Source organism: Nicrophorus vespilloides, unplaced genomic scaffold, assembly GCF_001412225.1.
Source record: "Nicrophorus vespilloides isolate i.1.1-1 unplaced genomic scaffold, Nicve_v1.0, whole genome shotgun sequence".
Lineage (NCBI taxonomy): Eukaryota > Metazoa > Arthropoda > Insecta > Coleoptera > Silphidae > Nicrophorus > Nicrophorus vespilloides.
In genome coordinates, this window is record NW_017100099.1 from 1 (window position 1) to 576,716 (window position 576,716).

General features: G+C 31.2%; 17 protein-coding genes and 1 non-coding gene across 111 annotated transcripts; 7 read left to right on the top strand and 11 right to left on the bottom strand.

Annotated features, from left to right (window-relative positions):
• Positions 1 to 4,559: 4,559 nt before the first annotated feature.
• LOC108567943 (orexin receptor type 2-like) lies at positions 4,560 to 47,457 on the bottom strand. The gene is made up of 6 exons (XM_017928760.1): positions 47,202 to 47,457; positions 32,549 to 33,114; positions 14,628 to 14,775; positions 11,416 to 11,640; positions 7,258 to 7,414; positions 4,560 to 4,854 (listed from the first exon to the last, which is right to left on the bottom strand). Exons 2-6 carry the CDS (start codon positions 33,053 to 33,055, stop codon positions 4,731 to 4,733), a joined length of 1,161 nt encoding a protein of 386 aa, XP_017784249.1. The 5' UTR covers positions 33,056 to 33,114; positions 47,202 to 47,457; the 3' UTR covers positions 4,560 to 4,730.
• On the top strand, positions 21,320 to 27,760 carry LOC108567942. 2 transcript variants are annotated; one of them, XM_017928758.1, is made up of 2 exons: positions 21,320 to 21,651; positions 26,442 to 27,760. In XM_017928758.1, exon 2 carries the CDS (start codon positions 26,442 to 26,444, stop codon positions 27,714 to 27,716), a length of 1,275 nt encoding a protein of 424 aa, XP_017784247.1. In that variant the 5' UTR covers positions 21,320 to 21,651; the 3' UTR covers positions 27,717 to 27,760. The 2 variants fall into 2 exon arrangements, with proteins under 2 accessions (XP_017784247.1, XP_017784248.1); XM_017928759.1 differs by lacking the exon at positions 21,320 to 21,651 and adding an exon at positions 21,666 to 21,721.
• A 16,063-nt stretch (positions 47,458 to 63,520) lies between the features above and the next one.
• LOC108567899 lies at positions 63,521 to 106,914 on the bottom strand. 20 transcript variants are annotated; one of them, XM_017928617.1, is made up of 26 exons: positions 106,572 to 106,912; positions 100,661 to 100,779; positions 82,068 to 100,548; positions 79,714 to 81,652; positions 74,191 to 79,646; positions 73,981 to 74,135; positions 72,088 to 73,928; positions 71,541 to 72,027; positions 71,234 to 71,275; positions 70,812 to 70,886; positions 70,209 to 70,374; positions 70,034 to 70,151; positions 69,744 to 69,973; positions 69,570 to 69,687; positions 69,029 to 69,094; positions 67,938 to 68,086; positions 66,375 to 66,621; positions 66,146 to 66,308; positions 66,029 to 66,088; positions 65,845 to 65,928; positions 65,149 to 65,235; positions 64,739 to 64,828; positions 64,413 to 64,499; positions 64,256 to 64,300; positions 64,030 to 64,089; positions 63,521 to 63,866 (listed from the first exon to the last, which is right to left on the bottom strand). In XM_017928617.1, the coding sequence occupies exons 1-26, from the start codon at positions 106,650 to 106,652 to the stop codon at positions 63,755 to 63,757; spliced, it is 30,558 nt and encodes a 10,185-aa protein (XP_017784106.1). In that variant the 5' UTR covers positions 106,653 to 106,912; the 3' UTR covers positions 63,521 to 63,754. The 20 variants fall into 20 exon arrangements, with proteins under 20 accessions (XP_017784106.1, XP_017784107.1, XP_017784111.1 ...); XM_017928618.1 differs by lacking the exon at positions 71,234 to 71,275; XM_017928622.1 differs by lacking the exon at positions 70,812 to 70,886.
• Positions 106,915 to 121,403: 14,489 nt separating this feature from the next.
• LOC108567900 (dystonin) lies at positions 121,404 to 236,897 on the bottom strand. Of its 38 annotated transcripts, none has more exons than XM_017928667.1 (36): positions 236,276 to 236,897; positions 218,336 to 218,453; positions 183,641 to 183,702; positions 172,466 to 172,525; positions 171,721 to 171,810; positions 170,560 to 170,730; positions 157,871 to 158,150; positions 156,308 to 157,590; positions 155,652 to 156,122; positions 154,345 to 155,586; positions 154,068 to 154,151; positions 152,969 to 153,196; positions 152,802 to 152,917; positions 152,157 to 152,703; positions 141,041 to 143,069; positions 135,512 to 140,973; positions 135,296 to 135,450; positions 135,170 to 135,181; positions 132,818 to 134,670; positions 132,722 to 132,736; positions 132,093 to 132,600; positions 131,805 to 131,870; positions 131,622 to 131,660; positions 130,946 to 131,020; positions 130,213 to 130,378; positions 130,034 to 130,151; positions 129,739 to 129,968; positions 129,560 to 129,677; positions 126,974 to 127,122; positions 124,530 to 124,791; positions 124,327 to 124,474; positions 123,848 to 123,907; positions 123,023 to 123,115; positions 122,752 to 122,796; positions 122,158 to 122,229; positions 121,404 to 121,674 (listed from the first exon to the last, which is right to left on the bottom strand). In XM_017928667.1, the coding sequence occupies exons 2-36, from the start codon at positions 218,436 to 218,438 to the stop codon at positions 121,563 to 121,565; spliced, it is 16,524 nt and encodes a 5,507-aa protein (XP_017784156.1). In that variant the 5' UTR covers positions 218,439 to 218,453; positions 236,276 to 236,897; the 3' UTR covers positions 121,404 to 121,562. The 38 variants fall into 38 exon arrangements, with proteins under 38 accessions (XP_017784156.1, XP_017784151.1, XP_017784160.1 ...); XM_017928662.1 differs by lacking the exons at positions 218,336 to 218,453; positions 236,276 to 236,897 and adding exons at positions 186,643 to 187,031; positions 199,609 to 199,896; XM_017928671.1 differs by lacking the exon at positions 172,466 to 172,525.
• LOC108567886 (venom serine protease-like) lies at positions 192,887 to 248,014 on the top strand. Its single transcript, XM_017928604.1, has 7 exons — positions 192,887 to 192,926; positions 246,324 to 246,564; positions 246,627 to 246,753; positions 246,879 to 247,009; positions 247,061 to 247,259; positions 247,314 to 247,514; positions 247,596 to 248,014. Exons 2-7 carry the CDS (start codon positions 246,346 to 246,348, stop codon positions 248,012 to 248,014), a joined length of 1,296 nt encoding a protein of 431 aa, XP_017784093.1. The 5' UTR covers positions 192,887 to 192,926; positions 246,324 to 246,345.
• LOC108567885 (protein Cep89 homolog) lies at positions 243,672 to 245,760 on the bottom strand. Its single transcript, XM_017928601.1, has 5 exons — positions 244,734 to 245,760; positions 244,513 to 244,681; positions 244,291 to 244,458; positions 244,010 to 244,241; positions 243,672 to 243,890 (listed from the first exon to the last, which is right to left on the bottom strand). Exons 1-5 carry the CDS (start codon positions 245,758 to 245,760, stop codon positions 243,672 to 243,674), a joined length of 1,815 nt encoding a protein of 604 aa, XP_017784090.1.
• A 10,024-nt stretch (positions 248,015 to 258,038) lies between the features above and the next one.
• Positions 258,039 to 267,487, bottom strand: LOC108567910. Of its 7 annotated transcripts, none has more exons than XM_017928689.1 (2): positions 267,355 to 267,487; positions 258,039 to 258,500 (listed from the first exon to the last, which is right to left on the bottom strand). In XM_017928689.1, the coding sequence occupies exons 1-2, from the start codon at positions 267,382 to 267,384 to the stop codon at positions 258,156 to 258,158; spliced, it is 375 nt and encodes a 124-aa protein (XP_017784178.1). In that variant the 5' UTR covers positions 267,385 to 267,487; the 3' UTR covers positions 258,039 to 258,155. The 7 variants fall into 7 exon arrangements, with proteins under 7 accessions (XP_017784178.1, XP_017784179.1, XP_017784181.1 ...); XM_017928690.1 differs by lacking the exon at positions 267,355 to 267,487 and adding an exon at positions 267,169 to 267,335; XM_017928692.1 differs by lacking the exon at positions 267,355 to 267,487 and adding an exon at positions 264,152 to 264,314.
• A 34-nt stretch (positions 267,488 to 267,521) lies between these two features.
• On the bottom strand, positions 267,522 to 268,504 carry LOC108567909 (acylphosphatase-2-like). The gene is made up of 4 exons (XM_017928687.1): positions 268,345 to 268,504; positions 268,269 to 268,285; positions 268,078 to 268,187; positions 267,522 to 267,809 (listed from the first exon to the last, which is right to left on the bottom strand). Exons 1-4 carry the CDS (start codon positions 268,487 to 268,489, stop codon positions 267,695 to 267,697), a joined length of 387 nt encoding a protein of 128 aa, XP_017784176.1. The 5' UTR covers positions 268,490 to 268,504; the 3' UTR covers positions 267,522 to 267,694.
• Positions 268,505 to 269,752: 1,248 nt separating this feature from the next.
• On the top strand, positions 269,753 to 293,995 carry LOC108567906 (cell growth regulator with RING finger domain protein 1-like). 2 transcript variants are annotated; one of them, XM_017928682.1, is made up of 7 exons: positions 269,753 to 270,010; positions 278,141 to 278,295; positions 292,268 to 292,439; positions 292,839 to 292,980; positions 293,047 to 293,154; positions 293,214 to 293,425; positions 293,481 to 293,995. In XM_017928682.1, exons 1-7 carry the CDS (start codon positions 269,886 to 269,888, stop codon positions 293,692 to 293,694), a joined length of 1,128 nt encoding a protein of 375 aa, XP_017784171.1. In that variant the 5' UTR covers positions 269,753 to 269,885; the 3' UTR covers positions 293,695 to 293,995. The 2 variants fall into 2 exon arrangements, with proteins under 2 accessions (XP_017784171.1, XP_017784172.1); XM_017928683.1 differs by having other exon boundaries at positions 269,886 to 269,989; positions 293,481 to 293,694.
• A 2,994-nt stretch (positions 293,996 to 296,989) lies between these two features.
• On the bottom strand, positions 296,990 to 299,107 carry LOC108567905 (serine/threonine-protein kinase VRK1). Its single transcript, XM_017928680.1, has 6 exons — positions 298,700 to 299,107; positions 298,575 to 298,644; positions 298,319 to 298,515; positions 298,051 to 298,264; positions 297,809 to 297,991; positions 296,990 to 297,751 (listed from the first exon to the last, which is right to left on the bottom strand). Exons 1-6 carry the CDS (start codon positions 298,883 to 298,885, stop codon positions 297,036 to 297,038), a joined length of 1,566 nt encoding a protein of 521 aa, XP_017784169.1. The 5' UTR covers positions 298,886 to 299,107; the 3' UTR covers positions 296,990 to 297,035.
• A 1,358-nt stretch (positions 299,108 to 300,465) lies between these two features.
• Positions 300,466 to 364,002, top strand: LOC108567920 (sodium/potassium-transporting ATPase subunit alpha). Of its 13 annotated transcripts, XM_017928710.1 has the most exons (11): positions 300,466 to 300,573; positions 300,932 to 301,101; positions 352,514 to 352,594; positions 354,112 to 354,243; positions 354,309 to 354,555; positions 354,616 to 356,331; positions 356,397 to 356,698; positions 357,961 to 358,055; positions 361,168 to 361,342; positions 361,405 to 361,637; positions 361,749 to 361,869. In XM_017928710.1, the coding sequence occupies exons 2-11, from the start codon at positions 301,078 to 301,080 to the stop codon at positions 361,867 to 361,869; spliced, it is 3,126 nt and encodes a 1,041-aa protein (XP_017784199.1). In that variant the 5' UTR covers positions 300,466 to 300,573; positions 300,932 to 301,077. The 13 variants fall into 13 exon arrangements, with proteins under 13 accessions (XP_017784199.1, XP_017784203.1, XP_017784201.1 ...); XM_017928714.1 differs by lacking the exon at positions 352,514 to 352,594; XM_017928712.1 differs by lacking the exons at positions 300,466 to 300,573; positions 300,932 to 301,101 and adding an exon at positions 311,133 to 311,305.
• Trnal-caa lies at positions 312,229 to 312,347 on the top strand. Its single transcript has 2 exons — positions 312,229 to 312,266; positions 312,303 to 312,347. It is a non-coding gene; the product is annotated as a tRNA-Leu (tRNA).
• A 1,770-nt stretch (positions 364,003 to 365,772) lies between the features above and the next one.
• Positions 365,773 to 369,922, bottom strand: LOC108567946 (Bloom syndrome protein homolog). Its single transcript, XM_017928764.1, has 10 exons — positions 369,445 to 369,922; positions 369,256 to 369,392; positions 369,057 to 369,197; positions 368,604 to 368,996; positions 368,282 to 368,547; positions 367,995 to 368,224; positions 367,599 to 367,936; positions 367,282 to 367,536; positions 366,119 to 367,229; positions 365,773 to 366,055 (listed from the first exon to the last, which is right to left on the bottom strand). The coding sequence occupies exons 1-10, from the start codon at positions 369,789 to 369,791 to the stop codon at positions 366,025 to 366,027; spliced, it is 3,249 nt and encodes a 1,082-aa protein (XP_017784253.1). The 5' UTR covers positions 369,792 to 369,922; the 3' UTR covers positions 365,773 to 366,024.
• Positions 369,923 to 373,484: 3,562 nt separating this feature from the next.
• LOC108567921 lies at positions 373,485 to 462,318 on the bottom strand. 14 transcript variants are annotated; one of them, XR_001891267.1, is made up of 6 exons: positions 462,250 to 462,318; positions 434,257 to 434,299; positions 411,217 to 411,252; positions 408,508 to 409,250; positions 387,018 to 387,228; positions 373,487 to 374,067 (listed from the first exon to the last, which is right to left on the bottom strand). XR_001891267.1 is itself a non-coding variant. In XM_017928722.1 (3 exons), exons 1-3 carry the CDS (start codon positions 449,227 to 449,229, stop codon positions 420,798 to 420,800), a joined length of 330 nt encoding a protein of 109 aa, XP_017784211.1. In that variant the 5' UTR covers positions 449,230 to 449,299; the 3' UTR covers positions 420,785 to 420,797. The 14 variants fall into 14 exon arrangements, 5 of the variants coding, with proteins under 5 accessions (XP_017784211.1, XP_017784213.1, XP_017784212.1 ...); XR_001891268.1 differs by lacking the exon at positions 462,250 to 462,318 and adding an exon at positions 448,999 to 449,267; XR_001891272.1 differs by lacking the exon at positions 373,487 to 374,067 and adding an exon at positions 377,944 to 378,886.
• Positions 462,319 to 469,314: 6,996 nt separating this feature from the next.
• On the top strand, positions 469,315 to 472,178 carry LOC108567923 (protein UBASH3A homolog). Of its 2 annotated transcripts, XM_017928726.1 has the most exons (7): positions 469,317 to 469,600; positions 469,702 to 469,942; positions 469,998 to 470,193; positions 470,360 to 470,455; positions 470,543 to 470,721; positions 470,783 to 471,154; positions 471,212 to 472,177. In XM_017928726.1, the coding sequence occupies exons 1-7, from the start codon at positions 469,494 to 469,496 to the stop codon at positions 472,007 to 472,009; spliced, it is 1,989 nt and encodes a 662-aa protein (XP_017784215.1). In that variant the 5' UTR covers positions 469,317 to 469,493; the 3' UTR covers positions 472,010 to 472,177. The 2 variants fall into 2 exon arrangements, with proteins under 2 accessions (XP_017784216.1, XP_017784215.1); XM_017928727.1 differs by lacking the exon at positions 470,360 to 470,455 and having other exon boundaries at positions 469,315 to 469,600; positions 471,212 to 472,178.
• A 590-nt stretch (positions 472,179 to 472,768) lies between these two features.
• On the top strand, positions 472,769 to 475,113 carry LOC108567904 (electron transfer flavoprotein subunit beta). The gene is made up of 5 exons (XM_017928679.1): positions 472,769 to 472,937; positions 473,446 to 473,763; positions 473,829 to 473,909; positions 474,575 to 474,715; positions 474,777 to 475,113. The coding sequence occupies exons 1-5, from the start codon at positions 472,887 to 472,889 to the stop codon at positions 474,945 to 474,947; spliced, it is 762 nt and encodes a 253-aa protein (XP_017784168.1). The 5' UTR covers positions 472,769 to 472,886; the 3' UTR covers positions 474,948 to 475,113.
• A 173-nt stretch (positions 475,114 to 475,286) lies between these two features.
• On the bottom strand, positions 475,287 to 535,817 carry LOC108567924 (papilin). 4 transcript variants are annotated; one of them, XM_017928728.1, is made up of 33 exons: positions 535,661 to 535,817; positions 489,228 to 489,285; positions 487,397 to 487,630; positions 486,150 to 486,229; positions 485,944 to 486,094; positions 485,757 to 485,880; positions 485,616 to 485,696; positions 485,385 to 485,557; positions 485,193 to 485,328; positions 484,797 to 485,134; positions 484,558 to 484,737; positions 484,138 to 484,491; positions 483,929 to 484,070; positions 481,846 to 483,868; positions 481,564 to 481,787; positions 481,335 to 481,508; positions 481,052 to 481,276; positions 480,461 to 480,994; positions 480,225 to 480,404; positions 479,867 to 480,037; positions 479,466 to 479,759; positions 478,928 to 479,305; positions 478,674 to 478,874; positions 478,405 to 478,617; positions 478,101 to 478,283; positions 477,724 to 477,972; positions 477,454 to 477,660; positions 477,261 to 477,394; positions 477,052 to 477,202; positions 476,412 to 476,945; positions 475,984 to 476,139; positions 475,811 to 475,924; positions 475,287 to 475,752 (listed from the first exon to the last, which is right to left on the bottom strand). In XM_017928728.1, exons 1-33 carry the CDS (start codon positions 535,687 to 535,689, stop codon positions 475,619 to 475,621), a joined length of 8,559 nt encoding a protein of 2,852 aa, XP_017784217.1. In that variant the 5' UTR covers positions 535,690 to 535,817; the 3' UTR covers positions 475,287 to 475,618. The 4 variants fall into 4 exon arrangements, with proteins under 4 accessions (XP_017784217.1, XP_017784218.1, XP_017784219.1 ...); XM_017928729.1 differs by lacking the exon at positions 479,867 to 480,037; XM_017928730.1 differs by lacking the exon at positions 478,101 to 478,283.
• A 21,579-nt stretch (positions 535,818 to 557,396) lies between these two features.
• On the bottom strand, positions 557,397 to 558,489 carry LOC108567916 (insulinoma-associated protein 1a-like). Its single transcript, XM_017928704.1, has one exon. The coding sequence runs from the start codon at positions 558,487 to 558,489 to the stop codon at positions 557,647 to 557,649; it is 843 nt and encodes a 280-aa protein (XP_017784193.1). The 3' UTR covers positions 557,397 to 557,646.
• Between the last annotated feature and the right edge of the window lie 18,227 nt (positions 558,490 to 576,716).

Here is a 576,716-nt window from a genome sequence, read left to right on the forward strand (position 1 = left end):
TGTGCAAGTGCATAAAAAATTATACGTATATGTGAAGTGGGGTTGCTGGATCTTCACTTCATTAATTATTTATAGTGTCCTTTTTTAACTTACTTTTACCACATTCTAAGGCTAGATATCAATGTCAGATGATAGATTGCTTTAAAAATAATAATAAACAAAAAAAAATGTAACATAATTAATTCTTATAAGAGAAATGGATTCGCATTTCGAACGATTTAGTTTTCTTATCTATCAGGAACGAAATATGGTAGACATGCAAGTTTTCATTGTATTTTTTTAAGTTATTATTTTATAAGATAATATTAAATATATCTAAATTATGAACTAAGACTTTTACGTATTTGTAAAAAAAAAACAACTGAAATCATGGGACAAGTATTGTAGAACTTTAAATTGTTGATATAAATTTAAAAAGTACAGTTAGCCGCAATTTCGTTCCTGTAAAAGACGACGCAATACGAATTAGCGTAAAGTTGAACCCACAGTGAGGTAGGTGTAGATCTAGTTGTGGTATATTCTCAGTCAGTGTAGGAAAATTGGGGAATCACATTTTTCTTCAATTTTTGATGGAGCTGAAGAACGACATACGAAAACATTACTCTTTACAAAATTGGAAAATTGAAGACAAATTGATATACATTTTCTTCTCTCATCAATTATAATATAAATATAAATGGATATTTATTTGAAATAAATTATTATCAAAGTAAAACTGAATTAGTTTATGGTTAATAATGATACAAAGTATATACAATTTCTAAAAACTCGGCAGTTGGTGCAAATTTAATGTTGAAAAATAAATTAACTGTTTAGTAACACTATTTCCAAAGCAATTCAAAACACTTTATTTTAGATTTTTAATTTCATGAACGAGAAAATGCACGGAACATCTGCCGTAAATGATATTAGGAAGTCGTCTTTTCATCCAAGGAGAATTCAAAAAGCGCATTACTCCCCGTGAATAATTCATTTCCATGGTTTTTTTTATTCACCCGCAAGTATGAAATACATTTGAGAGCTCCGACTCACGCGATAATTTTCCAATCAATAATTCATAAAAAATATTAACCTACACTTTAAAATTTCTTTATTTATTTGCTAATTTTATTGGTGCATCAAATTGGTACTAAAATATTTTTTTGTTTCAATTTTTAGAATACTTTGATTATTTCCAATTTTCAATATAGATTTTCGGACCAAATTTAAATTTCTTTATTTATTTGTCAAATGAAAGAGGTTCATACGGACCTTCAGCCAAAGCGATGGACAATGACAGTGTTAAGGATAGCAGCAGATACACAGACAAAGGGAATAGTGGAATCGCAGAGCATCAATATACTACCAAAAAAGAAATGTCTAATGCCACTCTTTAGGAATAATATTGTAAATTAAACATACTATGACATAACAAAAAAAAATGCTAATTTTATTGGCTCATCAAATTAGGACCGAAGTATTTCTTTGTTGTAAATTTTAGTGTAATTTGATTATTTCCAATTTTCAATACAGATTTTAAATCAAACCACACGATATGTATATATAGACGAAATCAGGTGTCGTATGAATATCAAAAAGTTAGTTTGTGTATGCACATACATATTGCTACTTACAGATGCAACTTTTAATGCGATTCTGAATCAGTTGCAAGCATTTTCGAGCGAGAAAAATGCATAGGTTTTTTTTATTAACATATTGTTAGTATAAATTAAGTTAATAGATGGCGTATTTTGCAGTGCTTACAGATAGACCAATAAATCAATTATAGTAACTACGTGTGTGCATTTGTAAAGTTCAAAGCTTTTGTGCTCAAATATACTTTTGGTAAAGTGATTCGATTTTAAAGTTAGCAAATTGACCATGTGAAACGGATGGCAATTCCCTGTCGCATTCTTCTTCCGTCGTGCCCGGATATCCGTTTTCGTCGAAATGGAGAGGATGGTCCCGCGGCGTGCGTCCTTTTTTTTTATACCGATGGAGACATAAATCAGATTCCCCACATCAAAATTTTTCAGAGATATAGGAAACACGGAAATACTCGTAACATATCTGTTTTTATAGCACATATTTTCACACAAAAACTTCTAAGATATTAAAACATTATATATAATGAATAAATTCAAGCGAATAAATTTAAATTTATCATCTATGAACAGACAAAAAAAAATTGCATAGAAAAATATAGGAAAAAATGAGAATTATTTTTAAATAAAATCGAGTTTAAATACCTCCCATAGTGCGGGCAATCGGTTCCGCTAATATCCCGGACTAATCGAGGAACAAAAAACGCACACAAATAGTCTTGACTATATTAAATACTTATTTTTTAGAATTTGTTTTGTTTAATTAAAATTTATTTTCTTTTGAAATTTTGTAACCCGACTATAGTGAATCCGAACAGATCGAATCCGCACTATTCGAGGTATTGCTGTATCAAATAACATCATTATTTATATATAACAAGTTTTTTTTAAATTTAAATGAAATGGAGCATTCATTTAAATTTAATACCATCATTATCAATATTTGGTGTGTAACTTTTAGGAAGATAAACACAATTAGCGTTTGAATTAACGATCTAATCAGTGGAACTTCCGTGAAGTTCATAACTGAAGGCTAAATTGTATTAGTTCAGGAAAGACAGTTCAAACATTAAATGTGAAGCGCATACTAATGATTTTCCAATTATTAAAAAAAAAAAATATGTGAAAGTACGAAACTGTAATTTCTTTTTTTGGTTAGTCGAAATTGTATTAGTTTTTATGTTTGTCCCACTAAGGTTGCACTCGTTTCGCAATATTCTACGAACGCGAAACTTTTCTGAGCTAAATTTTTCAATTGGGAACTTCCCGAATGTCATGAACTTGGGCGTCTCCTTAAAGTATATTACTTTCTTATTAAGCGGAGCATCCATTCTTAGTTTCCCTGTTGACACTAAATCTTTTGGAATGAAGCCGTTTCTCCTGGTTTATATTTTGTATCTCCTGTATTATCCTTAACAAGGAAACGAATGTATTATACAATAGTTTTAATATTAAAAATTACAAAGGAGGAAAATTTGTATTATTTTATTGTTAAATATATTCTTGATATGATGGCAATAATAATACAAAAACAGGTCAGAGCGACATTTTATGAATATTTTTTTCACTATGAACACAATTATAGTATTTATTTATACTTTTTTTTTGTATAATTATTGATTAAAATTTGATTAATGCATTAGTAATAAAATATCTTAAGTATTTTTAAAACATTTGTATTTGTTATAGTTTCACAAAGACTGTTCAAAAAGGAAAATTATATACTTTTTGTTAAGGTTTCAAAACTGAAATTAAATATTTTATTATATTATGTTACTGTAATATCTCATACATAATTATTAGTTGGAGAAATGAAATTATGTTCGAAAACCGAGTTTTGTTTTAATTTTATGTTTGAGTTTATCCTTTTTTTTGAAAAATAACTATGTTAATCATTAAAGCTAAAGTTTTATTAATGTATTAGTAATATAATATCAGTCTTTTTTAAGACTGCGAAAAGCGAAAGAAAATATATTTTTTGTTATTGTTCGAAAACAGAAATTAATTAGGTTTTGTTATTGTATCACTGTAATATCTCGTATATGGTTATTAGTTATTAGAGAACTGACATTATGTTCGAAAACCGAGTTTTGTTTCGATTTATGTTCGGGAATCGAATTGTTCAGGAAGAACATTAAAGACCCGTATTCCTTCCCATTCCTTAAAAAATAATTTACATAACCAATTTCAATGATAAGTTACCTAATCTCTAAAAAAAAATCACTCATTATGTATGGCATTATCAGAAACCGGACTAATCGACTTTTAGATGATGAAAAGACTGATCAAATCCGCACTATACCATGTATTTCAGTATCTTAAAATTCAAGTTATTTACAAAATTTAATTTAAGTTATAAAGCTAATTAAAATGGGTTCAAGAAATTAATTTTACAAGAAGTAGTTTACTTGTTCGTTAAGATATTATAATTAATATGGACAGATCATATTATATTTAGAGCAGGGAACGAAAGTTTGGCATGAAGTTTGCCTTGAATTTGCTTTGACGGAAGTTTTCTGCACACATAAACACAGACAATATCCGATTTCTGATTGGATTAAAGGCAACTTTTACTTTGATAAGCAAATTAATAATTAAAATTTGATCTGCTATTAGGAAAAAAGTACGTTCATTATTTAACTAAAATATCGATTAAAACGCAATATTAATAAATAAATATTTAATTATTAAGAATATTTCTTTATTATTAAGGAAAATAAACAAAAAAATTCTTTATTGATTGAAATTAGAATTATTTATTTAATTTTTTTGACTATTCTTAATATGCAGTATATTTTATGAGAGAATACTTAATTTTAATCCAATAAAATTGCAAAAAAATAATTTAACAATAATTTTAACAAAAAAATGCGGAACTAGATTAAGTCGTATTTAAATTATTTTTTGAAATACATAAAATAAAGCTTATAGATGATATTAGTAAATGTTTTTTTTTATTTGTATTGCTGTATATATGAATGTGTACAATGTACACCTACTTGAATTATTTAAAAAAAATGCCAAGTTCACCGTTTCTTTTGCCGAGTACGCTTGTTAGGTAACTTCCAAGCAGGATATTCAAATTGTATATAAGCAGGAACGGTAAAGTTTCCGTTTGCATTGAACTTTTATAGCGCCGATAAAATTTTAGCACTTACTGCTCATGAAGTTGTAGATAATTGGATTTACGGCGCTGTTGGCATAACACAACCAGTGCGACAGCATCGAAAGTACACGGTTCAGGTCAGAATTCTGCAAACCATTCGTCAACCTGAAAATATCAATAGAAGAAAAGTTGTGAAAGTTTACATAAAAAAAATTAGTCAGAATTAAATTTATTTAAAGCACCTTTTCACTTCGATAAATGGAAAAATGTATAGAAGCTATGAAATAAATATGTTTCTTATTAATGAAAATTATTTCTTATTTCATGAAACCTCGATTACTCACATAATTCGTTTTTATTTCGATTTATAAACTGAAATATTCGAAAATCAAAATTAAGATAAATATGAAATATATATAATCCGTCTTTAGATTTGTTATACCAATAAATTTAGTAAATTTAAATTAAATAATGTCAACACTTAAAATCTTAAATTATATAATAACAATATATATTTTATAATCCACGAAAGTGGATAAAATAAACATAATAAATATATAAAATATCAAGAAAAAAAACTTCACTTTATGTATATGGGAGAAATAAAACATAATATGAACTAACAATTTGAATGTTAATGTTAATATAAATTAAGATTTTGTATAAATTAAGTAATAAAAAGAAATGTAGATTATTGAAAAATCACCTATATGGTTATAAAAACTCTTTATTCGCCTGTTGCAACAAAACCATTACAAAGTCTAACCCTCTGCGAACGGAGAGTTTTTAGTCACGTTTTCAATTGTTTTTTGCGCCTCCATGAAAATAACGTTTTATCAAAAACAATGACGTTTGACAGCTCTGTCTCACTAAGAATTAACGTTAATTATGTAAGCTGAATCCCTTGTGTAACGGTTAAAGCGGATATATCCGCCGCTCGTCCGTAAACTATTATACCAATTCATGTATAAAAAATGTGTTTTATTTCAAATTTATTGAATCATACAGAAACATAAAACATGATATATTATTTGAGAAATAATATTCTAGAACCGAAATTTTCTTTGTATGTGAATATTTGATTTGTGTAAGTTTGAATTGGAAATTTATTAAAATGACGATAGCTTCGGTGTAAAATCGGGAATCGCCCATTGTTATTCATAGATAATCGAATGAACGAAATTCTAATGAATATGCAATATAAAAATCCTCAACAAGAAACAATCCGATTACGTAAAATTCTTTTAAAACACCTAACGTAAGTGGTATTTTTTAAACCAAAAAAGTGTGGAGAATAATTATATGGAGAATTAGTTAAAAAAATATAACTTAATCTCTTAAAGCCGGATATAATTAAAATTTAATTTGTGCTATACAAAACTTATATATATATTAACTATCAACTATGTACTGTTAACTTAAGTTTGCAGCAAGTATATATTTTAAGATATAAATGACTTAAGACACAATTGCTATGTCGCAAATTTGCAGCGTTCGGCGTCTCGCATAATGCGGTCACGTACAGTTTAAAACTGGACTAATCGAGGACTTAAAACCAAATAAAAAGAAACAACACAAAAAGAGACTTGAATTCCCTCAAAATTCATTTATGTATAAAAATTGTAACTTAGTTTGTTTTATAATTTTCTATCCGGTCTATAAAGAATCCGCACTGATCGATCACACTAAGCAAAATATTAAGGTATATGTAATTTCTGTACATATTAAAATAATAATTTACTATAATTTTGATGAATATTCAATAATAAAAAAACATTGATAAGAAACAATACGATTACATATACGTATACTGAAGACTCTAATATAAATTATTTGAAATTAAAAAAGTAAGTCTCTTCTGTAAACGTCAGTGCTAATAAATCCGCCACTCGTCCGAAAAGATATTATGGTATATTTCATTTCTTTAAATATTAAAATATAACTTTACTATACTTTTCATGAATATTTAATAATAAAAAATCATTGATAAAAAACAATACCATATAAATGATTTTAAATTAAAAAAGTGTATGAAATAATTACATAATTTTAAGTATACTTAAATGTATGAATTAATATTTTTGTTTTTCAAAATAAGAAATAAATAACCCGGCGCATCCACTTTTCGAGTATAATAAACTCACGTTTGGGCAGAAAGACCTATGATCAATAGCCTTTTGTATCAGTTAACTTTTTTGAAATTATATATATTTATTTTGTTCTTTTTATTTCTGTATATGTTTTTTTGTACGACTGATGCAATAAACATTATTATTATTATTAAACTCACGTGGAAATATTGAGATACATTAATTTAAATTAAATTCTATCCGCAATGAGTTTATTTTCATGACTGAATTGCCTCCTAAATATTTATATACAGAACATCAAACGTGCGCTCAGATTTGAGGTCGTTCTATATAAATGTATATATAAAATAATTAAATCCGTTATTTGTAATTATACATCTTCCACGTTCCACGAGTGCACTTCATCTTATCTGTAGTGTATACAGTTTTTCCATTTTGCGAGGACGAAGAGCTAAGATAGTTTTATTGATGTACTTACCTGAGGATGGTGAGTAAGTGCACAGGGAAATAACAGATAGCGAACATTCCTACAACGGAGACGAGCATTTTGGCTGCACTCTTGCGAGACCTCAGTTGTGCTCTGGTGCTGCTATTTGATGCCATCGAAAAATTGCAGCGGCTGTTATCCACAGATTCTGGAATCAAAAGTCCAAGCTATGTACAATGTCCCAACAGAACGATTCCTACTCTCATTATCGAATTGATCTTTCCAATCTCCGAAAGCATATTCTCTCAGAGACAGGAAAAAAATGCACTCTATTTTATTAGATCGTAAATAACTCATTTAAAGTAATCAGTTATTTAAATATTCAACAAACATAGAATAATTACTAAAATCTATTGCAGGCATATAAAAACAAATTCCATTTAATGATTTATGTCTATTTTATTTTCGTGTTTCTTTTCTTTCCTTCAGTGTAATTTGAAAGTTCCTTCGAAATATTATGTAAATTCTATATTAATACATATTTTTCGGATGGAAAAACCTGTGGTTATTATTTATTGTTGTAGTATGATTTGATTGTTGATATTTACTAATGTATTACTGTTATAATAAATATTATTACTATATATTATATTTATTATCTTATCTTTAGTGATATTAATCTGTTTCTTATTTGTTACTTTATATAATTGTAATGTGTTTATTAATTTTATTTTAATAGAAATAAAAAGCTATATATTCAGTTTTACTACGGCAAGTTTTGGACACCTTTGCAATTCATTTAGATGGCAACAATGTACAACTTGAAGTTGGCGAGAAAGATTAGCTCGGAAGAGTTAAGCATCGGTGAAAAACATTAGTTAAACAGTAATAAATAATAATAATCTTTATTGTAACAGTTAAAAACAAAATTAAACATTTTCATTCACAACAATAATAAAAGTAAAACAAAAGATTAACTGTTACAAAGGGATATTGGCCATAGGTATTTCTGCCCGTTAAACAGTATTAAGATAGCATTAGTTGAGTATAGTTCTAGTATATAAAGTGTAAGCGATATAAGAAGTTGAAAATAAATAATTGAATCCCCAAAATGATTTATTTCGTTCAACCGCGCAATTTCACCCTCGTCAAACAAAGATTATGTGAAGTTGTTATAATATTGAATTAAGTTGTAATCAAATGACTATTGTCTTTTTTTTATGAAATTGATAATTGATTTAATAAAATTTATTTACTTAACATAAACATATATAGTTTCCATATGAAGGATCGAAACAAGAGAAATCAATTACTTAGAAAAGTGATTAGATAGAAATTAAATCGGCTGTTTTGGAACGATACTGAGCAGTGCAAGGTACAATATATAAAATACTCAGAAAGTCGAACATAAATATCTTGATTCTTGCCAAATATTATTTTTTTAACAATGTAACTTCGTGTAGGATTGCTTTTTGACGATATCGCAGAAAATGATTGATCTGACTCAGAACTCTGCTTGCAAGCATACAAAACTTTTTTTATTACGTACAAAACATTTAGATTGAAAAAAACATCTTTGTTCACAATGTTTACAGTATTTTCGTAACAATTCTCCACGTATATTAAACATTTTGAAATTTACGAATATATTTTAGTTTTCATTAATAGCAAATGGTAACTACTTTTTACGCATGACGAGTATACTCGTCACAATACAAAATATTGAAATTTCACCATGACGAGCATACTCGTCAATCACAGCTAATTAAAAAATGACAAATTTATATTTTATAATAAACCTTAACTTCATATATGTTCTAACTCAATTATTTAAAAAAGATAAATATCTTATATTGAGAAAATTAAAGTAGACAAAAGTTAAATAAATCTACTATGTAAGTTTAAACATAATTGATTAAAATAAAATTAAAAAAATAATAGTACAAATGAATAAAATGTAACGTATTTAAAATAAATACTGAATAAAGTACTAACGGTTAGCAGTTTTATAAAGTTAAAAGAGCGCAAATTGTTTAGAAATAAAATTGCGTTTTGGTAAAACGCATTCAATTTGCTAAAGTATAAACTATTAATACCACTGCCAAACGATCTCATTGTTAAATAGCATATAAGGAGGAAACCTCTTTACTTTTTATAAAATTCTATTTTCTTATACTCTAATATCATTGAATGGATACTATTTATTTGAATCTATTTTTTATTAATATATTTAAAGTTGCTATTACTATAATATTAGCAAATGAATATTATGTAAATATATTTAATTTTTAAATTTGAATAGTTTATAAATAAATTAGTTTAGAAGATAAATTGAATTTGATCTGTCTTATGCAAAATTGATGTCAAACAAAACAAAAAAACAGCCTTTTAAATTTAACGATTTTAATGCAACTAGTCATTAAACAAATATTAAAAAAAAAAAAACTGCAACTTTTTTTAACATCAGCGCGATCCACCACAAAAGCTAATTAAAGCGGATCCGTAACCTTTCATATTAATTAACTGCAAACGGTATTCCGGATGCGCCAGGTCGTAAAGGGAAATAGCTTTTTTTCTTTTCATTCTCCCCCTTTTCTACTACGTAAATATTAAGCAATCTTATATTTGGAAGAATTAATTAAACGAAATGATTTAAATGAAAAACAATGATCAATTTCTGGTTTTCCCTGCAGATTGAGATGTCATAAACTCTTCGAAGGATGTGTTTGACTGTCTCTAAATTAGTTTCTTTGCGGTACGGCATTATTTTCTTTAGTTTCAGTTGGTGCTTTTATCTAGAAAATCACTCGCTTGGGGGGAGGGGAAACTGCATGTAATTTTCTCTTTTGAAGCACCAAAAGGTAACGAACTGTAGCTGAATACGTTTTCCCCCCGAGATTTATTTAAATCGCGTAATTTATTTCAATTAACCTGCGTAGGTTCGGTATTAAACTCCATTATATTCTATTGTCGGAATTTCGGTTTCCCTTGATCCGATTCATTTTCTTCGCCTTTGTTCTCGTTCTGTTTCCGACGTGAACAATTATAGATAAAACTTAGTTTTGTTAAGTATTTTAAACGGTTAATAATTTAATATGAACAAGAATTCTTACATAATTTATAAGAAATTGTATACAAATTGAAAGAAAAAAGGTAATTTAATATATTTTTTTTAAACTTTAACCTGCACATTTATATAGTGTAAATACATAAATATTATATTTTAGTAAAATATCTTCTTTATTATTGAAAATATATAAAATAATTAAGTTACAATGTTCTCTTTCTTTATATAATTATCATATGTTTATATTAATGTTAGTTCTTAAGACAATTTAGTTGAAATCTTTACTTTTTGATAATAACATCAAACGAAAACAATCATGATTCCAACATGATGAACCAGCACAAATCGTCGACGTGATTTGTGCTGAATTTCATAGAAAATATCAGGCTTTCAATTTAGTGTTATTACGAAGGTATTTTGTGTATTTTAGTTGCATCCAAAGAACCAAACGATCAATACAGATGTTTACTGTCAACAACTAATGAAACTGGAGGAATCAATCAAAGAAAAATGACCAGAATTAGCAAATCGTGTTTCTCCAAAACAATGCAAATCCGTACATCTTTGGTAACTCGTCTAGTATGATTGGAGACTTTGTAATATCAGATTACCATTTTTTTTTCTACGTTTGAAAAACTGATCTAATGGTAAAACTTTCATTAATTATGATAATGTGAAATCGCACTTGGTTCAGTTTTTTGCTGATAAGGACCAGCAGTTTGATGAGCACGTAATCATGAAGTTGTATGAACATAATGGAAAATATATAAAGTTCATTCATTGTATACAAAAAAAAAGAGTTTTAGTTTACACTAATAAGCGTAAAGTACTTTCTTGTCGACCCAATATTTTATTTTATACTTTCTAAGTGTACTTATAGATTTAATTAAAAAAAATACGAACATTTTGAGTAGTTGAATGTCATTGATACTTTTCACGTTCCTTTTGAAGTTTGAAATTTTAATATAAATACTACATGTCGATATAATACTAAGAATAAGATAAATATGAAAAACTTTCCATCATTCAATAATAGATAAAAGCATCAAATAACGAACATTTTATCTTCTAATTTGCAAGTTTTTGAATCGATTAATTAAATTTCAAAGATTAGACATGATTTATTTATATTAATGACTTACTAATTTTCTGATGAGAGTGGCCAGACTGCCATAAAGCCATGATGATTTTGGTGTAAGTGAAGGTCATAAAGCATAATGGGATGGCATAGAGCAGGAAGAACTTGAGACCGGCCCATTTAGTCTCCGTCGCTTTCGACCACGAAGGCGCACAATCTGTGAAATAGATTGTCTCGATTTCGACATTGGCATTCGGGCGAGAGGAATACACGACCAACTCGGGAATATCTGGAAATAAACGTTAGAATGTCATTAATCATTGAATATTAAGAATTTATTTTATTTATTACAATTTATTAAAGAAATTACTTACAATTATTCAATTAATTACAGTTGAGTTACAGCATATAAAATTTTGTCATATGTTTCATAATTATATAAATGCAACATATCAAATAAATGTATCTAATTCTGATAATATTAGTGATATCTAAATAAAAAAACTACATTAATACAATGAAGGCTTCATTATTTCTAGTATCAACCAAAGTGATATATGCCTTGGAACTGCAAATTTAACGTTCTTAACCCAATTAAAGTGGCGATTTATTTAAAGACGAGGATATATCTGAAAGATACATAAATCAGTATCAAATTAAATGTTTAACTTTTCCTTGCGGAGGACGTGAAAAAGTTTTATTTATAGATCGGATTATATCGTGGGAAGCGGTTTATTTTAGGCAGTGTGCGAGGATTTCCGTTGCATTCGTCGGAAACTCGGGGAAATGAAATTAATAGGACCACTGAATGGTTTAGCGGCGTGTTTAATACCAAAATAATACCGGAAAACCTTTTCAATTACCATTTACATTTACGTAAATATTCAGTGTGTCTCTGAAATCGTGTGCGTGTGTCGCTCAGTGGAACAGCTCAAACTGTCTGGCCACATCAAAGCCCTTTGACCTTCCACACTTACGAATAGTGGCCGCATTTGAAATATAACCAAATTATGCAAACAAAATATTTAGATGTAGCAAAAGCTAACAAACAACTAAACTGGAATGCGCTCATATTGCGAGGGAGGATTCGGTAAGCTGTTTGCATTTACAATACTATAGAATTCTGGGCTTATTTGACAAATGGAATGATGAAAACACTTCGCAATCCTTTATCCCTTTCTTTCGCAATATGTTTATAGAACAAATAGAAAAATGCAATTAAACGTCAATTTGACCGTAAAAGGATAGAAAAGTATCGCATTGTTGCATAATTTTTCATAAACCTGTTTATTTGTACCTGATATGTTTATGTAGATTCGCCAATAAAAGATATAATTTTAAAGAAAAAAAATAAACATCTTATTTTATATATATTTTTCTGTATTCTAAACCATACCATACCGGGGAAAGTTTTAGATATTCGTTTTTATTCATAATTACTTGTTAGAATTTGTAGTAGTTTAGTAGTAGTTACTGGTTAATACCACATAACAATAATCTTATGTTTGATTTGAGATCACAAAAACTTGATTGTACAGGTGAGAAATTGTGACTCCCAACTCTCCCACTCAACATAAGCTAACGGTAGGTATTTTCTATAGAATAAACAGACAATATCTTAAAAATATCTCTTAATTCCAAAAAGGTTCTCTCTGGAGTAGAATGAAAATAAAAAATTTATATTTAAATAAATAATGTTGTGTACTATTATTTTAGAATTTTTTTTTAGTTTATCAATTAATGTTTACTTTCTTTTGAAATTTTTAGAACGTACTATATTGAATTCGCACTGATCAAAGTCGCACTGTGTGACGTATTGCTGTACTTATCTTAAAATATAAATTAATTACTAATTTGATTTTAACATGTTAAATAATGAGTACAAACATTAATTTCTCTGAAATTAAATATGCTTTTACTTTTGTAAATTTTTATTATCTATCAAAATCATTCAACTATTGAAACTGTCAACACTTGCAATTATCAATGTTTAACAAATATCGATATTGTATTCAAGATAAAGGTGATTTTTCATTGATAGTGAAATGGAAACAAACAGCAATGGGAATAAATTTGACCGCGGACGCAAACTTCGAAGCGAGTTAGGTAATTCAATTTGTATCACCTTAATAGCTTTTAGAATTGAGTTATGTTTAGTTCGAGCATGGTGAAATGTGTTCTAACTCTTAATTTATACTTTTTTTTATTATTGTTGCATGGATATACTCATAAAGAAAAGTGGAATACGGTGAAATTTTGTTTCTAAAAAAAATCCCATTAAATTGTCTCGGTTTTCAAACATAATTTCACTTCCCCGACAGAAAAACTAGCAAATAGTTACATTTGATGTACAATAAACTGAAATTACATTATCATGAAATTATATTATATTTGTTCTAAGCTTACATTGTTTCAAGGTGAAGTCATTATTTGAGATCAAACCAAACCACTCTCTTTTTGTAGAGTTTATTTTTGAATGTATTGATTTCCTCGCATAGTCCGGGTTTAAATAGCATTGCGCCGTTTAATAAAACTATACTTAGTAAATATTTTACATAATTAACACATTAAGTATTAACTTAAAATGTAGTAATTTTGACAAAATTGTAGATATTAGACTAGGTTTATTTGGTATTAATATAAGAGTTAGTTGAATTCTAATATATACAAAAATCAAATGAATTTTAATTAAAATTACTGTGTAACTTTATTACTTCGCATTTAAATAATACTGTAACTTTCCATACATTTTATTAATTATTTATATTAAATTTAATATAATTCAATAGCTCATTTGCATGTATATGAAATATAATTGGAATGTTCATGTTGTGCAATAATAACCACAAGCTTTTATGTAACCCTAATAAAGAAACTTTAATTGTTTGAAACAATTAGGAAACTAAACCGAAACCACATGAATAATCTTTGATTGGAATTCGGTGACTTTCTAACAAATGTTAGTTAGATGTAATTTCAGCCTTCGCTTGAGGGAAAACACATAGAAACAAGGGGTCGACGCACAGAAAAAGTTTAAATTAACAGTTTTCGCTGTCGGGGATTTCAGTAAAAGCAATAAAGCAGACTCCGTAGATTGAGTGTTCAGTTTGTGTCCTTCCGGTTTAGGGTTGTGGAAAAGTAGAAAAAGCCTTATGTCTGTTATTTTACTCAATAAAACACACACCGGATATCTTTGCTATGAAAAACTTTGATTCTTTCTTAATGGTTAGATTTATGACGATGGACGTAAAGTAACATTTCGTTGCAATAAATTACCAAATATTAGAGATGAAATCCAGATGACAAGGATTGCAGTCCTGGCTCGTCGTGTAGTCGATTTAAATTCCAGCGGAGAGCAAATTGCATACCATCTGTCCACGGAGATGAAAGTCAGTGTTAATACTGATATAGTTACAGAAACAGTCTGAAAAAAAAATGTAATTAGATTACCAAATTATAATACCATGTGTTGTCTGAACTAGCGTATACATATATCCATACGAACGTACAATGATGTTAATTTGTCCAATCAGCGTTTTTACACGCAACAAAATTTGTGTATTTAAAATCAGTTCAGTTTAAGTCGAAATCTGTTTTTCTACAAATCTCTTTTTCTTTGAATAAATATAAATAGCATATCCAGTGATGAAATAAAATTCAAATATTTTTTTGACAAAGTATACGTTCGTATGATCATCGAGTACGTTCGGGCGAACAAAGATACACGTGCATACTTTTATAGATTTATGTTTCAACATATATTAAATATTAACTTAAATATAATTTACATGTGGTTGATGATATTTATATAATTACTGAATTATAATATAAAATGTTCTTCAATCAATTACTACAATTAAAAAAATACAGTAAATTGTATGTTAAATGTATAATATTGGTGTTTAAGTAATTACATAATTTACAAAAGTCATCTATTATTCTATAAAATTCATTTTTAGGGAAGAAATAGTATCACGTCTTATAGAAATAAAATTGAAATACAGTAGAACCAGGCTTAATCCATTCCAAAATTTCCGGATTTTTACTATTATAGTGAAATACTCGCATAGTGAAACACGTTTTCTCATATAAACCAATGTAAATTCCGTTAATCTGTTCCATATCGGAGAAAAAAAAGTATAAGCTGATCTCGATTTTTCATGATTTTGATTTTCATATCTATGGTTATTTTTATTCGGAGACATGCCAGTGTTATTAAATTTTGCACAAAAAAAATCACAAATTACATGTCTGAACACAAGTTTGAAAATTTTGTGATCACAAACAACACTAAGATACAACTAGAATGACTACTAACACCAGAAACTGTTTTCCCACTCACACACATATTTGAGCGTTAAGCGAGGTTCCACTGTATTTTGTACATCACAGTGTACGTTCGTACGAACGTCCAGTACGTCCATGTAAAACAAAATACAAATCTATACGAAAAAAATCATAAATATACGAAATTAACGCACATTCACAAAACGTATGTCAATTTGTATACCCATTATGAACATTAATACCATTGATTATTTATCTATTTAATAATAATAATAGCAATATTTAAAATATATTATTTCTTATTACTATAATAGAAAGATATACAATTTATTTAGTTTTGTTCATTTCATTGTTTCAAATAATGTATTGATTGGGAATGTTCCATTGAACTTACTGAAACTTGTCCCTGCATGTTAACATTTACATGATTCTCAGACAAAAAGAACAATATAATTGCATGTTCATGGCAGCTAGTCACATAAATATAAACCGAACTGCAATTATCGCATGTCACAATGTAATTTGTATTCTTAAAACAATATTTAGTTTAGATGAAAGAGAAATACATAATAAGTATAATATTTTACTTGTTCTTTTTAATTCACTGTGTTATTTTTTTTATTATTACTGTGAACTATATTATTGGTTACAGAATTTCCTTATTAAAAATATTTTATTTTTCATTGTAGAAAATAATATTAACAATAACTACATAAATTATATAACAATTAATAATTACATAATTATTTTGAAAAAAATACTGCAGTTAATTATCCTTCATATATTGATTGTGCAAATAAAATTCTCGTTTACCAGATTACTTAAATTACACGGTTTCTTTAAAATATACTTTTACAAAATTCTTTCTAGCATTACTTTGTGCAATTAGCAAAATCTTTTAGAATTAAGAACATCTATTAAAATCAAAATCTGGAAATGAATGTTCATTTTTATATGAATATCGACTAAAATAATAACATCAATTGAGTCAATACTTGAATAACAGGGTTATTATTGAAGTGTTGACACTATTTTAATTTAAAAATAATAAACATTACAGATTTAAAAAATATTATACTTTTTGTACTTTTTATAATAAAACATATTATATGCTTATGAAATATTATTATATAAATTTAATTTATCTATTGATAAAACAAATTCGAAAAATATTATATTAAATTTTGTTTCATATTAAATGTTGTTTATAAAATTTATAATTTGATCAAATTATGTAAGTAAAAAAAATATTGCAGAAACAATGTATGTTAAATATATGATTTATTAGTGTTTATGTAATAACATAATTGATCTGTTGACAAAATAGAAAAAAAATGTAATTATGTAATAATTATCTAATTTATTTACTATTAATTGATGTGTTGATGAAATTCTAAATAATGAATGTTGCTGCAAATAACGTATGTTAAATGTATATTCAAACGAACGTGAAATGATTATTCTGACAAAGGTGAGATTGGATGCAAATTAAATCAAAGTTGCTGTAACGGTTTGTTTGTAAAATTCACGTAGAACTAACTACTGGCATTTCTCATATCCGTCTATGTACGTGAGTTTGTGTACGAACTTTGTTTCTGGTTTTGTTACGTAATTTCAGGGCAGGATTTTCGAAGTTCACGTGAGCATACTGCACCGTTTCCAAATGTATAACCCAGATTGACAGTTGATGTGCAAAACATCAGAACAATCGTAAAAGTTGTATATATTCTATTAAAGTTACTGTTACTATATTTCAATTTTCTATTTCATTCTTCGTTAATCATGTACCCATTCAATTATCTATATTTTGCTATATAAATTATAATGTGTGAAATTAATTACTTCATTTAATTAAAGCCCTCCGTTTCAGAAGCTAGGCAATTTATTGATCGCAGCTTATATTTCTGATTAAATAACACATATCATGTTACAATAATGTAATTGAAAATTTCTCTTGTAGGTTCATCTCAACAATAAATAAAACAGTGGTAAAACACGTACAATACGCTCAATTTTATGTCTCGCATTGTGCAGCTTTGATTCTTTATAGACCGGTTAGAAAATGTCAAAGCAGAGCACGCGCGGGATACAAATACAAATGATACCAAGATTGTTAAAGTGTCTTTCGTTGCGTTCTTGCAAACCTCTTTAGACCAGTCTGCATGTAAACTTATTTTATAGCTCATAGTATGTTTGTTACCATAGTAGTGACTTCACATTGGATTCATGTGTATCATAACCAAGTAATGAATGTGGAATAGAGATGTATCCCACGCTACCTACGTTGTAACAAGTTAAAGCGCGAGTTCTATATTATTAAAGTTCTCGATTAGTCCGGTTTCAATCAATGATATTAACGGAATCGATTACTTGCACTATGCGAGGTATTGCTATATTTATAATCCTTATAATAAACGAAAAGTGGAATATAATTTAAACTTTACTTGTTTCAGCGTTCACATTGTTAATACTATACGTAACCAGATTAAGAGCCGACAGAGTTAGCAAGTTACATTTTGCTTTAACGAGGATTTATATACGTTTATAAATAATTTAGTTGAAGTAAAATTCTTAACAGATTTATCTCCATGTACAATGCGTAAACTTTTTAAAACAGTTATCTTCGTATATATTCCTGGAAGTTTACATAACGATATTCTTGGATATTTATTGTTGAGTTTGAACATTTCAATTCCGTAGAAATGATTAACGATTTGCTTGCGAACCGTTCGAGTTCAGTTCTATACAAGGTCTAAAATACAATCCTGTGCATTCGGAATTAGCTAATGGCCGAGTTTCGTATAATAAGAAACTTATTGCTTTCGGGGCAATATTACTATATCTTGACAATGCCTCACGGTGGTATAAATGGGCATTCGGTCGAGACGTAGCAACCCAAAACATCGTCAGTTTCACGCTGTGTAAACTACAACTGCGAAGGAACTAAACAATTAAAGGGTTGTTTTCAATTCTAAAATTATAAATGTAAAGTATTTGAGCAGTCAGTATTGCAACACTGAAAATTAAGCAATAACTTCATCATAAATAATGTAGTTGTATTCTACACTTACAGACAATAATAAAACACCAGTTGCAATGATTTATACGTTTTAAATTGAAATGATTATAAATAAATAATTTAAAAAAATATAATGGAATCATGTACCAATAAACAACATTAGTATGTATATTATATACATATACATCGCATAGTGCGGTTGCGTATTAACTATAGCATTGTTTATATACAGTGAAGTCTCTTTTTGTGCAGTTTTTGAGCGGTTTCAAACAGTCTGGGCGGATATTAGCGGAAAAAATTACATCAGTAGGAAAAAAGTAGAAATAAATAAGTCCTGTATATTCTATAAGGTAATTGTTATAATATTTTTTATATATATATGTATTTGTTTAATATTAGTATTAGTATTTTATTATTTCACGCATAAAAGTCATCTATTATAATGCAGACACTCTCGGAAAGTTTACTACTACATTGCTTCCACTGTTTTATATTTGAAAAGTTCGTCCAGTTCTATAAGTGCACATATGTGTGTATATTTAGCTTACATATGTATAATACTACATATGTAAAATACTATAATGCGTTCCATGCAGAAAAAAATGCTCAAACATTTTTATGTAGAACATTTATTATAGAGCGTGAATCATTGGTCATTTTTTTCTTCTGTCGCGAAATGAACCATCCATTGTATTATGGATGATTTCTTGCAGCTTTTTCTTGGGGGACAATTTTTGCATGGGTTGTTAAATTTGGCACACACAAAAAAAAATCACAAATATATATCTGAGCACAAGAAAACGATTTATCAGGCACACAATCCGGGAATTCACTTTTCCTCGTCACTCGTCATTCCTCGTCACGTTATGCAAAATGTCGCTTGTTTAGCGAGTCATCTTTTTTATAATTTGTTTTGCTTGTTATGCGAATTACTCGTTATAAGAGGTGCTCGAGGTTCTACTGTATTTATATTATCACATTTTATTGTCAATATATTACAATTTTTTTTTATTAAAAACGTTTTTTTAATACTTTTCTCTTTATTGCTACATTAACATGGATTAAAATGCATTTAATAAAATGAATTAATCAAAACTTTCTTTTCAGAGATTTTTACTATAACCAGAACGGAGTTTTCCATTTATTTTATGAATGAACGTACTTCGTATAGAAAATGAAAAGGTTTTTTCGAACAAAGAAAAGTTTTATTAAATATACAGTCTAATTACATACAAAGTTAAATCACATTTAAAGTTCATAATTTGTCCTATTTCTTTTTAATTTAACAATTTGCCCATACATAGTTATTGCATTTAACACTAATCACTTTGCAAAAATACTTATTCTTAAATCTGGATTATTTTCACTAAAAAATTGTTTTCAATTGTTTAGCTTGTTGCAGCTTCTTTAATTTCATCTTAATTTTCTTTGTCTTCGTTGAAAAACCTTTATTTTCTGCATTCATCGTCTTTATTGTTATTTTAAAAACCTATTGATTAGATATTACTTTTGGCTTCTAGTACAAATAAGAATATTGTTTCATGTTAAATATGACTTAAAATTACGGTTTTCGTTATCAGGTAACATTAATCGAGGTATGATTGTATAATAAATAATAATTACAGTAAGCGTAATTTAAGTTTAAATGGAATTAATTAATTACCCTTAAATAAGAGCAATTATCTATACTTTATTTTGTCAGATATACTTCAGTCGATAGCCTTTTGGTCGAAAGTTATTTAGTTAATATTATTTTATTTTATAATTTTTTGTCAATATTTAATTTTTGTTTATACAAATTTAATATTTCCATAATTTGTGAACATTTTACAAATGTATTATGAGGTCACTGTTGTTTACGTTACTGTAATTTATGAAGTGCTAAACAGTTATTAATAGATTACAATTTGCTGTTATTAATGTTGTTTACATAATTTTATACGTTATCATTAGTGTTAATAGCTATAACTATGTTTAGATCATTCAAAATTTAGTAGTTTAACAAAAAAAAATTGAATGATTCTACATTTTCCGAATTATCAAATTGATAAAATACACTTAACAAGTTGTATGTATATTATAACTTCTAGGCTAATGAAAATTAAGCCCTATTTTTTTTATTTACTAACTTTTTGTTAATATAATGTTTGTCCTTTTTTGAAGACATTATTTGTTCAAATTGATTTTTTGAGTTTTCCTATAAAATGAAACAAATTAAAGTGTAATGAAATTATTGAAATATTAATAAACCAATCTATAATAACTAATTTTTATTTTTTTATTAGGTTCTTTTTATACCCCTTTTTGGGTTTTTCGGCCCCTACAAATGTTTGTTGTTTTTTTGAGAATCGAAGCAACGACCTTTCGTATCCGATTTTCGTGATACAGGCGACTATGTAAATAATTTATGACTTGCAAGGTATTGTTAGGCAACTTATATATCTTCTTGTATATAAAGTAAGGATATATACACAATACACAAAAAAACTTGAGCATAACCTTGACATATATGGATACGCTAGAACCATAATTCATAATCTTCATTGATAATTAGTAAAAACAAAAAAAAGTACTTAATGTACTTTATCTTATCCAAATAATTAGAAAACATGTACTTGTTTAGTTCGTGCAGATTAACAAGTAACGTAGCTATTTTTAAAAGGCCCTGGCACAACGCGATTTTCGTTTTAAGAATCGAACGAAATAAGCACGCATCGGTATTTTTCATTATTTACTTTAGTCAGAAAGAGGGGAATTACCGTGTGAGTCATTGAAAATATATAAACTGTAAGTCCCCTTCGTAGCGAAATCGCTTTCAATTTTATCGCGACGCGAATGTGAGGACACACGCAACGGCGGACGCACGGCAAGCAGCCAGACATCAGTTGGTTCCATTGTCGAATAGCTTGACGACGACGTCGTTGCAAATAATACACTATTAATAAGTTGTTGTTCAGTTTACTCATTTATTTGGATTACAATACTCCTCGCACCGTAAGTATCCAGTAGTTAATCTCAATATTCAGTTGTCTAACTAAAAAAATGTGGTAGTATGTAATCTAAGGTATACGTACTAAGCTCTAGTAACTATTTACCTTTCAAGAAAATCTCGTGTTGTGCTAAACCGCGTTATTTAGAAATAAGAATTAAAACATAATTAAAAAAGATTATTAGAAAAATAACATTACGTAACAAAACTGTATGCAGTCAGACCTAGTTTAGCGATTAGAATGCGTTCATAAAAGATAGCGTATGTAGACGATAAGAGAGGGAGCTAAAAATTCCTAAATTTATGGACGCAACAAATTTTTAGACAACTGAATCAGATAACTTCGTCAACTGAATCAACATCAGGTGGTATGGCCTATCAAAATTAATCCCTTAACTTACCAACCAAATTAAATGGTAATTCCTCTTTCCTATATATTTCCTAAAAAATTGCAATAATGCCCAATTAAGCATGTTTAAAAGGTCACATTAACATATATCAATAAATAAATTTAATAATTGAACGAGGTCTGACTATAATCTAATTTAAATACTAATGAAAACATATATAAAATTGTCATAATTTTGCAGCTTACTCTTTTGTTGGTAAACATTCTATGTCAAAATTGAGTTTTTTTTTTAATTTTAATATTTGTGATAATATTTTATGATATTCTTTATACAAATTTAAATTATTTTTCACAAATATTAAATTTTAATATTATTTAAATTATTATATTTCTTTTTCACGTTTAGTAGTTTATAAACTTCAAATTGCGGTAGGTCCATTTGGGAGTTAAAAGATCTAGTGACTTCTCCAAAGTTTGTGTCTTTACAATACAATATTCAGACATGTATGAGAGGTTTGAATGTAATATTTTAATCATGTTACAAATGAAACGGTTTATAAAAGTACCGTGTTTATTTCAAAATTAATATTTACTATGTAGTTTATGTATTTAACCTGTTGCTATACTAAAGTGTTTGGTCAAGCCACATAAAGAATATCAATTAATCAAGTTTCAAACAGTATTGACGGAACTGATTGCCCGCACTATGCGAGGTATTACTGTAAAAAAATTGTAATATTGTAAAGAAAGTACGACAAGCTTAGAAAATTCATCAAAATGTAATTGATGAAAAGTCTTTGGTAAACAACAAAAAGGAGCATATTTTATTTTTTGTAAATGGGATTGTCTTTATGACAATAATATAACTAGTTTTGAGATTGTTTTAATAATAATGCTTTTAATACGGATATTACTGAAATTTGTATAAATGTTTAATATTTTTATTATATGATGTATAAATTGATATTATTCAGAAGCAGGTTAGCAATAATAATTGTTCTAAATTTATGGATAAATACTCGAGATTTTCAATGGAAATATTTGAGATAAGACCAAAAATATTATCAATTTATCCGTTCGTGTCATTTCACACGTTTGCACTAAAATAATAGTAAATATTTATTTATACACAAACAACTAAAATGTTTCAACTAAACTAAACTTGTTTTGAAAGATCAGTGCTTTAAACGAGACTTTCAAGAGTCCATTTGAATCTATATTCGAATTCGTTATTAAAGGGTAAAATTGTTTTCTCGTATTCTTTTGATTTGCTGAAAGTCGTCTTGAACTTGAAGCAAATTGAAACTAAACGGAAGCATTCCGCGCGAGGATCGAATATATCGAAAGTAATTTAAAACTTAATAAGTAGGTCGACAATTGCGAAACTCCCGTTGTTCACTTTCCTTTATTATATGAAGAGGAAACTGGATATTCGCGAGCATTTTTATCATCGAGAATTTCTGAATATCTAATATTCTTATAATGGTTTTCTATGTCAATATATTAAACACGAAAAAACTTGCTCTCTATCAAACCTTGACCTTCGACAACACATTTCCTGCTTACATAGATAAGACATGAACATTTTTGAATTAGTTTATTCTAATCTTAATTCAAAATTACTTAAAATATTGACATATGTTATAGTTTTTTTATGTACAGCAATGCTAGAGGCATCAATTTCACACTGTTCGAAACCGCACTAATCGAGGACTTGAGAATAGCAAAAAATGCACAGAGAGAAACTTGACTGTGTAGAGAAATAAAATCTATGTCCAATTTTTATAAATGATTGTTTTCAAATTTTCAAATATCCGTACTAATCGAAACCTTACTATACTAAGTATGTTTGTATTTTTGTTTTAATATTATACAATATTAAATATCTTAATTATCAAATAAATAATAGGTTAAATAAATAATTAATTCCAAGAAACAATGACTTGTAATTAATTTTTGTAACTAAATCTAATCTATCGCACTTTATCTGGAACATATGTACTGTAACAAATATTTCAAATAATTGAATTATTATCAACGTCTCATAAATTAAATTCGAAAGATCTGATAATATACAAGGCGTATTGATAAATAAAATTGTATAATAACTAAATAATATTATAAATATATTTACAAAATTTGTAAATTTCTAATCCTTTTCTATTGTCTAAATTTATTATTGAATAATATAGCATTATTTTGACGCAAGGACTATGTTTGTATAGTCCTTGCGACCTTGTCCTTGATGATGCTATCTAAATCCCTCGATTATACAAACCTCGTTTTAAGGAAATATGAACACATAACAATACATTGTACAAAATGAGAGAATTGCTGAGAATTTAATTTCATTATTATAATTAAAACATTTTATATATGCCAATTAACTAAATGCAATTTATGTTTCTATATAAATTATATATTTTAATGAAATATTAATAACTTAAATTTGTTTTTATCGTGTAAAAATATATGCGGTAAATATGAAAAATCAGAAGATTGTTGACATTGAAACGAAGTATAATTAATACGATAAGCATGTAAATCATTAGTTTTATTTTTATATTATATACAGTGGAACCTCGTTTAGCGAGCACCTCACACAACAAACATTTCGCTTAACAAGCAAAATAAATTGTAAAAAACATGGCTCAAAATGAGACGCATTGTCGTATTACATTACTTTATATGGAGAAAATTGTTTCACTATACGAGTAAACATCCGAAAATCTCGGAACGGATTATATTCGTTAAGTGAGGTTCCACTGTATATAAATTCAAATATATGAGTATAATATAAAATATGTTAACTGAAACATTGTTTGTTCACTGTCAATTTCTGACTACACCTTTATTTCCTTGAGTAAGACTAGATGCTGAAATGTCCCTTGTTGCAGGATAATTTAAATCTTGAATTTTAGTTTCTAGACAGTTTACTAGGATATATTGTTTGTGTATATGTTTTATAAAATTAAAAATTTCATGACACCTCTGTAAAACTCGAAACGCTCTCGTCGATTATATATTTTAATCTCTAAATTAAATCGAGATGTAGTTTTCAGTATCGGAAATAAGTTAATCAACTTATAGACAATAGTTATTTATGAGATTGTGAATGCAGTGATTATTATTGTTATTAGTTATTCACGAGGAATTGCATTCCAATGATTTGGCTCCACTTTGATTTTGTGGATTTACGTTATAGATTGCTTTTTAATAGGATTACAGAAAAGCCATCTGCAGAATATCCTAAGGGCTATTACCACCAAAATGACTTGTAAGATATTAATGCTCATAGGGTGATATCGTTCCAATATACATTGTTTCCAAATACTACAGTTAAAGTATTTAATTATTCTTTATTATTGAAAGCCAGATGACACTATTTTTTTCATTAATCTTTATAATATGATTAATATAAACAGTTGTGCAATGGTTTCATACAGTGAGTATACATTTAACGTACGATAATATGAATATCATTATTTACAGCACGCTAATCGTTCTAACATACAAATATCCGTGTGTACGTACAATGATGTCACTTAAACTGGTTTAGGTTGTGCACAGAGTAATAATATTGAGCATTTAATATATGTTCAATTTATATTGAGACCTTGACTAATTTTATCTCAAATTGATGAAAAAAATAATTTATTCGAAAGTCAAGTAAAATTCTAATATTTATTCAGTTAACGTACGGAATTTTCTATGCGTTAACTGAATCCTGTAATCATTTTATGAATATATTCATTTTATGTTCAAGTGTAGAGTCTGGTTTTAGAGTAAAAAAAATAATAACACAATCTGACTGATATATGTCTGGTACTTCCCTGTTCATGATGATAAAGTGAACTTACATATGAAGGTCGAGTACGTTCATGCCCACAAATTTATATAAATTTTATTTCTTATCTGATTAACGTACATTCGGTTAGCGTACATAAATGTATGTACATATTAACTGTGTGCTGACTAAATAAATTTGATAGCTAACCTATTTTATGTAAATATTTATCTTTTGTGTTTATAAATGTTAATTATTTAAATAAGAACAAAAATTGAAATAAATCAATAATTGTTTTCGACTAAATAACTTGTACTATAATAACTATAATAATATTGTGTCTATTAATAGAAATGAGGAAAATTCTAATCTAATTTAAATGAAATTAAACCAATGTTTGTATGATTATTATTTAAGAAAAATTTAATCTTAATCTTAACTGCTTTTCGGTTTCATAACGTATGTAACTTGTCTATTAATAGGACTATGATCTAGTTCGTTGGCCCAGATAATTGGCCTAAACATTGATCCATTATTAGCTTTGAAAATGCTGCTTCTCACGTAATCGAAAGTAAATTGAATTTTAAATATATAAAATAATATTTTGTTATTTATTTTAGTATTAAATTAATAATATTTTATCGAATTTGCACTTTCAGATGGAAACGCCGGATAAAGCGTTCGTCGAGTCGCAGATAAATGACTTTATCTACTACTTCCTGAGGAAAATCGAAGAGAGATTTATGTTTTACTTGAATATACTGGAGGGCAATCCCACCGGAAGTAAACCCGTGAGCTTAACGGGAAATGTTTTGGCAGGCGCCGCTGCGATCATACCGTCTGTTGGGAAAGCCGTGAGCGAAGGGATTAAACAGAGCGATGTCTTCATGGCGAAGAAAACAGACAAGGACGATGCATTCGTCCTGGCCGACATCATTTACTATCACCGGAACAACAGTGAAGAGGTGAGGAACATCTTGATCGAAGCTTCTTACGAGATCTTCTGCTGCTACGAGATGCAGTTTCTGCGGTTGACCTGCAACGGAGGTCCAACTAGAGCCATGCAGAAGTTGGGAGATGATGCAGCTCAACGCTACATCAATTATCTTAAGAAAAACAAATGCGAGTCTATCAACAATGAACTTGTTATCAAGAGTATCGTTTTCGATAATTCAACCTTCCTGAATAACTTAGGTATTATTAAAATGGGACACACGGTTAAAGATGAGCGAAACAATTCGTGGAAAAGCGCTAAGATTTACACGAAAGTTGGTTTGTACGATAAAGCCACGAATACCTTCTACAAAAACAAGAAGTCGAACACCTCAGCTTATGGGCACAGATTAAGGTTTTCCTATGAATCTAATGAAGACATCATCTACGATTGGGAAAAAGACGACGTTGTCTACAATTACAATTATATAACCAATATTAGCAATTTAGAAACTGATTTCGATGAGATTCTCAAATATATACTTTTGAAAGATCCAGAAGAAGCTGCGAAAGTGGATAGAGAAAATAAGCACGAGGAAACTTTGAATGCTTTGAACGATAATCACGAGGAAGCTAAAGATGACCGAGTGGTAAAACATGTTGAAGCCAAAGAACATCGTGAGGAGATTCTTACAGATCTGAAAACGGAGACGCAGAAAAATCACGTCGAAGTTACAACTTTACTTACTACGATCGCCGAGAAACAGAACGAAATCGTGCAAAACGAGGAAGCATTAAAGAACGAACTAAGCAATAAGACAAGTCTAGTAGTCGTTGAGGATATTGTACAGCAGAAAATCAAAGAGAGAGAGGCTGATGATCCAAAGATTGTTATTAAATTAGATAGAGAAGGTATTGAGAGGGAATTGAAAAAACTGGATTTTACCAATAGCAGTGATTTTAAGAAGATTAAGGATAAAATAAGAAAATTTAGATTTTAATTGATTGTCATATAATTATTATTATGACCGCTTGTGATAAAGTAAATTTTCTTGAATTTTTAAATGTTTTGTACTATTTATGTAAATCTGTATTGTGTTCCTTATGTATTCAATTTTTATGAATAAAAATAAATTAATGACTTTCTATTCAATTTTAATAGAATCACTTAGATTTGATTTTGTTACAAAATTGAGACGATATTTAGATTATGCAATCTATTCTGTTTGGAATATATTTCAATCATGTACGACGATGCGTGCAACGTTGATAATTCCATATATCAAAGTAGAGCTCTTCAGTACAACAATTACTCAAGACATCAATACATTAACTTGAAGTACACTTTTATAATTAGAAAAAATATATGAATTTGCATAGTTTTTACTTAATATTTTTTCAACTACTTTTAATTAAAATATTAAATAATTATATTTTTGTATAACCGTACTATGCGAGGTATTGCTGTATTTTGTTTATTTCAATTTATTGATCATGTTATAAAGTTTATAAATGATTCATTTGGTTAAGTAATACCCAACTATTGTGACTAATATAAACAGATTTGTAAATGTGGTATTCTTCATAATACAAACGGATTTAGAAATGCACTTTGTATAAAGTATGGATCAGTTCAATATGCATTACATGCTTTTATGACATCCTTTTCAAATACATGTGATTATATTAGTATTACAGTCGGAAAGCTCTTCATTTATCCGATCGGCATTGAGAACAAATATACACACATTCGATTTGATGTAATAAAATAAGGAAAAAGGCAGCAAGAAAATACGTCGAGAACAAAAATGTTTGCTTTTCCAGGGTATTTTCATTTTTCTTTTCTTTCTTAGCACCATTATTTTGTCCTTTACTTTTTTTCTTTCTCTTTCGAAGGCTTTTATCCTTATCGTTCTCTATACACCCGTATGTACATGAGTCCAGACAAGCAGTGAGTGTAATTCGGGGACCCTTTTACGCGTTCGTAATTCCAGCACGTAAATTCAATTCATCCGTAAATATCATATTCGCTATAAAACTTGGGAACATCCAGTATGAACTTATAAAATGTTCTGCCCTTCCACATCGATAAAATATTTCTCTTATTTAACAATAAGAAGATACATTCCAATCACCAAAGTAGCGTCTTCAAAATAACTTTATTGTTTCATACATAATGAAAACTAAAGAAGACAAAGAACACTTTACAAATAAACACAAGAAAACTTACGAATATTTTATTTCGCTTTCGTGGAAATAATAATAGTCCATTATAATGTTATATACAATTTTTTTGGTAAATGGGAAACTCAACATCAATGAGAATTAAGTATGGTATTAGGTAATAAATAAATGTAATTACATAACTATTTAAAAATCATTGGTTTTAGCTAATAAAACGAATAAACTGAAATATCTTGGTTTTAAATGAATATTTTATGAAAAGTTCAATTTTATAGTTATGTAAATCGGTTAAAAAGGACCACTTGCTGATTTTTATATGAATATAAACGATATATTTAATTTCTTTATTTGTTTCGTTTTTACATCTTACATTTTTTGTCATTAATAAATGGTGTTATTTTTTGTATATTTTTATAATTTATCAAATAATTGTAAGTGTTAGTGTTAGTTATTCTAATGATATTGTAAATATAATTTCCTTGTAAATATTTTTTGAAAATCAATAAGTTAGAAGAGGAAACTCGTAAAATTCGAGAGGCAATTAATTGAACACATTAAATTGATTCATCAATTATTTTTGGCAATGAAGCTGTTATAAAAAACCCAAATCGAGAACGTTTTAATCGGTAGTGGTTGTGACTTAAATTGAATAATCCAACCATCAGTAGAACTGTGTTAAAATTCTTCTTTTGATCTTCGTACATTGTAATAGCTGTTGCAAGATTCTTTGATTTGGCATCTCTTCTTTATAAATTGTGTTAAAATTTTCCATTTTGAAATTACAGCGGTGACTTATATTTTTCCTAAAAAAAAATAATTTTTGGTCTTCAAATTGCAACTTAACTAAAAAGCAATAACTGTCAAATATGTTATGTTATTTAGTTATTAATATAAATAAGACCCATATAATGAATATTGACAGTTACTTTCGAAACTCTAGATTATCTAAGATTTTCTTTCAAATGTATACCATACTTTCGGAGAGAGGGTATATTATATATGTTGACTACTTTATACATTCAAATTAATTATTGTCACAGTTCAATTTAAAACTTCGTCTGTGCGATTTTGTCACTGCTCGCTTTAGACTCTGCCCTTTTATTTGCTCGCTTTTATCCTGCGTGCTTTCGTTACGGCGCCAAAAATTGAACATAAATAATACAAAAGTTGTCTTTATATTATATATAATTTTTTTAAATGAGTGAATCTTCGAATAAAATTGTAAGAAGAAAGATATAGCTTATTTCCAATTGCATCTGGGGTATTTCAATGAAGTGTGCTCGAACATTGAATATTGCCTCAAAGAAGACTAGAAGTTGGCGAATATTTTTTCGCTACTTATTAAAAATTCGCTACAAAATAAAAAAAATCAAATCATCATAATGGTAACTATCCACCGGGAAATGTTATCCATTTAATGTCAACCGCGATCTTAAATTTACTCAACGAACACGACATACGACATAAAAGAAGTTTTATATATTTAATTTAATTTAAGACTTGTTTCCGTCATTTCAGACTTATTTGGAATGAGATTAAAAAAAAATATTTAAAATAAACAAGGACGTGCATGAGCACATTATAAAAAACGCTAAAAAAGGAAATGAATACTTGCAACGGTGGAATAAATTCATTAAACGAGAAATGGAAAATGCGACAAAAGTTTTATGTTTCTACTGCAATAAAATACGATATTATCAGTACAAAAATAAAAGTAAAAACTAACACGAAATTCAAGAGGTAATAGCTTCATATACAAGTGTTTTCTACTATTTATGCGCAACAAATATGATTATTAAATCCAATAACTGCTGCAGTTACGTGACTCACATATTCTGTAATGAAATAATTCAATAATGCCTCGATTACATTATTATATCATTAGTGCAACTGAATTTTCAGTGCATAATAGAATTGTAACAAAATGTATCATATATTCATCGATTCTGATGGTTTTGCATGGAATTGACACATTAATTAATATTCATTTATGGACATATAACTTTGACATGGATCATCTTAAATACAGCAATACCTCGCATACTACGGGTAATCGGTTTCGCTGTTTAAAACCATACAAAATACAGCACTACCTCGCATCCAACGGTTTCGACATCCAACATCCTGGACTATTTGAAGTCGCACTAACGCGATCATTTATTTATAATAAAAATAATATGTTCTGTGTTATTTTTTAGAATTTCGTTTTCAAACCGGATTATAGTGAATCCGGACTAATCGTAACCGCAATATGTGAGTTTTTGTTGTAGATTCCACGTACATCCAAGCTATATTTTCACAGTAAACAATGGGATACATCTCTAAAAGAACTATCTCTTGCTTGAAGGAGTTCCTAACTCCGTGTATCCGACTTCTCTTTCAATCCTCGACGAGGTCTGACATACATATATAGTGCGCTTTCAACCCTCCATTCTGTTAAAATATAAAACCGAGCACTTGAACTCTTTCGCAGTGTTTACTCCTTCTCCATTCCGCAACTTTGATTATTTTCATAAGTTTCAAACACTAACAGCTCTCTCGTGGTCATATCCAGAGAATCATATTATATATATTAAATGAATGCAGTATTTATTTTTGTTAAGTGATGTACTTAGTATAAATCAGAAAAATGGATCACTTATAATATTATATTGATTTTATATTATTTCAAAATTTATCCTGTTCATACCATTTATATTCAGGAATCGTAAGTAATAAATAATAAAAAAAATTAATGCTATTATATCTTATAGCCACATGAAATATCAAATATCATGTTCGGTTTTGAGATTTAATAGGTGATTTGATTGCAAATAGCATTGAAAATTGTATGTCATAAAGTAGTTGGAAATAACTTCAGTTCTCGAATGGCATTCCAATTGAATGATTTTAGCATCTGAAATAAAAACTATACCAATTTCTATTGCATTTGTAGTAAACTGATTCTGATATTAAATTAATGTAATTTAAATATTATTCAAATTTCAAGTTTAATATAATATAAGAAATACAGGTATTTGGTTATATAAATATCCCGCACTGCTTGAAATCGCACTAACCTAGGACATTAAAACCGTTTGAAAATAAACAGTACACAAATATCATCTTCTACTCTGGTTTGAAAATTTTAAATCAAATTTTAATTAATCAAAATAAAACTATTTTTTTTACATTATACAGTCAAGCCTCTTTTTGTGCAATTTATAAACATAAAGAGGTTTAAAAGTTGTTTTAAACAGTATTGAATATTGATGGAACAGAGTATCTGCAGTATGCGAATTTTTAAGTAATGTACCATGATATTAATCACTGAATATGTGTTTATATAGAATTGACTGGTTTGTTTCACAAAAAACGTTTTTTCACATTATACAGTCAATCCTCTTTTTGTGGGATTTATTATAAAACGTTTAAATTCCTTGATTAGTCCTGTTTTAAACAGTTTCGAATATTGGTGGAACAGATTATCCGCACTATGGGAGGTATTGCTGTAAAGTACCATGATATTAATCACCGAATATGTGTTTATATAATATTTACTTGTTTGTTGCACTATTCATACATTATTGTAATAATAATTGTTGATAATATGGCAAGTATAATATATTTTTTTGTAAGATTATGTGAAATGTAATTTAAAAAAGCTTACCTGTAGATATAAGACAACTTTGCACACTATAGTGCCAAAGAACCATGTAAGAGTGACGTCCCAAATGACACTAGGTGGTAGACATAGAATGAGCACCAAGAAATCGGCCACAGCCAAATTAACGATCAGGTAATTAGTAAAAGTCCTCATTCTGCGGTTGCGTCTTATAGCAGCCACAACCAACGTGTTTCCAATTAATCCAGCAACGAAGACCAGTCCATGGCATCCTATGAGCACCCACGTCCAGACTTTCGGGTATATAAAAGCCTCAATTTGCTTTAGGTACTCCTCCTCGTCAATGATCCGAATGTTCGTTTCATTAATCGAATAAGTAGCATTCAAATCCCTCTTAACAACATGTTTATTCAATTGCGAATTCTCTCTCACCTCGCACAAAAGTCTATCCAAGTAGTTGGAGAATTGATTACATTCGGATCTATCATCTTCAATTTTAGCCGCTTTGTAACTAACGATGAGCATAAATAAAACCACCAATTCGTAAGACATCTTCACAGGAAATCTCTGTTGCCTTCGACTCAATTAAGGCACGTCATCGTAAATCATCTCTGCAACAAAACAGAAAATATAGATTCAATAAACAACTAATATTTATTTTATTCGAAACTATTTCCAGCTTTGTCACGTCTTCCGTATGCAAACATTTATAAATATCTCAATTTATTAACCATGCGAAAATCAACCGGAGATTTATTGGCAAAGTGTCGTAAGCCAAATATATATATGATAACAAACACCGAAGATTGCGTTTCCAATAAATTGTTATTAATAAATCATTTTCCAAAACATGTAATAAAACTCTCCGGCAACTTTATTTTTGCTGCATGTAACACATACGCAGATCCATAAATATTTCAGATTTATAACTTACATAATTAATGGTACGTGCATTTTCAATTCCGCGTTTCCGATTTCACTAAATTCCATTTTTTTTTTGTTTGTTTAGGAAATTGATTCATCAATCAGAACGTTGTTTTCTTTTCAATCACGGCCTGTTTTGAGCAAACAATGTACTTGTTGTTTTACGACTAATTTATCAATGTTTTGAAAAAATATTATGTTTTATAAATTCCATATTGTAATATAAAAATATAACCATAAAGATTTTACATATTTCAAACTGATCACTCACTGTTAAGTATTATATTAAGTAATAAATACAAGTAATTTACTTTGTACGAAATCTATTTTGAACTATATTTTCGCGTTCTTTTTTAAGGCTTCAAGTTTAATAAATTATCAAAAATTTGAATATATATTTTTCTGTACATATGTTTTTCGAAGAAGAAAGAAAAAAACTAAATTTTCAGAAAATTATACAATTATAGCAGAAAGTTCTACTTGTTATATTGTTATAAACATAAATTATATATATTTATATAAATCTCGTCGGTTTGTTTAAAATTAGATATTTTCGCAAATGTGAAAATCTTGAAAAATAATGCATTTTAAATCTTTTTTATCTTTATAAACATTTTAATTTTAAATTATAAGATATGTTAATTGAAAAAGTATAAGAAAAAAAAAACATTTGTTGTGTCCAACCATTATTATTGTAATTGTTATTATTAGCATAATGTATTAACGAACTAGAGACATCCAAGGCGTCTCTTAGTCGCATTATTATATAAAAATAAACATAAGTATAAAGGAATCTTTACCGTGATTCCAGTTCGATACACTTTAATATAAACAAAGGGGACCAAGCGTAAACATTCCCATCGATACTCCTATACCTTTATACCGAATTCAAGTCCTTATTATAAACACATAAAGATCGTTACATGTACAATTGTAATCGATCATCTTATTCATAAAAACAAATGCATAGGAATTTGTCCCGGTCTTATAATAAACAAAACCACCGATGCCGATTCCCGTGGGAACGCTTAGTCATCAATATAAACAAACCCTACTCCCGATCACAACTCCCACCCCGTATTAATAAGAATTAACTTTGGAAGTAGAATAACTATTTAGAATTAGTCTCAGTAAAACGTTTATATGATGAGCATAGTCTCAGTAAAACCCTCAAGACTGATATAGTCTCATAAAAACCTAAGACGAGCATAGTCTTAGATGAATCTCAAATCGACCAAGTAACGAATAAAGTTATGTAAAACCAATTGAATTATTTAATTCCCAACTACTGAGACTCCACAACGACAACACCAGAATTCCATCCGTCCACCGTCATATTCTTATTAAATTTGAATTAGAACTTTTGTTTTACTATTTAAAATATACAGGGTGGCCCAATTGAACTGAAACTTTCAGACCGCTGTATTTTTTTTTTATTTGAAATTGTATTTTATTGAACTACAAGCAAAAAATATTGCAAAACATTTAAATTTTTCGATATGACCGCTTTTAGCGTGTCCTATGGCTCTGAGTTAGTCGACAAGCGAGTGGCACGCTGCACGAAAGAAGGGTTTTCTTGAGCACATCAATACTCTGTTATTTTTAGTTCTGACATTGGCCTGTAAAATGCCCAAAATCAAGAAGTCGAGCGCATTTTTCCTTCCAAACCTTTTTCGTAGTAGACATTCGCATTAATATTGACGCCACGGTCCAAAAACATCAGCGACTATCGACCGTCACAGTCTCCCAAACTACCACAAATGATGGTGCTTGACATCTTGTGACCATTCGAATGTCTAAATTTTTGTTTGACATTTCTTCTAAGTAAATTTGATCATTTTGTTTGTTTAAGAATTTCTCAATTGGGAAATTTTTCTCATCAGACCAGACTATATTTGGCAATTGGCCACGTTCGTGCAAGCGCAACAGCTCAGCTCCTTCGCTCTATTGAGCCTAGTTTCTTTTTTAATTAGTGAGATCATGTCCTTTTTGGAACCTGTAAGGTTTCACTTTGAGTTCGTTTTTTAGTATTCGTTGCATGGATATTTTCAATATGTTCCGCTGATAAGCCATTTGTCTTCCACTGCCTTAAGCTTAACTTTCCGAATAACTTATGCCTTCTGCCAGATGTGGTTTTTTTCCTACCACCAAAATAGGATTTTGACACAAAAGATTTATTCACATTGAGGTGTTCAAGGGCTCTAACAATAGCCACTTTCAAACTATTGCGTATGAATTCCACCACGGATATTTTTTCCCAAAAAAATTGAGATGCAAATGCTTTTGCAGGCTTATAAACAATAAAATCATCTATCATTATGCAAAATATGGACATAGCATTGCCTGCAGTTCCAAAGTTATAGCAGTTTTAAGTTGGTTGCAGTTAAATTGGGCCACCCTGTATGAGAATCTTTTTTTTTAATTTCATTTAAATTTTTAGATTTTTAAAAACTAATAAATTATTAATTGACATTTTGAGTTTCTACTCTAATCACGATATATTTAAAATAATTAATCAGTTGTGTTTTTGTTATTGAAACGAAAAAGTCTGTTAGTGTATGTATTCCAAAATTTAGTTCACTAAATACATTTCTACATTACTGTAGTTCATTATATTAGTTCAAATATACTAACACCTCACTCAATACAATAAAATATAGATGACGCCTCTATCGACAAATACCAACCTTCAGACAACGCCTGTCAAAATTTCATGACAATCTGACGTTTAGTTCAGAAGTTACAGATACAGAAATATCAACTCTTTTGTAATTTTCGAAACAGTGGAAAGTTTTATAATCAATAAATCAATACTGACGCCTCTGTAATAAGAAAAACAATGTACATTTAAACAACAAAGAATGAACATGATCAGTAAGGAAAAATGTGCAAGCGTAATTATAATCTTATAATATTGTAACAAATAATATAATAAATGATCTTCGTAAAAAGTAACATTGAAGTAAAGACGGAAGAAATATATTTATATGAACATTATTTTAGAAACTAATAATGTACAGTGGGTGCTCGGTTAACGAACATAATCCGTTTAAAGGCGATGTGTGTTACCAGAATTGTACGTAAATCGATCATTGATTTAAGGAGCAGCTTAAATTTCATAATGGTAAGGTATTCGTTATACGAACATATGTTTTTTGTCCGAACATACATATTTATAGTGAATGTGTACGTTGTCCGATTTATTTATTTCAAACTCTTAAACGATCACCTACTGCATTTATACATACACTAAAACCTATTTTGACATGGATTTTTTTTCATGAAAAATAAGTGTAAAAGAAATCGTGCAAAAAAAATATACAGTACATATGAAAAACCAAACATCTTGACACCAAAAAAATACTATAATTAATATTAAAACAATGTCAATTTACATATAAACTGCATACCTTTTTCAGCTGATGGAACATGGTTTTCCACACGGCAGGTTCAAATCGTTTTCACTTGTAAAAGACGCACTTTTCGTCGAATTTGCTTAAATTATGTTCATACGCATATCCAATTTCAGTTTTAATTATTTGATATTTTACAAATAATTCGTTTAAAAATAGGTGTACATTTAAATAAATAAATTGCAAAATGTATTTGTCATTTTGACCAAAGGGAAATTAATTTAAAGTACAGTTTTATAAATGTATTTCCCTACGGTCGGTTAGAATTACACCACAAAATGTATATATTATTGATACCTATTTACGTGAGCAATTTACTAAATTCATCCCTCGTGTACGTTCATGTTTTACTAAACTATTTCTTCAAATTGAAAGTACGAAGAGTAGTGATATTCAATATTTACACATGTAGAACGATCTGTAAATGTACATTCATTAATAAATTATAAAATTTTATTTATTACTTCCATGTTTTGTATTTAATAATTATAAGAAACAAAAATGAATAAAGTATTTTCATATATTTTAAATTAGCGATTTCAATTAAATTTTGTTTTGAAACTTATGCACTTATGTAAAATAAATGGATTTCTATTGGCACATCCTGTTTATGTAACTTGAATAATATGCAAAGTGGAGGACTCTAAAAGAAACTCTACAAATCCTAATCTAAATTTGAATACGCCATACATATGTCATTGCTTTCTATAAAATGTTTAGAAATCACAGTTGATATTTTCACATAAACCCATTAATTTTTCAATTTCAAATTACATTTCCAAGTTCATTTTATACCAAAACCAACAAAAATCACAATATAAGAATGTGCGGTGAATCGCTGACAACGACAAACTTCTATGAAAGTGTTGAAACTAAAAAAAAATATACAAAGCATGCGAATAAATCTTAAGTGTAACGTTTCGAGATAAGGTGGCATTTCTTATCAATTTACAAAGAACAATGCTGCTTTTTCTCTCTTAATCTGAAGGTCACATGTATAACATATTGTGTGATATAGAAACATGGAAATATGTAACATGAATCAACCCTTCTGATGCTGCCTTGTTAAGATGCTTGGAAATTATTGTTATTTTCCCATTATGTAAATAGCAGACATAAATAATGTTTACGTGGTTATAAATAAAAACGATTTTGATTTAAAAAATAAAACAAATATTTCGTTTTAATAATAGAATTTTCAAATGATTTATTAGACTTAATAACGCATTGATACAATTGTTAAAATACCTTACTTATCAGTAATGATATTAAGAAAATGAGAGAAAGATTTAATTAAAATTATCAAGGAATGCGATATTTTATATGAAAAACAATAGTTGGTATTCAAATGAAATGCAATGATGTAATTTAAGCTAATATTTTAAGATGTGATAAACTAAGAACATTTAGCTTCAAAACGTCGAGATTTAAGGACCTATTTTAGAGTTTTAAAATATAGAAAGTCATTTGTTGGATTATATGTGGGATTACTAAGCTTAAGACAGTGTAATAGACCGGAAAGCTAATCTCTCCGCCACAGCTGGATTATTTAAACCCGACTTGCGACAAACTTAGCTGAAATAACGTACGGAATTATATTTCATTAACTTTTTTGTAGTATAATTCAACAAATATAACAGTGTGTTCATTTTGGTAATTATTTATTTGTATATTTATTTGATTAAGTTAAATTTGTACAGACCGAAAAGATTGAATTAATTCGAATTGATGGCAAAGAACAAATTGAAATTCAAATTTTGTAATTCATGTTTTTGTTATTGTATATTTGGTGGACTATATTTTATGTTTTCTGCAACAATTGTCGAAATTGGGCGACCAGAGCGTTCAGCGTCATCGATTGAGTTATAAGACGATTCCATGTATTTGATAACGTACCTAATTTTTTTACCTCAAACTTTTCGAAAAAGGGCACATCTTATAATTGAGAAAATAAGGTAACCATTTGTTTTGGACGAAAGACCAAGTTATTAACTACTTACAACAATATTACACTATAATTAAACCCAACTCAAACCACTGTTGCGCTCAAACACCATTCTTTAATTATAACATTACACTAATTTAAAATGAAAAATAGAATAATTAAAGTTTTTCGGTACATTGAATATTATAAAATTCCAATTAATTGAAAAAAAAAAACTAAGATGATTGTATTTATGTACTTGTTTTTATATTTGTGTCTTTCCGCAAGTGGAAGAAATAAAAATTGTTGGCGAAAGTGCGATTTTATGTTCCAAAATATATTGCCGACTATACATGTGTATGCTATTTATTTCGCTCTAATATTATTACTTCATTCTAGAAAACTTAAAGATGTGAATAGATATATAGCGATATTTATTAGTACAAACGTTTTTATTTGAAATAATTCTATATACAATATGAATTATATGTTAGAACTATATTTACAAAAGGTATATTTATTTAAAAAGAAACATTACAAATTGCTATTGATCCTTTTGCCCAATTAATAAATAAAATTAATCGAAATTTTAAACAGAACCGGAACGTCAATTTTTCAATTGAAAAACTGAAACCGGAACAAAATTATAATAACGGTTAATTTCGGTTCATTTTTTTCATTAATTTCATTCATTAATCGTTTTCTTTCGTATGCAAAAATAATTATAAAAATACATACATACATTTTCGTTTTTAACAATAAAACAATCAATTTTTTATTTTAATTTAGTTTTAAATCAAAACCTGATGGATATATCAATACTACAAATCTATTTCCGATGTTCGTATGAACGTCCAATATGTTTTTTTTCACATGAATTACGTTCATTTAAAAAAGTATACATGTACCAAAATGTATGTATTAACATTCCAATTAACGTACATTCTTTTATTGTATAACAATGTGTGTACGCAAATGTATGTTAACTGTATATTTCATAGATTATAATTATAAACTAATTGAAACGGTTTATGGGTCACGTGGCAAAAAAGTTGAGAATCTCTTCTATATTATTTTTTAAATTGTTTTCTTTAGACAACATTTTTTTCACTTAAAACAATTTAACAAAATACGACAAAACGTATCTTATATATAATTTCAGATAGACAAATATTGTATTTTCTATACTGTAAAGTAAATTGACGTACTTTAAGTTATGTGTCTAAATTAAAAGTTTAAAATATTCAATTCATAATATTGTCTTATAAACATATAATTATTATGTATCAATGTTAATACTGGATCATAAATATGTTATTCATTTGCTATATAAATTAGTTAGGATAGTAGAGAAATTATATAAAGGTAAAACATTATTTTTGAAAAAAGTTTTCCGGAAAAAAATAATAATTTGAATAACAAACCTTAGAGCAATAAACATACAAAGAGTAGGCACACGTAATAATCACAAAAATTTATTGGGTCTATCCTAGTTACATTAAATAATTTCGCCGAATCTTAAATATCATAAAAGCATATTCACCTGTAATCATATATGTTAGGTATTTAGATATTATAAAGTAGTTCTGTTATTTTATTGGAGCAATAAAATTATGTGCAAAAAAAAGCAGGTAGAATTATATGAAAAGGGAAAGTGGATGAAATTATGTAAATATATATAATAAGTCTGCATCAATCACTGCAGATGGAATCTTGTACATCATTATTCAAAGACAGTTGAATAAGTGCTATATGTTAACATAGAAAACACAAACGCTAACAAAAAAAAAACCAAAATAATGATGGAAGCTATAGCTGAACATAATATACGATTAAAAACAAACAAATAACGATTCTCAGAAATGTGTTGAATATGTACACAACACCTATAAACCAGGTGAATCAACCATCATAGACATAATTACAAGAGAAAGAGGAAACACTGCCTCAGAATATGTACACAACACCTATGAACTAGGTGAATAAACTATTATAGACAGAATTACAAGAGAAAGAGGAAATACTTCATCAGAATATGTACACAACACCTATGAACCAGGTGAATCAACCATTATAGACAGAATTACAAGAGAAAGAGGAAACGCTCCCTCAGAATATGTACACAATACCTATGAACCAGGTAAATCAACCATTATAGACAGAATTACAAAAGAAAGAGGAAACACTCCTTCAGAATATGTACACAACACCTATGAACCAGGTGAATTAACCATTATAGAGAGATTTACAAGAGAAAGAGGAAACACTTCCTCAGAATATGTACACAATACCTATGAACCAGGTAAATCAACCATTATAGACAGAATTACAAGAGAAACAGGAAATACTCCCTCAGAATATGTACACAACACCTATGAACCAGGTGAATCAACCATTATAGACAGAATTACAAGAGAACGAGGAAACACTCCCACAGAAAAGACTACACAAAATTATTTTGTATACATAAATGATCATTTTATTTTTATTTATACAGTCAAGTCTATTTTTCTTCAGTTATTTTTAAACAGTCCTGGATTTTGACGTAACCGTTATCCGGTCTATGCGAGGTATTGCTGCATTTACATTTTTTCTGTGTATCTAAATAACATTTTTTATTCCAATTGTTTGTTCAAACTGCACTAATAAAATAAGAATTTTTATATGTTGTTGATAAAACTAATAATGAGCATTATACGTAATTTAAATAAATAACTAATGGTAATAAAAATGCTCATTAGTTCATGAATAATAAATAGTTAAATTATAATGCATATAATTAAAAATTTTAAGTTTATATATAAACTACATTGTATTGAAACGTTAAACAGTTGCCTCATGTGGTAAACGCAAATGATATAAATATATGTATACCTTTATAGGCTGCAATTCCATAATGTTTGATTGATTGGCGTTTCCATAGGTGATTCGCAATCGCCCACTAGATTAAATGCGCATAAGCAAATCATTACAAAAAGAAAATAATAAGCATACTCATACACACATATAAGTTTATGATAGCGTATGTTAACTGTCGGAATATGCAAATGGTCGTAACTCATTGTTCGCATTTCCTGCACCGATTAAAACACCAATTTGTGCCGGAGCAAATCCATACATTATGAACCCAGAATAGAACACGCATCGACGAAGTTGCGTAATGCAACGAACAACCGTCCTCTATTCATATAAATTTGCATTGTGCATCAATTCACAAGAAATTTTCTTCGTCGAAATGATGATCATCATTCATTCAACATTCGCATCAATTTGCCCGACGCGTTGCTCCACTTTCATTATTCCACTCCATATTCTTTGGAAGGATAAGAAGATGATAAGATCATCCTGTTGTTACAGGCTCCAAACATTTTGATTCAATTAATTGTAAAAAAAAATCAAATTTAAACTGTGTAGATTATAAAATCTATTTTGTTTATTTTGTCGATGCGTACGGAAAACTCGAATGCGGTTTGTAAACTGCAGAATTAGAGCGTTGTGTTTTGTCGGGGTCGAAAGTCAGCCTATGTGAAAATTCATTACCAAACAGCAATTCATTTGTCACGTACTAACGAACTTTTTTTAAATTACTTGTTATTTTATAGATTTTCCAATAGATAATTTAAATTTAAACCAGTTGATTGTAATTGTTAATTACATCACACTCTGTATAATATAAATCAGAAGACATTTCTAATACAGTCATACCTCGGTTAACGTTACTTCTAACAGCGAAGTTTAGATATAACGACGTTCGCAATTTTAAGCATATAAAATATTCCAATTTAAGGGTAATTAAATTAAAAATGAGGTTATCCAGATTTAGAAAACCGAAAACGAAATTAAAGAATTTCTTGCCAAAAACTGTTGACATTAAATTTTTTTAGTGAAATAATTTCGCAGACGACTTGACATGCTCACTGATTTCAGCGTTTATAATGTCTAGGTCCATCCATGTGAGGACACAGGACAGCGACGCGTTGTGGCCGTGTTTTTGGCAACGACCACAGTCCTGGGGTTGTCTGACTTCGGTATGATGCCTCTCTTGGTTTCAAGAATAACATCCATTCTGTACCGGCCCCTCTCGACCACAATTTCGATAGTTTCAAAAGTGTTCAAAGATTTTTTGTTTGCAAAATACTTCTTATCAGTTGATATAGTAGGTGTTTGTGGCGTTTTGAAGACCTCGGCACTGTCATCTTTGGTTTTCTCTGTAATATTTTTTTTTGCGGATTCTTTCTTCGGTTTTCCGCCCTTCCGCTTTCCCTGCTCCCATCTGGAACCCGTGACCACCAAAGGGCAAGATAATGAATCTCTGCTTCCCGCTCCATGGTTATAAGTATGAACTGCGATCACACAGCACACACTCGATACCAAACGAAGCCAAAAAACAGAAATGTTTCTTGTCACAATGCTGCTTTCAAACATGTATATTAATTTATAACTTAGTCAAATAAATTTCAAATACAATCTCTTTTGTACATTTTGTTAATATTGCCGTAATATTTAATCTTGAATTCTCCGGGCTATAAGACTTTTTAGAAACAAAAAAAACTATTCTACTTAGATCATTTTGTTTACTAGATCTATAGCTAATTATTACAAATATTTACATATTTTAAATTACTCCCACAACTTGATCTTTTTATCATTTCACTATAAAATAGGAAATAAAGGTCAACAAGACCTACAGTCAGTAGACCTTTGCAGCAGTTGAATTTTATTTTTATAATTGTGTTGATTTTTTTTTTAAGTTTGTAATTCATTGTTGCAATAAATATAATTATCAAGGAAATAGAGTTTTCTTTTCATTTTAATTATTGCCAGGAAGAATAGAAAATAATATCATTTAATTCTTTGTCTTTCCACCAACCTTCTCATTAACTTGTACCGCGCACAATTTCGCCAGTTTCTGTCGTATCATTTAATTAAATTAAGGTAACCACTGCAACTTGTGAACTAAACGTCAGATTTCCGTGAAATTTTGACACGTGTCATCTGAAAATTGGTACTTCCTAAAATTCATATGGATTTGTTGATAGAGACGCCATCTATATGTCATCCTACGAACATGTTGAGTGAGGTGTTAAAAAAAGTAACAGCATAATGTAATGAAACAAGTAATTTAATTAATTATATGCAGAAATTAATAATTACTTGTTATTTTTTTTTAATTAAAGTTGTTAATTACTATTTTGAAAAGTGAATTTAGTAAAATCCAATTAAACTGAACAAAAAATGCTGTCTTAAGTAATTGTTATAAAAATTAGTTAATATCAATTATTTTCATAACAAGTGTATCTCTATACTTTCAATTAAACTAGTATTTAACAGTAGTATTTAATTTGTAATTATAATAAAAATATAATATAATTGTTTTGTAGAATATTGTATAGCTATGTTTTTTAAAACAATTGTTTGGAAACATTTTATATTGCTATTATTTCATTATAAAAATAGTAACGAAGAAAGTGTTATCTCATTGAATCACTCAATCGTACCTAGATCTTTAAATTTTAATGAAATTTTAAAATATTATCCACTTTTTATTTATTTAGAAAGTATTTCAAAATAATTGTAGAAAATTCTATAGCTATAGTATAAATAATAATTGAAATAAAGTGCTTTGTGATTATTTGTTAAAAAAAGTGCATTACTGTAGCAATTTAATAACAAAAAACGTAATAGAGGAAGTATGCATTTTCTTGGTCGAAGTTTTTTAGAATTTCATTTAAACCTTAAAACAAATGTTATACTGTGTTAAGTAATTATGAAAAAATAGTTAATAGCAATTGTATAAATAAAAAAGTACATGTAATTGTTATGAAAGTGTTTAAAAATAATTGTTTTAGAGAAAAGTCTAAGCTCTAGTTTAAATGATACCAAAGAATTTGTAATTGAAATAATTTGTTTACAAAAACAATGCATATGAAAAAAGTGCATTGCTATAGTTTTCATAGGAAAAAAGTAACAAAGGAAGTGTGAACTCACTGCATGTGCTTTTTTCTCAGGCATAGTTTTTACAATTTCAATTAAATAGAAAAAAAATGTTATGCTCTGTTATGTAATTATAATAAAAGTAGTACATCTCAATAATTGTAAGAAAAATTACTCGCTTAACGAGCGACGTTTCGCATAACGAGTGACGATGAGAACAGAAGTCCCGGATTACGCGCCTGCTACATCATTTTTAAAACTTGTGTACACATACTATATGTATATTTTAATATATTGCAGTATACAAGTAAAAATCCGGAAATTTTGGAAAGGATTAAACTCGTTAAGCGAGGTTCCACTATAATCTTTTTTAAAACAATTGTTTGATAAAAAAAAGGTGCTATAGTTTTAATAGAAAAAAAAAGTAACAAAGGAAGTGTCAACTGACTGGATATGCACTTTTCTCGGTCGTCTTTTTTATTGTGCGCGATCGGCAAAAACGAGATCAGAATTTGCGTATTACAAAATACATGAGGTGTGTTGCTATTTCAATGAGTGCGGCGTGAAATTGGTTTTCTCGATGTCAGATTTTTTTTCTCGATTCAAGGAAACTGTAAACCATATGAAACTGAGTAAAACGCTTCCTGTTGCCACACGCGCAAATCAATAAAGCGAAACAATAACTCTTCAGATTCCTATCACGTGCATTACATATGATAACAGCTCACTAGTTTATTTTTACAATCTCAATTTAGCTGCACACACGCGTTATAATATTTTTTTCACACATGAAACAATATGATTATCCTGGATTTGATGTTATATTAACATCCATATTTTATATTATAGTTAATAAAATATGTATGTTGCTGATTATCATGTCGATATTACATGTAGTTCATGAAAAGAACCAATTTAAATAAATTATAATTGCACTTTTTGAAACTGCCTCGATTTTTTCGGTAATAAAAGTAGTTAAAACACACAAAAAATAAAAGCACAAAAAGAGTATTCACAGTATAAATAGAAAGAAACGATACTTTGTACTTTTTTTTAAATTCAAACCCTATTATAGTGAATCGCTGTATTTGTATGATATATATTGAGGAACATAGAGTAATAATTGGACAAAAAATGGGTCTATATCAAAATTCCGACAATATCTTTTATTATTTGAAATAAAATTTAAAATATTCTAAATTTAAATTAATTTATTATTAAGGTTAATTATGAATAATAATAATAAAAGATTATGTCGACATTTTGATACTGTCGGGATTTCAAATGTCGGAATTTTGGATTAATAATATTATCTTATAAGTAAAAATCTAATTATTTCTTAATTTATAAATATTTGTTACCATATTTTGTTAACCTCTATCACATATTTTACGTATGTAAAACGTTTTAAAATTTGAGTGTATCATACTTCCTCAAAGTATTGTCTCATAAATTTTTGGTAAATCTTATAGACAAAGTAAAAACTTATTTTTTTTTCTGTAATTAACCGATACAAATTAATAGACTTTCAACGCTCTCATTATTATGATTTTGCACGTTCATTTTAAACAAAAAAAAAAGTAATTAAAAACAGTAAGTAAAAAAATAAGAAGTAATTAGATGTTGAACTTTTTTTCAATGAAAAAAAAAATATAAGTAATAATTGCAAATTGTAATATATCCAATTAATATTACTTAACGGACAATTAACTTGTGAAAACAAACTAAAAAAACCTTTGCACCTACATTAATTAATATAACTTTTAAACGAACAAAATATTCATAACACTAAATATTATTTATTTATATTTGTATTAACGTACAAACTCGACCGTAGCTTTAACGATGAGGATGAATCCGAACTAACCTTAAACTTAATTTTGAAAATAGACCGCGTGTTCCTGTAACCTTTCGGATCAAGAGCTATGGTTAATCAAAATTTATTGCTTCCATTTGCACGTCATGCATGGAAATTTTACATGCGAGAAGAAAAACGAAAACAAATAAATTGAAACTAAAAAAATCTTCAAGTTAAAACACGTGCGCGATATTTATATAATATACAAGTACGTAGAGTATAAGTAATTAAAACGAGAGTTGTTTTAATAAGGGTGAATTTAAAGAACTAATTATTCTAAAATGTTTGTATTTCTGCAACGTAGTTGACGGTCGAAGGAAAATGTCGTTAAAACGAGAGCATGAAAATAATATTTGTGGTACAATTATTGTTTGTCTGTGTGTTTTTTTTTTAATTAAAGTAGAGAATTGTGCAGGTTTTACGAACTGTGTAATATTTTTCTTTATATTTAATTTCTGGTAAAAGCAAAAAAGAAGTTTTGCTCTCAAAAACTTATTTAATTAAGTTTCATTCTTGTTCTAATTGGAGATTAATTGAAGTTTAAAATTAGGAAAAATTAGAGTTTTAAATTAGTGTTTTGATTATCATATCATAAGATTGAGAAAATAAAAAATATGTTAAATATCTTAACGTTGTACGACTTACGTTTGTTTGAATGAAATATCTGTGAAGTGCTAACGTTGTCCATTAAACCTTCTTAAATGGGTGCGCAAATTTGCATGTCACCATGGAGAGATTTGTGCACTACGAGATTCGGATTGTCGTATTGTATTTTCGTATATGCGTAGGTGGTAATAAGGAGGTATGCGTTTTATGTCCGATAGGATTCAAGTCGGGAACAAAAATGCACTTTTGCACGGGCAGACAATTTTGCGCGCAAACTCGATCCCCAATGGTCACATTGCAACTAAACGACGAATTAACGCTATCCACACTTCGGCGCTTACATGAATTATGTATTGTTATTATTATCATCATCAGTATTTGCCATTGGATCGGCCAACACCAATAGCGGCATTTGCCATTAACATTTCTGATATTTATGTTGTACAATTTTACAAAACGCTGACTCTTTACTCTCATTGTTTATAATTTATTATTATTACTAGTTTAACCATTCATTTGTACCAATTTAAATTCTTTCTATTTTATTACAATCAATTCAAATCTATTATTAGAATTGTTGATATTTTTAATTAAATACGTATCAACATACTTTTTATTATCATGACCATAAGACGCTCCTATTTTCTATATTTTTCTACTATCAATGCAAACTCTTGCCACTTATTATTGATACTTTTTTTTAATAGTTGTAGTTTTATTATAAGAGATTGAATTGTTATTATTTATTTTTTAAAGTAAATAATAACAATATAAAATGTTCAGAAATTCACTTAGATTTGTGTTACAGCGGTGGAAATCGAAATCCCGACAATCAAAATCCTGACGTTCGAAATCCCGACTGTATCAAAAGCCCGACAACCATAATCCCGATTGTATCAAAATCCCGATTGTATCAAAATCCCGATTGTATCAAAATCCCGACTATATCAAAATCTTGACTGTATCGAAATTCCGACTATATCAAAATCCCGACTATATCGAAATCCCGACTATTAAGCGAATCTTCGCTTGTAATCTTTTTTGAACAAAGAAAAAGTTTAATTGAATAAACGGTCAACTTACATCAAAGAAAAGTATCATCTTCTTAAAGTATCATGTTTTATGCTATTTAGGTGATTTAAAAAAAAATAATTGCCTTAAATTTGAGTCTTTTTTTTATTAAATTCGTTCGAAGCTTTGTTATCAGAGGTATTACTGGATATCCATATACTGAAATTAAAGAATAATAAAATATATTAACATTACTAATTATAGCTGTATAATTAGCAATATCATTTTAATTAAGTTGAATTAATTATTCAACGATTGGTTAATTATGTGGCGCTTACTCCAGCCCGGATATGACGTCTTGCTAAGTGACGTTATATCCGGTACGGTACGCCCCACTCTAACCCGTAGCTGGTCATCATCTTCAAAATTATATTAAAATGATTTACTACTTCGTTTTATTTTAAATTTGTAAACTTATTATATTTATGTATATTCAATTAATATAATTAAGTAAAATTCCAATTATTTAATGATTTTTTGAAAAAAATATTGTTCAATTACTACATCATATTTATTAAATAATTAATTTAAATTGAGAAATAAAATTTGCACATAAATTTCACACTAGCGTAAACTTGTATACATAAATTAATTGATTATAACTTGGAAGTTTTTATTTAGTGTTATTGCTTTTTAATTGATTGAATTGTATAACTAATTAAATAAATAGCACTATAGACTAGCATAAAACTACTTTTTTATAATATATTATTTGTTTGGTGAGAAAATACATAGCCATATATCGTTATTAAATACAATATATGACAAAATATTAATTATTCATATTTTTACGTATATGAATCCACTTGGAACTGTTGCTTTCCATACAATCATACCTTGATTAATGAAAACGACATTAAACGAATCTTTAAACGATTTTAGTGGAGAAATACTATGGCCATAATGTGCCATTTCTTTGTTTTCTTCTTTAGAAACCTGTCTGATATAGATAATAATCTGAATTAGTGTAAAGGAAATGAAAAGATTGTTTTCCAACAAAGAAAAAGTTTTATTAAATAAACAGTTATCAATGTGAAATTGCATTTTAAACTATGAGTTTTAACATTAGTTTCATTTACTAATTGTAAATACGGAGTTATTTTATTTGACACTAATCGCTTAAAAATAACAATTCTTCCTAAATCATGATCATTTTCACTACAAAAATATAAAACGTTCACAATGTTATTTTTACATAATTGCTTTTATATTTTTTTCGGTAGCAAATTTAGATATTCAATAAATTTCTAACATTCTTTTCATCATGATTTCGAATAATCAATTGATTCATCTATTTCGATAACTTCAATTCTAATTTCGTGTATGTTATTTTCTTCTTGAAATACCATGTATTATTCCATTTAAGTAAATTATAGGAATTTCTTTCAATAGTGTCTGTAATAGTGTTTTTTTTTCAAAAACTTTTAAATGCCTTAAATTTTAATCTTTTTTATATAAACTTTTTGAGAATCTATAAATTCCTAAATTTCTAAACCCAACAAATTTCTAGACAACTGAATCAGACAACAATGTCAACTGAATTAACATCGGATAATATGGACTATCAAAATGCATCTCTGAACACACTAACCAGTTAATTTTTCTTGGATATGTCCTAGAAAATTATAATAATGCCCCACTAGGCATATTGTAAAGGTATAACAATGCGTGTACCATCGCCCCTCAAAGAGTTAAATGTGACTTGAAATTGAGTACTTCATTATATCGAAGCTTTTTATCTAGTATTCGGATATCGATATTCTGAAATTAAAGAATAAAAAATATATCATATAATTATAAATACATAAACATGTAATGAGTAATTATAAGTGTTTAATTAGCAATATTTTTTAAATAAGTTAAATTCATTATTCAACGATTGCTTAATTATTTAATATTCGACAATAAAATTACCCACTTTTTAAATGTCAATGTAATTTTAAAATTAATTGTAACACCAAATTAATTAAATTCCAATTATTTAATTAATTTTTAAATAAAATTTTGTTCAATTACTAAAACCTATTTATTAAATAATGCATTTAAATTGCACATAAATTCCACACAAGCATAAATTTGTATACATAATTTAATTGAATACAATTTTTTTTTTGGAATTATTGAAAGTGAACTTATTATTTGAAATAATAATTTAAAATTTTCATTTTTTTTGCTGGTGCGAGCTTTTGCTTATTCATCCTTGATTATCAATTATTCTGTTTGGATCAGTTGATGTACACATGTTATTTGAAATAGATAGATTAAAAAAAAACAAGCATTTCAGTATTTTACTGTACTACAACATGCAAATGAATAGGGATTATTGTGTTGAAATTGTATAAAAATGGTATTACATATATTCAATAGAATACACCAATAACGATTTTACTAAACATGTAAACATATTGAAATAAACTTTCAAATATTCTAACTTACATTTCTTCTATTTTATGGAGTAGTTTTATTTTTTAGCAACGATATCCATCTAACGTTTTAATTATAAAATTAAATAGTCTGTATGTCAAATTATAACTAATTGTTCGGACGTACGTGCACAATATTCATACGTATACTTTATTGTACGTATGACACTTTATTCCATGTCTTATTTCCATCTTTTCTTTGATTAATATATTTTTTGTAACTCCTAAAACTAAACTAATTTTTAGCAACGTTTTCCATAAAATATGTTAATTATGAAATTAGACAGACTATATGACTAACATCTCATATTTAATTAATGTATTTTTCTTTGTAGCTCTTAAAACTAAAAGTTTAACGACGTTATCCATTAAATGTTTTCATTATAAAATTGTATAATCTATATGTTATATGAATACTGATATACTTATAAAAAAAATTGCATATAAGTTTGCTTGTACGTACACAACATTCATACAAATGTATGCTTTAGCATACACAATTCATAACAATAAAATTTAAATTTTATTTCAGACAAATCATTTTTATAATTCAAGTGTGCGTGTAAATAAGTTACGTAATAAACGTTAATATCCACATGGAATTTTCTTTCTGACTTGTAATTATTAAAAAACATCTTGTTTTTTAAGTTTTGTCATGTTATTCATGCATTTGCTATATATTTGTTCATCTTAACGTACACAAGATTCATACGTATATCGAATCTTAAACAAATGTACGTTAAATGAACATTGAGCTGTAAAATGGTAATGTATAAAATTAAAACATCATAATATACAAAAAAATAAAGTAATATGAATTAAATCCATTATTATAATAGCAGATAAAGAAAATTATAAATACACACTAAATAAGTTTGATAAGTTATACGAGTCTCTCTGACTTAAATCAATAAAATAATTTCTACAAAAAGATCATGAATCCTCCATTTTCTCATATTTTTCTAAGCATTTGTGAGGTGATTTGTTTTGTCACATATAAATTCATGCATTTACGATCTATTAATTCAATTCAACATGTACACAAACGTATAGTCAGACCGTATTGCAAACGTATCTTAAAAAGTTGTACTTTATCTGAATGTTGAGCTGTATATTGTTGAATTATACATTTAAATAAAATAATATACTTTAGAAATTATTAAAGAAACTTTCAAAAAATATGAATTCTAACCGTTGATTATGAAAATTATAAATCTACAATAAATAAATTATACAATAAAGATGATAGTTGTTTGTTGTTTCTGCTTAATATATCTAAGGATATAATAGATGAATAACTGTTTTCAATATACATTCATACGTTTATGAATTCTATATTCACTCGAACGTACTCAACATTCATACGAACGTACACTTTGCTATCACATCTGACGTCATATACATATCAATATTTATATTTAATTTCATTTATGATGCTCACTCCAGCCCACTTATTTGACGTCACCTGCAAGCCCGGTACGGTGCAACCCACTCCAGCCCGTAGCTGGTATTCCGGGAAGGTCTGATAAGGGTACTACCTGGTTAGGGTATATAAGCGGCAACATATCTGTACCCGCTCCATCCGCCCCGTCCTCATCTATCCTTCCATTATCCTCTCAATTGCTTCCCAATCAAGCCTTCAGCGAATCCATAGCTTTGAGATAAATGTCATCCGTAAAATCCTCAAACTCCACTACCGCCACCCCAGCGAGCACCTCCACGACCTAGCCTCACTCCCCAAAATCCCCGAATTCATCCAAAAACTCCAAGCCTCGGACTCATTATACTGTAAAAAAAACCTTTATATACTATGTATCACAATGTAGTGTAACTAGCCATGATTCACCGTAATAAACATATATACGAGCATCTCCAAACAGTCACAAATATTTTTTTAAATGCAAAAAAAACTAATATTTGTGTATCATATATAATATTAAATAACTATTTAACAAATTTACGTTAAGTAAGTTCTAATCTGTGTAAGGATATATTTTCTATTTTAACTAATTTAATTTACGTTAAATATTATTAAAGAAATATCTATGTAATATGTATTACACTCAAAATTATAATTACATAATAAATCTACACAAAACATAAATTAAATGTCCACGTGGGTGTACTCTTTGACTAACCGATTGTTCTCTAATCTAGTAGGCACAATCAACTCCCTGCAGAGATACTCGATTACCGGTTTCATGTTACAATGAAAATTGTTTTCCCAATAATAGTATCTGCAAAGTCTGACAATGTAAAGTTAGTTATTAGCGTAGTCATCGTAATTACGTGGTGCCCTTTATGCGAACCCTTTATGACTACAGCCTGCAGTGTGCGTATGAAATACACAATTTTCCATTTGCACGTTGTGTTTTTGTTTTCGGCAAACGTCAGCCATGAGTGATGTTTGTCACTACATAAGAAATACGTCGTGATTGTAACGATATCAAACAGTGATGATTGATAGTGTCTGGATCGACCGAGGCGCAACGATTATTATTAATTAACAGAATTCTAAGGAAAACAAGTTCATTTATTAAAATCTCACATTTAATAAGCTCCTCGGCAATTATCCAATTTTTTGTAATCAATAAACTGTACGAAAATAATTGCATAATTAATAATATTAAGTTCTTAAGCACTTGCATGATAAATGTGTTTTTTTATATAAAATCTGACAAATACGCAGTGAAATTTAATTTAAATGATTTTCTGTTTATTAACTATAAAATCTCTAAAGGTAATGAGTGATAGATATAATGTCATGGTTATATATATTTTTATGTCGTAATAATTTTGTTTACAATCTGTTCATCAATGTGAACTTGAAGTAAATTTAAGATCGCGGTTGACATTAAATGGATAAGCTTTCCCGATGGATAGCTACCATTATGCTGATTTTGTACATTAATAGTTACTTAAATCTACATACAAAAATTAGTGGTTTGCAATGCTTCAGCCTGTTTGTTGTTTCACTGTTGTCGAGTAAGCCAATAGCCAGAACATTAGTTTGTGACTTCAGTCTATCTTGGTATCTACTACTAAATGTTAGTATTGTATCCTTTACCACATTTATATGAAGATTTTCATGTATTAGTTTATTCTTGACGAACCATGGAGCCCTAAAAATTAGGCATTTTGAATGGAACCTTTGTATAATTTGTATCCACAATTGGATACCATACGTCCATACTGGTTTTAGTATAGCTTTGTATATAAGTAATATATTTTCCACTGATAATTCCGACCTTTTAACTAGAAGCCAGTAGAGCTTTTTAAACTTTATTTGTAATTGCATGATTACCTCTTAGCCTGAATGTGATCTTTCCAAGTGAGTCTTCTGTCGAGATGAGTTTTGTTGCTTTGGGCAGTTTTTGTCCATTAAGTCTTACAGTTGAGCAGGTGACTTTCTTTAGCGTGAATATGAGTTATGGTTACATAGATCAATTTTAATTAATTATTATTTGAAAGTAGATCAAAATATTAAAGTGTAACACCTCACTAAATAAGTTCGAAGGATGACTAATAAAACAACAACTTTTGGGCTATATTCGACTTTATTCATCAACAGTGATACATTCAATCCAACGCTTCTCTAACATTTCGATACCTTTCTTGTAGAACGATCTATCTTTGGCCTCAAAATACGCTTCAGTTTTGGCAATCATTTCTTCATTATTTTACTAACAAGATTTTTATATTTTTTATTATTTAGTTATAATTTTACTAGATAACTTAAAAAGTAAACATTTTATATACATTTTATTATTACATCTAAAGTGGTCTTTTATTATACTACGATATAATTTCTGTTACGCAATTTTTAATAATTTTCGTCTTCGCGTTTTATTTAATTACTGAATTACCGGAAATCCTCATTAGATTATCTAACAAGCAGACTTCTTACATTTTCTGTTTTACTGTAATATTAATGTATACTTAATAAAATTATACGGAAAAAGACTAAAAAGTTATTTGTTTTATACCATTTTATACAATTATATAACTTATGTTATACATTCATATTTAAATGATATTGAAATTGTTTTTTAGTGAATAAGATCCTGATTTTGGAAGAAGTGTTATTTGATTGTTAAACTATATGTATTAAATAAAAGAGAAAAATCACAAACAATCAATTTATTATATTTTAAAATGTGATTATGTAAGTTGACTAATATTTTTTTTTCGAAAAAGGCTTTTTATTTTCTTTACGTAAGTCATAGTATTATATCACTTACCTCTGGAATCGAAGTTACGTTTAACGATCTAATTTTGTGAAACGCATCCAGGTAAAACTGTTTACATAAACAAAGAAAATTGATCTTTATTAACAATCAGATAAACTTCTTATAATTATAGAAACACGTTTAAGTGCACAGTATGTGTATGTAACATACAATATTTAATACGCTCTTCACGAATTTTGTTAATTTTCACAAAATTTGTGCAATCATTCAATATAGAGTTCAAGTCTGCATTTCGAAAATAATTCAAGCATATACTAATTCTCCTTTACATCATCACTAATTAAACGTTGTACGGGTTTCAATTAAACTTCGACAAGGGAGAGGTGTTCCATTTCAGATGAGAATTGACTCTGTGCGTCGTTTTAAATGCATCACCCAAATGCATTCAACATCGCATAAAATAGAGCAATTCATTTGAAAACAAGTCACAAATTTTACGTGGAAAAAGTAAGTTGAAAGGGGCGGAAAGACTTAAAGTCAATAGCCCTTTGTAACAGATAATTAGTTTTGAATTTTATGATTATATAATTATACTAATAACTCGACTAGCTATAGTATGGTTTGAAAATTAAAATGTTCGTTTCAAATATTGGCCTTACTGATTACCCGTTTTATGCGAGGTATTGTTTTACATTTTAATTATGTCTCTTTATGTACGTTTACCTGTTTATATAAGTATTATTTTTATTATTTAATTTACAGGTGAAGCAAACGGATCCATTATTGAATTCCCTTTAGAATTAATACCTTTTGCATGTTTTTTTTTAATCGTAAAGGAAAAGAAGGAAAGCTTTAACTCTTGGCGGTAAATGGACCTTAGAGAGTCTAAAAGTGCATCGATATTGTTTTTCCCTTTGCTGCTGTTCCATTTAAACTTCTCTGGATAATCTCGAATAACGACCGGGCGAAAACTATTTGCGAGGGCTTTACAAGATGTTTTCGATTTTCATTATTTCTGGACACCAAGTGGAAAACAATTATGGAGAAAATTACATTTTTCCGCTTGCCGCTTCAGTTCAAATGTTCCAAGCAGAGAGCACAATAGCGAAAAATAAAAGAAAAAGGAATTAAGTTTTAATCCAAAGCTATCCAATTTTCTATTAAGAAATTCGCTTTATATTTGATATACGATAATAATACAAGTTATTGTAATAGTCATATTAGTAAGTAAATACATATATTCTATATACGGTAATACCTCGTATTGTGCGGCTTCGATCAGTCCGGTTTATTTCAAAACAAACTTCATTTTTGTTCAGAAAAATCAAAATAAATTCTAAAAAATGGTATATAGTACTTGATAATCTTATTTTATATATGTATTTAGTACCTCGATTGCTCCGGTTTTAAATAAACCAGGATATTGGCAAAACCGATATTTTTAATAATACACAAAAGTTACTGTAGATTTACAAATTATATTATTTTTAATTGATTACACGAAAATTTAAAATGATTAACTGCAAGTATTGTGTTAATTTTGAGAAATAATGGGATATCTAAAATAGTCATATATCGTTTAATCGCTTAATTGGTCTATCCCAAATGGAAGATTAAGTTGCTTTCATGCATGCAGGAACTTGCATTGACGCTTAAAGCGTTCAATACAATGCACAACATAGATTTTGATCTAATCCTATTATCAATAGATCCATTATTAATCGAATATTCTATTTACACTGAATAATGTGTGTGGAATATATTGATCCGGCTTGTGTGACATCTAATGGCCATAATGGGTATTAGCATGACTGAAAACAAGAATCTAATTAAACAGATTTACATAATAAATCAGTTCAAGTTTCGTGATTTTTGATAACAAATTCATGTAGTTTTAATATACTGACATATACACTGGATTGTCGAACATAATTCAATTCAAAAGGCAATTCGAATACTGAAACCATATTTACTTTCGTATACGAAACAATGAAAATACATAAAATATTAAATAATTTTATAATATCAACATAATGCATGAAAATAACCCAATACATATAAAAAATATATAAACGAAAATTGAAGATTACTTTATCTGTATGGAAAATAGAGGTGAAGCTGTAAATAGATGTTGAGGAGGAAGATGTTTATCTTTTGTACACTTCTTTTATTTTATTTATTACACATTTTACGTAACTGTTAACACATTGAAAAACTGAAATTGTGTTCGGAAATCGATGCGTTTCTATACAAAACAACGAAAATATTTACAGTTTTATAGTATTAGCAATTACTATAACAACTATAAATTAAAACATGTACATTTTACGAAACTAGTTGCCCGGTTAGACATAGGGAAGGACTACTATTTCAAAGCATATTTTGAGATTTACATTAAGTTTAGTAAATAACAGAAAATTTATAATATTTAGTAAAATTTTTATAGTATAAATAAAGCACTTTTACTATGTATAAGAATAATTCCATTAATAACAAATACTGACTACTGGATATAATTAACGTAATGGTTATATAAAAATAAATATAATTCATCAATTGTATTGTTTATTAATTGAAAGTATATCAAACCATTGGATTGAAGTTTAGTCCAAAAACAAATAAAAAAATAAATATAATATATGTATTAATATTTTATACCAGTGTTCTTCAACCATTTTTCATCTACGGAGCGACAAAAGTATAAGAAATATTCCTTGGACCGGTTAGCGTTTATGCTAGAAATAAAAACAAAGTAATTAGTAAATTGAGTCATTAATGTACAATAATAAAATAGATCAAGATCACGTAGCCTTAGAATAGATCTGCAGACCGGCGCTTATTAAAAACATAAAGAAAAATAATTATACAGCAATATCTCGCTTAGTGTGGTTTCGATCAGTCAGGATTCACTATAGTATGATTTTAAATTTTCAGAACAAATAAAATTTTATTTCAACAAAATAATAAATACATTAAATTTTTTTTGACCCTTTTTTTTCCCTTAGAGTTCTTTTTGTGCTGTTCTGCGAAATAAATTACATTCAAAATTATACTAATTATAACTTACGCTACTGGGAAGGCACATATCGCAGCAAAAACAGTCATTATCTTTACGAAATAGAGTAAATCCACTATGACAATTAGTCTCGTCAAGACAGTGCAAATGTTTGCATATATCACCGCAGTTTTTCAACTTTGCATGCACCGAATTATTAATGGATATTGTCAGAAGAAGCAGAGTGCAGAATATTATCGCTTTGTGCATTTTGATTGCTGGATTGAAACAAAGCAAATATATGATGCCGTCTCTTATGTTTGTTCCTTATAAATAACTGATAATCAAGGTTACAATAAAGTACATTGATCTTCAACGATCAATGCAATTTATTGATTTTGTGACCTATTTTCTTTCATTTTCCTTTAAAACATAGTTAATAATTTACTTGTTATAATTACATGTTATAATGTTATAATTATAATAATTTTAATGTATATATATATAATTTATATTGGCCCATTTTTCTGCCAACTAAATGGAGTTCAAATACATCTCACATAATGCTGCTTCGATCAGTCCGGATATGAAAATTTTAAAACAAAACCGATTATTTTTTCACTTCTTACAGGCAAGTGTCTTGTGCATTTACTCAATAGGTACAGTTTCATACATTTAGTGTACGATTACCCGTACTATTTGAGGTATTACTTTAACGTATGTAACATTGCAAAATAAATCATCTTATTAAACTTACTTAATTCGGAATACACGTATCGCAGCAATAGCAGTCACCATCTCTTGAAATCAAAATTTGTCCAGTAGACTTGTCCTACTGGTTTACGCAAAATACAATTTGACACAAATTTTGCTTTTTATGCGATATAGAATCATTAATGTATAATGCAAAAATAAGCAGAGTACAAAATATGATTTTCTTCCACATCTTCCTTACTGAATTTGGTTACTGCAATGCGTTGTGATCTGATACTGATTATTTATAAACAGATCGTCAAGGTCATACTGATAAGTTTTTAAAAAACCTGCCTGATTTTGATTACAATTGTTTCTTGCAATTGCCGACACTTATTAATATTAATTAGTTAATGCTTGTGGAATTTACTGAATTATTTTTTTACGTCCAAATTTTGAGAATATTTTTTTGAAAAATATACATCATACATTACATTTTCAATCATGTATTTTTATTATATGCATTTATCAATCATATTTAACTTAATAATATCATATATCATAGCTATTATTAAATTATTTATTGCATAAATTAAAAATTGTTTCTGCATTTCAATAACATCATCATGGAAATTAAACAATCTGTTAACTTGTTTATCAAATGTAATTTCATTACACTTATTCTCTTCTTCAACCATCTCACATTTCAGCAATTATATGCTTATCCAACTATTTGGAGTACATTTTATTCTCCTTGGCGATGCTCTCTCTCTCCCCTATGCACTCTTCCAATTTCGTGGAGCAAGCAATATATGTGAGCACCTGCTTCCTATATTTTTTGACATACATCTCTTTAATCTCATTCATAACGCTATCTTTATCCACAATCTGCATCTCAGCCATATTCAATTTTGCCTACAAATCCGTATTAACCTTAACTTTCTTCTGCAGCTCTTTCCTAGTCTTGTTGATGAATTTGAAATCTTTCACACACGTTTAACATGTTGCAAGTGGGATAGTTGTACTTGTTTCAAACACAAATCCATCTTTATTTCATTTCATAACGCTATCTTTATCCACAATCTGCATCTCAGCCATATTCAATTGTGCCTACAAATCCGTATTAACCTTAACTTTCTTCTGCAGCTCTTTCCTAGTCTTGTTGATGAATTTGAAATCTTTCACACACGTTTAACATGTTGCAAGTGGGATAGTTGTACTTGTTTCAAACACAAATCCATCTTTATTTCATTTCATTCCTCTTTTAATTTACACAAGGCTGCACTTCATTCTGATTTGTTTCATTTGCATCATATATTTCAATACTCTCCTTTATCTTAACAATGCTATCCGTTTTTGTGTCTATAGCTTCTTTAGAAACTTTAATATTATTTCAATGCATTGCCTTCTTACCCTTCGGTTTTGCCAAATGTAAAAGTTTGAATTATGTTAATGATATTAACTCATTTACATCAATACTCATTTGATAAAGAAGCTACAAACAATAGGTCAGAATCTGATGCCAAACATACTTTCAATCATTTTGTACGCACTTTTATTATAATGTATCGGAGGAAGTCCAATAATACTGCAAGCCCTAGATGATCCGCGTCCCAAGGACCGCTTCACAGGTAGCACACGGACGGTGTGCCACGGCACACTGGTGTGGCGTGTGCCGATGCAGGTGTGCCACGGTCAAATAAGACAATATTCTAACTAAATGATTTTTCAAGTCCAAAAAAAACCGATAATAAAATTTACACACTGTTGCATAGATCCAAAAGCATTGATGGTCAAGAATTTTCCAGTGTAACTTTTGAACACGATGAATGAATGCATTCAAAACATAAACATAATTAAATAGAGAGCCCTAAATTCGCGAATATTTGGTATACTCTTTGCAAAAATGGGAGCCGAATATGAATTCCTATTATTTTGTACTGGAGTTCGTTGGCTGTCCCGATGCAATGTTTTGTCTAGGTTATTTAAGCTTTGCTACGAGGTGCGTGAGTTTCTTTTAGATCAAAATATGTCCAAACTGTACCAACATCTCGATGATGATTACTGGATAGCTTGCATATATGGCTGATATATTTGAGCATCAAAATGAACTTAAGAAAGAATATCCTCGCATTTCCTTACATTTTTCATCCTTACATTTTCGACCACATATTCATGTGAGCAAAGTTTTTCAAATCTTGTTTTAATTAAGCCATCATGTTTAAAAGGTCTTGACCAAGAACTTCGGGTTGCGCTGTCAAATATTGAACCAAATATAAAACTTTTATGTTCATCGAAACATGCGCATTAAATAGGCATTATTTTATGTTTTTTATGTATGTTGTTTTATGTTTTTTATGTATGTATACTTATAAAATAAAAAATAAAAATTTATTTTGAAATTTGTGTATTAATTTAATATCTATCATATATTTTAACTTGAGGTGTGCCGCGGAATTCTAGGAACAACTTTGGTGTGCCGTTGATGAGATTAGGTTGTGGAGCACTGGTGTATAGATCCTCATACGACAAGTATGGGAGCAGCTCTCCGTAAGGTCTAAGAAGTCATAGCCTTGAATAGAAACAAGAAGAGAAGAGATACATTTTATATAATGAAATAAAACAATCAAACAAAATTTGATTTACTTTTTTATTAACTGCAAATTTCTTTATCTTGTATATCTGAAAAAAATAATACAATATAACATGTTAATTTTGAATTAATAATATATTAAAAATATTTTTATATTCAAACATTAATTAAATACACAAATATTTACTACAATGAACGAAAAAATATAATACATGGACACGATTATTACGACTCTTTTAATTAAAGTGATACGTATGAAATAAATTCGCTTTACAATTCGGAAAACCTTCGAAAGGAAATCTACATAAATTATATAATTTTCCATCTCTGCTTATGATCAATGTTTATATGTTTGTAAATGTTCTAAAATAAATTTAATAAATTTAATTAAATTTAACTTACTTAATTTGGAACGCATGTATCGCAGCAATAGCAGTCACCATCTCTGGGAATAAGAATGTGTCCAGGTAGACAATTGCTCTGGTTGACACAGAATACATGTTGACAAATATCACCGCAATTTGTCTTTTTCGTCTGTGCAGAATCATTGGTGGATATCAACAGAAGAAGCAGAGTGCAGAATATATTTGCCTTATACATTTTGATGGTACTACAGCGCAGACTGTTGTGTAACCTCCGTTGCTGATCCTTTATAAAGAGTAGATCGCCAAGGTTACCATAATGATCTCGTCATTCTGTCTGCATAAAAAACATATTTGTTGCAAGTTTTATTCTATTTATTGGATATACAATGCAATATCACCTATTGACTCGACAACTGTTATACTGTATGTACGTTTTACATATTTTATTTTGTTCCAATTATTGGATACAAAATATAATATCACCTATTGACTCAACAATAGTGAAATGTTGTAAACGTTCCAACAAAAAATCGTAAAATTATATACCCTTCAATTTTGTACGAAATGGATAGTATTTCTCTGCATAAAGGAAAATACTTATGAGTATTCGAATTTCTATTAAACTGTATAATAATCAATAAATAATTAATAAAATTTCTTAAAGATATTCAGTTTGTATGTAAATGTATGTATTTAAATTAGAAAACTGGATATTTTGTGGATTCAATTTGTGGATTTGGAAATCATTGAAAATTATTATTGGGAAAGACATGGAAAAAATAAAATATCATGTCGAAATGATGATATACTCAATACATTATTAAAATACACATAATATAAATTAACAAAATTTAAAGGTATATACCGCATATAAGTATAAAAGTCTCTACTAGAATTAGGCAACCCAACAAACTCTCCTACGATACCAGATATAGTAAATGTAAAATTGAAGCATATTAAAGCACTTAAGCGGATACTGATGAAACTTTGCAGTGCACAAACCAAGTAAGGAGAGTGGAGACGCGAAAGGATAAGAAGAAGAAAGCTATTAGCTATTAACAAAAAGATCTAAAGTTAGAATGTCATCTGGAACTAAAATTCATGAAAGTAAGATAAAAATGAAACTGATAACTTACTTTCTAACACTACAAAATACATATAAAAAAATACTTACTGTCATTACTATCCATTGAAAATATTTTGTAGTTGTAACTATAATTTTCCTTATTTGCCTTAAGTTGAGTTAATTTTTTTAATGTTTTGTTAATTGTAATTATTTAATAATAATTTCATTATTTTAACCATAAATTTAGTAAAAGGTTTTAGTCATCCTTTTATGTAGTATCCATATAGTATTACATGTTACTTAACGATGAATTGTTATAAACTAAACAAAATAGTGATGGAATATACAGTTGAACCTCGCTTAACGAGTTTAATCCGTTCCAAAATTTCCGGAAACGTACTCAAAAATACACATATGTGTAAAAAAGTTTTAAAAATGATGTAACAGGCGCACAATCCCGGACTTCTCTTCTCATCGTCACTCGTTATGCGAAACGTCGCTCGTTAAGCGAGTCATTTTTCTTAGAATTCATTTTGCTCGTTATGCAAGGTGCTCGTTAAGCGAGGTTCCACTTAATATATAAATTGAGGTAAAAATAATGGGTAAATAAATTGTATTATATAACAATGGTATTTATTGAACAATAAAGCGATATAATAATTATAAAATATTATGAAATGAAGATGTCGCTCCGGTATATAAATGGACCTGGCGAATATCCATACACACAGAAACGACACCCAATAACCATTATTTCAACAGAAAAATAATATATATATATATAAACAAAAATAAAATGTTAAATAAATTTAAATATAATTTTTAAAAAAATAATTAAAAACTAAAAGCGTATTAGTTGTAATAGAAATAAAGAAAATGGTCCCACGTAAAGCCATTCATACAAAAATAATAATAATATTTCAAAAATCCATTGCTCCTCCTGTAAAACAACAATAAAAAAATATTGCCTCATCGGCGTTAACACAATCATGACTAATTTCTGACGTATAAAAGGAAATCGGCATTAAATCTAATTCAATACTTTTTTTGTAGCTTAGTATGATCAAAGCATCATTATATTATGCAGTCGAAGGTAATGCGGTGGGTAAGTATTGTTTTGATGTAGTGGACGAGGATAAGAACATAACTGGCGATTTATATCCCATTCCTCGTGGATTTCTTGTTACGACGTTGTCTTATAGTCGGAAAGGTTGCTTAGTCGTGTCTTTCTTCGTTTTTTCGTGTCTTTCGGCGGCGGTTTGGGTACCTGGAGGAACCGGAGTAGTGGATCCTGAAGGCGTTCGCGTTCTAAAAATACAATTTACAATTAGTCATCAGAAGCGAAAATAAAGGCAAGTAATCTTCTGCTGAAGCGATGCAATTTCACTAAAAAAAACATTATTCTAATTTCCTTTTAATATTATATATTTTTTATTATTATAGAAGCTACTTTCAGCTGCTTGTTAGTTACCTCGTGGATGTTCTCAAATTTGGAGCGCTAGGGACGGTCGTTCTCGTTTTGGTGCTAAGCCTATAGCAAAATCAAGCACATGCTCATTATTATTTAGTTATTACACTAAACCTGCAAATCTTAATACACTAATACTCAATAGAAAGCTTTATCTTCTCTTTACATTATGTTTGCAAACACTACTCTACTACGCTAATTTTCAAAAAATTGCTGTTAATTGATTTACCCCACTGGAATAGGTATTCTCGATAAGTTCACTGAAGATTTCGCGCTGCGTCAGGGAAGAAAAGAACAAGGTTACACTGTTAGTATTAAATCAATAAGATAAAGACATGCAACTAAGATCAAATTTCAAACATAACGCATGCATTTGGTTGATTTACCCGGGTGTTAACGATATCGAACTAGCACTAGCTGTAGAAGACATCAATTGTAAGTCGCATTCTCCCTTATATACTGGTATTTTAGACCTAACAAAGTTAATAACTATATTAAAATTTGATTGTAAATTATAAATTATTTAAAAATCTGGTGTTTCCATACTCAGATATTGAAAACTAGGATTAATAAAAACAAGGCTAAATCAATCTACTTTGTTAGAGTTTTACAAAAAAAAATAAAAGGTAATAATAGTCTACAAAAATAATCTTGTACTATAAACACACACACACACAAAATAAAACTATTTCCATGCACTTTATTCATTTACCCCGTGGTTAAAGGTATCGAGCAAAGACTAGTAGTTATGGAAGTTGGCGACTCCAAGTCACAATCTCCCTTGTAAACTGGTATACGAGACCTAACAACATCAAAATTAGTATTTTCTATTCTTTAACTTATTATTTTTGTCTATATTTGTGAAGCTAACTAATTTAAATTGTGAAATAATAGTAAACAAAAAGTATATTAAAGTTTCTTCAACATTCATTACATCAATCAAAATTGTTATCAAAGTTTAAATAATTCATCAACTGCATTATAGTTGATGAAATAATTTTAGAAAACATTCAAAAAAAAAACAAAAATCTGCGTCTACAAAGCTGTATTAAATTTAAACTATTTGCATGAATAAAATAAAAAAAGCTTTGGAAGATAAACCCATTCAATTAATTAATTTACCCGGAATTTAAAGAGATTGAGCAAGTACTAGCAGTGGAAGTCGGTAATCCTGAGTCACAATCTCTCTTATATACTGGAATTAGTGACCTGACAACATCGAAGTTAATTAAAGTTTGGAATAGTAGCATTCTCCATGTATTATTTGCACAAAGCTTTGAGTCGATATAAAAAACCGCATTCAACTGAACAATCGTTAATTAAGCATTATAGTAAACTATAAGTAATAAGAAATATGTACAATAAGTTTTCAATTAACGTATTCAAAGACTACACGAATTACCGACCTATAATCGATGAATTTACATAAGAATGCATGTATTTACACGACGTTCAGACGAACGGACATCTACCGCTAATATTAATTTCCATCATATATTAATTATTTTATACAAAAATGAGTTGAAATAAAGATAATTAGTATGTACGTTAAATGAATACGTATTCTTCCTAAAGTTCTGTGTTTTATAATTATTCAACGAAAGTTACAATTCAAATCTTATTTCAATGCCAAATTTAACAATAAACTAGTTTTTAACCCGAATATGTTTCAATAAAAGAAAATATATCGAAATAACGAAAATAACATATTATTAGCAAAGTATATTAGTATTGTAATGAAAATTAAATTGTTTTATATATAAAATTGTGAACTTCAGTAAACCCAAATATCAAACTTCATGCACTTTGAACATTTACCCGGATATTAAATTGGAGCAAGAAGTGGAAGAGGTAATGGGCGATTCTATGTCGCAATCTCCTTTATAAACTGGTATTCGAGTCCTAACGTAATACAATATAATTGAAAATAGGAAGTAGAGTTTTTTTTTCTAATTTTGATTCGATTAGAACTAAATTGAAATGTTCAAATATATTTATTTACCTAGACGTTGTTCCAGATGTTAGCGATGAAATACTCGAAGCTCTTGGAATGGTCGATGATCTGGTGATTTATCCGAATGTAAATTGCTAGTAAAGAATTGATATTGTTTGATCTTACCGTCCGCTTGGTGGAAGAGGTGAGGTGATACCAGAAGGCGTTCTCGGTCTACTAAGCGAAGATATATTTGAGGAAACATTCAACCTGCGGCTGGTTGTTGACGCAGTGGTTGCTGTGCGTCCGGAAATTGGAGTTCTTTTGGGAATACGCGATGGAGTATCGTCTAAATGAAAATTTAAATTTATCATTATAATGTTGCAGTTTGATAAGTTTTTGGTGTAGTTTTTACCTGTACTGTTGATAGATAAGGTCGAGCCATGTCTGGATGATGAAATGCTCCCAGGTCTGCTGCAGGTTCTGGAGGCAGGCCTGGAGTTCGAAGTGGAACCTGGCGTGAGGGAAGTTCTGTAGGTCCTCTTCGGAGTGCGATCTGCATCGGACACGGAATCCGAAGTGGCTACGGATAACGAAGATCTGGATGACCTGAGCGTACTTCCTGACATCGGCATCGACTTGATGGTACGTTCTCTTGTTGTCTAATGAAATAACAAGACATGATAAAGGGATGCTCTCATTTTATTCATAAGCAGTTTCTACACGTTACAACAACAATTACAAATCAAAGTCAAACTTAATGAATATTAGAATACCTTACCAAGAGTTCGATGATCTGCGACTGGATTACTACTAAAACTTAATGCTAAGATAGTGTTGACCTAGTGTTAGGTAAATACTTAATTGAATGTGATGAGACACAAAATGTGCATAATTTCGCTGATGGAGATAACAGAACTATAATTCGCTGTTGATTGCAATACATACCGGTGGTGTAGGAATGAAACAGTTCTAACTTGAGATTCGACATGCGAAAGACATCAAATTTAAACACTTATACGATTTCGGAAAGAGTTTCAGAAAATTGTTGTAAAACCAAACAAAACAAAATAAAAAGAACGACACATAATCAACTAAGGAAAACATGTTTATCTTCAGTTCAGGACATTACCCAATTAGGTTGTGAGATGACACCCATGCGTAGGTTGGAGTGCCTCGGACCCATGTGCATGGGATAGGCGTTTCCCACTTCGCCGCGTGCCCTCAGCCTCTCGAAAATGGGCATCAGCTCCGCCAAATGTTCTTCCGCTGCATACATACACACACATCCCCAAAAATTGTAATTAAAGATTACGCAACACGAGTCACATTCTATCGTTTTCAACGCGACAATTTGGACAACAAATGTTTGCTTCTTTTCATTACCGTTCTGATACTACCCTAATACATGCATAAATACACATATATTCGCGACAATCAGCCAATAATATTCGTGGCAAATCATTTAAAAACCAATCGGATTTTGAACACCCTCAAGTAATTTGGACACCCTAATGTTCAATAAAACAACGCTGTTTTAGTGTTATTGAGGAAATTAAAGGACTACTCTTGATCAAATAGAGTTAAAGCTATTTATCGCGTCCGTATTAGTAGTACTTACCAATAAATTGGTACCATAAACATATCATTTTGCTAACTAGTATTTACATTTTAACAGGCCTTGCCAATCCTTTTAAAAAGAAACAATACTCAGCAAACGCAATATACAAGCCAAAGGTAACTGAAAAAAAGACCGCATGCAAAAAACAATAGTTTTACTTACTACAAACAAACCCAATAATCGAAGCTTCCAATAAAAAAAAGAATCGCTAAGAGGCTGAGGCTTATTACACAAAATCAAAGTGAATTACGACTAACTAAAATTGATTTCATAGCTCAAGTGAACATGTACAATTCGAAACTATCGAGCGCACGTTTACTTGATATATGAACTTGAGCATTAAAACTGAAGAAATACCTTAACGGTGGTCCCTGCGGTCGGTGTGCGTAAAGAGCTGGTTGTCGCGCTGGTTGCATAGATCTTAGGTCTGAACGCGGTCATAGATTGGGAAACACCGTCAGCCAGGACGAATTGTTCACGAAGCTCATAGTTGGTGCGGCCCTTAGCTGTATCATGTGTGCGTAAAGGGATGTAATTTAGGATCGAGGAGAAACGACAACAAAAAAAAAATGAGGAAAAAAACAAAAATATCATTAGAAAAGGATTATCATAAAAAAAAGAGATGTTTCTGGATTGAATTTAAAGATTTTCTTTCAGGAAAAATAATATATATCAATAAGCATGTCCAACCACCATTTGGTTTGGTATAAAAAAAAATATGTAAAAAATATTTATAATCAAACAATAAGCTATAAAATACAACGTTTCAAATATACAACTTAAGAAAACATGGATTTTTTTCGGTATCCTTAACCAGCGTTTCTCAACCTATGGGTCGCGTTATTTCTTCTACTGTTTCGTTATATAACGGCTGTCACCTTACGTCAAAGTATAAAAAATGTATATTGAAAATAATTGATTCGCAGTACTGCTACAAATAAATGTGTTGGATATCGCCGCAATAAGGTTGACAAACGCTGGTCTAGGCTCCATCGATGGAAGTAATGTGCAAAAGTAACGAAAATATATCGTACCTTGTATATTTGAAACATGATACTACTTGAATATGATTATAAAATTAAATAAGTTGCAATGGATATACGTATTTTGTATTGGATAGAAACAAAACGACTAAGCGTAAAATATTTACGTAATAACAACAAAACACATAATAACTAAAATTACCCAATTTACTGGATCTGTTGCGAACAACGTGATTTCACCAACACAAAAAGTAAAATACATGCACTAATAGAATACAAAATTAAACAGCATCGTGTTTTTCGGACTATAAGACGTATCATGAGATTTTTTTAGAAATAAAATATTTTATTCTATAATTCTAATTGCATTTTACGTAAACAGATGCGTTGTAGGGTCTGAAAAATACGATAATAACAGCAACAACGGAACCAAAAAAAATGTTTCTATACACCATGCAAGCTTACCATGTGGGCACCAAGGCTCGTGCTGTTCGGGTTTGTCTGGGTGAGGTAGGGGCATTACTAATATAACTTGAGGGTTTTAATAATGAGAGAAAAAAGGGGTAGAAAACAAACAGAGGGCCCAAAAATAAGTGAGATGGATGTATTAGTGAATGAATGGGCGAATTAAATTTCCAAAAAAGAGGAAGAAACAAAAGAAATATATTAGTACAAATGCGTTGATTACTTTGGATTCGGGAACTTGCGTTATTATATAAAAGCTCGATTATGTTTTTTTTATTGCAATGTGCATATTTGGTTGATTCAGGTCAGATTAGTACGAATTTTATTAGGTTCTTTTTGTTGTTGTTTTTCTTTTTTAATCTGTTGATCCGACACCTTATGCCACGTTGATGTAAGCTATTCGATTCGCGTATTATTTTTTTGTTTAATATTCTGATTGGGTTGTGCAAAATCAATAATATTTTTCGTTCAGAAAAAAAAAGTTGAAGTCCAATTTGTTTAAGAATATAACTGTAAAGTTAAAATGTGATTAAAAACGTACCTCGGCAAGGATCATTTTTCAGTAGGAATTCATCTAAGGCAATCCAACCACCTCCAACTCTCACCATAACTGTGCTCCTAAGGATGCGGACAAGCCGCAGCTTTTGACTTTCACCAAACTGCAAATCGAAAATAATTTAAATCACATCTACAGCATTGAATAACATTGTCGTACTCTGTATTTTCCATCGCCGACTTGCAAGACTCTGAACTTCTGCCTACAGGTGCAAAGCATCACGAGTCTCTTCACCTCATCATGTATCTTGTCGGCATCGGTGGCAGGTTTCTTGTCCTCCCAATCCGGCCTCAAAGCGGCAATAAACTTCTTCCAATCGATTATACCGTAACTGTTTTTATCAAACATATCTGCAACTTCCTTCATTTCCAGTCGACTTGTACTAAATTCTGAAACATTTTCAACATCGAATCCCAAGATCTTACTAAGTAAAACTAATTTTAACGTACTCGTATTCGTGATTCCGTCTATGAAGTCCTGTCGCGCTATGAGACGTTCATTGTTCTTATCAATCTTCCTAAACAAGTCCGTGAGTCTGGACTTCTTGTGGTTCATGAACTTCAGGAACTGAAAATATATAAGTGTTACATTTCTGCAGCAAACGATAATATAGTATGAGCTTACCCTCTTCCTCCAGTCGTCCCACGAGAAATTATCGGCACGTTCTTTCTCCTTGAGATAAGCTAAATGTGTATTCAATTCCCGTTGCCTTTCCCATGAGAGCATCCATACGTGTCTCCATTTATCCCAAAGTAATTTAACTCGAGGATTCTTGAATTCCAACTCAGCACTAAATACAAAGCAAAGTTCATTAATATAATATTTAACCATTATTCTTAGTGATAATATTTATTAATTCTTAGGATAAATCTAACATTTTATAAATATTGGAGAATAAATTTAATTAAATAATGTGCATTTTATTATATTTTAATATTTAATTAAGTACTGAAGTCATTACTGTTTAATTCGTATTAAAAATGCAAGTGAAAATGAATTATTTGCAATTAAAAGTTATGAATATTAAAATAAATAGTGTATTCGTAATCTGTAAATAAAATAAAATGTGTCTCCAAAACCTACACAAATAAAGCTGAATTTTGCGCAAAAGCAAAAAGTAAGAACAACATTTACAAATAACTTGCACTACGAATACATAAACATGAAAAAAATCTTTAAAAAAAATAAATAAAAAAAACATTTTTTTTTGGGAATGTTCTATCTAACCTGTCTGCATCAAATCGTGGCCCGTAATGAGGCAATTGCGAATCTTGACCGAGTTCTCTGCCTGGACTGGTACGGCTGTAGAAAATAGCAAAACACATGCAGCAAACAAAAATCGTAAAACACAAAACCTGACAACCGTTCAAAGCATTACAATGCAAACAATAATAATGAATTTCTAACGGATTGTAATATTTTGATTGTTATCAAATAATCTATCATATAAACTATATCAAGAAAAAAGAAATATTGTTCTTTGTATTAGGTTTAGTGGCAAAATGAATTAAACAATATTAATTATCATTAGGTTTTTAAATTGTTTTAAAAACAATATTAATTGGAAAGTAAATTGTTTTAGTAGAAAAGTTAGAATTTAAAGAATAGTAAATTATTAGTAGAATGTTAGAAGTTGTATTCTGGCTAACCTTTTCCGCGCTGGATAGTATTTCAGCAAATAAGATTTGGAGCTAAAAGTCACAACAACAAGATAAGCAAAGTACATTAAAACAACGCCAAACTTAAATATAATGTCAATACTACAAACAATGATGGAAATGAGGCAGTAATACGATGACGTACCTGGGTTGTTTGCGAGTAAGAATGATAGAATCAGATGAAGATGTATGAATGTCGTGCTGAGATCCACGACTATAAAATGAAATTTGCAAGCAAAGAGATGAGTTAAGAGACATTAACATGTAACATGAAGAATAATTTGATATGTTCACTTACGATGGAGTTTTGCTTTTAACGAAGTCCTTGGAATCTTTGGTTCTGGCTTTGCAGACCCTGTTCACTTCGGTACTTCTCTTATCGATTTTCTCCATAAACTCCTTGTGTTCCGAAATCAGTTTCTCGATGATTGGAATATCCTCTGGCAGTTGTACTTGTTTTAACTCCAACAAGGTAGTTTCGAACACCAACAACCAATTGATCAACTCCTCGACAGAAGCATCCATGTCCTTAAGCGCCTGAAGTTGCAAGTACAATTTGTCTTGACGCTCTTTCGTCCACTGAGTAACTTCTTCCCAACGGGATTGGATGATGGTTATCCACTGGTTAATGACCATAATAGCGTCTGGATGGGCCTTGTTTAAAACATGTTGAGCATGTTCTATGATCGAGTCTTTCTCGATTCCCTTCTCGGTCAATTCAAATCGGAATTTCTCTAGAAGCTGAAGCTGCCCTTCGACGGCGACCTCATCGTCAGCAGCCGTTACTAAATAGTAATAGTAATACGATTAAAAAAAAATCAAAATTAAATTAGTATTCTACTTACCGACAAACCTCAGTCTCATTTCCACATTTGATAACCATTCAAGCAGCATATGAACTTCTTTGTTCAATTCTTCCGCCTCCTTTAGAGCATCCTGCAAGTTCATCGACTTATCATTGCTTAATTTAGATACGTTGTCCCATAAAGTTTTGAGCTCGAGTAGTTGGTATTTAATATCATCGGTCTTGGTTTTCTGTTCCAACTCTTCTCCGGTTTTCATGACCGAATTCATTTGTAGATTGCGAGCTTTCAGATCTTGTTCAAAACGACGATGTCTATCGATTAAATGGGTTACAGTATCCAAATCACCGTAAACGGGTTTATCTTCGGCGAAATCTTTTTCTACCAAACGAAGCCACTGCATCAAAGCAACGATTGCGTCTTTAAACTGTCCGCTATAAAGTAAAGCCTCTTCCAGTTTTCGCTGTCTTTCGATACTTCTATTGCAGACCTCGGTCCATTTATTCTTCAAGTTCGTTGACATCTGTTTCAAAGTGGCCTCATCGGTCTTCGGCGCTTTGTCTTTGAGGGCTTTGCCAAGTTTCATCGTGGTATCGTAAGTACTTTGTTTGGAAGATAAAGTGCGCTGAAACTCTTGATGTTTCACTAAATACGATTTAATAGTCTCGGGATTATTTCCAATGGAATCTTCGAGTCCTACGAGATCGGTATGCGTTTTGTCCAGCCAATTCATCAAGCCAGACCAAGCATCGTTGAATTCCTTGGCCTCCTTGAAGCCCAGGTCCAAAGATCGTGTACGCTCAGCAGCTTTGGACGTTACGCGTTCCCATCTATGTTGAACGCTGATTAACAAATTCTTGATTAGAATCACGTCCTGCTTTTGGCTGAAATATTTCAAATGGGTTCCCTTCTTATCAAGATTCAATATGATTTCTCTATGAGCCGTAACGTCCTTTTGGAACTGCTTTTGTTCTTCGATTTGTTCATGAATAGTATCAAGCACACGCGAAGCAGGTTGTAGGTTGGAAATATGCTTTTCAGCAGCAGTCAGCCAATCGATGAATGCCTGAAGAGCGTCATGGAATTCCCTAGCTTCTTTCAGCGAAATTTCCAATTTGATCTTCTTGTCGCTCGCACGAGATATTACAGAATCCCAGCGTTGTTTCAATGTGCGCAAATAGTTCTGCAGGTAATATGCCGTATTAGAACGCTTAAGATAATCTTGACCTTGTGCTAAAACAGCTTCCACTTTGGGTTTGTTTAATTCGATCTCGTTGTACACTTCCATGAATCTTTCCAGTTGATCGGATGCAGTCTCCGGTAAACCACCTACTGGTTTACTTGCGGCGATGCTTCCATCGATATCAATCAACCATCCAATCAAATCTTGTACCTCTGAATTGAATCTTTGCGCTTCGGACAAGGAATCTTCAAGTTCTCTCTGCCTGTTTGATGTCTTTTGCAGTAAATCGTACCATACGGAATTCAAAGTATTCAATTTGTCCTGAGTTACAGAAGCCTCGTCTTCACCACTCTCAATAATCCTTCTACCGGCATCGTTCAAAGTGTCTACGCTAGATTGATGCGCTTGTATATCGTTGATTAACACTTTGAGTTTGGCCAATTCCACTTCCAAAATTTGGGATTCACCAGCAACCGGTTTTAGGTTATCTAGTGTAGCGTCGGTCTTGCTAATCCATATTAATATTTCATTAAGAGCATGCTGGAACTGTCCTAAAGTTAACAAAGCGTTTTCCAGTTGTCGTTGACGATCCAATAGTTTTCCAAGCAGATCATCCCATCTTCTTATTACAGCCATCAGAGGTTCCGTAATTCCTGTTGCTTGTTCCGCAGAAGTATTCTCTGTCAATTCTATTGCTTGCCTAAAATTTTTTGTGCTTGATAATACAAAAATAATAATATTTAATTACGTACCTATTAATAGCTTCCACCTTGACCATGTGAGGATCAATATCAGACTTGAATAGCTTAAGTTGCTCTATTTGCTTCTTCACGGACTCAATGTCCATTCCCAGAGGACCCATGCTGCTGAACTTGATTTCGGCATTTTCCAGAACTTCCAGAAGATTCTAAAAATATCACAATTAATATCATTCAAAACGCTCAGAGTAAAATAATGCTAACGTGTAAGGTGTCATGGAATATCATGGACTTTTCCATAGCATCTATTAGATTTTCTTCCCTCTTAGCGAACAAGGCAGTAATGTTGTCCCAAACGTGGTCCAGATCATCAATGTGCTTCTTAACTTCGGGTTTGTCTTGTTCTCCACAAAGTTGAATTAACTTGTGTCCCGAATCTCTGACTTGATTCACTTGAGGTTTGGTTTGATTGATTTCTTGTCTGATCACTTGCAACGTTTCCTGTTGCTTTTGCAGAAGATCGGGTTCAACTGCTGGTGGTTCTTGCAAGGTTAATGTATTTTTCAGAGTTTTCAATTTATCCATAACGGAATGCAATTCGCTCCAGAATTCTTCAGCCGTCGACAAAGCATTGAGTAAATACTCTTGACGATTATCGGTGTTCTTTCTGATGTTATCCCATAGATTGTTGAGATTGTCGAGCTTATGTTTAATATCCTTGATGGCAGGATCTGCTCTGTTGGATGCTTTATTGATAACATCGTCGGCGGCCCGTTTAACGGCTGCATACGCTTCTTTGCGTTTTTCCAAATCGTTAACAATTATATCATTGTCTTCAATTTGATCATAGATTTTAGCTGGATGAGCAGAGATTGGCTCCTGATTGATGCACTGTTCAGCAGTATTCGTCAAACCTCTTAGAATACCCTCTAGTTTATCAGTAAACTGAGCATTCTCGTGCAAAACTTCCTCCAAAGCCAATTGCCTTTGACGAACATCCAATTTCAAGGCAGCGTATCTTTCATTATGTCTATTCATCAACTCGGTGATTTTGTTACCGTCTTCATCATTGCATAAACGCACCAATGATTCTCCAGTCTTATTTAATTTATCCACCAACGGTTTATGATCGTTAATAGATTGTAGGAATTTGCTATTTTTATCTTGGAGCTGAGCAATAAGATCTGGCCGTAGAGCGGCTGAAGAAAGCATCGTCATCTGTTCTTCTATATCGATTAACCAAGTCGATAGAACTTCGTAAGTTTCATGGAAATGTTCTGCTAGTGGGAAGGACTGCTCCAATATACTTAATCTATCGCTGCTTAAAGAAGATACTAGATCCATTATATCCTTAAGATCTTCCATCTTCTCTCTGATATTGTTCATGTCTTCGCTAGGTGGCGATTCGCGAAGTACCTTCTTAACGCTGGAAATAACGTCACGCACACGACTTTTCTGACTTAATATATCGTCATTAAGAGCTTTGTGCTCTCTGAGTTGAATTCGAATGGTGTCAGTATCAGCAGATGGTTTTTCAGCTTCGTTAATTTGAGTTTCGACTTCGTGGAACCATTCCAAAAGCTCATCAATGTCAGAGGTTACTTCTAAAGCACGCTGCTTGGCAAGATAAATCCTCTCAGCGCGGCGTTGGATTTGTTCGGAAATGGCATCGAATCTTCTATTGTCCCTCGTCACTAACGATTCTATAGTAGCCGGACTTTCTGCTGGACTTGCTTGACACAACTGCGGGCCGACAAGATTGATAGATTCAAGAACAGTTCGGAATTCTAGCAACTCTATTTCTAATCTGGCAATGTCCACTTCGCGTGGATTTCCAGATTGCAGGACATTTTCGGCGCCTTGCATCCAACTGACCATCTTGTTATGATCATTATGGAATTGTTCTACCAATGGTAACATTTCCTGTGCGTGTTTAAGTACATCCGTTCCACGGCTCGTTAGCTCGTTGCTTCTTCTTTGCAACGAGTCCAATTTGTCTTTTAGTAGAAGCGCTTCTTCAGATGAAATATGCTTCATAACAATTAAGCCGGCATCAATTGTTCCATCAACATCACTTTGACGACTTGCTATATTTTCGGTCAAGACGATCAATCCATTGATTTGCTCCAAAAGTTTATCATTATAAACGGACAATACTTTGTATTTGGCAAATTGATTTTCAATTGAATCCATCCATGTCGTTAGATCGTTGTATGTATGCACCAAATGTTGAAGAGCTTTTTGAGAATCAGTTAATAATTTACCAATTTCATTGCTGTCTTCAATCAAATTACTGTATTTTTGGTTTACAAAATCCAATTTGTCTTTTACGATATTTGCATCCTCTTCTCCAACCAACAATAACAAATTAGAAACTGTATCATTCAATTTATCAAAATCAGGTTTTTTATCCAAAATTTCAGTATGCAAGGTGATGTGCGTTTTAATTATGTTATATATTTTCTCTTCATCGGACGGTACAACCTCCATTTGTTTCAATTGTTTTTCTTTAGATTCCAACCAATCATGAATTAAACCATATTTCTCAGCAAAGTCTTTGGAAATGATTTTAGCCTTTTCTAAATCAGCAGCACGTTTATCGGCACGTGTTCTAAGAGCGTCGAATCTTTCTAACAAAAGTTTGAATTGTTCCTCAACAGTTTTACGTTTCGAGGCATCGGCCTCTTTAGCAATTTCGTTGTGCATGCTATATAAAGAAGACATAGAATTTTGTCTGTCCAGAAGCATTTTCTTGAGGAACTTTTGCTCTTGCAATTGAGCATTGACGACTTTGTAATCGGCGGATGGTCGTTTCTGGTTATTTACCATTTCTTCAGTGTCTCTTAACCATTTATCAAGTCCTTCTAAGGCTTCTTGGAATTTACCAGTTTGTAATAACACCAAATCTAGGTTACGTTCACGTTCATTAACTATTTCTTTTAGATTGTTCCAAGAATCGTTCATCTTCTCGATATCATCTTCCAGAACATGAGTACTGGTACCAGGAGCAGTAGATTGTATTAAGTGTTTAGCAAGCATGTTGCATTCCTCGACGTTTTTACCAAGTGGATCAACAATCTTTTCTCTAAAACCAAGCATGTCCAATTGTTGAACACGTACAATCTCGACGTCAACGCCGATCGGTTGCAGCTTGTAAATTTCCTCGGTTGCATCTTTGGTTTCATTTCTTATTGCCAAAAGAATAACATAGAAGTTTTCCAATTTGGTTAGTGTAAGTCCAAGTTCTTTCTCCTTTTCGGATAGACGATCTTCCAGCAAAGAAGACTGGTTTTTAAGATTATCCAATTGTTTGATGTGAACGCTATTTGGAGAAATTCCACTTTCTTCCATTTTCTTGATGCTTTCGCATACCGGGATTAATCTGTCTTGGAAGTCTTTCAATTGTTTCGATATTTTGGAAGTATCTTCAAGTTGATTACGCACAGTATCCACGTCCCTTCCAGCAGGTTTAATCGAATCCACTTCGGTTTCAATTGGAGAAATTCCACTCGATATTTCTTTGATGAGCTCATTGAATTGAGTGGCTACATTAACTGCCGATTCTAAATCGTTGTAACGTTTGTCCAGTTTAACTTGCAGCTGCTCAATGCGATCACCCATATTCTTAACTTCTACAATGAACTGATTATCTTCAATTCCGACTTCTTTTGCTTCACTGTATAACGTTTCTGCTTGCACTTTGCAGTGTTTAAATGGCTTATATAAATTCTTCACTTCACTGCCTAAATCTTTAATAATATTCAGCAATTTAAGATTCTTGGAATCCACATTCAGCGCGTCATGTGAAGCCAGCTTATCCTCGCACCTTTCCAAGTTGTGCAACAAATTTCTCATATTCTCATTGTAGCTAACCAACTTCTTATCTAAATCTTCAAGAGTTTGAGTTTGTTGCAGTAAGTCGTTATTAATTTGTTCCCAGCTGTATTTTAATTTGATCATTTCTTCGTTGACGATTTCATGATCGACATCACAGGATGCGATGAACGACTCTCCCAAAGATTTCACGTTTTCGAATTCTCCGGATTTCTTCCAAACGTCATTACGGAAAGATTGCAAATCTTTCAGTTGCTTCTCGATGTGTTGCTTCTTCAATGAGGATGGTATTAAGCTTTTTAATTTTTGCTCGGCTTGCTGGACGAATGGAGAAAAGTTGTCTTGCGCTCGATAGTATTTTTTGCATTGTTCCATGCAAGTCTGCAATCTATTGTGTCTATCTGTGGTTTCTTTGCGCACCTTATCCCAATTCATTTGTATTTTATCGAGATTCTCTTGAAGTTTAGCGGAATCCGATTTATTATTACGTGCGAATAAATCACGCCTCCTGTTTAAGAGCATAATTACCTCGTGCTCACGCGATACCACATCTTTGTAAATCGGTTCGTGCCGTGCTAATTGCTGTTCCAATACCACACGATTACCAGAAACCCGTAATTGGTCTGATATTAAATTCAATTCACCGTGCAACCAACCGATGGTTTTAGTGCAGGCCATATCGAATTCTCTGCCATCTCGTAATGTATTTTCGATGTCGGCTTTCTGGTGGTCCAACTTCTTTTGCAAGGCACTGTACTGTCTTCCGATTGCAGCTAACTTAGTTTGTATGTCAGCTCTGGATGCTGAATCGCTGAGAACCTTACTTAACTCAGTGCCAGATAATTCTAGATCTGTCAGGAGTGATCGTTGCCCTTGCAACTGCCTATCCAAATTCTCAATTTTACTCAGTTGGTCTTCGGTCTCCTTCTCCAACGGAATTTCATCTAAATAATCGGAGTTAGCCTGAAGAGCATCACGGAGACGAATAAGTTGTGCATCAAATTCACGTCCTGTATCTGCAGCGGCGCCCAATGATTTAGCACGTTCTTCTAAATTACCTAGAAGATCATCCCACGAGCTTTGGATCTTTTTCAATTTATCATCGATCTCCTTTCCATTCGATGGATCTTTTTTGGCAGCAGTTGTGGATACCAATTTACCAATATCAATTAAATGTTGCAACTGCGGTTCTTGGGTGCGGAATTCATCCCTGAGGACTTGAACTTGTTGGAATTGGGATTGCACCATACGTGGATCATTGGAGATTGGGCCCAGCACTGTTAACATCTTATCCTTAGAGTTCAACCATGTTGCCAACAGAATGTAGGTTTCTTCGAACTTTTTCAGGCTGTTGATGAATTTGTTTCGGTCACTGCAAGAATCGTTTAGTTTTTTCCAGTTCGAAACAACTTCCTCCAGTTCATCATTCAGATTATCAGCACCATTAACATTCGGTTTACGAACGACAAGATCCTTCACCTGAGAAGACGTGGAATCCAGCAGTGATTGTTTCTCGTAAAACTCGTCGAGAACTTGTTTCAATTCATTTGAAGCCTTATCGGACGCTTCCTTGTTTGCAGGAATTATGTCTTTCGGTATTCTATTTTCAATGTTCTTCAAGAAATTGTTTAAGTTTTGCAAGTTTTTGGTCTGTTTCGTTATTTCAATGATGGATGAATCGATTTCATTGCGTCGCTCATTAATTTTTATACCAATAAGTGTATAATAATCGGTTATTTGTATAAGTTTCAGTTGCATAGGACTGGTCTCTTCCGAACCATCTTGACTTGAGCGGCGTGAAGAGAAACCACTTGATTCACCGGTGGAAAGCGGACTAATACCCTTAGCGGGAGATGGTAGTCTAGCTGTTTGAGAAGGTCGCCTCGCTAAAAAAAAAGAAGAATTTAATTTAATTTTTTATAACCCAAATAAATAAATGATGTTGATTCTTACCAGGACTTGCTGAAGATTTCGGTTTCTTGCTGGATGCATCCGGACGCGATACATTGTCATATAGACTTCCGGTTTCGTTAAGCTTCTGCACTTTGACTAAGAAATCTTTATGTTCTTTAACAATCGGTTGTAGTTCCTCACGTTGCTTTTTGAGCGTAGGTAGATCAAGAGCGACATCATCCAAATTCTTGACTTCAGCCTCCAATTGATTTAACTTATTACTGATTTCTTCAACCAACGTTTCGTAGGTGTTCAAATACACTGTGCGTTGCTGGAACAAATTCTGCTTCTCGTCCAATATACTATTTAATTCGTTCCATTTCATTTCAATTGATTTCATTTCTTCTTTAACTGGGGCCATATCTGCAATATCCCGAGTATTCAACAAATCTTTTCCAGCTTGCATGACTTCATCAAACAATGGCCGTCTGCTTTCACGATTTTCTTTAATCTTTTCTACGTCCATCTTAGAGTCCTGCTCTTCGCACGTATTATCATACCATTTGTTGAATTCATCAGCTAGCAAGTTAAATGCTGCGAGCCGTTTATAGATATCTTTAAGGACTTCGCCACGTTGTTCACTGCGATCTAATAATTTCTCGAATTTGTTCCTGGCGTTGTCCAGTTTATCTTGGATTTTCTTAGCTGCTCTAGCATTATTGGCACATGAAATTAACTCACTTGCAGACATATATATCGAATCCATTGAAGCTACATGCGTATCAACATCGGCTTGGTACACTTCGTGATCGCGAATCTGATCTTCTAGACGTTGCTTGATTAATGAAGCTTGCCCATTGATACCCTTGAACTCGACTTCTGCTGTATTAATCCATGCTGTGATATTGTCCAAAGCTTCTTCGACTCCTTGCGATTGAACCAATGCAGAATCAAGATCTTGACAGCGTTCTCCAAGAGCAACCTTGAGTTCCTGGAACTTTTTATCTAATTCGATGATGGGTTCCTCGATAGTTGTAATATCGACAGGGCTCATTTTATCCTCCAATGAATGCAACAGCGTACTGTAATTCTGTTTCGCATTATCGATAAGTCTTCCGTTACCAACAAATTCATTGTTCAGGATCTTAGCAGCTTGAAGTTGTTCTTCGACCATCCTCGAATCACCACCGATCGGTTCACTGAGTATTTTTTCGACAGAACCTCCTATATGGTTCAACCAGTCTCTGGCTTTATCTAAAGAATCATTATATGATTTATGCTTGCTGCCTATTATTGTTAAACTATCTGAAAGCATGTTGACCCGATGTAGAGTCTCCTTATATTGATCGGCAATCACAGTAACTTGATTGTGTATTTCAGGTTTTGCAATCGATGAGCTAGATATAAAATCTTTAAGTAGGGTTAGATAATTCCTACATTCCTCTGAGAATTTTTGGTCAGACAAAATAATAAATCTGAGATCTGCCTGATGAGAAATCACATCAGATACAAATTCTCTCGTACTCTCAACACTTGAATCCAAAGTCTGTAGTTGACTCAACGCTTTATCTTTACTTTCGAGAATGATTTGTGCGTTATCTAACCATGTCGAAAAGTCGGCAACATCCAATTTGAGTTTTTGTAATTCCTCCTTGATTGCCAGCAAATATTTAATTAGCTTCTCAGTGCAATCGCAAACCTTCGCGTAGCGAGTTTTCAAGTCCTTGGAATTCTTTTCGATATTAGTGATTTCTGTCTTGGAGAGCACATCGCTCATTGTAAGTACATGACGCACCATTTCTAAACATTCCATGATCGGATCAGAATGTTTCTTAATATCCTCTATGAGTTGTTGAGTATGTTCAATCTGGTTTATAATTTGTTCATCCGTGTCGAAAACGGTAGACCCTTTGCCAATGTTTTCTTCTACTTGCTGTATCCATTGCAGCAACTTTGACAGAGTTTCGTCGCACAACTTGTATTTTCCTTCGACGGCTTGCTAGAATTGAACCATTAAGATTAACACTTAATATTATATAATATTATTGTAATTTTAATGTATGATTAAAATAATGATTATTTAACCAAAACTACCAATTAATTTCATATGTTAGTATTTTTATCGAATGTGAAGAGAAAAAGGAATGAATGCAAACTAAATATTGGTGATAAAGATGTATTAGCTTCTGCTAATTTTATGTTAATTATGAGCCTTTTCCAAGTGACTAAAAGATGTGATTCTTGTATGGTCGGAACATGCAGAAATGTTGAAGCAAACCACCACGTAAATATGTTAAACTCACATAGCTGCAAAAAAAAAAATGAAACAAATAGTGTAAGCAATTTTAGCATAAGCGAAATAATTAATATGACTATGTAATATTATCTATAGAATAGTTAAAAAGAACACTTACCCTTTCGTCTGCAGCCTTAATCAATCCTTTGTCCAAAGCTATACTAAAATCAATAGTTTTATCATTCTTATAAGAAATGCGACCTTCGTTTCCATCCACAACATATTTCTGAACTGCTTCCGTGAGTTGCATCATGTTCCCACTTTCTAGGTCCTTAATGACAGTGCTGCTCGGATCGATTAATTGATGTTCAATCGCGTCGTGTAAGGTCAATTCGTTCTTTTTCTTTGTATCCTCGAATGGACTGACAAAACTACCAGTCTTTGGATTGTACACACCGTATTCGATGGCATCAATCAAAGCAAACTTCTTCTTAGGCGTTAATAGCAGACCTTTATCAATAGCTTTTGGTAATTGATAAAGCTTAGAAGTGGCGCTATCTAATATATTTCCTTTCTCTGCATCAACGAGACCTTTGCGGAAACATTCTGGTAACTTCAAGAGTTTCTTCGTTTTTGTATCCTTGACCAATGCCGTATCGGAATCAATATATCCTAAGGTTATTGATTCTTTCAACGTCAATACATCGTTAGTCTGTGGATCGGTAAATTTACCGGTAGTTATATCTAAATACTCGTTATCTAAAGCAGCATCAAAGCTCATAGGTTTTCTGATATAGATAACAACAACTTGATCATAAAGTGCAATCAAGGATTTTACTTTTCCACTTGGTTCGAAGGAAATTGTCTTATCCATATTCATAGTATCGTCTGCGATAAATGAAGCTAAGGTGTTGAATTCTCCAGTATTGCTATTTTTAACAACAGCATTGTTTACATCGAGGAGATCATATTTGATTGCTTCTTCTAAAGTGCATTGTCTGATATTTAGTTTAGGTTTCGTTATGGCTACATTTTGTACAGTCAATGGTTCATCCAGGGTAACCAAAATGCCTTCACGGATCGCCGTATCAATGGTATATGTATTTCTAGTGGTCGGATCTCGAACACGGCTTGTCTCAACATCGATATCTCCATCAGTTATTGCTAGACATAATGGTTTTATAGAACCATCGACTTCTTTTAATCCGGTTGTGCTTGAGTCTATCAGATTGTTTTCTAATGCGTACTTTAACTTGAACAATTCATTCTGTGTTGGATCAACGAATGTTCCAGACTCAGGTTGGTATAAACCATTATTAACAGCCTCTTCTATAGTCAACAATTTGTGTGGTGTAACGATTAGACAGCTATTTTTAGCTTCTAATAAATTCAATTTCTTGCCGTTCGGTAAATTATATTGATTTGTTTCGCCGTTAATCAAATTATCTTTAATAGCATCTGCGAGCAAAACAAATTTCTTACTTTGGATGTGTTTAATAATCGTAGTATTCGGATTTATTAAGTCATTACTTAATGCCTCGTTTAATGTACATTTAATATTTGTAGCTGGATGTATTAGCATATTATTTTCAATAAGACTCATCTCTAATAGATCGTACAAACTAAAATCGCATGTTTCTATGTCAACGATTAATCCTTGTTTCATTGCTTCACTTAATGGCATTTTCTTGGAGCTATTTGGTTTCTTCAATGTTCCAGTATATTTATCAACTACGCCCAATACGCACGATTCTTTAAGACTAAACAATTTCTTAGTTTTTTTGTCGAAATAGCATGGTAACAAAGGATTAATCAAATGTTTTCGTATGGAATCGTGAAGTGTAATCATACGATTTGTAGATTCATCCAATAATTTTCCAGAATCTTCGTTGTATAAGCCATTATGAATGGATCTTTGCAAAGATATAGATGCATGATCATCGATAATCAAGCCTTCGCTAAATGCTTCTTTCAGAGAAACCACCGTTAATTTGCCAGATGAATAATCATTAATATTTCCAGTAGTACCATCAACAAGACCAGACTTAATTGCATCTAATAATTTGACTCTAACACCTGAATTAATGATGTAAACTGATTTAACTTCGATTAATTGCATTTCAATAGCTTGAATTAATGTGAGATGCAGACCAGATCTAGGACAAAGGAAAGTTAATGTCTCTTGATTAAAGATGTATACCAAGGCATCAGTTAAAGATAAAGGAGACACAGCTTCAAACAATATGCCCATCTCAAAGGCTTCTTTGAAATCAATGACAGGTTCTCCTTCAAATACCACAAGACCTTCTTCGGTATTAATTTTTCGCTCCTTAACAGCTTGCTCGAAGTTTATATAATGTTCGTGATCATTGACTAATGTATTGGAAGTATCAAGTAATCCCACATTAATAGCCATTTCAGTAGTTAATGTATTGTTATTCTCGGGGTTAACAATGAATCCATTTTGCGGATTATAATATCCTTCGTAAACAGCATCGGGTAGGGTGATTTGATTCTTATGGGTTTTAGGTTTATCTGAAACTTCAGATATTAATTCTTCTATGATGATTGGCTTCTCTGAGATTGTTTTATCCATAACATCTGTGGGTAATTTCTGATCTTTCAATTTAGTTTTCTTTTCCTTCTCAGGTTTCTCTGAACTTTTAGGTTTGTCTGCTACGATGACAGACTTTTCAGAATGTGGCTCTTGTTCTTTTATTTGACTTTGATTTTGTGGTTTAAGTTTCTCCTCTCGCTTAACAATATTTGTAGATTCTTCAACTAATGCTTCAGTATCAGTAACTGAAATTTCAGTAACCTCCTTATCTTTCTGATCCTTAGATTTAGGTTTATTTTCCTTCTTTGGTTTCTCAGAAGTTTTTGGTTTCTCTGCAACTGTTGGTTTTTCAGTAGGTTTATCTACAGATTTAAGAACATCCGCCAGTCTAGGCTGTTTATCTTCCTCGACAGTAAACGTATCCTTTTCTATTTCCATCTTTTCCATTTGAATAAAGTCCATGTTAACTTCTGTCTTTTCAGTCGGTAATTTCTGATCCTTAACTTTAAGTTTATCTGGCTTCTCAGGAGTTTTAGGTTTGTTTGCTATGATGACAGACTTTACAGATTCTGGTTCTTGTTCTTTTACTTGACTTATGTCTTTAGGTTTCTCTTCTTTAACAATAATTGTAGATTCTTCAACTAATGTTAGATTATCAGTGAATGGTATTTCCATAACATCCTTGGATAATTTTGTATCCTTAGATTTAGGTTTCTTTTCCTTCTCAAGTTTATCAGAAGTTTTAGGTTTTTCTATAACGGTCGGTTCTTTTGAGATTTCAGTTAGTAGTTCTTCTGCGATGACAGGTTTTTTCGATTTTGGTTCACTATCTGTTAATTGACTTGCATCTTGTGGTTTAGGTTTGTCTTCTTGTTTGAAACTAATTGTAGATTCTTCGACCAATGTTACACTACCAGTAACCAGTTTCTCCGCAATATCCTTAGGTAATTTCTTAGTATCAGTTGGTTCCTTTGACATTTCAGTTAGTACTTCTTCAATGACAGGCTTTTTCGATTTTGGTTCATTTTCTGACAATTTACTTGAATCTTGTGTTTTAGGTTCCTCATCTCGTTTGACAATAATAGTAGATTCTGCAAATAATGTTACACTACCGGTAACTGGTTTTTCTGTTACATCCTTTGGTAACTTCTGTCCTTTAGGTTTCTTCTCCTTGGGTTTCCCAGATGTTCTAGGTTCTTCTGTAACTGTCGGTTTTTCTGGTATTTTTGTTGATTTATCATCCTCCAGTTTTGGCATTTTATTTTCCTCAACACTAAACACATTCTTTTCTATTTCCGTCTTTTCCATTTGTATAAAGTCCATATTAATGTGTGCTTTATTAGGAATATCTGCAGGTAATTTGTGATCATCATATATGGGTTTCTTCTCTTTTTTGGGTGTATCAGAATCGCTAGGTTTTTCTGTAATTATTGGTTCTTCTGAGACTTTAGTTGAAACATCTTCTATAATAACTGACTTTTCTATTGTTGGTTCATGCTGGTTTATTGCCTTCGAATCTTGCAGTTTCGGTTTCTCCTCTTGTTTGACAATAGTTTTAAATTCTTCAATTAACGTTACCTTCGTAGTAACTGTTTTGTCAGTAACATCTTCAGGTAATTCCTGATCTTTAGCTTTTGGTATATTTTCCTTCTCAGGTTTATCAGATGTTTTAGGTCTTCCTGTAACAGTTGATTCCTTTGGTATTTCAGTAGATACTTCTTCTACCATGACTGGCTTTTTTGATATATGTTCACTTTCAGACAATTTACTGGAATCTTCTGATTTAGGTTTTTCCTCTTTTTTGACAATAATTGTAGATTCTTCAACTAATGTTACACTACCGGTAACTGGTTTTTCAGTTACAACCTTGGGTAATTTTTGTTCTTTAGGTTTCTTATCTTTCTTCGGCTTCTCTGATGTTTTAGGTTCTTCTGTAACTGTCATTTTCTCTGGTATTTCTGTTGGTTTATCATCCTCCAGTTTTGTCATTTTCTTTTCCTCAACACTAAACTTATTCTTTTCTATTTCCGCTTTTTCCATTTGAATAAAGTCAATGTTAATTTGTGTCTGGTTAGGAACATCAGTAGGTAATTTCTGATCATCATATTTGGGTTTTTTCTTTTTCTTTGATTTGTTAGAATCGCTAGGTTCTTCTGTAATTATTGGTTCTTCTGAGACTTTAGTTGAAACTTCTTCTATAATAACAGGCTTTTCTATTGTTGGTTCATGTTGGTTTATTTCCTTCGAATCGTGAAGTTTTGGTTTCTCCTCTTGTTTGGCAATAGTTTTAAATTCTTCAATCAATGTTACCTTCATAGTGACTGTTTTGTCCGTAACATCTTCAGGTAATTCCTGATCTTTAGCCTTTGGTATCTTTTCCTTCTCAGGTTTATCAGATGTTTTAGGTCTTCTTGTAATAGTTGGTTCCTTTGGTATTTCAATAGATACTTCTTCTACCATGACAGGCTTTTTCGATATATGTTCACTTTCAGGCAATTTACTTGAATCTTCTGATTTAGGTTTTTCCTCTTGTTTGACAATAATTGTAGATTCTTCAACTAATTTTACACTACCGGTAACTGGTTTTTCAATTACATCCCTAGGTAACTTCTGTCCTTTAGGTTTCTTCTCTTTCTTGGGCTTCTTAGATGTTTTAAGATCTTCTGTAACTGTCAGTTTCTCTGGTATTTCTGTTGGTTTATCATCCTCCAGTTTTGTCATTTTCTTTTCCTCAACACTAAACTTATTGTTTTCTATTTCCACTTTTTCCATTTGAATAAAGTCTATGTTAATTTGTGTCTGGTTAGGAACATCAGTAGGTAATTTGTGATCATCATATTTGGGTTTCTTCTCTTTCTTGGATTTGTCAGAATCGCTAGGTTTTTCTTTAATTACTGGTTCTTCTGAGACTTCAGTTGATACATCTTCTATAATAACAGGCTTTTCTATTGTTGGTTCATGTTCTTTTATTTCCTTCGACTCGTGTGGTTTGGGTTTCTCCTCTTTTTTGGCAATAGTTGTAGATTGTTCACTTAATATTACATTCGTACTAACTGTTTTATCTGTAACATCTTCAGGTAATTTTTGATCTTTAGATTTCGGTATCGTTTCCTTTTCAGGTATATCAGAAGTTTTAAGACTTCCTGTAACAATTGATTCCTTTGATATTTCAGTAGATATATCTTCTACCAAAACAGGCTCTTTAGATTTTGGTTTACTTCCTGATAATTTACTTGAATCTTGTGGTTTAGGTTTTTCCTCTTGTTTGATAATATTTGTAGATTCTTCGACTAGTGTTACACTACCGGTAACTAGTTTTTCTGTAACATCCTTGGGTAGCTTCTGTCCTTTATGTTTCTTCTCTTTCTTAGGCTTCTCAGATGTTTTGGGTTCATCTGTAACTGTCGGTTTCTCTGTTATTTCCGTTGGTTTATCTTCAAGTATGAGAACATCCTCCAGTTTTTGCATTTTATTTTCCTCGACACTAAACTTATTCTTTTCTGTTTCCATCTTTTCCATTTGGATAAAGTCCATGTTAATTTGTGTCTTGTTATGAATATAAGTAGGTAATTTCTGATCATCACATTTGGGTTTCTTCTCTTTCTTGGGTTTGTCACTAGGTTTTTCAGTAATTATTGGTTCTTCTGAGACTTTAGTCGAAACATCTTCTTTCTCCTCTAGCTTAATAATAAATGTAGATTCTTCAAGTAATACATTACTAGCGACGGGTTTTTCCGCAACATCCTTGCGTAACTTCTCAGAAATTGGTTTTTCTCCAATAATCGGGACCTCTGATATTTTAGTTGGTACATCTTCCTTCTCTTCTTTGACTATAATTGTAGATTTTTCAACTAATGTTACATTATCTATTGCTATTTTTTCCGTAACATCCTTTGGTAATTTCTGATTTTTAGATTTTGGTTTCTTATCTTTCTTGTACTTTTTGTCAATTTCTGACACTTTCGTTGATACATCTTCTACAGTAACATACTCATCAGTTTTTGGCATATTTTCTTTTAATTGATTTGGATCATGTGATTTAGGTTTTTCCTCTTGGCTGATAATAATAGTAGATTCTTCAACAAATGTTACATTCCCAGTAACTGTAACATCCTTAGTTTCCCGATCATTAGATTTTTTCTCTCTTTTAGGTTTCTCAATAATTGTTGGTTTCTCTGTTCGTTTCTTGGTTTCTTCAGTTGAAACATCTTCTACGAGCACAGGCTGTTCGGATATTGGTTCTTTCTCTTTCACTGGACTTGAATCTTGTTTAGGTTTCTTGTTGTCGATAACTGTAGATTCCTTAACTAATGATACATTCTCACTAACTGGCTTTTCCGTAATATCCTTTGGTAATTTCTGGTCTTTAGATTTTAATGGCTCCTCTTTCTTGGGTTTTTCGGAAGATTCGAGATCATCTGGTTTTTCAGTAGGTTTTCCTTTAGTTGTGAGAACATCCTCCAGTTTAGGCATTTTATTTTCTTCGATACTAAACTTATTCTTTTCTATTTCCTTCCTTTCCATTTGGATAAAATCCATGTTAACTTCTGTCTTGACAGGAATATCAGTGGAGAATTTTTGATCTTTAGATTTGGGTTTTTTCTCTTTCTTTGACTTTTCAGAAGTTTTAGGTTCTTCGGTAACTATTGATACCTCTGATATTTTAGTTGGAACAACTACTACAATTTCTTTCTGATGTTGCGGTTTGGGTTTCTCCTCTTGTTTGACAATAACTGTAGATTCTTCAACGAATGTTACGTTACCAGTGAGTGGTTTTTCTGTAATATCCTTGGTTAAATTCTGATCTTTAGATTTCGGTTTCTTATCTTTCTTGGGCTTCTCAGAAGTTTTAGGTTCTTCACTAACTGTTGGTATATCTGTGATTTTGGTTAATACATCATCTACGATGACAGACTTTTCTGTTCTTGGTTGATGTTCTTTCATTTCTTTTGGAATGTGTGGTTTGGGTTTCTCCTCTTGTTTGACAATAACTGTAGATTCTTCTACGAATGTCACGTTACCAGTGACTGGTTTTTCTGTAACATCCTTGGGTAAATTCTGATCTTTAGATTTGGGTTTCTTCTCTGTCTTGGTCTTCTCAGAAGGTTTAGGTTCTTCAGTAACTGTTGGTACATCTGAGATTTTGGTTGATACGTCATCTACGAGGACAGTATTTTCTGTTCTCTGTTGATGTTCTTTCATTTCTCTTGGAATGTGCGGTTCGGATTTCTCCTCTTGTTTGACAATAACTGTAGATTCTTCAACAAATGTTACATTATCGGTAACTGTTTTTTCCTTAATATCCTCTGGTAATTTCTGATCTTTAGATTTCGGTTTCTTCTCTTTCTTGGGTTTCTCAGAAGATTTAGGTTTTTCTGCAATTGCCAGTTCATCTGGTTTTTCAGCAGGTTTATTTTCAGTTATAAGAATATTCTCTAGTTTTGGCATTTTATTTTCGCCGGCACTGAACTTATCCTTTTCTATTTCCATCTTTTCCATTTGGATAAAGTCATTCGTATATTTAGTTGTATGATCTTCAATGGTTTTTTTATCATGAAGTTTATAATCTAAACTAGGTGAGATTTTTACTGGAATTTCTTTATCAACTATATTTTCAATATCCTTGGAAGGATCATGTTTATATTCTGGCTTCTTACAAACAAATTCTTCAACAGTTGATTGATTTTCTTCGATATCAGGTTTAGGTTTCTCCTCTTGGTTGATAATAGTCGATTCTTTAACTATTGTTACATTTTCCTTGATTGGCTTTTCTGTGACTTGCTTCGAAGACATACCAGGGATTTTCTGCATAAACTTCTGGAAGAAAGATTTTTCTTCTGGTTTGGACTGTTTCTCAGGTTCTGAAACTACATCTTCAACTTGTGTAATTTCCTTATCTTTAGATTTAGTTTTCTTCTCTTTCTTGGGTTCGCCAGAAGTTTTAGGTTTATCTGTAACTGTCGTTTTCTCTGATGAATCTTCAACTATGTTAAGATTTGTTGGTGTTTGTTTTTCTAATTGACTTGCTTCGTGGGTTTTAGGTTTCTCTTCCTCGTTAACAATAATTGAAGATTCTTCAACTAATATTACTTTCTCAATTTCTGCCTTATTAGGAATATCAGTCGGTAGTTTCTGATCTTTAGGTTCCTTCTCTTTCTTGGGTTTCTCAGAAATATCAGGTTTTTCTACAACAGTCGGGACCTCTGATATTTTAATTGGCATTTTTCTTGGATGCGGTTTGGGTTTCTCCTCTTGTTTGATAATAATTGTAGATTGTTCAACTAAAGTTACATTATCAGTAACTGATTTTTCCGTAACATCCTTAGGTAATTTCTGATCTTTTGAGTTAGGTTTCTTTTCTTTCTTATGTTTCTCTGTAATTTTGGTTTGTTCTAAAACCTTTGGTTCCTCTAAAACTTCAGTTGATGGAACTTCTATAATGTTGAGCTTTTCAGATTTTGGTTCTTTTTCTTTCTCTTGACTTGGATCCTGTAATTTAGATTTCTCCTCATGGCTGACAATAATTGTAGAATCCTCAATCAATGTTACCTTCTCAGTGACTGCTTCTTCCACTATATCCTTTGATAATTTCTTGTCTTTAGACTTCGTTTTCTTCTCTTTCTTGGATTTCTCAGATGATTTAGGTTTCTCTGTAACAGTTGGTTCATCTACTTTTTCACTAGGCTTATCATCAGTGTTGACGTCATCCACTACTTTTGGCATTTTATTTTCGCTGGCTCTTAAAAGATCCTTTTCTATTTCCATCTTTTCGTTTTGTATAAAGTCGTAAGTAACTTTAGTTTTTTTAACTTCTGTAACTTCCTTATCAACTATATTCTTCTTTTCGACTGTTGGTTCCTGTGATGACTCAGTTGGTATGTCTTCAACTACTTTTGGCTGAATTTTCTTCGATGGTTTCTGATCATGAGATTTAGTTTTCTCTTGTTGTTTCAAAATAACTGTTGATTCTTCAAGTAAAGTGATATTCTCTATTTCTGGCATATTCACAGATTCCTTGAGATGTTTTTGATCTTGTGGCATAGATTTTGTTTCTTTCTTAGATTTATTGGATGGTTTTTTATCGTGTGGTTTAATTTCAAGTGTTTCCTCAGGTTTTTTAATTTCAGGTTTTTCAATTTTAAATGATTTGTCTGGAATATCGGGAACACTAATCGAAGGTTCTTCAATAACAGTTACCCTTACAGTTTTTTGCTTTTCTTCAGTTTCTTTAACCGATATCTGATCCTCTGGTTTTTGTTTCTTCTCTTTTTTGGTTTTTTGCTTTTTGTCAGTATGAGCATCATCACTTGGATGTTTCAATAGGTCCACTGATGATTCATCTTTATCTACTGTTTTCGTTGAAATTTCCTGTACTGTTTTATCTATAGGTTTTTCTTCAAAGGGATCTAACTTTTCTTTTTTCAGTATATCAGAAATTTGCTGCTTTTTAATATCTACAGGTTTTTTGCCCATTGTACTTACTATTGTTTCATCAATAATTGTTACCTTTACCGATTTAGTTTCTTCTTCGGAAACATTATAATCTTGAGATTTATCTTCTTTTGGAAGTGATTTAGAAGTTTCAGGTTTGAATTCATCTTTTGTTGGTATTTGAGAAATTGTGTTAAGTTTCTCAGGTGTCTTCTCAGAATCTGATGGTTTTTCATGCAATACAGTTCCATCGGCAATAGTAACTTTAAGTGTTTTTTGTTCTTCCACAACAATCTTTGATGTTTTTTGATCGTTCAATTTAATTTTGTCCTCAGAAATTTCAGATTTTGTTACATGTTTTACCTTTTCAGCATACGAAACTTCGCTTCCCTTAGGTTTTTTAACTGAATTTAATTCAGCGGGAACAGTTTTATCCTCAGTCTTCAAATATTTCGGACGAGCCAGTTTTTCTTTCTCGTAATCAATAATTACAAAGCCGTCATTTTCCGGTTTATGTTCAACAGTTGAAGTTTTCGTTTCAGAAGTTTCGTCCACGTTTTTAGATTTTTTCTTCTTATTTCTTTTAGATTTTTTAGTGGTTTTAATATTTTCTTCATTGGGGGATGCTTCATCTGTGCTAGGTGATACTTCTTCGATGGGTTTAGGCTCCTTTTTCTCGTGTTTTACAATTATTTCTTTCGTCTCTTCAACTAAAAATTTACTAGTAGTTTCAATAGCTGAAGTTTGATCGCTTGTTTCGCTTTTAGTTTTCGGTTTTTTCTTCTTTCCTTTGGAAGATATTCCAGGAATTTTTTGCATAAACTTCTGGAAGAAAGATTTTTCTTCTTGGCTTGATGGTTCGTCGGGTTCTGAAAATACATCTTCATCTTTTGGAATCTCCTTAGTGTTGGCCTTTTCATCCTTAACGATTTTCGATGGTTTGCTTGGTGTGCCAGTTTTCTTAATATCATCTGTAGGTTGCTTACTAACAATAATTTCATCACTTGGTTCAGTATTACTTTCTATCACCTTAGATTCTTCACTTGGCAATGATACGACCGTTTTCGTTACAGTAGTCTTCGTTACAGTTTCGTAAGATTTACTGTCTTCGGGTATTTTAGTATCTACTATAATTAACTTATCTTTTTCCATTTCCATCTTTTCAATTTGGATAAAATCATCAAAATGTTTAGTTTTATGTTCTGGAGATTTACTAACTTCACTTGGCATTTTATCATGAGGTTTAATATCTGCTGTTGTCTTTTTCTTTGAGACTTTTTCCGGAGTTTTCTTATCAAGTACTTTCTTAATATCCTCAGTAGGTTTCTTTTTTTCTTCTGGCTTCTCACCAAGTGGGACTATTTTTTCAATTTCCCCCATTACAAGTTTGGAAATACTATATTTATCATCTTGGCGTGGCTTTTCATCAAGCTTTTTATCTCCAATTGGTGTTTTCTTTTCTTCCGGATGGCTAGGCTTCTTTTCATCCAATGGCTTCTTAGAATCAGAGACTGCAATTTCTTTAAGTGTATCTTTATCAACTGACTTCGCACTAATAGGCCTATTAGTAGGTTCAGTAGGTCTGAGCACAACTTCTTCTGGACGTTTTTGTTCAATTGGCTGTTTCTTATCTTCGTAAATTTGAATCATTTCTTCAACATTCACTTTCATAGTTTCTTCGGCAATTGATGTATGTGAATCCTCATCATATGGTTTGATAGTTACGTTTTTATCCAGACTACCGACAGGTTCCTTTTTATATTCGGTTGGCTTTTCTTTAATGATTTTTACGTTATCTAATTGTACATCACTAACGAAAGTTGTTTCTTCTACAATATTTGAATCAACAATTTGTACATCTTTCCTTTGAGTTATTTCAGATTCTGTAAATTGATTCTTGTTATCTGATTTTGAAATCTTACTAATATCTTGATCATTATGCTTTGTAGATATAGTAAATTCAGTTTCTGTCACATATTTGTTAATTGTGTCTTTAGTCACTAAGTTGGAATTGTCGATTTTAGTTTCTGAGCTAGTTTTATAGTCAACTCTTGTTGTTGGGATCTTATATTCACTAACTTTGTCTTTAACCACTGCAACAGGTTTATTGATAGCATCCTCTTTAGTTGGTAAATCGCTTTTAGGTTTCACTACTTTTTGTGCAGTATCTACCTTCTCTGCATTGATGAAATCATCGGATTGCATCTTAATATCTCCACGATCTACGGGCGTCTTGTTAGCAAACTTACTTTTCACTGCTTTCGCAACAGCTGCTCCTGCAACAACTGGTGCTACAATAGGAGCAGCTATTCCACCAATAACAGCAATCAAGCCCATTTTTGCAGCTTTCTTAAAATCAACACTTTTTCCGGTTTTCTCTTCTTTAATTTTTCCAGATTTCGAATCAATCAAACCCTCATTCATAGCTTCTTTTATGGTTATTGGTTTCTGAGCGGTAACATCGTAGATCATCGATAGTGGATCTATGATGTCTTTATCTAAAGCTTCCTTAAATGTTAACAATTTACTAGGATTAGCAGGGTCATGGAATTTGTTACTCTCTTCATCATATATTTGATCGAATGCTTGTGCAATGTTTAATTCTGTTGTTTTAACAGTATCGTCAATAACTTCTTCGGTTGGAGCCGCTTCCAGGATTCCTTCCTTAATAGCAACACCGATTTCCATAGTCTCACCAGAATGTGGATCGGTGTATGTTCCAGCATTCATATCGACCAATCCCTTATTGAGAGCATCTGAGAATGACATTTGAACTTTCTTAAGAGTGGTGAAATTTTTATTTTCCTTGTCGCTCAGAATAATACCTCTGACTTTAGCTACAGCGTAGCTCATTATTTCACCAGTACGTAAATCTTGAATTTCCGTGGTGTTAAGTAGGGCATATCCCTTTAATAATTCCAAATACCTTGTCGTGACAATATGCTTGGATGTAGATGTTTTAGTTATTGTGGTATGCGGATTCTTAACATTATCGCTCATTTTAATAATAAGGTAACCTTTTTCTACAGCTTGTTTCACAGGTAAAATTTCACCATTATTTGGATTAGTGAAAGTTCCACTATCTCCGTTTATCAGATTCATATCCAAAGCCTTCTCCAAAGCAACACCTTCGTCGCTCTGTCCAAATGGTAAAACCATAATGCATTTATCCTCAATTGCTTTGTCTATACTCAATTGCTTTCCGGTGGTTGGATGAATGAATTTCTTATTCTTGAGGTCAATATGTCCACGTTTAAGTGCTATAGGGAACGTCATTGCTGCTGGTGGAATACTCTCATTACCTTTGACGTTATCAAACATGTGCTTCTGTACTGCCGTTTGCAGATCCAAATTTCCGTTCTTGGTTATGACAAGCGCTCTGGCATCATCGACCGTACCGTTCTTTAGTGCCTCGAATAAAGTAATTTTCTTACCGCTAAAATTAACATTACTATACGGATCAACAATATCGCATTCAATGGCTTGCGATAATGTTAAATTAGCTCCGGTCTCTGGATGCACAACTTTGTTCGTTTCAGGATCTATCAAACCTTGATCGAAGAGTTCAGGCACCGTTAAACTTTTATTCAAAGGAACCAATACTTCATTTCCGCCGTCCGGATCCAAAATGCCTCTGTACATAGCTTCGTTTATTGTTAAAACATCGCCTCTCTGTGGATCAACTATCTTCCCTTTATTTCCATCCAAGTGATTGTATTCCAGAGCCTCTTGTAAACTCAGAACTTCGCCATCCGGCGATACAAAAATATCTTCCTTGTTCAAAATATCTGCAGTTTGCACATCAATTAGACCTTTCTTCAAGGCATCCTTCGGTCGAACAATTTTCTTCCTCAATTTCTGTAACACGACCTTCTTCACCTCCCTTTCCGGACTTAAAGAAGAAGCTCTACCAATGGAGACTTCGTATTTTGGTTCGATAGTAATTCTTGATCTAGTCTTTTCAGCTAAGGATACATCATCAAATGAAGTCGTCTTCAAAATTTTGTGCTCGTGCATTTTCAGATCATGCAGCACTTCGTCTGTTATTAATTCCTTTCCAGCGGCTTCTGAAAGTGATAAATCTTTGCCGGTGGTAGGATCAATTACCGTGATATTAGTTATCTGTTGTTTCGGTAAGTTCTTCTTCATCAATTCCTCGTAATCTCCAATTGTTAATAAACCAATCCTGAGTGCTTCTTCGACAGTCATCGAAATACCTGATTTAGGATCAGTTATTTTTAATGAAGATTTACCAATAATTCGCTGATATTCTTCATAACTAATAATACCAAGAGATAGAGCTTCCTCTACCTGATAAGATGTTCCGGTTTTTGGATCGGTTATCATTATGCCAGTCCAATTAATTAACTTTTCAACAGGTTTAGGTTGTTCTGATTTCATTTTCTCTAATTGTTCTTCAGAAATTAATCCCATTTTTACAGCTTCCTCCACGAGTATTTTTTCACCCGTTTTAGGGTTGATGATGTAAATATCTAATCTAGTCACTTTATTACCAATAATTTTCTGATATTTTTCTTCATCGATAATACCAAGAGATAAAGCTTCCTCTGCCGGATACGATTTTCCAGTTTTTGGATGGGTTATCATTATTTCAGTCCTTTCAATTATATTATCTGAAAGTTGAGATTGTTCCGTTTTCATTTTCTCTAATTGTTCTAGTGATATTAATCCCATTTTTAGAGCTTCCTCCGCGAGTATTTTCTCACCTGTTTTAGGATTGATTATGTAAATATCTAACCTAGTCACTTTATTACCAACAATTTTTTGATATTCATCTTCGTTTATGATACCGAGAGCTAAAGCTTCCTCTGCCGGATATGATTTTCCGGTTTTTGGATCGGTTAATATAATTTCCGTCCTCTTAATTACATTTCCTGTGAGATTAGATTGTTCGGATTTCATTTTCTCTAATTGTTCTTCTGAAATTAGTCCAATTTTCACAGCTTCCTCCGCGAGTATTTTTTTGCCTGATTTAGGATTGATGATATAAATATCTAACTTAGTCACTTTATTACCAACAATTTTTGTATATTCTTCTTCATTGATAATACCGAGAGCTAAAGCTTCCTCTGCCGGATACGATTTTCCGGTTTTTGGATCGGCTAACATAATTTCCGTCCTCTTAATTACATTTTCTGTGATGTTCGATTGTTCAGATTTCATTTTCTCCAATTGTTCTTGAGAAATTAATCCTATTTTCACAGCTTCTTCTGCGAGCATTCTTTCGCCCGTTTTAGGATTTGAAATGTAAATATCTATCCTCGATACTTTAGTCCTAATCTCGTCTTGAGTAGCCTTCTTAGTCTCGAATTTCATTGTTTCTTGCGTAGTAAAGCCACTTTTAATGACGTTCTTAGTTCCTAAGCTACCTTGCATAGACAGCAACTCTTCTTTAGTCAAAAAGCCAAGAAGGACAGCTTCATCTGCCGAAATTTGTTCGCCCGTCGTCGGATTAATAACCATAACAGTAGATTTCTGCCTTGCCTCAGTGGGATTTTCTTTCAACTTTTCAAATTCCTCGTGTGTTAATAAGCCCCTATCCAAAGCAGTTTGTACATCGATATCTTCACCAGTCTTTGGATCTCTTAAGAGAAATTTAAGGGTCTGGTAAGATGCATAATGCGTTGTTATTTTATCTGTACGAATTTGCTGAGTATTGATTACACCAATGTTAAACATAATTTTATCCCCTGTTTGCGGATCGGTTACAGTGTATGTTTGATTCGCTGATTTTGGAATTTCTTTTCTTATAATCTCGACGTCCTCTTTATTAATGAATCCTTGCTCTGCAGCTTCTTCTGGTAAATAAATTTTTCCCGATCTGGGATCGGTCAGAATAATTTTATTCATGTAAACGACATCCTTGTTATCGGACTTTTGCTCATTTGCAATGAAGGCCTGCGACATTGTTTTGGGATTCAGTATGTTATCGATCTCTACTTTCTCGACCGGTTTGCCGTTAACTGTAATTATACCAAACTTGGCAGCGTCTGTGAAGCTGATTCTCCTGCCAGATTTATCTTTGTAATAACCACTACTTTCCTCAATTATATTTTTACGCATTGCTTCGCTCATTGTTAATTCAATCCCGGTAGTTGGATGTTTAACTTTAACCGTTTTAGGATCGACGGTCTTATCCTTAACAGCTTCGAACAACGTTTTGGTTTTCCTCACTTCTGGTATAATTATAACTACGTCGGAAGGATCATAGATCACGCCGTTTTCTAACTGAATCGGCTTTAGATTCATGTGGGATATTTTAATTTCCGTATACGTGGGCGGATTTTTGTCGATAATATTGGAGACCTCAACACAATCAGGTTTTCCCGATTGTCGGGTCACTTTCAAGAGACGTTGGCTAGTTTTATGCAGAACAGCGTATTCCTTTAATATGATTAAGCTCCTAGCGATGGCCTCTTCCATCGTAATACGCTCGTTGTTAATAATATATCTACCCACACCATCCAATATCTTAGTTTCAACAGCTTTAGTAACGCTAATATGTTTTTTAGTTGATGGGTCGACTACTAACGCAGTAGATGGATTAATTATTTGCAAGCTTATGCATTCTTCAAAGCTTACTAAACGATCCGTTCCGGGTATTGTGAATAAGCCGGTAACTGGATCAAACATTTTCAAAGAGATCGCCTCGGACAACGACCAACCCTCTGACGGCAATTCGAAAACCTGCTTTTCCTTCGGTATGGTCGTATCAAACGTAGTTTCCTTCGAATTGTTGTCAATGTCTTGCTTGAGTTGTATCACCTTGATCGTCGTTTTCGAAGGTGTTGTGCCTTTCGGATAAGCGCCACTGCTCTTGGTAATCTGGATGCTAGTATTCTCCGCATCGGGAGTCAACTTTCCCTCACTTAGGGCCTTTACTATTGGAATTACTTTTTTGGAAACAGGATCGTAGAAGGTTTGGTTATCGTTATCAATAAGACCTTGTAGGATTGCTTCGGTATAGGAGATGGCATGGTGGACGCGAGTTTTGTTAAGAGTTTCGACTGCAACGTATCTCTTGATCTGTTTACTGGTTGTACGATTCGTCACGTTAACGCTGAGCATTGAATTCAGTAGTGCTGCTCCTTCCCCAGTGATCAATTTCTGCGCAATCGCGTCATTTAAAGGCACGACTTTTTTACTTTTACGAATATCAACTAAATAGCCGGTTTTAGGATCTATGTATCCTTTGAAAACGGCCTCCAAAATCGTGAGTTCCCTACCCTGTTCGAATATACCGATGGTTCGCGTCAGCATCTCATGCACGTTCGATTTTACTTCGCCAGTCGTAATACCGTCCGAGAAAGAGATTAATTTACCAGTTTTCGCGTTCGTAATCAGGCTACCGTTGTTCTTCGCGTTTATAAAGCCTCTAGCTAAGGCCGTGTTGAAACTCAGATACTCGGATGCATCCGGAGACCGAAAACATTCGATGTTGAAGATCGATTTTTGCGTCACGGAAATGATGTAGTCTTGTTTGACTGCATCCACGATATCCATCGTTTCGCCGTTCGTATTGTTAACGTAGACACCGTGAGGTAAGATAATGCCGATGGCCATGGCATCCTGCAGAGTCAAGTACTCGTCCTTGGCCACATTTAAAATTGATAGCATAGAATTAGAATCCAAAACGCCGCGACCGATGGCCTCGAGAATGCTCAACTTGATTTTATGCAACGGGGACCAAATTTTGCAATCGTTTTCCAAAATATTCAGATCATATGCATCTTTAAGAGTTAAAGGTTTTTGAATTAATTGCCTACGTTTGGCTTCTGCAAAGGTTAAGTGTTCGCGTTGGTACATGAATTTGCCAGATTTTACATTTATCACGCCTTTATCAATAGCTTCTAAAACCGTTATTTTATTATCGGTTTTGGAGTCCACGATTTCTTGTACATTCCCGTTCAAGAGATTCTTGCTTATCGCCACGTCCAATTTGCATTTTTCGCCAGAGTTACGATCGACAAATAAGCCAGTGATCTCTTCAATCAAACCGCGATTGATCGATTCAAAGAGACTGGTTGCCGAGGTTAGAATTCTGACAGAACTCTTCATCAAGAAACCGCGTTCGTAAGCTTGCTGCATAGTAATGACTTCACCAGAATCAAGCGTGAAATGTCCCGATTTCAAGTCCACTTTTCCGTCGCCAAGGATTTTTTGGAGGTGTTGGGGATCAGTTACCTTCACGCGCTTCTCTTGCGAAGCCTCAGATTCGTATATTCTTGCTACGAAAGATTTCCATTCAATTTGGTTGTTAAACAAGATTTGAAGTTTCTTAGATATACTAGGATCTATTAAACGACGTCGCTCCGCTTCCTCAATATTAACTCGTGTTCCATTTGGATCAGCTAACACCATTCCAGAGGTAGCATCCAGGAATCCGCGCAGCATAGCATCTCTGACCGTCATCCATTCGCCAGAATGTGGATTGACGATGCCGAGAGCATCAGGAAGGCCGTCATCATGCACTCGCTTCAAAGACGTCACCTCCATAAATTGCGTACTCTGCGAATCAGTCCCGGTGCTATCCTGTGTATAATGAGTGTGGGTGGTGTACGAGGTTTCTGGGGGGCATTCTTCGACACCCTCCCGAGTAATTTTGACGGTCGTGCCGTTCCCCCAATTCACCGACTCAGTTTGGACGTATCTGTTAAAAATGAAACGGGGATCACGCACATTCGAATATTTAGGTCACACGCAACAGAATTAATGATTAAACTGCTTAGAACAAAAGAATAGAACGAAAAGTGGTGACTTACTGCTTGCTGTATTGGGTTGTCGTTGTAAATGTAGAACTTTGCACAGCCGTATTTCTACTAGTATGGAACTCTGATCGGAATGTCTGATTCGGTTCTGGTTTCATTTCCTCCACCAGACGCTAAAATTACAAAAGTAGAACAATTAATTTAAAAGGACGTGAATGGAAAAAATATTTCTAATAGAAAATATACACAAAATTATTAGTTTTCGATAATTACAATTCAAAATAGTATTTGTTAATCTGACTTAATTTAGTATTTATTTATATCTTGCTGTAATATTTCAATTTCATTCTCGTTAATTTGTTTGATGTATATGAGCAACTTCTTATATTTAAGGTTTTCCGTTTAAACTACAAAACTAGATAATATTTAAGAAAAATTTAAAATATTTTTACTATATCATCAACTAATAAATAAAATAATTATATTGTAGAATGTTAATTAATTAAAAAATTAACATTAATGAATGAAAGTAGAGCAGCTTTTAGTTTCATCAAAATGGAATCGATTTCGTCTGTGACTTAACCTAGAGCAACGCCTTTTTGTTATCGATTTGCCTGAGAGGCAGAGGGCGGAGAGACAGGGAAAGCCCGTCCGTGAATAGGAAAAAAAAAACAAACAGATACATTCAGATAGAATGATACACCCGTCCAGATCAATGAGTCTATTCACATAGATTTGGGAAGCCAAATATATGTGCGACTCTTGAGACACGCAAAGGCCGAAGCAATTAATTAATCGTTACGCAATCCAAACTCTGTAACAGATATTAACGTAAACGAACGAATGTTCTATTTAATTTATTTCTTTCTTTCTTTATTTCAAAGTCGACTAATCGATGCAATTATATAAATTATATTAATTAAATATTAATGCTATACGCAGACGATAATCGATTATATAAATGGACATTACTTAAAATAAATTTATCAAAAAAAAAAAACAATAAAAAAATTGTTGTGACATTTTGTATTTTGTTCACGAATATTGTGATAAGATTGCGACTATTATAATATTGATTACGGTTGTAAATATTTTCGATTAATGTGACATAATGCAATTCATTTACGGTTATGAAAAGTAATAAGAGAAGAAAGAGCGTTGAATGTGAATTTAAAAAAAATGTAGGTTCGTGCGACCACCTGAAAAGACTATTCATCTCAGCAGGATTCTTTGATGATTTGAATGAAAATGAAACACGGCGCGGATGTTGTGTGTAGAGTCGCATTGTAATTGTATCTGCAGAACAAATCCTCTTATTCTGTGGCTGCAGCTGAAACCGGCAACCGGATTTTCGTGTCTCTGGTCGGATGAATTCGCAAAGAGACAATTGGTCCAAGAAGTGCTTGGATACAGTACACTTTTTTATAAAAACCTACTTTTTGTTCATCGTTTTTTCTATAGAATGCATGTGAATTGTTTCATACAATAAAGTTTATAAAATGAAGTAAAAGATATTTCTAGTTAGGCTATCAACCGCAAAATCATTCAGTTTTATATATTGTATAGGAAACGTTCCACAAAATTACTTCGTTGGGCAAAACTTTGTACACTTTGTTTCGTCAAGAAACATGTACAATAAAACATTAGCAAATCGCATCTGTATAAAATAAGTGGAGTTGGCAATGTTTTCTGATCACCCATCCATGTACATTGCTTAACTTTATGAATTGTCATGTTGCATTTTATTCATAATACAGTAAACCCTCGAACTTAGAAAATAATCTACGATTCGAAAGTCAAATTTTTCTATAGGAAATGTAAATTGAAAATCCTATAAGTAAATAATCTCAAATTTTAGTGTTTTGTTTGACTTTTGAGTTTTTATTTGAGTTTGAATATCAGTTTTTCCTTTTAGTTTTTAAACTTATTACTAATTTGACTGTATTTTTAAACGAATTTGCATAAAGTAAATCGTGTTTTCAAGGTGTGTTTTAATTAGAACTCCAGATTCCCTATAACATTAACTCTAGAAATTAGATAATTGAGCAATAATGTTGTTAATTACAGCTCTCGAAGGTTTCCCTAGCACTCGGCGGATTCGCAATGCGTAACAAGACAACAACAAAAAAAAAACAATTAATTTGTGGTAAACCAATTACGCTTAATGACCACGAAGAAAAAGAGAAAAAATACAGTAAAGAAGATAAATAATGGGCAAATGCTAAAATTACGAATGACTTCATTTTATCGATTCACAGCTAAAGTTCACGTAACCAATGACAAATTTATCAAGCCACTTGAGTCAACCTCCGCATACTAAAAACATCCTTTTATTTTGATTTCATGCACACATCGGTATTTCGCTTTTATTATTTTCAAAAAAAAAACAAACAGTCGCAATGCTTATCCCAATAAATCGATAGTGAAAATAGGTTGGCTTAACAATTTGAAGCAAATCAACATAGTGCAATTAATTATGAAATGCTCGTTGCATTCATAATTAAACATGAGCACGAAACACTTGCTTTCTGTAGGATTTATTGAGCGTGACCATATGGTTCGGTTGAAGCAGTTTTAAAAATCTATTTTTACGGTGCGCTTTAAAAATAGTGAAGCCAAAGTGCGAACGTAGAGCGTGGATGAAGATGGAAAAAAATGTCTACTTGTGTATGTATAAATTCATATAAATATATTTTGAAGTATCGATCGGCACGAAAATGAAACGCCCGAGAAAATAGCCTAGACTAGAAGTTCCACTACTATTTATAGAAACATTGCGACAAATAATAAGCGAAACCTCTTTGTTATTGTATTTACTGAATGCAAAGTCTGGTAGTAACGCTCGTAGCAAGGTTAATCGTGCCATTAGCAACTGTAAAGTGTCTATGCAAATTTCGGCGTTTATTGCTGTATTATGTAAATTATTGGAATAAACAATATTTTCGCGCCGGCATTGACATAATTTCTTAAAATATTAATTTGTTTATTACTATTGCATTTCATGGCGCAATAGCAATGCGCCATGAAATCCATGAGTTTAAATTTAATCTTAAATGATAATATTTGCATTGTTCTAATCTTGATACAATTATATTTTTATCATACAACAAATAAATAAAAAGTTACGCAATGACATTTGTTAGTCGTTGTATACGATTGACCTGTCATAAACATTCATTTTTCCTCAGACTGGGTTGAAAATATAATAAAATAATTTTACATTGTTACATTTAATATTGTTACACAGCAATATCACTCTTGTTTCGGCTTCTGATCAGTCCGGATTCACTGTACAGTGGAACGTCGCTTAACGAGCAAAATAAATTGTAAGAAAAATGACTCGCTAAATGGAACACATTATCATATTTTACATTAGTTTATATCGGGAAACTGTTTCAATATACGAGTAATAATCACAAAATAAAAATAAATTCCAAAAAAATGTTACTCAATTATTTTTTTTATACATAAGTTATCGGTTTTATGTTCCTCGATTAGTCCGGTTCCAAACAGTGCGGCATATTAATAAACCATAAATTGAAGCTCGTTAATTATTAACAATAATTGAAATATGGAAAAAAACATCTATTACATTTAATACCAAATACCTTAAACATAATATCAATAATACGTATTGATCTCACCTAGAATAAAGTCAATCTTTTTGTGGTACAAGTAATGACATCAAAGTTAAATCTAAATATGTCATGTGACTAAATTTCCAAGAATCTATGTCATTATGCCAAACGTATATCTACGCTCCCAATACTATTTTTACGCATCAATTCGATTTTAATTTACGTTTTATTAAATGTGCATCAATCCTCTCAACATTATTATTTTACATCAAATTTCCACTTTTCAAAATAAATCTTATTATTGCATTAAATAATAACAAATATATACAAAATTTAACTGTAAAACTCTCTAAAATGTTACAACTTCTATAGTTAAAATTCAATATTGTCTTCACATTTGATAATAACAAATTAAAAATAAATATAACTGTCACACTCTCGAAATGTCCATGTTTTAAATAAAAATATTTATACAAATTTACATAGATAATTGTTTTATAAGTCAATTTAACTATTATATTTATAATATATTATCTGTAATAAACTAATTAAATTGTTTACTTTAACTAGTCATAACTATAATTATAACACTTTACTTTAATTGCTCATATTTGATTAGAAACAATCAAATAAGTCTTTTTTCAAAATTAAGTACTACTTGTGACTTATTTTAAAGTTGGTCTAAACGAGGTCTTTTTTAAATTTTCTTTCAATAAATAAATAAAAATATAAAATATAATAAATATTCCTATATTTTTTTTGGTAAATATGATCATAAATTTAAATTAATAAAGGACTTAACTATTTGTCTGTTTAGTTTAGTCATTTCTCAAATTAAAATACAATAAAACAATAAAACAATAACGTAACTTGTTTATGTTTAGAAAGTTTATCAACTTTAAAATAAATATTGCAATTAGTTCATAACCAAATTTATACATACACAGTTTGAACTTTTTACTATAATCAAATACAATTAATAAATTTCAAATAAACAATTTTAGAACAATTTTGTATACTAAAATTCGTTAAATTGAGACTGTTGCATTCACTAATCATTGCGACTACTTAATTATGAAAACCGCTTAACCGCACTGACCGACATTAAAGCTTAATTAAATCAAGGCTGTTTTCATTTTGATGTCAAGATTTTACTATTCCAAGCAACAATAAACCGTCAATTTAATTTTTGCCCTCGCGTCAAACAAGTTTAAGTGGATGAGATCATCCCAAATTTTATTTAATCATGTTCGAAACATATATTTTTATTTTATCGATGCAAATGTGATATCGCACTTAATCCGCATACTTCGATAAGACTTGCATTAAAATATATCCGATACAATATCTACGTATATTGATACATCTATACAGTTGTTTATCGCTGAATGTCAGCAATTCAAAATTATTTTTATTATAGCAAGAAAAAAAAAATATAAAATTCACATCAAATCATATGAGTAATTCTCGCAATTCCATGTAATTGAACATAGCTATATAAACAAAAAAAGTATAAACGTCTGTGAAATAAAATATTACTGGAAATTTACACAGAGATTTATACATTTATACAGAGATTTTGTCACGTTTGTCTATACCATTAATATCAAGCACAATATTAAAAAAAGTTGATATCAAATAAAATGACATCATTTGGTTATAAAATAGAAAAAAATAATTAATATTCCAATATTCAAATGTCATCATACATCACACAATTCAAATACGAATATATTATAATATTCAGAAAATTAATCACAGATTTCCTTGATTAATTAATAAACATGTTATTGTGAACTTTTATGTAACAATTACAGCAATTACAGGTTGAAAATAAAGTTAGATCTTTAATTATATAAGAAATTAGCATATCTAATGTGAAATTAATTGATTAATTTTATGCTCCTATTTCAGTTTCAATTTAGAAATTAATATGTATGTATGTAATGTAATTTATTTAATTATATAATACTTTATTATGCATTGCTCGAACTGCTATTAATATTGCAAATAGTTTATAAGTACAGTAGTTTCATTAAAGTTGTAAATAAAATCATTGCTAAACACGGACTGTGACTTAACACAAAAATAATGTGTTAAAATTAGAAACACATTTGTTGAAACAAATTTGTGTATTCTTAATAATAATATTTACAACAATTTTCGTACATCCAAAATAATACAAGGTTGTTGTTTTTTGTCCTTACTAAAAGAAATCCAAAATAAAAATGTTCATTTTCATTATTGTTTCTTCAGTTTTCGTGAAATATGTTTATTTCCAGGCCATTATTGCATTAAAACATAAATATTTACGTTCGCAGTTACGATTGTGTACAAAAGGAATTAGATTAGAGTAACGAAAAAAAATCAATAAAAAGGGGTCTTACCCATGGTATATTTCCCAATTCGTGGCTAAAGTCGTATTGACTGTTGGTGTTATGATCGAAATCTAGTTTTTCCTTATCCATGTTCGTGTTTCCTTTGGTGAAGATCAATTCACACACTAAGTTTACGCGAAACGCACATGTATAAATTTAAAGGACTTAACTTCACCGCAGCTCGTAGGAACAATAATTAAATAATTTCGAAAAAAAAAGCAATTATAGGGTAAAATTAAAACAGGAACGTAATGAACTTAAAATAAAAATGAAAATTGAAAAAAAAACTACACTATGTTTTCGGTTTATTGATGAGACGAGCAGATTTCGTTCGAGCACGATCTATACTCCACCGTGCCTTTCGTTTAACTAAAGATACTAGTGTACAGTATGTCAGTCACGTGGAATAAGGCTGCGCGCTCATCTGATAATCAAGCTCTGTTATAATGATTCTATTTGAATTCTATATGTTTGCACATTATGTTTGTACATTAAACAACAACATTTATTTTCAATATAGAAGCATACGTGCTAACAAATTATATATCTGCAAGCTGTAAGCTTTAATACTCTTCCAAAACACAACGTTATAACACATTTATAATCAAGTTAATATCCTAATACTTGCATTAACTCAATTCTTAATAATTGTATTTATTGTGTCAGTTAAATATACATAAATAAAAAATAAATAGAATGTATTTATATAATCATAACTAAATTTTTAAAAAAGTGATAAAGATACAAATTATTGTTTATGAAATATTCACATTATAAACATTAATTCAATTAATTATTTAAAAATAAATATAATTACATATTTATTATTTACAATTTGAAACTTTAATTTCATTGATAATACTATATAATATTCTATTATTTCAATTTTATTTAGTGAATAACTGATATAGAAACAGAATTTCTCTCAAATTTGTGTTAATATAAAAATCTATAGTAAATAATTTAATTAATTATGATTCTTTAATTTTTCATATTGATCTATTATTTTTTTTATATATCACAGATGCTCTAATTTCTTGGAAATTTAATTTATCCTTTACATTCACTTTGCTTTTTATAAACAAAAATATTCATTATATTGTCAATTTTGTTATAAATCATCCATTGACAATTTTTCATGATCAGTGCGCAATTGAATCACTACGGTAGATTCAATGTCTTACATCGCTTCAGTTGTTGTCAAGAAGATGGATAGGTATCACGTTTGTTTGTCTTTCGAACCTATTTTGGTATCTGCTACTACTTTTCACAATAGATTCCTCTACTGTTTCCATTTGTATTCTCCAGTTTGAGTTGTATTAAGGACCAATATTGATCTTTCTTCTACTTTTCGACTAGAATTTCTGTATAATTGCAATATCCTACATAGGTGTTTCTCAAGCTATGAATAGAAATGGCTCCTAATCACGTCAAAGCAATGCACTATTGAAATACTCTTAGTAACCACAGACTAAAGGGAAAAAAAAAAGGGTTGAGAAACGGTGTTCTACAAAACCTGCTGCTGGTTATACATAACTGTATTTTCTAGATCCAAGTAGGTTTTGAAATTTCCTCATTACATCTGAAACTTATTATTGAAAATTTACTTTCTCAAATATTTAAGTTTGTCATTTTTTTTAGGGCAAAAGTCTTTTTTCATACAGATATTCTTGATTTAAGTCCAGATAAAAATAACAATTATATTATTTTTATGAAAACTTATTTAACTATTACTATAAAATCAAATATTTGAAACAAAATCAGCACATCATTATATTTAAGCAACAATTAATAGTGCCAATATTATTTAGATCATTTCTTTAAATCGTTCTATTTATCAGCTATTTTACTAGTCTATTTGTGACTAAAAAATTGCGTATTATAATACTTTTTATACTATATATAAGGGCACATACCTAATAGAAATTGATTTAACAGATTTTAAGGATGCTTTTACACAGTGTGTGACGTGAGACATTATTATATATCAGGTGTACCAACTAATAATGCTTATCATTAAGTCTGAACTGTCATCTGTACATTGAAGTTGGTATTCATGTCTCATGACACGCACCTTGTCTTTGCTTGAATGTCGACCATTTTTTTTTGCAACAAATCAATCCACTTTTTATTATAATTGAATAACTATAAATTATTGCATACATCTGTAACTAAATAATCGTTTATATAAAGTCCGTCCCTTGTAAATAATATATTTATTGTCTTTATTTTAGGTTTAGTCATCATATGATGTGAACAAATAGCGATCCAAAACGTGTTATATACCCACACCTATTTATTTTTCCAATCGTAGTTCTGCCTTTGAATCACCCACATCCTTACCTTTGACTTCTTACAATCCACACTGCTTGCATCATACGTGCAATTCGAAGTTCTTGTATATTACCAATAACAGTAGAAAATCGTTAAAATATGTTTGGAAACAAATTACATAACAATATTTGTTCCAATAATTACGTTTATAGATACAATGACCCTACTTTTTTTTATTTAACTTATTTTATTAATAGCTTTATTTGTAAGTAAGTTGATGAAAGTATCACTACTAAACTCATCGATGTAAAAATAATTTTAAACTGTTGAACGTGAAGTTATTAAATTTACCATATATTTATTATTACTATATTCATACATAAACTAAAATATAGTTGGTCGGTGAAAGGATATTTCATATAAACTTGTTATGAATAGAACAAGCATCTAAATATTACAACATTTTTTTGACACCTCATAAATCACAATCTCTTCTGTCAGCCAGCAACATTTAAATACTAATTCAGGAAATATTTAATATAATTATGTATTAAGGAAGTAAATACAAATAAACAGAACCAAAGGACTATTTTTTTAGAAAGTATATTTATTTTGATGAATCAAAATTTAGATACTATAGTGAATATTGACTGATCGAAACCGCACAATTCGAGGTATTATTGTTAATTTACACACAAAGTAATGTAATACCAATAGAAAAAAAATAAATAATTGAATACAAATCCTAAACGAAATAGCAAATAGGAGCAAACATATCATTAATTATTAATATTACAAAAATATTATACAGTGCAATCTCGCTTAACGAGCTCCTCGCATAACCAGCATTTTGCTTAACGAGCAAAATAAATTGTAAGAAAAATGACTCGAAAATGGAACGCATTATCGTATATTACATTAGTTTATATGGGAAAAATTGTTTTACTATACCAGTAAAAATCCGGAAATTTTGGAACAAGTTATGCTCGTTTAGCGAGGTTCCACTGTGTATAATATGTTAAATTAAATCTTTCTGCCTTTAATATAATAAATTCTTTAAGATTTAACATTGATTTTATAATAAAAAAATACTACAGAAATACTGATTGAACTTATATATATTATAAATAATTCCTTGAATAAAAAATGCGTTTTGCTAACATTTAAAGTCGTAAAAATGCAAATTGTTAAGAATTCCGAGAACTGCACAATGATGTAATATAGAGTAGCTATTTTAAACGTATTGACTATACTAAAAACATTACGTGTATTTCCTTGCGAATGCTTTCTATGAATGCTTCTATTTTTTCCTGATAAAAAAATCTTATATTTGTGAGTGCATTGAATAACACACTTAGTTGATTTGTAATAATATTGAGCAATAAGTAATATTGATTTATAGAATTGATGCTTCATAAAATTCAAAGAAATATATGTGAAAATTAGATAGAATTTCAAGTAAATAATTATCACAAATTTTGAGAAAATTATTAAGAAAACCAAAATGATAAATTTTGGATTAAAATCAAATTAAGGAGTACAATGTTCGAAAAATATATATTAAATCGTATAGCTCTTAGCGGAAATGCTTTTTATTCCAAATATAAACTCTTATTAAGATTACATTAAAATGTATGTATTTTTTTATACATATCGAATTGGCTTGAATCTCAACCTTGACACGGTTTTTGGAAGAATTAATACGTATTTATTTTTTGTTTCATACCGGAAAGAATTCCGAGTTGACCAAGCGCTTCTTCCACCTGCCAACAAAATATTACAAAAGAAAAAAGTAAATATAGACGGTGCGCAAAATATAACACACACAACAGCAGACACTCGACAAAAAAATATATATGCGCGCGTATTTTTAATGGTGATCCAAAACATTCGTTGCATAATCGCTGTGTAATTGTTCGTTTTTGTTTTACGACGCCGCCCTCGTGTTGGATACTTTTCTTTGTTACTGAATTTTGAAGATGGCTTTTAGATATGATGACGATTACGTAAGTGGGCCAACATGCGTCGAACCTTGAGCACGTCTTGTCCAAAACGCCGACCAGAGGCAAACGCAAATAAAACGTTTGACCCGGGTTTAAGCGTTTTATTATATAATTGCATAATGGGCTACATCTATTTGAAATTGAGTCTGCAATCATCTTCACTTATCAACTTATATAGGGAAATAAAAAAAAGAAAACATAAATACAGCTCGTACTAAAAATAAGTATGCCGTAAGATGTTTGATGTTAACACAACAATATTTAGAGCGTTTAGCATATATTAATTATAGTAATATATACTTAAATTATACAGTAAGGGCTCAGTTAACGTACAAAATATGATTACAAATTGCTGTACAATAAGCGAATGTACGCTAATCGGGCAATGCGTTAATTTACAATTTTTGGTACACTTTGTTCGTACTAACGTACTCGATGTTCGCAACAACGTACATTTTACTGCCGGAACATTAAATTTTATGCAATAATTTAAATAATTAAATATCTTAAAATTATTAAAAAAAAATGGATAACGTCTCAAGTTTGAAAAGAAATTACACTACTATAGCAATAATTTGTACAGTTCGTGTTCACTTACCGTACAAAATGCGTTTAAAAATTGCCACACCTAAGCGAATACACTCTGTTAATTTCAATTGACAGTCTGTTCGCGTTAGTGTACACAACGTTCATACTTACGTATTCAATGTTCGTATTAACATACACTTTATCGTTGGAAATATGAAAATAATTGAATTTCTAATGTAACACAATATGAATACTCGTGTAAAATTCGGAGTGACGGAGTGACTGATTAAATTGTACGTTCGTACGGATAAAATGTTATTTTCTATCTTTAAATGCGTTTGTTTTGACTGCTAAACAATACTATGCAAAAAGATAATATTTAGATTACTTATTGTGTCAATGAATGAAATTAATTATTTACATAAGAAAAAAAAAACATTAAATATTATCTTCATAAATAAGTACGTGTAAATAACGTTTATTGCACTACAATTTAAATACTATTATTATTATTGACATTGTAGTAGGGTTTGTCGGTTTTTATATAAAAAAAAATATTTGATTAAAAACATAAACATTTTAACACAAAATCTTCTCCAACATATAACTGGAATATTATTAAATAATAAGTTTTATGAAACAAACAGAAAATCGGGAAGATAATAATTCATAAATATCTTCAAAAACCTAAAGAAGTGACTTTGCGCTGTACTAAAACACTAACAAAAATAGTTTTAGTATTAGGAGGTACAAACATAAGAACGAATAATTTAAAAATGTTACATCCAAAACAATGACCAGACCAGATTTATCTACAAATCTTTCTTTTTTAACATAATTTTCCGAGAAATCATTTTTTGTTATTCATTTTTCTATATAGTTTTTCTTGAAGTAAATTTTATTTTGTTATAGTTTTATGAAAAATTCTTGATTCTTAGTTATATTTTGTGAGAAAAAGAAAATTATCACGTTCAAGTAGCTCGTGTACGCAAATAATAGATGAAAAATAGTTGTCGTTGGTGCATGTTAGAATACCAAGAATCGAAGAACAACGGTGTGGTTTTGCAAAGTAATTACACTTCAGCAACGAAGATATTAATAGACTTGATCTTGGTGCGGCCGCTCCATTCATTCTGGAGAAAATAAAATCGTTATCTGGCTGTGTAACCTAGACTGGACGGCGATGATGTCATCCTGGCACATTTTTTTTTTATTTCGTAGAACGTGTCTCCCCGATCTCCTATTGCGCAACCTGCATGCAAACAACGTTACGAAATGGACCGGGGCTTGGCTTTATTTATTTCGAGGCAGGTTCATTCCTACCATTCCACCTTTGCTTATTCTTCGTTGTACCAATGTACGACTATTGCCGAAGACTCTCTAACAGATTCAATGTTAAACAACTATCTATCTACTTCCGTTCTTAATTAGATAATTGCAACATACGAAACGAGCGGAGCGTAATTAGAAATTGGCTAATGCTAACTATTGTTTCAAAGTCATCATAAAAAAACATTATTTTTGTTCTATAGTAATATACAGACTTAGTTTATTATAATTAATGAACATTTAAAAATTATTTTGTTTATACAAAAGCGATTAAAAATGAATTTTATCACACTTTTATCAAGCATTTATTTTTATGCGAAGTTGCAAATTTCAAAGAATATTGTATTAGCCAAAATTTTATTGTGATAAACCACACTTCCTTATCAGGAAAATTTGGTTTTAAAACATTCAACCTTGTTTTTAAGTTGCCACAATATATTAAATTAAACGGTATCAAGTGGTAATGATGTAAATGAAGAACAACTATGAAGTACTTCTATCATTTGTAAATTTTGTAATTATTATATAATACACAAAATTGTAGGTTATTCTTCAAGTTAATTGAGCTATTCTCAAAGAATTGGTATTAGGACGAATTTAATCATGACCCAAATATACATATACAACGATTGCATGTACAAAAAAATCTGAGTAATCAAGTGTTTTAAAACCACATAAAAATAAGCCACACTAAGGAAACTTGACTGTAAGAAATACTGAGAAGAAAATATAATCTACAGCAGTGAAATGACATCGAAGTGACAGCTGTCATCTTGCGTCCAAATGTCAAAAAAAAATTATAAACAATTGGGTCACAGAACAATTACAAACAAAAATGTAAGACTACCACATAATCTTGAAGTATTTTAAAATACTACACGGACAATATAGGTGTAATTCCATAAATGTTATGAACACAATAATTTATATAAATATAAGTTCTATAAGAAATATTCAAATTATTCTTTTCAATACCTTCATAATTTCCTGATTTTACATATATGAATCACGATTATGATATCATCAGTAGTTGAATTCGTCTTAATGTTAGTTAATGATACAAAAATAATGGTTCTATTCAATAAAAAAATTATAGAAGAATTTCAAACCGGAAAAGCTATGACCTTTACAAAAAGGAAATTTTAAATTATATCATTCATCCAAAATCAAGCAAATTGAAGCTGTAATAGCTATTCAGGTAATTGCAGTGGTCACGTTAAACGCCCTACTTTATATAACATCCTTAATTTGAACTAATTCATATAAAATCAAGCACACGTTGAGCCTTCAAAATATACTTATTACATAAATGAAACATTTATTAAACTAAATATAAAACTATCAAAGATATAAACAATCTCTTGGAAAATACACATTTATTATCCCTATCAATATGAACGTAAATTATATTTAGAAATTAAATCAGCAAATATAATTTATGTTCATAATGATTGATGTGTGTGCTTCTAATCAAAGAGATCACAGTTCAATAACCTTGTGACTTGTACGAAATTACGAATATGTTTAAGAATGTTATTGTTTTTATTTCGTTGTTGTTGTTGTTGTCTTGTTGTTATTTCCTTTAAATTATTCCTTAAGTATTCCTTTTTACATCATTTGTGGTTCGGAAATGAATAGTAATGCATATATTGAGCTCGGTAAGATAACCAGCCTTGAATGTATAATAATTTAGTGTCATCCATATAAGAGTCGCGTGTGGGCGCAAAAAAAAATTACGTGCCATAAGAATATTAATGAATTATCGACAATCATGTTTATGGAAAATAAAATAAAGAAAAAAGAATGAACATTGTCGACACAACGGGGAAAATGTATTGTGGGTGATTACGGCATGCGATGATGAACTTCGAACTACATGGAATGCAATGATTCAGATTTATTTTTAGCTAACTGCAATTCCTCAGGAAATATTTATCTCGCATATCGAGTCATATAAATTATAAAATGATATGTAAGATCAAGAGCAATTTAATGGTATGTTCTTTTTTTTGTTGTAGATTTTATCTTTGATTACTTGTGTCAATTTGATTTTGAATACATGTTGTATCTGTTCTTAATTTGAACTTCATCTTCATCCTTTATTTTCTTTGTAACTTTTCCTGTAAAATGTCTGCATTTATTTTTTGTCTGGATCAAAGGTTACTAAGGACGTACAAACAGGAAGTAATATAATTATGCAAATATAAATTGATACTCTTGAAGTACAGGCAACCAAACGTTCGCTTTTAGGAATAAATGAGTTAACAATTTTCGGAAACCAATTACATTTGTGTTCGTTAACCGAGACGACCAGAATTCCTCTATTAGAAATATAAATACTTCATGAAGTAAATATATTACTTTTAAAGTAAAATAATCGCTATAAAATTCAAATTTATAAATATTCCCGGATATTTATTTTGTAAATATTAGTTTGATTTTTATTATCTGTTTTATCAATGAACAAATGTTTGCAGATTCGTTTAAATTTGCCTACAAAGTGCACGTATCTAAATATTCTTTGAAGTTTAGACAACAACATTTTATCACACAATAACAAATATTGACCGACGTTGTTTATTTGTGCATGCTTTCACATCAGTTTTGAATATTTATCAAATATTTATTTATATTTATCAAATTTATCAATTTTGAATATTTGATTCTGTAATCTTAATGTTGTCCGTTTTCCTACAAATAATGTAAAAACATATGGATTGTTTGTTCATCTTCAGATGTGTACAAAATATGCGAGATTAACTTGTCAATCGGCAAGTCGCGAGTTATAATAATTCAGATTCGAAAGCAATACGAACCATAATCCAATAATTAATTTCTATGTATTAATCTCATAAATATGAATCAATAATACGAACACTCCAAATCATCTCAAGTATTGATTTTAAAAATAATATTTATTATTTATTTCTATCTTATTTTAAGCATCAAAATAAAATATTTTTTAACGATGATCTAATAAGAGATTATTAAATAAATATCTTTTATCAATATTGCGTTAAGCTTCAGGTATCATCAAATTATCCGATGCACTTACTAATCCTTTTTATTAATACTTAAATCTATAAAGCTCCTTGATTCATCAGATTTAGTGGATTTCTAAGAATAGACGCAAATGCTTCTCGATTCAATGAAAAGTCATCGCCAATATAAGACGGCTAACAGTGAACAACCGTTCGTCATCAATGTTAATGACGCGACTTGTCTAATCCAGGTAACCAACGGTGACTATGAATGAATTAATATAATTTTAATTCAAGAAAGCTTCGACAAGATTCAGTTTTTTTTTTTCCATAATAAATTATTTATAGATATCTTACAATAATAAGTAAATATTATGGCTGTAAATAAAATTATCAACATTCTCAGTAATATTTTTATTTCTACAAACATACTTTATTGTTCGAAAACTGAAACCATTTTTATCCTACAATAATTAATGAAAAATATATTTTTTTAAATCATTCTAACAGTAAGGACTTTTAAACTCTATATAAATAAACTACACAATTGAGATTTTACTGTGTACTTGTGTGTGTTTTGAATTTTTCAAACCGGACTATAGTGAATCGAAGTCGCATTATGCTATGTATTATTATAAATTGATAAAATATAGATGAAAATTTAAGTCAATTTTGTTGATTTAAAAACCGAAATTATATTCGAAAACCGAAGTGTCTTCCATGTTGCAATTTGTTCGCTAACCGAATCGTTCTTGTACCGAAACGTCTACAATTCTACTATTTAAAATGTCAATGAATCAACAGTTTAAAAAATGTATTGACAGATCAAGTATTTAAAACGTCAATAAATTGTCAGTCCTGTTACTCTAAATGTCATTCAATTCATCAAATTTTAATTATCCAATTAACTCTAATCCTATCCGCCAAATATGCAAAAAAAATAAATAGATGCATAAATCTTATGATCTCATGCCGGCGCCGCATTGATTCAGAATTAATGAGCAACGCCATACACATATTCCTTCCTTTCCTGCATTTCAGTTTGTTTATGGCGTCAATTAAAAAAAAACACCGAAGGCAAACAAAAAAATATCGAGGTATTGCTCAAGATTAACATTTCATATGTATGCAAATCAGGATTCAACGTAATACATAACAAACATGACCCAGTAACTCGCATGACTTCATACACTTCTAGAAACCGGTTGAAGAAATGCAAAAAAAAAGATAATAATTTCTGTACTGAAAATATTTGCTCGCGAATCTTAACTTGATTACGCGACGCAACGTCCGAAAATATACATGACCAAAAAAATATGTTTCCAAGACCGATTGATGAGTGTGTCACTTGTTTTGTATGTAGCCGTGTGCAGTTGTTAATGAATAACCATCACTTTCATTCTCTGAAGGCAAATTCGTTTATGCAATACACTTTCTTATGAAATAATTTATTCATCATGTTCAAATCATTTCTTACAATTAATTGCGGAAATCCTGTCTAGAAAAACTGTCTAGATGTGTTTAAAAATTAATATAATTTGTAATATACGTCATTTTTACAATTATAAATAGTATTGAAGAGTGATAGAATGGAACCTCGTAAATTAAGATTTTATTATTCAGTGGAACCTCACCTAACGAGCATAATCCGTTCCAAAATTGCCGGATTTTTACTCGTATAGTGAAACAATTTTCCCCATATAAAGTAATGTAATGTGTTCCATATTGCGAGTCATTTTTCTTACAATTTATTTTGCTCGATAAGCTAGGTTCCACATTAAATATTTAACAACGCATTTCAATAATCCCAATAGGTAGTAGTAATCAGTACAGTAAAACCTTGTGCTATTTTTTGTAGCTACTATTTATTGCACATAAATCAATTGTAATTATTGTATTACTCACTACATTTCACATTAAAATTTTACTTACTGACATTTCATTGAGTAGCTTAAATGATGTTTTGTATGAGTAAACATAAATAATATCCAAATGAAACAAAATAACCTTCAATCAAAATAATAAAAGCATACAATTATTTGTTAATGATAAAGAAAGAGAAACTTCAATTGTGATAGAAAAGGTAACGATGAGAAGCGTAGATAATAAAATTTGAGCAAACTAAAAAACGTGCAACATTTTAATGGAGTTATGATTATATGAACAATGGGTGAAAGTAGAGCGCCGAAGTTCACATACACTACAAATTGAATTAAACACAATGACCCTGCAAAAAAAAAAGCAGAAAGTTGAAAATTAGGATGTAGTAAGTATTAGTTTGTATAAAATATCCATATACAGTGGAACCTCGCTTAACGAGCTTAATCCGTTCCAAAATTTCCGGATTTTTACTCATATAGTGCGTATAAACATATTCAAAAATACACATAATATGTGTACTCAAGTTTTAAAAAGACGCGCAATCCGGGATCTTCTCATCTTCACTCATTATGCGAAACTTCACTCGTTAAGAGTTACAATTCGTTTTGCTCGTTAAGCGAAATGCTCGTTATGCGAGGTAAGATTATTGGCTCGAAGAACGAAATGGTAACATTATAAAATAGGTATAAACATTTACAAAATTAAATAAATTCTTGAATACTCAAAAAATGAATAAAACCACTGTTTACTTATTAATTTCTTAACAGAAGCATAAAATACACTCTGTTTTACTGATTTTTTGAAGAATAGAGGATTTATTTAAATTAAAAATTCAGAATCTGTTTAGTTTAAAATGTCCTTTTTCTTTCATATTTTTACCAAATTTATGTAGTTTTGTATAAGTTGCTAATGTAAAAAATATAAATAAAACCGTCGTAAAACAGAATCTAATTGTATTTATGATGTCTATAGCAAATGTATTTATTGATATTGTTAGTGCAAATTGTGGGAATCCCACAAAGGAAATGAAATATTTATCACCGTGTTAATTTTAAAGTATAAACAGGTAAATATATCGCTGCAAGATCTGTCGGTATTCAATGCAATTTATAAACATTTAACGAAAGCCAAAGGATAATAATTACGAAACTATTATATAACCGCACATTAAAACACTTTTCGTAAATACTTAATGATTCAATTTTAGCGACTGGATGTTTATTACACATTGTATTTGTGTTTCTATTTCAACATAAAAAAAATGATGATCTCATCTACACAAAACGATATTCAGGTGAAAATCCAATAGATTTTTCTATTAAATCTCATAAAATAAACATTATTTGCAATTACTGTAATTACTATATGATCAGTAAATACTACAAACAACTTCAATTATTATTATTTAAAAAAAAAATGATTGCATTTCAAAAATTAAAAAAAACTACTATTGAGGCAATAATTACATATTTGTTGTTATGAAGTTTGGAAACATTTATATTTTAAAAATCCATAAATTTTAGATGAGTCTGAAAAATTCGGTTTATTTTAGATGAATTAACAATTAAATTGTGCACATTTAAAATTTAAAAACTATTTGGTGTTAAGCTTATTGATGAAAAAAATACATTTAGATGACTACTAGATGATCTTACCTTTTTCTTATCCGCCATGTTGAAGGATTTTGCATTAATTTAGGTACATCCAAGCACACTAAACACAAAACTTGCACTCACTAGAGTCTTCGATATCCAATGCCAAACTAAATGTCAATATTTGTTTAGAACAATTCCAGCTCGAATGACATAGCCGATGGTTCTTTTTTTAGCGAATGACCATGATAGGTGGATTTACACCGCTTATAAACATAAGAGACAACACTGCCCGATGATCTAATACAGAATCCAGCATTCCAATAAAAGATTTGAGGTCATTACAATCGTTTTAATGTTCGCTGGCGCTCCGACGAGCATACACTTCTCCAACAGTTCGTTATTTACTAAAAACGCACCTACGAAAGTCAAGGTACAGAGTCATAAATCACAACCATATGAATGGGACTTCGTCATAATGCAAGTGCCGTCGCACATGACTATCCAAGTGAATCAAAATACACTTGACTCAGCCGCACTTAAAATAATGGTAATTGGAGACCTTGCAGAATCAAAATTATAAGTAATATGCTTTTATTCGAGGTTTTGTTATGTTTGTAACTATTTCAATTTATTTATAAAGGATAAGCCCAAGTGCGTTCCCTTGAGACACATTATATTTGTTTAAATAAATATCAGGAAAATGTTCATCCACTAGATTAAAGCTATTTCACTGTAAGTAATAGCTTCAATCAAGTGGATGATTGAAGCTCGATTAACGAATAGGATACACTTCAAGAAATTCGTTAAGTGAAACTTGGATTTCAGAGGTAAAAGTACTATGGCCAGAATAAAAAAAATGTTTTTTTTCGAACAACGTAAGTTTCTAGTACAACTTTTGGTCATATTAAGTCGGGCGTTTGCCTTAAGTCGCAATACAGTGGAACCTCGCTTAACGAGCACCTCGCATAATTAGCATTTCGCTTAAGGAGCAAAATAAATTCTAAGAAAAATGACTCCAAAATGGAACGCATTATCGTATTATATGGGTATTAGTTTATATGGGGAAAATTGTTTCACTATACGAATTATAATCGTTAAGCGAGGTTCTACTGTATTTGTAAGCCCAATGAAATTGCGGGCAATGGTAAACCGAGGTATATCTATAATGGTAAATTTTGGTACCAATTCATGTTTATTAAAAATGCACTTTTTAAAGGATATAAAGGATAGGTCAAAGAGGAACACCCTATAATATTCAAGTGAAATAAATACAAGTAAAATATTAATAAAATTTAGTTTATTAAATAACAATGATAGTTATTAAATAATACAAAGCAAAAAATAAATGAAATAAATTTAAAATACTATTAAATAAATGACTCACGTCCATCCGCTTATAAACCTGGCGATTGTTTACAAACGGATGTAACATTGCACTCACAGAAAAAAAAAAATAATCAACATACATCGTGTTACACTCCTAACGATGACATTTTTTTTTTCGAAACAAAAAAAAACAAAATTTGATAATTCTCGTGAGGTCGCAGCCTCGAAAAATAAAATGTATATATAATTTAATATCATATAATAAAGGGTTATTATGAATACAAAAAAGGGTAATTATAGAAAGTAGTGTATTAGTTGTAATCGTAAAGACATAAATAAAGAAAATGGTCCCCCTTAAAGCCAATTCGAACGAAACGAAGAGAAAAAAAAATAAACAACAGTTGTAAATAATTATAGAATACGAAATATTTATAAGAAAAAAATAATTAAAAAATTTACATTTACAAGACAAGCGCGCTTTTCAGTATCCATATAATTTTTGTTTTGTTTACAGACACACGAAATATAAACAACGAACAAAATCGAAATATTTCAATTCTTCAATAAAATAAAAATCACATTGTTTAGCATTCATTAGATATTCCAATTTAAATAAAAAAAACGGTTGTTTTTATATATATATTATATTCCTAACTATATACTTTTTTTTTCTTGGTAATATCAATAGGAATTGCCCATCAATATTAACGCGAGAAATAATAATTTAAACGAAAATTAAATATAGAATTCGATTTTGCTATTTTATGGCAACTATGTAACAAACTTCCTCCATTTCATTTCTTTCCTTTTTTACTTACACAAATCAATTTACAAAAAATAATAATATAAAATAAAACATATGTATATATTATATTAAATTAAATTTACATCCTGTTTCGATTTTAAATGAATATACGTAAAGAAAATAATGGTGCATTGATTCTTTTTCATTTTAAATTAATCGGTTAATTCATTATATATATTTTTTTTTGAGAGGATTCGTCGCTTTGTCCGTGGATCGTTACGCAACTGGCGATTTGCGCTCCGATCCTTACGGGTTGGCGACGAGCTGTTTAGCATCTCTTAAAGCCGGAAAGGCTCTTTGCTCGTTGACTTCCTCATGCTTTCGTACCGCGCTGCTGCTGTTTGCGCACCGGCAGGAACGGGGGTGTTTGATCCAGATGGTGTACGGGTTCTAAAAAGCACACATCAATTCGTATGTTAACAAACACAGGTAATGGTTATTTCACATAAAGTTGGAAATCACAAGGATGAAAATCACTGTCAGGTGTATTTTTGAGGACAATTTAACAGCAGTTAAACGCGAAGTTCTGAATTTCGATTGGTTATATTGTAACTGAAAGTAAAGCCTTATTTAACCTCCTTTGGCTTTAATATAAAAAATAGACAACATTTTTTTTTGTTCATACTTGAAACTATGTAAAGATAAAAATTAATTTAAAATTTGTTATTTAATTAAATTTTAAAGAAAATTCTGATTTATTCAAGTAATTTATGTAATATCTAAATACTTTTTCTTAATGTAATTGTTTTCGTACTGACTGTAGTCTTTTCAAACTTTCATTTGATAAAGTCTGTCTTTAGATCAGAAGTTGATTAATTAATAATAGCTGTAAGAAATGGTTGTAATTTTAGTAGTTTGTAGTGTTTAAATTACCTAGATGCAGTTCTCAAAATCGGAGCATTAGAAGTAGTCACGGTTCTGGTTTTGGTAGTAGTAGTAGTGAGCCTAGTTAAAATCAAGCACATGCCAGTTAGTCATTACTATAATTAATCAATTATCGATAAAAAAAACAACAACATTAACAACGTCAATCAAAACAGGAAACACAAACTTAAAAAAAAAAACAAAAATTCAAGTATCATCAAACATGCAAACTCGGAGTCAATTTTCCAACTAACATTGGACACATGTTCAAAACTTATTTCAATTGATCTAAACTACACACTAAATGTAATGATAAAGAATAAGATAAATGCTTTTCCTTTGATCTGCATTTAGAATAAATCATTTAAAGTTCAAGGATTCAAATACATTCCTGTGGTTGTTTACATTGTTAATGAGTCAATTGTTAAGAAATTTATTATAGAAAATAGTATTTACAATCTCCTATAGACTATAAATGTACAGATCGAAGGAAAGTCATTAAAAATATAGAATTTTGAAAGATTATAAATTAATTTATGAGTAGTACATGATTAAAACATAACTGAATCTACATGATAAACAGCTAATCATGCTACTCTTTACCTATGCGAAATAGGTATTCTGGATTTGCTCGCCGAAGACTTCGAGCTGGATTAGTAAGGAAAGAGAAATGTATTAGTTAAGATTCGAACTAATAAAAGTATAAATAAAATAAAACAAAAAATGCACACAAACAAGTACACAAAAAGTAAAATCAAAGAATTCAAATTGATGAAAAGAAAAACGGAATTCATAAGGAAAACAACAAAAAATATGTAAACGAAAAAAAGAAACATCACAACGAATTCCATGCAAAACAATTTGGTTAATTTACCCAGAAGATAAAGAGACTGAGCAAGAGCTAGACGTAGATGGCGACTCTAACTCGAAATCGCCAGAGTTGCCCTTATAAACCGGTATTCGTGACCTGACAAAATCAATTATATATTTTTTTTTGTAGAAAACAGAAATCAAGACAAAAACATCAAAAGAATTATAAAGTGTATTGAGAAACATTGAAAAACGGTGATCAAGTATGTGATGTTGTTGGACAGAACAAAGAACAAAGTTGTGCGCCAAAATTTCTATTCATAGTATTGGTACTTCGTTAAAAGATTGGTATTAATGTAATCGTTCTAACTACTAATTATCGTCGTTAATCGAATATTAATCATTTCCGTTAATTTAAATTTCGTATAATCAAATGGACAAACCTTAAATGTAATTAAAGTTAAACTATAATTTAAAAATCGTCTTTCTCGTGCAAACGCCACGGTTCTCTTTTCCTGAAAAGAATAATTTAGAGAGAAAATTTAGATACGCGTAAATCGTCCAATTTTTTAGCTCAGTTATGTACCAATACGCCAAAAATCTACAACCAATCAAATATTTACAGTGTCCCGCTAATTAGTGTATGCCAATTAAAAAATACTTTCGAATACGAATAAAATTACATTGATATTAAACAGTTCTTCACATCTATATTAATAATTAGTATTAATATCGAGGAACAAAAAGTTTAACCCAGCGATTCCCAAATTTTTCGGTCTACGACGCGCTCAGTTTGGAAACCCCTGATTTAACAATTGAATCAAATTAAATTCGTATTTGTTTTTAGACCAATGTTGGTGCTCTTAATTTTGTTGTCAAATTTAGTTACCTTGGCGTCGCAATTGATGTTAATGTCGGTATACTTGATGCTCTCTGAATGCCGGTTGATCTAGTAATGTTATAATGTGTTTAGATTAGTTTAAATTTATTGGATTAATCGTCTGGATTCAATCATATTATTTACCATTAACTAGTATTATAAATTAATATTATTAATATTATGAATGCAATTGACACACAAAATTTGTCTTCAATAACAAAGATTGTGTTTTTTAAAATTAAATTTATTAACTAATTTTTAAATTTTAAGCATGTTTAAAAAATAAGAACAACAAATATATCGAAGCTTGGATTAATCAAGTTATCCGAAATATAATCAAATCTCTCTTAATCTTATATTGAAGTAGTATCTTGATTATATCACGATGACTGGTGATAGATAAGAGAATAATATAATTGTTGTTGTTACTGTGAAATTTATTACATCGGTTTAAATAATGTAATTGTTGTTCTTTTTTTAGAACTTACCTTCCGGCTGGACTAGCAGGCGAGATAAGACCAGTGGGGGTTCGTGGTCTTGAAAGGGATGTGCCGTTCAATTTGCGAGCAGCTGGGGTAGTACTAGTGCGTCCGGACATGGGGGTTCTTCTTGGAATACGAGACGGGGTGTCGTCGGCTGAAAGAAAATGTATGATGATATCTTCATGTTAAAACAATGTTAATATAGTTACCTGTACTATCCAAAGATAGGTTGGATCCATGTCTGGATGGTGGTTTGCTGCCGGGTCTGCTACCAGCTCTTGAAGCTGGCCTGGAATTGGATCTGGATCCGCCCGGCGTTAATCCAGTTCTGTATGAAGACTTCCTAGGAGTACGGTAGGATGGACCTTCGGTGTCGGACAAAGAGTCGGGCGTGCCGACGGACAACGAAGACTTCGAAGTCCTTGGAACGCTACCCGACATCGGCACAGATCTTACTGAACGCTCCCTTACCTAAATCGTAGAAGAATCGCGTATAAAGATTCGCCCAAATTGTAATTGCGTTCGAAAAGCTTTGTAGAAATTACTAAATACGACCACAAGACGAAACAATCTCGAAGAAAGAGATGAGAAAACAAAAATAAAAACCAGGTACTTACTGGAACTTACCAAGCCGATGCGAATCCATGGGAAAATTAAGTCTTACTGAAGAAGATCTCTCATTTGTTTAAAAAAAATTAAATTTACAACAAAATGAGAAACCTTCTTTTGATTGAATGTTTTGTGTTATGCAAGTATAAGATGAAAATTAATTTGGAAGAAACGACGAAAAGAGTAAATGAGATAAAATAATTAAAAGAAATTAGAGAAAGTCGTTCTTATTTTTTTTTTCCTGGTATCTTACCTATTTGTAATTTCTATGTTCTACTGTAATACATACCAAAGGGACTTGAGAGAGATACAATAACTTGTGATGATCTTTTTCTGGGCCATACATCTCAACTGCACAATCAATCAATTCAGAATAACACACCCAAGAATAAAAAAAAACCGATCGTGTAAAATCAATTAATCAATTTTCGGAGAAAATATTTTTATGCCAAATAATTCAAAATTTTGCTTCGTTTACCAAACAAACAAAAAACCGACGTATGTACAAGGTGCTTTCATTTCGGCGAGTAATGATGCATATCTAAATGGATATTCAGTACAGTGAACTAATTTTGCGGCTTTTCTTGCGGTGTCGTTTACAAATTGAAAATAAAAATTTGAAAAAAAAAATAAGGTGCGTATACACAACATACATGCAGAAACACTCAAATCACACACAAAAGTTCAACGGTTGCGGGAGCAAATTCTTCCAGAGATCTAGAGAAGTCCGAGAAGAATTTGCTTTGCAGTTTCGTTGCGAATGTACAACCCAAAACCAACACGTATATTAAATAAATATATATAAATAAAGACAGAACAAACTAATATTTAGTTAGTTTTGTTTAGTGTATATTACCCAGTGACAAGAATAAGGATTGGTGTGAGCCATGTGCACGGTGGGGCTTGTGGTAGAACCCACGTGCATGGGATACGCATTACCCACTTCTCCACGGGCCCTCAGTTGCTCGAAAATGGGCATCAACTCCGCCAAATGTTCCTCCGCTGCATACATATATCCCCAATTGTTATCAAGTGTTAAATATTACATGTTTAACTACGTCTCCATCCAACGTATACGTGAACATACACATCGAACAAATTCAGACATCAGACATATTAACAACTGGACTGGAATTTACAAACTTTCCTTTCCATTCTTCTTCTTTTTGTTAATTCTTTACACATAAACGTGTTGCATTCTCGATTGTTAAGTATAGGTACATATAGTTTAAATTGAAAGTGACCGTGTAACATTTAACTTTGATAAATAGTATAGAAAAAGTTACAATAAGAGTAGATTTGAGAATTTTGAAAAAGCGTAAATTTTGTGCCTCGATGAAACATGCAAAATTGCTGTTAAGTATATATAAAAATTCTAATAAATTTTGTACAAAGTAGTGCGTATGATGATGGTAGGTAACGAATTTTGTAATAAAATATGTCATATATATTTGTTTCTTTTTTGTCGATCGTGGGAATGTGAAAAGGATGATTTCAGTGTTTCGAAGGATTCATTGAGGGGTTCTTGATTTGTTTCATTTTCACTGTCAGTGAATCTCCTGAGGCGTAAACATCTCCTTCTTCAAATCGCATTTAGAGACAAACAGATAACACAAAATAGTAGTAGCTTACCGCATATGTTTGGTTTCTTTTTTTTTTCAAAAAACCTGTTTGGGGCCCAACCTTAGTAATACAGAAAGATCGAAGCAGGGTGGAAAAAGACTAAGTAAAGCATGCAATAGAATAACAGATCGAAAGAGAAATTACTCTTCTTTTTTTACTTACTACATTCCAATTTACGTGTGCAAATCAACTCAAGCAACATTTCCAAGATACGCCAAGTGCCAAGACTACTAAATCATCATACTATATACTATAACTAGTTTCGTGGGTGCTTTTACCAATAGCTTTAATCCGCCTCCAAGTTCCAAAAAAACAGAAACTGAACTACCGATCAGCGAATTCATCGATGGTTCATTCGAATTATGGAAGCGGTGTAAAGTGAATTGAAAGAGAGAAAAACAGGGTGCATGTTAGGAAATACCTTCGTGATGGGTCCAGTAGTCGGTGTGCGCAAAGAGCTGGCCGAAGAGCCGGATGTTGACGTCTTTGGCTTGAACGCGGTCATGGATTGAGACACACCGTCAGCCAGGATGAATTGTTCACGGAGCTCAATGTTGGTGCGGCCCTTAGCTATATATGTGTGCGATAGGGATGCATTCAGATGGGGGTATTTTTAAAGAAAACAAGGACCACGGATGGTGATTAGTTCAGAAATCATAAGAAATTAATAAAAAATAGTGGATCGGTTCGAAGAGATAACAGCCCAAAAGAAAAGAAAAATTAGTAGAAAAGAAGAAGTGAGCGACGTTTGTCGTTTGTATTAGTATAGTTTCGTATGGATCGAAATTGAATGTTTGGATGTTTTAAGGAGGAAAAGAGAGTAAAAAAAAACGAGAACAAAAAACAATAAGCATAAAAACGTCAATAAACTGTTTGTATATGACACAAGTATTGTAAAAAAGAATACAATTTTCTATTGAAATAATATCTAACATAAATTAATCTTCGATTATTATTATTACAGATTTGATAATAAAAATTGTCCTTAGTACATTATTAACATTAATAAGTACCATAAACATACTATTTTTTGTTGAACAGTATAAATATCGTTTACTTTAGAATTCAATAAGTTTAGGCTATAATGGAAACTCATTGAGAAATATTGTTGTTATATTTTGATATATGATAATTTCATAATTTTCTAATTTCTAATCTATGATAGATTTATATTTCAATTGAAATTTGTAAGGCACTTGACAACACCAACTAATCTAAATACTTGTGCAAAAAATAATGAAACAATATGTATATACAGGCAAAGACTAAATATATATAAATAGTACATTTTTGTATAAACACAGTTTCATCAAAAAATGATTTCTGTTTCGTAAATTTAAAAAAAAACACTTTGAAATTGAATTAAAAATGAATCAAAGGCCAATATTAATTATACTAGTGATGCCTTCAGTTAACATTCATTTCAAACTACCAATGAATGATATATCTGATATGAAAGACTAAATAAAGACACGAAAAAAATAAAATAGATAATAAGAAGCATTCAGAAACATATTCATCTAAAAAGACTTACATAATAGATATGTCGAATAGTGTGTAACAATAGGTAATAAATATGTAAGTGTTAAAACATAAACCATAAAAAAGTAATCAAAACAATCCATGCACCAAGAAACAAGAACAAAAACCAATAATAAATAAAAGGTATTAAAAGCACTAGAAAACCATTCCCATTGGACGTATATAATACAAATATCACATATTAAACACCCATGCAGGCTTACCAAGTGGGCACCAAGGCTCGTGCTGTTCAGGTTTTTCGGGGTCAGGTAAAGGTAATACCAATGTAACTTATATTATAAAATGTTAAATGATAACGTAAGAAGGTGAAGAACAAAAAAAAATGGAAAACAAAAAAAAAACAACGATGAACCGTGTAAAATAAATGCAAAAAAAATAATGAGAAAAGGATTAATTAGTGAATGAGGGCGAATTAAATATATAAAAAAAGAGAGAGAAAACAAATTAAATAGATTAGTACAGACGCAGCTACATCGCATCGAGGAAGTTACGTTGTCAAAAGCGTGTATGTTCATCTCACAGCCGAGACAAATAGATACAACAGTTTAATAATGTTTCGATTTTGGTACGAGTTAATAACAAAACGTAAATCAAACTATAATGGGGATGAGAAATAAACATGATGCGTTTCGATGTGATGAATTAATTCGTTTTCAATGCGATGATTGGAGTGAACCAGCCGAAATACATACAGAAGCGATTATATTACGATGATGATATGTGTGGCTTTTCCTCAGGAGAGAGACAGTTAATTGTTTTTATTTTGTAATTTATACTTATTTTTTTTAAGTTTTATTATTTGTTTTAATTGGCGGTAAAATTTTGGAGATTTATATAAGGTAGGTCATTTGGGATTAATCGTTTTATATATTATTATAATTCATATTTTAGTTCGTTTAGTGTTATGTATATATAATCCATAAATATAAAATTATTTTCCCCTTAAATATTTGTTTAAATTAATAAACTTTTTATGTATGTTGTAAAATGTAGTTTTTTTTTGTATAAGAATATGTTCTTCAATTGTATTTAATTCATTTTTTTTTAGAAACAATACATTAAGAGTACGACTGGAGTAGGTTACGTTTAAGCCCCATATCTTATTATATATAGAATCTAGGGAGAATTGCATCCATGCATTACGTAACATAATATGTTGGCATTTTATATAATTATTGAACAAACATTACGTTATATCTAATAAACTATTTTAAAATGTTATTATAGTGAAGAAACTGCTTTGAGAAATACTAAAAAAAAACCTTATCCTGTGAAAGAACTGGCAATCGATTTAATTCAATAACACCTTAAAAAGTGATTTATCAGATAATAGCTGCTTTATATAAAATATACCACAACCAAATTCTATTAAACAAGAATATGTACACAGTAATACTCCTATCCAATCTTAATATTAATGTAATGCTTCTATTGTGTATTCTAATAGTAATGGAAATAAACATACCTCGGCAAGGATCGTTCTTAAGCAAGAACTCGTCCAAGGCGATCCAACCACCTCCGACACGTACCATCACGGTACTGCGAAGGATACGTACAAGTCGTAACTTTTGACTATCACCGAACTGTAATAGAATACACATGATTAAAGATTCAAAGAGTATTGTATTAATTCAAAATATTTACCCTGTATTTTCCTTCGCCGACTTGGAAAACGCGGAATTTCTGTCTGCAAGTACACAGCATCACAAGCCTTTTAACTTCATCGTGTATCTTTTGAGCATCGTTATCCGGTTTCTTCTCCTCCCAATCGGGCCTGAGAGCAGCAATGAACTCCTTCCAGTCGATCAGACCGCGATTATTTCTATCGAACATATCGGATACTTCCTTCATTTCCAATCGGTTCGTATCGAATTCTGAAAAGAAGCATTTACAAATTAAATCTTTGAATAGAAAATAAAAACAAGAAAATGAAACTTACTCGTGTTTATAATGCCATCAATAAAATCTTGACGGGGAATGAGATTGTCGTTATTCTTATCCATCTTTCTGAAGAGATCCGTCAGTCTGGATTTCTTGTGGTTCATGAACTTCAAGAACTAAACAAACATGTAAGGTAAGTATCAAGAAATAGTTAATATAGTTTTATAGTGAATATACCCTCTTTCTCCAATCGTCCCAAGAGAAGTTATCAGCGCGTTCTTTCTCCTTGAGGTAGGCAAGGTGAGCGTTCAAATCCCTCTGCCTTTCCCATGAAAGCATCCAGACGTGGCGCCATTTGTCCCATAGGAACTTGACACGAGGACTCTTGAATTCGGGTTCGGCACTAAACGACACACACATAACATATTAACATCTTCTAGAAATATGCAGAATTATTATTTCTGTTCTTTAAAACTTATGACTTACGAACGTAACACGGAGCCAATTTTGCAACATACTTGCATTTGATAAATTAAATTTGTCCTTAATTTTAGTATCGAATGAATGAATATCAATTTTCTTAATGAAGCGAGATTTCATCTCGACAATTAGTTTTTCCCCAAATGTTGAGTAATGATGACTTAAGTAGTAGTGTGGAAATTGAAATCTTCAATATTTAAATTAAAAATACTTTAAAGTTATTTATACAAATCTTACATTTTTAATTTATTACAAACATATATAAGAAAGTTAAATTTTACCAAAGCAAATCTGTTTCCACAACCACACAGATGAACGTATGTACACACATTTATAATACATGGAATTTTTATGCTTCTTCATTCGTTATACCTACTATACTTTTAAAAAATCTAATTGAAAAGGACTACTTGAAGCTAATCAGTGGGTAAACCAATCAATCAATGAATGAAATTATGATTTTTTTTTTTATATATGAGTATAGTCTAACCTGCCAGATTGGAATCGTGGCCCATAGTGGGGCAATTGTGGCTCCTGACCAAGTTCCCTGCCGGGGCTGGTTCGGCTGTAGAAAATAGCAAACATGCAGCACACAAAATAATAGTAATACTAAACGTATTATAAATTCCAAATTTGCTAAAAACTCTCCAAAACTAAATTAATCACATTTTGGAAAATTTATTTACACCCTCAACATATTATTGAAGTAAATTATGTTGTTTTATTATTGCATTGTAACGAGATAATTTATATTTATACAAGCGAAAAAAAAAGACATCATTGGGAGGATTTCAACTATTTAGAAAGGTTTAACAGTGTCATTTGTTCAATCATTCCACTATTAACAAAAAGGAATTGTCTTAAGTCTACTATGGATTTGGGTTAATGAAATACGGAGACGTCGATATTGCGACTCAACAAAATTAAATCGTTACAATACTTTCAAGCTACCACCAATCCTGATATCGATGTTTAGAATTATTTCATTTTTAACCTATGCAAATATATGAATTAATAACGTTTAACCAACAAAAAAATGTGTTATGTATGGTATTAGTGTATGAAAAAGTAGAATTAAATCATTGTATTAAATGTATGGCGGATTGATGTTTTTTGTAAAGCTATGTTTAAAATAACAAGCATTTATACTAGTCTAACATGCTAACCTTCGTTGTCCTGGATGCAAATTCTGGGAGCCTTTGAAGCTGGAATTGCAAAACAAACAAAAAAAAACATAAACAAGCGAACAACAAACAAAAAGAGCAAACAATTTAATTGACAAAGTGCAAAATACGTGCAACACAAACAACAAAACGATAGAAACAGCAGAAGGGAAAAAGAGGACGTACCTTTGTTTACGACCAAGAGTGCCATAATCTGGTGAAGATTCACGAATATCGTGCTGAGATCCGCGACTAGAAATTGAGATGGCAAGCACAAAAAATAAATTAAGACATGCAGACAATGAATTTAAAGACACTAATGAAGACAAAAATATAAGTAAAACAAATGGTGTTTTGTATGCTGTGATTGGTCGAGTGTAATGAAATCATAAGAATAAATAGTGTGTGTGTGTATAGTGAATATTCATCATAAGATCAATTATACATTTATAGCTATGATGTGCCTATACTTACATTGGTGTTTTGCCCTTAACAAACTTCTTAGAGTCCTTAGTGCTCTGTGCCTGTTTAACAGTCCTCGCCTTGCAGACCCTGTTGACTTCGACGCTCCTCATATCAGTGTTCTCCATAAATTCTTTATGATCGGCAATCAAACTTTCCGTAGCTGGAATGTCCATCGGTAACTCTTCTTGTTTCAGAGCTACCAAAGTACTCTCCAATCCCAGAAGCCAACTGATCAATTCCTCCAAGCATTCATCCAGATCTTTAAGGGACTGCATGTGCGAAGATAACTTGTCGTAACGCTGTTTAGCCCATTGAGAAACTTCTTCCCAACGGGATTGGATGATTGTAATCCATTGCTTGATAACATTGACAGCGTCTGGATGAGCTCTGGTCAGAACGGAATGGGCAAGATCTATGGTGGAATCCTTTTCAACTTCCTTTTCGCGTAACTCGTGTCGGAATTTCTCCAAAATTTGGAGTTGTTCGTAAGCCGCAGCTTCGTCTTCTGGCGTGTTACCTATACAAACAATTTGTATTAAAATTATCTGTTTTCGTAAACTTGTATATTATTTATAAATAGTTCATTCCAATACAGTAACAATACGACATGCTTCAACTTTAAAACATTCCCATCATACCTTTGGGTATTATCACTATATTAAGGAAGTCATGGAAAAAAGTCATACATTTTAAATATAAATATAGAAATAACAAATGTGTAATGTTTCTCTCACCTGCAAATCTTAGCTTCATTTCGGCATTGGACAACCAATCCAGCAGCATGTGTACAGACTTGTGCAGTTTTTCAGCTTCCCTAAGAGCATCTTCTAATCTAGTTGATTTTCTGTTGGTTAGATGGGAAACGCTCTCCCACAATTCATTAAGTTCAACAAGTTGGCTCCTAATTGCTGCAGAGTCGCTGGTATTTGCTTTAATTTCTAACTCATGTCCTGTTTTCATGACGGAACTCATCTGAATATTGCGCGCCTCAAGATCTTGTTCGAAACGAGTATGTTCATCTACCAAATGCGTTACAGTGTCCAAATCTCCATGAACGGGCTTATCCTGAGATAAATCTTTTTCCACCATTTGGAGCCATTGAAGCAATGCAGCGATAGCTTCCTTGAATTGTCCAGAATAGAGTAAAGCTTCCTCGAGTTTCCTCTGGCGATCAACGCTCTTATTACAAACAGCAGTCCACTTGTTCTTCAAGTCATTTAACATCTGTTTCAAAGTTGGCTCATCATTTTTAGGAGCTTTCTCCTTTAATGTTTTACCAATCTTCATAGTATTGTCGTAGGTACTTTGTTTTGCAGATAGAGCGCGTTGGAATTCTTGATGTTTGGATAAGCGTGATTTGATAATTTCTGGGTTGTTACCAACGGAATCATCCAATTCATCCAAATTCGCTTCGGTTTCATCTAACCAGTTCATCAATCCCGACCAAGAATCGTGGAATTCTTTAGCTTCTTTGTATCCTAAATCTAATGCACGAGTGCGTTCGGCAGATTTCGAGGCCACTCTTTCCCATCTATGCTGTACACTAATTAAGAGATTCTTGATTAAGATCACATCTTGCTTTTGACTGAAGTACTTCAAATGAGTACCCTTCTTATCCAAATTAAGCATAATTTCGCGATGGGCGTTAACATCCTTTTGGAAGAGTTTATGTTCTTCGATTTGATTTTGGATTGTCTCCAATACGCGCGATACTGACTTCAGGTTGTTCAAATGTTTTTCAGCATTGGTGAGCCAATCAACAAACGCTTGCAGAGCATCATGGAATTCAGTTGCTTCCTTCAGAGCAATTTCCAGCTTGATTTTCTTGTCGTTTGCTCTAGATGTTACTGAATCCCATCGTTGCTTCAAGGTGCGTAAATTGCTTTGCAGATTAGAAGCAGTATTCGATCCGCGTTTAAGATATTCCTGACCTTGAGCTAAAACTGTCTCCACCTTTGGTCTGTTCTCTTCCAATTCATTGTAAACTTCCATGAACCTTTCCAACTGTTCAGATGCAGTCTCTGGTAATCCACCTACTGGTTTGCTGGCAGCAATTACTCCATCAACATCACCCAACCAACTGATAAGATCTTGGATTTCAGCATTGAATCTCTGCGCATCGGTTAATGCATCCTCAAGTTCCCTTTGCCTATCTGCTGCCTTTTGTATCAGAGAACGCCACTGCGTATTTAAGGTGTTTAGCTTATCTTGCGTTACGGATGCTTCATCATCTCCACTTTCTATGATTTGCCTTCCAGCATCGTTTAAGGTATCAACACTTGTTTGATGAGCTTGGATATCATTAATCAGCACTTTGAGTTTAGCCAGTTCCACTTCGAGAATTTGTGGGTCTCCAGCAACTGGTTTAAGTTCATCAAGTGTTCTGTCTGTTTTGCTGATCCATACTAGAAGTTCGTTGAGGGCGTGTTGGAATTGACCCAATCTCAATAGAGCATTTTCCAATTGCCTTTGACGTTCCACAATGCCTCGCAATAAATCGTCCCATCTTCTGTTAACAGCTAATAAAGGTTCTTTAATTGCTGCAGCTTGATCAGCAGAAGTTCTTTCAGTCAGCTCTTGGGCTTGCCTAAGGAAAATAATAATTTCAATTAGTTTTATACTAATATAAAGTTACAAATCAACAGCGATATGTATTCCAATAATAGAAAAGAAACTAAATAAAATGTAGATAATATTGATTTGTAACTTGAAATCCATTCTGTTACAGCATGAAGCAATGCCAGAAGCAAAAAAAAATAGCCTTTCTTTTCTCATTGAAGAAATAATATAATTAAATTACCCAAATAACAATAAAGGAAATTATAAATAAATATTGCTATAGGTACATGCGATACTGCAATGTTCTAGTTTGGCAGTATTCAAGAATATACTTCTTAATTTACATATAAAATAAACAATAAAAGCTAGCATACAAATACACAACAGACAAAATACAATTTCGTTCTCTCGTAAAAAACTAATGCAAAAATAAGTTTAAACAAATAGTCTGAGAGAACAAAAATTGTTTAAATAATGCATTAACACAAAAGGCTGTTGCAAATAACACTTATTGTAAGTATTCTTGCCTTATGAGACTCCTGATCCAATGGCATAGACAAAAGATAGAAAAAAACATAAGGTTAGTTAGAACAAAGATAACAAGAAACATAGGACATAGTAAAAGAGTAACGTATTAAAAAATAAAAACTGACCTGTTGAGAGCTTCAACTTTAACCATGTGTGGATCGACTTCGGATTTAAATCTCTTCAATTGCTCAATTTGCTTTTTAACTGCATCGATGTCTGTTCCCAATGGTCCCATCTTACCGAATTTATCCTCGGCCCTTTCCAAGAACTCCAAAAGATTCTGAAAATAATACAAAGCATTTACTACCGATGTATACCGATTGTTATGATTAAAAACATACGTGAAGTGTTTCATGGAATTCCATTGCTTTCTCCATTGCATCAATCAAATTTTCTTCTCGTTTGGCATACAAAGCTGTTATATTGTCCCATGCATTATCCAAATCTTCAATGTGTTTCTTGACTTCAGGTTTGTCCGGTTCTCCGCAAAGTTGCATCAATTTTTGACCAGAATTTCTAACTTGATCCACGTGCGGTTTAGTGTGATCAATTTCATGGCGAATTTCTTGTAATGCAACTTGTTGTTTTTGAATCGCTTTTGGTTCAACAGCTGGCGGTTCTTGAGATGCTAACGAATCTTCCAAATCCTTTAGTTGTTCCATAATAACATTCAACTCCTTCCAGAATTTCTCGGCTGCTGTTAAGGTATCATCCAGATTCTTTCCACGTGTGTTCGTCGCCTTTTGCACATCGTCCCACAGATTTTTAAGTTTATCCAGCTTACGTTTAATATCCTTGATGGCTGGATCTGATCTGTTTGCTGCTTTGTTAATAACATCATCGGCTGCGCGCTTAACTGCTGCGTAAGCTTCCTTGCGTTTATCCAAATCGCTTACGAGAACATCGTTATCTTCAATTTGATCGTTTATCTTAGTCGGATGCGCAGAAATTGGTTCCAAATTATTAACTTGATCAGCAGTATTTGATAGGGCTCGCAACATGCCCTCCAGTTTGTCACTGAACTGGGAACTTTCTTGCAAAGCTTCTTCTAATGCTTGCTGCCTTTCACGCAGTTCTAGTTTCAATGCTGCGTAACGGTCGTTATCGCTATCAATTAGTTCTTGCACCTTAGTTCCATCATCATCATTGCATAAGCGAATTAAAGCTTCTCCGGTTTTGTTGAGTTTGTCGACGAGTGGTTTATGCTCGTTAATTGATTGCAAGAACATTTCGTTGCGGTCCTGTTGTTGTGCAATCAAGTCTGGCCTGAGAGCAGGCATTGAAAGCATCGATACTTGTTCTTCCATATCTCCCAACCAGTTGGATAAAACTCCATGCGTATCATGGAAATGTTCTGCTAATGGGAATGCTTGTTCTAAAATACCCAATCTATCACTGCTAAGAGCGGATACGGTATCCATGGTTTCCCTAAGATCTTCCATTTTTTCTCTTATTATGCTCATATCTTCGCTTGGTGGAGATTCGCGAAGTACTTTCTTAGCAGTCGACAAAACATCCCGTACTCGTCCCTTCTGACTGGAAATATCATCATTGAGCGCTTTGTGTTCTTTAAGTTGCACTCTTATCATATCTGGATCAGCAGATGGTTTCTCAGCGTCGCGAATTTGGTTTTCTACCTCTCTGAACCATTCCAATAGCTCATCGATATCAGATGTTACTTCCAAAGCTCTTTGTTTGCCAAGATGAATTCTTTCGGCGCGACGTTGAATCTGTTCAGCGATGGCATCGAACCGTCTGTTGTCTCTTGTTACTAAACCTTCTATGGTCGCAGCACCTTCACCTGGACTAGCTTGACACAACTGTGGTCCAACCAGATTTATTGTTTCAAGGACTGGTCTTAATTCTTGCAAATCTACTTCCAGTCTTGCAATGTCTCCCTCGTGTGGATCGCCGGACTGTAGGATTGTTTCAGCACCTTGCATCCAAGTTACTAACCTGCTGTGATTATTGTGGAATTGTTCAACTAATGGTAGCATATCTTGAGCATGTTTAAGTAAATCGGCGCCACGAGATGTAAGTTCGTTGTATCTTCTCTGTAAAGAGTCCAATTTATCTTTAAGTTGGAGAGCTTCATCAGAAGAAATATGCTTCATTAGTTCAACACCTGCATCAACAGTTCCATCAACATCGCCCTGTCGGCTAGCAATATCTTCAGTGACGTTAGCTAGTTCGTCCATTTGCTCCAACAGTTTGTCGGTGTGCACGGCTAACACTTTGTACCTTCCCAATCTCGTTTCCATTGTATCCATCCACGCGACCAAATCTTGGTAAGTAATAACCAAGTGTCTCAATTCTTGGCGAGAATCGTTTAACAATCTGCCAACTTCTTCACTTGCTTCGACCAAATTACCATATCTATCAGTAACATCAGTTAGTTTATCAGCTAAAGTTGAGGCTTCATCCTCACCGACTAATGACATTAAGTTAGAAGCAACATCAGCCAACTCGTTGAAATCTGGTTTCTTGCTCAAGATATCATTATGTAGGACATCGTGTTCTTGAATTCGTTTCCGAATCTTTTCTTCGTCAGTTGGAATAAGCTCCAAATCTTTAACTTTCTTTTCGCTGCGATCTAACCATTCTTGCAGTGGAACGAGTTTATCTAAAAATTCTTTAGCTACTTTCATGGCTTGTTCCAAGTCCAAAGTGCGTTGTTGGGCACCTTCTCTCAATGCTTCAAATCTACCGATCAAATCTTTGAGTTGTTTTTCAATTGCTCTACGTTCTGATGGATCGGCTTCTTTGGCAATTTCGTTGCCCATGCTGTATAAGGATGACATGGAATTTTGTCTGTCCAGTAGCATTTTCTTTAAGAATTTTTGTTCTTGCAATTGTGCTTTTACAACCTTGTAATCAGCAGATGGTGGTTTCTGATTTTCTACCAGTTCTTCAGTGTCAGTTAACCATTTATCGAGACCATCCAAGGCTTCTTGGAATTTGCCTGACTGCAACAAAGCAACATCCAATCGACGTTCGCGATCGTTCATACGTTCCTTGAGATTGTTCCAACGATCATTCATCCTTTCCAGTTCTTTTTCGAGATTATTCGTGTTAACCTCAGGAGCCGCAGATTGGATTAAACCTTGACCAAGACGGTTGCATTCGTCTACATTTTTACCAAGCGGATCCACAGTTTTTGCGCGGAAACGTTTGATGTCTTGTTGCTGAGCACGAATAGCTTCAACATCGGTTCCAACTGGTTTCAACTTCCTCACTTCCTCTGAAGCATCTTGAATATCATCGATTACTGCTGAATGGATCATGTAGAAGTTATCCAACTTTTTCAGCATGTTATCCAACTCTAGTTCCCTACCGCGGGCACGGTCATCCAGTTTGGAAAGTTGTTTCTTAAGAGTGTCAACCTGTTGTCTTGTTTGAGCAGTATCTGGTGCAAAACCACTATCAACTAACCGCTCACCGGCAGAGATAGCGAAGTTAACATCATCAGCTGCTTTGTTTAATTTATTGACTAATTTAGATACGTCATCGATTTGATCTCGAACTGTTTTAACATCTCTTCCTGGAGGCTTCATGGAATCTAATTCTGCCTCTAATCCTGACAAATCGTGAGTTAATTCCTTGACTTGATCATTAAATTGAGTTACAGCAGTTGCAGCAGATTGTAAATCAGCACAACGATCATCTAATTTACATTGCAACTCGTTGATGCGATCGCCTACATTATCAACTTCGTCTAATAAATGGTTACCGTCAATGCCATGTTCTTGGGCTTCTTGACTTAAATCATTGGCCTGTTGTTTGCACGCTTGGAAGGGTTTGCTCAGATTTCCAACTTCATCGCGTAAAGTCTTAATTCTATCTAATAACTTAGGATCTTTAGCAGCGCCACCCAGCGAATCGTGCGATGCCAATTTGTCTTCGCATCTTTCGAGGCCGTGCTGTAAATCTCTCAAATTTTCATTGAAATCCATCAGTTTTCTTGCCTGATCTTCCAAAGATTGGGTACGATCCAATAAGTCGTTGTTCAATTTATCCCAACGTTCCTTAAGATCCACCAATTCGTTATTTACCACATCTTTGTCAATATCGCAAGCAGATATAAAGGACTCGCCCAACGACCTAGTGTTTTCATATTCCCCAGATTTCTTCCATACATCATTTCTGAAAGCTTGCAATTCTTTAAGTTGTTTTTCAATGTGTTTCCTCTTGAACGATGATGGCTTCAAACTATCCAATTTATCTTCAGCTTGACGAAGCCACGGCATAAAGATATCCAACGTTCGGTAATACTTTTTGCAGTGTTCCAAACACGTTTGTAGTCTGGTGTGCCTATCCACAGTTTCCTTGCGCAGTTTGTCCCAATTTTGTTGAATTTTATCGAGATCCCTTTGAAGATTTCTAGTATCTGATTTGTTATTACGTGCAAGCAAATCTCTGCCTTTGTTCAAGAGCATTATGACCTCATGCTCCCTCGACAATACCTCTCTGTACACGGGTTCGTGGTGTGACAATTGTTGTTCGAGAATTACACGATCGGCGGAAACGAGTAAACGTTCAGAGATTGAACCCAACTCATCCGATAACCAGCCGAGTGTTTTAGCACAAGATGCCTCAAACTGTCTTCCATCCCGTAAAGTATTTTCAATCTCTGCTTTACGATGATCCAATTTCTTTTGAAGAGCATTGTATTGCCTACCAATTGCAGCCAATTTAGCTTGGATATCTGCTCTGGATGCTGGATCGCTGAGTACATTACATAATTGAGCTCCGGCAGCTTCTAAATCAGCCAAAAGTGGTCGTTGACCCTCCAATTGCCTATCCAAATTTTCAATTTTCCTGAGTTGTTCTTCCGGATCTTTATCCATTGGAAGTTCGTCAAGGGCTTCTGAAATTCCTTGGAGAGCATCGCGAAGTCGCGTTAATTGTGCATCGAATTCGCGGCTGGTATCTGCAGCAGCTCCCAAGGAATCTGCCCGTTCGTCCAATTTGCCAAGAAGATCCGACCATCTATTCTGTATGTTATTCAACTTATCTTCGATTTTCTGTCCATCTTGCGAATTTCTATCAACGAAAGTTAATACAGAGTTGCCGACGTCTCTCAAATGGTGTAGTTGCGGTTGTTGCGTACGGAATTCTTCTCTGAGTACTTGAACTTGTTGAACTTGTGATTGAACCATGCGAGGATCACTTGAGATCGGTCCTAATACGGTGAACATTTTGTCTTTGGAATTCAACCAAGCAGCTAGTGAATCATGAGTGTCGTGGAATTCTTTCATGTTCTCCATGAATTCCATTTGGTCTTTACATACATCATTCAACCGTTTCCATCTGGAAAGGACGTCCTCCAATTCGTCGTTCAAATTATCAACACCAATTGAGCTCGGTTTTCGTCTTACGATTTCTTTCACTTGGCTACGAGTTGAATCAAGGAGAGACTGCTTCTCGTACATTTCTTCGATGACCTGTTTCAGTTGCTTATTGATCTTATCGGACTCTTCTTTTGTTGATGGAATAATGTCCTTTATTAATTGTCTTTGAATCTTGTCGAGGAAGTTGTCCAACGATTTTAGATTATCCAACTGCTTTCTAACTTCGTCTCTCGTGGAATCTATTTCATTTTGGCGATCGTTTATTTTAACTCCTAATAAGGAATAACGATTGTTGATTTCGGATAGTTGTTGCTGCACTGGAGAAAGTTCTTCCAAGTGGAATCCATCTTGACTAGACCGGCGAGATGAGAATCCGCTAGAGCCTGCAGGTGATAATGGGCTCAGACCTTTAGTTGGTGAAGGTGATCTACCATCTTGAGAAGGACGTCTCACTGATATTGGACAAATAAAACACAATATTATAATTATATGATACAAACATTTTATACTTGTACTTACATGAACTAGTTCGTTTGGTTGGACTGTAATTGCTAGCCCGTTTGCGGCTAGGTGATTCTGGGCGATCACGTAACAAACTATCGTACAAATTACCGACGTCATTGACTCTGTCAATTGTTGGTGCATAGTCCCTGTAGTCTTTAGCGATTGGCTTAAGATCATCGCTTTGCTTCTGCAATATTTGCATATCGACAGCCACGACATCCAGTCTCGAAACTTTGGTCTCCATTCGGCTCAACCACTCATTGACTTGTTCGCGGAGTGTTTCATACGCGTTGAGTTGTTCTGATCGCTGCTTGGACAACTTTTGCTTCTCATCCAATAGATTATTCAAATCCCTCCAGCGATTCTCCATAGACTTAATTGCATCTCTAACTGGAGCCGTATCAGTGACATCACGCTTATTAACCAATTCTTTGCCACCGTGTATTGCTTCTTCAAACAATGGCTGTTTGTTATCACGGTTATCTCCGATCTCCTGCATTCTACTGGCATAATCTTCAATAGACAGCTTCGAGAAATCTCTAGACTCAATAATTTCAACAATACCATTGAACCATTTATCAAATTGATCCGATTGAGAATTAAAGGTGATAAGATTTCCGTAAACTTCTTGAAGAAACTCTCCGCGTCTTTGCGTGCGATCCAACAATTTCTCAAAACGGTGTTTCACATCGTTCAATTTATCCTCAATTTTCTTAGCTACTCTGGTATTGCTAGAAGAGGAGATCAGATCACTCGCTGATAAATAAATTGAATCAATAGACGAAATGTGAGTATCGACATCGGATTGGTATACTTGATGTTCACGGATTTGTTCCTCGAGGCGTTCTTTAATCAAAGACGCGGGACGTTGAATATTCTTGAATTCTGTTTCAGCTGAAGTCAACCAAGATACGATGTTGTCTAGGGCATCCTGCACTCCTTGTGATTGGACTAGAGCAGTGTCGAGTTCTTGACAACGGTCACCAAGAGCATTCTTCAGTTGATTGTATTTTTGTTCCAATACAATAACAGGCTCTTCTATGGAAGTAATTTCCAATGGTGATATTTGTCCTTCTAAAGATCGCAGTAACGAAACGGAAGCTTGTTTCACGTTATCAATTAGACGTCCGCTGGCTACAAATTCATTATTCAAAGCCTTGGCTTTGTACAGTTGATCTTCTACCGTTCTTGGATCTCCACCAATTGGATCACTGAGGACTTTGGCGGCTCTTGGCTCAGCGTCGCGTAACCATGATCTTGCTTTATCCATTGCATCGTTGTATTCACGTTGCTTGCCTCCGACTCCCGATAAACGATCTGATAACATGTTTGCTCGGTGCAAAAGATCTCTGTATTGTTGCGTAACATAAGAAACTTCGCTACGGACAGGAGAATCTTGTGCCGAAAGTGGTTCAATGTGCGGCATGCGAGATGGTAAAGTTGTGCGGAACTCGTTGAGAACTGTCAAATAGTCTTTAGATTCGTCCACGAATTTCTGGGCAGACATGGTGATGAATCGAAGATCAGCTTGATGGGAAATTACGTCAGAGACAAACTCCCTGGTGCTATCTGCACTGGAATCCAAACGCTGCAAATCGCTCAATGCACGTTCTTTGTCTTCCAATATTCTTCTGGCTTTATCTAACCAACTCGAGAAACCAGAAAGTTCACCCTTCAGTTTGTGCAACTCATCTCTGGCAGTTAACATACGTCTTATTAATTTATCTGTACGATCGCTGGTCTTGTCGTAACGTGTCTTCAAGTTTCTTCCGTTCTTTTCCAATGTGGAGACTTCGCTCTTCGATAAAATGTCACCAGCTGTTAGAACCAATTGCCTAATTTGATCCAAGCAATGGGAAACCGGTCCGGAATGCTGATTCAGGTCTTCCTTGATCTGCTTCATCACGTTAATCTGGTTCCTAAGGTCTTCCTCGACTTCACGCAACACATCCTGGGTGGCAATCTTCTCTTCGACTTCGGAAATCCATTGAAGCAATTTTGTAAGACTCTCGTCGCACAATTTATATTTTTCTTCAACGGCTTGCTAAAATTGCATAACATAAATATTAAAATATCATGTGGACAGAACAATAAAAAAAAACTTAGATTTGCTTCATACTATTGGTCACAGCATGCATTTTACCTACACTCTGAAGCGCCTTGATGAATTTGCGTTTTATTTTACCAGCCAGTAGCACTTACCTTCCCCTTAAAACTATCTTAAAAGCTAGACTTAAACTAAACATCTAAACAATTCATTTATGCTTATCCATTCTACGGATTGCACATTACAAATTGTATCATTTATTTTTTGCATCCCTAAACCTAAACTTTCTCATGCACACAAGCACACACAAACTTTGTTTCTCATTTGTTAGTTATAAAAAAACATAATTTTTCAAAATAAAATCAAATTAAATAAAATCAAACAAAACCTGCAAACAAATGGAACAAAAAAATTAATTGTAAAAAAAAACAACAAAAAAAAACATAAAATAACAGAAATATTTAAAGCATTCTTTGCACCAAAACCTACGTCATGAAATGTAATCAATACGATATGCTGCACATTGATGACTCAAATTTTGAAATTCATAGTTGTAGTGCAGATAATTAGTGATTGTTACATACAGTTATTATTCTCATTATAATAATTAATAATAAAAAAAACACAACAATGGTAAATTCGATTTGTAATTAAAGTTGATTATCATTTAATTACTGAATTTGTTAAAGCGAAATTAAAGCTATTTCCTAAATGTTTTATAGCAGTTATTTGTGCAAACGGCAAGTCGTATGGCCTTTTTTCTGCACCGATAATGTGTGAATTGTGGAACCACCACACAAAAATGTAAAGCTCCCATGGGGATGTAACACAGCTGCAAAAAATTATATGTTGTCAGTCGATTGTTTTAGCTTGATTAAGAACATTAGAAATGTAGATTCAATTAATAAATTAAATAATTAAAAAAAATATTAATTTAAATCAAAAAGTTTAATCTTGCGTTTTTATGTGGTGTGAGTGAGCGAATGTTTGTTGTACAGATATTTTTCAATTGAATAAATATTCTCGAACTGCATTTATATGCGTTCGTTCTAAATATTCGTGTATTGAAAAATATCCCTTCGGTGCGTATGTGTATAGCGTAGCATTCTAAAGTGTGAAAATGTAAATAGGATATTTCAGCATGCTATTAAGCATTTAAAATTTTCGTTCTCCAGTTTCAAACACATTAAGCTCAACAACCAAAGCGCCATATTTGCTCAGCGCACTTAAACACAAGTAGCAATAAACATAGAAAGCATAAATTTGACTTACCCTTTCTTCGGCTGGTTTGATTAATCCCCTCTCCAAGGCCTTTCCAAAATCTATGAGTTTATCCTCGTTTTTATCGTAAATTCGTCCACCTATTCCATCAACTACACCATTGTCAATAGCTCCCAATAATTGAAGCATTGTACCTGTTTCTGGATCTCTGATCACAGTACTACTTGGATCAACCAATAGATCATCGATTGCTTCAATTAATGTTAAACGTTTTCTATCGATAATTGATGTATTTACGAATGGATCTACGAAGGCACCGGTTGTCGGATTGTAAACTCCGTACTGAATGGCTTCGATTAACGTGAAACTTCTTTTCGGCGTTATCAACAAACCATTATCGATAGCCACAGGTAAGACGTGCAATTTCGAAGTAGCACTATCGAGAATGCTACCTTTTTCAGCATCAACTAAACCTTTACGGAAACCTTCCGGAAGCTTGACGAGCTTCTTTTTATTTGTGTCTTTCACCAACGCTGTGTCCGGATCAATGAATCCGTAAGCAAAGGATTCTTTTAAAGTTAATATTTCATTGGTTTGTGGATCGGTGAATTTACCGGTGTTTATATCTAGATAATCCTTTTCTAAAGCAGCTTCAAAACTCATAGGTTTTTTCACATAAATTACAATCACTTGATCGTAAACAGCGATCAAAGATTTTACTTTACCTTTAGGTTCAAAAACAATAGTTTTATCGGCGTTAAGGGTGTTGTCATCAATACTAGCACCCAACGATTTGAAATCTCCTGTCTGTGGATCTTTTATTACAGCGATTTTAGGATCAAGTAATTCAAATTTAATCGCTTCTTCCAATGTGCATTGACGAATGGTCGGTTTTGATTGAATTGCAGCGTAATTAGTTTGAAGAAGTAATGGTTTATCTAAAGTTACAATAACACCCTTGTCTAAAGCTTTGTCAAAGTTGTAAACGTTCTTTGATTTTGCATCGTACACACGACCTTTTTCCACGTCAATATTACCATCAGTGATCGCGTCTGGTAATGATTTTACGAAACCATTTACATCTTTAAAACCTGTTGTGCTAGGATCAATTAAACCATTAGCGAGTGCTTCAGAAATATCGAAAAATTCGTTGCAAGATGGATCTGCAAATTTACCGGAATCTGGTCGATATAAACCGTTCTCGACTGCGTCTTTCAACGTTAAGCGTTTGTTAGGTGTAACAATTAAACCGCGTCTTTTAGCTTCGGCAAAGGATATTGTGCCAGTTGGCAAGTTGAATTCATTTGATACACCATTAATTATATTCTCTTCTAAAGCTTCTGGAAGAAGGATGTATTTATGAGATTTGATATTTTTGATTATCGTGATATTCGGATTAATTAGCTCGTGACTTACTGCATCGTTCAAATTGAATTTTGCGTTAGTCGCTGGATGAATAAGCTTATTATTTTCATATAATCCCATATCCAAGACTTCGTACAGACTGAAATTGGCCGTCTCGATATCTACAATTAAACCTTTTTCCATAGCTTTATTCAATGGCATGCTGTTGGAAGTAGCTGGATCTTTAAATGTTCCATTGCATTTGTCAATTATGCCCAATATGCAAGAATCTTTGAGGTGATGCAATTTTTTATTCTTCTTATCAAAGTAGCATGGAAGCAGAGGATTAATAAAGAATTTGCGTATTGATTCATGAATAGTGATTTTTCGCGCTGTACTTGGATCCAACATTTTTCCACTGGTTTCATCGTATAACCCTTGATGTATCGCTCTCTGTAATGATATAGCTGCATTTTCATCGATTAACAAACCTAAACTGAATGCTTCTTTCAATGGAACAACGGTCAGTTCGCCCTTATTATAAACGTTAACATTACCGGTATTTCCGTCAATCAAGCCATTGTGAATTGCATCGAGTAATGGGATTTTTCTGGGGATACCTGATTTCGTATCTTTAACGGAAACAGATTTTGGATCGATCAAACTGACTTCAATAGCCTCACCTAGGCTTAAATGATTACCGCTTCTTGGATCTAAGAATGTCAGTGTTTCGGGATTAAATATATTGACTAAAGCTTCAGCCAAGCACATTGGCGATATGACTTCAACCATTAAACCTTTCTCAAAGGCCTCCTTAAAGTCAATAACATTGTCACCTTCAAGTATTAGGACACCCTCGGTTGTATTTATAATACCTTCAACTACAGCTTGATCAAATGTAACGACTTCTTCGTTAATTGTCACTAACGTCGAGGATGTGTCAATGTATCCGCGGCTTATAGCAGATTGTGTTTTCAGTTCTTCTTTGTTCTCGGGATCAACAAAATTTCCGCTCTCTGGATCGTAATATCCCCTATACACTGCTTCTGGTAAAGTAATTTTAGATTTATTCGCATCGGTGGTTTCTTTATCAGACGATTTCTTGGGATCCACACTATCTTTAGAAATCGTACTGTCATTATCACTTGATTTAACTTTGTTTCCTAATTTATCAATTTGTGGAGATGATTCAGTAAATGAAATTTCTGCTTTTTCCATAGTAATAAAACTATCAATTTTTTGTTTCATATCGGTTCCGCCTGATGGCTTCGTTTTGTCAAGTTTATTTCTAACTGCATCGACCACGGCCGCTCCCGCAACTATAGGTGCTACAATAGGAGCTGCAATTCCTCCGATTACAGCAATCAATCCCATTTTTGCGGCCTTCTTAAAATCGACGCTCTTGCCTGTTCCTTGCTCTTTGATTTTACCTGTTTTTGGGTCAATTAATCCTTGACTGACAGCCTGTTCAATTGTAATAGGTTTCTGCGATTTAACATCATATATCATGGAATTTGGATCAATAATATCTTTCTCTAATGCTTCACTAAATGTTAACAATTTATTTGAATCAGTGGGGTCATGGAATTTGTCTGTCTCTTTATCGTAAATCTTATCAAACGCTTCAGCAATGTTTAATTCTACAGTCTTGTCTCCATCAGTATCTACATCGTTGGTGGGTGCAGCTTCTAATATTCCATCTTTGATAGCATTGCTGATTGACATCTTTTCTCCTGATTTTGGATCGGTGTAAGTCCCTGCACTCATATCTATTAAACCTCTATTTAGGGCATCAGAGAAAGTTATTTGATTTGTTGGGTAAGAGCCTTCTGCTCCAATTGACTTACATTTCAATTTAATGTCGCCTTCTTTTACATCAATAATCACATTCTTTATTCCCTGTGGGCTTTTCTGAGTATTTTCAATAAAAAGAAGACCGCATTCTACTGCTTGCGCTATAGGTATAATCTCTCCTGTAAATGGATTTGTAAACGTTCCGCTGTCTGTATCTATCAGATTCATATCTATGGCATTTTCTAAATTCACGGCATCTGCACTGCGCTCAAATGGCAAAACCATGATATAATTTTCCTTGAATGCTTCACTTAAACTTACCTTTTCTTGAGTAATTGGATGAATAAACGTCTTACTCTGTAGATCAATGTGTCCTCGACTTAAAGCAACTGGGAATGTCATAGCTGCTGGTGGAATATCCTTGTTATTTTCAACTTTATCAAATATCTCTCTTTCTACGGCGGTTTGCAGATCTAAGTTACCACCTTTTGTTGTAACAACGGCTTTGGTATTATCAACTTTTCCAGTATCCAATGCTTCAGATAATGTTACTTTTCCATCACTAACATTTACTTTACTAAGTGGATCAACAATATCGCACTGAATGGCTTGCTTCAAAGTCAAATATGCACCAGTTTCCGGATGCACAACTTTCGAAGTATCCGGATCTATTAATCCTTGATCGAAAAGCTCTGGCACAGATAAGCTTTTGTTCAGTGGTATTAACACTTCATTACCGCCATCTGGATCTAAAACTCCACGAGATATTGCTTCATTTATTGTCAATATATCACCACGTTGAGGATCGACGATCTTTCCTTTATCACCATCTATCTTCTTATTATCTACAGCTTCTTGTAGACTTAAAACTTCTCCCTCGGCAGAAATAAATGTGTCCTTTTTATCTAGTATATCGGCTGTCTGTGAATCGATTAAACCTTTTTGTAGAGCATCTTTAGGTTTGATGGTTTTCTTTCTCAACTTTTGTAAAACTGCCTTTTTAGCATCCCTCTCGGGGCTTAAAGATGTGGCTCGTCCTATTGCCACCTCGTATTTCGGTTCGGTAGTAATACGCGCACGAGTTTTGTCCGCCAAAGAAATTTCAGGCTGACGATCAAATGAAATAGTTTGAGAGAGAGGAGTATTTTTCAATTTATGTTCATTTTCGTTTAATTTCTGTCTAGTTGAAACTTCAGATGATAATTCTTTTTCTGTATCGCGACCCTCCTTATTAGCAATGTTATCCTTGTTTATAATATGATCAGTATGCTGATCTCTAACCATTTTTTCGTACATTTCTGGTGTAATTAAACCTTGTTTTAATGCATCTGCAATTGGGATGTTCTCACCGGTTTTAGGAACAGTCACTGTAACAGTTGATTTAATATATTCTGGAGATTTGTCTAATTTTGCTTTAAGTTCATCAACTTCAGCTTGAGTAATCAATCCAAGGGCAAGACCTTCTTCTACAGAAACTGATTTATTAGTTTTAGGGTCTGTGATCATAATTTGTGTATTATAAATGACTTTAGTTTCGTTAGGTGTTTTCTTTTTTATGCTTTCATATTCTGATAGTGAAATAAGCCCCATTTCTAAAGCAGCTTCTGGAGTGTAGTGTTTGCCTGTTTTTGGATCAACATAGGATTCTGACTGCAATTCTAATGAGGTTGAGTCTATTTTTTCTAAATCGGTCTTTGGATCTATAGATTGAGTATTAATAAATGCATTGGTATCTGGTTGATGCTTTAATTTAAGGTTTTCTAATTCGCTGGCCGAAATAAGTCCAAGTCTAACAGCTTCTTCGGCCGAAATATTTTGACCGGTTTTAGAGTTTTTAATATATATATTTGTGTTCGTGGCATTCTCTGGCCGCATATTTTGAAATTGTTCCGGTGTGATTAATCCTAACCTGAGAGCATCCTGGGCTGGTATTTTTTGACCCGTCTTTGGATTTACTACCATAAACTTGGTTTCAATTATTGTCGGTTTTAATTTATGTGGACCATCATCTGCAGTCTTTGTAACAGTCACTGGTTTCAGTAAATTCTTTGCAGTTTCTAATTCTTCTTTAGAAACGAGGGGATGCCTCAAAGTGTCAGTTTCCATTTTTGAATCTACAATAGGTGAAACATCCATTTTCTCCACTGTCTTAAAATCAGTTTGCGAGTACGAGTAATGGGTGGTGGATTTTTCAGTAACAATCTGTTGCGATGTCATAATTCCTACATGTAACGCAGTTTTTGTACCTGTAGTTGGATCTGTGCCTAAAATACTTTGATCCGGGGTTTTCGGAGTTTCTTTTTTGAGTACTTCTAAATCCTCTTTCGTTATTAATCCTACGTCTGCGGCTTCTTCCGGCGAATACCTTTTTCCTGTTTTGGGATCAGTCAAAACAATTTTAGTTTCTACAAACATTTCAGATTGTTCTGGGGACTTTTCGCTATTAATTAAGGACTGAGAACCCTTCTTGGAATCGAATATTTGTTTAATTGACTTTGCGGCTAATATAGGCGTTCCTGCGATAGCGATTAAACCAAACTTCGAGGCTTCCGAGAATGTCATTCTTCTTCCGGATCTATCAATATAAGTTCCGCTATCTTTGTCTACGATGTTCTTCTGGATAGCCTCGTTTATGGTTAAATCGTTACCAGAAACTGGATCCTTTATTTTAACGGAATTTGGACTAATAGTTTTATCTGCGATTGCGTCGAACAGAGTTTTGGTTTTGTCTGGTAAAATGACTGTTGCATTTGAAGGATCGTATATAGCACCGTTTTCAAGTTGTATAGGACTCAAGTCTGTTTTGGAGTCTTTTATTTCTGTGTAGACGGGGGGATTTTTATCAATAACATCCGATACTTCGACGCGATCTGGTTGACCGGGTTCTTTAGTGACTTGCAAAAGTCGTTGACTAGATTGTTCCATTGGTACATTGTCGTCCAAAATTATTAAGCTCTTATCGATGGCTTCTTTCATGGTTATACGTTTATTATTTAAATTGTATCTACCTACGCTGTCTAATATTTTCTTATCTAAACTTCTAGTAAGGCTAATATGATCTCTTGATACTGGGTCTACAACTGTTGCCGAATTTGCATTGATTATTTGCATTGCAAGACATTCTTCGAAACTAACTAACCTATCTGTACCAGGTATTGTGAACAAACCAGTGATTGGATCAAACATGTTTAATCTAATGGAGTCCGATAACAACCAGCCGTCTGGTGGTAATTCAAAAACTTGCTTCTCCTTAGGTTTAGATACACTATTTTTGGGGTCTTTAAGTTTACCTTCGGGATCCTGCTTAATCTGAATAACGCTAATGGTGGTTTTTGAAGGCGAAGTACCTTTCGGATAAGCACCAGTACTTTTAGGATCTTGCACACCTGAACTATATCCATCTGGAGCTAATTTACCTTCGCTCAATGCTTGCACTATGGGAATAACTTTGTCGGATTTAAGATCACGGAAAGTTTGATTGTCGTTATCGATAAGGCCATGGTGGATAGCTTCCGTATAAGAAATAACATGCGGTTCGTAAGGCTTAGGATGCGTGACGTATTTCTGAATTTGTTTACTTGTTGTGCGACTCGTTACGTAAATCGTCAGCAACGAGTTAAGCAATGCGGCACCCTCGGACGTGATAAGATTTTGCGCAATAGCTTCATTTAAAGGCACAATTTTGTTTTTACTAATATCAATAAAATTTCCGGTTTTCGGATCTATGTATCCTCTAAAGACGGCCTCCAACACACTCAGTTCTCTGCCGTTCTCGAAAATACCGATTTTTCGCGTTAACATTTCGTGAACATCCGGTTTCACTTCGCCAGTTGCAACACCATCTGCGAACGAAATTAATTTACCGCTCTTAATATTCGTAACTAAACTACCGTTATCCTTTTTACTAATATACCCTTTGGCGCTAGCGGAATTAAAGCTTATGTAATCGAATTTATCCGGTGGACGAAATCCGTCGGTATCAAAAATGGATTTCTGTGTGACAGACGTGATGAATCCACGTTTGATTGCATCAGGAATGTCGATCTTTTCGTCGGTATCGTTATTTACATATATACCGTGTGGCAGAATAATACCCGAAGCGATGGCATCGCTTAAAGTTAATAATTCATCTCTAGCTACATTTGTAATTGACTGAATTGAATTAGAATCTAAAACGCCACGACTTACGGCTTCTAAAATACTTAATTTAGTTTGGTGCAGGGGTGACCATATTTTGCAATCGTTATCCAACAGATTCAAATCAAGGGCGTCTTTTAAAGTTAATGGTTTTAAAATCAATTGCCTGCGCTTCGCTTCAAGGAAAGGCAACTTTTCATGATGATACACGTATTTTCCTAATTTCGGATTTATAATTCCCTTTTCTAACGCTTCCAACAGTGTTATCTTGTTATCGGTTTTAGGATCGACTATTTCCCTTACTTGACCGTCTAAAACTTTTGTTTTTATCGCTGCGTCTACTTGATACTTATTTCCCGAGTTTCGATCCACAATCCAACCAGTTCTCTCATCGACGAGGCCGCGATTAATTGCATCGAAAAGGCACACAGCGCTGGTTTCCAGTTTAACTATGCTGTTTGTCAAATAACCGCGTTGGAATGCTTGTTGTGTTGTTATAATTTCACCAGATTCGAGCCGATAATTGCCCGTTAACAAATCAACTTTACCATCATCTATGGCTTTACTAAAGCTCATCGAATCATTTACCTTCATTCTTTTTTCAGATGGATCCATGAAGCCACCGTGTTCTGCTTCGTAAATTTCTCTTTGAATTGCTTCTAAGAGCGTCAAATTCTGCCCATCGCCTTTGATACCACATGGGCCTTGAAGTCTCTCGGCCACATTAGGATCGATCAGAAGACGTTTCTTGGCTTCCTCAATGGTAACTTGTGTTCCATCTTGAGATGCGACTATCTTCCCAGTTCTGACATCTAAAATTCTGCATGCCACAGCATCTCTGACCGTAATCACTTCTCCGGTGAAGGGATTAAGAATGCCGGGACTATCTATAATGTTGTCTGTTCCGATACCTTCATTCACTTTGTGCACCCGCTTCAATGATTTTATTTCAGTGAATTGCATGCTTGTATCAAAGTCTGGATCTTCTTGAGTTATATGGGTTTTAGTGGTATATTTATCTTGAGGACGACCGTTGGTGGTACCGTTATCCACATGATCTATCTCATTAGGCTCATCCTGCGTTATTTTCATAGACGTACCGTTTTCCCATTTTAATGATTTTGTTTGAATATATCTGTTAAAATTGTATTGCGAATGTTATAAATCAAATTGGTTCAAGTGGAAGTTAAAGGTAATAAGAAAGAAGCGAATAGTAAAAATAAAAAAACTTACTGTTTGCTGTAGTGTGTCGTGGTCGTGTAAGTTGTGCTTTGTTCAGCTGTGTTACTTATGTGGAACTCGGAGCGGAATGTTCGTATTGGTTGAGGTTGCATTTGTTCCATAAGTCGCTGAAAACGCAGCGCTGAGTATATGTTGAAAACGTTTTAGATTATATTTACCAATGTGACTATATCTCCAGGACATTTTGCTGCAATCTCTTCCAGTCTTCTGTAGAGTGTAGTACGTAGATACTCGTACTTGGCATTGAATTCATCCAGTTCAACTGCAACAGCATCAGCTCCAGAAGTGTCGTTGCCATTCCGTGCCTTGAAGGAAACCTCTGCGTCCAGCGATGGCTGGTACTCGAGTAATGACTCCCTGAATCGCTGCAGTCCTTTGCTCCATATCTAGTGTTAGGGTTAGAGAGTTGGTTAGGTTAGGTTAGTGCAAAGGTCAGTTGAATTTATGTAAAGCTGTGATATATCATATGTGTATTCATATCGCTTGTGCCACCGAAATGAGAATAACTCAAATATCATGTAAAATAATGTGTTTGCTACAGCTAAAGTGTAAAACGGTTGAATGTACGTTTGTAAAAGAAAAGTACGGAGATTGAAAAAGTATCCCTTCACCATCAAAATTTGTCTCTTCCAAATAAAAGATTGAATTTCAGAAGCTTGAATAACACTGCATGGCTATAAAATCACATATTTATAGTATGAGTATAAAAGGAACTCGCCAAATAGAGTATTACAATTAAGGTATAAGAAATAAAAGTATTGTGAAAAGCTAAGTAGAATGTGCAAATTTGGAAGAGAATTTTGTCTAAACATACCTATAACCACTATTAGTATAATAAATATATGTATATAAGAAAATGTTTTTAGTTTATTAACACACTGAAACTTAAAAATGTATTTCAGTATATTATTATTATTATTAAAGAAGACAAGTATAGTAATATTGAAACGAAAGAAACATATAGAGAATAGTCATTTATGGATGTGTTTTTTTAAATATTTGTATGTAAATCGCTCATTCACACAATTCACTCTCACTGATGCTTACTATATTCTAATTTAATCTAACCGACACAATTTTCTATAAATGTGTATAGAAAATTGTAATAATAATGATCCAAATTACATAATCAACATTTCTATGACAGTGAACTATGAATAAAAATAATCATGAAACTAGAAATGATATATTTGAAGAATTATTGATTAAGTAAAATGAAATTTGCGATATATTTGATGAAATATAATCGATAATTACCTTTCCCTCTCGGATGAAACGGCCTCCCTTGTCGTTAACATTTTCTACGTTAGGTGCACGGTCTACTACAGTGTTTAGAAGATTCTGTAAAAGTAAATTTAGTGGGATCTTAGGAAATTAGTTATTAGTCACCCGAGAACAGAGTGCCCAAAACACCGAATTCTCTTTTTAAAATATATTATCAAAGAGAACTTAAACTGAAACTACTTGAAGTGAATTATCTGTTTATATCAATTAATAGAACTATTTTCGAGAATTGCTACTAATAGCTACTCACTCTGGTTGCTTCTAAATTATCTTTGGCGCGCTCCTTAATCGGTTGCAACATCTCCAATTTTCCGTATTGCTCGTCCATCCAATCATCTTCGACCTCTTTGGCCTTCTGATATTTATTAAGTAATTTGTAAGCTGTTTCACAGCCACTAAACAACTTGGCTAATTGCGAACAAACATTACTCCACCTATTGTTAATCGTTTGAATTTCATCGTCCAACCTCTTCACATCAGCATGAGGTGTTCTTTGGCTAGGCCTCGATTTTTCGGTCAAACGCCTCGTGTTATCAAAGTCATCATTAAGTTGATCAATAGCGATCTGCTGCTGACTTACGGCGGATTGGAGCACCAATAGATCGTCGTGAACGCGTTCCAATGCCTTTTGTGTATTTGGCATTTCTTGGTACATAGCCAACTTGCTTTCGAAATTTGAGATTACTTGCGATGCTTCTTCCATACCTGTCAAAACTATTTCAATGCACTTGAGTCGCTCTACGTACAAGTGCGAGATGTTCCAGATACTATTCCACTTATTCAGAACCTTCTCCAAGTCTTTCTTATGTTGCGGCGTCTTCAATGTGATGCTGCGGAATGTATCTTTGACTTGCTCTATCTCGGGTTCTAGATTTTGTAAGCGCGATTCAAAATCTTTGTGTTCAAGTACCAAATGGTGTAAAGTATCCAAGTCTCTTGGCAATGGAGCGATCACTCGTTGATTAATGACACGCTCGGCTTCGTCCAGAACTTGTTGCAAGTTGGTTATTTGGTTGTTGAAGATGCGTCCTTGATTTCTGCTGTCTTCTTCGGCTCTAGCACGCCTTTCAAAGTCATCGAATAGCCTGTTGACTTCATCCATTTCTCTGCGAAGCCTTCTGAGTTGAGGATCTGTAGGATCACTTTCATCATACAGCCTTTCCGCATCCGTGTTCAGCGCATTACGGATAGCATTTCTCGGTTCAGCGTCAATCGCGATAAATTGTGGTAAATCCCAATCTTTGACTACTTTGATGGTGGCAAATATCATGTTTTGACGTAGACGCAGTTGTTTCTTCTGCCACAAGTTGCTTGAATGTTCGTATTGGCTCCTAAGATGATCGACTGCATCTAGAGCTTCATTATCTGGTGGGGGAATTACAAAGCAAACACCAGGTACTTGACAATCAACTCTTTTATCGTTGTGAACACGCCACTTAATACGTCCAGAATTATCGGTCAGAGTACAGGTCTTATTTTTTTCAATGGCAAACTGTAAAGAAAATGACATATTCATAAATAAATATAAAAGTAAATTATGTTAATTTTCAAACTTACGTTATTTTGCTTGTAACTGCAAAGAGCAATAACACTCAGTGGTCTTGTAACAGGCAGCCTCCTAAGTTTTAATGGCACAACATCTTGGGCGCGGACTGTGAGATTTTGGATTTGTTCCGCAAATTCGTTCAATTCGGTACGTAATGTTTGCATGCCTTGCAGCAATCTCTCGCCGGTGTCTAAATTGAACTCGCCCTGGCTATATTCACTATTCATCACGTCGTTCTTTTCCTTGAGCCATTGTTCTGCCGTTGCAATATCTTTGTAGAAGCTCTGATAGTTGTGGGCGTTCTTGAGATGTTCCTCTAAACAGTGGGTCAGCTGAAGCAACCACGCCCATTGCTCTTGCATTGCAGCCATGTGGGCTTCAATCAATTTGCAAGCGGGATGGTTTTGCAAGACGAGACTTTCTCCACGATCTTGAACTGCGCCGAATTGGATCTCACGCTTCTCCAACTCGCTCATCAAAGACTAAAGATAAAACATGTAAAAAATTAGTTTCATGCAAAATTATCTCAATAAGAAATGATTATTAGTAATGAATATGTAACTTATATGTACCTTTCCACCATTCCCATAAGCATACTGTATACAAATAATGCGTTTTTATATTATTAAGTAATTGAAGGAATAATAGTAGTAAATTTTATAATTACCTCGTAATACTTTTCCACTGCATGAAGATTCATGTGTATATCGGACCAGTCTCTGGACAATTCGATTTCCTCCTTTTCGTTGAGCCAATGCAATTCGTTTGTTGCTGATTGGATGAAGTCGACAAGACTATCTAAGTCGCTCATTCGATTATTGGAGAACGATAGCAATTCAGCGTATACCTTCTGCAGAGTGCTAAGATGTTGGTTGTAAAGTGACAGCTCATCGCCTGTAAAATATTGTCTGCCTCTCACACAAAGTTCAACTTTAGTATGGAAATGATCGATGTTTTTATGTTCGCGTAGATGATTATCGCGAGTGCTCTTGACGGATGGCAGATCTGTACCAAAATCAGCTTCTTGCAATTGTTTCAATTTGCTTTTGCACCATTCGATGGCCTCTTGGAGAGACCTGAAGTGTGGATTGGTGTCCACGTTTCTAGTTTCCTGTATCGTTCGCATATGTCTGGTAACGGTTCTCTCCTCCACTGGGAAGCTAAGGTTAGCAAGGGGTTCAATGATTCTTTGGTGCATGAAATGTTTCAACGACACCCATCGTTCGTGCAGTTTCTTTACACGTTTATCTAATTCGGATGACTGCGGGTATCTTCCGTTCGTCAGTATGTGGACGTCGCTAATTAGGGATTGGATGTGTTGTTCAGTGGTAGATAATTCCATATCTATTTGGTCGGCAATTTTCTTGGCGTCGAGCGGATGGATACGCTCGATCCTTCTCGATTCTTCGTCTATTCTTCGTTCGATCGTATCTAAATTCGCGTCGGTTTGTTTGATTTCCCTATGGACCTTCTGTGCTAAACGCTGCAAACGCTCCAAACGGTTGATCTCCTCCATGATGTGCCTATCGCGCTCTTTGTAGGCCACCATCAACTTGGTCCAGTACCTTTCGATGTTATCGATGTGCAATTCTGGTTCGATGTCAACTTCCTCCATGGTTTTGAAATACTTGTCCAAATCTCTAAAAAGTTGATTCAGGTGTTGCTTGTCGCGCTGACGCGGTGGTATCTCGTCAGTCATGAAGCGCGATGATTCCGCGGCCAGTTTCTTCATTTCGATCAATGTCGGCGGGAATGAACGATCCTGCATTAAACTAAGCTTTTCCTTCATCCACAAATGAAGAATTGAAGCCAATTTGCGATAATCCTGCATCCTTTGCTGAGCCGCGGCGTCGTAAAGTGGATGAATTTGTGGCGGGTCCGGGAATACCTCGTGCAAAGATGAAATATAAGTGATGAGGGATTTCTCATCAGGTTCATGAGTATCCACATCTAAAGAGAGAGAACAAAACACAAAAAAAAGGTTTTAATTTGAAATACCAAAAAACTCATCCAAGATTCCAAGCAATAAAAGACCGAGGACCGACACTAAATGACAGTCATTCCGAACGAAAAGCTTCAGTAATTCGAGCAATCCCGTTGCCATTATTTATAATGGTACTCGCGTTGACTATGAAAGCACGTTCGACCGATTTATAAAACAGTACGATCAAAGTCCTAATTATTTAGAAATCGTACGGGAAATTACAAATGTAAATCAAGTTGTGACTACCTTCTGGGTCGAGCAATCTGGTGACTCCGTATTCTTTTTCGGCAATGTAGAAGGCAGTTTCCATGCGCTGCCTGGCGTGCTGTTGACGGGCTTGTCTCCAGTCGATCAAATCCGGTCTGTTCCTGTGAATGATCGCGGTGAAAGCCAATCCGTCCTGCCAGGATTTCGTAAAGTCCGCTACTCTCACTCCCGGGTATTTGTTCGTGGTGCGTTTGGCCCATCGCAAGAGGAAATCTTTAGCGGAGATATTTTGCTCTTGACCCACAACAATATCAGATATCTGCACAAAAGAAAACGATATTTATTAATAAGAAAATATTGAAAATCAATCATTATTACAACAAAAAGGATCAATATATAGTATTACAAAGGGATATAACAATAACATAAACCATAAAATCAAAACTATTTGCCTGAAGCAATGATAATGAGAGAAAAAGTGTTGGAATTCATTTGCACAGAAAAACGTTACGCCACCTACAAACAACAGCGATTACATTAATTGTCCGATTTAAAACCCACTTAAGACAATTATAATTATATAGAGCTTATAATATTATAAGGTGTTTGAAACGAAATTGCTGTGGGTGAAACTTAATACACATGTTGTATATTTACTTATATAACTGCTAACTGTTATTATGATTTTCCTTTATTCTTTAATGAATTGCCGGTAGGTTACGACACGTCCATCAGGTAACAGTTAAAAACGGTGTCAATGTCAATTTATACAAATACAATTAACGCACTATTATTTATAATTATATCTTTACAAAAACACATCTATATTTATTAATCCGTTGACAATAATTTGTCAATAAAAAAAATCGTATATGCAACGAGAATTTTTCATGAATTATTGCATAAATATTTCTTAATCTTTTCTATGTAAGGTATACAACTATGCGTATTATTGAGATTTTATTGTAAGTAATTAAATTCAAATATGCAAATTGTTAAAAACCATCTTTGCAACAAATGAAACGCATTACGCGTGACGATACAACTTTTCTTTTTTATTGCATGCTAAATATTTAAATAATATAAACATTGCTTAAAGATGTGTTAATTTAATTGCATTTACTAGCGCGCTTCTCTATTCCGCGTTGCTTTATAAACATTGGAAACAGAAGTGCATTTTGCTTGCGAAGTCTTAGGATAGAAATACAAGAAGCAATTAGGTTCTGTTTAATATTCATGACTTTAAGGAACAAATAAGTGATTGATGGCTATACAATTACTAACTTCAATGTTCACATGATGTATTACCACTTTATTAGATGTAATATCCAAGAAACTACATTCAGATAAAATACATACAATTTGCGAATGGAGGATATTGCTGCATTAGCCTACAAAACGTATGATTCCTATCATCCATCTCGTAAAGTAAATAAACACCCATTCCGATTTCCTCCAATATTCATCATTACGTTTCATATCGCCTAATAAGTATACGATGATCAAATTCGTAATTACGCTGTAATTAAAGCGAGTAAAGTGGGTTAAACGAATTGTTTAGTTCTCGAGAATTTAGAAATATTTTAAGTGATGTAAATAACTGCCTCCTCTTGCAACCATATTTGTTCAACACGGTATGGCATAGATGGTACGATGATTAATTCGAATACAATTACAATTTTCATACCATCTCCATCGAAGCTCCAAAATTGAGCGTAGATGCAATTATTTGCTAGTTTCGTTGATACAAATAGCATTGTGTATGTTTGGAAGAAATGTATTAATCTACATTTAAGTTGTTTCCTAATCAAGCTTAGCGATTAAATGAAATTGCCATTAATTCCCCAGGGACTTCATTCAGCTGCAAATCCTGAACACGTTATGTAAAGAAACATAAATGTTAGACTTGCAGATCAGACGAACCCTGCTGCAGCGAACTAAAACCATTTAGATAACACGTACATGTTATTATACCAAAAAAAAAATAAAGAGAAAGAAAAGGAAACATTGCTTTGTTTCATATAGCCAGATGTGGAGTAAGATTTAACTGTATTTCTTAAGTCATTTCCATATGGAACAATGTCGACGGTGACGTAATCGCCGGGTATAGCGTATTCTTCCGAATGGTACTTTTCATTTCGTTGAATACATTTAAATTGGTAAAGCGCAGTGAACGATGAGCGAACCCTATATTTGCAATTACAACAGCGGGACAGTAAAAAAAATAAACTGTTTTAATTAAATGGTCTTCGCGTTTTCCTCTACTTCACTTGCTCTGCTCCCCTTTTCTTGATTTATTTATGTATTTATATATATTTTGTAAGAAATTTATGGGCTCCGAGTCTGAAGATTGGTATCAAACTCACAGTCCGTAAATTCACAGTTGGTAACCCGAGTTAACTATAGAATCTTGTAGCATTTTTAATAAAGGACGAAACAATTGTTTTGCGCATCCGAAGAGGTACGTGCAAGTCCGTCCGTCGTCTGTGTCCAATTAGTTCGATGTATGAACCGGAACGAGATCATCATTCGCCCACATCTGTATATATTCTTTGTATTCGAAAATGAAAAATATGCAAATGAAATAATCTTCTTTCAACTAATTACAACGCCTTTTCGAATATTTTATTAAAGGCAAATTCGTCCATTGTTTTTTTTTTCGGATTTTTCTAGTGTAATGATGTGAATTCGCCGCTATACTTAATTCAAATCAAATTTGTTAACTGTAAACTGTTAGATATTAAATGGAATTTAAATAACTAAAAAATCACATCAATCAATTCCAAAATATTTCTTTTATGTGTAAAGTCTATAAATAATATTTGTAATATAGATATTAAATTTTCGCATCAACTTTAGGCGAATTAATGAAATAAATTGTTAAAAATAATGTATAAACATTAAATTATAATTATTTTATTTAATTATTATTTTTTACTTTCCATTTAGTGTAAGCTTACGAAAGAAACATAACTTTTATTATTCATGTATACTATTTGACATATTTACATGCGAGTTTAATGAACCTGCGAATTTTCTAAGAAAACTTCTATTTAATAATTTTCTTCCATATAACAATGGAAATGATGATAACAATGAGATCTCTAACAAGCATTTTATTTATATTTGTCCTTATAAGAACGTAATGCATTCTTTCGTATATTACTAAGCGAGTTACAAGTATAATATTGAAATTAACATTTAACGTTTTCGTGCTTGGAAACATTTTGAACTGGGAAAATACGCGCTACAAAGTTAAATTACAAATGATGTTTGTTTTGACTTAGGCTGGATTTACTTTAGTGCAGTTCTAGATATATTTGTTTACATTAGTTAATCTTTTGTTTCGCAACGCGTTTATGGTTACCTTGACTTTTTTGGGGGCCTTAACTATACCCATATCCTCCACATCGACAGTGTACTGGATGCTCTTAGTTTGAGCCCTGTTGTTCAAACCCCTGACGTGACTTTTCTCTTCACCGCGCGTCAGAGTCGTCACTTTTCGGACGATCCTTGTCGTTATCCTTTTGGTACCATCCTCGCGCGGTCTACTGGTTTGCGTTGATTCAATCGAACTACCCAGTACTTCCGTTGATAACCGTTTATTGGTGAACTTGGCCTCTAGATTCACAGTTTCCGACAAGTTTGTAACAATCGGAGGACCCAAGGGTACGTTAGTACCCTGCACGTATAAACGGTTCGAGCCGCTCGAACCATCCTTCGAGAACTTATACAGAGACATGTTTTATCGCCAGGACATGTCCCAGGGTGAAATCGAATAGTTCTATAACTTTGTTTGAAATGGATGTTCTTAAGGCAGCGCGCAGTTCTTTATTATTATTTACAGGTGTTTCGCCAGGTGAGCACCGATGTGTACTGGCCAAGTACTGGAACGCACGAGGCTCGCGGACCCCGGTGTAGGATAATACCAGGGCCGTACGGAGGCGTTTTTCACTCTTTCCACGATCCCACCTATGAACGTTGTTTGTTTATTTATTTTTTTCCTTCATCTCCTTCTATGATTTTTTGTTTTGTAATACCAATCGATTTTCCAACGCGAAATACTTTTAATTCTAGACACGAGGCTATCAATTAATTATGTGGGCACCGATATACAACTGCAAATTCTTCTCGTTTCTTTTCTTTCTTTTCATTTTCCAGCGCTCTTTATTATCATACCCAACGCTCACTTTCACGCGTGGGACCTAAAGCCTCCATCCTTTTCGAATCCAACCATTAGCAATTCATCAACGCACCAGGTGTAGTAATAACATTGAAATTATAGCCAACTCATTCATAACTTTAGAGCGAGGTCATATTTGTCAAAAGCAATGATCTGATTTTTTTTTAAGATATCTCAATACAATAAGCACATATGTTTACTCTGCAAAACAAAATTCTTATGACATAAGCATGACATATGTTCAAAATTATGCAAACAACTCTATAATTATTAATTCAATTTCGGAAAAACAATAATTGCAAAACAATTTTTTAAGTATTGCCAGCCATAATTAGACACTTAGATCAAATAATTATAAGAAATCTGATTTTTAAAGACATGACCATAAAACAAATATATTTTCTGTGCACAACAAAAAATCTTATGACATATGTTAAAAAATATGAATTTCATACAAATAGAAATAATTGCAAATTAAAATTAAACATTTGGTTAAATCAAATTAAATTGTTAATCAATTATAAAGATTTTATAAAAAAAAAACATATTTATCGTTTATGTATAACAGGATGTAACTAACAATGTATTTTCTAGGACATTGTGCCAAAAATGTTATTCAATAATTAGAATTAGTTAGATAATCCATATGACAAATATAGCAATAGCTCTTGTATTATCTTTTCATATTTGATATTTTTTCACATAAATCTATCAAAATATAGGTACCTCTTAATAATCTAACATTCTTTTTAAAAGAATGATCAAAACCTGAATGCAGTTATGAAAGGAAATAGCAAGAAAACAAATTAATATTAGTTAATAAACCCAGTCGTTGGGCAACAATGAATCGGCTGCAAGTGTTTAGTACACCTTGTGCATCCCGAATGGTTCACAGATGGCTAGCCTAGCATAATAGCACTTAGCTTCCATGCGTATTCAATTAGAAGATGCGTTATTATCGTGATCAAATTCTACCTTGCTGGCTATTTATCTTACATTCATAATTCGATATTAAATTAAGCTGAAATGAAAAATTACAGTACACCGGTATTTTGCAATTCACTACCGCATTTCCCCCATTGATTATCGTATTATATACGTACAGTATAAATACTGTGTGTAGAAAGTGAAAAATCATTAATCACACGTCTCTTTTAATGCCTCTCTCGCAAATGCCGATGATGAAAAACGATATTTTCATGGGAAAAGATGTTGAAAATGCATCATATGATTGATCAAATTTAATGCAATCCATACGCATATAGGTTTTCACTTTCTAAGCGGAGCTGCCTATAAAGGGAAAAGGAATCTCACTCTCCTAATACGTGACAAACTATCCGACGATCTAAAATAGCTTAGTGCAAGAATACACAGTTCCAATAAATAAAAAATACGTAGATGTAGATGAATGTTTCTATTACGAGAACACAACATATTCTAAGTATTTGCAAAGATTCATAGATTAAATCTCAGTAATCTTTGTTTAAAAAAAAACTTTAATTAAGAAGCTATGTTAATGTCTTTATTATTTATATTAAAATTATTTTAAGTGGACAAAATTACAAAGACTTAATTAATTATTGCCTTTATAAATCATATGGACTCTTAATAGTAAACTTAATACATCCACTTAAAAATATCTAATACTTAGAAATATCTGACACATGCTTTAATTAGCGACAAATCGTTTAAAAAAAATGCAATGAATTATTGTCAAGAGAGTTAATTAGATCATCATAATTCACAGCAATTTGGTTCTGTGTCTCGTTATTTTTAAAACGTAATTAGTGAAAGCAATTCAATGAGATTTATATTTACTCGGCGAATGCAAATATACGGCGTTGCAACACGGTGAGTTTACTCTTTAAATTAGATTAATTGCGGCTTGGAAAGGTTGTCGTTGGTATTTTCATTGTGAACTCAAAATGGTTTAACATTAAAAAAAAGAGAGAAAACGCGTGTCAGAGGTCGCCTTTGCCATGCAAATCTGCGGCCATACTATTAATATGTTTGATGTCGACTCATTGAAATTTCACGCATACTCTATAATTGTTTACAAGTAAAATGAAGAAAAAAAATGAAGAGAATCACCTATATGGAATTTCAAGGAAATCAATTTCATAAACAGTTCGATTTATTTGGTCAGTACTTTTTTTTATTAATTATTATATAATTATTAAGTAAGTTTTTTTTTTAAACTAATGATATTTTAGTCGGTATAAACATGGTGACGTGGCATACTTTATTATTTCTAGATTAAGTTGTCATGATCTTGGTTTATGTTATTAAATGATACACATAATAGATTTACATGTAATCGTTTTGCATGAATCATTAAATATTTACCATCTACATGGATAAGCTTCGAAAGAGGGAAACTTCTTTTTCTATGAAGAGCATTAAAACAATAAGCCTATTACCGTGGCAACAAACCGGAATGAATCACACACACATACAAGTCAAGCGCTTTTTTCCTTTATTAGATTTTCTCTCCATTGTTGGAAGCGGACTTCGCGGATCCCTTTCCACCGTAAAAAAAGCCATCATTTTGATACAAAGCTGGATGCACCAACGCCGTGTTCCGCTATGTTAATAACGAACATTTGGGCTTTGTAATTGCGGCTCGAAATGTGTGCGAGAACGAGCTGGATATGTGCCTTATTTGTAACGTGTTCGCTGCTTCCTGTTACCTGCCCATCTCACTTCCGCTAGACAGGTGAGGCCACAAAACTGTCGTCGCTATTCTATGTGTATCCATCCATTCGCAACGAAACAAACATCATACGAATAATACGAAAAAAAAATGAAAAAAAAAAAACAAGAGTGCATATTGGAAATACGAAATTGTTATTGTTATTTTCTTTAAATAACAATCTGCGAAAGGTGACGATCATGCGACCATACAAGGAGAGCCAAAAGAATATTGAGCAAAAGATGAAGAAAAAAAAATCGAAAACATTTCATTTACATTTTGTTTGCTCGTGAAAAATCGTGTGTAGGCAAAGGCTGCATGCCCACACCTGAGCGAAAATAAAAATATGTCAAGTGTCTTGCATAATCCGAATGGTCTGCGAGGCGCCGGATTTGAATATGACGAAAAAGGAACTGTCTTTCGGTTGGGTAACGTTGCACATTCAATTTACAAACAATGGTCTCTCCGAAACTGGAGAGAAAGATCATTTCTGCATACTCGCAAAAAAAAAATCAAATCTTTTTTGAACAGGAAATTGTGTTACGTACACTCAGTGATTTGTTTGGAAATATAATACTTATTAACTATATACAAGAAGACAAAAGTTGCAGAGAATTAAGAGCTTAACTAAGCATTGAGATTCCGAAGAATACATTGTTGAGTAAAGCAGATTTGCAATTACCAACATTGCATAAAACAAATATGCAAAATTTCATTTTATAAATCAATAGAAATTTAATATTCAAATACATATATCTATCGTGAAATTTTCAATAAATCTGTATTTATTTTCAGTTTCTAAATGTATATGATATCACTTAATCACAAAGACCACTTGATATTCATAATAAATTTAATTCTGTATTTATTCTTGATATATAGCTTTAAAATACAGATCACCTATCCAAGTTCAATCCACTTGATACATTGTTTAATTTTCTTAAAATCTCCATCATAAAAACCGATTCGGCGATCATCAAAGTACTAATAATACAATAATTTAATAGAAAATATTAGAAACAGAAGGACATATTATAACATCTATTGTATCGTCTATTAATTAATATTCAATTAGTATAGCGTTAGAGTCCTTAATAAACATGGACGTACCAAAATAAATAAAAATTTAAACCGTTATTTATAAATCTGAATCAGAAGAGGCGCGTTAAACAATAACATTGAATTATTTTTGTTTATTGGCTTATTTACAAATATTAAAGAAAATGAGGTCGACAGAAACAAAGTGACGATAAATTCGCACCCACCCAGTGAACGAGGGCGTATCAATAAAGTTGACGCTGTGGAATATGATATTTCGATAAAAGGAAATTGTAATAGTCATGACATCATCGAGATGAAAGAAAGAAAGAAATGACCAAGAAGGTGATGAAACACAGTAAACATTAAACGCTTCTGGTTAATAACGGAGTGATGTATTTAATGACTGTTATTAAATTATTCGGTAGAAGCAAATATTCATTAAAGCACTCTTGTGTCAAGTGTTCATCATGCTATTGATATTAAGTTTTTTTTTACAATTTAGAAGAAACAAACCGCTTGCAAAGCAAAAGCAAATTGAATTAGCAACTTAGTTCAGAGTATGAGAAACGAAGTCGCAGCAATTATATACACTTTTTTCAACAGTGTTTTATTAAATGTTTTTTATTAGATTTTTCATATATTTTCCTCAGTGATTTAATCAAGCGCAAATTATGGATAATTTTCGTTATTTATTCGTAAAATTAGATTAAATGTGAACTATCGCAGCTAGAAATGCATAGCAATAAATTGACTTCTAACTTTATATGACTCAAAATTATATGATTGCATCATACAGTGTCTACCCTTCAAAATGTATTAGTTTATATTATTCATTCGTAAAGTCTAAGCATAAGTCAAATAGACTAAAACATTATGTTATATCAATCGTATTTTGCCACTTTGATTTCTTGAAGCAGGGACGCAAATTACATGTTGACCACAAGTACAAGATTTCCTTACTGCAGTCCTTAATTAATTATATAATTAGTTTAGACCATGGAATAGCAAAATAATTTAACAATTGTCAAAATATTAGAGATCAAGCAATCTATGTTCCTATCAACTACTGCAAAACATGCATTGCGTCATTTAAATGTAAACACATTAGATATAACATTCTCTATTTGTGTTCTCATATTAATATATTATTTAATATATTGTTTGCTAATTAAAGTTTTCCGCGTGATTAATAATTAAATACAACTTTATCCAAAAAAAAGTCGCATTCTTATCATTGTCCACACCTCTTTGGCAAATTAAAAACAAATAGTTTATTAATAACGGCTTCATGTTTTATTTTATTATTTCAAGGTTACATTATTAATTCATGGGATCGAACCTGAATTGAATTCCATCCATTATGTACCAAGCATCACCAATTTAATCTGCCGACATTAATAGTTCAATTAAATATAATATATAATGTGTCGGCAAACATAAAAGTAATTACATGCTACTTCACCTATCACAAATAATAATGCCTCATTATCTTGTGGAACTGCCTATTCTAAATTCGGTACACTTACAAGACAAGTGCATTGTTATATAACAGGTCGTTATTGAAATAATTAACACCCGCTTGTGTCAAAATAATTTTTTGTAGCCTAGAGGATGAATCAGTGTTGAATTTAGTTATGAATCACTAACTTTTTTTTTGTTAAATTCTTAGTTGCAGTTCACTTTTTTATCGAGTTGCATTAATACCCCGAGGCGCATTTGTGCAGTGTCCTATTTAAAACAAATGCAGGGCGTATGTTTCACCACTCCTTTGCAGACCACTCCCACAGCTAAATCACATATACTTTATGTCCTGCTAATGTAAACCACTTCTCTCTTCCTGCAGCGATCTACATGCATTATACAAAAAAAATATATTTTATAAAATAACAGATTTCACGATTCACTTTAGATAAAAGCGACCATGTGGTTTACCATAGGTCAATTCTGTTAAGAGCGTCGAATACTCGGAACGCTTTCGAAACAATTCGGTTTAATGCAATTAAAAAATAAGGAGCATTTGGAGCAAAGTTGCTAAACGATTCTAACTAAGTGCTGTCTCCAAAATTGTCAACGACATTAACAATAATTCCTCTCTCGTTGCGAGGCATTTACTCTTCGGCATTAGGTATTTAGAAAGTCTTCAATAGTTGACTCTTTGGCTCGTGTGTGCTTCAACAAACGCTCCGATCGTTTCCTACAATTATTATAATTAAAAGTTCACGGTTTGCATTGCAAGTAATTTGCTAAATTCGTTATACACTTTAACCTTGTAATTTGCTATTCAAATGCACTAAGTACCATTAATATTTATAATTTCTAGACCGAACGAGAATGATTTGCTGCTGTTTGCTTTTTTTTTTCTTAAATGAATATTTTTGCGGTCCGATTCATACTTTAATAATTTACAACTTATACAGCAGATAAAATAATGACACTATAATGACACTATAATTGAAAATTTTTTATGTAATCAATAAGTATATATTCTATAAACACTTGTAAATCAAGTAAATGAACTTTCAGAAACTCCTTTGCCGGTAAAAGCAAGGAAACACTATTGTTCGGCGAATTTGAAAGTGCATTCATCATGCAGCATGTCAAAGTTGGAATATTTCGCTGCCCTCAAAATCCGTGATCGCATACTAAATGCTGTATGCCAAACACAATCTCCTGGTGGAACGACCATAGAGTTTTGCGGCTCGTTTAGTTCGAAGCACAGATTGAACTTTCAACCTTTAAGCTCTTTTACTTTATGTGTTACACTCGTGATCCGTAACATTTTTACATAATAATCTAACAAAGAGAGAGCCCCTCTCTCATTTCGACAATCAAAACGGAATAAATCCCCTCAAGTACAGCAATTTTATTATCAATCATAGTTTGTTGAAATGCTGTCTTCGAGCGCTCACTAATTATATCTGTAAAGACGATTTTTTGTCTGACTGCTCACCTCGTATTATTATATAAACATAAACCGATAATGATATAACTATTATGAAATTGCATAGCTAGCGGTGTTTGTTTGTTTTTTTGATGAAGGAAGTACATTTGTGAATGTATTTTTGAAGAGAATAAGGAAGATCCGGTTTGTTGCCATATTTCAAACCGGAATATCAACTACAACCGTCCAAACGAAAAAAATCGTGAGTCTCGAATATGGAACTAATGGTTTTCAATAATAATAATAATAGACGAATGAATCATTTACAATTTAATGTCTTATAAAATCTAGAGTACTTCAATTAAATAAATCCGCTTGTCTTTCATCTTTTTTTCTAAATTTTGAAAGATTAAGTAATCATTATATACCAAAGAATACTAATAAAGGAATTAATCATATCATAAATTGTAAACTTTAGAAAATTTACATTTAATAAATCATTTCTTTAAAATTTGTTGAAAGTGAAGTAATCATTGTAAACCACGAAAACAATAATTTAACTTATGTAAACATTATGTAAGATACAATGAGTTTATGTCGTATTTCGTTTGATGGGTCAATGATCACTGCATATGGCAAGTTTACTACATTCATATTTAATAGCATGGACCATATGTTCCAAATGCGTGGGAAACCATTAAGATAACGATTCGGTCGCGGTTTTCACGGTAATTTCTGCAGGACATTTCCAAATTTCGAAACGCTTCCAGAACCACTCAAACGCGCCCATATACAGCGATGTCTGTGGGTGGGTGCGATCGTCGTTTATCCGATTATAGAAATCACATTTCGTGATACCGGTGGACGTAATCTCTAAAAATATTTCAATTGAAATGCTAAGATCCGTACATAAATAAACAAATAATTTCAATTTTGAGTTGCCCAACATGCAATGGGCCGCCATCTGGTGGTGTGTAGTGCAACGACGAAGCTACGCATGCAAGAGGTTCCTTTAGCCAGTTCAACTTCAGCGCGCCAATTTCAAAAATAAATATATATAAACAGCATTTCCCCATTCTCTTTTTTGTCTTTCTTAAACAAATAAAATAAATGCCAAATAAATAAACATTGTTTTTTCTGTGTCTTCATTTGTTTGGTCTTACCTTCAATCCGTTCTGTCATTAGTATTGGCGGCAAAGGGAGAATAAGTAACAGATATAACAGACTATTGGAATATCGAAAGAAATAAATAAGGGACACATGTTTTGCAATGCAACATTATTGCCCACGCATTCCGCTAATTAAAGAAACGGGTGTTACCAATAGCCATATTTGGTGCGCAGAATGTATTAATTATTATGCAACTATTTCTAAATGAAACCCACAAGAATCCCGCGAAAAAAAAAACAATAATCAGGAAACGCGTAACACGATAATAAATAGTTACTTTTAATATCAATCAGTAGCTTTCTTATATGTATAAAATAATAAATTGAAAGATTGTTGAAATGACTCTGGTACACCATCCTTTGTTTTAGCGCTTCAAAATTAGAACTGGCCATAAAAGAAAAGCGTATTCTCGTTTGTTTGAAAGAGAAAACTCGAATGTTTGTTTGTGTGCAATACTCGTATGTAAGTAAATGTGTGATATGTCTCTGAATCTAAAGTAGAACGGAAACATAAAAGGAAGAACAAGATCAAGAAGAAGAAAATAATACTAATTTCAAAACTAAATTCAAGCCAATACTGTGAAGCTAAACAACCACAAAAAAAAACAAAAATATAGAGAAGCACACCAAAGTACTCCCTACAGTTTGTATTTAACACTGTTAAAATTGAATTATTTAAGTTAAATTTCTGTTATAACATTTTCTTTAGTAATGAGAATATGAATAAAAAAAGAAGAGGATGTAATATATAAATATTCTGACCTGGAAATGTAAGATGATAGTCCATATGAGGCCGAGTGTGAGTTTGGGGTTCCCATCGACGATGTCTTCAGATCTAATGTTCACAAGCTTAATCTTCTTGGAGTGCAGGAAGTGCAGAGCAGTGTCAATGTTGTGAAGCATATGGAAACGCATCACTCCTCTTTCGCGTGGCTAAAAAAATATATAAAATTATTAACATATTGTCTAATCATAATATTACTACACACATAAATTTAATAAACGATTTAATAATCAATTTGCACACAATGGACAACCTCAAAAAATATGACTTATTAAAATTACAAATGTTAACATTAACATAATAATTACTTAACAGGTGTTAAAAAAATAACAAAAAAATTATCGCATCTTTAGCACATTATTTTATTTTAAAGATTCAAACATTCATTTAAAATGTTTCGTACATAATTTTCACACAATGACTTAGCTCAAAAATTAAGTAACTTATAAGTTTTTAATCTAGCATCAATGTATTTTTTTAAGTTTATTTTCCAAATCTTTAATACAAATAAACATTTATGAATGAAAAATGCATTGAATGAACGTCCAATTTAATAGATTGTAAGCGCATTAATCTATGGTCAACAATAAATATTTAGTATGGAAAAATGCTGTTCACGTTGGACGTGTCTATTTTTTTTTTAATATTGTATGCAAATTAAAGATTGAATCAGAAGATACGAAAATAAGTACATTGACGAATAGACGAACAATTACTTTTTTCGTTGTATGGCAATTCATTGAAGAGAAAATTTATAATGACCTTGTCTTCTCCGACATGTAACACCGGTAAATTATATCGGCAAGGTTACGTAACGAAATGAAGTCACCATATTTAGAACTCTTGTGGTCGCAAAAGAAACAACAACAAAAAAAGGAACGAAAACAATGAACAAGATTCCATTGGACGTTATTAAAATTGTATTCTATTAATATGTCCCACATCAATTATTTCGATTCGATAATTAATTTTGAAACAAAGCCGCTTTGCCAAAGGGCATTTAAGCGCTGCCAAGGGCAATTTTCGCTACGATGGTTAATTAGATAAATGAGAGCTGGTTCATCAGAGGTGCGGCTTCTTGGCATCGCGCAATTTCTCATAAACACTCCTTTCCTTGCAGAAAATATATATATACTCACAAGTTGTTCGCCAGTTAAAACTTCCAACAGCGAAATCAGATTGTGACCGTCCCTCAGATCTTCGAACAAATCCCTGATCTGTCTCCCAGCCTAAAACAGAAACAACAACGAAATTAACAAAAGTTTGAGGCAAAGTTAAAAAAAAATAGAAACGCATTACAACATCTAAAAAAATAAAACAAAAACAAAATCAAAACAAACAATAATCTTAAGATTATTCTAGGAATTAAAATAAAACCAAAAAAAAATCAGCAAAAATAGAAATCCTAAGAATGCGAGTTGCTTCACGGGAAATAGAATAGTGGTGGCTAGAAATACTTCTTCGCGCGATTATGATTTTCATCTCGTACAATCGCACGGAGATTATGAAGATTAGTGCAAGATGATGTAAGAAGTATTAAGGCCCGAGGACGTTAATTAAAGTATCTTGCAGCAGTTCGCGTCGAAGCCACAGGTGCTACAGTTTGGAATCCAGCGGGATTAAGAGAATTCCGCAAATTCTTCGTGGACTCGATTTAATTATATAACAAACAAAAAAAAACAATAATAACAATCAACTTTGTAGAAAAACACGTGCATAAAATGGATTTATTTTCTAATAAAAAAATAATAAATCATAGATGGTCATCATGATTTTCTGCAAACTAATTAGTGCAAATTAAGTAAAAACGTGCTAAAGCCAACTCATGAAATACGAAAGCCACAAAAAACAAACCGAGTCAACAGACGATTAATAAAAACTTACAGAAGGAGGACAGCACGGAGAGTTGTTCACAATGACACACACATGAAGACATGTGTAGGTCTGCAATTAATCACCATCAGTACATGTTGCGCAATACATTTAAAGACAATACAATTAAAAAGAAACTGTAACCAGTGCCTAATTGAATCTGCGTAGTTGAAAGATAGTGTAAATTACAATGAAACTTTTTTTTTTGCTATACAATATTGGTGATTCATGTGGATTAACTTGGCTGAATAGGAATATTTGAACAATACTGAAATTAGCAATAAATCGAAGTAGTCATGAGCATGAATCAACTTTATCTCAGTGAGAATAGGAAATACAAGTGTGGTAGCAACAATATGCGCATTGAATGATTGATATTGATTGGGTTTGCAAATAAAATTGGTATAAGCCATATGGCTGCATCTTCGCAGGAAATATTCGCAGTGGTATTTGACGCCATATGGACACACGCACTCGGCGAAGCATAAATATTTCAAAAGTCGCGTCCAATTTTGTATGCATTTCCAATTGATTTGTTTTCCATTCTTGAAACTAAGTTTAGATAATCCATTGTCTGAGAGCTGCAGCTGACTCATTGCATTTTGGTCGGACACCAAAAAATAGCGCGCTTTATTCATAAACCTTGATCCAGTTGTTCAACTCTTAAGACTAAATACGATTTAGTGACTAAGAGTTCACTAAACTACCATTCATTTATAATTCGCACTGAATTGGAAATTTGATTGAAATTTTATATGAATAGAATATTATTAGTTGGATAGAAATTATACAAACCTTCATGTACTTCCAATGCTAAGCATGAGAGAAAAATAAAAGGGGAAACAAAGTAAACAATGACATTAGTGATAAAACATAATGATTTTTGTTTGCGTCGTGGTACTTATTTTCCAAGTTGCATCATTCGCTTGTAAAGTGATCAATTACCGTGTCTCATTGTCTTAAGAACAATCATTAATTGTCTGCGATAATTGTGTCAGAGCTAAAAACAGAAAATTAGGTTGAATACCAGAACGGATTCGATTTAGGTTTTTGGCCGGCAAACGGAATTCAGTGCGAAGGAATTCTCCTTCGACTTTTCAATTGGATTCCCGAACATAAGGAAAAATCGTCTAATATGAGCGGACTATTTCGCAATCAACCAATTCCAACATGGACTTCGCATAAACCAACCCACTGAACTTTATAGATTATCCAAACATAAAACCGTGATGTGATTTACGTCAAGCGCGACGGGCATTTTCAAAACTGGAGCGAAATTTATGGTGTGGTGTCTTTCACTTGCAATTAAAGCCGAAAGCGTTTGCAATAAATAACGCGATATTTTCTTATGCAAATCGCTCCATAATAAGTTTTTTTTTAAGCTGCATGCCATGTGAACATATAGATTTATATTAGAATGGAAGTAAAATTAGTAGCATGTATTAATTGACTCGACTCATAAACTTCATTAAATTATTGGATATAATAATCCAATGCACAATAATTAAAGATGTTTCGAATGATGTTTGTTCGGACATCGTAGAGGTCATCAATGGTCTAATTTAAATGTCCATTGTAATGGACGCCGTGGATCGCGGCGATCTGTTTCATAATGATTTATGCGTTTGTAATAATGGGTTTTCTGAGAAAAGACCATAGCTCACTCGGGGCGTTCGTCTAACGTCGTTACGTAACAGTGCGAGCGTTCGGCAGCGGCCTTTGTGAACGTATCTATTAGGTCCGTGATAAATTACCATTTTCTGCGAAATGCATTTACATCTCGATACGATAATTGGTTCTCGGGCATGTGCACAACTATTTCATGTCTCTTTAAAACGCCATTAGTCACGAATCGATAAATTGGTCGCACAGCACAAACGACATTTCATTGTCCTTTGCATTCGCAGACGGCCGTTTTGACAGTACTGTATAAATTGGATTCGAACTACACGACTCGCTACCGACAGAACAAGAAAATGGCATTAGAAACCTCTTTCGGTTTGCTTACATTTCGATATGTTCAAACAAGAACGCTCGAAGAAACATACATTGATTATCTAAGGACCACCCAGCTGCTTATATGAACGAACTGCGAAGACGAGTACAATAAACGTTCAGGAAGCATTCGCAAATTGCTCGACGAATGTATAATAATCTCACGGTTAATTCCCATATAAATGCATGTAATTAAGCTTTTCGTTCGCACTAACGTACTCTTCATAATAAGTTACACTTTGCTAAGAATTTTTGTATTCAAATTTTAAATTACAATTTTATTTCAACTAAGTCATGATATTATTTATTTTGTAATAAAAATAGTTTCAGAAAATAAAAAATAATATCAATCTTTTTATTTTTTTTTTTCGAGACCGAAGGAAGAACAGTTGATCTTTTATTTTTTATTTGGAAAAACTGATTCGGTTCCCTTGGCCAAAGGTACTCATTGTAAATTTGTTTTATTTTCTTTTGTATCTGTTTTTTTTAGTCTATAAATTTGATTATTATTATTATAATCTAACTTTGATAGTAGTCAAATATACATCTGTCAACTTTGGTTCATAAAAAATCGAGATAAATTAAGAAATAAAGATATTTATATAAATTTTTTTGCTTCATTAATACTATAAGTAGATCCAAACAGTCTGCTTTCATCTTATAAAAAAAATATTACTTTCATATCATTAATCTTAATAAAAGAAGAATTTATTCTAGAATGCTTCAATCTGATACGAACATAAGTGGACTGTGTCCAACAAACACACTGTTCACAAATTCATTAATTATCATGTGTGCATTATTGAACGTACGTGAAGTGATACTTTAATTTCATTGATCTTCGTAAATAAAGGACTTCTACAATGTTTCGATATTGATCATGCTAAATTTAAATCTGTATATTCAATAAGCTAAATGGGCATATCGCGTTAGACGTAATTGCATTCTATACACACGTACGTGAAATTATGCCATGCAATATTGCATTTACATGTGGCGGAATTGGTTATGCAACGGAGACAAGATACATATCTCCCCCTTCACCGGTAAGTTTGCCACCAGGAGGATTCGAAATCACAATTTCTAATATATTTATTGGTAAAAGTGAAATTCGACTATAATTGTAACATAAATTGTTATTGCGCGATCATCCGAAAGATTATAACACTTGCAGAATATCAATATCAAAAGTCAACGATGACTAAGGTGTTTAATCTTCGGATGAGCATATTCAAATGCGATATTCAAAACAGATATGCGCATAAAATCGAAAGCCGCAGTTATGAAACCGAGTAGTTTAGAAATCTTAAATGAAACGAAAATCAATAAAGATAAATCGTTTTAAGTCAAATGCTTTTTTAAATTAATAACTAAAATTAATTTAAATTTTTAATAAAAAGAGTTTGCGTATACGATTTTATAGTAAACATTGTTCCAATACATCAATGATCGATGGTAGTAAATACAATTCACATCTGTTTTCCTTATTGGGTATATAATTAATCGCCATCTATCAATCAAATGTAATTATTAAATATCATTACACAAACCACACTAATCTTATTGGACCGAAAGTAATTATCATATATCAAGCGGAGAACATGTGCAATCGTACAAAATAAATTTTTCATGTTTATTTAGTAGGTTGCAAAGCGAGATCTCCTTATAGGAATTGACGGAAATAATACAATTCCATAAAGCATGGAGGCTAATCAATATGTCAATTAATTAGCCCGAGGAAAATACTGCGAGATCTGCATTGATTCACGCTAATTGCGGAAGTGACTCAGTTTCACGCTAAATATGTGGATATTATTCAGTCATCCAAATGCGTTAATATTGAAATGAAATCAAATACAGGAAATTTACATAGAAAGCGTCGAGAGAGGAGAGCGCTCTCGGCATCATCTGAAGATCTGGTGGAAAGTGTTTCCTTTCGTGGAACGCGGGGTCGAGCCGAAGACGTACTGGCATGAGGCCAAAATAATTAGCGAGCCCAAAATGCAATTAAATCTTCAAAGCGCGCCGAGGATGCAATGCAGGTGCGTGCGGGGGTGGAGGATGGTAGGGTGAAACTCGTAATTATCAAACAAAATGCCTGCAAACCGGCTGTTTTTTAAAACGTCGCTGCGACGCGTTAAACTGTATAATTATCTGTTCATTAAAGGACATTATTGACGGTTCGTTAATCCCGTTAAATGAACGTAGACCGCTCTAATTCATCCACAATTACCTACTTGTTATTGAGAATATATTGAAATTTAATTAATAATACTTTAAATCAACACAAGGAAGGTAATATATTTCAGCGTTCGGTTAACGTACATTATTTATACCCTAACATACTCTACATTCATACGAACGTACATTTTGCTGTCGGACTTAATATTTCAATGTGTTTCAATCAGACCCAGATGTTATTTATGTTTTCGTAAAACAAAATTTAGTAAAAAATTATCATAATTCCGTAAATAATTATCAAACGTTAGTTCCTTTTAACATACACAACTCTACAAACATAATGTACAAAATTACTGGATTTATATATTGAGCTATATTTTTGATAAGTGAGTAATCAGAGTAATCTATCAAACATTGTAGATATGAAAATTTATATTGATACGAACATATTACATAAGTGCAACAGCCTGTCTGTCAGTTTAACGAATTCTGAGAATAAAGCAAACCTAATTTGAGGTGTCTAATTTCAAAAAATATCTAATAAATTTGGATATAATAGATCTTTGTATATAGAATACAACAATTGTGAATGTCAACATTTTATTGTTTACATTTTAATTATGATTACATAATTAAATTGAGAAGCACTCTAATTATTTAGTTTTACCAGCCATAAAACGCATTGTAGATAAGTAATGATGCGTATTTAAACTTTAACATATGAAATCAAATATTAGGCAATAAAAGTTGCCTAATATTTTACTAACGATGATAATCATAATACAAATAAACTGCATACGACATACAGTCTAAATTAAATTATGTTGCAATCAAGTTTGATATTAAATTTATTTAAATCTCTTTGTTATTTCTTTTATTAGCAGATTGCATTGGAGTTAAAATACTTTGCGAAGTTTATATTAAAAAAAAAATGCGATTCATTAGAATACTTTCAAGGGAATGCATTGCAATTAAATAGAAACTCGGAGACATGCGTTACCCGCATCCAGTAAAATATTTACTGTTTACCGGGAAATAATACTTTTCAATTAGTTTCACGAAAGTGTGCAATTTGTTTTAGGTTAATAATGTATACTATAATTATGTATCTAATGAAATTTATCGTTGAACTATTTCCAACCATTGAGTCTATATATAATTTACTAGATTTTTTAAATAGAATAAATATAGGATGACATACATAAATCATATGATTCAGAAGTTGGTTTTTATGTAACACTTTTAGAGGATTAAATTCAAATATGGACATAAATTCCAGAAAGATTAAAGAAAAATATGACAATCCTTAAATAGTATTCCATGGGTGGGCGTACTTCTAGAACCCAAACGAATGAATTAATGAGCAACATTTCTCCAGCGTGTCATTAAAAGGAGATACCTTCATATCTCGAATCTTTCACAACGTTATGCATGAATCAATGCTTATTTTAGGGTGGGCGTCGAAGGAATCCGATCGTGATTGAGTAAGAAATTTCAATTTTCACTTGCACATCGAAGGTCTACAAAATCATCTCGAATACGCACCACGACTGACGAAGGAGCGCATTATTGGCAACACTTCACGTCAGACCAGTATTATGGTTCGAGACTCTTCCAGAACACCAAATATGGCCAATGCGCTTTCTTCTTTCGACGGTGCAGCAGAGCCAAGTGTTTTTGTTGTTATTTGAGCAAATGTCCAGAGATAATTAAAAGTCATTACACGCCATAACTTTAATTCATTTTTTTTCTCTCTCTTCAATTTTACAACGAGAATGTTCTCGCATTAAACACAATACTCTTTTTTTTTTGTAATACCGAATTGTAATTTAAAATAAATTATCCACTTAGTTGCATCGAAAAACTGGAAATAATTGCACGACAGCAAAAATCCATCATCAATTGTTAGTTTTATGCGATGTTATTGGTTTTTCGCAAAGCAAGCGAAAGTTACTTTCATTATCACTTATCGTGCGGTTTGCTGCGTAGGTGTTAAGTGTTTGGAAAATATGTTAACTGACAGAACGTGATTAATTGCACGCAATAAGTCGCAGTATAAAGTAAAACATTTATAAAAATGTACATATTTGCACAGCTTTCATCTTTAATTAATACATTTTACGCAACGTAAACCTAGATTTCATAAATCTCATTTTCAATGTAAAATATTTCAATTTTCTTTTTTAAAAAAAAATTAAAAATAGATATAATTAAGATATGGTTATTTAAAAAAACCACAAACGTTAATAAAATTTGGTCACTTGCTGTAATAACACTTTAAAAGTACCTATATTTATATAGTTGAATAAATTTGATTATATCATAATTGCGATTTCGTAAATTGTGATCTCATTTTCAATATAAACCACTTCAAACGTTTGCTCCTATTTCAATTCGAAACCCAAACAAATCAAATGATATTTATGTTCCATTTAAGTAGCTTAAAGCAGTATTTTCGGAATTTCAGAAAATAACAAATCGAAATGCCTAATTAAAAAGAACTGCAAATAACAATTACATATGATAATCATTATGACGTAAATCTGGATTTCGTAAAGTGAAATCTTATTTTCAATATAAACAAAATCAGTTTACTTTTCTCTCAATTTGAAACTCAACCAAATCAAATCATATTGATTTACTCCATTTTTTATAAACTGATTGCACAATTTTCGAAAATTCATGAATTTTTAAAGGTATAAGAACAATAGAAAATGATGGATAAAGAAATCTGCAAACTGCAAACAGGAATAAAATGCATTGAATTGATTACAACAGTGTCCTTGCGTGTTGAGGAAATTATGGATTTATATACGATCCATCCATTCAAGTCGTTATGTGAAAGAACACGTCTGAATGTGAAACAAAGGAAGAAAACGCAAAGGCTTTTCCCACGAGAAATGAATGCACCGCGCACCGTCCGATGACTATTTAATAAGTAAGCATTGGATGGTATATGGAGAGACGGTTCATGAAAACTTTACGAAATATCGATTGCTCTCCGAACAAACACTGACCTCGCCAATCAAGTCCAGCTTAATGCATGATTTAACAAAAAAAAATGTAGAATGAACCTTCGTCTAGCTTCGGGCAATTTATATAACGAGATGAAGAAAGAAAAAAATAACTACGTTAGCAAATTAAAATGCATTTCCATTTATGAGCAACCCAAATAATGAAAACTTCTATTCATGTATGGAACCTAAAGAGTTCATTCAATTAATTTAACAAAAAAAATATGAATGAAACTTCATCTATCTTGGAGCAATTATTATAACAAGATGAAAAAAACAAATACGTTACAAATGCACTATCATTTATAAAATAATTAAATGATACTACTATTATTGAATGCATTTCAAAGTGTTCATTAAATTCGTAAGTCACGATATAGATTCGTACGTATTAATGTGCTCAGTCATGTATAATGAAGCAATAATAATAAACATTAAGGTCTGTACAAACGATACTAATCGTTGGGTTAAACCTGCACCAAGTTTGAACGGTAGGCAATTAACCATGTACACTTTAACTATAATGTTTATTATTGTTTGTACAATCGGTATAATAGTCACTTTTAGATTTGTTGTTGTAAAGCTATTTTTTCCATTTGGTTTAATTATAGGTTAACTTCTATATGACCTCTAGACAAAACAAATATCTTTGAATTACTTTTTTTTGTAGATTTATGTATTATGCAAAATGTGTAACATTCAATTTACATGTTGATTGATCACATGATTTGTTTTCTTTGCTTAATTCTTCATTTTCTCAATGAATTATTACATGATAAAATAATTCTAAAGATTCTTCAAAATATTATTTTGTGTGTATCTATTGAATACTTTGTATTATAACTAAATAATATAGAGAATAACTAGATAAAGTATCAAATAAATAATTAAATATTCGATAAACGTGCATTTCATAAATTAAAAAAAAATAAACTTTTACTCATATTAAAGTGCTACAAACTACTCGATAAAAAGCTCATTTATTTAGTGAAAGTAATCTAACTTAAATGAACAAGTACAAATTGTGTATACCACTACGCTGGTTACCATTGATAAATATATTATTTTATCTAAAAAATGAACATATTTCGTATGAATGACCCCTAAATCATTGTTTAGTAGCATTACAACAGAAACATGGTTTATGACTGTAAATTGAGATATGTTCTATGTTAACACCAAATGTTTGATGTATGAAAAATGTGATTCAAGGACAATCGGGTGAGTGAATCGTTTCAATATTTATAAATTTATCAATCAATGCAAACCGCAATCGATTTGACGCGTCAGAGACAAAGAAGTGTAATTCAATCGATCCGTTGTCGCTTCGATTCAATTTCAATCCAATGGATTGAAATGCAAGAGGCCAAGCATGTAGTATTCGCCCATAGAAGGAGCCCCCACATACACTCGATTAATAAATCCATCGTACTTTAATTGGTTTCAACGTTAATTACAGGTGTCCATGTGAAACGCGCACGGATCGGTCGCATGCATGGGTTGCGTCAAACGGAAAGAACGAGACGACACCAACATGATTTTTTTCAGATTAAAATTCTGAAGAGTAAAAAAAGAAAAGAAAATAAAGAATCTGAGCCATCGTTAATTCTCCGAAGAAGACGACTCGCGGTGCGTGATCTTGCAATGTAAACAAGACATTGTTGCGGTCTACTTTCTAGGGTAGGACGAGCGACGTTCTGTTCGATTTTTAGGCAGTTATTTCGATTAATCTGCGAGGGAAGTGGCAAAGCTAGGACGGATTTATAATCCTGCCACGAACGCCGTTTGGGTCTATTTATAAGAAATGTCGTTGACACCCAGCGAACGAGACCGAGATCATGAGAAACATTGTCCCATTTCCACACACACACACACACAAAAACCACGAACAGGCAAACTTTGTGTTGTTTTATTTTTTATTTTCAATATCTCTTCCTTTAACGATTGCCAAAAAGTATTCATTGATGTAACACGAAAATAGATTTCTTTTCTCTGCATTCGTCGACAGAAACGCAATCCGAGAAAGCAGAGAAAATATCGATGTCCCAATGCTATTATATCAAAACTAGAAATACGCAATCGTCCAACAAATTAACGAACAATTATTCGTTTAATACCGACAGTAATTAAGAGAAACTTAATCCACTCTCAACAATAAGATATTATCAGACATTCCGCAAATTGTGTTTTCGGTTAAATTTTGTATTACAACAAGAAGTTGCACATCCATACATACATTTTTCTTCTTCTAATGTTATAAAGGTGATTGGAATCACGGAACTGTTATGGGAAGAAGAAGAAAAAATCTGGGTCGAGGCTCGTGAACAAGGAAACGAGCCACCGTTCCGATCCAATGGAATTTTTCATTCCGTTCAAGTTTCTCAGGCAAAGACCTACTGCTGTACAATATTAAATTTCATTCATAAAATAAAACACATTCTGTTTACACAATTAAGAATAATTTCATTAAATACCCTTCAATTTTACTTCTAAGTACTTAATGATTTGAAACGTGAATAACAGTTTGATAATTGCAAACTTTATTCAACTAGAATTGTCAACGGGATTATCAACAGCTTGAATTATTGGAAACCTTTGGATTTTCCTTTCACCGCTGCTATTATTTAACGTTTCGTGCTGCAACGAAGAAAGTTGTTTGATCAATTATTATTTTTTTTAAATATCTGAGTTTTCTTTAGAAAGAAAAAATAATGGCAAACTTTCAGCAACTATGTGCCATTTCCTAATGACTGGAACGTAACAATCAACGTCCAAATGGTTATTTGCATTTCGTGACTATTTTAATGAAAATAAATTGAAAAAACATAAAACAACTTCTCGTGTCTTTCCTTTAATTAATATAAATTACTACTTAAAATATAAAATCCCACGCGTTTCTTTAAATGATATCTAATGAACACTTTTAAACACGAAACGTTTTTCTTCATCTCTTTAATAATACAATCATGTACATACAATTTGAGAGAAATTTCACAATTATTCTTAAAATTACTGCATTAGTACAATATAATTATTTAATTAAAATTTTAGCAATTTGTATATATAATCAAATTAACTTTCTTCCTCTTCAATCACTTAACCTGTGTCTTACTGACACAATTTTGCCACAAATTAACTTTACTGATAATTATTATTTAATCATTAAAATGTATTTGCTATTTATTTTAAACATTTAATTTAATGCAAACTTACTATATAGAATAGTATATTTTCAGATATGAATGATTTAAACATTTTGTTAAAATTAAGGCATTATATCTGCATAGACGAAGAATAATGTCCTATGAGTAATATTGTAAAAAAAACATTGATCTTTTGAAAGCTTTGACCTTGGCTTCGTGCCGGATAATTTAAAACGCCCAAGACTATTTAGATCCTATCGTTCTTGTCTGGAAGCTTAAAAAATATGAGTCTTACACATGATATAAATAAAAAACGGTCAATGCTTCCAACAAATTGCTATAATCTTGAAAGAATCACCTCTAATTTTGATATTTAAATAAAATAATACTAATAGACTAAGATGTATTTCAAAATACATATAATTTATCGATTTTGAAACTTCAGTTTGAGAATACCATTTTAGGTTTGAATTCTTTATACTTGAAACTGAATCTGTTTTTGATCAATATGAGACAGTGATGCATTTGATGTAGTCAGTGCAGACTTCGAGACGTCTCTACGTGTATGGATTAGTGCTGTCGTTCAGCTTAGACCACACCAAAAGCTAATGCACAGATCGCATATATTTGCAGCAAATGAAGAGAGCGCCAATATTTGAAAAATAAGTACCATCGACGAAGATAGGGAAACAGGAAAAAATGTGCTGAAGAAAAAACGTCGCACATAAACATTGTGTATGCATTATATCGCATTTAATAAATGAAGGCACGTTCAAGTGTGCTTATATGGGTTCGATATATATTATTATGTGATACAATGAGTTATGCACGTTGACAGATATGAGATGTCTTACCTTTTTCAGATGTTTGTTGACCCATTTCGTAAACGTTTTCTTTTGGATTGCGTCTCGCTCGTCTGAAAAAGTAAGAACACAGGCATACAAATATATGATATGGAAAATTATACGGGAAACATTATTTAATGAAAAAACACACCAACTTGCATATATTAAACCACTTTCGCTGATATTGCACAGTTCCAAACCAATTTTAGTATTTAATCTAAATTATCCAAGGAATTGCAATATTATATTGTACAATGTCTTCAACGTTTTTTAATACTTTACCTTAACCTTCCATTAATTTACAAAAATTCAATACCTTATTAAATAAAGTATATTTACAGTAATATCTTTATAGTCAAATAAATATTGATTTATAATTTTTTTACATATGATTTTAGTTGACGTCAATTAATAATCTTCGTCGTTTTGGGATACTTAATCTTCGTTGTTACTCAACTTAACCTTACATGCTAATTTTTAATTTTATCATTAATTTACAAGAATTTTACTAATATTAAATTAAAAATGTGTATTTCGAGTGAGCTAATCTGCATATCATTATCAAAATGGCAAAACCTCTCCATAAATAATATCTTTATGGTCAAACATATGTCTAGTGAAGATTGATTTCAAGTCATTCGAATTAATTGCGAAGCATGCACGGACGTCTATCTTCGAAATGCATGGCATTCAGTGGACGTGATTTGCTTGATGACTTCTCTCATATGTTTAGAGGTCCATTCGTCGAGCAACAAACACTCCTGAAAGTGGCCACTTGAAGAGCAGTAGGAGGAGGAGGTTGGGCCCCTCTGTGAAGTGTGTGCGCAATTTCTCACGACCGAAAAGCCACTTACATAATCAATGCCAGACTTTCATTACGGAGATTACGGCTGACTGTGCGTATGTACGCCTTGTGCATGGAACGCTTTATACTTGATCGCCTAATTAATTATTCTTAATGTACACCCACGAGCTTAATGTCAGCCCTGGTAAAAATCCATTATTGGATGACCAATTTTGGAAATTTTATTGCCGTCACGCACGAACTTGACTCAATGATGTCTTACAACACGATGCAAAGTTAATCTTTTTATACTGATTTACTTCATTACGACTTTTTTTTATATAAGATTAAGGCTTTTTCTAGCTTCATTCAATGGATTTAAATTATAAGATTATAAATTGACTTACTATCACCATTTAGTAAGATAATTTAAAATGTAAGATATAGATCACTTATATACGAATGAACACTATTTATCATACAACTTCATTAGAATACGCAGAGTAGAATACTAAACTTTAAAAAAAAATGTTATTTTTGTATATTTATCAAGCGCACGTACCAAATGTCATAGTAATTAGGATATTTTTACATTATTATTATTTGTATTTTTTTATTAACAGTTACAAAAAACTAATAATATTTCCCATTACGTTTTTTTTTTATAATATCTTCTAAATTATCAGAAACATTTGCGCAAATCGAGTGCTCATTAAATTCATGTTTTAACGGTACATTACGAACAATTATCAATGAAAATTATATGAAATTAATGTATTAAATCAACATTTCAGTTAAAGAAGGAAATGTACGTCCAATTGTATTAACGGAAATAAATATTTACATCCGCCAATTACTCATGTTTATGTGTTTAAAAAGTACACACTTTGCCGGGATGTAAATAAAATAATGAAGAAAAAACAACAACAAACATTACCAAGCCTTTAAATCCGTGAATAAATTATCCAAACATAATGAAATTTCCTATGATCAATGTATAATTATGACCCACTGATTAACAGTACTTTACAACATAAATGCTTATGATATCATATCTATTAATTTCATTTTTCCAATCGATGCTTATTCCTTTTTATGGCATGACATCAATGTTTGCTTATTTAAAGCAATTACGCAATATTACTTGTATTAAGCAAATAAAACAATTGTGTTATCATTGCCGAAATTTACGACGAAAAAAAAATCATCTTTACCGAGAAAAACCTTGGAAACTGCGGTTTTGTTATTAGATCATACATTTGCATTTAAATTATAGTTAAATAAATTAAAACATTTTGTTGAAATAATTTTCAAGTTATTCGTACGCAAAGTTCAGACGTAAATAAACATACTGTCATTTGGCCGACTGCTGTAAATCATCTTAATTGCATTCATTATTATTTTAATGATGCAGCATCTTCCCAGAACGAGACATAACCGAAATCGCTTCTTGTATCAATTAATTCATACACGTTATTAATTATTTTTCGTACAGCGAAAATAAATCTTAAAATAGGCTTAATTTGAAAGAGGCAGTTTCTTTAGCGGCGAAGTATTTAATTAAAGTATTATTTATTGTTTCACGTGTCGGTAATTATTATTTATATAATGTGAATGAATCTTACACAACGTCGGACGTAAATAAACGAGAATTCCGAACGGTGAAGAAAAAAAACTTCTAATAATAAATTACTACAATAATATGAAATAAACTCCTTTTCTAGTTGAAATCAAGGCTATTTCTCGACTAGATACAAAACAATCAGATATTAATATTCAAATATTGGTTTTAAAGATCAAAAGCTCCCAACAGTTGCGAAACAGTAATATTATTAATGATGTAAATAAAATATTGAATTGTGTTATAGTTCTACACATTTTTAGAGAGTTTAATTACTTTTTTTTTATTAATATTTTGTATTTGAAGTTTGCTTTTTGATTTATTTCTGAAATTCGGTAGGTAAATTATCAACAGTTTCTTGGTAACTTCTTGGGAACATCCTAACTAAAAAGTAAGTAAAAAGCAAAACCACTTAAAAGTAGATACCTGTAAGAGTGATTATTAAAATGTAGTAAATTAGTAATAGAATAGAATTCCAAACCTTACGTTAAAAAAACCAAACGTATTAGCTGTTGATTTTATATCTTCTTTTCTTTTGCTGCATGCCAACCAAAAGCAACAAAACACGAGTAGATAAAATTTGGAGAATGTATCCCACCACCGTACCTTTATATTCGATAAAGAAATCCCATATAGTACCTTTAAATTTAGTTAAATTTTGTTCGTATCCATCCTGCTGTTTATCGGTTCTCCTGTACTTTTGATTCGGTCCTTCGTAGAGAGCTTCCTTAGGGTCGAAACCCAGACGATCCTTGTAATATGATTGCGTCGAAGACATTTTCACTTAAACCATTTGCGAAACACTATTCTCAAATCAGTAAACAACCAAATGCGATCCTCGCCAGATAAATCGCAATTGGGCACTAACTGTTAAATGTTTTTTGTTCTTGTTTTGTTGTTTTCGCTTGTTAAAAAAAATATATTTATATAAGGAATGTATCGTTGTCGATTTTCGATTTAAGTCGTTTTCGAGTTCAGTTCACTATTCCGGGGCACTGGAAAAAACAAAAGGTAATCGTCGATTGTAGATGTGCGTTTCTTCCAAAATGAAGAGCTCTTCGTACCCAAAAAAAAACTTTGTGAAAAAAAAAAATTGTAAACCGTACGCGGAAACTCTTGTTTTTAAACTGATGGATGTTGTTTAAGGAGAGTTGGTCTGCAGCGTGCTTGTAGCTACGCAAGTCGCGGTCAACTAAACAGTCAATGAGTGTCGGTGAGGAGGTAAGGTATTGCAAACGGGGCTCCCGCGGATTACCAGATATGGGTAACAAAAGGTAGGCAGCAAAAATCTGTAGGTGAACCCCGATACTCCGTAGGCCGATGGTTTGGGGGAATGTCACAAGCCTTCCTCCTATTATTATTACTTCTATATTACTAACATTTTTTTTCTGCCTCTTTCCTTTCCTAGACCACTACCAAAAACGTACCAATCTGCACATAAATTCGTCTATAGAAAGGACACACGACCTCCTGTACATGTTCGATCCGCAATTTGCATTATTGATATTATTATAACAATATTGCAACAGTCTCAAGGAAACGTCAATGATTTCAAAAGAATAAATCCTTGCGAGCAGGAAATTCGCAGCAACAGGTGGCCTACGTAACGTAAAAATGATCGCATTTCCGCAAAGACTTATCAGTGCAAAAATAAAGTATTTGAAATCACATAAGTGAATAAATCAAATGAGTTTACAGAAAGAACTTCAGGTATTTTTATAAAAAAATGACATAAAATTCTTGAATTGAATCTTTCAAAAAAAAAACGACAATAGAATTACATTTTTTTGCAATATTAATTTATAATACTTCAATTGCATTAATTTCTAGCATGTTTATATTAAATTTTAGTAAAATATCAGCTGCACAGCTTCCACAACAATCATTATTATTGTTGTTTGTTTTCATCTTTTCTATTGCATTTGTCATTTGAAATCAGCCTTTGCTTTTCTTAGAACTATTTTCGTTTAGGTGTAGATAATATATGACGACGTGGGCTTTGCTAACTTTCACGTATTCATCATTACATGGCTGCAATATCCATTCATTAAAAAAAACACTACATATTTAAATAAGACAATAAATTGTCGACCTCGTTAATTCGTATACAAATCACACGCAAAATCAATTCAAAAATAATTAGAATTAAAAAAATACTTTCTGCATTAAAATACTATTAGTTTCCTTGTAAATTAATTTAAAATATTTAAAAACTCATTGAAATACATTTTAAGAGATTTACTTGAATTTTGTCGAGACAGGTCTCGTCTTTACCATTCAGTCAAACTAGTTGGAAAAGAGATGAAAAGGTGTATTATGAAACTTTCGCCGGAAATATTGCAGGTAGAAGTCATGTAGCAGACAGTACTATAATACAGATAATAACAGGTGCCCATCTCCTGTAAATCGTTTTATGAAAATTGAAAATCTTAGTATTTTCCTTTATAATTAAAATACAGTTATGGTTCAGCAGTTAAACCAAACTGAAATCGTATTTTCCACACAGAGAAGACGGATTAGATTAGAACTTATTTTTAAGACATTCCTTAAAGTGTATTTATAACTATTGTTAAATTTAAGTTGTTCCTTGTCATATATAAAAAATCTTTTAATATTGCACTAAATACAAAAAAAATATTAACAAAAACTTATTATGTAAACAAATCTACTGACTAGTATTTTTTTCTAATCCCACAAATATCAATACAAAAATTCTAAGGAATGCAATTTTCTACGTACATCAAACGTATAAAAAAATATGTGGTAAACCACTATATTTTTTTAATCTAATCTCACAAAAATATGGTTGATTATTAAAAATTAAAGTTTATTACTAAATTTATATTTTAATTAATAAATATCTCATACTTTATGTATCACAGCATAGAAAAGTTCAACATAAAATGAATGGGTCTATATCGCAAGCCCGACAACCGAAAGACCGTCTATTGAAGTCCCGACATTTGAAATCCCGACTATATCGAAATCCGGACTATGTCAAAATCCCGACTATATCGAAATACCGACTACCATAAAAATGCTATTGTGGAAATTATAATAATAAAAGACACTGTCGAGATTTTGAGCCAGCCGGGATTTTGAACGTCGAGATTTCAATAGACGGTCTCTCGGTTGTCGGCTGAATGACTACACGAATGAAAGGATCTGCTAAAGCAGCGTTTCTCAACCTATGGGTCATGAAATGAAGTTGCCACTTTGAGTCACTGGTCAACAAAATTAACTCATAAACTATTATCAGTACAAATCCAAAAAAAGTATGCAAATAAGTATTATAATTAATATGAAGAACAATAAATACAAATTTAATTTCCAACTTTAGATGTAATATGTATTAAATAATTGAGTACTAAAGTGAAACGTAATATTATAGTAGGAATATGATAAATTTAGAGACAGACATTGGGAGGTAAATGAAAAATGATGAGTGCAAATTGGCATAGAAACTAGGATCAATAAATGACTAAAAAGAAATGCAGTAATTTTTCACAGAAACTTGAGATCTATAGAACATCTCGTATTTCCATCTGATGTAGAGAATACTACTAGAGAATAGTCTGCAATTAATTATTTACATTTGAATTAAAGCTACATGTGTTTGCTTTTAATTCAATGGCTTTCGGTATTCGCCCGAAGATGCGGAGCCCTCGAAAACTGGGTCACCTCCAAGCTCATTTCCAATTCTTTTATTTCTGGTCGAGATGGAGCCGGAAAGCACACACAGGCCCCAGACACACACGCAAAGCAGATGCAAACATAAAAGAAGAGTTACGTAACGTGTTTCGGTGTGCAAAGAAGGATCCATTTTTAACGACGATTCGGAATATAAATCGCCGCCTCAGATTGGAATCTATTGTGAAAGAGTTGTGTATTTTTTTTTATATTATTATTATTATTTCGAGGAGAGGTGCAATTCCTGCGGCTCCGGTCCTTTTAAAGACAAAATTGGTACAAATCTGTAACGAAGTCCGACGACATATTGAAAATACTGCTGCAACGTTTCTTTATTTTTTTTGTTAAAGGCCAACCACGGATTGCACACGATTAATGGAAATAAATAAAATAAAAAGCTCCGCGCAATTCCGTAATGACATTTTTATGAAGCTTTCGAATTGACAGAGTTCTTTTTTTATCTGTTGCGTTCAATTACTGAGGCAAGAAGAATTCGGTCACGAAAAATACATTCCGTTGTTTGTTTACAACAGGGTAGAGACGCGATGGACGATCTTGGTCAACGATTCCCATCTTTGGGTGACTTCTTGGATGACATTTATAGGATGATAAGTCTATTGGCCAACACCGATGAAATACAGATGCTAGTCGTAATCGTAATCCGATTTTGCTCGGTTTGCTGCAGGTGACATCATCGGCGCCAAGAGGTTCTATTGGATTCAGATTTGTGGAAATCTGGATGGGCGTTCAAGCATGAAGCTATCTTTAATTATGCATATGCTGAAGACACGTGCTCGCAATTTATTTCGCACAACACGCTCGTATGACAACCAGAAAATCAAAGACAACACACTCCACTAATGTTAACGACCCTAAAGACCTTATTTTTTGCCGACACACATAATTCAAAATAAGAAATATTTCGGTGACATATATTAATAACTTAACAAAGTCATTGCCTTCTCGGACGTATTTTTATAAGCTTGTACTTTAATCTAAAATGTATGTAATTGATGCATAAAAAGAAATATTCTCATGTGATTAAATTATTTAAGGTTCATTAGTTTAAAAGTAAGAAAATGTTATCATCATCTTTTTAAGAAAAATCTTCGTTACACCAGATTACACTAGAAAGGTTATCATTATCTGATCATTAGAAGAATAAATTTAATATGATTATTTATGATTTATTCAAATTAAACATATTGCAAACCAATTCATACTGTAAAAAGAAAATATTGTTCATTTTATGCAAAAAAAAAATCTCAAGATATTTTAATCTTCGTCATATTCAACCAAATTAAATATTTAACCAATTTGCAATATCCTTTCGACAATTTCCTTTAAATTTATATTATTTATTTAAAGTTGAGTTAAGTGGATTTTCTATGTAATGTAATTATCTCAGGTATTTCATGCAATTTATGTTAAAGTAGGATTATTAACTATTCTACTTTAAAATGATTATAAAAGGAAAATATATGGAAAATTTAAAAAAAATATTTTGTAATTTCAATGTTTTTTTTTTACAATAAAATGCTGATTTTATTTAGAAAGTAAGAATTATTAAACTTGGTTTGAGAAATTAAAAAGTAAATTTAAATCTAGAAATAAGTAATATAGATTTAACTACTAACTTTCCATTTCTTACGTAATAAATCGTGTATTACGTGAATCTAAAATTTTCATTCCGCTTTGTTTACAGTAAAGTGTTTTACATAAAATGGGATTAGCGGAAGGCGACTGGAAAGCCATTTATTACCAAATCAGGCGTTAATTTCTTTAACAGCCTTCCTTTTTCCAGTGCAAATTCCCCGTGTGTGGTAAATGAATACATTTAGTGTGTGTGTGTGCGTTTCCTATTCTCGCAACGAGCTTATGTAGCACCATTTCACCTAATTACCATACGGAATTAAGGCAAAACAGCTAAGAGCATATTAATATGGTGAAAAAGAGTGCCGTGTAACACTTTGCTCGAAACCGTAGTATAACCACCCAATGCGATGAGAGGATGACTGTAGGCAACAATAGTTGACTTCTTCCCACCTGAAACCGGCCGCAGCAATCCATTTAAGGTGTCCACAAAACTGGACTCGCACCATCCACGTCATGCTCCGAAATATAAAAATAATCAACAGCAAAAAAATAAATAAAACAAATTGAAGGATACCACATCGCAGAAATGAGTAAGTAGTATTATCAATTTGCATTTCGTTCCACATTCATTATATGTCCGATTGTTCTCGAAGTATTTATTTCAATTATCCGATTTCGTAATAAACTATGACCAAACCGGGAATTAATATTTTTTCATTAAATAAAGCATGGAATTGAATAGATTGAATAATTACAAACAGTTAGAAGATTTGATAATGAAATACAACTTATGTAAATATTATGCAACTGTTTTTTTTTAATTAAATGTGGTGACATTTGTGAATTTACACGTCACAAATTCAAAGAAACTTGGTGGTGAATCATTGGCAACAATTGAGATGGTATTCGAAAAGATTAGATTTGATCCAATTGCTTGTGAATCATCGACCACTGAATTAACTAGTAAGGGTTTAAGTACTCAGTGTTATTTTACTGTTTTTCCGCTGTAAAGCGAAGCGCGATGGTTTAATAACAGTATAAATCATATTTATAGACATTAATAAACATAACAAATAACTGTACATCCGTATACGGTTATATATTCAATGGAATTATCTTTCTAATAACAACGCCACACTAAATGGAATCACAATGCGATTCTCGTTAACAATCCTATTGGTATTACAATTTGAATGCCTGATCTTCCTTGAATTGCTCACGTCTAGAATGTTGATTGATCAATCAATAGTATCACCTTTTATTTAACTTCATTTTCGAGCAGTTTTGGTTCATGCCCTTTCATTGGTTTTTTGCCTACTCACTTTTTCTGGGAATGTGTTCATAGTATTACGTAAAAGCTTAATAAAATAATGAAGTTTGCATTCATCAAGAGTTCCAAGAAGAAAGGCACCCAAGATTGGTATAAAACGTGATATGTTTGTGGCGTGCTTACACATACTGAGTGAATCATTATCGAGTTATGTAAAGTACCGTAGGTGTTAAGATTTATTTATGAACATCACAATCGAAAAATAAAGAAAACAGTTGCATTGTGGGGACTGTTGCATCGTGATTCTGTTGACTCTCTTCGGCGGATGTATTGTGTAAGCAATTCTCTCTAAATATAGAACACACATTGAAATCATCTCATCGGTGCCGGCGCCATTGAAATCACATTTTCAATTTAAACTTCCCAATTGGGATCGAAATAAGTATACCCAAAAAAAGAAGTGTACACAATAATTCAATTATCGTCTAGGCACGAATAGCAAAGGCAAACCTAGACGGAAAAAAATGGGGAATTAACGATCCAACTTTTACTTTCTTTCGAGCATATCACGATGTATATAGAATCAGAATCACGATGCGCCGAGAGATTCACCTCACATTCCATACTTTTTGATGTTAAGACTTATTTTTGAATATCTTTTGAAATTATTAATATTAATGTTTTGAATTGAAACATTTTTAATTAATTATTGACCAATTGTTTACCAACTGTAAATAATTTCCAGATTGGGATTAATTTCGAAGATTATAAATTTAGAGATTAAGCAGTATCATGAATAAATATAAGAAAATATTCTACGAAAAAAGTAAAACAAATTTAATCTGTCTCGGAATAGTCTTATCGGAATTGAACCAATATATACGATATTCAATATTTATTTAATTGCATTACAGTGTTTGCATCAAAGTCTATGATGGTATTAAATTATACCTTAAAAAATGAACTTAATTATTTAGACTTACATTCAGATAATTCATGTTTGACTACAATTGTTTCGGGTTTGGATCTTCGGAAGAAAGGCTGCTTGCTAAGCACCAATTTTGTCAATTTCGAGTACATCTTCCGAACAAGTGTACCAAAGTACTGAATTTTTTGCAATACCGAAAGTAAAAACGTTAATTATCAATTAATACCAGTGAATTGGATAATTACAGCTAAATAGGTTAAATTATTGAACTGAAATATAATTGTCAATTAGTGCATGAAATAACAACGAAAAAATCAATTGAAATCGAAAAATTGGTGTCAACTACACGAAATTGAAATTTATTTTATGGTACAGTATGCAATTTCTTCACTATTTAAAGTAAAAAAGTAGAGCTAAAAAAGCTCTAAATTTACCGCTTGCAACCAAATGTATAATATAAATCCAATATTTGGGATTGCTTGAGAACAATATTTTTTTATATTAAATAAATCTTTACTAATTTAATTCTATCTCTATAATAATGTCTTTCAACAAAATTGATACTATTTTAAAAGCGTTATAGAGTTCTTTGCAAATCCCTTGAAAGGTTATATCCTTCTCTTACTGCACTGCATAAACACACGCATTGTATGGATGCCATGGGAGAATCTCCATTTATCATTTGTGGGAATCTCAGTTACATTGTTTCGTGATAATTTTTAATTTTAAAGAGCGCATTTCTCTGTGCCCAACACGTTTTTTTTTTCTTCTGTTCATGGGTAAACCCCTTGCACTACGGTAAACACACTTTTACCATGAGAAATCGACTAATTTGTAGTAGCTTAATGTTACAATCTAATAGGCCGATTCAATTACATCGAAATACAGTTGTTCATTATATAACTCGTTTCGTGCACGTTAAGAAACGCTTGATGCATATTTCAGAAACTGTTTAAAATACAATATACGAAGAACAATCATGTTCGATATTAGCTTGTCAGCTGATTTTTTTGGACATATCTGAACCATAAGATAAGACAAACTTTTTTTTTTCATAATACTCAATCAACTCAATATTTCCAATTCTCTAGTGAGTTTTATGATAGTTGGTATAATAATTATGTAATATAATCATTTATTTAAAAAAATACGATATATCATTGTACGATTACAATAAAAGTAACACATATATTAGGGATATATTTATGAGTAAGTTAAGCATTACAAATTGTAATTGGAACTTACGAGCCATGACAAATGAAACTGAACCTCATTCATTCCCACTGAATTCGCTCCATTGTGCTCATAATTCAGCCATATATCACTTAATAACAGGTGATTGCAACACTAACATTTTTAGATGTACTAAGATTTTCGAAAACCAGTTGATTGTTACGACTTCTCCGCCCGCACAATCATATTTATAACTATTACGCACTTACTTCGGATTCTCATTCGACAAGTGAAAATACATAATTTTTGAAGTATTTAGCTCGATGTTCAAGTGCAACACCAACTGAATTTTAATTGGATTGTTTTCCAATGAAACCAACTCGAGATTCGGTCTAATTATTACCGGATTAGGTTATTGTGTTAATAACTACATATTAATTATATGGAAGAGGTGCTGCATTTAATCGGATAATGCGATGCCCACCAGACATGCCCAGAATTTGAAGATTATTAGAAAGTTCTTTTTTGTTTCACTTGTATAAGAACCATAATTCGGCCTAGCCTTGATGAAATTACCCAACTTGCCATTGTCTAATAATAGCTTAACCGCTATCTCGAAAAAATATTTATTCCATTTGTATCAGATAATCTCTGGGGATTTGATCAATGAAATTCGATGAAGAAGTTCAAAGATTATAAACAAAAATAATACGAATCCACAACAAATTTTTATTGTATGAATATTATAAAATTATCCACTAGATAACAATAAAATCCTAATAAATAAAAACTAAAAAAATACGTTATTGATCATTTTACATATTTTTGTTGCAAATTTTCTTCTAAAAATATCATAGTAAGTAGTAACATATAGTGGACATTGTGTAGACACCTTTATTTGAATGAAAACTTCGTCATGTATATCTTATCAAGTGTTTCAATGTAGGTCAAACATTGTTATCGATGCTTATTAAACTGAAGAGTATACATTCCTTTACGCATACGGAATTCCATTAAGTTCAAACAAGTTTTGCAAAATATTAGTATTATATTTTTCAGACTATCAGACCAATTAGGTAGATAATTCCTATTAGAACTCTGTGTTATATAATAATAGGAAATAAACATTGTGTTTTTGTAGTCCAGTTTCCATGTTATCATTTGATAAATATGTAAATTTCGAAAGTAGTTTATTTCATATTTCGGGTTAATATTTGACGTAAAGTTGTTAGTATAAACTCTTTTAACTTTAGCTATCAAATGAAAACATGGAATTTAAGATAGTTAACAATAGAGAAATATGCATTTACTACTTACAAATAGTAAGAGATTGCAAGTAACTGAGATGAACAAACATCGGGTAGCAATAAACTTGCCATTGCAAAGCACTAAATGCATTTATAAATATGGCAGGTATTTTGTACGGCTATTTCAACAGGAATAGTAAGATGGCCGTAGCGCAAGAGTGGGAAAGGAAGAAGAGACGAATGCAAAAAAAAAAGAGGAAAAGCCTTTTGTCCAGGCCGCTAACGGCATAAACTCTCATCGCCGATTTCCACAACCATTACATAATAATACTAACGCAGAAGAGGCGGAGGCAGAGATGTGCCTTTGCGGAATAAATTTCGTGACCGATCATCTTCATGGGTTTTCCGTGGACAGGTTTTTCTTCGGGGCCGAAGGAAAAACGAACCTTTTGGTCCACGAACCATTATTTTTAATCGTTCTCTTCCCTTCGGCCAGTATTTTGCGCATTATCCTCGCAGCTCGGATAATTTATTCCCGAGCTCATTACGAGCCACGAAAAATAAAATTAAATAGAAACACGTCTAAGTGGAACGCAAACGTTGACTCTGAGTTGACTCATTTCTAAACTCAAAAGAACCACCTAGAATAGGTGCGGTGCACGGAATTTCGTATACGAAATGTCTTCACCGCCGTTCGACATTAATTAATGCCATGTGCAAGAAATAAACAAGAAAATACACGAGATTAATTAATTTTATTGATTTTTCTGGTGAGATCATAAATTATATTTCGCGTTATATGCACCTCGTTCTCTCGTGTGTCTCACCAGTGCGAAGTGTCCTCGAAGTTACAACATTTTTTTTTATTAGTGTTTATGTATTTTTTACCTTGCTCGATGCAAAAAAAAACGCGCTAAATGAATCTAAAACTGAACGATTACGTAATCGCTTATGTAAAAGATGGAATTGTGAAGAACAAAAAAATATATAGTAGCAGATTTCCTGTGGCGGCTTTGTTGTCTGCCGACTTGGTAAAAGTGAAATCGTAAAACTTAATTTATACTCATGCGACAGCACTAATAGGAATTGTAAATCTTGTATTTTCATATTCATATGCATTTGCGCTGATAAATTAATATTTCTGTTTTTAACTTCCAAGAGTATTAATGTCATGTATTTTGTTATGTAATTCTGCTTTTGCTACAATCTATATTATTACATAGTTTATCTCAATCCAAGTTTCTAGCACTATATTTCTTCTCATCTTGCGATAGTAAAGGTTACATATAATGTGTATTTAAAGGTTTTGAAGCAATTGTTGTGTTATAATTAGTTTTAAGGAAGTTTTCAAGTCAATCTCAAAATTATTAAGTTCAACCAGATAATGATTATACTTATTCCTTTTCTGTGAATGTTAATATTGAAAATAATAAAAATAATTAAGTATTCAAGAAACAGTTACATTTCGAAATATTCATATTTTATATCTTATTGCTGTAATTTTACTATAAAAATTGTAAAATGAAAAACACAAATGTAACAAGTTATAAAAAAAAATGGTTAAACAACATAAGCATAATTATTTTTTTAATGCAGCATAGAGATAAGAAGATATCGTTAAATTTCAAAAGATTGCATAAAATAAACTGATATGTTGTACTTTCGTTCATTCGAAATAAATCTCTAGACATATTGTATAATCTGCCATTTTTTGGATTATATATTTATAAAAATTTAAAAATCGCACATATATTTCTATTTATAAATTTATCAGCTAAAACCGTTAAAATTTCGGCAACTGAAATAACATTTCATGACCTTTGATAATAACGATTCAAATAAAATAATTTGATTATGTTATTTTTTTATATAACTTTTATATAAATGAAATTGTGATTGAAAATGTAAACATTCTTAAACTTATAAATAAAGTCTTTATTCCCATTCGGTCAATATTAGGATATAAAATAAAGAAAACGTAATAATAATTTAATGCGACAACGGAGACAATAGTACATGTTGAAACTCGGACAGAACATGGAAATTATGTCCATAAGAATCTGAACTACATTCGTTTCATTTATAAACAAATCCGCATAAACCGTTCTCGAGCGACAGGAATTTTCTTTATTTCCTATTTTTGTGCACTTGCTTGCGGCCTTAGGAAGATGAATGGCAGGAATAAATTATGCAAGAAAGGAAATATCAAGTTTTGTTTTGTGCCCCGCGCACAAAGATACAGTTGAAAACAAAGAAAATCAACGGGCATTTCCTTCTCTCCAGTCGCAAGCATTTATTCTTAAAGGCCTCGTAAAACGGAGACGTGTGCAACTTCTTCTTTTCCTACATACATAATTGAGTTAATTATATTTCTATTTTTTTTCATCTTTGTTTCTCGCTGTATTCTCTTTAATTACTTTTAAACATTTACTCATCAATCGACTCATTTATATTAATTGTAGTAAACTAAATGATGATGCAAATAATCATTTGTGATTTTTGTACGTAAAATTCGATTACGATTTTATTTTTAGGAATTACAGATTACTGATCACACATTCGGAGATAACGTAAGTATATAGATGCATCTTACAATTTAAAGAAATTGTGCAACTAGGTATTACTGTGAGTTCATCTTATACAAATACGTATTTAATTTGCGCCTAGAGCCAAACCTCTAGGATGAGTTTTCGAAAGAACGCTTTCCAAGGACGAAGCGCTCATTTCAATATGAAGCCAAAAATAAAAAATGAAGAAAGAAAGAATGCCATGTAGTTATCCTTCGTGAAGGAATATAAACCAAATATCACTGTATCAACAACATTCCAATAGAAACATGGGACACAAGAACATCACTGATCATAACATAAAGATATTATATATCTTAGTAGAAAAATGTATAAATAATAAACTGTAATAGACGAAAAGATCATTATTTTCAGACAATTTCCCAAATTTCATGAAACTGTTTTATTTATGAATGAAATATGAATGTTTATAATCTTTGTTCATACGATTTTACTTTAAATAGTGTTTTTGTTGACTTAGATGATAACGATATCATTTTTTAAGAGTATTCTTTTCAAATGGTTTTAAACTTTGTGCGGTTGTGAAATACCAAAACAAGGAAAGATTCGCGTTTCAAGGAAATATAATAAGGAGGATGACAGCATGCTGAGAATATATAAATAATTACGAATGTTGGATTTCCATTGAAACTGAGAGTCAGTGGTGTTCTAACCTTTCGAGAAAAGCGGCGAAATAAATATAAAAAAAAATCAAATGACGTAAGCTCAATAACTGGATATTTTTGTGATATTTGAGTTTATCATTGGTTCTTGATGTTCAGATAAGTACGTTTATAGTATGCACGATCGGTGAAAATGTAATTGGTTCAATTGGGAAAGATCTTTTAATTAAATCATGCTTGCGCAAGAAACTAATTTATGCTCGAAGATTTCGGTTGTCGTGTTATTTTCTTAATATCTAAAAGTACTGTTGGTTTTATTTTATGTTTTGAAGAATTTTTGGTAAAAAGAATTTTTAGATATGAAAAGTTTTTTCTTGGTACGAAGAGCTTCTTGTTTGATTAGTACAACGTTTTGTGATTGCAATACTACTATTGTATTGTATAGTATTATTGGAATACAAGTTGCAGTATTTCTAACCTGGACACTGTTAAGTCGAAGAAGAGGACGAAACAGAATACAAAAAAAAATTGTGTGTGTGCGTATATAATAAAACCGCATTCCTGGGTAGAGTATATATCCGGATCCCGCGTGTCCCTTCTAATCCCGAGACTCTGTCCGTTTCATATGATGGTATATCAGCTGTTTTTTGGACACTGCACACCGTACACACACACTGCGAACAATGACAATTGTTCAATGTCCATTGCACTTTTGTTTATAACACCATATGCGGTTTAACTGCCCACGTAGTGTACTGACAAACATGTTTCCATAACTCGAGACCAGTGGCTCACAACTCAGGTGTTTCTACATTACGCATGCGTAGGCCACTCTCCTCGCACATTCGCTTGCTCAGACGGCGGTTATGTAATGTATTCCCCCCCGACTTAAGTGTCTCTCTTCGCGTTCTGCCGGCAGCAGCACGACGATCGCACATTTCACTGTGCGCACACAATTTTATGTATTTATTTTTTTACATGCATGAAAAAAAATAACCGTTACGTAAACACATCTGACTTTTTATTGGCTTTCGCTGATAAAGGGTGATAAGTGAAGCACCGGAAAAGTAAACACATGGAGTGTCATGGAAACGCCTACACTAAAAATATGATCTAAACTGCTATAAACACATCAATGTTATATAACAGTATGCATTAATCCAACAGGAACTTAAGAAATTACAAAAAAAAGTGTTAATCTTTAAATTTAATTCAGAATTATTACTGTTTAAAAATTTAAGAACAAACGATTTTTTTAAGTACAATATTTCATACGACCTAATTAATTCCACTGCAGAAAATTAATGCAAAATGATTAATTTAAATATAATAATAACTGTGAATCATTTTATTAAAAATATCATAAAATTATGTACGTAATCTACAAAACTGTTTATAACCATGAGCGTTTAAATGATGTAACATTTTGAACTAACCTTTTGATTATATATAATTTGCTTATAAATATAGCGATCTACTAATTATTATAGCAGTAAGTCATTTCACGTGATCCAATTAATTGAAAATATGATCCAATTAAGGGCAATTAGCGAAACTAATAAAGAAACTTGTGTTGTAATAGATTTAGAAAATTGACGACAAAATTAACAAAAACTCGGTCATATTTGCTGTATTAATACATGATCTAGTTTCAAAAATAGTACAAAGTAATGTAACAAATTGACCTTTCTTGATAATGATACTATCAAAATAAGTAAAAATATAATCAAATTAGAAGCAACTATTTGAAAGTATTAAAAGATATTAGAAAAACTCAGCTTTTCAAATATTTTATATAGTTTTCTTTGTTATAAATTAAGTTCAGTTCTATTTTAAAGTTCAATAAATACAGAATTGTAAAAATTTCAAAATTAACACATGTGATGTAGACATCACTTAATAAAAAACGACAAAAGAAACAAATGCAACAAAACAGATAGTACATCTTCCAAAAATATTATCAATTTTTGTTTAGACAGTTATTTCTTTTTTATTTTAGATTTTTGTTCGTAAGTCGGTGGATACCTGTAGTATATTTCTCATTTATAAAGTTATCGATGCAAATGAGATTATTTTATTATGTAAAACAGAGATTCTAACACCTTTATTAATAACAAATAATAAATTATATATTTATCATACTAATTTTAAATCAATATAACTTAAAGTTATTTAACTTAGATATAAGATAGATAATACAAGATCAAAATCAAACATTTTTGTATCATTTCATATAAAAAAAATGAAATAAAAACCACAAACTCGCCGACAGCTTTCTGCATACCAAAATGGTAATTTCTATGTTTTTGGTAGAACAACCTTGATTTTTTTGCAATGACCTATTTTAAAACTATTGTTTACATGTCAAATTTGACATATAGTGTATAAATTTGCAGGTGAAAGCAGATACATAAATTAATTTGTAGTACAGAAACAATGGATATTATTTATGTAATTGTTTTTCTCATTAAGTAAACATGTACTGTTTATGAAGTCCCAACAACAATTAATTATAGCAATCAATGAATAAAATGTCTAGTAACTTTCTGATATGTATATATATTAAACTATTAGTCCGAAGGTGACAAAACCGCACTTTATTGAATGAATTTATCATCATCAAGACGTGATTGCTATGACGCGTTTCCAGCTCCGTGCCGGAAATGTACGCTTCGTAATACTTTTAAATAAATGAAAGAGATTTTACGTGATTCTGCATCGCAATGTGATACTCATCTCTAACAATTGCTACCTGCGACGATTTGACTTGAATATAAAATTCTAAGACATTTCGTGACTTTCTATTGGACTTCTCACACATAACACACAGCCCACAAAAAAAAGTTTTACTTTGTGAACACGTTTCTGTTTTAGTCATTTCTTTTAAATTAGTATACGACATTTCAGTAAAAGTTTGCATTTTGAAATTCGCACACATCATTGACACATTTCTAAAAGAAAATATTGTTTCCTTTGATGAAAGTATTTTTTATTATGGTCTAAATGTGTGCCGATATTTTATTAACGTAATTATTCGAAAATATTCACAGTCTAATTAATAAAATAATTACCTTTATTTAAGAGACATTTCAGAGTGTCATTGTTTCACTCTGTACATTGATTTTTAAATTATTACAAAGAAATTACCAAAACTTACATCTTAGTATTAACAAAAACAAAAGAATATTTATAATTAATACTTTTATTCAGTATAGAATAAAACAACATACAAAAAAATACTGTTTTCTAGGAGAACTAACATGATTAATTCCTGCTGCTTTGAATCAAGATAATATTTGCACGAATGAAGAGATTGGGGTATTACGTATTAATTCCAACTTGGATGTTTGTTTAGGCAAATCATCATAGTAACTTCCTACAACTAGTGTATAAAATGTGGATTGGATCTGTGAATTTGAACAAACAAATTTATATGTTCCATATGCATATTTGAATTACAAATTCAGACATTTTAAATTGCAGAATAAGCGTATTTTAACTTTAAAAATACAATCAGTAAAAGTTTTTAACATAGGATTTAAATTATGGTTAAAATATCCAATTTTTATTACGACATAATAAATAATAGTGCATTTCTCTTCCTCCGACATTAATTACAAGAAATCCGGATGGATGCGTATGATTAGTTAGATATAAAATTTCCATCGATCCATCAACTAACCATTTCCTTGTGAAATAACTAACAATTTTATTGTCAGTGAAAGTTCGAAATGCAAAAGCTTTTTGATGTGCAACCATTACTTACATTGATGAAACCTTATTATATAAACTTTCAATTGATTTTCATCATTAAAATCATATTCGATAAGATACAATGTAAATAATTGAAAAGAAAAAAAAAAGTATGCAATAAAAGTGTTAATTTATCATTAACAATAAAAGAGCGACAATATACAAAACAAGTGTACTAGCAACATTTGCATATATCCTTTTTGTAGCAAATTGCCGTTGCATAATGATAATTTTCTGTGTATCTAATAATAACTGGATTATTGGCACAATTTGTATTTAAATTTTACTTTCGCTTTCCGCCGACTGCAGAAATACTGATTAACGCTACAGGAAACTTGCAAAACCGTAGTGCGGTTTAAATAATCGTTATTACTACTTGGAAATATGTATGATAATTGTATATTAAGATACAATTTGTTTCAATATCAATATACTAATTTTATTTGCACTCCATTTAAAATAATGTTTTATGCAATGTTGGTTGCATAACTACAACATAGTAGTTTGACTTATTAAGATATATGTGCTTTACTAATTACCTGAAGTTAATTAATGTATACAATACTTGTTTAATTGTATAGTCGATAATTACCAGAGTATTTGGTGGATGCTTTTACAACTAATTACCTTAAAGAAATACCTATAATACCTCGCACAGTGCGGGTAATAAAATCTGTGAATATGCACTCTTTGAAACCGGACTAATCGAGGACTTTGAAACCTCATAAAGTAAACTGTACAAAGAGACTTGATTGTATCAATAGAAAAACGATAACAAATTTGTCGCACTATACGATGTATTGCTGTATAGTCTTTGACATAGATTATAGCTATATTTAACAAGTACTAGTGATACAAATCGCTCAGACTTTCTATAATCTATGCACAAGTACTTCCAATCATATATCTTAGAATGTTTCATCTTCTTAAACTGCAATTGAATAAATCTTAACGTTTGAAACTATTGATGATAAATCGTTCACTGAATTTATCCAGACTGTTTGGTCTAAAATTAAAGATACTTAGATGTGGCGTTAATCACCGCACTCCTCTTTTTAATGACGTCGGCGGAGATTAAACAGAAGACATAGTATGAATTAAACCTCCGAAATCATCAAATCATTAAACCTTTCACACCGATAACGAACGATAATGACGAAGATCCTGTCCTGACGCAAAGCAGACAACCACCGACTGGAAGCGGCTAAACTGAAGATGAGAAGACGATGATACACCGAAAACAGCAACTCGAATAACAATCGCTAATGAGAAACATACAAATTGCGCAACGGTATTGCAGATAATTAAAGACGATGATTTATATAAAGTTGGCGCTGCTAGAGTGAGCATACACGCAAAAAAATAACTGAAACAACAAAAAAATATTTAAATATCATAAATTCTGGTAGTCGTAAAACAGATCGTTAATTTTTTCAAATATAACGGGTGACAATTATAAATAAATTAAGTTCTTTGTGAATATAAAGCAAATGTTGATGAAATGCGACAGGTTCTTCTAAGCGTGTCTTCTAAACAGGTCAAACCGATTGACTTTCCAGCATCCATTATGCAATCATCACAATCGCCGATTTGTTCATTATCTTTTTAATAAATGACGTGTCGTGTCCATCATAATTAGCAATCGTTTAAAAATATATTCTGAAAATGTCCTTCTTTCGAGTTAATGTCATAATTATTCATTGTCAAGGCCGTAGAATAGCAGCTTTCGGAAAATTAATAAATAAAGGAAGATTGAAATTCAAGTCGACGCTGCAAAAAAAAAATAGAACGGGTTAATGGAGTGCTTTTTCTTTTCGTCGTCCGCTTCCCATTTTAATTTGCAAATTGTTTACTCCTGCCACACACAAGGCAGCAATAATCAATTTGTGCAAATAGTTCTGTTGATGCCTTGAAATTGAGCAATCTACATTCATTACAGATAATTCGAGATGACGGGAAAGAGCAATTTGCTGCAGCTACATTTTTATCAACGTCAAAGCCTTAAGCTCATTAATAAAGCAAATATCCCACACACATGCGAGAAAACCTCGTTATTTAAACGGATTTCTTAAGGCATACAGATAAAAGTTGAACTTGTTGAAATCAATCCACGTTTACTTCATTATCACGAATATAAATGTTTGCTTCTCGTAAAGCTACGAATAGTAATGCATCTACGACACATGCATAATTCAGCGATCAGGCATATCGATAGATCTTAAACCCAAATACCGGCTGGTGTAGTCGCACAGATTTACATGTCCTAGGCCGATTGGTATGAATGAAGTTTTGTACAGATATAAAACATAATAAAATACAGAACACACACGAAAGGTCTTAACAGTAAAACATAACGGTTCGGACGTTCTTTATTTTCAAACGTCAAATTAGCGTCCGATAGAAAAACGTTAAAAAAAGCAACAAGGAACTGACTGACACGAAGAAAGAAACAATTTCAACGCACGTCTGCAGAGCGGGAATGACTGTTGGACGAGCAAAATCGTCTCTTCTTCGTATAAAACAGATTCCATCATTTGCGTGCGTTTCAGTATCGATGAGGGTTTCGTGGTTCGTTCGGGTTTGAGAACAGTTATTGCAGTTTATCCTTCATGTTGAATGCTTTTGATTGGAAGTAATTACTACCTAGGTGTACAATCAATCTTCGAGAGAACCGTGAGTAAACCTAATTATTCGCTGTAATTACAATAAATTACAAGTTTTCATCGTAAAATTTTAATAGCAAATGCATTCAATTTTAGTTGGCAATAAAATAAAACATGATTATTTTATAGAAAATTACTGTTCTCAATGCTTTTTATTCTCATTAATAAATTAATGACAGTTGGCATTAATGTATTGTTTTCTCTAAGGTGTTTAAACATATATACATTTTTAGAATTCTACTGCTAATTAAAAAAAATATTGTTTCAATAAAAAAATTAAATTACTATAAAAAGTTTTTACTTTATATTGTTTTACAACTTATTTTTTTCGTCATGATTTATATTATTATCTTACATTTATTGTCACGAAGTGGATTAACTTCAAGTTTCTACCTGCATATATATATTCCATATAAAATTTGCATACGAATTTCGCGAAATCAAGTTTTACTTGCATATTTATGTCCGATAATATTCGAAATTTAAAAATGTCCTGCCATAAACATAGTACTTTAGCAGTTGTTTTCGAAATGCTTTTATGGCTTAATTTTACTTTTTTAATACTCAAATAATAATAATAATAATATTAGTACTTCTATCTTCACATTTCATGGAGATATGAAAATTAAGACAACTTGAAATTAATTTGGGATGTTATGTTGTTACGTAAAAGCATTTCGCAATTATACTTCGACTTCAAACATGAAAATTATCAACAAAAAAAATCAATTATAAATGCTAAAAGAAGTTTCGTGTAATTAAAACAAAATTTATCTTCTGTTGAAATGCAAATGAGAGATAAAAATCGTGAATAGTTTTTAGGTGTTTTGATTATTTTAATTGAGTTATTTGCGAACAACGCCTAAATCAAACTATTTGCATAAAATGAAGGCAAATTGTAAAAAACTGGTTTATTAGTAGATCTGTAATTAATAAGTTTTTCATTAATTACCATTTTAATTATTTCCAGATTTCAAAATTTTATTTTAGAAACATATTTAAATTAAAATACAAATGGAAAAATAAAATATCTTACTTAAACTTATTCCTACTTCACTCGTATAATTAGTAGATGTCTAAGTTAAATTAAGTAACTAAAGATGAGACTTAAGTATTTTTAGATGTACGATGCTTACGCCGCCATCTAGAAAGCAATAGTCGAACGTAACGTACATCCCTACACAACATTCGGTAAAGAAATTATGAGATTGTTAAGTCTGTAGAACGAATACTAGATGGCAATACTATACACTAATACAAGTTATTCAAAAAAATAATCTCAGTAATGACAATGTTTGTGAATAATTTATAAAATTATGGATTTATCGAAGACTCAATCAATCATTGCAGAACCTTTTTTGTTGAATTAATGTAAATAAATTTACAACAAAAAATCCAATGTTTCATAACCAAATAATTCGTAAAGTAAACAGCAATTATTCAAAAAAACTAATTTGCAAGCACTGAAACCGCTTTTATATAATACATTACATTGACAGGACAGTAATGTGTTCATCACGTCCACTTGAATAATGACAGCCTCTCGATTATAAATGAATAAATTCCATGTAAATCAGAATATATCGAAAATCGATATATGCAATTAATATAAATGCAGCTTAATCTAAGTACCATTGATTAATTATATCATTTCCCATAATTATGGTAATATTTAAGTGGTGTAACTATCCGTATCGAATATTTCCCACAAACATCAAATCTGTCTGCAAAGCAATTAAATAAAACTAGTTTAACTTCAGAAAAACATGTACATTTCAACTATATTATTATACATATATTACTCACGTGGTCATATTTGCAAGTTGGTATTGAAGAAAAACAGAATCAACAACGTAGAGGACTTACCTAGAACAAAAGAAAACAAACATAAATATGATGCAATTTTAACAATTCTGCTTTTTCTGTTATTAAACATTTATATAATAATTACGTAACGCTCTTAATAATTATAATTAAAAGTAAAATATGCAAAAGCAATTTCACAAAAGTAATTGGTTTAAGTGTTAAACTTATTATATAACACATTTCAAAGTTGTTGTAATATGCGAAAACTTTTTCCATTATTTTATATTTGAGAAATTAAAATTTACTGAAAACAAATGTTCTTGAAAAAGTACTAGTTTGTAATTAAAACAAGATTTCATTAAAATAAATGTAATTATTATTACTGTCACTAATTATTATTTGAAACTTATATTTTTAAATCTATTTTTAATGATATCCTGGTTTGTATATCTTTTTGTTTCTTGTTTTAATCGTATTTTATAATTATGTATTCACTGTTGTAATAGGAAATATAAAAAAGTGACCTCTTTTTCTATATTTATATAAATAATTCTTGTCGTGTATCAACATGTAAATTTTGAACAAATTCTGATTTTATGTATCTCATAAAGCAAAACTTCACATTTGTAACTATTTGCTATAACGCAACATCAAATACGATAAAGCCGAACAAGAATTCCATACAAATCCTGCGTATGTTTGAATTAAAAACAGGATCATGCAAAACAATAAAATCCTCAAAAAACAAACAACACCATTACTTTTTATTTGTAGCAGTTTCTTGTTTCTCTTCATCCAGATTTTAATTTCGAGGTTGTGAAAAACGGTTTCGTAACCACGAGATTTCCATTCAGAGATACGGAGAGTTCGGATAGTTTCATGTGTCAACAAGAGCGCTCCGTAAACTTTCTCACACCAGTTAACTTTGTACTTCACTTCCTCCTATCTCGATCTTCTTACGCAAGGCCCAAAAGGAAACGACATTGTGTTACACATACCACAAAAAAACAGGCTCCAGATTTTTGAAGTCAGGTACAAAAGGATCCATATTATATTTAGATTGTCGACGAATGATAAATATCTATGGAATTATACAATCAATCTTCGTACTTTCATAAAGATTTCATAAAACTTTTGATTGGATATGATTTAAAGCATGGCCAAAAGGACAACATTTCTGGATTTTTACTCGTATAGTGAAACATATTCAAAAATACACTTAATATGTGTACACAAAATGATGTAGCAGGCGCGCAATCCAGGACTTCTTTTCTCATCGTCACTCGTTATGCGAAACGTCGCTTGTTAAGCCAGATATTTTTCTTACAACTCATTTTGCTCGTTAAACGAAATACCCGTTATGCGAGGTCCTCGTTAAGCGAGGTTTCACTATATATAAAAAATATATTTGTATTTTTATGAATTTAATTGCATTTAAATGCATTTTACAAAATTAATTTAAACCTTTTTTCTAAAATCAATATTTTCTAAAATTACGATATGTTTCGCATAGTGCGGCTTCGATCAGTCTAGATTCACTATAGTCCGGTTTGAAAATATCAAAACAAAATATATTCTAAATAATTGGTACACACAATTAAACGGTTTTAAGCTCCTCGACTAGTACGGGATATTGGCGAAGCATTGATGTACACTAAAAAAAACATATAATTCGTAAAAATTCCTAAATTATAACATATATGTTAATTATATTATAAACAAAGAAATATGCAAATAATGCGAATATAACTATGCATATAATGTTATTATCTAAGTGTTTTATCAATTTTCATAATTTTTATTCGGGAGAAATATTCTGGAACGGTGATGCAATTAAAGTACCGATATGTATGAATGTATAAATAATCGTGTGGGTGTTCAGATATTATAATAAATGTAAATCTTCACGTGTCGATAACTACTTTACACGATGGGAATGCTAATAGAGCCGTCGGATTCCCCATTTGCTAAACACCACACAATGCATGGTAGCTATAACATATTACTACCAACATCAAATTATGTAACGTTTCAATAAAATAATATAATCTTATTTTAAATGAATATAAAATCTTTAATTTAATATATTTATAGAGATCAAAAAGTTTGCGGAATTTCGAAAATAGAAAACTCAATAGTTTATTGTAAGTGAACAAAATAATAATGTTAAATTCTGTTAATTATTAAATAAAATGTACAATGAAACTTAAAACAATAATAATTAAATAAAATGGTTTTATTTTACATTATATTCCGGTAATATAGAAAGAACTGATTTTTCATAAATGCTATGCAATAAATTACTATTACACATTAATTATTTTCGTAATGACAATTTTAATGATGAATCTTTTAATTAATGAAAAGACACAATTAAGAAGTTTAAATTTCACCGCCAATCTCATCACGCGTTGCAATTTAAATCCCATTCAGTTTGCAATTTATTTTCCACTCCAAACTGACTTAATATACGGACGCCCTCTCACATCCAACATAATTGAATAACTCTGCAGCGAAAGTTGTACAAAGTAAGTTATCTAAACGGTTTCAATTTTAAATCGATTCGTGTACGGTAATAAATGAATTCGAGAATGGAAGAAGGAACGAATTCTGCGGCAAAAAGCAATTACGATTAACGCCGCATTTAAAATTTGTAAAAGGGAATTGTAATAGTGTGCATGATACATTTCAAAAGGCTACGCCCAAGAGAAGAGAGTAGAGAATTCCGTGTGACTAAGGATCTTGATATGCAGCTCTGATACAAAGCGAGAATAATGTGTATGCATAGGCAGAAAGAGCTTCGAGAGTATACATTCTCATATGTCGTCTTTGAAGAGATCGTACCTTTATCAAAACATGCAGAAACAATTGGTATTATACAGCATCTCGTATTCTATATGCAATTGCAGTTACGGTGAAAAGGGGTAAAAACTATAGAATTATGTTGTTCCACCTGCCATGTGTTCTATAAATAAACATGGAAAGTCAAAGGTCCTATTATATACGATGCTCATATCTTCAAAATTTTAATGCTGTATTTCAAATGAAAAATACATTAAAGTTTCTCAAGTGCATATAATTATATTTAAAAGTATGGACAAAATTATTGTTTGAATCTAAAAGCTTAGTTAATTGAATACAAAAAACTAATGGAATTGAAATTATTTTGAGTTAGAAATTGTAAACAAATTCACAGAAATTAACAATCATGTTTTCATCTGCAAAAACAGTTATTAACTCCAGTTTTCGAAAAAAACGATATTCCAAAGCTGAGAGAAATCACTTTACAAAGACAAAAAATCTTACTCCTTGCTTTGTAATAGTTTAGGTAATTGTGCGCTTTTTGTAATGAATATTGTTATGAATATAACATTTCAAATTACTAAATTTCTTTGCAAGTTATAATAAAATTTAATTATCCGAAGTAAAATTTTACATAAGTAGTTACATAAGTAGTTATTATAAGTTCAAGAAACTTTATACTTCTGGTAAATTTGAATAATGACAATGATGGGAATTTAGTTTGAAAGAAATATTTGGTAAATATTTATGTGTGAAAAATATTCATAAGAATTATATGAAGATTAATGAATGCTAAATAACTTCTACGAAAATAAACTACACGTGACATACGTGATTCTTTCATTAATTAAGTGTTATTTGTTCCATTAAAATTCTTCCAAACAAAACGATGCAATAAATCACTCAAAACTATAAACATAAAGATTAATTAACTTCATAACATTTTCTTTCTTTTATTAATATTAAATAAATATGTTTACAATAATTATTAAATAATGGAAGTAATTAAGTCATACTTCTTATAACAAAGCTTGGATGTAATGAAGTCCGAGAAGGGAAAAAATTGAAGAAAAAAAACTAAAACATGTATAAATGGAGTTTGGTACAAAATATGACCATAATGTGTAATGGAAGAAAATAACATCCAGGACATTAGAAATAAAGTTATCCAGATGACTAAATAGGTTTTGATAGAAATTTATTAAAAGCAAAAGATGATGCTTTTTCAGTGGAAGATTTCGTAAAGCGACAAAGAAAATAAAGACTAAATTAAAAAAGTTCATACCGCCAAAGAGTTAACTACAAAAGTTTTAAAAATATCCTTAAAGTAGGTGCTTTAATATAATTATTTTACAATTTATTTCAAAATCAATAAATCTATTTATATAGATTGTTTCATATTATTAATGTAAGAATTAAATCAAAAATACTAAACGGTTTCTTTGCACACCATTTATTTTTTATATTCACATTAGATAAATCAGAGGTCAATCATCATTCGATAAGCTATGACCTCTGTAATTGGTTCGGCATGATCTCGTTTGAAATATAAAGCCGATATACATACTGACACCGATAAATACCACGAAATCATTGTGATTTTGATACGCAAAAACTGATTCAAACTTTTACAAAGAAAATTATTATTATATTTTTTCTATCGAAATACCAGAAATTGAGAGATTGCATCGACGTAATCATTTCTCCTAACTGTATTTACTCTGTGATGTTTCACGCAAGACCTGCTCTGATAATTGTAATGCTCTCTATAAATCTGTCAAAATCATAATAAGCTGCGATTTGCGGACAAAAAAGATGGAGCTGCTTACATAATCGCTGAAAGTATGCTGCAGGTAAACATGTCTGTCCGCTTCCTGCAATAAATTATTAGTAACGGCGGAGAATTAATTTGAAGACCGTAACCCTTAACTATTTTGCAAAATACTGTACTAGCCGTGAATTGAAAAACCGTTGCGTTGTTTAAACTTAAAACACCGATAATAATGAACACTTTAAAAGAACAATGGAGAAAATACGATCTTCACGTAATATTCCTCGCTGCTTAGCATTATGAATTGATCTTCGTAACTCCAGAAGCTATTTAGACGTATTAATTTTAAATATTTAGAGTTGTTGGGTATTTTCGTAACCCTGGAGATAATTAGTATGGACCATATGTTTTAATTTATGCAACACGTTTTAAGTAGCAAATAAGCAATTTAAGATTGTTTTATTTAACACGATAACAGAAATTGTTGCAGTCATTCATTTTTATAATGTATAGTTTAGCATTTTTTTTATCTATAATGGGCATATTTAATGATATAATAAAACATGAAAGGTACAAAAAAAGAATAAATCAAATATCTAAATATTATTATATCTAATAATGAACAACATGTATTGCATAATAATTTACAAAGAACTATTGACCCAAAATTTTTTTTTTTAATTGAAAATAAATGTATGGATGGCTCTAATTTTGTCAGAGAATAACATTAACCAGTATAAAAATAAGTATAAAAGTATATAATTGATACTTTTATTGTTTTAACTAAACCAATTTGATGAATTGGTGGGAGGATGAAGGTACTTGTTCGAAGTATTATTAGTGAAGTTAAAAGTATGTATAATAGTGAGAGCACCTGCAGCCACTGTCTCGGAACAGGCAGGTAGTTGTTGACTAGTTACTACTACAATTGACATGGTTCACCAAGTCCGAGAGACTGGAGGAGTCCCGGGTGAAAGAGAAAGAGAGAGCACGCCGCCTCAGATCTTTGCAACAAAATAAAAATAAGTCCTCTACTAAGACGCATCCAGTATATTTATGCAACAGTTGCAACAAGTCAAATCCACTTCCTCTTTGATTGGGTTCATTAAACTCCGCATCTTTATTTTCAATTAGAGTGCGTTCATAATTTCCAATGGATCGAGCAGATCAATCAATCGTATTCTAGTGGGATATGGTCCGGGGTAGTCCTGTTAGTTATAAAGTTTATTGTCCTATAAGTGCCAATCCTGAGTCATATTTCAGCTAGAAACAAATCCATAAACAATCAGAATTGAATGGATTCAAAGAGGCAATAAAAGCAGCGCGATGTTCGTGCTGCGAATGATGATGATGAGACTAGAACCAAAGAAACGAAAGAAACAGTCGGTAGGAAAAAGGACGTAAAACTGTTAATGCGGCGGAATTTGCAATAGGATATGGCTATGTGAAATGGAAAAGGATGAACAGACGCTTTGCGAAGCGCAAGAAAGGAGGAGCAAAAAATGAGTAAGGAGAGGTTAAGGAAGAAGGAAGGAAGGTGGGCGCCGACACATGTGAATGAATTCCTGAAGAACAGAGCCTCGCGGTACGCCAACAGTAAATTTTACTTTTATCCGCGCAACACCATACGGTACACGCCATCTTATTTGCATACGACTTCAATCAATTATTAATTACTCTCCCAACGCTCATTCATATATCGATATTAATGTATTGCCCGGCTCCTTGTAACGGACATTCTTGCGAGCATCTATCACAGTTCTGTCTCTTCTATTTACTTTCTTTCCATTGCAGGATTTTCCAGTTATGTCGGCTTTTTCACGTACTAATATTGATTTATATGAAGTCAAAATGTATCTACGAGTTCAGACAAAGATTGTGATCTCAGTGTGTAGAAGCAACATCTAATTCATTTTCATTACCTTCAAATCTTAAGTATCGTATGCTCAATTTAGATTGCGTAATACGCAAAACAATGGGGTGCGCATTATACACGAGTACATTCTTTTCGATAAATAAATTTATGGATGTCCATAACTTTAAACTTTCTTAATATTCTATCCAATTTAAAAAAGGTTTCGTATTATATACGAATATTATAAACTATGAAAGCAAAACAAGCGCATTGTAGTCGAGTATTGACTAAGTAAATATATTTAAATTAAAATATTAATCATACTTTTATGAATTACTTGCATTTTTAGTAGTGATAGACAATAAATTTTTATAATTTATTGTTAACCTTTAGTTGGTTATATAAATTTTGAAAAGGTTAGCGCTGCAAACCGCAAATAATATTTGTAATTAATGGCTTATTCATTACTGACTTTTACTATGTAGATGAAGAACTTCATCAATATATGCCTATATATTATCTTTTAAAATTGTAACACAAAATATATACCTTACATTAAAATACAGCAAAAACCAATGTTCACTTTACATAATAATTTACCTGCATTAGATATTTAATAGACTACAATTACTATCCCTATCATGTTACAAGAAACAATTACGTTAAGGAATTTGAAATTTGCAAAAAACTAACATAAAAGTTGATTTTAAATAGGGCTATAAACTGAGAGTAAGTGATGCTCCATATACAATCTGCATTCGCTTATTTAGCGATTCGGATGCAAATGACGTGTGATGGATTGCGTGAAAACAGTAATTCGTACTGATTATGTATGCTCTCTGCATGTGTACTTAAGTGTAATTAAGCTCTTCAATATTAATGATAGTAGGCTATAGAAATTTCAATCGAATCAGAGCCGTCTCTTCTCCTCGTGCCTACAGCGAATTGCGCACAATTCCCCATACACGAATCGCCTCCGATCACGCAAAACGAAGTAAACTTTATTAATCAAACTAATGATACTCTCAATTTGTACTAATTTGGACGAGAGTAGAAACTAAATTGAATTGTGCTACGAATTCTGTAGACACAAAAAAACCAAATCGATTCGATGAAAAGCAAGGAAATATCTTTATTTGCTGTGATGACAGGAAGGAGACGTACAACGCGCAAAGTATGCGACTTAAATAAACCCGTATGAGATGTTGTGCGTGGTGAGGAAGAAAGAAACAAGTTTAAATAATGGACGTTTACAATTTTCCAACGCATTGCCAAGTTCAGTAACACACAAAACAGTTTTAGCACACACATGGATGCAGCAGCAGCAGAAGAAGGCTTTTTCCTCTTCGACTGCTGCATGCAGGAAGGATTCTTAGACCGGTGCCGTTTATAATTAGTCGACGCTTTCTTTCGGAATTACAAGGAACGGAGAAGTAAAAATGCGTGGATTAATTAGCGAATGGTGGTAGCATTTACAAATTGCACGGCATAAATCACTGGACCAAGTGAAAGAATGCAAGTGGGAAGTACCGGCCGTTATCCGCTTGCCATCACTTTTCACTCTACCATGAAGACAATTCACTTTGACATTGTTCTGTCAATATTATCTCAGATCGATCAACTTGGAAAACATTCTGACGGGTTTCTGGACTCGCTTCAGTCATTAATACATGGGATTATTAGTTAGGGAAAAATTAGGAACGGAACTAAATTTCTAATTAAACCGCAATCTTATCTGAAAAACAACGTTATGCAAGTAAACAAACAAACCGCAGAAAGCTTTCTACGAGAAGGAAATACAACTCGCCTTTTACTTGTACACATTTCTAAATTTACTTAATACGCCCAAAAATAAGAACAGGTCAATTGCCGTTTGTTAAAAAAAAATGCGTTGATAACAAGGGTAAACAAAGAAAACGATATTATTGTTAACAGAATTTACAATTACATTGCTTTTAGGTGAAAATATAAACATACTAACCTAGTGTAACGCCATTAATGTCTTTATCGAATGCAGGAAAATAAAGATTATTACATGTGCATTGTTTCATTATACAATGGAACAATTTGTCAAGAAAGTTATCAAATAAAGTTATGAAATAAATAAACATTTTATTTTAAGATTGATATAATTCGATAAAGTAAAAATAGATTGTATATTAGTTCTAGGAGATTGTGTTCCAAATCCAAGTTGTTCGACTCAACCCAGAGATTTTATGGATGCGTATTATATGCGAATGTTCATTTAATCAGAAACTTTGAGGTTATATGTTTAATGCGCATAATACACGAATATAATGCGCAAAATTCAATATTTTACAGTATATATAACATTATATACACATTGATTATATAATAATTAATCAATAATAGAGATATCATCTGAAAGCCACTACATTAAAATTAAACAGATTGATAAAACTGTTCACAACTGCAACTGCGAGTCTAAACCCGACTTTTTTTCATACAAATTTAAGTAATTTTAAATTCGAATCATTGTAAATTCAAGTTTATTATTTATTTAATTACAAATATTTTCTAAGCAATTGGATAAAATTTGTTACGTCTGTCAAGCATAGAAATAAAGATCACTAACCTACGTTACGTTTGTTATTGGTTTCAGGAAAAACATTTCCTCTTCTAAAAATACACTCGAGAAGAAGAAAAAAATAAATAAAAATAAACAAATAGTTTGGCTTAAGAATTTCAGCTCTTGTTCCTCTTTCTCCTGCTTATTTTCCTTTCGGATTGTTTCTGTTTCCATTGAGTAACTTGATGAATGCAAGCAAGTGCGTTAAAAATAGTGCGTTTGTTCTATGCGGGTCTAAAATAGCCTTAGTTCTCTTCTCGTGGCCACACATAACTATGCAATTAGCGACGTTAAAAATAAAAATGTCCAATGTAATTTTAACATCATAGAGATGGAGAGAGCCCTTCTTCCGTCAAAGCCAGTTCTCTCACACAAACTTTTCCACGAAACCACTAGTTTACTAATTGCAATCACTTGAAATAAAACGCCTAGTTACTATTAATTGCGCTTTTCCTCCGTCGCATTACAAAATTCCTACATTCTCTCTCTTTTTTAACATTTTACTTTTTTCTTGTTGTATTTAAAGCTATCTGAGCCCTTGAAAGGAAACTCGACCCCATATGTATTCGAGTGGTTAAATAAATAATGTAATTTGGGACCATGAGAACAGGCTCTCATTTCATTATTATCATGAAAAATAAATAAGTGACGCGTGCGGATGTGTCGTATTCGTGACAGAAGTAAGTATGTATGGTGTTGGGGAGTGCTAGGATAGAAAAGGGGAAAAAGAAATAATCGTGTGTGTATGTAAATTTTAGGGCAGCTGCAATTCGCCCTTCTCCTCAAGGCCTATTCAGAAAAACCAGGTGGTTGCAAGGCTAGTGCATACACGCGAGAGTGGTTTTTAAAAATTTAAAGGTCCGTAAACATGAAGGTCCAGCATTTACGGTTATTGCCCTTCCGCCACTAACAACAACTCGAATTTCGCCTGCAAAGATATTGCTCTTCGGAAACACTTACCTTCAGTAATAAATTAATAAAATGTTGTTTATTTTACTAGGGCCAATAAAAACTACCACTTCTACTAAATTTCGATTAAAAATGACTGAAACACCATATTTTAATAAAATGTAACAACGAACAACTTTTACATTTCACCGGTTGCACTCAAAGTTTGAAAAAGTCCCGCGTTCTCTTCATATTGACAGACTAACACTAAACCTATTTGTTTGGAAAAGTTCATATTATTGAACTAATAACAACTTTACTGATATATAAGAAAATGTATATAGTTTTAACAGTTTCTTATCAGTTACGTATTTTTTTTTAAACCAATAATGTTATGAATATCAAAAGAGTTAGGCAACAAAAATCATTGCACAACATTTTTGATAGGTTTTGAAAAATAATTCTCATGTATTAATTATGAACGTAACTTGCATGAATGTTTAGTATAAATCGTGTATATGTTAAAATTTCTTTATAATTTAAGTATAATTAATTTTGAAATGAAACAAAGTTGAAGGTCATCATAACAATAATATATATAAATAAAACATTACAAGCAGTAAATAAATATTTTATAATAAATTTTATATATAAAAAGAATAGATAACCAGCCTTGTTACGTTGAAAAACGCAAAATATAAAAATGCTGTTCGCGTGTGCTGCTCGAAGGTCTTCTGCTTTATAATGTCTCTATGTTGAGATGGAAAACGAACAAATTTCGCGTGCATTTGCTATAAGTATAACAATTATAACAAATTATAATTAATAACAGCCGGCGATGCGGAATTTGCTACAAGATATGTAGTATAGTCATAGGCAAAAACTTCTTTCTTCAGTCATTTCATAGATATACCTTCCATGTATACAAATATATTAAGCTAGACAATTTTTCACTTAATACAAATAAACTAAATTTGTATATATATTTCAAGCATAACGTCATTCAAGTAAAAAGTAGGGGGAAACCTGGTGTAATTTATTATTTAATCACAAAGAAAAAGGGGGAACTGGACTTACCAGCTATACGTAGAACTGCCCTATCTGCACTGTCCAGTGCAAGAACGGATAAGGGTTGCTCCCTCGTCCACTCCTGCAACGTTGGATCCTTGTCGAAATCCATACTTCATTGTTTCATCTACAAAAACATCAAAAAAATAAATTATTACATTTCAAAGAGAATTACAGATTTATTTAATAAATACAGAAATTAGTCATAAAATGGATTAATTAAGACATTAGATATGAACCAAGTAATCTAAATTAATTTATAAGAACATTGCACAAACAACAAAAATATATAACAAAAAAAACTCTAGTTGTCAAAGAAAATTATAGATTTATTTAAAAAATAATACTTGTTTAATTATAACATTGCATTTGTGTTAGAGCAGAATCGAATATATATTGGAAATGAATCAGTTACTCTAAATTATGAGATCAGCATCAACATGTTTATATGTCATAATTGACGTAAATAGATAAAAATACACGCATTTTCAGTTCCATCTAAACATGGAATAATATAACCATTGCTGCATTGAATGCATGAATATTATCAGCATAAATTTGCAAGGTCGATTGTAACAAATTATTTTTAGTGTTTGACATTGAGTTTCCAATACATTACTTCGAAATAATACCATTATAATAGAGAGATGGAACAACAGGAAAAAAATAAAATAATAGCTGCCATTACGATCTGTTCTGTATAAAACAAAATAAATAAAAGGATAATTATTGATTTATCTATGTAACTTAGGATATCCTGTTCAATTTAGATTGCATATTTTAAGAGCTCACTTCATTGTCGGTCTACTTTTACTTACATATCAATTCGCTGTTTACGTCTTACAATTTTATTGAATCTTAATTGTTCGGATAAAATCTATACTTTTTGACCTGAATAACAAGTTTCTACACCAAAAAAAGAAAATAAATGTCAATGATTTTTTTCTGAGATTAAAAAAAAACATTGACTATTGCCGTTTATATTGTAAGGAATCAAAATATAAAAATATTAAATGCATCAAATAGTCATAAACATGTCATACATTGATCATAAATTTCGTAACTTCATAAAATGCCAAAACGATATATTCAGTAGAACCTAAGAAATGAATAAAGTATTAGACTGAGGAGTAAATGTATGCAAATTTATGAATGTTTTAAATATTTGAAACGATTTCACTAAATTACAACATTTGTCTCGAGCGGAATTTGATTCATAAACACATAAAAAAACAATCTATATTTTATCTATAAACTATGTAATAATCTTTATACGAATCATCGCCTTTTATCATTTTGTTTGTCGTGAAGTTATGTGGATTAATTAGATCAGATTAATATTACTCATGTCGCTGAATAAGCGAGATGAGAAATGTGATAAATAACTACATAAATGAAAGAATGAGAAGTGGAAGAGACGTTCAGACCTTTTAACAGGAATAGTGACTGGAAGGTATGTGATTAAGTCAAAGAAGTACAATTTATGCTGTTGTTACGATGGAAGTAGACAAATAAATTGTTCTTCCATCGTTTCTCTCACACCGGGAGGAGGATTAATTGTTCGATCCATTAAAATACTTTATAATTTCGAATTTTTCTTCGTACTTTCTTCATAGTTTCCCATAATGGTTTTATTGTTAGCGAGCGCGACTATACAATACGCAACGAAACAATCGGGTTTCATTAACGTCAAAGCAGGAAGGAAATGTGTACAGTATTCCTATAACATAATCACCGTGCAATCTCTCTCCTTACCAAGAACAACTGTTTTCAATCCTATTTTTTTCATTGGAAATTGGCAGAATGATGTAGTTCATTTTATGTTCAGACATTGATTTACTACCTGTTCCAATTACAAATTAATTTTGAGGATAATGAATGAAATTTACTAATGTAATAACTATGAAATTGTTCTGTAGATTACATACGACTATAAATTTAAAATTAAAGATCTCTCATTGATCTCATTGATTAACAAAATGGTTTTGAATTTGTTTTTTCAGTATGTTATAATATAAACTTACGAAATACAAAATGACCAGAATAACTTTAAATATGTTCTTTTAGTTGTATCAAATATTAATTTTTTTTATAACAATAAATATTATAACAATAAATAGTTGTTAATATTTATGCGTATATTGCATAACAATTTTTATGTAGTTGTAGTTATGTAGTTCTGTTAATAAAATAAGGTTATCTGCAATGTAATCTCACTAGGAAGTACAACTACCGGCAGTTCTTGCGATTATTTCTAACCGATTTAAAATCTTTAAAAAAAACATGTATTAAACACTCTAACACGTATTGCAAACATCAATAAAATAAAGTTATTTACTGGCTGCATATCTGTTTAAATGAGGTTATGTTGCTCAATTACTGCAAGGATTTATGTGACTTAACATTTAACACCAATATATCAATATAATTGGTTTGGCAAACAAGAAGAGAACGAAATTTATTGATCGGATTTTGAGAGTGCCAAACCCAAATTACTATTTTTTCTTTGGCATCGTTCCTCCTGCACCAAAACAATGCAATGAATCAACCATAATTTATGGCAAGATTTCCGTGTGCTTTGTCCATTATTGGTCACGTCTCTTCAGTCATCAACAGAAGTCGTCCTGCATAACAAAATCTGATATTCAAATGATGCAATATTGCTTTCACATTGACACATTAATCATGTATGATAAACACGATATTAATAATAGTCCTAATACACTTAACCTGTATTTATGTCATTTTTAATTGCAGAGATTTATTATAAGTTTCATAATAGTAACGTTATAGATTGTATTAATTCCATTGACTTTAAAGAAATACTTGTACTGTTTGAAACCTGGACTAATCGAGAACTTCAAAGCCGCATAAAAATAAATAGACTTGACTGTATAAAGTGAAAATTTATAGAATTTAGTTTTATTTTTCTGAATTAAAATCTTTATGATCAAATATAATATAATTATTTCAAATATATATTTTAGTTTAGTGCCTTTTTTTTATTAATCGAAGTCTACATGAATTCGATACAATTTCAATCAGGCAGATAAAAATTCGTAACGGAAATTGTGTAAATTGTACGGAAAGGCCAAACGACTGGCCTCGTCGTCAGAAGTTTACAAAAAAACGTTACCAAAAAAAAAACAGAATAATAATGTTCGGAATTCCAACAGATAATACAACCCATCACATAATTAATAATAATTTTCCTTGAAGGAATGTGATTCATTTGTAATTCAAATTTTTAATTCTTTTATAATTACTATTTTTTATCAAACAATAATAACATACAGTATTTATTGACAAAAAAAAGTATCACATAATTAATGATAATATTATGTTACAAAATTTGATTTTTCTTCATTTGCAATTCAAATTTTTAGTTCTTTTTTAATTATTGTATTTTTTTATCAAACTCATTTTACGGAGAGATAATAAAATATAAAATTTATAGATGGAAATTATAGGATTTTTAAATGGATACTTATAATTTTCAGAATAAAATTAGATTAACTAAGAATTAACATCTATAAGAAGTTGACAAATAGAAATTTAATGAAATTGATGTAAATACTTATAATTTAATTACGATACATTAAATTTGAAGTGTTAGTGTTTGAAGACAATATAAAGTAGGTAATTAATATGATCAATAAATGAAGGATAATGAATACTTAAGGAACTAATCCATTTTGTGAGAAGCTATTCAAGTGCGAGGAAACGGAATTACCTGTGCCTATATTAGGCAGACACTAATGAACCTCGAACGATTCCTGCAACGAGCTGACGGCGACTGAAGCTATTAAGCACTTTTTCCATGGCGAAAAAGAGGTGCAACAAGTGCAAACATAGGATGAACACGAAGAAGGCAGCAAACGATACATAATAAAGTATCGACAACAAAAGAAACAACTCTCCACCGACCCTTTATTAATTGTTCTAGCAAACAGAAAGGGGTCATTATTAGTCTGTTGGAAAATTTAGAGTATATAAATACAGCAATGTCTCACATTGTGCGGTTTCGATCCGGATTTTTAATAGACCGGTTTGAAAATTTCACAACATTTTAATTGAAAAAATAAAATCGTTTGTTCATAGTCAATATTATTACAGTTTATTTATTGATGTTTCAGAGTACTCGATCAGTCCGGTTTCAGACAGATCAAGATATTACCAATTACTCGCAGCCACTATGCGAGGTAGTTAAAAGTATAATAAGATCATTTGTCCATGTTTACATCACTAAATTTAGTGCAAGAGTAATTAAAAAAATGAATTCGAGGAGGTTTAGTTAAAAATAGATTTAGCATTTGGTGTTTAGCATTGTCAGAAGTATTGAATATGCTATTAATAGGTCAATTGGCAATAAAGCTCTTGGCATATGAAATTATTGCATGGAGTTAGGTGTACTCGTATGAGGGGACCTGCGGCATTAATTGAACAACCTCGTTGCGCAGTGTAAAACAACAATTTATTGAAATTACACGGAATGACTTCAAATGTATTTCGCCTTTGCCAAAGGTTACAAAAACAAAACGATTTCCAGATGATCGTAACGTTTCCATTTCACCTCATTCACGAACAATAAATTGCATAACGCGCACCTCGACGTCTGCATGACAAATTCTTACAGGTGGAGCAATAATAAATTCGTCGCGAGCTTTACAACATGATTTAGGTGTTGCGGTGGGATATTTCCAGAAAACGAAGACAAGGTGTGTCTGTTTGCCATTTATGTCGATTTATTTTTGCATTCCATTTGTTATACATGATTTATAGCAACATTTACATTAGAAATAAACAATTCTGATACCAGATCCTGTGACCTCCTAAATTAAAATAAATGCCGTGACTATTAACAAATTATATAAGTTTTACAGATATCTAGATTATAATGAAAAGTAAAGTTATTAAGAATCCCACGTTTAAATCGTGATTTAATACAGGAATAATTATCATATTATTAACTTCAACAGCTCACAAATTTTCTCCTAATTTTACTATATAATTTACATTACAATTAGGTTAAAAGACCAGGAAATAGATATAGCAAAGAAGGCTGAAATACAGTAATATCTTGAATATATTGCGCACTCGTTTACAATATAAATGATGATAAAACGAGAATCTAAAATTCAAATAATACTCATACCTAACTTTTTATCAGCTTAACTGAAATTGCATAAAACAAATGTTAACAAAACTTTTAATAAAAAGAAATTAAATGTCAATTGTGATTAATAATTATAGGATTATATCAAAAATGATGGATAAAATTAGTACAAATTGTGAAATTTTACAGTACAGTAAATGATATAATAACAGTGAAAGTTTGTGCAAAATTATCAACGAAGTGATAATTTATTGAATGTTTAAATTAAATATTTTCATTTAGCAATATTAAATATATACTAATTATGTAATAAAGCTTTGTTAGTAACATTCAGTAATGAGTTAGAAGAGTCAAGGAAAATGTAATCAATATTAATGCAGCTATTCGTAAACACTCCCAGAATGCCTCTGGAAAATGTAGAGCATGGAAAAATGTACAGAATTTTCAGATAACGAGACGAGGGTTGCATTCGCGAATGTCCTATTTATAGAGCAGAGTAATTTATTGCTGAAAAACATCATCAAATTTGAAATCTAGTTCAAGGGTGAGAAACACGCGAATTCATTAAGCCATCCATCAACGAGCATATCGATCACACAACTTTATATATTTCGTTGAAACTGTTTATGTGGTACACGACAAAACTCGCAACAGCTCCAACAGTAAATACTATTATTTAAAAAAGAAAAATAATAGATATAATAAATATAGAGAACGTTAACTGAAAATGAATGTATCAAAGAAAAATAATCATTTCAAATGCAGTTTATAAATTACAGTTTCAGCAATTTGCAGAGGATGGAGAGAGCAATTCGCGGCTCGGAATGGAAGATAAAAATAAAGTCCGGTCGATAAATAGATCGAGAGTTTAAAGAACGAGTTCGCATTATTTGTGAGTAATACCACTCGCCGAGGTGGAGGAACGTTTTCGCAATGGTAGAGTTGGTTTCTTAAAAACACCAATAACATAAGTATAGACACTTCGCAGATTTGCCAAGAGGAGTAAAAGTAAAGAAACTGAACTAGATTAAGTAAATTATGCAGCGTTGCTTAACACTTCTGGAAACAACGGAACGTATTTATAGTATTAATAGATTGTGCAAGGTTTTTAATTTAGTCTAGGAACGGTTACTCAACAGCTTCAGAAATTAGTTTTCCATGTAGATAATATGAGATCAGATAATTTATAGATTTAATGGCATGTATTTGATTATCGAGATTATTTTTTATTTAAATTTTACCAAGAACATTACAATCAATTCTATTTGTATTTTCAATATTACTCATATTTTTTTACTTACGTATACAAATTACATAAAACAAATATAAATTAATTAATAGTAATAATTATCTTTACTAATATTATATCAATACATAGGTTTGTTTAATTGTAAAAATAATCTATGTGATTCTATTAACAAAATGTATCAAATATAGCCTAGTTCTAACAAAAATACCCTTATCAACTAAACCAAACTTTTTGTTTTGTGATAGGCAAATGCTGTGGTGAAATTTTAACGAAGATCTAACATAATATTTGTTATTGCCGCTTTGAAGAGAGGAAAGGAAAAGTAAAAGGTATTCGAATTCGTACCATAAAGAGAGGCGAGAGCGAGTTTCTCGTAATAATTATGTTGTAGTATGAGGAAAGGTCAAGTTCAAGAATGGAACTACTATGCACGCTTATTGATTGCTTAAAACCATAACTGCAGCCGTTACTGTTGCGGCAATAGAATCACTAATAGAATTCAATTGTCCGTAACGTTAGTCGATAGCCGTTGTTGAGAGGTCGTCTATCATCATCTCACCTCGAAAGGAAAATGCGATGAAAGTTTTAATTACTTTCCTATTGATCTGGAACATTTGTTTAATCTTTCAAATATATGCGTGTGTGTTTGCACATGTGAGTAAATATGTAGTAATAGTGTTTCATTCATAAATATAAAAGTAAAATTTAGAAATCCAATAAAACTCTAGCCAAGGTGACCTAAAATATAAATTTCCTGTTTTAATCCAATTCAACATAAATATTTTCTGTTAACAGGAAACAAATACTCCGGAAATAACATTAAATTTTTTTATAAATTTGCCGATATTATTCATTAATATCAGAGGCCATCAGTTTCTAGACCATTACATATATGTTTGCGTATATATACACTTCACAATGAAATAATTCTATAAAACGCCCAGTCATTCTGCATGGAATTTGGCAAAGGATACAAAAATAAGAAAATTTTATACCAAAGGTCTATAAATCTCTATCATTCCACCAACCTACTGTTATATATTTTCATTCAGTTTATTTAATTTAATCGTCCATAAAACAGACAATGAATGAAAAGACGTAGATTATATTTTCTTCAACGTTAAACGAAGTATCTTTGTTTTTATTTCCATTCGAAAGTTTTGGGCATCCTATAAATTGTCTATGCATTTTATAGAACATATTAGTTTTCCCTGCTTTGAGACATGGTGACAGCTGTCATAGAGACAAATAATTACATAATCTATTATTTTAATACATGTTGTTGGCAAATTAATGTATTAAGATCTAATGACAGTTAAAAACTCATACGATCAAGATAGCAACTTAATGATTTTTATATATCTATTATAGGAAAATTATTTTGTATACATCTCATGACATATGATGACATTTACGCCTAAATAAGATTGAAGCAATATTACTTGTGTATACTTATTTATAAATTTAATGAAAAAATTCATAAATCTCGTTGTATTTTAAACAAAAATATCACATTGCAAATTATAAACGTAATTTAATAAATTTGCAAAGTCATTTTGTAAAAAAAAATAGCAAATCCTTAAATACCATTTTATTTTATCGCAACTAAAAATAGAGATAAAATTGTCTATGAGGTAATATATTTCATCAAATTACTGTATTATGTTAATTTAATTCATGAAAATGTTAATAGAAACGAACAAAGGTTCAAATTTCATTATCGTCAAAATTATAATTGACATAAAACAAAATATTTAAATCGAAAGTAACAGTGTATTGAGAAGACAATACATTCTAAAAGATGACATTACTAGGAAAGGAAACCTCCCTTTCACAAAAATTAACAATGATAAAAAGCTAAAGTTACCCTCAACCTCATAACAGATAACTCACTTATCCGACAAAGTTAAATATCTGTGAACATACCTGATACAAAATTACTAAGAAATGCCACTTGCTAGTAACTAAAGCTGTTGAAAATAAGTTTTGGAAATTGGTTGTCACTTGAAAATAGGCAGAAAATAGAAAGAAAAAAAGCATTACCCTTAAAGTTCCGTCAAGGGCATACTTTCTATATATTGCAACCACCAACCAAACCCTGCATAATCTACCTAGCATTTAAGACTTTTTTTGTTCACTCTAAACTAAGCTTAAAATCTTTATTTAATAATAATTAACTATAAGTAATAAACAATATTATTTGCAAAACAAAATTAATGAATTAATATCAAAGATAACTCTGACATATAATTTTCTAAGAAAGATGATCATAAACAAGAGGATACAGACTGTCAAACAAATGGAAATTGTAGAGGAAGCTATTAAAAGTAATAGTAGCACATATCAAGATATACGCTCGAACACAAATGTAGCTCTAAATCTATTTGACAAGAACCTAAACGATCTGAATGAAACATTTCGTAACACATTTCCAACATAGTTAAAGCAATTTGCTAATAACAACTTGTTTGCAACTGTCAATATTAAGACAACTAATAAATTATCATTAATTTATTAAGAGCAATTGAAAAAAAAAACAGTTTTATTTAAATTTAAATTTCAAAATAAATATTAGTTAATTAAACTGGCGCTAATTAAACGTTCCGACGAGGTTGTAGCCTTGACCAAAGAGGATCGATAGCTATTAGAAAAATTATTTTTTTAATTAAATGGATACATAGGAGAACGCAAACGCTTGGTTAATTAATTTTTGTTTAATTAATTCGTTTTACGCGTTTAGTTTTAATAACCTCCACGGTTATAGCTACCGTTTCAAACGTGCACACTCTCGTTTCATTTCATTTACTCTTTCTCAGTTTCACCTCTGAATCGATTTTTTTTTTCAAACGTAATTGACGGTACGTACTTCCCCATTCACGAGTGACTCACTTCTTAGTTTCCAACGAAAGCCAACAAACGTTCATTGTAGATATTTGCATACATCTTATGAAATTATGCATGCAATTATGTTAGTCATTATAATTTTCTAGTAATTAGAAGTTTCTAAATTAAAAATATAATATATTCTCACTTAGAACAATTATAGTATTTCATTTATCTAATAATAGACACTCTTATTAGTTAAAGTTATATACGTATTATATACTGTAATTTATAAAGATAATTGCCTATATTTTGTACAAAATATTTAGTTGCGTAACTTGGGTTGTTATCCTATACCTTTAAGTACACTTTCGCGAAAGCTAAATCTAAATTATACTATAATAAATATTAATTTATGTTTTAATTTCATTTTTAAAAAAATATGTAAATCATTATTCATTGTTAAACAAGATTTCCACTTTGATTATGAATGTATTTTTATTTGTAAAATAAAATTTTACTTTATTTTCATTAAATTATTTAACGTTGAATGTCGACGTTAAATAATTTAATGTTTTGATATGTGGCCGAACGTAAATTATCCATAAGAAATTAAATTAGAAATGCTTACAAGTACTTTGTAACACCGAGGTATTTAATGAGCATACATAACAGAGGTGCTACAGACTAAAGAATAAGACAAACGGAGGCTTTAGAGGTCCAGACAGGCAAGGACAATCAGCATCGCAGTAGTACAGTGACAGACACAGGTCCTGTTTACTGACAAAGAAGAGTAGAGCGTTTAGTGAAGTAAGAATCCCACAGTACCAAGACTCCATCCGTCGTCCCTATGTAAGGTTTCCTCTCCTCTACAAAAAAAGGTATTTCATGAAATACCAGTTATTTAGCTCGGTTCAGCCAATATTCCAGACTAATCGAAGATTTTAAAACCAAAAAAATAGGGCCTGACCATGTGAATTTTTCAGAAATTATATTTGATTTGCTGAATTAAAATTTAGTTTCTTTTGAAATTATCAAACCGGACTATACTGAATCAGGACTATACGAGGTATTGCTGTATCTATATCATTTAATACTATAAATAGTAATTCTATACATTACCAAATTAATTACATAACGGACTATTTCATAACTAAAAGTCTAATATAATGAATATACAAAGTTGTTTATTAATTAAATATGAAAGTTAAGCAAGCATTTTCAAATATTTTACTTGAATTGGTGACTAATACAAATTATTTTTTAATTGTAATTTCAATTTAATTTAAATAATAATTATTTACATTATACGATAAATTATAAATTAATTAAAATTCCAATGAAATGCTCCAATTAAAAATGAAATGAATTTTCTTTATTAACGGCTCATTGAATGTTGTACATATAAAATCCGTATATGTCAGACATTAATTTAGCAAATCGAAACGTTAACATTTAATTAAAGTGTTGGTGATCTTAATTGCTCCATTATAGGAATAATCGACACACAAATATTTACCAACCTTATAATTACAATGATCAATAATTTATGTTATTAGCAAGAGAAAAAAGCATAACCAATCTTTAATAATTCGAGTTCAGTATTCATACGTAATCATCGATTAATTATAATGACCGAAACTGATACTTAAATCAGTAATATGATACGTTTAAAAGTCAAAATTTTAAACCAAAATTATAATCTTGCCTATAGGTGATGATTTCATAACGGTGACTCATTTCCAAAATGATACATATAACGGAGTTATATTATTCCACCTACAAACAGCAAACTTTCGCATAGTAACCTGGACTGTTTGAACTATTAATCGAGGAATTAAGTAAGCAAACCTCACATAATCGGTTTCAACAATATCCCGGTATGTTTGAAACCGGACTAATCGAGAACCGCACAAAAAGAGACTTTATAAAGCGAAAAACTGATCATAAAATAATTTTGTGTACTATTTTTTTAGAATTTATTTTTATTTTCTCCAAATTAAATGTCTTTTATTTTCAAACTGGACTATAGTAACCAAAACCGACTATGCGAAGTATTGTTATATATAGAAATAATAAACAGCACAAATAGACTAAAATAAAATAAAACAAAATCAAAACATACATTAGTGAATCCGGACTGATTGAAGCAGGCGAGTTATTGCTGATAACCTAAACTAATAGTTAAATCTGCATTGTCATATATTTTAAAACCAAAATTTGATTTCATAAGAGATGATTCATGTTGTCATTACCAAAATGATAAATATATTAACGTTAACTTATTTCACCTACAAAATATTTATTGTATCTCTGATAAATGAAAATAATTGAAATCTATCAATGAAATACAAAAAAAAAAATTATTTACAACAATAATTGAAACGATTTGTCATCGTAATTCAAAACAACATTGATATATAAATTACTTCACAATAATAATACTATCATAAATTGAAACTTCATATAAAATGAGAAACACTTCTTTATTTATTTGCTTCAGTTTATTGAATGCGAGTGGAGAGTGCGTACTTCTTGCAATTTACGACGAAGAAAGTACAGTTTCTAATTATTTTTTATGATCCAATTAATCAACCCAGTAGATTTACTGGCCGGATTCGCGACTCCGCATCAACTGTTTGATAAGATATTATTAGAAACTGTATGTTCGCGTAAGATTTAGTAGATGGTGGAGAGGAGAGACTCATGTCTCAAAGTATAAGTGACCTCAGAACGTCGTAATCTGGTGATCCCAAGTTTCAACACATTTAATAACGAATCAATCAAAACAAGGAAGCGCGGACATCAATGATCAAAGTATTTTTAATCACTCGTCCAAATAAATCCTAAATAGTTTTTATCGTTATCCTGTTAGATTTACTGGTGCACAGAGTTAATTATTTCTGGCCTTAATCTTATGCTCTTATCAACACCGACAATGATTATGTAATAATTAGTTTCCCGTTTTTTTTTCTATAGAGCACTACTTTGTAACAAGCATAATTATAATAACGTAATACAACAATTTAAAATATGTCAGTTAAAGTAAAATCTATGCAAATATATAGTATAAATTTCGTGTTTGCATTTGTTAGATTTCAATCTATTGATGAACGTAATATAAATAATATATGTTTATTATTTAGACAATGACATTTGTAAACATTATTTTCAATCAGATATCATCAAGTTATTAAATATGCATTAAAATAAAATATCAGAAAATTTGTTTTTAATAAAGTTTATCAAATATTTCGACCATAGGTAAATCTATATTACATGAAAAAATTAATACATTTATATAAAGTAAAATATATCACCAGTGATTAGCATTATCAAAGAGTTAAGTTGAAAGGCATATTTTAACAATAAATTAATTGAAATATTTGATGATTTATGTGTGAATCATTTTCAACAACACATAAAGTAATACCAAAATAAATTGCATATTTTCATTTTATAGAGTATTATATCATATCTATTTTTTAAATTTGAGAAGCAGTGTACATTGTAAAATGGGTCACACATAAATTATTTTCATTCTCATTAAAAGTGCAAATAATTCGGGCAACAAAGGTTCATTGTCCTAAAATCCGCTTTTAATTATGTTTCTTTTTTATATATTTATAACTTTGTTTGCAAAGGCTTGGTAGTATTGAATATTGTTTGTTTTGGTTGGGAACGCGTGGGTTGATCATAGCAATATGTGGCATGAACAACAAAATAAATAGCTATAAACTGGATGATAGCGAAAGCAGGTCAAATGAAAATATATAAAAACGAAGAGGGAGACATCTTTAGCATCCAGCCAGTTCTTCGCCCCCGTAAGGATGTAATCAATAAATTCCCTCGCCGCATTTTGGTGCAGAAAAAGAACAGGAAAAGTAATACATGAGGCAGAATGATGTCGATGCACCAAATATTCACGAACGTGAAACATTATTATTTGGCAATCGTCACAAAAGTGAAATGAATAATAGGAATTCGTTTGAACAAAAGCACAAACACTAAAACTGGTCCTAATCTACATGGTTAATGCTTTCTTTCGTTCAGGTTGTGAGAATTTTAGTTTCCCCAAAATGACAAAGGATCTTTTGTTCGGTACATTTTTTTTTACGGACAGCGAAAACCGATTTAACTATTTAAGTATTTTGTAGAATTGAGTAATAAAGTATGTCGGAAACAAATACTAAACCGCATTGTACTTGATTAACATTTCATGTCAATTCGTAATTACAATCAGTTGTTTTCAGTAGTCATTAATACCACACTGAAATTTTAAAAATCGTTGATATTATAACAATTAGTCCAGATTCCAGATGCGGTTATTTTTTATATGTACAACAATACCAATGCAATACCAAACAGTGCGAATTCACTATAGAAAATTACTTTCAAGTGTCTTTTTGCGCGGTTTTAAAGTACTTGATTAGTGCGGTTTCAAAGAATGCAGGATATTAACGCAACCAATTACCCGGACTATTCGAGTAACTGCAATATTGTAGATAATTTAAAACTGACAGAATTCAAGTCTACCCCAAATGAATAATAAATATTATCATAATTACTGGAATATCTACAAAATCCTATTTATATATTCACAATAAGAGAAATCTTTAACATCCTTTCGATTTTTCAATGGAATTCCATTTAAATGCTAAAATTTGCAGTATCCCATTCCATATGTAAATGGTTAACACGCTTTATTAAGGTAGCTTGTAAATAATTAATGTGATTCACCTATTGCATAAATAGAATCTCGCTTAGCGTCAATGACCTTTCACGTTGTATTCAATTCTATAACATTAACATATACAATTAATAAAGGAAATTTCTAAATTATTTTTTTTATAGAATTTTTTGAAACTCCATTGACAAACACTTTTTTGTATAAAATCCATTGAAATGACAAGGATTTTGTAGCAATAGTCCTTTTGACTTTTATACTATTTTAATAAAATTGATTGTAAGCATAATTATATTATATATATATAAACATTTATTATTAATATTTTTAAATATTTACTTAAAAATATATAACCAATTGATGTTTAAAAATAAAGAAAAATTTGCATTCCACATGTACTAACAACTTGTCAAATTGCGTATTTTTCACGAATTATCTTTAAGAATAAAATAACACGAATTTACTAAGGATAATAAAATTAACCTCGAAACTAAGCATTGGAGAAAACAAGGAAAAACTTATAATTGAGTTCTATATATTTGATATCAAATGTAAATTCAGATAGATGGAAAGACAACTAACAATTACTGTTAGATCCATAATTATTTTAGAATGCATTTATTCTAAAAACCGTTATGGTCTTCTATCATGTAATTAAGTAGAACAAAAAACAAGTCGAACATAAAAGAAAACCTAAAAAATTTCATTGGAGTAACTTTATACACAATTATAAATAAGAGGATACATAAGGAGCTAATACCAAAGTAAACTTTAATATTTTGGTTATCATATCTTTTTGACAACAACAATGAAATTTGTCATTCATTAAGAATAATATAACAAAATACAAAATATTTATTTACATCTAATGAGACATTGGTGTAACTTAAATACTCAAATGGAATGCTTTTAATCAAACAAATTCTCAAGTGTTTTTAATGTACATTAGCGTACTTTTCTAAATAAAATAATCTATAAGATTAAACACTTCAATGAAATAATATAAATAAACTAATGAATATAATCAGAATATATAAATTTATAATTCTAATAAGTATATTCATTATTATAATTTGAATACTCATTAATATAACGGAATTTATGCAGACTTGACATTGTTTATGATCAAAGCGGAAAGATTAACCATCATTAGTATTATATTAATAATTAAGTAATCTTCATCTTCCAATATTTATTATTTTAAAAAAATGTATAAATTTAGTTTGTTTATTTTTTTTAATCGGACTATGAATGCGGACTGATCGAAACCGTACAATTCGAGGTAATGGTGTTTAATAAAACATACTTAAAAATTTCTTGAATGACCTAAAGTATAAATAAAAAAGTAGATATAGTGAATCACGCATTTTTGTAGCATTACAGATTTGTTTTTATTTCGTCCTAGATTTATTTAAAATCTATTCTTAGTGGTCACTTCAAAAAATTTCTTTTAGTCGTTGACTGTAGGTAAGTAACATAATACATAATAATGAGGAGATAATAGCAGATTAAAGGTAGATCATGGTTTGAAACGTTTCAGTCGGTGAGATGTTTTCAAATAGATTTATAGCTAACACATTTGTGTAGGATTGAAGCGTGTTTATACGTGCTACTGTTTCTTTTGGTAACTTCCTCTATAATTATCGTTGGGAGGAGACCCGCGTGTATTCACTTGTTCGTCATGTCTCAATGATCTTTTCAACGAAAATATCTACTTATGAATTGTTGACTGTTCCTTACAAATTAATGTTACGAATTACCTTTCAAAACACAATGATTAATCGCATTAAGAAAAAATTGCAATATAGATAATATTCGTATAAAAATATATTAAATAATGAGAATATATTTGTTTCTATATTTATTCTATTTCTATAAATTTAATTTAAATATTTACAAAAAACTGAAATATCAAATAAGTTGTACTCGGAAGCGGGATTTATACTCTAACTGTGAAATTAATTATTTTGCTTTAAAGAATGTAGTAATTATGCATATAGACTACAATAAAGATTATATTTTTATGAATAATTATAAATTTATTTTATTTTTTAATTCGTCTTAGTCCAACTAAGATGCTCCACTTACCCAAGCATAGATTTAGAAATTAGAACAATAGTGACTCATATTTCTTATATTTTAGTATCTGGAGGTTGATAATGCTCAAACTGGTCATTGAATATTGTGTGAAATTGCGCGCTTTTAATACTTGTCAACCTATCAAATCGTCTCCATTCTCTACTTCAATGTCATTCTATTTGGATCGGATTTGCAATGAATAGCGGTGTCCAATCCAAGTACATACCGTGACACACGTTGATTAACTTTTGTAAACTGAATATTGTTTTTTAAGCCTTAATTACTTAATATAAAATAAGCAATATTTAGACATTTGAAAGAAACTAAACAAATGTTACCGCAAAACACAAATATTTATATATTATATAATTAACAATTGGATTCTCAGTCATAATATTATTATTGTAATTATGGAACAAAATTATAATTTGATCCTAAACGAAGCAAGTGATATAAATGTAAACATTTATATTAATGGCACTCAATTTCATTTAAATGATTGTACCAAGTTCTGAGGTAAGATCGAATTAATGTGCCTTAGGCAAGCTATTTACAATAACGAAACATATGCAAAGAAAAGCGTCTTATAAGTAATAACCACAATACTAAAGCACAAAACATCAAAAAATCAAAAACTACCAAAAGTATATTATTTTATTTAAATACATTTTATGTATTTTCTATCACATATCTCATTACAAAAAACATTTAGTTTAATTTAATTTGAATTCTTTAATTTAAGTTTTTCACTTTTGTATAAAAGTTTAGATATTTTGTATATAAATGTAGATATTATTCCAAAAGCAAAAATATAATAATATACAAACAAGTATTTTAGGCAAAAAAAAGTTACTAACATTTCATTAATTCTTGTATTTATATGTCGTTTATTTATAGTTAAAAAAAATCTGAGAACTATTAAACATAATATATCACAAAACTACATAATAATCAATACTCGTTTAGGTTTATTTTACATAATTAATTTAAAAACACTGTTTCAAATAACGATTTATATTTTATGTAATTGTAACTAAATTTATGAGAATAATTGGATAAATAAACTATATTGAGTTAGTTTATTAATTATGTACAATACCAAAAGAATTGATTTAAAAAAAATGCAAAAAAGTTATCCTTGTTTTCAAGCTACATTTAAAAAATAAATCTTTTCATCTAATTAATATGGATGTAAATCATAATTTCAAAAACTGTAAAGTAATGTGAAAATCCATATATTGACTAATAAATCTTGAAATCCGTCAGAAGCAAATTCAGTTCAATCAATAACCAAATCTTATTTATACAACATTGAAATTACTAAATACATATTAGCTGGAATATTCAGAATAACATTACTATTTATAAACGCTTCGTTATCTGCAATGTGTTAAGATAAATGATATTTACGAAGAAATGAATAAATAAATATACGTAGTATTATTTTTTATTCACTTGTGAGAATAGCATTTGTAAACATACAAAATACATTAAAAGACATTGCATTAATAAAAAAGAAGAAACATTAATTAACGCAAACAGAATGTGCTAAGAAGATATGAATGTAATTAAACTTTACTTTTGTATACATGTTAATAATAGCAAATCTCTCTGATGGTTTCATAATAAATCAGAAAGGAATAGCAATTATATACGCAGGATCATAACAAGTAAACAATGGTATTCGAACGATGGGAACTCAACAAAAATATATAAAAAAAAAACTAATTGTTCCAAGCTGCGTGTGAAACTGTATCCAGAGCGCATCGAATGGACGTATTATTTATATGTTACGAGGTTTTCTTTCCAATTGTCTATCGAGTTGATGAATGAAGTATTCTGTATTTAGGTTTTGTATCCAACAGATCATCGAAATTATTTACTCGATGAATGACTTGTTACTCTGAGAATTCAATTCAATGTAAATATGTTGATTAGAATAGCATACACGTGCTGTAATAGATTAGACTAAATGAATGGGCGAAATGGACTTACCAAACGTCCAAAGGGTAGAGCAAACGAGTCATAGTGATCTCCTTTTGCCGATGTCTCAGGAAAGCATCTCGGTAATCCTTGATCTCCAAAGTAAATAACCAAACAAAGTCTAATCCCCTCACTCGATTAATCGTTACGACGTTGACACTGGGTAGGCAAGTTACGTAAGGACAATTAAATTGTTTATAACAATATAAAGTAAGGTTAAATTCGTTTGGAGCAGGTAATTACCCGATTTCTGTGCTGGTTCGTCAAGGGATAAATACCTAGAAAAACAGGGTGACCGACTACGTTTTATTATATTTTTTTTTGGGGCGCCGGGGTTGAAGAACGGTGTTTTGTAGGTTATGTACAAAATCAATAATATTCGTGCTGGGGAGATGTATATTCGCTAGGTACGGAGCGTGTGTATGCTCTCTCGGTGGAGACGAGAGGGGTTGGCAAAGCCGGTGTTTTCCTTGCAACCCGTCGAATCGAATCGGCGAAACGGAAGTGTTTCGCGTTTACCTCTTTCCGGTTTTCCGTGTGCAGTTTCGGTTCCGTTTCCGGTCGTGTTTCTTCTTCGGTTTGTTCGTTTGCGAGAGGAGAACGCGCACAGAACACAGACACACCACTGCCACAGCCGATGCTCCTTGCAATCGCGTCGCCAACTGACTAAAAAGTGCCGGCGCACGTGAAATTGCAACGTTGCCGCTACCATCGGATGTGCCCTACCATCCACACTCTGAAAAGTGCTACCAAATTAGAGCGAACGCACTTTGCTACATTTCTTCCTATTTCTTTTTTCGCTTCATTTTTACTTCGCTCTTTTTCCGAACTTCCTCCTATTTTACATAATAAGTGTACGTTCGTATCGACGTCTTCACGCTATGCACCTACTTATAGATACACGACTCGCTGAATGCAATAAATATTATAGTAAACATTCTAATCAACTAGGTACACTAACAGGCGCCATTTAAATAAATTCATTTGATTCAAAAAATCAACAATAATATTCAGTTTAGAAACATGAAATAACGTTATGAAATCTTTATAATTTATATTTTTAGAAATCTCATGTATTTCTCTGAATTTATTCATAGTAATGTTAAAATAAAAATGTATTGAATATTTATTTATTTAGAAAGTATTACATTTATAATTATAAAACTCCATTTTTCATTCACTTAAGTATTCTTAAAGTCATTCTGATCTAACTACATGAAAGCAGATAATAATTTAAAACATTTCTGATGAGAAAATACTAATGTTATCTTATAATAATTGCAAAACTAACTAAGGAAATTACGTATTAAAGCCAACAGAACATTTATGATGATTCAAATGACGTGTCTCGCAATATGTTTCAATTACAATGAATTCCCACAAGTGTGTACGCATCTAGATTAACAAGAATTGTGAATAAGAATACATAAGTAGATATACACTTTGAACAAATTGACTTTTCAAATAGAAAATTTGTTTAATATATTATCGATTTACAAAATCTGTCTTATCAAACGATTATGTGGTTTGTGTTGTGATTATGTCTATTTTCCAACAATGAAACACTCCAGCAAAATCAATTGTACATTGATATTAGCACAAAATGAAAGTAGTTTAGATTAAATTTTGGAATTGTTAACTAATGTATAAAATTATACTTTATACACTAAAATAGAAGACTAATGTTAATTTTTGATCAATAATTATCGTAATTTAATTGACTTTTTCATGTAGCAAAGAAAATTAGAACATATATTTTTTTAATATTTGTATATTATAAAGGAATATGCAATATCACTGTTTTATTAATAAAAACAATAACTTTTTGTATTTAACTTCTGATTTAATTTACAACAAGATTTAAATTATGGTAAGTAATGGCAACGTTGCATTCGCCAAAATAATAAGTCCTTTGTTTTAAAGTACACAAAGCACACAATGACCAAATACAAAATTCGCACGTCCGCGATCTATTTGTTTTGAATAAACTTTTCTATTATTAAACCGGATACTATTATTACTAGGAATTGAAAACCAATATTTTGACGTGGAAATGGAATGTAAAGTTAACCCGATTAAATTAAATATTCTTTAAACGTTCTATAAAAATTTAACAGAAATTGCATAGCAAAGTACAGCTCTTTATGGATGAGTCCAATTGTGAGAGGGTCAAAGCCTACCTATCATTTTATGCTTTGGACTTATTTTTTTTATGTTTTATAATTTTATTCACAATCCTTTTACTCAATGCACATTGAGTAATTTTAAGATCGCGGTTGACAATAAATGGAAAATCTTTCCCGATGGATAGTTACCCTTATGATGATTTGATTTTTAATGTGTTGGTAGGCTGTCGTCTTGTAAGTCATTGTCTATTGACTTGGCTGAAGGTCCATATTCATTTCACGCCGAACCCAATTCATTTCACTGCCCATCTGTGATGAACGATGGCCCTATTGTTGCAAGCACCGAGAGGGCTCACAAAGGGCCAAAATTCGAACCGGCGCCCACGAAATCGTGGGTGCCCTACCCATTCGGGTATTAGTCGCCCTATTTGATAAATAATTGAATTAATTATAATTTCAAATTTTCGCTGCAAGGTTGAAAATCACTGTTATAATGTTTTAGTATTGCTGTTGCAGCTGATTCTTTGTGTCGATTCGCGAGAATTCGTGTTCCCATCCATATATGGCAATTTTGAAAACCAGTTCCTAATTTGTATTACTCTCTTATCGAGTGTGCGAAATGCACTACTTTTATATTATTTATAATTACTATTACTATTATTCCAACCTTTATATCGCCGCGGACCGGTCAAGGTTTGATAATTTTACCGCGGACCGCAGGGGGGGAGACGTGATTTAACATTTTAACGCTAAATTAATGAGAACCATGAGCTTGTTTATTTGCAACGAGGCGATTCCATCTGGGTGTTTGTGAGGCGCGGTACCATTTGATCTACGGACCGGTACGCAGCCCTTTGGGTTGGGGACCACTGTGCTACATGATATACAAGTGAATTACTTGGCAAGTTACCTGTAATAATCACGATATGTAATTTTAACGCATACCTAGTATGTGCAGCTAATAATTTGTTATTTTTTTATCTAGTGTTCGAGACTCATTCTTTTCGTGCCCCAATAAGTAATATTTAAACCAGAGGTTCCCAAAATCTTATATATTAAGGGCGCTGCAAACCGAAAAAGTTTGGGAACCCCTGATACAAATCAGCTATAACTCGTCGTGTCTTAGACATAGAGGCTACTACATAGCAAATGCGCTTCATATTTCAAAATATACATCTGTATTTTTATCATTTCTAATGTTGTATACTACATTTTCAATCTATTACTAATATTCACGTAGAATTTTTGACGCGTCTCGAATTTGAACTGTTTTTGAATACATGATTTACATTAAAATATACAATGTATCATGTGAAACAATCAATTCAAGGCCTTCATTCTTAATATACGTTCTTCTGTCTAAACGAAGATTACTTTACTGAGATAAATATGATGATTGCGCATTTTTCGGCGTGTACAAAGAGATTGCACAGAATCACGAGAACGTTATTAACAATGAACTCAAGTAATCAAAAATATTAAAATTTATCGGATTTTCTAAAAGTAGAACAGTCAAGCTATCAACGATAATCATAAAATTTAACTATAACAAGAATAGCAATAAACATTATAACGATATGAAGTCATAAGCATTGAATAAACTATTTATTCTATGCAATAAATATAAATTCTTGCATATATACATTTAGTTATATAAAAGTATGAACGTATTATTAATATGTATACCTATGTATCATATTTTTGATGTATGAAAATGTAAAGTTGATTGTCACTACTTTTGTGAATAGCAAATAAATAAATTACCGGACTAATCGAGGATATTTACAAAAAGTGACTTGACTGTATATAATAATTTTGTGTAATTTTTTTTATAATTCTTGTTTATTTTGCTGAATTTAAATTTAGTTCGCTTTGAAATTTTCAAACCATACTATAATGAATGAACTGATCCAAGCCGCACTATACGGGGAATTGCAGTACACACATAATCCGTATATTTTAAATTCAAGTTCAATGTGTTAATATTTTCATTTGCTCACATGCGTTCCTTTTTTGAATCAACATCAATGAAAGTATTAACGGCCGCGTGTTAAAATCACTGCATAATACACGATTTTAGCAAATATTTTATAATTAGAAAGCAGCACTTGCAATTTCTTCGAAACGTAATAATAACATAATGCATTTGGAAAGTGAATACGGAATTATTACGTTCATATTTATCTCTCTTTCTCTCTATATATCTCTTTCTTTTTTTGAAATTCCTCCGTGTAACTCGACACCATTGTAGTAATATGACGGAAAAAAAATGTATGGTACCATAACACGGTGAGAAGGAATTTTAATTGGACTACAAGAAGATTGTTGACAATGTTAATAATACGAAATTGAAACGTACAACTTTTTTCCGATTTATGTACACTGCAGTTGATACAAATTAGTATTTCTATAATAATAAACAAATCTACTATTCCTAATACCATTTTATTATTAGCGTTTTGTGTAAAGTACAATGATTTTGACATTATGTTAAAGTTTTTCTGTAAAATTATACTTTGGTTATTCTGAATGAATACAGGTTTTACATCAAGTATAGTAAGACCTCGTTTAGCGCTTCCACGATTGACGCTGCTTCGATATAACGCGATCAACTTGAGCCAAAAACTATTAAATTTACTTATTTATTTTATCTTAATGTGACTTCTTTTAACGCTTGACTCTAAAAACGAATCCTAAAAGAGGTCTTACTGTATAAATAAAAGTAATTTTGTACGTAAAGATGAAACAAATATTAAAAAAAAAAAATCATTTTTGTGTAAAAAATATTATAAGACCTTGATAAGTCTTCCACTTTGTTATGATCACAGTTAATTGCAGTCTATAAATAAAATTGGATGCATCCGATTTGTGTAGAAATAAATATGTTTCTAAGTTGTACCAATTAAATTGATTACATTCCACTCTCGGTTAAATATTGCATCATTAAGTCTGTAATGGAGAGGTCGTGATATCAGCTTCTGATCTTAATTGAAGACATTTGCCTAGAGAAAAGTGTGGAATATAAATGTCGGAGTGGAATCAATTGTGTGTTAATTCCTATTCTAAACGACGCACACTTACTAAGCTTGGAATAGAGAAGAAGGAAAAAAAATCAAACAAGATGCATGACAGCACACATGTAAGTCCTTGTCGTAAAAGTGTGATTTGTCGACCTACTGAGATTTCTTTTTTAAAGTTTGTGACAATTTTCAATGAATTGATGACATTTATAATTATCTATATTTATTTTGTTAAAGTATTGCCACATAATTTTCAAAATTATTTATGAAGGACAGGTATTCCCAGTTTAAACCGTAAAAGAAGTCAAAGAAAATAGCAACAAATATCAAGATAATTTAAGTATAAATAGAGTTACTATTGAGGTTCGTGAACGTGAAACTAATCACGTTTAAAAAGTTAAATTTAATCTAGTACAACGGTTCTTCTCTAATGGTTTGCGCAAATATTTTTATATATCCAATATTATGCAACTATTGGATGTAATCATTAACACATCATATCTCCGGTGTGCATAAAATAACCGGGATTTATTGCATCTAAAAATAGAAATTATTCTTATCCAAAAGAATTGGAAGACTGTGTGGGCGTATCGAAGGTATTACCAATCTGGAATACTTGTATTCCGAAGTGGTTCTCTGATGTCATTCGTTACTTGATTAACTCAGGAGTCACGTATGGAGGAGTCATCAAAAACTGGACCGATGCGATTTGAGCCCAAAGAAAAATATAAAGTTAAAAAAAATGTATTATACACGGTGTTTTGTGAAAATATCTGCATTGCGTAACTATATATTTTTTTCTTTGAGCTTTCCGACGTGTCCGTGCATAATCTTATGTGTCAAGGTTCAGTAATTATCTTTTTTGTTATATAATTTGAGTTCACATGGAAAAAAAATATACACATTAGTGTTTAATGATAAGTTAATGCATCTGACGTCTTATCATTGTAATAAAATTAATGAACCGAGAAGACAAATATGATATGATATCATAATTAAATTAATGATGTTATTATATAAATTGAAATTGAAAACCGATCAAATATATTTACGTTATTAACTATATTTTATCAATTTGAATCAATCTTTCATCAGTTTTTCAAGCAAAACTATTATTTAAATCGAACTGAGAATTTTTTTTCAAGAATGTTACTGCAAGTTTAATTTCTAAACAATTCGATATATTAATTTCTAACAATGATTTTCAAAGATTTTATCGCGACCCCCACGGGGGTCGTAAAAAATTAATGACAGGTCAATCCATGTTGTTTTTCTACATATATCCATTCTTCGGAGGGTCGCAGAAACTTTGTAGGTTCAAATGGTGGTCGCGGCCCAAAAAGTTTGAGAATCACTGATTTATAGTATGTATACGAAACAATTTATACTTTTGAATGGATTTTCATGTACGATGATCAATTAGTAGTAATAGAGGTAATCCTTTAAGTTTCAATCCTACTATAATACTAGCATTAAGAATTAAACCTTTTTTCTCTAATTATTATGATTATTTTGTGTCTAATTTGTACTTACATTTATTTTAAATCATAGATGTATGTATTATGCAATGTGTAACCTAACCAGATAAGCCTGTATTTCATAATTTACGATTTTAATATTTAAAGCTGTAATTTGAGTTGCCTATATTTGAATTTACTTTTTGCTGAAGCATTATTTACGTTTTTTTAAATATAAATAGATTTACATCAATTTATTATTGATATAAATCTCTTTGGCCCTACTTCTACCCCCTTTTCGGGTAATATTTGATAATATTATAAATATAAATCTGTCTGCAAAGGGTTAATTTATTACAAAATCAATTTTTGAAGTTTTCTCCTTCTTCTTTGATAATCTTATCTACATCTAAAAAGGATACTAAGCTATTAATTATATATGAATATAATACTATTATATTCATACTAATTAATCAATTTCAATTAATTTTTTATTTATACTTATAATAATAACAGTATATTTATTGATTCTATAACCAAATATATAAATTTACAATAAAAAGTTATGTAGATTACTCATAATAATGAACTAAGTATAATTTGGAAATATTTAAATTATCTTATTTAATTTTCTTTTAAAGCAGCTGCTGCAATCTATCATTCATGTTCTTAACTTCTGCTTTGAAATTTGAAAGCGAAGAAAGAATTCAAACCATTTTGTGCGGCAACAAAGAGCTTACATAAATTAACGAAGAAATATTAATATTTATTGTACTTATTACACTATGACAATAATAATTTCAGATCATTTATGTACATTTCTATCATTATGCAACAGATAATTTCCAGACGTGACGGAGGACCTATCTCTCACCAACAAATTATTATCCTTCTCTCTAATTATCTGCTTCAATCGCTGCACTTCCAGCTCGTGATCTTCCTTCATATTCGTAATTATACAATCTTGTTCTTGCAATCGCTCTTCCACAGTAGATAATTCATGCCATGCTTCCTTTTGAACTGACTGAAATGAATAGAAAAAAAGAAAAGAACAATGATTAACATCGATGTGCATAATTTTGTATTATTATACAGTTTTGAATAAACAATTGCAGGTTATTTATCAAAATCAAAATAATATACCTTCAATTCATTCCGAAGTATATCCATCCGACTCGCTATATCCGAGCCAATCTTTTTAACGGCTTTGTTCTCCAATTGTCTTTGATTCAAAGCCTTCAACAAGGATTCCTGCTCAGTGACCAAATCTTTAGCGAAATTCATAGCTTTGTGCAGTTGCTTTCTACAAGCGCTTCGCGATAATTGCACCTCGTTCAGCGTATGCTCCAATTCCAAATATTTAGTTTCGGCTTTTCTAAAATAACCACATTATAAAATAATTTAAATTCAATCCAATCACTCACTTCATGTGCTTTTCAAAATTCTTTAATTTTTGCTCGCCTTCAGCTTTCTCTACATTCATCGCCGATATCTTTAAATTAAACTCATTGATCTGTTCTTTTAGTTGATCTATGCACTCTCTCAACTTAGTTTTTTCATTCTCATACTGTATTTTCAACTCTTCATACCATCTGAAATTTAAAATAAATCTTTATAAATATTCATAAATCTTTTGATAAACTCACTTTTTACATTCATTGACGCTTGCGTTATGAACGGTGATGGGGATATATTGGTTTCGTTCATTTTTAAAATCGTCCTGAGCATCCACTAAAGACTTATTCTTTTCTTTGATTACCGCAACTTCCGATTTACATTTACAATATTGATCGTGGAGAACTGCATAATCCCGCTCTGAAAATAATTTTGTGAGCTATAAGAATTAGTGTGATTAATGAAATCAAACCTTTTTGTTCGTAGCATTTGAGAATTTCTTCAATTTTATCTTGCTTCAAAGCGCACTTTTTAATTAGCAAGTCGTTCTGATCTTTTGTGGTTTTAAGTTCATCCTTTAACTGATCGATTTGCGTGCTGAGAACTTTGCTACATTCCGAATCTTCGGTTAGTTTCGTGTAAAGATTTTCGTTTTCTTTAATTACTTCCTTCAGTTTACCTGTGAACCGCACCATTTCCGTTTCGTAACTCTCAATTATCTCTTCCTTTTCTGCTATAGTTTCTTGGTAAGCATTTAATAATGGGGCTAAAGTATGAGCGTTCACTTTACCCCAAGTTATTGGAGAGTGTTTGTGACCATAGTGACCGTCGCCAAGTGCAATTATCTCCCCTTCGCTTTCTTGGCTTGTGGGTAAGTTGTTCGTCTGCAGTTTCTGTTGGTATCTCTCCAACTGCATGTTGAGACGATATATTACGTTCTTCAGCATGTTGCAATCCTCAAGATACTCTTGATTACTTTTCTTAAGAGCTGCATATTCTCGCTTGGTTTGTTCCAAGCTATCGTTTAAATCTAAACAAGTTGCACAAACTTTTGGCTTCTCCATTTCGTTTCTGTATTGAGCGAATTGCACCGCCAAACTTTCGTATTGAGCTTTAAATAAGTTGATCTCATTGGCCAATTCCTCATTAGCTCCTATCACTTGGTTCAACTTCTCTTTTAGCTTACAGTTCTTCTTGGAGAGGTGATCCTGGGCGTTGACCAATTCCTGATTCGCGTTCAAAAGACGCTCGTTCTCTCTCGACAGGATCCTTCTGCTTATTCTGCTGGAAGTCTCGATCAGTTCGTCGGGGTTTTGGTGTATTTGTACTTTTGTTGGGGAACACTTGATGGCATCTGCATTGGCACCGCATTTCTTTCTCGAGTCCGATTTATGCACAGGAACCTCGATTTTCCTGTTTCTCTTCGGTTTCACAGGAATATCGTGCTGCTGATGCTGTTGCATATTGTCACCTCCGATAATTTTGAAGAATGGAAGCATCTATATCACTCATAATAGTCCTAACTTTGAAATTTCCATAATCGATACTTCGTCCCAAAATTGTACAATGTGAATGCACTTACTTGCAAGTCAATGCACGCACAGAATCTATTGATTTAATTTGTTTAATCGATAAAATTGAGTGCGTCTCTTTTGGCAGAATCTGTCAGGTATAGGACATTTTACTTGGCACTGATACAAATAGAAATTAATGGTTGAGAAGGCATTGTTGATTTCGCGTTATGTTTTGAATATGTTGCTTAGTTACCGTCGCAACTTCAAGTTCCCAAAATATTCACTAGATGGCATCAAGCGTTTAACTTTCAAATACATGAAGTATTCATTAAATACGTTAGATGGCATTATTCAATGAAGAACTTATAGTTTTTATGAAAATATTTTAACAAAATATTATATATTTCTTTGCTTTTAGCTATGATAATGATAATTTTAAAATACATCTTAAACATATCAAATAAAAACTAATTAAATATATCAAACTTTCTAATTTCATACCAATTCCATATTAATTTGAAAGATAAATATTGTTATATTTGTTATAGGAAATAGCGATATTCAAAGAACATGGCTCTAACGGGTATATTCAACTTCTTGCTCCCAATGTCGGTGGCCTTCGATTCGAATTGCGACTTCTTTCAATACATGGAATTAGGGCAAGAGTATTTCATCTATAATAAAGAGTATCCAGAGAGCTATGGACCAGGAACCAATTGCCGATGGGTTGCTCAAAGCCCACCTAATACCAGAATCGTCATGTCTTGTCCAGATATAAATTTACCAGCTGTAAGAATAAAACTTTTTAATTGTTTTAAATGCAATTGTTTATATCATCATTATAATTTTAGAGTAACAATTGCCAAGCGGATTATATAACTATTTCTTTAACGGGAAATTCATCCCTGACCGATGGAAACAGGTATTGTGGAATTGGTACCATCAACGTCGTCTCAGCTGAAAATGCACTAGCATTAGGTAATAAATACATGCATAAAACGTTAACAGTTTTTATTGTGCAAAAATATCAATATTTATTTTATTTTAGCTATAGTAAATGCAATTCTCTTAGCTGTATTTTACAAATAAGTATATATTTTTAGGATTATTCTCAGTGTGGTATTCAGCTGGAGGAAGGTTTTCTTGTAGTTTAACTGCCATTCAAAGTGAAGATGGAACACAAAGTTCTACAACTGCAAGACCGAATACTTGTGATTGTGGTTGGCGGAAAAAAGTAGGTTCTTTTAGTAGATATACTGAAACATGATTAATTTCCATATTTCAGAGAAGAATTGTTGGAGGTATTGAGGCTGGAATCAATGAGTACACTTATATGGCGGCAATTGTGGAAATACCCTATCAAGATGTGTACTGTGGAGCAACTATAATATCCAAAAGATACGCGGTAACTGCCAATCATTGTCTGGTAGATAAAGTAGCTACCGATTTAGGTTTACTGGTAGGAGATCACGACTTAAGTACAGGTAAATAAAAAATATTAATATATTATTATTAAGAGTAATTAATTGTAATTGTAGGTACTGAGACAACTCATGCTGCATTGTACACCTTGGAAAAGTTCGTCTCTCATCCGAGCTACAATAACAGAACTAATAGAAACGACATTGCAATTCTGAAAACGCAAAACGTGATGGAGTTTGGTGAAAGCGTTGGACCCGTTTGTTTACCTTTCCGATATACTAATAGAAATTTCATTGGAACTTCGCTTACAGTGCTAGGTTAGTCATATACTATATAGGAAATGACTGAAGTATTTGTTTTCTCCTAAAAACTAACATTGTTTATATTACTTAATATAGGTTGGGGAACGACGGAATTTTCAGGACCTAAGTCAGATGTTCTACTGGCAACGAACGTGAGTGTGATACCAAACGACGAGTGTCAAAGGGCTTTGCACATGAATATGGTCTTCAATTCACAAATCTGCACCTACGCCCAAGGACGAGATGCCTGCCAATACGATTCCGGCGGTCCTTTGATTTGGAATGTCAGGGACACTAAACGAGACCAATTACTGGGTATCATTTCTTATGGTTTAGGATGCGCCTCGCAATATCCAAGCGTGAATACCAGAGTTTCCAGTTTCTTAGCCTGGATCGTATCAGAAACGAGTGGTATGCATATATACTTTTGTCCTAATTCATATATAATAAATATTATTTGTTTCAGATTCCATCTATTGCATCAAATAAGAAATCTATTTAAGAAAAATATATAAAAATGAGAATTAATGAACAGCTAAGATAACAACAAATTATTGATATATGTACTGTGTACTGTGTACTAATACTATTATATTTTTTAAGGAAATTATTATAATATTGCTTTAATATGCTATAATTGCATAATTTTAAATGTTATTTTATTAAGTAATATGACAAGTGTCATATTATAATCGTTTCTATTTTTGTTTAATGTCATTTTTATGTTAAGGTTATGTCAGTTTTTCAGTCAAATCTGTCAACGAATGTCATAGTAACGCTTATTTTATGACATATTGTATACAAAAAAATGTTCCTTTAAAATAAATTATTGGGTTGTGTAATAAGTTTCCGCGTTTTTTTAATTTAAATTTTTCCCGCAACTTTGTGTTTTATTAGGTAAAGCATATATATATATATATATATATATATGCATTCGCAAGTATTTTTCTTGCTCTACAAACATGTATGCTTTAATTTTTCGAAATAAGCAATTTAATCAATTTTTAGACATTTTAATAAATTTTCAATCTCCGTCATTGTTGAAAGTAACACCCTTCGTTTGTTTCGACATAGAACAGAAAAGATGATAATCCGTTGGCGTAAGGTCTGGAGAGTATGGATGATGCGGTAGATCGTCCATTCAAGATTATTCAGAGCCTCCTTGATGATGGTTGCGGTTTTTGTGAAGAAAGATGACTTGACTAAGTCGATCGGCCCTTTTCTGCAGAATTGCTTCGTTCGCGCGATGAAGTTGCGCGAGATACCATTGAGAGACCTGTTTTTCTCCAGTATTTCTCAGAAGATTACACCTTTACAGTCTCATGAGTCGCAAATAATGGTCTTCCTGGGATGGAGATCTAGATTGCCATTCTTGAACTTGGAAACCCAATTTTCAGCGGTCCTCTGAGTTATAGCATCTACCCCATCACGTCATAAAAGTCGTAAACTGCATCCATAGCTTTTTTGACCACGTGGAAAGGAGAAATATAACAATCCCTATTTGAAAAGTGTGAATGTTGATTAATATTAATTAATTCGAAAAATTGAAGCAGACAGGTTTGTAGAGCAAGAAAAATACTTGCGAATGCATATATATATAATGAAAAAAATAAATTTAAAAAACGGGAACTTATTACACAACCTATTATATTTTGTAATGATATCTTTATATATACAATACCTTTTGATGTGTATGTTAACAATACATAGTAATTTATATGTAATATTTTTAAGTTCTTAATTGTGGTTTAATAATAAGAATATTTTTTACAAATAAAAACAAATATTGAAATCTTTAGATATTCTGCGTAATACACTTTTGTTTTTACTTTTTAAATCTTTCGTTGATACGAGAAAATCAACTAAGTGCTTTTTATCATCTATTATATAAATGTTTTGGCAAATAAATAATTCGTTACATATATCTCTTTTTTAATTATTTATTCATAACAACAAACATACTGGTTAAAAATTAATCTCATTATTGGTAACAATATATCATAGAACCGTAGGTATTTTTTTTACATTTAAATATTTACAAGTCGTAAGATTTCTTCAACGGAAAGAAGATTGCGGCCCATGCAACCAAACAAACCATGATTCCGATAAAAAAGTACGATTTACTCCTGTTCCATCCAACGAGGATTTGCTGTTGCTTTGGATTCTTGGTGTTGCAAGTCTCTGGACAAGGTGCCTGAAACAAACATATATTATTTATTATTTACTATAACAGAGTAAAATGTAACATTTTATTATAAAAAAATAGGTTTATCTAAAGGTAATTATTGAAACAACTTATTTTTTAATACAACTGATAATATTGAGATTAAATATTGTGAAAGTCATTACACTATTCCATCTTGATAAATTAATCTATGTCATATCAATTTTGTTTGTTTCCTATAATTGAAAATAGGAAATATTACGTAAAGCAAATAACATATTTTTGTGCAAATGTGAAACTATTAATTTATCGGTTTGTCCTTGGTTGATACTGGATATTTTGAAAGTGAACTGTATGAAGTCTATATAAAGGTTTTAGAAAAAAAAAAATATAAAATTTTTATAAAAAATCATTAGTAATTAAAAAGTTATTTAAAAAATTAAATGAAACATGTTTTTTTGTGCAAATTTGTGCATTTTTTTATCTTTTTTTAATGAATTAATGATCTTTGGTATGTTGACTATTTGTGAATTTGTATTAAGATATGACGGTATTAATATAAATCAGTGATTCCCAAAGTGGACGCTGCAGCGATCCAGGTAGAAACATTAACACATACAGTGAAACATCGCTTAACGAGTTTAAACCGTTCCAAAATGTCCGGATTTTTACTCGTATAATGAAATGCTCGTATAGTGAACATTTTCAAAAATACACAAAATATGTCTTCTTTTCTCTGCTCATCGTCACTCGTTATGCAAAACGTCGCTCGTTAAGCGAGTCATTTTTTTACAATTCATTTTGCTAGTTAAGCGAGGTTTCAATGTATATCTTTCTGTTTAATTGCTATGCTTCGATTAGTCCGGATTAGCTATAGTTCGGTTTGAAAATTTCAAAACAAACTGAATTGTAATTGAGCAAATTAAAAATATATTCTACAAAATTAGTTCATACAATTATTTTATTATTTAGACTGGTTTCAAGCACTGTGTGAAGTATAGTAGTATTTTAATAAATTTTCTTTCATGTGATTATTATTTTTGTTTATATTTCTAATCTAACTGTTACAATAAATATTATTGTTAGTATAATTAACTTTACGGATTTGTTATTTTCCATACAATTTTCAATACTAAGAGCATAAGCAAATGTTCAATTTAAACCTTCCATTTATCCATTTAACATCAATTTATCTGCACTGAAGCAAAAAAAAAAAACAATTTTTCAATTTAATTTAAACGTTAAAGTCTTTTAAAATTGTCTTCGAAGTTCTTACAAGCGCTTTGTTTATTTACGTCCACGAAACATGAATCCTAACACGATGTGTTTGAAATTCGACTAATTGATTATACTTTAAACGAAAAGTAAAAAATAAGTAAGGATACACAAATTTTAAAAACTACACCGTGTCAGACACAATTACATAAAATAATAATAACAGTATATCTGTAATCTTATCTTGTATAAAGATGTTTTATTGTTACCAGGCAAAATATCAGCATGTTATCAAACATCCATTAAATAAAATGCTGCCGTTTCTCTCTACAATATCAATTTGAGATTATAACATTTGTGGACCAAGACTTTTGCAATAAATTACGTAAAACTAAATTACGTAAATGAATTCCAGTTCAAGAATTTATCATTTTTCTATCAGTTACGTTCCTAGAATTATGTAAATAATTTATAAATTCTGTTACTACACGGGAGATTGCATAAACAACTGCTTTCTCTCCAACTCATTAACGTCTGTGCTGTAAGTGGTCTCGCTTCGGACTATGTTCATAACATTAGCAAAATAAATATGATTCCAGATACGAAAGTAAACAAGTTCGTTAACCGATCGATAACATATTTTATAAAAAAAATATATAACAAAAATGGAATTTTATACAATTTACAGAAATTATATTTGTATCAAGTTTGTCCTGTGATTTTTTTATATAATATTACTTTAATTAAGTAAATTCTAAACTAAATATGTTTATCTGTCGTAGATTTTTTTTTTATTTTAAATTATATCATATATAGTTATCTACTGTTACGTATTTTTCAATATTATTGCGTGTTTAATTTTACATTGGTTTCCATTACAAAAGATGAAATAGCTGAGTAGTAAAAAATAAGTTATGTGAATAAAGAAATAGACTATAGTAGTATAATGAAGTTATATTTTGGCTTACCTGATTAGCATCGTTTACGGTCAAAATTTCGGTGCTCTGGTTCATGATTATTGAATCGATTTTTTATTCTCTTTGCTCGTTAATGGGGAGGAGTGAAAATCATAATAAAATTATCCGAACGTCGTCAGGCCTTTTTATAAGTTTATTGATAATGTATCTGGCGCAAGATAAGCGAAATTAAACGACTTTTAAACCATCAAACTCTGCTCACTTTATGCACAATTTAAATTTTCGAAACCGACAAACTATATGTGTCAGCTGTATGCACCGCACTCTCACTTTCGACTGCAGATCGCATTTGAATACCAACTAGTTTTCACTAACTGCTACAAAGTTATTTTTATATATTTTTTTTATTACTGTTGTTGCTGTTGCTTGTTGTATGTACGTATGTTTCTGCTGCGCGCTTCGAAATGGCGATCTACGAATTGGAGTCCGTTACTGGCCAAGTAAGCATTTCGCAATTCGATTTGCTCGATCACCTTGACAACTCCTTTATTTAATAGCACCTCTTCCTTGTTTATTATGCTCACCTTTCAAAGGCTAAACAAAACGCATTAATGCTGGGAATGAACATAGAGAAACAATATGTTATGGAATTGCATTAATTACCAAGTCAAGATCGTTTCGCGAAGCCTTTGTTTAATTAGTCGGATAACATTTTTATGGAATTTATATACGTTTATGAATTATCTTGTTTATTTATAAAATTAGTCCTTGTTTTTATACATATATTTATATAAGAAAACGATCGAAATCTCGACTGTATCGAAATCCCGACTATATCAAAATCCCGACAACCATAATCTCGACTGTATCGAAATCCCGACAGTGTCTTTTATTATATATGACCGCCAAAACAGAACATTAATGAGTTATCTTCGCGGAATAGCTCATAGTGTTTCATTATAATTATTTTTTTTTATTTTTGTATTATAATAAAGATAATTTAAAAAATTCATCGCTCGAGTTTTTTATTTCTAGAATATAACGGGGGGAGTTGAGATTATTAATTGTTGTTATTTATTGTATTTGATTTCATTGAATTATTCACAATAAACTTTGACAATTTGAAATAATTTGAAATGTAATTAGATTATTAATTGTTGTTTTTAACTATAAATAACAATATATATTTATTATTGTATTTGTTTTCATTGACTTAATAAAACTTAAAATTAATTTACAAAAAATCAATATCTGGTAAGTGGGGAATCTACCCAAAACCGAAAAACATGGGAAGGGTCTACGACACAAAAAAGTTTGGGAACCTCTGCATTAGATGAATTTGTTCGTAAGAGATTAAGGGAAACCCAGGATACTGCAACTCTTTGACAACTAGTGATGAACATAAGTTTAGTCATATTATTATTAGAATTTAATAATTCTACTACTTGAAGTTTTTTTTTATATAAATATTTCGTAAACAAGCTTAAAAGTAATACATTAATATCTCGCATAATACAGGTAATCGGTTCTGCAAATATTATTGACTTTTTGAAACCGGACTAATCAAGGAACAAATAAAAATAAACCGCACAAAAATAGCACTAAAAGGGAAACATTTTGAGTACTAATTGTGTACTTTTTTTTTTCTATTAAAAATGTTTTAAAATTGTCAAATCGGACTATGGACTGATCGAATCCGTACTATATGAGTCAAATCAAGGGGGTCTCAAATAAAAAATTGCCTGGCGCTGTCAAATTTGTCTGAGCGATTTAGGGACTGTAATAAAAAATTGCAGGCGGGACAGAGATTTGAAGTACTGCAGATTTTGAGATAATAAAAATTATGTAACAAATAAAATTAATTATTCATATTTTAGGAAAGTATGAAATATCACTTAAAGTTGTCCTCATTTCCAAGTCTTGAAAAATACGTTTTTTGAATACGTTTCGATTTAGACGGTTTTACATTAAAAACATTACAATTTTGATTTACAAGTTTTTCTCATAGACCTATTTACCGTGTAAATCGGGGGATAGGTGTATTTCAATTGTTAATTTTTCTTTGAAAACTAATATTTTTGATTAAAAATCTACTTTCTTTGTTAAGCGAGGTTCCACTGTATATACCTATGATATTTCTTTGGTATTTAAAAAAATTATGATACACATCGTTATTAAGATGACCTAAATCTATTTGGTTTAATATGCCATTTCCTGAGTCAGTGTTCTATATAATTTACGACTGCTCCAATAACAAGTCTGCAATTCAAGGTAAAATAATTTGTACTAAAAGAAGAAAATTACATCCAAGAAGTTAAAAATTAAGTTATCAGTAGATTTAAAAAATAATGATGAAGAGGATTTTAGAATTTTATTGAATGCAGAAGATGTTGGGGTTTCAGTGGAAGATTTATAAAATCTTGTTAACATCGAAGACAAAGAAAAATGAAAGAAAAATTAGGAATTTTTGACCCTTGAAAGAGTTATAAGTTTTTTTTTAATGAAAATGATCCTAATTTATGAAGATAACTCCGTATTATTAAATAAAAAGCAAAAATAGCGCTAACAATCACATTTCTTTTTTTAACTTTTATTATTCATTCATAACCTGACAACATCCCTGGCTATAAGTAGAATGTTTTTGGCCAAGACAGAAAAAAAAACAAAATAAAAACAGAAAAACAAAATAAAAGCATGGAACGGAACGATTTCCCATCGGAAATCTTCATATAAACAATTATAAATTTAATTAAAAAGAAATAATTCGATGACAATAACAACCCAATTAAAAATTGATTTTGACGGCACTATGAAAATTTAAACAATAAAACTAACTTTTATTTTCTAAAGGGGAGGTCGAGAGTGTTGTGTCTCTTTAGTCTGTGGGGTGTGTCACTATTGTCTAGGAGAGATAACGCGAGACTGTTGGGGTGGTTTTCCAGTCTGTTTTAGTAACGGGCACTGAATATGGGGATTTGACTCTTAACAGTGTTCATGTGGAGGTCGTTGTGTATCGTGTCGTTCGTCACGTACCAGGGGGCCTGCACCAGGGTTTGGTACTTGGACTGGAAGCGTTGCAGGATCTCTATGTTGGAATTGCTGGCTGTTCCCCAAAGCTGGATGCCGTACGTCCACACTGGCTTCAGCACTGTCTTGTATATCAATAGTTTATTTTCGAGGGATAGTTGTGATCTTTTTCCGATCAGCCAATATAGTTTCGCGAACTTGATACCCAGTTGCTTCCTCTTTGTTGCGATGTGTTTCTTCCATGTGAGTCGGCGATCCAACATCAAGCCCAAGTATTTGGCATCGTCGGCCTGTGGGATGATTTTCTTGTTCAGTGTGACCGGGAAATAATCGCATTTAGTCTCATATTTTACAATGTGATTTCGTTTTGTATGTAAGTTGATTGTTTATTTAATAAAAAAAATCTTGTTCGAAAAACTGGCTATACTTCTAAAAAGAAAGTTTCATTTAACGAACTATTTAATTTTCTATTCGTTAATCGAGGTATGACTGTATTACTTATTATATATTTATTTTTTTAATCTTTAGACATTTCAAATCATTCTTATACTAACTTCAACACAATATCATACAAATTATATGCAACTAATAATAATAATATAATTTATATAGATATTAATATATCTAAAATATATATTAATTATACTTTTATCTTGGCTATTATATCTGGTTATTAAGACATTAATTATGAGTGATTTAAATTTTTAATACATTTAGATAAAAAACATATTTTTAATTCTTTGTTATTTGTTAGATTTTCTTTGTTGGAAGATGCGTCGGATAATACACAAGAATTTATATTAATTGTTAGTGATTATCGTATTTAATTATTATCCATAAACGTGTTGTTTTCTTTGCTACTAATGTTTTTTACCTTGATTGAAATTGCATTGTTATTAATACTTCTCACTATTCATTACGTAAGCTCGGCAATATATTAAAGAAAATGGATTTCAGGTAATTTTTATTGGAAGATACCAAGAAGAGTTATATATAAATATCGGTTTTGGAAAGTCCAGAGAAATTGCAAATGGAATACATTTTTTAATTTGTAATGCAAATGAAAATCGTGACACATTTTAAAAATAACTAGAATTCATATATTTTTATTTATCTTTCAGAATCTTATTTTTATTAGATTATATCTTCTAAACAGAAGTAGCAAATGTAGAGAACAAAATAAATAAGGCACAGTGGAACCTCGCTTAACGATATTTTTAATTTACTTGAAAAACAAAGGTGTCTTTGACTGAAATTTGCATCTTTATTGCATATAATTATCATGAAAAATAACCATAATTCTTATAATTATGAATTTGATAATTTCGAATTGGATTTAAGTTTGAGATAATTTTAATGTCTTCAATACTATTTATAACATTGATAAGATATATATTATCAATGTAGAACAAATATCCTATAAATGATCTAGTTGTGCGTATATTTGCGTCTATTGATATATAAAAACTGGTTCATCTTAGTTGTTTGGATTTTACTCGATAAACCTTTGATCAAATATACGAGCACCTCACATAACGAGCATTTCACTTAACGATCAAAATTAATTGTAAGAAAAATAATAAATGACGTTTTGCATAACGAGTGACGATGAGAAGAGAAGTCACATATAATGTGTATTTTTGAATATGTTTCTTTATACGAGTATTTCACTATACGAGTATAAAGCCTGAAATTTTGTAACAGATAATACTCGTTAAGCGAGGTTCCTCTGTATATAGTTAAGATACCCAACTTTACATATGATGTTTTAATGTAAATCTAATACATTTGTTCATAATTTCTTTTAATCATCTAACGCAAGACTGCGCAAATTATTAAAGGGTTGCGAAATGATAGCAATCAGATCAACTATTTTCGTAGATAACTTGAAAATCGAATGTTGTGAATATCGAATAAAGAATCAGGGTTATCTTCGTTTGTTTTTAAGTGTGGGCCAGGAAACAAAAGTATATGAAAATTTTCACATGCGAAAAATGAAACACGACCATATTTTTAAAACATTGATATTGGAATTTTCTTTACTGGCTTAAATGGTAATAAGCAGGTTTCTTTCCAAAGAAATATCAAGTATCAACTAATAGATTGTAGAATATAAGAACTGATCTTCTGAAGAACATTATCATTGATTTCAAATCACTTGAAAATGCAAACATCTACTGGAACGGATTCTGTTTCATATTCAAATCACATAATTCAGTAATATAATATAATATTACTACTCACTTGTTGTTTTTTGTTTTAGTGAGAAATTTTAGGAATAGATTTGAATAAATATTTAATGCCTTGTTGTTTAATTTTCTGTTCTATTTGCATGTTTCTTACGTTTAAATAAAATTATTTTAGCGGGAGATTTCAGGAATGAAATGACTCCTGTGAACATTTATATTTCATTGAGATGACAGCTTAATAAGACATCAAATGATATATAGGAAATATGATCGCTTTTTTAAGATTTCTTCTTTAGGTATCTTCTTCATATTAAATAGATTATTCAAATCAGTGAGAATTCTTAATATTTCTTAAATTCATAGAAGTTTATTTATATTGCGTTTTACGAGTAATAAATTATATAATTTAGCAAAATATCAAATTACTTCTATGCTCATAAATAGTTTGTTAAGTATACAATATATAGCTACATACAAAATGTTGAAACAATTGTTATTTTTGTATTGCGTAGGCTGTTATCAGTCAGCTGAGCAATTCTTTATAACCTACATAGGTAACATATGAAATTTTTAAAATGGTTTAAATGATTGTGCTTAAACATTTTTTTTTCGGTTTGATTAATTTATCTATAAAACAATTTGAGGTTACGACAAGGATGTATTCTTTAAAACAGTGTTTTTTTGACCAAAAACTTAATGCGAACCAGAAAATATTCAACTTTTTATAAGCGAATCGGTAACAATTTTATTCTAGAAAAAATCTATTGTAAAAGAAATAGTTGTACATTTTTTAAATTTCTGTTGACTAGTTAGATTAGAATTGCAGACAATCGGTTGAATAACGCTTTAAAGCAAGGGTGAGCAACCTTTAAAGTTTAAAGATTGATATTGTATTTATGTAAGGATAAAGATAAAATTGCATAGAAAAAGAATTGAACCAATTAAGTTTTGTTTAATATTTATAAACCAATTTTATTGTAAGTTCACATAGTTTCAATAAAAATATATTAAATGGTTAAATTGGTACAATAAAAGAATAAAAACACTTTTAATAGGAATATGGGAAGCAGAATGTCGTTTTGGTACATATAAATATAATTAAAAACGGTTTTTTTAAAAATATACTTATTCACTAATATCACTATCACAATAGATTCATTTTACTTAATGTCGAATATATGATTATCCATAGAATTAAGGAGCCTAGGGTTATGCCTAAAAATATCGTCTTCTTCCGATGCCATGGACCACCCGAGAGATCCGGAGGCGCGTATTTAGCCCTCGCTGCTTGACAAACATCCGGTCTACAAGATGTCGCTGGGGTCTGCGGATCCGTCTGGATTCCGCTGCTTCCATTTGCCTGCGTCTGGGTCTGCGTCTGTGAGACCTTCTTCCCTTGCTTCGGACTCTGGTTTGATTTCGTTGCCTCCTTCTGCTCTAACAACTCGGTGCCTTTCTCAGGGTCCTTATTATATGCTCCATTATCCATCTGAAAGCGAACACAAAACGCAATTAGCATTGATTCCAATTACGAATTTCAATACAGTTAAGTCTTTACTTGGTGTCAAATAACTGGACTTTTATTTACATCTTGCGTTTAAAGCAGTGTGACTAGAATCATGAATGGACAATTCAATATTTATACATCGAAGTGCTAATACATTACATGCTGTTCACACAATTTATACTTTCTTTCTAAACAAATTTACTAACATTTATATTAATTTTATCTTTATTTATTCTTTACCCTTTTAATTACATTTGCTTACTAAAAATATATGTCTGATCAAGAAATAAACTTTCTTAAATTAATTATATTTGGTATACAATTAAAATAAAACTATGGTAGTTTTTAAGTTAGAATATAAATTATAAATTATTTTAACTAATGTGATCATAAACTGGCTCAATTCGTAAATAATCTCATTTTGTATAATTTTATATTTGGTGAGTTATCAAAATTTGCGGATATCAAAATTATTTATAGATCATAAATGTAATATGCACAATAAACAAAATTGATAATATGAGATTTCTTTGAATTTTGTGCAGCAACAGAACGCTGCATTTGAATGTACAGTGGAACCTCGCTTAACGAGTTTAATCCGTTCCAAAATTTCCGGATTTTTATGCGTATAGTGAAACTTCTCATTGTCACTCGTTATGCGAAACGTCGCTCGTTAAGCGACTCATTTTTCTTACAATTCATTTTGCTCGTTAAGTTAAATGCTCGTTATGCGAGGTGCTAGTTAAGGGAGGTTCCACTGTTTATTCAGATTTAATTATTATGACATTATTTTACTTCGTCAAATACACAAAATATATTTTTATTTAATAATGTTCTAAAAAAATAATATCTCAACAAATATCAAATATATTTAAAAAAAAAAACTTTATTTTCTTATATGGAAAATTTCATAAAATAATCAGTAGTCGTATTTTATGCCATTTCAGTTATCAACAACAAATTGTTTTGATGTTGCTCATGTCATGCTTCATTTCTAACCGATAGCAACAAGGAAAAATCACGAGTAAACAAGATTAAAAATTGATTATCCCAGAGAGAAGACACAAACATACAATGTAAGTGCTCCAATGAAAACGATTATAAAATGAAGTATGTTCAAACACAGCGTAACAAACTTTGAAGAAACCCAAAAATATACATTTTACGGTTAAACCATTGAACCGAAAAATCTCGTTCTTTCAAATTATTTTGTTATATAAAGAAGTGAATAAAACTAAAGTTACTTAATAATGTAATATAGTTTTATTTAAACAAAACTTATATCTGAATATATATATACTGTGGAACCTCGCATAACGAGCATTTCGTTTAACGAGCAAAATGAGTTGTAAGAAAAATGACTCGCTTAAGAAGTGACGTTTCGCATAACGAGTTTTTAAACTTGTGTATACATATTATGTGTATTTTTTAATATGTTTCAAAATACGAGTAAAAATCCCGAAATTTTGGAACGGATTAAACTCGTTAAGCGAGGTTCCGCTGTAAATAACAAAATGAAATAAGTATACAAATAATAGAACTAGAAAAAAAAGTTTTGGCTTTAAAAGTTTGTTAGTTCCTTAGCAAATTGATATAAGTTTCCGTTGAATAACAATTTGTTTATCGCACAATGATAAAAGTGCAAATTTTGGATATGTATTATTTGCAAATGATGTTCTAATTACATGTAACCAACCCAATTGTTTCGCTACAGGCAATTGTTTTAAATTGCTCATATTATAATGAAATCAACAAAAAATATAGTTACATAATAGTTGACAGTGTCACAGCATTGAAATTTGTATTTATATTTATATTCATTTTCTGACAGTTATCTTGAAAACACAAAGATTTATTTTAAAAGCTATAAAAATTGCATAAAGTTCATATATAAAGTTCTCAAATTAAAATTAATATATTTAATTTTAGTGAAATGTCGAAAAGTAATTGAAATTAATTTATTTGAAAATCTAAACCAATAATAAGATATTACACATTTTTTTATGAAATTTTCTCATACATTCAATTGTAAATTTGTGTATATCAAACATAAATAAAAATAAAAGATCATTAAGTTAGATTGAGAAAGTATTATAAATATTTCAATTAAGTAATTCCATTGTAATTAATTAATATCGTATTTTTGCACCTTATGTAGAAAAATTAAAATCGAATTGGGGTGGTCAGGTAAGGTAAATACTTTTTGGAACGATAAGTTTTCATTTAAAAAAATATTTCAAAGATTGTGAATATTTTTATATAAAAAAATAATCTCTATAGATTTAAGGTGCGTCTATAAATATTTAGTTAAAAATTAGTAAATAAATAATTGTTTATAACGTACGTACATCATTGAACAAGTTGATCTTGTACGTTCCCATTTCGAATGAACAGAATCAGAACTAACCGAGCACACAGTAACAAGCACAAAATATATGAAACGATTATGGTTGAAAACAAACAACAAATTGTGTCACTACAGATAATCCACGCACTTTTTCATCGTCATTAAGAAGAAGTCGCGGACCGCAGAATGGACGACAAGTGGTCGAGCAGTGAGCGTAGACTGCATAGGCAATGTACTCCAAATTACCACGAGGTACGACCTACTCCTAACTGAGTTGGATCCCACCATACAATATTATTATTATTGTGATTTCTGCTCTTGTTTCCTAGAGGATAACCTTAGATAAGATATCAGCGGTTTCCAACCATTCCAGCCGCAAGCAAACAAGCCACTTTTAAATCAGATACACGTAAAAAGAGTCCTTCCGATGTCTTCAATTTAAAAACTATGACGAGAAATTGCATGCACGTCGGTTATGAAATTACTGAAATGTTTTTGCATGCGACGATAAGGCCAGGTCTGTCTGAATCATTGTTTCGTAATTCGAACAATTGTCAATTAACATATCTTTGTGCCGGTTATCGCACGGATGCAATTACATTTGTCATTATTCTAACTTCTTTATTACCAATATCCGAATTCATATGTTTACTGTGAATACATAAGAAAAAGCAACACACAAACATATTAATATTCTATTAAGTAATGAAACATATTTTTTTTGTAAATTCCAACAAACATGTTTTGCATTGTTGTTGCATATATCAGTTACATTTCAAACGAAAACAAATGTTTATTTCATAAATATATAAATGTTAAGAATTTAAATGTATAAAAATCTGTCAGAAATAATAATATATAGTGTAACATTGTCATTGAACATTGTTCAAAGAAAATATCGATTTTTAAACAGACAATTCTGTTTGTATTTCGAAGATGCGTTTGATGTCCGAACATAAACATCTTTTGCAAATCTATTCGTTATTCGATTTGTTCGCAGTCCAAACTATATTCAAAATAGGGGGTCGCGAAAAATATTAGGGGGGTCGCAGAATAATTGATGATGAGATTCAATCCGTTATGCTTCGGAGGGTACCTTCAAAGTTTTAAGTTTGGGAAACGCTGCATTAAATTAGTCATTTTCTTCTCCAAACAGGCAATAATATTAATTAACTTAAACTATCAATTAGTATTCCACCAATGAGCAGAGAAATGTTATCGCAATGTTCTGATCATGGGGCGACGATACCAAAGGCATTATTGCACTAAATTAGTGGATTCCAGATTGGATTGTTCGTTAACCAATCATCGATTTATATTTGTTACCCAAACATGTAATTATTTTGCGAATGATCCATTATCCGATTTGTTCGTTTACCGAAAAAATAATAATAACTAATATAATTCAAATAAATAATTAATTCGAAATAAGTTTCTACTATTATTGTTGATTTATTATAATATATGTATGTAGTATTATAAAAAATATTTTGGGGATATTTGGAAGTTCGACTATAAATATATATGGAATTATGATCATTTTAAAAATATTGATTAAAAGAAAAAAACTCGTGCAAAACAGCCATAATTTGACATAGTAACATTTTTTAACTCACACTTTACTCAAGGACAAAATTTTTATTCAATTACGTTATATAAATATATATTTATATAATTTTTTTATTGTACAAGAAACACATGGAATATTGTTATTTACTCTCATTATTTGCAATTATACATTGTTTTTGGATAATAAATATTTGAAAACTTCTATTCAGGCTTATATTTATTTAATCTAATTTGATAACAAATATATAGCAGGTATCATTATATAACAAAAAATAAAATTAAAAGAAATTGAATCTAATTTATCTCTCGCAACTAAAACTCACCTGAAGGAAATAGAAAGTTGTCTCGATTGCAAAAAAAATAATAATAAAGAAATACTTAAACAGAAACTAAATTATAAACGGAGAGAGAACGTAAATAATAACAAAAGTGTAGTCGATAAATATAATTCTTTGATGCTTTCAAGTGAAACGGAACAGAAGAGAGTTGCGAATGCGAATGGTCGTAAGAACTTTCTACAACGTTTCGAGAGGTATAAAAGATAACCTAAGCAAACATTTAAATCCTACACAAACCTAAAATATTAAAGGTTTTCAAATAATGATTGTTTCGTGTATTGAAGAATGTTTTGACCAAATTTAAGACCAAATAATTGAAATATAATGATAATATTGATATCAATTGTTTTATTTCATTTTTTGGTATAAATCTACAAAAAAAATATTTGAAATTCTTTGTTTTACAAAAATGCAAACAAAAAGTATTTAATATTTATTTAGAAAATCTATCTATTTCGACCAAATGAAATACTGTTATTTGTGTTACAATTTTCTTCTGGGATAACTGAAAATAAAGAGGAGAATATTTATACTAGATCTTCAAAATAGCTAACACAATATTAAGGACCAGTTCTGTTTTCTCTGTAATAATTTTTTTTATTTGAAAAGTTCATGAATGAGCTGGTGTTTCATGACCAAATGATTACATTGTGTTTTTCATTGAACATTTACTATTGAACTGCCAAGACGATATCAAGAATCAAGCATATCAACAACAACAACAATATTGTACGATCACCGAAAGAAATCCTGAAAATGACTCATCCGTAGAAAAATATATAAAAATAAGTGATAAATGAAAAAATATAAATGAACAAAAGTATACAATAAATAAATATTATATAATAATAAATTCAGGACAAAAACACTATGATTTAAAAAATATTTTTTAATAGGATTTTTTTAATGTTTAAAATTTGTTGATCTTCAAAAATTATTAAAATCTAATATACATAATCACAAACAGAGGAATACTTCATAATATCAACATTTGGCCAGGAAACATAATAAACAACATAAATGATATATTCAAGGATAGCTGTTTTTTAAACTTCGTTTCCGAATAATTCTGTTTCTTAATTACTGTGCGTTGTAGATTAAAAAAAATAGATATATAAACAAGAAAAATAAATAAATACCGTAATTCAGGTAGATATCAACTAATGGGAATACACCGCACAACACACACAACACGAAAGCATCAAAAATTTTTGAAATAAAACCGCAAACGCGAAAAGATATATAGGTAACTGTTCCTTATCTGAATCATAAAACATGACTATGCACGATGATAGCAAATGAAAAAATAAAAAAATAATTAAAACGTAGTCTACGGGAATTATTCGCAAATTACCTTCGTTTACTGTGAAATGAATTACCTTCATTTAACGTGAAGTGCGTGGATTTAACGAAAAAGAGATTCTCGATGGCATCGGCAGTCGGATGCACAATAAGTTTTGCAGTCGGATTCCGAGATGACTTTCACCGGTGTTTCCCTTTTAGTTGAGGTGGGATATACTGATTGAATGCACTTTTTTTTTCACTGTTTTGCTTGCAATGAACAACGCAGGCAATGAAATTGTTCGCATCAAGGTTACGTGGAAACATTAATAACAACGGAACATATTATTATTTATTTTTAACAGAATTTTGTAACTCTCTTTTGCGTGCAAAAATGATAGATAACGCTCGTGTATAATTTCGTAGCACTGTCAACCTTTCAAAAAACGTAGCCTCTATCAATGTTCCACGTCAGATACAGTTCATCATGGCTCATTAACGTTTACAATAAAGCTGATAATAATTATGGAAATAATCAATAAGCAACAAAGGAACACAATAATATATTGTTTTGAAGATTAATTAATTAACCTTACTTCTATAGAAAAACATGTTATGAAAATTATAAAATATTTGTAGTTTAATATTACAAATATTGTATAATTTTAATTTATTTAATGTAAAACATTCTAATTATTGAAAAACTATAAAAAATTTAAAGATTTTCTTTTAAATTAATTTAATTTATTACTTAGTAAACTTCTTTGTTGGCCACAATTAAAAGAAAGGATCTATCAACAGAAATCTCTCGCAAAGTGCTGTTTCGATGAAGTCCGGATTCAACCGGACTATAGGTTTCAAAGTTTAATTAATAAAATTAAAAAAAAGAAAATAATAAATTTTATCAAGATGCCTTCAGGAAAATATATTGATTATCACTCTATATCTCTTGTATAAAGTAGTATTCGTAGAGTAGCTATGTATTTTTTGTTGATGACTTTAGTACTAAAATGAAATGAAAATCAATAATTAGATAATCTATATTAACATAAAACATCGCAAGACATGTTTATACTCTATCTATTTTTTTATTTACTTATACAGTAAAACTTTGTTACGCGCTACCTCGATTAATGCTGATTTTCTATAACGCGGTTTGCTGGAAATCTTAAAATGTTCATTGATTCCCGAACACGTAGCGCTGTGCTTCCCTGCTACCAACATTTGCTTAATGAAAGACAAAGTAAGCGACAAATGACTCTAAACGATTTTATCGCCAAAAATCAAAAATATCAGAAGATCCAGGATCTTCATCACAAAAATAAACTTAATATTTATGTTTGCAAATTCTTCTGTTATATAAATCTTATATTAGAATACAAATTACTATAAATACAATTTAAAATTAAAGTAAAATTTCTTTATTTTTGGTAGCGTGTTCCTATTTCCCTATTTGAAAAGAATGAATAGTTTCTCTTTTGACAGTAGAATAAAACAGAAACTGCAACAATAGTTGAAACCTTCAAAGCAATACCTTAATTTTTTACTTAAAATTATGATTCATCTTATGTAAGATGACCAAATTATATTATATAAGGCAGGACAAAAAACATCTTTTAATTCTCCATAGTATTTTTTTCTTTACTATTCATATTGAAAATATTATCGAAATATATTAGACAGTCAAGGTATAAAATTAATTTCTTCAAATTTGAAGCTTGTTACGGAATAATGATAATGACTGATAGCTCACTCTATTCACTATATTTCTGAAATATACAAATACAAGATATACAGTGGAACCTCGCTTAACGAATTTAATCCGTCCAAAATTTTTGGATTTTTACTCGTATAGTGAAACATATTAAAAAATACACATAATATGTGTAGACAAGTTTTAAAAATGATGTAGCAGGTGCACAATCCTTCTCTTCTCATCGTCACTCGTTATGCGAGGTGCTCGAAAAGCGAGGTTCCACAGTGGTTTTTCAATTTCTTATACTTCGAGTAATTAAAAAGAAATGTTCATAAAAACTATAAAATGTATTATGAATGAAAGCAAACATTTTATAACATTTTCTCATAAACGTCTATAAACATTTGATTGAAATACAATGGTAAGAACTTTAAAAATGTAATGAACAATATTAAAAATGTAAACAAAGTTATATTTCTGGATTTTATTTCGCATTTGAATGATTTGTTAGGATCATTAATTAAAATGTCATAAAAATTTTAAGTCGTATATTTTAATGTTTACTTTAAATTCACGAAAAGTATATTCAATCCTTTCAAAACTGCGACACACAGGACAAATCGTTAAAAATCTAGATTGACGTCACTTTCACATTATTGTCTATTTTTTATAAATGTTAGGTATATCTTATTATCAGATGCAGCTTGTCTTCCAAAAAATACAAAAACTTACTTTAAACAGTCTCATTATTACAATTTCATTTAAATTTGATGTACATTTTATATGATGTACTTTATTTTCAACCTCTAAGTGATTATTCAAAATATAATAGATTTTAAATAGATTTTATGAATGTTTCAAATATTTAAACAAAAATGAAAATATTATTAGTATATTAGTTTATATATTTGATATCATTAATATAAAAAAGGTTTTGATGTCAGAAAACACTCATAAATGTATACATAGTAATAGAAAGCTATATATATATACAGGAAACCCTCAGTTTACGACGCAGTACTTTCGCTCCAAAAGCCGACGAAAATCGGCTTTTGCGTAAAATGAACTCGTATTTATAGTGAGGTAGGTATAGGGTTAGGTTCTACATAACTAAAATATAAAGCAATAATTGTGTTTACTCATCTTTAACATATTTGATACATTTCTTTTTCCATGCAATCTGGTGTATATATATTAGTTTTTATATATTTTTTCGAACTACATTCTAAATATTATCTACCAATAAGATAATAATATTCACTGTTAATTTGAAATAAACATCCGTTAAAATTGCGGTTTCTTGTTTCTAAGAATATATAATATAAAAATTGTTCCAAATTCATCAAAACAATTCTTACATAATTTGGTGGACTAATGTTACTGATAACTTAAAGGAAACTTTAAAATAATTTTATTTACATTTGTAGACATATACACCATAGTCATGTTCTTGATTGCACATTTATACAAGCGTACTAACTGGGCTGTGTTTGAGTTTGATTAAATAATGACCATCAATTTGTTGCTTAGTCTGGCTCGGACAATGTTGAAAACATACCGAATGCGTAGTACATGCATAATGATAATATTAAAGATATGACTCACATTTTTGTAAAAGCAATAGGGCAGATACATTGAATCGGGGTCGCACTAAGGAAAACTGGCCATTGAAGATCGACAAGTTCATTTTGATGATTCTCTTGCTACCGCCATAATGACACTATGACACGACATACACGTTAGGACTGTGACAGTGAACTGAAAGTCGCACAAACAACGAACGTATTGTTTTATTTAAAACATATTACAAAAACATATAATGTAAAGGAAGGATTTCTTAAAGTAGATCACAAAATATCTTAAACCTGATGATATAATAATCATAATAATTTAAAAAAATGATTATACTGAAGAATAAAGCATTAGTACATTAAGATAAGAACTTTTATAGCCGGACGATAAATTCCTTTTCGTACTGTCGCGGAATCGATATTTCTTTTGTAAATTCAGCTTTGTCAATGCGAGATGATGGACTTCCCACTTCACGTAACCACTTCTTCCTAAAAAATAATTCATAATTATCGTTTTGGTTCAATTCCGAAAAATCAACAAAAATTTGTGGTGGCTGTTAAACCCGAAAGGGGTAGAAATAGGGCCGGAGAGATTTATATCAATAAATAAATTGATATAAATCTCTTAAAAAAAAAAATCATAATTGATACCAAATCTGATCTTAAATATTCACTAAATGAAGTATTATGTATGATCATTGCAATGTATTGTAAAGTTACGAAAAGTAAAATTCTAATTAATTTGCATAAATCTTACATAATTTCGACTTTTTCAACATTTCCTTCCATGACACCAGTAACTGTCCCCTTCTCGGTGTTCATGCAATATCCGCCAAGTCCAAGAGCCGAAGCTCTCTTCTGGGTATGCTAGTGGAATGCAACCAACATTACGTATGAAAATAATTGCCATCGTCAAGCTTCCAATATTTGCTATAAGAGAATACTTACCTTCCTGAAGAACACACCTACAAAAATGAAAATAACATATGTTATGATTGGTAATTGATTTTGCATTATATTATACCTTGAACTCTGCCAAACACTTCGAAATGTATATTGACGAACTTCGGCTGTTCCGTTTGATTTTCAGACATTTTCGAGACCGCAAATATGAATAAAATTAAGGTTACAGGGACGAACAGCTGATACCGATCGAAATACCTATACATTTTTTTAATACACAAACTTGAGGCGAGTTTCTGCTAACAGATGGAGCACGTTATACAAATTTGATTTATTTTTTAAAATTTTAGCATTGCTAGAAGTATATACACTAAAGATTTGTTAATTTGAATCTAAGAAGAACCGAATCCTGTTTGTCTACAATGACCTTACTCTTACCCTCTTATATATATATTATGTATTTTTTTAATAATCCAAGAATGGTTGAATAAAATCCATTTTTCTATTATAATTTTCCAATTATATGGTATAATTAATGACGAGTTTATAGGTCAAATTTGTCATTTGTCATTTATATTACCTTTTCAAAGCGTTAAATTTCTGCGTAACTTGAATTAAATTTAAATAAACTAATAGTTTGTAGCGTCTGTAAGGTTGGTTAACCGGGCCCCAAATCAGAATTGAAAGTAGTGTCAATTGGTATTTCTATTGATTTTAAATTGATATGTGATCTTTGTACTTGATTTTATCAATATGTACTTTAAAAAGAATCTTGTAAAGACATCTACTTTAGAATTGTAAATAAACTCTTCTGATTCTTCTAAGAATTATAAGGAAAAATATAATATAAAGTTAATAAAAGCTTCAAAACACAACCAGAAACTTGTCAACTAACTTATCAATCGTTTGTACTAACTCATAAGTAATGTTATTGAGCTGTCATTTATATTTGCAAAGTACTTGTATCAATTCAAGTATTATTGGAGATACTTGTATTATTCTGGTAACTGCTCCTAATAAAATAAAAAACTTTGATTTAAACAGTTACTCTCTTAACGACGTTAAATGCCAATAACAAGATATACTTGTATTGTTACAAGAATTTTTTTATTTTCGCTCTATTTCTACCCTCTTTCGTGTTTATCGACCCTCAAAAATTTTTGTTGGTTTTGAGTATCGAAACAACTTCTTTATATTAGATTACAGGCTACTATATTACAAGTATTATTAAAAATACTTGTATTAATACGAGTAATTTTTTGAAGAACTTTAACAAAGTTTGTAAGAAAGTTAGGCAACATTGTGTGCACCTTGTTTGTAAACATTCCATTGAAAATAAATGATTTCAACGATTCTAATACATACTATGATAACTAAACATCATAAACATGTATCATAATATTTCATAATACTATGTTTTCATTGAAAACATTAGATTTATCAAGTGGTTGAAGACATATGAGATTGGTCCAGTTCGGCTGTGCGCGCGGCGCCCTCGCACTGACGTATTGCGACTGTCAAAACCCGATGTATTTATAAAAGAGCTTGGCTATGGTTTGTTTAATCGAATGTTGAAATGTCGAGATTAAGGATTAGCCTGTGTTATTGTGCGGAATTCAGTCGATCCATGTGAGAATCGCGTACAAACGCCACATAACACCAATGACAATGTCCACGATGAGTGTTTCACTCACGGAATTATCAAACATATTCACAGTGATTGCAGTGATCCTATGTTTTTGTGCAATGCTCCTATACATCACAAGGTATGCATGGCATTTCTATAGGTAAATCTTCTTCGAATGTAATCTTTGTCACACTGAAATCTATCACCTCTGAACTGCTTACGTTCCCTAGACCGTAAGTTTGATGTAATAATTAGCGGAATCACTGTAGAAAAGGCAGTATATGTTTGTACAAGTGGCCTTTCTTTTTTTCCTCTTGTTTGTTGATGGTTCTTGTGGAAAGAGTAGTTTATTTACATTTAAAGTATAATTTAAAGTGGCTAGTTACGAAACTCGTCAGTGGACGTTTAGTTTTACCTGAAGAAAACAATTTCTAGTATGTTTTGGTCGTTTTTCATTTGTTATTGTTTTTTTTTAATATCTCAATAACACTTATTTTAGTGTTCAATTTTATTAATTATATTAAATTATGATTAGTCTACTGTAAAAAAAAGTATTTTTCTGTTTTTATTGTCATAAATAAATGTTCAAATTATACATTTACATAAATTTACACTTATTAATCAAAATTATTTATAAAAAATCTGTATCTTGTTACAGTTCAAATTAAATTTGAAATAATCTTCATAAAGTTATTTGCAATTTCCTGGTTAAAAAAAATAATCTTTATTGTAACAGTAAAAAAAACAAATTTAAACATTTTCATTCATAATAATAATAATAAAACAAAGAATATTTACTGCAAAATATATCTTTGTTATTTTGCACTTTAAAACTTATATTTAAGTCTAATCAATTTTAAAATAAAAAAAAAATCATAACGTTAAATTATTCAAGGATTTTTTTTTACTCAAATTATACGCAGGATTACCTTGATGTTATCGCAGTTTGCGATAACAAACACTATCACTGCAGTTAATTTGTGTTATCATGGATGTAGTACTTAAATAATTTAATAAATACATCATTAGTTATAAAATATTAATTAGTGCAGAAATACTGCAGACAATAGTATGTATGTATGTTCTTTGTATACAATAATTTTGACTTTGTTATATTAATTAACAGTTAATTATTTATAATTAGTAAAAACTGTATTAATTTAAAATGTTTAACTCTTTTTGCAATTACAATTCAATTGAAAAATCAACAACAAAAATCCAAAAAAAATAAAAATTCTCCGTTTTAATTTTTTTTTGGTTTAAATCTACTAATTACATTACTGATCATTTCATTACAATGATTTAATCAATCTACAAAGTAATCAAGTTTTTATTTAAACTTATCTATGTAATGTCTCATTATTTTAATGTGTTTATTTTTTTGTCATTATTAAGTAAATCTGATCTAATTTTGATTAAAAAAGTTCTTATGACAATACTGAATATAATTAAAACCGTAAAAAAATTTGAGAATACATACGAATAACATTATTTTTATATTCGTTGGAATTGCTGTGGATCTTTGTGTCTACAAAATTGAAAATAAACATCAAAGAGTAAATTAAATTCCTACTTTGCTTTTGCAATTTGTCTGCAACGTTATTATGGTTTCACGATATTCATCAAGTTGTGAAATATATACATAATAATGATGTTTACATTTACTGAATAAAGTACTTATTATATGTTTATTAGTTTTAAATTACAATTTTTTTTTTTAAATATTGCAAACATGTAATTACTTTAATTTAAATTTTAAATGTATATTTCATATATATAAGTAGAGAAGTATTTTTATTGCGTATTATATTGAATTTGTTCAATTATGAACTAAATTAGATTTGTTCTATGATTTTCATGAATATGATTTATTTTTGTATGTAAATTTGTCTATCATATTTCATTCTGATTATTATTCGTGTTGTTATGTAATTATATCAGTTTTTTAATGCGTATTATATTTTATATTTTAAATTGTTGGTTAAATTAATGATGGCCAAATGTATGATTTAGAAAAATACAATTTTTACCATTTTTAATTAAGAAAAATAGAAATGATTTATACTTGTTTGTTAATGTGTTTAACAGATTATCTCTAGTATTTTTCTCGTTTTATTTTTATTATTCATGTTGTTGTGAAATGCCAGAAGTTTTTTTTAATGAAAATTCTTTCTTTAATGCGTGTAGCAATTGAAATTTTAATTGGTTAGTTAAATTATAATTGATGTCGAAATATATAATTTGTATGAAGTTAATTTCCGTTTTTTATTTGATTATAAATACATAGAGAGAAGAAAAGACTATGGTATTTAATTTACTAATTGCAAAATCTGTTAATGGTTTTTTGATGACTTTTATAGCAATTGAAACATCAATTATGCGAAACAAATTAGTGTCGTTGTTAATTGATTCGTATCTAATAAAGTAGTCACATATATTATATAATTGTCAAAATTGTAGTAGAAAAATGTAGGTATCAGACAATTACAATTTAAAATTGTAAATTGACCATAAAGTGTTTACACTTCACTCTTTGAAGTAAGCAACAACAAACTAATAATTAGATAAATGCTTGCAACTGGTATAGTGGATTATAAAATCGACCTTTAGTCCCTCGGAATAGTCAATTAATAATTACGCCATTACCAATTGGTGAAAGGAGATACTTTTCCATTCGTTTTTGCTCTGCATTCTTAATAATTGAAGGAAAAATAATTATTTAAATTAATGTTTACGAATCGTTTTCCGCATTGGGTTGACATTCTGCTTAAGTTTCGTGAAGACTGTTTTTGTTGTTGTTGCAAATACTGATTGTGCAAATTAAATGTGCTTCTAATTTACAAATGAATCAAAACTGATTGGTAATTCAGAATATAAGAATTTTTTTTGTAGAGGAGAGGAAAACTTACATAAGGACCAAGGGTGGTGTCGTGGTACTGTGGGATTCTTACAGCACTAAAACCTCTCCTCTTCTTCGTCAGCATACATGACCTATATCACTGTACTACTCTGCTATGCTGATTGTCTTTGCCTGTTTGGCACTTCCCTTGCATCATGTTAGTGCTGGCCACTACTACCACTGTCATCGTAGATCTTCTGCAGCCTCCGTTTGTCTTCTTCTTTACTCAGTAGCACCTCTGTTATGCATGCTGCTACAATCTCCTTCTTTGCTGTAAAGTGCAGGTACTTGCCAAAGTATATAAGAATTGATTTATCAGACGAACAGTTTGGACTTCGTACAAATCGAAAAACGAACATTTTCGCGAAATATTTTTGGACAACAAGCACATGTTCGAATTACTGACACCGTAGCCACCAATTGGCGTTTCTTTTGGGAGCTAATGCTAGTAGTTATGTGAAGTTTCTTACATTGATGATTCGATAACGAACAATTCGGATAGTAAAAAAATGCTTTGTTCATTGAATGTTTTGATGAAATTTTTTACCTGCTTCTGCTTGTCTTCTTACAGAATATTTTCTGCATACATTTTATTGATTGACATTTTAAACCATTTAGCAACACTTGGTAATTCTGTTAAAAAGTTGAAGAACCCTGTGATGAGATCATTTTTATTAATACTTGAAGTTTTAAATGCTTCATCGAAGTAAACCAAAATGTATTTAAATGAAGAATAATTAAAAATAACTATTAAATATGCAACTTTAAAAATGAAATTATATCAAAATATTGCAATACTATAAATACATGTTTAATTCATTATCAATTTCCTCAATAATTTATATATTATTTCCTTGTTTTTCCTATACAAGATAATATTTTAACATTAAATACAGTAATTTATTTTATGAGTGTCTTCCTTCAACGTTTCACCACTTTTTCTTTATAAATTCTTGATTGGCAATTGAGTAACTTTATCAATGTTTTTTAAATTGAAACCTTGTGTCGAGACCATTTTTATAAGGATTTACAACATTTTGTAGTTGTCCATATTTGCTTTTGTGTGTTTTTGATTTAATATTTTTTAAGTTTTCATATTTATACTTAAATGACTTAAATTTATTTCATCAGTCAAAAACATTTTCTTTGCAATAATATTTATAATAATATAAAAATACCGGCAGAAAATCCTTTGATTTTTGAAATTATATATATATTTATTTTATTTTTGTTTTATTACTGTATATGTTTTTTTTTGAACGACTGATGCAATAAACATTATTTATAAAAAAATATGGATTGCTGCAAAGGGCTATTGACCATAGGTCTTTCTGCCATACTTAATTTATTTTCTTTAATGTTTATTCTAAATATACATATTTTAAGTAATTTAAATGTAAATTGTAATTTCATTCTGAACGATTTCCACTTTTAAATATTTTAATCACATTCATTAAACGAGTTTTACTTTGTTTATATCCTATTTTACTAACATTTTTTTTAATGTCAGTTCATTAAAATGAAAGTGTATAATTTAAAAAAATTATTAATTAACATTATTGTACACCATGTTTATTTAATCATTTGTTTAGTATGTCAGAGTTTTTGAAATCCATGGAACCCATGGAAATTTAGAACTTAATTTTCATACCTTAAAAATATGATGTTTTAAAATTGTAGATATTTGAGTTTTTGAGTAGAAAATAATAAAAAAAAATAAGTTAACGTTTTAATAAATAACTTTTTTTTCGTAGTGTTCGAATAATAAATTCTTAAATGTATACTAAGATTATCTATTTAAAACTAACATGGATTTTGTGAACTTTCTATGTATATGTACATTATTGAGTGATTACTTAGTGAAAGTTTTTTTCGATAATATACACATTCCTAGTAGTGCGATTAAATGGTAAGCAGAAATACTAAAGAAATACATTTGGAAAATAACACATAATATACTATAATTTCGTAAATTGCACAATACAATAACGTAAATTTGATTATATAGTAAAATAATCCTGTATAAACATTTGATTAATTAATGTATTTTCTCTCCCATTTAATAAATATAATTTTATCAATGATTTAAGTCATTTAGTATCCTCTAAAATGTCTGATTTCATATAATCAAACCATTAAGGGTTTACCCAATTATCTATTTTTCCCCCAAATGCGATTCTCATGTCGGAATTAAATAATCTTTGTGTTTTCCACAAAGTGGAACAAATACTTCCTTACTTCTTTCTTGGTATCTCTTTCTTCCATTACTTCCATTACGTTTCCAGTGATTGTTTTCAGCTTTTGTTTCGATTGCACTCTTTCCATAGACGAGTCTCAGGTTTTTACTTCCTTTGTTCCTCCACGTACCTTGTTTACTAGTTTTTTTTTCTTATACATTTCAAAAAGAAGGTGCAAATAATAGGATCATTTTTCTTGACATCTCGACCATAACACACGCGGATGATGTTGTTTTCGACCGTGTGTTGTCTGCGATGCAGTAAAGTGTTTTGTTGTAGTTGATGATGTTTTTTTTTCTTTACCTTAACATACACGACCCGCATTTATTCAAGATTCATTAGTTCGTAATTAAATCGGTGAATCATACTATTTTTGGCTCTGGTATGTTATTGATAATAACAACGCTTTAATATGACTTTGCTTCACCTTATTTATTATGTTAAATTCAATAATATTATTTACATTTGAACAGAATATTATTTTTTTATGTCGTTTTAATTTGATTCACAATCTGTTCATCAATGTGAACATTGAGTAAATTTAAGATCGCGGTTGACATTGGGTAGGTAATCTTTCCCAGTTACCATTAGGATAATTTTGATTTTTTAATTTATTGGTTGGCTGTCGTCTTGTAGGTTTACTTCAGTAGTATATTGATGCTCTGCGATTCCACTATTTCGTTTGACTGTGTATCTGCTGCTATTCTTAACACTGTCATTGTCCATCGACTTGGCTGAAGGTCCATATGCTGAACCTCATTCATTTGACTGTCCATCTGTGATGAACGGTGACCCTATTGCTGCAAGCACCGAGAGTGCTCACAAAGGGCCTGGTTTGACGACTTAACCATTCGGTTATCTTATGAATAATATAATTAAAGTTTTTTTATATATTACAAATATCGTTGCAATATCTGGATGTCAATATTAAACATGATACCATTTAGATAGTGGATATGTCTAGACATTGGTTAGATTTCGATAAATTGCAATATGAATTGCAGTAACGCACCTAAAGCGCTAAACTTGGTCTTACTGTATATCTGAACCTCATAATTATATCTCTACTGATGTCATATAATGTTGAAACAATTGCTGTTACTGTTAATGATTTATATTTCCTGTTTTATATTCAATAATTAACAAAATAATCCTTGATTAACGATTAATTAAAAAGTTTTATTTCATAAATGCCATTTTATTAATAATTTCCATGTAATTGTGCACAAGACCCATGGTCATCGGTTCCGTCAATATCGAGGACTACAAAAAGAGACTCATTAAATGAAAAAATAATAATTTTGTGTACATTTTTTTTTTAGAATTTATTTGTACTAAATTAAAATTTAGTTTGTTTTCAGTTTATAGTGAATCTGAAAGCTATTTTTGTTTTACAATGTTATTTATGGATATAATCTCACTCTTTAGTAACATTAATATCAATTAGTGCAGAAACGACGATTTCTTTGATATTAGTTTCATTGATTTGCAAAAAATAAGCTTCGGAAAATCGCCGTTTGCAATCTCGATGAATAATGTAGTTGCATAACATCATTGAACAATTGCAAATGTTGATGTAATATCCGGATTTGCAATAAACGTATATTTACTTTTATTTATATATTTTTCACGTATTTAATTAAATTCATATTATTTTATTTTCTATTAGTCCTGTGTAAACCCACAATTGAAGTCTTTCTGTTAAATTGATTGAACTTATTGATTTTTAATTAATGAATTGATTTGATTAATCATTGATTAATAAACACTTGAATAAACATAAACGTACTATAGATCGGATTATCAGTATGGATATATAATGTATTATGTCTTATAAATAATTTATTTTTTTCTATTTGACTATGTCATGTAATATTTTTTTTTATAGAAATTTTTTAATTACTTATTTATGTGTGATTACCAAACGCTTTCGGTTTTTCCTACCCAAATACTTTTTTTTTGATAAATTTGATGATAAGTACACTTTCTAATGCAGTACATATAAATAGTTTTGATTTAAAACAAAAACTAGTATTAGTTGGTATATAGTGGCCACATCATAGTCTTAGACATATATTCTTTGACTCCAACTTAGTTTCTCTTGTAAGTAGTACAGATTTATAAGTTACACTAGAAACAGCAATTCCTTGAAAATTTCACCACAAAGTAAATTTTAATTGTTTATCTTTTATACAGTAATGTCGCTTTTTGTGCGGTTTATTTTCATTTTAATTAGTTATTCGATTAGTCCGGTTTCAAACAGTCCGAGATATTGGGGAAATCAATTACTAAAATTAGAATTCCTTGTTGAAAAACAATAAATGCGAGAATTGCCTACATTGGTTTGAAAGTTGTTTGATGTCAATTAACTCGAAATAAATAAATACCTATAGTATTGCATTACATTATTCTTTACAGTTTATACATTCATTAGACGTTCCATGTTATTACATAAGTGTATATGCAAAGGTATGCCAATGTCAATTGACCTCAAATTCGTTAATCCACGATTACACTGTTCGCGCTTCGTAAACGAAATTGATTAAAGAAATACGAGAAATCTTGTATATTTATATTCAATTTGCAAGAAAACTGTCATCAACATGTAGTCGTTTTTGCACAAACAACAAAAAATATTCATTATTCTCAATACTCAAACTCTTAATATATTTTATTAATCAAGATAATTTTGTTTAGACATAATGTAATTAATATAAAACTATATTTTTTAATAGGTTTTAGTTCTTAATATTTAAATTAAGACTTTATGTAATAATGTAAAATAATGAACATTTAAATTGTTAATATATTTTTTTATTAGTTTTTTTTATTTATAAGATTTGTATTGCTAATATTTGAATTTAGACGAAATTTTACCAAAAATTAAACATTTTTTTTCGTCGTTCATATTTATTTTATTTTTTTCTTAATATATTAATTTAGAAAAAATAATATTAAATGATCTTGAAATAATAAATTTTCTTTTCAATAAATTTAAATAATTTTGTGTAGATCATTTTAAATATTCTTTCAAATGATTTTAGGAATGAAGAAGACAGTTTATTTAATTTATTTGTTTATATATATATAAATATTAATATATATGTCAATTATGTGATGTATCAAATTCTAAGTTATGTTTTGTTTTGTGCAGAAATATGATGGTATTGCGAGTGAATGGCGACGATATGGTCTTCCATCACGGTTCCCTCCATCAAGTCACAGCCCGAATTCCGCAAATGAACATGATGAAGGTTCACATTCCGTTCACATTTAAATTACTCGAAACATCCAAATCCACGTACTCTGGTGAGTTAGAAATTTTACGTACATAAATATTCATATTATTATACAAATATTTGATAAATTAAAGTATTGCATATTACTTGTTATTTTTATTGGGTCGTTACATAAGTCCGTTCGTATTTTAGTGTACACACGTTGACGCCCAATCGATGGTGATCAGTTAGTTGGGAGGGAATTTTTGATAATGATAGTTATAGTGTACACTTCTAGCTACATTTTAGTGTAAAGTTTATCACCTTGCTACATTTTCATGAAATAGAAGAAAAAAAATCGAGAATTTTAGACATTTCATGCTGTATTATTTTCGAAAAGGAAAGACGCAACTCAAGCGGCCAAAAAGTTATGCAATATCTAGAGGACATCTGCAACTACCGATCGAGTAATATAAAAGTGGTATCCCCGGTTCAGGAGTAATGAGTTCCAGCTTACAGATGAGAGTGCTCGAGACGGTAAAGAGATGGCAATATGAATTTTATTGAACGTTGGGTCATAGTGATAGAAAACAATGGACAAAAGGCTTTTATAATGTATATCTTTATGAATTTTTGTTTAAAAAAACGAACGAACTTATGTAACAACTCAATAGACCAATATGTTAAATCATATGTAATATGTGTATGTAATGTATTATTTCTGATGTAAAATATGCTTTTACATCAGAAATACATTAAGTTGTATTAATAAGGACTAGTTTATATGTAAATCTACCACTACACTAAACTAATTCATGAATTCTATCAAGTTTGGGTCATGCTGAGGAAATAAAGATGAGTTAAATTATATTTTTAAAATGGCAGTAAATTAATTATTTGAATGACCATAAGTTCATTTAAATCGCATAAAATAATTAAAAAGACATTTTATGTGTATATGACCCACGCAGTAAATTAAATACAAACATAAAATGACAGTCAGTCCTTCCATTTAAAATAATGTAATGAATGTTATCCATCCATGTGGATGTTGGCCCACTGTGAATAGTTGAGTGCTCCTACTAATTTGATCGTCGGATTTAATAACATTCTTTTGCGCAACGTATCAGTCCGTTGCGCTCATGCATATATTATACAATGATTTCAAAACTAGGAAACGAGAAAGGAAAGCAAAAAGGGTTTTTGTTTTTTCGTTATGTTATATAATGCAAGTGATAATTGTTTCGTTTCAAAATATTTGTGAAGAGAAATTTGTAACTGATGTACGTTAATTTTCACTGGTGGCAATCGAAATCCCGACAACCAGAATCCCGACTATATCATAATGTACAAAAATATTATTGTAGAATTTTTCGGTATAGTCGGGATTATGGTTGTCGGGATTTCAATGCAAATATGCAATCAATAATTGTTCAAACTAATATTAAATTATCTTATTTTTTATTATAATATGTGAATCATATATGTACATTTTCACATTAATTAAACTATTTGCTTTAACATTTTTTCTCTTAAATCCAATATTCAATCATCGTGATAAAGCAGAAATGTTCGCAGATCATTTTAGAACAATCTTAAACCACTTTCAGCTCAAGTCTCAACGGAAGAAGATAAGGAAGTTGAAGCTTATTTATCTTCTCCGTTTCAATTAGTAATGACTATAAAACCAAAAAGCCCAAAGGAAATAAAAACACATATTAGTAGTCAAATAAAGCCAAAAAAAACCACTAGATTTAGTAATTATTAATGTTAAAAATCATAATAATGGTAACTATCCACCGGGAAAGCTTATTTAATGTTAACCGCGTTTTGAAATTTACTCAATATTCACATTGATGAACAGATTGTCAATAAAATGATTACGACATGTTGGTGACATTTCAAAATATTTTAAATTTGCAATTTTTATTGCATTAGTGAATTCATATTGTTTTAATTTCGTCTTCAACAAATCAATTTTCGTTTTGTTTATGCAATCAAATAACTCATCTGACCTTAGATATGGACAATTTGTTATATCAGATTAATCTTTAAAATGTTCTTCTGATTTGAGTTAAATTTCACATAAATAAAGTTGAAAATTAAATGTAGATCTCGACGTTTCAGAGACTTTAATTATATTAATCAGAGATTAAACAAAAAGGTCGTTCCATTAGGTTAAACATGATTTGATCAAATATCTTTGAACTTCCTTACAAAATCTACAGAATGAACTATTTGAAATATATGCTCAATCGTATATTTTTCTGCCCATGGAATTTTGTTCAAGATTATAAAATTGAAAAAAATAATTAACTTCTATAAATAACAATTAAAAATTACTAACTAAATATAAATAATATTGAATATTGCTAATTTACTTAATTCTCATGTTAAATTTCTTTTTTATGCAATTCAAAAATATGTTTATTGCATTTAATGGATGTTCTGCAATAACTTTCAAATTCGATACGTATTGTTAATTGCGTGAAGCACTTATAAGAAATCGTTTGTGCGTGTTATGAAAAACATATAAATTAATAATAATGGTAGACTATAAATATTTTCTGCTGTTCTTTTATTTTATTTTACCGTTTAACTTATGCACTTCTATTTATGCGACTTCGCGTTTTTGTTCCAACAATCAATGGAGAAATATATAAAAATTACGTAATATTTTCTAATAAATTTGCGAACGACTGTTTGTAATTTGATAATATTCCATAATATTTGTTTTTGAATCGTAAGTGTTTGCATCGTGTCGATTGATTTATTTGCACATATTACAAAATAAATGTGTATTTTGTTACACAAATATAAAAACTCATTACGATCATTTCACATTAGATATTGCAATATTTTGTTGGTATTTCACCTTTAAATGTCATACTTATATTAATTTTACAAAATAATTTATTGACAATTAAATTTTTATTCCAAAACTGTCAACTTACAACCAAAGACATTCATTTAATTTGTCTTAAATATCATATCTTTATCATATACAAGTATTCTCCGACTTACGAACAAAATTCTAAAAGCTCTAACTTGTTACAAGGAGGTATATAGTTACAAAAAAAAATAACTGTCCAAACAAAAATTGATAACTTCTTTAATAAAATATAATATTATAAAAGTAAAAAACATGATAAAGTATGGTAAGATAAGTATATTTTGAAGTTTTTTTAATTCACCCGATTTACGAACAAATTCGACTTACGAACATTCATTTGGAACGGAACTAGTTCATAGGTCGGGGGATACCTGTATATTTAAATTTGTGGCATGAAGAAATTCTGATACTAGATAGATTTTTTTTTCTTGGCCAAGAAACTTTAAATCTGAAAAATATATTTTGGAGAATCTACAGTATTAAATTTAAAAGATTGTTATTGTTTAAGTTATAGACATTTGTGATTGTGAAACCAAAGCTGAAAAAAATGTGACATTGCGGCTGGAAAATCAATAAGTGTGTAACAAAATTTCTGTGCGCAACACCTATGTTATCATACATCAATCCTTATAAGTTGCATATATATTAGTAGTTGGAAATACCCGAATTATTTATATTTATACCAATACATTACATTGTTAAATATTGCTTTTGTTTATACATATTTACTCCTATAGAATATGTTAGTTTACAACTATTTTTTTGTAACCTTTATTTTATTCACAACTTGGCAATGAGTAGAATATCTTTGGGCAGTGGACAAAAAAGAAAATATAAACAGAAAAACAATATAAGAAGCATGGAGCGGAACGATTTCCCATTTCGGAAATCTTCCTATAAACAAATATAAATTTAACTAAAAAAAATAATTCAATGACAATAACCACCCAACTAAAAATTGATTTTGACGACACTATGAAACTTAAATAAAAATATTTACTCTAAAACTAACTTTTAGTTTCTAAAGGGGAGGTCGAGAGTGTTGTGACTCTTTAGTATGTGGGGGTGGTTTTCCAGTCTGTTCTGGTAACGGGCACTGAACTTGGGGATTTCACTCTTAACAGTGTTCATGTGGAGGTCGTTGTGTATCGTGTAGTTCGTCACGAACCAGGGGCCTGCACCAGGGGTTGGTACTTGGACTAGAAGCGTTGCAGGATCTCGTTGTTGGAATTGCTGGCTGTTCCCCAAAGCTGGATGCCGTACGTCCACACAGGCTTCAGCACTGTATTGTAAATTAATAGTTTGTTGTCGAGGGATAGTGGAGATCTTTTGCCGATCAGCCAGTACAATTTTGCGAACTTGATACCCAGTTGCTTCCTTTTGGTTGCGATGTGCTTCTTCCACGTGAGTCGGCGATCCAAGAACAAGCCCAAGTATTTGGCATCGTCGGCTTGCGGGATGATTTTGCTGTTCAGTGTGACCGGGGGTCAGGTTCTCTTTTTGAGGGTGAAGGTGACATGGCTGGATTTGGTTTCGTTGACTTTCATCCGCCACTTCCTGAGCTACCCCTGGCACGCGTCGAGATGACTCTGGAGTCCACGCACAGCAATAACCGGATCCTCGTTGGACGACAGGATCGCGACGTCATCGGCGTAGGTAGCTATAGTGGTTTCCTGGGATGTCGGCAGGTCGCATGTAAATAAGTTATACAACACCGGTCCCAAGATACTTCCCTGCGGCACGCCCGATTCGATTGGATTTAGCTGGGTTACCTCACCGTCCATCTTCACTTGGAAGAATCTATCACACAAAAACGACTTTAAAAATAACTAAATTATTTTCTGAATTTGTGAATATTAGAATATACTATTACAAATTTTATATATAACACCTCACTCAATAAAATCGATATGATTTTTAAGAAGTGCCAACTTTCGGACGTGTGTTAATAAACTATTACTTTTTGATGGAAAAAAAAATACCGTTCAAGCAACGCAATGGCTTGATAAGTATAATGGGGATTCTTCTCCGTCGAGACAAATGGTATAGACGTGGTTTGCTGATTTTAAACGCGGTCGTACAGGCACAAATGATGGTGAACGCGCTCTGGTCGCCCAAGTTACGCAATTGTTACAAAAAACATAAAAAAGTCCACAAAATGGTTTTCGCCGATTGTAAATTGATGTTGTGTGATTCACCATTTTTCAAGAACATTTGATCATGAGAAATCTTTGTTCGAAATGGGTACCGCTCAAAGTGGACCAAAAACAACAACGAGTTGATGATTCCGAGCGTTGTTTGGAGCTGTTCAAGCGAAATAAAAAGGATTTTTTCATGCGATATGTAACATTTGATGAAACCTGGATCCACCACTACACTCAAGAGCCAAATCGGTCGTCAGCTGAGTGGATAGCAAAGGGTGAAAGCCGTATTTTGAGGCCAAAGCTAAATCGTTCTACAAGAAAGGTATCGAAATGTTAGACAAGCGTTGGTATGAATATATCACTCTTGTAGGAGACAATGTTTATGAATAAAGTTGAATATTGCCCAAAAGTTGTTGTTTTATTAGTTATTCTACGAACTTATTGAGTGAGGTTTCATATTGAATATTGTGAAATAATTTACATTATGTAGATGCCTAGAGATCAAATTTCAACGCTTTGCTTTTTTTTTAAATAATTGTTGGAATTTTTATCTCGTATCTCTCGTTCAGTAAAAATATCAACTAGTTTTGTAGCAATAACAATTACTATTATAATTGTACGCTGACTGCGATTTATGATCATTGTCATTTATACTAGTAATTGCGTGCAATTTTTATTATTTACTTCTACATTTTTATTGGCTATAATTTGGGCCAATTATTTTTTAGTTTTTACATGATTCAAGATAATTTATTAATAGTTTTTTATTAAATGAATAATCATATTTATCGATCCATAGAAATGGAGAAAACATAATGTTAAATGTTAATGTGAAATATAATAAAAAAATTATATCACTAAATGAAACATTTTCTATAGCCCACAAATAGGAATTACTCTGAAAAAATAATAGATTGTTAAATATTATTTTTGTTTATATATGTTTCTTGGTATGCAATGTGTTACTTTTCAACTATATTTTTTTGAACTCGCAAATTTCCAATATGCTCTTGTCAATATATTCGAAAGATTAATTTATAATAAACACGTATATTTGCATTAAAAATTAACATTATTTTGAGCAGTTTTCTTATGAAAAAATATGCAATTCTCGTTTAGCACTTGCGATTGCAAAACAATGACAAACTTTCCTGCATGCACTCAACAGCAGAATGTCATAACTGCCATACAAACACATTTTTTCCGGGTAAATTTGCGTGCAGTTATGTAAAGGACATACATTTACTATAAAAACATCGGTCCTTTTAGTTCTTTGTACATTTTTCACGAAATTATGTGTCGTGTGTGTAAACACTTACATTCGTTACATATATAAATGTTTCGTGCGGATGTTTAAATAAATTGTTCAAGTTTGCATATTCTGATTATAATTCAAGTATAGCAATGTCTCGTATAGTTTAAGGACTTCGAGGACTTTAAAACTGCATAAACATAAGCAACACAAAAAGAGTTTTGACTGTGTAGATTTATTCGCTTTGAAGGAAAACCTCACCAGAGAGCAGTAACTGCTTAATATCCTGCTCATCTACATCTCAAACAAGCAAATATTCGAGAAGCACTGCGCTACGTTTTCGGGAATAATTGTATTATGTACGAATTAATGAAATACAAAGCAAACTGCGTTATATAAATTTTCACCAAAATGATTGTCATTTATTAATTAGTTTGTTTATTTTGTGGATGAGCTGTACATCTTGGAAAAATTATTACAATTTTTTAAATAATATGATACATTGTCTGTCTAGTAATCTAGTATTCGACTTTGACTACTGGTATCTATAAAAAAAACTAGACTCTTACATCCTGCTGATTAATTTGAAATGAACATTTTGGTATTCTAAAGAAGCAATTTCAGCTGAAAATATGTTATCAGTAATACTACATAAGTGTCCATCAATCCGTTTGAAAAGAGGCTCTTGGGCACAAGGCAATTTTCCGCTTCTATTGAGGTAAAAGGCCACTAACGGTATCCGATTGGTAAATCGATAATTTCGCAATGCATCGGCCTGGGGTTTCTCAACGTCTCATCGAAGGCCTCAAAGAGACACAGAACAATTAACCAGTTTAATTTATTAACAATGGCACATAGTTAACAGTGATGAGTGTGCGGATAAAGTGGAACCGGGTTCACTTTTCAAGAAACGCACGTCCTCTTCGTAATCGAATCACGATCACCGATACCCGATTGTATATTAATGTCAATGTCGGCGGTTGTTGCTAAACCGCTTATCCTTTCCGAACACGTAAAGATGAGCTTCTTTATTTACTTGTCTCTTCATTCGCATTATTTCCAGGGCAAGGATCCTTGCCGCTCGATGCCTACGTCGTCTGAAAAGGGAACGTTTTATTGTCATAAAAGTAATGGTACTTATTCAATTGCGAAACTCGATATTCCCATAGATGGATTATAGGACAATGACTACATACATTACTGAATATTATATTAGAACGTTTTATCTGAAAATTAGATAATATATATTGATACATTGTTTCTTAGTAATAAAAGGTCAATGACCACAATATCAAAATCACGGACTGTTTAAAATCGGACTAAAAGGAACTAAATATACACTAAAATAAACCGCACAAAAAGAGACTTTGCTATATTAACCCTTTAAGTGATTATGTCGTATATATTCGTCATGGTTTATTGTTTTGCGTAGCGCTTATGACGAATATATTCGCACAATAATTCATAAATAAATACACTAGCAACAAAAAAACATCATCATACAATGCATCAATGCGCTTAAAGGGTTAAACTGATCATTTGTGTATAAAAATAATATGTATTATTTTATTAGAATTTATTTTTATTTTGCCAGAAAAAGAACTATTGACAGATGTATTTCCTTATAATTATGATAATTACTTTATTCGTGTTAATTGCTATTATTTGGTAAACAGTAGTAATACCGTTTATGTTATGTTAAATTTAATTCAAAATATTATATAATTATTACTTGTAATGATAATATGTTACCTCCTTCGATATACATTTGAATGTACATAACTCATTAGTTTCCATTTACTCATTGCTTTGCATAATTTATTTTATTGTTTTAAATCTGCATAGTTCTTTGTATGGTAAGCAATAATGACTTTGTAATAAACTTATTATCGATAAATGCATTGTTATTATGGTTTTTCTATACATTTTTTTGTAATATCCGACGTATCTTTATAATTACTATTGCGTATTTTGATTTTAACAGAACTAGTTATGACATAGTTTCCAGTGAACATCTGAAATGAAATAATCACTAATTAATATTTTTCTCACCTATCCTACAAAATAAAAAGGTGTTCCGTGAAAATTTAAGGATTTAAGAAGTGTTCCGAGAAGTTCGGGAAACCCTGAGTTATGAGATCTTTAACTTCAAAGTCTATCAAAGATAGTATGTAATGTTATGTTTGATGAAGGTTAAACTAATTATTCTTAATTTTCATCTTTTACTTGTCATTGTAATTTTACTGGTAGATCGCGATCACTAAGTAGAAAACTCGATTACTAGGATAAAGATGTTGGCCGCTCCTGCTTTACTATATGTAATGCTAGGTAATTTGTTGAAAAGCTATTTTTCTTACTATGTCAATTTATTAAACGTTCTAAATGTGCCAAGACTTCTCCAAAACATAAATCTTTCTATATAGTATTATTTCAGTTTAGTATATTAAATCTGTTGTTATTATCATAATTATTTACATCAATCAAGATGCAGATTAATGATGAATACATCTTGAAGTGAAGTTAATTTATATAAATTTAATTAGTCGATTAATTCATACTAATTCCGAATTTTATAATGTACTAATGTTAGAAAACCAGTATAATTCACAGACATTTTTTTTTGGAATATTATTTTCTTATAAACCTAACCTAGTACAAAAAATACTTTTAGTCATTTAATCTATCTCAATAATGTCAATTTGAAATTCTTATTATATGAATAAAGATTAATAAAATAATTAATAAATTATATTCTAAATTAATGTAAATACTTATTAATGTTAATATTTTTTGAATTACAGAAATAAAAAGAACAAAATAAATGTATATATATAATTTCAAAAAATAGTCATCTGAATCAAAGGGACTTTAAATTATTTCTTTCAAATTCAAATTGTATTAAATTAAATAATGAGAAATATACAAAACTTCTTGAACTATCTATTTTAGATTTAGGTAATTGCATTTACAGGAGTATTGGTTTGTAATGAATCTATTAAAAAAATATATTTTGGTTTTATCGAGTTTTATATCCAAATAATTATAGTTGTGCAATAAAGCTATATAGTACTCAATTGCATGTTAGGAAATATATTTTATGAAATTAAAAATAATTTTGTAGATTTTTGAAATATTAAAATGTATTATAACCATTACTAAAAGATTACTTTTATGATATTTTTTGATTTAGCTAGTCTTCTTCCCTGAATACTCTCGTTATGTAATAAAACTGCACATTTCACAATCGCATGTTGAGAAATACGAATTTTTTTTTCACATTCGATTCTGTTGATCCAGCTAAACCCGGTGAACGGAGAATTTCTAATTTCACAAATTCATATGCAACAACAAAAAAAATATGAAAGAAATAAAGGCGGCTTCTCTAAATTTTTCGCAATGCTCCCCCCTAATGGAACGGATAACGAGAGCGTAAGCATAACAATGCACACAATCCAAACACGAAGGAGACAGCTCGATCTTTGATAGATCGATCATCTCGCTCTCACTCTAAGCATACATACCGAAAGAATGGCTCTGTTCTATCGGAGATGCAGTTTCACTTTCTATAAAATACACGCCGGTCCGCGGCAGTTACGCCGGCAACGCTCGTTACGTAACCGGTGACCGCAATTTTGCAATTCTCGCACGGGTACTGTGCCTGACTTTTGCCTCTTAGGTGTCGAGAAGCTTGAAAAAGGTTTATCTCCGAAAGGGAAATAAACGTGAAGGAACTGGGTCTCTCTTATTGAAAGATGAAGGAGGTAGACGGTTTAGTTTGAATACATGAACGGAATCAATGATAAATATGTTGTAAATGCATGCATCTAGTTTCTAACGAGAACACGTAGCGTATACTTCTGTCGTACAATTTGGCGTTGCATAATTAATGTGCAATTAGTAATGTAGGTCGTAGTAAAACTAGCTCCTGGGCGGTCTACAAAAGAAGATTAGTATTCCGATTCGAATAATAGAATAGGCGACAAATTATCAAACAGATGAAATCAACCAATAATTCACAAGGTCACATTTATAATTCCTCTAATGACCATTCCTCTGTTTGAATATTATAACTTATGATGAATTATTCATAAAAAGTAATTTCAGTGGAAATAACCAATAACCCTCTGTATAATATTCAATAAATATTAAAATAATAATCTTTATTGCAATAAAAAAACATTTCTATTCAATTTCAATAAATATTTTTAATTATTTATGTTTAAATCATAAAAATGTTGACTCTTTGACGTAAGATGACAGTTGTTGCGGACCCTTATGTTGTGAAACGCTGATCTAATACTCTTTTTCCATGTTTGTTGCTATAGTTATACTACTTAATATAGTACAATTTTGCTATTTTAATATTACGTTTTTATTGTAATTTACTGCATAGTTTAGCTTCAATTTATTTTTGAAATATTTTGTATTTTTAATCTCTAAAGAAATGTGAATCACAATGTATTACAATTTTGGATTAATGTTCTTCTATGTTATTTTAATTAACTTTTTCAGGGCAAAATATTATATAGGAAATGTATGGGAAAGAGGAATTATCCTTTAATTTGGTTGGTATGTCTATGGATGAATCTTGACCTATACCATCCGATGTTGATTCAGTTGTCTAGAAAATTATGTTTTATAAATTTAATTATTAGTAAATACTTGCATGCATTTTAGGTAAATATAAAATGGGACAGCACCAGAACGTTACAGAAATTAGAAAGACCTTTCGAAAGCAAAATCAATAATTGATTGGCGGCTTATGTAACAGGTTTAGAAGTTGCGTTTCACTGTCAATTATCGGCCAACTCAAATGCGTTAAATTTTAATTATCGATTATACATTTTGCGCTACACCAGTAATTGTAATAACTCGTCTATGAATTAATGATTAGTTCCAAAATTAATTATCACTTGTATTTTTTTATATCTATTTCCTCCGAAAACTTTAATTACGAATTGTATGTCTTAATCGCATTTCCATAATTGCCGGAGGAAATGCGACCTAATTGCAGCATTGTGTTCTAATGCGTTTCATTGTCATACTTGTTTATACATATATAAGTCACGTTATTTGTCCTGGGAATAGATGTTATGTTAATTCAACTACATTGCTCTACGTGATCATAAATAAAACGATGTTTTAATGTCACATCATATGTAAACTTATTTAGTGGCGCGCGTTTTCAGGCATTATCAAGATAATAAAGCTGCTTTACTTCATTTAGGTGGATGAATGTCTGCGGTAAGCAGACTGGTGCTAAGAGTGCTGTACGCTGCTCCAGTATGGGAAGAAGCGATGAAGGAGAAGCATAGGGGAGCAATATGGGTCTGAAGCGTATACTGAACAATCTCCCGAGATGCAGTTCAAATAATTGCTGGCATGCCACCAATCGAATTTCTAGCCAGAGAGATGCGAGAGGCAGAGAGGGGCTAGACTGTTGGAAAAGTGGCAGAAAAAATGGGATAGCTCACAGAAGGGAGCCTGGACTAGACGCTTAAACCCAGAAATAGGACCTTGAATTTCCAGAAAACACGGCTAGACAACATTCCATCTGAGCCAAGCGCTTTCCGGGCACGGGTGCTTCAGCAAGTACCTGTACTTTATAGCAAGGAAGGAGAACGAAAAGCTGGTGCTGGTATTGTGAAGAAGAAGCCCAGAACACAGGTTCTTTGGATGCTGCAGATGGGTGACGCTGAAGAGCCGAGAGAAGTGGGACATCATCACAAGTTATATAGCAGGGGTGTTGTCTATTAAAGAAAATGATGAGCGAAGGATGGAGAGAGAAAGGGTAGAAAGTGATAGTGGACACACTGCATTGCAGATAGAGGTTTTAGTACTGTAAGAATCCCACAGTACCACGATTCCACCCGTGATCCCTAGATAAGGTTTCCTCTTCTCTACAGAAAAAAAGGAAAGGTGTTTGAATGTGTTAATTGCAATATCCTTGTGTAAACTGCATGTTTTTCTATTCCAAATGCTACTGGATATTTCGCAAGGAACAACGAAAAATAAGAAATATGGCCTTGCGTTAGGAAAAACTAAAAAAAATGCTTATTCAAAGGATATTGCATTGTAATTGTGCTGTAAACGGAGGCAATGAGCGTTAGGTTGTTTTTTTTTTCATATACATTACAAATTACACAGTGACTATATTTTAATTTTTAATATTACGCTATATTATGACATGGAATTAGGCACACTTTTTTATGCGTTCTACATTTATTTTACGTACTTAAATCTGAGGAATTGCAACATTGATTGTGCAATGTATGATTAGGGTAACATGTTCGGAATGTTGTCCGCAAGCAAATTGTTTGCAAAACTGAAATTTGCTTAAAACTTTGTAAATATTATTAGTAAATTAACTCGCGGTTGACACATTTCACTTAGTTATATAATTGTAATGGACAGTGCAGGTGTTAATCACCTCTTAGAGATATATTTAGAGGTTTTAAACGTTGCAGTTGTTGGGTTATTGTAGCCAAATGTGCTACAGTTTCATTATAAATTATCAGTACGATGTTTGATCTAAATTGATTTAACCTGGAAAAAACTTTAGTAATGCTCTTATTTGCGTGCGATATATACTAGATAGAAATTAGCCCAAAACCTAGGAAATGTTTGACGTCCGCTGTTTTGAATTTTTTGTAATGTATTAATTAATATACAAAATGAATACAAAAAAAATATTATACTTCTTCACTTAGAAATGATTTCTGCATCATTTTATATTTACGAGATAGACGATTCTATATGCGTTAAAGATAATTGATTCTATTTAAGTCATAGATAATTGATGTTCCTAAATTTCATTTTTTTTGGTAGTTCTTTCAACGTTAAACCTCTAATTAGATAACATCCTGTAGCTTCATTTGTTTTATTTCGTAAGTGAGGTATATTATTTGAGACCTATCTGGTTTATTAATTAGGAACATCTGGAATTGTGTTTGTCAATTACTTTTACATGTTTTTTTTCACATAACGAGAAAATAAAAGTTATTGAAATGTTATTGATGATTTTTCAAGGATATAAGAGTTCAGAAAATTTGTCATTGTATCCATCATCATATATTTGCAAAATGTGATTTTAATTAATCGAATTAAACTCTTGATTTCAATAAAAACAAATTTTTGTCGATTTGAAAAATGACTTGGAAAAAAAATTGAAAATCATCAATTACTGCAAGTTTTTTAATTATCTTTAATTGAAATATATCATTTCAATAATTACATAAGTATTTATATTTACTCGACACAATTATATATATCTACTTTACTATACTTTAGTATATATTTGTAGAATTATAAGAATTGTCAATAGTTATTGTTATTTTTTAAATTATTTCGATAAATATTAATATTTCTAAAAAATAGAAACTATGTGATCGCAACTGTGACTTATCTAAGTCAAAACGTAGGAGAGATAAATTAGAATACAATTGCTGAATATTTAATGGTTCGCGGTACAAGAGACGTTGTACGTCCATTTTATGTAACCAAAATGCAGATAATTACAGAATGTATGTATCCATTGTTTGGTTGTACGTAATTCAATTGTTTCATTTTCTTTCGGTATTCTTTGTTTATAATTTATTTTAATTGCCAATTATTGAAAATAATTTTTATATATACAATTTTGTTAATCATCAATAAATGTTTTTCTTTCTTACATAATTTTACAAAATAAAAAATTATTATATAATTGATAAAGATGATTTCGTTAAAAAAAATGTTTTTCTGTTAGTAACAATTATGTTTTCTTTGATTTCAGAACTTCAGTATAGCGTGTCCAGCCAAGTGCGATACCGCATGCACGTTTATTGGGGCGTGAATATTAAAGAACTGCACGTGTGCCTCTGGCGTCCCTGGGCTGCGCTGAAGGAACTTTGTCAGAATGGTACCCTCCTAAACGATCATTATCAACAGCCAGGACCACAATTACAGTAAGGAACGATGTTTAATGTATTCATATTTAGGAAACCAGTAATTCAGGATAATTGTAGGGACCAAAACGTCACTTAATTATTTATCGTGAATACAAGAAGCATAATTATGTAATTACTATAATTACATTTAAAACATTATGTTTATGTCTTGAATAAATGTAAAAGAAGCTTTTTTTCATATTTATTCGTCAACAAAACTAGAAATATTCTTCATTACTGATGATCTATTTTTTATGTTTGGTCGTATTTTTTTATAATGTATGGTACTAAATTTGGTTGAATTTTGTTTAAATTGCTTCATAATAAATAAAAATATTATGACGTTTCTAAAAATAGCACATCAATTATCTTCATTAAAATTAATAACTGAATAAAAAAAAACTTTCTATTTCGCAGCAAAGGCCCGCATTCTGATGAGATAATCAAATTGAGCCTGCCGGCACCGTTGGATCTGGGCACACCTCCGAGACTCTGCTATCCCGTGGTCATCTTCTTGCTGAGAGTCGACAACGAGGGCGACGTTCATCCGGATGAAACCGTGACTTAGCCTCCTCGCCTATCTATCAGAACTCCGTAGAACTTTCAATTGTTTTTGTTTTTCTAGGTCGCCCTAATCAATGTAGTTCACATAAAGGATTCCGTATGCACGCTACCCACCAGTATTTTAGCTCAATACTTGAAACAGGCTAACGGACAGTTGTCCTGTTTAAAAGTAAGACATGTCCGTTTGTTCCGTTGTTTCGCAGTTCTGAACATTTGTTTTTCTTTCAGCAACTTTACCTCGCCACCGGGAATCCCGGCAACTACGACGAGGATAATCACATACCTCTGGCATTGGCCGAACCCGTGAACGGCGATGCGACGATGGGTCAGACCATAGTTTGTCCGACGTCCGATGATTCCGCGATTTGGAATTCGTCCGGTGAACAGCTCTGCGTTGTATGCCAGTATTTCCCTTTGTCTCGCGCATTACTTCCATGCAGGTAGATTGAGATGAGTATTTTTAGGATTATTTATTGATACTAATCCGCATTTCAGACATACTTGCATATGCGCCAGTTGCTTCGACAAACTGGACAGATGTCCGATGTGCAGAGGTTCGATTAAAAGCTACTTCTGTATTCGCGGCGAAGAGTATATGCCACCAATACAGTCGATGCCCAAGAATCCGCAAGAACAACACGGTCACCTTTACAATTGGCTGGACAGCCTGAACGATGCCCTCATTGATTTCTTGGGTTTTCAGCGGTAACACCCTCGACTTTGAACTCGCCTACAGATTGTTATGATTAATATTATTATCCTTACTATACTACTAACTGTTACCAGCGTCGAAGAGAAGAAGGTCGCCAACATATTCATTAATAATATATATGTATATTGTAAACTTAGATTGATCGATGAGTGAACTGAACGGCATTATGGAATGGATCAGGTTAGGTTGTGATCGATTTGAAACTATACTCATTTTTTTTTGTAATTTACAATTATTGCTATTAATAGTCAATATTTGCTATTTTCTTGTCCCTCCCTATATTATATTTTATTAGGTACATACGTATGTTTATTTTTATTTAAAATACTTTTAGTTTTACAAAAATAAGAAATTCATATTTCGTTTGTTTGTTTATTTTTTTTTGTAAGAGAGCTATATTTGTTTTACCGCAATTATTATTTTGTGTATATTTTTAATAGGAATTATTTATCTGACTACTATACTGTGATAATTGATACAATGTAAATAAAGTTGATATATATTATAAAATAAAACGTTCCTTTACATCCTACAAAAAATTTAAAGCGATATTATTTTAGATATTGCACTTCGAGTATGCTTCTTGGCTCATTGGGCATTGACCAAAGCCACTATAGAATCAATAATAGAATTACACTAGTCGGTTTGATTATAACCGTTCTTTCATTAAATATTCAACTATGTAGTTGAAATATTTCCCAGTTTGTGTCAAATAGCATACACTAAGCCTGGGGTTCTCATACACTATGTCCGTGGGTAAGAAAATTATTTAGTAATTAATTAGAATGTACTATACATTTACCGTAATTTTAGAATACAAAATGTTCGAGTGCCCCTGCTTTAAGTTATAACTCGTTATAACAAAAGCAATAATACGTACATGGCAATTTACATGAAACTAACATAATGTTCGTAGGAACGTACAATAATCACACGTAAAATTAAATTGTATTTTTAATATCTTTTGAAGGATTTATCTGGCTTTATATAAAAATACATCATGATAACACTAAGAAAATGTCTAGCATATGATGCCAGGAGAACGCCCGACCTCCAAAATGTACGTTCGTATGAACGCACTGCGAACAAATAGACACGTTAGAGTTACGATATGAACGTTAACTGGACACAGACTAATAAAAATAGCAAGAAGATACATTTATATAAGTGTTAATTCCAACGCTAGACACTCTAATGTACTTACTTCGTAAGTACTAATTATTTTTATATTTACTACAATTACAACAACAAAACTAAAACATTATATAATCATAATATTTGACATAATGACGTATGAAGTTATAAAGTTCTTTACTATAATTAGAACTATATAAATTGTATGTAAGCAATAAAAAAACTTAATATTAAGAAATATGCTCACAAGTAAACATAATCAGATAATGATACTGAGAATTGAATAAACAATTTAAAACGTAGGTGTACATTGGAAAAACCATGCATGTCGAAATAAAGTTTTAATAATGCTTTTACGGACATTGCTTTTACATAATTTATTACGGACATTTTTCAGATTAAAATTTCAGAATGCCTTTGTTACATAAGCATGTTTTTCTTTCAATTTCGATATAATCATGTTTAGTGAGGACTTGGCCACTGCATGTATCATCGTTTTCTCCACATTTTTGTTCACCTAAAACTGAATAGACTATTTAATAAATAATAATAATAACAATTATTGCATCAGTCGTACAAAAAACATACAGAAATAAAAAGAACAAAATATATATAATATAAAAAAAAATGAAAATCTCCTTTGTGATTTATAAATAATTTCTAACAAATTCTAATGACTCTACTTACTTGCTGTTAACGTTATTTATATTTGTCCATTTACTAATATAAATGATGTACATTGTGAAATGTATGAAGCAATTACAGAAATTCACTTTCTTTTGTATTTAAAATCAATTAAATTCATTAAAATGTTTATGATCTATTGCCTTAAATGTATTCTTCCAATAATATATTTAAGCATATAATTCTTCAACAGGATTGCGAACAGCAATACTGAGAGACTGAAGGAATAATTTTACGCTCCAATACAATAAAAACAAACATTTATTCAACAAATAAAATACAAGAAATAATTTACTAAATTATTTTTAAAACATCATATTAATATATAGAAAATAATTCATTGTAAATATTCATTATTAATGTTTTTGATTGAGTATCCTTCAACAAACATTATTTGTAATAAAATATTCAAAGTTTTGGACATTTTTCTGCTTTAATGCACCTTCCATTTTTTACGAATCTCAAATAGCCTTCATTGCATAAACATGTTTGGATGGCGATCTCAATAAAGTCTTTATCGGTCAACACTTGTCCACAGTATGTGTCTTCGTACGGAGCAACCCATGCGACGTGTTCATTATCACCGCATTCGTTCCTGGATAATACTGAAATTAAAAATGAATGTTAATCTAATAATATTATCACAAACGTAACCGAAAAATGACATACCAGAAGCCGCAGAAACGACAACCAAGAACAAAATGAGGACTTTGCTGTTCATATTTGAAATATCGACTAGTGGTTTCCGTTTGTACCAGCCAATTTATATACATTTTACGATTGTTAAATTTTATATATTTTTTAATAACTAAGCATTTTATAACATGTTAATTCTCCTCATTGTTATTAGAACAATGAATTTAAAGATTAATTACTCGACTTTGTAGTATTTAACTTGCAAAAAATGTTTAAGCCAACCTTAAACGCCCATTTACTAAAATCATTTAGTAAATGTTTAAAGAGTTATCAAAGCTTTATGCAAATAAAGTGTATAAAAATGAGTACAATTATATAAATTGTGCATGTACACATATTTTATTATTTCATAATTATTTTGCGGTTGGGAATATACTAAAATATTAATGATTTGATATGTTCGTATTGTAGTAAAAAAACATGTATTACCTTCTAATTTAACGTATCCTAAATTTAAATGTCTTGAATGTAATTATATTTATTGATAATGGGATATCAATTAAGGACTTATACTCTTTATATGTATACGATTATGTTAAAATCAAAATATTTAACAATAGGAGCGTTAATTTTATTTAGTCTTCAGGTTAGAGCCAAATGGATTGGCAAGCAATTTTACAGCAGTTATAAATAGTATGAATGTATTAATACTATGGTTTTGTTTGTAAAATAATAACTAAAATTACAAGTTATTAATAAAAATGTCTCAAATAAACGAAAGATAATTAACATAATTTTTTATTAATACAAAGAATGACTATAAAAAAAAATACATGGTTGTATATAAATTAGTGAAATATAAATAATAATAATAGTTAAAACAATCATTCTGAAACTACATCTAGACTCTTGTTCAGTCTTTTATTGGCTTTTTTTCTGGTAGCCCTTTTGGTCACTTTCTTCCCATTAGCCATATCCCTTATTCGAAGCATTTCTGAATTAGGATTAGCATCGGTTCCATCAACCGTCGATACAGTAGCAACTCGTCTTTCACGCCGTTTTGGCACAACTGCTGGCGCCGCTTTCGTAACCACTTTAGGCTTTCTTCCTCTCCGCTTCGGCGTGACTTCCACTACTTCATCTTCAGTACAATCATCCACTTCTTCTACCACTACTTTCTCCACTGGTTTCCTTCCCCTGCGTGTAGTTCTAACAGCCGGTAATTCTTCTTCCTCGTCTTCGCTCTCACTTGGTTCCTCCTGCTTCGTTATCTTAGTGGCCTTTCGTCGTCCCGTCTGTGGCTTTTCCTTCTTTTTTGCAACTTCCTTTGTTGGAATATCATCTTCGTACATTTTTTTCATTGCTTTCGTTTTCCTTGGTGTGTTGTTCTCTTTGTACTCAGCGTCGGACATACGTTTTTTAGGGCTCACAGGACTCGCGTTGGTCGATTTTCTCTTTCCAGCTCTGAACTGCAAAGGTGTCGATATAGTTGCGCCTGCTGCTGTAAGTCCACGAACTAGGATTTTCTCAATGTGATCATAATCTGGCTCTTCGTTAAATTTAATGGTGTTAATATAAGTTAGAATTTCCGCAACTTCGCCTAAAATTAATGAATATTACGTATGGTTTTCATCTTAAGGAAATTTAAACTAAATACTTGGTGCTTTCGTCCCAACAAAACTACTTTTCAGGAATTGAGGAATGTTATTCATGTGCTTCTCTTTACTAGTTTGAACTGCTTTGGGGTCTTTCAAACTTTCGCTTTCCCAGGGCAGTACACCGCCCAACCAATGAATTAAATTGTATGCCAAAATCTCAATGTCTCCCCGCCTCGTCAATACTAAAATGAACGTACTTATAAAGTAAACTAAGTGGATATTTCTTAAATTAGTATAGTACCTCCAAAGTGTCCATCTCGGCTAACATATTCTATGGTACCATTATGCATTTTCTTAGGATCAGGTTTAAATTCTGTGGAAGTACTAAAATGACCAGCCAAACCATAATCAACCAAGAATACTTCATTCTTATTCTTCTTACTTAATAACATGTTCGTTGCTTTAATATCTCCATGTGTATAACCACGATTATGAACATATTCCAGGGCGTGCAACTAAAATGTATATTGTTATATTAATAATTAATGTTAGTTGATACAAAAACTTACTATTTGTATTGCTAAGTTAAATGCAGTGGCAGTAGGAAATATTTTATTATTGGTCACATACAATTTTCCAATATCAGTGTCAAATCTCTCAATAACAACAAATCTATACTGCTTACTTTTAAATTCATATAAACCAGAGCCTATGTAGCATGGCATTCCCAAATGTTTCCATCCTTTTAATTCTCTAAATGCTTCAACTAAAATTCAAGATTTGAATTATCATTAAGACAAAATTAATATATTACTAATAACTCACTATCATCCTTCTTGGCATTCCTTAAATAGTAATGCATCTCAACAAATAATGGACCATTCTCACGGGGTTCCTAAAATAAATACACAATTTGAATAATCATCCTACATAATTCAATATAATATTACTATTTTAATACAAAAGGGATATGTTTTGCCTTTGGCACCAACTTCTTGTGCTGTGTATATCTCTCCGAATCCTCCAATACCTATCGATGGACCTAGTTTCCATTTGGAGCCCAAGATCTCACCCTCAGGGATAGGATCAGGCATTTTATATGCATTTCCCTTCTTCTTGGCTCCTGCTTTGGCCATTGTGCTTAGGTTAGAACTACTGTTAAAGTCAATTGTTTCTTTAATAGGTCACATCCAGTGTTGGTTTATAATGATGTAGGCATGAATTTAACCGACACTTTCCGGTTTTAATTATTAGCCGGATATCTTTGGTAATTGTGCGATTTTTTTGTATACGGTGCGTTATAAATTCTTCGTGCCAACTTTAAAACTGAAAAAAACAACCGAAATCGAACAAAACACGAGGGAAATGAAAGCGGATGAAGATAGGCAAGAATATTTAATATTTTTGATAACAGTTCGTTATCATGAAATGCAAATAATAATTTTATTGGCTACACGATAATTATTTTTTTTTTAAATCAGTTCTTTATAATTTAGCAGTTTAATAAATATTCAAAACTTTCTACAATAACGGTAATTTTTATATATTTATTTAAAATACATTTAATATATCTAAAATGTAACTCCTTATGTAATAGTAAGCGAACTGCAGTTGTTAATATGTTCCACACTGTTCTACACAACAATTGCTCAAAATACACTATGAAATGTGATAATTTATATTATATAAATATTCAAATACTTATAAATACTAATAATTCCAGTAATAATGTTAAATTTTTGCTTCATAAATTTCTTGCTTAGTAGTTTTTTTAAAATAAGTTTCAAAATTTAGCCTAACGATATTTATTAATTATATCAAATAAAAACTAGATGTCTCTGCAATTGCTTTAAAAATGCCGTTGAAAAACAAGAACTCACAAATTGTATAAACACAACTTGACGAATCCTATAGGAATTGCAACAAGAAAACTGTAACAACTCAACCAATTATTTTTTTAAATATGTAGGATTTTGACAACATTCAATAGTTATTAAATATTTGAAATCTTTTTCCAGTTATTTATTTTCAAAGATTCTCTAGAGTGTAAAAAGTATTCCTCTAATAGGACAATTATGGATAAATTGGAAATAAATTAGCTAACAAATTAATTAATATATTTATCTATGAAATTGTTTTATCCAAAAATTATAATTCATTTCAGCAATGTAATATATTGTAACTATACTTACAAAATAATTTGATAACGTTCAAATATAAATACTGAAAAATTAAAATTTACTTAAGTCTGGTTACATATTAATACAAATTTTATGAAACATTACGTATTTATTGCTTTAATATTTAATTAGAATTGAAACAATAACATAATAATTTAACATTTTATATATATATGAAGATGTGAAAGATTGTTTTGTGTCTATTGTATGTTTGGTTGCAGCTACACTTGAACTTTTATCCGTTAATTTTCTTATCGATAATTAAATTGAATTTATACTCATATATAGTAATTCATTATTTAATTTTACTAAGATTATTTTGTAATTATTAAATAATTGTATTTGAAGGCGTTGTATGAAGAGTAACAATTTTATAATTATTATTAGCATTGCTAAAAACGTGTAATTATTTATTATTCTTGTAAGATCTGCGTTTCTATATTATTTTTTCTAATTGGATTTAAATCGGTGGTATCGAATCTTGTGGTGGTTTGAAAATGTTGTACTGTCAGCAACTGTCAAAAGAAATGTCATAGAGTAACGATTTATATGTATGGCGTTTACATAGCTTGAAAATTATCCATTTTATAACAATTTGGATTGTTACCAATAAGTGATTTCTACACTTAACGTATACAACACAGGTAATTATATTTTCTGCATTGATTATATATAAAGATGTGTATTGAATTTTGCTTAATTCTAGTTATTGCTGAGGTGAAGGTACTAGTTTATTTTTTATTACATATCTGGGTATAGTTTTCCTTAATCTTCTTCATTTTCGACTGTTAATCATGTAATATTGTGTAACCGAAGTTTATTTGAAAAAAAAAATGGTGATCATAAACACCCTCGTCAAATGACCCGACCGCTGCGGAAACAAAAAGAAATAATAACAAACGGTGTTAGCAATTGTTTACGGTATTGTTGTACATGATTCCAAGGAAACGTTTTATCCGAGGTGTCGGAATTCGATATTCATACTGTTTATTTCTTTGGCAGATAAAAGGGGTGACCGTAACCAAAAAAGACAAAAACAAAACAAGAAGAGAAAAACAAGCAAAGAGGGACATTTAAAAGCCGAGGCTTCGGTGTGTTTCGTCAGAAGCCGCCGTGTGTTGTGAAGAGCAACTAGTGGTGTTATAAAAATGGCCCGTGCACTCAACGACGAGGTGAGTGATCAGTTTTCTTTAATTATATAAATATCCTAACAAAACAAAAATGCGTTTACGAATATCTCGAAGAAGGGACCCGTTCGAAATGATGCCAAAACGAAGCAGGTTTCGTGAATTCCTATAAGATAAGATTACGTTTGTTTGCGGTTTTCACAAGTTGGTTGCCAAGGCCACGCCTATTTGTTGTTTTTGTTGCCGTTGTTTTCAGGTGACGAGACACGCTTGGATTGTAACAACATTGCGCCATGATTGTAAATTAACAGGTTTTCTGTTACCACAAAGGGCTTCCTAGAAAACCTACCCCTTTAAAGACTTAACCTAAAAAAAATGTTTCATTCAAATTTCATTCACTGGAAATAAACACTCGCTTCATTAGAGTAATGAATGGCAAGAATGTCCGAGCTATGTGTCATCGTGGAATTTAGTCATGCATTTAATACCTACAAACTTCAATTAGTCAGGTCACAGTCAGCTTTAACATTAAAGCAAACTGGTGCAATTCGTGTCCCAAATTATTAGTATTACTATTATTTAAAAAAAAAACATCTCCGCTTTTCCTTTTAATTATTTATAGAGTGCGGTAATCAACGCTCTTATTAAACTGATAAGAAACTATTTGTGATAGTAACGAACGCGACCTTGACATGAAAAAAATCATACGCCTTCGATTATTATAATTATTATTTTTCACATCATGTATCCATATTGAATATAAGAATAACAAAACAATATAACGACCAACAATTGTTTATTTAATCTTCGAGGAATGCGGTAGTTGCCCTCACCTGCGCACAGATGGCGACACATGGCATCCCAAAGTCCGTACCGATTTTTTGTTGTTTATATTGATTTGAGTTCGATGTTTATGCAATTCGAATTGTTTAATAAATATCATGTTTAATTTTGTATCGAGACGGTGAAAATTATTTTGGTGTTTGTTACGTGAAATAATCATTGTTAAAACGATTACATTTAATCACAAATACTTTTTAATCATTGCATTTGTTTTTACTTTTGGATATTTCAATCATTATATTTATTTACATTCAGGTTCAGATAACTTAGTATTTTATAGATATATTGTAATTCAATTAGTTTTTTTTACGGATAACAATTATAAAACAAAAGTTGTTATTGTATATTAAGTGTTTATGTTATAAATCGCTTTGAATATTAAAATTCTACTTGTTTGTTATTTTATTAATCATAGTTACATAAACTGAATATTAAATTATAAAAATAAATAGATGTATGAGAGGATACAATATTTTAAATGTTGACGAGGAAGCTAAAGTAAGTAAATTTTCGCTTTGCCAAATATACTTATTCATGTTCTACTTTTTCGGTAAAGGAAAATCCAATTACCGGACGGTTATTGCTTTTTATTATGCTCGAAGTCTTCTATTTCCTCTGCCAAATATCAAGCATAAAAGTTTGTGCACTTCTTGCAGTTTCATTTGATGACCTTAATTCCCCTATATTTATGAAATACATGCATTCATGCATGTATAATTATTAACAAATCTTGTGTATGACGTTTATAGTGTCTTCGAATGACCTAAATTCACAAATAATTTAACAATCACGTTTCACTTACTGTTTATAATTACTACTAAGTACGTTTTTAATTTTTAAATCAAGCAAGAATTCTATTGAAATTCTATTGCTATTACAATTTTAGTGAAATTATATATATTTTTGTAATTATTTATATATTTATTATATAATAATAACAATTTGAAACATATATGAAATAGTTGAATAAATATTTCAAGCATTCAACTAATGTGCTTCTATTAACCAATGTATTCATCCAATTATAAGTTTATTCACGTTAATGAATTTAATTGAAATTGTTCTAGTTGAGAAATAAATTGATGGAATTGTTGTGAAATGAAAAAAAGCATGCGTGCACACGTCGGCTGTTGTTTTTGTAAATTCAGATGCCGAACATGCAAATGAACGTCGCATTTCTAAATTACCACTAATTAATTAAAAGAACAAATATGTTTGAATAGGGAACATGTAAATTTGTATATCTGTGTTGACTTATTTGGAAATTATATAACCGTTTGTGTTTACTCGAGTAAGTAAATTACAAATGAAAAAATATCTAATTTATTTATATTTATAATTAAACGAAACAAAATAAAATATTCTAGCAATAAGAAATATGTTGTATAATTGAATCATAGTTTCACTATTTCAGTTAATATAACCAGGTTTGGGATTCTATAATAGCAACTTTTAATTTCATATACACTTCTTCGTAATTCACACTATAACTATAATCTTACATTCAAAAAATAGAAGCAGTCCTTTTCATTTACTATGAAAGTATAAGTTCTATACATATTTATATATCATTTAAATAGGTTGTTTCCAAGTGTTCTTCAATGAAACGTGATTGACATGAAGTATGTACTCACTCATTACAGTATCATACAGTTATATTTATAGGTATTTTATGTTTGTTCCAAAGTTAATTATTGTTATATAAATTTAGAGATTTTTTTTTGATAAAGTAATCATTTCTACTGGTTATGTGTTAATTTTTGATATTTTAGTTATATAACTTTTAAAAATTAATGATTTGAATTAATAAACTTATAGTCTACATTTTCATAGGTTATTGACCTCCGAACTGGATGTTGGTTAAAAATAGGACGAAGACTGGTCTGGAGTACCGGCTCCAATGATCGTATCTTTAACTATAATCTACATTTGAACTTGAATATTTCTGTTTAATGTGTTTTATACTGAAACAGTGTATTTTCTAAATATTTAAGTAGCGTTTTTAAAATGAAAGTAAATTAGAACTGGTACTTTGAAGGTGAAATTAAAAAATCTTTATTTGGTGTCGGAAGTGTCTTTATGGGAACAATACCAAATTCAGAGCTTTAAAAGTGAAATGCCGACACTCCAAAGTTGGAAAATGATTGAATACACTGAAAATGAAATTTTTTGGAACTTGATTTGAAGAAACTAAATTATGTTACTCCATAAGTAATAAAAATGAACGCGCTTCAACGTTAGCAGTGAATTAGTAATTGAAGTGGCAAGCAGAAAATCGAGAGTGTCTTTTGATGGATACGAGAGGAAGTGGCAACCAACAATAACAATTCCATTAACAAAAAAAGCCCACGATGTATTTTCTTCCTCTTGACGATTTGTCTGGAGCTGATGAAGTCCATTTCGTAAGTGTACGCACCACAAGGGAAACGATAAAGTGCCAATTACAATAAGTCAAAATGTAAATTGGACCGGCGTGACGTCACGCGGGTCACGTTAAAAAGAAGTAGATAATGCATAAATGAGTTGTAACGCACCAACAACCTAGGGGGGTCCTAGATACGAATGAATGGTACCTTCTTGGACAACCGGAGCAGCGATGGCGCGTGTTATTGACATTACCGGATTGCGTAACGGCGACGATTGTCCTCGCCCTGTCCGTTTTCCTCTTTTCGGCCTTACCATTCCGATAAATTATTTTTTTAGTGTGACCCAGTAATTTCGAACCAGGTCCCATTTAGTGTGGCTGGCAAAGTTTGTATGAAAAGTCCATTATCCACTGCAATATAGGAATATTTCCGGTCGCCCCCTCGTTACGTCACACACAAGGCTACTCGTTATTCAACCATTATCAAGTCGTTAATTCATTGACGGAATCGTTTATATACTTGTTAGATGTGTGCTACCAGTACGAAATACTTAATGCACACATACACAAGCTGTCTCACAAGCACACACTCGCATCGCGATTGCACGAATTACAGGAGATCTCGAAGACGTTATCTAAGGAAAGGAATTAAAAGCAGGCAGTGGCGAGCTGCTTTGTTAAACGCGGCCGGTGATGCATAGTGAACATGCTAAATTATGCCACCAACCCGAGCAATTCCATTATAAATCTTGCACTAATGCAATTAACTTTAAACGATTTTTATTGCTGCTTCATTTAATGCTATACATTCAAACAATTGGTCTTTGCTATAAATCAAACAAATTAGTTAATGAGGGTTAAAGAAGGAATGTTCACATTCCAGGAGGATTCGTTCCTTTAATAAACGAATTTATATTCAGCACACGTATTCTTCCTTCCCTTCAATATCCTCAAAAGTATTTGATTATTTTTTTTATCTATTATCTAATGTTAAAGTTTATAAAATCTATACTTTTTGTAATACCTACGTATTCCATGAAATATCATCACCCAGGTATTTCTTGAAATATCGCCAGTTAATTTATTTAAAAATTATATATTTTTTGCTTCCTTTGTAATATAACTAGTTGTTTTATAAGAATAACGATTTATAGGCTTTGTTATATGTTCATCATGTTCATCTTGATATTTCATTGAAAACAAAATTAAATTTTCTAAAAAAAAAACAATTAGTACAAATTATTATACCCATATGGTCAAAAATATCAATATTTGCATAAAATAAAAAAAAGGTTATATTTGGAGACGCTGAAGGTTCCCATTTTTAATTTAATTAAGAAGTTTTATTATTTGACATTTGTTTTTCCAATTAACGTCTCCGGTGTTTTTCCGCGGTCTGCGTAACGACGCGTTAAATAAGCATCGTCGCTGCAATAATTGGAAATTGTCAGGATGCTTTCCGGTATCCTGTTTCCTGCCAACTACTAAATCTAATACCACTACAAAAGGGTCTAGGGGAAAAATCGTTAAAGCCAGATTACACTCTCCCAGCAAGAGATCTCGAGAATACTGTGAACAGGATAAATAAATAAGCAACGGATTGAATGTGTGCCACTTCAAATCAACTACTAACATGGATTTATCAATGTATTTTATTCAATTCGTTAAATTGGGATCAATGTAAACGTTGTTTTCATTTAATTTTAAAAGAAGAGACCATTTCTAGGGTAATATTTTGGAGGGTAAGAAAACTAATTATAAACCGCATAAAATATTTGATGGTTGAAGCGTGACGGGGGGTGAAAGATCGGACGCAGTAGAGAGAGAAAAAAAATCATACAGCTTTTATCCCATGATTGATTTATTGGTACAAGGAAAGGGTGTGGTAGTAAATCTCCATCAAGGGTTTAATCCTTTTGAGCGAAGCCTTCCTTGCCCGAAAAAAAAAACACGGGTGATGGTAATCGGTTTCGCCTACCCCCTCAATAAAAGTAATTAATCGAGGACATCGATGAAATGGAAAAGACGTTACGCAGGGGTACAACGTTCTGCCGAATAATTCGATTCTATAAATAGAGCGGCAGTGGATGGCTGGTATCAATAGGCGATTATGTAACCATTGCAAGTCCAAAATCGGTGGCGGCGCGCACGCGAAATTTGCTCACGGAGGCTGCGGATTTAAGGACCACATCCGCATTCCCGTACATCCATCCAACCGGGGGTTTCGGAGAGCAGATGGCCAAAATGAAATGGTTGCAGGAGGCGGCTGCTTCGACTTCATAATTGAATATTCCTCCTGATTAAAGTTTTCCACATCCTCCCGAACGCACGCTGTTATGCAATCGCGAGAAATTCGAAACAAATCTGCATACAATGTAATTTGTCTATTTCCATAAACCCAAAACTCATTATAGGTTGAATGCATGCAAACGCGTGTGCCGGTAATTTGTACACTTACATAAAAACATAAGTTTTAATATGTACTATTAGGTTTTACGAGTTTCACACAACGTTCAATTACATCAACTTCAAAGGAACAGAAAGTGTTACATGAGTTTCATATAAACTGCAATATATACCAAGTACAACTTTCATGTGGAAATGCTCTCATTAACTAAAATTTACTTGTATCGATCGCGTTTCTACTCTGTTCCTGTAAATTGTGATAGACTGCTGCAAAGTAGTTTCCATATGCAAATTACAAACTTCTTAGCAATTGTTGGGACACATTAAGTATACATTCCAGTATTTGATCTCTTTGTCTTCCATTCAAAATGTTATGCGAAATTCATAATTATTCTCTCCAGTTTGAAAAACTTGGTAAGAATTAAAGTTAATTTTATTTTATATATAAATTATTTACAATTTAAGGTAACAAAATATAGTCAAACTACAGAATTACAAATTTGTCTTTAATTCAAAATTCATATGCATTTTTTATTTTTTTTTACTACGAATCATGAAAATGAGAATTTAAATTAATTATTATGATATATAAATAACATACATTTTCCTAACGATATTGAAAAAGTATCATTAAAAATGCATGTATATCAGCATGTATAAATTACGGATGTACATTTGAATAAATACCAAATGATAACATATTTCATTTAATATGATGGAAATAGAATAAATTCCGGAGTCAATCTATTTTAAATATTTGCGTGTGTCAAAGAAGCATTTTGTTTGGATGTTTTTATTCTTTTACTACGAAACATATAAAATTAGAATTTACGAGAAACCGTTTATAACTTATTTTACATCCAAGGCAATGAAAGCTTTTGTTCTACTAAATTTATTGTTTTCACTTTGAACAATATGAGAGAAGAAATAGTTATTGAATATAAGGTTATTCAACTTTTGATCTTAAATTATTCAATGGTAACATCGCATCGCATGTGTAATTTTCGATGAATTATTGACTTGATAGGCTGGGAATAAGTCCGGCTGTTTTCTGTTTAAAATCCTGTTTGAATCTATTGATTTGTAAATGTACCCAAAGTAGGGTAGGTTTAAAGGTAAATAACCATTAGTTCAATGACTTTTGTAGTGTGTAGTTAAAAATGTTAATATATTATAATTATAAATAACTAAATTGAATTTGATTTTATATATTTTTATATAATTTAATGTATGAAGGATTCGCATTTTGATTGCGCTTTTGTATTCCTCCTTGAAATAAGGTAATCATTATTTGTATCCGTCGAAAAGAAATAAATGCGGAGAATAGAAGAAACAAAGTACGTAATGCAGCCAAGAATCGAAGGTAAATTTTCCTTCTTACGTGTTTTCCTTTATTTCTGCTCTTCGGTCTCGGTCGGGTGTGTTGTATTGAACGCGATCCAAATCCGCCTACCCAGTAGTACGAAATTTATACTTCTGTGGGGTTGGCCCACCTACTTGAAACGAATCGTCCTTGCCAGGATCGATAAGTGTCGCGACATCATGGCCACACTGTTCCTGCCCTGTCAGCCTGTGTGGCTCCGCGGCCACCCTTTAATAGATTGCTCACATGCATGCTACATATTAAACTACAATGTTGTAGTAGGATTCGCTACAATGAATAGCTTTCCGACTTAGGAGTTATGTTTGGGGTTAGGAAATCGATATCTCTCCAATTACATTTCTAATTTGCACAATTTATATATATTAATATTAACTATGTTTGTTATATAATATTTCATTCAATATTATATTTTCAATCAGTTCTGAATGTGTATGCTTTAACAGGGGATGAATCTAAGCGTTTGCTGCTATTTTTTGGGCGTGGTCCTTCATTAGGGGTGGATATGTAAAGAAACAGAGAATACTTTTAGAGCCAAAGTGTGCAGCACATCGAAAATGAAATTGTATAAGCACAGTATAACGGTTATAAGCTGGAAACACTTAAGCCCTTCGGGCTTGTTATAAACATTAAAGTTAATAGATGATAGTTTAAAGTTTCGGCAAGTAGAGGGAATGTGTTTATGCAACGAATCCTGTTTAGATAAAAGCTATGGTACAGTATTTGGCTCACGTAGCGGAGGTTCACCTTGTGTGATATATTGCACTACACGAGCAGATTTTGCACGGATTTATCCGCTGCACGCAATCATCGCAGAAAAGCGGAAGTGTTACGTGGATGGTTTATGGGCACACCTAAATGGAAAGTACCAAAACCAACCAAACGCACAACAATAATGAAATACGGAACGTTCGTATTCCATCCATTTCGCCCTTCGCACGTGGTGTTATGCAATGAAGCAGCAGTCGCCTTTAGCTGCCATCCATCCACCATCTATTATTATAATATTAAGCTCGACCTAGCTCGAAATTAATTATCGCGGTTTTAGTCGCACGCTCCGCAGAAACCAGTCCACACTGACGTTCGTAATTTCGATCCTGATTAATGAATGTCATCTAAATATTTACTAAACAATTAGCATGTCGTTACTAAAACGCCGTGCACATCATTTTGAAGAGAGTTTGCGGTTTCAAGTAGTTTCAAGCAAATCCAATAATTCAGTACGCTAAACAAACGGAAGTGACCTGATTTCACACACGGAAATTTAATCCAACACTCCAAACATTTATAATAATAACTTTCGTCGTTCATATTTTCTATGTGCGCGCAAATACTAAATTTAATTTAAATCTTCTAATTTAATTATATTTATTCCCACAAAGTAGGTTTGAAACTATTATCTAAAAGCATTGTACATTTTAATATACAACTAAATATTATTATCTCTGAATTTATATTCTAGTTCTGCAATAAATCTCAAGATACAAGCTTTATGTTGTAGGTAATTATGTATGCTATGATAGTATTTAAACTATTATGTATTTTTTTTAGTATTTGCAATAAATGTTTGATAGATAAAAATCATGCTTATTTATTACATTAACTATACAAATTCTGTCATACCTTTTAATCAAATTAAATCTTTTATATAAGAGTATACGAATATTATTCCAAATTCTTACTCATATATGTATAAATGTAAGAAACGAAAGACATCGATAATGGAGGGCTGAGGTTACCGACCCCTATGCTAGCGTATAAGCTATACAAATAACTTTCTTCGGAACGTATACAAACAATACTGAAAATATGTATATTCCTTTACATACAAATATACTACTTGCTTTACCTTTTAATGAAGTCCAGACGAAGCTAATCTTAGAAATAGTTGCTAGTTAATGCGCCGGTCTATTTAAGCAATCTATTAAGTCGGAAATTGCAACGAATATGAGTGCGGAATAGGAATAGGTAATTGCTCTAAACTAATTCTTTTCGGTAAGTGAATTTTTTTCAAGCGTCCGTGGGAGGTCGTGTGTGAGTAACGTAATTTAATCATTAACTGTGTGTCTTCGCGGCGGCCTCAGGAAACGCTCATTTTAGGGAATTATTTTTTTTTATGGAATAACTTGAATTGAATCTGTCGGATGTAAATTTGTTTTTATGAAGTCCTCCCATCTCCGTAACGTGTATGTCTCGTATGTGATATGCGAGGGTGTGTACACGAGAATGTGTGTCAAGAATGATCACAGCTCAAAGGAGGTGGTTGGAATTATAATGAGACTGTGTCAACGGGGATGCGGGTGGGTGGTCCTCTGTGTGTTCGCAATATTATCACCCCTTCGGCGTTTCATCCCTTTACCTCCTGATGCCTTCCTCTTATTTTCAAAAGTTTCTATACTAATATTAGCAGCTTTATTTCAAGAATTATTAAGCAAACACAGCACTGTTTGAACTATTTTCCCCGCTGTCTTATTTCTATCTCTTTTGCAGCGAATATTAACTTTTCGCAGACTGAGTGTAATTAAAAAATATATACAACACAACGCTGTTATTTCAAAGTTGTTGTTGGGTCTGCTTATGATTAAACTCAGATATTATAAAAGTAAGATGTAGATTTGACGATAGCATTCATTGTGTTTATGTGCATAATCGAATCCAATTATAATGTAATAACCTGATATAATCGTTGTGTTTGCATATGTAGTATACCATTTAATCTTGTTTTTCTAATTGATCTATCGTTGTTATCTAACATTGCATAATTGTGCTACAAAAAGTTGTGGGAATATGTTTAATAGCCTGCTGATGGAAACTAATACAGTTTATTTATATATTGAAGTTTTGAAAAGTGGATCACCACGAAGGAATCTGTATGATTGTTGGAGAGGGATTGAGGAGAATGGAATATTTGATACGAAATGAAGTTCCATCTCTCAAAGAAGACATTATAGTAAACTCTGGTAGTAGTAAAGGGATATTACTAAGTGTGCATAAAGTACTTACGATGATTCTGTAATGACATGTAATGGGCGCGAATGTAATTGAGGTACAATTAGGTTTTGTAGGCCTCGCGTACTGCTGTCTCTTCAGTTGGCTTCCAGACTCCAGACCGTGGTGTTCACAAAAACCTGACTCAGATATAGATAAAGAGAGAAATAAATAATACCGATATACAACAGTATAGCAGCGAGGGTTGTCTTCCGCGGAAGGGTTTTAGTGGTTGGTTTGACAGTTTGATTTCGAAGATGGCGGAAGTAAGTACCATTTTAATACAAGTTTCAAATATTTTTGTATACACCTATTTCGAGGGATTTCCTCACAATCCAACGGAATTTAATACAGAATACTGAGAAGTTGGGATTTAATAAACATAAAGCATGCCGTCCGTGCTCGTCAAAAGCAAACCCAGATCGCGATGTCCTTGGATGTGCGCGCGGGTTATGTAACACAGCTCCTTTTTGTCTTCAATGAGCGCTGCGGATAAATTGAAGCAAGGGATATAGGCGATTATATTCTTTGACGTACGAATTGGATTATTGTTTGGACGAGATCAACTAAATTAGGATGCCTTAATCTTTCGTTTTTCCTTCTCGGTACTTATGCAAACGCACGCATTTAAATAGACGCACTAGCTTCCTTCCTTTTCACCAATTGTAAACTCACCCCGTATCCTTGGGAGTTGTTGTGGGTGGGGTTTTCTGTATTTCGCAGGAAGATCCTCTTCCGGGGTTTTCGGCGCAATGTAATCCCTCTGCCGCATAAATTGAAGCGTTAAAAATTTGCAACGACCTCCGACCTTTATCTGTCCTATTTAATTGAAAGGGGACTTTCGCGTTTTAAATATTACATTAATCAAATTGCTTTTACGGATTTAGGTTTATGCTTCGTACATTTATAAACACCCTACGGCAAAAATAAATACAAGAGATTCATGCAAAATTAAATTACCTTAACGTAACATGATTTACTATTATATTTTTTTAATACAACCACATATTAAAAATATATAGAAATATGTATAAATGCTCGCTGCTTTCATTTCATACAAATAAACGTTAATTTCAGTTCTGTTTGGAATTTTTAAGCAAAATAAATGTTCTCTATTTTAATATGAATAAACAATTATAATCGTAAAGTCCAATATATTTCAATATATATTTATTTTATGTTTCTACATGTCAGGATGGCCGAGCGGTCTAAGGCGCCAGACTCAAGGTTATCCTTGCCTGCTAAAACCAGGTCCTGAGAGCATTCTGGTCCTCTCTGAGGGCGTGGGTTCGAATCCCACTTCTGACATATAATTTTTAAATTCAACGAATTTATATACAAATTTAGTATATTAGATAATAATAAATTTTAACCCGTTGCAGCAATTCAATTTAGTTTTATTTTTCTAATTATGTTATTTTGTTAAGTTTGTTGCAATAAATATTATTATTTTTTTATTAAATTTTATAGAGTTACAGAATATTGAACATAACAAAAAATAATAAAAATGGTTGTAGAATTTTAAATTGTAATTTTTAAATAATTAATTGCAAATTAATACAATTAATATATTGCTTATTGTTATTTAACAAACAAGAATTAAGTTTTGAATTATTCTGGTTTTCATCCCCAAAGTTGGGTCACGTTTTGCTATAAGAAAATGTTGTACGACTACGCATGTCTTTGCCACACCCTTATATCTAGTGTGAAAATTATCTAGTTTTTTTTTGGAATCATTTTACAATAGTATTGAAGGTTGATTGTAATGATATATTATCGAAATTAGTAATATTTGTATAGGTTTTAATTTTTTTTTTAAATTTTACTTTATTGATTTAAGAATTTTTAAACATTTTTTTTGCTTATTTTTACAATTGCCGTTGTTTACAATAATTTAGATGTTTTATTTGTTTGGTAAATATTCATTAAAAATTTCAGTTCTCGATGTTATTATTATAAATAAAAATAACACTTAACTATGTTATATTTATATTTACTCATTATTAAATAAAAAAACAATTATTTCAAGTTTAATACTATGACTATATCAGTTAGTTGTACGTTAATACTGATGTTTGGTTTTAAATTAAGGGTGAATAATTATGAAAGGAAAAAAAAAACAAGGGTATATTAGGAAGGCGTTGGTGAGAATTTGGAATAGTCTTCGTATTGATTGCTTCCTAAATTAAGTAACCTCTAATCTTCAAATTTATATTAGCAGAAGTCTGCACGTTGTAACGCTTTGTTATCATGGCGAATATTAAGCCCTATTAGTGTAGAGGCCATAATTTACCACTTTCACGGGGAAACGATGTCTGGTTTATCCAATTATGCGAATCCTCGAAGGGCGCCCAATAAATTCCCAATTTTCGCAGCGGCGAAACCCTTCCCACCTAGATTTATGTTCATCTATCGAGCTTTCTGCAACGAATCACAAAAGCTTGTGATGCATTTCGTCGTTCTTATTGATGGAAATTTGAATTCGATGGGCAAACATTTAATGTGTACCAAACTAGTCTAGTATGCGGAGATAGTAGTAGGAAAATCAAATATTTGCTAAGGATTTCTTGAGCTTCGTTGGCCATTCGAAAGAGTTTGCGATGAATAATTTATCTATCTTCGCTACGCGCGACACGAGGAGATATGGGCGTTGTACCTCTCTTCGCACAGACGACGATTCTGCCAGAATGATTTTTTTTTGCGCACATTCAGCAATCGCCATTTATCACGGGACAACTCATAAATGTTGTACAGCCATTGAACGTCTCTGCGTGCCATTACGATCTTCTTACCATGAAGGTTGTTTTTGTTACTTGCGGATTTCCATCATGATTTTCCTTTTTTCATCTCTCTTCAGAACAGCTATTGTTGATTACTTTTATGCCACTTCTGCAAAAGTAGGAAATTGGAGGCGCGCAGCAGTCGATATAAATCTAATGAACGCGGACGAAAAATTTCGATTCAGCCGTTGGAACTTAAATTACATTTCGATCCGCTTCGAAAATAAAGAACTGGCAGGAAATTTAATGGTATAAAATAAACACCGAGGACGCGAATACAATCGGCTCGGACGAGGAGAAGAAGAAGGTTCCTTCTATTTATCTTTTCTTTATACTCCAAGAAACACAATTTAATTCCATTATTTCCACTTGATTTCATTGCATTCGGATATTTGTTTGCTGATAACTTTCTGTTTTGTTTTTCAATGCTACTCATTAACTTCATTAACACATTGTTACACTCATCCGGTCATTTCGAGGACTTTGCGTCCATAGTTTTATAATGTTGATTTTTCAATTTTTTATTCAATTTTTACACAGGAACTTAATAATGGGGTCACTTTTTTAATTAATTGATTGATTTAACAATATTCTTCATCCTTAAGGCAGTGATCGATATTGTTTTAAATTTTAATCTAATAATAATATAACACGGCGGAAAAACACAGTCGTTAGCCATTTCATCAATATTTTTGATCAATAAATATGTTTAAATTTAAAAAAATAATGTAACAGTAGGTAAAGAAGATCAAGTTGAAGATTGTTTTCAAATGTAATATTATATAATAGCTTTTTAAAATTTAAATTAAATGTCCTAAAACCTCTTATTTTGTACTTTATCTGTTTTTTTTTAACAATACTAAAGTAAATTCAAATTATAAATGTTATTTAGTAAACTTATTTGTCAATGCATATCTGCAATATAGTTTTCTTTTTTCAAATTAGGAATGAATAAATACTATCGCATTTATTTCATATGGAATTAAAAGAGATCATATATAATGTTGATAGCGTGTAACAGATATACATGTATAATGTAATAAATCAAGATCAGCTGTAGCGTATTATTTATGAACATGGAGATATTTCATAACGTTCATAGGTTATCAGAACGTTTGATGGCCATTGGGTTCGCATACCAGAAATTGAGTCAGTAGTGATTTGGATTCTCTTCTGAGCACGTTGTTAAGTGTTAAATCGATTTGAAAAAAGAACACAAACTGTTTGTTTGAAAGCATCTAAACAATAGGAAATACAATAATTTAGTGAAGTGATTCTGTGCGTAAGTTTAACCGTGTATGATGCAGGAGTCCAACGGAGTTTTAGAACTAGATGACCTTTCACCAGAGGTTAGAACTTTTGGAAGTTGTATTTTATAATGTTATTTGGGATATTTTTTTAATAAGTTCCGAAAATAGTTTTTTTTAGTATCGATTTTTGATCACGTTAAACCGAAGTGTAATATATTTGAATTAAGTATGTTTGTTTGGTGTGTCATTCCTTGACATTTTAAATTTATTATCAAGAGAAGATAACTGAAATTCCAAGGTTAAAATCTATCTAATACCAAATATTATTAATATATAACTATAATTTCGTTCAGTCTGTTAACTCGGAATTGTTAAATCATATTGATGTATCAAACGTAGGAGAAAATACTATTAGTGCATTAGTTAACACTCTTGTGTCCCGGGCAAACTGAGCATAGGCTTCAATGAATCGATATTTAACAACAATGTATTGGATTATATCGAAACTAATCATTCATCTCATTAAACAGATTATTACTGTGTATTCTATTTGCACAAATCCCACTAAAATGTGTTTCAATTCAATTGTTTCCCGGCGATTCATATTTTCTGAACTGGGTTAAAGCGAGACCTTATCTTGAGTAATAAAATATCAGAATTGCTTTGTACAAATCCTAGAGTGAAGCGTTTTATGGAAGCAGTTAAAAATGTTATTGCGGCCAGGCTCCATTGATTTTTCCTTAAACTTAATGTTTTGGCATTTCGGGTGGCGATTGAGTGTGAATACCTAATTTTAAAATAACCAAACAGCTTCATTTTGTTTTAAATAGTTGTTTAATCAACCAAAATATTATTAGTTTATTTTTTAATTTATATTGTTTAGTGGTTATTAATATCTGAATGCTTGCAGGTATTGATTTAAGCGTCAAAAAGTTTGAAATTAGTTTCTAACTTTATTTGATGCACTTCCCATTTTTTGTTGTTGAAAACCTCAGAGGAACTACTTTACTTTTGTACGTTCACTCTTATGGCATTAAAAGTCCTCGTCTGAAGGACTGTCAAGTGAAGAGGAATAACCACAAAATATAATTTAAAGAGGGCACTCAAAATTAATGAATATAAAAATTGCTATATATTGCATTTATTTATAACTATAATTGAATGAAATTGTGTGCTGTCGTTGCTCCTAATTTAATGTTATAAAACAACGATGGAAAAGTATCGCGTTTCTTTTGGCGTAGCTGTGTAATGTAGACAAGTGTAAATCTGTCGGATCTGTACCATTAGTTATCATTAATAAAAGAATACCGGAATGGATCCGAAATCCCCAATTTTATTGCGACGCCCCTCTCATGATTTGTTCATTGGTAGAAGTTATCGGGGTGGAGGCATTAAGTTGGGCTGGGAAGCAGCACATACATACATATATACCACCACTATACACACATAAAAATGGGAACGAAGGAGTCCGGATGATGGAATAAATGCCAGAGGATGATGGTCGCAGGAATATTTCTAAGGAGCTTGTATCCTGCGAAAGCATACTTCATGTCGGCTGTTGCTACCCCACCAGTGACCTCGTTTGGGGTAATCAATACAACCGAGCACCCCTTCTGGGTCGCAGTAGGCACGCCCAACTCCGGATTCGCCCTTCGCTCCGGGTTTCTCTGCCGGGTACACCCTTTTCATTCTCCACATCTAGCACACATAGAGAGATGGATAGAAGAGGGAACGACCTATCTGCTTTGACAGCAATGCTGCTGCTTGCAGAACTTCAAATGCATACTGGTTCTACTTGTCGGACGGCTGCACTAATACGAAATGCAGATTATTTCGTAGTCTGGCTGGAATTGAAAAGTACAGTAATTTCAGGAGAAAAATGAACAGAAGGCAAAAATATACATATCTATATTGATTATGTCGATCAAAAAATGAGTATTCGACTCATCTCTAAAGAGATTGACACATTTACGATTTATTCTGTCGATTGCATACTCGGATATTTGCATAAAAATATTTTCATCTTCAAGAAAATGTAATGATGGTTATGTCAATCCCAGCAGATATCTATAAATATCTTATTGTTGGGTGGATTTTTATCATGAACATAATTATAAAAGTATAAATGGAATAAAAACATAAATATACTTCTAAAAATACTCATTTTATAGTTGAATATATTTTGAGCAAACCAATATAAAAACTTAAGCGCTTTAAATTTAACCCTTAAATATTACATAATTCATCAGAAAAGTTGTAACAAGTGTAATAATTATTGTAAAAATGAATGAATGTTCAAATAAATATAAATATAATCACGATAAAAAGTTTTGTTTAAACTATATTTGATATAGTACAATAGTATTCACATTTACCTAAATGATAAATATTTGTTTCAATATAAAAGTAGACAATAAATGATCAGATATTCCGTGCACGTATAGCACATGCACGTGAATTACGCAATACGTGCGGCACGACCTAGATGCATCATTAGCAAAATTGCGAGTTTAACACGAGACGTGAAAAAAAAATTCGTACTATTTTATTCTGCAGTGTTCAAAATGTGCCACATACTAAATGAAAGTAATTAACGTTTTGTAATTCGCTTCGTATCCGCAGTGATATCGATTCGAAAACCGATTATTCCAAAGTGCATTCAGACTGTTAAAACGATTACTAGTTGTCGACTTTAAATAAACAATTGTTCAATGAGATTAAAATTTTCTAATTAATATTTAATTAGCAAAATTTAATAAGTTATAATCAATATCAATTGGGCATTGATGAACCTGACATATGGCTATAAGACACAATTTATTCACTTTAAGAGGTACGTTTTATGTTGAAAATAATGAGTAATTTGCAGTCGTCATCCATATTATTAGTTGATAACTTTAATCTTGTTGCATGTTATTATCGTGGTCATTCTAGAATTTACGCTGTTTCATTGTGTGATTGCGACGTAAGGGATATATATCAACTGGATTAGTTGAGATTTAGAAGTAGAGCCGCTTGTTCCAGTGGCCTCGTATTATAAATTGGACGGGATAAAGATCGAGAAAATCCTCTCTCGTGTAGCGCCTCTTAGTATTGATGAAATTTGGCTTGAATTGGGGACACACACAGCGTAAGACTGAAAACGGGCGAATCCTCTGCTCCTCGCTCCGGATTATTACAATTTACTGATATTACAGAAGCTCCCTGCCCTTGGGAAACGTAACTTATTGACGGCAGAGGGTGAAATGAGCAACCCTTTAGAGATCACTTAATAGTGGCGACCTTGCGACCTGATGTTACTACTCGCACGTCATCTCGGATCATTTCCTAATAAATTTCCTTCTCAGAATGAGTGCGAGAAGAGATGAGAAGACCGTATCAATCTTTAGTTTTCAATTTGCCAATTCCTTCGAGTTGCGAAGAATTAAGATTCAATTAGTGTCGGCAGCGGAGATGCGGACTCTTCTTATTTTACAGTTCAAGAAAACTCCGGGAAAACCGAATTGCTTCTCATTCCCCATTTCTCTCGGTTTCTAATTTAGAAAATCAACCATTAAATCCGCACATCTCGGCCAAGCCTAGTCGTTTTATGTTCACTGCATCGAAACTTTTATCGGTCAGAGGGATAAAACAAAAAATATATACAGTGAACTGATTCTGTTGCAGCAAATTGATGGATGCGGCTGACATGAATAATAGACGAATGCTTCATTTTATAGTTAAAATCCGAGCTTTTAGTGAAATAATGCATATTTATTCAATATTAAAGCGGGGCTTTATGCAACTGAATTTGGAAGGAAAATACATATTTAAATGAACACATAAGTATTTCATGCACTACCGATTCTCGGTAGATAATTAATATAATATTTATTGCTTCAGTTAGTCTTTACACAACATAAAGTATAAAATAAATAGAACTTAGACAGAAATATCTGTATAATGAAATATACATATCACAGCCGATATTATATGATAATTAGATAAAGTATGGAATAGCGAATTATTTTATATTTTAACTATTTGTAACCTATATTGTATAAAATAACTAGTTTTTTATTAACTTTAGTAGTAACATATATGATATATAAAGTTATAAGCATTACTGAGAACAAAACTAGCTTAATTTCCAAATGTCAGCTCTGCGAAATTTTAATTAACTTGACGTGTCGTAATACAATTAAATTATGCTATTATAATACTGTACATCTCCCACTTACGATATGGAATTATGAAATTTCTGCAGATTTCATATGATATAATTTTCTACTTTGAATTTCTAAATGTCAACCCTACGGAGATGAGTATCTTAATGCAAATTCATTTAACTTGATGTCTCGTGATAAAGCCCTTTTCTAATTAATTTATGTAGACTTCTCTTGAAGTAACATGTTCTATTTTATAATTTGATTTTACTATATTATACACCTTTCTTTTTTGTTAAATTATTTTTACAGAAAACCTATTAATGTTAAAGTAATTAAAACATTGAAAATATAATATAATGGTTATGTAATTTCTGCAGTAGTCATTAATTATAATTTTCTACTTCTTTGCATTTCTAAATGGGGGTCCTAAGAAGATGAGTATCTTAATGCAAATTCATTTAACTTGAAGCTTCGTATTAAAGCCTTTTTCACTAGTAGATTATATAATATTGTTTGTACCTCGTCAGTCTTATGATTTTTACTTGTAACCAACTTAGTTCCATGTAAATTATGTAAATAGCGATATTAAAGCCATAGTAGGCTATGCAAAATTTAATATAATAGCTGAAGTATTCATTAGACGTTGTTTCCTTCTTAGAATTGCAGCGACGAACTCTCAAACTGTTACAGTGTAGTATATTGAACCGAAGGCACATTTAGTTGTTATTCAGTCGGCAAGAGAATGAATGTCTTGGCAGGAAACTTCGGACCATTTCCCATACCTGTTTTTCTTTTCCAAGCAATAAAACTCGCTGGCCCTGGGTGTTGGCCTCCCTCCTCGGCCGATTGCATAACGGGCTTTTTCTCGAGTCCCAAGCAGAGGGAAAAAAATCGTTATCCTTCGTGGCAGCCCCCGCGGTTCTCCAGCTGCACCGAAAACGCTTATCCCGAGGAAAGGGAACAAAAACGCAAAAAAAAGAACGTAATAAATTCGCAGACAGAGTTAAAGTAGATTTGTATTACGTTTATTCTGTAAACGTATATATAAATTGTAGTTTATGATTTACAGCTATTGCTGTGCGATATATCTATGAATTTCAATTTAGGAAAACTTCGGTTTAACAATAAATATGTTTGCTTTTTTATGATTGCGACGCTTGCGAAAGAAATGAATCGATGAGTGTCATTTCTAAAGTTGGTACAACTTTCCGAGGTAATTGCATAAATCCGTTTATCTCGTGATAGAACGTCCTCGGTATGCGTTCGGCTTAAGGACTGGAGGAAAGTTTTTCCTGGTCCGCATAATTCATAAGGCTCTCCTCTCTACATCTAAGTATTGCGTGGAAATTGCTTTGAAAGCGGCGTGATTAACGGAGGGATGAAAAAACACGCATTTTGGTGGGTTGAAACGCACGCCCTGTGTATATTTATTGACTGGATAGCATAGAATGTCGGAAGGCTTCTGATGGTCCCAAACCGCAGGCACATTTTGGGTGGAGTCGCCTGGTTCACGCCCTAGCGAAAGTCGTTACGTAAATTCGCAACGGCTCCTGCTTCCATTGTAGCGCCACGGAATTGTTTGATTTGTTTAATTGCTAAAGGCACCGCCAATTATTTGTTTAATTCTACCGACATTAAATCCAATTGGAAGACCTCAAATTCAAATGAACAACACTTCGTCGGGTTTCGTTGCATTTAATTATTGGTTTTACGGAATTTCCCCTATACGCAGAAAGAACAACTTTGTTACGAAACACAGAATCACGTACATTGTAAGCATTTCTTCAACTGGAAACATTTATAAATTTATATTGCAGTTTTAAAATATAACTTTATATAATATATACGAGTTTTGAAACATATATAAAGAAATATTATAAATCAGATTAAAAATGTCTTCTTCTACAACTATTCATATCATACATATGAGATTTCTATGAAACTTTTAAGTAGTTTAAACAAGTTTCAAAAACTTATATCAGAAAATATATAAAATTGTTACTATTTCTTATATATTCATATATTCTTATATTTTTATATATTTATCATTAACATTATGTACATTATTTTACTCATATTAAATACACTAATTTCCAGAATACTAACCTTCAGTATACGTTATTTAGTAATAAATAATTTCATTCATTAAATTATTATTTTAATTGTTATAATTTTCTGTTGTTTCTAAAACACATTAAATTTAGGAGAAGCAAAGAAAATCTTATGAAAATCAATAATTTTATCTGTTTGAAGGAAAAAAGAGGTTTAAAATATGTTTGTAATTTAGTAGATATTATCCACGGATTTACTTCTTCTACCTAGATTTTCTTTAATTAGTTATGAGTTAAATAAATTATATTTTTGTTATAATTTAATATATTGATTGTTGCTACATTCTATATATATTTGGTATGTTTTTATCGATTTATACACTTATTTGTGAGGATTATCTGTCGATTCATCATGTTTTTCCCTTAGCTTGAAAAAGCAAAGTCATTGCAATTATTCGTTGGTGATTGCGGAAACTCCCCTATAGTTCTGTGTACGGAAAAAAGCCGTTGCCAAGACCCATTAGTTTCTGTTATGCATTATGAAGTAGATGTTTTTTTTTACTTATAACTGGCATATTTTCAAGTTTTTACTGCATTTATTTGTCTATACAAAAGTATAGAATTATATTGAATATTTAATGATATCATCAAGAATTTATATGTATTCAAAACAATAATGAAATAATTTGAAAATGTTATTTTTCTATTTATAGTGAGGCTTTAAACAAAATTAAATGTATTCAAAGGGATAATTAAATTTTGCTGTAAATAATTTGAAAATGTTAATTTTGTGTACACAGTTTCATTGTAACTCTGTTTTTAATTGGGGAAAATTAGGTTGTCACATACAAACTCGAAAATGCACAGGCCTATTATTAATTGCGTCAATTTCCATGGCACAATAAAGCCTCGTTCGAAATAAATTCGTCTAGTATTTGTTATGCAATTAAGGTTTTGTGCCGTCATTGGGAATTGGGAAACTGTACCCGATCGGCCTTGGGGTACGCCCCATTAAAACTGCAACGAGTCGGAATCAATGAAAACGCACATCCTCTGACAACAGTAACTATAGCAACAAAATGTACTCACTCGTTCACTCACCGAAATTAATTCAATTACGTTGAAGCGTTCACAAAATTTCACATCATTACGTACGTGCAATTAAAAAATTCGTTCATATAAAAATAAATCGTCGTCGGTCACGGGTGTATATGAGGAAATGCTAATAATAGTATTCTATTTATGTACGTCATTTCTTTATTGGCGATAAATCGAATAAGCTTTTGCTTTTAGTATGGACGGAGGAAGTACTACATTTATGTTTATTATAAATCAGGAAATAAGGTGTATCCAATCGATGCTCGAAGGTTGATCGTTTTTCATCCGATTGTGAATGGCGTTTAGTCACGGTATTTGTGGAATCGATGGGAAAGCTCATCCCTCTCCTCTTTGTTCAATATATATAGATATATAATATTTTCAACGTCGAGGTAATAATTAATTCGGCCGCAAATATTTCGGGCGCCGACGGGAAAGGCCCTTATCGTCATGGCAACACTACGTCAATAGGGTTTCGGGTAGGTTTGCCGAGCAAATGTCCCTTTTTCGCCAGATATTGATAGCGCATCATTTATCCAGCAGAGTATATTGGCTCCGGTCGAAGTTATCCCAGTCTACCCAATATTATCCATTTAAATCCTCCATTCGGCCATTTTACATGCACCCGTCCGCCATTTCGCGAATGAAATTAGTTTCGCCATTTAACTTTACTAATACCATTCATCGACCGATTTTAAATGTGAATTCAAGGCCTTATATAATCCTCGTACTGGATTACACAACCATTATCTTCACATAGGAAATGAGCTTTTTATTTATTTCCATTTACTAAAGAAACGTACATAAAAATTGTTTTATAAAAATCAAACGATTTGAGATTAACTATAATAACTCGTTTGGTCCTATTCTTAATTCGATTATCCAAAGCAAATTCGTTCACATTTATTTATAAAATCCAAATGGCTTTGAATCCAGATATTTTCTTGGCTTATACATCAAACACTGTCAATTTAGTTTACACTTACAAACAATTAATTTTAATAAATGAATCTTAAATATATTTTTTAATGCTATTAGTTTCTCCCTATTTTTTTATTATTAGAAAAAAATGTTTTAATCTAAATATATCAGAAAAATTATTTATTTATAATATTCGCCACAAAAATATTTATATTTTTTTCAGAATTGGCTAATTTCAATTAACACTTACTTAATTATCACTTTATTACTTAATTATTATAACTATTTTTTTTTGATAAAAAAATAATTTTAGTTAAATAGTTCAACTAACCCAAAAATAATGTTTATGGCTATGAACTCGTGAAAATATTCTAAAAAAATTGTATTAAAATGTAAAAGTTTGACTTAATATAAAATTTATTTTGCATTCATATTTACGAAACGAACGTCTGGCGCACAAATGTCTCTTCAATTTTAATTAATTTAATTAATTCGACTCCCCAGTTGGAAATGAAAACGAAGACGGAACAAATACGCTCGGAAACGTTTCATAATTAAGAATTGTTTTTTTGTATTTTCCGTCGCCCTTCATATTTTATTGTACAAACCGTAATTATACTCTGGCACGCATATTTTATTCAACAAAAAAAATATCAAATGTAATCATAGATCATTTAAATTTTATTTTCAGTCTGAAACTTTTTCGCAGCTTGTTGAAAACTTTAATACAAGTTTGTCCATTATAGAAAATAAAATCAATGCTCAAGGAAAAAGGGTTAAAATGTACGCGTTTATGAAGAAGTTAAAGTCGCCCGAGGTTCATAATAACTTAATAAAACTTGGCAGGTCCATGATCTAGATATTTTTAATGTAGGTGAAACTAAAACCGGTTTTGATTTACGTTACCGTTTTTGGATGAAGCATTGATGAGATACATAAAAAAATCGTGTAATTTATAAATTGTTAGGATCAGAAATGATTTATGCTTAGGCTGAGGAAATATTAACTGCCTCCTCTCCATTAGCAAGAAAATCTTTAGTGGCACTTAGCCCAAAGATTGACCGTTGCGTTACATCTTGTGAGGGAAGTGGAGGAGTTCTGATGGGAAAAAGCCATTAGGATTGAGTAAACGTTTGATGCGACATTCGGGAATGCTTATAGTACCCATGTTCATATGAAAACATTCGCTCCACTCAATATGATCAGCTGAAGAAATGGTTTTCAGACGAGGTGTTCTAAAACCTGGAGATAAGATAATAAAAAAACGTTTCTTTTTTAAATAACTTTATAAAACTTGGAAACCGGTTATTTAATTCTGTAATTATTTATATAGAAACATTAATATGACTAAGAATCATATGCTAAGTCACTAAATAGATACTTTTCAGTATTTGTAGTTCCAAAAAAATATTTACTACTTAAAAATAGGAAAACCATTTTTCAAATGTATGTTTTTGTATTGTATTATTGCAGGTATTGATTTTATGAAATTTGGGCGAGGTAAAGTTGTTGGAGCAGAAGAAGATAAGTCGAAATGAAATAATCAAATACACGCGCAAGCCTCCATACTACAATATATATTTATGACTCAGTCCGACTATATTGGCACAATTCACTGCTTCCTGTAATTCTAAGTGGGCTATTTCGTGAGTGTACGTGTATATGTGTCTGTATGTATGCCCGATACAGTAGATTAATAACTAACCCTGAAAACTCATTACAATAATCCTTCATCTTGATCTTACTTACTAATTAATTTCAAACCTAACAATCTGTTAATTGACTTACTCTAAAGAATATAATACAATTTATTTTAAAAACATATTTGCAATGATTGCAATCAATTTGTCGCCACTCGTTCAATTATCGAATCAATCGTAAAACCGGTACAAAATCGATTTAATGATAAACATTGAAACATGGAATTCGTTATATCTGCAGCTATACGATTCGATCTAAATTGAAATCTATAACTTTGCACTCCATTTGAAACGATACTATCATTTACAGAATTTAAAAAAAGTAATAAGTTATATCTTTTTGTATAGTGAAAAATATAATAATGATGGTAATGAATTGATTAATTTCATTTGTCCTAATGCTACGTAACAGGCGCATTTCAAAACAACTATTGCACTTCATAAATTGGATTAAGTAAAGTAATCACAATTAGGAGCCATTGTCGAAAGTACACACGTTTGTGCTGTCTGATGCGCATACGAAATTAAGGCGAAGGCCTTCCTCGAACTGGAAATAACCACGTCCAACGGTGGCAGAATCTCGCAGATCTCATACATTACTGATAGCTTAAAGCAACTTTCCGAGTTTCGCGGTTTACCAAGAAAACAGAAACGGTGACCTAAAATCACGGATTTAAATATTTCATAATGCTAAACTCGAGCTATTATCTTAATTCAACTAAAATATGAATATTTGTGATACGTCGAATTTCGAATACAATTCGTTTCAGTTTGACTTCTAAGATGTTCGACTTTCAAAACCCCAATTTTTGTTTGTACGAGTTTCAAGTTCGTCTATTGCCACGTTTCTCAACATTTTTTCCGCGCGACACAACATATTTTTGTTTGTAGTTGTACTGCTTTGACACAAGGTGACAGCATTTGGTGACCCATGGGTTAAGAAACGCTGATCTACTACATAATAGAAAGTTATGTTATTATTTAGATACTGACAGTATTATTTTAAACATGCGATTGAAATCGATTTCTTAATAATACTAGATAACCCCTTGTTTTCGGTTGTTCTCCATACATTAAAGGTTCATTACTAATTAAACATCATGAATAGTCGATCATTACACAGAAACAAAGCGACTACGCCATTATCTTTAATGTGTTATTTGTGTAAATTCAAAGAACAATCAAATCGAACATGATTATTACATAACAAGTTAACATTCCCAGCGTATAACGAAATGTGCAGAAAAATGAAGAGAGCTTCGAGTATGCCCATAAATATTTTATTGAAACCGCAATCCTCTATTCAGACTGGACTATAAAATTGTAAATGTTCTGCTGTGAATCGAGTTCCCGTTAATAACAAAGACACTTTGTAGTGTTCTAGTAAGTGCAATAAGGATAGAACGTTTTTGTGCACACAAAAAAAAGAAAAGAGGGCAACAATGAAAATGGATGTGGAGGGAAGATACGAAGTGAAGTGGCCAGACCAAGTGTGTGTATTCTTTTAGTGGAATTAACTAAGTTCCTTTTGAGAACAAAACAAAATGTAGTAAAATATTAAAAAGTTTTGTAAAGAGAGTTTTATCACGTTCCACCCTCTCAAACTAATTAAACAATAAATTATGCGCTTTACATCAATATCCTTTCAGTAAATTCTGATTATAATAACTATATTTCATAGAAAATTTAATTAATTTTTTTATTTAATAAATTAAATTTAAGTCCTAACAGTTAATTTTTCAATTTTATTTGCAATATTTGTAAATTTTCAAATTACAATTAAATTTTATCACATGGTGACAAATATTTCGCATTTACAAAGATTTTTCTATTTAATATATAATAGTTTTCAACATTAATGTTTATCAAATTTTAAATGAATTTTTTTTATTGTACAGATTTGTGCATTCTTAGGTGATAGTTAATGATAATCAGTATAGTAGATCAGATTTAATTTGCTTTCGTTTACCTTGATATGCCATAATTTTTCTTGACTTAAATTCATGTTTTCTTGTAATTTGTTCCATATGATTATACACACTTTTCTTCTATAACCTAATTACATTCTCAACGATTATTCGAGGGGTAGAAAATGTACGTGTTATATAAATAGCTTTGCGAAAAAATAAAGCGGCAGTTGAATAAATTATCTTTAAAATGATTATACCGTAGTAATTCCAAATATAGAATGCCAATCGATAGACCTATTTCGGTGGTTGTCTCGGTTACATTTTCGTACGTAATTGATATTTCTGTAAATTATTCAGAGAGCTGAACCAGTCGGGCGAATATTGTATGTACGGTGTATGCGCAAATTGTAATTTGCGAGACAGATTAATTAAATTTAAAGACAATGAAAAGGTCAGCTCCAACTCGAACTCGACTGTCCACGATATATTCCTCGTCCAGTTTCGAACAATGTCTCGCGACGCAAATAATAATAATACTACTCGAACCAATATCAATCGATCAATAAGTTCATTATTGTCAACTACCTTATTAATGAAGAAGAGAAAAATAGAGGATTTATTGTCAATTGTCGTGTGTTGTTCTTATTGGTAAGCATTTGTATTGATTTTAATTCTTGATGAAGTTTATTATCTATATTGATGATTAGTAATACAGTGTTTCTCAAATCTTCAGTAAAATCTCGAGTATAATGCGCACAATTTTAGCAAACAAAATATACAAATTCCTAAACTTTTGAACTTCTACATTTATCGTAGGCTTTAAAAGTTGAAGTTACAAATATATTTATATGAGATACTTATGAACGTGAAAGGGTTACACAAGTAAAATATGAAGTTGGGTTAACAGTTACATGAAGTAACTGCAATACCTTTATTAAATTGAAACAATAACCTTACAATATTTTTTTTAGTTATAAAACAGTTACATCGACTGAGAATAAATAGACAAAATGTTGGTGCCAAATGCTCGTGGAATGTAACGATGTTTGGAGACAAAAGCATAAACACAAAACAAACAAGAGCAGTATCTGCAGGAATCGTCTGGTATAGAAAGCAGACGGATATTTGAAATAAGCAACTTGAAGCTTGAAGAAACCAACATGATAAGGTTGAATAGAACTGATAACATTTCCTGAAGACGTATTCAGTGTGGATGTTTTATGGATATCTTTGGTTTACGTGTATATGTGTGTAAGAGTGTACGTGTTCTCGAATGTTTAGTTTGACGTTTCCTGAACGTCATCGACGTGTAATGACGTTATATTATGGCGGGATTCTTTTTTTAAACCGGCGGCAACAGAAAATACGGGTCACACATTTATTTTCCGAAGAGACCAAAAATAAAACCCGTAGACGCACAGCGCCGGTTCGCCGTTGTTATTGATGCGAAAACGCCAAGAAACCCATACCAGCGTTTATTTAGTGCCCCAGGGTCTTGAATCTCCACCTAACTACTAGACCGAACAACGAGAAGAAGAAAAAAAGATCGGTTGCAATATCTGGAACTTTACAAATAGTAAATCAAACAGAGGAAAACGGAACCTTAAATCCTGCAACAAACTGACAGTCCTGACTTGCCTAGAGATGTATACTTTAACTTTATACTTCAAATAAATTCCTCTTTATTTTCGTTGATATAAGACAATTAGAGTTTATACAAAAACCTATTTAAACAACCGGTTTTCACAATATTTTCTAACGCGTATTTTTTTACCAAATAATTGTGAAAACTGTATTTTTTTTTAATTGACAAAATGCAAAAATATACGGAACCAATAAATAATATATAACTTAAATTTGCTAATAATTTTTCTGAAGGAAAAATGTTTTCAAAGTTTCATTACATGTTTTGTTCTTTATTGATTGCAAATAGTGAAAATTCGAGTTTATATTAATTTAACTTTCTTTTGTGTTAGAGTGTTATATTTAGATTTACTTTTTTTTTCGACAATATCGATTTAGTAGAGATAATGGCGTAGTCAATATTTGTAAGTAATTTTAATATTGGCTGTTGTATTATATTATTACGTGGCACGGAGCACTTTGAAGTTGGTGCTAAGCCAGCACATGTATTGTCTGTGTTTGCTCACGAGGGAAGTTTCTAATTAGAGTTTAATTATTTATAACTTAATTAAGCCCGTGCGTTTCTCTTAATTTGATTTTCCGTTGCCTCTGCTTTATAAATGTATACGTATATATATATTTATTTTACATTCACTTATTTCAACTATTACATTTACATGAAAATGTTTTTAATTATATATTTATTATTAATTTTTTGTATTTTCCAAGCAACACTTCAAAACAACATTTTTAAATGTAATTTATAATATAAACATTACACATTAAATAAAATAGCTTTGAGTATATATAACGGGAATTACGACGTAGTATATACAGCAGATTTTAATTAAAATTGCAATAACGTTTGTTTATGTTTGGAAATAACTATTTGCAGATTTCGCATTAAATGAAATCTATTGCACTGATATATGAAACAGCGTAATATTTATAAATATGAATACAAACTGGTTTTTCTTTACATCAAACAATAAATATTAATAACTCTCAAATAATTAGAGTGAGAATAATTATATCAAATAAATTTATAGATAAAATATTTTATTTTTCATATAATTTAAATAACTAAATTAATGTTATCAAACTCAATGAACATATATCATAATTACCGACTAAAAGATAATTTCATTAAATAACAACAAGCATAAATTTGTTACAAAATACATAAACATTTTGATGTGGGGCTGTGGATTGTAGATAACATTTTCTGATGTTTGCGACATGTCAAAATCGGATAGACCCAAAGAGTTAGGGTTCTGTCACACCATTTCCTATGCTTTAACAAAGTTTCTCGACAACCAGATTCATATGTCATTTCTATAATTTTGTTACGCAACGAATGCTTTGTTATTTCGAGCAAAAGTTTCATAGATAACGCAGAAACTGACGCTTGGATTATTACTTGATGAATAATCCTACACTGAATTCATCATATAATTTTTTTTTACAGTTATAAATTAGTTTTGTTCTGAAGTTATAACAACTATATAAAAACACATTAATTTTAATGTTTTAAAATTTACATCTGCAAATTCTATATGGAATAATAATACTAGTCTAGTCAGATATAAATTACTAGTTTAAGATTTTGCTGTTTTTTTTTCTGTATTCAACTAAATAAAAATACATGAAATTGAGCATGTTTAAATTTAATTTAACTTGCATATCCTGTTTGGCGATATACTTGATCACATGATTGATTTATTACATTATCGATTGACATTAACGGCGATGAGCTTGCACTTCTCGCATTAGGAATACACTAGAATCTTGTTCATTGTAGTTTTGGATGACATGCGTCAAAATCAGACGCCAATTCGTATCTCGATATAATATTTCCAATTATTAATTACAGCATATATATTTTTTTTGTGTATATCTGCTGAAAATTTTCCAATGCTCCTTGCGTCACCCGATCGTTGTTTATATCAAGATAGACATGACCAGATTCCGATCAGCTGATAGCATCGGCCACTTTAAAGCTACGAGTAAAAAATGCGATTGTTATCATTAGGAGATACATCCTAACCAGAAATGCTGTATATGTGTTCCCCACGCTGATATTGATTTTGTTTTGAAACGGAGCGTGTAGACCCAAAATTCATACGGATCAATATGGTTGCCTCTTCGTTATTTAATGCTTTACCTCCTGGATATTTTTGTAGTATAATTTATAAAAATACTCTCAGTACAATTTTACAGATTATTTTTATAGTATAATTATAAACAAACAACCATTTCAACAATTATTTTTTCATTTATACGGCTTACTTTTAAGTATTCATCTACTTCTTTTGTATATTCAGTAAGTTTGAGGTAAAATTACGAAACAATTTATACAAAAAAAAGCAATTTTTATTGCGACAATTATTCAGTTATAAAAAATTCTAGTATTATTGTAAATTTATAATTGTTACATTGCATATTAGCAAATCTTGCTTGTATAATCCCTTATAAAGGTTTTTTTTTAAAGATGGAAAACAGCTTCATGAAAAGTCTGGTTCTGCTCGTAAATTCTCCGAACATAAGTTCAAATAGGAATGCAGGAAATGCGTTCTAGTCACATTCCTATTCATTATATTATTCCAGGAATATTTTAACATAATGTTATATACAATTTTTTTTCTATTTCACCGGTATGATGGACTGCTGAATATCTTCTTTTTTGCCTTAATACATTACATTTTATAGAATTTTATTCAAAGAAAGTGTTTTCTTTGCAGAAATTGAAAAACAAAATTTAAAATTTATATTTAATGTGCCTTGCCTCATATACTGATATCAACTTAAAGTAGTATTATTTTGTATTTGAGAGGAAATTATTTTTGAGAAAATAGTTTAACTTTTTTTCAACATAAATTTTTATATAATAAAAATATTTGAAACTTATTTTTTTATTTAATAAATGCTTCAATTTTAATCAAAGTACAACAACAGGAAGTATATTTACTCTCTCATTTTGTCAATAATAATTGTGAAGTAATTGTCGGTCAAATTAATTATTTAATTGTGCAAAAAAAAATGTGGAAATTCTATGATGCATTCAATACTACTAATCAAACGTTTTTGTTCATCATGACACGGTATTGAATAAATCGAACGTCCTCTTCCATTATCAACATCGGTATTGGACTTTAATCAGACTTTAATTTTGTTATTGGTTTTTTTTTATAATTCTCATTTATCGCTTTATTTTCCTGCTATTTTTAGCGTCTACAAACATCGAAAGATATTGTTGCCGTCTTATGTAACTGCACAAAAGCGTATTCACACCGGGACATCCACGTGCACATATCAAATCGTATTATTTTCCGCGCGACAAATATAAAGCGAATCCGTTACGCAATTCGCGTGCCTTCGAATTATCGAAGTAAAAAAAAATCGTGCAAGTGCAATATTTGAAAATTATGACGTATTTCACGCACAAGTAACGATTCTTTCGGATCTGTTACGCAATTATCGATGGTGGTAGCGTTTGCACAAATGAGGCGCGTAATATTATCAATATTGGCGCCAATTATTTGCAGGTCTGCGACGCGCTGTTTGCTTTCCTTTTGTTTTTAATTAGTTCCCATCGTGCAATAAGTGCGCGACGCTAAAAATAATGATCGAAATTTCGCAAACGTTTTTGGCAACTTTCGGTTGATTCACGATATTTTTGGCGGAAAGTCAATGTGACTGGACTTTTTAATTTATGGAAACGGACAAGAACTTTCTATACAGAAGCAGCCTCTATTTCGGATACTCTGAACTGTAGTTAAAATTCAGCTCAGTTTCAAAATGTATAACTTATTGCACCACAAGTTTATCATCTTTTCAAATTCATCAACTTTAAATATCTTTTAAAGTCAACAAAATCATGATCTAAATAAGTTTTGTACTTTCTATAATGTATTTGTTTTATAATTATAGATAATACTTTATATATGTATATACAAAATATGTCAAAATTATAAACCACCCTTTACATGCAACATAAAAAAGTAATAATTTGTAGTACATAAAGTATTCTTAGGTAAAAATTTAATTTAGTTCGTTGTTTTTTAATTAATTGACGTGAATTTATTTCTTATTTCTAAATACAATCTATCTTTGATTAAGTCATCTTCACTACCCTAAAATAAGCAATTTTTTATTAAAAAAATTAATAGAAATATAATTCAAATATTTATATATTTCAATGTGTATATTTTTTTTTATCAATCTTGAATAAAATTAAAGAAATTGTCAATGAAACAAATCTGCCCTTGATTTGCTATTGCTAATCTGTATCGTGTTGCATAAGACCACTTGATGATGGATTAATAATGAAATTCTATCTGCAGAAAAGTTCAATTACGTTTAGATTTGTGTGTGTGTGTCGCGATAGGAAATTGCAAGTGTGTAAATAAACAAAGCCCAATCATCTCGTCGACCGAATTTTTATAACTAACCACACTCAACATGACGGATTATTTATTAATAATTATGAATCGCCGGCAACGGTCGGAAACCAGTTTAGAACTGGTTCGATCCATATTGTACGTAAGATAAACTGTGTCTGTAGTAACAAAATATTGATAAAAATGTCGCAAATGTGTAAACAAGAATGTAAACTAAATTGAACCCTGTTTTGTGATGCTAAAATAACAGAGAGATGACAATATTATGTCAACAAATAAACGAATCTGATTAGTTAATAAGTAATGTATAAAATACAATTATTATTGTTTAAATATTTGTATGGGTTGCTGATTTACTGTTTTCCATATCTAAATGTTTGCTTTTCTTTTCATAACTGTACACACAGACAAGAGGCATTGTTTGATGAACAGAAGGAAACGCAAAACGAAGCTCATTTTTTTTGTATTTTTTCTAGTAAAAATTTCGCGTGTCTGCTATCTTCTGTTGTCTCATGCTCGAGCAAAGCTCGCGGGAAATGAGCGGAAAGTGGCATCCAATTTCCACACATTGTTCTTATTATTATGTTTTTTTTGTCTCTCGTAATTTCCCGACCATTAATGCCGATGCGAATTTGCTAAATGATTGTCTGTTGAATATACTTTAAAAGCAAACACGGGGAATCGTCAATATACACTGAAATGCAAACATTGTCGATCCAACAGAATGCAAAAATAAACCTTGTTTGATCGGTACGCGCGCTCTAATTACATAATTTTAATTAAACTATCAATTTATTTTTGTTTTCAGTTGATTAAAGCCTTGTGTAGCATACATATTGGCCTTAACATATTTAATTGAAAAATTATTTGTTACAACAAAAAATATAATTATTGCTTATTTAACGTAGATAATGCAAATAGAAGTATGCGTAATAAGTGTACGTTAATCAGATTTTAAATTTCCATATAATTTCAAGTTCATCTCATTATTCGCACGAACGTACTAAATGTTCATACTATTGGTCTATAACAGCAAGAGATATACTTATTTCAATCACACCGTATTTTTCTCTAAAACGAGTTCTACTTCTAAATCTGAATTAAATAGAATTAAAATATAGAATAAATATAACTGGACTGGATAATAATGTACGTATTATTGAACACATGTTAAATATATGTACTTTAAGTGAGATTTTAATTTATGCTTAAAATAATACAAGCATTAATTTTTTTTTTGAAGCAAATACGTCGATCAATTTGTGCCGATGAAAATGTGTCTGAAATAAACAGCGATGTTGACGTTAAAATTTTAATATATCACACGGCGTTCGAAACTCCGCATTTTTTTTCTTTGATAAACTTACCGGAACGGCGGAGCGGCTTTAAAAATACCGCCAGTGTTTTGAAAACATTACGAAGTCAAAATTAGATTCTCCAAAAAGAATTTTCTTCGGATTGCGAGAGGAGAATCGCCTGAAAAATAAAGGTTGACCCTGTACAAGCAAGCCGTGTAATGGATTCATCATTCGTCGGTCGTAATATGCAAATGATTATTCATAAAAACGATTGCTATGCTCATGCTGAATACAAATCGTCAAAATTCGCATAAATAATATGTTAGAATCGTTGTACAGCAACAGCAGTTTCTAATTCATTCGATTTAAATGATTTTTTTAACAATTAATTTTGTTGCTTGTATATTAAATACAGTTTTTTTTTAATGTTATGTAGAAATAATATTTAGGAATCATTGTATAGCAAATTCTCATTTGTTATAAATTATTAATGATTATTTGTATAGTAAATAATCAGTTTATAATTATATTAAGTAATATAAAAAGTTTAAGTCTTCCAAGTATGTATATAATCCATATGTATATATGTATATTTAGATGACTAGAAACTATTAAAATTTATTTTATTAGCTGGATTTTCTGCTAGTCATTACTTCGGGAGTTGCGAAGCAATTTGTTTCGAGCCGTGATATTACATTACTTTGAATTCTTCCCTACTAAACTTAAAATGAGATTGTTTGTAAAAAAAAAATCATAACTTCAGTGGAACGGATTTTAGTTGTGCTCCTGCAGAGCTATTTTGACCAGATGCTCCTAAATTCGCTGAACACGCGTTGAATCGATCCTGTTTTACCCCGCAGGATACGGCCAACGAATGCACCCCACCCTGCCATGCCATCAGCATTATAGAGTCTTGAATCGATTTGAATACTTGGACTTAAGACAATTTCAAGTTGATTTTAATTATATATACTTGTCTTAAGAGTAGACAAGACGGTGCCAACTTGATCTTAAGCTAATTCGACTATCCAAGTAGTTTTGTCGATACTCGTAGCCTTGCACCGAAGGGAACCAATGAAGTGTGGTTAATTCGTGTTTGTACGAGGATAATGCAGTCAATGCAAATATTGAAAGGATTCGGCTTGTTTGTCAGGGGCAAATACAATTTTAAGTCGAGATTAGCTAATCGCGTTTTGGCGCCGTTTAATTTAAAAAGTCGTTTGGTTCGGTGCCGGACCAGGGTTCCGGTGAAATGGGGCGCGTAATTCAAATAGGATTCGCTAGATAAAACAAAAAAAAAACTAGTGGCCGATGGTGATGAAGGGACTAGCAGAAGATACGCGGCGTGTGTTCCGTTCCCATTGGTCGCCGCTGAACCACATAGAATTATTCTATTGGCTGCAGCGGCGTCAGAAACTTTCGCTTAAAAGCTTGAATACATAAAAGCTTTTCCAAACTCTTCCTCCTCGCACGCCGAAAACAAAGCCTTAAAGTTAGTTTTTACTTTGTTCCTTCTCTCTATATCCCAGCCAGGCCTATCTATTTTCTAAAGCACAAAGACGTGTCATTATTGGCATTAAATTCAAGCCGATTTTTGGTTTTTCGAGACACGTCTCCGTTTCTTCTTTTTTTTTTGGTTTTGCGAGGTGTATTTATATGCGCGAATTGTTTGTATCTTGAGAGCTGACCCATATTCCTACAAGGTCCTCAGCAAATTGACGCAGGCATTTCAAGAACACATTTTTAAAACTAGATAAAAGTATGTCACTGATCGTCGCCGGATACCGCATTTCGTTTTCTTTTTTATTTCTTTTTCGAAATTGATGAAATCGTCTTTCATTGATGAATGACATTCATTTACTCTTTAAGATAAGAAACCTCCATTGTCATTTGCAAAAAAAAATATCAATGTTGCTGTATAATCTTGTTAGGATTAAAGACTTTATTATTTTATCAGCCATAAACAAATTAATTATTGTGTTTATATTTTATGAGTAAATTACATTATTTGTTTTTTATCGTTACGAATTTACACGTAACAATATAAACATTGTTAATTCTTCTAAACTTATTCATTATTTCTTCTCCTATCCGCATCATTTATATTTCACTTACTTATCATTACTTTTTTATACTATACTACACACGAGTTGGAAAAAAAAATAGGTCAACCATCCAAGTTTGTAAGTTGTAAAATATCATATAATATCTTTTATTTCTTAATAATAATAAATATTGCACATGCATACATTCAAGTGAATATTGATTATAGTCCTTCCGCACTTTCCAATCTCTGAATATCCAATTAATCACAAGTCCAAATCAATTAGAAATAGAAGTTGAGTGCAGTTATAACAATTAAAGTTATTATATTAATGTATTCCACAATATAATCGTAAACACTGTTTTGCTTTGAATGAATTGAAATGTAGATGATTGTTTATCGAACACAAGGTGAGATTACGAGTCGCTCGCTAATTGCATTTTAAATGAATAATTGTGATTCAAGGTCATTAGTTTTTTTTTTCTTTCCATATTTTCGGTCGAGAAAGCGAAACACCGATATTTTCCGCCTAGGAACAGATCTAAGTTGCTTTTTAATTGGATAATAATATTTCGTGAAAAGACTAAATTTAAATACGCTCAGCACGAATGTGTAAACATCTAGATAATTATGACATCACCAAGGTAATGGTTACACACAAGTAGAAGTCCAGTTGGCAATGCGGCATTATCCCAATAAAAACTAGATTCGACCAGTGGAACTGGTATATTATTTATTTTTGAGTTTATTATATTTGGAAAGTTGCATTGTTATTTGCAATGTTTTGATGCGGGTGGGCTATAAAGAAATCTATTTGTACTTTATGATGTCACATATCACCGGAGAATACATAAACAGAGTGACCCGTTTTATTATATCAACAGAAAACAATCATCTACGTGCATAAAGTGCACGTAATTCGATACTGAAAACGTTTCGCGTTTATATATCCTAGATTAGACGAAATATGTAGGAATTAATCCGCTTTATATACGAGATGTGTGCATAACGATTATTTGATTATTTGTAGACTGAAAGGAAAATGAAAGAGAGCAACACTACGGCTTCAGTTTTATTGGTAGCCTTACTATATTTATATAAACATGTATGCTATAATCTGCTTTTTATTCTACTCGTACTTTATATGTTTGCGGAAAAGTGTATTATTCGACAATACCTAAAAATGTTACACATAGTTTTCGATTAGTCCGGATTATAGCCTTGTTTGAAAATTTTAAAACAAAATTAATTAAGCAAAATAAAATCTAAACAAAATAGTATACATAGTTTCTCGATTTCAATCAGTCCGGGATGTGGGTGAAACCGATTATCAGGACTATGCGAAGTATTTGACAATAAAATTTGTATGCGTGGTTTGAATTAACTAATATTAGGTAAAACTGTTATAACAAAAGATGAGTAAACTCCTACAGATGTAAATATAATAAAAGTTTTACAATTCTTACAAAAAATTGAAAAATCTTATAAGTTTAACATTAAAAAAAAATTGCTAAATTAAATTAGGTATTTCATAGAATACCGAATAATCAATAACAATAAATAATCAAGAACTGCAGTAAAATCTGTATAAAATTATATTCCTGTGACAATAAGCAAATGACATTGGATGTTGGTGAAACCGATTACCTGGACTATTCGAGGCATTTGATAATAAAATTGATGTGCTTGGTTAGAAAATAAGTCGAAAAATCACAATATTTCGAGAATTATTTAATATTAAGTAAAAATGTTGTAACAAAAGATGAGTACAGTGGAACCTCGCTTAACGAGCACAATTAATTGTAAGAAAAATGACTCGCTTAACGAGCGACGTTTCGCATAACGAGTAACAATGACAAGAGAAGTCCCGGATTTCATCATTTTTAAAAGTTATGTATACATATTATGTGTATTTTTTTAAATATGTTTCACTATACGAGTAAAAATCCGGAAATTTTGGAACGGATTAAATTCGTTAAACGAGGTTCCACTGTATACTCCTACATATGTAAATATGATAAAAGATTACAATTCTTGCATAAAATTGAAAAATCTTATAAGTTTAACATTAAAAAGAAAATAATGAAAAAAAAAATTGTTAAATTTAATTAGGTATTTTATAGAATACCGAATTAAACATGTTGTCTAATAAATAGATACACAGTAATCAAGAACTGCAGTAAAATCTATATAAAATTATATTCCTGTGGCAATAAGCAAATAACATTGTTTTCTACTTGTTTTCTCGTGGGGAAATTGTTACAAGGTATTCGATACAATAATAATAAAGCAAGAGCGGAAAATAACCAAGGAAAATCAATCCAATTTCATAACCTGATATTCCATTGGTGAGAAAATATTTACTTTACTGAGAACGCCCGCACATACCTCATTTTTTTTACTCTCAAATATTATATTTTTTCAACCTTGTATTATATTAAATATCCAAACAGAAGAGTACTTTCAACTTATCATGATTTAAACCAGAACATTCTTCGCATATTTATATATAATAAACTCTTTGAATTTTTTACTTGAAATAATCGTTTCATTTAGTTTAAACATAATTTTAGTTTAAATAATTCAATATTTATTTAATTGAACTTTTGAACATGTTTGAATTTAATGATTCACTCTTGTTTGTATTTATATAATATAAGTTATCAAATACAATTTTTATTTAAATTTGTTTAAAAAAAAAACAAACATATTACAAAACTCGGCAAATGTACAGTCAATAGCGTGCATTAAATGCATGTAATTCATTGCAATAAAATGTATTGATATTAGATAATATCCACGCACGCGTTGTGCAATCGATATTATTCCTGCCAAATACGAAAAGCTAGTGGACACATTCGCCAACATTGGTAGTGCCGCCCACGTTATCATCGTATAATCGAAGATATTTCAATTGATACAGTTTATATTGTTGTTACAAACCGAATATTTCTGTGTTCGAAATTTGTATATCGCCGTATGTTATCTGATAAGGATACTTGACATTATTTTGCGGAATCTGGATTCTGCCGCTGCTTTATTCTAAGTGTGACAGTCCCAACAAATACAAGTTTTTTTTATATAAATATTTATTTATTTTATCGTGCATTCTTTAATTTTGTTATAAACGAAAGCAATAACCTGCGCAAATGGTAAGTTTTTATTTACTTCTTCTTAACAAATACAATATTATATCTTATAAATTGAACAAATTATAAATTAATATTAACCAAATTATCATACACTATTTTTAACATAATTTTTGAGAAGTAATACGAAATAGCTTAGAAATCGAATAATTGAAAACAAAAAGTATAACAGATATTAACTTTTAATTTAATTACCATAAAATTACATAAATAATTACAGAAACATTTTTTTTAATTTACGGATCGAAACTCTTGTTTACAAATGTGTAATAATTAATATATAATTTTATGAATACGTAAGTCTTTATACAAGTTATTTAACAAGTACCAAGTAACAATTTTTATATAAATATGATGGAATAATTTATTTGTATCAAATTTGAGTCTTGTAACTTTTATTTATAAATTACAAATAATCAATTATATAAATAAACACAATTCCACAATTAACACTTATTTTTGTAAATTTGTGTTTACGATGTATTAATCATTTTCGTTCAATTAAAATGATTTCGAGTTGCCCGAATTGTATTCAACGGCAGAGTAATTACCAATGATTTCATTTTACTGCTGACACGGACGTTCTGCAATTTTCGTTAACACTCAGCAACGTTCAAAGTTTAATTACGAGAGCGAAAATTTAACTGCACTTGCAATTCCCATCGCAATTTCCATTTTAACATCGGAGCTTGGCCGTAGAATAAATATAATGTGCCAGTGTTATGTAAGCAGCGTCGCATGTAACCCAGCAGCAGCACTGTTGATTGATTCCCGATAATTAGTTTATCTAACTATTGATCAATTCGTAATTAAATAACCATTAGTTCTATTAGTTTTAAAAGGCGATCGGACATTCCCGATCTCCATCATCGATAAAGTTCTGTTATCGATGTTGCTTATGATATGATCTTATAATATAAAAAAATGCCTATGATGTTTCGTTCGATAATGTTTGAGGATCGGTGTTCAATTTTCGGTTGAATGGGAATGTGCTCGTATCTCGCAATCCGTCCACTCGAGAGCTCTGATTTGCGTTTATTGGAACGATATGGGGAAAATGCGAAGAGATAAGTGAGGATCTTCCATTCATAGGTGAAGTGAAGGCATCCACTAATCTGGAGCTTGACGTGATGAGAGAATGATGGTGGAAAGTGGAAATGCCATCGATCGATCACCTCGTGATCACCGTTTTTCGGCAATTACGTAATTAAATCAGGTAGTCAGAGACGCCGATTGGGAAAGTAGTAGAGTCAATTAGGGAAATCCCATTTCGGTTTTATGTTTGATTGGCGTTCGAGTCATCCTTGTGCACTCCACAGATAACAGATTCAAACCTTTCGGGTATGCAAATGTACTGGTTTATGCAAATTTCACCCTCGATACTCTTTCCGAGTCCACTCTTTCTCTCACGCTCTAAGCTCAATATTTCCCTATGACGTCCTGAATTACACAACAATTCTTAGTTCAACACAAGATTGACAGTATAAAAACACTGTATAACCGGTTATTAGACTAAAAAGTAATTCCTGGAATCACTCATTATATAGCAGACAAAATTAATTTCTTTATATATGTACATTATTTGGAAACACCAATTTCAATTTTTAACATTTGCACCAAAATATCAAAGTTATTGGTTTTTCCAATACAAAATTACCAATAGTTTAGATATATCACGCGAAATAATGTTTATAGTCAAAGATCAAATTTGTTTGTTTTCCAAAAAGTGGAACATTTAATATTGTTACGTAATCCAATATTAGATCTAAAAAAATAATTCATATATATATATATATATAAAAAAAAATTGTGTGAGAAATAAGCTGTGTTACGTAACGTTCTTGCACAAAATAATAATTTGCAAAACCTGTGTATTCAGTACGGTTCGAACGTTAATTTTCTTGTTTTTGTGTGGTTTGGTACGGCTTTTCACAATTATCACCGCTTTGTGTGCATTAACACTAATTCGTATCTACGTACATTAACAATCTAATTTGATTTATAATCATGACACTATTGTGTCCCATTTGTTCACTGGTTGACACTCCGAATCATTGCTTGAAATGATGATGTTACGTTCTGCAAATATTTGAAGTTCAAAGAAAAAAAAATCATTATTTACAAAATCTTGAGTTTTTTTTCACAATTTTTTTTAGATGTAAATAATGATATTCATGAGTACATTAACAATTTTATATTTAGATGCTCCTGATTATTGCTTGAAATGATGATGTTTCGTTCCGCAAATATTTGATCTTCAAATAAATTAATTGATGTATTTGTTTATGATGTAAATAATTAAATCGAATTCGTTTAGTTGATCGAGTGCAGTTTTCTAAGTCATATAATTCTATTGAGCGTTGCAGTATAAATATATTAATGAAGCGTAAATGAAGCACTGATTAAGTTGATGAGTGTTAAACTCGCAATTGCAGATTGCATTAATGATCATTCATTAATATGAATATGGTGAAGTCAGCTATAAATTGCGTGTTATCTGCTTATCAGGTTATATAATATATTCAATATACTTTAATGATACAATTTTAGAAAACTATTAATTAAGTTATTAACTATAATTATTTAAAGTGTTTTGTATAGAATATTTTACTACTTAAAAACATCTTTTAATTCTTTGACAAACTCCGCTCTTTATTCATTCGAGTGGTATGCTAATCACAGTTGAAAGTCCTTTGAAGCTCCTCTAAAACATTTTCCTATTATGTGTATTAAACTATCATTAACTCTTTTCTTGCTAATAATAAATTTAAATTACATTAATATTAATTTTACACTAATTACAATATTCAATTCAATTGTGTTTTTACAAAAAAATATTGTTTTTAATGATGATTTGTGTTCATCAATTGTAGTAATCAGATATTACTTTTACTTATGGAAATAAATTGAATTACATAAGAAATAATAACAATTCTACTGTATTTTATGATTATTTACGACATAAATCAAGGTAGTTACTTGTAATGACTACTTGTGATTTAACATTATTATTTATAATATTTATTAATTAACAAAAAGTTATTAAAGGTTCTTTTTTTATTATTTTTTACAGTTTTTTTTTTATTATTCCATTATCTTGTGGTTGATAATTCTAAGAAACTTTCTGTTGGTAATTTCAATAATGTACAATGTAGGTGTTAATCGAAGCTTAAAGGGAAATCCGTTTCAGCGAATTATTGTCAAGTAGATTTATAACTAAAATATTTGTTTTTTTTTCAAGTATTTGCATACTTTTTATGATTTAATTACTAATCTGCATAAACTGACTTAAAATTTTAAAAATGAGAAATACAAGATGTTTTCAATCGAAGGATGTGAAACAAAATAATTTACCAAACATGTTTATAAAAAAAATTTCAAGTTTCTTCTATTATTTTCAATGAATTCAATATGATTCTTTATTTTTGCATATGCATAAACTTATATAGAGAAACAGTAATATAAGATATTAATTCCTAGCAATATTATTTTAGTTTATAGAAAATACGTTTTATATCTTAATTATTGAACAGAACATTTTATTTCTTAATTAATTGATATAAAAATGGGTTATCATTGTAATAACATAACGTATTTCGATATGCGGTTTTAAACTAGAGTGACTTTTCATTGATAAATAAATTGTTATTACATAACCATTATAAAGTAACGTATTTTGTGATGCGGTTTTATTTGCGAATTTAATGTTGTTTTGAATTGTTACGTTAGTGATAAATCCGTATTATAATCATTATAATGAAGTAACATATTTTGTGATGCTATCTTAAGTGCAACATTTAATGTTGTTTAAATTGTTAAATTAGTGAGAATTTAATTGAGTTTTGTATAATTATAACGTAGAAATCTAATGGCGTTTGAAATTGTTACCTAACAAAATCCGATGCTTCAAGAGCTCAAGTGATTATATTATAAGTAATTGCCTGAAGACTAATTAAATAATAGTATTTATTACAATAATTAATAAATTTTCAGTAATTATTGACCATAGGAAATGAATATTTTCAAAAAGTAATTTTTTCACAGTAATTAACGAAAATTAAGTTTATGAATATTGAACATGGATATTTTGTGAATTAAATGTTTGAAGTTACTTATAAATAAATTGATGTTATATGATTAAAATGAAGCGAAGTATTTTGTAATGCAATTTAAAGCGTAAATCTAATAACGTTCAAAATTGTAACCTTAAGGGCTTTAATATATAGTCTGATGCTTCGAGGCTTCAGCGTTTATTTATAGTATAAGTAATTGGCTTCAGACTAACTAATTAATTATAATATTTATTGCAACGATTACAAAATAAAATTTCAGTGAAAATTAATAAAAATGCAACCGTTATGCAATTGTTATTGGAAAAGGCAAAATTAAAAAAAAAATAATTGTAAAATAATAACAAATAAATTTTCTGAAAATTAAATTTTGAAAAATATAAAGTTATGAACTAGTTTTCTTAAAGACTAATGTATTGAGTTGTCCGGAAAGTTTGTTCCTTCATCTATAACGCAACTTAAACATTACATCCTCCCAGAATTTATTAGGTTCTTCGTCAAAAAACAAGTGTTTTTTATGTTGACTAAAAATTAATCATTGTTGCAGTTAATGGAATTTTGCAGATTATCTGGTGAATACTACGGGTGGACAACTCTGTCCAACTCCAACAATTTTTGTGGAGTTGTAAAATAAATATAAGGGCTGATATTGTCGTTATTTTTGTCGGTTAAATCGTGCAAAAATTTATATATCTAAACGGTTTATGTAGGCAAGCATCAAAAATGTACGTCGATAGTTGTTTTTGATATTCTTAATATCTCTGTTCATTCACGTGTCTTGTAGTGCGGGTTAATCAATGTCTTCATTTGATCATTATTACTAGCTGAAAGAATTATGTTCCTAAACTTCATTTAGCTGAAGTAACTTTTCCGCTAGCAGAATATATCTTAGTTATTGCTTTAGTGACATTTTTGGCTTTAAACTAATAGAAAAATATCAAAGTCTAAGGGTAAATGTGTCAGTTTAATATCATCCGAATCAAACTTAGTTCTCAATATGGTTGAAATCTACCTTTTTAGAACAAATTCATTGTTTTTCACAATTCTAATATATTTAGACATCGCGAAAATCGTCATGAACTTTCCGGACAATTTTGGTATAGTGTAGGAAAGTGAAAAATGCAATTGTAGATATTTGTTCTTCAATTCGACTTCCGAATTGATTCGTTCGCCATGAAAATTTTACGACAAACATCTCTCGATGTTACGTCATCTATGACGTCTGTGAGCGCCGGAACGCTCGGGGCGGAGTCGACGCCCGTCAGGCCCCCCACCTACCGTCCCCTAGGGAACACGGGATTTAATCGAAAATTCAGAAACGTTAGTAACAATATTAAATTATGCGAAAAATGCAGCAATCAGAAAAAATTGTTAATGTAATAGTTGAAATTTTTGTTAATATTTTTTTTGGGGCAGTTGGGGTCGGGTAGATGTGAGGTGGCGGCGGATGGTGGGGATAGGGTTTGGTGTGAGGTTTTTTTCTCTCCTTCGCTTCGGGTGTTTCGTGCACGGTTTCGATGGTGGGGAGGCAAAAGGAGGGGATCCGTGGAGGGGAAAAGCGTAGAGGCGGCGGCGACGGCGCTGCCCCCGATCCCCCTCCACGAGTCGGCGTCGGTCCGCAGTGTGACGTCAGAGCTCAATACAGTTCGCGACAGCGCATCGCAGAGAGTCTAGCAGTGGGTCCGCGCCCGTGTCCTAGTGCTGTGGTTGCCCGTCCCATGAAGTTCTGCATTTAACACATCCCCTGGAATAACTACTGTGTGTCGCTATGGGGGAGGTATGTGCATCTTTCAAACCAAAACTCATATAATACAAGCAAACCAACATCAAAATTCCTCAACGCTCTTTTACCAAATACCACACGATATATTAAACCGAATTTAAGAAATATTCCACTCCAGTGCATGAATCAAGTGAAGAAGTCAAAAAAAAAAAATAATTGATCAAGCATTGAAGTATATTATTATATTACACAGTGTTAGTGATTGCAATAAGCGAAAAAGAATCCAGCATCTCCAAGAAGAAGCAATAACTCGATTCATCCATGGTTTGAACTTATACCTTGTTACATTTTATCTTAGCATTTGATATTTGTATCTGTATCTATATATGTACCATTTACAGTGTGTGAAAATTACTCAATACAAGAAGGAAACTGCAAAGAAACGCCTTTGCCAAAATTCCGTTACGAACGCTGAATCGATACGCAGCTTACGTAACGTTCCAGCCCTTAATATTCAAATTTTCCCCCCGCCCAGTTTTCGCGTAACTCGGTATTACCCATCAAGGAACTAACGAACCACAGCCCAACCGGAAAACGATCCCTCGATTATAATAAATTTACAATTATAGTAAAGAAATATATATATGATACTCAAATCTGGGTCAAGCGTTTTCTGCAATTACTGCATGCTAATTACTATTATTATTATGAAGTTTCGCAATACGCGTACGTTATAACTTCATTCTTATTGATATATATTTTTTAAAGAGCAATAAGTAATCTTTTATTTTTGTTAATGATCAGTTCCAATTTCTTATTCTCAATTTACTCGACTAATCTTACTATATATATTATTCCTGAAGGAAACGCGATTGATTTCAACAAAATGTTATATGTATGTATGCAATCATGCGCATGATGATTGTTTGCTTACGTTTTATTGATTGGATGGTCGGCCCAGAAGGAGGGAGGATCTCTTCCGTTATATTTTTTTTGTATTCAGGTTCGAAATCGATTGTTTGGGAAAATTAACCGATATTTCAATTAACCGGTTAAAATCGTAGAGCTCGATTTCGGCAGGTGTGGCTCGATCGATTTTTCCAATTATTAAATTATGCTCTTTCCTCCAGACCTTCCACTCGACTCGCAAATTTATCTCCCGACCAATTAATTTCAATATTTGACAAGCAATTTAGATAAGCGCTATATTTAAATTATATTTTCCTTAAAACATGTTAGATCAATGGCATTTCAAAATCTTTTAAAATTCGTTAACTATAAACTCATATATCTATGATATTTCTTTCTGAATTTGTTGGCGGATCAATCGATCAATATCGCGGATCCTTCTTTTCCGCCCATTTTACTTTTTACCATTATACGACGAGGCGCATGCGTCGCCTTATGGATCTTTGTAATTTTTCAAAATCTTATTCAACTCTGCTCGGTTAACGTTTTTATTATTGCGTTCGAATTTTATTATTCTTTGCGATAAACTATTTATTTCGAGATTAATAGCTTTACTCTGCTTACGTGGCCTTTCATTGCTTACGAGATGACCGACGATTTTCCCGGGACTGATTTCTCCATTGCAATTAATAATTGTAAGTATGTAGAAACTACACGAAATACACGATAATTTAACTGAGAGTTCTACAGATAATCACAACATATTTAAATTGGAATTTAAAAATTACATTTTAAATAGAAGTACTAGACTTAACCTCCCTATTTTGAAGCGAATTCTTTACACAATTTTATAGTCATTATTTTATAGTTTACTGAGATTAACGTGCATTGATACCTTTATGGACCAACATCGGTCAATAGCTTTAAATTATATATAGTCAACTTTTAACGTAATTTCTAATAATATCTTATTTACCAATTAATATATAATTATTAAATATATATATGAAGAAAACAATGATTCATTTACGACTCCAATTATTTCTATTTAACTCTTTAAACTATCTAGATTAATCCAAATATTGTCAAATGAGTTTTATATTAAGTCAATATAATATATTAAAATAAGTCATTGAATGTGAAAACTAATAAAATACTAATCTCAAGTCTATTTGCACTTTAATAAATATATAAATTTTATAAAGTAAATTGTTAATCGATTTATGGATTTACAACTTAACGCTAACGCAATTGCTTCAATAAAAACCCCATTAATATTGCGTAATTCATAAGTGCGTTTGTTCGAAGTGCAAATTCCTTTTCCGTCGTCGTTCGTATGTAATTAACGGTGAAAATGCATGCTTCACTTTTTAATTAACTTTCGTTTAATGTCTAGACTCTAGACAACGCCCAAGTCAATGATAGATAAAACCATGCTTGTATGTACATGCAGATGCATAAAATCTGAAGATAAAAGTTCATCAACATTTTTATGGATACAAAAGAGTAGATACGATATCAACTTATTTTTCTTAATGTCTTCGAAATAAGCGTTGGCATTGAGTTTTTTTTTGCATCGGTCAATATTTCAATATGTTCCAATCCAAAGAACAAGCTTGTAGCTAAACGAACAAGGCCACAAAACCAAAAAAAATATGTGTGTCAATCATGTTTTGTTTATGTTTTTATTTATATTATTCTCCTTTGATAATTTAATCCGCCTTGTTGTTTTTTTTTATTTACTTCCATAAGAATTTTTTTTTTTTAATTAAATGATGCATAAAATTATTATATTAATTTCATTTACAAAAAAATATACATAGGTCTACCTTGAAATAGTCGTATAAAAAGAAATTCAATTGCAATTAATATAAAAGAAATAGTTAAAAAGAAATATATTATAAATGATTCGTTTACAGTCCAAAAACGTTCGGCTTAAGCTAAAGAACCTAGTAACTAAGAGAAAGTTGTGAACCCTATTCTTCTTATTGCTTGTAGTAATCTTCATCATATTAGTTAGACGCCGTTTAATTGCTTCGAAAGAGTGAAATCCAGTATGGTATTTCGTTTGTTTGTTGAATTGAGGAAACACAGTGAACGTAAACAGAACTATTACCTAATCAACGCCATTGAACAAACAGATCATGCAGCTTCTCGTTTCGAGAGTGAACTTGTATATAGAAAAAAAGCAGGTAAACAACGAATCGGTAGAAACTAGCTGGCACCAGTTTTACTCACCTCTCATTTCATATTCTGTAGAACCGTTTACCTGATTATTATCTCTCTCTCGCTTACCTCCACACTGTTTCTTTGCTTAACTATAAAAGATCGGATGAGAAAATAACTGAGCACTAAAAATTAAATGACCTGCGAAGGAGAGAATCACTAATCACTTTCGTTAAAGTCATTGTAATTTAAACAGCTTAGTTTATGAATATTGCGTTCACTGTAATTGCTCGTCGCTTATTTAAATTAAATACTTTGTAAATGGATCATTTTAAAGTTTCTTTCTTCATAATTAATACATTACATTATCATCCTTACATTACTTAATAATGTTATATGCAATATATTGTAAAAATGTGTTAATTATCTTTAATATACACTTTAAAAGTATAAGAAAATAATGTTAACTTGCTTATATTTTGATCAAAGTTTAAAACAGTTTCAAATAACGTACAAAACTAAATGCATTGATTCTAGATGCCAAACAGTCTGTGTAAATCAGATGAACCGGATAGAACCAGATCACATAGTTTGGCTTAAATTGAACGCTAATTGGTTACACGTAACCTAACAAACAATTCGCCGTTGCCAATGTGAAAATAAATATTTTGACTGCATCGATCTCGTAAATAAATATTACAATCCATTTCTCTCGTTGAGTGATTATCACTATACTAATGTAATTTAAAATGCAAATTATTATAAGTATTTCAAGTACTTATGTAGGTTAATGAGAAGATTTAATTACACAATAGTTTCATCTAGCAAAATTACTTTTTTTTAATTTTGTTTTTATAGTAAATTAATACATCGTACTGAGAATTAAAGTTTTATTTACAAATAGTGAAAATGAATACATTATTGAGACTTGGGTTTTTTTTGCTTCATCGTTGATCGAAGTTCTCGGAAATCAACGTAACTGCAGTAATCAGAATCGGAATTTACACAGTTTCCAAATGCAAATGTATAAAATAACAAACAAAAAACAAGATAGTGGAATTTCTTAAGGTTATTTTTTTCAATAACAATTCTTGTTAGATTTGAATAAATGTAAAGAAAACACAACAATTTTTAATTTTCTTATAGCATTTTTTAGTGTATACTCCCTGTATATAAGTAAGATTAAATATAACCTAGACATAAACAGCTGTTTCGTGTCGGATCAAGGTTAGAGCCCAAACACGATTTAATCCACTCGCAAACGTTGTTTTCATGGCAATGTTTAATTTAGACTTAGCCGCAACTGAAAACGTATTTAAAGAAAAAATAATCTCATTCGCCAATTACTTTTGAATGTCTCTTCTTCACTCTCATACCAGTACATTAAATTGCCAAATAGAATTGGGTCCATGACTAATCTACACGTGCTATTTTGAATTCATACTTATAATTTCAAGATTAGATAACCTCAGATGTAAGAGTATTATTTAAGCATGTCGACAAAGTGTAAATAGTAACCCGAACAATGGGCAATTTCTGCTTTAGACGAAGTGATTCCATTTATGTTTATAACAGTCAGGTCGACGTTACATCTAATCTCAATAAAAAATCTTTGGACCTTTTTCTCCTTTTACACTTTTCAAGAACGTGCACAAACTTCATTAGTACTTCACATATATTTTTTAGTGACATTTTTAAAAAAGTGTTCGAATCAACACGCAAACAAAATTTAATTTGAAAACATCATAGGATTTCTAGTTTGCACTTATGTTATTATGTAGTAGTACTTCACTTCAAAAGAAGACTTGAACCCATTGATAGTTTTTCTTAATTATTATTTTTTAATTAAACGAATTCAATTATAATTATTTTGTTTAATGTAAAGCAATTTTAAAAGATATTTTTCTTTTTTTTACTGAACTTATTGGTTTTAATAGTAGACAATAATTTAAAGGCTGTATTATTTCAATGCTAATTGAAGTTACTCACTTATTATTCGGCAATGTTTGCCAAAGTGTTTAGCGTAGCAGTAATTTCCCAGCAGACGCACAAATATGCAAATAGTTTCCAGAGAAAACGTTTTGATTATTACGAGTTCAATACAAGGCCTCTCAACTCCATTCTTACACAGGAGATTGATACATTTTTAAGTGGATCGTCCTTAAGAAAATAATCAGCGTTAATTAAAACACATTAATTCCGATAATTGAAAACGCTGCACGTTCCATTGGCAATATAAAAATCACCGCCTCACGAAAATACACCATTTTTCTGTTGAAACGTCGTAAAAGTTCGAAATAAGCAAAACAAATATTTCACATTCTCAGTACGTTGCGTGACGTTTCTTCATTTCGAATTTACCATTCTTCATTTCTGAAATAGATAAAGCAAATAAAATTATAAAAAATAGAAATAAAAAAGCTGAAATAATAAAATGGTAAGTGTCGTAACGTTTTGTGTTGCGACATCGACATTTGGTAACGGAATTAATGCAGAAAAAACAAAAAAAAAAGCAACGAAGATGTTGCAAATTATTGCGAAGCATGAAAAACAACAGTGCGTGACATTTTTTTTCTTCGATCAATCATTTGATTTTCTTCATGAGTTTGTTTTGTTTGAACCAATGCTTGCTTATGGAAATTCAATTATTCATGAGTAATTAAGGATTATTTTTGTAAGTGAATAACAATAGTTGTAATTCTAACAATATTAGTTTTGAAGTTCTTGAAATACTATGCAAGTTTTTAATTATTGTTGAAGAATTTTATCTAATCTAGAAGGTAATTAAATATACATAACATAAAGTATAACAAGTATTATTATATAATCAATGTCGATTCAAAAATATTATTTGTAAATATTATTGTTGAATATCCTTCACAAGTTAACTTTCATTATCTACATTTGTATTTGTTTGTTCTTAAAGGAACTGGTTTAGTAATTAAATAAGTCTGTGCAGATTCTATATATTATTACGAAATAACAATAAAACCATAAGAACACTTGAATAATAAACAATAAACAAAACGGCTTCAAAGTAATTATATATGATTGCTATTGATTCGGTGAGAGATCGTCCAATTTTCTGCACGGACGATTTTCTTCTATGAAACTCCGACGTTGCAGCCGCCTCCAATCCGAATTTCCGCTGGCATTGACTCTGATAACGTTTGGGGGGAAGAGATCCGCGCCGTCCAGCGCGTTATCTATCGCTTACGCAACGAGCAGCAGCGTGTATTAATTTGGATGTTTCGTAAATACTAATACGGTGCCCCAGTTAAATATTTCCTTTATCGCAATAGGAAACATTTATTCAATTAAGGTAATGTGGCGAAGCTACAGTCTGGGTACTCTACGAATTTGCGCATTCGGCCTTGTAACCATATTTACGTAATATTATTATTGTTATTACCGTTATTGTAATTCGCCCCATCCAAAGAATGTATCTACACATATTTATATTATATATATTTTTGTTAAATTCGTAAACTCGACCTCAACAGAAATTTCCTAGCAGGTAAGTTTGTTTAGTTTCGTCTCCCAATGCTAAATTTTATTTATAAATCTTGGCATACATTTCGTCCCGCGCTCTTCTTTTTCGCCTTGTGCATGTATGTGCTTTGCGCGCAGAAAACTAATTTTATTATCAGCATCGTTATTTCCCATGCATTCATCATGTTCCTTCATTAGGTATACATAATCGGCGGATTAACGAGCGCACAGCTGTTCACTCCCCATGTTAATGATCAGCTCTCGTGGTCCCTCTTCGAGAAGAAATTCTGGTTTCAAATAGAGCGAAACGAGTTTTGGGTGTACCGATGTTGAAGCTCCCTGAAATATATTAGATATTTCATCATCGCATTTCAAGTCGGTTATTTTAGTTTGGAGTAGAATTTCTTTTATAATAAGTACTAAAATCTTTTAATATAATGTACATTCGTGTAGAATGCGCATGCTTGATTAAGCATTAAGAATTCGTTTATAATACGCGCTCATAGTTTTTTAAGATTTTATGAAAACATTCAAATTGATTTTTTTTGTACCCGGTTAAAATTAGTAGAAGTCTACTCCAAAGAAATAATCTAATTAATTAAGCGTTGTTTCCATTTATTTTGCGTTTGCTTGATTATTATTGTTTTTTATGTTATATTTTTTGTTTTTATTTGTTGTTTTGCATATTATTGTTCTGTGGCGTTTAGCATGTTTGTCTAGCATTAGATGGCTTATGTTACAGCACGGACGTTCAGATTCCTATCGTGTGGCAACTGTACCCTCGAGTTACGATGACAATAAAACTGCAGATGGCAGAGCAAAGGTATTTGGTATTTAGATTCGCTTCCTCTTGTTCTCTATGTTTATGTATAACTACCTTCGTTCTCTTGGATCGGCGATGGTGGACTCTATCTTCTTTGTAGTTCTATTTGGTAAAGTATGGATTAACAAAAAAACAACTCAATGGACTAACATTATTCTTCTCCTATAACCTCATAAATTGTATTTATATGTGTGCATGTAAACAGTAGACTTTGAACGAAAGTGAAATATTTATTGAAACTGATGATTTTATGTTAAAACGATAAGCTCCGAAAACCGTTTGAGACGACCACAAATGTTTCGGCGCTTTCATTACTTCGTTTATCTTACAGCATCTAAATTTAAGCTTATTTAAATTCAGACTAGGTCTGTTTCATATTTGCAAAAATGGTAACAATTTTATAACTGTAGATTAGTGGATCTTTATCGCTGGTTGTGGAAATATACTAACTTTATTTTACTTAAATTATGTTTTATGAGCAGAATAATAATAGTTTATTTTGTTTCGTTATCATTGAAAATAGTTTCATGAATCTCGAAGCATAATATTCGTAACCAAACTCGTATTCAATTTAAATTCCGACTTTTGCATTTTAATAATTCCACTTTTAGATTTCATAATCAAGTTTCCACATGAAAGAAAGTCGATAAAATACATTGTTTTCTGTTTATGGAATGAAATTCCACCGGGCGCCGTTTCCTTATCGTTTCCTTTGATACAATATCATTTGGATATTGTCGGTTATATTTTGTAGACACTGAAACCGCACTTTTGCTGCATTACATTTGTATTATTATGTAAGGTTGCCAGTTGTTTTTTTCGGTTTTCGTAATGTTGGCACATGTTTGCTGAAACACCTGGCTAACATGTAAAGACCAAATATTAGATTGGATTCAGTTTTCTACTTCTGCTATGTATTATGATTTTCCTACTATGCAGCTATTTATAGTTTGCCTATAAATTATTGGTTTTTCAGTCGGTATGGTGGAATTTATTGAATATTTTAACAGTTTCGTGGGATAAACTGTACACTCATTGAATTATTTATAGATGTAGTACCAGCGTAACCTACATTACTTTCAGTCTTTCTGAAATAGTTTTTTTTTTTCATTTCATGTAAGGAAAATAAAAATGAATTAGCGTTTGCAAATTAGTTTGGATCAACGGATGTACTGTTGTGGTTTGTATGCGAAATAGTTACGAATTTAGCTAGGCGTAAATAAAAATAGCATAAGGTCTGGTATATGAGCGTGTATTAAAGTTGGAATGTCACATGAGAATTCAACTGAAAAAGAGTATTTAAAGCGGCTACATTATAATTATAGCATTCCTAATGTCGAGCCTCTTGCTCTGATCTCTCTTGTTTCTGAAACTTACTAACTAACGATTTCTGATTTATGGTATACTTCTCTGCAAATTATTTTCCGTTGGTGTTGGTATTTCCCTATACTTTAATTTGGTTTTACTTCTTGAATAACCGTGACTCCATACATATTTATACTCTCTTTGATGTTTAGTCACGAAGGAAGAATACGAAGAAGGCAAGGAAAGCAGATGATTTAGACGACTTAAAACAAGAATTGGACATCGATTATCATAAGATCTCACCCGAAGAATTGTATCAAAGGTTCCAAACACATCCAGAAAATGTAAGTTTTTTGTAATTGTTGTTATTGATATAGGTATTGTTATTAATTATCTTGTGTAATTTCAGGGCCTCAGTCATGCGAAAGCGAAGGAAAATTTGGAACGGGACGGACCCAACGCACTCACACCACCCAGGACAACCCCCGAATGGGTCAAGTTCTGTAAAAATTTATTCGGTGGTTTCGCACTCCTCTTGTGGATCGGAGCTATCCTCTGTTTTACCGCCTACTCCATTCTGGCTAGTACCGTTGAAGAGCCGTCCGATGATAACCTTTATCTCGGCATTGTACTAGCTGCTGTTGTTATCGTTACAGGTACGATACTCTGTATTTTAACTCTAGGAAAGGAGTAATTAATGGTTTTCTGTTCTGCAGGTATATTTTCGTATTATCAAGAAAGTAAGAGCTCCAAGATTATGGAGTCATTCAAAAATATGGTACCTCAATTCGCTACGGTACTTAGGGAAGGTGAGAAGTTGACACTTCGCGCCGAAGATTTAGTTTTGGGTGATGTCGTCGAGGTGAAATTCGGTGACAGAATCCCAGCTGATATTCGTATCATTGAATCCCGAGGCTTCAAAGTTGACAATTCCTCATTGACCGGAGAATCCGAGCCACAGAGCCGGAGCCCCGAATTCACTCACGAAAATCCATTGGAAACTAAGAATTTGGCTTTCTTCTCGACCAACGCTGTGGAGGGCACTGCCAAGGGTGTTGTGATCAGCTGCGGTGATCACACTGTTATGGGTAGGATCGCCGGTCTCGCTTCCGGCTTGGACACCGGGGACACTCCCATTGCCAAGGAAATCCACCATTTCATCCAACTTATTACCGGAGTCGCTGTGTTCTTAGGTGTTACATTCTTCGTCATTGCATTTATCTTAGGCTACCATTGGCTCGACGCTGTCATCTTTTTGATCGGTATCATCGTAGCTAATGTACCAGAAGGTTTACTCGCTACCGTAACCGTATGTTTGACACTGACTGCTAAGAGGATGGCCTCAAAGAACTGTTTGGTTAAGAATTTGGAAGCTGTTGAAACTCTTGGATCAACTAGCACAATTTGCTCTGATAAAACCGGAACACTGACTCAAAACAGGATGACTGTCGCTCACATGTGGTTCGATAACCAAATCATTGAGGCTGATACTACCGAAGATCAATCTGGCGTCCAATATGATCGTACTTCTCCCGGATTCCAAGCCCTCTCCCGTATCGCTACTCTCTGCAACCGTGCCGAATTCAAGCCAGGCCAAGACGGTATTCCAATTTTGAAACGCGAAGTTAACGGTGACGCTTCCGAAGCTGCTCTTTTGAAATGCATGGAATTGGCTTTGGGAGATGTTATGAGCATCAGGCGTAAGAATAAGAAGGTTTGTGAAATTCCATTCAACTCTACCAACAAATACCAAGTATCCTGCCACGAAAACGAAGATCCCAACGACCCCAGGCACATCTTGGTCATGAAGGGAGCCCCAGAACGTATTTTGGAAAGGTGCAGCAGCATCTTCATCTGCGGAAAGGAAAAGGTCTTAGACGAGGAGATGAAGGAAGCATTCAACAACGCATATCTCGAATTGGGTGGTCTCGGTGAACGTGTACTTGGTTTCTGCGATTTCTTGATGCCCAGCGATAAATTCCCACTTGGTTTCAAATTCAATTCCGACGACGCTAACTTCCCAATTGAAGGACTCAGATTTGTTGGTCTTATGTCTATGATTGATCCTCCGAGAGCCGCTGTACCAGATGCCGTTGCCAAATGCAGAAGTGCTGGTATTAAAGTTATCATGGTCACTGGCGATCATCCCATCACTGCTAAAGCCATTGCTAAGTCTGTCGGTATCATCTCCGAAGGAAACGAAACCGTAGAAGACATCGCCAACAGATTGAATATCCCAGTATCTGAAGTTAATCCACGTGAAGCTAAGGCTGCTGTTTTGCACGGCACTGACTTGAGGGAACTTTCATCGGACCAATTGGATGAAGTGCTCAGATATCATACTGAAATTGTATTCGCCAGAACCTCTCCACAACAGAAACTTATTATTGTTGAAGGTTGTCAACGCATGGGTGCCATCGTAGCCGTAACTGGTAAGCACCTATTTCTCAATCATTACTCAAATATTTATTATTAATAATTTGTATCTTCCGTATAGGTGACGGTGTTAACGATTCTCCGGCTTTGAAGAAAGCAGATATTGGTGTTGCCATGGGTATAGCCGGTTCTGACGTATCCAAACAAGCAGCTGACATGATATTGCTGGATGACAATTTCGCTTCGATCGTTACTGGTGTAGAGGAAGGACGTCTTATCTTCGACAACTTGAAAAAATCCATTGCCTACACTTTGACCTCCAACATCCCTGAAATTTCACCTTTCCTTGCATTCATCCTGTGCGACATCCCACTTCCACTTGGAACCGTCACTATTCTGTGCATTGATCTTGGAACTGACATGGTAAGTTTTGTTTTATTTTACACTTTTACAATGGATAATATTTTTTATGAAACAATAACACTTAAGGCATCAATACCAGATAAAATTCTATACATATACATTGCATTTAAGATACATTTTTACTATAATTATTGCAATCGCTGATTTTTTAAATGAAAAAATAGTATTAATAAGAAAGGCGAAACTGTTGAGAAAATCTCTTGAAAGATAATTGATAACGATGTACTTAGGTGCCTGCAATTTCACTTGCGTACGAAAAAGCCGAATCCGACATTATGAAAAGACGCCCCCGTGACCCATACAACGACAAATTAGTAAATGAAAGGTACAATACTGAGAACCATAACGATCTCTTATCTCTCTATATTCTATATATTTTGAGAAGCATGTAGTTGCGAGATATTATATATTTTGTGCACAAGTAGGCTCGGTTCGTTTCTATTTATTATTGAAACACTTTATGCTCTTCTCTCTATTTGACTATACTTCCGATTATTTTACTTCCTTTATTATTTTGTCCGACAAAAAAATAAGATGTCAGGGACATCTATTGAAATTCTTTCTCTCTTAACGATAGAAGTGCATAAACTTAGTTTTCTTCGTATTTGATTGGAAGAGTATCTTTTGATCTATTTTATTTTCCATATATATAATAATACTAAAGTCAGGTTCAAATTGTATTCGAGTCTAAAAGGTAACGTCAAAAAGGTTAAGTATTTTGCTACTATTTCTCTCAGAATTTTTTACTCAATTTTGACCCACCTTAGTAAAACAGCTTCCGACTTTACACTAGTTTCTTATTTACATTTTTTTGTTCTAAGTACCAACATTTTATTTTTATTCTATTATTTTTTTCACATTCATTTTGGGCCTCACAATAACAAAATATTTATAACAAATATTATCTTATGAAAACATTTTACTTATATATTTTCTTCTCCTAATTATCATAAACTCTGCTTTATAGTTGAATGAAGGAAAATATTTGAATATAAATATTTTATTTGCAAACAAAGCAGCCTTTTCTTTTATTTATATATTATTTTTTCTGGTATCCTTAAGTTGTCTTAAATGATCTGATTTGAAGGTACTTGATTATTTTTTTTTGTTAATTTTTATTTGCATTTGTTATTATTTGAACAAGTTATTCGACATAGGAAAAAAATAATAAAATGGTACCTTTTTAATCGGCTTTCATAAAGAAATGAGATTTTTTAGAAGAAAAAAGAACATAAATTTACGAAAATATAAAATGAAAACAGGTGCCTGCCATCTCACTGGCTTACGAGGAAGCCGAAGCTGACATTATGAAGAGACCCCCTAGGAATCCTTACGATGATAAACTAGTCAATTCTAGGTTGAGTTATTATTTTTATTTTATTTATTATTTAACAAAAGTTACTAATTGACTGAACGACGAAAGCTTTGCTTCTGGGGATTACTAACATTTACTAATGGGTTACAACAACTTACTGGTGTGATGCCTATGGTGATACAAAGAAAAATATTTTATACAATTTTCTTTTGCATGTGTTTAGGTTTAGATAAAGATTTCCAATCAATTTTTATCTTTCTTGAACTACTTTTCTCTTCAAGGAATTCTCTCTCTACGTACTGAACGATATAATATATACATGTAGTAATTGGGTGCGATTTCATATAGAGAAGTGCTTTTCCATAGTTTTCTGTATCTACTTTTTCTCAGTTAACTGATACTAGTGATACAATTATTTTATTATAGAGAAAACTTTCTCAAATAGCGAATCCTAACACATACATTAAATATCTCTATCTTAATTATCTTAGCCTTAAAAATATGTTTAGAGAAACAGATTAACACTGAACACAATTTCCATTTTCCCTTATCACAGCAATTCTCATCGTCCATTTCGCTTAGCACAGCTTGTTTGACATAGTTTCAGCATAGATGATGATTATTTATAGCTTCCGTTTAGAGTTTCTTAAGAGAAATATTTATGTATTTAATACGAATTATTTCGAGTTAAAGTAAAGTAGTATAAATTATCGAACAAATAGTTACTTCTTTTTAAGAATATTTCTCTTTTCTTAGTTAAATTTGAAGTCAAGTGAAGCCAAAACGTGTAAAGCTGTATGCCTGTAAGAGTGAAAGTATCGAAGGCAGAATCCCAATCTCAATATTTAATCTTCTTAAAAATGATCCATCGGTCGGGCCCTTTTCTCATCCCTGTTTTGTTTTGACGTGTATGTTTGTTTAACCGCACTCAGGTGCCTGCCATATCCTTGGCGTACGAAGAGGCGGAGTCTGATATCATGAAGCGCCGCCCTAGAAACCCTTTCACAGATAAATTGGTCAACGAAAGGTAAATCAATGTTAAAAAAAAGAAATACGAAGAGCTGGGTGTACTGAAATACCTGACTTATACATATATATAAATATTTATTTTATATACGGCTGCATCTTTTTCTCTATCTCTGTCTCTTTATTGTCGATGTTACCGAAAATCAGTACAAGCCACATCCTTATTAAAAAAGAACGTCACCTGTATATATCTCATTATTTAAAATCTCAAAACAAATCAAAACCAATCTATCTCAGCTTGAATTTTTATGTTTTCTTTCCTCATTTTGTCGTTGTTTTTTATGTTTTTTTTTGTTTGTTTTACGTTCCCTTGTTTAATTGATGTTTGAAAGGTACCAAAATGTAGTTTGGTAAGTATTGTTTCTTCGCGATTCTCTCTATCTTTCCCTTTCGTTGGCACCGAAGCTCTTAGAATCTATGCTATCTCTACTCTTTCGACTGGCTCATTCTGGCACAACTGAAACCATCTACCAAAAAAAGATAACAAACAAAACCCGCTTTGTGAACCCCTCTCTATGTGTTATTCCTCCTTTCTACTCTATTACTTCCTTTTTATAACTGAATCTCAACCGCTCAACACACCATAAACTTTCGACAAGATAGTATCTAAAAACAACAACTACTACAAAAATTCATCTGTGCATGTCGTTTTCTCACTACTAACAATATGTATTGCGCCGGCCACTGTATAGGTGCCTGCTATATCTCTGGCTTATGAGGCCCCGGAGTCGGACATTATGAAACGACAGCCGCGAGACCCGTATAGAGACAACTTGGTCAATCGAAGGTGGGTCGCCGTCGCGACATTTCACATGCTATCGCACCACACTAGTTACAAAACAAACTGAAAAAACTATAATTAAAACTACAATCGATCAATTAAACAAACATTTAAACATTTTTTCCCAACAAAAATTTGTTTAAAAGTATTTAAAGACAACAAACCTCGGCACACCACATACGTGTGTCCATGCAATATGTATTTATTTCTTTAAAAGAAATCACTCATCGTTCATTCCTTTTTTTCTGCTTTTTTCTTTTTTTGATGAAAACTCAATCGTTCATCTCAATTAAAACATCTAACATTACCTGTAAATAAGCACAATTTGCAAAAACAAATTATATCAAGTTTTCATAAGCTACTGATTTAGTCTTGTCTTCCCAAAAAAAAATCACTTTGGTTTTGTATGAAAACTATTAATAATATTATAAATAATATCTTCAAATTGATAATCAAATCTTTTCGTAATTTTATTATTTAATTTGCGTCATTACATACATTTGTATTTTTAACTCATTGTTACTTAAGTCCGAGGTATAGTTTGGTGTGATACGGTGTAGTGCACTTTAGTAGACACAAACAACCCTGATTATGATTTATTTTTGTGTTTTTTGTTTTTCTTATGAGCTGTGTATTTTCGTTTCTAAATACACACGTGCCTTGAAAATGTTTTAGACATTTATTAATCGATTCGAAAAAAAATAAGAATGTTTCAGAGAAAACGCCAACGCGAATCAAGCAATCGTTTCTGCATGAATTCAAATCCGTGTCCCGTTTCAAATCCCCAAATCCTACTAAAAAAACGTCACTGTACGCTCCTTTATTATTCATACATTACATCTTCAATTAATTAATTCCTGGAGGAGCTTACATTGGTGTGATTGGAGCAAGAATAACTTTATATGTTGACTCTTTTTGTTGTGGTTTTTGTTTTCGTTTTGAACAGCTTTAAATGTATGTACGTATTTATTTTGTTTTTGTATATGCGTTCATTGAATTGGGTTTTGAATATGTATGATTTGATGCAATCTAAATTCATTGAACGCTTGTAATATAAATCAATCAAACTGGACACCTATATGTGTAACCCAAATTGCATGTAAGTGTAACATTGCCTTTAACATTTATTAAATACAGCATGGTTGGATGTTAATTTTATGTCGTAAGTATTTGTTACTAAACAAAACTGTTGTTTTAAACTTGTGTCCTCTTAATTTACTTTAATTACTGTCGATTTTCATGAATGAAATTAATTGGATATAGGCTTAAGGCAGTAGAGCCAGAATTGAGGGAACCGTGAACGTTGATTATTAATTTTGGATTCGTCATTTCTCTTTTTCCCTTTAGATTGATTTCGATGGCCTACGGACAGATTGGTATGATCCAAGCGGCTGCCGGTTTCTTCGTTTACTTCGTGATCATGGCTGAAAACGGATTCTTGCCAATGATGTTGTTCGGTATCAGGAAACAATGGGACTCGAAAGCCGTCAACGATTTGACTGATTCCTACGGACAGGAATGGGTAAGTTTTCAATAATCATACTTTGCAATGGACATTTATTTTGAATGATTCCTTGTTTACAGACCTACCGTGACAGAAAGACTTTGGAATACACTTGCCATACCGCTTTCTTCGTTTCCATCGTCGTCGTACAATGGGCCGATTTGATTATTTGCAAGACTAGACGTAACTCGATCGTTCACCAAGGAATGCGCAATTGGGCCCTCAACTTCGGTCTGATCTTCGAGACTGCCCTCGCAGCCTTCCTTTCATATACTCCAGGAATGGACAAGGGTCTCCGCATGTTCCCACTCAAGTAAGACTATATTTCTTGCTTCTTTCGCCTTCTTCATTTGCAGGGCATTTTGCAAACATGATGATCTAAAAGTCGAACGGTTTTTTAATATTTTGTATTTTAAATTTTCAGATTCGTGTGGTGGTTGCCAGCTTTGCCATTCATGTTGTCCATCTTCATCTACGATGAGACTAGACGTTTCTATCTGCGTCGCAACCCTGGAGGCTGGTTGGAACAAGAGACTTACTATTAAGTGCAGCGACTGCCAACGCCCTGCGTCTACTCCCCCACAAATTTTTGTTCACCTTTCTTCTCTATTTCTATTTTTATTATTACTACTACGATTATGATTGAATAGAACAAAATCGAGGGAGACGCAGTTACTCTATATAGGAAATACTTCGTTGGAGAAATACTTGCGAGCCACCCCCAACACTGGCAGTTCACAACACAAGATACACGCTCACATTCGACTGCTTGAAGAACCGAATGTAGATGGGAAGCCTTGGATGTATATCATTGGCGATGATCGAATGCACAATAATTTAAAAATATAATAGAAATACGAATGTCAAAGAAGAGAGGGAAGAAAGAAATGAAGGTCACACGAGTTGTTTCTGTATGTTCTTTGTTGTATTAGTTCGATTTGGGCGGCCGTGGCTCGCGCACATCACTCGATTTTACTATTTTCTACGCTAATTAGGTTTTAATTTTTATAAAAAAAAACGATAAAGAAACAAGACGGGGACTATTTTCATTGTGGGCGGGGCAACGAGTGCAAGTATTCTTCCAACGACAGCTCTGTAAAATAAAAAAAATTAAATGCATAAAAAAATGAATAATGAGGAAGTAAACAATTGTTGGTTATATAAATATATAGTATATATATATTGGTTTTTTGTTTTGTGACAGTCTGAATCTCAAGCAGTCGAGGTACGAAAGTTACGTTTATAATTTTGTTTTCTTTTTACTTTATTTTTTGTTTAGATGCAATAGTGTTTTCATACATTCCAGTTGAAAACAGTTGCCTTAGTGCTGTCAGTCCGAGGAGGCGGGGCAACGCCGCAGGTTTCTGTTTTGCCGCGTTACCCCCACTCCACCATCCGTAGTGTCGATGTGAATGACGAGTGTAGTATTATTAGGCTTTCAACACTTAGGTTAGCTAGAGTTGTAACTGTGTTGTTAAATCGTGTTAAGTGTAAAAAAAGTCGTGCTCAATACAACATGACTACTAATCACGATGATAAACGTTCATTATTACATACCTATTTCTTTGTATATAGTTTACTCACAGATTCATGCAGATGGGGTATGCCCGTGCAAGATTCGGACACGCCCACCAATTTCTGCCACGCCCACATTTATTAAATACCAACCGCATAAATACATTTGATCAATCAAATTTTTGAATCGACAGCATATTTCAACGCCAAGTAAGCAGAGAGGAAATGTTCTTGCAAATCATTGACCAGTCAAGTTGGGATTTAATGTAAAATCTATATTAGATATAAGATGAGGGAGGAAAAGGTGCGTCACGTTGGAGAATAACCGTTCAGATTGAATTTAATTATATCAAACTCACTGATTTGCATTCAACATTCTCCTCTCTCGACTTCATTCGAGTTGTTCAAATCTCCAAATAGAATACTCCATCTGGATAATCTGTGTTTTAGTATTATAACATGCGGCAAGCGGTACGCCATATAATATAAATTAATTTTTTTATTAAATAAAGTTAAACGATATATTGTCATCTGTCAGAGTATATAATAACTAACTCCCCTGACACTTCAATCCAAGCAACAACAACAAAAAAAGACAAAGAAAACAAAACAACAAAAAAAATATTTAAAAAAAAACGATGCCCCCTCCGACTGCCTCTTAATTTTCAACTTGTTTTTATTATAAATATTATATAATATAAATAAATAAAATGTAATTAAGAATTAAGGAATGGAATATACAATAATAATTAAGCATGATTATATCATCGAGAAGAGCGGGCGAGGATGGCGGACGGTGGAAGATGATGGAGAAGAGAAAGAAGGTCAAGAGAAGAGCGTAATCTGGGAAAAGAAGGCAGGAATTCTTGAGAGAAGAGGAGAAAGAGGATTGAAGGCGGGAAGAACGGACGTGGAAGAAGGTGTACCGCTAGTATCTGCTTCTGTAGAGTCCCTATTTTCATATACTCTGTCGCGCCATGGTCCGAGACCACCTCACCACGGTATTGTTATCTTATTGTAAATATTTTTAAGTGATCACTTAATTATTAATTTTATTTTTATTTTATTTGTTCGCTTGTGTTCTTTTCACATTTAATGTTTTTCATAATGTAATGAAGCTGTATAAATTTGGGTTTTAATAAAATGGATGATAGTATTACAAATTTAGCTAGTTCATGTTTTATTCATCGGCTTCGATTCATGGAAAGCAAAATATATGAGATGAAATTATAAATATATTTAAAACATAATATATAATATTATTGAGGATGGAAAAAAGCGAGACGTGCATAATAATAATTACTATAATAATATTACATAATATTGTAAATTAACATAGGCTATATCTCAAATTGTTCATGCTGTTTAAATATAAGTTACTAATAAAAACCAAAACTATATTACATTATATTTTATTCAATTTTATCATATCCATTTTATTCCATCCACATTATTTCACCTAACAAAATTTCTAGCTTTTACTACATACTTTGCTTGTAGTCTTGTACATTCAAGAAAAATGCATTCTTATATACCAGGAGTGGCCAAACAGTGACTCGCGAGTCGAATGCGGCTCTTAAAGAGTTTTGTTGTGACTCAACTAAAAAATAAAATATCTATTATACATTATGATTCAGCATTATTTAAACAAAAAACGTGTGGTGCGGCTTCCAATATTTTCAGGTAGGTAACTATGCCTCTTGTTGCAAAGTCTGGCTACTACTGTTATATGCAATACAAATGTAACGTTAAGAAAGGGCCTGAGTATCGAAATAAAACGTTATCTTTTAATTTTGAAGAACTATGTTGGATTTTAATGACTTAATATCATTATTATTCAAGTTTGATTTTATAGGGCTTCAATTCTAAATAAACCTTATATTTTTTAGTTGCCCTATTGTCGTGTCCTGGGATTAAGAAATCCTTGACACCGTGGATTATGTCGTTGCGGAGTCTTAGAGGGGTTTATGAATATTAAATGCAATATCCTTAATTAACTTTATTGTATACATCGGAGTTTTATTGAGAAGTCAACTAAACAATAGTTGATCTCAGGTATTATTAACTAAGAGTTACATTCTCCTCTTAAGTTAGTGTTTATGAAGTAAGTGCTCTTCCTTGGACTCTCCAAGTAAGACAAACTTCTCAGTTCAACCCCATAGCTAAGACTAAATTATATAATACAAAAATGTGTTCATTTCAAAAAGGGGCTACGTGGGAGGTAAGGGTTTGACATTGTAGAAAACACAACCGTTTCTTTATCTAAGTTTTATGATCCTGCCCAAATATTTAGTGGCTGCAGAAGGCTGTTAAGTGGTAATGCAATAGACGCAACTATACGATTTAATGTGTAACCGTCGTTTGGAATATTCCACAAGTTAATCTAAATAATCACGTACAAGTATCCGTTTGTATATTTGATGGATACATTAAATATGATTTGTAATAGTTAAGAGGAAAGTCATTTCCCTAACAAATAAACATATTAGTTATACAATAGATGACAATAAATTGGTCGGTCACGACACTATTATAATTACTTAGTAGTAAAATAGAGGTAGATAAACTTTTGAACGAAACAACGGTCAAACAAATTTCGCGACCAATGACCTTTTTTACCATTAAAACATTCAAGAAACAGATATTTGAGGTGGTTTTAAAAAAAATATTACCTTTACTTACAATTTATTTGGTATGTTTTATTCAGCATTGTAAACAAATGATTACTTATACATTATTATTTGGACATATGTAAGATTTTTAATAACTTAATTATTATGTATAGAAAACATTCCTATTATTTTTCTTGTATATTTGTAAAACATACTGATATATTTCTTAACATTAATTCTATTTGAACATACATTACCTAACGCAATTTTAGGTTATTCTATTATAATATTGCAATAAGAATCCTACATAAATATCGGGTTTGAATGAAGGTAAATATTTCTCATTTGATTAAATAATAATGACATTTAATTTGTTTCTTTAATTAATGCTTAATTCTCTAATCATTGAATGTGGATTACAACTTTAATGTCGTATATGTGATAAAGGTTTTTAGGAAAAAATTGAATAAAAATAAAAACATTATAAAACGGACTTGCATCAAATATATCAATTTCTAAATACAAAATATAAATTAATAACAAAATAATTAGATTAAACATGTACAACAATTATCAACCATTCTTCCTTCTCTTCCAACTGCCCCTGAAAAAAAAATAAATTGGAAAGTAAGAAAAACAGTTAAATTAATACGATTTAAATGAATACCTTTTGCTTGCAGTTCCTTTGCGTCTGTAAAACTTCCGTTTTGTACCTTGCCTCTTTTTTGGTGAAGGGCTAAAATTATTGGCGACCCAATCGTCATCGTTGTATGCAGCGCTTGCAGGAGCGAAAGTAGCCACGGGTTTTAGAGCATCTACTTGGGCTCGGTACGTTTTGGTAATTTTGAGAAAAGCTTCTCCGAATTTCTGGAAGTTCGCTTTCGTCACATACTGTATCTTCATGAAATCATCAACAGTATCCGGTAACTGTTCGGACATATTTTTCAATGCAGTCAAGTTCATTATAGAAGATAGAGTTGCGTTTCGTTCGATGGCGAACGTCCTGCAAGCTTCCAGCAACTCTTCGTGGCACATGACCTTCAAACTACTTATCTTGCGTAAATTCGTTTTCGGCGAAGATGCAGTTGTGGCATTCCCAAAGGAACTGGTAGCTGACGATGCGTTTGATGTCGATGGTTGATCGTCGGGAGTATATGATTGATAGTCGGACGTAGATGATAGATCATCGGGTGTCAACGATGTCGAAGAATTGGTAACATTAAGCGCTTTCGAATTCGTTCGTTTTTCAACAGAAATTGTTACTTTGCTGTTGGTGCTGTAGAGACTTTGCATATTCGGTCCTGGTTTCACGTAAACTATTGGAAATTCGCCAGTGAGCACACAATGATCTTTGAGCGCTTTCTTAAATAACAAATCTTTGAGAACTCTATGAATGTCGTTCTTGCTCATGTGACTACCGGCTCCATAAAGTGAATGTTTATCGTGTCTTCGATCGATTATCTTCTTGATTTTACTTCCTTTGTAGACGTCAACGATGTGGAGCATAGTTAAATTCTCCCTTGTGGCCATTTCTTTGACGAGTTGAGCTAACTGTCGAGATTCTTTAGTGACGTCCATTATTTGATTGTTTTTTATGTTCTCGCAGTTATCGCAAGCGGTTGCTTTGTTCTTCAAGCATATATTCCTATCGAATTTCTCGCCTAAATGCATCAACTGCAAGTACCTTCGGCAATCGATTTTGTTGTCACAGTATTGCTCCATTTGCTGCAAGTTCTCGAAGTGCCCCTCCAAGGTCTTTTTAGTAGTATTACGGTCCACTGCAAGTATAATAATTAAGACATAATAAAATAAATATATAACGAAACATACTTTGTATTAACTTTTTTAAACGTATAACATCTCCAGGAGAGTAGAATAAATAGGAATACGAAGTCTCGCCATCCCTTCCCGCCCTTCCTGATTCTTGATAAAAGGCCTCGACGGATTTCGGCACCGAATTATGGATCACATACCGCACATCCGGTTTATCGATTCCCATTCCAAAAGCTATAGTGGCTACAATCACGTGAAAGATATCGTTCATCCATTCACGTTGAACCTTTTCTCTAGACGATCCACTCATTCCTAGTAGAATTAATTTAAATAATAGTTGACACCCAAACAGAAATATGAAAGAAATTCCTCACCTGCATGATACGCTTTAGCTCTAACACCAAAATTACTCAGATCTTTAGCCAACGTATCGCAATCATTTCGGCACAGACAATAAACTATTCCAGATTTTCTATGAAATTTACTCTTAATTAAGTTCGCAATATCACTAGTCACAATTTTCGCCGTTTTCGACAATACTTGATATTTGATGTTGGGTCTGTTAAAGCTCCTGATGAATGTTTTTACGTTTCTAATATTTAGAATATTCAAAACATCCTCTTGTACTAATTTCGTGGCAGTGGCTGTTAAACACATTATAGGAACCTTTGGATAATTCCTTCTCAAACATGATAATTGCTTGTAGTCAGGTCTGTAGATAAAAACATAATTATCAAAATTGCATTATGTAATCTTTAAAAAAAAACTACCTGAAATCATGTCCCCATTGGGACAGACAATGTACTTCATCGATTACAAATCTCGCTAATTTGCCTCGTTTGTGCAAACCTTGCAACATATCACAGGTATTCCGAGAAGCAACTATTTTTTCCGGAGTTAAATAAAGTAACTTTATTCCAGGTTCCATTTGCGCCAATTTAGCCATTATAACATCGATTTCAGACTTCTTCACGTCTGCACACATATGAGCTGAAGGAATCTGAAATATATCCCAATTTTACACTCAATGGTTTTACTGTGTAACAAATGTACTCACATCAAGGGCATTCAATTTATCAACTTGATCGCTAATCAACGCACGAAGTGGTGATATAACTACAGTCACTCCAGGTGTAAGAACAGCAGGTAATTGATAACATAAGCTTTTACCACCGCCCGTTGGCATCAGAACAAAACAGTCGTGTTGCTCTAAACTGGCATTGATGATCTCTTCCTGGTTAGGTCTATAATTTTGCAAACCGAATTTCCCATGAAGCACTTCGTTCATTACATCTGTATGCGGATATACCTTTCGGAATTCCACTGAAACATTGAAAACATACATAAAAAAAACTTCAAGTATTGCTTTCGATACGTACGGGTATTATCAGTCCTGGAATGCGATTTAGATTTTCCTCCTTCATAAGGTGTAAATGTATTATCTAAATTTGAAGCATTTGCATCATTTAATGTTGCTTCTAAATCATCTGGGAATTCATCATTAAAAGAATCCCAATCAATATTCTCAATAATCATCTCATCCAACTGTTTGGTCTTCTCTGCTTTCTTTTCTTGTACATCCCAATCCAAGCTCTCCGCTAGCAAATTGTCAATTCCCAATGACTGATTCAGATCTATTTCTTCTTTATGTACATTTTGTTTGGGTATTGCTTTGATTGTAGTATTTGCACTATTCAATTGATTAATGTTATTTGTACTGTTTTCCTTTTTGTCTTCCAGAATATCAAGCAATTCAGCAGTTGATACATTTTCTAAAAAAAAAAAATTAATATAAAATAATTTTAATAAACTTAATGTGTGAATTAACTTACTGCCTACTGTAGCTGAATTTCTGAAAGATTTTGAAGCTGATTGATTACATATTGTTGGACTGTTGAGATTTTCCAAATCAACCACTGGCTTCTTTGTTATCTTTTTAAATGTAAACTTTTTAGCAGATCCATTCTGATTACCTGTAAGAAAGTAAAAGCAATTAAATGATTGCAGTTTAAATTGTACTTTAATACTTACTGATTGATGAAGCAACTGGAGAGGGACAATTACTGGTAAGTTTATTAGTGAAACTATTAATTGATGTTGCAACTGGGGATGAGGCACTTGCAGTTGTAACTTTATTAGTGAAACTATTTGATGGACTATCATTAAACCTGCAAAATAATGAATTTAATAGCTGTTGATGCATGCTCATAAGTAACTTACCCATTTGAATGTTTTGTAGGCACCAATTGCGACTTATTAACTAATCCGACAGTCCTGTCAGAGACAAACTTTGCAATATCAGAGTGAGTCTCAGAACACTGCTTCTTTGTACTCAATAATGAACGTTTCTTAGTGACAAATGCCTGAAAACTGTTAGTTTGTTCCTGCACCTTCTTTGCTTTCTCAGCAGCCAATTTTGCTGCAAACTCTCTTAAGTTTGGGGTTAAACTCAATGCTTTGGGCTTGATTGGAATCACTGGCTTTTTAATAACATTTAATTTATTTGGGCTGAATTTATTTGATAAATTCAGCTGAACACTGTTAGATGAGGTACCCACACTATTCATCTTATTCACAACATTATTATACAATTGATACTTTTGACAAAATTGTATTGCTTCATAAATTAATAAATAACAAAATGTAAAACACACACAGCAGTATCAAATTGTATAAAGAACAATACATTTATTTTATTATTTCTCTTGGATTTTACTTTTTCGCGGTCAACACAAATAACAAAAACACAATAACTTATTCATATTGGTTATGTTACTTTGATCTACTAGAGTTACTAAGAAATGAACGTTTTGACCTACTCGTTCTATAACGGCAGTATATAACTAGTTGCCTATAAGACATATTTTCTTTAATTTATATTTTTTTATTAACACTAGATGTCGCCCTAAGTATTAAAAGAAAATATAATAATCCTGTATTATGTGTATTATATAATTGCGTATATCCTAAGATTACAGCTATTTGAAATAAATTGTATTGGAATAAGGATAAAACAAAGTAGCACTGTTTTCTTTTATTTGTAGATTTTATTTTTTTTTAAATAAAATTGTTAAGTCATTTACAGAAAATAATAATTATTAGACTAAATGTACCACGGGAGGTGAAAGCCAATTTAATAAATATAATACAACTATTTTAAATTATTAATAGACATGACTTGTTATGTTAAGCAATTAAATATGAATCTCTTTGAACTATCTAAATTAGTACTTTTTAATAGTAATTGAAGACATTTATATAATATTTGGATACGTACCGTAATGTGGTATTTCAGAGATCGATAATGTTGAGATAAATTTTTAAACAAAAATGAAATTTTTTATTAAATAATAATAATAATATTTATTGCAACAAACATAATACAAATATAAAAATAACATAATTAAAAATAAAACTAAATTAAATTGCTGCAAAGGGATACTGAATATAGGTCTTTTTGTCAGTTATTTATTATTATTAATTAATATTGTTTTATCCAATAATAATTCTGATCTTCCTCCAAATCAGATGTTCTTTTTTATACACAACCTTTTCAATGCTTTGATGATTGATTTCATAGATATATTAGGATTCTAGAATACGTATTTTGATGATAAATTGGGAGGAGAGGAAACCTTACATAAGGACCACGAGGAGTCATGGTACTGTGGGATTCTTACCTCACTAAAACCTTTCCCCTTCTTCGTCAGCATACAAGACCTGTATCTCTGCGATGCTGATTGTCCTTCCTAAATGAAGTAATTAAATATGCATTTTGATTTAATATAAGATAAATGAAAACAACAATTTGTTTCGTCGTTCTAAGGCCGTTCGGTGCTAAGGCCAATAGTTCATGAATTAGTTGTCAAAAGTAGACATAGTTAAAAAAAATGTTATTTTTGGTCACTGGCCTCACCTATTTCTATTGTCACTAGCCAGTGCTTATCATCTTTTTTTCTATTATACTTTATTTTACAAAAAAAACTTCATAGAAAATATGGATCGTCAGTAATGCTTATAGTACGACAAACCGGCGTAAATTACCCCAAATGGGGTAAACATACAAATCATGGGGTAATCAGAACGTTTACCAATTAAATTATTTTAAATTTGTTTGAACTCGAAGATTGCTCTGACATGAAAATGCCTCAATTTGTATGTTATTATATCAAAAATTAAACATCGATGTAAATAAATATATTTTGGGTTAATAATAGTTAAAAAAAAAGTTCTCAACTCCTGTCCTAGTACATTACTGATAAACTTTCGATAACTCGTTATCGACTTTACAATTAATACTATAGTTGAGGAATTCTCACCATTTCAATCTACATACAAAAATCGTTCAAATTATTTAAACAGTTTCATTTATGGATTTAAAACAAATATTGTCTCCATTTGTGGTATCGACCGTAGGAATACTATTTTTTTTACTATTTCTTGTTATTAGAAGAAAAGGGATAGTGTAGATGAAAAAATATGACGTAATCCATAAAATTAAATATTTGGTACTTTTTTTTTCCAAAACTATTAGTACCTCGGCTTAAAGAGCAAAATGAATTGTAAGAAAAATGACCCTCTTAACGAGCGACGTTTCGCATAACGAGTGACGATGAGAAGAGAAGTCCCGGATTGCGTGCCTGCTACATCATTTTTAAAACTTGTGTACACATATTATGTTTATTTTTTTTAATATGTTTCACTATACGAGTAAAAATCTGGAAATTTTGGAACAATCAAACTCGTTAAGCGAGGTTTTATTGTATAATTGGTTACAACGTGTTTTAACCTGTTTGTTGAAAAATAGGATTTAAATAAGAAAGAAAATATGTTATATAATAATATTTTTATTTATTTAATGATCAATATTTTTCCTTTTGTATATTCAGATGGAAAGTCCGCCTTGTAGTTGGATATTCTGCAACCTAACCTAACCAAAAATATGCTTTGAATTGTGAAAAAATTGAAAATTGATACCAATTAGATAATAACTATAAACTAAGAGTTCTAAACAGTAATACTGTGATGAAATAAAACGTGAACACAAAAAATACAAAATACTATGAATACATAATATATACATATGAGAGTTGTAAAGAATTCGATGAGGTGATTTAGATTGTTTATTAGTGTAGCTCTTGCCATAGTCACAAAGGCAGTATGGGTAGCAGTCGTGGTTCGATATCACAACCAGCTAACCACACTGCCACTGTGCATATGACCATATCGTCATTCTCCTTGCACCATTTATATCAATCCAAATATAGTTGCTCTGCATTATATCCCGCTATTCTCCACAAAAGACCGCAACTCCGATGATAGCATTAACGTGCGCGCAATGCATTCAGATTACCACCGGATGGATCCCCCTTCCCGATTTAATAATACACCACCAACCCCAGTCGTCCTCATCCTTTTTGCACGTCCTTTCTCTCCTGCTGCTAAGCCATTCCCTGTCCGGATTAAAAAAGAAGTTGTATATGCTTAGATAGTTATGTATTATGTACTACTACTACTAATACTAATACACTGGCCGATTGCTATATCCGAATACATTTACAGCCGACAGCGAATCAATAGTTATCCCATACCTTTACATAGGAGACACATCGCCGTCCGTTCCTCCTTTCAATTACCCTACACAAAGCAGTTTACGATATATATTTTCATTAAGTATCATTTCTAAATTCATATTAAACAAACTTTAGACATTTAATTTCATATTGAGCAACTAAACCCAGCGTATTTCAATGTAAAGCCAACAAAAAATGTAAATCTTTATATAGATTTGGAATGCTTAATGTAACAAAAAATGCATCTGGCACTCTATAGTGTTTTGTAATTAAACAAAAATTTCTTACATAATGTAATAATTTGGAAAACCAATATATTGCATATTTTACTATAATTACAGTTTATCTAAAGTTTAAACGCTTTGCGCACATATTGTATATTCTATACGAATTAAATACAAATCCTTGATGCATAAAATGAGTTTTGTTTTAATTAGATTTAGTACAGGTAATCTATTCTTATTTCCCACAATAAAAACAAACTTATTTTAATATAGAAAGTTGCTGTAATCCAGATATTGTCCGATGCTTAACATTTAATAATAAAAGTTTTGTCATCGTTAGTCGCAGATTTCATAAAAAAAAATGAAACACATTGAATTTCTATTATTAAATATTTGTATTCTATTATTAAATATTTCTAATTGAAGTGAAGTTTTGTCCAATTATTATTATTGATGCGATTAAACTAGGAACAATTATTATTTTCTATCAGATAAGTGTTGAATGCTTTCGAGTGGAAACTGTTGAAAAATAACATAATTAGTATATACAGTCGGCGTTCAGTTGACAAATTATTGTATGTTATTGAAATAGTAAATTCGCATATAAATTCATGCATTTATATGTACGTACAAGACTTTCATACTAACGTACATTTTGCTGTCCTGCACAAACAAATTCATGACAGATGTCAAATATACAATATGGAGAACCAACTGATGCAATTGTACTTTTTTACGGATTTGTACTTTAATTCGATGTAAATAATGTACGTTACATCAAAATGATGAACGTTAAGCGACTGCAGACTGTATATACGGGAAGTTGAAATCTTGGAGAAAATAGGTATAGTTTATAAGAAAATGTATATTGTTTACGATTATCATACTCGCCTGGAAAACACATTTGCACACAAAGTTTACGTTCTTTTAATTATCATCGTTCCAACAGATTTGCTGCACGTCCAACGAGGTCAACGATTCAAAAGTTGCCCCTTGCTTTCCCGGGCTCGCTTCTACAGCAGCGATCGATCAAAGTCATCCGTTTCCTGGAACAAACGAAAAAGAAAGAAAAAAAAACAAATTAATATGATGATTTTCATCGTGTCTTCGTTAGGTAACGCTGCAATGACCTTTGTTGGATTGCGTGCGACAGAGTTCTTTGGAGGCGCGCGTGTATTTGGAAAGAAAACATATTGTGCCTTCGATGTGTATAATCTTGTAATGGTGTGTTCATCAATTTCCAACATATTTTTGCTGGCTTACTGACATGCACTTAATATTAGACCCCTCGACCGGGTATGTATTAGTATTGAGCCAATATTCATTTGGCTGCATTCCAAAGAGACGGACGGTGGCAAATTCCCATGCAAAAATCTACGCACGCAAACCGAGGAAATGGGGCAGACGGATATTTCGATAAACCAAAAGAACATTCACTTACTAAAATCTCGTTCATGAATTGAATTACCCTATTTTTCTGACCCAAAGTTATATATTTTTACGTAAAGAAATTGATTTATAATTGATGTACGTCCAAGAATATAGTAATTAGTACACAGCATAAAACTTAAATTGAATTATATTTAAAGCAAAATTAGATTTTACATCATACATATTCTTTTCATATAAGAATTAAATCAAAGTAATTTATGAGTCTGATCATAAGACGTACTTTTTTACATTAAAACAAAATCGTGAATTGTGGTGTATCTTATGGTTTTTTATAAAATAATCTTATTTTTTCTAAAAATTGTCTCATAAGTTTGGGGTGCGTTTTATAATGAAGAACATTGAGTATTTAATTAATAATTAAGCAATTGAACTACACTCTAAGCAAGTGGCAAATACTTCATAATACATAATCGTCTTGAAAACGAAAATAATCGAGGTTAAATAAAAAGTGGATCATCCTGAAGTTATAATTCATTCTTTTCATTATTTCATGAAGTCAGCTAATTGTGTCCGAATTACAAAGTGCTTTTGCATCATTAATTACGTCAAAAGGGTGGTAAGGAAATTGCGCTTTGCTCAATTTATTTCCAGTCACCTTTTCTCGTAGAACTCTTGACATTCACGGATGATTGATGCGAACTGCAACACCTTTATTTTAGTGGTCGTGTCGTGTTTTTCGATTACTGGACAAATCGATTCCCTTCCCTTCCCTTTCCGTTCCGTTTCAACTAAATACATTTGTCCGGTGTTTCGTCGACATTGCGCAAAGGCAACATAATAATTATACTTCGGTTATTCTCTTATTCATTTTGATGCGATGCATCAACATTACAATGGAAGAATTGCGTATAGCAATTTGTAATTTCCATTGGTAATTTCAATATATAATTATGTACGATTACGATAATCAGATATCATCGTATTCATTATATTAAATAGTTGTTGGGTTATACGACACTTTGTGAGTGTAGATTCCCTAACCTTTTCATTATTTCTTAAAACCAGAGAAAGTAAGAAAATGGTACAAAATAAGAGAGAAACAATATACCATGCATTTTTTATATTTATGTGAGATTTTATGTGGTATATCAATATTTCATTATTTGGTGGCAAATGAAAGTCTCACACGTAAATTTGTTTTTATTCTTACTTTTTTTTATATAAAAACTTTTAACTACTCGCGCACTGAAATTTCTATGAACTACTCGCGCGGTGTATTTTATACACCACATGTATTACTGCCGCCAGACAAGGTGCTTACATGTTTGTATTACGACAGAAAAAAACTTTTTCAAGTTAACTAATGCTTTTTTATTAGATTCATAACAATTTGTAATACATTAATATAATAACTTCTGTATAATAATTGTCGTCATTGCGCTCTATATAAGCGTAAGTAAAGATATCAGCAACATTGCAGAGCAAGAATAAAATACATAAAAACAACTTATTTGAGACGCAGTCAACACAATATAGCACTGGCATTTAGTAAACACTTTGGGCATAGGTTACGTTAAGTGTCATAAATGGAGGAAAGAAAATATTGATGTGATATCATTTCTTAGAAAATTGGTGTACTTTTTACACCGGCGCGAGTAGTTAAAGGTTAATACATAGAACATCAATAAATCCAAAAAATATATTTTCTTATACAGTAATGTCAAGCTTCAATCAAAGTAGATTCAGTATAATAAGTTTCAAAAATTTCAAAACAAACTAAATTATAATTGACAATTAATACACATTCTTTTTTTCGTATATTATTATGTGTGGTTTTAAAGTACTTGATTAGTTCCGTTTCAAATTGTACGGTATACAACACACAATGTTGATGCAAGGGCATAAATATTTAAAAGACTTTATGAACATTTTATTTCACATTTTTTCTTATTTAAATATACATAAAATACATGATAAAATATAAAAGATTAAATTTAAAAAAAAATACTTCTCTTATTAATTAGTTATTAATATTTAGTAGATAATATAAGTATTCTACTCAGACTTAATGTAATTAAAAGTATAAATAATGTCAATTACACATAATTTATACTTTTAATTACAATAATTGTATAAATCAAAGGTGTCATTATAAATTATATTATAATTTGTAATAGACTATTAAGATAGAAGGAAAATCTGGAGAATCTGAGTCAAATTGCATGTTCTTAAATTAATAAATCAACGAATTCTCTTAAAAAAAGTTGAACTACGTCTTATCAAAAAGTACACTAATATTACAAAATTATTCGAGAAAAAAAATATATTCATGAGACACGACACGCTGCTTAGATTGTCCGACGTTTAGCCAATAAACATGAGTATAATTGGCACTGCTGATAAATGAACTCTACCGCAATTATGCACGTGTCTGTAATAATATTGCATAATGCCTTGGAGTAGGGGGGATGTGGAACGGCGTGGAAATTTTATGCGGAACAATGCATTTGTTTTAGGAGAGATTAATTAGGAAACTGTTTTTGTGCCAGAGCATACAATAATAGCACGTATAAATATTATTTTCTCAATGTTAAAATTCCTCGAAGAAATGGCATTCGATAGAGGAGATCGATAATGGACATCAGTTTATTTGCGAATATCCTTCAAATGTCCTCTACATAAAATTCGCCAAATAGAATTAATTATTCATAACTTCAGAGCACTGAACAATTTAGAAGTTTTCGTAAAGCAAATCTTTCAATTGAAAACTTATGAATTTTACCAATTAATAAACTTTATATTATAAATACCATAAGACATTTCGTTTTTCCAAAAAGCTAAATTAAACTAATACAAATACGCCTTTTTGTACTTTTTTGTGTCTTCGTTCGCACTAACGTACTTGACGTTCAAACGAACGTACATTTTACCATCGTATCACAGCATTACTTCTTTTATATTTACACCAAAGGCGATAATCAAATCACACTCATACAGATTAATAACAAAATATGAAATTTAAATTGCCTCAAAACGTAAAGATAATATAGGTGAAGCTAAAATTAAAGACCAAGGTTATTTCCAACGGCGAATTTGATATTGCGAATGCAAGGAAATTACTGGAAGTTGAACCGTAATACGGAGGAAACTTTCTTTGCAAACGAGAATCCTAAATTCCATATCCATCAAGGCAACTCTGGCAAGTTTTTATCCCTTTTTTTTTCTATTGCCTGTCGTAAAATTCAGAGAGCGGAGAGCTGGTTCGTTAACAGTCCATATATTTTCATGCTACTTTGGACTATACAGAGTAAAACCCTCTTCAAATATACGTAATTGCCGATAAAAGCACATAAATCTAAACACGTTTTCAGCAAAAAACAAGTATGTTGTTTTATTCGTTCGATGGACCATTTGGTAAATAAACAATTTACACTCGTTCAGAAATATCACTAAGGGTTTTTTGTTTTATAAGAAATAAATTAAATAGAAATATTAAATATTGGGTAATTTTTATAATTAGTTCTCGCTAATTAATTTATAGAATATTTATATACTTTAGCTAATTAGTCTACAAATTACTTAGTTATTACATAAAATAATGTCATTATACAATATAAAGTATTAACTAAAGATTATAAAAATATCAAGTGTTAGTGGACTCATTTACATTACATGTCACTACTAACTAATTTTAATTATTTGGATTGTAATTTATTTCTTTAGATTTAGAAAATTCAATTAGTTAATGAAAATTTTTCATTACACACTTTCCACCAATTGCAATCGTTATTATATGGAATAACTAGGTAAAGCGTTTCTCAACTTTTTGCCTCTTGATCCAAAATACTCGTTTGCGTCCCAAGTACTGCGTCCCAATTGTTTATAGAATATTTTTGCGCACTTTGACACTATGTGACAGCTGTCATTTTTTGACCAATTCCAAATGTAAAGTTTGGGTCACGATTCAAAGATTGAGAAATGCTGTTCGAAAGTAATAATTAGTTATTTCATATAATTGATGATAAATATTAGTTAGAAGCAAATATAGATAATTAAAAATAAATGTGTCATAATGTCATAATTTAATCAATACAGTTTATCATGTACAATAAATAGAACTTAAATAAATAATACAAAATATTGAAACAATATAAAGAAATAATAACAAAAAAAAAATAAGTGTTGATGTGCGCGCTTCTTATGAGAGAAAGAATGATGGTACTAGCGTACTGGATTGTCGTACCAGATAGTGCATTTACAGATTCGAACAGTTAAAACAGTGTAAACGCGCTTCTGGCACGCAGCCCAGGACTGTTTCAAAACAAATTTGAATAATCTGACTCTACGGAAAGAAAGAGTGCGACAGACAGAGAGAGCGAACGGAAATCTGGTGAATAGAGATGATGAGCGAGAGAACGAGATGATGAGCGAGCAGTTTTTCAACCATTGTTTTTCTCTCACCCAGAGAAACACCTACAAATATCAATACCAAATGAGAATTGAAATTAAATTAACAGTAATTAACAGCCATAAGCACAATCTAATTTCAGGATTTTGATTCATTCAAAGGAGAATACTAAATTGAAAAACTATCAACTTATTAAAAATACAGCAATTCCTCGTATATTCCGGGTAATAGGTTTCTGCTACATCCCGAACTCTTAGAAACCGGACTATAGAGAACCATTGATCAAAGCCGGAATATACGAGGTATTGAATACTTTCAACAGTGTAAAAAAAAAAGAATGATTCTTATCCTGAAATCGATTTACTCAAGCTCATGCATTAAAAGTCATATTAATTAAGCTATTTTACTCAAAAAACAATGTTTTTTTAAATTTTTCGTACCATAAGTTGCACCTTTTACTTTAAAAAATAATGACTTATTATTAATTAGTGGTACGTATTATAGTCCGAAAAATAGGTAAATAGTATTGAAATTCGTGCAATGGTTATTATGAAAAAATATATTTAATCACGTTTTTCTTTGAAATTTGTCCAAATGAAATATTGAAAATAATAATTGTAAAGAAAATGAACTTCAAATGAAGACAAATTCAATATCTCTTGGGACGATTAAGGAATAAATCGTGGTTAGAAAAAAAGGCAATCTATATAAACGGAATTTACTTCGTAAATTGAATTGGATCGGCCTTGGAGGCAATTTCCATTAATTAACTGATTAACAGAGGAGCACGGATAATTCGCAGATTGAGTCTAATTACCAATGTTCTTTGAAGCGTTCGCGCAATGCTCGCAACGCCAAAAAAAAAAGAACAAACGATAAAAATAAATATAAATGGAATGAAATGAAATGCTTACATAATTGCTTTTTGCAACGAGATTAACAATGAGTCATTTTCGTTGAGTTACAAAATAAAAAATAATCGCCGGTTCCAGTTCGTTTCTATCGATACCGATGATGTAACGATCTCCAATTCAATTTATTCGATTTTTTCGTTAGTGCAGGAAATAGGTGTAGATTTGAGTATTTTGCGACACAACCAATATAGCCGCGCGGCCCAGATATTATTGCATGACATTGAATCGTCATTGGACATATAAAGAACATTATATTAGCAGAAAGAAAAAAGTATACTCAAATTTACGTTTCGTTGTAAATGGATGAATATAATTGGGTTATTAGATGTAAAAAAAAAGTAAGAAACAAACCAACACAGTTGTTAATAATTATAAGATTAAAATAAATAGTTGATAATGGCACAGGAGGCACTGCAGAGAACGGCACTGGATTATTGGTATTAGAGTTCTTTCTTATACAACCACTGTTGTCCACTAGGTGTATTGTTTTTTGTCTTTTGGATGAGGTATCTTGATGGTCTCCTCTGATTTGGTTTAGTGCTAAACGAACACGTCGTATGTTGGTTGTACGGTTTAGATTGGACTGATGGTGCGACAGTTCGGAACAGCTGAGCAGGACGAGCTGCTCTCTAAATAACACTCTGCATTATGCAAGAGATCGCGCGCGGCGGAGGAGAGAGTTCGGTGCGGTCTGGCAGAGCAGGCTAATGCCAAACGTACCAATTCGAAATGTGCAAGGCCACAAATAGGTATTTTGCACCGTCCAATTTAGATCAGAATCTGGTTAAGTGGGCCAAAAGCACATAATTCTTCTTCCCGCTACCGCTCTTATTCTTATACTCATCTTCGTCATCTTACTTCGTTCGTCCATTGTTTTTACCATCTTTTCTCTCCTTTTCTTGTTTTGCGTATTGTTGGAGGCGCGGGGAGGGTATTCGCGTCGTGTCCCAAATTGCCCAGGTGTTTGCTTTGATGGACAACCTCATCTGGTACAATGTCTCATCGGGATCGCACGGTGTGCCATGATGCATGCACACGTACATACAAACACACACACACGACATACAGCGGATACGTAGATATTGCTTTGAGTCACAGCGCGCCGGAATACCTGTCTTTCTCTCATCCACCCCCGGACCAGCTGAAAACGTCTAATTTTAACGCAAATCCCATTCTAGTGCCGAATCCTTTATATAACGCATACTATTTTTACGTGCATTTCCATTATTTCACACAATATTCCCATCTCCCGCATACTCTGTATTACGTTATTTCTCTCTCTCAACTGTGAATTGCATCCATTTATACTTTCATCTAATTTTATAAACGATATAAACCAAACGCACTTTAAACGTTCAGAACTTAGCACCCAGAACACCATTAGTTAGACAATTGAAATGATTGAAAACATTTCTCTCCATTCTTAGATTCAGTAGAATTGCAATTACAACACAAATTATTATATATTTAAAAATGAGAACAGTTAAAGGTCGTAATTAACACTGCATCTAAAATCGTCAAATTGACGTGTCCATAAATCTAGAAATAAATACAACATTTTTTCATTTACAAGATATTAATATTCTTTTAATATAGATTGTAAATACCGTATTTTTCCGACTATAAGACGCATTTTTTATAAGGTAATTTTTCGCAAAATAAAACAATTCATTATTAAATACATGAAATACGTAATTTGTCCGACAATATATATATTATTATCTGAAAACTATGGTAAAAATATAAATAATTATATAATGTAAACAATCTTTATATCCTTTATAACGTTTCTTTATTAACACTTAGCAATAACATTTTATAGGATTGAATCAGTTTTTCTTAAAATCAAGTTTAATAACTTTTAGCAAATTGCTAGTAATAAGTAATTGTTGAAACTTCTCCAACTCTCATAAATTGTCGATTACATCTAAAGAATATTCAGAATTACAAAACTTGATAAAACAATGAGTTAAGGTTAATTAAGTTAGTTTTGATATGAAAATATTTAAATTGAAAAATACTTTCATATTTTGAAACTAGGTTTTAATTTAGTAGATTTTACAGCACTAAATTTTAGTAAGATATGCAATTATTAAAATCTGCTTTAAATAAAATATAGTTATTAAAAATACTTCTTTCATCAATCACAAATGGCTTTATTAAAAATATTTACATGTAATTCTAAGAAGTATGAAATATACCTGATGTCAAGATAAAAAAATAGATCTTGGGAGTAACAAAATTATTGATTACAAACGTACATGTTTATATTATACTATACTTTGAAAATTCTTGGGATTCTCGAATAATATTATTGTTTTGAACTGTGTACAATAAAACATCTATTTTCGTGTGGTAATAATTTACAACTTTTATTTTGTCATCTTAAAAATAACCTGAAACTTAAATCTACTTGAATACAAAATAACCCTAAAGAGTTGGTCGGGAATAAATTACGAAGCTAGTTGTGAATATATAAAAAACAAACAACTGCAATATATGGTAAAAATAGTGTACTAGATGCATTGAAAATCGAATCCAGTCGAGTTGATAGAATATGCATTTGCAGTTTTTACGTTGCGTAACGACTGACGTCAAGAGGGCGCCGCGACGTCCGTCGTCGTAAGTCGTTGGTTGCGGCGTCGCGTCGCTAGATGACATCGCCGGCACCTGGAGCTGTGGTTGCGGTGAGGAGCTACTGAGATACCACCAGCTGTGTTCACTAGGTAAATGAGAACAGTGGACACAGGGTGGTCCCCAGTTACTCCGATCACCAAAGAGGATGTCTTCCAGGTGCATACTTCACTATTCCATCAACCTGCTATGCAAAATGTTTTAATTATAAAGACACTTACACTACTCACTTTTAAAACAACTTGTATTCACCACTAAAATAAACTATTTCTCACAATCACTTACACTTTTTATTAAAACCGATTTATTAAAAAACATATATTTTATAAGATAAGTTCCAATATTATGTTCAGTTCATAAGTTTGTTAATATTTAAATTGTATATGAAATTCTAATAATGTTGCAAGAATGATCATAACTTCGATCAGTACGGATTCACTATAATCTGGTTTGAAAATATCAAATCAAGTCTCTTGCATAATAATTAATTAAAGTATGCAATAACATTAATATTATATAAATTAAGTAACAAAAAACGGAATTTAATGAAATATCCAATTATTATAAAGAATATTGACAGTAACATCTATATCTTGTGGGACATCTTCTGACTTTATTTCGTAAAAACGAAACTAACAGTAATAAAAATATTCTATGGAAATTAAATTTTAATCTTGTAGATGCAGTTAGCACAGGCTTTATTTTAATTTTCATCTAATAAGATTAAAAAAAAAATAAGCGTGTAATTTGATTATCCATAGATACGTTAACGTAAATAGTAATTAGAAACGGGTACTGCTAGTTCCTAATTAACTCGGAGCTTTTTTTAATTAGAAAATAAAACGGGGCCGAGACGCGATGCAAACTAGCTTTAATCGCGGTCAATTTGCTATAGCTTCGAACACCAAAAAAAGTTCGTCTAAGGAATATAGCGTAAATTGAATATATACTTGCTCCCGCTCGGAGCCTCCGCATAATAATTTTAATTGCATTCCATAATTGAATCCATACTTCTCAAAACTCGTTCCGAATCATTACTAAACGCGATCTCCTCCACTTATGGTTCTCACATCTGATTTACTTTCATGTTTTAATCTTTAATAATTACTGTATTTAAATAAGTTTTTTTTATTGTAAATATACGTGACAAGGGTCAAATGTATGCAATAATAAATTGTTTCAGTTTTTTTTATAAAAGCAATTTTTCAGTGCTGTAAAAATGTTGATATGACCCAAAACCCAACAAATACATTTACAATGTAATAAATTGAAATGATGAATGGACGCGTCCGAGGCGTGGCATGATAATAAACGACGTTCGATTCTGCCCAATTCCATCGAAATTTTATGGACTCACGTAATAATGGTTAAATAACAAAAAAAGAAGGTAAACCACCCACGGAAAATAGTGCATCATCTTCTTTTCCTGTCCTCACAGTCATTCTTATATGTTGGAAAATAGAGAGAAAAATAAAGAAACTTAGGAAACAATAAAAATAGTCCAAACGGAAAACAGCAAGAAACTAGGACTGTTCATCCAGAACACGTCTAGACTGCGGCCGTCAAAAGGAAATAATTAAAATAAAATAAACTGCTGTTGCCGTTTCATTTTTGTAATATGCATTCTGCGAAAGCCATAATATTTCTATAGCCATGCCATACCGAATTTATCGAGCGGTGGCAATAAAAACAAAGGGGAAAGCATATATATATATATAAATAAAAAGAACAACAGACGTATTTACTGCGCGTAAAGCAAAGGTAGACATAACAGAAAAAGTGTATTATTTAATCACGCTTTTGAGGCGCAGTCAAATAATTCCTTTTGTTTTTTTTTTCCCAAACGCTTCACGTTTTTCCCCCTTGAAATCTGCATCCAGTTTTAAAACGTTTAAATTACTGGGACGACCACGAACACGTTTCCATAATGTAAATTTAATGAAGCTCGTGTACAGTTTTGCATCGAGCTCTCTTCTCTTCGTTGCATTCGTAAAACAGGCAATTTAACATATCAATTCCGACAATGTAAAGTTCACTACGGCTTACGCATATATTTGTTTGCGCAAAGCAAATAAATAACTTACATCGCCTTCATCTCTCGGATAATAGTCACTTGAATACTTGATCTTTACATTAATATTGCAATTATTCTAATATCATATATAATGTACATTTAAGCATTGATTTTATCTTCAATTCATCACATATAATACAGTCAACGCTCACTTAATGTATATACTTTTGGCGTATTTCGATAATACGTACAAGATTATTTATGATACACTAACACAGTTAATGTACAATGTTCTACGAACTAGTCGTTGGTGCATTCATATTATGTATGTGGCTTCTGTAGTCAAATTAAACCGTTACTTTTTAAACTAGTTTCAGGAAAAAAGAAATAACATCAAACATTTTGAGTACGTTTGTGCGAATAAAATGTGGATTTTTCTTGAAATAAACGTTCTTTTATTCTAATACTCGTTCTAGAAATAAAAAATAACATCAAACTGTGCAATCGTGTGAATGTCTTGTACGTACGTGCATTCTTCTGTAGTCAAATTGAACAGTTCAATTTCTCTAAAAGTTGTTGTAGGAAAAAAATAAATAACATCAAACTGAGCGTTCGTGTGTATATTGAGTACGCTCGTACAAACAAAGAGTTGCGTGATATACGAAAAGTATGCTCTTCTAAAACTTATTATAAGAAAAGTAGAAATAACACCGTGCTAACAGTGTTTCTCAATCCACAGGTGCAATTCAAAAATGAACTGGTCCAGAGTTTAACCATATAGCGTATATATTACATAGGGGCATAAGAAAGGCTTAGGTGTGGCCATGAAAAAGAGAGTTGGGGAAACACTGATCTAGTACGTTCGTGCGAACAAAGAGATGCATATGTATCCCCAAAAAGTATAAGGTTTGTGTAGTCAAATTGAACCATTCTGTTTTTCTAAAGAAAAATCAAACTGTTCGTTCGTGTGAATGTCAAGTACGTTCAAGAGAACAAATAGATGCGTGTGAAACAAAAACCGAGTAATGTATGCTATCAAATGTGAATTCACAGTCTAATTAGTTTACATCATTTAGCGTAATATATGTACGTTAACTGAATGCTTACTGTGCCTATTTTAATGATATTAAGATTGAAGATTAAAACATTCATACCTTAGGAAACATTGATTTAAAATATTATCTGTAATATAAATGTTCAAGTATAATTTAATAAGTTAGCCCTTTGGCCAGCCTATTAGTATATAAATTTTTATTGTATATTAAAATTTGTTTATGTATAAATTGTACTTTTTTTTCTCTTCTTATGTATCGATGTTTGGCCAATAAATTATTATTATTATTTAATAAGTTATTTCATAATTTAACATATTCATAGTACATGATATTAAATTTTAAAAAAATGAGCTGTTGAACTGAACTGAAATTCATTACAAGCATTACATAAACATTATAAATCATGAACAAAATCTGGACAGATGTAGTAAAAACGGTACGATTGAATGAAACTAAGTTATATATTTTGTTCATCTATAGATAGACTTGCACTTTGGGAAGCAATCAGGAACTAAAGGGATTTATAACCGCAATTTTCCAAAAGCTTCACTTTAAGTAGTAATCAAACAAATCGATTCCGAGCGAGGCTATTCGAGAAGCTTTTAAAAGTTATCTCTCTCTCACTCTCTACGATTTTATAGTCGTCAATGAAGGAAAGGAACACTATTTTATGGAATGCAAATGCTCCATAAACCGGAAAGCTGTGAAAATATGTTTTATCTCTTGGAACGACTCCCATGAGAGATTACTACTAAGTATTATAAAATATCTCTAATATCACTGTGTATCAAATACAATCTCTATATGTTAAGACGTAGACAATATATTGAATTTTTGTTAACATAAAACTCTTTTTTTTTTGTTTTCATATATTATATTTTTAAACGGATAAAATAATACAGCAATACCTTTCATAGTGCGGTTTGAAAATTTCAAAACAAATTAAATTTTAAGTGAATAAAATAAAATATTAACAAAATATTATACAAAAAATATAGTTTTTTTTTTCTTTAATTCGGTTTTAAACAGACCGGGAAATAGGTTGAACCGATTACCTGTACTAAGCGAGGTATTCTATAATCATAAATTTATGAGTAAATATCAATCCCATTTACGAAAAGAAATAATGTTCGTATTGAGCGGTAAATTCGTGTTGGGAGGTCATGTGCATTGGACACGTTGCACATCGGTAGTCACGTCTTATGCATACATCATTTCAAACGCAACTCTTTGAAAGAATACTGTAATATCTGCTATCCACTGAGACGTAAACTGTCCGCAGCAACAAAAATCGTTCTAACTTTTTGGGACGTTTACAACTACTTTAAACGTCCAAACATATTTTTTTTATATAATATAGTCGAGCAAGTAGTTCTCGTGACACGAGAAGTGATTAAGTTTGCTTTTAATGGTGCTTCGTGACATGCAGCAATTAATCGCGAGATTAGTTGTACTGATTATAATTAATCAAAAACCACTTCCAAAATGCATTTATTCAGATCATATTTTACCCACAGTAATTATGTTTCCTTTTAAACCCAAACTGATTTGAAATTAAATAAAAACTAAATTTACTTACGCCATTTTTCTGGTTTGAATGCTGGCTTTGTCTCAATTCCTTCAGTTCGGAAGTTTCAAATATTCCATACTAGTTACAGGATAGTCTAGCTAGCCCATATTCTAGTTTCAGTTTGAATAGCCTAGTAGGCAAGATGTAATAGTTTCTTGGAGTAGTTCAACTAAGCATCTATTACAAGGTGATGCCATTGTTTCTTTTTAATAGTTGAGATCTGGAACAAGAAATAAAAATAAAATTATTAATATATTTTTTCTATCCTTTTGCATGTTTCTTTTATAAATTCAATACATTTTGTTCACTATTTATTAACTTATTTTATATATCGCTTTGATATGTATCTATTGTAAATATGTATAAAATATAAGTATATATAAGGAAATATTTACTATAATATAATATAAACCTATTTTGTATAGAATGTTAACTGTTAACTTGCATTAAGACTTAATTAGAGAAATAAGTATTAAAACTGTGATTTAATTAAAAAAATCATATCTCAGCAATATTAAATACATTATTTTGCTAAAATAGATATAATTGTGTACCGTTAGAATATGAATGTAGTCAATAATAAAATCAGTTTCCACTGACACTGATGTTGGCTGGATTCGTGCCTCGCTAGAAGAGATTATAATAGTGTACGATTATGCTGACAGCTGATGGCAATAATCGTCTCTAATCGAGAATTAAATTGTGATTCTTATAGGGAACGAAAAATGTAAATACGAATTGTGATTATAAATGCATCCTGCAGTTAAGACGTGATGGGAGAAAAAAAAAGGAAAAACATGTTAGAAATTCTCGATAATTAAAAAAAACGTAAATATAAAATAGTGTTTATTTATATTTATGTAAATAATCACATCCTGTAAGCAGATTCTTGTTATTATTACGATACAGAATATAAGAGACGTAATATTTATATTATTGTATTTCTAGAGTTAATGCGTATGTGATTTCGAAGTCACGAAATCAGAAATTATAAATGACTTATTGCGAAACAAAGAACATTATAAGAATTAGGGGCAATAGGATTTTATTGGGTAATACCAAGAAACGGAGAGAAAGGAAATTGTAAACACTGAAGATTATTATTTTTTTGCTGAATTATCAGACTCGGATAAATAAAATGCTTATTTCCAAGAAAATTAATGACTAATTTATGATATGAATTTATAGCAAAAACTTTTGTAAACAGTAATTTTTATATTGTAATAATTTACTTAGAGATAAAATTAAATTAATTATTTCCATTTATTGGGTAAGAATGTTTAATTTATAAGTATTGTTTTTTTGTAAACTGGCAAATATAAAGTGTCATTTTTTATATTTTTACATATCTGAGTGATGTGGCATATAGCATAATTAGGTTAGGTTGTCATTCTCTCGGCATACGATAAGTTAGGTTAACATATGTTATTTACTTGATATTTTACTATAATTACTGAAAAATTATTATTTAAATTAAAATATTGACATTTTGCATTAATTGGTGTAATTCTAATCTAATATATAATTAGAATTATACTTTACTGGAGTTCTAGCTTCAATATGATTATATACAGAAAATTGTATGATTTATAATGTAATTGGAAGAAAATGACAACAAGAAAAAAATAATATTTTGCAACAAAGAAAAGTTTAAAAACAAAATGTTTCAAGCAATTAGCAGCGATAACATGTATGCAACAATTATGTAATTGTAATACGTGTTTTCCTGTTCCGTGGCAAACAAAAGTGGAATTTAATTCATAGAGGCAATTCAAGGAATTGCGATTCGAAATTAAGCACAACATTCGTACAAACAAAAGATTACTAAAGTAAAAAAAATAAATATTGAAAAACAAAGCATCATTATTAATTGCATTTGCTTGCATTGCGTTTTTTTTTAGAGATAATTTATTGTCAACCTTTCGTGCAAGTAAATGAACAATCGTAAAACTAATTAAAAATAAAACCGAAAAGAAACAATGCGTTACGTGAATTTACTTATTTGATAGTTGTGAGTCATTTGTGCAAATGTTTATCGACGACAACGACGAAAAACTGTTATTATCCAGAACAAAGCGGTAATAAAGATTGCAGCAGGCTACTTACATATGTGAAACGATTGAATCACAAAGGCACCCACGACAAAAGCGATTCGATAGGATTGGACACGACGATTTTCGCACATGCAGAGACGCACACTTACACAAAACAAATGATTTGTTACGCGTCGAAGCGACGATAGCGAAGTGAATTTTCATAATAAATTAACCTTGGATGAGGAGGTTCAAGAAACTTGTCCCCACGTGCGTATATGACTGTGTCTGTTTCCGAGTGTATGTGTGTGTTTGTATTATGCGAGACTATTTGCAAAAAAAAAAAAAATAGGAGGCGGATAGTAATAATAATACACAAACATTAACTAACAAGACTTCAATACTAACTGAGCAGCCTCGAGTCGCATATTTTGGAAGGCGCGCCTCACCCGATTTGCACATCCAAGGACAAATCATAGGAAGCTCGTGGGGGGCTATACCATCAGGATACTTATTTTTTTTTGTATTTTCTTTTCAGCAGATGTTATAAATAGAATGTTTGTATTAGGATCTATTGGACAGGAATCACCTGACATCCGCATTTTTTTTTCGACCCATTATCCAAATGTTTGTCCTGTTTTATAATTACAACATAATCAAAAATATCTGTTCATTTATGCTGCTGCTATATTTTTAAATTTCAAATACTTACTTTAATTAACTACTTTTATTTATACACTACAATATCAAAAATATTGTATTCATTTATGCTCTAATTGTTGGGCAATAGTCCGGGTAATCGGTAAATTTAGTTTGTTTCATATAATATTGTTATGTTAAGCGAGGTATTTCTGTATAAGTACAGGTATCACCCGACTTACGAACTAGTTCCGTTCCAAAGGGTTGTTCTGAAGTCGGATTTGTTCGTAAGTTGGGGGAATTTGAAAAATTTCAAAATATACTTATCTTACCACACTTTATCATGGTTTTTACTTTTATATATTTTAAATTCCGTATTATTGACTGCATAAATTTGATCAAATAGTTTAAAATTAACAAAATACTTACTTACAAATACTTTCAATGTAGAATTATTATGTAATTCACAATTATTTAATAAAAAAACGACAAAAGAAACAAACGCAATAAAACAGATAAAAAAATTTATAACAAGTTAGAGCTTTTAGAAATGTGTTCGAAAGTCCGGGAGTTCGTAAGTCGGGTTCATAAGTCATAGATTACAATTATTTAAATTTTCTATTTTTAATGTAATTTAAGTAGAGTAATGAATACTTCTTAATTAAATAAAAACGATAATGAAATCTATAATGAAAATGCATTTTCTTTTGAAATATATTGTAATTTATGTATTGATATTAATTGGAACTTTTCTTGTTGATACTAATCAATAATATTTAATTCTGAAAACTTTTATAATTGAAAAATCCATTGAACAAATAATATGTAAATCCGACAATGTTTTTAATAAATTTCCGGGCAGATAGCTTAAGCCATAATCGTTTGGTTAAATGTTATTTAGAATTATTGCTTAATTTGTCTATATCGTGTTATATTCAATTTATAATTTGATGGATTTTTGCAAAATTAAATTGTTATTTAATAATAATAGTGGGATAATAATATTCCTGATTTCCCGGACAGCCAAAGGTCGATATTCCTCGGGCCATAGTCTTTTCTAAGGTTCATATTGTATGTTTATTTATATGGAATTGTTGGGTTTGTATACTTTTTCTATATTATATTTGTTTTCGATTTATGTTAAAATCTATGTTAAAACACGATGAGTTTCGTTATTCCTCGACGTTCAATTTTACGATATTATTTTATCTCGATTTTACAATATTGTTTGCTTTTACCTTTCATTATGCATAATTTATGTAAAATTTCTATACAGATAAAACTTTATTATCGACTTCAAAGAAAAATCGTACGTTATTTACAACTCTCATTTGTATTACAATGTAACATGCTATAGCATACAGAGAGACATTTCAATTTTGCTTTATTATACTTTAATAGCTTGTACAGTTTTATCTTCCATTGTGATCAGTATACATAATTGATATCTCGATTGCTTTATTATTTATTAGTAAGTCAAGAACCCACTGAGTTACTTATATTTTAAATAGATTGGATATTTGTTCATCAATGTGAACATTGAGTAAATTTAAGATCGCGGTTAGCATGAAATGGATAATCTTTCCTGGTGGATAGTTACCATCATGATAATTTTGATTTTTATTTATTGGTTGGCTGTCGTCTTGTAGGTTAACTTCAGTAGTATATTGATGCTCTGCGATTCCTTAACACCGTCATTGTCCATCAACTTGGCTGAAGGTCCATATGCTGAACCTCATTCATTTGACTGTCTATCTGTGATGAACGATGGCCCTATTGCAGCAAGCACCGAGAGGGCTCACAAAGGGCCTGGCTTGACCAGGAATTGAACCTGTGACCAGTGGTACGTGGGTTGGGCGAATTAACCATTCGGCCATTAGTCGCCCTTGTTACTATATTTAATGATATTATATGGTCAATAGCCCCTTTTAACAGTTAATTATTATTTTTTAATATGGTTATATAAATATGTCTTATTTGTGTTTATTAATGAATATTTAACTGTTTCAATATTATTATTATTAGTATGTCCATATTATGCAAGAAAATCTTTGAATACGTGAGTTGGAAAATATTTGCTTTTAGTATACCATTATTAAATGCGACCTTTCACCTGGAAACAGTTAAGAAAATATATGGGAGAATTCCTCTCAGAAAGATATAACGTTTATACAAAAAATTAAGTTGTCGTTTCCTATTATATACGTAGTTTAATATAAACATCTTGCTCTTAAAATATGATACCGGTAATGAAAGCTCTCTGCTATCATATAAAGTGCATATGACATCAATTTCGAGGTGAGTTCTTTTGAAGTTTGCTCAGGCTAATTGATATAGTAGGTCGATTCGCTCCAATCCCATCGCAGCAAAGTAAATCCCTTAATCAGAAGCTATTAATACATCAAACAAACTGCCGCCAATCACATTTTCAATACAAAGTCTAAACGGACCGATGGATGCATCATCCATCCATCCCGCTAACTTCCGCCTCAACTTTTATAATTGCATAAATCAAAGAGATTTGCAGCCTCCAACGGACACCGCCCGATCACCCCGCATCGAACATCGTCTACCCTTTCGCTAATAGTATTAAATCATACAATGCTACTGCATTGTTCAACGTAACATCAACCGGATTTATGCAATAGCTCCTGTCTGACAGAGAGATCAACGTATGTCCGAAAGAAGAAGGCAAAAAAGCAGAAAACCGGAATATTTTATGCTTCCATTGTTGAGCCGCTTGCATTTTTAATCCTGTTTTGCGGATTGCTCTCCATTTCTATAGTGTTTTTACCTGCCCTTATTCAATTGTCTGTTTGCAATGTTTGATCATTACTAAGAGGATGAAACTCGAAACTGAATTACACTTGTTACAAAATACCGGACAATAGTTAATCATAAATTATACTAATTAGGATAATTTCAGTTAATTCCAAACTAGTGCTCGTTTCTTAATTAATAAATTAATTCACTCCTAAAATGATTACGTAAAATTTGGAATTTGTGAAATTAAATTTCATTTTCTAAACATATGTTCTTCATTTTAAAGAGAGAATACAATAAGCAATACCTAGCATAGTCCTGCTTCCAACAGTCCTGTTTGAAACAAATTAAATTTAGTTTCAGTTAAGTCTTTTTTTGTTTGCTTACAAATAATCCAGGATAATATACCGAAACTATGCGAACTAAAAATGAAGTTATAAAGAGTTAAATAATAATTTGCGATATAATTTGTTTCAAATATTGTTAAATTAAAGTTACAAGTCGTAAAACTAGAACTCATTTGCCTAAAATTAATTTCCATGAATTAATTTGGTTCAAATATCATTACGTAAAACTGGAAATCGTAAAAAATGGAAACTCGTTTTCTTTGAAATGAATTCTATTTTTTTATACAGTGTAATATTACCATAATATAATTTTTCAAATTTTCAAATACACGAATGAATTAGTTTATAAAATTATTACATGTAGAGGAAAATTACAAGCAAGAAATTCATTCACACTAAAATGAATTATGTTTTTATAAAATGCGTTTATGAATTAATTCGTAAAGCGAGAAAACTTAAATTGATAATTATTTTTTACTAAATATTTAATATATTTAAGCATCAAATAATAGACAAAAATTGTGATAGTTTTGTTATTTCGTTCTGCAGGAATTCGTAAAACGAGAACTTATTTTCTAAATAAAATTCACAAAGAGAGAAGACCCAAATACAATGTCTGCCTAAGAGTATACATGCTATTATCAATTACATTTAAGACAATTACATTTGAAATTGACGTTTAATCTTCGATTAATCAATCGGAAATTCATTTTCAGATATTATCAAATATTCTTTTGTGCGCTTTTTTATGCGGTCCATATCTACCACACAAAAAAAGGTTTTACTGTAATACACGTATACATATTTCATAAAATATTAAAGTTTTATTGGAACATGAAATGACAGCTGTCACCTTGCGTCAAAGCTATGGACTAGTGAAATATTCTTAGGTCTCAGTCGGTTCTTTCCCGATTTTTTAAATATTATAAACAATTGGGTAGAATATACTGTACATCCTGTTATTATTAGCTATATCAGGGATTCTCAAATGTGGGTCACTTAAATTTTATAATGAATCGCGAAATGACAGCTATCACCTTATGTCAAAATACTCTTAGCAATTGGGTCATAATACAACTGAAAATAAATATGGTTAAAAAATGCTAAATAAAAACAGTCAAACATAAATATTATAGAAAAAAAATGCAGAATTTCAAGCAGCGGGTCTATTTAGATATCGAAGCAAGTTCTGCACTTCCGCAGTAACGGAGTTCGTAATAAAAATGGCATGATAAAGGGTGCGACATCCTTTCTGCAATATTTCTCACGATTGTTGTTTATCGGATGTGCTTAGCGCATTACAAGTCCTTTTGTCGGCGTAGTTCAGTTGCTACAAACATAACCGACGCAAGCGAATATCGGTGCGGATCTAAAACTAGAAATCTCACAAAGCCAACAAGCAAAGACGTGGCAAAATTCCGTTGAATTTGATGATGTTGGCTTGCAATTTGTGCGTTACATATTTGTTTATTTGCTATTGCATCATCATCATCATGAACTTACAACACTTTTTTAATAAGAATTCGTCAAGGAGACTTGACCATATTTGGTCGCGTTTAAATTACTATAGTTATTATAGAATATCTCGAAAGATTACCAAATATCATAATTCAGTTAATAGTCCGGATAATCGATTCCGCATTGTTCTAAACCGGACTAATTGAGGACTTTAAAACCGCACAAATAGAAACATGTATAAAGAAAACGATCATTTATGAATAAAAAAAAATTGTGTACAAACTTTTAAGAATTTATTTTAAATACTAAACATCCTGACTTATAAATATACAGTGGAACCTCACATAATACGTGTACACAAGTTTTAAACATGATAAAGTAGACGTGCAATCCGGGACTTCTCTTCTCATCGTCACTCGTTATGCGAGTCATTTTTCTTACAATTCATTTTTCTCGTTAAGCGAGGTGATCATTATGCAAGGTTTCACTCTATATTGTATTTTGTACAAAACTGAATACTTAAAGTACTGTACTTTTGCATTCATTACGAAACAATCCATTTTTAAATTTAATCAACAAAGCAATATCACAATTACCATTTTTCTTTCATTTTACAAAATATTATCAAGTTCTGCTTCCTGGTAATCATATTCAATCAAAATGCATTTGCACGATCTCCATTTACGGTGAATCTTGATTGAATTGAAACAGTTGCGTAATAATCAGTGATCACGTATAAATTAATGTAACTAACTTGAAAGCCTACGAATCGTCATTCGTAAATCGCAGCTGAGCAATTTTGCACACGCACAAAAGTTGATGTTTTCGTGCAGACGGGAAACGGTAGGAGAGAAAAAAATACAATTGAGAATGAGTAGGCACAGTTGCCATGCGTGATTCTCAAAGTGAAGTCCTACAAGAACAATGCGAGTGTGCAATGTTAAATGTAATTGACTATGTCAAGGACTCGAAGCTGGAGCGGCTTTTTGAAACAAAATAATAGAGACCGCAACAAAAATAAAAAAAATAGACACACACATAAAAAATCACCCAAAATTATACGTTACGTAATTACATAGCCTACGTACGGTATTATTTTTGAGGTAATTCATTTGATAATTTCAAAATAATGTTGAGAACAAAAAAAATGCGAGATTAACGGAGTGAATAAAATTATTTTACCAAAATAGGTAATAGGTTTATAAACTATTAAAATTTTTCTATTTCTTCCATTCAAATCTTGATATATTATTTACATTAATTACTAGTTAATATTATAATTAATTAACTAACTTTTTTGATGCAGCATTTTATTTTTTGTTAAGAAGATTTAGTTGTTTTACAGGCAATCATCGAATAACATGATACTAGAGTTACAGACAGTTTCGAATAACACGGTACCTCAATTGCACGTTTTCTTTTAAAGTAAAGTATAGTGTACTGCAATACCTTGCATAGTTCGGTTTCGATCAATCCGGATTCACTATAGTCCGGTCTCTTTTATGCGGTTTATTTTTGTATGTATTTAGTCCTTGAGTAAAATATTCAAGTAACACGGTTTTAAATAGCACGAAAGCGTGTTATTCAAATGTTGACTGTACTTACATAAACTTATTGCGTAGTGAGCAACTTGTATGCATTTATTAAATTCGCACTGCTTATTTATGCAACAAAATAAAATAAAGTGAAATGATCAGAAAAGTAATGACTGTAATAAAGATTTGATCATACTTTGTACGCCAAGATCAATTCAATTTTGAACGACGAAATGATTAAAATGCAGGCAGCAATAATTTTCAGACATTTGCAACGATTCGCAGAGTATTATAATGTGATTTACGACTTCGGATCGAGGCGCAGCAGCAGCAAGCAGAGGCAGCAAAAAGTGGTAGAACTTAATAAAGTAGTAAATCCGGTGAATAATTCCAGACGGATGATTAATCGAGTCGACGAAGATAAATCTTCGAGATATCAATTTCTATTTGCTCTGGATTTCAAAGATCGGGCGATTCTTGTGTGTATATTTCTTCCGTTTTTTTTTGTGTACTCTCCCAATGGGAAGGAGATATCGCGACTCTTCTAGGAAATCAATCCGCGATGTTTCAAGTGGATTCTTGTACGGATCCGACAAGTGGAGACGCATCATTAATCCATAACGGTATTTAATTATCTTGGTAAAAGGGAAGATTTATTATATATATTATAAAATGGGTGGAACTGAAAGGGTATATATTTGTTCGACATTAAGTCGTGAAACTTTAGATCTGAAGAATTGTTGGATGGATGGATTGGAAGAAGCGCGAATCCTTGAGGAGATTGTCTTGGTTATAGCGGACACGTCTTTCTCTTTCAAGTCGGTCGACCAAGAGGCCAACTCTCCCCATGTACATCCATACAAACGCAGCAGACATATACATACATAGCTATACACACTTACACTCTAGCTGACCTTGACTGAATGGTACGGTCTCGCGAGTTATATAACTCGCGGTCTCGGCCGTCCGTCACGCTTGTTGGTAAATAGTGGACAAGCACTGCCAGGTACAATAAACGCACACAATGTATGCATAAATAAATAAATATCATACGTACACGTCCTGCAGTGCAACATTTTATCATTACTCTTCCTTTTATTATTTGAAGCCATCATAATATGCACGTATTAACCATAAAGCTCAGAAAAAAAAATGGATGGAGCTGAGCATTATCCAGTCAAAAGCGTGTTCGGACTAAATTGGCATGCCTCAAAGAACCATCCACAAGTGCACAGGGTCAAGTAGATGATAGTTTCTATGTTGATCCGAGGAATGTTAAAGATCTTGTCTTCACTAGAATATTTAAATTACTACCATAAAAATAAATCTACAGAATTAATTAAATGTATAACATAATTAGGACATGAAATTTAGAAAAAAAAACAATTATTTTACATAATTTGGTCTGTTTAGATCAGATTAACATTAATATTTTCATTTTCAAATTTAGTCTAAATTGAATATATGAAAATGCAATAGGGAATAAAATTAACCTAGAAAGGTCATATGGAATTAACTTTATACTTAACTTAAAATTAAATTTAGAAAACTTCATTTTAATTAGACAAAAGCCTTAGATATTCATTGATGTTTCATGATAAAGTAAATCATAGGAAAATGAGGAACTCCAAATGAAAACAGTATACCAAATTATGTTCTAAAACAGTAAAAGTTCCTTGAAACAACTATTAATATTTCATTATGTAACTAAGCCAAATTATCTAAAGTGAACAACTGTTAATAACATTTCAAACAATAATATATTTAGATTCAACATTGAGGCGACTAATAGCCGAATAATTAAGTGGCCGTACCCACGAGCTAGTGGGCGCAGGTTCAAATCCTGGTCAAGCAAGGCCCTTTGTGAGCCCTCTCGGTGCTTGCATCAATAGGACCATCGTTCATCACAAATGGTCAGTGAAATGAATGAGCTCAGCAAATAGACCTTCAGCCTGCAAGACGACAGCAAACCAACAAATTTAAAAAAAAATCAAAATCTTCATAATGGTAACTATTCACCGGGAAAGATTATCTACCTAATGTCAACCGCGATCTTAAATTTACTCAATGTTCACATTGATGAACAGATTGTGAATAAAATTACACATACAAAAAAATCAACATTCATTAAGTTTTAATGTAGAATCAAGATTTAAAGGTCTTAACCTAAATCATGCAAACCACATTTCACGTTTCAAGAGAGCGTGAATTCTTTAATTAATGATTTTTATATAAAAAAAACTGCATTCTTTTTTTACATATTAATTAATTACATATTGAAACAGCGGGAATAGTCTAAGTATTTCACTTAAATTAATTATATAAGAGGTTGTACTCCGTAATTAAGGATCGTGAAATATTTTCTAGAAGAAGCAATTAATATGGGAAGATCAATTCTGGGAAGATTCTAATTGTGGTCAATGCATTAACAAATGTAAAATGCACCTATTAACAGAACAATTGCTCATTATATTTTTAGTATTTATTGTTCGTGTAATTGTTTGCAAAATAATAAATTTGCGGTTCGAAATAAATAATATGAAAATTTATCATCATCATCATGTCTTTTCTTGTGAATTATTGTCCATTATACATTAATTGACAATAATTTCGTAGAATGTCTGCTACGTCCATATTGTAGTTTGTTAATTTGAGAATGTTTCTCAAAACGTTTCTCAACCTATTAGTCGTGACCCAATATTGGATCTCGTTAAATGTTTAATTAGTAAAAATATGACAGCTGTCATCTTGCGTCAAAAATTGTATGTTATAAACAATTAGGTTGCAGCACAACTATAAACAAATGTGTTGTTCGCGTGTCTAAAAGGTTGAGAAACGCAGATCTACACAACATATTTCGTTGTAATATTGGGTCACGTTAAATATGAAATTAGTCGCGAAATGACAGCTGACATCTTACGTCAAAAATATTATGTTATAAACAATTGAGCCGCGATACAACTAAATAGAAGTAAGTTGGTTTGCGCGACAAAAAAGGTTGAGAAACGCTGTTGTAGAAAATATTTAGATGATCTTTACTTGCCCAATAATTATTGATATTTAATATTATTAATATTAAAATATATGTGAAATGTTGTCTGCTTTTGAGAAGTATTGTCCTCTATAAATTAAATGATAATAGGGTCATGATTAAAAAAGGTTGGGAACTTCTGCTCTGGCATATGGAAGTTGAACAAGGTTTGACAAAGAGAATACAATAGAATGGAATTTTAGAAAAACGCATTTATCTAATATTTATTGGCATGAAGTTAATATGAATCAGAAAAATACTTGTATTTGACCATGTAATTTTAAAAACTATCAACATATTTGTACTTGGAAATACAATATCATCAAGCCAGCTTTATACATCCACTTACTCTTAATCCTATTTGAAATCAATGTGTTTTAATTAATTGTATTGAACAAACATATTTTTAAACTTAAATGTTTTCAAATTACTATTAAAAATATCAAATAAATGAACATGTGTTAATATCTCTTTTTCACTTATTTTCTTTGCTCCTTTTAATTTGGTTGTAAAAAAAATCGTAACAGGTACGAAGAATTGCATACAATGTACTCGTTATTCGCGTCTCTTTCTCTCTTTCGCACATTTGCGATATCTATATGTTTAACCGCCAACTTTAATACAATGTATTATTATTATACATGAGCGAACAAGAAATGGCATTGGCATGGTTCGCGAGGGCGGCTGCTATTTACGATGAACAGCCTCTCCCTTAAATAGCAATTCCATACGATCCCAAACAAGAAAACGCATGTAATTAATTATTGGAATAAGTTACATATTGATTCAAATAACATATAAATCATCACATTAGTAACACACATAAATATGTTCAATGTGCAGTAAATCACATATATTGTAAGGTTATTAAAAGCGAGTGTAAAATATGATTTACTTTAACTTTTTAAACATGTATTAAACGTACAATAACAACTTGTCAATTACTTTACATTATCTTGTTAGATATCAAAATTGATCTAATTTTATAATAATTAAGTTTATCGGTGTAATTTTTTTATTTTTAACATTAATAATTTATTGAAGAAATGAAAAAAAAAATCAATAAATTGATCAATATTTTATTAATATCTTGTACAAACTTAAATTGGTTAATGTTAGTTTGAGAATACAACAAGCAAACTCTTTGTTTCCAGTTCAAATTATATTTGTTTCGTAATATTATGTTTGATATGATGTGCAAAGCTACTGTCACTATATCTAAGAAGTGATTGACTTTATGGAATTAATTTCTATAAAAAATATATTTTCTTAGAAACATCAATGTAATGTATTGGAATAAATAAATGGAAATACGAGGAATAGAAGTTCCTAGCTAGTTTCTATAATTAATTAAAATCGCATTCAATAAATTATCGAGTTGGAATTTTGAAATTTGCAATCCTCGCAAAACGGTAAAGAATCCTGCGAAGCATCCAAATGCACACACGAGATGGAATCAGAGATATTCGCGAAATGTGTCCATACGTTGAATTATTAATATCAAAGTCAACGTCCTCAAAACATTAACAGGTTGCATCAATTGTTGTTGCAAACAGTGCATACTGCTTGACCATCCATCCGACACCGGAGCAGAAGTTTTGCGACAGAAAACGATGTATATTCGCAGATGAATGGCGTGAGCAGTAATCACCTCTATTCATTTCCGGTTTTCTGAAGCTTCGACGCGTTTTCCTGCCTGCTGGTGAGTTCTTCGCTCCTTGCTGCACTGCACATTCCTCCGAGGCGAAGAGAGCGGAGACATTATTACTGTTAGATTGGAAGCCTTGTTAGGTAACGAAATCGCCAACTGGTTTAATCTCGTCGCCGTGCATTTCAAAACATCGAAATTCTCTGAACAATTAGCGAACCGCATTACGTCGTAACGTACGACCGTCAATGTGTCAATTTGAACGGAAACTATGTGCATTGAAGTTTACTGCCACGCAATACAGCAAACGACTTTTATCTCATGCCAATACATTTGTCTTTCCTTGACTTCTGAAGGGTATTTTCAAATGAGTAAGAGCATTCAATATTACTAAACTAGTTCATACGACATTATAACAATAACCATACAATTACATTATTAGAGCTGACCGCTTTATCGACAAAAAAATTGCGCGACATTTAAATTCGGTGTTTTTATTGGTAAACATTATATAATAACCAAAAAAAAATTATGAATCGAAAAATATAAAATTTAGGTTTAATTAAAAGTTGATAGCAATCATTAAATATAATTTTTCAATTAAATATCACATCACAAATTGTACACGTTTTCATTTTACGAATTCTCACTTTACCAATCATTACTATTTTTATTATGACTTTGAAAACATAATAAATTACATACATTTGATTAATGTAGTTTATTTAAGGACTCCCTAATGGTAGTTACATAAGCTTGAGGTCTGCTTATGTAATCATAATTTGTTTGTACGGTGTACATTTGTATCTAAAAAGAAATCACAGACGTGTATACACGTTGAAGGGAATGAAATAACGCCATAAATAAACAAAATAATTTAGAATTCTGAATAAAATGTAAACCTTTACATTCTTTATTGCCGTTGCTTGACTTTTTACTAACGTTCATTGTTTGGTGAAATAATCACTTTTATAATAAAACATAGATCAAAGATATGAAATGACATATTTCAGGGAAATATATTCAAACATAACACAATTCGCGTCAACTTAACTTGTAATAGTATTAACTCAATTAATGTTTCCTTACATAAGATACTATTAAAGTTTATAAAATCTTTGAAATAAATAGAATATTGGTTTTCGGTAGTTAATTTATGGAATATTTATACTTTAGCTATTCATTCAATACTAATATTTACAAAAATTAAACTCATTATTAATGAATATAACTTAACTCAGATTATGGAGATTATTGAATTATAAGTAGATCAATTATATAATACTTTAACTATTTGTAATAGATATTCTATGAAATAACTATTAATTCTATTACTAATTGACATAGGTCAGATAATAACTACATAGAATAAATGTAATTATATCATAGCGGCACAATATATAGTAATCATTTATATAAATTCAAATTTTGTTTCATTTCATTTCGTTCTTTTGTATCCATTAAAGCAAACTGTCTTAGACAATTGCCATTAATCTTAGTAGTTTAGTGCTCGAGCCTTAAAAGTTTTCTAACTTGCATACGCAATAAATCATCATTGTAACGAAGTTATAATGAAAACTAAGTTGTAAGTATTATAAAATCACTACATATTCATTAAATTAAATTATAATTAAAAACTAAATCGTATTAGGGGTAATTAATGAGTTAGAACGCTCGTAAATGTCGCGGGCAGATAAGAAAGCAGTAAATTAGATAGAAACCATAAAAATAAACTAATTGGCCAATAGACAAGTTGCCAGTTGAGAATCAATTAGATTTATTGCATTATGAAAAACCAGTGCATCATGTGAAGATTCCGCGTGCAGCGGCGGAAACGTTCGAAATAGGTTTGTTATTCGTGCTTGTTTTGATCAAAAAAGAAACAAAAACAAATGACGTGCGAAGCTAGTAGATCTATCTATGGTGTATTCTATTTTTTTTTGTTATTGCGGTTGTCCGTTGCTATGTGTCCTTGAGGATATAACAAATGAATCACCTTCTCACGCATCGTAGTTTGTTTTTATCTAACATATTTTATTTAACATTAACTTTATTAAAATATCACAAGTTGCCCTACGCTAATTACCGGTGTTAATATTCGCATTACAGCAATATCTCGCATAGTGTTTGAAATCCGCATAAAAATAAACTGCACAAAAACGAGAATTGAAAAAATCGATCATTTATACAAAAACAATAATTTTATGTGTAAATTTTTAGTTTACTCAATTAAAATTTTGTTTGTTTTGAAAAAAACTATTCAGATTTATCTTCTCCCTCATAATACAATTAATATATTATCAATGCAAATACTTTCCATGATACAATTTGTTTAATTTTCTTATTTAATATTTATTATTATGTATGTTCTGGAAATTACAAACGTCAACCGCAAGATAATGTTTCAGTGAATAAAATGTAAACAAATCTCTTAAAAATAATTGAAGAGACCGACAAAAAAAGAATTTGAATTGAATAGTTTAAGTAATCGGTATGATCAGTTCCAAGAAACATAATTAATCTATCGAGGTAATAGTTTTAAGAGACATCCTAAATAGTACTAGATTGATATTTCCGGTTTAATGTAAAGTATACTTATTTGACAACTTGCACAAGTATCTGTGAAATAAAGCATTACTTGATCATTTCTCGCATTTTGTACAATTAATAGTTTCCTATTATTCCTATTTGGAAAATAAATTATATTAAACGAATTACAATTTGTTCCATTCTCAAACTTGATTGGCTAATGTGTACTCATGACTATGCTTAGTATAGTTGACGAACATTACGTATGTACTTCAGCTTATTTTAGAACTTTACTTAAGTTAATATACATGTTAAGATAATTAATTGTAGTGTATTTAATGATAATCCATGTTATTTGTGTTTCTTAATTGTGGTTCAATCTCGAGGTCATCTAGTAAAATTTGAAATTTAACAGTATTCAGGATTCTCAATTTAAATTGCGTCGATTGAAATGTATCAATGTGTTTTATTTGTTGTTTTTAAAAAATGACGTGCAAAACTCACAGGACTGTCGATGATATAATTTTTGTTATTGTTGTTCGTCCTTGGGTGACATTGGGAGTAGTCATTAAAAAAAAATCACTCTTTGCACGCACAAAGTTAACAAACGCCACTCAATTATAATCGGGAGCGATGAAGAGTGCAGGATAATAAATGGTGAACAGCATAAAAGCGGCGGACTTGGTGACAAAATCTTGCGCGAGGCTGGACGAAGTTTGGATAAGTGGCGGGGTAAGAGGAGTTGAAGGAGGTGGTGATGGTGGAGTAGGAGGAGGACCTTGTCCTTGCCGAAGTCGTCCTTAACATTGGCGTCATTCATGAACGCGCGGCCCTGTGCGCCGGCACGGACGCGCCCTTTACCCACGGTCAGCTGATCTCCAACCACCAGTCCTCTCTCCCTCCAACGCACGGCGTCTTCCACTTTCCCGTCTCCTTTCCGTTCCTGTTGCCACGTTCTCCTCCTCTGATCAATAACTTTAATGCTACTGCATACACTCCAAAAGAGAAGGGAAAGCCGCCGCCGTCGCCGCACCTAGGACTAGGCCAACCTAAATATCCTTAACCCACACCCACATGTACGCATTGTGCGTAAAGAACTCCCACGCACCTCAACAGCAAACGTAAACCTCGCTCCAAACCACAAACCAACTTTGCAACGCATATGCTACGCACCTGCTCTTTTTTTTACATACACACATATTTTGTATTTCCTCCTCTGCAGATCGATCGTACCTGTTCTCCAATACAAACAGCAACCGCGACCTTACGAACAGAATAAATATTTAATTTTGTTATGAAGCAGTTCTGTTAGCTCTTTTTTTTCTCCAACCAGCATCATTCGATGTTAATTAACAAACGCGCACACAGCGCGGTTCGTTTTTCTGTAACTTCAGCTGAAAAGCAATTATTTATTATATTTTATGCTCTGACCGATGCAATATTTCAATTTAATTAAACGAAATAAAACAATACGAACTTTATTTCAATTAATTCTTTGCAAATGTATTTCGTAGCAATTAATTGAATACATTGTTTGTTTCATTTGTATATCCATCAGTTTCACTTTAATTAAATGCAAAATTATTGAAACAGGTGTTTGAAATAATAAGCAATTATTATTTGTATATATAATTAATTTTGTATAACTTTTAACTACAAATAAAAAATTGTTCATTTTGATAATTTTTTATATTTATAATTTTTTTCTTGTTTCAAATTGAAAACATAACCACCACTGCTTTTATATATGAATTATTTTGTTCAATATATTTTTCATTTGTTTCCTTTTCAATGTAATTAATTTCATTTTTTTAATTTAAAACGAAAATTGAAAAAGAAATCTATTCCTGGTTTCAATTTAACTTTGAGAAGCATTTTTTATTCAAATTCATAAAGTGACAATATTTGCTGATAATAAAAATAAAAATGCATCAAAATATTCCCAAAATTACATTTTGTTAGAAAACATGTTTTTCTTATAGTATAATCAATAAACGGTGCTTTTTCTATTGATTATATAACCTTAGTCATCATTTCAAAATAAAGTACAAAAATAACATAAAATATCAAAGTTTCATACAATTTCTAAGTCAAATATTTTTTATTACTTTTTTAGGTAAATAAGTATTTATAATATTTATTTTTAGAGTAAATCAACTTGACAAGCAATTAATGTGTATTTACAGTATGTTTATTTTGCATCATCGATATTTTATCAACTTCAAATATATATGTAATTTTTTTAATAATTTAATTAGAACAACAAAAAAAAATATGATGAAAATTAAGTGTAATGTAAATAAAAGTTTATATTTAGCGATGCAATAATAAAAGAATTCTGGATATTTGGCAATCTCTATTTTAAACTTGGTTGGCTCAACTAAAAATAGTACTTCCAACAATTTATTGGTCGAATAAAACTGTAATATCGAAAACGTATTACAAAAAAACTCATTACAAGCATAGAACGATTACGTAACCAATATAGTAGAGAGAGTGATATGATTTCATGAATTTAATCGAACTGAATTTGTGTTATTCCAATTAGTTAATGCACGAGCGTATTTGCTTGGATGCATGCGATTTTAAAATTTATTGGATGAATGCCGACATTGATACGACGCAACCATATTGTAATACACCCGGTGGATATTCATTATATTCATTATTTAGCAAGGCCAAATTTCATTAAAAAAAAAATTATATCATTTTTATCGTCCGCTTCGAAAACATGTTCTGCAGTGTAATGTAATATCATTTATACATTGCATCACAGCAGCAATTTCATATATTTCATGTTCATAATTCTGAAATGTAGTGATAAATCATTATTTCCATTTAATAGTAATGATACTGCGTGCAAATTATTGAATATTTCTTAATAAATATTTTGAAAATACAAATTTTAAACAGCTATTGGATTTTTAGCAAATTAACATAAAGTTTAATTGAAAATTTAGAAAATATGAAGCCTTTTTTTGTTATTTTGTAACACAACAGATAAATTAACAAATTTTATTTAATAGGTTTTTCCAGTTTCGGAAGCACACGGTATTACAATTAACACAGTTTATATTTTAATTGATTTACAAAATAGTAAAGTCTAAAATTCTTGGAAATATAGGAAAACAATATCTAGTAATATAGCTAAATGTTAGATTTTTCAGGTTGTTAAAACATAAATCGTGTAATAAATTATATTCCCACATGCGGTGAGAATGATATGTTCCAGTGATTATTGCAATGATGATGATAATAGTAATAAACTTTGTTGGAATCTTAATTCAATTTATACAGGACATAAAGTCCACGAAAAACGGAAACTTTTTTAATAGCCGCAGTTTATAGCTTTTTCCTCCATCAGAGTCTGGATTAATTTAATGCACTTTATTAAATGGACGGCACGGGTGTTTACTGTTTACTTTTACGATTCGCGACATCCTTCCAGAACGAACTCCAAGAAGAGAGGAGCTAAAGAACCACAACGTGCATTAGATACAAATAAAGCATCGAATAGTCCTGGAACGAACCGCAGAGGTATGCGTACTAAACTAATTGAATGTATTCGCAATTAATTTTGATTACGATTTAATTGAAGTTCGCTTCGCAGCTATAGCAACAATATTTTTAAAAGCTCAACCGCAACCATAATTCACGATTTATTGCACGCCAGGTGGCACGAAACTTTGTCCGTTATTAAAGTTTCTATTTTTACTTATTCCTGTCTACGGAAAACCACTTTTGCTAACAATAGCTTCGTTGTTCGTGTTTGTGAACCAAAAGAAAACAGAACAAAAAAGGTGTTTCTTCCTTGTTTTTAAAAGTTAAAATTCAAGTTGAGCAACATTCAAATGTAATTATTTAGAAGAAAAAAAAAAGAAAAACTAGAGGCGGAGACCACAACAGAAAACTGTGGGTTCAATGATATAAGAAATTTTATGTAAGAAAAATAAAAGAATAATCGCGGCGAGTTCATTATAAAGAAAGGTAGAGAGGAATGTAGGAAATAACACGTTTATACTTGGTAATAGTTCAAGTTCACGTAATAGCAACATTTTTTTTATAGTTCGATTCGATTACTAAAACAAATATTTCATTAAAGCCACAACATTTCTTCATGATGCATGAAGTACAAAATTTAACAAAATGAGCAAATACAAAAATAATAAGTATTTTATTTGAATTTAAGGTGAAAAACGTAAATGTTAATATATATTAATTAATAAATTAACTTATTATTAACTATATTTTAAAGTATTTTTTATATAAGAAAATTAAGTATAATTATACATAAAGAAATACTGAAAATAACTCAATTTGTTTCATAATAGTTCACTTAATGTTATTTTTTAGTTGGAATCGATTACTAAAGCAAACAGTGTCAAAAAATGCGTTCGCAAACATATGTAACAAATAAAAAAAACTGTATTAGTGCTAAGAAAACTTTTAGCTGACTAGAAAAATGAAACTACTTTGTATAGTGAACAAATTTGATTATGACCAGTTCATTATAAAAAGATAAAGAAAAATAACACGTTTTACTTGGTTAAAGTTGTTTTTGTTTTAGCTGGAATCAATTACAAAAACAAATAGTTCATTAAAGCATGTTATGCAACAGCTGCTGCTTTAGAATTATTAATATGTATTGTTAATCGAAGTACTGTTACATGGTTAATGAGACATGAGGAAAAAAAAACTTACTAATTGAATTATTGTAAAAAGTTGACAATGTTAAATTTTACATTATGTTATCGACTGTGTTTTTGGATGAAGCTGAAGCGTATGTTATTAAATTCTAGGCAGTTTGTTTTCGATTCGTTCCACGATGTCGAGCGTATTATTAGGAAAGTAATTTAGTATTTATTTCTCTTCGCGTTCTTCTTTTCCTCATTAACTGTACACGTTACTGTATTACGCGCAATTCCAAAATCCAATGCGGCAGAACGCAATTGAATATGCCCATAGATCTTGAACGCAGACTACTTACCAATGGGCGAAGCGGTTTCCGGTTGGTGTGCAAGCAATTAATTGATTTTTGCGTTTTGTTAGGTGGTGGAAATATACATATATATATATACACATAAAAGCGGCCATATTAATGGTAAATGAGGTGGATTTATGCGCTGCGTATTTGGCATTGCACAATGTCGTTTAATAATAAAAATAAAAAAAGGGAGTAAAATGTTACAACATGGGTCAACCCCGAAACCATAAACCTTCGCATGCATGCATTTCGACGTGGCAGTAATTTGGTTTTCGTGTGAGAAAACGTTTCGAGCAAAAAAAAGAGAGAAAAAACAAAAGCGCAACAACAAAAATATTTACGGACGTAAATCAAGTCTGGGGAGACGAGAGAACGAAGCAGCAGGTTTGTTGCCAGGCGGTGGGTATTGAATACACGTACACGGTATATATATTGGCGCGGCCTTGGCCGTTTTTGTTTTTATAGAAGAGCAGGAGAGTAACAGCAAAAAAAAAAATGTATGCGAGATGTAAGAGTAGCAATTAAGGGTCACCTTGTGTCTCGTGTCTGCACTGTAGATCCTCCAAGTCGCTGGTTACCTAGTTGGTAACACCTCTTCCATGGGGGTGACGGTTAGTTGTCTTCGTCGTCGAGGAAGCACAGTTCACCACCAAGGTCCTGGAAGTGGAGGAACTTCTCAAAGTTGAACCTACCGGATGGTCCTCGCAGGTATTGGTGCACATCTTCAAAGGTCCTGGGACCTGGTGCGGAGGCTTGCAGATGTGGCGGCGGCACTGGCGAAGTGTTACGCAATGTCCAGGAGGCCCCGGTTAGGCGGCCGCATTATGGCGCGCGTGCGCCAGGCCCAACCTTGGCATTGAACTTGGATGCGTCACACGCCTGGTGGTCGATACTGCCAGAGCTCTCCTCCTCACACTCTCCTCCTGAACCGGACGACTCCTGTTCGGCCCCCCCACAACATACACATACAAACACACTCGGCAACTGCACAGAAACCACCCGAAATTGCAAGTTTTACCAAATTTCCAATATAGTTACCATGGCCGATCCACCATGAGGACTTGTCGAACCTCAAAGGGTGGAGGGGGAGAGGTAGACCCAGACAATTTATATTATCGCCATTACTGACCTACATTACGTACTTTATTTACACGGGCTGCACTCCTCCTCCCAGCGTTTCGCCTTTTAATTCTTTCCCGTCTCCAATTTCCACTCCAATCGATTTGGACAACACCAACGCAGATCTCGCTTCCCATCGCCGATTATTGTGGAAACCTACATTTCAGGATGATCAATCATTTGATTTGCAAACGCCAGATTTTTACTACTTCCATTTTTAATCTACCTACGCCGACTACGATATATTACCTACAAATCTGATCTATAAAAACTTTGTACAAAACGAAATTTTATGATTATCAACATTTCCTCAGGTAATCAGATAAATTATATCCTAACTACCATTGTCTGATATATTATGAATTTATTTATATAATGAAATGCGTTATTTACCATAAGGATATGTCAGTGCTTCATATAATAATATAACAGTTCTCACTTATATTAATGTTATATAATTACTGAATCACGCCTTAAAACATGACTTAAACCATTTATAATAATCATAAAGCACTATTTCCTTAATCAACGTAACATGAAGATAATACACGTACTCATATAATTAGCCGTAAATAAATTACAGTAAATCATAATTCTTGGTCATTCTGAAATTATACTTTTTAGAACAAACATTATGTTCACATTTCTTTTAAATCTACATGATTTAATAGTATCATTGTTTTCACTTATATTTATTTCATTATAATCCATGGTATGTACATGGTTCTCAACATTGACCTGAACACTTCGAGATTCTTCAGTCATTGACAATATAGTTATTGACAAAATTAGTAGACATTTTCTTCGTGCGCAAATTATTGGAAATAATATTTCTTCGGGTATATAATAATCACATTAAATTTGTTATATTGTCATATAAATTATATCCCTAAATTAATAAAAGTTAATTCATTAAATTATTTTAAGAGCTTTCCTCTTAACAGAAAGTGTTATATAATTTAATGTTACGTTTTTTTATCTTAACAAATGGTAGCAATCATAATCATTCAGAAATTGAAACGTTACAAGTTATGTGGGTTGAATAGTATTGAATAGTCAAACTTTTTACATTTACATTATTTATAATAATATTTTTCTATCATATATAAAATTATATATTTATTAGCATAATATAGTTAGATATTAAAAACAATTGACATTTCCTAGTATAATTATTGATGGAGATACCAATCTTAATAATTCTCATTTCTTAATGGACTGTTAAATTAGTAGTGTGACGTTGTAACATGTTCCAATTTAATTGCAATTGAATGTAGTACTTACTCCAATTACAATTGATTAATAATTAGATTAATTTACTTAATTGTTCTATATTATTTAAAAATACTAAGAAATAATTCATGTTTATGATTGCATGAGGGAATATAAACAATGTAATCACTTTATTTACTATTACACTACATCATATCAATATATTTAATATCAGAACAATTTGTGTTCTTTAGTTTCTCATTGTAAATTCTTTAAGAAAAAAATAACTGTATATTTACTGTAATACAGCAAAATTTCAAACCGCATAAAAATAAACTGCACCAACAGGACTGCACTATTTTTTTAGTATTTACTTTTATTTTGATCAATTATAATTTAGTATGTTTTGAAAATTTCAAACTGTACTATAGTGAATCTGAGGGAAGTCGCACAATACGTGGAATTGATGTATCTATTTTTGTTAAAGAAATTTTACTGAAATAATTCTGAGAAAAAAAAAATATAATTTTAACCTGCAGTAAAAGATCAACAGACAAATTTTCATTTTACATATTTATTAAATAAAATGCATATAATGATGATATAAACATAAAAATTATAGAATCATCATATATAAATGTTAATTTTCTTAGAATTTATAATTCATATTAACTTCTATTATAATAAAATATTTATTTTTTTGTTGTCTTATTATATAATATATTAAAGTTGATTTATGCTTAGAATACAATAAAAAATAGCCAATAAAATCTTCTGATTTCCATCTCTATAAATTGCAATCTCTTTAATGCAAACTCATAATCGTTTCAATGCAAATAAATAAAACATTACCGCTGATTTTATAGCGTCGTCGTCTCAAATCTTTATTGCAGTAAAAAAGTTTACTTACCCAATTCAAGGTAGATTTCATCATCACCAGTTTAAGCTGAAAATAATAAAAAAAAGCAAGTTTATTTATAAAGTCGAATAAATGTTGAACAAATTATAAAAACCGCTGAAATATATTTCATCTTCGATAATTAACAAATCATTTTACTAAAAAGATTGTGGATGAGTTGGCATAGTTTCAATACCAAAAGTAGACAAAGTAGTTAAAAAACAAACAAAAAAATAAATATTATATAAAGGATTTATACACTTTATAGAATCATATGCTACATAGAGTATAGTAGTTACGATTAGTAATAGAGTACAATAGTTTCTTACGATTTCCATTAACACATTTTTCTGAAATGTATATTTGTTTATATTTTCTGAAACTGAAAACCTTATGTTTTTATATGTATGTGTTTCAAATAAAGTTGCTTTTTGAGAACTGAAGTTTATAAATTCGGAACTACCAGTATACAATGCGTCATCGCAACAGTTGTCAAGTACGTTCGTTTGTGGTACAAAGATCAAAGAAGGTTTTCCAGCATAATCTCGACAACTGTGACATTATGATGACACAGAATACGTCTAAAGTTAAAAAAAGTAAAATTGCCAACTGGTAATGTGAGAAATCCGAAACAGTTTCCATTACACACTTAATATTCCTCATACCATTTAGTTATATAAAATAAATTTATTATCTATGTAAAACAATTACGAGCGCCAATGAAAGCATGTAAATATTTAATTATAGATTCCAATGAAGATGCAGAAATGCTGCTGCTCAGTGATTTATAATGACTTTCGTATAATTAATAACATTGATGAGGATATTAAGCTCTATTTCTTTACGCTTTCTGTATTATTACAATCTTATATAGATATAAAAATACTTAAACATGCTACCAGATGTAAATGTATATTGATGATAAATTACAGAAATTTTATAAATAATATTACAACTTTTATATGTATATTCTAATAATTGTCTTTTTCGTCTTTTTAAATCAAAAAAATAATTATTTCCAATTTACATACTAATTTCATTATATTAACATTATTCAAATTCTAATTAATGTTTTTATAATCATTTTAAATACAGCAATAGTGCGTATTCGATCAGTCCGGAATAAATATTAACTGATCAAAATAAAAATAAATTTTGTAGTTTTAATCTCCTCGAATAGTTCGGGAGATTAGCAAAACCGCACTATACGAGGTATTGATGAATTTACATCACTGCCCCAATAATTTAGACTGTTGTCAGACAATTTTTTATATATGATTTACATAGTTAACGATCACTTTACATAAATTCTTTAACATACGTTAGTATCCTGTGAACGTGCAAATGCACATAAAAACGGAAAGTCGGACATATGCATAAAGAATACATATTGTGTATTTGAGTTTTCACCAAGTTTGATAAATATAACGTCATAAAAACAATCTTAATGTAATAAAATAAGTAGATATAAGTGACATTCAAAACAATATAAAGCATATAGAGCCGGGTTTCGAAATAATGTATACGTTCGTATGAACATTGCGTATATTCTTTAGAACAAAGACAAATGTGCGATGAACTCGCATTTGCTTAGCGTACAGTAAGTTGTACACCCTCTATGTACGTTAAGTGAGTTCGTAGAATAAGTAATAAGTCGTTGAATCAACTTTAGTCAATTTTGTAGATCAACGTTTCTCAACCTATGAATGTAAAATGACAGCTGTCACCATTTGTCTACCTTGATCCGAAAAATACGGCACTCATTAATTTTAACTGCATTATGTAAAATTACATAATTTGTAGTCGGAATAAAATGAATGTCAGTTAATGTAAGTTAAATTGATTATGGAAATGGAATATGAAGTTATGATAAATAAACAAATCGTTATATACCATATGATTTAATGACAATGTGTACGTTCGTATGAAGGTTGTGTACGATCTTTCGAATAAACACAAATGTGCGATGAACTCGTAGTGCTTAGGATCAATAATAGAGACGTTGAGTCAATTTTAGTTAATTTTGTAGATCAGCGTTTCTCAACCTATGGGTCGCGTTAAATTATGAATGGGTCGCAAAATGACAGCTGTCACCATGTGTCAACGGCAATCATTACTTTCAATTACATAATTTATAGTCAGAATAAAATGAATGTCAGTTAATGTAAGTTAAATTGATTGTGGAAATCGATTATGAAGTTATGACCAATAAACAAATCGTTATATAACAAATGATTTAATGACATTGTATTAGAATAATGTTGAATTGTAAACACTCATTCATTAATAAAAATTAAAAAAAAACTACTACTAAGTTGGGATAATATTATGTGAATGAGATAGAGAGAAAAGAGCACTTCGATTCGTTTCTAGTCTGAGTCAGCGACTCGGCATTTGGTTTCCCCCATAATCATTTAACAGCAATCTTGACATTGTCCCGACGCACGTACTTGCATTACACAACGGCCGTCTGTGTTCTTACTGCAGCTATAATATGCTTTTATGCAATGCCTCCCGTCTGCACGTTTTCGCGCGAACGCATACAACACAATTTGCATAACTTAATCTTACATCGAATACCGGAAATGCCCAATAAAATGGGATCAGATTTTCCTCGGGGGCTGCAACATCACAGCTCCATGCCTAGATCAAACAATAGATCCATAGCGCTAATTTTACTGCGTCCAAGAATATCATGCATCCATCCAAGAACCAAAGGTTATAATTCAACTTTCCTCTGCATGAATAATACATTCGCTCAGTCAATGAATGCAATATGCTGTTACACGTCCTTTATATGAGAGTTGAAGTGAGGCCAACTATTAGAAAAGCGAAGGGAAAGAGTAAACAATTTTATATCAATTAAGTTTGATATGCATGTACGTGTATAAGGTAATTTATAAACCAGAAATGCTTGGCATTTTTTCCTTCCATTACATTTTGCTATTATTACTACAAAGAGTCTTATTCCCATGAATTTCCAGCGATTCATTGTGCTATAAAATGTATAATAATAAGTGAGATATAAATTATTTCCTTAAAATTACGAAAGGCTGAAGGTATTTTTTTTTTCAGAGGAGGTATGGTATTCCCACATCAATATATTAAACCACCCAGAGGAGATTTGCTTTTAGCATACGCACGAATTACAGATGTGTACAAATGGTTTCGAGTCCCCGGACACACATACGCATTAGTCTTAGTCGCGTTAATCCTGGAAATCGTCGTATAAAGAAAGACACATAAATCTGCCATTATTATTGTTCGCCGACGAATTCGTAATGGGACTTTCCCCATCTAACTGTGACGTTAATAAAAACGAATCAGTAGAAACATACACATGTTATGTAAACAACAATCAATTATTCTTTGATTTGTTATTCTTTTGTTTAAACAAAATTCAAGGTTAATTGTAATAAGCGATTAAAGAAATAATAAAGAAAAATAAATATAATATTATATTTTTTTGGTCCTAAGCTATGATAAAACAATGCAATTATCATAATCTCTATATAATTCCATTCCAGGATTTCCTTGACATGATTTAATTTAACTTTTTTCTTGCTTCAGTCTCGAGCTTTTTTCCATTACAAGACGTATTCTATCTTATTTTTTTTCTGTAATTCCTACAGCCAGATTTATTAAGCCATCAAATGAATTATGTGCGTTAATAAAAGCTCCGACCGTAGATTTTCCCTGCACATCCTTCTCTCACTCAACCCATATTTATGATGGAGATTCGCGGAAGATACTTAATTTGAAAATATTGCAGTGTCAGACGTACATTTCTGGGATGTAAATGTTTCCTTGTTTCAATGAATATTATATCTGTTGAAAAATGCACTAAATTTGTAGTACACCTGAGAGATATTAATACAATATTCAAAGATTCTAGGATTTCTTTCATTTGAGAGTTAAATCATAATGTATATCAAAATTATGTTTAATATGGTTTTATATATGTTAATGTAATTTATACAAAGCTTTTGCAATCTCCATTTAGTTTCAAGCCGTGACATATTTATTTCTTATTTTATTTATGTAATCCTGTTACATTTCTAATAACGTAAATTATATTAATTTTAATATAACTTTACTTTAATATATAAATACGTAAATAAAATAAGTTATGAAATTTTTACAAAACTCAATAGAAATTTATTTATTTATAAGTTATGTTTCACATTTCCAATTAGATAAAGTGTGTCTAATGATTTTTTCATTGTGAAAAAGAAAGAAATTGTCACTTAGTTCAGTTTTTTATATTCTTTATTTGAAATTAGTCAATATTTATTTATGAGCTAAGAAATTGTATCAATTAATACAATTAGGTAAATGTGTATTCAGCTCAATATACTTTTACCTTCACTTCAGACACAAATAAATACAGCTCATATATAAATATAGGTGTTACAAGTTCAACGAGGGCATTGCATTTACATAATACAAGCTATGATAATTGCAGACTAATCCCAAGAAAACCAGATAAGTCGCTTATGAAATGCATATTTTGGCATTTGAGAATGGTTTCCAACCAGTTAAAAGAGATAAGACCAGTTATTTATCGTTTTTCTTAATGTTATAACGCATAAATCACATTAATAAATCGCCGGAGCCGATAAAATTCTGCAATAAAGCATCGATCTGGTCGGTCATATAAACAGACTGTGCACTGCCTCCGCATTTATTTTTTACGTAAGGAGATATCGAACATAACATAAACAAATTACGTTATTTAGGTCAATAACCAAGATTAATAATACTAAAAAGATATACGAGAGTAGTAGAAACGTAAGGCTGCATAAATAGAACCTTAAATGTCATTAATTACGACAGACAATTTGATTGATTTAATCTCGACGTCATGTGACACGCCCTTTCGCCACTGGTAAATCAAGGAAACGGGAAATTACGCAATCGCTGACGCAACAATGGACGCGGCTCTCCTATTTTGCTTTCTATCAAAATTGAGAACGCATGTGATCATAGGAAGACCGGTTTAGTTCAGCAGTTGTCACTTCCAAGAAGTTTACAAGTTTTTCCCTTTGTCTTCAATTCCTTTCTGATTATACACAACACAAGTTTTCTATGGTCATGCTCACCTTTGCTACTTTTACATCCATATTCACAATTACGTAACTTGATACACACTTTACTAAATTTTGATCTGTTTCCCTTTTCTTTCAATTATTTTCTTCTTATACACAACAGTTGTCACTTACAAGAAGTTACTTTCATATCTTCAAAATTACATAACTTGGTGCACAGTTTACTAAAATTTAATATTTTTCATTTTATTTCAGTTCTTTTCTGACTATAAACTGAGCAGTTGCTATTTACAAGAAGTTTACTAGTTTTTTCCTTTGCTTTGAATTCCTTTCTGATTGTATACAACACTTATCGAAGTTTTCTACGGTCATGCTCACCTTCAATTTTTGCTACTTTTACATCGATATTTATAATTACGTAACTTGATACACACTTTTCTACATTTTGATCTATTTGCCTTCAATTATTATCTTCTTACATACATCTGTTGCCACTTACAAGAAGTGACTTTCATATCATGCTTCAAAATTACATAACTTGGTGCACACTTTACAAAAATTTAATGTTTTTTCATTTTATTTCAGTTCTTTTCTGACTATACATAAACTGATCAATTGATATTTACAAGAAGTTTACTAGTTTTTCCCTTTGCCTCCAATTCCTTTCTGATTATTCACAACATTTATTGAAGTTTTCTACGATCACGCTCACCTTCAATTTTTGCTACGTTTACGTCGATATTTACAATTACGTAACTTGGTACACACTTTTCTACATTTTGATCTATTTCCCTTTGCCTTCAACTATTATCTTCTTAAACACATCTGTTGCCACTTACAAGAAGTGACTTTCATATCCTGCTTCAAAATTACATAACTTGTTGCACACTTTACAAAAATTTAATCTTTTTCATTTTATTTCAGTTCTTTTCTGACTATACATAAACAGCAATTGTTATTTACAAGAAGTTTACTAGTTTTTCTCTTTGACTTCAATTACTTTCTGATTATTCTCTACACTTATTGAAGTTTTATATGTTCACACTCACCTTCAATTTTTGCTACTTTTACATCCATCTTTACAATTACGTAACTCGATACACACATTACGAAATTTTGATCTGTTTCCCTTTGCCTTTGTGTTTTTCATATCCTACTTCAAAATTACATTACTTGGTGCACAGTTTACTAAAATTTAATCTTCACCATTTTACTTCAGTTCTTTTCGGACTATACATAAACTGAGTAGTAGATTACTAGTTTTACATGCACTTTTAGCATTACGCAACTTAGTAAATACTTTAACTACACTTTGATCTTTTTCATTTGCTTGGTATTCATAAATTCAACAGTTGTTACTTAAAAGAAGATTACAAGTTTTATATCCACATTTAGCATTACGTAACTTAGTACACATTTGACTAAATTTTGATCTTTTCTTTTGCCTTTTTCGTGTCGATTTTCGCTAAGAGCCATTGAAAATAAATTTGTATCAATTAAGTACGCTCTTGAAGATTCAAGAGTGCATTTTATTGTCACTTATATTATGATTACTATTTTTACATTCACTATCAAAGTTACATTATTGGTACACAGTTTATTGAATGTTGTCATTTTTTTGCATTTTAGTTCTTTTCTAACTGTTGCATGAAGTTTACTAAATTAATATCCACTTCATAGTTATATAACTATGTAAATATTTTAAGAAACTGAATTTCTAATTGTATACAATAAGCTATTAAAAAACTTATAAAAAGTTTACTAATTTCATATCCGTCTTCAAAGTTACCACACTTTTCTACAACAGATGTACATATTCTTTTTTGAAAAACTTTTAGGAAAGGAATTGCAAGAGATGTTGAAAATCACAAGTCCGTATAATATTGAGAAAATTATTTAAAAAAAAAATGATTCATGTTAACGACAGCTAATAAATGTTGACTGGAAAATAATAAAACAGAATTTATATAGAAAAGTATTTCCAGGAATGAATTAAAATCAATGAAACGTTCAGTGGATAAACAAATCGACATTTACTCGTGGAATGTTCAACTTATTAAAAATTAATAATTAATAAAGTAGATGTATTACTTTACATACAACTTAGATGTTTTTATTATACATCGTGAATAAATTATTTCTTATAGTAGTAACTGCATTTCTTAGGTTTCACTCTTATTGACCATCGATTACGAGGTCATTTGTATTATGTTAATCTAGTTTTTTAACATTCATGAAGTGAAAACACAACTATTTATAACAGAACTGAATGACATTGTATTTTTCATAAAGTAAGAATTTGTATGACATAAAATTCCTACTTTACAGAGAAAATATGTATTTTTTAAACTCTGTATTTTCAAAATAAATCCTCTGATATAACTCAAATTGAATACAGGGATAACATTTATTATAATTAGTATAAATATTTCTAAAAATATGAGAGCTCATGGAAATAAAGCAACGTGTTTAAGGTTTAATGTTGGTGACTTCAACACTTTGATAACTCGTGATTAATATTTGTATTTTTGACAGAATATAAATAATTTCCTAAAAAAATTTACTTTAAAATCATACTTTTTCATATCAGAAGTCAATAATCAGTTTGACGTTTACAAATTTTTCAGAAATACTTCATACAATAAAAATTTATAAAATTTACATAGTTATCTATAAGACTTAACCTAAATATCCTATTGGATAAGACAAAATACCAATGCTTATTCATAAGTAGAGAAACTTAAAGAAAATACCAGTATTGAAATAAAAAAAAAATTGTGCAATTTGCATAAAAATGTGAGATAATACGATAATTTGTAGAGCAGAGATTCGGAATAGTTAAAATTATGAAAATTTGCTTTCTTTGCTAACTATAGTATATGAAAAGGAAACTTATAAATATATGAAAATTACAACTTCAATATGATTTATTAATTTTATTTTTATTAATAAAATACCTATAGTTTTTTTAACTTATATTATTTCTCGTAATTTACAAAAATAAAAAACATAAATTAATGGTTAAGTTTTTAATTATTTTATATATAATCCACGGAGTATTATTTGTTGTATTAATTGGTGCTAAAATTGCACAATAATAGAATTATTTGAGCAAATACGATTTATTTCCATTTCAGTGCGCGTTTCCACACACAAGAGTAGTTAAATCGCGAAATTCAGGTTGATTGATTTATTGAATGTGTCGTGTAAATTTCGCGTTTATTCGAATGATGTGGAATTGCTCTCCGTAAATAATTCCGTGTAATTACAGATGCACGAAATTGGAGCAAATTTGGTACCACCCATTGGCACCTGCACGAACTAAATGCTCACTCACCTGTTGGCCCTATGGCTAATTATAGAGTGCATCATCAGTATTTATGCAGATAGGTTTCACGTGTCGCTTTCTACCCTCGCCTGCACAAAATTAATCCGATTTTCCTCACCAAAATTAATCTTCCTCGTACATACACACACTCATTCCACATTATTCATGCAAGAACCAAATCAAAAACTATCAGAGCAGATCGCTTCGAGTCAACACGCAATGTTTGATTAATTAGAAGTTTTGCTAAAGAAAGACTTCTGACTTCCAAATATTAAAAAAAAAAAGTTTTTTTATCCACCTTGAAACTGGAGTAATATAGAGGAACTAAACACATATAAACACATGAGATTGGTTTAAAGTCAAACTTTTACTTTTAAAATAACAGTTCTAAAACCGGTTTATAAATATATGAAAATCGATTTTCAAATTAAAAAAAAAAACTATCAGCAAACAAAAGAATCCTATAATTTGCAAGTCGATTTGTAATATAAAACAAAAGACCTGAATTGAATCGCATAAATTCGACATTGTGGCTCTTCGGTGGAGATTGTTAAATGAGCAATTAAATTCCGGACTGGAATGCGCACGTAGCAGTAAAATTGAAACGATCTTTGGTTTAATCAAGTGGAATGGAGCTATCCACGAAAACCAAAGAAATGATGTGCAAGGAAACAGAACAAGAAGCCTGAGATGGGTCGCATTTTGTGGCGAATGTTAAAACGTTCCTTGTTTACTTCGAGTGATCGTCATTATCTCTCTGCAGGCTTTTCTTCTTCGTTCGATGCACAATCTATATGCCCTAATGAACGAATGAAGACAATCGACTCGGAGCGATCCTTTATTCAGTTTGTACATAAAGAACTTGCAAACAAAACAACAATAGCATGATTGTTTGCCCTTTAAGAAAAAAGAAATCATTGTAAAGAATTTATTTAACATCAAAAACTTGATAAAATTAAAATGTACTTTTTATCAAATCGATACATCTTTATAATGTCAACTGCTCAAAACTTTACATGATTTTATACTGTAAACAATAACTTGTAATATTGTACGTACAATGGTAGAGGAAGAAAAAAAGGAGGAAGAATTGGTGTTCAGTCGACCGAGAAAACCAATCTTCTTCTCCCTTTCGTGCACTGTACCTCATTTAAGATTGTCTTCATGGCTTCCTTTTCTCGGTGCAAGCTTACCCAGTCTCTCTACCGGTTACAGCTCTATTCTGCTTGTGTCATCCGTCTCCTTGAATGATACAATTCCTTATTTCCTCGACCTGCAAACATTTTCATGTTCTCATACAACCACAGTTCGTAATTCATGTTGCCTGAAACATTGCATTCATTCTTGTAATAATATATCAAATAAGCAAGAGATCATGTTTATTATATGAATTGCTTACATTACTATTTTATTATTGTCCCTCACACTATGCGAGGTATTACTGTATATCATATATGTTAATATTACAGACTAATGCAGCAAATTAGTAATAGTTATATGTTGTCAATCATAATATTGTTTTTTTTTTACAGTTTAAGATTTCATAATAGTACATGTGTTTAGATATACAACTATTAATAGATTTGATGCATGATTATTGGGAAAGATGGAAAATATTGAAAACTGGAAACTTAAAAGCGTCGTACTTAAAATGTTTTATGAAAACGAGTGGTAATTGAAACAAGAAACATCCGTTATTTGTCATATACATCATGAGAACAGGATGACTTGATGAACAGGCTCCGAGGGATGCCGATGTACATGTTGCAGTAAGAGTGTGCCTCTCTTCCGTGCGTATGTTGATTAATCACAGCACAAACAGCAGAAATCCAACACGAACGTTACATAATAATTACAACCAGTTTGGCGAATGTATCGCATTTCCAGGGCAGGGCTGAACTTGTGTACGTACGTGGACGTGCCGGAATCATTAAGGCAACTCCGGAGAGAAGTTAAGTAAAATAAATCATTTCGACTACGAACTATGTAGCATCTAATTTTAAAATTTTTGTCGCGCTCTCTCGATCATTTCGCTCCGAGCAGAACATGAAACGAGCGAAACAAACAAACCGAACGAGAACAGGAAAATAATCTTCCTTGAATATGCACAGAGCCGATCGCATTGCTTACATATTGATCATTTCAGAATGATATGGTGTTAACATTTTAGATTTATTCCAACTTGAATTATGCATACTTGATTGATGTTATTAAATCTTATATAATGACAAGAAATTGTAATAAAATATTTTTAGAATATTAAATTTTCTCAGTTTGGTTTGTTTACTCAAAAATTTTTTGAATGTGATAAAACATCATCATTCTGAAGTTTTTAAAAGAATAATGAAAAAGGTTTGTTCTTTCTTATTTAGTTAGGATTTTTTGAATGCTATAAAGATTTTACTTTTTTATACGGAAAATTATTTGTTATTGCAAATACAGAAGGTAACTTTTAACAATATTATAAATTTAAAAACGTTTTCCTGTTTAAAAACATTTTATTTTAATAAATAAATAATTTAGGTCATAATCGAATTTATGTCATAATTACAAATTTCCTTGTATATTTATAATTATTATAAATAATTCAGACATGTAGTTGATGAACTTATATGTGTAAATACTTATCACATATTTTTGTTGTTAAAATTATGTAATTTGTGTTAACGTTAGAAGGCACGATTTTCAAGTTTTTAGTGTTTTGCATTAATGGAAAACTTAATGATATAATCATAATTCACAGAATGGACTTTTCTGGAGCACAACGTAAATTCGTATCGTTACGCAAGATAACAACAATACGATTATAAAGACCAGTCGTGAAGTGTATGCAGGGAACATAATAAGGGTTTTCAATTACTGACCTACATAAATCCGCTTTATGCAGATAAAGCCTTATTACATGTGCAAAGGCTCTCCATGTACGTTACACGGTTTTTACAATAAACCACAAACAAAATTGAGTCTATTTACATTTGCTACGAAGCGAAATGCAAAATATATTTCATTTCCATTTATTCTTTTAGACATTCATTTTGCCCTACATTCGAATCTAATGCGATCTTCCTCCTACAAATTTGGAAAATACATATATGAAAACCATTTATATGAAAATGCATATTGTAATAATATACAACTTATGTTACATCTACTTACGTCAAAAAATAACATAATATGATAGTTTTGAAACATATAAAGTTTTATTAAAGTATTATTTATAACATTAGTTATTATTGTAATATATCAATAATAAATTTATAAAAAAGCAATAGTTATAATTGTGGAATTGAGAATATTTTAGTAATTGTTGAGGAACCAGAACTCCAATATACATTTATGAGTTGACGTTATTAGTTTTGTCTATATTCGTTATTTTTTATACTGAAGATTGAAAAAGCATGGTAATCAAATTAATTGTTTAATTATTACTCCCTCGGTTCCAAAATAAGTGTCCGATTTAGGAAAGTGTCCAATTTCATAAAAAAAATATGCGAACGGATATAATATAACGTATTTTCACAATTAAACTACATTATAAAATGTTTCCTGCAAACGCAGTTTGTCCTTTCTCATGTGAGGAAACTTGTAATCGTTGCCTCCTTTATGAAGTATGGTCAATTTTATACACTTTTGCAATATAATGAAAATATTGTCTAGTTTATCCGTGATTATTTCGCCAAATGCTTTATACACGGCCGCAATGAGTTCATCAATATTGAACGGGGACTCCTTGTCTTGTAATGATTTCGTTAAAGAAACCAAAATCCAGGATATTAAAATCGGGGTTGTTTGGTGGTTGACAAATTATTCTTATGTACACCCGTTTTCAGTACCAGTGCGAACAATTTCCTCATCACCAACACTGCAATATGGTTTAGCATTATATTGCTGGATTTTGATTCACATGGTTCCTACTATGATTTGAATTGTAGTTATTTTTACAAAAATAGAAAATTAAAATAGATCTCTATGAAGATGAATGTTATTCAATTATTTCTGAACGAGTTATATAAGGTGTAAAAGGGATGATGCAAGCAGAACAGTAGAATCTACAAAGTGAACTATAAATGACAGTAATAACTTAGACTGGTTCTTCGCGTCCGTCCAAAGCTCCGCGTATAGAGAGGAACTATATACTCTCGCTATATATACACGCATGCATCTATCAAAGCCCGTGGGGCTAAATCGATGTCCTTCTTTAACGGGAAAAGAACGGAGTATAAATTGAAATTCTCCTCGGCGATAGAAAAAACAAATAATACGCTCGCAAACACACACACACATACAGATGAAGGAAGAATGAAAGAGGAGAGAAAAGGAGGAAAAATAATATACACGGAAAACTAGGAAAACATGTCAAATGTTGCCATTGCAACGGAGAGAATAATCCGTTTATAGAATTATCTCAGTCGTAACGGTTGCATTGAAATTTATACGTGTGCCTTCGACAATCCAGTTGATTTTTTTTATGAAGAAGAAATTATAAAGAAAGAAATATATATAAATAGTAGTGGAAAGATGAAAAGGAAAAAAATGTGGAGATAACCGCATTGCTCGAACTGTACACACGAGTAGAGATTGCATTATTAATTCGGATGTGGTTCAGACATGTTCCAATATGACAAAAAAATATTCAATGTAATTAAGTTATTCTTTGATTTATAAATATTATTAGCAGCTGTGTATAAGTTGCAAAAAAAAATCATACTAAATGAAGTAAAACAGTTTTAGATTCTTGTTACGTCAATAAGTATGTCATTCTTGATATATACAAGAAAATAAACTATAAAAATGTAATAAAATGTAATAATAATCAAAAGATAAATATTAAATAATAAATTAAAAATAAAATTACTAAGGGCAGACACTTGTATAAATGTTAAAAAGATTAAAACTAATAAAATAATAACTTCAAATCTATTGAACTAAATTTAATCATCAATAACAATTCGTTGTTTCAGAAAACTTTAAATATATTCCTTTGGTATAAAATCTGAAAATTTCGTTAACAAATTTGCTTTACATGTCTAGTAGAGCATTATTATAATTTTCTAGAAAATGTACTTAATAGTTCATACCAACCGATGTTGATTCAGTTGACGAAGATGCCAGCTTCAGTTATCTAAAAATTGTTAGGTGAAATTTACTTATGGTTTAATATTTGTGATTTTGATTTAACTCACTAAAAATGAGAATTAATCAAAGTTTGATGGTTTTAAATAATATAGTAATTGTTATATCATCATTTGACTATTGTAAAAGAACTTATTTATTTTGTTACTATTGATAGACTGTTTTAATTTATTGTAAAAATGTGTTTTTTATCCGGAGATTATTACGTGGAATTGCTTTAAAAAAACAATTTCATGGAAAACGTACTGCAAACAATATTCTTTTCAGACTTTTGCGAACGATTTAGGAGTTGCGGTTGGACGATCACATAATCGCTGTTCAACATGGAGCAGGTATTAGTATTTTTTTTATGATTATTTTAGTGTTTGACATGAAAAAATAATATTATTTGTTTTTTTTTGATGACACCATTTTATACTGGATATCGATCAAACCACGTTCGAATCGTCCGATAATTCCGCTCATCAATCTTGCGTCACGTCGGAGAGTATTCACAGAGTATTAGGCAAATATTCTGGTATTTTATACAAAAGGATTGGTGGAAATGTCGCTATGGTGCTTCTAAAACTGTCAGTGATTACAATGGGTAACTTTAAATGGCTATCGAAAATAAGTCCTCGAGGAAAGTACTTCATGCAGTATAATAGCAATATGAGAGGTATAAGAGGGAGGTATGGGCGTACGAGCAGCAAACACTGGGAATTGTTTTGAGGGGAGTGTGAGCGAGAGAGACTGAACACTGAATAGTTCCAGATGCCAGGAGAGTTATTAAAAGTTTAGCTTTGGAGAGAGTTGTGAAAACGGAATTGATCCATTTTCCCTAAAAGGGCCGTCACGGTTCACTGCAGACGTAATAAAATTGCTGCGACGATGTAAAAACCGTCAAATACATGGAACAATGTTTCACATTTCTTTCCACATTACTCATTCCACTTAATTCGTAAAGTCGATATATAAGTGTATATTTGTAATAGAAGAAATATTAAAACTTTTAGTATAAAATTACATTACATATTTGATAATAATAACTTTCAAAAGCCTACAAACAAACCAACAATGCAGGAAACTGTCTCATAATCCATATGCAACTAGGGCATTTTTGGGGTACTTGAAAAATGTATGAAGAACAAGTAATGAGCAAATAACATGTTCAATATCCAAAGTGTTTTATTTTAGAAAGAATTGTATAATAACTAATTTTAAGAAATTTATTTTTTTTTATAAAGTATTAGTTACTCCTGACAAGACAATGACGATGAGCAAAATGATTTGTCAAATATAAACCTAATTACAAATAAACTTCAAGAAAAATAATATTAGTTTTTACTATTTTCTTTCTTAGGAACCAAAACATTATAGATATAGATTTTTTCCCAAAAAAATCAATCCACCTTCTATATAATAGACCTTGGAGATTAATAGATGATCAATGTGTTCATTTTATATAAGTTATGTAATTAATTACTTATACCAGAATTTTTGACATGTGTACCAACTTTGTGTCAATCTAAGGTAAACAATTCAAACTACTTCCTTTATGTTAATATGATCAATGAACGACAAGTAAAACTTACATTAAAGTTTAAAACACTCATTGGAAATGTATGAATGATTAACGTATACAACTTAACTTAGTTGTTAAGTTTGACATGCGTACCAATTTGAACTGTCGTCGTGTCAATCTAAGCTAATAGTTTAAATCTACATCCTTCATACTAATATGCAACCAAATCTGAGTTTAACACTCAATTGATATGGTCCAAAATTATGCAATTTGCACAGTTCGCATTACTGTGCATCATGTACAAACCATTATAAAATACATTTTAGTATTTCGACCATTTACGGCCTCATTAATTTTCGTAAGATGTGTATATTTCTATTGCATTTTCTACACAAAGACTTATTTTTTATTGATCATTACAGATATTAATTTTACAAAACGACTAATTACTGTATTTTAATGAATTTCGTAACATTACTTTTTACTATTTATAAAAAAAAACGTCATTAAAAAGATTTATTTTTTTTATTTCTATTGTTGTTTTTTTTTCTTCATTAGTTCTGAGCTCGGCAATTTGTTGTGACTACTTCAATCACACTAATTAGCTTGTTAATGACCTCCACGCATTCCGTATTTATTACTGCGCTTGTTTCCTTTCGTGTTCCTCTAATTAATTAATTGTTCTCTCTAGAATTCCTACTCTCAGGGATATATTAATTACGGTATAAAGTATCTTATATAATTGCATGCATTTATTTCCAACTATTTCTTTCTTTAATAATTTATTGCACCCGTTGCATGCTCTTGTGTTAAATTCTCACATTAATCATTGTATTTTTTTTTAACAATTTTTATAACTACTTTCTTATACAATAAGTTATTTCATACATAATTTTAAGGATGCCAAAAACATATGTAAGTTCTAAAGTTTGTACTTAATTTAATAAAGTATAGTTCTATAAATTGAAAAAACTATTACTTTAAAATTCTTGTAATACCTGAAAAATATGTAACTAAGTTAGTTTAATTAGTTACTAAATTCTAAATATGTATTTTCCAAATATTAAGGTTAATTTAAATTCAATTTGATTGGTGTAGTTAAGTATATAATCTATTAAATCAATATTACTGATGTTTCAATCATTTACAATATCCTTAACTGTGATGGAAATATATTTCTAACTATAAGTCCCGTATATTTCTCAGTATTGTTGTTTCCAACTGCACTTTTTTCCAACACTTTCGCCGTGGATTGCGTTTTATAACAACATTCCATGTAAGGTCGTTTTCGTTTCTTTTGTGTGCGGAGTGTGTACGTTCAGGTCTAGTAAACTTCCCTTGGGTCAACCGACGTATTTAATGGATTTTTCACACAGCGTTATCGTGCCACCTCATTAATTCACTTACCCGACATTTAGGTGGTCTAATGGTATAATACAAAGACCTTGCGACTTCCCTCAAGAGGATTCCGAAGAAATATAAGTATACGCCAATCTATCTATTTAATTACCTGAATATTTTATAACAACAACAATAAATCAATTAGTTTAAAAGTAGTTTTTAGTTACATTTTTTATATAGTATTTACGTTATGTAAAATTTTCAAACAGATCTTTATGAATTTAATATCGATAGATTGTGAATTGGAAAATGTTGGGATTATTGAATACAAGTCTATACAAAAACAAAACATTTAAGTTATAAAATGATTAAGTGAACTGAAACTAGAAGTTTGATACTATTTTGGCAACGAAAACCTTTTTGGAGTTGTGGACTATTTATATAGGTTTTATATACAGTATTAGTGATGACATCAGCTGATGAGACTCTGGGAATCATCCATGACAATAACTTCATCCGAATTTCACATGGAGAATACAACAATGAGTTTTTTTTTTAAACAGTTTATATTTTTTTGAACATGAGAGATAATGGTGAGCGTTTGCACAGTTGGTTAATGCCCGTGACCTTCTTAATAACGGGCATGTTGGGATGCGTGCGTGCTGTATCATAGAGTGGAGACAGGCTGCATATGATGGCCGTACGTACGTATGGTCAAGTTTAAAACCATCAACGACGTCATTTGGTTCGTTTATTTCTTCATTAGCGATGATTTGTTTGTCATCTCTTTAAAACGCACGATCACGCTCGGTTACATAACGTTTCCGACGCACGTAAAATATGGAAAAATACCCATCGTGTTTCCGATAATCATTCTTAAAACTGTTGTCTTCATTTACCTACAATAAAAATGATACTTCAAGTAGACTGCTTAATATAATGAAATTATCTTTTCGTGTTTCGTTGAAGGCAGAGACTCGGCCTTATGACAGAACAGCCGAACCCATTCCCACTGACTTGTTACTCGCACGATGCTATAATTTATTACTTCCTTTGAGTCGCTCATATAAACGCTCAAATTGATTTTTAATAATACACTCGTCCCCGATCTGGAAAGTGACCACCCTTGAAATGAAATCCAAATGTATCATTAACTACGATCGAAAGATTTGCAGATCTTAACGACCTCCTCGATTCATTGAAAAGGCGCTTTTTATCGCCATTGCGTGATTAAACTAGACCATGCATAAAAAATGACGCATATAAATTTTTAGTTACTGTTACGGAACCATTTAGTTTTTTTTATATTACTAATCTCTTATATACTCATGATATCAACACTATTCGTTTGATGATAGTTACTAAATATAGTGACATAATATTAAATATGATGGTATACTTGTCAGAACAGTTCAATTTCTGTGTTCTTAGCCTCGTTGACAACCAAAGTTAAGTCGGTACACAGTTTCAATATCATTGGACACTAGGACGGCTTTTGACTGTCACCATGTAAAACAATATTAGATTTCCTGAAATACGTGTATGTATAATGTCCACATAATGTGGATGCAGGCATTATTTATTTATGAAAACGTCTTCCTTTAAATACAGCACACTTCTAATTAGTAGTGTCCTTAAAACATGTTATCAATGTCTAAACTATCAAATTGTTGCAATTCCCAAGCAACAAATTTATTTACATTTAATTTATTTCGCAATGAATTCTAGCATTTAATTGTTTTCGTCGTACCGGTTAATTCCAATAGATTTACATAATACCCCGAGCCGATCCGCCTAAAAACTGACCTTCAGTATATTCGAAACAATGGGAAGTAACCAGTCCCCCGGTCCACTCCTTTTTGCCACTCTGCGAGTATACGATAGGAAAATGCAAACAGAAAGGCAAGTCTGAGTGCATTTGCATTTAAATTAATGATTTCGATGACAAAAGGAGCGCAGTCAAAGTCAAATTCAATTTGTCGATTGAGTCACATGCAGAGAAAAAGCGTCAGTGGCTTTGAAGCGCAGCTAAACGCATCCGAGGCAAATGAAATGGCCCAGGTTTCCGGTACTTTTGCATCATTCGTGCCTTATCTATCAATGAATTTAATTTATTAAAATATTTTAATCACTGAAATGTAGATGATAAAAGGTGAAAAGAAAATAAATAGAATAATTGTAATGGATATGACAATTATTGTATTCTGAATACAAAAGGCGATTTTGAATTAAAATTGAGGTCAGAGAGGAAAATCGGTGGAGAATGAAGATCCAATTAATTTTAGTATATTGGAGATCATTAGGTGGATTGTGTAAGAGATTGTAGGGGTATTCGATCCTGGTTAATTACAACACTGTTCAGTGATGTTATACATTATGGAATACTAATTTATAAATGCTTTGTCAATATATTATTATATTTCTATCTATTACATTTATAATTGATTTTATCTTCAATTATATAGTAAATACTAAAAAATATCGTTTATATATAAGGAAACTTTTAAAACATAATGAATATGAAAAAATAGTTCTGACATTGATTATCAAAATATTTACAATGTTAATATATTTTCTTTTTATTGATTAACTGGATTAATAAATTAAAAATCAAATTTCTTACATTTGACTACTTGTTCAAGTATTTGTGTAAAGTATACTAACTTGAATCATATATTTGTTATCAAAATTTCAAAAGTACCAACATAAATAATATATTTCACCATAGTTTCTTTACATACAACTCTGTAAAGAAGAAGTACAAGTTACAACAAGGCTACAGTAGTATTTAATTATTTGAATAATATTTTCCTAAAGATTCAAAGTTCATCGTCTTCATGTTTCACTGCCAATGATCTGTAGTGAGAATAGGAAATTGAAGATTCAAATTAATTATTTACATCAAAAAGTAGTTCAAAAGAAGTACAATGAACTATTTAAAAAAATAAATATAATAAAGTAAAATAACTAAATCAAAAACATATACTTCAATTTAGTAATTAAGTTGTAATACACGATTTATCAATGCAAATCACCTGCGGTATAAATAAGTGCAGACAAACAAATTGCGTCATGACATGCGATTGAGATTCACTCGGAAAATGCGTTTATTTCGTTACTGCAAAATAACGGTGAAATAATAATTGTCGTCCGGTATCATTTTGTTGTTGCTTTCCGGTTGTCGATATTGCAACGCGCGTTCAGCGTATTTTTTTTTTATCCTGTTACCATGGAAATTTCCCATCAGGTGGGATGTGTTTACACTCGTGGCCCGGATCTGGGACGCTCGGAAAGCAAAGGTCATAGGTTATGCAGGGTAATAAATAGGTCACACGGGCGCAGAGCTCTGCCAATGGCAGATCCTCCCATAACGATTATCAATTATATAACCTTCATTCCACCCACACCCGCCCACGCGCCGTCACCGACGCCTGCGATCCCAGCGCGGAAACCCATCCCCCATTTCCCGACGGAACCAACCAACCCCACCCCTCATTCCATCCCTTGTTTAATTTCCCTTTAGAAGTGTCACCATTTTATTAACGTTAAATACTTTTTCAAACTGTCCAGTATGGATTTTCATGCTCTAACATCACATCCATTACATACACCTGGTGCTTTTTATATATTAACTTTTCATATTAAGTAAACTCATTATTATTTATTTAACATTAACTATTTTGTTATTTAATGATTCTAGGAACCTTTGAAAAAGCAAACATATACTTTACAAAGCATAATTAATTAAACTACATAAAACGAATTTGGTTATTACCAAAAAGGGTTGAAAATTTCTTCCATTTATATTATTATATTAACTAAATTACGAGATATCGGTTCACACTTTTAATTTGGTAATTAATCATTTCAGTTATGTAATATGTAATTATTGAATAATTTTCGCAAACAAATATTGTTATTTTAATTAATTTCATTAAATCCAAATTTCAATTAATGTGCAATGAACATTATTTGATATATGTTAATATTTGCAATATGTAATATCAGATTTAAATATATTTCGCGATTACCAAATTATTACATACATAATCATTAGTTATTATTAATTGTTACTGTATCTGAAAGAAATGTAATTTTTAAAAAATGTTACAGGCTCTAGGGGAATTGTTGTACACACTGCAAGTAATGTAATTTGCGTCATATTAGATGTGGATATTACAAAAAATTTAAATATTGTTTATACCTTGCAAATTACTATTATATAATTACTATAATACAAAATTCTCAACTATATTCTTTTAAATTTGAGTATTTGATGAGAAGGACAACAGTCCTGAGGACGTTTTTTAGATGCTGCAGATGGGTCAGGATGAAGCACGAGGCAGAGACAGAATTGGGAGTCGGAAAATTTTGTTAGCGAAATGTTGAAGAATATAGAGAATTGGGAGATAATATCAACATATGTAACATATGTGCTACTGACTAAAGAAGAAGACGATCGGAGGCTGTAAAGGTCCTACTATGATAGTGGCAATGGAGGAAAGTACTGACGCAAGTAAGTGAATCAAGGGAATTGCCACACAGGCAAGGACAATTAGCATCGCTGAGGAGTGCAGATATACAGGTTCTATATGCTGATGAAGAAGGGGAGAAGTTTTAGTGAGGTAAGTACAGGTACAGTTGTATACTCCGTTATCATCATTAATTTCGGTTAAAATGTTATTATTTATTTACATACATCCAGTAAATAGATTAGATTTGAACTCACTCCCAGTATTTAAGAACTAATTTAAACATGGTATTAGTTGAGATCAATAACATTTCTAAGATCATCAAATATTTATAGAAATTAATGACTTCTAAAACTAAATGGAAACTTGAATATACAAAATAGTTATTGGCAGAACTATATTTGAATAACATATGCGTACAAGTAATACCTTTACGTAAGCAAATTCGTAAGGTTTCTATAACTAAAAGTGATGGCATTTGCTTGAAATACATTTATATTGTTTGATGCAATGCGACTACGCCATATGAAGTTGCTTGCATGTGGAGACGCTTTTGGCCAATTTCCAAGTCTCCAAAACTGCGTCAGATCGCTCGGAATGGAAATAGGGGCAATTTTTCGAATGCACTCGTTCCCATGAAAAGACGCCACAGGATGAGGTGGAGCTGCTAAACGATGCAAAATATTATTACCAGTATGTAATAGACAATTATGGGTTATTATCGCGATTCCGGACACGAATCGCATCATCATTTCACACTATTCCTTTTAACATCACTCTTCACCAGTAGAATAAAGATATAGAACATTAGTTCGCATATCAAAATTTTTATATAAATAAAAGTCAATTGTTCAGTGACCTGTGAATCAGCTTTGATTTAAAGCAAAGCTAATATTTTGTTGAAACTAATGGAAGATCAAAGTGGATAAAAATTGAATTGAATCGGATTGCAAACTATTTGTAGCAATTAGTGTTGGATTTACTGAAATGCTTGTATGTGTATGCTGTAACCTGATTCCTGGGGCGATCTGTACATGCACGTAAATAGGTCACAGCCTCCCTCTCTCTCTCAATCTCTCTCTGTCGTACACATTCAAATATACATACATACTATACCCATTCGACCATATAATATCTTGACTATTCCCGCAAAGATATACTGCAACCTAATTAGATTCTGGCCTCAATCAATCAAATGTAAAGCAATTCGTAAATTATCGGGCATCGCAATCATCCCCAATACTTCGACGCCGCGTCCGTTTCCTCGTTTTGTATCCATTTCCCCCTCACGCTCTCTCAAACACACACTCAATCCCCAACATTTCGCAAATTGTAAACCCGCAGCAACACTCAAGGATAACATCGTTGCAATTAGTGTCAAATTGCAGACGCATAAGTCAAGTTGAAGGCAGCACGAGGAATAGAAAAAATAATGTGAATGTAGGTTGTATTAATATAATGGCAATATAATTATTTACTTATTCTGTCCAAATGGGCCTTGCACGTTTCTCCTTCCGTGCAAAAGCTTTAAAATGCAGAGGAAAAATATAATGCATTCCGTTTTCCTTATGCAAATTCGACCGCATTTCATAATGACTTTGACTGAAAGTATCTCATTTTATTTACGAAGCACCAAAATTTTTAAAATAAAATACACAGATTTTAAACGGAGAAAGAAAATTTACATAAGAATTCTTAATTTTCAAGAATTATATAAGCATCAACCTCGGTCGTTAGCCCTTTGGCCAGCGTATTAATATATATATTTTTTATTGTATGTAAAAATTTATTTATGTATAAATTATACTTTTTTTTCTTCTTCTTATGTATTGATGTTTGGCTAATAAATTATTATTATTTTTATAAGCATCAAATAAAAAAAATCAAATTTGATGGTATTTTATAACGACTTTGACTGAAAGAAGTTATGTTATTTCATTTAGAATAAAATCTATAAAGGCAATGACATTAATACTAGACTTCTTAATTTCCAGGAATTAGATAAGCTTTTAAATAATTTTACGAATTTTCAAACTCACTTTGACTGCAACTTTTTAATTTTAAAACAAAATACACATGACGTAAGATTTACACTAGAATTCTTTATTTTCAGGAATTAAATAAGATTAGAATTACATATTGAAATAATTCTATAAATTATATCGAGTGAGTATAAATAATACTAAATTTCTGTGGTGAATTATATGAGCTTTAAATAATTCTTACCTATCTCCAATATGCTCACCACGAGATAAAGTTTGTCGTGAATCTGAAAAAAAAAAATAAAAATAAAAAAAATGATAGGATAGGATAGAAGGATTGCTTAATAGAATTTAAGTAAACAGTTGTAAGATAGAAATTTGCATGCAACCCGTTACCAATTAATTAAGCGACCGTAGATGAATTCCGAGGATTTCTCATGAATGCCAACCGATCCTATAATTCGCGGAAGAGATGGTTATGTCGGAGTGTTATGGCAGTGCACTACTACAATTTACATCTTTCACAAAATGCATTCCCGAAAGCATACGTTAATAATCTCCGTATCTAATTAAACTTGAATTATATATACGGTGTGGCAATAAAATTATGCAATTAAAGTGCGGCTTTTCAACGCGTGCCATAAACTGCCGTATCTATAAACATCCTTTATGCAGCTTTTCGCTCCAAATTATGAATCGTCGGACACTTACCTACGGACATTACGAAAACAGCTCAGCTATGTTTGCATATTAATGCTTTCATTACTATCTAATTGCGCGCACACAAAAATATATAAATAAATACAACCGACGAAAGGTATTCAACAAAATTATAATCCGGTGCATAACTTTGCTGGAACGAGCAGCAATTAGTGGAGGTAGTTTCAAAGAAAATTGAAAAATAAATGCAGATTTCATTTCAATATTTAAATTATTATTTTTGTGGAATTTACTTTTTCTATATACAGACATACCAGAATTAACGTTACCTCCGGTAACGAAGAATCGAGGTAATAAAGTACGTAATTTGAAACACCATTTAACATAAAAAATATTTCAATTTAATGTCCTAATTCACCTAAAATATGGCCGGAAATTGTACTATAAGAAGAAAATAACATATAGGAAATCGAAAATGTTGCAAAAGACGCAAGAAGGTCAAAAATTTAAACAATAAAACTGTATTTTCATTGTAACGAAATTACCTACAATTACCGATCATGCTATGACTCCAGTTTTTCCATTGTTTCTCGATTGATACTAAACAATTTTGGACTGAAATCATGCTCAAATTAAACAAGCATATAGTGAGAATGGGAAACTGGTAACTCCACTAACGAGTAGTTTTGATATTTCAGTGGGTGCGAGAGAGATAACGCATGACTACACGTTATCTCAATGTCTCTTTTTGGTTTGCATGTATTGATTTTGGTTTTATTTTAGAAATACATAATTTATAGACGTATTTATTTTCTTATCCACTCTAGTAACGTAGGTCCGAGAAAATGTTAGGTTAGGTGAAGTTGCCCTAAGGTTTTATGTTTAAAAATATATACAAACAATTTTGTTATATGGGTATTTTCATATCCAGTGGTCTAGGTCAAGTTTCTGTTAGAGGTTTTTTTTTTAAATAACATAAAAACAATTTGGTGATATGGGTATTTTCAGATAGAAAACTACAAATTGGTGGAGGTATCGTCTAATAAAACAAATCGGTTTTATTGAATTATCTCACATTATCTGACTTGTTATATTTTATATGCAATACTACTACGAACCATACATTATTTTATTCAATGAGATGATAGTTGATTCTTATGGGTTTTAATATTTCATTTGTTAATATAACAATTGTTTACTTTGATGTAAGCAGACTGGATGGAATAATATTGATAGGCTTTCTAGACGTATATCATTAATATATTGTCGTGTCCCGGGGTGCACCGTGGATTATCTCCTAGTTATGTCGTTGTGGAGTCTTATAGGGGTTTATGAATATTAAATGCAATATTCTTAATTAGTTTTATTGTATATATCGGAGTTTTATTGAGAAGTCAACTATACAATAGTTGATCTTATTATTAACTAAGAGTTACATTCTCCTCTTAAGTTAGTATTAGTTAGAAGCTCTTGCTTGGACTCTCCCAAGTATAACTAACTTCTCAGTTCGACCCTTAGCTAAGACTAAATTATATAATACAAACATGTGTTCATTTCAAAAAGGGGCTGCGTGGGCGAAAAGGGTTTGACCTTGTGGAAAATACAATCGTTTCTTTATCTAAGTTTTATGATCCTGCCCAAATATTTAGCGGCTGAAGAAGGCTGTTAAGTGGTGATGCAATAGACGCAACTATACGATTTAATGTGTAATCGTCGTTCGGAATATTCCACAAGTTATTCTAAATAATCACGTACAAGTATCCGTTTGTATATTTGATCGATACGTTAAATATTATTTCTAAAAATTAAGAGGAAAGTCATGGCCATAACAAATATACATATTAGTTATACAATAGATGACAATAAATTGGTCGGCCACGACAATATAGAACAATTTAAAATACAAAGACAACCTTTAGCATAAATATTTTAAGTGCCTCTTTTAAAAGACCATGTTTGAATATAATGAAAAACATGTATATTTAATAAATGAATAATCAATCAATAATAATTACCGGAGGAATAATGTTGTCCACTTTTAATTTATCTGTCCACTAGTTGAGAGTTTTGTTTTATTATTAATTGTTTCGATTTTGAACAAAATTATATCCAAATGTTTTATATTTTACACTTTTTTATCATTCATTCATTTAACTACAAACTATGAAATATTGCATAAATTATGAACAATTTCTAGCAAGATAAAAGGAGACCATACAGTACACAATGTTAGCAAGGTAATGCAGAATGTATGTTTTACATTGTAACAGATACAATTGTCTAAATTGCTAATCTGAATCAGCAGTAAACGTCCTTAACCAGATTTAATGTGTTTTCGTTAATGAAAAGGAAAGGATCTGAAGTACTGGAGCATAGAAATTAATCCACGTGGGATCTCTCCCTCTCTTCAAGGGCGAACGCGATTACACAAATTGTACGTTACGCAAATCTGCTAAATTAATTTCCACATTTGCGCGCGCGAGGGCGGACCAGACCTCTTTACTAGATTTATGCCCCGCAGAAGCAGTAATTGTTTCATTGTCCTTTATTTAAAGCCAGTTGTGATTAATGCCCAGGTCGGAGGGGCATAATTAGTCCGCATCGTTTGCTTCATTGTTGCGTTTAATTGCCGTATGTTCCACGTGGATTTCAGCCTGCAGAAAATTGATTCCCATCAAGAACGTATTGTTGTGTCGTAGTATATGAACACATGTGTAACTTGTATCCGCTGCACCCACGCAGCCTCTCATTAGGACGATACGTAATATCCTGACATTGAACTTAAACTTGAAAACTGGTGCCTCGCAATGAATCATTGCTTTACACGCCTCCGAATGCGGTAGTATTCATATTCATCATCATCAACGTGAATCGCGAAAGCTCTTGTTTTTTGAGCTGTTAAAGAAGATCGGAGTAATAACTTTTTCGACTTCATGAAATGCCTGTAATCAATGTCAAAGTATGACATTCGCTATGCCACGAAATACGTTTCAAAAGTTGTTTTGCGCGTTAAGAGCACTTGAGAAAATGTATAAAGATGCATGAAAAACCCGTGCTTTGCAGTACAATACCTAGGTGTTTCGTAATTGTAATGGATGAACGGACGACTAAGAATACACGAGAAGCTGCAATATTAAGATAATGGACGAAGAAACTTTGGAGTGTGTATAAACAAAACCGGTGATGTAATTTATGGTTAATAACTGGAAATGGCAAATAAAAACCTAGTTGAATAACATATACATGTCAAGATATAATAAAAATAATAAACTCCAATTTTATAGAAAAAAAAATTTATATTTATTATTATAATATTCGTTACATACAAAATGTAAATCTTAATTTCTTCAGTTTATTATATAATTTTCTTTTAAAAAATAATTTACGATTAATCTAAATATACTATTATGTAGATGTAATTGATATTATTCTTTATTAATGAAGAAAAGGTATTAAAATAGTTGATTTAGTTAATATTTTAAATAGATTTTCAGTAATTACATTCATTCATTTCAGTAATTTATAACCATTTATATAATTATATATGCTGCTACCCTGAACTTACTAATATATGTACTGAAATTGGTTACTAACTTAACCTAAACCGAGATCGCAAAACCGAATCAGTATTTATAATAAATTATATTAACATAAGTTGATAATGAATACTATTGCTGCCATGGCATCAGAGAAACGTATTAACATTGGTTATTAACCTAACTTAATCTAACCTAAATCGGGAAAGAATATTGTATTTATATAATCTGTTATTTAAGGCTACTGCCGTCGAATTAATCGTATTGAAATTTGTTTCTAACCTAATCTAACCTTAATTAACCGAAACTAAACTGTATTTATAATAAATTATGTAATGACATTAGTTTAAAAACTCATAAATGTATTGAAATTGATTATTAACTTAAATAAGCTGAGAGTGTTATATCCTAACCTAAGCAAGAACGTAAAAATGTCTAACCTTATTTTGAAACATAATTATTCAAATTAACCAAAATATTCAAACTTACTACTTTATTGACAACATTAATTGAAATATTTAAACATAATGTCACGTACATTACAAATATATAAGGTCATTTACATAATGTTTCACAGTACTATTTTTGAATTACATCTTAATACGGGTTACATTATAATTGTAAAGTTGTAGTTCCATTGAATGCTATAATTTATATTGGAAATATATGTGCATACATATAAAATCACTGTGTAATATATCTATTTATAATTGGATATAATTAGACAATAGAAATAGATAGTAAAGTTCATAGGAAACGAGAAGGAATGATGATGAACGGTGCGATGGAAGAAACCTTCGAAACATTGAACCGTGCGAGGACAATCTATATGCAAGAATATTTAGCACACAATGGCTAATATACATTGATGTGTATTATGTCGGAAAGAGTAGTTGATGGATTTGTGAGAATAAGATTCAAACGAAATAAAGAGGGTAGAGAGGAGGAATAACGAGGCAGAGAAACTCAGTCTGCAAACCTTGGCAGTAACGTAATTACAATTCAGTAGACCATGACAAAATACGTCGGCTTTATTGAGCAGCCTATCATCCAGTGATTTCTTCATTCATCTCGCTCAATCCCATACGTATATGTATCTCTTTTTCATGCGTTCGGGCTTCAATTCGGATTGGGCTGGGTTAAACAATTAACCTGTAATTCATCAAAATAATCTGTCGAGGCCGAAGCTCGTCCAAATTACACACGTCCAAACGCTTTTATTAATCCCACACATATCTAGGTTATACGATTCAATTTGTAATCATCCGTTTCCATCTTCTATTTCCGATTCTCGCGCACACAATTTCCAACAGGACACAAGGTGTTTCGCAGAGGACAAGGTCAACACAAGGTCGACCGGCAAATTGACGCGAATTAGGTACATCTGGACTGCACGGTTAACAAATTGTGCACCACGTGTATTTATCGTTCACGTTCGAAGCTCGCGTAACTTCCTCTTCACATGGATTCAAATTTATAGACGTGAAATGTACAGTTTTTTTCTTCTTTTTCTGGATTTATAATGCTTTACGATGTACTCTATTTTCCCATTCACTCTCGTTTCCAGGATTTATATACTAGACACAGGACCTCTAAAGGTTATGGGATTTACATATTTATGAATAAATATATTTGCAAAGTGAAGTAAAGTAACACACATAAAGATCTACATTTTATAATAATTCACTACCAATAGTGTAGTAACCTTTCAATTTGGAGAAATCCTTAGCATTATCAACACATCCTAAAATATTAACATGCAGTTCCTGATATATTACTTTAAATTGGAAAATATGGAAAGATCAGCGGCGTATGGTCGATTATTTATATGTCCTTTTTTTCATATATCATTCTCAATAATAATGTTTACTTTGTAGTCTAGAATTGAATATTTAAATCATTTGCATATTGCTTATTGGAAGAAATTACTAAGAACTTCTGAACATAACAGTTAGTTCTTTACGAGGAATACCCTAGGTATTAGAGAGTTTAACTAGGAAAGCGCATTGCTCGTTATTGCAAGATGATACAGTATACACTTTGTAGTAACTGGAAATGCGAAAGCCTAATTTTATATATGTTATTTAGTTAGCTATGTACATGATATGCCTTAGCTGTTAGTGAGTATAACTAGGAAAGCGCATTGCTCGTTATTGCAAGATGATACAGTATACACTTTGCAGTAACTGGCAATGCGAAAGCCTAATTTTATCTACGAATGTTTACAGTTTAATCTTAAAATTAATTGCAAATACATCATATAATCGCTTGTTAGTTATTGATGTGATAGCTCTATGAGAATAACTGTGTAATCGCATTGCTTGTTACTTGAAAATGATGCATAATACACTTTCAAGTAAAAAGCAATGCGAAATCCCAGTTTTATTTTGAAGTCTGGAAGTGAAGATCTACTATATATATGCTAGTGATTTTTAACTAGGAAAGCGCATTGCTCGTTATTGCAAGATGATATATTATACACTTTGTAATAACTGGCAATGCGAAAGCCTAATTTTATGTACGTTTTTTTATATTCTACACCTTAAAAGTAATTGTATATATATATCATGAAGCCCTTTGTTAGTAATTTTTGTGATAGCTCTATGAGAGTAACTAGGAAAACCCACTCCTTGGTACTTGAAAATGAAACATAATACAATCAATATAAAGTAACAAGCGACGCGAAAGCCCAGTTTCATTTTGATGTCTGGAAGTCAAGATCTACTACATATTGGAGGAAATTTAAAAGATTTACTAAACATAATAATTCGTTTTTTACACGGTACACCCTAGTTGTTAGTGATTATAACTAGGAAAGCGCATTGCTCGTTATTGCAAGATGATATATTATACACTTTGTAGTAACTGGCAATGCGAAAGCCTAATTTTATATACGTTTTTCAGTTAGTTATGTACATGATATGCCCTAGCTGTTAGTGAGTATAACTAGGAAAGCGCATTGCTCGTTATTGCAAGATGATACATTATACACTTTGTAGTAACTGGCAATGCGAAAGCCTAATTTTATCTACAATATTTACATTCTACATCTTACAAGTAATTGCAAATATATCATGAAAAACTTTGTTAATTATTTATGTGAGAGGTCTATGAGAGTAACTAGGAAAGCGTATTGCTTGTTACTTGAAAATGATACATAAGATACTTTCAAGTAACAAGCAACTCGGAATCCCAGTTCTATCTTGAAGTATAGAAGTGAAAATCAACGTCCTTCCCAAACTTCATATTGGAAGAAATTGTAAAGAAATCCTGAACCTAGTAGTTAGTTATTTACATTATATAGCCTAGCTGTATAGAGTATATAACCAGGAAAGCGCATTGCTCGTTATTGCAAGATGATGCAGTATACACTTTGTAGTAACTGGCAATGCGAAAGCCTAATTTGGTATCTGCACTTTACATGGTACATCTTAAAAGTAATTACAAACATACTATAAAATCCATTGTTAGTTATTAATGTGTCAGCACTATGAGAGTAACTAAGAGAGCGAATTGCTTGTTACTTGAAAATGATACACATAAAACACTTTCAAGTAACAAGCAACTCGAAATCCCAGTTATACCTTGAAGTCTGGAGATGAAGATCTACGTCCTTTGCATATTACGTATTATATTATAATCCTTAGCCTAATTGGTAGTTATGTTCATGGTATGCCCTAACTATTAGTGAGAATAACTAGGAAAGCGCATTGCTCGTTATTGCAAGATGATACACTATACACTTTGTAGTAACTGGCAATGCGAAAGCCTAATTTTATCTACGAATGTTTACAGTTTAAATCTTATAAATAATTGAAAATACATAATGAAATCCCTTGCTAGTTACTGATGTGATAGCTCTATGAGAGTAACTAGGAAACCGCATTGCTTGTTACTTGAAAATGCTACATAATACACTTTCAAGTAACAAGCAATGCGAAATCCCAGTTTTATTTTGAAGTCTAGTAGTGAAAATCTGCTACACATTGAAAAGTTATTCTACACCTATAAATTAGTTAGTTATGGCCTGACTGTTAGTGATTTTAACTAGGAGAGCGCATTGCTCGTTATTGCAAGATGATACAATATACACTTTGTAGTAACTGGCAATGCGGAAGCCTAATTTTATCTACGAATGTTTACACTTTAAATCTTATAAATAATTGCAAATACATCATGAAATCCCTTGTTAGTTACTAATATGATAGTTCCATGAGAGTAACAAGGAAACCGCATTGCTTGTTACTTGAAAATGCTACATAATACACTTTCAAGTAACAAGCAATGCGAAATCCCAGTTTTATCTTGAAGTCTAGTAGTGAAAATCTGCTACACATTGAAAAGATATTCTACACCAATAAATTAGTTAGTTATGGCCTAGCTGTTAGTGATTTTAACTAGGAAAGCGCATTGCTCGTTATTGCAAGATGATACAATATACACTTTGTAGTAACTGGCAATGCGAAAGCCTAATTTTATCTACGAATGTTTACACTTTAAATCTTATAAATAATTGCAAATACATCATGAAATCCCTTGTTAGTTACTAATATGATAGCTCCATGAGAGTAACAAGGAAACCGCATTGCTTGTTACTTGAAAATGCTGCTTAATACACTTTTAAGTAACAAGCAATGCGAAATCCCAGTTTTATCTTGAAGTCTAGAAGTGAAAATCTGCTACATATTGAAAAGATGTTCTACACCTAATAATTAGTTAGTTATGGCTTAGCGGTTAGTGAGTATAACTAGGAAAGCGCATTGCTCGTTATTGCAAGATGATACATTATACACTTTGTAGTAACTGGCAATGCGAAAGCCTAATTTTATCTACGAACGTTAAAACACTCCATCTTAAAATTATTTAGAAATATATCAGAAAACTCATTGTTATTTATTATGAGATTGCTGAATAACTACAACAAGTATTGTTATTCATAATATTAAGTGATTTACTAACACAATTTATTGAATTTTTGTAACAATTGTCAAGTAAATTAATTTACTAGGAACTTTTTTATCTTAATTTTCTTCTTTCAGATAATACAATTTTATTAAAAATTAGTTTAATTAGTCATACAATATTTTAATTAATTAAACCAATAAGAATGTAATTTCAATTGATATAAGAATATTTTAGTAATAAAGCATGAACGTAAACCAAATTATGTTACGCAGTTAAAGGTCAACAAATTTCATATAAACTGAAATATTTTTTGAGATTCAATTATTTTGTAATATAGACAACCGTATTATGTCCGATTAAATGTAGTCACGTAATTTTGTATCATTTATAGGTCATCCGTGCAAATTACGACAATTCATCTGAGCATACAAAGGACTTTGGGAACCAATCCGTGTGGAGGGACTGATAAACTAGATATCCACTATATTCGATGTCCGACCACAATTCATAATTGTAATTAATAATGTAATACTAGATTAAATGGTTTAGTCAAAATAATACTATTCCATAATAGTAAACATGCATTTACTAAAGTAAAAAGAGTTTTGTACTTTGGTACTTTAGTAGGATATATTAAAAAAAATATGTGCATGTATGAAAAAAATACCTCTGATAACAAAGTTTAGATATATAACGAATTTAACTAGTTTTAAAATATAAAACGAACGCAAAATATGGACACAAGTTGCACTAAAAGAAGAAAATAAGATCCAAGTATTTAGATATTCAATTATCCAGATCAATAGGTTTCATAATTGTTGATCTTCTTTAAGTTAGAAATGTAAAGGATATGGAAGATGATAGATTTCAGCAATTGAGATTAATTTTAAGAAGTTCCTGCCAAAACAATGTAATTTAAAAAGATGTTTAAATGACACTGTAATCGTGTTTTTTGTTAGTGAATATAATCTTGATCTACGTGATGAATCTTCCATACCATCTGTTGTTGATTCAGTTGACGAAGTTGTCTGATTCACTTGTCTAGAAATTTATTGCCTTAAATTTCTGACCCCTCAAAGAGTTAAATTCAAGAATGGGAATAAAAAACAAAAACGATAAACTTTAGATTCATGTATTCAAATGTGGTTTTCTGTATGCAAGTTTATATAAGCAAATATTATATAATAAAACTTTTGATTGTTCGAAAAAAAATAGTATTATTACCTCTAAAAACGAAGTTTCGCATAACAAAGAAATTACGTGGAACGCATCCCATTCGTTAATGGAGTTTTGACTGTATTAAGTAAATTTTATGAATAACTTTATATTAAGAAACACCGTATATAAAATCGTAAATAAGTAAGCAATAAGAAAAAGTAAGTCCATGTCATATTTGTAAAGAACTGTAAACAAACATAAAAAAATAATTATGACTTTCTGAGAAAGTTAAAAGAAATATTAATGGTATATTCTTATACGTATAGGTGTGGAAAAACCCATATCTAAAATTAAGTAAGACACGGACGGGCATTGCATTTATTTTTACGACCTTAGTACTTTCATTATTATTTTCGTCCGAATGTTTTGTCCACACGAAACGCGTTACGTAAGCCGACCGCCGGCCGACTGATTATTAGTATGCGCCGTCATACGAATAACAATTTGCATCACATTTTTGTTTTCCTCGGAAAAGCATTTCCCATTCGCATGCCTCTTCCAAACTGCTCGTGCTAAAAGCGCATATGATCATTATGATTTACGTCAATTTCCGACCAGACTTCGGTTTCCTATATACTCATTTATTTTTATTACATTTATAAATATATAGACCATGCAATTCGTTTCAACCTTGCGTACATCTACATTTAATAATCTGATCTTATCCATTTACATGGCAATTATTTATTTGCTCTCATGCATGTTGTATGCAACAAGTAACACGACTGAATTCAAGCTTTTGACAAACGAAAAAAAATCTGTATTACATACATTTATTTATATATAGGAAGTTTGCACTTATAATTAGATTTCTACAAATTTCAGACTAGATCAGTGTTTCCCAAAAGTTTCTCTGGAATAGTTTATCCAGAATTTATGAATTCTAATTATTAATGCTTCATAACTCATTGATATAACGAATGTTTTAAATGTTACAAATTAAGGAAATACCGATGGAAATTATTATTAAATTATAATGAATTAACATATATTATAAGACAAATGGTTCTGAATATTATTGAAAAATAGATTTAAATATATTTGATCTTAATGATAAATTTTCAAAACGATTTGCAACTAAAAGTTGTATAAAGATGAAGGAATCATAAATAATGTTCAATCAGTAATCATCTGATTAAAGGTTTTTTGTCATTTAGAAACTCTGGATTAAATACACATAATAACTATACATTTTATAACAAAAGTGATGGAATTTCGGTAAAGACATTGTCGATTCCATTTTTTATTGATTTTAATAGTTTTAAAATGAATTATTTACTCTACATATATTTAATAGACTTGAAAAGAATTGGTCTAAAAAATTGAAAAAATTTTATATTATTCTACAATCGTTGATTGATATTAAATTACAGTAATACCTTAATTAAATAATATAATGAGTTCACCTTAATTACTTCATTTAGAAAAGCTTCTTTTTCTGAGGTAAAAAGGAACATCGCAAAGAAAATTAAAAGAATCAAGAAAGTTTTATTAAATAGAAAGTCAATTTACTATACAATGTGAAATAAAATTTTCATATTTAAGTGGTCTCTTTCATTTAATAATTGCTTATACATATTTATTTTATCGCTTAACAATTATACTTCTTCGTAAATCAGGAATATTTTCACTAAAAAAATCATTTTAAAATCTTTCAAAATCTTTGGTTATTAACATTTTTCAGCAGGAATCTTTTTGTTTTGTCTTTGCCTTAGTTGCTAACAAAATTTTCTAAACTTACCAACTTCATCTTCTGCATTGAATACATATCAAACATCCTTCTAGTAAAAATTCCAACCCCATTTTGTTTGAAATTGCAGATATCGTTATAGCGAAGCTTCGTTATCGGAGAAAATTTTAACCGAGATATGACTGTAATCTTATTATTTAATAACTGGAATGTCTAAATGAACATATTGAAGTTTATTTTGTCGTAAATTATGCTTTGTGTTGGAAGTAATCTGCGCGATTTTTGTTTGTCACGTTTATGTAAAAATGGGCATGCAAACTGTCACAGCGGTCTAAATTATAAAAGTTAGAATAAGTTATAACCGCGCAAAAAAAAATATGAGAGGAGAGCATACGAATGCACGCGATTTATGGCTATTATTTATGTGAGGCCGGAGGGGTGTTATGAATTGCCAAAGAAACCCCTAGAAATTTCCACGTGTGGGCGTCTGATCGATGGAGCGATGAGACTCCGTAAATGAAAATACGTAAGCAACGAAACCAATCAAACACGATCCAACTGAACAACAAACACCAGAGTCAACAACGGAATTACAAATAGGATTAAATTGAAAATCTAGTAATTATTTGAAATGCTTTAACAATGGCGTATTGATTCTGAACTCGCAGGAAAGCTAAAATTAGATGCGAATTTGAAATGATCCGAAAATAAGCAGGAAATGCCGTGTAACATAGGTCATAGGCTAAAGTTCTATTTTTAAGTCAGTTCAATGGAAAGTTATATTTGACGAACGGAGCGAGGACATTTAGGATGCATTAAAGACGTTGATGGGAGAGAGCAACAGGCAATAAAATTGATTTAAAAATAAGTTTCATAACTTTTAATAGCTTATTAGTTCTAAATCGGTTAAACTGCGTGTTTCATATAAGTTCAAAAAGAAACTGTGAAAACACCAAGATATATTTTGTTGGTGGTGATTCGGTTAATGTTATCAACGTGCACAACGTTTTTTTTAGAAAAACTATAAAAGTCGAAGACATGTAAACTCGGCGTAGCGTCAATAATGAGTGAAGGAAATGTTCCGTTTCGCGAAAGCAGAATTATCATTTATTACCATTTTTATTAGCGGAACCAATTGCCTAATGGTAAATTGCCAATAATGTCTCATTTTCAGAGTAATCGAACACGCAATAACACGAAACGCGACGCATATTTCAATGACATTGGAAACTTTATAGAATTATCCTATATTTTTAACAAGTTATAGATCAACAGTGTGTAAATGTAATGACAAAACATTCTTATATTGCAGTGTTTTTCATCTTTATTTTTTATCTAACGGCACTTGAATTTTCTGAAGTACAATTTAATCATGATGTTTTAATATTGATATGTACTTTGGACATTTTTTTGAAAAATAATTGAAATTCAACATATTGTTATTATATTATAATAAATTCAAAAAACATAAGTTAACTAAATTATTGTGATACACTTTGGTTAAATCTTTTTGTGCAGTTTATTTTTGTATGTATTAAGAGCTCAGTACACTGTCGAAACAGATTACCCGCACTATGCGACACACCTTAGATTTTCTTACTAACATGATAGTATTCCATTATTTATTGCTATAAACGACAATCAATGAGTTTATGTAGCAAACATGTACTTTTTCCATAGTTGTTAAATTATTTTAATAATAGCTTTATCAAAAATAGATATGATGAATAATAATACACTAATAGTGTAGTAATTAGTCATATTTAATATGTGACATTTATTAATACATACTTAGAACATATAGTAAATAAATAACAAAGTTCCAACTAAACAACAACTGGAAACAATAAAGTTATATTCTCGTGGGACTTGGAACTACTACTAGTTTGTATACTTTAGTAAATAAGATCAAAAGTATGACCTAGACTCTAGGTCCTAGAGAATTAAATTACCACATGAATAGAAAACATATATAGTGTTAAAATATGGGACTTATTAGGTAATTATTCATAAATATTTTAAATCGATATTTTAAAGAAATACTATAATAAAATATATATACTTACTTGATAGATAATTGCTAGATTAATAGAAAAACTATTGGGTTTAAATTAAGATATGTGAATTTATAATATTCCTTATATCATCGTCATCCTTTTTAAATAGTTTATAGTAGTTGATAATAGAATATCAACATGTAACATAAGCCAAGTTAGGTAATCAAAAAATAAATTGTTGTATACTGATATTTCTGAAAATATTTATAATTAATTAATAAAAATAGTGATCAAATAAATATAATCTATTTAAATGTAATTTTTATACTGAAATTAATTGTAATCATCGAAAGTTAAAAAGGATTATCAGAGCTGTTTCAAACTAAGCAATACGGCTAAGAGGATTGTATGCAAAATACGGGATAAACGAATTCCGCAACTTGCTCAGAACATGTTCGAAACAATTTCCAAAGCTTAATGAAAGCCCGACTGACTAGCACTTGATGTATGTGGAAGCCACGAGAGCAAGAAGCACAGCATCAACTAATTCAGAGCGATACGCGAATCGCTCGTTACAGATGAAAGCAAAACCAGCTCAATTTCTCGACTATCGCCGAGCCACAAAGAATTCGTCCTCTGGAAACGCAGAAATCACATAATCCCATTCGAGTGTCAATTTACACATCTTCAGTCAAGGATATAAGTAGATACACATTTGTTTTAATCAATTTTAAGAATTAGCATCAATTTAACAACAACAAAAATCATTATATAGACTTAAGAAAATCATAGGAAATCAATTATCTATAATAAATAAATGAAAATTAATAAAATACTTTACTCTGTAAATTTAATATTTATCAATATGTGGGTAGAAAAGAAATATGTTATTTCATCATATTATGTAACTTTTAATAATGAAAATATTGTAAATTATAATTAATTATTGAATTATTAAAAACAAATACAGAAAAACATACCCAAATCTTGGAGATTGTTGCATAAATGAAAGCGAGTTGCGCGAAACTTCCGGAATTGAATAATGGTCCACCTGTGGGATGATTCTGAAGCAGCTCGAACGGAGGGGAATCTTCTAACACAGCATCCGCCTGGTCGCCTTGTTTTTCTCCATCCCCCCACGACAATAGGTTAGGTTTCCACACTCGGAGCATCGGGGAAATTGTGACGCGTGCCATGTACAAGTGAGACATGGAAATCGCGCGTACGTTTCATACCGTCAAACCAGGGGGAATCCCCCTCGCCGCCCCCGCACCCAACGGCGTCGCCACCGTCGCGACGCCACCACCCTCTCTCTCGCTCCCCCAAACTGCACGAGGGGGGGATGGATGAAGAACGCCCGGTACGTGACGTCTGTGGTGACGTCAATGCGCCTATGTTTTCATTTCGACGCCTGGCCTGCCGTCAGCCAATTGCCAACATTTACAACAACAATGGGGTTGCACGTTGTTGCCATCCGCCACCCCCATCGCACATCCAACGCCTCCTTTCCTCTCCTTTGTTGCTACATTATATCCAAGATTTGTTTATGGCTCACTAAATTTTGGACTTTTCAAAGTTTACGGCCCGTGTCATTTCTACTCGCGAATTTTATTACAGCCGTTACAAACGAATTTATGTATAAGAATACAAACCCACATTCAATATTTAATTAAGTTACTTATAACATATGCTGAATCCACAGTATGCGTGACAAGTGACATAAATGTCAATAGTACAATTACAGCTGTCAAGTTTCAGTATCATCAGACATACAGCCTCCCTACGGTTTACAAGCAATTTTGATCATACAGATTTCGTCAAATTTGTTCGAAAATTTGTGTCTAGTATTCCAAATGAAAGGATTATTGTAAATGCATAAAATTTCATTTTTTTGTATCTGAACATAGTTAAAATATTCTTTTGATTTCTTTCAAACATCATCAAATTATCATCCTTTTCAATTTATTATTAATAATAAAATATTTTGGTATCTCTCTCTCTCTTACTTTCAAGCATTTTGGAAATCATCTCATATTTTAATAGTCAGTTTCTCTTATAACGCGATTAATTGGTACTGAACGCAGTATCATAATCTTAAATACATTATGTAGATCTGAGAAATGTAAAGATCAAAATCAAAACCTAGATCAAAAAATACAGCTATTTACTGGAAAGTAATGTATTTGCTTAGCGAAGGCCAGAATGTTTCCCACTTATTGGTTGAGAACGAACGAAATGATTATTTCCAATTAAAAGTTGAGGATGAGGATTAAACTGAGAATCACCGTTCATCGAAGCCGTTCCCAAACGCGCCTCGCAAATTATGAAATCGTTATGTTAATTTTATGCCTATATTATTTATATCGACTGCATGGAGTAAATTGCATTAGACGCCATTAGTTAAGCTAAGTTAATTAAGGGGTGCGAACATCGGAACATGCGGATACGCAGTGGAAAAAACTTGAAAATTACGTGATCAATCGCTATTAATATACAAGATTATTAGCAATTAAATAATATTCATATTTAACATACAATTTATAAAGTATTATAGATTAAATTTATTATCATAATATTATGTATAGGGTATCAATTATATTTTATATTATTATATTTCTGTTAATCACATTTTTTTAATTATAAAATTATTGAATATGTACAAATTATTTGAGAAGAAATACAATACATTATTTCATTAATTAATTAAAATTTCAGAAAATACAAAAATATGTATAAGTTTAAATCTAGATTTTTTCAGAAATTAATAAATATGTAGATAATTCTAAAGATCAAGAAATAATATTTATAAAAATAAATTAATTTGGTATGTCAATTCTAGAGTCAGTGGACACCGAAAAATCATGTAATGTGACGCCTACTAGTATTTACTTATTTCAGTATATCTGGTTATGCATCTGGATAGAAGATTGACCTGGAAGGATCACATCCAAACAAAAAGAGAACAGCTCGAAATTAAGTTCAGGAAACTGGCTATTACGGGAAGACTCGCCAATTTCGAAAGAAAATAAGTTGCTGATCTATAAAGTAATTTTAAAACCTATCTGGACATATGGAATACAGCTCTGGGGAGTCAACAGTAGATCTAATATAGCGACCATACAAAGATTGCAGACGAAGAGCTCATAGGTGCTCCATGGTATATTACGAACAGAAGAATTCATGATGACCTTTAAATGGAAACAATAGAGGAAACAATTATGAAAAACAGTAGTCTATATCAAAATAAACTAGACGTACTAGCTGTCAATCTTCTGGACAATAGCCTAACAACACAGCGACTGAAGCGACACAAGCCACTAGAGATTCAACAAATAACCAATAATTAAATCGCCAATGCGATGTTCAATTAATATCTTGTTAACCGCCAGATCATTTACGGAATGTTTTTATTATATAACAGTAGTGAATAAAAAGGACGTCTAAAAAAAAGTTATTTCAGGAAATTTAATTAGTAACCTTAGCAACTTTTTGTTCCTTTTGATAACATTAGTTAACTTAAGGCTCTTTAGTTATTATAACATTTAGATTTCTTACTTTCATATATTTTCATATCCTTTAGTCAAGTTATATTTTTCTCGAAATCTACGAAAAATTGTTCGAAATGATATTTAATTCAACAATTTATGTACTAACATTATCAAATAGTTGACAAAGTTTAAATATTTAAAATGTGGTCCAGAAACTATATTGCTTTAGTTTATGTAATACAAATTGAGTAAGGTCCATAAAATACAGTTGAATCAGCGCCTAGAATATATTAAAGTTGCCGAGAAGGCCTGCTACGATTGTTTAGCATATGAATCATAACGCTTTCATCCAGTTTTCGTTTACCCCTGAGTAAGTCACCACCCCAGATCCGATGACTAACAATTGCTGGCATAGGTTTTTCGCACGCCCACATACACACATTTATTCGCCAATAAAAAAAAAGTTTGAACAACTAAAATCATCCAGTAATGATGTGAAATTTCCATAATTATAAAACGGTTGGTTAAACTTAAACTGCGGCCGAGCATATAGATGCACGTCGAATAAATAAAAATAATAATAATAAGCTTTAATTAATTCGCTCCCGATTTCATTAATATTTTGCATCGGGATAATTGAATTATGCATGCCGATAAATAATGTTTTTAACACCTCCCTATCAAAAAAATTGATCCTAATTTTGATGTTGGAAAATGCAGGATTTCTCTCTTTCTCTCTTCGATGAATGATCGAAATATGTTTATTTAATCAGATCCAGGTGAGGTTTAAATCTTCATGTTTATTATCTCTACAATCTAATTTTATGTATTTATGTAGCGAGTGTTACTTAGAGGTGAGTAGCGTGTGAGGATATTAAATAACTGACATAGAAATTTGAAAACAAAAATTGGTAAAATGAAATTTAAAAATTTATATTATATTAACATGTTTAACAAGAAAGGAAAACAGGGAAAAAAAAAAGAAATTATTATTTATAAAATCACAAGAATTCATAACCAATTAATGAGAGTAAATAATGTTATTAAGAAAGTAGTTATTATTAAATATATTAGAACCTCGGTTCTTGAATATCTTCGTTCTAGAACAATTATATCCAATAATTAACAAAAACTGAAAGAAGATTATATTTTTTTAATGTTGTGAAACCTAGATTATTATTAAATATATTAGAACAGTGGTTCCCAAGCGGTACGGTTTGTAGCGCCCTTAATATATCAGCTTTTTCCGCGGAGCCATAAGTCAAAACATTGGTCTAGCTCAGGGCAAACTGTATGTTAGTATATCATATTTTTTTGCTTTTCACAGTTTGCGAACCCCTGTATTAGTTCTTGAACATCTTCGATCTATAGAACAATCATATCCAATAATTCGCAAACAAGTGAAAGAAAATAAGTTATTTGTTTATTGTTTTTTTTAACATTGTGAAACTTCGGTTATTATCAAATATATTAGAACCTCAGTTCTTGAACATATACGATCTAGAACAATTATATCCAAGAATTCGCAATAAAAATTAAAGAAAAGTTACTTGATTATAATTATTTTTAAATATAGTCTCAAATACATAATTTCAATTCATTAAAAAAAATAGCAATAAGTTTTCTATTTATTGTTTTGGCTAGGGTTTATCGGTTTTTAAAATCACTTTTTTGAGAAAATTTATCTAATTCTAAAACCGGGGTTTTCCAACTAAAAAACCGGTTATTGAGACAAGACTTAAAATATAAAAATTTATGAGTCTGTTACATGATTTGAAAAACAAATGAAAACTGAAATTACTTCTAAAATTACTTAGTATGGTAAGGTTTCTTTACATTTACAAAATCTGCAGAACAAAAACGTCTTATTTCTTTCCTAAAATTGTTCTAATCATTCACTTTTCAAACAACTTTTAGTACAATGTTCTGAAACTCAGAGTTTTGATAGGCTTAAGCATTATTTAAATTGAAACGCATCAAAAGCATCAAACTTCATAAGATCTTTTATTCTAAGACATTTAGAAGAAACTAAATCACATATATCAGGAGCTCATCAAATTATAGAGGTATTTTATTATGTTGGTTCATTTACAATAAGATATATTTTAAATCCTTAAATATTATATAAATTAATTACAAATATCACTTTATTTATTGTTATAAATTCATATCAAGTTATTTAAAGATAATAACTTATTCTGTTATTAATGCAATTACATTATATAAAGTATTCGAACTTGATTTGAATGTTTTAATACAAGACCGGTTTATTATTTTGAGTAAAAGTTGTGTATTGTATAATAATTATTTTTGCAGTGCAAACATGATGCACTTATGACACTCGCAAACAAACGGTTTCTCGGGTTTGCACAAACAGTTTTGAGGAACGTGCGAGATTCGAAAATGGATTCCTGAAAATGCGAGGACAACGTTACATACGAGAGACGCGGCAAATATGTTGTGCATAAACAGACAAACAACGGTCGACATCGATAACAATTCATTCGTTTTTAAAACCATATTTCAAATCGTAATTGAGACATTTCATATTCTCTAAGTGCGTATTTGTAGGTTTTAGGTTGTCAGCTGCTGAATTTTATGTATTCATTAATAATATCGTACTTTATTAGATACATAATTAGTAAACACAAAACTATATAAAAATACATTTTCGTATATTTTTATCATGAAAAACAATCTTCAAGTAAACTATAACAAAGCTAACAATTAATAAATACTTATCAAGTATCGTGTAGTAAATAGATGCATTACATTGTTCGTGATAAGTACTATACAAATAACAATTTATTTTATTCATACAAGCTTATGCACTTACGTAATTACAGTAATTATACCTGAGAATGAAAGATTGGTTGCACTTCTTATTTGATTCAAACATACACAAAAGTAATTTTTTTATTTTACTTTGACGTTATATTTTTATTAGTAATAATAATATTTATTGAATCAGTGGTAATAAACATATTAAAGAAGTTAAAACGTACCGTACCTGTTACAAATATCTATTGACTGCAGGTCTTTTCGACCTTATTTTGTATTTTCTAAATAAATTGACAAAACAAAATTTTATCTCACATTTATTAAGAATATTAGAAAATTCAAAATGAAAAAAAACTGGATTGTTGGCCCTAAAATACTACATTATAGATAATCTGACCTATTGTTAAAATCTTACTTTCAAGAAACGTAACATAAATATAAGTTGACATATTTTTTTAAAAAAGAATTTGTAGTAAGTGGTTGGCATTGTGAGAAGTGAAGGGCGGTTTTTGGTGGTGTAAAAGAGATCGATATCCAGACGGGTTTATTGCGCAGTTAGATTTTCGTTGGGGAGTCCGCATTAAAGCGGTCCCCCCTATTAGAAAACTATTTCAACATTTTCCGGTGGCGCCACGTCACGCAACCGAAAGGCTACAAAAACCAACATACAGATCAACACCAGTCGAAATTAATTCTACGAAAGACCGATTACACGTCAAAAATGGACCTGACACTCCACTCCAACGATAAATCATATAATCTCGACTATAATACGCACAATTTGTTTTCACTTTAGCGCGTATAAAAAATTGGTAATTATCTTAGTCGTGTACAAACGTAGATATAAAAACAAAATATTTGAAAAATTATGGCCGCGTATTATATACGAATTGTAATCAGGAACTTTTACATTAAATCTAGTATGCGCAATGTACATGACTTAGTATTATATATTCTTTTCATTAACAAATACAGTAAAACCTTTTTTGTGCGGTAGATCGAATCCGCATAAAAAATCGCACAAACAAAAAATATTCGAAATTTTCATAAATTCTTACATATAACAAATAACTTTGTAAAATACATTAGAGAAACTTTTTTATGCGGTGGATAGGGACCGCATAAAAAAATCGCACTTAGAAAATATGTCAAAGATTTATGAAACACATGAGAAAGTGCATCCAAACAAAATAAATAATTAAATTACACATGGAAACATTTCAAAAACATTTAATTTCTCATTATACATATGGAGAAATTTTCAAAATGCAAATACATAATTCACTGCTAGTATTAATACAAAACGCGCATCTTCTTGTGATGAATTGCTTGAAAATCGACTAACAGAATCGTTTGAGCAGATTGTACATATGCACATTGATAGAAAACATTACAATGGTACCGACGTCGTTGGAATTTGTTGGATTTCATATACCGCATAAAAAAAGACAGATTCTACTTTACAATTTAAAATAAATAATTTTAAAAGTTACGCGTCCATAGCCTTTAAAATAATTTATTTTATTGTATACGAATTTGAATTTTATCAAAAACTTACGAGTTAAATCAATCATGGTCATAAAATGTTATAAAAGTTAGCAATGCGTATTATATACGAATTTTTAAATTATTAGAAACATTCGCGCTAAATCAATCATGTACAGTATTGTACAGTATTGTACAGTATTGTACAGTACGTATTATATACTCTATTCGCAAACAACTACAATTTAAAATAAAATATTTGAAAAATTATGAACCCGTATAATATACGAATTTTAATTATCATAATATTTCGCGCTAATTCAAATGTACGCATTGTATACACTATACATTATCAAATATTTTATACAATTTAAAATAAAATATAGTTGTGAATGCGTATTATATAAGAATTTTAGTTTTAACAACAACTTACGCGTAAAATAAAGCATTTGCATATTGCAATGTGTGTTATATACAAATTTTAATTATATCAGAATCTTTCGTGTTAAATCAAACATGCGCATTATACATGAATGCGTATTACATTTAAGATTTTACTATGTAAATCATGGCGCTTGGTTCTTCATTATTAAACACACAACTCTTCGTGGTTACACAGTCACTCACGTTCAGTTACATTTTACATGTGATTGACTTAATGCACAAGCGATGATTGCGATCATTATGCAAGTCATGTTTTATTATAATACATGACTGAAAAGTAAGTGCAACGTGTTAAGTCTCGAGATTTTATCGGACGTTTTAATCACATCCCATAAAAATATATTATAAAAAACAAATCTGAAATCATGTAGAAACTAATCTGTATTCACATTTTTTTTATTTACTTAAATGGATAATCAGTGCTTTCAGCATTAAGTAATTGATATCCGGTAGTTCTATAATATTAATAACTGCTATATATAAATTACCTGTCTGCAAGATCTCAATGAGTATTTAATAGCCGAGCCCGTGAAACTATCTTTTTTTTTTGTAACGAAGTAACTCAATTGAACGAAATTTAATTACATATTAATTATAAGTAGTTGGATAGAGAATTATCTTTGATTACACTTTGACATGCAGACTGTGCACATAAAAAGTCACGAGGAAAACTATAGGGGTTGTGTGGAACTATATTGGTGATAAAGCGTGTATTCAGCAACAAGTGGGGCTACAACCAGAAATGGTGGTCTGAATGTACAACACAATGATAATAACACTATACGAGAACATTTATTAAAGCTTGGAAGAAGCTAATATACACAGAAATAAAAGATAGAGATTATTAGATAGACTGATAAAAGTCTATCTGAAGATAGACTTTTAAAGTAATCGATTAGTCCGGGATATTGGAGATTCACCGATTATCCAGACTATGTGAGATATTGCTGTATGTAGAATGTTATAATTATTTTTTTGATGAAATTTAAAAAAACAACTAAACTAAACATGTTAATACATAAAATGATAATAATCGCATGATTCTTATAGCCATAAAGTAGAATAATGAAAATATATAATTATAATATGACACAGAATTAAATTATAAATATTTATATAGAAGTCATAATTAATTTAATAACAAAACATTGATTGATGATCTCATGATGATCTCACCATAACATGAGCTTTAATTAAATGAAGAAACAGAAGATAAGACATGTTTAGAAAAATAAACCGTAAGATTCAATAAGATCTTTATATACACTTTTATTTTTTCTAATAATTGCATGCAAAGGAATATTGTATATAATGAAAGACAATAATTCCTCGTATTGTCCGGAATCGATCAATGAATCTAGTAAATATGCATACAGTACGGTTTGAAAATTTCAAAACAAATTTTAATTAAATAGATTATTTCCCTTTATACAGTCAAATCTCTTTTTGTGCGGTTTTAAAGTCATCGATTAGTCCGGTATATTGGAGATTCACCGATTACTCGGACTATGTGAGATATTGCTGTATGTAGAATGTTATAATTATTTTTTTGATGATAAAATTTTAAAAATAAACTAAACTAAATATGTTAATACATAAATAACCATAAAGTATAATTATAATATGACACAGATTGAAATTATTGTAAATATATAGATAGAAGTCATATATTAATTACTTGGTCATAATTAATTTAAGAACAAAACTTAAATTGATGATCTCACCATAACATGAGCTTTAATTAAATGAAGAAATAAGATCTTTATATACACTTTTATTTTTATAATAATTACATGTAAAGGCATATTGAAAGCTCTTTCTTATAAGTATATGATTGAAGACAATCAGTAGAATAATTTATGGATTTTTTGTATTAAAATTTTAAAAGGTAACTACAAAAAAAATGGGAACAATATAAAAGATTTAATTAGAATAGATTTTAATATTTAAATGTAAGTAGATTAATGGTAGTATTAAAATATATATTCCACTCCAATCTAAAACTTGATATGATCTCAGTGTCTAGCCACATCCTACTACATCATGTGCTCCTTGTATATGTGTCTTTCTTCGACCTATTTAGGTACTCAATCAAAACAACCCACATTGATTTACACTATATATATATTATGCACACTTGTTTACATATTTATCTAAAAATAGAAGATCTATATAATTATACAATTGGGACGGAAAGATCTACCTACGCTCAATTCTTGTCGATTATTATTTTATATATTTAGAACTTATGTAACTGATGCAAAATTATTATTATTAAATAATTATATATTACTTAACGAATTAATATTTAATCCCTCAACATATGAAAGGAATAAACCGCTGTCAATTTAGGTTACAGAAGAACTGCAAACAAATATGGGGGTCGTGCGTCAAAATGGTTGAAAAACCTTGATTTAACCTTTTTTTAATATGGTTATTCTTGATATTGTCTCTATTCCTCACTCTCTACTACATCCGTAACTAAACATTACCAAAGACCACAGAGATGCAACAATGATCCTCTTGCTTCTTAGTCCAAGTGTATTCGAATGGTTGTGATGAAGATGCAGGATAAATCGACGTTGTAAACGAATAAAAGCATTTCACCCAGGCAGCATTCGTTGCAAATATTGATGCGACTGTATCAATTATTAATTAATATTTGCAAGTGCAGCGCACACGACATTTAACCTTCGTATCGCGTATTGAGGAACGGTGAAGGACGCGAGAGAAGAGTGTTCGATAAAATAAACATTTTCAGCGCGCAAATGCATAATTGAAGTAGGAAAAATAACGAAAAACGAATTTAACACCAATGTGTATTCGTTGTCGTCATTCCTGCAACAAGGGATATGCAATATATATATGATATATATATATATATATATATATATAGTATATACATATATATATTGCGTGGCCATGTTGTGTCGTAATTCGAGCCGCAGGACCACTAAGGACGATCCCGATTGGTGCATCCAGTTTTCCCGGACACGCCCCTGACCGTTTTCCCAGTGACTCATCCTTTCTGGTAGAGGAAGGTCAGGACTTCGATTCCGTCGCCCCCCCTCGCGGCGAGGTGGAGGCCGGAAAAGAGGTAAATAAAAACAAGTTGAGACAAAAAAATATATGCATTCGCTGAAAGGAGGATGTGGAAGGTCGTCGCTTTCTGATTGCCGAAGGTGCCATGAACGTAATGATCTTATGGTCGGATATTGGAGACCGTTCATAATTGTCGAACCATCCTGACGTCAGGACCGTAACACCAGTTTTCCGCGTCCTCTTCCCGGTTCGAAAAAATAACTGTAAAGGCGATCCGCGTAAATATTTCAACTATGCTACAGAAAAAGGGTGTGTGTGTGTATATATGTGTGTGTACAGTCGGCGACGACCGCGGAATTCCTAATCGCATCGAAATTCTCGGTAGCAATCGATTGATGTTACCCAATGCCAATGCGAGGCAGTAACAGAGATCAACAAAGTCTATCCTATGCGATATCCCGTGCCGCTCCTCTCGCCGCGTCGAGACGTTGCGTAATTAGTAACGCATTGCTGCATCGTAATTCGCATCCCTCTTCCATCCGGTTCTTAACTTTGGCGAAGAGTTCAAGGCTTCCGAGCTGTTACGCCGGTGGAGGAAGCAAAAACCAGGTTAAGACGGATAACAGATGCTGCATTGTTACCTATAATTATTTACTCCTGTCCAAATTCAATGAACAATGTCATTGTCAAAATAATTCAATTCCATTCAGTTAACGTACATAATGCATACACGAATTGCACGACGTTAATCGAATTTTCATATACATGCATTTACGAATCTATTTATCGTTCGCTACGTTCATACGAACGTACACTTTTCTGTCAGCATCATATGGTTTTATTATAAATATTTTTCACCAACTATTCTTTAGATGAAACTGAACGACTGAATTTGACTTTAACAGAACTCAAATATTTTAAATTAATTCTCACGAATTGAAATAATTATACGTTTGTACGGATATTTTTGCTTTAGTTCGGTGAGTATATTAATCATGTACGTATATTTGAAGGGTGTACGTGAAGTGAACGCTTTTTAATATATATAAAAAATCTTAATTTTTAGAATAAAATTACAACATATGTCTTGTTGAATTTACACTTAAAAGATGTATGTTAAGTGAGTATTATACCTATATTTAATAAAATAATTTGTAGAATTTACATTAAAAGTATATTTGTTAAATGAGCTTTGATAATATATAATAAATATATTTTTCTAAAAATATGTACACACTAATATTCAGTCATTAGAATAATCATGCAAGTCTTGTCAAATTTACATGAAAAGCATGTATGTTAATAAAATGATTTGTTTTTGTCATCATATATGTTTGCACAAATATTTCATCAACACAATTAATGTTTTCAGATCGAATGGAACACGATTAAAGTAAACACAAACAAAGAAGTAGAAATTGCTGGTTGAAAAACCAAAAAAAAACAGGCAACGATTCCAACTCCAATCATTTTTCACGTTGCAATTCCCTCGCGCAACATATATCATCTGCAAGGACCTAACCTTCCTCTTCCTCTTTTCGTGCACTTTTCCGAGAAAAATACAAGCTCTCAAACAAAAATCTTTTTTGTTTACTACATGCTTTTTTCCCTTATCTGAACATGGAAATACGAAATACATGAGTACGACTTGGAAATATTGATATTCGTGATATTTTCAAGTTGTAAGTATAATTAAATAAGAATAAACTTGTTATACGAATCTTTATGAATTTGCATTCATTTGATATTTAAATAATATGCATATAACACTTACAAATTATCTAAAATTTATATAAAAGTAACTAATTCATGATTTTATACTATATAAACAGCAAAATAATTGAAATATTTGAATATTAATATTTATTGTATGTACTTCATTTCATAGTAATTTATATTCTATTTATATACAATATTATCTTAATCACATACAAAGTGCACATAAAACGACGTACATAATAAATTAAAGACAACAATTTTGTGATTACAACAAAATATATAAAAAAAAATGATAGAGAAAATAAGAGAATGGATCAGAGAAAAGGGTTGAGTTTTTGAATATGAAAATTAGGGTTCCGAACAATACAATACTGAGAATTGAAAGGTCAAGGTGAATAAACGTTATTTTAACGGATTATTTTTGAATTTAGATTAAAATTTTACCTTATAATATGATTATTTTCAGTTCAGAATCAGGATTATATTATAATTTTATTATGAAATATATGAAACAAGTACAAGTAAATCTAAATATTGTTAAAGAAAAAAAAAAGTAGTTTTCCTATCGCAAAATGTTTTTTAACGGAACATCAAATAGTTAAAAGTAAACTAATTACTGAAAATTGTAACAATATTAATGATAATAATAGGTTTTACGTTTATTTATATTACATTATTTACGCTAATTGAAATATTCCTTTTTTTATGGTATTAATAAAATGCATTTTTTTTTACAATTGTTACAAATGAATGTTTTAATTACTATAGTTACTTATTATTCTATTGTTTTCTAATTATCTAAATAGAGTTTGTTATTTTCTTATATGGAATTTTATAGAATTTACATAAAAGAAAATAGTCATAATGATTCGTTGAGGCAAAACAAAATCCTGTTGATTAATTTGCTCTTACAAAGACCTTGATCACATTACAATAATAATTCCACTTGATATGGAATTACACGAAATGCGATTGATAATTCTCTATGATCGATGACGCGCAAAGGATCGAATAAGCCTGTTTAAGACGCACTAAGTTCCGAGCAGAATTCGCTTCCAGCAGGAATCCTGTGCGCCGCATGAATCAAGTATAATAATACCTCGCTCGGAATCCGAATTCCTTATCGTAATGTAATAATGTACTTCCGATAGTTGCAGAATGTGCAAAACTATTCTCGTACGTATTAAAAATAAGTGTAACTCGATATTATGCAATCGCTGATGCGATTGCAACTTTAATTTAATTTATACTTGCAGAGTTTCTGGAACTTACCCATCTGATGATGGAGGGCCTCCAATGTGAAGGATGTGGACTTTCGCGTCACCGGAAACCGTGGGCAGGACGTGATGGGTCTCTCTCTTGGTTTAATTGATTGCACACGAAAATCGGCCTGCACTTGGACGCGGTTCCCCTCGGAGTCGCGCAAGTCCGAAACGGGTCCCCCCCGACATTGACATTGTTTATTGGACACATGCACACAAGTACAACCGGCAACAACAAAAAATATAATTTGAAAAAAAAAAAAAGCGGAGTGAGCCACATGCAATTATGTGGATGTGGACATGGAGACGCACGTACTTCTCTTATCCATGATGGTAGCAAATTCGCAAATGGGGGCCCCCGGAAGGTTGGAGGAATTGGAAGGTTGGAAATGCGCAATTTGCCCCACTACCGTGTGTGGTCGTGGATCGTACCGTGTGTGCATGTGGAACACCCGCGAGAACGACGATGGAAAACCAAGAATGCTATGGAAATCCATGCAACTCTCCACCTACAACAACAACCGTACAAGTTCCTCCCAGTTTCATTTCCACTCCTTTTTCAATTCATTTTATTTATTTTCCTCCTCTCTTAGTCTTCTACAGAAATTTTGCACAACAACTCATTTGCTTTCTTCGAATTCGTTAAAAAATTGAAACAATTGATAGGAGAATCACTCTTGGAAGTGGTGGGAGAGCACAATTATGCAACAACAACATTCACCGTCACTCATTTTTCATAACGAGCTCGCCATTTACGTTTATATCTTGTATATATACGTATACGCATCTCATTCAGCGGGGTTACGTAATCTATGTTTATATTTACGATCTGTGCAGTCTCACTAGTAACTTAAAATGAGGCAAGCAACCACGAGAAAAGCAAAGCATTTTTAATTATCGTAATTACATTAACTAAAAATTATACAACAATTATACAAAATATACAACAATAAAACACGATTGGTCAACATTAAAAAAATATAATTAGATTGGTTACATTCATTGATTTTTTTAACAAATTACTTACGATTTATATTATTTTATAAATGAGAAAATAAGTTGAACTATATTAGCTTAGGTTAGATTATTAGGTTATGATTATGTGGGATTATGTTGACTTGGCTTGTTAGTTTGGATTAGGTTAGGTTATATTAGTGTTTATATTAGGTTACATTTCGATAGATTTCCTTATGTAAAGTTTATCTATATTTTACTTAACAAACAAAATGGATCATTTTATTTACTAATATTCATTAATCTATAACTAAACTCTAGTTTATGCTAATGACAGATTTAGTATGAATTAATAAAATCTATGCTTTAACATTAACATACTTATTTATTTACAGTTTAATCTTTTTTGAAGAAGTACATATTTTTATAAAACTTAAAAAGTATAATAATAATTATAAAGGGTGTCCCAAAGGGTTGAAAAGATTTGAATATCTTAAAAATAATGAAAGTTTGGCAGCCGCAGTTCGAAAATTTTATACAAAATATGGTCGTGTTTTAACTTTTATGATTCAATAAAAAAATCACAATCTGAAGACTAAAAACTGTGTTTTCTATTTAATTCAAATCTTGTGTTAATTTTGGGACACCCTTTAATCATGTGCGACACAACCTTAATAGTAGTAACATAAATCTTAGTTAAACGAAATACATATATACAATAATATTTTTTTACTTTCTAAAATTGTAACTATGTTATAGGTACTTCTACAATTTTATTTTCATTCTGAAAAAACTCGGAGTGTTGACATTTCAATAAGTTTCAAATCAATTCGAGCGACAGGAAATCATATCGGAAATCAGAATTTTCTCTACTCCCAGAAAACTCCATCATACTTGAAGCAATTTCGAACAAATAAAAAATATATTTAAAGTATACATTTAGCAGTATTGTCAAATTATAATCTTTAAGTGCAAGCAATTGCGAAAGATTAATATTACTAAAATTAATAACATTCTATCTATTACAATACGAAATGGAGAAAAGTTCAATTTTAATAACTGTTTAAGGAAAATTATGAAACCTTAAAAATAATTAATTACGTTTATTCTTTTTTTGTTTTCAAGACTGAAATAAATAAATATAATTAAATAATTCCAATTATTTGCACAAATTTTGCCCTGTGTAGACACTTCTATCTTAAAATTTGTAAAAACATTGCATTGGAGAAAATTAACAAATTGATATTTCCTCTGATGGGTTTATTATATATTTACTATTATAAATTTAGATCAAATCAAATTATTTTATATCAAAATCAACCAATAAATATATTTTTAATTTTAATTATACAGAGATATATAAAATGTTGTAATTAGTAATATATTTGGCCCGTCGGAAACTGTATTTATGAAACAAATTGAACGTTGGCAGTAATCGATTTCGTTTCCGCGAATCGAACAAATTATTCTCTTTATTCGTATTATTTATTTCGGCGAAGTTAATTACAATTTTCGAAATGGCATCGCGAAGATTAAAAAATAATGAAATAATTCTGACAAACTCGTTGCGAGGTTGTGATTATACTACGAGGGTTTATAACCAAACAGATCACGAGTTTGAAATGATAAAAAACAAAGAAAACAAGCAGAAATAATACCATCAAGTTCATAATGCATGAGGGATGTCAAATGTGTGTGTGAGGTGCATGGGGGATGGTTGGAAAAATGCGCGGGCAACGGGCGCATTTGGTATGACCTACTTTCCCCAGCTGGAATGAAAACATGTACACCAAAACAAATCCCTCCGCCTCCTCCTGAGGCCGTCCCCTCCGTTCAACCCCTCGACGGCCTGTCGTAATACGGAGCAGTTGAAGATGGCCGGGATATTGATTGGTTCTGGTATATTCGGAAATTGCCGCTTATTTTATGGGGCGATGATTAAAACGGCGGCAACTAAAGGGTGCACAGAGATGCAGAGAGATGAACAAAAAAAATAAAATAAAAAAAGATGGATGTTGGATGGAGGAGTTCGCGTGGCAACGGAATAGTTGTTGGGTGAAGGTTGAAGCGGGGAGGTGAGAGAAGAGTTTGGCAGGTGGCGAGTTCTGCTGGGGGTGGATCCGGGCTGAGGTGGTGGTGATGGTGGTGGTAGAGTGGAACGGTGGCGGCGTGTGCGGAGCGCGCTGTGTGACCTAGACACGGTGACCTTGACCGTCAGGAGAGAGAAACGCGCGAGCTGGATCGATCCGCTACGTTCGCCAATCGGCGAAAGCTCTCGCCATATTTCATCCCCCTTCGCGCCGCACCACCACCACGCTTCCAGAAATCCATAATTACATCCCACCTACGCAGCTCAATATTAGGGTAGGATTGCATTATGCGTCTGCCCCCTACACCGAAATGCAAATAAAATCGTTATTGCGCTCGCAGTTTAACAAAGGAACATCAACAAACAACCGGGCGAAGAAGGGTAAAAAATATAAAGACAACCTCACAACATTTCATTATGCAAATGCATTTAAAGAGATATTAAGAGTAAATAAATTAAAAGAGATATTAAAAGATATTAAAGATATTAAGAGATATTAAAAGATATACTAAAAAGAAGACATGAACTATATCTTAATCATGATGTATCAAATTTTGAATAGCTCAATAATTAGCATATTATGGAAAGCATCAAGTGAAAGCCCTAATTATATTACACCTTCACTAAAAATGCTCATTTAGTAAAACTGTATAATTATATAATAAACTTTATATCAATGTATATTATATATCAAATTAAGACGATAATTAATAATAGACAGGCAAATACTCCAATATTCTTTAACCCTATTTTATCGAGTTCTTAGTATAGTAATGTTTTGAATAACTCTCCATGTCTAATAAGCATGTAGCATTATTAAATGAACTTCAAATCCAACAATTATATATACGCATCTCCAACAAATAATTTCTATGTGCACTGTCAAGTTGTCAAAATGTAAAATGCTTTAAATAATTATAAGAAGAAGCGTATTACTTACTATAATTTTTGTAAATCTTATTTTACCAATATAAAATATTTACTAAATTTGACGAAATGCAACGCAAATAATTATTTCATATAATCTCCAAGAAGAAATTTAGTAATGAAAATTGTCAATTGTATCTACGTATCTTATTACTAGAAAATATAAACTAAAACTATAAGAAATATACTCTAATTTAGACCTAAATTACATAACAATATCTTCAGTACTTCTCTGCATGTCTTTTCCATAGAAGACATTTGACAACATTATGATAACATCAAATAAATCCAAATTACAACAATTGGAACATATATACATAGTATATAATCTATGCCAGAGGTTCCCATATTAAAGAAAAACTACTATTAACATAAAGTTCGCCCAGAGATACACCAATGTTTTGACTTGGGCACCGCAAACCGAAAAATTTATGATATGTATGTATGAAATGAATAAATAAATTATCCAATTTGAAAACCATAAAAAAAAATTTCTTGCATAAAGTCTTCAAATCTAAATTTGTCTGAGACCTCAATTGCAAATGTATTCCCGAGATAATGAATTATAATTTTCTTTACAAAAATAGATGAGATAATGTTACTATTTGTAGATACATAAATATAAAGGATTCTGATTGATCATCAGTAAAATAAATTGTTATAAAATTTGCTAATTTATATCAATGCAAATGGAGGCGCATTAATTACATAATCTGAGTACCGTCCAACCGACGAAATCAAATCGTAATTCGAGCAGAAAATCGACGTTCACGTAATTGTATTGCATTTAGCGAATGGAAAATTTGATCCAGAAATTTGACCTACTTTTCAGATTTACATTTATTCCAGAATTACATTACAATACAAATCAATTCAACATTTAATATGTACTGTTTACTTGTAAATTTTGTAAAGAAATCATTTAGATTTTCTTCATTTCAAAAACTTAGACCACAAAACATCATCAGTGACGGCTGATAATAGAAACAGGTGGGGAATGACTAGGTTTGTCAACTATAACATGAATTTGTGTACTAGTTATACAAAAGAAAGGTGGACGCGCCTCTGATCATCACTATACATGTTGAGGTTTAATAAAACATTAATATATCTATGTTTTAACAGCAAATTTATTTAGTTAACTATATTTGATTAATGAAATATAATATATATCGGTGAAGTATATATTTAAATATTCAGTTTGTGCCAAATTATGTTATGTATATATTTCAATATAAAGCCTCTTTCATTAAAATATAATTAAAAAATGATTTTTATAAAGAAAAGAAAGTGTCATGTTATTTCATCAGAATGTTGTACGAAGTATGTATTCAATTGGATAATGAGAAACTACGAGGTGCATGTAAATAGACAAAAGCTGTTCATTATATTTGAATAAAAAGAAAATTTGAGAGCAGATGGACACTCCACCTTCTGGTTTACAATCGAAATTTCTACATGCAATTTAACATGAGGAATCACGATTTGACCAGAACTTTCGGTAATAGTTTATAAACTGTACGTTTCAGTGGATTTATAGATACTAAATTATTTCGTAACAGTAATTCCAGAATCATAAGCGGATTGCAAAATCGGTGCATATGTGAAGTTACAAATACAATTATTTTATAATGTTGCTATATACAGCAATACCTCGCATTGTGCGGTTGCGACCAGTGCGAATCCAAGGTTTGAAGAATTTAAAAGAAACTAAAGTATGGTTTCAAACAGTCTGGGTTATTGGCAAAACTGAATTAAAATTGGCAAATGTGGTTCAAAAGCTGCAAATCGCTAACACAAAAATAAAAATTGCGTACTGCAATGACGTGCAATGAACGTAGTTTCTAAATTAAACTACGATCATTATTATAATTTTTTTTATAACGAACTTGTTCAAACTAACAAACTTACATAAGAATTTACATTTCAATCAATGAACTGCATCCGGGTCTAAATTTAAACCGATCCTTCGAACTGAGAAGACTTTGATCTGCAGCTGTAATTTAAATACTGATTTCATTAACCAATTTCAACTTATATTCTCTTAAATGAAATGCGTTATGCAATATCAGTTATTTTTTATTTGATAAACCTACACGTTATGAATATTTTCGACAATGAATTTTATTGTGAACCATCGGCTTTGATTATTTCTATGCAGCTCTGAACAATGGAAAACAGTATTCGGAAAATGCGGGGCTTAATAAAATGCGAGTGGTTCAAAATAATACTTGGAATTCTACAATCCTTTATGTTCGTCTGCAAAAATACCAATGAATATAAAAAAATAGTTCATTCTCAAATAAAAATCTGGTAATATTTATACATTTGTAAGCAAACTTATTCATATTTCCAATTTTATTTCCATTTAAAATAAAATTAAAATTATTGAGAATACATATTAATTAATACAATATAATAAGATTTATGTAATTTTGAATGTGAAAAGGATACATATGAAGGAATGAGTTTTTTCAAACGTAATTTTAAAGTTGAAGTAATGAAATGAAAATAAAGGTTGATGAAATATAATTAGAATTAGCAAATACAATAAGCAAATAGTATAAAGTATATCATCATAGTTATGGAATGAGAGAGTTATTATGAAGCACGCAATATCATTTAGCAGTTATATATAGAATATGCTATAATAATAAATGCAAATTATTCACAATCTTCAATAAATTATTGCTCCTTTAATGAATTTATTTTACTAGTTTTATAGAATTTTCCTCTATAATTAGGTTAAAAATTCATTAAAATATTTGTACAAGTTTTTCAAACGTTTGGTTTATTACTTTCTGCACAAATCAATTTATTTTATTAGCTATATGCAATGCATTTGCATTTACATATGTATGTCAATTTCAGTAAAGTATGTGTCTATTAGTATTAATTTTAGTAAGTGATAAATATAACGAGTATTTATTTAATAATTTACATTTAAGTTTATAGTACACATATGTGTTTAGCATCTAAACTTATCTTTAAATATCTAACAGCTATGTTTTAAGCATTTAAGTAATTGTTAGATATTTGGTTAAATTATGTAACATTCTATTACTATTTTGCTTGTTCACAAATTTGTACTGAATATTCGTGAAGTAATAATTAATTATAATATTATGCAACTAATATTAAAATAACAATGCTGCCAACATTTCTGTCTGCAACTGCATCCTACATGGATGTAGTTTGGTACGTTGCGCGCGTTTCATCCACTTGTCAAAATATGCAAGTGACAACATCAACATCGTTAACCTGGATTTAAACAGTGCTAAATAATGGCTACATTACCTCCAAGGAGGAACCCAACCCCGACGAAAATATCCAAGCAACATCTGACGCCGTTGCAGATCTTGTTGCAGATGGGATTCCCCAAACATAGAGCGTTAGTTGCGTTGTTTATAATCTCAGTTTTTCATATAGTGTTTTTAATTTGATGCATTTGCAAAACAAAAAGTTATTTTAATATGTTTATTGTATGAACAGAGAAAAGGCATTGGCAGCAACTGGTAATCGTGGAGTGCAGTTGGCTTCTGATTGGCTTTTGGCTCATGTCAACGATCCACTGCTGGATGATTCAGCTCCAAGGGAATACATCTTATATGCATGCCCAGTAGGTCCATTTCTTGAGCAGCTGCAGAACTTCTGGGAGCTCACCCTAATCCACTGCGGATGGAATGGTGCTCATAATTTTACACCACATATTACTTTGGTTTCATTCTTTAAGGTATTTTGATGCATTTAATTAATATGTTTATTATATTAACTGCTTTTTTTATAAGGCTCCTGATGAGGATGCACCACATCTTTCGCAAACACTGAAGAGTGTAATGGATAGGAATGGGGCTTTACTAAATGAGCCCCTGAAACTTGAAACATATGCTTCACACAATTTTATGGGCTTCTTTGTATCTGAAGAGCATGCAGATTATTTGAAGAGAATTGCTATGCAATATGTGAAAGAAGTGTCCAATGCTAGTAAGAGAACACATATGAAATGGACTGCTAGTGTAGCCAAATTATTATTAGTTGTTGTTTATTATTTCTGTTCACGGTTTTTCCTTTTTTATTTTCTCTGTGTATTTAGTATACTAGTTGTAACATGGTTGTTGGTGTCAAATAACTAAGGTGTTGGTTCTTTCAGTTATTAGTGACACTTATGAGCATTTTGATGCTTTAACTGCCTGTTTTCCATGGTGTTCGACCACCACGGCTAGGTGTATACCAAGGGGTAGCAGATGTAAGATTACTAATAGCTTACATAGTCTTTAGGAAGAGAAAACCAATCGCGAGCTGAAGAAGTAACACAATTGTCTTGTCATTACAGCGATCAGCTTAGAACCGCACGTTAAATCACTCCATTTAACATTGGCCTACCAGTTTTCCACAAACAACTACGCACACTTGAAAAGTCTTGTGGAAACTTTGGATCCAAGTACTTCGAGCGCTTGGGAATTGAGGTTGTATTCGCGAGACCCTAGAGTGAACGGTAAACAAGTCCACAAGGTACACAATCAATAAATAAATCATATAATTATGATAATAATTGAAAGTATTTATACGTAAGGTGATTCATCCGTACACCCCTTTGGAAAATGATGAATTGGAATTGCGCACAGGAGATTACGTCTATGTAAGCAGCGAAGCTTTGACCAATTCACCGGACGGTTGGGTTGAAGGCACGTCGTGGTTGACAGGCCAGACTGGTTTATTGCCAGAGAGCTATACTGAAAGGACTGCAGAATCTGATGCTTGGACGTTGCATAAGAAGGTGGCTTTGAATCAAATTTCGGTTGGAAACTTGACCACTTTATCGGCAAGTCCAGATTCTATTCCTAAAATTGAGACTGAAATTGATTCAATCGTGAATCAAGTTGATGCTGACGTTGATACTTATACGGAGGACGTCGAAAATCTAACAATATCTGAGAAACATCAAGTGTGTATAATTACTATTTGTATTTAGAGAGTTTAGTTAAAATTTAAATTTTGTTAGAATGCTGTTCCGGAAAACCAAAAGCTCTTCGTCATGCGTCACGGTGAAAGAGTGGACTTCACATTCGGATCTTGGATACCACATTGCTTTGACAAGGAAGGTAAATATATACGCAAAGATTTGAACATGCCGCTCAGTGTTCCTCAGAGGAAACTTGGACCTCCCGGTTTTATAAAAGATTCTCCTTTAACTAACGTCGGTGTCCTGCAAGCAACTTTGACTGGGGAAGGATTGAAGCATGCAAAAGTTAATATAAAGTATGCTTTTGCTTCGCCTTCCTTGCGTTGCGTTCAGACATGCGATGGAGTACTGAAAGGGTTGGGTTTGAAAGATTCCGTGAGGATTAAGCTGGAGCCAGGGTTGTTTGAATGGCTGGTCTGGTATCAAGATGTGAAACCTGATTGGTTGACTGTTGACGAACTGAAAGTTGCTGGTTACAATATAGACGAAGATTACACGCCGTTCATTACAAAATCGGAATTGTTTAAATCGCAGGAAAATTGCGAACAGTTTTACAATAGAAGTGGTTTCATAACCAAAAGCGTTCTTGATGAGAATAAGGCTGGTAATATATTATTCGTCGCTCATGCTGCTTCCGTTGAGGTTTGCACCAGACAAATTTTGGGCCTAACTCCGAGATCTGTCAATGAACTGACTGGCTTAATTCCGCATGTTCATTATTGCAGTTTGGTGGAATTGGAGAAAAAAGAGGATTTGTGGGAAATGAATGAACCTCCGATTCCTCCAGTGACTCATTACAACAATCCACGTTTTAATTGGAGCCTCATACAGCCCTAAGTATGTTCATTAATATTTTAAGACTTGACAATATATTTAAGCGAACGTTGTGAATGTAAGTAAATGAAACGTACTTGCAAAGTAAAATCTCTATTTTCTAATCTCAGATTACAACTATATATGCAATATATATATATAAAACATTAAATCACGTATAAGTATTAAATATTTACAATTTTAAACTACAGTATTAAGTTATTCTCATTATATTATATATTGAATGTTTTATTAGTCTTACCAAAGAGTCTATGGAATATTTAGATTTACTGGATGTTATCGCTAATTATAATTTAAACAATATAAATGAACCATTACAAAAATAATTCAATAAATTTTAGCTCAAACTAAATTTTTGATACATTTTTTGTTTATTTAAGACCTTATTTCCACCATGTATAATATTTTTTATTAATTATTTTAATCATTCTCTTAAATTAGAAATATATGGTTAGATATATATTCTAATACGATATATTTCTATCCTTAATTATTGCTTTAAGACATTTGCGTCTATTTTACTAAGTACTTGAGATAGGCAACTTGAATACCACTTGGATTTAATTTGACCTAAACGTGAATTGTATATAATTTATTATGATTACCTAATGCTATAATTATATTATATGTACTTTTCCAGTATATAAATAGAAAATAGTAAGCTAATAAACCATAAATCAATTAAAAATTGCAATTAAACGTATTAACTTTGAAACGTTTACCAACTTAATAAGACATAATGTGAAAAGTACGTCCACACATGAGATTCCAAAGTCCATGGTCCAATCTGGGTTCTAATCTATGTTGAATTTACTAGTTGAATATTAATTTGGTGCTGTTTTTCGTGATTTGTTGGTGTCGATAAACATCTTTGGCAAAAATGGCTCGTGTACTGGTTGGAGTTAAGAGAGTTATTGACTATGCTGTTAAGGTAATTCCAGTTGCACCAATTCTATCAAATATTATTCCAATAGGATTGATAATATCGTCTGTATTATAAAATATCTTATTACATGTGGCAGACATGATAAATATTCACACTTATCACAATTTGCATTTCAACAATTTATTGTAATCAATATATTAATGTATTAAATATATTTAATTGAAATGATCAGATACTGAAAGAACATAATGACAATGTTATTTACAGATGTAAATATTATTGAATTTTAAAGTTCTTATGATTCTTTATTGCAAATTTTGGATTATATAACATACTAGATTCACTGTATTTTTTCTTACATGTAACTGCAGCTTTAGTAATATTGTGAATGAATCAATTATTATTTATAAATGTTTTAGAACTATTTAAATAATTATGTATGTATGTAAAATTGTATAACATCAAGTAAAAATAATATTCTTGGTTTTGATTTGAATTTGTTTAATTATTTAGAATATTATAAAATTGTATATTGTGATGATTTATTCTTCAGATTCGCGTGAAGCCAGACAAGAAAGGTGTTGTTACTGATGGCGTGAAGCACTCCATGAATCCATTCGATGAAATCGCCGTCGAAGAGGCTGTCCGCATGAAGGAGAAGAAGATCGCATCTGAAATTATTGCCGTCTCTTGCGGTCCGGCCCAAAGCCAAGAAGTGATTAGGACTGCGCTCGCTATGGGAGTCGACAAGGGCATCCACGTCGAGATTCCAGCTGCCGAGTACGAGACTCTTCAACCCATCCACGTCTCCAAGATCTTAGCTAAGATCGCCGAGAAGGAGAAGATCGACCTCATCATTGTTGGCAAACAAGTAATGCTACCACATTGAGAAACGTTACGAAGAATCAATATGAAAGATTTAACATGTTTTATTAGGCCATTGATGATGACTCCAATCAAACCGCCCAAATGACCGCCGCCGTTTTGGACTGGCCACAGGCCACCTTCGCCTCTCATGTAAGTGAATAATGTTGATTTCGTAATACCAAGGTTAGACGTTATCACTTTATCCCAACAAAATACAAGAGTCACGATCCTAGTAGCTTGAAAAGCAAATATTTGATAGTTAATTAACAATTTTCTGAATAGAGTCTTCGCGTTTTTTATTTACATATTTCATTTTTAAATTATTTACTTCAATTATGTACAATATATTCGATTTCCCTATTGTGGAGATGAATTGAGTGCAAAAATCCAATGTTAACTTTTCACTTTTAACGTACATCTATAATTATTTTATCCTCAGAAGTAACGTATAAATATACGCTCGAACGTACAATGACATTCGGACTAGTCCAGCATTCACTTTGTCTTTTCAACTTATGTTTAAATTAAAGTTCATCAAAAAATAGTTTGAGACGGTCTGAAATATCTATAATATATTGAGATTCGACGGAAATGTGTACGTTCGTATGTACTGCGAACGAGGAGATATATAAATATAAAAATTGTAAATACATTTATATGGAAATTCACCGAATGATTAACGTCCATTCGCTTAGCGTACGACAATAGGAATTTACATTGAGTCCGTTAGCTTATCGCTGAATGTATATAGATTATTATTACAAAAAACCTGTCAAACTTGTATTAAATTATTTTTGTTTCTATTATAAATATAGATTGAAAAGGGAGACAAGGAACTTACTGTAAAGCGTGAAGTCGATGGTGGAATGGAAACCATCAAATGCAAAATTCCAGCTGTCATCAGCGCCGATTTGCGTTTGAACGAGCCAAGATACGCCACACTACCAAACATCATGGTATTACATCAATTCCATTAAGTATAATAATCAGTTATATTACATTGGTTGTTATTTGTAGAAAGCTAAGAAGAAGCCGATCGCTAAGATGACTCCAAAGGACTTGGGAGTCGACATATCTCCACGTATCGAAATCGTCAGCGTCGAAGATCCACCAGTTCGTCAACCAGGTGTGATTCTCCCTGACGTGGATGCTCTCGTCGGAAAATTGAAGGAGGGTGGACACATTTAAATGAATTACAATTACCAACTAACTGAACAAATTACTACCATCAATTTGGAGGTATTTCAATGTAAAAGGCTGTTTCTTTTTATATGTAAATACTTTTGTTTTTAACTGCAGTGCCTAGAAAAATTTCGTATAATAAAAAAAATATATTTTTTACAAGTGTTACAAACGGACTTCTTATTTATTGCTTTGTGAAAAATAATAGACATCATTTGATAGAAAATATCGAGTATCTTTATTAAAATAAACTTACAATAATTTTATTGGTAGACAATAATAATTTTGTTCTTTTTTCATTTATTTTGTTTTATACAAATTTTAAATTGCGAAATACTAAATACAAATAATAATATATATATACATGTAATACAATTGCACGATCTGACGAAAAATGGGGTTTGTCAAGTGAAACGCCCATACAAAAAGGAAAACATAATTAAAACAAAAAAAGTAGTAGTAGTATTTTACACAATAATTACTAGAATATGTTTAATATAAATATAGAATCGGTGTGTTCGAAATAAACGGATCGGCAATATGAAAATCCACTTTGTAAATGTGGTGTCGCATCTATTAAATATTTTGTTATAAGTAACTTGCACGAAATTAATTACATAAAAAAATCATTGAGACTAGTTATAATGTAGCATTATTAGTTTTAATACTAGAAATTATTATGACAATTGACCAGCTAAGGTGCAAGACTTGCAGCAGAACTTCGCGTAGTATTCGTGCTTGCAGAATTTCGCTTTAACAATTAAATCGCATTTGGCGAAGAATTGATTGTCGGTGCAGTCCGCTCGAATATCTGAAATAAATTAAAATTGTAAATGTATGCTTCAAAAGATGTCAGTTAACAAAGTTACCTTGCGTCTGAATGTGGACCTCACTAAAGGCATTGCTGTATTGATTGCCTGCAACGCACTTGTAGTAGCCGGAATCGTACATGTCGATATGTCTTACAGTCAAACGGTTGCTCTCTGGAAAGTATTGTATTTAGCGATGCTGTAGTTATAAACTAGATGTAAATTATAATTACCTGAGATAAAATATTTTTCGGACTCCGTTATTTCAATGTTGTCTTTGTACCAGTGAACTTGAGGCGTAGGATATCCATCGACATCGCAAGGAATGGTAATGTTGCTACCAATGGCATAGCTTTGTTCGGGCAGTACCATATTTATTTTGATTGGTACTAAAAATCAAATTATATTTAGACAATATTCTTTCCTGTAATGAGCATATGCGTCGAAAGCTATTTAAACTTAACTCATTATAGTTTATTTCTTACACTGTAACTATACATTTGCAAATATATGAAAGCTTTGAACGATTATCGAGAAATTATTTTAGTCATGACAACTAGGTAAGCTATGGTAATTATAAGCGGACAAACGTTTTCACACAAAAAAAAACAAGGACATGCGATCTGTAGCCAAAGCGTTATTTGTAAACCAACGTGCATACCAATTAGAGGTGCTCCAATGTTCCAATGTTGTTCAGGTCTTATTTCTGGTTGGGGTTCGGTGTACGGTTGTGGGATAAATGGTTGAGGTGTTGGTGGTGGTGGAGGAGGAGGTTGTATCGGTGGTACAGTACCCCGTGGTCTGTAAGGATACTGGGGACGTTCGATAGTTTCAGGTCTTGTAGGAGCATCAACGACGTATTTCATGTATATCTGTTCATCGGGGTTAGTAGTGTAAACGGGTCCGTAAGCTTGGACGGTGACCGTCCAACTTGCCGCCTTTCCAAAACCTGTGTACGCTTGACACGTGTATGAACCCAGATCGGTCAATTGGACCGAATGTATCTGAAGGGAATAGTCTTTGCGCTGTTCGTAGAAGTTATTTTTTAGTGGCAGCATAGAGTTATTCCTCCACCATGTAACCGACGGGAATGGGAAACCTAATGCGTAACATCTTAATTCCGCTCTCGAACCAAGAGAGACTATGTGTTGCTCCTCGGGCATCTCGTAAATACGAGCCGGAGATTCTTCTCCATCTACATTGTTAAATTTTATATTTACATTCTATGTTAATCAAACTACACGTACATGCTTTCACGGTGATTATAATGCAAATAAGAGAAGTATGAAAAAAAAACTTACCTTCGACGTTCAACGATATTTGGTTATGCATTGGTTGACCAATGTTATTGTCGGCGACACACACGTACACGCCAGAGTCGGTCTTATGCAAGGTGATGATGTTTAGAGTACCATCGAACTGAATCCTGTACTTTGCTTGAAGACCATCGATCTAAGCGAAATAGTTAATAAAAAAATGTTTCGAATTCGAACAGATTAAATGTCCTCACCAAAAGATTATCTTTTCTCCAGGTGATCTTGGGATTGGGATTACCTCTAACCGCGCAGTCAAGTGTAACCATGTCACCTTCTTTGCCCGTAACCTCCGGTTTATAAATTTCATAATTTATTTGTGGTGGATAATCTAATCGGAAGAAAGTATATTATATAATCTCAGAAAGTATGAAAACTTTTAATACGCACAACCAATATTGACTGATGGATCAGTGTAGGCTGGTTGATAGTTTGCTGTAACTAATTCAGCTGGTTGACTGTATGGAGCCACGCAAGCCATTCCGCATCCTGTTGAACAGCACTTCAAATCCATTAAACAACCAGCATCGTTATAGCATTCATTGTTGCATTGCTCTGGATTTTCTTGTATCGCCGGACATGAACCAGGTTTCGAAACTGGAAATTAAAAAAAAAATGTTAATGTTTATTTAATTTAGGTGGGTCTCCAACAAAACTTACTCAGTCTACAAACGGGAACGTAGGAAGCATCCTGTTCTGAAGTCCTGTTCATGTTTATATCGACTCCGCATTGAGAATTTTCATCGCAGACTTGTCCTTCGCATGGATCGTAGCATGAGCATTTGGTGCACATATTCTCATCAATGCTACTCTTTCTACCGTAAGCGCATTTCATTGTATTACATGTTTCTTGCTCTTCAAGGCACAAGTTCGGTACTTCTGTTGGTAATTCGCTATCAATTTCGTTGACTAGAAAGGGAAAAATCATACTTTAAGACATTTGTATTCTTTATAGATTTTAAAGCATATTGTAAAGCGCAAGTTGTATTGTTATAGAAGCGGTTGTGCTGCTATTAGGTATAGTGCAGTGCACTTACTAGGTGGAGGTATATAATCTCCGCACGTGTCAATACATGCTTGGAAACTATTAAATCTGTTGAAGTTTCCACCGCAACCGGTATAAATAAATGCCATGCATTCTCCACGCTCGTCGTTAAAGTACCAATGTTTGTAGCTATTTTGGTAGCATGTGCCACTATCCACCGGCAAACGGCAAATTTCTAAATGTAAAAGAGACATTTAGTGAAATAGAAGAAATGTGAAAAACAGACACAAACAAAGAACATTCCCATAACCAGGTTTCAGGAGATAATGTGCTTACAATCAGACTTCCGAACATACCTATATTGCTAACGTTTGTTTTGCTAACGTTTGTTTTGGTCTCCTCGTGGAGCAAGCAAATGCCTTCGCACTCCGAAATAGAACTGAATCTGTTGCCGTTTCCTTCACATCCTCCATAATTAAACTCTGCGCAGCGACCCAACGAACTATCGTAATAAGATTTCCTTATTTGAGCCCTGCATGGACCAACATCCACGGGCATTTTGCAAACATCTATGGAAATGAAGAGAAAAATAATTAAAGATTTTCTAACATTCTGATATTAGTACCTTGTCCTCTGAATCTTCCGCATTGTCTTTCGCACTGTTCCTCACTGTTGTATCTGTTAGCGTTTCCACCGCAACCAGAGTAAGTGAATGTTTGACATTTGTGAGTTGCAGGATCGAAAAAGTATGCAGCGATACTGTCGTTGCAGTTTCCGGTATCAACAGGTTGATAACATATTTTGGTACTGTCATCCAATTCTTGAACTAAGTTAAATTGCATCAGTTGTATCTATCGTGTGTTTTTTTAACAATCTTACCTGGTTGCTCAGGTGGTGGTGCCTGTGTAGCTGTGAAAGGTCCACGTTTGCATTTCTGCTCGCAATCGACCAGTTTGTCGAACCTATTATCATTGCCTTGACAGCCTCCGAATTTAAACGGTTCGCAGTTATCTGTAGTGGAGTTGTAGAAGAAACTATCGTAGTGCGCATTGCAAGGACCTACCACCATAGGCAAAGCACATAGGTCCCTAGCATTTCCGCACTTCTGTATACATTCATCGGACGTTTTGAAGTTGTTCCTATTGCCACCGCATCCGCCGTACATGAATTGCATGCATACACCGTTTTCGTTATAGAACCATCTTGCTTCGACATTGTCTCTGCATGGTCCAGCTTCGCTTGGCAGGAAACAATCATCTACAAAACAAATGTAATTTATGAATTAAATAACAGTACTTTATAATCATATTGTTCTTATTCAACTTACTAATAGTCCTAACATTTGTTAGTTATAAAAGAGAATTACAAATAAATTACATTTTCTTATTTGATTGACTCGATAGATTTGTACACTTACCTTGCTTGAAATGATCTAATACTTCGTTGTTTTCTTCGGGTTCCACTTTAGGCTGTAATTCTTGTCGAACTGCAGATTCGGGCTCTGGCTGAGATTCAGGTTTTGTTTCAACTTCGCTTTCAGATTTATCGCATCTTCTCAGACAGTCATCTTCAGTAATGAAATTGTTATCATTACCACCGCAACCGCCGTAATAGAATTGTCTGCAAGCTTTGTCTCTTGTATCATAGTACCATTTAGCAACGTATTCTGAGCAATTTCCAACATCAGAGGGAAGTTGACAAGTATCTTTGACTAAAAACACGTTAAAAGACAGAGATTAGTCATCAAATAATTTAAAAATTGTAAGGTATTATTGTTAATATTGAGTAATACCAGTGACTTTCAATAGCTTTACTCACTAATATCTTGAGGACAGTCCGCCTCGCAATGGTCTTTACTTTGGAAATTATTTTTGTTGCCATCACAACCAGAAAAGTAAAACGGCATGCAGCGTTTTTGAGATGCATCAAAGTACCATCTGGGTTCATTTTTGGTGCAGTTACCCTGCGCTCTTGGTAAAGAGCAGTGATCTATTGTAAGTAAATTATATGAAGAGGTTAGAAACATGCGTTAAAGTAGTGGTGTATATTAATTATTTGTTAAGACTTGTTATTATGTTTAACTATGAGTCATGCAGAAATATAGAAATATAGGAATCACGTTATAGTTTCTAAATTTCGAGTTAATAGGTTCAAAAATTATATAAAAAAAACATACCCTTTCTCCTGTTGGGATCTGAACATTTTTGCTTGCAAGCAATTTCAGTTGCAAAATTGTTACTATTTGCCTTACAACCACCATAATAAAACTGCGAGCAAGTGGATGATTCTTTGTCGAAATACCAGCGCAGATACTGTCCACGGCAAGGTCCTTCTTCTTTCGGTTGATCGCAAGCATCTATCAAAGTTTCATTTATTTAACACGCTGTTAAGAAGAAATACACCAATACCTACCAGAATAAGTATCGACGACGCATTCATTTTGACACTCTTCTGCTGTTTCAAATCTGTTATTATTTCCAAGACATCCTCCGTAATAGAATTGACTGCATTGATTACGATCTTTATCGTAATACCAGGACGGGTAATAACCTTCACACGCTCCAACAACCTTCGGTAGTTTACATCTGTCTTTGCCCTGCGGTTCAACGCACACCTCTTTGCAGTCTTCTTGACTTTTGAAACGATTATTGTTGCCATCGCATCCTCCGTACCAGAACCTGGAGCAACCACCGTATTCCATATCGAAGAACCATTTGACAGTATAGTTCCTGCAAGATCCACGTTCTTTTGGTAACGAGCACTCAGCCTGTTTGTTAACTGGAACATCTTCGCATCCTTCGAAATTATCCCCTTGTGCATCAGTAACTCCATCGTGGCAGCAACCATATGTCGAAGATTCGCAGCCGCATCCCTCTTTGTTCGGACCTCTTGCGAGTGTTTGGTTATCAGAGCAACATCCGTATTGAGTTTTTCCACATTCGCATCCTGATGGTGTTTCAAATATATTATTGATATTAATCTTGGATGTAATAAATAATTTACCTTGTTGCTGTGCTCCAATTGCAATGGTGATGCCGTCAGGACAACAACCGAATTGGAATGTGTGACAAAGGCATCCTTGATACTCTGGTCCTGCAGCTGGTGTATAATTGTCTGGACAGCAACCGTGTTCCGTATGTTGGCAACCGCATCCTTCGTTATTTTGACCTCGCGCAGATGTGATGTTGTCAGGACAACACTTATATGGAGAATATTCGCAGCCACAACCTATTAATAAGGATTAAATAAAAAAACATCCACATCTTTCTATATTCCAATGAATTACCTTCCAGATTGAGTCCCTCTGCTGCCTTAATGTTATCTGGACAGCATCCGTATACTGTGGCCAAGCAACAGCCTTCTCTGTTATAACCATGACTTGGTGTAAGGCCGTCTTCGCAACAACCAAATGTACTGTTGGAACATGCCACTGCACAACCTCTGAAGTTTCGTCCTTGTGCTATGAAAAATAAAAGTTTGTAATGTTAGAAGTATAAAGATTGCAAAGAAAATACCTGACGTTTCGCCATCTGGACAACATCCAAACTGCGAATGTATGCAATTTTCCTTTGGCAATGGGCAACCCTCAAAGTATTTCCCTTCTGACTTAGTTTCCCCATCCGGACAACAACCGAATGTAGATTCCGAACAGCTAATAGATGCAACTTCCAAAATCTCCAAGCATCCTTCCTCGTTTGGACCTTTCGCTTCAGTGGTATTATCGCTACAGCAACCAAATCTGTGAATATTATTGTAAATTAGTTTTCGAAATGGCGTAATTAAAGCTGTGCACATACGTAGATTTAAGACATTCCGGCGGAGGCGCCGGGCATCCTTCGTTTTTTTCTCCTTCAGCCGGTGTCCTATTATCAGAACAGCAACCGAACAATGACTCCTCGCAGTGAGAGGATGGACATCCTTTGAAGTTATCTCCGAGAGCCATAGACACGCCGTCTTCGCAACATCCAAACTCGGTTTCCTTGCAAGTTTTGGGAATCGCGCATCCTTTGTCGAATGGACCCTGGGCGGATGTAACTTTATCGAAACAACATCCGTATGTACTTGTCTTGCAACTCTTCTTCTTCTTGCGCCTGCATTTCTTTGGTTTTGGTGTAAATATTTCCATAATTTCCGTTGTTTCCCAATCCGTTGAACCGCTTTCAGTTGTTGATGACCAAATGTCGAACTCTGAAGAGCTCGTTACATCTGTTAATGCACTGACTGTCGTTCCTTCCATGTCGTAATCAGTAGTACTATCAATATCTGTTGCGTCGGTTGTTTCGAATTCTGTGGTGAATTCACCAGATAGCATTTCTACAGTAGTAATATCGGATTCTACAGTAGTAATATCGGATTCTACAGTAGTAATATCGGATTCTACAGTAGTAATATCGGATTCTACAGTTGTAATATCGGATTCTACAGTTGTAATATCAGATTTTACAGTCGTGGAATCAGTTGCACTAGCGTCCAATGTCGTAGACTCATCAGATTCAAGAGATACAGTTGTTGCCTCACTGTCTTCAGTTGATGCAGATTCACTTGCATCAACCATTTTCTTTGTTGACTCGCTATCTTCAATTGTTGAAGATTCACTAGTATCAACCATTTTCGTTATTGCCTCGCTGTCTTCAATTGTCGAAGACTCACTTGCATCAACCATTTTCGTCGTTGATTCGCTATCTTCGATTGTTGACGAATCACTTGTTTCAGTCATTTTCGTTGTCAATTCGCTGTCTTTAATTGTTGAAGACTCACTTGTATCAACCATTTCAGTTGTAAGGTCGCTATCTTCAATTGTTGAAGAATCACTTGATTCAGCCATTTTAGTGGTGGATTCGCTATCTTCAATTGATGTCAAATCACTTGCGTCAACCATTTCAGTTGTAGACTCATCACCTCCGCTTGTTGTTGATTCACTACTATCAATTAAGTCGGATGAAGATTCACTAACATCATAAGTTGGAATATTAGTAGCTGAGTCCGTGGTATAGTATTCGGTTGTCATATCTGAACTAATTTCTTTCGTTGTTGATTCTATGTCAGTTTTAGCCGATATATCTAAAGTAGTCATTTTTGTTGGTTGCGGTAAGTCTGATTCATTCAAAGTGTCTTCGCTTGATGAATCTATAGGTTCATCCGATTCTGATTTTATGGTTGAAGATTCATTTGTTTCTGTATTAGATTCATCGCTAGAACTCTCTGTGCTTTCATTGGAATAAGTATCCGTATTGGAAGACAAGGTAATATCTTCAGTTACACTGTTTTCGGAACTAATTTCAGTAGTGGAATCAATTATTTCTGATGAATCTTCCGTTGGGTTGGTGTCAAACTCTGAGGATGCAGATGAAGGGTCAGTGAAGACATCAGTAAAATCATCTGTACTGTAGTCCTCTTCAGAAATTGTGACGTCTGATCTTTGTCTTGTACTTCCAACAGAAGCTTGTTGTTCGGTGGTTAAGTCTTCAGAAATTAATGTGCTTTGATCATCTCCAGAACCTTCGTCTGTGTTAGTCCACGAGGTTTCTGTAGATTGCCCAGATCCTTCAATAAAACGCTCTAAGAGTTTGTCATCTGCATTGGGATCATCGCCATACATTAAATCATCTGTAGCCAAGGACGGTTCAGCAGAAGGTTTATCATTGGAATTTTCAATAGTCAGATCATCATAAACCCATTCACCGTCATCGCACTCATCGGCATCTACTATTTCGTAATCATCTTCGTTCTCCGTAGTTACCTCTTCGGGCATCATAGTGGTAGTAGAGTCTTGATCTGTAACATCTACTGGGTTCGTTACATCGACTGGAAGAATTTCGTCTGAAAGTAAGAAAACACAATTTTTAATTTCATTGTAATCGTTCTGATAAAAAAGTTTACCTTTATCGCATGCTTGTTGATTGCAGGATTCCGATCCTGATGGAATCGATGAAGGTCCACAATTGGTGATATTAACAACGAGTCCCTCGGACAAGCATACAATCTTTCTCGCTTTCTGCCCACCACCGCATTCTTTTGAGCACTAAAAAATACAGTTCAAAGTTATAAGAAAAAAAGTTCGAAAACCTTTGTCGTAGATTTAGTTGTACCTTGCTCCATGGTCCACTAAACCACTCCCCGGTGCAAGTCTCCAGTTCACCAACGCATTCCTCTTCCTTGTTGTACCTTTTCGCAGGATCGCAAAATTTATCGTCCTTCTTTTCGAAAGTGTCGACGGAAGCGCAGAACACTTTACGAGTTTTAACGCCACTTCCGCATTTCGCAGAACACTCGCTCCATTGCGATGCGTACCATTCATAATCGCAACCGGTCGACGGCATGTCGCACTTTCTTACAGTTTCCGGTTTCATTTCCGTTTCGCACAATTCATTTGGAAAGATTTCACCCTTGGCCGTTGCGCATTCGATATTACGAGATTCCGACACTAATCCGCATTTGTCGCACTGTCAATAAAAAAATAGATATTGGAAGTTAAAGAAATCATTAAAAGTAGAATGATATATTCTTACACCAGACCAATCGGAGACGATCCAATCCACACCTTCGCATGGTCTTAAATTGCATTTTTTCTCGCTCTCAGGTTTCTCGTCGCTACAGTCGGTGTCGTTAAGTTTGACAATTTTTCCATTATCTTTGCGATAACATGTGACAACTCTGGTTTCTTTGCCTTCGCCGCACAAATGATCACACTACAAACGTCGTTGTGAAATTTACTATTTCAATGAAAGTTTATTAATTTTGTACTTACCGGTTTCCATGGTCCGGTATGCCACTCAGCGCAAATTTCTCCAACGTTACATGCTTGTTGAGTATCAGGTTTTGGGATTCTCGCGCATTGGGAGTCATCGACGATGCTTGCTACGCCATTGGTGATGATTTGCTCGCACAATACTTGCCTGTCCTGGGTTCCAACCTCGCCACACGGAGCCGAGCATTTCTGCCAAGGTTTCGTGACCCATCTGGGTTCGCAAGGTTGCTCTCCGCATCGTTGAGCATTCTCTGGTCGGGTATTTGGATCGCAAAGCTTCTCGTCCGCTGGATCCAAGTTTCTTCTGCCAGCGCAACTAACGTTCCTGTATTGAACACCTACAGATAATTCCAAGAATTAATGATTCCTTGGCATACATGTATTTCAATGTCTTACCTCCTCCACACGATGAGGTACATGGAGTATATTGATCGAAGGTCCAAACATAAGCCTTGTCATCTGTGCTAACTACAATGTTCGTTGGAACACTGTATTCATACTTTACACCAACATTTCTATCTTGGAAGAGCAGCTGCAAAATGGTGTTTCTAAATAGTATGCAAAGCGCTACCAATATCTGATACTTACAACAATGAAGAGTGCTTCATCGATAGGACCTAAAGTGGAAATGCTATCGGGCGATGAAAAACCTTGGCTCTGCCTATTGTAATGTATCTTGGATCCGGCAAATTCAAGAGTTTTTGGAAAGTCAATCCTCCAGTTACCGTTCAAATGGTAATAACCGCTTGTGTTACGAACAGCTAAAAAGATATATTTACTATTAATTATTCCCCAGAAAAAAAAATATTTCATGCATACCTAAGTAGTTGTTTGAAGGGTCTATTTCAGTTACTTCGATGTTAGTAGCTCCCTGCGGTATCAGCAAAATATCATTGTATCCTAAATACAAACATTTATTATTTACCATAGAAATACGTATATTATACAAAATAAGCATACCTATTTGCAAGTCTTGCATGTCCAAAAGTCCAGTAATCGTGTTGCAAGAGCTACCGTCGCCCCCGCAAACCCTGCAGTTATCTTCTTTAGTATTGGATCCTAACATCATGTCGCATCCAACGGCCTGGGTAGAAATTTAAATTGAATTACTTAAACGTAATGCAAAATGCAATAATCAATTACTCACTTCACATTTTCCAGCAACGCAAACATCCATGGAGTCTTCATTACACCTAGTACCATCCACGACTTGCGTCCGGTGGCGGTAGTAGAACTTTTCTCCGCGAGGCATGCAGTTCAATTCGCATGGGTTTGGAGCCTTGTTGTAAGGAGTCCATCTGGAAATGTTAATTTATAAATTACATTGTTCATCTTTATTAATTCAATACATACTTATAATTGATGCCTTCGAAAGGAATGTTATCAAATTCAGAACACTGCTTTGCTCTGAAGTCCTCGTTGTCCGAACAATCCTAAAATGTGTGCATTAGAATCATCATTTTCTTTGTTTGCTTATTATTATAGTAATGTACAAATAACAGGAAATGAATAATATATACGCGGTAAACGTAGTAAATAAAACAATTTTTATTTGAGAATTCACAGAAAATTTTGCGCTAGGAAATCCGCCGTACGCCTATTTAAAAGCAGCCGTAAAGTTCCGTCAATAAACCTGTCTAAAAATATTTCTTTGTGCAATTTTAACGGACTCGAAGTGTAGTAAAATTACATATGGGAAGTTGAAAAAGTGCTATAAATAACAGGAGGGTCATTGCACAACTCCGGCTCATCTTTTGTATGCGTCTCTCTTTATGTTTGTGTGTGTGAAAATGAAGAGGGCGATTAATAAACTGCAATTAAAATAGAACACGGAATGATAATTATTTATGCCGCTTCTGGCGTACATTAATCACAATTTTACCGTTTATAAGTGAAAGCCTAAGTAAATATACGCGAGTTTGATTATTTTCTGAATGCTGTATTTATCATCGGTGCATTTCCCTTTTTCTTGAAATCAGGAATAGATTGCACTAATCAATCTTTGGATATATACGAAATGCCTTCCTATAGCAAACAAATGCAATAAACGCATTTCGTTCGTTGCGCGAGTAGATCTGTTTACAGGCGGCAAATCGAGGCGCTTAATCTCTTCAGGACTAGCATTTCCGTCAACACTCTCAACACGGTATTTGGCTTGGGTTCAAGGATAATCCGCAGCTCGAGATTCGTTTCATAATTTACACATTGCTCAAGGTCACTTACGTTCTTGTTTTTTTTATGAACAATAATTGTACGCGCTGTCAATTACTGAATTGATGATTTTACTACCTACTAGTCAATGTATAAACATACTAATTAGTATATAAATAATAGTTCTACCAATATCTCGAACTGTTTGAAATCGTACTAATCGGTCATTTATGTATAATAACATTATGTGAATTTATTTCTATTTTGTCAGAACAAACTAAATTTGAACTTTCTCTTGAAATTTTCAAATCGGACATTGGTGAGTCCGGACTGATCGAAACAGTTTTATGTGAGGCAACTATGTATTTACAAACAACCATCACATCATATGAAATAAAGGATTATACCGTAATTCTGTGTTCTTTACATTTATAATTTTCGATACAAACCTGCGTGTTACACGAGAAATGTCTTCTGGTGGGTCCTGTGCATTGGTAGCCTTCCGTGCATATCCTCTGCTGAGTGGAGACGCCTCCACCGCAGGTCCTGCTGCAAGGACTAGGCGAAGACCAGTCCTGCCACGGTCCGGTCTCCTCATCATTGTTGTCGGTAATGTAACTTCCAGGCAGGAAGAGATGAGCTCCGTGTTGTCTTTTGAAGCGCTCCTTGTAGTGTCTTACGTGCTACAAAGAAAGGAAACATGAGCATCACAAATTTAAAAAAAATAAATACAAATAATCCTATCTTTTGAGACGACCTTAGCTTTCTTGCATCATTAAACGAGAGTGCAGACAAGCTGGAGACACATGCACGCAATGAAATGTCCAACATAAAAATACTTTTACTATTGCATCATAGGCCAAAAGTAAAATCATTGAAATAGATAGACCTAACGCAACGTTTCCTCATCTATACCGAAACGCCGTCTGTGCGCGGATCTTTGATTTCGTGCAGAATTCCGCGTACTCTGAAATTAAATGCTGAAATGTTTATGGTCCATAAATACACGAAGGCCGTAAACAATCTCAACTAGAACCAGATAATGGTATGTACATTCCATGGGTGGCCAAGTGCGAAACTCATTATAATACTATGGTCGGCATTTGTTAATAACGCTTCAGCGTTATCGGATGAGAACATGGGCAATTAAGTAAAGTGACAACGAAAAAGGTAAGTTTTTCAAAGCATATTTGTCGAGAGCAAGGGTAACTTCTGTTGCAGGTGGCATCTGGTTTTGTTGTAAATCCAGTATATACATTTATTTTTTGTTGTTGTTGTACTTGTTGTTACTTGCAGACTTATACTAATTGTATAAACAACAAAAACAACAACGACAAATAATAAATGAATTTACAAGTCCATTCATGGTTTGCATATAAAAAAAAGATGAATGAACTAAAATTAGCCATATAAAAAAGTAATCATGTGTATGACGGTATGCTGTAAAAAAAAATCATTCAGCGATGATCTAAGAATAGCAGAATCGGGTCAAATTTTTGCTTATTATTTTATAGCTCAATTATACACAACCGCGTTTAAACAAAACTATAAATAAGCAACGTTTAAATGAATTATATCATTTGGCTAAACATTACATCATCATCGCTCTGTTGGAATAGTCTAAAGAACAATTTCAGTATTAGCATGAAGTTTAGATATATATTTTTTAAATAATCAATTAATTGAATAAACATGCAAAGACATTTTAAATAAGTAATTTTAAATTAATTATATAATTTTACAAAAGTATCGAGATTAATGACAAATAATGTTAATAGATTTACAAAAATCGTAATTAGAAATGAGTATCAAATATAGTTTTGTATAAACATTTTTAACTAAATATAAATCTATGAAAGATTACATATAAAGTATGGATTAATTAGAGTAGATATAACTGTCAGGAAATGTTACTAAAACTGGAAGAATCATAAAATGAGATGAGTTTATAAGCATCAAGTGTTTCTCAAGGTTATGCTCTGAGTCTAATTTAATATGTTGAGTAATCAACACAGATATCCTATTAACAAATTCACAATAACATCAAAGCTTTTCCAGGAATAGAAATAATTTGTTTGATCTGGCGTTTTTGGAATTTTAATTATTACTAAACAAAGATATTTTAGTTGAATCGAACACAATAATTTGTATATACATTGATCGTAAGTCTACCATGAAGATAAGATCATATTGAATTATGTAATTATTATGAAAGAGATTGAAATCATAATTAATTTATGAAATTTTAAATATTTATGTTAATTTTATAATAATACTTACATGGCTATAAGATTCTACATAAGTTGATACATAAACTAATACTAATAGTAAATGGGACCTGAAACAAAAGAAATATTACAATTAGTGATTTAATAATGACATACGTTAATATAAGACAAATGCAAAAATGTTAATTATTAAAAAAAAATGTTTAAAAGTACGATGTTGTTGTTTGTTATTTAGGATAATTGAGTCATCATTTTTTTTTGTCGGAGGCTATTCAATCTTCAGCAGTGTTCTTTTTTGTATTGAATAAATCTTTACATTGTGATTAAATTAATTAGTATTTCCATAATAACGAGACCCGATTAATTGTAGAAACACGCGTTTAAATTACATCCACGAATAGTGGGCGAGTCCGAAACTATCTAATTATGATCGCATAAAAATGTCAATAAATTTTAATGGATCCATTTAACCGTGTCCACCTTTTTTAATTGGATGCGCTGCTACAATGGAAAGTGCAATCCCCTCACAGCCGAGATGCATGTCCTGCACGAGGCGTGGGCGTTCACCAATCAACAGCACAATGTGGATTTTAATTAGAGGAAGGATGCAGGTACAATACTAGGGAGCAACGAGATATTAACATCGCTGAAACGTTAGGCGCATGACTAAACAGCGGATCGATAATCGGCGGCGTTAATCCTGCCGATTGTCCCTCCTGGATCACATGGTATCCTGGTGGAAAGGGCTTCCAGGATCTTACCTACGCGGCCTGGATAAGGATTATTATAATACAACCAGGATTTAGTATACGCCTTTCTTAATGTTGGGAGCGATTAAAAGATCATTTTATTTGATAATGGGCCGAAGCGTGTTATTATTTTATCACGCTCGGATTTGGAGCGGACACATAAGTAAAAATTAGTCGGGCCTCAGAGGTTGTAATCTTGATGGTTCGACCTGTAATCTTGGGCGGTGAAGGTGCGTTCAATTTGAGGATATTAGGGTGTCGCGTTGTATGGGAACTCGCGCGTGATTTATGTAGATCCTTGCATCATTATGGAAATGGCCTCAGAGTATATATACACGTAAATCCACGGACGTCGACCTCTTTCACCACCCGATCTCCTAATACTCAGAAAACTACATCAGCCCAAAACACGACCCCGTACAAGGTTATTCGAATTCAAATGCCATTTACCATAATATTAATAGATTGATGCAATAGAAGAACATATCATTAATTTATCCCTTACAAGAAACGAAACAAAATACAATAAACAAAGAAAAAAAAAACAACCAGTCTATATTGTTATAATTGAATTGTTTATAACAATTATTTTCATAAATATCGAAACAATTATTTAATACACATTTGAACTAGTTTCTTAGTTTTCTTTACGTACAACATACATATAAAAATCAAATATAACAATTCAATTTTGCTTTTTTCTTTCATCTTAGAGTAACGTCAATCAATAACGTGACTCCCTTATCTTCCTTCTCGCATAACATGATATCCTGATAAAGGGATCTGTACTTATTTTACCTATCCTGCCTCAAACATCACCTTAGAATTTGCAATTAGAATCATAATCGGTGGCACTAAATCATCATTGTACAAAGGCTATTAATATGAACTATTTAAGTATGCGTTGGAAGTAGTAATAGTACAAGAAGAGAAGGCATAAGCTAAGCTAACTACCTACTACCGTCGGATCGCGGCTAGCTGCAAATAAACACCTAACCAAAAATAAAATTGAGTCATAAACAGAATCCAATTTCGATTTCCTTATTTATTATAAACAAAAATTTTATTTTTAGCGAACGCGTCTGGCCATCATCAGCATCTAATATATGTGTGTGTGTCTATGTATGTATGTGATACTTAAAGCTAAGCAAACACCTGCCTAACCTACTAACCCTATAGCTGATTCTTGCGCAAACTTTCCTCTTCTGTGTATCGTGTACAATATAGCCGATAAATATACAATGCGAACGATTTCCGCAAAACGTCACAAATTAATAGCGTAAATATTTATAATTCTCGTTGGCCATTCGGTTCGTGCACGACGGATGGCTTTAAAAGGCGCGCAATCTTCGTCCTGCAAGGATTTGGGTGGAAGCCGCTTGCAGGATTTCGGTGCTCTCTATCTCTCATGTTATCCTAGTAAAAAGGGCTTTCAGGATCATACCTACCGAATCCTGGATTAGGATTACGGCAGATCTAAGGGCAGCGTCTTCCGGTTTCTGGCGCACACACAAAATTGTATTGATATAATGTTTAATTTCATATGTCAATTTTATTCACTAAATAAGCAGATTAAGAATTATTATTCGTTTGGTCGAAAAGATTGATGGTCAATAGCCTTACAACAGTCAATAAATTTTGTAATATGTTATGATTATAATTTGATTGATTTATTTTTTTATTTAATAATACGATATAAACAAATTTATTTAATATTACAATATAAGCAAATTACACTTTTATAAAATTAATTTTATCATTATTTATATAAAACGGAAGAGAAATTATTATAATAATAAATGAAAATGTACTGAATTTATAAATTACGTTTAAATTTACGCACGAAGATTGATTGATGAAGGATGTTAATAAAGAGAGATTAAGTGTTCAAGAATTAAGAACTTGCAATAATTACATTTTAAAGAATCAGTCTTAAATATGTTTTCCTGTTGAAAAGAGATTTCAGACTCTCAACTATCGCGCCCTAAACATTAAAGGATTGAATCGATAAATCGAGAGCGAAGGAACCGCGTCCAGGACAAAACACCCTTCCCTAAGTATGTTATCCTGTCTCCGCTGGTTTCCACTTTTTAACCTAACGCATCCACCACAAGGACTACAAGTATTATATCGACTCGTTTTCGTGTTCAGGACGAAACCGCACCTATTAAATCTGTTATCCTGTTGTTGCGCGTTTCCATATTTTGACCTAACGCTTCCGCCATCGAGACTATGCGAAATCGAAGGACAACTTAACAGTGCAGATTATGATGTCTTATTTTAACATGTTCAATGAGATGCCAATTTTTTATTGAATAATTATTATTAATTCATTTAAAACCAAATAACCACTAAAACATGTTTATTTTTATTATTACTAAACACGACTAAAACTTGATTTATAGGTATAGATTTATAAAACTAAAAAAAGAGATTGAATAGTTCCAATTGTTGAAATGTTATAAAATATAAAAGTCCGCAATAAGGACTTCTTACTACATATGTTAAAGCATTATTTTGTGTCCACAACACCTTCAAGGATGATATGACGGATCCTTTACATGTACAGGACATAATACTCCTCAGAAAATATGTTATCCTGTTGCTGAGGATTTCTCCTTTTTAACCTAACGCATTCTCCACAAGGACTAGGTGACGCTTCTTCATATAATCGATTTTTGCTTTTAAACACACATACACAAGTAAAGTTTTCAGGACAAGATACCCGTTTCCAAATATAACATCCTGTTGCTGCTGGTTTCCATATTTTAACCTAACGTATCTCACCACAAGGACCATGTGAATATATCGTCTCCTTTTCACGTTCAGGACGAAACACCACAATTGAAATATGTCATCCTGTTCCTATGGGTTTCCATTTTTTAGCATAACGTATCCACCACGAGGATCAAGCAGACAACTCTATCTATCAGCTGAATTGCTTTTAATATTGTACACGAGTAAACAGTGTTAATTGATAGAGGACATAAACAAATATAAAAAAGTTCCAAATTAAATTATTTTAAATATATGAATTTTCAATAGTTTTATATATTTCTTAATATTATTTTATAAGCTGACAAAAGTAATATGTTATTTACATAAACATAATTATATTTACGTAAATTAATTATATTTCTTAGACCGGATTAAGAACTCACTGCATTTATATATCATTATGTTAGAAAGAGATTGCAAGATAATGCATATTGCGCCATAGATTTAAATATGTCGTGGACAAGCAGATCCTTTCCATGTTCAAGACGACACACACCTCGTTAAATATGAGATCCTGTCTCTGAGCGTTTTCCCTTTTTAACATAACTCTTCCACCACAAGGACTATGCGAACTCTAGGACTACGTCACGCTTCATATAATCGATTTCTGTATATGCCTTTGAATACACACACACGGGTAAAGCTTTCAGGACGAGATACCACTTGCCAAATATGTCTCCCTGTTGCGGCGGGTTTCAATATTTTAACCTAACGCATCCGCCATAAGGATCTTGCGAACTCCAAGGACTACGTGACGTTTTATATTGGATCCTTTTCGCGTTCTAGACTAAACTCCAGCAATTAAATATGTTATCCTGGTGCTAAGGGCTTCCACTTTTTAGCATAACCACAAGGACCAAACAAACAACCCCATCTGTCAGACACTTTATGTATTGCGTTTCACATTGTACACGAGTAAGGAGATTAATAAACGACATAAATAAAAAGTTAAATTCAATTATTGTAAATATATAATTATTAACAATTTCATATATTTCTTAATATTAAGAATATGATTTGTACATAAATAAACTAATTATTTACGTAAATTTAATATATATTTTAGTCCAGATTAAGAATTTTGTGCATTTATATAATATTCTTTTGGAAACAGATATCAAGATATTTCATATTGCTTCCTGTAATTATGAATAAAGCAATATTTCTTGGACGAACGAATCCTTTACGCGTTCTGGATGAAACACTCTTCGCTAAATATGATATCCTGTTTCTGAGGGTTTCCCCTTTTTAACCTAACGCTTCCACCATCGGGACTATGCGAAGTCCAAGGACAACGTGACGTTTCATATAATCGATTTTTGTGTTCTTTTAATCACACACACGAATAAAGCTTTCAGGATGAGACACCACTTGCTGAATATGTCGTCCTGATGCTGCTGGTTTCCACATTTTAACATAACGCTTCCATCATTAGAGCTATGTGAAGACCAAGGACAACGTCACGTTTCACATAATCGATGGCTGTGAGCGTTGAAACACAACACAGAAGTAAAGCTTTTAGGACAAGTCACCCCTCGCCAAATATGTCATCCTGTTTCTGTGGGTTTCCCGTTTTTAACCTAACGCATCCACCACAAGGACTATGCGAAGACCAAGGACAACGTGACGTTTCATATAATCGATTTCTGTGTGCTTTTAATCACACACATACACACACGAATAAAGCTTTCAGGATGAGACACCACTTGCTGAATATGTCGTCCTGTTGCTGCTGGTTTCCACATTTTAACATAACGCTTCCATCATTAGGGCTATGTGAAGACCAAGGACAACGTCACGTTTCACATAATCGATTACTGTGAGCGTTGAAACACAATACAGAAGTAAAGCTTTTAGGACAAGTCACCCCTCGCCAAATATGTCATCCTGTTTCTGTGGGTTTCCCGTTTTTAACCTAACGCATCCACCACAAGGACTATTCGAAGACCAAGGACTACGTCACGTTTCATATAATCGATTTCTATATGCTTTTAATCACATACACACGAGTAAAGCTTCAAGGAGAAGACACCCCTCACCACATATGCTATCCTGTTGTTGTTGGTTTTCAAATTTTAACCTAACGCATCCACCATAGGGACTAAGCAAACTCCAAGGACGACGTGACGTTATATATCAAATACTTTCAATTAAATATGTTATCCTGTTGCTACGGGTTTCCACTTTTTAGCATAACGCATCCACCACAAACAGGACAATACTTACAGCTCCATCTATTAGGTCATTTATGAATTGCGTTTACTATTATTACACACGATTAATAAATTTTGATTCATAGACAATTTTATAAATTGTTTTGTTTTCTAATAACGATTTTCTTAAAGTAATTAATATTTATTGATATAAAACTGATGAAAAATTGAAATCGAATAATTGTATGAATATTAGCGATGAGTGAAGCTTGATCATTGTTTATGAGTTGTATAAAGTATTTATACTTTCAATGATTATATTTCTGAGCATTGATTAAAGACAACAAGGTGATTAATATGTTATCCCGTTGAAAGAAATTTCAGTATCTCAACTGCCGCGCTCTGTGATATCCTGTCGCTGAAGGTTTTCACTTTTTAACATAACTCTTCCACAACAAGGACTATGCGATCTACAAGGACCACGTGACGTTTTATATAATCGATTTCTATATGTTTTTAAACACACACACACGAGTATAGCTTTCAGTCACCACTTGCTGAATATGTCATCCTGTTGCTGCGGGTTTCCCCTTTTTAACCTAACGCTTCCACCATCGGGTGAAGTCCAAGGACGACGTAACGTTTCATATAATCGGTTTATATTACAGGGCAATACACCCCTCACTCAATATGTCTTCCTGTTGCTGCTGGTTTCCATATTTTAACCTAACGCTTCCACCCACCACCACGAACTTCAAAGACGACGTGACTTTATATATAAAATCCTTTCCGGACTCATGACAAAACACCGCCAATTACGTATGTTTACCTGTTGATAAGGGTTTCTACATTTTAACATAACGAATCCACCACAAGGACTATGCGAATTCCAAGAGAGGAAATGATCAGAACTTTATAAAATAAATAGAAATAACACAATCTGAAAGTTATATTTTATCCAAGATTTAGTCTCATTCTCATTCAATTAGCTGACGGTGTTATTTTTTCAAATGTTCTTTATTTACCAAATAGAGATTAATAGATAATGAAATAATAAGTACTGAATTTATGAATTTCATTTAGTATATTGTACAGAGAGAAAGGCATATTTTCTGTTATAATAATTGCTTATACAGATACACCTTTAAGGATTATATTTCTTAACCTGGATTAAGGACTCTACTTCATATGTTATCCTGGTGATAAGGGATTTCAAGATCTTACCTATTGCGCCCTGGAGTTAGGATTAAAACAATACTTCGTAAGCGAACGGATCCCTTACACGTCCAGGACCAAATATCCTTCGCCAAATATGTTATCCTGTTGCTCGCGGTTTCCATATTTTAACCTTACGCATCCACCACAAGGACGATGCGAACATGACGTTTAATATACACATACCACGAGAGCTTTTAGGACGAAATACTCCTCGCTTATATGTTATCCTGTAGCTGACGGTTTCCACATTTTAGCATAACGCATCCACCACCATTGACCATGTGAAGAGGGAGCTTCAAGGACGATGTGACTTTTTATATCATATTTTTTCCGCAAAAAAACACCTATTCAATATATTATCTTGCTGTTACGCGTTTCCATATTTTAACCTAACGTTTTTAACTTTGGCTCTCAGTTTCCCCATTTTAACATAACTGATCCGCCACAATGACCACGCGAACAATCACATGAACGACGCATCGTTTTTATTAAGTACTTTATGAATTGCATTTAATATCGTTATTATGTATGTATTATGTATAATAAGCAGTTATTTAATTCTACTTGAAATTTATACATATTTATTTATGTTGTCTATCAATCAACACTCATTCCTCATAAAATGCTATTAAATGCAATATTTACTTCAAGAGTTTCATAAAATTAAGTATTATATTGCCGTTTTTAGATTTTTGAATAGATTTTAAACATAAACTGAATTTATGTTTTATTGATGGAAGATATATTGATTAATGAAAGATAGACTTGAGTCCCAGATACATAAAGTGGTTCCATTTTCTACGATAATCTTTCGTAGTCCGGATTAAATATCTTATACTACATATGATGTCCTGGTGAAAAGGGATTTCAGGATCTTACCTATCGCGGCCTGGATTTAGGATTAAAACGATATTTTTGGGGCTAACGGATCTTTTTCACGTATAGAATGAAACAGTCCTAACTAAATATGTAATCCTGTTGCGGAGGGTTTCCACATTATAACATAACGTATCAGAATCATGCGAACAGTTTCACAGTGGATGTGACGTATCCTTTCCGAGTGCAGGACAAAACACTCCTCGCTAAATATGTTATCCTGTTTCTGAGGGTTTCCCCTTTTTAACCTAATGCTTCCACCATAGGGACTATACGATCTCCAAGGACCACGTTATATAATCGATTTATGTATGCCTTCAAACTTACACAAACACGAGTAAAGCTTTCAGGACGAGATACTCCTAGCTACATATGTCGTCCTGTTGCTGCGGGTTTCCATATTTTAACCTAACGCTTCCACCACAGGGTCTATGCGAACTCCAACGATCACGTGACGTTTCATATAATCGGTTTCTATATGCCTCTAAATACACACACACGAGTGAAGCTTTCAGAACGAGATACCCCTAGCTAAATATGTCGTCCTGTTGCTGTAGGTTTCCATATTTTAACCTAACGCTTTTACCATAAGGACTATGCGAACTGCAAGGACTACTTGACGTTTAATATAATTGATTTTTGTATGCATTTAATATCGTAACAACGAAACGATTGGGCTCGTTCCAAGTTAAATTAAGTGTTTAAAGTGTTATGTTTTTTATATAATTTTGTTGAAAAGGGATATTAAAATCTCAAACTTGTCCTAAATTGAAAACTATATTTTGAGGACGAGCGATATAGTGTGAAGGAAGATAACTGATTCCGAAATACATGAAGCGATATAAATATAACAATTACATTTCTTTATCCGGATTAAGGACCCCGTGCTTCTTATGTTATCCTGTTGATAAGAGATTTCGTGATCTCTCATTCCGCGCCCTGGATTTAGGATTAAAGAAATATTTCTAGAGCGAACGCATCCTTTCCTAAATATGTTATCCTGTCTCTAAAAGTTTCCACGTAAAGCTTTCGACTATGAGAACGAACAATTAATTGCAAAGAAGACGCATATAGGATCCTTTCCGCGTTCAGGACGAAACACCAGCTTTTAGATATGATATCCTGTTGTTATAGGTTCCCGCTTTTTAGCATAACGCATCCACCACAAGGACCATGCGAACTGCAAGGGCGACGTGCCGGTTTCTATTGGAACTGTTTCACGTGCAGGACAAAACACTCCTTTCTAAATATGGAATCCTGTCGCTGAAGGTTTTCACTTTTTAGCATAACGCATCCCCCACAGGAATCATACGAAGACCTAACGACGTTTGATATAATCGATATATGTATGCCATCAACAATGCGGTGAGTATATTCATCCCTATGTTATCCTGGTGAATGGGGCGACGGGAACTTTACCTACATCGTCCCGAATTAGAACTTCCTGGGGATCGAAAGAGTCCCTTTCGCCCAGGAATTTCCATCTGGTAAACGCGCGCGAAAAAAACCCTCCGGTTTATATGCAATCCTGGTGTACGGACGTCCCAAGAATTTACCTAGGGATTTCAAGAAATTCCACAGTCATCGATCCATCATCCTCGGTACGGAAAAATGCTCGTTATCTCCGTGCTTCATTTCAGCAACAGGCATTTTCCAATATCTCTCAGTTATGCAATTTAATAAATCAATGTAATCTGGCCGGACTGCGTTTAGTCTTATTACCTCATCTTCGGGGGCTCAAAATCTCCTTTACAGTTACAAAGATTGTGTGTAATGGTCATACTTTTTTGTTGATGTATTCTCTCTATACATTACATTACGTATCATGGATTTGTTCGTAATGTGGTCGAATTATGAATTTAGAAAATATGAAGTAAGTACGTGCAATTGCTAGCAATTTTCAACGATTCGATCTACCCCGTGGATTACACTCATTTTAAGCGAAATACCAGCCTGTTACCACATTCCCAATTTGTTTTATGTCTTTTGCGCTGCACGCTACTTAGTAAAATATAAATGCTTTTAACGATCCGAACGTTTTATGATATTCTGCAGATGATGGCTCACATACTTCGAAATGTCTCCAATTCTATTAAGCATGCTAAATGATATAGTTTTGTAAACATTTACTTTTTATATAATATACATATTAATTTTGTTTGTTTATTTTTTTAAATTTGTTATCTAAATACATGATCTTCAATAAGAACATATTAAAATTCGTAATTACCAAATAATATTTAATTGATTTATCATATTAATTACAATAATTATATAAAAAAAGTATTGAAAAATAGTAGATATTATGAAATTTTTTTTGTAGAATTAGCACATAGTACAAAATTAATTTAATGTAAAATAAAGTATTTATAATTAATGTATCAATAATAATAAAAAAAACTCAATATTAAAATTACTTGATTTCAAGCAAATTTAATTCATTATAAAAACAGTAGTAATGACAAAATCAATGACAATGTTAAAGTATTTGAAATTAAATGACATATGACTCAAGTAAATACATGTTTTCTAGACTTGGAAGGCGTTTGAGGACATGAATCAATGAATAATAATGAACGACTTTGTTATTATACAAATGGTACATGTTATACTATTACACTGTACCTTCTACCTTCTCTTAAGATGGTTAATAGAGTTGTTGCAACATATGTGACTGTAAACTAACAAAAGGAAATGGAAAGTTTTGTATCACTTACAATTATAATCAGCTCATAAAGTATAGTACAGCAGGATGAACATATGATAATTTAGACAAAGCGTGTAAATGATAAAATAAATGAATGAATGTGTTACAACTATAAATAAGAAATATTTAAATAACTTAACTTTTGTCTGCAATTTTTATGTAATATTGCAATAAATATTGTATATTTTAAACTGGATATAAATTGGATTTAATATAATTAAAGTTTCGTTTTAAATTTGATTAAAATTATCATTTTCTTATAAGAGATTGGTTTTAAACTGAATCTTTTTAATTATATTCATATCTAATAAAACGGAGACTTAGTTTCTATTCGTTTTATTGCTCTGCATGAGCTTAACAGCATAGTATTTCCTGGGATGTAGGCTAGATAGGTACCTACGCTTTCCGTATGTCGAGAATAAAAGGTTGACACATAAATAGGCTTTAATGAAAATTTATTCACATAAATTTATTCCACCGAAAAGAAAATGTCGGATAATTCACGCCACCGTCCGGTTAAGTGAATAATAAAGACATAAATTCAAGGAAGGAAGAACACGGAGAAGAACTATAATAATAAGAAAAAAAAGTAGATATGGGTACAAGTTTACGGGAAATGCGCTCTATTAACTTAATTGGGAATGTCGTGGGTTGTGTACTGAAGGTACGTAATGAAATCGCGCAAGGTGTTAACAAATTGTACAATAAAATAGCAATCGTGAATCGCACGGACAGGTTCTTTCGATCGTAATTTTATTTATTTATTTCGCAAGATCGGACAGCCTTCACGTAGAAAGCAATCGTACGTACGTATAGCGGAGGGGCAACAAAAAATATGTGATGGGATTTATTGCCATCAGTTTCACCTGCGGCATTTCGCTATCTTGTCACTAGGATTCCAGCAAACGCGAAGAGCTCTTCACATTCAACGTGTATACGCATACCTGTTGAATACCTGACTGAATCCACTGGACACAAACCATAGGCGTAGCATAGGATCAATAAATGCTAGCAGACATATCTTTACTACTACTTTACTTTACTACTTCAAATGAATTGCTGAAGCTACTAAAATATTTTTCAATAAATAAAGAACAGCCAAAATATGTTAAAACATAAAATTCAGAGGCAGAGAAACACGTTAATAAAATCGGATTATTATTTTACTTTGCAGAAACTTTTATAATTTAATACTTATATCAGTAATAATGATTTGTTATTTTGCATTTCAAAGTTGAGTATTAAATTTATTAATTATTTCATTTATAAAGATTCACAAAAAAAATAGCTTTTATATTGCTATTTTCATGTTGCTTCTGTTTCAAAATTGGATTCGTAAATTTAAAATAATTTCATACAAGACCTCAATTTGCTTGTAAGAAATGATGAGAATAGCTTTATTTTAAAAATTAAATTATGAAATATTTCAGTTACCTTTTTTTCATAATTTTTGTCAAATTAGCTGATGTTATTAGTTGTTTGGATTAATATAAATGAAAAAAAAGTGTGTAAAATATAATTATAGAGGATGATTCACTTCAACAGAATCCGGAAATAAACGCTTTTTACATTATTAAATATTGTTATATTACTTTATTATATTTTGAATTTATATTAGTAGTTTGTTATTTTCTGTAATACTAACTATAAAGGCTACAAATATACAAGAAATAGTAAAGTTCCTTGTATATAAGATAAACTAAGGTTATTTCATCATTACATATTACTTAGGATGGTCGTTTCTTATGAATTTCCTTGCATCCTTAAAACCATGATGAATAGGTGAATGATGAATTGTTTATAAAGTTATGATATTTTGAATTTATATTAGTAGTTTGATATTTTCTGTAATACAAACTACAAAGGCTACAAACATATAAGAAATATTAAATTTCCTTGTATATAAGATGAACTAAGTTTATTTCATCATTAAATATTACTTAAGATGGGCGTTTCTTATGATTTTTCATTGCATCGTTAAAACCATAATGAATAGGTGTAAATTAATTTTATATGACAAAATAAGGAAAATAATTTGTCTTCATTATTCAAACTTAAAAGTACTTATCTAAACATTTTTTTTCTAATGTTACCATTTAACTGGTGCTCATCGACATGCAAAATTTAATTTTGATGAGACTTTCATGTCGTACATTAGGATTTATTGTTAGTTAAATAAATGATAAGTAGTTAATACTATAAATAAGTCAATTATCAGTTGTTAATAAGATGGTTAAAATTGATTTTAAAATACACAGAAAACTATCCTATAAACAATTCGATTACCGCCATGCAACAATAATTACAATCCACAGAAAATTCCGTTCGCCAGGAACTGAACTTTACGTTTACGTAATCACTTGCGTGGAGATAGGAGAGATTAATCGTGCGGAGGAACGTTCGAATTGCATGTTACGCCATTGATCTCACGAGGAGAAAGAGAAAGTGCAAACGATGTGAATCCAGGTGAGACATGCGAGCACCTTTCTGTCTTTCTGATGTCCTGGTGCGTCTAACCTAATGTTAAAAGCGAATTCTAACAGGTGTTGTTGACTTTTTCCCATCCCGACATTGTTAGTAGTTACATCATCGGCTATTATGCATAACGGCCGAAAGCGGAATTTGGCATTGAAGCAGCGCTGCAGTAATCGCAGCAACCAAGTTCACGGTCGAGAAAATTGCATTGAAACTGCTTGCAAGAAGAAATCGTCGGTATTTAGCATCGATGGACTCGCAAATTTCGGCTGTCCTTCGATGCTGCTTTTCATTTCTTGAATCGAAAGCCGAGTGAAAGCGAAAGTTTGCGTTTATTTAGATATACAGGTGTTTGACCTCAGATTTGAGTTCGTTTTAAAATAATTTTGTTATTATGGAGAATTTTAAACATTTTTTTTAATTACACTTATATTATTACTATAATTCATAAATACAGCATTTTTGTACCTACATATGTAGATTTGGGGTGCATCTTGTAGTTTTTTTTGTAAACAAAAATTTATATTTTTTTTTCAAAATAATCTTATAAATTTATGCGTCTTATAATCCATTATCACTTATCTTATTTAGTAACTTTAGACGCACATTTTTATATAGAATTGTGATGCGTTTTATGATAACTTAATAAAAGTTTCATAAATTTGATTTGTGCGTGACACAATCCAAATAACAAAAAAAAAAACAATTATAAACTTACTACTGACATTTAGTAATAATGAGGGACAAATTAAACAAAATCTATATTATGAAATTTTGTTTTTTTTTCCTTCCCTTTACTCTTTATATTCAGTTTTGTTCGATGCGAGGCGGATCTGTAAAGATCGTGCATATTTGGCGTGCAACCGACTGAAACGCTTTTGAAGAAGACAAAAAAACGACAAACCCGTATTTGAATGCACTTGAATAAAACTTTACGATATGCTCAGGCAAAACAGGTGTCTTTATTTTATTTCATTTTTACTCCTGTTATTTTTTTTTGTTTTATTATTATTATTTTCCTGCACGCCACTTTGTTTCATACGTGCGGAACAGATTTTTCTCGATCCTGCAAATGTAAAAAGCTTGTTTTTATTAAGATCTGATCCGACCAGAAACATACCAAAAGGAAATTCAATAAAACCGCGTTATGCAATCAATGGGACGTGATATATACAAAACAAAAAAAGTTTATTTAGTAACCATATTTTAAGATAGGATAACATCTGTACAAGTGGACCTCTTGCCTTGAATGTCTTTAAATATAAATAAATTTCGACTTGTTAAAAACAGTATTTTATACATTAACATCATTGAACTAAATTAATGTGTGTAATATAAACAATAATGTTTCTTTTTACATCATATTATTTATTTACATTCAATTTTTGGCGAAGAATTTAAAAAAAAACAAAAAAAATAAAGTAGATTCAGTAATTAATTTAACTCAATATAAATTAGTGTCAAATGAATCAGTTATAATGTAATATTTATCACATATTTAAGGTAAACTCAATCGTTTCTAATATATCAAAGTTTTTTTTTTAAACTAATTTCAACAGCTTCACACATCTTTTTTGAGAAACTCTGGTTAGTTTCAAATGCAATGAATAGTCAATGAATTTCTTTTAATATTTTGATTTATTTTAAGTAAATTTCAATTTATTACATATATTAATTATATTGACAAATCTCCTGTGTCTAATGTATTAAATAATATATTTTTTTTAATTTTCTTTTCTTTTAGGTAATTTATAAATTTTAACATAATTTTATTAATAAAACAATTAATTTGTGTAAAGTATATAAAAATAAAGATTAATCCAATAATTAATAGAGTTAAGACAGCAAAAACTGTATATTATATTGATACTGAATTTCTGCAGCCCTAATAGACGAGTTAGCACTACTATTAACTATGTCGAAGTAACAACTAACTACAAATTAATGTTTCTATTGTTTTACGCTGAATTCACACTATATGTCAGGTGTACTAACTACTACGTATAGTTGTTAGGAATGCAATCAAAACTCATAGTTTGGTTACTTCTAATATCAATTTGAATCTCATATCAAAGTTATTAATGATGTAACATGATCTCATGCAATAAAAAGCAAATTTTTCACGTGCAGTAATTCAAGTAATTGTAATTGCGATTATTTCAATTAATATTCTATGTAATTGAAGAAAATGAATGATTAAAATGTTGATTTATTTCTTAAGTGTTCAACATTTCAACAGTAAATCACTTGATAATTTTGATTTATTACAAGCCGTAGAATTCGTGTGTTTGGATTGTGGCTATCATCTAGTGATAGTATTAATTACATTGTAATTTACGACAGATCCCACGGGTCATTAGGGAAGGGCATTAATTACTGCTATTCCTCTCTTTTCTTTTATTCTATCTCGATAGGTGTGTGCCTACGCGTGTCGGCGCTTTTCATTGCCCGAGTCTTATATATTCTTGTTATTCTCCGTCTTCATTCTTCCTTTTTAATTAAACCAGTCGATGTATCGCAATGCAATGCTATGCTGTGTACGTATTGTGGTTAACTCGTTTTCACCATATATAGTGCATTTTCTCACGGACTAGGATACTAAAAAACGAGTTGATCCACTTCCCCCAATCATTACGCGGACACATGTGCATATATATTATTATTACGAAAGCACATAAAATTAATCAACTTCAAACGAAACCGTAAGGCAAATCGGGTAGCATGGTATGTTACGCTGCAGATGCTACTTGCCCCATTAATTCTCTTTTGAACTTGCTGCATCTGACAATGCATGCAATTGCTCATATTTAATAAATATAACAGCGTGATTCAGTTATAATACTTTCAATACTTTGATTTAAAAATAATAATACCAGTTATTATACATATAAATCCAAAGTTAGATTAAACCAGTTTCATGAAAGCAGGTCAAGATCGAAAATATTTTATTCCTATAATATTTATTAATATTTTATTAGTAAAAATTCATTTTATTTTATAAAGCTTGATGTCATACAAATATATTAGCTTATCAAAAGCTAAGGGTCATAACCTAAAATTTGGTTACATTTTTAATGAGTTGCAAAATGACAGCTATCATCATATGCCAAAGCAATGAATTGGTGAAATACTCTTAGCGATTGAAACAAAATTTGTTTGGTTGCACGGAAAAAACGTTTTTCTAGATATGTTTAGTTAGCGCTCAGTTTACGTACATAATGTATACACAACTTTCCGTACGCTGAGTAAATGTGCTTTAATTTACGATTGGTAAACATGTGTTTCTTTCTTTGTTCGCACTAACGTACCGAATGTTCACAATATCGTACGCTTTACGTTAGACTCTATGATCATGCCTTTAAATATTTCAATTTGAATTCAGTCATATCCTGATGTTATTTATTTTGTTTCTAAAACCAGTATTATATAAAGAAAAAATAGACAATACCTCAATTTCATTTAAACATAAGTCAAATATACAATATTAATGCTCCGTGCGCACATAAAAGATGATCTCACTGTACGTTGTTATGGATATTTTGTACGTTGAATGTTTCATTTCAACATTGTCATTTCTTAAACTTTATTGTCTTGTCTTAATATCATATAATTTTCTCAAAATTGAAATCGAAGTAGATTTTTGGTTTATGATTATATTGTGTACTAAATTTTAGAATTTATTTTTATTTTGCTTAATGAAAATTAAATTTCTTTTGAAATTTTCAAACCCGGACTAATCGAAACCGAACTATTCGAAGTATATAGAAGTAACAAAGTTATTATGTATAGAGTAATTAGCAATGAAAATACATTAATTTCTTGCTATCTTGTATGGATATGAATCTTCCAAAGCCGCCGACTAATCACAGTAAGCCAAGATCGTGCCCGATGTTCTTTATATTCTTCTTTTTATTATTATTTTTTGTCTGTGCTCCGTACATTTTCCTCATTAAAGCTGCCGGATAAATAAATGATGCTGCAAAGTAAATGCATTATTTATGATCTGGAGGGTTTTGAAGTGCATAAATCAATCCGCCATAAACGCGGACGGTGCAACGTGTCTTATGCAGGGTGTTATTAAATAGCAAACGGTCAAGCGTTTATGGGCCTATGTATATTCGCATATTTCCTTTTCGTTAATGCATTGCTTTTTTTTCTCTTGCAGATGGAACAATACTTCATGAGACCATAAGCAGTCGTTAAGCAAAACCACTATTTACTTACGATGAAAAGTTTTCAAATTGACTCGTAAACATCGCTATGTGGAGTGAGATGAATTTATTACGTACAGAAGATTCATTTAACTATCCTGGAATTTGCACCTTAAACTGTACAGTTACTTTTGACTCGGGGCTAATATTTGAAGTTACTAAATTGTTACAAAGTTTGATAGTTTAAGCTCCATACAGAGTTTATATAAAAACCGACTCTAAAAAACTGTTTTTTAAATTCAGTTATTTCAATAATAAAAAAAATGTTCTAATTAAACAAATATAATTATAACTATTAAAAATATAACTTATACATTTTTATTTGTTTCATCAAAAAATATTTTTAACTAATTAAATAATTAGTAAGAATTTTTATTCAATTTAAAAACCGGTTTTCTAAATTTAAAAAATTAGAAAAAAAATATTGATAATTGCAGTGCCAGGAAACTCTATGCGATATGTGTGAATCAGTGTCGTGTGAAGAAGCGGTTCGCGGTTTTCTTGAATTTTATTTAACGTATATCGGTAAAAATCTTTGTAAATCCGATATGACATTCAGCGTTGAGATTCAACTTAATGCAGAGAATTCTTCTGCTCTCATCGAACTAACCGCAACCTTTTCAATATCACTTAGCGTTCGAATGTCCTACAAACAGAGAGATGAGAAGAGCATTTCCTTACTCCCGTTTAATTAACTCGAAACTATCTTTGATCTTAAAATAAGTTCGTAAACACTGTATAAAATACCCTGTATATATTATACAAACTCGATTTTTATTTTCGAAACTCTTTTTCGCACACTACATCAGTGGACACAACAACCTACATTACATTTTTTTCGGGACCTCCCGTTGATCATGCCTCGCTACAGAGCGATTATTCATACCCATAACGTGCCAAAGCGCCATTAATATAGAAAATACATAATATAGATTTCATTCATATTCATGTGCCTGATTTGTGCGCAAATACGTAACGTTTTTATTATTCGGACCACGAATGTAGAAAGCGAAAACTTCCATTCAACTCGTTCTCACTATTGCCCAGGTATTTTCAGTTTCAAAATGTATTTATACGAGCGAGATATCTAAATTTAATCTAACCTCTGTAAATACATGAACGCAGCTATAAATAAGTGGCGTTATAAGCTACGTACATGGCAGTCGTCTTTTATTTTTCTTCTATTTTGTTTTTGTTTCTTGTTGCTGTTGATCTTGCAGCTTTTCATTCCGACAGTCTTGCTCGGTTTGCATTCTGAAAGCCTTTGGATCTACGTCTTTATTTATGATAAGTCACGAGCTATCCCACCGAGCGTCTTCATACCATATTTTCTTAATTGACAGACGCTGATGACCACCGGGCTTACCGTCTTCACCACCGACAAATCCCCGTGTTAAAAACACATGTCATCGGAAACAATTGACACCACCATTGATGCACTTCTCCGAATATAAATCAATATTATATAATACCGATCGTTATAAATGAAGCTCACTTAATATAATTATTTAACTCAGACTTACGTCTTGGTAAGAGCGTCAATCATAGTTGAAGTATACAATGCATAATTAATAGATTACGTCTAGAATAGAGGTGAGGTCTTTAAATCTAACGGTAATCGAGTTTATATTAAAATTACAGATCAAAGGGCTTAGACCTCCTAGTAAAAAAAAGAAATGCTTTCGGTGATCCGTTAAAATATGGACTTAATTCCTCAGTACATTAATTTTAAGACGATTTTGTGTGTCGACAATTTGTTATTCCTCGCTGAGACAGAGAGAGATAGAGAAAAAGGTATTTTATGAGAAGTCGTCGGAATTTACGACCTGCATAATTGAGTACGATCTATCGGAATTGTCCTAATCGATGGTGACAGCATGGTGTCCTGTCTTTTCCGCTTACCAACTTAATGGGAAGATGAATGAGAGGATGGATGGTTTGGATATTTCACGCCGTTTATTGAGCGTGTGCGGCGGAAACGAGCCGCATAAATACACATCGTTCGTATTCACGTAATAATCCGGAGTTATGCAAAAGGTAGCATGAAAAGTCTAAATATATATACTACTATACTGCCATATAGGAAATGTTTTCTTTACGTTCGTGCTAACTGAGCCGGATGAAAGGAATAACACAGTGGTCGACGTTTGATTAGTTAGGTATAATATTTATTGACCAGATGCCGCCTACAATTTTCAACAATGAAATACCTTTTCCATAATACTACATCTTCGCAAATTCTTAATAAATTGTAAAGTAGATTTCTTATGTAAAAATCTAAATATTTTACATCAACATATACTTTGTCTAACTATCATTTTTATAATAATTATTATAATAATAAACATAATTAATTTTATATATGATTACTTACAATTCACGCTGGTTTCATTGTATTATATTTCTAATGATTTGCACAATTCTTTAATTGTTCTTTGTTTAACATAGTATTATTACTCTATTATTAAAAACGTTCATATTGTTATTTTATATATGAAATATTGCACTTATTTAAATCCTTATTTACTAATGTATCTTATTTTAACGGAATTTACATCAATTATTTTCTCAGTTAAAAAAAAACAAAGTTTAAATCTTTTTTGGTAATATGATACTTTCCTCTACTATTAGATTTGTATCTTTGAATTTATGATTTTACCTGTACATTAATATGCATAGTAGGAGTAATCGGCTTCGTCCAACTGTTTGAAACCGGACTAAACGAGGACTTTAAAAATGCATAAAATAATTCGCTTTAACTTTTTCAATCCGGACTAAATTGAAGACGTTCTGTATTATTTTATTTGTTTAATTTATGTTAATATATGTTTCAATAGAAATATATACAATTTTATTTTTTTTAAATCCACAAACTGAAAGTATTAAAACAATTCACGAAATCTCTTATTTTTCAGAAGTAAATTTTCAGTAGCTTGTTTTTTTTTTCATAGCTCTATTATTCTCTTATACTGTTTATATAAACCGACCTTAATATCCAAAATTACAGATTTTATATTATACAAACTCTTTTTTTCTCAAATAAACTTGCATATTTGTATTACAAATAATAATAATATTTAAAATCAGAAATGATTAGAAAATATCAATTTTCAACAATTTTAATTTAACTATTTGTGTTTATGATTGTGATTATATAGGCATTTCAACAGAACGAGTTTTCCATATTTTGCATGTAGAATTAAAGATGAAAAATCGTCTTTGGTTCGTTTTAAAAACAATAAAACTGATTTTGTTCGTCGATTGATAACTTTGCATGAAACTTGGATTCACACCAGAGATGAAAGAAAAATCGACACAATGGTTCAAGTGCACCAAAGAAGGCAAAGATTGTTCCATCAGCAGGAAAAGTTATAGCTTCAATTTTTTGGAATGAAAAACGAATTTTAAAAAATTATTGAAAAAAGACCTTGTTTACAGAAAAAGAAAATAATCAATCACCAAAACAATACACCAGCTTATTGAAGAATTGCAAAATAATAATTATAGATATGGTATCATTATTAGAAAACCGTTGGACTCAATATTTCTATTGAGGTACAAGGAGATTATATTCGAAAATAAAATAATTTTTGAACCACAAAACTCGTTTTTTCCCTTTTGCTTTGCAAACTTTTCAAATTGCCTTCGTTTATTAAATAATTCAATATATAAACTGCAAGTTTGTATTTAATAAATCAATTAATTAGTTGTGATAATTTTTTAAAAAACTATTAATATGTTCAGAGAAGTGTAAGTACGATGCACTTTGTATCCACGTATTTTTTTGTTAGCGTTCATAGGTGGTGTATATTTAGAAATCTTGGAATTGTTGTATCCACCGCCTCGGAGCCACAATGCTCCTCATTGTTACGCAACGAGAAGCGTTTTCCTGCCGATTATCCGGAACATGAATAAGACTGTATTTGTAATTAATTGACTAATACCACTGACCGAGCTATTTTACACCGATAAGTATTATTAATAATGTTACAATAATTTATAGTCGCAGCTTGATATACAACAAGGAATTAATCACATTTAGATTCTATGAAATCGCATTCTTTGACTTATTCTGGAAACCAATTAAAACCTAATCGTTAAATGAGTGAATGAATGCAACTTATTAAGTAAGTTTTCGCTTCATGTAATTTTTTCTCACTTTTTTTAATAACTTTAGTGATTTATATTTTTAATTGATAATTCATTAATAATTGTTTCTTGTTATTCAAAAAGTTTGTTGATGAACAATGTTTCAATTTTATTTATACGAACCCATTTAGAGATTCCTTACGAAGTATATAGTTACATAGAAAGCAGGATTTGGACTTACCTATAACAAAAGAAAAGACAGAATTAGTTTCATAATTCGAAAATGTAATTAAACAAAAAAGAAATATAATTTTGAACAAATTACTACAAATGATAATGAGATTTAAGTAAGTTTAAATTTAACAAAATAAAGAGTAATTCGAATTTCATCACGAAAAATGAAGCCAACATAATCAAACAATTTATGTCAGAATTTACGGCTTTGTAAATACTGATGCGATTTAATTGTGTCGTAAATGTACCAATTTGTTGGACATTGTCCAAACAATAATGAGAAGAGTATAAATATTTGCACAATAAATTTCCACACCTGTCTACTCTACTCAGATTCAACCACATTTTTATTTCAGTTCACTACAAGGTAAAGTTTATATTTATATTACTTTGTTTTGATTGAACTCATAAATGTTCTCATAACAAAAAAAAAACATAAATTTGTATATTTAGTAACTGTATGAATAAATATTTGTGTAATAATTTAATTTATTAATCACATTATTTAAACATTCACACTATGTTTCGTAACCGGGCTGTTTGAAACCGGACCAATCGAAAAAATGTATACAAAAAAAGCACTAAATGAGACAAATTAAAAAAAAATATTTTGTCTACTGTTTGTTTTACAATTCATTTTATTTAATTAAAAATTAAATTGTTTTAAAATTTTCAAACTGGACTATAGTAAATCCGGACTGATCGAAGTCGCACTATGCGAAGTATTGCTGTATATAATAAGTAAAAGTATATAAACATTATACTTAATTGGAAGAACTTGGATTTTTAATATATATTTAATGGAATTCTATTGAATGAAAGCACTAATTTGGGGGTTTTAATTATTGATTAGATAGGTTTATAAATAATTGATTGCTAGAATAATGATTGATAAAAAGAGTTTCGAATTAATTAGAATAAAAATATAAAGTAAATAAATAGGAATTAACTGGTATAGTAGATTCCCATGCTTGCTGCAAACTAGTTGTTTATTTTATTATGTATGTCGTGTATAAACATTATGCCGTAATTACAATAAAAAAGTAATGACTGGTATTAAGATCCATATCAAAAGAGAGGAGCCCAGTTAAGTGCGTTTACATCCATCCACGTATGAAGTGAATTGAAAATGCTGGCTGCGTTTTCTGGTGATCCGATTTAATTAAGTAGCGGACTTTAATGAAGGATCCGTCGGAGCTGTCTCTAAGCAAGATTAGATTGGTCTAGCGTTTAGATCGCAACCGGTGTGCGCGACACGAATGAATGGAATCGCATTTCGCGAATGCAGATCACGATTCCGCAACAACAAACCTAAAGCAATTTTAAATAACAAATCAGCCATCAGGAGGATGGTAAATAAGCGCGGACACGAGAGTGCATCTTATAATAATGAACGTTTGTGGCGTGTACATCAGATTGGCTAGGAGGAGGTCATACTCCTAAAAGGCCTCGACCTCGGGCTCGAACTGCTGTTCCTCCTCTTCATCCTCCTCCACCACCATCAACTCTTCTTCTACTGCTGCGATGGTCTTAAGCTCAATGGGCATTAAGCAGTGGTAGAGGTAGGTAGGAGGCAGAGGTGAAAAGGAAAACAAAAAAAAAAGATGAACACGCACGAAGCAAAAGAATGGTTGGCAATGTGTGTGTTTGCTGGATGGAACAAAGCAAATACTCTCGATTTCAAGCGGAGGCAATTTGAATTTCTTGAAGAGCTTTAGGAAAAATCGCGAGATTACCAGGCCAGTTAGGAAGTACCAGACTACACGGCAAACAAGCACTGCGTCGCATCTTCTTCTCCTCTACTCCTCCTCTTCTTCTTCATCTTCTACTCCAACTCTCCTTCTTCTTATTCTTCTTCTTTTCGGTGTTCCGAGCCGAGTTCAAAGACGAGGACCAAAGAATTTCTTTCCGTTTAAATCGCCCGAGGTCGTTTCCAGAAAGTGAGATGATGGTCGGAGATTTCAGACTGGCCGGCCGCCTATTGTCTGAAAGATAATGTGGTGTGACCACCGCATCCCCTCGGCACTTTTATAACGCTTCTTCGATTCCTTCTCTCTCTCTCTCCTCTCTTATTCTTTCCCTTCTTGTTTTTCTTTCTTTAATCCAGATATTCGTGGTCCTAAATTACGCCGAAAACAATACTCGCAGCAAAGTCGAACAACGAATTCGGTCGACCCGTGTATGAGTTATGAACTCTGGGTCTACGGCTCGGCTTTGCTGACCATTAATTAAATCGTTACTTTCGTTGCGTTTCGAACTGATGTGCCATGTAACATGCAAATTATCGAGTTTGTTTTAGCCCGTCCATCCGACCGACCGTACCGTACATATTTATTTATTTCATCGGAATTTTAATTGTTTTCCACTGCGCTGCACTTGAACTTTATTCCATCCCATCGTGTTTTTGTTACATAATAAAACAGATTGCAGTTCAAGTTCATGTAACATAATTAACAAACATTAAAAGTCCACTTACTACATTTTCATATCAAAAAATTAAACTAAACAATTTACTTCTTAATTTAAAAAAATAGAATTTTGAGGTCCTTGGTCATATATATCTCACAAATATTAGTGACTTGTTATTTATATGAATTATACACAGTCTATCCGGAATCTTAATAATAATGGAATAAAAGTCTACCCAAAATGTAATAGCGGTTTAAATTATTAAATTTGAAAGTTATCCACCATTTTCCTATAAATTGTACTGATATGTGAGGTGTTCAGTTTTATTACTGTATCAACATATTTTCGTACCATAAGACTCACTTTATTAATTAAGGATGCGTCTTATAGCATGTATTGTGTAAAAACTACGGTAATTGTAAGTGAACCTACTTTTTTCTATTATAAAACTTATTTTACAGTACAATACTTATTATTAGATTATAAAAAAAACTAATATCGTTGAAATTATTCTTGTTGAATTACTTTTTGCTATTTGATTTACTGTAGAAACCATTTACTGAAGCCATGACTAGAGAAAAAGAGATTTTCAATTACGCGTTCCACTCCTTCTCCTTCACTTTACTCCAGTGCTTAAGCACTTCATACGGAGCTGCCCTTTTTCCGAGAGCGAGTCATTTTCCATTATTTTAAATACACATTTAAATTTAAATGCTTCTCCCATGCCGCTTCACCATCCAAACATACGCGCGCACACACACACAACAAGTGTTCTTTGTTCTTCAGGGCACGGAGATTGCACATGTACTTATTTAATTTTCCCCATTGCTCTCAAACTAGTAACTAATAAAAACAATCGTTTTTACATCTTTTCGTTTTCTTCTTATTCTTCAGTCGGTTTGAATGATTTATAGTTCCTTTTAGAGCTGCTCGACATTTACTACCAATATCTGTACAGATGCGTGTGTGGGACTTTACACAAGAACCTAATTGCTTCAATATCATTGGATCACTGCTATTTTATTGCATTCGTTAATTTGTTCACAATTGTACACTTGAACGTTTTAATTCGACCAACAACTATCTAACGATCACGTCACGTACATTTAACGTACGTAGATCCGAACTTACGTACAAATATCCATCAAATCATTACTTCTATTACCATCCTTTAATATTATAAACATTATTGGATCATATCATTATTTGTATTACAATAATTTTCAATGACACATCGAAAAATGTCTTAAAGTAAGGGAATTTTTGTTTATTGCAGGAAAGTGTACGTTGGTATGAATATCAAGTAGGTTAGAGTGAACGTGTTCAAAAAAAAATGCAAGTTCATGTATTAATCTGAGAATCATCCTCCGATTAACGTTTTTTTTCTAACGTACACTAATCTGTATACGCAATATATAGTTAACTGAATGCTAACTGTTTATTTTTTCAATTATAAATTTTTCAATTGAATTTAACAAAGTGAAGTAACCAGAAGCAAAGATTCTGTTTCGGGAAACTGTGTTAGTTTAGTTCATCGACAGCTGCTAATCACGTGACGGCTTTCCCAAAGGGTTACAGTTACTGCCGCGCATCTCGGAATAACACATGGGTGGTGGGTTCTTCGTTTCACGTAACCAGATATCCTTTGGCGGCGTTTCAATTCGCGTGCATGTGTCTATCTGTCTAACCAGGGGTTTTTGACCTTCTTCCTCCCTTAGCACTTCTGCAATTGCGGCGCAACGGAATCGCATGATTATTGAGGAAGACCTTTGACACAGATCGACATAAATCTTCGCCGTGTGACAGCCATGGAATTAAACGAATTAACGAACAGAATCATCAAAGAGAATTCTCGTTTTTTATTATCATTATTCAGCTCCGATGTTATTAATCTTCTATCTAGAAAATTGCATTGGAATTTGATCGTACCTAACTTCTAAATATTTATATTAAGTAAATTTACTTATTATCATTAATAAACATTATATAAAAAAAAATTGAATAATTTTGTAGAAAGTGACCTTCAAATTACTTCAGTTAAATAAGCTGACGATTAACAAAAGAATTTGATTATACGCTTTGATTTGCACCAGTTTAAAGTGGAATGTTTCTTTGGAAATAAGAATGGTCCTATTTCGAAATAGTGCAGCATCGATTATGCCAGTTCGTGTTGGTAATTGGATGCGTTCACAACCGGTTAGTCTTCGGAGTTAGTTTGGCGTTTACTTTGTATGCAGTCGTCGAGGAAAAGTGTAATTATTAAAATTATCTGTAATATATTAGACTAACCGGATAAGCTGAAGGGCGGTCGACTTCAAAAATGACCGAAGAAATGCACGGCACTAAAGCTTCTTTTTCATTCTTCGGCGCCCAAATGAAGAATACATGCACACCTCGTCGTCACTAATGACAGTTAATTGTAATAATTTTCATAGCTTACTTATTATCCTTCCATTTCCAGAAAACGTAAAAGATTATAAAGGATATAAAAGGTGTTGGGAATCATAAATATTTTAAAATATTCAGAAAATTTACATTATTTACACAATAAATATATTATTTCATATATTATTTTTATCTTATGTATTATGTTTATGTCTACAGTTATTGCATAATAATTGAAATATTAATTATTAGATAATTCATACATTTTATTGAAATGTAATAAGAAATATTACATTTGCAATGCTTAATAGAAATTTATAACTCTCCATATAAAATATATCTACTTACTATTAGTAAGTAAACAAATGTTTACTGAAATAAATGATTATTATATATTAAATTTCAAAGTTATATTAAGTATGATAAAATATGTAACTTAATTAATTAATTTCTTAATAAGATAAGCACTTTTGAAATGTGTGATAAAAATGAGATCTGTCATCAAATTAATTAAAAAAATTCAATTTGCCAAAGAATGAAGCGCATTTTTTTTTTAATTAAATCGCATCTTATTAATGAGATGGAGAAGATGCTCGTCGCGTCCATAAAAGTGAATTTACTGCAGTCGCAAGTGCATTATATTCTGAGAACAATTAAAATTTAGAACGTTGAACCTCTGTCCTCTGGTGCCGTTACACACGTATCCACTATCTCATGAAATACGATTCTGTTTTGTTAATTACGAAATTATTGTAATGTTTATTGTGAACTTTGTTTATAAGTTACGAATATTTCAGAGAAATTAATTTAGCTTTATATTTGATTAATTTCCATGTTATAAATATTATATGAATATAATATAAAAATCGTCAAATATGTGGAAAATAAAAATTAATATCAAAAAAAATTCTATGATTTTTTTAAAGTGCTTACTTTCCAAAAGTCTGTTTTGGATAATGTGAAAATAATCTAATTTGTAATTATAACTTTAGTAAAATTTTCATGTCGGTTATAAGAAGTAATGTGTACGCACCATAATACAGTGAAATTTCGCTTAACTAGTACCTCGCATAACGAGCATTTCGCTTAACGAGAAAAAATATTTGTAAAAGAATATCACTTAACGAGCGATGTTTTGCATAACGAGTGACGATGATAAGAGAAGTCCCAGATTTCGCGCCCGCTACATCATTTTTAAAACTTGTATACACATATTATGTGTATTTTTGAATATGTTTCACTATACGAGTATTTCACTATACGAGTGAAAATCCGTAAAATTTGGTACGGATTAAACTCGTTCAGCGAGGTGCCACTGTATTTATATATACCTTTCTATGTCAACTTTGTACTCATTCATGTTGGCATCAATGAAGTTTTAAAGTTAATTTCAGTATAATTAGAGAATAACATCATTAATCAAATTTCATCAAAATTCAAATTTGTATATTATAATTTAATATATATTCACACTACATTAGATAAGTATAATTTAAAGCGATGCGCGCACGTCTTTTTAACATATAAATGGATTCATATCGGATGTATGATGTTATATAATATGAATTAGATAATTACTATAACTTTAGTATAGTAGAATTTAGATGAGTATAATACAAAGCAAGAATGATTATGATTAATATTGACTTTAGATTATTTATTTTCTGCTTTCAGTTGTAATTTGTTGAATAGAATAGACGGGCGTGAGTGAGTCGTAAGGTGTGATTAAGTTTGTAATTTAAAGCAATTGAATTTTTCCCTTCGGTCGCGTTTGTATAGGAAGGAACAGGTTGTGCCGCGAAGGCAGACAGGTGGAGGCTGTAAATAACTTATCCTTTTCATTCAGTTGTTGGGAAACGCGAAGGGGATCACCATCATCACATACCGAGGCGCGCGTTGTTATAATTACAGTTTGATGAATCGGGTGGCTTCAGCAAAGGATGAACCATAATAACTAAAGAACAAAACGGCACGTAAACACGAGAGCAGGGGAAACCGGTGCCTTACCAAGCCTCGCAGAATCCAATTACATCCTACTGTAATTAATCAAATTCGGTGCATATTGATGATGAGGATAGGCTTATTCTTGCTGAGTAAGCAACGCAGGAGGAATGTCCATGAGGGTTATCAGAACGCCACCCGACGGGTCGAAGAATAGAATAGAAGAGAGAGAGAGTCTTAGAGATTGGTCCTCCGCCCTACCATTCTCATTCCTCGCCTTCATCATCATCATCATCCTTTTTCGGGGCCCCTCCGAAAGACCACACAATGAGACAAGAGTATAAGTCAATTTACTTGCGCCAGGTAATTGTTCTCTGTCCGCCGTTTCCAAACCAGCTCTGTACAACCGACACCGAAACGACATATTCCATAAAGACGGGAAAATTATCGTGCCCATAATGTTATGTAAATATTAATGCATCGCGCGTCTCCGGAATTCATAGCTCTTATTTATGCTCGAGGACCTCGTCATCTTTCAGTTGATTAAACTCGTACGAGGAGGCTTATCAGATGATACGCGCCGCGGATCCACAAATTACAACGAAACAGCGAGAGGAAATTTGCAGAATCCGACAGGAATTAAACTTGTATTTCTTATTTTATTAACTCTGTTTGTTTGTTACGTGTCGGCTACGACTGCCTTATTAATAATCCAGCAACGACGCAAATTTATTAAATAACTCGCGAAATTATCTAAATGTTCTTGTGCACTTCCTCAATTTGCCTCTGATTTTGCAACGGGTCGAGACTAAAAAAATATAGGATGATGTGGAAAACCTGATCTATCATTATTATTATTGGAATTGTCGGTATTTTACAACTACTTATTCCTGCTTCATCGTAGGAAATGTATTTATTTGTCAAAAATAATTATAATAAATAATTATTATCATAACAGATTCACGTACGCACCGCTACTCTTCCGTTCACTTTAACTATATATTTTTTATTATTACATAACAGTACAAAATTATTTAAATACTAAATTATTAATAGCCACTAAGAACAAAATATTGTAAAAAAATAGTAAATAAAGAAATAAAAAAAACAGAATTATGAATAACAAAAACGTTTTATACATGATTTATAAAATAGTTAACATTTTTTAAGTTATTGGTATACAAATATCAGGTGACTTACGAACAAAATTATAAAAGCTCTAACTTGTTACAAGGAGATATACAGAGATAGAAACAAACAAAAATTGATAATTTCTTTAATAAAATATAATAATTTTGGTACTATCTGTTTTGTTGCATTTTAATCTATAGTAAAAACTATGATAAAGTGTGGTAAGACAAGTATATTTTAAAATTCCCGTCTTACAAATTGGACTTACGAACAACCCTTTGGAACGGACCTAGTTCGTAAGTCGGGGAATACCTGTATTTTTAGTACAATGTTTAAGAAGATGCCATTTTATACCAATTAATTTGAGTTCAATTGCTTTTAAAATCATTTCTCTTACAGTAATTAAGACGATATAAAAATTGTTTTTTTGTATCATTTTTTTTTGATATATTTATTATAATAATGTTATACACTTTGAAACAATACTGTTATATCTTTAAAAATATATATGGATAAATGAATTGTGGAAAGAAACAAGTATAAAACTTTAAACAAGTATTCAATAACTTCACGAACAAAGCTTTCTCGACCCCGATCGCGCACTTGATTATGTAACACAATGCCATTACTGTACAAGTGTTCTTTTCTCTTGCGGTTTCCTCAATTTCAAAATATCGCATTTCAAGTGCGTGAGATGCTTACAAACAAAACAAAAATAAGCAACATTCTTTAAAAAAAATAATTATTTAAATAAATAAAGTTATACATTTCTTTTAATGTTACTACAACTTCTTGTATAAATTATTACGCAGTTGCAGATCGGGAAATAAAAAAAATATGATGTAAGATCATAATTAATCAGTCATGATGTATTTAAATTGGCTCATTATTCGGATATCCGCAAAAATTCTCCGAAGGTCGGACTGTTTAAAAACAAAAAAGTATGAGGTGATCCAATAACAATGGAGGTGAGAACGAGGGGAAAATCTTGTTAACAGGACGATCGTAAATGGCGAGCGGTGCAATAAAAAAGAAAAGAGGAAATAAGAAGGGTTGAAAGGACTACGTAACTCGCGTTTCGTGAAACAGTAAAACGGCGAACGCTGTTTATAATAAAACAAGGCAATTTTCCGTAATTACACTTTGCTGCCAGCATATAATAAAGTCGATTTTATTGCCGGCGGTTTTTTGACGAAATTAAACGCAACGATTCCTGTTTTTTAATTAACCATTAAACATGTATATAAATACAATCATAATAATAGCATTCCGAAGCTTTCTTTCATCTATTGTCTGAGTGAGTTTGTACAATCTCATTTGATTTCTTCAGAGAAAGCTGTTTTTTCAGTATTTCTTTTAGTTATAACAACAACTTCTAAAATATGCAATATTTCTGTAATATTGAATTCATTTTTTATTAAAAATTTGTGAATTTTTTTTTTTTCTAACAATTAATTTTCATTTATTTCATTTTATTAAAATAATACCAAAATATTTAAAAACAAATACTTTTTTGTACTTTTTTTTTGGAAAAATTTAAAAAAATATTTTAACCGGTTAAATACTAGAATTCAACAACGGATTTTGTTTTAATTTATTTCATTTTGTTGAAATAAATAATTTTGTAATAATTTAATTAAATTTTGTTTTATTTTCTTAATTGAAAATAAATTTTAACTGGTTTTTTGAATATACGAAAACCTTTGTTTTTGTTGTTTTTTAATTCTACAATGATTCAATCTACACTAGACTGAATAAAATAATATTTAGTTTTCAATAATTCTATTTATCCCCAACACAAAATAATCATTGTATGGATTTATTTCATTATAATCGCCTGTTGGAATTCACACCAGAATTTCCGCACGATCAATCATTCTGAGCTTCCCACAAGCGTTTCCTGTGTGAAAACCGCATCGCACCACCACCAATTAAGGGGGCCCTTCTCTAAAAAGCTCACTCACGTCCCTCGGGACACTTCAAAATGAAAATCCACTTCATTCTGTCACAATTTTTTTCCTATGATTCTACTCAAAGATTTATTTATTATGTGTGAATGACACTATAAGTATGTGCAGCTCTATCAAAGAATTAAATAATATCTCACAATAATATCCACTTAATTGCATAACAGAAAATCAATTAACAAAATATTTACCCAGATAATAAAAGCACAATTAATTTAGTAGTTCTTTTATTACTTTCGATTTCTTTGAATTTCGATTGACTCGACGATTTCTTGGATGCGTATCTGTAACCTGATCTTCAGCTTACCCCGAAGCCTGACAAAAAAAAAACGAAGTCATTAAACAGACCCACAGAGCCACACACATTCACTTTTTTTTCTTAGACATCTTTAAGTGTCAGTTGGGGAAATTGAATTTGGTTTAGCATCGAAGTAACGGAAATCAATTGGCATTCTGCACCGTAAAATCTTCATGTGTAATTTATGGTAATAGTCTGTTGCGGATGGTGTAGTTACAGCTGCAAATGGATGTAATGAGTTAGGAAGACTCGATGAAGATATTATATATTTACATATTAAATAACGCAAGTGGAGAATGATGATGTGCTGCTCTCTCGTCGCCCAAAGCTATTTTCCTCAATGATGATTTATAGAATATCGAGATATTTTATATTTACTGGTGTTTATACTTAAGGAAAACGAGGAGACAGTTATTAGTTTGGATATCGTGTTTGCAATGATTCCTCGAATCTTGTACGTTTACATTGAACGCGAATAAATCTATAATATTATTACTACTCATGTAACAATCAAAACGAACCAAGAATACCAAATTCTATTTGAATATTTCAATTGATATATGCAAATGTATAATATTATATAAGTCATACATAATTGAACGGAAAACCCATTGCAATGATTCAAGTATTTCTATTTATATTTCATACTTGATGATAGGATGCATTACTAAATGATAAGCTCTAATCGAATATGCGTTAAGCAAAGTCAATTTAATATATAATAAATAGGTAGGTTTAGGAAGACGTTATATCAAATCAGCGTTAAGCAAAGAAATATTAAACGAGATTTTATTGTAATATTAAAAAAAACTTATAAAGTACAGCACAAGTCTAAATTAAATACATTTATTTTTTTCGTTTAAGATCAAGAAAGAGAAGTAATAAATAGAATAGTAAACGAAGTCAATCTGAGATTTGTGCTGAAAAAATATTTATAATAATAATTATTATTATTATTACTAAAAAAACTTTTTAATTTTGGTGATTGGTTTATCGTTAAATTAATTTATTATTAATAATTGTTGATGAATTATGCATTTATGCACGTATGTGTATTAAAATTAGTATACATAAGAGCTATGCAAACGTGTATTTTAATTATTACATATCTATATTTAGACCTTGGAATTATTTTTAAAGATGAGCTGCATTTACATATACAGGGTGTTCCAATAAACAAAACTTATTTATGATAACTTAAGGATTTTAATTGAAAAATTTATAATAATTATTTATTTTTTATGGTTTAAAATTTTTCTATCTAAAATATTTATGATTTCCATGAACTTAATTCCCAATTTAAAATATCCAATTAAATTGATATGCTTGGTCAAAGTGATTGATAGCCTGTCATGATTAAACCTTGTAACCTATATAATATATAATAGAATATATTGTGTTTTCTTAAGATTATTACTTAATGCAATGGAAATATCTTAAAATCTTATTATTATAATGCGAACTCGTATACATTTGATTTAGAGCAAACGTTTTTGAAACAAATAAAATTTGTATATTATACGCATCCACAACATTCAATAACTTATTTTAAATTGCATGCAACATTTGTTTACAAGACATAAACTTATAATATAAAAAAACACAAGTCTCAATTGTCAGTCAATAATGGAACTAAAGTAGAACCTGTTTTTGTGCGGTCCTTTTTATGCGGTTGATGAAATCCAACCAATTCCAGCGGTGTTGGCACTATTGAAATGTTTTCTATCAGTATGCATATTTACAGCATGCTAAAATGATTCTGAATGAACCAATTCATCACAATTCACAAAATTTCTCCACATGTATAATGAGAAATTAAATGTTTTTAAAATTTTTGTAATTTGATTTTTTAATTTATTTTTTTTAGTTTTACTCATGTTTTTCGTAAATCTTTGACACATCGCATAAAGTTTCTGTAATATTCAAAGTTATTTGTTATATGCAAGAATTTATGAAAATTTCGAATATTCTTCTGTCCGATTTTTTTTATACGATCCCTATTTACTGCACCACAGGTTTTACTATACTTTATAATATTGAGTATATGCGCATATTCGATTTAGTGTAAAAGTTTCTGATAAAAATGAAATTCGTATACAATGCACATCCATAATATAATCCATAACATTTGTTTACAAGTTTTAATAATAACAAACGCAATTCTTAAATAAAAGTAAGAAAACTTAAACTTTTAAGAAGAAAAAAAAACAAAAATGTCAAATACCTTTTTGTTGAAAAATATTGAAAATATATTTTTTTGCCTATTAAAATGAGAATAAATTGTGCGTATTAAACGAGTATTTATTTGTTCTTAAGCATACTTTCAAACTATAAAAGTAAATATAAAATAAACATAAAATTACATAAACTTTTCTGAGTATTGTGGTTTGAAATATTCTTCAATCTTGAAATCTGAATAAAGAAGTAATGTAAAAAAAATATATGTTTTATATGAACGTCGTGTGTAATCGCCCTGTATATGGTTGTACCCGTAAATTAGTCGTCGGAAGGATTACAGAGCGATGTGCGTGCGATGTCACAGTGTTGTATGTTTAATGCACTTGCTTGACACTCGTTACATTTGCAACTATATACGCTTTCTGCATACAAATTGAACGCGTGTTTCTCCATCCTGAACAATTACAGATAGACAGATCTTCCACGGTCAACTGCAGTTCTATAGGAATAGATATATAAACAACATTTGTTCAACCAAACAGAATAAACACATAACTTTTAGAACAACTAAAATAAATTAGTTTAATTCTTTTTGTAATAAATCTAATACATTAATACCTCGCATAGTGCGGCTTCGATTAGTGCGGATTTACTTTAGTACGTTTTAAACATTTCTAAATAAACTAAATTTTAATTGAAAAAAAATCTATACTAAATACTTATTTTTTCTTCTATACGGTCAAGTTTCTTTTTAAAAGTCCTCGATTGGTTCGGATTCATGCTGTACTAAGTATTATTGTATATGTGAATAACTTGGTTGTATTCATTCAGATGTTATTTCAACTATAAAATATTGACAATTTCACAGAGATAGTCGATCTACACAGCATAAATTAAAATTCTTCGAGTGAGGAATGGCACTTGAAATTATACCTGTCAAAAGGAAAGAAAACAAAAGAAGCGAAGGAGGAAATTTTCTAACGGTCTTTATTACAGACCCCGGAGTGCTTCTTTTATATGTCTGTTAATTTTTTCTCCCCTGTCGCCCTGTGGGTTGTCACTTTCCGACGAAGAAGAAGTAGACGAAACTAACCCTGGCTAATTTAATGGCCCCTCGCGCCGTGTCACTTAAACCCATCAGTTTTGTTTTTCCAAAATCCGATGGGGGCAGCAGGTAGATGAAGTACGTCCTATCTGTTTCCTTTCTCTCTTCTTTCTCTTTTTTTTTGTTTTGTTTTTCAACAGCATCATCCGCCACTCTCACGCTCGGATTCCTTTGAAACGGAAGCCGACTGATACAAATTTTTTGTATGGTACAAATCACCCTCGGCCTCAAACATCCCCCAAATATTTGTGTGTTGTTTCCGTTTTACTATATTATATTTTCACCCTTCACAATCGGAATTTATAAAAAAAAACATTTTTTTTTTTCAATTTTTTTTTACTAATTGTTTCATTGCATTTGATATAAACTTTTAATACAAATTAACCATCAACTAATCTATGTTTTTAGTGAAGAAAATCGTTTATATTCCCTCTATAAGTTACTTCCCAATCCCTCTATAAGTTACTTAATATTTTTTTACATTTTAAAAATTCTTTCGTGAAAAACGAATGAATGAAATACTCAATTAAAAAAACTGAGAGCTTACTGAATGAATGCAACAATACCTCGCATAGTGCGGCTTTGATCAATCCGGATTTTTGTTGGTGAAATTTTAACTAAACAAAATATACATAAATTGCAAAAAAAAAAAGTGATTTTTATATACATAAATTATTGTTTTTAAACAAAATATTTTATACAATGAAGTCTCTTTTTGTGCGGTTTTTTTTTTGTGAATTAATTTAGTTAGTCCGGTTTCAAACAGTCCGGGATATAATGTAGAAAAATTGTATAAAAGTTAAAACCGGTAAATATTACTATATGAAATAAACTATACTTTTTTTTTAATCTTAATAAATACGTTGAAATCTTTACTAAAAAAAGTTTTATATGTTTATTACACAAATGTTCGGTGGATTTGTAAGAAATGTGTTTTATTGTACTGCAATACTTTAACCTCAATAGAACAGAAATTGTCGTTTTCCAAACAAACCAGTAAATTTATTTGCGACAAGATAAATGATAAAATTGTGCCATGGTGACACTCGATTTCTCCAGAAAAATTTCATGTATATATAAGAAAATGCAGTGCAACTAAAGAATGCAATAAAATAAGATGGTGAAATTAAACATAAAACATAAAGAATTATACATAATTAAATTATATACGTTTTTTGTGTGACGATTCTATTATTTATAGTTATTATAATGCTCGCTTTCGTGCATTCACATACTAATTGCTGTACATTCATGAAATTATCCACATTATATATATTTTTAATTAATTATTTAATTAGACCACTTCTGTTTCGAAATTCCCGCCGCGGAAGATTAATGATTATGCAACTGGAAAATTCTTCAATTTCACATTTGACTAGGCTTTACTGCTACGCTATTTATGGCATGCTTATATTTAACTAATACATATTTAATAGTCGTAAATATTTAGAAGCTTCTGCAGTTAAGATTAAAATGCATATTAAGACAACTTTGGAAGCAGTTTTACTTCAAAGGAATCAACTAATTAGTTATCTAGTACATTTTAATATTAATATGTATTAGTATCAGTTTCGTAATGTGCAAATAAAAATAAAATTTTACGAATATTTCAAAAACAAAATTATGGAAATTGATATAGTCATCAAAAACATCAAATTCAATATAAAACTTTTATAATACAAATTAATGATCAAATGCAATTTAATTAGTTTGAGAAAAAAGTATAATTATTAATAAATTTTGAAAAATTACACCGTAATCATTTATAATATTGAAAATTAAGTTACAATTTTACTGCAAAAACGGAATTGCAATGTAATTCTTATATAACAAAGGAAGAGATTATGCAATCACAGTAAAAGTAATCAGTATGAGCAAAAAAAGCAACAGTAATGTGAATAAATGCGAATGATTAATTTCTTATTCGTAATGAGTTTAAATTAAGGGTGTTAAAGAATGCAAATAAATATGATTAAAGGTGAGGTCTGGAACGCTGCGGTAAGGCATCATTAAAACCTCTCTTGCTGGTAATTTCCATCTACGCTTTTTCCTGCTCTCCTCATCCACATTTACCAGTCTGCATAAGCAATTTACAGTCTTCGGGCCACCGTAATTTTATGCTACAATAATAATAATAACGTTTCATTAATATTTTATTTTTTTGTGTGTGTTTACTTTCATTTTTCTTTCTTATTAAGCGCCGAATCTTTTGTACATAAAAAGGAAGCGACTGATGAGAGTCTAATTAAAACAAAGCCAATGTTAAACAGAGCCGGTAATGAGTTACAACCTGATTGCAGCAGTTTAATTTCCTGCAGTTTATGATGCACTTCGAAGGAGGAATATTGTAAATTATTCAGAGATTAACGTTTATGCTTTCCGAGATAATACATGTTTATGAATAATCAGTTTTGTTAAACAACGTGCATTAGTTCTATGTGTTATGTAAGTATTTTTATTTGATTAGACTTTAATTTACATAGAATTAAATCCAGTTTTTCAGTATTTTCAATGAATAAATAGGTAAACAATTAAAATTAGTTTGAATGACTTTCATTCATTTCATTTCATTTACTGAAAGTGATGTTTTTTTTGTATATAAAGAGAAGACTCAATGCTCATTTGTATTCAGTTATAAAAAAATGATGTAATTGAAATATTTTTTAAATTCTACAGATTACAGCTTAAAATTTTACGTTTGTTAAAAGTAATAAATTTATTATTAGTTATTGCCTTGATCAATTTATTGTTTGAATATATAATTTAATAGAATGAAACTTCAGTTTCTAACTAAGAACAATTATACATTTATTTTATTTTTGTTAAAGTTTATATTCACAATAAAAATATAATTCACCAATAATTGTTGCTTTTTCATTGATAAATCTGTTATTTTAGTATATAATTATGATCTTCCCTATCTCAGGTCTTTTATAATTACAGGAATACCTTTTATAGTGCGGGTAATTGGTTCTGCTAATATCCTGTACTATTTGATGTCGGACTAATCGAAAAATTTAAAATTGCATGAAATAGACTGTATAAATTTTTAAAACTATAGCTTCACTATAGAGCTCTAAGCAAAGTCTTCTGATTTGTATACACTAAAGTATTTTGAAAATAAATAAAAACTTTAATGAAATAATTAAAGTATATGCTATGAAATTAACTTATGGTTTACGGTAATTTAGATAATAATCCTAACAATTTGTATTTGAGAAAAGATATATAATCTTGAGAATAACATTAAAAGTAATGAACAAAAAAATCTTTTATTTATCATGATTGTAAGTCATTATTGAATTAAATATATAAAAGGAAAGGACACGCCAAAGCGGAGCATTTTATAGTTGAAATACGTTAGAAATATAATAACGAAAAAAAATAATAAAAAGAAGATTCTATCTGTTCGTTTCGTTTCTTTTGGCGTGGTTCCGAGATATTCGGAACGTAGACGTTTGAGGATCGTTTTCGGTTTTTAAGTGGACGCTCGGGTCCAATCAAAGTGTCTCGTTAGGTTTGGTGACTGACCTCAGCCATCCACTTGGTGGCATTACAATAGAAAACCGTGGCATAGCTACGTGATCGCGTTGTCTACGAAACATTTTATGATGTACACAAAAAAAGGACGAGAGAGCGGCGGTTTGTTAGGTGGAAGGAGGAGATGGATAGAAGCAGCGAGACTTATCTCTCTCCTCTTCCTCTTCAAGAACAAGATCACCCGAGACTACACACTCCTTCGTCAACGGGGATGTTACTAAAATTCAGGTTTCAGGGTCCACTGAGTTCATAGCAGCAACCAACGTCCGCGCATTTCAACCCAAATCTACTCATGTGGAAATACGCTCAGTTTTTCGTGATTTTCTTTCCTCTTCGTCAATATCGCCGTGAAATTTGTACTGTTTTTTTATCTCTCGCGCAATTCTTCGCATAGATAAATAGCATTTCTAGTGCGAAATTCCGCAAATAACTACAACCTTTTTTTTATGCTGTTGTTACACGCAGAAGCAATTACAATTTTGAATTACATAACAGATATTCACAAGTAGAACGAAAGTATTTTTTAGCACGTGGACCATACTTTTTACGCACCTTACAAATTCTTTTTATTGATTTATGAAAAAATAACAGAGCTTATATATATTTCTCAAATAACGTCTTGAAATAGAAAACTATTTATGATTTGTTAATTTATACAATTATATTATATAAATTATATAAAAAGGGCAGAAATCCCCCTATAAATTTACGAAAGTTAAGCAACTTGGATAGTTGCTTTTACTAAATCCCGAACTACTACAAAAAAAAACAATATTTGGTCAATTTCCAACGAAACCTCATATCAAATTTTAGTACTTCCTTTAATGATGATAGAAAAACTATTAAGAAATATTCCTATATATTTATTTTAATTCGTTGATAATATAAAACTGCCTGAATCAATGGGAAGTCTGGTTTTTGATGAGATCAGTTTGGATTTAGTGCGCTTTCGGTTGAATGTAAAACAGATTCTTCGATGAATTTAATTGACAAGTCAATGATATCCCGTTGACATTGGTCTTGGCTGGGATATCATGATTAAAATGATTAAAAAAATGGACATATTTCAACAAATTTAAATCAGTTAAGACTAGTTTCAAGGGCCTTAAATATAATTCTGATTCAGAGATGTAAACTAAGAAAAATAAAAGATTTAATATTATTAACTCTATTGAAACTTGTAAATATTGCTTACAAAATTTCATGAAATTTGATCGGAGATTTGCAATTATGTATCTACAAAATAAAAAGAAAAAAATGTTATCTAATGGTAACAAAAGTGATGGGATAAACTTAAATATTGTTATATTTGTGACATTATATCATTTAACGCAATAAGATAATCCAAATGTTAGTGAACTTAGGATTTAGTAAAAAGACAAATGTTCCGCTTCATATAATTAGCGTTCGATTGAGTCGGTAACTTAAAAAAAAAGTGTTGTTTTCGGAAGAGAAGTTATGAGTAGTATGTAGAAAAAGCATGTAAATCCAGAAGCAATTAATGCGAGAGATTAATGTGATATTTAAAAAAGTAGTCCTTCGGCGATTTTCAATGGTCTCGAGCACGATGCTCGACATTGTTTGGTAAACCTTGAGCGTCTGGTCTCTTCAGTATTGGACCGGATTCAATTTCACACATAGTAAATACACAATGGATGAGTCTCAAATGGCAATCCTGAAATTCGATCGCCTCACACGTAAATACCAAAATAAAAATAAACTATAAAAGTATTAAAAAAATAAATATTAAATAAAAAAAATCCGGCTTCCGTTGACCTGCGCTTATTTTATAATTTTCAGTCAAAAGTTACTTTTATTTACTTTTCATTTAGAGTAAATATCATATGATAAGATTTAGTAACTGTGTATGTCTGTATTATTTCATTCATTCTTTATATTACTGCATTATGTAGGAGGCTGTAAATATACATACTGATAATGCAATGCCACACAGTTCGTTGTATTTATTTTTTGTGACAACTTCCTCTTGATTCTAATGTGCAGAACGTAGCTCGAGCTATTGGAATGCACATACCGATATATTTTGCACCGACGCTTCGCATTTATTAGTACCACCTGTTGCAATTTGGTTACATGATAATATTAACATTCGGCTATGACAAATAAATTCGTCATGGATATAATAAAAATATATTATATATTTTCAATTTTTTGACATAGCGAAAATATTGGGCGACATCTATCCATATTAATGGAACTATTTTTTATCTTTTATATTTAACCCTTTGAGAGGTTAGAAATTTCAAAATTTCTAGACCCAACAAATTTTTAGACAATTGAATCAAACAACTTCGTCAACTGAATCAACATCGCAAGGTCTGGTCAAGATTCATCCTTTGACATACTAACCAAATTAAACGGTAATTCCCTGTACATTTAAAAAATATAATAAAAGGTGCTACATTAAGTGTACCAGCGCCACTCTTATAGTTAAACATATTTATTGGGACTAATTTTGTCCAAAGTGCGACTTATTTTAATATCATTCGTGAATAATAGTTTAAAACATAAAGTTCATCATATAGACAAAGCATGAATGTCATACCAATCAGTATATAATGCTTAACTATTACTGTTATCCCATATTGTTTGAAACCGGACTAAACGAAGAACTAAAATAAACAGCACAATACAAATACTTGACTGTAGAAAGAGAAGAAAACGGAAACTATTTTTATTTTGCTCAATTAAAATTTAGTTTGTTTTGAAATTTTCAAACCAGACTGATTGAAGCCGGACTATGAGATATTGTTGTATATAAATATTTAGTTATGGCAAATACAAAAGTGTTTAGTAAAAGAAATATTTTTTTTCAAAGTAATTTTGGACATCTATCAAAATGTATGGTAGTGAAAATTTTGAAATTGTTATTTTATGTTAAATAAAAAGATTTAAAGTAATGTTAAACATATTTATCAATTTTAAATCATTCATGCTTAACTTTTAGTGTTATACTTTAAAATAAAACTATACAATTTGTAATAATTTCAGTATAATCTGATTTATTTATTATTTTCATCAAGTTAATGACCTTAAGACTGCAAACGCATTGTTTGTGCTTGGAATTATAACGTTTTTGATTTATTAATTGTGAAAGGATGAACGTGAATTACCAACGTTTGTACCTTTGCTGTTCTCTTCACTCAGTATAAGTGATGGTTCATTGTTCAAGAGTGCGCGAAAAATGCAGGCGTTATCCGTTCGCCGCTTTTCCTTCGATGCGTTCCGATTTTCCGGTAATGGAAATGCGCTTTCTAAAAAAAGAACCGACCGTGTACTTTTCAATTAATGTTTAAACGTGCATCCGTCAACAGTTCCGACGCCTAAATTCGGGCATCTGGAATGGTTGGGGGTCCTGTGAATCACAGTTTGTATAAAGGAATTTTCGTCATGAAATATGGACGGCCCGAATTGTGTTTGGGTTTACCCAATTTCAGACAGAACGCGTCAATGAAGTAGTGTAATTTTGGCAATGTTTATAAGAGCTCTTCCTGCGCCTGTAACATCTGATATTTTTCGGGATCTGCTTCTTTTCTTTCATCTTAAACCTTGTCCATGCTTGTACCAAAATAAATTTACTTTCAAATTAGTTCATTAATATATGTGAACTAATTTGTATATTATTATTTAACATCAAAGAAAATTGTTTATAATTATTAATCTAACAAATGTACATATTTGATTATATTAATAACATAAAAAATAAAAGATATATCTTATCAGAATTGATGTAATTATGTTTTGTAAACTTAGAAGAATTTTTTAAATAAATTAGCAAATATTGATCATCATCAAAATTGATTGAATGAATTGTTTATTTTTGAATGAAATGTTTGTTGTTTTATTCATAAAAAATAAAAACCGATCATCACTTAAACTGAAGTATTCATATGTATTTATTTCTTCTCGGAATGAAAGTATCCACTTGGCATTAATATTAAGTAGACTTTATTCATAGAAATATCAGTAAATAAAAGTTATTTATTTATAGGCAACCACCGTTGCAAGTTTGCACAAATTTTGCAAAGATCGCAGGATTCCCCAGATGCTCACTTATACAAAACAGATTTTCTTTGGTTACGGTCATGTAACTTCATTTATTTTTCTCAGTAATGATTGGGGTTCTTTTTTTGACCTGCAAAAAGGGACGACAATGCTTTGTCGTGCAACATATGCACAGCATATGCAAAAAAGGAGAAAAGTAAACAATTCGAAAGTGTTTGTACCCATTTTTTTATTGACCATTGCACAAGATTCTCGTCCAAACAAATTCTGCAATTATTGCCAGAGTAAACTTCAACAAATTCGGTTACGATGATAGCTTGTTTGAGACGTCACATTGCATTTAGTGTAACGAGGTCTCAGTTAATTTTGGCTTTGTTTACTGAAAATACTTCAGTGCACAATCGAAATACTGTAGAGACAGGATTAAGGCTTTCACATGAATGGATCACTGTTTGAAGAAAGGGGATGTGGAAAAGCATTAAAGTGCGCTCATTCTGTAGTTCCAACAATCGCTTTTGGACGACTAACGTCTTGGGTAAACAACTGTTTAAAACCGATTTCTAAGTGAACATTTTTTTTTGTTGACTTATCAAAACAGTCGCATTTTCGAGCTCGTACTATTCTTTTTTTGTGAAGGCTTAGGCATTAGACCCTTCAACCAATTAGGGCTGGGATATATGCAGTGACGTTGACAGATTTACAACGTCAGCCCAAATTTAGATATTGAAAGATGTAAAGTGGAGGACTCTTCTTCGCCCTAGCATTTATAATTGTTGCTGCATTTATTTTCGTTTCTCGAGGAGTTCCAGGAATGCCCACCAAATTGAACAAGCTCTAATGAAATACAGAGGCATATTTGTCTTCGGGGCAATATAAACTGAGTAAATTATTTCGATCCATTCAGAAATGTTAATGCGTATCCTATGAATTTTGTGTGCGTGTCTTTTAATCTCTTGATTGTGTATCCTGTAATATAGGAAGCATCCGCAGCCACTGATACTTTATCAACTGAAAAAAATTATGTCATTCGGCAAGGCTTCCGTGTGTGTAGCAACTAGATATTCTGATAATTAAAAGTACCAAAACTCTGAACTACTGGTAAGTTTACACACGTTTAACTACTGAAATTCGTTGTTTGATTTTACACCCATTTACAAATTTTACCGATTTTTTTTTAACGGTTTTCAACATTCTTCCATAAACCATAAAATACAAAGCTGTAAAATAAAGCCGACAATAACTCAATAAAATTGAAAGTTTTCTTAAATAGCAGTAAAATTGTAAATATATATAAGATTAATTTTATCCATAACAGAAGAATTGAATTTAAGTTTTACATGATTATGAATGAATCATAATAAAAAGTACGATAATTTCATAAAAGAAACAACAAATTACATAACGTAATGATGTATTTTTAAATGAATTTGACTTGATTAAGTTGCGTTTAATTGCCGATAAAAATCGCCTGTAAATAATTACAAGGGAGACTTTGATTAAAAAACGTGTTTTGTACTTTTTGAAGCTTTTTTTTCATTTTCGCATTATTTAATATCTCGTGGGGGATCCAGAGGTAATTTTGGCATCGAGCGAGAAGTAATAAGAAGATTACGATGATGTTAATAAGAAAAATGCAGCGTATAATAAAAATTTCGAACAAAAAAAAATGAAGTGAAAAGAAAAACCATTTTTGAGAGCGATTTAAATTTTTATGGGATCCAGTTCGGAAACATCACTCGCCACATAAATTTCGGGATAACCCATAATTATCCTTTCCGTAATCCATACTGCCTATTATGTGCATGCATTTAGAAACATTTTATCCTTTACACCAGAAACGGAACAAAATAACAACTGAAAAGGAACGAACGTTACAAAAAACAACACCCACGGGGAGAAAGAGAATGAATGCAATAAAATGTATTTGAAAATGTACACGGGACTGAGATGAAAATGATGAAGAGCGGTAGACAAAGAAATGGAAATCATTATTCTACTCGAGGCCTTGGGTCATAAGTTTTAATTAAATTTAGCTGCCTTATATGTAGATGCTGTTTTATTTTTTTTATTCGTTTAATTGGAACCAGAAGTCTGTTTTTTTTATATATAGGACGAGATAAGCACGAAATAGACGCTCAGGTCTCACGACGAGAGTTACATTACAATTGTAAAAAATACTCATATAATTTGTATAAATGCATCATTACATAATTTTTAATACTGAAATGCTATAAATTTGTATGTAAATTTATTCTTTATAATCAATATATTTAGTTAATTACGATTGCAATTTTTTGTTAATAATTAGAAATCATTTTTATATCTACGTCATAAATAGAAGTAAAAAATTAAAATAATGTTGGTAAACCTAAAACCAAATTTAAATTTCCTGTGTAAAAAGGAAACGAAAATAAAATAGCGGTTTTTGAATTGATTGATTTTTTTTTGCTATAAGCTGGTAATTCTTAGTTTAGAATTGGATAATTGAAGAAACTGGTACTGGTTTTCTTTGTTATCATATTCACAGGAATTTGCGTGATAAAAGAGAAGAAAAAACGTTTTAAGAAAAATAAGTTGGTAAACCAAAGCGTACATTTTCATATTTACAAAATAGAAAAAAAAAATATAGGAAAATAATGTAGCGGTTTGAGAATCGATTGAAATTGTTTGTTGCAAAACAGAAACTGTAACTGGGTGTAAGGAGTAATTGATTGGAGATATGCATGCATAAGAACACGATCGTTTTGCTTTTTGCTCGAAAGCCGCAAACTTCTATTGGCTTCGTTATATTTAATCAGCGCAGAATTCTTATTCAATCTACCTGCATGTTTTAAAACAAAGAGCAAAGAACAAAAATATTTTGCATTCAGTTAGGGTTTTTTTTCTTCCTTTAAATATTCGTAATGGGCTCATTACCAATACTAATCGTTGGTCTTCATCCGTGCACGAAGTTCATGCAAATGATTTCACCGAAAATGGGGAATCGTCAGCGCAATGTAACAATGCTAATTAGCGAACGTATTCTAAACGCGTCAATGAAATTGCTCTTGCATCGATTGAAATTCGGCAAATGTGGTTCCTTCCTGAGCTTCGTGTCTAATTTGCATCCGCTATGCAAATAGCATTAAGTCATCACAGAAAAACATCGTTAAGTCATCCAAAGATAAAGAAGAAGATGACAAAACTTTAAAAAAAAAACTATGTAATGATGTCGTCGAGTCAAGACTTTCCAGATTTTGGGTTATTTGCTTTTCGGCTTTCCAGGTAATTAAAACGCACACGGAAGTCGTGTAGTGGTGTTGTAGTAACGTTTGTACGTTTTAATTACACATTAAGTAAAGTTTGAATGAATTTAAGTGAATGGTTTCGTTGAAATTTTAAAAACGTGTGCGATATTTCCATGCGGATGATATTCGCGTTTGGTGTTAATTGGTACAAATTTATTTGCTATGTTAGAATGTTTCACTTGTTGCTCGGTAATAAATGCAAGAGTCAACAGACTTTAATAAGATCTTATTATTAACTTCATTTAACGCGTGGACAAAAAAAAGTAGTGAATCGAAGGTGTAATTTTTTTTTAATTTGTGAAAGTTTTTTATAATTTATACATTAATATTTAAACATATTTATTGGCCACTATTATTAATAATAATATTAATAATATATATAAATATAGATACTAGATATTATATCAGAAGCATTATTAGTTGGTAAAAAGAAATCAAATGAAATTGTAAAAGTTTGTTCAAAAGTTTTCTGTTTCACTTGTTGCTTCTTAATAAAAGCAGATTCAATATACTTTCATAACATATTAGAATAAAAATATTTTATATCAAAACTTTATTGCAATTGAGATATTTGATATTTAAAAAAAATATTCAGTAAAAATTGTGTAAATTTGTTCGTAAAGTTCAAAAAATTGTTGGTTAATTTAAAAAATAAAATAAAATTTATGAATGAGAATGTATTTTATGAATGGTAACAATTGTAAATTTTACTATAAAAGTTTACTCACAGTAAATGTCTCCGAGTGTAAAACTCCATCCTCTTATCCAAGAGCCCGAACTACACTGAGAGTAGTACGTCCAACACACGCGCGTCCGGGACTGAGATGTGCTTGCTGCTATCCAACAAACAACACTGTCCCAACGAGAACCGATCTTAAACACGGACCTGCGAAGAATAAAGCCACTCTTGGTCCAGCATCGACTATATATATACTATCGGGCCATCCCGTCCCATCCCATCCCTGCATTTCTACCCATGTCTAAGAAAGCCCTTCCTTCGTGCCCTCCTCGCCCATCGAACTCACCATAATAAAAAGGAACCTACGCAACCAAACCGCAAGCCTTTCTTACAACCCTTGCAGTTTTTACGATTGAAATATCGCGAATTTTCAACGATAAATCACACTCTTTTATTAGTATTAGTGTATATGGCGAGGCTGAAACGGCCACGAAGTAAATCTAATAACAATAACTCACTTTGAGCGCTAATGCTAATTTATTTGCCATTCGAATTAACCACCGAAACTACTTTTTTCTTCTCTTATTTTCTTTTCGATACACCACTTAAGACCATCAATGAATGTGCAGTATCTATACTTTTCGAACGATTACGTAACTCTCTGACGTTCACATCGTATATTCTCATTAAGTAATCCCATCCACTATAAATTCTACACATTTTTTCCTAGGTTCTAATGCATTGGCACACTTTTACAATAACTATTAACATATTCGGGGCAAAATACAATTAGAAAAGAAACGGTTCAATAATTCTTTCATTTAATTTTATTTCATCTTTTTTGTCTCTAAGAATAAAATTACATAAATAAGTAATTAATGAAATTATTTGCTCAAAATTCAACATGAATATTTCAAAATTTAATTAGAACTGAATTAAATCTTTTTATTAGAACTGAAATCACAATAAATTTAATGGAATTTATTAAATAAAAGATTTATTACAGATATTTAAGTATTTTTTTATCTGTAAGCTTTGAGTAAAATTTTCTTTAAATAACTTTATAATTTATTTAATACTATAGAAATATTTCTACTAAAACATCGCTTAATTATTTTTTTGATAATTCTCGTTTCAATGATTCTTTAGCTATTTTTTAAATTGACAGTTTTTTATCTATAAGATTTGAATAAAATTTGCTTTAAATAATTTTATAATGTACTTAGTATTATAAAAATATTTATATCAAAAAAAGCTCGATTCATAGTTTCATTCATGATTTGTTAGCTTTTTTGAATTTCACTCTTTTCTTATTCGTAATAAAATAATTTAGTTCAACATTAATTTATTATTATTAAATCTCGTTTCAATGACTCATCAAACATTTTTAGTCAACTTTTTGTTATGTTAAAGCATAGAAAGAAAAACATAGTAAATAGAAATTAATAATAACAATTTAATAATTATCTTAATGTTGTTAACATTTAAATAAAATCTATTTATATTCAAATAAAAATTGTTTTGTATAAGAATATTTGTGAAAATTAAAGCAATTGTGCATATATTTGCATATATGATGATAATTAAATGTTATTTAATTCGAAATTAACTAAACTTATAACAATGATATTTTATATTATACTAGAATTACTAAAGATACTTAATGACATTATTTAGAAAAAAAAAGAATAACAAGTTAATATTCAAATGAAACATATTTTCATAAAGTTCTTGCTACTGTTATGGGCTAATCGTAATGGGTCTTTAAATGCTTAACACAAACAATCAGTTATAAAGATGTTTCCTAGAAAAATAATATATCCTGAAGGGATTATTTAAAAAAATAACTTATAACTTTTTTTATAGTGAGTGAAAAATATAAAGCACAATTTTTGTACATTATTTTTATATTATAAACGTGTTCAATATACAAAAAAAATAATTGTTATCTAATATTTTGTTCAAAAACCGAAATCATTACTTATTTCAATCATTATGGTAGTATTTTATGCATACAATAGTACAAAAACAATGAAAATACATTAAATATTCAATAATACAATAATAACAGGAACATCGAATAGATATAAATAAATTAAATTCATGTTCGAAAACCGAGGTATTTTTTGTTTCTTCTCGATATAATCCGAACCAGTAAGACAAAATTGCATGGAATAATAATACTCAGTTAACTGTGAATGTAAACGCAATCATGTTTATAATTATATTTGCAATTGAAAATGATTTTTAATTGATTATACACTCATGGTGTTTCCTATTGTAAAAATCTGCTGAATAATAAAACATATTAGATGTTACGTATTTTGTGGACCACCCAGTATATGAAGAATTTTTTTAACCATATGGTCCGGTGATACCTTTGGCCCAAATCCACTCCAACGAGAGAGAAAATGCTTCGATCAATAAACCCATCTATGCATTGCTCGAATTATTTAATTGGGACGTACACACAATTTGGAACGAGAGTACATTTGGCCCATTCATAACAATTTAAGTCTATTATGCGCATCTGAATACAATTTTGACATGTATCTTGTTATTTAAATATGTAGAATGCTTTTGCATCAAGTTATAAATAGCTATTTAATGATTGACTAAAAGACCAAACAATCCAATGATAATTTGGAAATAGTTCAACGATTTTTTTTGTATTTTGTTTATTTTATCCATTATTTAATAAAATCTCAATACATTTGTAGAAGTAATATAAAAACTGTTTTTAATTAAATCGATTATATATACAACAACACCTTGCATAGTGCGGTTTCAATCAATCCAAATTCTGGTTTGAAAATTTCAAAAGAAACTAAATTTTAATTTATAAATAAATTCTAAAAAAAATGGACATGGTCGATATCACTTTGGTCCTAAATGGGTGAATTTATTTATTTTTTGTATTTGTTTAGTGTCTTGATTAGTCCGGTTTTGAACAGTCCGGGATATTGGCAAAAAAATTACCCGGACTGTGCGAGGTACTTATGCTCGTTTATATTTAACATATTTTTTAATGAATATTAAAAAAAAAATCTATTAGTTAATTAAATAATTGCGTAATTTAATTATAAAATTATCTGTATTCCTGTTATATATACATTCTATTTTGTCATTTTATATAATAATATTAGTTACTATTTAAAGTATACATTTGAAAAAATAAAGTCTACTAAATCTATAAATAAATACAATCAAATTGTGATATGAATCATTATATAATTAATCAGTTTTCTAATTCGGGATAGTTTTTTTTGATCGTATTTAATTTGCTGTGATTTCCTTTTAAAGTGTTTCATTGCTACGAATATTTAAATGAATAATTAATAGGACATTGCTGGACGTGTCGATGGAATGTCATAGCTTGTCTACAAACTGCGCCGTGTCATTATATTATACGATGCATATTAATTTATTAAATAATAATAAATATTGCTATAAACGTTATTTATTGGTTATGCTAATTTCATGCGAATGTCTTTGATTCGTGGGTGTCCGGTGCATTACTACCTATTTTATGACTTTCAAGAATGAAAATAAACTTGACGTTCTGCAAATAGAGAGACGACAACGGTTAGCTACTGGAAATATCAATGCCCGTTGGAAATATTTTTAGTATTTGAATACATTGATTGAATAACATATAATATCTATGGTCAATAGTCAATTTATTCTATTTTATTTTCTGTGCTTTCTTTTCAAATTTTATGTAAATTATTATAAATACAATAATTGCAATATTTGATTATAATGTGGTTTTTATGTAACGCATAACAAAAATTGCGACATCCCTCCTATAACGTGGTTCTTCTATAAAGATGTTTCTAAACTAAAGTTTTGATGAAGTGAAATTGATGACATTAATTGATACATCTACCTCAAATTCATTTGTAGACGAAAATGTGAAAAATATAATAATGGAATAGGTGTATTTTTGTCCAAGCAAGATCGACAAGAAAGATTCAAAGTTTAGTGACATATGCATTAAACCAATTAGTTCTACTTGCTCAAAAAAAATCTCAGACTGTTTTGAGCAATAAAATTAGTTCTAAATGATGTTAAGTTCATTAAATGATAAGAATTGATGTGTATTTATTTTAAAAATCAATAATTTATTCTATTTTTAAAGTATTTAATAAACGGGTCATTTTGACCCAAACTTAGTACTTATGATTTGTAATTTGTCCGTAGTTTTTTATTTTATTAGGTCATATATTATATTCAATTTACAAACTTATATCTGCGAATATGAATTAAATCTATTGGCGGTAGACATTTGCTATTTTGGTAAACTTCCCAATGGAAGTTTTTACAAATATATATTCTTCTGTATTTTGTTGGTTGGCTGCCGTCTTATAGGTTGATTTGAGTATATTGACACTCTGCGAATCCACTATTCCCTTTGTTTGTGTAACTGCTGCTATCCTTAACACTGTCAGTGTCCTCTTTCATTTAACGTCTATTCATGATGAACGATGGCCCTATTGCTGCAAGCACCGAGATGGATCACAAAGTGCCTAGATTCGAACCGGCGCCCACGGATTCGTTGGTAGGGCGACTGAACAATTCGCCCCAAGTTTCATATAACAAAGTTTTCATACAAAACTTATCACAGTTTCCATATAACGACGAAGTACGAATTAAACTTATTTGCTCTAATTATGAGTTTCAATATTACGCTGTAAATATCGCGTTATTACATTTTTTTTATTATATAAATAATTATGATAATTGCAAAAACAAAGAAACAAACAATATTGTCAATCAAGGTTTTCAATGGATTTATTGTTGAATCAGCAATAGAAAAAATATGAATGATGAAAGCAAAATACGCAAATGGATATCAATTAGTAACAAATTATTTTCTAGGAGAAAGCCCATAAAGTCTAAATTTATAGTACGCCATGTGAATGAAATAATAAATAATAACTACTTTGTTGGAAACGTTCTTTCTCTCCGCCCATACTAAAATCTGTAATTACCGATTGAAGTTAGAAATACTTACGGGAAAGCAATTATAATATAGAGGGTGGATGTATCATTATCAATAATTCATTATCTATGATTCTTGTTTCGATAAATACATTAAGCGATTTTAATTATGATGTCACCCACTTAATTAATGTACATTTTGATATATTATATATATAATTTTCAAATTGTAAATATTTGTATTATTAACAGTTAATTATTACTTATTTTACGATTAATTAATTATTAGTCATTCTTTGATAGTTAATAATAACTTTGTCTTAAAGCGGATCCCGCCAGTATCTGAGACTGTTTAAAACCGGATTAAAAGAGGAACACAATTAAACCGCACAAATAGAGACTTGACTGTATAAAGTGGAATTTATATTCATGTTGCTGAATTAAATAATAGTTTTTTTTTATTTACAAACCCGACTATAGCAAATTCGGACTAATCGAGGAATTGCTATATAGTATATTAGGAAGTAATGAAGACGAAGAAACTTTAAATTAATATTAGAAAATTGGTTTTAATGAAAAGTTTCGAGAGGAAAAGGTACATATTTTTTTTAACTGTGACATAACATTATGTATTATATCTTGTTACATCACAAACAATAGAAGACACGAGTATCTACAAATGGAAATAGTAGAAGTTATCCAAATAAGAACATACGAGGGAGGATACGCTTAATACTTCAGAAATAGTTTACCTACAAATCTACTAGACAACAGCTTTACAACCCACTCACGTTTTAAAGCACTTGATTTACCATTGACTTTAAGTAAAAATATCAATTTCAAGATATTTCACTGATTACTTATTATGGTTGATCATATATTTACAATTATACATCGGTTAACTTTATCTTTGATAATGTTTAAGCGCAAATGTAAACAGTGGCAACACAGTGCGCCGGCAAAGAAAAAGAATGCTTGACTTGTAAGAGATAAGCACGTAGAAGAGAATTATTCGTTGAGAGTTAGTTGCATATAGTTAAATAGTAGTGTATTTTTTTTATAAGTAAAATAAACCACCATCTTTAATCCTCCAGAACAAGTTCTTATTATTCACCTGCACAACTTGGACCTTCGTTCAAACAGATAACAAAGTTTTGATATAACAAAGTCCATAATATCAAGCAAAATATGGCCAGAAATTAGAAATGAATTTATCCATATGGCTTAAGCAATATGTTTAATATTGTTGAAGAGGTTGTTAGAAGATTTAGAAAACATTGATAGCAAACGAAGACGAAATGAAAGAAGTTCCTGTCGAAATAATGTTAACAACCATGGATTTAAAATGGTGCTTAAGTGTTCTTGTTAAGTTAAGTCCAAAAACTTTGTATTTGGTAATATTTAAATTAATCAACTTAACTGTTTGATTAATAATACTTTGTTCGACTTTCTTTATTTTCTTTACGAAAGAATGTACACCCCATTTTGACCATAGTATTTTTTACCTCTGAAAACGATGTTTTGCTTAACGAAGTAATTTCGTAGGATAAATTAAGTTATTTTTTTTATAAGAAAATTGTAATATTTCTTGAATGTAATTAACGTGGCAATAATAATTAAAATTTGTAATATGTAATTGGAATAAAAATTATAATTATCCGCAATGACATAATTGCATAGCGTCTCATGTACGTATTATGAGATGCAGAGTTCTGTAGAAAATTACGTGCCAATAAAAGAAGAACGATGACGCCTCCGTATTTACCATTAAGTCGCACTTTAAGGCACACTCGGGGCCTTCGAAATTCCAAGAAAATGGGTTTCAACACATCATTTACAGTTTCTAGTGTTTAACTTCTGGATTTCTTTTCTTTTAGCATCTCTAATGGCTTTAGAGATAATTACCTACACGGTATTTACTTACGAGGGTTGCTTGTTATGGTTTACATAATTATAATATTCTCTCACCAGAAGGAATAGTTTCATTATTTACAATTTCACATTATAATTATTTTATCTATTTCAATAATTTAAAAATTACTTAATTTATAATTACTTATAAATATTTAATTACAAGAACTTATTATCTATTTGATCTCGATTTTCAATAACTTTAATAAATTAAAAAAAAACGTAAATAATATAATAAAACTTTTATAACTTTAGATAATTAGAATGGAATTATAAAAAAAAAAAACATAAAATAATTTGATTAGTTTAAAACTTCATAACATAATTATATACATCAATACCTGGGGAAATCGGTTTCACCAATGTCCCGGACTGTTTGAAACCAGAATTAAAAACCTACCATTTATATGCAAAAACATAATTTTGTATACTAATTTTAGAATTTATTTTTATTTTGCTTATATAAAAATATGTATTTTTTTTTAAATTTTCAAACCAGACTATAGCAAATCCGGACTAAACTGTTGCAATTAACCTTTTTATATAACTATGTCATAACTATTAGCAGACAAAGAAAGATGAATCATTGCACTTTGGGCTTTTTGACTGTATATCTGTAAATTTAATTAATATGTGTGAATAAAAAGTGGAGTCATTAGAATATTTGTCAATTCTTATTTCTAATATTAATTTTACGTTTTTTTTGTACAATTACAATAAAAACATAAATTTCAATAATACAATTTAATTATTATAATTTCTTTGATTGAATTTAAAAATAATGAGAATATCAAACCATTTATTTTGACATTTTTCATATGTGAACGTTGTAAAAATAAACATGAAATTAATCAAATTTTGCTCCACGTTGGGTGGACACGGTCACTTTAAAAATAGCTTAGAAACCTTTCCGCCTTATTTCCTATACGTTTCAAGTTACACCTAGCAAAATACAACACCACTATTTTTATATGATTATTTATACATTCGTCAATTCACACATAAATTAACAGAAGCAATACAATGCGGATTAAATATCAATTCTTATTTTCATTAAAACAACATTACATAATTTACTAATTGAAAATATATTTGTTTAAATCTAGATAATGCATCTAGTATATTCATATTTAAACATATAATAAATTAAATGTATTTTTCGACATTATATTTAAAAGTTTAATAGCAATTATTCATATTTGTTAATTTAATTCTATTTTTATTTCTCTAATTACAATTATAACGGAATATTAAAACAATTTACAACAGTTACAATGAACGTAGGTCTATCCTCCCTATTTGTTTTTAAACATTTTGTAGAAAGGGAGAATACCTGTTATCAGTATCCCTTAAGATTTAGATACTTGTTTTTATCTATTTTTTATAACTGTTGCAGTAAAGATGATTATTATTATTGTATAGTAACTTTTCTCATGAAAAATAAAAGTATATCATGTTATCAACCTAGTTTTCTAAAATTGTTCAACGCCAAGTATTTTATAAAACAGAGCTCGTAACAAGCGCTTTATTAGACGATCAAGGTCAAGATAGTTTTTGTACTTTAGCAAGTCCTTTTATGGAGTTGTTCACACGATTATCTTGCAAGCAAATGGATTTTGTTGATGCACCTTATTATGCCATAATAATAGTTTAAAAGCAAACAAATAGAAAATAATATAAAACACAGACAATGTGTGCCGCTTTTTCTCATATATAGTGGAACCATGTTCTACGAGCACCTCGCCTAACGAGCATTTCGCTTAACAAGCAAAATAAATTGTAAAAATTACTCGCTTAACGTGCGACGTTTCGCATAACGAGTGACGAGGATTGTGCGCCTGCTACATCATTTTCAAAACTTGTTGTTCACATGTTATTTGTGATTTTTGTTTGTGAAAAATTTGATAACACTTGCATGTTTCCGAATAAAAAGCGAAAGATAAAAATAACCATAGGTATGAAGAGCAAAATCATTAAAAAGCGAGTCCAATTTATAATTTTTTTCCGGCATGGAACGTATTATTGTATATTACATTACTTTATATGGGGATAATTATCTATACGAGTATTTCACGAGTATTATATTAATTAATTAATTATAGGAGTAAAAATACGGAAATTCTGAAACAGACGGATTATTAAATTATAAAGAGAAAATAATTATAAATATATTTTTATTTAAATTTGCTGAAATTATTAATTAAAGTTTAAAAGTTTAATTTTTTATGACATTAATTTATTAATACAAAAAAAAACATTGCTTCAAAAAGAATTGTTCCTTATTTTAATTACAATATATTAGATGCCATTATTAGAATAATAATGATGGTATTTTTGACTTAATTAAATCTTTATAACTAAGTTTCAAAAATATTTTATCAATATTGACAATTATTTCCATAGGTAAAAATACTACGGTAATAAGTTTCTTCGTAAAGAAAATCAAAAGTTTGTTTGTGTTCAAAGAAAAGTTTTCTTGATATTTAGATATAAACTGAAATCACATTTTATTCTAGTAATATTGTGTCTAATATTATTTTTTTTATATATAAAATGTATATAATGAAAGACGGATGAAGCTGTAAATCTATAAACGTGTAGCTAAATATATGTAACTTATCAAAGAGTTATTAAACAGAGATATCTGGATAATGTAATTAAATTTAAACTAAACAAGAAAAAGAAAATTCAAGTCCAAGTCCAATGACTCACAGTAAAACTACATTATACTATTTTTTTTTGCAAATTACATAAGCGTAAGCTCGGTTTCGTAGAAAAAATAAATTGTTTAGATCATAAACATACGCCGGGATTATATGTTTCGACAGAAAAAAAAGTCTATCAACGTTTTATGTGTTTGCGTACTCAAATATTTTTTCCTTCTGTTCCTGTTTCACTCCGTTTGGGGAATGTTAGAGTTCAGTATTCTCGTCTCGGCATTCTTTTTAAGTTTTTAATTACGGATTAATGACTGGAACAAAAATAAATATTCCGAAATATTTCGGCGTATGGATATTAAAGAAGGAACAAATGAGAAGATGAATAAAGAAAAATAAATAAATAGTAACGCAACTGCAAATAGGCAAATTGTACAAGCATGAATGAGGATATGATGTAAATGAAATTGGGTTCAATTAAACCAATTTCAATTTTAATCTTCGTCATCGGCTAAACATTTTTTTTTATTAACGTCTATGTTTTAAATAGATTTTTTCATTATATTAATTAAATTAATTTATTTCTCACTTGCATAATTTGTTTGTATAGTTATAAAAGAATAATAAGTTAACATAAGTCAACATAAGTTGAAAAACACTTTTATAGACTATATAAGAATATGTAATGACTAGACTAGACCTGATAATCTCAGTAAGGATCTGCAAAATCTTCAGATTTTTCTAGAAAGTATGTCATACCGGATTATAATTTTTTAAAGACAAATCTACCAGATTCCTACTACACGTTTCTAATGTCAGTAATACAAATATTCAAAGGAGATCAACCTAAGCTGTACATAATTACTTCAGGTATACAACGGTAAAATATAAATCTGCTTATATATCTGCACTTGAAGTTGAACTTCAGCAATACCTCGCATAGTCCGATTTCAATCAGAGCGGTTTGAAAATTTCAAAACAAACTAAATTTGAATTGACCAAACAAAAAATAGTACACAAAATTATTTATTGCTAAAAAACTTATCGTTTTTTTTCTTTTTGTGTACAGTTGAATCATGATTTTTTTGTTTAATTGAATAACCTATTGAATTGAAATTAACCTAACAAAATCGATAGTAGTATATATTTTCTGATGAAATTGTGAATTCTGCAGCTCAAGTTAAGATAAACAAAGCACTTAAATAATGATAGTAATTGTTACATTAACACTTTTATGTTATTTTATCTAAAACTTTCAAGAAATTTAGTCTGAACTTTATAACTTTGTTTGTTTACGAAGCTCTTTTTAATTATTCAATATAACATACAAAAAGAGTCTCTTTCGTATCTTTAACTACCGTAAAAAGAAGTAAATCGAACAATGTAATAGTTTCAGAAGATATTAAATGAAATATCTCTAGGCATTGAATATCTTTCAGCTACTCAACGATGAGCCAATTTATAAAAAAAAAAACTTTATAAAGTTTATTTATTTTCCCACTTTAGTATTAGTTGAAGTCAGGTAATTTGTATCAGATTTTCGTGAAAAGACCTACTATAACATTTACTATAACAATCAAAAGATTCAGTTTCAAAACTTACAGCATTTGTGGAAGAAATATAAAGGTATTTTTACATTATGTATTAAATTACACAGGTTGGTGCATTCTTGAGAATCAAGGAAAGTTTAAAAAAGAGTTAAATTATAATTGTCATTATTCTGAGAAAAAATTAAATGTTTTTCAAAAATTATTTATTAATTTTTTAAACAAAAAATTAAGCATATGTGAATAAAAATATCAAATAACTTAACATATCTTTTAATAGAAAATTAAGATACTAAAATAATATAATTTTGTAAACAATATTTAACGCTTTAAACAATAAGAATGAAAATTGAAAAGGAACATTATTTAGTAATTCAAACCGACTAAATTCATAAATAAATACAGTTAATATAGTTAAATATAGCCTCAAAACTTAATAAGTGAAACATACAGTTTGTACTCGCCAAATAAATCAGACAAGAACTGATGGACGCTACTAACACCTCTCTCAATAAGTTCGTAGAATGATATATAGATAGTGCCTCTATCGACAGATCCATATGGTTTTTAGGAAGTTCCAACCTTCAGACGACGCCTATCAAAATTTCATGTCAATCTGACGTTTAGGTCACAGGTTTTAGTGATTAATATTGTGAAATATATTTTAGACTATAAATTTATAGAAACGACATCAAACTGTAGTAAATTTCATTAATTGTCAATTGCAAACACATTTACCGAATGTAAGTTGATTGTAAATAAGGTATTCAAGCCATTCTATAAATTAAACGTTTTAAATAACTTCTTTCTTTCCTTCGTTTTTTCTCTTCAATACAAATACGAAGATTTATTGGGCCGAGGCACAGAGAGAAAACGAGTTTCGGTACGTGTCCAAGGTTTAATTACATTTTAATTTATATTTGATATTGCGATAAAAATGATTTAATTTATAATAGCTCCAAAAGACATTCTGTAAATTAGCTTCCGAAGATTCTTCTTTCTCTCTCGAGTCCTCATATTCTTCCCATTCTTCTATCCCTTGACGCTGCCGAATGATTAATTACACGACGATTGATTTCGGACAACGTAATGAAACACCAGTTATCTCGCATTTAGATCAGTATTTGAAACAAACGAAACGGATTTATTAATGGAATATGAAAATAAAACGTGCGCTTAATAAGACAAAAGATAAATGGTGGAGATCCGACGATTAAGCGAGTTCTCTTGTCTTTAATCGTATCTTGATATTGTCGTATGAAGTATACATACTTTGCTTTAGATGGAATTCATATGGTCTTGGATAGATATTGAAACGTTATTTAGAATTAGAATTATTTTGGGCCACGCAGTGATCCATCAACGTACTTTTAATTAATTTTCTAATTGGTTACAGACCTATATTTTTTTAAATCAATCAACCACAAATTTAGATTATCTCCAATATAAATGATGAATCATCTTGTATTTAATTATTTCAATTTATTAGTACGCACTTTTTTTCAGAACTTCTTGCAACCGAATTTATACTTTAGATCAATAATTTTCAAACGGCGTGATAATAAATTATTTTCCAGCAAAGTCTAAATGTGCCGCGGAAATGTAACTTTCGGTTCAATTGTGTTAAATTATTTTAGAACCAATAATTATGGCCAATAAATAAGTTAAAACAATTTATTTTCTCAAGATTTATTAGAAAAAATATTTATATGACCTTACAAATTGTTAAAATTAAAACAACAATATTTGGCTAACTAACTTGTAATCTGGAAAAACGTTCTTTGTAATTGATTGATGCAATTAGTTAGATAAACACATGTTTTTTAACGTGTATTGAGTATCATTAATTGTAGAAAATACTATATAATCAAAAGGAAAGGATTATATAAGTCACTTTATTTGGGTTCGAAAATGTCATAATCTTCGTCACGAAAATCACCTGTAGCTGTGCACGTTTAAACAATCCTTATTTGCGCACAAAAAGGGTACGTATTGCACATTAGATAACAGTGTAATAAAACTAAGGCGATTGTTTTAAAAATCGCCTTATTTGGGCATGAAAACACGAATCTTTGCGAATCGTCACGAAGAAAATCTGAAACCTCAGAACAATGATTTTTAATCGGGATGCTGCTAAAATTACTACAACTACTACATTAGACAATATATAATTTTTATAAAAGTAATCTACTTTTGATAAATACATAACATTATAATCAAAATATTTCGATTTGTAAGTTTTATATCAAGAAACAATTTGATGCAATGTTTGTATGTTTAACTTTAAGAAAAATATGAATTATAGATGATTAAAGAAATAACAATATGCAAGATTCACTAGATCATTGACTTACCTGGCCCAAAGTTGAATGGACGAAGGTAGGATTGTATCGGAAAGAATGCATGCATTAGGCTGGAAGTGGTATAACCATTTTAAGAAAATATAATGTAACACCAAGTTCGGCTCAACGTAATGTGAACAAATTTATTATGAATGTAAGTAGTATGACATAAATTAGTATTTGAGATTCTGATATACACTTATAGTAAATATAGAATTTATTTTCATTCAAATATACAGCAATACCACGCATTGTTCGGCTTTGATTGAAATGAATAAATTAACTAATTAATTAATAACTAATTGCAAACTCAATTTGTAGTCGGATTCTAAATATCAATTTACTTTTAATTGGCGAATAAAAATGGAAATATTTCATTAAATAAGCATCAAAAATACATTTTATAGACAATAGCCCTTTATATATTGTTATATAATACTAATAAATCTATTGAAAAGTTTAGACTAAATTATAATTTTTTTCTATGTTAGTATATATAATTAATGAATTAAATGTCAAAGACAAACAAACAAAAAATAAAATTGTTACATAATTTATTTTTTTTGTTTGAAATTTAATGAATTTAGTGCAGAAAAAAAACACTAAGCTCTATTAAAAGCACTTTACAATGTTTTTTCTCATATTTTGTATGTAATTTATGTAATAATATTATAATTTGTAGTCTTTTCATCAGTTAATCTTTTTTGTTTTATTATTATTCTATATGAACATGTTTAATTTTATTTTATAAATATTATTATTTTGTAATGTTATTATTTTAAAAGTTTGACTAATGTATATGATAATTGATTATATCTTAGGCAACCCAATATGCATATACAGTTAAGATATTTCTTAAAGAAATGTCTTTCAATTCTTTTAAGGTACTGCATTAGCATGTAGTCGATAATTTGAAATCATGTTTTATATAAAAAAAAGTATGAGTGTGGCAAAGAGTTAATATAAATTTCATACAAACGGAAACGCAGCCGGAAATTGTTATCCTAGTTGTATCCCACACCCACATCTCACATACTAGTAATCTGTAAGCGTATTCCACTTGGATTCTAAGTGAAATTCTAATATTTATACACATTTTTAAACAATTCAATAGTTATTATTAAATTACATTCATTACTTCATTATGAGATCATTGTTTAATAATTGTCAATATAAGTAAAACTGGTAGTTAGACCTTGTTAATATAAACTAAAGATGTACAATTTAATAATATTTTTGTTGTTAATTGAAACTTATTTTAACATAAATAATTATAATTATTTCACTTTTTCACAGAGTTTTGTAATACACATTTTCTAAGAAATTAATTTATAATAGATAGATATCGTCAATGATCGTCTGATTCATATTATTTTTATTGTTCGAAAATTACTCCAAAATAAGTAACATTATTCTGCTTTTCTTCAATGTTTGTTATATCAGTTTTATTTTTTTATTGATCTAGAATTTTAATAAATAATTTAGATAATAAAAAATATTAAGGAAATAATTAAAAACATCAAATTATGACAGACTTTTTAATTACATGAATACTGCTTACTTTTGATTATAATTGTTAATATTTTTATAAAATACTAATTACATACATAAAATTATGAATAAATTTCTAAATATATGACTAATGGTTCCTTTCTTTATATTTATTTGGGCGTTAATTCAAATGTTGATTGGAGCTTTTATCGTTTCAAGTTTATGCTAATCACAGACTCCGAATGGGGTCAAATTTGATAACATAATTTAATTACAATTTTGTCTATCGACACCCACACTATGAACAAATTCGTTAATAAATGTTTGCTGAACATAGGAAACGCTTAATGAATGAGCTGATATCTATTACATTTTGTGAATGTACAGGAAGTTTAACATAATTTTTAAATTAAATCGGGTAACGATAAAATACTATTATTAATTCTAATCTGCTTTTTATAATGTTTGGTATATAGGTTTACAAGCAACTTAATTTCTATGAAGTGTTGAGACGATCAAATTGGAGGAAGCACAAACTGAGCTGAGTGCCATCGAATTGGGTGTCCCACAAGGTAGTATCTTTGGACCAATTTTATATCTATTATACACTGCAGATATACCAACAACAGAGAAAATAAACATGGCAACATTTTCAGATGTCACAGCAATCATGACATCAGACAAAAGTCCCATAATTGCATCTTGACAACTTCAAGAAGAGATATGGTTCAGGAAATGGCGAATTAGTATAAACCAGTCGAATGTTAATTTCAACTTACAACGAGACACCTGTCCTCCAGTCAAACTCAAGAACAAAGTAGTTCCAACATCTTCAAGGGTAAGATACTTGGGAATGCACCTGGACACGAGACTGACTTGAAAGCAAATCTTGACCAACTAGAAATAAAATTTAGAAAGATGTATTGGCTGCTTCGCACAAATTCGCAGTTGACTTTGGAGAACAAGCTTCTAGTGTACAAAGTCATATTAAAACCAGTTTGGACATAAGGTATCCAATTATGGGGAACAGCAAGCTCAACTAATATTATAAAAAATGTAAGTATTCAAATCTGTATGTATTAGAAGATATATAGATAAATGTTCAGTAGAATGGATTTTAAATAAAAACTGACAAAAGAATCCTTCTAATCTAATATTCTAATGTCCGCAAGTCCCAAGTTTTACCTTCCATCAGAAACAATACCTATAATCTTATATTTAGAATATCTTTTACTTTTAATTCTTTTGTTATTAAAAAGTAATTTTCTTTTTGGAATCTCTTGTTTATTTTTTACAACCTGTCAGTTCTATTTTTTGCTCGTTATAATGTTTGTTTATTTTTTACATTTTGTAATGAAGAATTTTTGTTTTGGTCATAATCCGATTTTTCAACTCTGAATTTTGTTTTTGTTTTTGTTTTGTTCAAACAACATTAGTACTTATATAATTTATTATTATTAACGATAATAATAACGTTTATTGTAACAGGTATTGCAAACGATTACTGATCATAAATCTTTTAGCTCTATTTATACCTATTATAGTTATTCATCTTTTGTAAATGTTTGTTTGTAATTTTTCATGAAATAGTTTAGTAAAACAAGACAATAATAAAATATTTTAGTGCTATACCTTGAATTTTTGTATCATGTCTATAAGTAATAAGTTTTGAGAACCACTGTGGTACCTGTAACTTGCGTTGCATAAGTTAAATGAACATAATGCGTGAAAATTGCCAATCCTTTCTTCCTTCCCAGCTTTTAAAAATGTGATAGTAAAGTTGCCTATAATAATTACTCTAAATTAAGAACAGTTTATAAGAGATATCTTAATTCATAAATACTTGTAAATCTGCAAGAAATGGACTTTTTATGAGTTTGCCAAGTCTAATTAGAATATTTTAAACTGATACTAATTAATTTGGCGATAGTAAATTATAAAATTATGACGGTAATATAGGAATTAATACGATATATGTGAACTTTAAAAAATGGTAAACCCTATTAAAATATCTTTATTGAGAATTTCAGAAACATTCTATTATTAATATACAGTAAAACCTGTGAGTACAGTAAATATTCAAAATTTTCATAAATTCTTGCATATAACAAATAACATTGTACAATATATTACAGAAAAAAAAACGCACTTAAAAAATACGTTAAAGATTTACGAAATACATGAGAAGGTGCATTCAACTAAAATAAACAATTAAATTACACATTTTAAAAATATTTAATTTCTCATTGTACATATGGAGAAATTTTTAAAGTGCACATACATAATTCACTGCTACTCGTGTTAATCCAAAACGCGTTGGAATTGGTTGGATTTCATACAGCGCATAAAAAAAATCGCATAAAAAAGGACCAAACAAAAACAGATTCTACTGTATAAGAGTTTAGTAATATTTAAGTAATTACAGTTATCATAAACTTTCTTATAATAATTAATATAATTTATAAAATTACGTTAGAAATGACAGAGTTGTAAGTTTATCTCTTGGCTCTCCCTGAATATAAAAAATATGTTTAATACACAATTTAGACACGTTTCTGTTAATTTTATGTATCCAGTGAACAAATTTCGGACAATAATGCACTCAAATACATTTATTGAAATATATTTTTTGGTGGTACATTTTTACATGTGTAAGGACTAACATAATACGAGGGGTCTAACAAAAGTTCGCTAAGTTGGCATTAATTCATTTGTCTCATTTCAAGTCAAATTTCAAGATATAAATCTCTTTCGGCCCTATTTATACCCCTTTCGGGTTTAACAGCCCCCACAATTTTTGTTGGTTTCTTGGAATCGAACCAACGACCTTTCGTATCAGATTTTCGTGATACAGACGACTATAGCCACACGGCTACGGTCGCTCCAAATTTCAAGAAGATCGGTAAAATTGGATAGGAGAAAATGCAAGATTAGTGATGTAAGGTTGGTAGAAATTCCACCACCAATACAGCAAAAATGTGTTTTGCCATTTTCAAGTCTATGCATATTTTCCAGCAATTCCAAAATGCATATGGAGTGAATGCATCATCCCTTGTGACTATTTCCAAGTGGTTTTAAAGATTTCAGACAAGAAATTTTTCTGTGGAGGACGAACTTCGTGAAGGTTGCGCGAAATCTTCGACCGATGATACAAATCTAGCCCTGGTGAAGGCAAAAAATTAGTAGTAGCAAATAGTAGTTGATGAACTGGGCTTCAATGCCATGGCCTTATTGCAAATATTAAATCATCACTTTGGTTGCACGAAGAAATCCGATCGATGGGTTCTATTTTTAAATGACGACCAAATATTTCTGGGAAAATGTTGAAAAAGTTAAAAAAATGCAGTAAAGAGTCTTCAGTTCCAATGAGATCATTAATTAAAAGTTGAAAAGCTCCAAAAAGACGATTTGAGGAATATTTTAAAAGGTGGCTCTACTGACAAGAAATGTATTGAAATAAATTATGTTGGGAAATTTCAAAAGGATGAAAATTAAAAATATTAAAATTAAATTTGTTATTATTTTGTTTTGGAAAAATCCAGCCAACTTAGCGAACTTTTGTTAGACTCCGCATATGTCTGAACTGTCAATAAAATTAAATTGAATATTTGAAATAAAACGTGCATCATAATAAGGCTTATTTTTTGTAACCAAAATAATTTAAGATTTCCAGTTTTTTTTAGTGCATTTTTTAGATATCGGTGAAAATATGTGCCTGGCGCATCCACCATCAATATAAATATATTATGTTTTTTTATGACTGTTTTTCAATAAAGTCTTTAAAGTTGTAAAGTGTCAACATAAACCAATAACATATTTGATAAAAAAATATAAGGATGTGAAAAAGTTCAAATTTCAAAAACTTACCATTACTTACCTTCCAGGGTAAAGGGAAAGGAACTTGACTATTTAAATAGAAAAAAAAACGATAATTTTAACATATCTATTTTTTTTAATATTTTAATTTTGTTTAATTACAATTCAGTTTGTCTTAGAATTTTGAAACCGGACTATATCCACACTATATTGCTGTATATTAAGATAAATGAATGAAATGGGAAGTAAGGAATAAAACTAATAAATATTTTCGAAATTTTCTTTATTTAATTACTTCATTTAAATATTATAAACACACATCTAAAATCTAAATTGAAACCTAATCGATATAAACTTAAAATTAATTACATTGGAATGTTTAATATTTTTCATCAAAAAAAAAGTTACATATACATATTATATTATTATACAATACAATTTTAATTTATTTTTTGCATTAGCAAACACATTAACATGATAGATATTTTATACAAATACATAATTATTTAAAAGATACACATATAATTTGTACAATACAAGATTTTTACATTTTGACTACTCACTAAATTCTACTGTAGACTTGAGATCATAAAGTTTACCATCAGCGTTTCCCAAATTGAGTGAACGCTGTATGGCAATAACCAATTTATATATTTGTCTACAGGCACTACATTTCTGACTAGAAATACACTCGTCAATTGTGTTCGAAACAATTGTTGCGTCCGACTAATGGACTTTAATAGACTACACTTAAAACTTACGTAATATACATATATCACAATTTATACACCGTCAAATTACATAATTTTGGATGACTAGCCTTCAATGAATTTCCATACATAAAATCTATATTATATAAGAAATAAAATGGCAAAATAAATACTGACACATTGTTCCACGTTTGATAATGATCAAACTAAAAAATTGTAATAAATAAATAGTTGCTTTTAATTTTTTTTTTTCATAATTTTTTTTTTGTATTTTTATCCAGCAATTTCTCTATTTTATAGTGCAGTTAAAGTTGCCGCTTTAAGCTTATTGCAAACTTCTTCCCTCGCCCGCACATTTTCCTTGTTTTAAACGAAAAAATTGTATAAATGACTAAACTAAACATATAAATCATACAAAGTTAAAATTAAATTTGCATTTTTTGTTTTTGCAATTAAAGTTGATACAGATTTTAGATTATTGGTGCGATGCAAGCAATTTAAAAGGTTTAATAAAAGCCATCGGTCACCATAAACTTAGGAACACGCATGTGAACATGTGAAATGAATTAATTACAAAGTATTTTGATTTTCTTCATTTTCCAACATATAAATTATCCTTACTAATTAATATCACATCATAGTTTACTTATTACTAACATATATAATATTAATATATTTTATAGATTTTTTTGGCCGATTATGCAGCTTTTTTTTTATATGTAGATGTATGTTTTATTTATATATATTAAATTTAATAATTACATTGACAATTAGATATTCATTATTTACAATATATGGCACATCTTTATACACTTTCACGAAAACCCCTACGACTTTTGCTTCTTAAACTAAATAAAATATTCTGAATTGGCTGTTTTTAAAACTAGATGACTCTTCAATACTGACTGGTTTGTATTTGAAGCCAAACAATTGTTACTAGACAAATGTAATAGACTAAATTATAAGTGGAATGTAAGTATGGCCGTTAGTTATATTTTTAATTTAAATATAAATCAAGTTAAAATCTTTAATTATATATATTTTATTATTTGTATCATTTGACTGGTTTGTTTTTTAGTATTATTTAGAATAATTCTCAAGTTACGAAATTTCTTAAAACTACTTTTGTTTGTTTTTTACTCAGATTTTTTTTTTAATAAAAAGAGATCAATCGCTCCAGACAAATAATTTGAAATTTATTTTTTGTTTCTTTTTTAAATCACAAATTAATAAAAAAAAAGTAGAGTGTTTTCTTATTTTTCATAGAGTTCATATATAATTCATAAATCTTAAATATATCTTTTTTACTACGTTTATATTTTTGTTTTTTTTTTATATGACTAGAATATAGATTTGACTAGAAAGTGTATTTATGTAATATAATGGATTACTTGACTAGACATTTTTGTGACTCAAATATATTAATGTGACTAGATATATATAAAATTAGACTAGATTTGTTTTCTGCTTATAATTAAATGAAATTGAATTTCCGACTAGATTTATGTAAGGTTTGACTAGATTTTATTTCTGACTATATCTATTAAATCTGACTAGATTTGATTGAGTAGATAAAATCTGACTATATTTTGTTTCTAACTAGATATATAAAATCTGACTAGATTTGATTTCTGACTAGATAAATAATATCTGAATAGATTTTATTTCTGACTAGATAAATAAAAATCTGGCTGTATTTGATTGAATAGATATATAATTTGACTTAATTATGTTTCTGACTAGATATATAAAATCTGACTAGATTTAATTTCTGACTAGATAAATAATATCTGACTAAATATGAATAGATTAAAATCTTGCTTGACTAGAGATTTTTGTTTCGGTTTGTGTTGATATTTATGACTAGTATTTTTGTAAATTCTTTTTGGAGTGTTGACTAGTATAATTTTGATTATTTTATCTTAATTATATTTTGACTAGATTTCAATTTTTAAATGACTAGATAAATACAATTGTTTTGAAAATATCTGACTAGAGGAATGCGATAAATTTTCAAAACTATTTGTTTTGACTAGACAATATTAGTAATTCTATTTTTGACTAGATGTACTTATTTGTTTCTTAATGACTAGATTATTCGACTATGGATTATTTTGCCTGACTTAAGCATTTTTATATGACTAGATGTTAAATGATTCTTTAATATTATCTGACTAGATAAACATTGAGTTATGAAAACAACTCGTTATGACTAGGTTTCTATACTTATTTATGCTGTTGACTAGATTTGTTTTTTTTTTGAATAGTTAAGAAACTTCCGACTAGAGATTATTCTTAATACTTTGACTAAATGACTAGATACATTTTTTTTACATTTATATGTTTATATGATATGACTTCTTCGGGTAAATTTGTTATACTTATATTGGTATATATTATTTTTGGTTTGCGTATTTAAAAAGCTAAATATTTGACTAGAATATTATAAGCTTGACTAGTTTGTTGGATATGTTAATTAAAATCTACTTAACCAGCTGATGTCTGGCACGTACCTTTCCGGTGGTGTTGTTGTCGTTGAAGACGGCGGTGGTAAAGGTGGCGGTCGCCAAAGTCTTAGGGGCATTCGAGGTATCGGCCTGACAGGGACAAGCCGCTGTCAGTCAACCTGATGTATAGTCTGGTGCTTCCTCAGGTACGCGATCCTCCGGAACTTCTTGCCGCATTCGCCGCAAGGAAACTGCTCACCGCCTTCACCCTCCGCTACTTCTTCGTTCTTCGGTTCCTTGTTGGGCCTGGGCTTGTGCCATCGCCGATGCGATGCCAGGTTTGCCGGGCAATTGAAGACTTTATCGCATTCCGGACATCGGTACTCCACGTGCACGATCCTCGAACAACGGTGCTGAGCCAAGCCGAAGGCATCTTCGTAAAGCTCCCTGCACAGCCTGCACACGTAATCTCCGATGTGGTTCTCGATCTTCGCCAACTCAGCCTTAGCCTCTTCGGTGACTTCGACCACATTGAAAGCTGGATCTATATCACCTTTGCGGACCACAAGTGTTTCATCCGGCCGAAGCTCTCTGATGATGGTACCGGAAACTGGACTGCTGTTGTCTTCGTCGAAGTTCAGTTTCCGTGTAGCCTTCGCCTTTTTCTGTGAAGTGTTTTGGGTTTTCGGTTTCTTCGTCGGTTGTTCTGGTAATAGCGTTGTCGTTGGAGAGGCGGCAGGTCTCTTGTGGCCCGGAGACGGCGTGCACGGCGGTGTTATCGGCGCTTGGCTTTTCACTGACAAATCCAATGGATAAGACGAGTTGAGTTCCAGGGGTTCCGAATACCGAAGGTATTGGATCTGCTGCTGAAGAACCGCCGTGGAGAGGAGATGATGGGACTCGAAGCCCAACCTCTGAAGCACCGCTGGAGGCTGGGGATAGTGATGATGGTATGTTGGTCTGAATGTTGCGAACTGTTCCATCTCATGATGATGGTATTGCACTCGAGGCATGCCAACACCTCGGCTTGTACCGACCGACTGACACTTCACATTGCTATGCTTTCAAACTAGAAGCAACCCCTATATAAGCCCCAATGGGGTGCGAGACCACACCTCCGCAGGAGTGAGAGCTTGCGCGAGGTGGGGCGGATGCGCGCTCTCCGATTGGCCGTATATTCTGTCCTAGACTCACGATTGGTGCGGGCAGCACTGGAATCAAAGCACATGCTCTCCGATGTTTCGGACCGTAACGGATTTTACACTTTCCTCTATTTGCCGAATCCGGAAAACAATGGATCTAACGGACTGTTGCCGGCTGCTCAGCAACAAATCATTTTTGGGGATTCCGTTACAGATGGTTTATTCCGAACACCCCCGATGGACACTCATTATCAAAATAAGGGGAAGACCGATTTGCGTGTTTGTATGGAAACCTTACCGGATTTTTTTTCGGCATCGTGTGAGACCATTGTTTTGTTGGTTGTTATTTTTTATTTTCACCCCCTCGTGTAATTTTCTTTTGAGTATTTTCATTGCACCCCCTACACATCGCTCGAACGTTTTTCCGTTATTTAATTTCATTACTGCATCATCACTTCCTATCTGAATTCGGTTTATTGTAACATTTTCACGTTCAATTAAAGAAACGCAAATACCGTAAAATTGCATTTATGTATTGATATTGTACTTTTACTAATCCCACATACAAACATTCACATTATATTAGCAAACATTAATAAAAAAACATTAATGTATACAGACATTAATTCCTGTTATTACATAAGAAAATTAGAATCTTTGCAAATTTAGTATGTTTAATAAAAATAGCAAATAGATTCAAATTAAAGACATTTATATACAATAATATAAATAAACGGTGAAAATGTGCACACGATTATATATATATATATACGTTTTTATTTACTATAACTGTTTACAAAACACGCCCGTGTATGTAATACTTTTTTAAACTTCTCAAATATTTAAAAAAAGTTGTTAAATATTTTTGTTTCAGTAGTCATTAAAAAGTAATATGTATAATTGTTTTTTAATTATTTAAATAAAGATAAAAGCCTTCTTAGAAAATCAATTAAATTTAAATTACAAGATAATTTTAATATAAAGAAAAACTATTTAAAAAAAAATAACTGGGTTTCCTTTGAAATTCAATATTAATGTTAACAATATTAATCCATGCTGTATGTTCTTGAAAAAATAAAGATTAAGATTAAGTTAATCCTAGTTACGTCTAAGGTTTTGGTTTTATTATTGAAAGAATCTGGGTGTTCGTCAACAGGTGCTATTGAAATGCACAGGAAAAGTGTTTGCGACAAGACGAGATGATGTATTGAATGAAAAAAAAAGAAAAAGAAATATACATTGAGATAGAGGAAGAGAGAGTGCAAGGTATAGGCGTGGGTCGGGCGTTACCATTCATATACAATGAAGGAGCTGGGGATTTCCTCGACTCATTATATCCAGGTTAAGATATTTCTAAGGGGGTCCTTCTTAAAGGATATGGGCATTAGGCGTTCAATGGCCGGGAACACACACACTTATACATCCAGACGGAGGGGTAGACTTCAAAAGATTTACAGCTTGTTATGTAAGGAAGTCGACGATTGTCACGGCCCGATTAACTCCACCAGACTATTTATCTAAGGTGTTTTTCATTGTTCGCGCCAGAGGTGGTTTTCTTTGATACCAGAACACACGCACAGGTTCACACCTACTTATCAACAAACCTGATAACAATCCAATATAAAACACTGATAGAAATAAAATATTGATTTTTTTTATAATATTTGTTTTATAATCTTAAAATCGTTGCTTTAGATCAGTAGTCTTCAAATTTTGTCGACTCTTAAGATTATATTATTTAGCAGAACCCACATCACCTTTGAAAAAATATTTAAAATATATTTTATTAATGATTTTTTTAATCATTAAGCACATTAATTGTTTTATTTTATTCATTAACAATTAATTAATGTAATATTATTATTTATTGTTTTTTTTTTGTCTTAGTAGATGAACAATATTAAAAAAATGATTTGGATTTTAATTAAGTGCAACAAAATAAGAATATTTTTGTACTTTGAATATTAATTATATTTCTGCATTAAATTAATAATGAATTAACTTCTATTCAATTTATCTCGGATTTCAATAATTATCGTTTTATGTGTCCACAAACGAAATTTGTCACATTGATGATATTATTTGCTTCGTTCATAATTAGTAATTCCAAGTTTCTCATTCATATAACAATTACAACTATGCAATAATTACTCTTTAGTACATAATCATTCTCGTGGATTGATTGATGCCCAACTACAGCGCATTCATACAGCTGAGTGGTAATCATCATTCATATCGATGATCAACAATGTTTAGCACACGTGTCCGTCTCGCGTGCCATGGCAACAGCGTGCATCCCCTTGCAACAGTGTGCAAGCAAAGGGAGTGTTATTAAATAAGGTAAAATAATAAGGATCTGGAAGGAGTCGAAGGACGACGAAGAGGGTGATTTATGGACAGGTATATCCGGCGGGGCGGGGTGCGGTACGGGTCTCCTCCTCAGAGGGTCGCGACGCGTGGCCCTACGCACCCTTTACCTTTCACCCTTGGTACGTACTGCAACAAAAGGAGCGGACAGCTGCAACTCCGATAGACAGACCGGTGTGTTGCTCTTACACTTTTCACCATAGACACAAGAAGGGGGACACCGCATTAAATATACTTTTTTTTATTTATGTATGTGGATCCGGGGTTCCTTGTTTGAAATGCCCCCAGATCAGTGGTCCAGAACAAGTTTTCCACCCCAATTCCGTATTAGAAATCCGAAAACTGAGAGATTCCTTCGCATTTATCATAACTAGTTTCCTGTTTCTACAAGAGGGCAACGATCTGGTTAGAATATATTATCATATATTAATGCGCACAAATAAAACTATTACCAAATGTTATCTACTAAGATCACAAGATCTTAAAATAATATAGAATCTAATAATATGTGTTATTTTAATTGTTTTATATTTATATTTTATTTAAGAATGTCCTAACGTTTTGTGCGTTTAGTAAACAACCGGAATTAGTAACATTACTCGTTACTAATAATGTTTGTCTTTTAACTTAAATTCGAGTCTCTACAGTAAAAAAATACCTAAGAACTAATACAAATTTTCAAATTTTTCAGTTCACGTTAATAAATTAACATCTTGAGGCCCTAAAGCCTCAGATGATAAACGTATTGGTAGTCAAAGTTTAAGGAGCTCTACAATTTTACAATATTTCATTCTATATGTGAGAAACATCGATGTGATTGAGAAAAAGCAACACATTCTATTAAGTATATAAATCTTTTTATCATGACTTCTAAACTATTCCATTTCATTTGGCAGTTAAGAAAATCTTATTTCCTTCCCGATTTTCTGTTTGTTTCATAAAGCTTTAAAAATATTCCCGTTTTATTTCAGAGACAATTTTGTATCAAAATGTTAATATTTTAATTTAATTTTTATATCTCAGAATCAATATCGAAATAAATTATTCTACATTTGGTACCACTGAGGTACATTAGCATAACTATGGTTTTTGTGATCATCTATTTTTTTTTGTTCACCAAGTTCTATGTTCTAGTCGTAGCCCATGCACCCTTATTTGAACAAAGGACTTTTTCATCCTGGTAATAATAAGTCTGTCGTATCTGTTGCTGCAGTGCACTTTTATCTATTCCACTGTGACTTAAACGGGGGTCGACATAATCCTAATACAAATAATGCGGCGGTTCCTTGATTGGAACGGCAAAATCAATGGGCTCTGATAATCTGCAACGATAGTCCGACATAACAGAGACCGGCCTCCGCAATACTCGGAGGGGATATATTTTTTTTGTCTGCAACGTCGTTTCATCATCAACGTCACCTAAATTGCAAATATCTGATGCAAACTCAAAATATATCAGGATTTCCTCGGGATTGTGTATTGTAACGTTATTAGAGTTCTTCCTCTCGATAAAAGGAAGTGGCGCCCTGAACTTTCCCACGTCAGGAACTCACGCCCAAGCCGGCTTGAAGATTTGTATATTTGTATTTTCGTACACGAAGTACCGTCGTGTTATAATATCTAAAGAGAATAAGAAACGATAATAGAAAAAGAGAAAAAGTAAAAGTAGTAAATTATAGAAGAAACTAAAGGGTGTTTGTGAAATAAGTAAACTAAGGATATAGAATAAGTAACAGGACAAAGATAACGGAATAAGTAAAAAAGTAAGAAAAAGGAGTAACTAAAGCGACTAAGTAAAGTGAGAAAGTAACGGAAATAAGTAATAGGAATAAATAAAGAAAGTAAATGCAGTTAGTAAAGTGAGGAAATAAAGGAAATAAGTAAAGCAAGAAAATTACGGGAGAATGTAAATGAAGAAAGTAAAGGTAGTTAATAAAATAATTAAGTAAAGGCAGTAAGTACAAGGAGTAAGTAAAAAGAATAAGCAAAGATAGTAAATAAAGAGTGTAAGTAATGGGAGTAAGTAAGTGCTGCAAGTAAATGATGCAAGTAAAAGAAAGTAAGTGAAGGGACTAAGTAAAGTTAGTAAATAATGTAAGTAAAAGGAGTGAGTAACGGGAATAAATAAAGAGAGTAAGTAAAGGCAGTAACTAAATGTAGAAAGTAACGAGAGAAAAAATAATATATATAGAGAGTAAGTAAAGAGATTAAATTGTAAATAGAGTAAAGTTAAATAATATTGACAAATATTTTAAATTCGTTTGTAATTCTCCACAGTAATGAGTAATGATCCAAGTTTAGTGTACTATAAAAATATAACCATATGACGTATAACAGCTCTAAATTTATTTTTGGTATATGACGCTGTCTGGAAATAGTGATTCAACGTTCTTTTCCATTAGAATCTAAATGAATTCCACTCGTTACAGACATTTTTATATACTATTGAACTACCGTAAAAATACATTTGCAAATAGTAATAATTCAAGTACGTTCATTACGAGTTTCCTCACTCATTTTTCAAATTACCAATCGGTCCATATGGTCTTTAAACACTGCGCTGTTGCGCCTATTAATTAGGTTTCATTCGCTCTCTTTGCTCGGTCACCGATACCGATCCTAACCACCCTCCGAAAACAAGCCGTAATCACATGAAAAAATCTCTTAGTCCCATATGTTGCGAGCATCAATTTGGAAGCGCATAAATGCGTAACCAATACACCGTACCCAACCCCTCACTGATACCAGCCAGCCCTATTGAATATTTCCAGTACTATCATTTGGGGTTTCCTACTTTTTTTCTACTCTTCCTGCAAGCAGCTTATTCATAAAACTTAATTTAGTTCAATATTTTCATTTCCGTCAGAAACTGTTAAGAGTGTTTTTTTTATATATCTTTTTGTGAGGGGGTTAGAGCAGTATTCCCTATAAACCACTATAATAGTCGACGTCCCTGCGATTCGCTGCACGGTGAAGCTTCAAAGAGCACAGATCCACCCTTCAATTTCAATTACGGCGTTACGTAACTTCGCGCATCGGAAGAAGCGCGAATACTGCGTCAAATTAGGCGGCTGCCTGAATCGACCCTCATTATAATCGACACGTTTTCCGTTAACATGCCAAGCACACGGATAATCGTTAATCATTTCTTGTGATTCATTTTTTTTAAGAGTTTAAAATGTATCTCTTTAATCTAAACGATGATAATATTTTTACTAAAATTATTTATTACTTAATCAGGTATATTTTAAAAAAATATTCATATTAACTTATATTACACAATTATATTAGGTTTATCAATTAAATCATTATTTTTGACTAATTTTTACGATTATGAATGTTTTATTTATATTTCCATTACCCAAATGATTTTAATTGTTACTCTTCTCAACGATCACAATTTAAATATCATATTATAAAATTTAATGGTTTTCTAGGATACGTTTGTAGTTTATTTTAAGAATTATTTAAATATAATAATTATGTTTATTTTTAGAATTATTTAATAATTATATAAACAAATATAATTTATTCGAAACAATATTACCTTTTAATTATCGCAAATACATTGTTTCATAACATTTTTTTTTACCTACGAATTGGTATAATCTTTTATTAATCTTTTATTAATATTTTTTACTCTACCCACATTAGTATAATTTGAACAGTTACATTTCTTTTTTATCACGTAAATATATTCATTAGTAAGAAACGAGTCATATAGTAAAATATTAAGGAAATGCATAGTCATCAAAATAAACTAAGAAAATTAAGTTACAAAAAAAAATTAATAAAATTTATATATGACAACTGTATAGAATTACAACAATGACACAAAACTATAAAATTTGAAATAATTAAACATCAGTTCAATAGAAAAATCAAATATCTATTAAAACTGACTTCAGATTAAAACAAATATATTTAATTAAGTTAAATCGTTTAGGGAATAATAATATATAATTAATTAGAAGATATGAAGAAGGAAACAATTAAATTAAAAATCAAACCATATTAGAAATATGTTTTATTGCAATATTATATATTACAATTATAGACAAAATAAACGAATAACAGTATTAAATATTAAACCATTCTCATTCTAAGACTGACGACAATAGGTCATTCCACTTAAAAACAAACTAAAAATAAACAAGAAAAGCACTTCAAATATATTTCGCTTGATATTTTCAGCTATAAGGACAACTTCAATAAAGGAACATTAAGTCAATCAATTAAAAAAATAATGTTATTAGTAAATGTTACAGAAATTTCTAATTGTTGATACATATTATAGAATATATAAATTAATAGTTATTTTCTTGGCTTTGAAAAATTAATTTGGAAAGTTTATATAGAGTTTTAAGAAGTTAGTCATTATAATGAAACACAAGACTACAAATTAATACCCATTTTTTTTCTTCATTATTTTCACTTTATTCAGCAAGTCTCTTTCTATGCGGTTTATTTTTATGCGGTTTTAAATTCCTTGATTAGCGCGGTTTCCAATTGGCGGATTCGATTATCCGCACTATGCGATGTATTATTGTATATTATTAAATAAATAAGTTAGTCTTAATATATGTTGACTATAAGAATGAAGTCAACAAATTATTTAATTTAAAGCTATATAAACGTTATTTTACAAACTGTTGTTTGTTTAAAAAAATGATTAATTGAATATGATAAAGCCATTAGTACAATAGAGTTTATGTGGAGTCATAGTAAATTTGAATTGAATTGAAATGTTTTCACAACGAAATAATTGGAAATGCTGGTAGAAGAGTTGGATACTCAGCAGGGGATTCCTCCATGGACAATATTGCTCCGACTTTCACCTATTTTACTTTTGTTTGGGGTTCGTTCGCCTTTCTCTGTCTCTCGCTGTTTCCCCTCCTAAACTAGGCAATTGTTTGACGTGAAGAAATGCAATTCAATTAAAGCGGGCTCGTGTCCACTGGCAATATCTTTGATCATTGTAAGCCCAACCAACACCTGACGGGTGCCCGACGTAGTGCTAATACCTGAACAGCTGGATCTCCTTCGGTGTGACGTAGGGACAGCTGTCCCACCTCGTCGAAGCAGGGCGGGGATCTTAAGGCCGGAAGCCCTCTATCCGAAGGCACGCGAACGATATATTCATGCATTTATACTACAACTACAGCTACTAAGACCCATTCAGATTTATCAGGTTGACAGAGCCACAGCCACACGCCGACTGTCACACATGGCGTCACACCTCACCCCAACTCCAAGTATGCATTCATTATGCAACAACACAACAGCGGGTTGCAAATTATCGTTATTAGACGGCACGTTCCGAAAATCATCTGGTTCTCTTTTATTCGGATGCAATCAACATCGATGTTAGTAATTCCATTCACTTCACATCTTGCAGCAAATTCAATCGCGATTTCCCATTGTTCTTATTCAATTGGTATTTCACTGCGATATGGTTTTTCGCAGAAGATCGATTTTTATGACGGAATATAGTGTATATTATGTCATTCCTAGCTCGGATGGTCGTAAATGCAATGGGGTGCAAATAACTCAACAAATTGAGTTGTTACTCGACGAATTCCGTTCTCTATTGGAGCAAATACTTGCGATGAAATCCTCCCCCATCTACGGTATTTTTTCTTCCAAACTAAATTGCCCCGCTATCAAATACTGTATACCTACCTCCCCTATCAAATCAATCATCTTCAAAAATAAATTATTAGAAAGATACGCACATTCCATTTTATAATATAACCACTTTCATAATTCATAAACATATCTAATATTGTTTTATACAAATCTGATAGTCCAAAAACATGAACATAATCTTCTTTGACCTTAAATAATTCTCTTAAATGTTTCCAATACTTTTAAACTTAAAAAAAAACTATTCTCCAAATTCACAAAGAAACAATTTCCTTGCCTAGGCATATCTTTTAATGTGGAAAAAGAAAACGAATTGCTTAAATTCACAATTTGATTTAATATTAACTAAAACGTTTTTTTCTTGTTTATTTATATAATTGGAATAGAGTCATATCTGGATTAACAAATAGGAAGCATTTCACGAAATTACTTCGTTAAGCAAAGCTTCGTTATCAGCGTTCAAAAATACTATTGCAAGATTTTTTTCGCAATTAAAATGAAAAGTTTATTAGTAACAGAAAAGTAACAGTTAGAGGGTTTCTTCTAATGCCATAAATAATTAATAAGAAGCAGGTGAAAATGAAAAATACTTAAATCATTGGGTGCGTTTCAATGTATTTATTGAATATTTAAAAGTTACAGTGTGAAAACGTCAGCTCTTTTCGCATTTTAAATTAGGCAAAAGAAATCATTGGAATGATATTAAATGTGAAAAAAATAATGAGAATACAGCAATACTTTACATATTGCGGCTTCGATCAGTACGGATTCACTATAGTCCGAATTGAACATTTTAAACCAAATAAAATTTAGAAAAATAAAAATAATTTTGATAGATAAATATTAAACAAAAAATAGAACCTTTCATAAAACTTTTGCCCTTTGATATATAAATTATTATTGTCATATTTATAAGTGAAGACTCTTATTGTACGGTTTATTACTATTTTATTTAGTTACTCGATCACTGCGGTTTGATACAGGGTATTTTTGCGGACTATGAATTGTTGGGAATTGCTGTATATCTTTTATGAAGTATCACTGCGAGAGTCTTATACCAATGATCAATTCGACGCCAATTTCCATGTAATATAAAAATAAAAAATTCAGCGAATAATGATGGGCTGTGCTTCGAATGCTTGTTACAATAATACGCTATATCATGGCATGAATAGTATATAAATTAAATGAATTATCAATTTGCTTTATCGAATAGTAGCGGCAAATTAAATGAGATGAATAATCCAGAGACCCGGAGTACGTAACCACGAGCAGAATATCGTCACTTTGTTATCCGGATGCATGTGTTGTGAGAAATGAAATAATTCAAAGGGACGTCAACTCAAACCTAAATTACAGTTATCCACGTAAATGGATGAATAATACTCCGGACATGCATAATAACTTATAAATAATTATTTACAATCCCATTAATAATTGAAATCTGAATTTAACCATACGGTATTTCGTTTTGGTACGAATAATAGATGGTTTCCTTCCTGCAAACATCAGTTTCGTTTATGCTTTCTTCTTAATTGAACTCTTTCGGTTTGTAATCTTTGTAAATTGGTAATCATCGGTAATGCTCCAACGCCAACGCTATCATAGTTCAAAGCCACCGGACTCAGGATCATGTGGATTAGTAGTCCTGCGAGGAGTATAACTGAAATTTATAAACCTTTGTAAGCGCGTTTATCGTAAAGTGGATTGTTTCTTTCCGAACTTAATTATTGTCAGTCACGATCACGTCTACCGCAAGTTTATATTTGTATTTATCATTATTTGTTACATACATACATTTTTTTAACAATTCTGTTCTAATGAAAAAATAAATTTCAATATACATGTTTTGAGAAAGTATGTCAACTTTTTGTCAATAATTTTTTATATAATTCAATGAAATTTGACAGCTGTCATTTTGCAATCATATTGTACATATCATTAATAACAGTGTTTCTCAATATTGGATCGCGAAATTACAGCTGTCACCTTGTGTCAAAGCGTAATAATATATAACGAAAGTAATAATATATAACGAAAAGCGTATAATTTGTTAATAACTAGTTATTTCATAGAATATCTACACATAATAGTTCAATTACCACCTGAATATATATTTGTTTATAAATAATTTAAGTTATTAAAATTATATTGTGTACCAAATATGTCCTAAATTTGCTAAATTTTCAGTTGAGTAGATAAAATATTTCCTTTGATATTATTAGGATTAAGGATTGAATGATTAAGATGTGTGGGACTGTTATGAGATTTAAAAAAGTAAAAAAATAATGGGGTGAATAAACTTTATTCTTTGTGTTTACTCAATTCATATATATAAAAAATATAATGTGTTTGTTGTATAAAACCTTGAATCCCTTCCGGTGTCTTCGGGTTACACAAGGTCGACGCCTTCTTATCTTCCGTCCCCATGAACACACACACACTGGCTCCAACACCTGTCCACGTTCCCAACCTTCTTACAAGCATAAAGACTTTATCTTGACAACAGGTTCAAGTTAAAGGTCCCTTCCCCTTTCTTTCTATACCTCCACAACAGCAACAAACCATTCATTCATGCGGTTTGCGGTAGATTCTTAAGAAGGTCATGTATGTTTACGTAAGGGCGTGCCGACGAAGGGGACGACGTAATCTTTTGTAGGGCCGAATTAGCACTTGAATGTCAAACGCACTGCTCATAAGAAATGCACCGCCCGACGGTTCCCCTTCGTCACATCTCAAGGTGACTTTTCCTCTCAAACAGGTTCAAAAAATGCACCTGACCATCTCCTTATTAATTAACAATTCAAGAAACAAGAAAATCCAAGAAGCAATTTAAATCTAAAAATCGTTACAAAAAATTATATTTTTTTCCGTTACTTTTACAGAAAAAGGTGGTAAACCCTTCTATTATTCAATGACTTCTTTCATTGAAATTGGAGTGAATGTGCAAATATAATCGCGGCACACGCATCGGCATGTCTCCAGTCACGTGTCGGGCAGATGAAGAGGAAAATAATTGTTGGAAAACAAGATGAGAAGGGTTGGCTGCAACAAACCCTCCTTTATTCGGATTCCCTTTTTATTTTCGCCTCTTTGCTAAAGCAACACACGCACGACCGTTCAAAACACAGAAGCAAATAATATTCGATTTCGTACGCGCACTTTTATTTGCCATCTGCCACAATCCTTACTTAACCCGACCCGATTTTCATACATTTGAATCCTTTGAATAACTCAAATCTTTACAACAGTTAGTGATACAATAGAACATCAGCTGAAATATTTTCTTCGACGAAAACAAGTTTTCATCTTATTCTAACGTATTTAAATTTTGAAATAAACGGCAGCTTCCAAACATTTAATAACAATCAACAATTGTAAATATAGTATCAAGAGAAGTTTAAATAATTTTACATAAAGTTCAATTTGCTTTCATTCTAAGAATATTATTGAATTTTTTTTACAATTTTGCAATGATTATTAAATATTTTTATGGCGGAAAAATCTACTATTTTACAACGATTTATGTACTTTGTTGTATTTCACATTTCTTTTGTCTTTAATTATTTATGTAATTGATAATTATTATAATAAATATTGTTAATATTATTTTTATTACTGAAGATTTTCAACGCATATTTTTTAATTCAATGAATAACGTATTTCTTAATTGAATTTAAAGTAATATTATTAAACTAATACGATCATGTTACATCATATTTGATTATATAAAGATTACTTAAGTAGAAGATTAAGTATAAAAAAGCTTCCCCATGAGTGGAACTCTAATGGAACTGCAGGAAGGAAGTTCAATGTAAATACTATTAAAATAGTTAAATATTTACATTTACATAATAAATCATTCACATTTATAATACATAGATTTTTAATGTGAAATTAATGAAATTGAATTTATCAATGTTGTTTAATATAAATCATTTAAAAGTGCGTATGTTGTGATTTTCATTGCAGATTTGGTTATGTAATGTACGCTCCAGTGGAGTAGGTCGAAGTTATCAAGTGGCGGTATTATATACATGAGGATCTTGAAAGCCCAACAGACTGTAGAATATTTTGGCATGTGCGTGTTTGAATGCGAGGAGAGAAAGATATGTGGAAAGGAAGAAGTGTGTATGTGTGTATATATGTAATCACGGGTAGTTTAGTAACCCCGTGGTTGTGCGGCGTGGTGTGGTGGAGGGCCAGGGCCTAGGCCAGGTGTGTCTGCATTGCTGTATGTGTGTATGGGCGAACCCCACGTGCCTAAGCGACAGCTGCCGAGGGTTCTTCCCCCAGCCATCTATGGTAACGCACATGCCGTGACGTATGCTTATGTGTCACCTATATCTACACTATTCTTACCATCGCACATATGCAAATTAAGTGCACCATTGGATAACGCACACACTTTTCGACTGAATTCATGCATAATTCTACCAGAGTGCACTGTAATAAAGTTAATGGTCTGAATCTATTAAAAGTTCAGGCGCGTCCTTTCATTATTCTATATATCGAAAATAGCTGTATTGATGGGCATTTCTGTATGCAACAGTGCACATATACCATTAACGTAATTTTTCGGTATATTAAGTGTATCAATTAATATCGATAATTAGAGGAGGCTCGGAAGCGGAAAAGTACATCGGTCAATAATAATTATAGTAATTAAATAGAAACGAAAGAAAAGAAATTTATCCAAGTGGACCTATAATTACACAAAATAATAAGATATTTCTAGAAATACTACAGCATTGATTTAATCTAATCTATAAATCCAAGGAGAATTACTCTGATTCAAAGAACATATTATTTTTAACTCAATTTAATGTCAAAACTTTTAAAAACAAATTTTTCGATGATGGTTTCAAAATTATACTGCTCGTCTAGTTTATAATGAAAATATACTTACAAATTTTTCAGATCTAATATCTTTTATATCAATTAATAAGATTTTCTATATACTAAAACTTACAAATGTTCAAATAAAAAAATGAAATATTTGTACTGTATTATTTACAAATGTATCAAACTTATGTGGGTGGTCCTAAGGGTTTTTACATCGCTGAATCTTCCTAACCATAACAATAAGATTGTATCTGCATCTACATGAATAGATAGATTGATTGAAGAATGGTTTTGTGAATTTACCATCTGCTCCACTAAATAAATTGATATTAAATATAAATAAGTTTGTTTTTAATGGAATTCTAGTTACTTATATATAAATACTATGGTGACATTGAAAATATATTTGACAATATCATTCATTTCAATAGTGTAAATGAAAATGTCATTGACAGTATCATAATGTCATTGTCAGTGTTTTTGACAGTCTCATTGATAGTATTATTAATATTGTAATTGATAGTGTTATTGGCAGTACGACAATGTCATTAATAGTGATAGTATTATTGATAGTGTCATTGACAGTATCATTGACAATAAGACTAACATGGTCATTGACAATTAAAGTTATTTATATTATTTATTCTAACAGTATTTGTTATTACAAATGAAATATGTTAAAATATTAATAAATTATTTATGTTGAACATGGTTAATTGTAAAAATAACTTCGAATTAAAAAACTCATTCTTTCTTGCGCACATATATAAATTATAAATTTGTTGAGTAATAACTCTGAATGTACTTGTGGTAGGGAATAGCTCCACGGTAAGTCTGTGGTCGGGGAATGGATGTGCCGTGTAATTTGCGACGGCAGGATCATGAAGTATGCATGCAGGGTGGAAGTTATTTTGTATTGTGTCTGGGGGTGGTAGAAAAATACTTAGAAAGTGAAACAATTTCCCTTTTCAGTGGGAAACATGCAAATTATAGTGGTTGTAGATATAGTGGCCGATAGACGGCGGCCGTCCCGACGCAGCTATGAATGACGCCGCACGCAAACCGACGCCCCACGCTGACGTCGCGACGCACCGTCTAGTTATGCAGCGAAGCCCATTTAACACGCGGCCAAGGAAAATAAAACCGCCGACAACACCAGATAAAGAAAATTATGTATAATTTTATACAGACACATACGCTTATATATACACACCACACGACAATTCCATTCTCCAAGATACATATTTCATTTCAACTGCTTTATTTACGTTTCTTTAAAAAAAAATCTAGCCTTTACATGTAGATTTTATAATATAAATTTTAAAATTTGTTAATATTAAATTATTACAACGATTGCCATCTGTGGACATAAGTCAAATTTCTTATAAAAAAATATAATAGATAATCCCGACGTTCGAAATCCCGACTGTATCGAAATCCCGACTATATCAAAATCTCGACAACCATAATCCCGACTGTATCACAATCTCGACAACCATAATCCCGACAAACATAATCCCGACTATATCAAAATCCCGACTATATCGAAAAATTTTACAATGATTTTGTTGAATTATATTATAATAAACCTTAACATTATTAAATAATCTCAAATACAATTAGATTATTAATTGTTATTATTTATTATTAATAACAATTTAAATGTCACTACGTTCCGGAATAATTTAAAAATGTTATTGTAGACATTTTCGATATAGTCGGAATTATGGTTGTAGGGATCTTAATATAGTTTGGATTTTGATATAGTCGGGATTATAGTTGTCGAGATTTCGATACAGTCGGGAATTTGACTGACGGTATTTCGGTTGTCGGGCTTGCGATTGCCACCGTCGTAGATGTACTTAAAAAATAATAGTTTTCATTTCTTATTTTTTAATTGTTAACAAGATTATATTTACACTAGGAAATTGCGAATGGTCGTAACTAAATAAGATAATCCAAAAACTATATCAATCTACATTTTTCTATGAAAAGACAATACGATTATCTTAAAAATGTTGTAAACCAGAGTTTCTCAACCTTCTATTTGTTTGTATTTATACTACAATCCAATTGCTACGAATATTTAACCTCTTTAGCACCTCGTCTTGACACAAGATGACAGCTGTCATTTTGCGACCCATTAAAAAATTAACGCGACCATAGATTGAGAAACGCTGTTTTAAAGTATTCAAATGTTTTTAGTTTTTATGTAGTATTTAATGCTTATATTTCAGAAACTTGAGGGATCATGAAAAATAATGTCAAATAAAAGTAGAGAAATAAATAGATTTTCTTAAATATCGTTAAAAATTATTCAATTTTCATTAAATTGCAAATGGTCGTAATCTTTTCAGATCCAAGTTTAATGTTTCAGAACGTGAATGATTATCAAAAAGTTTCAAATTTATTTTTGAATAAAAAATGAGAACATTCTATTTATCAAATATCGTCAGTTTAAGATATTATATTTTGTTCGATTTTTCTTAAAATAATATATATGAATATGCTGCGCCAATATTATAAATATTATATTTGTCCTATATAAAATTACATATTTCGGATAATAAGACATACATCCAAATTTTAAGTTAATTTTTCTATGTAAGCAGGTGCGTCTTATGGTCCGATAAAAACGGTAACTTTTTTTTTATAAATAACGTTAATTCTATAAATGTTTCGTATAACGCAGTTTTGTATTCAATTAAAGTGTATTGTAAATTCGAATGTATAGCCTAATCTAGGACAGTTTATCGGATAGGGGATTCGCTACATTCACCCTCTTCGCGCCGTATCGCCCCTCGTTCTGCTGCGAGTTTCGTCTGAAAGCAATTAAATTACACGAATTCGATGTTTACTCACATTACTATTAAAATATCAGTACACTGATAATGAATATACAAATAATTATATACGTAAGTATATCAATAATACAGACCGATAAGTGGAATGAATGTGCCATTAACGGGACGATCCAAACGCAACGAAAAAGCATTAAACATATTCCATCGCGTTATCATGGACGGGAATCTAATCTCCATAAAATGGGATAATGCTGAAAAAAGCAGCTACAACTGATCCCCTATAACACTCGAAGGTGAGAATAGAACGAATTTACCGATTGTTATTGGCCTTCCTGAACGATTTCGAGCATTGTTTTCATTGTTCTTATTGCCCGCATCGGTATTATCCTCAGAATTCCAAAGCACTTGATAACGAAACCACAGTTCAGCGAAACTCGACCTAAAGGAATTGTGGTTGAAGGTTCCTATTGGCCTTCCTTGAGCTTCTGGTCCTCAAGCACCAAGGATACCCGCACACTTTTCAGTCTCGTCGATGACGTCGTTACCACCATTATTATTGTTATTTTTGTTGCGAACTTGAACTTGCACAATAACCTCTTACAGCATAAACTATTATTATAATCTATCATACTTAATTCTTCCAGCAGTGCAACAAGTACCAAGTATTGTTCCTTACATTCTTATCATCAAGATGCTAATAATATCCGTTACGTTTCACACGCCATTGAAAATCTCTTATAAAAAATATGTAATAGCCAGTTATAATGTTATTTTTTAATTAACACTGTAATAATTTATGTAATTATATAATTATTGCAATAAATATTTTTATTATTCATGAAATTCATAGGAAATGTGTTGTATATTTCATATTCCATTTATCTCAGATTAAGGACAATACAAATTTGTAACTAACACATTGACGACATGACCCACCGGTGTGTCATTGATTATAAATAATAGTTTTGTTGCTATGTATGCCACTAATTTTGACTGAGTATAACCTCAAATATCTTAAGTCAATTATAAACTTCAAACGCCAATACATCTCTTATACATATTTTAATAATTCTTGAAACAATTTAGAATTATACGTGATATTGTGACATTATTTAGGCATACTTTACAAATTAACTTGCGAAACATATATGAAATTTTCATTCAATGTTACTTGCCACTTCTCAACTACTAAGTAATCGAAGCGCAACGGCATTGAAAATACAATATGATTATCACAAGCAGATATTATTTCTAAAAAAACATTGCTACTTTATTCAAATACAATACAAGCTTAGAGCTTGAATATGCACAAGATGATATATTCGACATGAATAGAAATTGCAATGATCAATTATTATTATTGCTTATTATAACAATAAAATTATTGTCTATAGGTTAAATGCCAAAGTACTTATATATCCTTTTAAGAAAAATTAAATTGGCATTCACCAAAATAAAAGTTCCAATAAATAGGTCTGAATGATTAAAACATCTTAATATTACATACTGTATAAAGAAAAAAATAGGTTCGCAACAAGTGGACAACTGTCAACTGGGCACCTGCCAAGTGGGCGACATATAAAAATAACAAGCACAAGTCCCTTATAGATGTTAGATACTAGTGTACACAGATTTAAATTAAAGTATCTAAGAAATATTGTAGGTATTATAGGAAACTTCCTGAATATATTTATATTGATTCATTACAGAGCTGAATAACAAATACAAAGATAAATTGGGATCACATACTAATATTCTTATTATTAACCTAATGCTGCTACTTCCAACTTGGGACTAGAGGATACGCAAAAAGTTCAACAGACTAAAATGTACTTATTGCGACCATAAGACGCATCTTTTTTACATAGAAAAATCGACTTAAAATCGGATTGCGTCTTATAGTCTAAAGGTAATATCAAAATACGCATCTTTATAGTATAATTAATTTTTAAAGTACAAAGTATTATACAAATAAATATAATATTAAGTAAGTATTTGAAAATATCCCATAAATTAGGAATGCCTCTTATCTTACGAATGTCCAAAAATACATAAAATTAATAAATAAACTTAATATTTTTATAGCTTGAGCTATATATTTAAGGAATGGCAAATATTCAACTTGAAGGTTATTCGCCATAAAATTTTCTATCGTTCTTGTATTAGAAATTATAGGAAGCAACTGTTGCATTATGGTAACACCTTTAGAAATAACATCTTACTACAGTGATGAAGTGAAGATATTCTTCGGACAATCCCGTATTTCCAATGATCTATTGAAAGAAACAAACAAGAAAGTAACAACAACAATGGATAAAGCCGTTGTCCATTGTCGCTGTCAAGATTTATAGTTTCCCCCCTTATGCTCTACATGAGCAGCACGTCAATTCTGAAATTTATATCCAATTTCCGCACGTAGATTCTGTTTTAGGCTTT

Bases quoted from the DNA above. Each gene is read 5' to 3' on its own strand.
- LOC108567942 (XM_017928758.1), top strand. From the start codon at position 26,442: ATGGAAACGCCGGATAAAGCGTTCGTCGAGTCGCAGATAAATGACTTT.
- LOC108567943 (XM_017928760.1), bottom strand. From the start codon at position 33,055: ATGTCTTACGAATTGGTGGTTTTATTTATGCTCATCGTTAGTTACAAA. The intron at 7,415-11,415 runs GTAAGTCATTAA...TTTTGATTCCAG, and splicing joins CCACTCTCATCAGAAAATTA to AATCTGTGGATAACAGCCGC. The intron at 4,855-7,257 runs GTAAGTACATCA...TGATATTTTCAG, and splicing joins CACTTACTCACCATCCTCAG to GTTGACGAATGGTTTGCAGA.
- LOC108567899 (XM_017928617.1), bottom strand. From the start codon at position 106,652: ATGGATAAGGAAAAACTAGATTTCGATCATAACACCAACAGTCAATAC. The intron at 81,653-82,067 runs GTAAGTGTTCTT...GTTCAATTCTAG, and splicing joins TTAAGGCTGCAGACGAAAGG to CAAGCCGTCGAAGGAAAATA. The intron at 64,500-64,738 runs GTAAATGAATAA...TAACTTTGTTAG, and splicing joins TCGATACCTTTAACCACGGG to GTCTAAAATACCAGTATATA.
- LOC108567900 (XM_017928639.1), bottom strand. From the start codon at position 152,144: ATGAGCTTTAGTAAAGCCATAGATGATGGTAAAGTTGATTTGTTAACG. The intron at 143,070-144,344 runs GTAAGTCAAATT...ATGCAATTTTAG, and splicing joins TCAAACCAGCCGAAGAAAGG to CAAGCCGTTGAAGAAAAATA. The intron at 125,932-129,559 runs GTATGTTTATTT...ATATGTATGCAG, and splicing joins TAAGAACGATCCTTGCCGAG to CGGAGGAACATTTGGCGGAG.
- LOC108567885 (XM_017928601.1), bottom strand. From the start codon at position 245,760: ATGCTTCCATTCTTCAAAATTATCGGAGGTGACAATATGCAACAGCAT. The intron at 244,242-244,290 runs GTGAGTGATTGG...TGGTTATTTTAG, and splicing joins AATTTTGAAAAGCACATGAA to AAAAGCCGAAACTAAATATT. The intron at 243,891-244,009 runs GTATATTATTTT...TATTCATTTCAG, and splicing joins TACTTCGGAATGAATTGAAG to TCAGTTCAAAAGGAAGCATG.
- LOC108567886 (XM_017928604.1), top strand. From the start codon at position 246,346: ATGGCTCTAACGGGTATATTCAACTTCTTGCTCCCAATGTCGGTGGCC. The intron at 246,754-246,878 runs GTAATAAATACA...ATATATTTTTAG, and splicing joins TGAAAATGCACTAGCATTAG to GATTATTCTCAGTGTGGTAT. The intron at 247,010-247,060 runs GTAGGTTCTTTT...TCCATATTTCAG, and splicing joins ATTGTGGTTGGCGGAAAAAA to AGAAGAATTGTTGGAGGTAT.
- LOC108567910 (XM_017928688.1), bottom strand. From the start codon at position 260,899: ATGGGAACGTACAAGATCAACTTGTTCAATGAT. The intron at 258,501-260,866 runs GTACGTACGTTA...GTTCGCTTTCAG, and splicing joins AGATCAACTTGTTCAATGAT to ATGGATAATGGAGCATATAA.
- LOC108567909 (XM_017928687.1), bottom strand. From the start codon at position 268,489: ATGTATAGGTATTTCGATCGGTATCAGCTGTTCGTCCCTGTAACCTTA. The intron at 267,810-268,077 runs GTAAGATTTATG...ATTATTTTTTAG, and splicing joins GTTGAAAAAGTCGAAATTAT to GAAGAAGTGGTTACGTGAAG.
- LOC108567906 (XM_017928682.1), top strand. From the start codon at position 269,886: ATGACAATGTCCACGATGAGTGTTTCACTCACGGAATTATCAAACATA. The intron at 292,440-292,838 runs GTAAGGAACGAT...TCTATTTCGCAG, and splicing joins CAGCCAGGACCACAATTACA to CAAAGGCCCGCATTCTGATG. The intron at 293,155-293,213 runs GTAAGACATGTC...TTTTTCTTTCAG, and splicing joins GACAGTTGTCCTGTTTAAAA to CAACTTTACCTCGCCACCGG.
- LOC108567905 (XM_017928680.1), bottom strand. From the start codon at position 298,885: ATGGCCAAAGCAGGAGCCAAGAAGAAGGGAAATGCATATAAAATGCCT. The intron at 298,516-298,574 runs GTGAGTTATTAG...CTTGAATTTTAG, and splicing joins GAATGCCAAGAAGGATGATA to TTGAAGCATTTAGAGAATTA. The intron at 298,265-298,318 runs GTAAGTTTTTGT...TATACATTTTAG, and splicing joins TTAACTTAGCAATACAAATA to TTGCACGCCCTGGAATATGT.
- LOC108567920 (XM_017928707.1), top strand. From the start codon at position 315,118: ATGATGCAGGAGTCCAACGGAGTTTTAGAACTAGATGACCTTTCACCA. The intron at 356,332-356,396 runs GTAAGCACCTAT...TCTTCCGTATAG, and splicing joins TGCCATCGTAGCCGTAACTG to GTGACGGTGTTAACGATTCT. The intron at 358,056-361,167 runs GTTGAGTTATTA...TTTTCCCTTTAG, and splicing joins GATAAACTAGTCAATTCTAG to ATTGATTTCGATGGCCTACG.
- LOC108567946 (XM_017928764.1), bottom strand. From the start codon at position 369,791: ATGAATAGTGTGGGTACCTCATCTAACAGTGTTCAGCTGAATTTATCA. The intron at 369,198-369,255 runs GTAAGTATTAAA...ACTTTCTTACAG, and splicing joins TCCAGTTGCTTCATCAATCA to GTAATCAGAATGGATCTGCT. The intron at 368,997-369,056 runs GTAAGTTAATTC...TTTTTTTTTTAG, and splicing joins AAATTCAGCTACAGTAGGCA to AAAATGTATCAACTGCTGAA.
- LOC108567921 (XM_017928720.1), bottom strand. From the start codon at position 449,229: ATGTCTCACTTGTACATGGCACGCGTCACAATTTCCCCGATGCTCCGA. The intron at 434,300-448,998 runs GTATGTTTTTCT...TTTTTTTTTCAG, and splicing joins CAACAATCTCCAAGATTTGG to ATTCACGACAAACTTTATCT. The intron at 432,698-434,256 runs GTAAGAATTATT...TGCATCGTTTAG, and splicing joins GGTGAGCATATTGGAGATAG to CAGCTCCACCTCATCCTGTG.
- LOC108567923 (XM_017928726.1), top strand. From the start codon at position 469,494: ATGGCTACATTACCTCCAAGGAGGAACCCAACCCCGACGAAAATATCC. The intron at 470,194-470,359 runs GTAAGAGAACAC...TGGTTCTTTCAG, and splicing joins GAAAGAAGTGTCCAATGCTA to TTATTAGTGACACTTATGAG. The intron at 470,456-470,542 runs GTAAGATTACTA...TTGTCATTACAG, and splicing joins TATACCAAGGGGTAGCAGAT to CGATCAGCTTAGAACCGCAC.
- LOC108567904 (XM_017928679.1), top strand. From the start codon at position 472,887: ATGGCTCGTGTACTGGTTGGAGTTAAGAGAGTTATTGACTATGCTGTT. The intron at 472,938-473,445 runs GTAATTCCAGTT...TTTATTCTTCAG, and splicing joins TTATTGACTATGCTGTTAAG to ATTCGCGTGAAGCCAGACAA. The intron at 474,716-474,776 runs GTATTACATCAA...TGTTATTTGTAG, and splicing joins CCACACTACCAAACATCATG to AAAGCTAAGAAGAAGCCGAT.
- LOC108567924 (XM_017928728.1), bottom strand. From the start codon at position 535,689: ATGGAGTTTTACACTCGGAGACATTTACT. The intron at 487,631-489,227 runs GTAAGTATTATT...CTTTCTTTGTAG, and splicing joins ATGTAGAATCTTATAGCCAT to CACGTAAGACACTACAAGGA. The intron at 480,038-480,224 runs GTATGTTTTTTT...TACTTACAATAG, and splicing joins AGATCCCAACAGGAGAAAGG to ATCACTGCTCTTTACCAAGA.
- LOC108567916 (XM_017928704.1), bottom strand. From the start codon at position 558,489: ATGCCTCGAGTGCAATACCATCATCATGAGATGGAACAGTTCGCAACA.